This window comes from Pelodiscus sinensis, chromosome 7 (assembly GCF_049634645.1).
Source record: "Pelodiscus sinensis isolate JC-2024 chromosome 7, ASM4963464v1, whole genome shotgun sequence".
Taxonomy (NCBI): domain Eukaryota; kingdom Metazoa; phylum Chordata; order Testudines; family Trionychidae; genus Pelodiscus; species Pelodiscus sinensis.
This window is the reverse complement of record NC_134717.1, coordinates 61634046-62209281: the sequence shown is the minus strand read 5'-3', so window position 1 is coordinate 62209281 and position 575236 is coordinate 61634046. Positions and strand designations below refer to the sequence as shown.

The 575236-nt window shown below is 46.1% G+C and overlaps 7 protein-coding genes and 2 long non-coding RNA genes across 71 annotated transcripts; 6 read left to right on the top strand and 3 right to left on the bottom strand.

Moving 5' to 3' along the window:
- Nucleotides 1–9572: 9572 nt before the first annotated feature.
- On the bottom strand, nt 9573–115649 carry COL6A3 (collagen type VI alpha 3 chain). Of its 2 annotated transcripts, XM_075934041.1 has the most exons (46): nt 115058–115635; nt 96395–96520; nt 94064–94681; nt 88320–88922; nt 78983–79582; nt 75349–75945; nt 73584–74150; nt 67794–68426; nt 66506–67102; nt 65051–65653; nt 61781–62380; nt 58190–58536; nt 57058–57136; nt 55994–56139; nt 54291–54383; nt 53519–53572; nt 52757–52828; nt 50725–50751; nt 50563–50607; nt 50416–50469; nt 50052–50114; nt 48612–48677; nt 47944–47997; nt 46878–46913; nt 45686–45748; nt 45237–45299; nt 44517–44579; nt 43977–44039; nt 42854–42904; nt 42311–42346; nt 42141–42203; nt 40919–40981; nt 39263–39295; nt 39132–39168; nt 38582–38593; nt 37891–38384; nt 36690–36789; nt 34878–35582; nt 32950–33052; nt 30539–30915; nt 27403–27666; nt 25418–25501; nt 21913–22092; nt 21743–21793; nt 11644–11814; nt 9573–10401 (listed from the first exon to the last, which is right to left on the bottom strand). In XM_075934041.1, the coding sequence occupies exons 2-46, from the start codon at nt 96477–96479 to the stop codon at nt 10361–10363; spliced, it is 9756 nt and encodes a 3251-aa protein (XP_075790156.1). In that variant the 5' UTR covers nt 96480–96520; nt 115058–115635; the 3' UTR covers nt 9573–10360. The 2 variants fall into 2 exon arrangements, with proteins under 2 accessions (XP_075790156.1, XP_075790155.1); XM_075934040.1 differs by lacking the exons at nt 9573–10401; nt 11644–11814; nt 21743–21793; ... (7 more) ...; nt 37891–38384; nt 94064–94681 and having other exon boundaries at nt 38514–38593; nt 115058–115649.
- A 5751-nt stretch (nt 115650–121400) lies between these two features.
- On the bottom strand, nt 121401–139990 carry LOC102444145 (uncharacterized). 2 transcript variants are annotated; one of them, XR_012905323.1, is made up of 3 exons: nt 139119–139990; nt 124491–128457; nt 121401–124003 (listed from the first exon to the last, which is right to left on the bottom strand). It is a non-coding gene; the product is annotated as an uncharacterized LOC102444145 (long non-coding RNA). The 2 variants fall into 2 exon arrangements; XR_012905322.1 differs by lacking the exon at nt 121401–124003 and having other exon boundaries at nt 124040–124749; nt 128311–128457.
- A 20912-nt stretch (nt 139991–160902) lies between these two features.
- On the top strand, nt 160903–221967 carry MLPH (melanophilin). 8 transcript variants are annotated; one of them, XM_075934031.1, is made up of 18 exons: nt 160905–161264; nt 174183–174318; nt 183075–183296; nt 184904–185040; nt 188622–188660; nt 191442–191536; nt 192911–193039; nt 194007–194208; nt 195126–195289; nt 202439–202522; nt 204114–204302; nt 211481–211636; nt 212477–212569; nt 213844–213936; nt 215254–215311; nt 216409–216552; nt 218596–218693; nt 219230–221967. In XM_075934031.1, the coding sequence occupies exons 2-18, from the start codon at nt 174209–174211 to the stop codon at nt 219254–219256; spliced, it is 2040 nt and encodes a 679-aa protein (XP_075790146.1). In that variant the 5' UTR covers nt 160905–161264; nt 174183–174208; the 3' UTR covers nt 219257–221967. The 8 variants fall into 8 exon arrangements, with proteins under 8 accessions (XP_075790149.1, XP_075790148.1, XP_075790146.1 ...); XM_075934032.1 differs by lacking the exon at nt 160905–161264 and adding an exon at nt 161287–161439; XM_075934034.1 differs by lacking the exon at nt 192911–193039 and having other exon boundaries at nt 160903–161264.
- Nucleotides 221968–223758: 1791 nt separating this feature from the next.
- On the top strand, nt 223759–233407 carry PRLH (prolactin releasing hormone). Its single transcript, XM_025186879.2, has 3 exons — nt 223759–223937; nt 230504–230662; nt 232904–233407. The coding sequence occupies exons 2-3, from the start codon at nt 230563–230565 to the stop codon at nt 233065–233067; spliced, it is 264 nt and encodes an 87-aa protein (XP_025042664.1). The 5' UTR covers nt 223759–223937; nt 230504–230562; the 3' UTR covers nt 233068–233407.
- Nucleotides 233408–233433: 26 nt separating this feature from the next.
- On the bottom strand, nt 233434–250390 carry RAB17 (RAB17, member RAS oncogene family). Of its 3 annotated transcripts, XM_075934028.1 has the most exons (7): nt 250249–250390; nt 249495–249621; nt 245232–245394; nt 242274–242425; nt 241072–241197; nt 238815–238908; nt 233434–236728 (listed from the first exon to the last, which is right to left on the bottom strand). In XM_075934028.1, exons 2-7 carry the CDS (start codon nt 249549–249551, stop codon nt 236607–236609), a joined length of 714 nt encoding a protein of 237 aa, XP_075790143.1. In that variant the 5' UTR covers nt 249552–249621; nt 250249–250390; the 3' UTR covers nt 233434–236606. The 3 variants fall into 3 exon arrangements, with proteins under 3 accessions (XP_075790143.1, XP_025042641.1, XP_075790144.1); XM_025186856.2 differs by lacking the exon at nt 250249–250390 and having other exon boundaries at nt 249495–249909; XM_075934029.1 differs by lacking the exons at nt 241072–241197; nt 250249–250390 and having other exon boundaries at nt 249495–250223.
- A 162-nt stretch (nt 250391–250552) lies between these two features.
- Nucleotides 250553–263823, top strand: LOC142830235 (uncharacterized). The gene is made up of 2 exons (XR_012905321.1): nt 250553–250688; nt 260414–263823. It is a non-coding gene; the product is annotated as an uncharacterized LOC142830235 (long non-coding RNA).
- Nucleotides 263824–268818: 4995 nt separating this feature from the next.
- LRRFIP1 (LRR binding FLII interacting protein 1) lies at nt 268819–432861 on the top strand. 50 transcript variants are annotated; one of them, XM_075934015.1, is made up of 25 exons: nt 268820–269027; nt 347478–347564; nt 359787–359804; nt 364142–364189; nt 366572–366616; nt 367126–367176; nt 371646–371678; nt 373407–373451; nt 377593–377649; nt 384054–384134; nt 386452–386517; nt 392487–392564; nt 403406–403438; nt 404254–404379; nt 406173–406244; nt 410072–410242; nt 413128–413220; nt 413783–413875; nt 414902–414994; nt 415416–415557; nt 426097–426143; nt 427288–427405; nt 428599–428678; nt 431061–431165; nt 431953–432861. In XM_075934015.1, exons 1-25 carry the CDS (start codon nt 268938–268940, stop codon nt 432061–432063), a joined length of 1983 nt encoding a protein of 660 aa, XP_075790130.1. In that variant the 5' UTR covers nt 268820–268937; the 3' UTR covers nt 432064–432861. The 50 variants fall into 50 exon arrangements, with proteins under 50 accessions (XP_075790136.1, XP_075790131.1, XP_075790086.1 ...); XM_075934024.1 differs by lacking the exon at nt 406173–406244 and having other exon boundaries at nt 268823–269027; XM_075934021.1 differs by lacking the exons at nt 359787–359804; nt 364142–364189 and having other exon boundaries at nt 268819–269027.
- A 1673-nt stretch (nt 432862–434534) lies between these two features.
- RBM44 (RNA binding motif protein 44) lies at nt 434535–470797 on the top strand. 3 transcript variants are annotated; one of them, XM_075934027.1, is made up of 14 exons: nt 434535–437698; nt 439041–439099; nt 441019–441195; nt 443118–443304; nt 443394–443419; nt 446622–446709; nt 447076–447178; nt 448752–448898; nt 451426–451508; nt 451600–451673; nt 452064–452460; nt 453326–453471; nt 453962–454106; nt 470664–470797. In XM_075934027.1, the coding sequence occupies exons 1-13, from the start codon at nt 436820–436822 to the stop codon at nt 454095–454097; spliced, it is 2502 nt and encodes an 833-aa protein (XP_075790142.1). In that variant the 5' UTR covers nt 434535–436819; the 3' UTR covers nt 454098–454106; nt 470664–470797. The 3 variants fall into 3 exon arrangements, with proteins under 3 accessions (XP_075790142.1, XP_075790140.1, XP_075790141.1); XM_075934025.1 differs by lacking the exon at nt 470664–470797 and adding an exon at nt 455012–455719; XM_075934026.1 differs by lacking the exon at nt 470664–470797 and adding an exon at nt 454997–455719.
- A 1288-nt stretch (nt 470798–472085) lies between these two features.
- On the top strand, nt 472086–549335 carry RAMP1 (receptor activity modifying protein 1). Its single transcript, XM_006127409.4, has 3 exons — nt 472086–472220; nt 508212–508350; nt 548572–549335. Exons 1-3 carry the CDS (start codon nt 472169–472171, stop codon nt 548825–548827), a joined length of 447 nt encoding a protein of 148 aa, XP_006127471.1. The 5' UTR covers nt 472086–472168; the 3' UTR covers nt 548828–549335.
- Nucleotides 549336–575236: the final 25901 nt, after the last annotated feature.

Here is a 575236-nt window from a genome sequence, read left to right as displayed (position 1 = left end):
AAATGACACAAAACTGACGTGTCTTCTGAAATTAAAATAGCTTCTTTCTAGATTTTCTGATTGCAAAATTCTGGATAAGTTCATCGAAGCTGACTTGACGAAGCACGTCCGCTTCCATACACAATAGGGAAAGAGAATCAAGTCTGTCCTGACACATTGTTGTTCTCTGAGGGTTTTATATTCTTTTCAGCTGAGAAAAAGAGTTCTGACTTTTCCCACGAGGACAACTTCGATGCTTTTTTTGAAATATCAATTTTTTTCAAAAAAAATCTTTTTTTTTGATGCCCCTGCTTTGCTGATGCCCTAGGCACATGCTTAGTCTGCTTATTGGATAATCCAGCCCTCCCAGACAGACAGTTCTCTGTCTCTTGCCAGTGCTTTCTTGCCTGTACCCCAGCGAGAGCAGCTCTGTACACAGAGCAATACAATCGAAGGGAAAGTCCATATTGAACATGCACCCCAGACTGCAAGAGCGGGTGATGGTCTGTTCTTTGGGTGGGGGAGCTGTCTGGGAAGAACACGTGGGGATCTAGTGTTGGAATCGTCGCACCTGGAATACGGAGCATGTCTGATTGGAGAGGCAGGAATACATTGTGAATCACATGGAAAATGAGTCTCGTTGGGTGTCCTGAATTTAAGAAACACAGTCGGCTGGAAATCACTCCTTATTTAACAGCTTAGTCGAATTCAGTAGAGACTTGATAAGGACAACTTCCACGCTAAGTAGGGTAACAAAAATGTCGGAGATAGAAAGTCTTTTTTTATAAGCCAAACGCGCACTGTTTGGGACGGAGAAATGTCCCCTTGCTCCTTCCTCTGCATCATCACCAAAAATTCTGAAATTAGCATAAAAATCATGGGTTTTTTTTTTACATAAGAACAGCCATAGGTCAGACCAAAGGTCAATCTAGGGTGTGTCTAGACTACAGGGTTTTGTCAACAAAAGTTGGCTTTTGTCAACAAAACTATACCGGCGTCTACACTACCGCTGCGTTCTGTTGATGGTAAGTTGACAGAACACAGCAGTTTTGTCGACAGCAGTAAGCCTCATTTTACGAGGAATAATGACTTTTTCGAAAGTACTCTCTTGAAAAAAGGTGCTATTGCATGCAAACTGTGCTTTTTCGAAAGAGAACGTCTAGATTCACTTTCAAAAAAGCGGCTTGCTTTGTCGACAATACTGATCATAGTCTAGATGATCTTTTTCAACAGAGGCTTTGTGGACAGTATCTGTCGACAAAGCCTCTCGGTCAAAAAAGGCATGCAGTCTAGACATAGCCCCAGAGTCCTGCCTTCCTACAGTAGCCCAGGCCAGGTGCCCCAGACGGAATGAGCAGAAAAGAGAATAATCAAGCAATCCCGCCCCTGTTGCCCATTCCCAGCTTCTAACAAGCAGAAGCTAGGAACACCACCCCTGCTCCTCTTGGCTAATAGCGATTGATGGAGCTGTCCTCCCTGAGTTTATCTAGCTCTTTTTGAACCCTTTTAAAAGCCTGGTCTTCACAACATCCTCTGGCAAGGAGTTCCACAGGTTGACTGTGTGCTTCATGAAGAATTATAATCATGGAGCTTTTATTTATTTATTTATTTATTTATTTCCTGGTTTTTGAGTCTTTAGAGAACACTCAAGTAACCTTTCCAAGCTTTACTCTGCATCCAGGAGTGCGAGAATTTTGCAATGCTAATGCAAGCTAATGACATTTTCCCAGGCCTTTCACTTGCCTCCAGGAGCTGGGACTTGAAGGAAGCTATCAAAATATTTCAAAACTTGTGATAAACTGATGAGTGTTCAGCACTAGAGTTTGCTTCTTCTTTGTATACCAGAGTCTCTGCACTTGCCGTATTTTTTTCAAATTTTCCTATTTTTGTAAGGATGGGCTAAAACCTCTCGAAATCCAAACTGTTGACATCAGTTTGAAATTCTAATTTGAAAAAAGCAGAGGAAATGTTGACTCATGGTTCGTGAAATATCCCCTGCTGTTTTTCAGCCTCCCATCAGACTTCCTGATTGTAATAGTGCCTTCTGGCCTTAGGGTCTATAGATCTATGAACCAAGAGAAAACACCTTTTTGCTTGTGCAGTGAGCTGGGAAGAAAATGTCTTTCCCATCCCAGAAGTTCTGAGTGATTGAAAAATGTTCTCATCCCAAATCAGGAGGAAAAGTCAAAAATTTGACAATTTTTTTAAACCAGAAATCCGTAGCAAAAATCAAGAAAGAAAGAAAGAAAGAAAGAAAGAGATCTTAGCGATCAATTGAAGCATTTTCTCTTGATTATTTCAAAATATTTCATTCAAATTACCCCCTTTTTACATTTTAACTAAAAATTATGTTAAACTAAACAAAAAAACCCTTTTCATTCCAAAAATGTCAGCATGTTTGAACAATTACAAGACTTTTATTTCAAAACCTATCCTGTGAAAATGTTCGGTTAGCTCTCAAGGCAGGACCTGTTTCTTACCATGTGCTTCCCTAGTAGGTAGCAGAATGGAAACACGTTTTACTCTGTAGATATTCTATCACCCTCCACTTTTAATGTGAAATGGAACTGGGACATTATCATTCAAGAGATGGATAATAAAACAGTATTTGTTGTATCGTAGGCAAACATCTATGGCTTCTCGTAGGCTGTATCTACACTACAAAACTATTTCAAAATTAGTAAATTCGACTTAACTCCTGATTTAACAAAACTGAACTAGCATGTCCACACTACGGGGGAGTCTCAAAATTAGTCCAAGACAGTCTTCATGAATGTGGATGCGCTTCCTCAGACTTACAGCCCCAGAAAGCACTGGGGAGTAATTAGTTCAAATTACTCTGGGGAGTAGTTATTTTGAAATAGCGGCATTGGCGCATCCACACTACCACTATTTCGAAATAACTATTTCAGAATTAGCATTACAGCTGATGAAAAGCAGGAGTACAGATTTTTAATTCCGTGGCCTGTTATTTCAAAATAACAGGCATAGTCGTGTGGATGTTCCGCTTATAAATTCTATCTTGGAGGAGTTATTTTGAAATAAAGTCCTAGTGTAGACCAGGGCTTGCATGGCTATTTTTATACGGTTCATTGTCTAAGGACTTCTTCAATTCATTTTTTTTCTTGTTATGGTACTGCTTTGACTATCAAATCATGCCAAGTCACACACTAATCTCTGCTTTTGGTCAGATTGCAATGTTGCCTCTTGCTTTCTGTCTTCTGGTGAGATGTTATGGGTACGTCTACACTGCAACACTATTTCGAAATAACTAGCGCTATTCTGAAATAACTTAGTCCGTGTCTAAATAGCAGACAGTTATTTTGAAATAGTATCAACATACTGTTAAGATGGAGGATTTCTTACTCCAACTCCTGTAACCCTCATCGTACGAGGAATAAGGTAAGTTGGAGGAAGAGCGCTCTATTTCGATATAAATGCTGTGTAGATGCTCCCTATTTCGAAATAAGACACGCAATTGATGTAGCTCAATTTGTGTAGCTTATTTCGAGTTAAGCCCTGCAGTGTAGACACACCCATACTGTGCTAGGAACCATACCTTAAACTACCCTAGACGTAACTCTCTATACATTTGGTTGGTGGTCTGTTGGAAGGATAATGAAAACTTCTTCTGCCTGGACTGTCTAAAGTTAAGGAGTGTCCCATGAAGCCCATGTTTGATTTCAGACCCAAAACATGAATCTACTGAAAACTGATGGGACAAACAACTTGGTCTTCCGTGGACAATGCAAAATGTTTGAATGGAAAATAATGTGATTCTTCCAGTTAATTCATCACTTTTTTACAGTGCTTAAAAGAATGATGATGCCATGGAGGGTAAATTTAAATGCTGGAAAAGTTGTGTCAAAGCAATATAGACTGCCAACTGGATCACTTGGATGGTCTATCTAGGCCAGGATCCTGTCTCTGACAACGACCGGTAGCAACTGCTTGTGAAAATGGTGCAAGAAATCCAGCAGTAGGCAGTTTTTGGATAACTTGCCTCCTAGAGGTCTCTCCCTAATTTCTACAAGTTAGTAGCTGCCATGCGCCCTGATGTTTATAAAGTAAACTATTCAACGCTCTTCTTGCAAGGCATATAAATGTCCAATCCTCGCTGAAGTTTGCTAAGATATTGGCAATTAGTTTTATGTACCCAAGGCAGCATCCAGAAATATATGGTACCATATTCCAAATTTTTCTCTTCTATGGCGCTCCATCATTGGTCAAATTGAAGGGAAAGCTTAACATTGCCCCACACAAACTCTTGATTCAGTTTTGAGGTATTTTTTTTTAATTCCAATAAAATTGAGGTTGAAATCCAGAATGCAATGTCTTTCCAAAGCAAAAAGTCAAAACGTTTCATTTGGGAAATGCCAAAACAAAGCATTTCACCATTCTGAAATAGACTTTTTTTTTCTTTTTGGCCAAAACAACTTGCCGCAATCAAGCGGAATTTGTGGATTGTTCTGGGTGACCACTTTCTGCACTGTAAGAAAACTTTCACTCAGCTCTGCTGAGACTTAGTCCCACAGCTGATGCACAAGCTTCAAAACATTTTACTTTGCTCACGTGAAGGCGGTGCTATTTGTAACACACTGCCCAGAAAACCATTTGCATTACTGAACCTCACTGCCGGTTATCGTTCCATTCCTGGTAGCTCATCTGCTCTTTCTCCCCCTTTCCCGCCCCCCGCCCCTATCTGTCGCAACTTGTGTGAATTCTTTGGCATAGGTTTTTATTTGGTGCAGGCCCTGCTTCTCCAGCCTCATTTCCTTTTATCTGAGCATTCTGAGATTTATTTTAAAACCAGAAGTCAATTGCACCAGTTTGTATTACATGATTCCCCACATGGCACCCCTGCTCCACCATAAAGTCTCTGATATGTCTGAATGTGATAGACTGGGGGCATGTCTACACTAGGAAATTATATCAAAATAACTACCGTAATTTAGTGAATATAACCCACGGGTTATATTCATTTTGACAAACACCACCCCGCGGGGTATATTCAGGTGCGGGTTATATTTGGGTGCGGGGTATATTTGCTAAATTACGGCAAATTGGAAATAATAACTCCCAAAATAACTATTTTGAAATAAGCTCATTCCCCGAGGAAAGCAGAATACAGATTTTGAAATAACCAGCCCATTATTTTGAAATAACAGGCTTAGTAGTGTGGACGCTCTGCTTATTATTTTGAAATAAGGGGGGGTTATTTTGAAGTAACTCCCTAAGGGTATGTCTACACTACCTTGCTAGTTGGCTCCTGCTTTAGCCCTGGTCTACATTAGGGTATGTCTACACTACCCTGCTAGTTCGAACTAGCGGGGGTAATGTAGTCATCCGCAGTTGCAAATGAAGCCCGGGATTTGAATTTCCACAAGGCGTACAGCTAGTTCGGATTAGAAGCCTAATCCGAACTAGCTAGTCCGTGCCGCGTGTAGCCGCGCGGCACGGAGTCCAAACTAGCCGGCATTTAAAAATGGCGCCGGCCGGCTTCATGCAAATGAAGCCCGGGAAATTCAAATCCCGGGCTTCATTTGCAACTGCGGATGACTACATTACCCCCGCTAGTTCGAACTAGCGGGGTAGTGTAGACATACCCTAATGTAGACCAGGGCTAAAGCAGGAGCCAATAAATGCAATACAAACTACAGAACGTTAGGGGGAGTTGAGGGAAAGACCAGTCAGGTCTTATGAGAGAGAAAATAAGAACGTATGAATGGCCAGACTGGGTCAGACCAAAGATCCATCTAGCCCAGTGTCCTGTCTGCCAACAGTGGCCAATGCCAGGTGCCCCAGAGAGAATGAACAGAACAGGGAATCATTATATGATCCCTCCCCTGATGCCCATTCCCAGCCTCTGACCAACAGAGGCTAGAGACATCATCCGTGCCCATCCTGTTTCATAAGATTTGATGGACTTATCCTCCATGTATTCATCTAGTTCTTTTTTGAACCCTGTTAAAACCCTGGTGTTCAGAACATCCTCTGGCAAAGAGTTCCACAGGTTGACCATGCACTGTGTGAAGAAAAACTTCCTTTGGTTTGTTTTAAACCTGCTGCCTGTTAATTTCATTTGATGACCTCTAATTCTTATGTTATGGGAACAGGTAAATAACTTTTCCTTATTCACTCTCTCACAACAGTCATGATTTTATAGACCTCTATCATGCCCCCTCCCCCTTAGCCCTGGTCTACACTAGGGAGTTATTTTGAAATAATAAGCGGAGCATCCACACTACCAACCCCATTATTTCCAAATAAGGGGCTGGTTATTTCGAAATATGTACTCATGCTTTTCTTGGGGAATAAGCTCATTTCAAAATAGTTATGCAGGAATTATTATTTTGAATTTAGTTATTTTTAAATAATTTTCTAATGTAGACATGCCCTTCGTCTCCTCTTTTCCAAGCTGAAAAGTCCCAGTCTTTTTCATCTTTCTTAATATGGCACCCACTCCAAACCCCTCATCTTTTTTGTTGCCCATATCTGAACTTTTTCCAATGCTAAGATACCTTTTTTGAGATGAGGCAATCACATGTGCGCAGTATTCAAGATGTGGGTGTACCATGGATTTATATAGAGGAAATAAGATATTCTCTGTCTTACTCTCTATCCCTTTTTTAATGATCCCTAACATTCTCTTTGCTTTTTGGACTGCCGCTGCACACTGGCTGTTTTCAGAGAACTGTCCACAATGACTCCAAGATCTCTGCTTTGAGTGGAAATAGCTAATTTAGTGCCCATCATTTTGCATGTATAATTGGGATTATGTTTTCCAATACACAGGACTTTACATTGATCCACGTTAAAATTCATTTGCCATTTTGTTGCCCTGCCACCTACGTTGGTGAGATCTTTTTGAAGCGCTTCACAGCCTCCTTGGTCTTAACTATCTTGAGCCGTTTTAGTTTCATCTGCAAATTTTGCCACCTCATTGTTTATGCCTTTCTCCAGATCATTTATCAGTATGTTGAATAGGATTGGTCCCCATACGGACGCCTGCAGGACACCATTAGTTACCTCTCTCCATTCTGGATACTGAAAGATGGAAAGAAAAGACACTTCCTTTAAGTGCATTTACTTCAATATAGAAGACAGGTTTATCCTACTGCCTGCTTGGCTTATGCCACTCAAAAGGCTGGCAGCATGCCTCGGGCACAGATTAGACTGAGCCGTGATACACATAGAATCTCTTCCTAGCTCTGCTGCCTGACTTGAGCAAATGCCACCCCGTTTTCCCTTCAAACCTGTGTCTATCTTGTCTATTTCCTGTGTAAGGTCTCCAGAGCAGGGACTGGCTGTGTTCGTGGACAATGCCTAGCAGAGTGGAGCTGTTTTCAGCTGGCTGCCCCAGGTGCTAACCTAAGGCTCTAATACAACACAATGCTTTGCTGACACTGCCATGTTAATCATGGACCATTCCCTTTCCCAAAGGTGCTTTTCAAAAATCCCCCATAAAAGATGTTTACTGATTACTGTCTGCGTTCTGTATTGGACTGATTCACACCAATGACTTGCTTCCAGGTTGAAAAGCTAGCTCTGTTCTTTCTTTCTATTAAGGCTCAACACACAGCAGTGTTCTTTTCTCTAATCCCAGCTGATCCAGGGATTTCACTTGGCCTCTCCGATGATTTAGCCTGCTCTGAAGGAACTTTTTTCTACTTTTTTTGCGCCTAAGCCATTCTTTTTCTAACCCGTTTTTTCCAGTATATAAAATATTTTGTATCCAATGGAAAATATAATCCAGCTGCTCTTCTCCAAGACCTCTCTCAAAAACCAGATACTGGATCCTAAACAGATATTAAATCTTCTTGCAGCCCACAGATAAAATGTGAGTATGAGCCTTTCTGCACATTCCAGGAAAATACACAAAGGGACCAAGATTAGCTCCCCATGTAGGCCAGGTCTACACTAAAGGGGAAAGTCGATTTATGATATGCAACTCCAGCTACGTCAATTACTGGAGTCAACAGATCTTAAATCACCTTTTGGCACTGTCCACACAGCGGAAGGGCCCGTCAACTTCCCTTACCCCTCATAAGGAGCAGGACTGCCGACGCGCACACCCCCTCAAATTGGCGGGTCTTCTAGTGATGACCCGCTAGTTTGAACCCCAGAAGAACAACTGCGGCAGTGTTGATTTTCTCCATAGTCCAGACAAGCCCTTAGAGTCCAAGGTCAGATTCTACTGCCATTGACTAGGCAAACTGGAACAGGCCTGCACCTTGAGTCTGGAAGGTTTGCTAAGGGACTGGAGATGGAAGCAGCACAGCTGAGCCAGGAGCCTGACTGGGGATGTGCTGGTGCTGCCCACCTGACTTGCATTTGCATTTCCCAGGGCTCCTGGTAGAACTTAAAGCCCTTGGCTTCTGACAGAGCCTGTAGCCAAAACCACACCTGGGTACTCTTCGTCGGCACAGGGAGATCCAACAGGTAATTCTTTGTGCTGCTGGAGTGAATGTGGCGCTTTGGCATCACAGGTGTAGAGCTAACAGCTCTTAGGGGTATCAACAGCAGCTGTGTAGATCCAATGTAGCCTGGTCATAATTTGAGCCTCATTTTTTCACTCTGTTTAGTGCTGTGAATACACACTGGCTTTTTTCCCCATGGAAACAAATGCTGGTTCTCATTCTAGAGAGATTTGCTGGCTCCCTTTTCCTGGATTAACCCAGGAGGCTTTTGGGCTCCTTTCAAAGACAATGGATGTCCTCTGAGTATGACTCAAGATAATGCTACTCGTTGGCCTAATATGACTTCCTGATGGGACCATCGCTCATCTGCCTGCTGCTCTGCATCGGGATTCTTTGATCAAGCATGTGAAGGTTGCGGAGTTGACTTTCACAGCATTCGTTTTCTAGGGCTCTCTGGACCAAATCTGGGAACAACAGCTGCTAAAATATTACCATTGCCACGGGCAGCCCCCAAGAAACATCCAAAACGTCTTGGCAGCCCTTTTCCAGATTGGGGGAGGAGGAAAACCCCAAAGTACTGACTGATTCCCATGGCTGTGACCAAATTCTCCTACTAGAGAGAGTCATCGCTTCACGGAAGGCCCATCATGAGCTTCTAGTTCAACTCCTTGGATTACAGAAGGATCAAGATCCATCTTCTGGGGTGCAGATCCAAGAAGTCAGTGTGTTATGCTCTTTTACAAGGCAGCATGGTCCAATAGTCATGCCATCAGACAGGTCAGCCGAGCTGGGTTCTAATCCCAGCATCTACTAGATGAACTTGGGCAAGTCACTTGCTCCTCGTTCCTCAGTGTTCCCCGTCTGTAAAATGGGGACAATGACACTGACTCTTTGTCAGGTGCTTTGGGATGAGAATTGCTACCCAAGAGCTAAGTATTTTTAATGTTTGGGCTCTAAAATCCACTTGAAATTGCTCGTTTCTTTATTTCGGTCACTACTTGGGGCTCTGATCCTGCAAAGACCTATGTGTGTGCTGTACAAGAGGTCAGACTGGATAATTTGGTGGTCCCAAATAGTCGCTAGCTCTGACTTGGTGTGCTAGTGTTGCTCACACAAGTAGTTCCACTGACATTAAAGACCACCTAGGATTGTAAAAGACAGCACAAAATCATGAGACTTTCAAAACCTCCAGTAGACTTTATTTAAAAGTTCTTTTGTATAGATTTCCTAAAAACAAAAAACCACAATACAAACAAAACCCCCAGCCCTGCAGACAAACAAAAAAAGATAAACACACAACGTTAGAGGAATGCCAAAAACATTCTACACCATGATTTAAAAATTCTTTGACTGAGTCGTTGGTCCCAACAGTGCATCTGTATTCAGAAATCTTGCTTTTTTTCTTTACTGGTTTGATTGATCACATATGCCACAAACACATAAAAGAGAATCAGTTTGAAGTCGAATCCAGCAAGAGAAAAAAACAGAATGAAAAACTGAACTGCCTGTTTGTCAGAATTAACTACTCCTTTACACGTAGGCTTTCCATCTAAAGTTATGCTCAGTTAGGAAAATGATACAAGCAAGTACATAACAGTTGCAGTGAAATTATTTTGTCTCTTATTGTCTAGATTTTACATTGCCTTAACCAGGCAGAATGCCAGAATCGGAAGGAAACGGTAGTTTGCAGACATGTTCAAACAAAGTAATCTGTAGTGGATAACTATGACATAATGTGGAAGGTATATACTATAACCCGGACACATGGAGTACTCAGTCCACAAACAGTTTAGCACCATATTGATAGGTCATGCAGCAAAACGCTCTCTTCAAGGTTTGCTTGGAATTGAAAGCATGAAATAGAACAGTGCAAGGTAGTGTACCCTTAGCTTCTAAAGGGGTAGGTTGGCAATGGCTGATTCCCGGTTCTCTTAGAGGTATGTGTTGATCTTTTGCTGTCTTTAGGTTCCTATTGTCGTGACAACCCCAGGATTAATGTCAGCTGAAATGTGAGAAGAAACACAGTGTTACCGGCATATACAGCACCAAAGGCAACAATTCAGCACCGAATTAAGTCTGTTCAAGCTGGGCAGACGTTCCCCATTGAGGCAGGTGGTTGGGGGGGAGTTGGCAGCTTGTGGAGCCTGAACTCTGCCCTCCAGGCATTGGCCAGTGCAGCAGGCTGGCCGTGCCTGGGCCAGCATGCTGCGCCGTGCAGCGTTATTTTGCAGCCCCACGGAGAGCAGCCTGGAAAATTACTCCTGAAGCACAAAGCCTCGTGTGCAAATCCCGAGTCAGGGTGTAGACGTGCTGCCCTTGATGAGGGGCACGTGCAAGGAGCACTGCACAGCTCTCAAGGTCATGGCCCACGGGGCCACTGGCACAAGGGTCGGCTGATTACTATACCCGGGCTGTGTTCTGGTGTCTCCAGCCGGGCCCCAAAGAAGCGCATGTGGCAGTGTGGAACACATCCAGGGCCAGCTGATTGATGCCACTTGTGTGGACTTACATGGCCTAAATTAAAGAGCTATGCTACCGCACGGAATGGCGGCGGGGTTGTCCTGGGCCCATCGACTTCTTGTATAGGCTGAACCTCTCTAGTCCAGAACTCTCTGGTCTGGAAACATTCATGGTCCAGAATGATTTTAATTAGCCAGGTGTCCACTTGGGGCGTGGCTGAGTTTCCCGTCATCCCATAAAGTTTTACGGCCACCAGTCCTGGCTCTCAGGGTTCTGTGCTGCTATTTAGCTCGAATTTACCCCTCAATATCTTCTCAGAGCCCAGTGAGCAGTGGAAGTGTTGGCGATATTGACCTCCCGTGGTTTGGCAAATTCTCTGGTTCAGAACCAGGTGCCGGACTAAAGAGGTCCAGCCTGTACACATTAGTTTGTAGGAAGGCAGGTGATCTCAGCACGATCCCAATTGGCTGCTTGCTAATATACTGGTCTCTAGTGCCCTCCTCACTTAGAACAAGTACTTCCACCGGGCTAGACTTGAAGTCTGGGCCTAGAGCAACCGATGGGCCCTTCTGGGCAGAGGGATAAGTGAGCGTACCCCTGCCCTAATCCACAGCATGCTGGAGATAATGAAAAGCCTCCCTTTGACTTGACTGGAAGAAAGGGTTGTGGGCACTATTAGAATTGGCATTTTTAGCCCAGCTCCTTTGCAGTCAATACAGGGACTGCGTCTCTCCAGATTCTGTACCCGACTGGGAGGCATAGAGGAGGAAGGGACTCGACTTACCAGGAATGCAAACATTTTCACATTCTTTCTGTGTGCTAAATCTGTTTTCATTTCCACCGCAGCCACCATACCAGAATCTGGCACAGCTCTTGGTACTTGGGTCGTAGTACCAGTTGAGCACGAAATCCCTGCAGGTTCCTCCCTCCTTCTGCAACCTACAGATATCGGTGACTACAAATAAATAGAGAGAGACTTAGCAACTGACAAATGCACACACACCACCCCTGTGTTTGCCTGCACATCCATGGATTCACAGATGCAACTGGACAGCAAGTCAGACATGTCCTTCCGGACGGTGCATGCTTAGGAGACCGGGACAGATGGATCACGGGGTATATAGTGGCATGCAGGGTTAAAAAAGGGAATCTGCATGTTACAACCTAGAAATGACCAGTTGGTCCATCATTCCAAAGTCCTTGCTGCTCCAGATAAAGGCAGAACCACCCTGGGGGGCATCTAGCCAGCTATGTAATTCTTCCCTGGAAGGACAAAATTCCCTCGGGCCCCTGCAAATGATGCCTTGAAACTCCGAAGCACAAGATCTAGGCCAGATTCTGGCCAGTACCTGTAGAGGAACCCTTCCCTTTCCCCCATGCTGCACTGCTATGGGGCCGGCCAGAAACTTGAGGGGAGCATAATCTCTGTGTCACGGGGCTTACTCACCACCCTGTTGCCTCCAGGCAGACGTCCTCGCCTGCCTCTCTGGGTGCCTCCCTCTAGGTGGTGCCTCCCCATGTTCCTCTCATCTTCTTCCAGACTTGGCCGTCGGGCAGTGCCCACACCAGTGTCTGAGCCCCTCTCCGGGGTTGTTGTTTACTACGTGGGCCATGCTTCAGGCCCTACAGCCTGGGAGCTGCTTGGCCAGAGCTTCTCCAGCCCTTCTCTAACTCCAGGAAGCCTCCTACTTCCCTGGAAGTCTGGTCCCTACTGCTCTCTGTCCGGAGCAGCAGGAGCTGCTCGGGCGGGGAGGGAAGCCGTCCCATTTCTCAGTCTGCTAGTGGGAAAAAACAGGGGTCCGGCACGGAGGGGCAGCCCAGCGACGGACGGGGCTGGAGCATCGCCAAGGGCTGAAAGCAAACAGCCCACAGGGCCTCTGCACACTGATCTCCCCGAGGACGGCATTTTCTCTCCTACTGACAAGTTTACATTTGCATGTTTCCCTCGAGATTTCCTGGCACCAGGCATGGGGCCTCACGGGGAATGTCGCACATGAGCCCGCCAGCTGGGGACGGTGTGAGGGGGGGTCCGATTGAAAGGCGTTCGTTGGCATTAGCTATGTCTGCATTTGGCATGGGCGTGATGTGCCGCATGGTAAATTTCAGAGTTAGGTGACTCTTTTTGTTGCTGATTTCGTCCTACTAGCTCTACGATCTATGTATAGATGGAAACAGATCTGAAAAGAGGCTCCCTTAAATATCACCCCGAGCTACGGCCCTTCCTCACAATAACAAGGGCAAACGCAGGAGCGGCCCTAGATGAGCTGCTGGCAACTGGCGCCCTAGGTGAAACACACGATCGGCACCCCGCCTCCAAAGCCCTCAACGGCCGTTTATCTTGGTGCCCTAGGGAGGTCGCCTGTATTGACGGGCCGCCACTGGGCAAACGTAGTAAAACATTGGAGACTGGAGTCAGCACGATGCAGAACTCCACTGTGCATTTTCCACCATGCCTGCTTCCCAATGTCAGGTGATGCTGCGATTATAGATGACACCTCCTACTTAGCGCCAGCCCCGTCCCTCATCGTGTGCCGTGTCAGTCTGCGGTGGCTGGCTGCTGGATTCACTTTCCCGGACAGACGTGGGGACACCCTTTGGTGCAAATTGCTTATAGCGGCCGGTGGAACTCACCAGCTGCGTTACCCATTTCTGCCCTAACATTCCCTATTCGTCTCACAGGTACAAAATCTGTGACGGCCATGTACACCATGGGAACCAAGGTCATTGGGGACACTCCACCAGCTCTCTTGGGGGACGCTGTTCTTCCACACTGTTGGCTGAATAGAATCCACTGGTTTTATGAACTGAACGTGCCCAATGGGCAGCCCAGTTCCCTGAAAGCAGTTCGACCTATGGAGCTGCACATGGTGTGTCAGGCTCCAGCTGTCTTCCCTCATGGAGCCACGTCCTGAGATGTGCAATCCGCCTGCACACATGCGTCTCTGGATTGTGTTACTGACAGGATGGCACGCCATGCGGGCCGCAGTTGGAGCCCATAATGTCCAGCTGGCGGTAAGAGTTGCAGTGAGTGTAAATAAGCCTCCTGATTTACCTCCGCAAAGGGGGCTGCTACCCACAGCAAAACAAACAAATGTTGGGCAAACAACCCTTTTCAACCCGTCCTGGGTTCCTGTGCCAAGCACAGATCAGCAGGACCTGAGCATCTTCCTCAGTGTTTCCAGTTGCTTGTTTTGTTTCATACTGACATTTTCCCAAACTGTCGTGTGATGAAAAATCACAAAGAGCACACACACAAAAGACACCACATAAAACCAATTAGTTGGGGAGGAGGGGGCTAATGATCTTCAAATTGTGGCAATTTCCTTCCCCCCCCCCCCCCCAAACCTTGGGAACAACCTTCTTTGGTAATGATTCCTCGTGTGTTTATAGAATTCATAAATAGCTGCGGGGGGTGGAGGGGGAGGGGGAATGCTAAAACTAATGGAGGCCTTTCAGGGCTGACAATATTTGCATTCAGTTTTGCAAGGCATTAGCAGAATGTGACAATGAAAATTAGTGCTTTTTAATTGCTTAAGTTTGCATTGGAGCAAGAGTACTTTCTTTTTTTAATTTAACCCCCTTTGCCTTCCTTTCCAGTGTGAAATTTTGCCTAGGCTTCCAGTCAACGTAGAAACAGCATTTTCAAAAGTAGCTCGCAATCTGAGGTTACTCAGAACTTGGGGTCCCACAGCATAAGATCCCTTCAAAATCAGGCCCTCTGGGAAATTTTGCAAGTTGGGCATTAAAAATTTGAGCTATTCAACTGACTAGTCACTTTCAGACATCTCCGCCTCCGTGCATTACAGCGACAAGGTTTTCGGCAGTCCCCACCCTGATTATAAATGTTAGTTGATGCTAACAAAGTAGCGAAGGCCTAAATGTCCCATTGAACCTAACAGGACTGCCTGCCCGAGTACGGAAAATTGCAGGAATAAGACCCCAGTGTCTTGCAAAGCAATTTGACATCAACATTGAGGATAAAAACACTTTTTTCTTACTTTCTCTTCCAGTTATTTTTAAATGATAGCAGAGGAGACTGCCTGCCTAATATTTTTGTTTTGTATTTGTTGCTTTTGTGGATTAGGGTTTTAATGCTGCCCAGGCCACATTCTAACACACAGGAGGAATGAAAATACATTTGCAAGTAGGAGTCTTAAGCTGAGACAGATCCTAAAGAACAAGGTTTAATACTCACCAAGTTCTGTTTTGGGGAATAACCTGGAACTATGTTCCTGAAACTCTGATTAGAAAACCTGTCAGGAAAAGAGCTCCAGAAAGGAAAGGATTTGGTGATCTAGCTAAGTAGTAAATCCTGGAAGCTACTCAGGGGTTTGGAGTATTAGACTAAAACCCAGGAGGTAGATTAATGACTTGCAGATGCAGTCATAGGTGTGTTGATAACTGTATCTTTATCACATCCCCATGCACTGTATCGCATTGTCATTACAAACACACACACAGCCATGCACTCCCCCATGCACAGGTGTCTGCCTCACACAATCATTCTTCTGACTCAGAATCTGACATCGATACAATCAGAGCTGCTCTTCATTGGATCTGGGGGTGGAGGGTTCTCACTGTGATGCTGTAAACTAGATGAAGAATCACTCTGTGTTATGATCATACATATCTAAGTAGATCTGTGCTACCCAAAATTCCAATGGCTTGATCAGTTTGACCTCACACTGTCCATCTTCTCTATGTCAATCGGGTTGGAAATATGTTGGCTGCTCTATTTAACGGTGCTATAGGGTTAGCAGTTAACTGTGGTGTCTAATCCATAGACAGAAGGAACATGTTCTAGCCCTTGCCAGGACTTCCCTGTTCTCCCATTTCAAAGACAGTATTTTTACAGAAGGAAAACTGTCTAGCTGGAGTCCCAGGAATCTACAATCAACACCGCTCTTTCAATTCAGCTTTGCGGGTGGATTCCTGCAGCCAAAAGCTTTTCCAGGCCTTTGGGAGAAGGTGTTGTCTTAAACAAGACTCCAACTCCTTGCTTTTTGCATTCTGATTGGCCAAGGTTAAATATAAAAGCCAGCACTTACAAATACCAATCTACTCCAAGTTCTGGGGCTCCGGTGTGGAATACAGCTGGTAAGCAAAGCTGCCTGACCATGGTATGGATTGGCAGTCGTTAGTCCTTGGCAGCAGAGATTCGACCTAGCTTGCGCCCTTTCCTCCTTTGGGGCATTTTTAGAGTTAATGAGTAGTCTGGATCAGCCAATGAACAGAAAAAGTCAACTACTGTTTAACTTTGCATGCATCAGGTTTCAAATTCAACTTCAGGATTGTTTCTGTTGGACCGTGGCTGAAGGCGTAAGAAGCTCTGTGTGTGTTGATAATGTGGAATAACAACAGGTTGCAGTTACCACATGAACCAAAAAATACAGGAGAATATTACCAGTATTGGAAAGAAGGAAGAGCCTAATTGTCAAAGGAACTCAGCACCTCCCATTGAGAACAATGGTTTCAATCAGATGCAATGTGGCCACACGTTAGCCTGGAAGATCAGAATTGTCATGGGCACATGCCGTAGAGATGAATCCTTCTGTATCTTATTAGTGGGACACACTTGTGCTTTTTGTTGCTGCACTTTGTACACAGACACAGACTTGCCTCTTCAGCCTCACGTTTGATGAAGAGGTTTCTTTTCCTAGCACCTATTGTTCAAACTCTCCAGAGCTCCCTGCGTTTTGAAAGCATGATGTAGGGGATGTGTTCGTGGTCACCTGCTTGCCTCACCTCTGATTACGTGCTGCAGAGCCTTATTCGCGAGCACAGACGCAAAGCAACCATCCCTTGTGCTTCTAACGTTAATCTCTGCTCGTTACATTAGTTCTTCACCAGTCTGACTCTCTCCTTTGTTTCTGCCTTTATAGTGAGTGAGTTTTCATTTCCGTTTCAGTAGGAGGGCTAGACTGTGGGTTAGTCTTCTTAGCCTAACCTCTCTCTTTGCATCTTGGGTAGCTGATGATTCTTCACAACAGAGTTGACAACCTCCATGGGCCTCTGAGCAAAGTGGGGGGGCTGGCTCTGGGCTGCTGGAAGGGGCGGGGCTGAGAGTGGAAGGGGCAGCCTACTCATAGCTATCCCAGGAGCATAAAAAGTTCAAAATCATTGTCAATCTTGTTCACCATGAATGCTTCACGTTACTCTATGCTTTAATTCTGACTCTGAATAATATTCTTGAAGATCTGGCTCTAAGCAGAAAGCAAAACAGCATCTCTTCAGTTTTCTTATTAGGCTAAATTGACTTTCACAGTTACACAATGGTACCTCTGATTAGAGTGATAGTTTCTTACCAGTCCAGCCCTTTTCATATACCTCTGGGAGTGTTTCTAACCATCCTTCTCTGATTAGTTTTAGCATATGAATTTCAGCACTAATCATGCCAGTGCTTAGCTATGTTTCCTCTTATTTTCTTTGACAGTTAGCTTCAGTTCGTTCTCCTTGACTGGTCCAATTTCCATAATACACAGCAGTTTTGTTTCTAATACGTGTTATCATCTGGGCACGTCTCAGGTTCTGGCTTGGGCAGTAATTTGCAGAGGTGTTGACTCTGTCTTCTGTATGCTCCTGTTTTTCAATATCAGCGAAATCTTTTAATTTCTGTCATGTGTTGTCATGGCCTCACCTCCAGCCAATGGATTACAGTCTGTGGATCTCGGGAGACTCTAACTCAGGCTAAACTCCATGAGTCTTAGGGAAACACTGGAGATAACCCTACTACTTTGGGCCTTGATTCAGTAAAGCTTCCCTCTTCAGGAAAGCACTTAAGCCCATGACTGAAGTTAAAGTCTTGGTGCTTAAGCAGAGGGCGTGGAGCACTTGGTTCTGTGCTGTTATTCCGGGCATCATCTATCTTGCTTGCGCAATTCATTTTCTTCCCCCATTTCAGCTTGTGCCCATTGAGGAATAGTTATGTGGCTAATTAGCTTCTTATTTACATCAGTCTTCATGTGCCTCCTACGATATATTAACCTTTGCTTCCTTTTGTCCATTTCTTAGCTGCTTTCAATGTTCAGTCTGCACTGCTTCCCAATTTTCCTACCCAATTGGTAATTTGTGGGTATTTTGAAATCAGTTATTTTACAAGGAGACTGTGCTGACTAGTTGTTAGTCTAGGGGACTGAGAACCCCGAGACTTTAGTTTAACCTGAGTTGATGTAATTAGGGGCAAGTAATTTATCCCCTTTCTAAAATAGGGCCAATACTTTAGCAAAGTGCATTGATATGCCTGGTTTAAAAAGGGTTCTATTACACAGCTCTATTCAGAACCTTCTTCGCATGTTTCCATCCACCAGTCACACACCAGGCTGCCTTCAGGGTCTTCTGGCTCTCTAGCTGGGCTGTGAGTTTGCTTACTTCCGTGTGACTAAGGGCTCCATTGTTTGGTATGCTGGTGCGGTCAGCTGGAGTTCTGCTTGGACAAGAATAACATCTTTGCACTCACTGTAACATCTCACGTGGCCGCCGTGAGAATTGCAAGTGTGCAAAACCGGTGCTGGATTCCTTAGTATCAGGACCTGGGTATCAGGACCCACGTAAGTTTCAGCGGATCTAACTGGCATGTAGAAGGGGATGGGCCAGCTGAGGGAGGTTGCACACATGTTAAGAGGAAGATTTGATTCCAGATCTTGCAGGAGGCAAAAACCAACCCAGACAAGCTGGGTCTAATCAGAGTGCTGTGTTCCAAACGGTGTTCCGAACTCCGAAGTACCGGAAAGGTGCTTTAAGCCAGGGAGCAGTGTTCTGATCTGCACTGCTTCCCGTAGCTCCCATTGGCTGGGAATGGCAATCCACAGCGAACAGGAACTGTGATTGGCCATACCTAAGGAGGTGCAGGTAAACAAAGCCTCTCGCAGCCAGCTAGCCGCTTGCCCTTACAAGCTGCGACCCAGAGATTGAAATCCCTGCTTTGAACGGTGCCCATGTATCATATAAGGGAAAGAGAGGTGGCGGCCACTGAGTCATAGTTTGATCAATCCCTCCCCCACACAAATATAGGACCGGAATGCTAGGCTTGCCTGGTTAATTATGTTTATTCCACAGTAAACTTAAAGATTGTCTCGCACTGAAAACACACTGAGATGATCTTGAAGCAGAACTCTGTGCCCCAAGAATCCTAAAGTAGGGCTGGGTTTGGAATCCCAACATCTACCCCAATTTTGCAGCTGTTCTTCCTCTTTTCACGTTAAACGCCCTGATCCAAACCAACGAAATATCCGTGCCTAAAATCTGCTTCTGAATTTTGTGGACTCCTCGCTTTCTTTCAATCAAAGACTCAGGCTGACGTTTGCAGAAGAAAGTCCAACTAAAACTAGCAAACAGAAGAAATCTTCTGCATAAGCCATGGATCTAAATGTCTGCCAGCCAGAAAGAGGGCCTCTTCAATGCTTTTCTTGCTAATCTGCTTCAGACTGTCTGCAGCGTAACAGTGCCAAGTTTCAGACTTGTAGGACTGGAAGGGACTTTGAAAGGTCCAGTCCCCGGCACTCAGGGCAGTACTAAATACTATCTCGACTATCTCTGACAGGTGTTTTTCTAGCTTGTTCTTAAATCTCTCAAGTGATGGAGATTCTACAACCTCCCTGGGCAATTTATTCCAGTGTTTCATCACCCTGCCAGTTAGGAAGTTTTTCCTAACGTCCAACCTAAACCTCCCTTGCTGCAATTTACACCCATTGTTTCTTCTCCAATCCTCAGAAGTCAAGGAGAATAATTCTTCTCCCTCCTTCTTGTAACAACCTTTTATGTCCTTAAAATACCACTTTAGCCTAAGCAACAAAATTCACTGGAAACATCCCCAATCAATGCATCACCAATATAGCATAGAAATAGATCACACATTTGGCAAATCTGTTCACTTAGGCCATGATTCGGCAAGGCCTCTATTCAGCTGAGCTCTTACGCACATACTTCACTTTAAGTCAATGGGATGTCAGGCCTTATTAAAGTTAAGAATGAGTTTAAGTGCTGTGCTGAACGGGAATGGACTTGAGGATGTGCCGATGTGCCAAGCGGAATCCAAGTTAGAAAAGGTTTCCATGCTAGTAATATGGCTTCCTTTGGCTGTTCTATGGCTTCCATGGTGTTCATTGTTGCTCTCCAGAGTTTACTGGTGGTGGGACACCTCCTGTTTCTAATTTTTCTGTACTCTCATTCTGCACAACAAACTGTGGCTCTAAGGCTATGTCTACATTGGCAAGATTTTGTGCAAAAGCGCCTGTTTTTGCACAAAATCTTTCCACCTGTCTACACTGGCCGCAAGTACTTGCACAAGATCACTGATATTCTAATGTATAAAATCAGTGCTTCTTGTGCAAGTACTCTGACGCTCCCGCTCAGGGATAAGCCCTCTTGCGCAAGAGGCCAGTGTAGACAGGCAACGTTAATTTCTTGTGCAAGAAAGCCCGATGGCTAAAATGGCCATTGGAGCTTTCTTGCACAAGAGAGCATCTACACTGGCACGGATGCTTTTGCACAAAAGCACATGCCAGTGTAGACGCTCTCTTGCGCAAATACTTTAACGCAAAAACTCTTGTATTAAAGTATTTGCGCAAAATCATGACAGTGTAGAGACAGCCTAAATGTTTCTGTGCCATGTTCCTCTGGTGTATTTCCACTGGGAAACCCACAAGGAATTAACGTCCTTTGATGCTAAGGTTGGAAGGGGCCAGCGTGATCATCAGGTTTGGCGTGGCCTGAATTAACTCCGGTTTGAGCTAGAGCAGATCTTTCAGAAAAACAGCCAGTCTTGCTTTTAAAATTGGGACTGATGCAGTATCCGCCACAGCCCGTTATTCGTTATTCCAACAGCTAATGACTCTCACTCTGACACACGTGCCCCTTATTTCCAATCTCAGTTTGCCTAGCTCCACCTTCCTGCCCTTGCATCGTCAGACCTTGGTCTGTTGGTCTGAAGAGCCGTTATCAACTTTTTGCTCCCCATTTAGAGCCAATGAGAGGGGAGAGGTTGCGTTGGGGGGGGGGTGGCAGTGTGCAAAGCCCCCCCACCCCCGCCAGCATGCAGTGCAGAGAGCCACATTGAGCAGTCAGCCACTTGGAGTGGCTTGGGGCTGCTGGCTGGCAGGCACCTGCCTAAGGGTTCTGCTGGGCTGCTGGCTGGGAGTCACCCTGCACCAAACTCCTACACCCCTCCCCAGGCCAGAATCCTCTCCTGCACCCCTACCCCCTCCTGGACCCTGCACCGCAATTCCCTACCCTTCCTTCACCCAATCTCCATCTCAGACCCTGTACCTCCTACATAGAAAAGCGCAGCCCTTGACCACTTACCCAAATCTTGGAGTGGTCCATCATCAAAAATTATTGCCCACTCCTGCCTTCAGGAAAACACTGCAGTTTTCTAGTATGTGTCCCTTCCCTATTCCCTGCACTTGCTTGGGAACAACAGGGAATATTATTCAATTAAGGATATCCGTGAAAGCAAGGTGCTTAGAGCAGCATTACTTGCATAGACGCGAACGCATACAACAGCATGACGAGGTTAGTTAGGGACACAGTTACCGGGAGCAACACAACAGTGTTAACAGGAGTTTCTTTGCGATTGCAATCCTCTCCGATGTGGTGCCCAGATGCTTGTCGTGAAACAAATTGCCCAGGTTTGCTGTAGCGAGAGCTTGCAGTGAACTCATGGCCAGCACTGTGATTCCGGATGCAACGTGAGGCATGCTGAGAGTGCGTCCATGCAAAGCCGAGGGCGGGACTTTCTCAGCAGCTCGCATGCATGAGTGAAAAACAAAACGCTTTCTGGTTGCATTTGCCTTAGTCCAACCATGGCAAAGTCTGCCACACAAGTGCCCAGAGCAGTGACCGAACAGTGAGATTAAATGCATGATCCGCTGCATTTGTCCTTTTACCTGCCAATACTCTTTTCTCAAGGGTCATTTGCTGCATGACTCTCTCAGCTGCTGTAGGGGGAAAAAGTGTGGGCAAGAGGTTGTTTTTAAACCAAAATGCCTTGCCAATCTCAAAATGCATTTGACAATATTATAAAAGTGCAAAATGGTTAACCCCGCGCAGTACTTACCTGGCTTCCCGCATCTGCTTATGCACTCAGCTTCTGTCTCAAATCTATTGGCGTTACCGCCACACCCACCATACCAAATCTGGGTGCAGATCTTGTTTTTGTAGTCAAAGAACCACATAACCTGATACTCCTTGCACTGGGTGCCCATGTCAAAATCCAGCAAGCAAGGGTCTGTCAAATCTGCATTGCAAAATGCGCAAATGTTAAATGACTCTGAAAGGGTTAAAAGCTGAAAAGGCAAAGAGAGCAAAAAGGGAAAAAAATTAAGCATTTAAAAAAGTACCCTGGCCTGACCGTGCCGTGGGCCAGTCTCTAGTCACTAACCCCCACCCTGTCCCGGAGCAAACATGCTAAGCAGCTGGTCCATGCGCCTTAGATGTTTTGCCAACAGGTTTGCAGGGAATGGGCTGTGCTTGTACTGGCCTCTACCGCGTCTCAGACGTAAGGGCTAAATCAATGCACTGGAGAGGCAGAGGCCAAACAGAGCATGGCAAATGTGCCAGAACAGTGTATGCAGGGGCGGCTCGAGGTAGGCTGCCGGCATCTGGTGCCCCAGGTGGAATGCGCGATTGGCGCCCCCACCTCCACAGCCCTCAATGGTGTGACGTCATCATTGGGCGCCCCATTTAACATGGCGACCTAGGTGACGGCCAAGTCCGCCTATACACACGGGCCACCCCTGAGTGTATGACTTTTCCCAGCCTACGTCAAATTGTTTGCTGGGGTTTCATGAAAAAAAAACAATCCGAAGAAATTTTGGTCTTGGAGCGGGACGTCTGCGATGGATTTTACCTGGAGCAGCCTTGGGTTCTAGAGCGTATCGAGCTCTGAAGTGTGTTTTCAAATGCCTAGTTGCCTTGGCGTGGCGTCTGGGGCTAAAGTACATTTTTTTAAAACACTCCCTGCCGTGAAGACTAGAGTAGTTACTCAGATCCCGGAAGTGATATTTTGGGGCCAAATCCTGCAGTTCTTGCTCAAGCAAAAATCCCCGGCCCTTCAAGGGGGGGTTTTGACTATTTCAGGATGGCAGGGTTGGCCCTTGTGTCGTAACGTGTTAGCACCTTAGAGCACATGCCTCCGTTTCCTGTCAAAGAGCTGACACACAAGCTAGCAGGCGGGTTCAGTATTTCCAATCCGCTCTTCCGTGTCATGTCCTAGGCACCTGGATGGCATGCAGATAAGCCAAGCCCCTTTGTGAATTCCTGAACTCTTTCTCACATGGCAGGTTTCCTCCCGGCCCTTAGGTCCTGGGGTCATGGGGTCTTCTGGCCCCATGACGCTCCCAGCACCTAGCAATTCCCCAAACACACGTGCCCAATTTGCTGTTGCCCTGTGTATTATTTGTGTGGGTTGATGCCGTTTTGGTCCAGACATCAGCCTTTTGGCATTCCCGTGTTACACTGTTTGGAGTCACACAGAAACCATGTATAGCGCGTCATACGTTTTGCGGCACTGATTCGGAAGGCAGATGAACAAAGGGTTAAACATGGAGACAAAGGCTAGTGCTCTGGCTAGCTGTGCCATCCATCCCAGCTATTCCAGGTAAAAGACAACGGAGACGGGGAAAGGAAATGCCAATGAGCCCCCTCTCCTCCCCCGAGAGTGGAAATGGTGGAAAATAGCACAGGGACAGAGACGTGGACTTTGACGGAACCGCTTATTGTATTGCGGCCAATCGCAACGATGACATGTCCACACAGAGCAATGAAATGTTTCTAAGCTGGAGCCAGCCAACACAAAGGGCTGCAGCTGAGCCGTGCTGTTTAAAAGCAATGACAGCGAGACATACTGCATGCCATGCCAGTGTTAACGGTAGGAAAGCAAGCAGAGACTTTTCAGACGTTCCTAGCGATCCTAGTCCTTCGCAGCAGGGGGAGATAAGATTTACTCTGTCTGGGTGGAAAGGGGTACACACATAAAATCACGTATCAGAGGGGTAGCCGTGTTAGTCTGAATCTGCAAAAGCGACGAGGAGTCCTGTGGCACCTCCTGTGACATGCATCTGACGAAGTGGGTCTTTGCCCACGAAAGCTTATGCTCCTACACTTCAGTTAGTCTATAAGGTGCCACAGGACTCCTCGTCGCTTTTACATAAAATCACGTGAATAAACTCAATCTGATTTAAAAAACAGGGGATGTTGCACCCCCATGGACATCCAGGGAAAGCACATTGACCTCTGCAGGGATGTGGGGGCTGGCCTAAACTTCCTCATTCCCATTAGAAATGAATATGGATCTGGTGCCCACATCCCCTAGCCGGCTCTGAAACTCTCACCCTCCTGGTCTACATTTATAGCTCACGCCCACAGCGTCTCTTTTCAAAGAAAGCCACATGAAGGTAGCAAGGGGGTCTCAACACAACAAAAGTTACAGCCTTTGGGGGACAGTTCGGGCCGGGAGCCAGCTATTCAGCCGCTGGAAAACAGCACATCTCCAGGGAACTGCAACGGAACCAGGCTGCTTTCCATCTGGAGCTCCCTCATTTAACATACTTTTTACTTTGGGGGGGAGGGGAGCGAGAGCGAGGGGTGGTAATATCCATATAGTCAGTTCAAACAAAGTGGAGGAGCCATGAGAGGAGTTAATCAATACAACGGGGACACGTTAATAACAAATGATAACAATCAACGCCCAGTTAACCACTGCACAGAATCTGGTCACTTGATCATCAATGGGGTATCTCACTAGCCCATTGATGCCAGAGTGGAAGAAAGGAAGAGGAGGGAGGGCAGGTGATAGGACTTACAATGTGAGGGAAGCCGACTAAATCAACTCAGCAGGTCACATGACCATTCTTCGTTGGATCCCTGGAAAATCGTTCACTTTTGTGCTCCTTCCCGCCACCCCCCAGTAGGCCACAGACTCTTGGGTAGAGCTCAGCATTACACCCCAGGGCTGCATACACCACACATCTCCCGGGTCTCATCTCAGCCTCTGCGGGACAGAACATTCCCTCCCCAGTCCCACACGGCACCATGCACCATGTACACCTTCCCGGCAGGGAGGCAGGTTGGCGGGAGAACAGTACAGCACAGCTATGGGATGTGGCCTGGTGCCAACCCGCCAGCCAAATTTGGCCAGCCTTACTTACATGCAGACTCATCCGAAGGCCACTGAAATGGATGGAAAAAGTCCTGTTGCCTGAAATGAGTTTTGGGCCGGGTCCAGGGAGTTGGACCTGGCTCCCTGAGCAGTCGCACTGAGATCAGTGAAACTTCCTGCAGAGAGTCAGGCCTGCAGAATCCTGAAGAGAACTTCCCCGGCTCTTTGCACCGTCTGAGGGAATCACTTCATTGGGAACTGAAATGGAGGGGCCGATGCGCCGCTGGTGCAAATTGCCACAACATCACTCGTTTCCATGCAAGTACACAAGGGTCTGATCCAAACCCACTCATGTCGTCAGAATGATTAGATCAGACCCACCCTGCGGAGGGCCTAGTAGAGTCACAAGACAGGTGATTACGGAACCTGCCACTCAGGTACTGCTGCGTGCATTGCTACTCACCCATCTCTGGCTGTTCCAACGGCTCGGTATTCACCATCAGGTTGGCAGTGGCTACTGCGGGTGCCTTGGGTGCTGGCACACTTTCTGCAAGAGCAACAGCAAATGGAATGATCCAAGGGGGAACAAAACCCTACAGCAACACATGGAAACTCAACCCCACTTCCCTGAGTAACTTGTCCAGCCCCCCGTCTTACATTTCTTGCCTACTAGAAATCGACAGTCTGGACCAGGACAAATGCTTGGCAGTGGGAAGCAGACTGGATCGTTTTGAATATGGACAGATAGAAGAAAGGTTGGTAAACAAAATCTGCAGCCCGATTTTGTGGGCTAGTGTGGGGAGTTGGGTTTGGGTACATAAATACAACACTGCTGGAAATGGGTCTTGGGTTGCAGCTGAGACACTGAGTAATTCATGTGAGAGTAACCTCCTCGGAAGGTTCATGGGGCCTGCTCTCAAATTCCCGGGTCCCCTGGACTCTGCAAGGGGCCCGGATTCCACAGTGGCCGGTAGCATCCCCCCCCGTAAGCGCGCTACCATGAACTCTCTCCTGGACTCGGCTGCTCCCAGGGCTTTTGGCGTGAAGGGCAGAGCACTCTCCGCAGGGCATCCCTGCTCCTCCTCCCTACCCATCTTGTTCCCTCGCCCCAGTGCAGAGCCCCAAATCCCTTGCAGCAGGTGGGGAGGAAGGAAGGGGATGGGGCCGAAAGGTAGCTGCCGGTGATTGGTTCTGCGCAGGACGGGGTGATCCTCAAGTGGGTTTGGCTTGGTGAATACTCAGCCAAACACTTGGCTGGGGTCAATTAGTGCCAGCTCCTGCCTCTCAATGGATGCAGAGGGACGCAGCCTTCTCCATACATCTTGCAGCAGGGCTTCTGTGAGGAGGGCTGCTCTCCAAAGTAGGGGTGTTTGCAGGCACTGGCGATAGGGGGAATCCTCCCAGTAGGCAACCCAGCTTCTCAATCGCTTCCCGCAAGTGCCTCTTCCTCGGCCTGACGTCTTTTCTGAGCGTTCTGGCGGGGGAATCGTTGCTTGCAAAGGGGAGCAACGAGGATGGGCGAGAGCACAAAGCCCCCAGAATCAATGGGAAACCTCCTGCTGACTCCAACAGATGGTGGGAGAGGTTCTACCAGCACTAGCAGGAGCCGGTGAGCCCCAGGCAATCTTCCTAGCTGGGCCTGGCCTGGTTATTTGCGGTGCCTAGTTCGAATGAGGCGTTGCGGCCTAGGCCAAGGGCGGCTGCACACTGGGCCTGCAGCTCCGGCTCTGCCCGTGCGGGGCTGTGGCGGCTGGTCCGTCAATGGCCTCCTCCTCTTCTCCCGAGCGCCCCTCTGGGTGGGGGGTGGCACCGCCACCGTGCACAGCCCGCAGCCTCGTCATGTGCCTAGGTAGGAGACGTGCCGCCCAGGAAGGCAGGGCCGTGTGCGGGGGGACCGACTGCACATGCCTCACGCCAGCCCTGTTCCCCACCCCCTCTGCGCTTATCCTGAGGAGCCACCACTGACGGGGCCGATGTGCTGGGAGGTTGTCCTGAGGGACCGCCATGTGGATTTGAACAGGGGTCTGTGGCGGACTAGCGTGCGGTTTATTCCCCTCAGCCTAGGCCCAAATGATACCGTATACTAGGACAATGGGGAAGCTGAGCTAGCTGGATACTGAAGACCCGATTCAAAGACCAAGGCCCCGTTGTGCTGTACACACAGTAAGGAAGGGCATTTGGGGGAAGGGGCGAATTCCATTGAAATGTTCCTCACTTTAACTGAGTTGAAACGACAACTTGTGGCGGCTGTTGCAAACCGTTTATAGTTGCGCTACTGCTGAGAGGTGGAGTGTGAGACATGCTGAGCATTAGCAAGATACGAATCATCGTAATCATCCCCAATTTACTCCTTCGTGTGTATGTTGTTTATCCATTTCAAGTTTCCAGCATCTTCCCTGTGGGAGGAAAAAAGTTGGTTTCATCCCCCGCACCCAGAAATACACTTACTTGTGCTGAATGTTCCCGTGAAGGTTGCTTTGGCTTGGGATTTGTGGTACCCCGTAATTGTGACGTGATATTTCTGCCCACTTCTGAGGCCGCCAATGACCCGTTCAGTGCTGGTTAAGTTTAGCTTCAGGACTAGAGAGTGGTCGTGTGCTGAGGTGAGGGTGATGTCAAAGAAGTCGAGGGGCAGGGGCCCTGGGCTCACCCAGCGTAGTTTAGCGCTGTTCTCGGTGATGTCGGTGATCTGGATTTCACTCTCCGCTTTAACTGCAGTACAACACAAAACCAAATCAGAGGCTGCCAAGAGAAAAGCTGTAGGGAGGGGTTTGGCGCATCAGGAATTCTAGTCCAATTAGCTGTTGCTGAGGAGAAAGAGAGGGAGGTTAATCAAGATGTACCAAACAGATTATTGAATACTGAGCTACAGTCATGGAGGATGATTGTCCTATGACCTGGCCCACTGCTAGGGTTAGTCTGCATTTAAAATACCACAGCAGCATAGCTGCCCCACTGCAGTGCTTTGGGGTAGACTATACCTATGCCAAGGGCAGAGTTTTCCGGTCAGCACAGACAATCCATCTCCCTGAAAGGTGGTAGCTAGGTCAATAGAAGAATTTCATCAACCTAGTGCAGAGGGATGTAGATCAACCTACAGAGGGATGTAGGTCAACTTGACTATGCTGCTCAAAGAGGTACATTTTTCACACCCATGGGTCATGTAATTATACCAGCCTAGTTTTCTAGTGTAGACTAGACCTTAGTCTGCTATCTCCAGTTTATCACTCCAGGGTGGGAACTTAATAAAAGAATGCCCATAATGGCGTGTTACGTCAGCTCCTCAAAATAAGCAACACGGTTCTAAATGATGCATTTCCTCAGTACTTTTCATTCACATACACGTCAGGGTCTTTCTAGAGACTAAGCTAGAGATGGGTGGAGCTGCAAAAATGTAGTCATGAACGTTTCTTTGAATAAAGGATGTAAGTTGGCTTTCCCACACTTATAGGCACCACCGTTGGTTTTGTTCAAAAGAAAATTGACAAAGTCAAGTCTTCGGGGTGGCGGGGAATCTAGGATCATGTGAAGGCCTGTGACAGAAGTATTCGCATGGTGAACACCGAAACATTTCTGCTTTCCTTCTTCCTCTTTCGAAAAGTCGGAATGCCCATTTATCTGATGTGACAGGTCACCAAATCTTACTCCATGGATAAAACCAGTGACTAGGCAAAGATCTACTCAAAGCAAACATCTCAGAAGCAAACTGGAGTATGTTTGTCTGATATTCCTACCAAGTTGAAAGTGCAAGCCAATCTGCAACCATCAGCGGGCCACAGCTGATAGAAACTGGCATAGCTCCACTGACTTCTGAGTTACACCAGCTAACCCAACGTCCACCCAAGGGTAATTTATGCCCAGAGAGTAGGTCTGACTGACTCAAATTATTTACAGTGAGGAGTTTGCCTAGCTCTGGACAAAGCCATGCTAGAATGTGGGGTAAATCCACTAGAACTGCTGACTGAAAACTCCAGTGACTCACCAGACGGCTGCTCCCCTTCAGAAGAAGTTGACCCCTAGTAAAAGTGTAACACATATTTACATGGAAACATGTGTTTCCCTACAAACATTCAGCATGCATCTGCCATATGTTCTTTGTTCCTTGTTTCACTGAAAAGCAAAGGCTTGTGCAACCCCCTGACACAAGCATATGGCTTAGCTCTTTTAAATGACCATTGCTCATGGAAGAGGCTTGATTTTCTCATGTACGGGGCCAGCATCGAGTCTGTCTGCACAAACTGGGACGTTTCCATTTAGCTGACTGAGATGTCAAAGGATCTTGTACAGCAGCTGTGTTCTTAACCACCGTGGGCCAGATTCAGCCTAGATGCAATGCCATTAAAGACCCTGAAGCTCAAGCCAATGGCATTACGCCTAGGACTCAACAGCACTGAGTTGCTCTGGGTATAGTTTGTTAACTGTATTTATTCTATCTAAACCACTGGGACTCATCAGTGCATTTGAATGAAAGAAGATCTTTACTTATAGCTAGGTTTAGTATACAGGTTGAACCTCTCTAGTCCGGTCCTCTTGGGCCAGGCAACATCCGTCATCCAGCAGGATGTTAGTTAGCTGGACATCCACTTATCATGGGCATGGCCAAGTTTTCTGCAATTCCATAAAGTTTGTTTACATCTACCAGTTCTGGCGCTCAGTGTTCAGTGCTGTTGTTCTGCTCAAATTTACCCTGAATGTCTTCTAAGAGCCCAGTAAGCAGTGAAAGTGTTGATAATGTTGCTAGACAATATTGATATCCCTCTGGGGTCAATCAGCAAAGCTCCATTGAAGTCAATAGATTTATTCCCCTCTAAACCCGTAGAGAATCTCACCCGGTAGACCCTTCAATGAATACAGCCCTTCCTGAGGGTATGTCTAGACTACATGGCTCCATCGACAGACCCATGTAAATTAGTGTACTTGAAAAAGGGAAATGAAGCAGAGATTTAAATAATTGCCGCTTCATTTACATCAAAATGGCTGCTGTGCTGTGCCGATCAGCTGTTTGGCGGCACAGCGTGGTAGTCTGGACGCTCCACGGTCGACAAGGGAAGCCACAAGGCATAACGGGGCGGTCAACAAGGGCTTCCCTTGTCGACCACGGAGCATCCAGACTACTGCGCTGTGCCGCCAAACAGCTGATCGGTACAGCATAGCAGCCATTTTTATGTAAATGAAGCAGCAATTATTTAAATCACTGCTTCATTTCCCAATGTCTAGAAACCTAATCTACATGGCTCCATCGACGGAACAATGTAATCTAGACATACCCTAAGAGAGAAAGCATTGACTTTATTTCACTGTATTTTAAAAAGTGAGCACTGAATTTTCTTGCTCATACCCTAGACCAGTGGTTCTCAACGTGGGCCATATGGCTCCCCAGGGGGCCACACCTTACTTCTAGGGGACCATGTGGAAAAACCCAGAACATTAGGGGGGCACAGTAAGTTTCTGAGTGGGCCACCCAAACTTAACTGCCAGGCATATGATGAATGAGGCTCAGAAGGGGGCCATGAGCAAAAAAAGGTTGAGAAACACTGCCCTAGACCACAGAGTATTGTCTAAAAATGGGAAGAACTATACATACCGGCTGGTTTTTCTTTAGCAGCTGTACTTGCACTGGTCATTGTGCTTGCAGTTGTAGTTGTGCGGGCACTGGTCGTTGTGTTTGCAGCTGCAGTTGCATGGACCTTTGTAGTGGTGCTCGCAGCTGCAGTTGCACGGGCCTTTGTAGTTGTGTTTGCAGCTGCAGTTGCACGGGCCTTTGTAGTGGTGCTCGCAGCTGCAGTTGCATGGGCCTTTGTAGTTGTGCTTGCAGTTGTAGTTGTGCGGGCACTGGTCATTGTGGTCGTAGTTCTGCGGGCACTGGTGGTTGTGCTTGCGGTCGTAGTTCTGCGGGCACTGGTGGTTGTGCTTGCGGTTGTAGTTGTGCGGGCACTTGTAGTCACATTATTTGCAACATATCTGTTTCAACAAAACCAGTTGTTACTGCTAGGTATATTTTTCTATTTACCAAGCTAGACGTACAAGGCACTGCCATCTTTATTAGTGTTCTGCTAGAATTCTGGAGGTAGAAGGGTTCAGAAAAGTCCGCTGGAGTCAATGGGAATCTCTCCATTGGCTTCCCGGTGCTGGAGATTGAGCCCAAAGAGGAACAAAAAGCTGGTGGCTTTCGGGCAAACAGCTGAGCACTGCACCGAAGTACAATCTTGGCAGGCACGTACCAAGTTGGGTGGGTAAATAGGCAGTGAATCAGTTAACCCTGTAAGTATCCTACATCATAAGCTTGTAAAAAGAAATTCATTTTTCTCATTTTCACACGTACCCGTCCTGGTTTTTATAGCATGCCTATCCCTCCACAAGCTGAATCACCTTGACACACATGGTGTGTCTCGTAGCCACGTAGAACCGGAAAGAAACTCAAGCAATCATCTGCTCCCGCATGGTGAAGCAGAACCAAATACATCTAGACTGTGCATTATAGCACGACTGTGATATGAGGGAACAACCCATGCCAGACATGACATCCCATGACAGCACCATCGTTTGGTGATTTACAATGATGCGGGTGAAGTAAAAGAAAGCTGCATAACTAATTAACATGATACACTGGGCTCTGTCGTCTTTGCTCTGTGCCTGGAAGTCTCATTGACCTTGCTGGGATTTTGATGACGAAAGAACCTGGCAGAATGAGTCCATTGACATGCCTTGTAAATCTATTATATATGAGAGAGTCTGTCTGAGAACTCCTCCTAAATGGTATCAGCTAGGACAACCATGTTCGGTAGACAGCTTTCTCTTATCATAACTCAGAGTTTGGTTGTGCCGGGACAACGTGACAAGCCTGGAATAGGATTGCTCCTCATAAAACCATACAGAAAAGAGACAATCACCAGGCAGGTGAAAAGGGCAGCTGGGTTCCTCTCCCCTCAACCAATCCAGAACTGCCCCTGTCCCAAGAGCCCACCTCTCCTAGGCACCCTTTAGAGAGGGCAGGGGGACGGAAGCTCCTCCCCCCTCAATTCATACATGGACATTGCTGGCTGTTCTCCTTTGTCAGGGAGCGAGGGGAAAGTGCTCAGTTTGCTGCATTCCTCACTCTGGCTGGGGAGCTCAGAGGGCAGATGAACCTAGACCTGCTCCAGACAGGGAGCATGCACCCCTCCCCTGGCTGTGCCCACTGGAGTTGCAGTGGTCATGGAGAGATGCTTCTCACCTGGCCCCAAGCTGCAATGGTGACAGAGGGCTGGGGTAATTCTCTTTCCCTGGGGCAGCCTGCTACTGAACACCTCAGCCCCACCCAGAACAACAATTTAAGTGAGGCAAAACAACAATTATTTGAGTTAAAAACCTGAGCAACGCCGGGTCAATCTTCTAGTGTAGCACAAAAAAAATTTGGGACCAAAAACATGGGACCAAGATCTTCAAAGGGGGCTAATCATAGTGGGTGGCCTACTTTTGGGGTGGTTAGCCTCAGGCCCTCGAAAGCAGCATTTTCCAAAGTAGCACGTCCCCTGAGGAAGGGCAAAGGACTAGCTGGAGCAGGAGGTGCATAAATTGATACAGGTCAGCGTCTAACGCCATACGGCCGGGTTGGACAGGAGTGTGACCAGTTCCATTTTCCTAAAGCAGGGGCTCAGTTTTCAGACGTTTGGGCACCGATCCCTAAATAGGACTTAGTTTTTCGACCATGTCGAGTGTCTGTAAATGAGGTCCTTTTACAGAAGTTCAGGCTATGCACCCAAACCCACCGATCACTTTTGAAAATCTTGGTCCAAATGAGGGAAAGAGTTTTATCCTCCACAGAGTATGTCTGTAGATCTAAATTACCTAAAGAAAAAGACACACTGAAGACAACAAAGTCCATGAACAGTTAAATGACATATGGAAAGGTCCAGAAGTCAGCTGAATTCTGGATTAAAAAGGAATACAAAGACAGTACTTGTCAGTCAAGAATTTTGCTCCCAAAGCCCAATCTGCTGCAGAAAAACTACTTACAATGTGTTTTGGCCAAATGCAGAAGAACTCTTTGCTGCCTGATCTCTATGGAACCAATCGCATTGTTTCCTTATGTCCGGAGACAGGTAAAAAGTGTTTTCACCTAGACACAGACACAGCTCAGTGAATATGTTTTTAAAAAAAATTATTTCATATTAATTAAAACCACATTGATCTCACTTTGGCCAAAAGATAGTGCTCTAGGTTGTAATCGTGCATTAACAACGATCTGATAATAGTGCTGCTGCCAGCTCTTTCTGATCACTACAAAAAACGAAGCGGTTGCTTAAAATGGCGTGTTTATTATTTCAAGACATCAGCATTTCCCATGGCGATCGTAAGCTTTAGATTCCTTTCGGGACTAATCCCAAGAATACATTAGCCGACCGTATCAGTTAATGCCTAAACTGCTGCCTTTCAACACAACCCATGTTGTTCCCACCATCTAGGCTCAGCTGAACATGTCCTGCTTTTTGGACCGTTGAAAGGATCCAGGCTTCCTTCTGGCGGTAGAGGGGGAAATCAAACCGTGGCGTTCTAAACATCCGTTTTATTCCCAGGGGCCAAACCTGCTGATGTTGGATGTCGCTGGGGAGTCTGCAGGGGAAAATGCCAACAGCGAGGCTTTGTTAGCCCCGTGGGTGGCTTTTGGGATGGCCGCAGGTGGATTGTAGGGGAGGCAGGGTTGCTGAAGGATGCCCCTGCCAGCAGAAATCCCAGCCTCACACCCAGCCTCTCCACAGAACTCTGTCTGTACAGGGCTGGGGGAGTGGGGCTAGCAGGCCCCCTCCCAGCAGGGAAAGGAGAAGCACTCCCCACCCCCACCTTGTGCCGTACACAGACGCGGCAGGGCCGGGGGGTTCTGCTCCTTTCCCCTCCATCTGCCATATGTCTCCCCCCCCCCAGGTTGTGCAGGATGGGGAGGGGCAGAGTGTGGGGGTTCCAGGACGGGGGAGGGTAGGAATCACTCGGGGAGGTCACGTAGCCCTACCCCTCCCATAATGGCAAAAAGCTTTTTGTTTCCTTTCCCCTCTGGCTAACGTCCCAAGAAGAGCTCATGGCCCCGGCACGACACTCGGTTCTCCTCTTAGTTGGCCGGATTCTCAGCTGAAGTCACTGGAGAGTCATGACCATTTGTCCACCCGAGGATCTGCCCCGGGAACTTTCTACTTGCTGACGGGCATTTCTAGGGCGAGGGGGGCTTGGTTTTCGAGGCACCACTTAAAGGAGCCATCCACAGCCAGTCCCCTGGACCTCCGTTTACTGCCTCTCACTGCCAAAGGGCTGAGAAAACTGTTGGGATCTGAATGTGAGGCTGGCGTTAAGCTCCAAGAACTAGAATCCCTCATGTGACCTGTTCAACTATCCCGGGGGGGGGGGGGGGGGGGGGGCGCTGGGATAAAGCGGGAATCATGTTCCGTTGTCAACCTGCTCCAAGACAGGATGAAACAAACTAGCCCAGGATACGTCCCTGAGTATCTAGGAAATCTCTGTGGTTCTCTGAGCCACCAAAGACTTTGTAGCGCTCCAGATTTCACACTGCCAAAGGCAGCCAGCACAAAACTCCCCTTCCTTTGAACCAATCTGCATCTACACGATAAAAGGATTTTTAAAGGGCCATCATTAGGGTTGACTCTAAGCTGCAAAATTCAGATCCAGAGCCAAAGGTCCCCAACACTCTGGGCTGCCTAAATCCAGAGTTTAGGTATGGACCTGGGATTGATTCCGGGTCCAACTTTCCTAACAGCCTCAGGAAAGTGTAGGCTGTCGGCCCGTCTCTAGTTAAAAGCAGATAAAATAAAAGAGCCAGGCCAACAGCTGCTAGTTTGCTGTACTTTCATGCCGCCCCCATCTCCAGGCTGCACTGCAATAGTAACATTTTTTATTCTTCCACTTGCCCGAGGGCTGTGCGGGGGTGTTATACTCACTGCTGATAAAGGATGGTAACAGTTTCCCAAAGCGCAGCAAGACCTCCTCATGCAGCTCCGAGGGCTTCTCGACCAATTTGAAGAACACGTCGTTGGGCTCGCTAGCCAAGGTGTAGATATGCTTGACGTTCACTTTCTTGCCGATGCCGAGCACAACAAAGAAGTACCCTTTACACTTGGCACTGATGATAACTCTTTGAAGGTGCTCCAGTTCCTGTGTGCTCACTTCTCCGGTCATCATCAAAATGAGGACTTTCAGATCCCGTGGGTTGGGCACGCTTTCAAACACATGCGCTGCCGTGTATTCAATTGCACTTCCCAGAGCCCTTGTGCCGTACAGCTGGGTCATGTGGTTCTGAAGGAAGTCCATCATCTTCTCCTTGGACCCGTACTCTGTTAGGGAGAACTCTACTTTTACTGGCAAGGCGCTTGACTTGCTTTTGTGTTCGTACGGAGCGTGTTGGAGAACAGCAACTCTGGCGTGGTGCTGGGAAGACGTTGGATGGGAGCTGATCTCCAGCTGATTCACTATGTAGGAAATGTATTTCTTCATCTCGTTGAACTGCAGCGGAGTGGTGCTCTCAGAGCTGTCCAGGAGGAAAGCCATGTCAATGTCTACGTCTGTGGGGACTGCCCGCCTGTCCCTGGTGAACGACCTTTGGGGGATACCAATAGCGCCGCAGGTTTCATCGGGATCGCATACGTCTAGAAAAGAAACACACCCCGTTTCATTTTTGCACCCTGAAAGGGAGGGCTCCTCGACATACTTATAACCTATTTTCTGCTAAGCTCACACACCACAGACATGGTCTCCCATAAAATACTTGGGTGTGTAATATCCTTGGTGAATTAATTTGGGTTGGCTATTAAAGCAAATCCACACGGTTGGCATAAAATTAAGCCTTGATTTCAATAGGTGCACTAAATCAATTACAGTATTGCTTAGTCACATCATGTACCTTATGTAGTAATAGGCTCACATTCTATTTAGTTGGATCTACTGAATATAGCCTCTCATAATATAAAATACCACCAAGGTTTGAGCAGAAATGAGTGTAGGCTATATGATACCAATTCAGAGAGGACTTCATCCCAATGCATCTTCAGTTAATTGAACATGCATCCACTACATCAATGAACTTCACACTGTGTAGTCCATCAAGTCCTTTCTAACCGGCTGGAGACAGCAGTACAGGCAGAACCTCTCTAGTCCAGCACCTGCAGGACCCGACCGGTTCTGAACCAGAGAATTTGCCAGCCCACAGGCGGTCCATATTGCCTTGCAGCATCACCAATACTTCCACTGTTTGCTCTTAGAAGACATCGAGGGGTAAATTCAAGTTAAATAACAGCTCAGAACACTGAGAGCCAGGACTGGTGGCTGTAAGCAAACTTTATGGGACAGCGGGAAACTTGGCCACACCCCTGGTAGACATCAGCTAACTGACATCATGCCGGACCACAGATGTTTCTGGACTAGAGAGGTTCAACTGTATTTTGAGCACTAACAAGTATGGAATTTAGCCACTGAGACAGGAAACGGCCCATGAAAGGAATTTAAATGGTTGTCATGATCTGCAGACTGCAACCTCGGGAGAATCTCTATAGCAGTCCCAATGTGTGATCCAGGCCCTTTCTGATGAACGTTTGTTCTCTCACCCAGCAATTCCGCAAGCCATATCAATGTGGATGCTTCCCACCTTTAGACTGCATAAAGGCTGACTCCGGACTGTGCTTCCCTTGGCTGCCATGGGGCTACTCCCCGAAGTCAGACAAGGCCCTGACTGAACAGAAGTGAAATCAGTGCCTTACCCAGACAAATGTGACATGTCAGGAGTCTCTTGATGGTTTGATTAATCTGAGCTGCAGCGGCCGGCAGGACAATAGCATGTCCCACTGCAGTGTTGTTCATCTGGGGTAGACAAAAGCACAGGGTTCATAATGATATAGTCAGATATTTTTAACAAATACGCTTCTTACTGTAAGGGTAGTCTTGAGTTCAGGCATTGGCTTGGGGCTTAGAGAGTTGGATTCAGTTCTCTGACCTGCAGACATGCCCTGTGTGATCTTGGGCAAGTTATTTAATCTCTCCATGCCTCAGTTTCCCTTCAATGGGTGCAATAATGTGGCACTTCCATTCTCCTCTCCCTCTCTCTACCTTAGTATTATCTGTTTACATTGTTAGGTGATGGGGGCTTTTGGGTGCTGCTGGGGTACTAATAAGTCATAACACGTGCTCTGGCGCATACTCAGATTTTAAGTGCACAGAGTTTGTCCCTTTGTGTTTCAACTAAGAGGATGAGGATTTCTTGCTCTCTGTGGATGTGAGACCTCTCACCTGATTTGTTCACAAAAGGCCACTCAGGACCAGAAGGGGGGGGTGTATTCGTGTGCATATTTTACCGACACAGTAAGGCTACGTCTAGACTGGCATGATTTTCCACAAATGCTTTTAACGGAAAAGTTTTCCGTTAAAAGCATTTGCGGAAAAGCGTCCATGCCAATCTAGACGCACTTTTCCGCAAAAAAGCCCCGATCGCCATTTTCGCGATCGGGGCTTTTTTGCGCAAAACAAATCTGAGCTGTCTACACTCACCCTTTTGCATAAAAGCTTTGTGCAAAAGGACTTTTGCCCGAACGGGAGCAGCATAGTATTTCCGCAAGAAGCACTGATTTCAGATAGTAGGAAGTCAGCGTTCTTGCAGAAATTCAAGTGGCCAGTCTAGACACAGCCTAAGCATCTTTTTTTATTCTGGGCTTGGAGAGCACCTTGCACGATGGTCCATGAGTAGAGCTTCTAAGAGCGACCCCAACGCAAATAATAGACACGGTCGTCCCGCAGCGCCTTGGGGGAGCATGCACAAAGTCCGTTCTTGGCCCTGAGAATGTGGCTCAGAACAGGACATTCGATTCGCTGCTGATAGAAGCCAACAGAAGGGTGCCCGTTGACTTCCCCGGGAGCTGACCGGGGCCCACCGAGTGGAAGGAAAGAGCAGGAAGGAGGGACCCACACCTGCAGTGCGTTTATGAGAGTTCGGTCCTCTCGGTTAGTCAGGAACACCGGCGTGACTCCAGCATCGTACAGCTTCAGCACGGCCTCGTTCAGCTGGGAGGAGGCCCTCGTCGGTCCGTTGCTGAAGAACACGGCCACCTTCCTCATCAGGAAGCCGCTGCGTGCCCGCTTGAAGGTATTCCTGGCGACGAAGGACATGGCCGTCTCCAGGCTGCGCTGCTTGGTGGTCTGAGGGATTTGGAGGTTCTGGAGCCGCTCCAGGAGGTTGGATTTCTTCCTGGATTCCGCGAAACGGAACTCCGTGGTGATGTCGCTGTTGTAGGTCACAACGGCCACCCGGGCCCCCCGCGGGCAGTTGCTCTCAGCGATGGTGAGATTGTTCACCACTCTCAGCACTGTCTGCTTCATGCGGTTGAAAATGTCATTAGTGACACCGGAGGAGGTGTCTATGGCAAACACCAGCTCCGTTGGGAACACCGGGCACTCCTTGGGACCTACCGAAAAGGTGGGTTTCAAGCTGTGAATGTTTGATAACATTATTATTACATAGCCAGGGCTAAAACCTCAGCTGGCATGAAGCAACTGGCCTCTATCGAAATCAATGGAGAGTGTTTGATGGGTTGAGGTTTTGGCTCTGACTAAAGACGTTTAAAAGTTCCTCCCGGAAATGAAACAATTGAAAGTGACTTACCATAGCAGCAAGCTGTGAATAAATAAAAGAGAGTGATTTAGTGGGAGCCAGGTTGTATAACACCATGAGCACACACGGGCTACGTCTAGACTGGCATGATTTTCCGGAAATGCTTTTAACGGAAAAGTTTTCCGTTAAAAGCATTTTCAGAACAGAGCGTCTAGATTCTCATGGACGCTTTTCCGCAAAAGCACTTTTTGCGGAAAAGTGTCCATGCCACTCTAGATGCGCTTTTTCCGCCAAAAAGCCCCGATCGCCATTTTCGCGATCGGGGCTTTTTTTGCGGAAAACAAATCTGGGCTATCTACACTGGCCCTTTTGCGCAAAAGTTTTGCGCAAAAGAACTTTTGCCCGAATGGGAGCAGCATAGTATTTCCACAAGAACACTGACAATCTTACATGAGATCGTCAGTGCTTTTGTGGAAATTCAAGCAGCCAGTGTAGACAGCTGGCAAGTTTTTCCGAAAAAGCAGCTGATTTTCTGGAAAAACTGGCCAGTCTAGACACAGCCAAGGTGAGCGTGCAAGAAAGAGAGCACGGCGGTACTTACGGCATTTATCTTTGATGCTCCGGACAAGGGCACATTGCTTTAAAAAGGAGGAAAAGAGGAAGATGAACGCACCATCAAACAAAAGATGTTTCAGAACAAGATGGAAGCAGAGAGCTCAATATTCAACTTACATCTCTGGATTCTCCTCTGTCGCCCTTAAGCCCCTGTTAGGGTTTAGAAAAAGATGGCATTACAATCCATAGTGAGAGGCTGGTGTGCCAAAGTCAGCCCAGGAGCACGCAGAAGAAAGAGGAAAACTCTTCCCTTTTCATTTTCATCTCCAGGAAGTTCACCGTCCTCAGCAGTGTTATACGGAGCCATCCCTAGTTTACAAACTACTTGGCGCTCGAGGAGCTCATGAAATCAAGGCTTGGTGGCGTTACCGTCCCGCAGGGCTCTTATTGCTCATTCGTCCCCGTGCAGAAGGTCACCGTGCCCTCAGATCTCCACCTACAGCTTATGTGGGAATGACGAACTGCACAGACCTTCTGCGGGCCCTGGGCATGGGGGTTTCACCCACGTGAGTGTCAGGGCTACGTTGGGCCTTGCTCTGGAGGAGTGCATAGACTGAGGCAGGGCAGACAGAAGTGTTCTCCCACGCTCCCATCCCCCGAATTTGCCTCTTTGGGCCCCCAGCAGAAAACTGATTCAGGGCAACGCACTTCAACAACCAGAAAACAATGACTAGCAGGCACGCCCAGCAGTTTCCTTGGCATGTAATTAATTCAATGTGTAATTAATTAAGCAGAACCGCTTATCTCCCTCTGTCCTTGGCTTAGGCTGTTGTTGTAGGGCCCACTCCTGTGCCATGGCATTAGGCCACTCCACAGGCATGTCCAGGATTAAGCAACTCGTGCACCACTTTTGGTGAGTGTGTGGGCTACGCAGGGGAGCAGCTGCTACCCCACAGGCTGCAGGACTCGCTCAGTCACAGGCTAGCTGCACTGAAATAAAAAATGGCACATGGGTAAGGAAAGGGGATGCAACTCCAACCCCGCAGATTTAGCAGATTGGTGACCTCCTGCCACTTGGAAAACAGGCAGCTCCCCAACCTCTACCACCCGTCAGTCCCAACCTCTCCCTGCCCTGCAGGAGAGATTCCTGGATACTTATGATACTGTTGCAGGGTGCGGAGGGGGGGAGGGGGGGGGTAGGAGCAGATTTAGCTGGTTTCCATTTGAATGCTGGTTTCCATTTTTAATGCTTCCCATATGGAACAATTAAAGGCCAGATTTCAAAGAAATGCACTTTGAAACTTCTCAGCATAAGAACGGCCAGACTGGGTCAGACCAAAGGCCCATCCAGCCCAGTATCCTGTCTGCCAGCAATGGCCAATGCCAGGTGCCCCAGAGGGAGTGAACTGAACAGGGAATCATCAAGTGATCCCTCTCCTGTCATCCATTCCCAGCCTCTAACAGGCTAGCTACACCATTCCTGCCCATCCTGGCTAACAGCCATCGATGGACCTAACTTCCAGGAATTTATCTAGCTTTTTCTTGAACTCTGTTAAAGTCCTGATCTTCACAACATCCTACCGCAAGGAGTTCCACAGGTTGACAGTGCGTTGAATGGAGAAGTACTTCCTTTTGTTTGTTTTAAACCTGCACTTATTAATTTCATTTGGCAACCCCTAGTTCTTATGTAATGGGTACAAGTAAATTACTTATGCACTTTCTCTACACCAGTCATGAATTTATAGTCCTCTATCACATTCCCCCCTTAGTCTCCTCTTTTCTGTCTCAGCCCTTTACTACCAGCCCCCAGATGTGAATACAATAAACACTTACAGGTGATCCTGGGTAGCCAAGCTCTCCTATCTGACCGGGTGTCCCAGGTGCTCCTGAATTCCCCTAGGAGACAAGAGAGCAGAGATAATCAATTCACATTTGATACAGACAAGGAGAATTTCCCAAATGCTCTTCCAGGCAGAGTCATAAGAACATCAGAACGGCCAAACTGGGTCAAACCAAAGGTCCATCTAGCCCAGTATCCTGTCTGCTGACAGTAGCCAATACCAGGTGCCCCTGAGGGAGTGAACAGAACAGGGAATCATCAAGTGATCCCTCCCCTGTTGCCCATTCCCAGCCTCTGAGAAATACAGTCTAGGGACACCATTCTTAACAATCCTGGCTAATAAGTATTGATGGACCTAACCTCCATGAATTTATCTAGGTTTTTTTTTTAACTCTGTTAAAGTCCTGGTCTTCACAACTTCCTCTGGCGAGGAGTTCCATAGGTTGACTGTGCACTGCATGAAGAAAAACTTCCCTTTGTTTGTTTTAAACTTGCTGCCTATTCACTTCATCGGGTGTCTCCTAGTTCTTATGTCATGGGAACAAGTCAATAACTTTTCCTTATTCACTTTCTCCACATCAGCCATGATTTTATAGATCTCACTGGAAGAACATAGGTAGTAACAAGTTATGAGCTTTGTACTGTACGGTCCTGTTAAGGAATAGGTGTCTGAAACAAAATGGGTGTAACCTCCCATAGTGGATTGTTTTTCAGAATAAAGGAACTGGGTACCAAAAACTGCCTTCCAGAAGAATAATTTTGTCCGGCTGGCTACAAGTGCTATCTCCAGCATAACTGATGTACTCTCATTGTAAATCCAGACATGAGCAGCCAGCCGGAAAGCTTCATCCATGCTCAGGAGGAGAGGAATCCTCCTTCCTCACCCATGGAGCAATGGTTTCTTCCAACTAATGGCTGGATTAGTCTCTCTGCAGTAGGTCAGGTCCCGCCCCTTGGGCAGAATGGACCTGTCTGAGCAAAGCATGTTCCAGCATCAGGCAGAGCAAAATCGGGCCCAACAGGTCACTCTCCCAACGCTGGAGCCCAGCAGTCCCTGCCACTGGCAGCCGGAGAACCCCCGGAGAGTGGAAAGGATCTGTCAATAGCTGAGGAAAACCCATTGTGCCAAACTCCCAAAGCTGGGAGGCTGAGCCAATTTCTCTCCTTTCTTGCACAAAAGGCAGCATGAGAAATGGCGTCATGGTAAAAACTTACCCTGCGGCCTCTGTTTCCTTTAGGGCCAGCACCTCCAGGGCCACCTCGAACTCCAGCTGTACCCTGTTCAGAAAAGAGCACAAACGGTAGTTGTAGCTGCAGGCCAGCTTAAAGCAGAAATGTGCAATGCTCGCGGCACAGGAAGGGAAGTTACACAAGCTCAACAGTACCTTTGGCCCTGGGTATCCTGGGAAGCCTGTTTCGCCCTGTAATAACAGAGAAGTTTATTTTAATTTAAGGGCTAAACAAATCAATCTTGCTTCTGGAGATGGGTCCAAAGCCAGTTCAAGAAGAAAAAGAAGCCGTGGAGGACGCGAATGAAACTGCTGGCTCATATCATCGGTCCGATCAAGAGAGAAGAAAGGGCAGTGATGTGAAAAATCGGATAGTTGTATTATTAAGCACAGACAAGACTAATATGACAGCCTATGGTGTTAATCCTCAAGCATCTGTAGGCAGGGGCAAGCACAAAGACACACGGCACACATCAAGGAGGAAGGCTTTGGCCATCGTCTTGTGACTCATCAGTCAGATGCACTAGATCAAATCCTCGTTCCTACATGAAGCTCCATTGCTTTCAGTTCCATATCCCATGGCTGCATGTGTATGGATATAACGTAGGATGGAGGATACAATGTAGGATGGAGGTGGTTGTTACCTCCGGGGATTGGCTTGGTTTTTAAGGTCCTTGTTAGCCATGTCATCGAACTTACTCTTTTGCCTTTAGCTCCTGGCCTGCCAACTCCATCTCGCCCATCTTCTCCCTAAAATTGGCAGACATGAGAGCCGTAAGTATCACATGTGCTAGGAGTGTTGGTGCAATATAAAAGTCACAGAAACCCATTCGCTCCAGCGCCAAAGCCCATAGGAAGCAATAGAAAGAAGCTTTTGAATCAGGCCCTTTTAGAATTAGCTACCTAGAAGTAAAACCTAAGACGTTACAGGAAAAACACAGTGTGGGTGAAACCTGGCCTCATTGAGGTCAAAGAGACTTTAGCTATTGACCTCAGTGGCACCAGGTTTTAACATTGCTCAGAGGAAACTGAAGTCTCTGAACCATATGTGGGATAGCTATTCTATTCCTAGAGGAACTCAGAGAACCAATCCAGCACCCACTGAGGCCAATGGAAATTTTGTCACTGTCTTCAGTGAGAAGAGAATTGGACAGGACTATTTAGATCTCATCGATACTTAGGCACGTGCTGAACTTTACATCCGTGGATTAGTGTTTTTAGGATTAGCACTTGCATGTGTTCCTCCTTTAGATGATCAACCCTTTATCCCTCCCACGGCCCCATCCTACATGGTGTAAGGAGCATCAGATCCTATGAGAAGTCTCTTACAGTTGACTTTCAGGCCTGTGGTATGTTTTGTGTTGTGGATCATGGGGATTAAGCTGACTCCTAACTAGGATATCCCTCTAGGCCCTGTGCAATGGACTGGAAAGAAACAACCGTATCACATAAGGGCAACAGGGTGAATTTTACCCGTAGCAATGATGATGTTTCCTGCACTGTTCTATACTCTTGTTCTTGTTCGTTGTGAAGAATTCTTAGGTGTTAAGAAACAGATAGTAAGAGGCAAAGCCAAATCACCTAATAATAACCCTACCGGCTAATTAAAGTCTCCTCCTAAGGATGATTTCCATTTTAAAGAAACATTTGCCCAAGAGTAAAGCTATGGTGTATGTTTCTTCTTTACTTGTCACCATATAAGATACAAGGACCATGCACATGCCAGAAAGACTCTATTTTCTACCTGGATGGAATTTTCCGCATTTATACCAGAAGAGGGGCTAGCCCAGCATCCTTTCAATGTGCACAGGGCAATGCTTACCGTCTCGCCTCGTGGCCCTGGCAACCCGGGCTGGCCTTTCGTTCCGAAATCACCGGGTTCCCCCTGCAAAAAGGGAGCATTCGTTTCAGCCTGCATTGCTCCTCTTGCGCATTGGCTCCTTTGCACCAATCCAGCTGGGACCACCCCTTACGGGCAGTAAGGCCTGGCCATGTCTATTGCTGAGGAGGGCAGCACAGTGAGAAGGATGATGAAAAGAGGGGCTGGATCATTTTCTGATGCAAGCCAGCAAAGTCAGCCAGTGGCGCTACCCTGCTTTATAGCAACTGTAGATTTGGCCCAGGATGTTCTGACTCTGAAGGCTGTTTCTATTGTACTCAATGTGCCATCTCGTTTGATGAAGTAGGATTCCAGTGAAGCAGCCAGAGGCTTGACCTGCTTTGCTCCACTCTCTCTCTAATAAATCACAATTTGTCTTGAACACGTTGCCTGCCAGAATGCTTTAGAAAACGATTAACCTCGTATTCAGCAGCTTCCCAGTATTAGGCTGGACATTGGGGCGCAGTATTTTTCAGGACATACCTTTCGTCCCAAGGGACCGATCCTTCCCCGATCGCCGGGTGGTCCGGCAGCACCACCACCTCCCTACAGCAAAAAGAAAAGAGCCGAAATTGTGCAACGTGTCAATAAAGCTCAATGAATCGAAACTAGATATTTATTAATAACATGTGTGTGTGTGTGTGTGTGTCAACCCCCACAAACAAGGCTGAGATTTTGCCGGACAGTGAAGAGCGCCTATTAGCTATTAAAATGGAGATCCATCAAAGCCCACTTCCTACTGATTTAATGGGAATTGAGTGGGCGACATTATTAATCTCAATGGTCTGTAGACTAAATACATTTTAATTCCTGAGTAACCCTTCCTTGCCTGCCCTCACTGCCGTTATTTGTAGACACCTTGACCATAGAAGCGGAGGCTGGAAGTCAAGTACTCCAACCACTAGGCTGCCTGGCCTGCCAAGCCCCCCTGTTTCAGGGAGTTTGTCTGAGAAAAGATCTGAAACCTGCTCAGGATTTGATGGGATGAATTTAAAATTGATGTTCATGTTTAACCCAGGAGTTTGGGAACTCTTCTCCTGAGCCGCAAGTACAATTCTTTTGAACAGGCACCCGGCACAGGGAGGAGAGGCACAGAATGGGTGTCTTGTAAAGTCCCACTGCAGAGTCTCATGGACTGGGTTTAAATCAGGTCCTGTACGCTACTCGGGGTCCCTCTGAAGGAGAAGAACAAGAAAGATTTACCCTTGGGCCAGGAATGCCTTGCTCTCCTCTCAGGCCTGGAGGGCCAATCTGGCCAGGAGGACCCTGCGTGCAGAAAAGATAAATATGGTAAATTGTTTGCAAGAGTCAAGGGACTGAGAGGACACTGTTAAAAAGAGATGGGGGGGTACCGAAGAGACAACTTTAAACCCTGCGACCAGTTCTTCTGGTTCGCGATGTGGCCCCCCCTCCACCGGGAGTTTAATGAGTCTCTGGCCCTGGGCACTTGGGCCCGGCCAGCCACAATCCGCAGACGATCACACAGAGCCCCCTGGCTGCGCTATCCGCCCATGGTGACCGGCAAGGCCTCCGAGACGTTCACACAGCACAGGGCAAGGTGAGGCATACGGCACTAGCGAGGGAACGGCGGCGGCATAGCGAGGAAACACCACAGGGAGGCTTCTCACGGGTGGCCTGTGGGACGTACTCACCTGTGGCCCTCGTGTACCCTGCTCTCCCACGATTCCTTGCTGACCCGGAGCCGCTTTGGTACCCTGAAAAGACAGCACAGTGCGGATTAGAACAGGCTGGAGATTTGTGGTGTCTTCCGGCCACCCTGCCTGCTATGCTGTTTGCATCCTCTTGTAACCTGAGCTCACCCCACAGAAATGGCTGAGAGTCTCCCGTGTGGAGTCCTTTCAGCTCCTCTTAGCCTGTCTCCTGCTTTAGCAAAACCAGTGGCTCTAATTGCTGTGCGTGCGAAGGGCCCTCTGCGCCGGTCTGACAAAGCGGAGTGGGCTCCGTCGCAGCGAGACTCAGGCACAATGAGCATGAACCCCGCCAGGCTAGCAACGCACGTGTGCGAAGGGGCTCGTTTCTCCTACCGACCCACTTACGTCCCATTCATGGCCTGACGTAGAGCTCGGGGTCCCTCGGGGAAGCCGTGCCGCGAAAGCACTGGAGTAAGACCTGCCGGGTTTACGCAGCAGAAAACGACTGATTCATGGACCTCAGCACAGAGGGGACCCTTGGCTCATCTGGTCCGATCTCCCGTCCAACACAAGCCAGAGAGTTTCACCCTGTCATGATGCACCACTGGCGGGTTATGGTTTAAAGACCCGGCCTGCCAGGTGCCCAGCACCCATTCACTTCAATGGGAGTTAAGGGCACTCACTGCTTCTCAGGGGAGACTCTGCATGTCCTAGGAGAGAGGACACAAGCGGGACCACAAGTGGCAGCGGAGCCTCCAGGGCTGGTGGCCTAGTCCCTGGGTACGGCGGGCTGCAGAGCCCACAGGAACAGCAAGTAGAAGGATTTGGAGGGGTGGCTAAGCTGGCGGGCCCCTGAAGGGGCCACCCGGAGGCCAGGACCTGGTATGGTGCAACCAGTGGGTGCGAAACTTAGGGGTGCTGCAGCACCCGATACACCCCTACTTCCCGTGCTGGTGACTGGACGGAAAGGGAGAGCAGAGTGGTGGGAGGAGGATGGGAAGCGGAGCAGCTTGCGGAAGGAGGTACGTTTGGAGGAAGAAAACCGAAACAAAATCCGAATCTGCTTCTGTCACTGGGCAAGTCACTTTCAGCTCGGTCTGAAGCACCTCAACTCGGTACCGCTCGCGCAGTCCACTATGCAAAGCTGCGTTGCCCGGTTTTATCGCTCCCACTCACCACACTGGACACTTACTTTGGGTCCTGGGGGCCCTCTTCTGCCGAGACTACCCTGTCAATCAATAACACAACACAGCATGTCATGCGAAGCAAGGGAATTGTATTCACACAGCTCGTGCGCTGCTGATTCCTTTCAGCACTCGCGTATGCAAACTGTCAGGAAGCAACATCCCAGTGCAGCAGAGAACGGTGTCTCCAAAGAAAACTGGAACTGGCCTCTGCAGTGAGAGCCGTGTGACATATTCTGTGCTGGATACCCACACAGCAGTGCCATCACGATCTAACCTTCGTGCTGTAGCTCTAACATTCCCAACCTCACCCTGGGGGAGGTGGAACCTGTGACCTTGTCCTCCCCAGGCGGGCACCCTAGCCCCTAGGCCACATGGGAACCAGCCCCACCACTGTACCGCGGGGAGTCCCTTTATCCCTCCTGCCCTAGGGCCGCGCCACCCGTCCCGACCAGACCCGACCCGACCCTGGGGGAGGCGGGACTCGAACAAAGTTGACTTTGTTTCAACATTAAATAATGCCTTTTGGTTCTGATAGGTAAAATGTTCCTTTGTCTGCGTGTTGACTATCAAAGCCAGAGACAGATCTAACCTGCAACATTATCATCTGACTTTTCCACAGTTTGGGATGTTCAGATGGGTGGCTTGGGATTGGGCCCATGTCTAATGAACGCATGAGCCTAAGTCTGTGAAAGAACTGCACTGTTTAAATAGCATGTCTAAGTGCCATCTAAACAAATGAAAAACAAATGCAACACATCTGTTTAAATCCTGAAATCCCTACTCAGCCACAACTCCCACTGAGTTGGCAGCTTGAGAGTTTTGATTCAATAAGGACAGAAAAGACAGCCGGGAGTGGCCAGTCCTGATTAAGTGACAGACCAATGTCTTTTTCATGTCTGTTCCATTAAGTGTACTTTTGCGTCCTTTTTACTCTTTTACTTTTTTAATTGACCCTTCAAGATCCTTTTCAAGGCACCAGACATGTCCTTGGGGGGCGGCGGCGGGGGGGGGGGGGGGCGGGGAGGGAGGAAGAATTGGTATCTACAATACCAGGATAACTAAGGTACTTACAGGTTTTCCAACTGCACCAGGGGAACCCGCTGCCCCATCTGATCCTGGTTCTCCCTATGGTAAATGAAAGATTGAGATGGGATACCTGAGGTTAACTAGCAAGCAGGACACAGTTTAGCTCCCAAAAGTTTTATACCGTCTATATTAGGGGCTGGTCCAAAGCCCACTGAAGTTGATGGAAAATCTTTCTATTGACTTTAGCAGGATTTCGATCAGCACCTTGATACACATCTTAGAATCAGTCGAAACTCAGAAACTCCGCTCTATAGAAAATTCCTGTATTTCTCATTCTTTTTTAATCTCTTGCTCAACACAATTTTTGGAGGGGGGGGGGAATCTTTGAATCATTCCATTTGGGTAAAATCCAACTGTTTCGTTCCAATCTTCGCATTTAAAAAATGAATATTATAAATTACAATGTAAATTATATTGCAATTCATCTTGTTGATGTATATTCCAATGGCTAATAATAAGGTTTCATTTCAAATGTTTTTAAATCAAATTTTGCTAAAAGTGACATGATACCACAGAAAGATCCAATTTCAACAAAATGCCATTTTTCATGGTAAATACAGGCCCTTCTGACCAGCTCTTCTACATCTAATTATTGTTTGCAATATCCTCTTTTCTCGTTTCTATCATGCTTTAAAAAAAACTCAATACTTTACCATTGGTCCAATTTCACCCTTTGGACCCCTGGGTCCTCGTTGTGTGTTATCGATGCCTGTCTCACCCTGAAAGCAGCAGAAGCAATGAAAAAGACTGGTGTAAGTGAAGCACCAAGGCAGCCGTCATGTGTTGTAAAACAGTCCATCAAACTTCAACATCCATGTTTCCTTTTTTAACACACATGGTACGAAATATAGCACAACAGTCGCATGGCACAGGAGTCGTGGTGCAGGAGTGGAATGGGAGTATAAGGAAACAATGTTTTCAATTAGTAAATAATTGGCCTGTTAACATAAATTAGTATCGGGATGCAGGTGCTTGCTTCATGTTGCTCCTGCCCTGGCATGACTCCAGAGGGGCTCTCTTGTGCCCGTCCAGTAATCGAAATAGTAGGTATGGTGCAGTATAATTGTGCCTTTCATAGTGTCTGGGAGCTGGGAAGCTTATGCCAGTCTGTTTAGATGACTCTTCTCATCAGACATGTAATATAGCCTGGCTCTTGCGTAGAGCCCTGCAAATCTGCAGATACCCACTTTGTCGCTGCAGGTATCTGTCTCCACGGCTAGAGATGCGGATATCCGCCGTTCTTTTTGCAGACACAGATGCGGATACAAATTTTGCATCTAGAACCCTGCACATCTATGGATACCCACTTTATATCCAGGTGTATTCATATCCATGAATGGGGATGCAGATATCCACGGATCATTTTTGCAGATATGGATGTGTGCAGTGTTCCCTGTATGCTGAGTATTTGGGTGGCCACCCAGTACAGATGCCAGTGCTGCCCATCTGAGCAGCAGAGCGCCTGCAGCCTCCCACAGCCGGCAGTATGTATTTCTATTAGTGGTGCACATTGTTAGATGCTTTGGTGCACATAACAAAATTTATTCCACACACGAATGGAAAAATTTGATGCAAATATGGATATAAATTTTATATCAACACAGGGCTCTACTCATGTGTTTCTTATGTGGCTCTGATTTGCTTCATGTGTCTCAGCCTCACATTTTGACTGCACCTTTGGGTGTCAAAATAGGACTGTCTCCTATTTACTAATGAGGCCACCTGTCCCGCTTATTTGTACATCTTATTGGGGCAGCCCCATGCTGGCAGACACCTGAAAACAGGCATGTGACTGACATGTATATGGTGACAGTATTTTAACATGTGGCTGTAATCTGGAAGGGGAGGTAGCTGCCGAGACAGCGTGTGTCCAATTGGTTCCCACCAAGGGCCTCGTTGTACATCCCTAACACAGCCAGGACCGGATCTGCAAGTGGTGACTTCACTGGAGCTACAAGAGACGGAGGGTCTAGCTTCCGTTCTGCTGGAGCTCTGGGTGCACCAGGAACGCAGAGCCGGCCTTGTGGCTAAGCCAAGGCAGAGCAGGGAGAGCTAGCAGGTGTAACTCCTGACAAAGACCAAGGGATAGTTACCGGATCGCCTCGCAGTCCTCGGTCACCTCGTTCGCCTTCGGCTCCTTTAACGCCTTTGTTGCCCTTTCAGGAGACAGGGAGAGAATTAGAAACACTGCCCAGAGGGCTCGCACGCCGGCCGGGATGGGGGAGTGTGGCAGGAGAAAGGAGGCATGGCTGTGGCTTCCCTCTGCCCCAGCAGTCCTAGGCCTGGTCCCTCTGCCCCTTGAGAATACAGGGAGCTGGTGTAGTTTAGAGTAGCCCTCAAGTTGCCCTCCCGCCGTGGGACCAGACACAAGATGAGGGGAGACGTAAGCCCTCCCTTTCCCAAGTTGTGTGGCGCGTCCCTCAACCCGGCTGGATCCACCAATGCAATGCAACATACCCGTCTGCCAGCACTTCCTCGCTCCCCGGAAGAGCCTGGGAGGCCTCTGTCCCCCTGCCAGAGAAAATGGCGTTAGCAGAATTTCTGCCGCGTTTGAGAACTGGACCCCGGCGGGTCCTCCCGGGGGAGCGTGTTAAAATGACTTACTTCTTCTCCATCTATGCCGTCCAGGCCCGATTCTCCCTTCTCGCCCTACGAGACAAAAGCAGCACGGTGCAAAGGATCAACCAAACACACAGGTGAGGGGGAACCTAGGGCACCCTCCCCTGCCGCCAGCCATCGGCACAGGTCTGTAAAGCCTCCACCTACCTTTTCTCCTGAGATTCCACGGAAGCCCTGAAGAGAAGAGAAAGCAGAGGGTTACTCTCCCCCAGAGACTTCCCTTGCAGCTATGGAGGGATAGGGCTGTCGAGCCAGGGTTGCAAACCTCCCCCAGTCAAAGTGGAGAGGGGAGGCAGCCAAGGAGGCAGCAACCTTATAGGCTTTCAGCTGGCACCAGTAGGAGCTGGACAGTGCTTAATTTGTGCCAGCACCACTGGGCCTGGCACTTCAGAACCCGGCACCTCTGGGCCCGGCACTTTTGACCCGACACTTCAGAACCCGGCACCTCTGGGCCTGGCACTTCTGACCTGACACTTCAGAACCCGGCACTTCAGAACCCGGCACCCCTGTGCCCGGCAGTCCAGAAACCGGCACCTTTGGGCCCCACAGTCCAGAACCCGGCACCTCTGACCTGACACTTCAGAACCCGGCACCTCTGACCCCGGCACTTCAGAACCCAACACTTCAGGACCCGGCACCTCTGGGCCCGGCAGCTCGGAGCCAATTATGAAAATAAACAAACCGCTTGAGCCCTGACACCTCTTTCCTTCCCAGATAAGCCTGGAGAGTTTGGATCAATCTACTTGGGGAGCCAGCAGCCCTATTTATTCAGACAGCTGTTCGCTAAGGAGCTCTGCCAAGTGCAAGGAGCGCTCGAGCTGCTCCTGAAGGACAGGATGGCCTCAAAGTCGCTGCAAAGCCTGGGAAGGAATCCTCACGGCCTTTGACAGAGTGAGCCCTTCCACGGAGTAGCTGGCCAGAGCCGCAAGTGGTTATCGTGGTGGGGTCGGCCAACGTTCCCCCCACTCTCCAGTCCTCCTCACCCCACTCGGAGAGTATCGGGGAAGAGGGAACCCAAGATTTAGGGGATCTTAGGCCAGGTCTACACTAGCCCTGGAAGGTCGGGTTAAGATACGCAACTCGACGTAAAAGTCGTAGCTGGAGTCAGCTTATATTAAGCTGAACTTGGCGCCATCTTCACAGAGGGAGGCCGATGGGAGCAAATGCTCCGGTCAGCTTCCCTTTCTCCTCATGACTGCCAGGAGTACCGGCCTCAGCCAGAGGTGCCCTCGGTGGTTGATTTACGGGTCTTAACTAGACCCGCTAAATTGAATGCCAGAAGAGCGATCCCCGGCATGGCGAGTGAAGATGTGCCCTGAGTCCAGCGGGGACTTCGGAGTGCAGCTTGTACGGTCTCGCTTGCCTTAGCGAGACCCAGGCACAAATTTGCTTTCAGAGATTGGCAGCTCCCCCCATTCTCATGGTGCATCACAAAGCAATGTCTATTTTAGCCAGTGGCCTTAATAAACACTTTACTCCTTAAGCAAACCCCCTTCTCCTCACCCTAAGGACCTCATGCCTGAACCCGTTTCTTCCCTACAATAAATCTAGATCTTGAGGCCGTTCCAGACTGGATCTCTTTCTGAGAGAGATGTTCTAGCCCAGCCACAAGATGTGGGTTTGGTACGAAATCCCTGGGAGAAAGTCTCTGGTATGCAGCAGAAGGTCCCTTCCTGCCGCAGAATCTATGAATCTGTGACTATTTATCATAAAACCTGCAAATCTCCCCAAGTTCTGGCTGGTTTGGGTCCCCTTTTGAGAGCCACTGTTGAATACGTCCATTGAAAACAACAGCCGTCTTCTCACTTTGCTCCCAGTTGCAGGTTCCCTTCCACACAGAGTCCCTCTCCTGAGCCAAGATTCATATATGATGATGGTGTCAAGACCGTCTATCTCCACGCTTCTCTCCCGGCTATGGGCCAGCTGCAAAGGCTCCCAACGGTAACGTTATTTGGTCGGCAGACTGCGTCTGTGCCGTTGGATTGATGCACGTGGCATCCTATTGTTCCTTCACATTACAAAGCACTTAAATCCTGAGGCCAGGACAGATGTAGAAGGCATCATCTTTCTGCCAGGTTTCCTACTTTTGCTTAAGATCCCTAGGAGGGGGAAAGAGCTGCACTGCTTGACACCCACGTGGGATCCGGCTGTCTTGTCTAGAGGTTTGTTAAAGACATACCTTGACTCCTCGCTGACCAGGACACCCTTGGAATCCTTGAGTCCCGTTGACACCAGGAGGACCTCGTTCGCCCTATTGCAGGAAAGGAGCAATTAGTCATTGTCTATAACACACCCAACGATGCGCCCTAACTTAGTGTCATTACACAGTCGACTGGTTGGACTGTACCAGACCCTGGCAATGCGCAGCAGGGCTGGGCATGTTTACATGATAAAGTGTAAAAGTACTTCCCAGAGGTCAGCATTTGACAGGGGCCGGCGGCTACACGACACGGGGGGAGGGAGGAGGGCAATCCCTGTCGTGGGAAGCAACGGAACGAGAGGAAATGCTTGCTCAATCGTCTCTAGCCTCTGAAACACAGTCTGGTTTCAGGAGGTCCTCCGGAAAGCAAACACTCTCTGGATGGATCCATAACGTAATCCTCCCCTTAACTATTCAGACCCAGCTCCCCAGGCGCACAGTAGCTGAGAGGAGAATTTGGCGTCTTTCCATCATGTTGCTGGATGGATGAGTAAAACCAGCCACTTGGCCTCCATCTCACCACCTGGCACCATGCACCACGGAGCATTTATTCCTACTCGGGCCACCAGCTCCCTAGAACCAAGGGTTCCTCCCTCTTCCTGCCCCACCCAGCCAGCTTATGCCCCACATCCTCTCCTGCAAACAAGTCCTAGCTCCCCTCCCCCAACACAGCCAGAAACAAGCTGAAGTCAAGCACCTCTTCCTTCCCCTAAGACAATACAGCTCTAGGCAGTTACTTACAGGTCCACCTTCATCGCCTGGATAGCCTCGGTAGCCGTTCTCACCTGGGACGCCCTGAAAAGCAACGCAAAGCAGTTATTTTTCACGTAATATCGCAAGTTTCCTTTCTACAATCTGTGCTCCCCCTTTAAGCCCCCGCTCGCAATATCCCTGGATTTAATACACCTCAGTCGTTTGTGTCGTATAATCCATTGACAAACTTGTTACATCACACAAGCCATCTGTCTGTGACCTCCACAGACCCTCTAGCTGTGCAGATTGCTAGTCTAGGCAACCACATTTTTTCTATCCCTGTGATTCTTCATTTTCCCAACGCTGCCCCATCCGATGGCTGTGCCGGCTTGCTGCGTCTTGTCCCGAATCCGATTGTAACTCTTTGGGGCGGGTTCTGCCTCCTACTGGTTGTGTGCTGCACCTGGCACAGTCAGACTCTAACCTACTAGGAGACACTAGAAGGACTGGAAGAAGAAGAAATTCTGAATGAAGACCCTTGCGATGTGACACGGAGCCCTCCAACTTCATTAGGATCACCTCTAAAATTCGATCCTCCTCCGCAGTCGTGATTTTAAAACAAGCACCTCTAACACCACCACCACGAGTGGCATTTTACAACTCAGAAACTTTCTGTTTTTTCCTGAAAAGCCCTTTTAACAGAATAACCCGGGGGGGCTCATTCCGTGCTGCTGCGTCTATGTTTCTTTATTAAGGAAGAGATCTGAAAGCTGGAGAGGAAACATGAATCTAAGCTTGGAAACGTGATGCCGCAATGTACCTTTGGTCCAATGGTCCCAGGCGCTCCTCTATCTCCTCGTTGTCCAGAACACTTGCACGCCACTTGGCAACAGGCTTTCTCCGCGACGCCGTCCTGTAATGAAAGAAAGCTGTTAGAAACTCAGGCAGGAGATGAACTCCCTAAGCATCCTTCACTCTCCAGCACTGCCTGATGTATCCATATGCAGGACGTGCACTTTTGTAGATTAAGAGGCCAAAGTATATCCCCCCCCTCTCGTACTGCAGCGAATGCTTGCAGAAGTTCAGGGTAAGGTTTCATTGCAAGGTAATGACCTGGATTTTAGTGCCTCAAAGCCAGATATGGATGGAGAAAAATATTCCCAAGGATTTTAGCTGCTTTTAGAAGGAATTTTACCTCCCCTCTAATTGGCAAGCACTTCAATTTGCTTTTCCCAGATCTCCACGCAAGCAACGGTGTGTTTGTACGAATGCCCACATCAGAGTCAAGCAAACTCCTTTTCCGGCAGAAATGGAAGTCATTCGGACAGATTAGATCCCATAAGCAAGGGAAAGAGGAGATAAATACTCCCCAGGCAGAGCGCCAAGGCAAGAACTCAAGTGAGAGTGAAGTGGTGTGCAGGCTCTAGTGTGCCTCAGTTTCCCCCAGAAGCAAAACCGTACCATGTAGGTGACCAATCCCAGAGCTGAAATGTTTGAATCCTGCTCATGACCCTCCCGAAGCAACCTGCAGGCATTCCATAGGCTGCAAGTTATTCGCGCAAAAGTTCATAGAGCAAGTGAATTAATGAAAAGTGTAGTTCTGAATAGCCAGTTAGCAGGGAACCAATAATTAAATTCACCCAGTAACCTGTTTCACATAGTGGTCTTACCTATTTCTACTTGGCATTTTACTAGGAAAATTCATTCCAGTTGCACAGAGGTAGACTGCAAACTAGCTTGAAGACCACAAGCCTAAGGGGTGATGACCGTGGAGGTATCTCAAAGATCAGTGTGAAATCTGGTCTTATTCAGCGTTTTAATGAATGATATGGAAGAGGAAGTGGATACTAAACAGGGAGCAGCCACGAATGCCAATGAAGATGGAAAACTATTGCAAAGAGCTATAGAGGGATTACATACATGGATAAATAATACAATTGCAAGCTAGTTCATTAGCAGTAATATTACTGAAAGCCAGCAATCCATGGAGAGGAAAAATCCTAGCAAGCAGCATGGCTGAAAAGATTTAACAGTGCAGGAATGAGAGCAAGGTAGCCAAGAGTTTGAAGTGCGATGAGGCAGCAAGACCAATTCAAGTGGCATATACGAAGGCCTAAGTTCTTGGTTATTTCTCTAGGCAGGTGGGGAAGCACTAGGGAGGGGGTGAAATCTCCATCCCTAGAGGTTTTTAAGTCCTGGCTTCAGAAAGCCCTGGCTGGGTTGATTTAGTTGGGATTGGTCCTGCTTTGGGCAAGGGGTTAGGACTTGAAGTCTCCTGAGGTCTCTTCCAGCTCTAGGACTCTATGAACAGGGAACTAATAATCCCATTCTAGGGCATCACATCTGGAATACATTGGCATTGCTCCTCTGAAATTTGCACGCGGAAGTCAGGATATAATTTTATCCGCAGCTTGTGCAAATCAGCCGAGCTCCGTGGAGGGAGGCTTTTCACTTGCCAGAGATCCATCCAGAGGGTATGTAAACTTTCTGCTCTATACAAGCCGCCAGCTCAAAGCTACTCACAAGTTGTTCTGCCAGTTCGAAATCTAAATCCTGCAGATTGACTCCGAGAGGCCTGTTGTATGTGAACCCGCGGCCAAACTCTAACTGCATCAGCTCCTCAAATTTTGGTGTTCTCTCCAGCGCCACAAACATGAGAGCCTTCACACCTGGGGGTTGGAACAGAATGCATTTCTTGGGAAAGCGCCAGCAATGTTTGGAAGCATCCACATTGTAAAACCTGTTCCTGTTTGTTCAACTGGAAATCTAAAGAAAATGTTGGCACATGATCATGAACGTGAATGATTTTAGGGGTCTGGCTAAAGCAAAGGGATTGATGAATAATCCATTTGCCCCTCTCGGGATTTGAAAGTCATCATCAGATTTAGGTGCCAATGGGTAGTGGATGGGCTGTACACACACCTAGGCCATTAGCCTGAATCCAGTGTCCTTCATTTAATGGCCCACACATGGCAGCTGTGCATTTGTCTTTATCAAGGTTCCTACTGCTCTCAGCTCATTGGAAGCAGATGGTAGGATGACCAACATTGTCCTCCTGGGGCTAGATTCAAGCTAGCCCATACCTGGGCAGCACAGTCAGGAAGGAGCAGAGGACTGCACCACTCTTGTGTGGGCTGCAGAATATTGGGTCAGATTTCCGCTCCTTCTACCCAGGCTCCACCCCCATAGGAGCCAAGCTCCCCTCCCCTCACCTGGTGCATGGCCTGAGCCTCCCTAGCCCCTGAGCATGAGGAGGCCAGATGCTTGGGGGCAGCAAGACCTCGCCCCCAGTATGCCTACAGTAGGGGGTTTGCGGGTGGGGTCTGGGCAGGGTCAGGCTGGTGTTTTGGGAAGGCCGTGCCTTCCCCGCCTACTATACCTGCCACCCCTGTTGTCAGGGGGACACCTCCAGAGCATTATTCTAAGGGGGAGAGGATTAAAACCAGCACGTGGGTGTGGAAGTCAATTGAATACCAACCTCACCATTCACGGGGCCATCAAAAACCTGGGCCCAGCGCACCTATTAGAAACCCCGGGCCAAATGAAGCAAAATGCAACGTGTACATGGTGGCAGGCTACTAGAATACCTTGTTTTCGCAGTGCGTCCGATTCATCCTCCAGCTGAGCCATCCTACCGTCGGCACCATCGGTTAAGTGAATTACCACCTAGGGAGGAAACACATTCAAGTCAGGTCCCCCTTGTGAAACTCAGCCACGTAGAGCAATGCCAGATTCTCCACTAGTTTCCCTTGATTTATTTCCATGGTCCTCAGTGAGGGACAGAGATTTAGCCTGTGATATTCAGAGCCAATGGTGCAGTACCAGCCTTTCCTCAGGCACACCTTTCTCCTAAGCTCAGATAGGCTCATCCCACTAGTCCCTCCTGCCCTTCAAGGGGATGGATTTTTGGCTTTACATGCCCACTCATGGATCTCAGATGTTTATTTTCCAGTTGGCTAGAGCTCAGTAAAAAAGCTCAAAATGGTATTCGCACACATTCACTGGCATCTCAGTGGGGTAGCCGTATTACTCTGTAAGATTAAAAACTACTCGCAGGCCTGTGGCACTTTAAAGACTAACAAATATATTAGATCGTGAGCAAAACCCACTTCATCAGATGAGTTGGAATGGAAATAACAGAGTCTAGGGTATATATAACAACAAAGCAGTTACCTATCAGTTTTAGGACCAGAGTTAATGGAGCTAATTAAGTCAGACTGGATGTGTCCCATCCATTGTATCTGATGTGGAAATGTGAATATCAAAGGTGGGAGAAATTGGCTTTGTAGCGTGTTAACCAGTTAATATCTATCTCCAATCCCAAGCTAATAGCATCAGACTTGTGATGCTCAAAATTGTTGTATCCATACAATACATTTTAAAATGCCAATAAAGTGCCACAAGACAATAGTGTTAAGATGATCTAACAAGGATGATTTGTTTATTCATTTGTCTGCAGCAATTAAACTAAACTCTATACAGCAGTATTCCAAGTGAAGAAATAATTGGGGGAAATCTGACATCTAGGGATCTTTGGTTTTCCGTATCAGGAAATCTTTCACACACTCGATATTTCAGTGGGGCAATTTTCCACTTGGTGTAAACTGGCAGAGCTAAATTCACTTCTGTGGAGGTGTGCTTGTTTAAACCTTGCCCAAGGTGTTTCTGTTTCGAAGCCCACAGAGGAACCTCTGCAATGAAAGGAGAACCCAGACTTACTTTCACGCTGTCCGTAGGAGCTGTTTTGAATTTGTTCTGGTAAGATCTCAGTGTCTCTGGTGTGAGAACATATGGGCCTCGGTTGCTCATGCCTTGGAATTTCTCAAACAATTCGGACTGGTACTCAGAAAAGTCAAATGCTTCAATGACCCCAGTTGGCGTCTGCGCCATGACAGCCACTCGCACCGTTGGCTGCTGGGTGCCAGTACAGCTGATCCTTTGCATCTGGGAAATTCTGTTCAGAATGCTCTTTACCTTGGACTCCAAGGCTTTCTGAGAATTAAATATATTTTGCCCAGATACAACATCCGAGACGTCAAACCCAAGGATCACATCCACGTTGCATTCTGGAGAGGAAAAATATGTAGACTCATCAGACACAGAATAAGGCGGGGGGGGGGGGGGGAGGACGGGAGGGGAGCAAGGAAGTAATGATGACTTCAGAACAGGCACAGAAGTCAAGTTGTTTTTTTAAATTGAGTAGCCTCATATCTGTCTGACGAATCCTCGATTGTGAGATCTTTGGGCCAGCAACTCTCTTTGTACAACAGCTGCTCCAGATTTTGGGGCCCCAGCTGCTCCAGGTTGAACCTCTCTAATCCGGCACTGTCTGCTCCAACAACCTCTGTGGTCCGGCACGATTTTAATTAGCCAGATGTCCACTTCTCATGTGTGTGGCCAAGTTTCCCACAGTTCCATAAAGTGTCTTATGCTGCTATCTATTTATCACCAGCCCTCTGAGCTGCACAGAACATAATGCACAGGGCTCCAGTGGTGATTTCAAGAGCTTGAGGCTTGTTCCCGCCTTGCTCCCCACCACCGACAAGCCTGCCTACCTTTCTGCATCCCCTTTCCGTTCATGGCATGAGCCTGCGGCGTTGCCAATTGTTTATGTTCAACTACGCTGGCTCACCCTTCTTGCTAGCTGCTTCGGCACACACCTGGGCATGTCTGCAGGCTGGAAGGCCACTGGAAATGAGAAGCAGCCAGCATCATAGGACCTGGCAGCTCCCTGCAGACCACCAGCTTGGGCTTAGGGGAACACCCGTGGCCTGTGGTTTTAGGGTATTTGTATCACAGGGTCAATTTCTTTTTTTGTATCCATTTATTTGCCAACTTCGGTGCCTATTTGCCAGGAGTCCCAGTTAAAACCAACTGCTGCAGAAGCTAAGAGCAGTGGACTAAATAAATTGCAAGGTGAAAGCCTTCCTCTGGAAAGACATGTCCTCTAGCCCTCAGCCCGCAAGTGGGGGGAAGGGAGAGCCCATCAGCTGATCTAGACTCCCGCCATGGTTTGCGGAGAACTGGTTTTCCTATGAACTCCCTCCCACTCTCAAGAGCTTTCTAGACCGGTGTCCATACTCAGCCACGCCCACAAGCTAACGGGGAGCGAAGGCAGTCTTTTCAGTGCTGGCTTCACATGCGCCTGGTTGCTGATACAGCCAAACAAGTCTGTGCCGGCTGTTCTCCAAGGGCGTTTGAGTGCAAAGGGCATTAGAGCAGAGCTAGTCTAGCCACCTTCTTCACATTAGGCCCTGAGCATCTCAGTCCAATCAGAGGGTTGCAAAGACCAGGGCAACCATGGCACGGTCCATCCTAGAGAGTGAATCTCTCAACAATATGGGTGACAAAAGGCTGGCAAGGCCACCAAGGCCAGCAGGGACAATAGGCACAGCAATGGGTCCCAGAGCGCCACTTTCCTGAGCATCTCGCTGAAAGCGGGACCAACGAACAGAGGCCACCCCCGTCATGCAGTCGGGCCTCCCCACTCCTGTCCATGCATCTCTGGAGCATGCAGGGTGCATGGGCGACAGTGAACCCCCCACGTTACATGGATTCAGGCACGTTCTCACCACAGGCCCCTATCTCAGCCAGGGGGCTGGACCCATTAACTCACTAACGCTATCTAGGCTCCCGTTGCCTCCCCTAGCACCCTGGGGAAGGGTAGGACCTGCTGGAAGGAGCTTTCCCCAAGGCTCCCCTAGGGTTTGGAATGACTCAGATACAGCAACTCACCAGGACCCTCCCCTCCTGTTAACGAAACCTTCTGCTCAAGTAGAGCAGAGGACGGACAAAACAGACCCCTACCCTCCGTCCCACGCTAGCAACCACCAAGCCAGATAGGGCCCTTACTATACATAGGCTGCAACAGTGACCGACAAGAGCCTAGAAAATCTGGAGACATGACCCCAGAGTTACCTTCCACTTCCCCTAACGGGGAGCCCTGATGAGGAAGTGGACCACGGCTAAGAGCTGTTTCCTTGGGCGAAGATTAAATGGAGAGAAGACAGCAGGCACCACCAGCAATGGGCTCGTCACCTCCCCGCTCCGTGTTCCCAGCCTTGAAAAGTTCCTTCCCAGACAGCAGGGCCTGGACTTCCCTCAGGACCTCCCGGAAACCCACAGACCACAGCGGCCACAGCTCAGCGGCTGCACAGTGTGCGATGGTGATGGGCTGTCTGGCCAGTGACTGGCTGGATACTGATCTGTCACCCCGCCAGTCCCGCCTCGACATGACCGATCTGGTCCACCAGAGAAACAGAGAATTCTGGGAAATGAGTCTCTCCCAGCCTGCAATCAACACTTGTGCAACATCCATGCTTCCCAAGAGTTCGCTCCTAGCCAGGGAAGAAGAAACCCTTCCACATCGGCCAAAACAGAGGGCTCCAAACTGCTTCTGCAGCACCAAACTGGCTGAAAGTACGGATGCCTGTGGGTGCGCTAGATGGGCTCCTGTGTGTTACGTCAGTCTTGGGCCGCCTATATCCAAGGTCCTGTCAGTATGATGGACAGGCAGAAGGTGTATAGCTAACAATGAATCACTGGTGGCAGAGAGGCAATGGCCGAACGTCCCACTGGGCTTTCTACAGCATGAGTCACTAGTCACAGGGTATTTTCTTTTGTGGGTGCCTAGAGCCAGACTTAGTCCACCGCTCTGTGAGGACGGGCCAAAGAAAGAGACCAGGACAATGTGCCTGGAGCGTGAAGGGCCAGCCTCGACAAGGGGGCAAAGTCCATCACTCCTCTCCCTACACCCCTTAGCCCTTTGCTACACATAGTTTCACCCAGTTCTGATCTAAAGGCAAAATCTACCATGAGGCCGCCTGTCCAGGTTGAATTCACTGGCCTAATGTGCATACTGATTCTGGGCACTTAGTTTGTAGTTTACCACGGAGGAAGCCTTAGGCCATGAAAACGAATTAAGTCCACACAAAGGGGCCAGTCCGATCAGATAAATCCATAGGGCAGCATTGGATTATTTAGCAACTCATTTGTCTGGGGTGGAGCTACTCTCGTTGTCCACACATGCTCCATCAACCCTGAGGGCAGGGGACTGGACTCAATGATCTCTCGAGGTCCCTTCTAGCCCTAGGACTCTATGCTAGCTCTTGTCACCTTAGAATGCCTATTGGGATTGGACATATATTGCAGTAACATCCCACAAGTTCTCATTGCTCCACAAATGCCCATGAAGGCCTGGGCCTAGTGCCAGAGGGGAAGAGTTTGCAATCTAGAGCCAAGACCTTCCATGACTGTGCCCACTCATTAGAATTTGGAAGACGGAGGCTTAAGAAGGCTCGGAGTACGTACCTCTTGTGTCAACTACTCCCGGACATAGCTGCTCTTCCATAACAGCGTCGAGAGTGATCAACACTTGCTCATTCAGTTCTGACAGTTCCGGGGCCGTGGCCACTCGGAAAGCCGTGGCACTGTCGGAGGACAGCTTGCTCAAATCGTCCAGATCGACGTTTTTCACCCCCACGGCAAACACCTTGACACCTGAGCCTGTCAGGGCCAACGCTGCCGCCTTTCCTTCCTCCGAAGGCCGGCCCCCCGTCACGATAAAAGCGATCTGAGGGACTTTCTCCTCCACCCTGCTGCCAGCCTCTTTCACAAAGTGCCTTGTCTGGATGTGCTTGAGGCCTTCGTCTGTGTTAGCCACCCTGCCTCCTTTATAAGCCACTCTGTTGATAGCATTTAAGATCTGGTCTTTGGTGGTATAGTCCTTGAGGAAAAATTCATCCGTCACATCAGAGTTGTACTGGGCCAATCCTACCTGAATGGATTTCTCCTCTGAGTAGAGCGCGTCGATTATGGAATACACAAACTGGATAACCTGTTGGAAGTTCTCTCTCCCTAAATTGATGGAACTGTCCAGCAAAAACACGATGTCGGCTTCCCTTTTACCAGCTGAAAGCATAACAAAGAGGGTGGGTATTAAAACTTTTGTAACGCCTGGAATATCGTCTCAAACAACAGAGGAAAACAGACCATTTTTAAATTGTAGGCACACTATGCGTGCAGACACAGTTCTGCTCTCCATTTGGAAAAATGTCTACCTTTGGGAAATAAGATGAGCAGTAAACAAATGACTGATTCAGGATGAGTGAATGAGTCCAGATAGCCCAAGCTACTCAAAAGGGAGTGGATGCCTCCTTTTTTGGGTGTCCCATCTTAAAGGAATCTAACTTTCAGTGAGCTCAGGGCCACTGAATTTTCTGAATGGCAGGCCCCCAAAATGCCAGCATCCAAATTCACGAGTCCCTTGTAAAATCTTGACCAGAATATTCAACCAGACACAAACCCCAACTCTCACACAGCTCACCCTTTGTGGGGGCTTCTTAGAACCAAACAGGAAGGCTACATCTACACTGCCATGATCTCGCGCAAAAACTCTTTAGCGCAAGAGTTCTTGCGTTAAAGTAGTTGTGCAAGAGAGTGTCTACACTGGCATGTGCTTTTGCACAAGTGATGTGCTTTTGCACAAGAGCATCCTTGCCAGTGTAGACGCTCTCTTGCGCAAGAAAGCTCCGATGGCCATTTTAACCATCTTGCGCAAGAAATTCATGTTGCCTGTCTACACTGGCCTCTTGCTCAAGAACAGTTGCACAAAAGGGCTTATTCCTGAGCAGGAGCACCAGAGTTCTGGAGCAAGAAGCCCCGATTTCATACATTAGAACATCAGTTTACTTGCGCAAGAACACGTGACCAGTGTAGACAGGCAGCAAGTTTTTGCACAAGATCGCGCCAGTGTAGACGCAGCCTAAAAGGTCTGTCCATCAAGGTTCCAGATTAAGGTACCATTTGGTGTCATTCTCCTTGCTGCTCAGCATCTTTGCAGCTAGCCTTATAAATGCATAGCAGCATCCTTCAGTCTGTGCCGGGGAAAGGGTCTGAAGGACCAAAGAACTAGGAAAGCTCTCGGAAACATGACATTTGAAGAAAGCAGCCAGCAAAGCAGGCTCTGCACAATCTATTGAGACCACAATTTTGGATCTGGCAAATATCAATCAGAGATGACCTCTTGGGAGAAGAGAGACCCTAGCCACAGGAAGGAGAAGAGAATCCATGTGCTCTGGTCTGAGACAACTATTTAGAGTGACAGATTATAGGCTGAGAATAGAAAAGCACAAGGTAGGGTCACTTGAAAGAGACCCTTGATGGTTAGGTGGAAAAAAGGAGTGACTGTATTTTAAAAGGGTTGGAGGAGCATCCAAAGAGTATGGGCTTGGAACCAAACATTAAGAGGTCGGTCCAGATTAGGGTACCGTTGGGTGCAATTTGTTACTGGGGGCCAGTGAAAAAAATCCAAGAAGGAAAATGCAGACCGAGCAAACGCTACAATGATTCGCACACAACATGCAAGCACCGCAGGGTGAAGCCAGAGCAGGGAACAGGGCTAGACTGGAGGTGGGGGAAGGCAGGGAAACAGAATCCCAAAGGCCAAGTCTAAGTGCCAAACATCCATTATTTTAGCAAAATGCCTGCTTCTGTTTTAAGGCTAGGAGAGCTCCTAGACACTGTTCTGATCCAATAGTCTTGGAAGTCTATGGAACAGGCCCTAGCTGGCGTAATGTCATCCTTCACTCTCGCGTCCATATCCCCTTTATGTTTCTTCAGCAACACCAGCAGTTTAGATACCCCGAGAAGCCGGGGGCTGAAAAACATAGCATGTATGATAGACCCATGGAGACTGAGACCAGAGGCACCACCCCGTCATTTAGTCTAGTGTGACCTCCTGCGTAGCGCAGGCCAACAACAACACCCGTACGCGAAACTCAAAAAATAAGAGGAAGGTGAAAGTCCCCCCAGGTCACTGCCAATCTGACTTGGGGCAAAATGCCTTCACAGCCCCCGCCTGGCATTCGGTTAGACCCTGAACGAGAGCCATCCAGCCAGGCCCCATCTCAGCACACGAGCCCACCCCACCGAAAAGCTCTGCCCTGTTACATGTTGTTCGTTTGAATGGGCACGTCTAAACTACATGTCTCTTTCGAAAGAGGAATGCAAATGAAGCACATCGAAAGTGCAAACGAAGCACGGATTTGAATTTCCTACGCTTCATTTGCATATTTGCATCCAAACGCTTTTTCGAAAGTGAAAGCACAGTCTAGATAGGCTTCTTTCGGGGGGGGGGGGAAACCCATACTCCTGAAAAAATGGGGAGTATGGGTTCTTTCGAAAAAGGAGTTTTTTTCAAAAGAAGCTTGTCTAGATTGCACTTTCACTTTCAAAAAGCCTTTTTTCGAAACAGTGCTCAGAGGCGAATATGCAAACAAAGCGCAGGAAATTCAAATCTGCACTTCATTTGCACTTTCAATGTGCTTCATTTACATTCCTCTTTTGAAAGAGGAATGTACTCTAGACATAGCCTACGGGAAACATTTCCACCTTGGTCACCATCTTCCAAGTTCTGGTAGGCCTTTTTGGTGAGTCTTCGGTAGTGCCATGCAAGCAAAGGAATAAGGACTAAACTGCATTCATTCTAAATGACTTTACGAAGGATGAGAATTTTATCCCAGGCTCTATTCTGAAAGTCTTCCCTCCCCCAGTGTCTGCCAACATGAATAAAAGACTGACTAGGAACTGGGACCGGAGGAGGTGGAGATGTAGGCTCTTCAGAATCTACAAGGGACCCGAAAACCTTCTTTTCAATGGTTGGGAGTGCCGTAAAGTCTCTGATGATGTATGTGACTGTAGGATCTTTGGTAATGATCTGCATCTGTGTTCTATCTGCATTCTTTGCTCCTACGCCTGTGGTTTTAACCCCAGTAGATTCAATCAAGGCAGAAGATCTCGTCACATCGTCCTGGGACCTCCCTCCAAGGAGGAGGACTAAATGCTGGGGGACCTTTTCTTCTATCCTGCTTCCAGCAGACTTAATAAAGTAATTCTTGACAACATAGTCCAGCGCTTTCCCCACATTCAGCGGGGTCCCTCCTTTGAGCCGCAGGCGGCGTACAGCTTGCACCACTGCCTCTTTGGTCTTGTACGTTTTTAGAAAGAAATCCGGGAACACGTTGTTGCTGAACTGGGCCACGCCGACTCTGGCTTTGTTGGGCCTCACGTCCAGCTGCTGAACGAGTCTGATGATGAAATCCCGGATGTGAGCCAGGCCGTCGGTCCTCACGCTGTCAGAGCTGTCGATGAGGAAGACGATGTCCAGCTCGTCGCCCTCCAACTCTGCAGGACAACACAAGCATCCGGGGAGAGGAAAGTGACTGACATGAAAAACCTTCCTGGGCGGGGCAAATGGGCTCTGTGGTCAAGTGAAAACCCAGCTGGCAGGCATCCGATTTGGACCTGGTTTCTTTTGGAGGGTGGTGCTTTGTGCCGCTTGGTTACATCCAAACTGATACGCACATACCACCCCAAATCCTAACCTCCTGCACTCTGAAGTTTTATTTTTAGGCATTTACTTTCTTAAAGGCGCCTAACCTCCCTTGGCCCCAGGTTTATGTTAATTTCAACTATAGAAGTCTCCAAAGAGCTTCCTGCAGCTTTTGCCCAGAAAGTCTGAGCCCTCAATAACTCCTTAAAATCTCAGCTGACTCTCCATTCTCCTGACCATGCAAATGAGTCGTCTTTGTTTTTAAGAGGGGAAATCATTTGCTGGCAGGGAAGGAGTGAAAAGATATTGCATGTTTAGCAATATCTACAGTACCAGCAATACAGAGGCACTAGGCCAAAGGCTAGGGAACTTTGTTTGGGTCGGGGGTCGCTGACCCCCCAGAAAAATCAGTCAGGGGGGCTGCACAATGTGAGACGCCCCTGACTGAGAAGGAGAACGACACTCCCCAAATTCCCCTCGCACACCAGAGCATAAGGGGACCCAGTCAAATAGGTTTTGTTCACTCCAGCCCGTGCGGGTGGATGGCGGGGCGGTAGGGGCTGTAGCACCAGCGCAGGCTTCTCAATGCTGAGCTTTGGGGGCTGGATTCAGGCAAGCTGGGCAGCTTCATCCGGGCCCCAGGCTTGAGGTCCCCCCCCCCCCCCCCCCCCCACACACACACACACTGCACTAGGCAATCTTACCTGGAGTGACTACGTCTCCCAGGAGCCTTTGTATCTGTTCTGAAGTCAGCGTTCTAATAGGCGTCAGCAGCTTTGTGTCGAGGCCAGGCAGTTCCTGGAAGGTTCTCACTTGAAACAGGTACTCAGGACTCAGAGAAATCTTTCCCAGCTCCGCAGGATCCACATTCTTTGCGATAGTCAGAGGTGCTATCCCAGCTTTTTTAATTTGGAGGGCAGGGTCATCTATGTCATCTGCAGACTGGCGGGAATAGAGCAGTATTAAAAACTGAGGGACCCCTTCCTCTATGCGGCTGCCAGAGGGTCGCGTGAAGATGTTCTTCGACACAAACTCCAGGGCGGCGCCGACGTTAACCCGCGAGCCAAATTTGGGCCGTAACTTCCTCACGGCGCTCAGCACTTCTTCTTTGCTGGAGTGAGTGTTGAGGAGAAACTCAGTCTTGACATCGTCGCTGAACTGGATCACAGCAACCCGGGTGGCATCGATACCCACGTCCAGGGAGTTCACTAGCCGCTCGATCATACTGCGGATGGAACTGAACTCTGCGGTAGCGTACTGGGAGCCATCAATGAGAAACACAACGTCCTTCTTTTCTTTCTCTGTCAAAAGAGAGAGAGTTCAGATGACACGGATAGGCCCAAGACTTAAATTACTAAATGATCTAAAGTGCAAAAGGTTTAACCTCTCCCCCTCCCTCCACCATGTGCAATGATCCTTTTGGGGCCCATCACCAAGCAGCACAGAGCTAAAGCAGCTGGCCATTGGGACCCATGTGTGAGATTAGTGTGGAAATCTATGCGGCCATCCTCATACACGACCATGTGTGGATCTATAATGGTTGCTCTCCTAAGAATGAGTCCTCTCTCTGAAGGCCAGGAGGGGGACGAGAAGGCAGGGAGTAGGAGAAACCCTAAATCCCTATTCTCTGTTGCACAGGGCAGATTGCAAAGTGACCATCTAGACACCGAGAAAGGGGGTTATTTATTGTAGGATGATGGTCCAGATCCTGCTCTGACTTCATGGACTATGGAGATGTGGCAGTCTGCCTGCATGGACCACGTGGTAGGACTGATGCAGGTAGACGTATTTGAATGACTGACTGTAATTACAGACCCTTGCAAGCCCAGTGACAACTGGGCAAATAGAGGCTACACTGGCAGGAAGAGGAGGTTGGTTTTGGAGCCTTCATTGTGAATGCCTTGTTTTGCTGTCTCTGCCTCGGTTTAGGTCTCTAACTTGCTCCTACGAACATTGCTTTGGGGAGATGCCCGCCAAAAACCATCCTCTCACCTGGTCTGAGTGTAGGCGGCTCCACGTACGGGGGCTGCCTATCGATTTCTTCCCGGGTGAGCCGAATGATTCGATCTGAGATGCTCTGCTGTACGGTGTCCAGTTGATTGAAGTCAGGGATGGCAACAACAAACTCTGGTGTGAAAGAGATGGTCTGCAGCTCCGTGACGTCGGCATTTCCAACTCCGATGCCGAAGGGCACCATGCCACCCGTCTTCAGGGCTGTCGCGGGCCTCCGCACGTCGTCCCTTGATTTGCCAGTTGTCAACAGAATCAACAGCTGAGGGACATCTTCAGCTATCCTGCTGCCGAAGGAGCCAACAAACACATTGTTTGTGACATAGTCCAGGGCCGTGCCCATATTTAGTGGAGACCCTCCCATAATGGTCAGGTCCTGGATAGCTCTGATCACATCTGCTTTGTCAGAGTAGGTGTTAAGAAGGAACGCTGGTTGTACGACGCTGCTGAATTGTAACACGGCAACACGGACCCTGTCGGGGCTGACATCCAGGCTCTCCACCACGCTTTGCACAAAGGCCTTCAGTGCAGGGAAACCACTTCTGGCACCATCTGAGCCATCAATCAGAAACACCACGTCCTTCTTCTCACCTTCATCAGCTGTTGTGGGAGGCACTGAGGGGAAGGGAAGATAAGTCAGATTCTCTGTGTAAAATAGACATCCTCTGTATAAAACAATTCTCAGCAAGATGAAAGGCTTGGGGTCTTAGGTTTCACACATGCTTATCCAGTTTCTTTATATTGTTGTTTACCTTGAGCCAAGCAATCAAATGCTCTTGACTAATGGAAAGATGGATGGAAATCCAATAAAAGCCACAAGACCTCATGTGCTAGGTGATGCCTACCTAGCTGGGAGGGGCTCTATACTCTTTACTGGAAGCATCAGCCTTTAGCAAAGGGAAACAAATGGAATACGTAATCAGGGACCATTTTCTTCCAAAGCGATCAAGGTTTCTAGGGACTGGAACACATTGGCACTAGATGTCTACTCCACTTAGCCCTGGTCTACACTGGTGTGGAAGGTTGACTTCAGATTCGCAACCCTGGCTATATTAATTATGTCCATGCAGTGGGAGGTCGATGTGATTAAACACTCCCAGCGGCTTCCCTTACTCCTCACAAGAAGTAGGAGAATTGGCAGCAATGGAGAAGCCCTCCCTGAGGAATGTTCCAATCTAAAAATAAGTAATGCTGTGTGGGCGCTGGATCAAGTTACAAAGGATGAATACACACAAATCGGGGGCCAAAAGTACATGGGGGCAAAATTAAGCCCAGGCATGAAACAAGTTCAAATTATCTTGCGACATGAGGGATACCAAAAAAAATCTACAAATACATTAGAAGGAAGAGGAAGACCAAAGATAGGGTAGGACCATTACCCAATGAAGAGGGGGAAATAATAACAGAAAATGTGGACATGGCAGAAGCACTTAATGACTTTTTTGTGTCGGGTGGTGGGAATTGAATGCTGGTGAAAATTGGATAAGTTCAGAAGTTACATAGGAAAAGAACACGTTAAAGATTACTTAGCCAAGTTAGATGTCTTCAGCTCCCCATGCATCCTAGAATTCTCAAGGGGCCGATTGAGGAAATATCTGAACCATTAGCAATTATCTTTGAAAAGTCATGGGAGACAGGAGAGACTTCAGAAGACTGCAAAAGGACAAACATAGTGCCCATCTATAAAGAGGGAAAGAAAAGCAATCTAGGGAATGACAGACCAGTCAGCTTAACTTCTACATCAGGAAAGATAATGGAGCAAAAAATGAAGGAATCCAGTTGCAAATATCTAGAAGATAATAAGGTGACAGGTAACAGTCAAGATGGATTTCTAAAGAACAAGGCTTGTCGAACCAAGCCGATAGCTTTCTTTGATAGACTAATAAGCCTTATGGATAAGGGAAAAGCAGTGATTGTGATATACTTAGACATTAGTAAAGCATCTGATACAGACTTGCATGACCTCCTCATTAATAAACTAGGGCAATGCAACTTAGATGGGGCAATTATAAGGTGGGCACATAACTGGTTGGATGACTGTTCCCAGAGAGTAGCTGTCAATGGTTCACAGTCATGCTGGAAGGGCATAACAAGTAGGATTCTCCAGGGATCAGTTCTGGGACCAGTTCTGTTCAATATCTTCCTCAACAATTTAGAATATGGCATAGAGAGTACGATTATTAAGTTTGCAGACGATACCAAGCTGGGAAGGGTTGAACGTGCTTTGGAGGATAGGGACAAAATTCAAAATGATCTGGACAAACTAGAGAAATGATCGGAGGTAAATAGGAAGAAGTTCAATAAGTAAGGATGAATGTAAAGTATTCCACTTAGGGCGAAACAATCGATTTCAAGCACACAAAAGTGAGGAGGGCTTTAAACTAGGTTCGACGGGGGCAGATGACCAAAGCCCACAGGTAAGTGAAAAACATTGAGACGTAGGAGATGGGTCAGAAATGGGAGGGAGCATGGGCTATAATAGCAGAGAGAAAGGAGGGAGAAGGCAAAACTAGGGTGTCAAAATCAAATCAGTATCTTAGGTGCCTACATATAAATGCAAGGAGTATGGGGAATAAGAAGGAAGAATCTGAAGTGCTAGTAAATAAACACAACTATGACACCATTGGTATCACAGAGACTTGGTGGGATAACAGACACGATTGGAATATTCGTATAGAAGGATACAGTTTGCTCCGGAAGGACAGGCAAGGAGAAAAGCGAGGAGGTGTTGCCGTATATATTAAAAATGTGTACAGTTGGACTGAGGGGGAGATGGACATATAATATAGACTTATTGAGAGTCTCTAGGTTAGGTTAAAGGAGATTAACAAATAAGGGTGGTGTCATGCTAAGGATTTAGTATAGACCACCTAACCCAGGCAGAAGAGCTGGATGAAGCTTTTTTTTTTTTTTAAACAACTAACAAAATCATCCCAAGCGCAGGATTTGGTGGTGACGGGGGAATTCATCTATCCAGACCTATGTTGGGAAACTAACACAGAGGGCACAGATTATCCAACAAGTTCTTGGACTGCATTGGAAACAATTTTTTATTTCAGAAGAGTAATAGAAATGTAGCCGTGTTAGTCTGGTGTAGCTGAAGCAAAATGCAGGACTATGTAGCACTTTAAAGACTAACAAGATGGTTTATTAGATGATGAGCTTTCGTGGGCCAGACCCACTTCCTCAGATCAAATAGTGGAAGAAAATAGTCACAATCATATATACCAAAGGATACAATTAAAAAAAATGAACGCACATAAAAAGGACAAATCACATTACAGAACAGAAGGGGGATGCGGGGGGAGGGGGGGCGGGAGGAAGGAAAGTAAGTGTCTGTGAGTTAATGATATTAGAGGTGGGGAGAGTTAGATGTCTGTGAGCTAATGGTATTAGAGGTGATAATTGGGGAAGCTTATTTCAGAAGGTTGAGGAAGCTACTGGGGGAAACTGTTCTTGATTTGATTGTAACAAATAGGGAGGAACTGGTTGAGAATTTGAAAGTAGAAGGCAGCTTGGGAGAAAGTGACCATGAAATCATAGAGTTCATGATTCTGAGGAATGATAGAAGGGAAACCAACAAAATAGAGACAATGGATTTCAGGCAGGCAGATTTTATTAACTTCAGAGAGCTGGTAGGTAAGGTCCCATGGGACACAAGACTAGGAAGGAAAAACAACTGAAGAGAGTTGGCAGTTTTTTAAAGGGACATTATTAAGGGCCCAAAAGCAAACTATTCCACTGCTTAGGACAGATTAAAAAAAAGTCTGGCAGGAGACCACCTTGGATCAAGCAGGAGATCTTACATGACCTACAAATCATAAAGGAGTTGTATAAAAAGTGGAAACTAGGTCAAATTACAAAGGATGGATATAAGCAAACAACACAGATATACAGGGGCAAGATTAGAAAGGCAAAGGCACAAAAAGAGCTAAATCTAGCTAGAGCAGCGGTTCCCAACCTTTTCCAGATGGGGACCCATTTTGACAATTCAGGAAGACTTGGTGACCCAAGTCAATTCAAAAACAGGGTGGGTGGGAGGAGGCAGAGCCACCTGGGGAGACACTTGGCGACCCTTCTGAAATGTAATGGCGACCCATATTTGGGTCCTGACCCATAGGTTGGGAAACCCTGAGCTACAGGCATAAAGGGTAACAAGAAGATGTTCTACAAGTATATTGGGATCAAGAGAAAGACCAAGGATAGAATAGGTTCATTGATCAGTGAGGAGGGAGAAACAATAACAGGAAACTTAGATATAGTAGAGGTGCTTAATGACTACTTTGTTTGGTTTTCATCAAGCTGGGTGATGATGGGATGCCTGACATAGTGAATGCTAGTGGAAATGGGGTAGGTTTAGAAGTTAAAATAAAAAAAGAACAAGTTAAAAATTACTTAGAAAAGTTGGATGTCTGCAAGTCACCAGGGCCTGATGAAATGCACCCTAGAATTCTCAAGGAGCTGATAGAGGAAGTATCTCATCCTGTAGCTATCATCTTTGAAAAAATCATGGAAGAGAGATTCCAGAAGACTGGAAAAGGGCAAATCTAGTGCTCTTCTACAAAAGGGGAAATAAGAACAACCCAGGAAACTACAGACCAGTCAGTTTGGGGGGAGGGATAGCTCAGTGGTTTGAGCATTGGCCTGCTAAACCTGGGGTTGTGAGTTCACTCCTTGTGGAGGACATTAAGGAATTTGGGGCAAAAATTCATCAGGGGTGGTACTTGGTCCTGCTGTGTAGGCAGGGGATTGGGCTCAATGACATTCAAGGTCCCTTCCAGTTCTAGGAGATAGGCAATCTCCTTTAATTTAATTTTAAAAGATATCAGCATACAGAGTATGCTTTTTAAATTTGCCGATGATACAAAGCTGGGAGGGGTTGCAACTGCTTTACGGGATAGGGTCAAAATTCAAAATGATCTGGACAAACTGGAGAAATAGTCTGAGGTAAGCAGGATGAAGTTTAATAAGGACAAAAGCAAAGTGCTCCACTTAGGAAGGAACAATCAGTTTCACACATACAGAATGGGAAGTGATTGTCTAGGAAGGAGAACTACTGAAGGGGATTTGGGGGGTCATAGTGGACAACAAGTTAAACATGACTCAACAGTGTGACACTGTTGCAGAAAAAGCAAACATGATCCTGGGCTGCATTAACAGGGATGTTATGAATCAGACACGAGAAGTCAGTCTTCCACTCAACTCTGCGCTGATTAGGCCTCAATTGGAATATTGTGTCCAGTTCTGGGTTCCACATTTCAAGAAAGATGTGGAGAAATTGGAAAAAATCCAGAAAGAGCAACAAAAATGATTAAAGGTCTTGAAAACATGACCTATGAGAGAAGATAAAAAAAATTGGGGGTTTCTTTAGTCTGGAAAAGAGAAGACTGAGAGGGGACATAACAGCAGCTTTCAGCTTCCAGGTACCTAAGTACAGGGAGGACAAAGAAAATTATTCTCCTTGGCCTCTGATGATAGAACAAGAAGTAATGGATTTAAATTGCAGCAAGGGAGGTTTAGGTTGGACATTAGGAAAAAAATTCCTACCTGTCAGGTTGGTTAAACACAGAAATAAATTGACTAGGGACGTTGTGGAATCTCCATTGTTGGAGATATTTAAGAACAAGTTAGGTAAATATCTGTTGGGGATGATCTAGATGGTGTTTGATCCTGCCATGAGGGCAGGGGACTGGACTCGATGACCTCTCGAGGTCCCTTCCAGTTCTAGTGTTCTGTGATTATACAAACAAAAGGAATAGTGGCTTTCCATACCTACTGTCTGAATTTCTATGGTTGTCAATAGGTTCACTAGGTTTGGTTCTAAGTCTCCGATTTTAGGAATGGACTCGACATTTAGAATAAACTGTGGACCATAAACAATAGTTTCGAGTTCTCTGGGATCAGCAGTCTTGGCTGTAATAATGAAAGTGACAACTCCAAGTCTTTTAAGGGCTTCTGCTGCTTGCTCCACATCATCAGAAGATCTCCCAGCAGAAAACAGAATTAAGAACTGAGGAACGCCTTCTTCAATCCTACTTCCAGCTCCCGGCACAAACAGATTCCTCAGGGCATAATCCAGTGCAGCACCAATATTCAGTTGTTTCCCAGTTTTTAACTTCATTCGTTTCACTTTCTGCAGCATTTCCTGCTTGGATGGGAATTCATTAAAGGTGAATTCCACTTGCACATTGTCACTGTACTGAGCCACAGAGACTCGGACGGTATCCAGCTTCACGTTGAGAGTAGCAATGACTTTGTGCACGAAGTCCCGGACAAGAGGGAACTGCCCCAATAGGTTGGCTGAGCCATCAATCATGAATAAAACATCTTGCTTGCGCTCTAGAATAAACAGAGAAAAAGAAAACGAGACGTTAAAAATCTTTTTCTTTTTCGGGTTCACCGTGGAAACTTTTATTTTAAAGAGCTGGAGTATGATATTTAAAACAATTGAATGATTTTCATTAATGAAAAGTATCTAAATAAAAAGGGACAGAACCTATTTCACTTTGCCGACCTTTTAATTTCATTGACTTCCCGAAACAAAGTGGAACTCCAGTTATCTATTTGTCCAATTTTCCTTAATTTTCTCCTTTCCAAACTCAATCATCTTAATTTTTAATAGCTCCTTCTGTATGGAGCCACAATAAAAGAAAATTCTGTGGGAAAATATGTATCTATTTCAGATTAACTTTAAACCTGACACACGGTTTTTGGAAGAGAATGTTGGAGACTTTCATTAACTTTGAACTATCAAGAATAAATTCTGCCCTCCTTCACATCCGTACTAGCCCACTGATTTCAGGGGGGTTCCCTGGGAAGACTGGATCTACCCTTTATGTTTGGGCTTTTCTTTTGCTTTGGTTGATCTATGCTGCTCTGCACAATATTAATCTCTCCATTTCATATTTTTGCGGAGAGCAGTAACCACTCCCTGCATGTGAGCAGGTCCGTGCAAACATCTGTCACAGTCATTAATGTATCCCAAGTAATCAGGATGGGGAGAGATAGGCAGGATATTTGGTCTGGTGGTTGGAGACCCATTCTGATCTCTATTTCAGTGCTGATTCCGCAAGACACTTAAACAGTTGCAGAACTATAAGGCTATGTCTATACTGCAACGCTATTTTGGAATACTACAGTATCCCGAAATAGCTATCCCACACCTTCACAGCAAGCCCGTTATTTTGGGCTCGCTATACAGGGCTGACATCTCTGTAAACCTCATTCTATGAGGATTTCAATTTTAATTTGAAATTTGGTGCTGTGTAGACACTGCCAAATGACAAAATACGCTATTTCGAAATAAGATACACAATTTGCATAGCTCAAATTGCATCTCTTATTTCGAGTTACGGTGCAGTGTAGACGCACCCCAAGAGTGTTACTGCTCATGTCAACGAGTAAAATTAAGCTCAAGCGTAATGCTTTGCTCAGTCTGGGCCTTGCAGAAGTACAACACTGTGCAACGTTTAAAGGAAACCATCAAAAGAAACAAGACCAACTTAATACAGTCAACATGAAGAAAGGTAGATATTACCTGAAGGGGGAATTGGAACTTCCTCCACACCTCCACTAGAATATGTTGTTAAAGGCTTAATTAACTCCTGTGGTAAAGCTGTCAGGGAACTGAAATCATCCACAAAATAAACCATTGCTGGACTAAATGCCATCTGCTGAAGTTCTGCCTTATCAGCATTCCTAACGCCAACACAAAACGTCAGCACTCCGGCCCGAGCTAATTCATTGGACGCCTGTGTGAATGCATCAGCAGATGGTCCTGCTAGAAGCAGGACCAAGATCTGTGGAACTTGTTCATCTATTCTGCTCCCACCAGTTTCAACGAAGTGATTCGTAAGGACAAAGTTTAGTGCAGCGCCCGTATTCAGAACAGACCCCCCTCTAAGGAACAGCTGCCTCAAGCGAGCAATGATCTCAGCCTTGCTTGGGAAGGAATTCAAAGAGAATTCAGTTGTAGGAGTGTCACTAAACTGCACTAGGCCAACGCGTACATTGTCATATCCAACATCAAGGCCGTTAACTAGGTTCATAACAAAGTCCCGCACAATTGGGAAGTTGGTATTTCCAACGTTGAGTGATCCATCCAAAAGAAAGATGATATCCCTTTTGCCTTGCACTGCAGTGGAGCACAGAAAATAACGTGAGACATCATAGAAAACACACCAGTATTTGTCATGTGTGCATACAGTATGCACCGCACACACATGTATACCTTGTTAGAGACAAGAGGGAAGAGGAGGAGAGAGAAAAAGAAATGAAAAGAGAGTTTCCAAGAGAGTAACAGCAAGAGCATTGAGTGAACCTATGGGCTGTTTTGGCTTGGACTGCAGAGAATATTTGAATGGCTAATATTTAGAAATTTAGAGCCCAGTCAAAAATATACAAGAAAATGCATATGATGACTAATGTCAACCAAAATGGTTGCCTACTCTGTAGTTACTCTGGGTCACTACCTCAGTTGGTGTAAACCGATTTAATTGGCTTCAACAGCAAAACACTCATTTCCACCAGCTAAGAATCTGGCTCCCTGCAGTTAGCCTCCATTTACACCTTGCTGGGAGTGAGAGAGTATTTCATTAAAACTTTGAGCCTTCTATAAAACCTGACAGAAAATGTTAGCTCGGTGGCAGGTAAAATGTGCTGTGATCCGAATCGGGGCCAAATACAATGAAACCAGCACCAGAGACAGTCCTTACTGGACACACTCCCCATCCAAGTGACTGCCCCGGAGCTGGATCCTGCCCTCCTTGCTTAGGTCTTGCTTTCTGGCCCCTCGTATTGATGTTGTGCAGCACCTGGCCTAGCCATGGTCCCCTTCGTCACAGCGGAAGGTGGCTTCAGAGCCACAAAGCCAGCTGAGTCCCACTAGATGATTCTCCCTACACCAGAATTGGGGCCTTTTGGGTCTGGAGGTGAGCAGTGACGCACAGGATCTGGGCCAAATTGTCCCAGCTTCAAAGGCCTAGAAGACACGGCTAAGTCTCACTGGCAAGCTTAGGGTAAAATAGTAAAATACTGGTCCTATTGAAGTCAATAGCAAAGCTCCCATAGACTTCCCTAGGACTGGATTTCACCCTTGGAATCTCCCTTTTCCAGTTCCCACGTCTACTCCTTAAAGATTGTGTGTTATCGGACCTGAAAATCCGAACGTTCCTGTGTGCTGAAAAGCTGCTCTTGCTTTCACACTGAATCTGGGCTTCTAGCTGGGATCAGTTCAGGGGGTTTCCACTGTCAGGGAGTCAACTTTTCTCTTCTGGGTTGATTTTAACTAATCGGTCTGGTGTTTGAAGCTGCTGCCGGGTTTGAAATGTTAGGAGAAGTCTCTGGAAGATGGATTAGATGGGCTGGAGCCATGGGCCTATGTCTGAAATATGGCTGGAGCCAGGTCCTATGTCGGCATAGGTACGTAACACATGTATCGCTTGCCTATACAATGTATGGCGTGCCTCTCCACTTGATCATATGGACACCAACGCCACATACATATGTAGGCACATATTTATGTACGCTACTCTAGTCTGAAGGTCCCTTAGTCAAGGGTGATGTTTCACATCTTTAAACTTGAACATTGGAGAGATCTATCCATTATCTCTATCTGTCCATTTCTCTATAGGGCCCTAGTAATGGGGAATTAAAAATCAAATGAGGAAAATTGGTCCCTTTGGAATGAAATGATATCTGCCAAACCATCTATATTGAGTTGCTCTTTTCTGTTCTAATCTGTAGTCGCCCTTTTAAGGCCTCTATGTGAGCAAACGTCCTTAGATAATCTATTGGAGTGTCATTTACAGCAATAATATCTGTAATGGGTTGTGAGAAGGGAACATTTACTTGCCTACAAAATTTCTTTATGGCTGTGGGTATGATAGAGTCAGAGTGACCAAGATAGAAGCGACATTTAGAAGTTGTAAAGAACAAAAAGTTTAAGGACATTTTTACTCAGTATTCAGAAATAAAAATGTCAGGTTTGACATGTAGCCATGCGAAACCGTATTAGCAGGAAACACATTTTGTAAAAGCTTGTTAAATGATAGATTCTTTTCCCGTGATATTCATCTTAATTAAGGACCAATGCAAACAAATTGGATTTTTAAAATTTCATCTCTCCGTGTGGAGCAGTCATTGTGTTTTAAACGGATTCCTAAAACCATACAATTTCTCTGAACTCTTGCATTATCATCTTAGTATCTCTGAGAAACTAGATAGCGCAACAGTCCTGATCCAATGCCACATAAGTCAATGGAAATCTCTCTAGTGACTTTCATGGGAACTGCAGGAGGTCTTACTTGTCAAATGTTTTCATGACATGGGACTGAAATGTGGGTTTAGAACATGGCCCTTTGCATTTTATTACAAGAATCAAACCTCAAACTTCTCCACTGGCAAAAAATCCTGAGGAGAACTGTAATACAAAATCTTTAGGCAGATAAACCATATGTTGAAATACATGGGAATTGGTTCAGATGACATTTCTCAGGTTACTGGACAAGAGTCTAATTCAAAGCCTACAGATGTCAGTGGAAAGAAACAACTGATTTCAATTGACTTTGGATCACACTCTAAATGGACACAATCAATTCTATACTAGCTTTTTGCTCTGCTTAGATTCAGAGATGGGTGAATAATGAGATTATTTTCTGCAAATTTGAATTTCAAATGTGACTTTGAAAGTGAATTAGAAGCCAGCAATGTTCTCCTGAGCTTTTTCAAGTTCACTTTCTCTGAACGTATACACGGTCAAGCTTTATTATCACCTATTGGCTGCAAATTTCAAATTGTATATTTGATTGTGTGATTCAAAATTTGCTTTGTGGTGGTTAGTTACACAAATCATCTAATCAGAGATCAGAAACAATATTGTGTGACTTCAGTGACTAACACAAATAGCACACATTTTGAAGTTTAGACTCTACATCAACAAATACAGCGAGGGGGGGTGGGCCGGGTTTACAAAGACATTCATGAAAAAAACCAAGTAGCGAAATGCATTAAAGAACTGAACAATCAGTTCATGAACATTTTGCAAATGGAAAAGAGGCAAAATTTAACTGACCTAAATAACCATTATGGACGATTCACTCATCTCTACTGGGTACACAATAAGAACTGCGAACTATTTCAGTGCATCTCCTTAGATAAACATGAATGGTTACCTGATGGTATTTCTTGAATAACTACTCCAGAGAATGTTTTGATAGGAGTCAGCACTTCAGGGAGAATGCCTTGCAGAAGCGGGGCTCGGAATTCAGTTGTAGTGAAAGCGAAGTTTGGTTCATGGGCAATGGCTTGTAGTTCCCCCTGATCGGCATTCCTGGCCCCGACGGTGAGAGCCACAATACCATTCCTTTTCATCTCTGATGCTACCTGGGTAACATCATCTGTGGACCTACCACCAGTAATGAGCACCAGCATGGGCAGAACGCCTTCATCGCTCCTGTACCCAGCAGAACTGGTGAAGAAGTTTCTCCTAACAAAGTCCAACGCCGAGCCAGTATTGAGGGCCGTACCCCCCATTAACTTCATCTTCCTCACAGCAGCGATGATATCTTTTTTATTTTGACTGGCACGGAAATTGAACTCTGACTTTACCGTATCTGCATATTGTGCCACAGCTATTTGGATAAGATCTGGTCCAATTTCCAGCCTTTGGATGATTTTGGCAATGAAATCACGGATCTGATTAAACTGGGTAGATCCCAGTGCAGTTGTACCATCTACCAGGAAGACTACGTCCTTCTTGTTCACATCAACAACTGCAAGTAACAATATAAACAGATATTGTCAGTGGAAGTGCTCAATCATCCATGCTTATCAATGCAACATCAACAGCTGAATAGGACGTCTAGCTTGTTTTACTGTTGTTTCTCATGCCTCTTATGGGTACTTTGGTTTTATGTCCTGACCTTCACTTCCTTCCTTTTGAAAGTGCTTTCTTTTGGAACATTTTCTCAGGTGGGGTTGCATTGAATTCTGCTAGTGTATGATTTATTATGGCAATGTCTCTTTCTAAATCGTGGAAAAATTTAGAAAATGTCAAAGGCTGATCATAGTAAAATTAAAAAATCCATAGGGTATTCTAGCAGAGGACACAAATGAAACATCTTCATATTTTTCAATAGGATACAACACCAGTTGACATTAGCTTAAGTGAAAACATGCTAATTGACATCATGTGGAGCTCTACTCCCATGGGTCTCAAAATAGTTATGCTAAGAAAAGTTATTAAGTAAAGAAGAGTTCCTACTTATTCCACCTACCTGTGTGTATCTTCGTGTCCTATCTGATCCTTAGCTAAGAAAGGCAAATTATTACTGTTCTTCACTCAACACAACGAGTGTGGAAGCGTGAGCGGGAGTTTATTCTGGCTTACACACAGCATCAACAACATCAGTGACTAAACTTTAATTGCCAAATCTTTCTAGGTGTGTTGATGTAAGAAGTAGAATGAACACACCTGGATTTTCAAATCCCTATTTGAGTCTGAAGGTTTGGTGATTAGGAAAAAAAAAGTCAGTTGTGCTTTATTGGAATCAAAATGCCATTATATTCAACACAGAAAATGTAGGCACTGTGATAAGTAAATATGGACATGGTTAACAGGCATAATGATAAAATATGATGGTATGTAGACACTATCAGAAATAAGTATTAAATGCATCTTTTGTGCATGTTAATCTTGTACGACCTTCATTTAACTTTCGACCACATTACCCTAGAAGCTGTAATAAGAGAAACAACACATTTCTTTATTTCCCACATTCAGAATTAACTGACACTTCTTTTTACAAATGCTTGACTTCTCTGGATGACCGTGGAAAGCAATTACACAGGGACACTGGGGAAAGGGGATTTTTTCCCGGGTTTATTTGTTTGTTTTTTAATCACAGTGGCCAAGATACTCACAAGTGACTAGTGAGTTTGTGGGCCTGAATTTCAGGTGCCCAACTTCAGCTGCCTTTGGAGAGCTGGATTTTCCCCCCCAAAAAGGGCTGGAAGCCAGACCCTGCTACAGGAACTCAAGCTGAGCCCCCAAAAACAGGTCTTCAAAATCACAAGTCACTTTTGAACATTTTTCCCAGCTTGTCTTGTATATTTTAAGCTAACTTATGAAGAAGGGCATAGAAAAGAACACTATAAAAATGCTATCTGTGAGGCGCCTGGCTGGTGAAAAGCAGCGTGCGACCGCAAAATATTCTTAAGAGTCTGATGTTTGACTGGAGCAAAATCCTTAATCAGGGCCATTGCTGTGGTGAGACTCCATGCCAGAGCAGGCAGCCTAGAAAGCAGCGGAGTTGAGGCATTGGCGGGCAGGCTGTGAAAAGGCTGTTGCTGGGATTCCGTACTCCATGTGTACAATACAGCAAAAGTTGCAGGGGATCTGAATGTGGTAGCATGAACCAGTGGTTTCAGACTATGTTGTACTTGTAGTCCAAGGCTAAATGGTGGGAAAACAGACATAATAGCTTCTACTAGAATTCATGGGCAGTAGTAGCAACTCCTCAATGCCATTAGTGTATGGGAGGAAGTAGCAACCCTATAGCCCACCAGTGATCTCTTGCCTGTCTATCCTGGCTTGGAATAAAAGACTAGGCTACATCTACACTGGCAGCTTCTCGCGTAAGAACAGCTGTTCTTGTGCAAAAACTTGCCGGGTGTCTACACTGCACACGTGTTCTTGCGCAAGTAAATTTACAGTACAGCGTCAGAAAATAGGGCTTCTTCCGGAAGAGTTATTCCTCTCCCCACGAGGAATAAGCCCTCTTGCGCAATGCCGTTACACCTATTACTTTTCAGGCAGAACGGCATTGCGCAAGAGAGTTTTTCTTGCACAAGAAGGAGCAGTGCAGACGCTCCTTCTTGCGCAAGAGCCTCTTCTGAAAAAAATGGTGGCTCATTAGGTATGCAAATGAGGCTCAGTGATAGTCCACGCTTAGCCTCATTTGCATATTACTTGCTCAAGAAGCCGCTAGTGTAGACATAGCGCATGACTCCCACTATGATAAAGGTTAAAGCCGAAGTTCTGCCTGGAAACCTCCCACCGATTCCCGGATGGAAGCAAGCAGGCGAATAGCTTTGGGTACGTCTACACTACAACGTTAATTCGAACTAACTTAGTTCGAATTAGTTAATTCGAACTAAGCTAATTCGAACTAATGGATCCACACTAAAAAACTAGTTCGAATTAGCAAAACGCTAATTCGAACTAGCATGTCCACATTAAGTGGACCCTGAACCGGGGTTAAGGATGGCCGGAAGCAGTGCCGGCAGGGCATCAGAGGAGGACTTAGAGCGTGGAGCTGCTGTCTCAGGCTAGCCCAGGGCTGTGCTTAAAGGGACCCGACCCCCACCCCGGACAGACAGTTCTCAGGGGTGCCCCGCTTGCAAAGCAGTCCTGGCTTGGAGTGCCTGGACTACCCACACAGAGCACATCACAGCACTCAGCCATCAGCCCGGCTGCACTTGCCGCAGGCTGCCATCTGGGGAGAGGGGGCAATTGGGGGGCTGCAGGAGAGCTTCCACCCCCAGAAGCCCGCAGAGCCAGCCCAGTCCTCCCCATCGGGGGCTTGTGCCCCATTCCTCCCTTACCTCCTTCCATTTACCCTTCCCTAGCCACTCTTCTTGATGTACAAAATAAAGATAATGTGTGGTCAAAACTAGAAACTCTCTTTATTTAACAAAACTTGGGGAAACTGGGAAAAGGAGGTGGGAGAGGGGAAGAGAGAGGGTGCGAGAGGGGAGGGAGAAAACTTGGAGGAGGGAGCTGAAAGGGGGAAGCAAGGGAAAGGAGGGGGTGGGGAAACTCAAGGATCAGGGGTTGGGGTCTCGCCGGGCCAACCGCCTCCCAGCACGGCGAGGGAGGGGGCCTCGGCGTCCCCGGGGGGATGGGGTGGAGGGTGCGGAGGTTGAGGTGGGGGGTGTGGACATTGAGGAAGAGGTTGTGGGGGTTGAGGAGGAAGAAGTGGGAGGGGGCAGGAGTGGGAGGAGGGACAGCAGTTGGGGGGGCAGCAGGCGCAGGACCAGCACGGGGCACCATGCTCTGCAGCAGGAGCCGCAGGTTTGTGCTCAGCCCTCGGAGCTCAGCCAGCAGCTCGTGGCGGAACTGCAGGTCTTCCCGCATCCAGGCCTGCAGTGTGCAGTGCACGGCTCGCAGGACTCCCAGGTGCTGGTCCCGGTACTCCTGCTCCATGCTGGCAGTCCGGAGCAGGCCGCGGGTACAGAAGCATGTCCCGGGCGGGGTGGTGCGCCCTGCACGAGCAGCTGGTGCAGCTGTAGAGAAAGAAGAGAAGTGGTCAGTTCTCCCTGGGGACGCAGAAGATGATGCCCAGCCCCCTCCCCCACCCCGCAACATGAGGGTGACCATGTCCTGCACCGTCAGAGCCGCTGTGCTTGTACAGAGGCCATGGTCAGGATGTCTGGCTCTCCCCGGGACTGGGAGCTGCCCCAAGACCGCACCCATGTCCCTGTGCCATGTATAGTGTGGCCGGGGCAGTGGGGGGGAGGGGGAAAAGTCCTCTGCTTCCATGTAGAGGGGACATGTGAAGGGAAAGCATCCTGCTGGGTCCTGCCCCGGGGTCGGGAGCATGTCACGTCTCTTCGCACAAGCATGTGCCTATTGGGCAATGGCCCCTGGGTGTCACACAGCTGGAGCCACCTGCCCAAGGGTGGCATGGCATGTGCTCGCACGTGCACAGGTGTCTGCATGATCCGTGGAAGGCATGGCCCACGCGCGTGGTCTCTGGTCTCCCTCCCACCTCCCCCCCCCGAACTACTTAATTCAAACTACTTACCCGGTACGGTCTCCCTGGACGACCCTGCTGGAACAGCTGGCGGTGGCCCCTCCGGTGCGCCCAGGTCAGGGACCTCCGGTCCCGGCTCGCTGTCCCCCGGGCTGGCACGGACCGCCCCTCCCCCCAAGAGTTGGTGGAGGGCAGCGAAGTAGGGGCAGGTGTCATCCCCTGCAGCGGCACTGCCCCTGGTGGCCCTAGCGTACCCCTGCCGCAGCTGCTTCAATTTAATTCGCACCTGCTCTTGGGTGCACCTGTGTCCCTTGCAGGCCATGGCAGTCGCTATGCGGCCGTAGATGGCCGCGTTCCTCCTCCTAGTGCAGAGATCTTGGAGATTGGGGGCCTGCCCCCAAATCTCAATGAGGTCCATGACCTCTGCACTAGTCCAGGGGGCCGCGCGCCGTCTACGGCCCCTGGCTGGCCCCTGGGTGCTCGGGGACTGGGCAGGGGACAGCTCGCTGCCACTGGCTGCCTGGATCATGGTGGGGCCACTCGGTCAGGGGTAGACACTGCTGGCAGGGCTGTCTGTCTCCAGTGCCGTCTGGCCAGAGTCTACCCCTTTAAGAGCCCGGGGCTGAGAGAGAGGAGAAGAGTTTTCCTGGTTGTGCCCAGAGAGGCCACCAGGGGGAACGTGGGAAGGGCTAGCCTCCCACTAGTTCGAATTAAGGGTCTACACAGCCCTTAATTCGAACTAGTAAGTTCGAACTAGGCTTAATCCTCGTGGAATGAGGATTACCTAGTTCGAACTAAGCGCTCCGTTAGTTCGAATTAAATTCGAACTAACGGAGCACTAGTGTAGCGCCTATGAAAGTTAGTTCGAACTAACTTTGTAGTGTAGACATACCCTTTATTCCTATGGCCCTGGCTCCAAAGTCGAAGTAGCTTTTTTAGGGGGATGCAGGAGTTCTTATTCCATCCATGCTGGGGCATAATCCACATCATAATCTAGTTCTACCTGCCTGAGCTGCCCAGAGGAAAAGGGTTGTTACTAGGGTGGGCTGCCAGAGTCAGGCTAGTCACACACTGTTCACGAGAGGTTGAACTTCACCCCTTTCCAGAACCTGCAATCGTTTTCAAACGCTTCCAATATTTGTGCCCCCAGCAGCGGGGCTTGCACCTCATCACTTACAGAAAGTGGTGGCAGGCCCAGAGCCAGGCATGTTGGAAGGATGCCAGCTTAATAATAAGACTCATTTAAACACTGGTCTGTCCCCTCCACAAAGAGGCCAAACAGCACCCTCTGGGCTTGTGAGCAGCTAGATACCCAAACACGGAGGCCCTAGGGCTTTTTTAACTTTCTATAGAAAGTAGTGTGAATCATCCAAAGGGTGTGGCAGGCACCACAAAAGTGACCAATAAGGCCTATGTCGTTGCTAATAAATATGATAGCCACGGTCAAGTTATAAGCTACATTCTCTCATAAAACAGGAACTGCAACCAAGTGCTCGCCCACCCACCCACTTCACCACGGTGCCCGTTGCTGTGGACAAATTGAGATACACCCATTTCTTAATGTGGGGGCTTACTCTGATCCAGAGCCAACTGGGAAACACTCCTCCTCAGCAGTGCCCACACCAACAACACCTACACAAGGAGTGGGGGATGGGGCAGCTCTGCTACCCAGAAGGGGTGGGGCCTCAGTTGGAAGGGGCAGGGTCTCAAATGGAAGGGCGGGGCTTCCGTTGGAAGGGGCGGGGCTCCGGGCAGTGAGCCCTTAGTGACATGCCATAGCAGCAGTGGTGGCCAGGAATTCTGGGGCCCTATGAATCTCCAGGCCCTGGAGCAATTGCCCCCTTTCCCTTCCCACCTCCATCAGTGAGCCTGCTCCCCTTGATTTCAATGGGTTTTGCATCTGGCCACTCGCACCTGACTCAGAAAAATGCTGAGCACTCCGCAAAGGGAGCTCCCTCAATGAGCATTAATTTCATTGGGAGTTAGGGGCCTAACTACCTGTGAGAGTCTGGGGTTCAGGGTTTCATGGGGGTGCTTGGCACCTTGCACAAATGAGTTCTTACAGCTTGTGCTGATCTGTATAATATACAATCAGTATATTGGGGGAAAACTTCACATGCACAAATGGGAATTAGGCACCCAACACCTATTGAACATTGGTGCCTGAATGCCATAGGCACATTTGACAGTTCTAGGCCTTCTCTTTCTCCAAAAAGATATAAACCCACACATATATTGTGATACCTTCTTCAGACGAGATGTGCTGTAAATAGAAAATATACAAGTAGCAATGGAACAAACTCCAACTCTCGTGACACTGTGAGAAGTGACATGTGCAATCTTAGCTGTCTTTGAGGAGAAAGTTTTAACAAAATCTTTCCAATATAAATATCAAGGAACTGGAAAAAAAGTTTTAAACTTTGATCCCATAGCTGCAAGCAGTCCTTGCACTGATCAGCTGTTAACTGGATCCTTGAGGCCTCACATTAATGGGATTTAGGGTGGATATTTTTACTGAACAAGAACAAACTGACCCAATTAAATTTGGAAAACAGGCCAGATGGTTAGATACACAACTACCATCATAGAGAATTGCATGCATGCATCAACCGACAAACATGTAGTATGATAATGTACTGAGCCAGATTCTGCTCTGGGTTGAACTCTGGCAATTGAGTGGAATACTAGATTTCAGAATGTGTAGAGGACGGAAATCTTGTGGGCTGAAGTTTACATATGCCTACGCAGTGGGTGAACCAGACAAAACATCCCATAATCCATACTGGTCTTTGGAATCAGAAAGGATTGCTCATGTATACCACTAAGGGCACATCTACACAGCAGGGCTGAAGTTGGAATAAGCTACACAACTTCAGCCACGTCAATTGCGTAGCTTAAGTTGAAATAGCTTATTTCTGCTTTTGGCACTGTCTCCACAGCAGGAAGTCCGAGAGAAAGCACTCTTCCTCCAACTTCCCTTACTCCTCATAAAATAAGGGTTATGGGAGTCAGATTAAGAAGTCCTCCAGCTCAACATTATGTTGACAGTATGTCGAAGTAACAGCTTGTAGTGTAGACGCAGACTTTGTTATTTCGGAATAACATCGGCTTTTCCGAAATAACACTGCTGTGTAGACCTGCCCAAAGGTAATGACATGTGCAAATGGATATTTTAATGTACCTAAGGATAAGTGTTGACTGAATAGATGCATGGGCATTTTGGAAGGCTCACTCATTACAGAAGCCTTTGAAAATATGGCAGCTCATGTCTTTTATGGAAATCATTAATTACTTGAATTTATCTTAAGTAAAGCAATTATGAAATGACAGTGCCTAAGGATCCTAATTGTCTGCATGTTCCGTACAATTCATGTGTTAAACATTAACTCCAGCACAGGTATTTAATTTCAGGGACATGTTACCAGATATGTTCATGCATTAGGTTGCAATAACCCAGTTAATGCTGGCGAACAATAAAGAGCTTTACATCTTCATTGCCATTAAACTGAGAAGTGACACTTCAGTGTTTTGTTTTCACTGCCTCCGTGTAAAGCTGAAACCGACTCAGCGACAGCATTTAAGGATAAATTATGATAATAGGATAGGGATTTCTTCTAAATATAACTGAGGGCTGCTTTAAAAATATAAGGTCAATGTAATGGTACCATCTAATCTAGCTTTATCTAGGAAGGTTGAATCTCCAATCCTAGAGGTTTTTAAGTCATGGTTTGACAAAGCCTTGGCTGGGTTGATGTAGGTGGGGTTGGTCCTGCTTTGGGCAGAGGGTTGACTCGATGACCTCCTGAGGTCTCTTCCAGCCCTGGGATTCTATCATTCTATGAGCCTTCTTCCTCATCCCTGTACAGATGGTCTGTACCACGTCTGTGTGCCACTTAACTCCTCAAAATAAAGGACTTAAGTAACACCTCAGCCTTGGACTAGCCCTTTACATAGGAATGAATTTCACTGTCAATGCAGAATTCTGATATACTAGGGCAAGTTGACATTTTCCATCAAAACGTTTTGCATTGGAAAATTACGCCTACGACTAAATGAAAGTGATTGCAGATCATTTCTGCTTCCCCTTAACATTATTCAGTTTCTTGCCAGAAAATCAAAACACTTGGGGAAAAAAAACACAAGAGAAGAAAGGAAAAACTCAAGTCTCTGCTCAATTGTCAATTGCTGAAAAAGAAACAAAGTAGGGGGAGGGGCAATTTTCTTTGGTTCTGATGAAAAATCGACGTTTTCCAGAAGGGGAAAAAAATTCTTTCCTCGTAGAAACAGTACAAAGCCTAGAGCAGGATAGGAAATCTGTCCACTGGGGACACCCCTGCTAGTTACTTTTTAGCTAATGACTAAGAAGCATCAAATTCTCTGCAGTCATATCATTGTCTATTTCCCCATCTGAATTTTACATCTGTTAGCTTCCCTGACCAAAGGTCCCACTTAAGCCTTGTCTTGAAACTTTACAGCAACATATGATATCAGTTTGTCTGACACACGCATTCTTCAGAGCCTGACACATTATTTGTCTTCAGAGGAGTTCACATCTGGTTTTTTTATACCCTGCTGACTTAGTTTAAAACTCCTCTTGTGGGAGTACCAGGTCAAATTGTTGCCTGCTGGGGTAATGCATTTCCTCCAATTAGCCCCATGTCTTCTCCACTCTAGACCATCCCAGAGAGAAGTTTTCAGCATGCAAGAGGCCATTCATTCAATGAAATAGAACATTCTCTAAATGCATACATACCTTCTGTTACAAGGGTTGGGGGATTTAACAAAATGAGTCTTTGGGCCACTCCAACAATGTTTGGCAGTAAGAGTTCTTGAAGATCAGCAAGGTTACGGATATCCAGGGCAGAAAAGGCGAAGCTTCCGTCAGTAGCAATTTGCTGAAGTTCTGCATTGTCAGCCTTCAGGACCCCAATGCTAAATGAAAATATACTAGCTTGCTTCACCGCTAACACCGCCTCTCTGATATCATCACTAGACTCTCCACCACTTATCAGCACTAAGACCTGAGGCACACCTTCCTCTACTCTGCTTCCTCCTGCCCGGGTGAAGTGGTTCTCCAGCACAGATTCGAGTGCTGCACCAATGTTAGCTTCCTCGCCACCCAGGAACCTAAGTGCCTTCACGGCATTCAACACATCAGCTTTGGTGGAGTAGCGGTTCAAAGAGAACTCAGTTCTGGGTTGATCGCTATATTGCACCACCCCAATGCGTATCTGCTGAGTTCCAACAGAGAGTCTCTCAATGAAATTTACAAGGAAATCGCGTATGGCTGGGAAATGGACACTTCCGATGTTGTTTGATCCGTCAATAAGGAAAATAAGGTCAGCAGATTCTTGCGCTTTAAAAAAAGAAATGCAAAAGGTGAAAGCATTAAAACAAGTGATCACATGCAGTTGTACAGTGTTCAGACATGTTTCTTTGGAAACCAGTAAGAAACACGAAAATGGGCAAACAAAACAAGACGTTTATTGAGGACAGTGAAATTTGCCTCTTCGTTCTGCATTCTGATTGAATATGAGTTAACAGACCAAGTATCTGTTTCATGAGACAATACAGTATTTTGAAAGGATCTAAATTCATTTTTACAGTTAATTACCAGGACAATATGGGGGAGGGGGATCTCTAGAATGGAGAATTTTGTGAAATCTAGATAATTTCCATGGAAGCGATTTGTCTAAATATTTATAGAAGTTAAGAGACCCAAAAAAACTAAACAGATTTATGCATAAACACGCATTTGCACAGTCAGTGGAAATAATTTGTAATCACAGTTAACTTCAGGGTAGGTTATCTCATTCCATTTTTTTCCAAACCTATTGGCAATAGGACTTTCAATAGAAAATGTAACTGCTATGCTGTACAAATATATTCCCAGCTGGTATACTTTTTTATATAAAAATGTTTCAGCCTCTCTTTGGAATAGTCCTGTTTTGTATGTTTAAAATGTTGGCTGAATACATTGGTTGGTTGTTTTTTCACACTGAGTGGCTGTTATCTACATGTGTTTGTAGTAACACAATCAAACAATCTGTTTGGTTCAGTTTAGAATTTTATTCTCAGTTGTTCAATCCATGCACAATATTAGTGGGACATGTTTATCACGACAAGGGCAATAACTAGGTAGATGAAGACCACAAATGAAGGTGCTTGTATCTGTGCTTCTGTGCAAACACAGAACCTGCACTGATGACCATGGTTAAGTAGCTGGTTTTGTCTTTTTGCATGACCACCGGATATTCAATCAAATAATGCAGAATCATGTTAAAACAGGCGGATGAAACTAGTCATGACATAATTATCCAACCACACTTGTAAACACACCTGGATGACCACAAACACCTAAGGTGTACGTTATGTTGGATAGAATTACCAATTCAAAAAAGAGGTAAGACCTCTTTCTGGGCAGGGCTTACCATAAAAGACTAAGAATTTCCTAACCAGTCTGTTCCTCTTCCTTATGCTCATTGATTAAACGAATCAAGGGCAGAATATAACCTCAATGTGATGTACAATTCAGCAATCTTGAAGTCATTAATAAATAACCGGCAAATCGATATTGGAAATCTTCTCTGACTCTTAGCTTTAAAACACCTATGGGGAAATCTTGGTCCTACTGAAGTCAGTGGCAAAACTCCCATTTGCTTAGATGGGGGGCAGCATTCCACCATTGGTATTTGCCAGGAACCACTTTTATCATGAGGCAGATATGTGATTAATTTGGTACAGTAGAAGACTCCAGTCCGGTAAATAGCCTATGAGATAGTTGAGTCCCCACAAATAATGCCATTTAAAGAACTGTGGTTAACATCTACTCAGGGGCTCAGAGCTTTAGTTAAAATATATGAAAGTCCTTCACTTTTAACTGAATGGATCATTTCAGACTGCGCGGTACTCAGCCCATATAACAATGAAAAAAGCAGAGGAAACGTCTTGAACAACACAGGGCTTTGTTAGTATCTGTTTCATGTGTCAAAGCTCTCTTTTTAATAGTAACATTTAATTTATTGACTGTAATTTTGATTGTGATCACCACCATAGTATGGGTAGGCCCCGTACAGGAGGAAACAGGAATAAAATGTAAGCAAATGTTGGATAATTTGTCATCACTGCAAAAACCTTGTACTTCCGTACACGCTGATGGAACAAGCCAGTGATGGAGGATAAATGAAAGCATGCTTGTTACATACACTATTAAGCAAAGAGCGTCAGATTAGATAGACAGCTAAGATTTAATGTAGGCATCAGGGCAAATTCAAGGCTCTTTCCTATTTACGCAAGTCAGCTCTGTGATGGTGGAAGTTTGATAGCTTTGTGTGCTACCTGGTTTCCCAAAGATAAAATGAATGAAAGTCAATTATGAATGAATGGCGCCTTAAAGTCATCTCTGATGCTCAGCTTGGACTATGTCTAAAAGAGCTCACAATATCATACAGCACTGATGATCAGCTGCACTATTATTTTTATTTTAATGTATATGTCGGTTGTGTCAATCAGAAAGGGACAAATGCAGTTCAAGTACTAATATAACATTTGATTTTATTGATAGAAAAATAAGCCTTGCCCAAAATTATTCTTGAAGGGTGGTAACCTTAGCAATACTCCTTCACAGAAATAAACCTGGATTTTGGGCTTAAAAATATTTTCTTCTTTAAAAATATCTGAGAGCCAAGAGGGAATTCTATACATTAGTCTAGTTACCTGTCAAGGTATTTCATATATGGGCCCAATCTTCCACACATTAAGGCAATGGTAAAATGCAAATTGGTTTTGATAGGAAATGGATCAGAGCCCTTAGTGGCAAAAATACTGGGCTCTCCATGGAGTGAAATTAGAGCATCTGGTACCACAATTAGTTTATATATCGGGGGGGGAAATCCATTCTTAAATCAGAGAAATCTCATGTCACTGGTGGATAAAAGGTTTGATTTCCTCCTGGGTTGCAAATGACCTGTCTGTTTGCCCCATCAGGTACTTAGCAAAACAATAGACTGTGCTCACGCATTTTTATGCAAAGTATCATGCAATGATGGATGGCAACTGGTGGGATTGAAATGAGAGGTTAATTAGACAAGACAAAATGAGAGGATTAATGTTATATCTTGTATCCCGCTGTTGTCTCACATTATTCCCCAAATGCTGCTGAGGTTTGGATGGAGTCTCCGGAATAAAAACAAAGGTTTGATCCCTCGGCCTTTAGTATGTGGAATCTACAATCCTTTTCCAACTTGGTAATTGCATAAAGGGGCAAAATTGTCTTATTCATGGGGCCTGGTTCTGCCCTCGCTTGCATCCAGGGCAGCACCGTGGAAGTCAGGGGGGGTCCAAGGTGACACTTCCTTCTTTTTACAAGAAGTCCTACTGCTCTAGTGTCTACAGCAGCATGGCAAACTTTCTTTCATTGGACAGAACAGAGATGAAAAGCCGCCACTAATCTAGAGAGGGGATAGGAAGTGGACATATCTGGAGCTACAGCTATTACCAACCTGGGAGCCAACGGGGGAAGGAGCCTTTCTTGCTGCATCTGCTCCCAGCGAGGAGCAAGAAGAACAGCCAGAGTTTTTTGAAGCTGTATCATCCTGAAGGCTTGGTTTCACCTACCCCAAGATCGACGCTCTAGAGAGTGATCTCCCAGAGTTTGATTTAGCAGGTCTAGTAAGGGCCAGCTAAATTGACCACTGATGACACCCCCATCCACCTCAGTACTCCACCAGGTTGTGAGGAGTGAGAGAAGTTGACAGGAAAGTTTCTCCCATCAATCTCCCACAGTGGGGATGCTGCCAAAATTTGACAAGAGGTAAATTGACTCCTGCTATGCTTGCCTCGTAGCTGGAGTTACATATCTTAGATCTTAGGGTATATCTACACTTGCAGCCTATTTCGGAATAGGGCTGCAAACGTATGCATTTGGAATTGCAAATCAAGCCCGGGATTTAAATATCCTGTGCTTGATTTGCATCTCCTGGCTGGTCGCCATTTTTGAAATTTACAATGCCGAAGTAACTGCCCTCGTCTACACAGGGCAGGGCCACAGGGGTTCGAAATAAAGCCCAATTCTGAAATACCTGTTAAACTTCATTGCAGGAGGAATAACAGGTATTTCGGAATAGGGCTTTATTTCCAACCCCCGTTGCCCTGCCATGTGTAGACGCAGGCAGTTACTTTGGGCTTGTAAATTTCAAAAATGGCGACCGGTCGGGAAGATGCAAATCAAGCGCGGGATATTTAAATCCCGGGCTTGATTTGCAATTCCGAATGCATACATTTGCAGCCCTATTCTGAAATAGGTTGCAAGTGTAGCTATACCCTTATAGACTAACAGATGTATCTGACAAAGTGGGTCTTTGCCCACAAAAGCTTATGCTCCAATACATCTGTTAGTCTATAAGGTGCTATAGGACTCCTTGTCGCTTTTGCAGATCCAGACTAACACGGCTACCCCTCTGATAGATATCTTAGGTCGACTTTCTCCCCTTCTTGGAGCTCCTTCTAGTGATCAGTGCCTCCTAGAAGCACCAGGGGGTTATAGAACCCAGCACATCTTCCCTGGTGGGCAAGGTGGTCATCTGCCAAATTGCTCCCCACTTCCTATAGTGAGATTTGGCTTACTCCAAAGTCTGTTGAATGCCACCCATTGGCTCCAATGGGCCTTGAACCAGACAAGTGTGATCCTCACTGCATTTCACAAACCCAGTTATCTAGCTGTGCACGGGACTAGTTCACAGCCCCACTGAGGTCAGTGACGGTCTCCCACTGACTTCAATGAGTTTTGAATCGGGCTCTTATGGGGCAACATTTCTACGGCTGCCGAAATTCTTTATTTCGCATTACCCTGTGACTCAATGGCAGCTCGAGAGCTGATCACCTAGGATGGATAACCTGGCCACTGACGGGGTGAGTGCCTCCGTCAGCATGTGAATATACACAGCTATCAAGTGGTGCGTATTGGGGGATATACATAGAGATCCTTATGTCAAGTTGCTACTCACTTGTCTCATGTTTCTTACCAAACTCCCTGCAACTGTGTTCTGTGAATGAACGTGCCAAAACCGACTCACGGTGGGATTTTGGCAGCCAATTGCATTATTAACCCCATCCAGGGGGAATGAAATTTCCCTACGGAAGAGCCCTGAATTTCTTGATCAGATCAGAGAGTGGCCCAAGCACTGGCCATAGGAGAAGGCTGCCAGAGATCTGCAGTCAGCTCCATGACTAATGTGGATTGGATTCTAGGATCAGGGTCTTCAATAGGAAGCATGGTGCCTTTTTCATTTGACTGACAGCCTAGGTGATGCTTGATGTCGTGATCTGGTAGGGAGGTGAGAGTATTTTTGCTTTACTGTACGATTTGCTAAGAAACCTTTGTTTTTAAACCTTTGAACGTCCATCTCCACCTTCCCCTACAATGGCTTTAAACAGCCCTTGCCATACTTAGCTCAAGGATCAGTATGGCAATGTCTCCGCACTCCAGTCTGCCATTACCTGTGACGTCTTTAATCACTTCTTTTGCTCCAGGCATTTCTGGAGTCATAGACGTACGAACACTTGCCACTAAGTCTCCTACTATGGCGCGGAGAGCAGTAAAATTCGCTATGTTGAAAAGGTGCGTATCGGAGGGTTCACTCGCTACTTCCTTTAACTCCCCTTCCTCTGCATCCTGCACTCCAATTGCAAACAAGTTTACATCTGCAGACTTATGGACAGATGATGGCAGAGCGATATCATGCTGGGTTTGTCCGTCCGTTAACACTATAATAATCTGAGGGATGCCATCGGCCGCTCTGCTTCCAGCAGCTTTAGTGAGATGGTTCTGAATTAGGTAGTCTATTCCTTTTCCAGTCTTGGGGCCTCCCCCCAGATAAGACATGTTCGAAATATGGGACAGGATATCGTGGGCAGAGTGATACGTATTTAACTGGAATTCTGTGTGTGGGTTTCCGCTGAACTGGACCAGGGCAAAACGAAAATCGTTTCCTCCCACAGCTAAAGATTTTACAACATCAAACAGAAACTCTCGAACAAGTTGGAAATGTTCCTTTCCAATGCTCCAAGAGGAATCCACTAGAAATATTATATCGGCAGCGGCAACGATTTTGTCATCTTCAAAAAAACAGATGGGTTTAGGATTTTCCACCGGTCAGCTGAAAAAGTCCATGATGCCCAAACCCTCTCTCAGACATGGCCTATTTTGCATTATCAAATGAAGCCCACGGTCCCCTTATAACCTGGGGCAAGACAAAAGGATCATTTGGAGACAGACTGTGAATAGCCCTGTGCAGGGGCACCTGGAGGGGAAAAGATACTAAAAGCCAACCTTCCCCTCCCCCTGCACAAGAGCTAGTCCCAGACCTTGCATTCCCAAAGCACAAGGGTGAGAAATGATGACATTTTACATGGGAAAGAGCATGCATTGTCCCCTTCCATAGGGGATAATTCTCCTATTTACTCTCAGGCCAGATCTACACTAAAGAGGAAGCTTAAATCAGGATACTTTGACATACCTTGATTTGAATTTCCCCGCCATCCCCACAGCAGGAGGTAGGAGCAGGAGTACAGGCCACTTACAGAGGCAGCCTCTGAGTTCGATTTAGCAGGTCTTAACTAGACTAGCTAAATCAAACTCCGGATGATCAATCATGGCAGCGTCAATCTTCCACTTAGTGAAGATGTGGCCTCACTGGAGTGGCATGATCCGATCCCTCCCCTCCCCTCTCTGTGGGTTGTGGCCCCAGGCCTTGATCCACTGATGCAAAAGAATGTCACTAGTGTCCTTGGCCCAGATCTTCCACGTCATTTAGGTGCCTAACTCCTATTGGGAGATAAGCACCTAACTACCTTGATGGTCTGGGCCATTTTGGTCAACAGAATTACTCATGGGCTTCAAATCACACACGCATTTCAGGGCTTTGCTGGATCCGGGCCTGTTGCCACCTTTTCACCCTTAATGTTATTAAAGGATCAAAGTTCCACTAGCTATTTCTTGGAGCAATGGGAAATCTTCTCTGATAGTTGAAATGCAGGATTGGTCACTGAGTAATGTTAATATACATGAGTACTGCTCACAAGCAGTTTATGCTATATGACTCTAACCCTGTCTCTTTGCTCGCTGGCTTGGAGAAGGAGTCCTCTTGACTTCCCACGGACTGCTAGTGTCAATAAGAGTTATGGTGCAGGGTTGGGCTCTGCTTACTGCTGTTTCAGGGTTTCCTACTCCCAGTGAACACCTAATATATTAATTGCAATCCAAAAGATACTATTAGTAGGGCCCTGCAAATCCGCAGCTATCTGCTTTCTATCCGCGGGTATCCACATCCGTGGCTATGGATGTGGATATCCACGGTTTGGTTTTGTGGATACCGATTTTGTATCTGTGCAGGGGAGCTAGCTGTTAGATCTTTCTGCGTGGTAACGCAGACAGCGCTCATCCATGACAACAGCTGTAAGCCGGCATGCTTTTCATTGCAACATTCCGTTTTTTCCCCAGGCTTTTGATCACATAAAGGATGTGAACTCCTTCTGCCAAGAAGCATAGACAATACATAAGGCGGGGGCCCAGGGGACACAAATGCTCTACTTGCAACAACTCATCTCACACCGACACCATTTGCTCTTTACGTGTTTAGGAAAATGCCAGACTGACTTGTGAGGAATTGATCAGCATCTGCTAGGCTCAGACTCACTCTCAGGCAAAACCAGGGGCAGGTCACACAATCTCTGATCCACATGCACATTTGAAAACAGTCCACAAACACAAGAGGAAATAGCATCACGCTTTTGCACATCACAAACCCTGTGAGGATGCCTGGACCTTACCTTCCTGCTGCTGAGCATCAACCATACAGCCTGAGAGCACGAGGCAAAAGATTGCCGCGAGGGGCAAATGTCGATGTTTCCTCATCGTTTTGTTCGTTTTGTTTTTCAAAGCACCCAACGTGTGCCCTAAACAGGAACAGAGAGATCATCAATGGGAACCGCTTTCTTAGATCTGTGCTTCTCCTCCCCCCCGCAGCCATGATAAGCCCCCACCATGATGTGAACGGAACTTTCTACAGAGTAAAGATTTTATCCACACACACGTGTTTGGAACTCCCACAAACCCCTATCCTGCTACTAAAGTTTTACTTAGAACTCAGGCTGACTCCTGCTCCAGGCTTGGGAGTGAAAAGACACCCTTAGCCTTAGCAGCTCCAAGAGATTCCTGCTCTTTCAAAGGAAGTCAGCAGAGGCAGAAAGCATCCACATCAAACCTGTCAGCTATAGCCACAGCCAGACCCTCATGGACCACTGATGCCAATGGGGCTACCCCATACAAGGAGGTTTTAAGGTCCTTTTGGCAATTCAGTGATTTTGGCATGAGCCAGGATCTAAGCCACATGAGTTTATATGGACAGACCTCGGTCAAGGACTTGGATGATTCACTCTTTACCTGTGCCGCACTTCGTTAACTCTGGTTTCCCCCTTAAAAATACAATTTAGGGTTACAGCCAGCCATTGGAGGCTGTCAAGTCAGGAGCATTGCGCACCGATGGATATTTCTTTCAGTCGCTATTTCCTTTCTTTATAGTAGCCACCCCCAGAATGACAGCATTTCTCCTCCCTTCACCCTTTCCAGGACACCAAAGGCAGGAGTAGAAACTTCACTCCAAGTTCAAGTCCGTTAATTCTTCTTACCAGCAGAATCACTACAGGAATCCTGCAAATTTCCAGTCCCCGCGGTGGAATAACCCATGCAGAAGGGATCCCATAGTACGAACATGGAAGGCTCCCAAGAATAACTTTATGTGCTACAGTGATGATAATATTTTACCTGTGGTTTCTTTTTATCTGACATCCACATGGCAAATCTGCTGAAAGAATATATCCTTCAGTATGGCAGCAGATTTGCTGCCTTACGGGTGGATATTTATGATTTAAGATTTGCTTCCTATCTTAAATAGCACAGCACAGTAATACTGCTTAACTGATAAAGTATAAAATGCAGTGATTTAATATTTCTCTTTCCCCAAGAGGACATGAGGGTTTCAAATGAGCCAGAAAAGTTGACTCTTAAACCAAGTCAGCTTTAAAAATTACCTTCCCTGTTTGCTGCTGTTCTTGCCAGCTCAATTAACTCAGTGACTCTAAGGGAATCCGAGACCATTAATGAAAAGAATAACAAGGTTTTGTAACAAAACCTTGGAAGTCAGACAGCTGAGCAAAAAAAACCAGCTGGAAATAACCCCAGTGCACTCTCAATCATCAGGAACGTACAAATAAAGCAGCACCTGAGAGGTTAATCGCCCACCATGGGCCAATTTCACATGTGCTACGGGTTTCAAATGAAACTTGCCAAGGGGTGGTGAGCCACATTCTGAAATGCGGTAAAGCTGTGTCACTCCATTGACTTCCATGTAGCAAAACTGAGAAGTTGGCCTAGTGGGTATGTCTAGACTACATGGCTGTGTCTACATTGACACCCTTTTCCGGAAAAGGGATGCTAATGAGACAAGTCGGAATTGCAAATGCCGCGGGGGATTTAAATATCCCCCGCGGCATTTGCATGAACATGGCTGCTGCTTTTTTCCGTCTCGGGGATTTGCTGGAGAAAAGCGCCAGTCTAGATGGGATCTTTCGGAAAATAAAGCCTTTTCCGGAAGATCCCTTATTCCTGATTTTAAGAGGAATAAGGGATCTTCCGGAAAAGGCTTTATTTTCTGAAAGATCCCGTCTAGACTGGCGCTTTTGTCCGGCAAAGCCCCGAGCCGGAAAAAAGCGGCAGCCATGTTCATGCAAATGCCAGGGGGGATATTTAAATCCCCCGCGGCATTTGCAATTCTGACTTGTCTCATTAGCATCCCTTTTCCGGAAAAGGGTGCCAATGTAGACACAGCCCATGCCTCTGCCGACAGAGGCATGTAGATTAGGCTATCCGACATAGTCAACAAAGTGGGGATTTAAATAATCCCCGCTTCATTAAAATGAACATGGCCGCCGTGCTGTGCCGATGATCAGCTGATCCGGCACAGCGTAGCAGTCTAGATGCGGATCTGTCAGCTGGGGACCTGTGAAACGAGGTTTACAGGATCGGTCGTCAAAGGCTTCCCCAGCCAACAAATCTGCATCTAGACTGCTGCGCTGTGCCAGATCAGCTGATCGTTGGCACAGCGCGGCGGCCATGTTTATTTTAATGAAGCAGGGATTATTTAAATCCCCGCTTCATTGATTATGTCGGGTAGGCTAATCTACATGCCTCTGTTGACAGAGGCATGTAGTTTAGACACACCCTGTGGCTACGTCTACACTGGCCCCAAATTCCGGAAAAGGGATGCAAAGCAGGTAAGTCAGAATAGGGAAATTCCTACTTTCAGGTAGCAATAAGAGATCCTCCGGAAAAGGGCTTTATTCTGGAGGATCGCGCCAGTCTAGACGCTTTTTTCTGGCTTTTCCCCAAGCCGGAAAAAAAGCAGCGGACATGTTTATTTAAATCCGCGGGGGATATTTAAATCCCCCACGGATTTCCCTATTCTGACTTACCTGCTTTGCATCCCTTTTCTGGAATTTGGGGCCAGTGTAGACATAGCCTGTGTGTTTGAAGGAGAGGCCAGACAGACAGGAAACATACACATGTGCTTTGTGATGAATTACTGAAAGCATACCAGGCCAACAATTTCCTTCCTGTTCAGGAGAAAGGTTTCATCGTGTTTCCTCTCCCAGATGCTATGAATGGCTGGGCCACTCTACCTAGCTCTGCTTCTTTGCTTCCCCGCGTTAAAAAAAACTCAAAGGCAGCACCTTGTTTCCTTGTTAGTGAACAATCATTACAGCCAGTGCTGGCTGTTAAAAAGTCAAGGCACGCCAACACTTAACCAGTCATCTCCCAATCCATTTGTAAGACCTCGTGGTGTCTTAGGGGCAACCACCAGAACTGCGTGCTTTATTGATGTTCTTAATTGACAAGCAACGCTTCCACTGGAGGTCCGGTCAAAGCAAGGGCTCTCTCCAGGCAGAGCCTTCCCCAAGCTGTGAGTAAGGGAAGGCCGAGCAGCCTTGAGAAATCCCTTCCCTCTGAAATGTGGTGGAAGGCGCACAGGAGGGGATGGAGCACAGGGGCGGCCATTTTCCAGGTTTTCCATTTCCAGACTGCTGCTCTCCTGAGGGAAGTTAGCGGTGGTTGCAGCTGTAATGCTGAAGGCGTTGCTCTGTCAACGCTTCTCAGCAGCCCCCACTCAGGGGCGCCAGTCTTATGCCCCCGGTGTTGCGCTGGCTTGAAGCTGAAGAAGCCCTGTGGCAAATCAAGGCCACGGTTCCAGAGCTCCGACAAAGCGTTGCCCGGGCAACGGAGCATGGCCCCTTCTGAGGCCTGCTTTCGCAGGAAAGGGTGCTCCCACTAAGCCACCTGCCTCTGTGGGAAAAGCCTTTCCCCACTGATCCAAGGGGCTGCGGAGCCTTGTGGCCTGGCTTCTCTGGGTCTGCCCCCCAAATTGCTCCCCTCACAGAGAGGATGGGCTGGAAACGCCAGGGGATACCTGCCAACTCTGGCCCCTCCTGCACGTTCTTCCAAGGAGGGAGCCCAGATCTGTTTCTAGTACCGGCGAACGGTAATTACACACAGGGACGAAAGGAGCGATAATGTTTTAAAAGGAAGCATGGTGCCGGGGTGCCTCGGAGCAATAAATCATGATCATTGTACGCCCTCCACAAAGTGAGAGAACTCTTGGGAATTCCCGTGGGAGTTAGATGCTTAAATAGATTGGAGGATCGGGGCCCAGATCTTTAACTGGAATCAAATTAACACTGCATCCTTCTCTTTCCTGGAACTACGCTGATTTACCCCAGCTAAGGATCTGGCCCGACGTATTTTGCATTCAACCAGTCTGTCAGCTATAAGGCAGCAGCTCATGCTGGAAGATCATGCGACCCTTGGAGAACACAAGGCTGATTCACTCAAAGCTGTTATCTATTTGAATATCTAGTCAAGGAGCCAACTAAACGCCTCCTTTCTCTGGAGGGTCATGCCACAGATATGTGCTCTGATTCATCTCCCTTACAAACCAGACAGCATAATCCTTTCCAAACTACAGAAAGGGGTTCTGCCCCGCTGAAATAACTGGCAAACTGACCTCGCAGAATTTATACAAGTGAAAAGTCTCGTCCGTTAAATTCAATGGATTTACTCACCTGTGTAAAGTGACACAAATACATTAAAAAATATTTGTAGGACCTAGATTTTGCAAAAATAAATGAGAGGAGCTATTAACACTGATCTCCCATTAAATCTTACTAGAAAAACTAACCCTTGTGGGGAAAAACGGGATTCTAGAAATACTGAACAACTGGGTGTTTCATGCTGCGATTTATTAACATCAGCAATTTGGATTGAAATGAAGTCTGTCATTAATCAAATATCTGAAATAAAATGCACAAAATGCACAATCCAAAAAGTGGCGTCAGAATTTTGCAGTCCTTGTTTACTCAAATATGCAATTAACATCTCAGGTGCTGCTTTATTTGTGCATCTTTTATTTGATAAGAATATTAATATTTATCTGAATGGTATAACATTATATTAGTCTCGCAGATACTCTGTACTGATAACCTGCACTTCATCTTTTCAAAGACAGCACAGTCTATTACAGCTGGTCTGTAGGGAGATGGGAAAGAATATACACAAAGCGAAGCAACCTTTTTCCAGCTAATAGGAAAAGACCCATCCAAACCATTTTGGTTTTCTCTTTTAATATTAAACAGTTGTAAGTCATTTTCCTAAATTGCTTACAGGTTCTGAAATGTAGCATACCAGAAAAACAAATATTTGTAAGACATCCTTTGATAGGAAGGAAACACTTTTTAGCATGTTTAGGTTGCATATTCTAGACCCAGGCTAGAAAGGAAAAAAATATTGTATCGTGTTACAAGATCTAAAAGAATCTCCAACACCAGTACATTCCATGTGCAGTTAAGACCAAATAATTAACTATCAATGATGCTTTACTACAATGTGACTTTCTCCTGCCCGGACATTAGTGAAAATAACAAAGTAAAGGCAGCTGTAACTTATCATTAGCACTGACATGTTGTATTCATAGAGCACTGCCGTTACTCCTAGAAACTCCAACCATACATTATTCTACACTGTTCACTGTTCATATACACAGAGCCAGTGCCTGTTCCAAAGTGTGCGCAGTCCAAATAGACAAGACAATAGATGGGAGAAAATAAAGCGTCAGACTGTCTATCTAATATATATCAGAGACAACAAAATATAAATTATAAAGCCCTTATTTACCATAGCCTCAGAGTGCCTCACACGCTTTAATGTACATAACTTCACAGTAGGTAGGGTTGAGCGTCAGCATTGTAAAACAGATAGAGCGTTGAGCTGATACGCAACAAACTGGGTTCTCGCCCCAACTCTGTCATGGCACTGCTCCCTGCCTCAGTTTCCCCATCTTTAAAATGGGGGTTAATAGTGCTGATTACCTTTGTAAGTGCAACGAGTTCTACTGATGAAATGGTCCGTATCAGAGCAAGAGGTGATTATTATGCAGGCGGGGAATCGCAGCACAAAGAAACTGAAGTTGGGATTTGCAAAACTGCCTCAGCAATTTGAGGCCCTTCGTCCCGGTCATTTTCATCCAAATCTCCAGGTGGCCTTGAAAATCTCAACCTAGCAACTTAGAATACGAGGAGTAACGGTAGTTCGAATTAGGATCTTTAATTTGAACTACCTAGTCTGTGCCGCGTGTAGCCGCGGGCACAGAGTTCGGACTAAGGGGGATTTAAAAATGCAACTGAAGCCAAGGATACGTAAATCCTGGGCTTCATTTGCATCTCCGCTTGCCCTCATTACCCTACCTAGCTCGAATTAACGAGCTAGTGTAGCCGTACCTAAAGAGCTTTCAAAAACCTTCATTTCCCTTAAAAAACAATGAGTTGTCCTGTAGCACCTTTATATATATATATATATATATAGTATCAAGAGCTTTCGTGGGTAAAACCCACTTCCTCAGATGTATGGAGAAAAAAGGAGGAACCTCTACATTTATAACAGAAAAACAAGGGAGCAGGGAGAACAAAATACCTGTCAGTTGCAATGCCAGTGCTAATAAGGCTAATTGAGGGAGCTGCAAGTGTCCCAGTCTTAGCTTTTGATGTCATTTGGGTGTTGAATATAACGGCCCATCCAGTTCATGTCTTTGTTCAGGCCATGAGAGAGTGTCAAATTTGCATCTCAGAACTGGCCTTCTCAAGCTTTTCTCTGTGGCCAGCAGGGCTAGAAACTTAGTGAAATGGCCACCGAGAACCTCACGTAATAACATGACTCCAAGAGCCGGGACAGTAAGTAAAACACCGTCCTGCACAAGAAAAGCTGGCATGGCGATCACAAGAGAGAGTCACCACCATGGTGGTGGTCAAGGTGAAGCAGCTGCATGGATTAGGCAGGAAGTTGGCGAAGCTCAGAGAAGGCAGCTTCCTGCCAACTTACAATCCCTCCTGGGAGGAAAGCAAAGGCTGCTGCAAAGGTAATACATGAAGCTCTGTGGGACCTGATGCAGGCCTGATATTTAAAATGAAGGGCAGAGACTTTACAGATTTGCGCTCCTGGAACTGGGAACCAAAGGCCCAGACCTTCAAAGGCAGTTCGATGCCTAACTCCCAGCGGGATGTAGGCTCCTTGAGGGTCTGGCTCCGTATCTAGGGGTCTAGCTTTAAGAGGGCTGATTTTGCATGGGGATCACACTGTTCCGGGGTGGTGTACAAGTAAAAGTATCCTTTCGCCCCAGGCTTGTTGTGGTACTTGGCTCGGTTGTTGAAATGGCTGTGCTCCCGAGAGACATCAAAGTATGTTTTGGTGTAGGCAGCACCTCCTAGTTTGAGGGACACCTACGAAGCTAATTTATAATGAGGATTGATTTCTCGAATGTGATGATTGATTTCTCCAGCTGTTGCCCAAGGGCCTGGTTCACCACTGTGTTACTCCAGTTAATGATTCATTAGGGCTAACACTGTACTAACACTGACTCGGTCAACAAAACCTGCCCCAAAGAGCTTTTCACCGACAACCCCTCCCAGAGCCGCTGGTGCAAGAAGTAGATTGCCACGCCCCCACAGAGCTGTACGGTAATTAATAGGACAGCCCAGACATGCAGGTTCCTTGGTGCAGAGCTACCAGCAGGCTGTGGGGCTAAGTTTAGACAAGGCAGGCAAGGAAAAGGAATTAACAGGAGCTGCCATGTAAGGAGGGATGGGTGGAGGAAGGCCATAAGACTTAGCAAATGGGGTCAAACAGACATGTCAGAAGCTATGCTCATGGGCACTATATATATCCCCAGCACATGAGGAGACAAGTGCAAAATGAAACTGTCCTACCAGTAAGAGAAGGGGCAGAGTTAAGGGCATTGGAAACCTTCACTCTGCCCTTTGAAAGGGCCTGTACTGCCTCAGGAGCAGGGTAGGAACCAAACAAAGACCAACTGCTCTTCCCTAGCTGCACAGCGAAAGTAAGCTGCACTCATTCCCCACCCCCTTCTAGCCCACTTCCAGCCCAGCTGCACAGGAAGAGAAGGGGCAGAAACTCCCTAGTGTCTATTCTCTGCATTATGTTGTAACTTGTGATGATGCATGTAGCCAGTGCAGGGAAATCCTTTACTGCCCTGTGTGGTCATGTAGCTCCACTTGGGATTAAACCCTACCAGAAATCATAGACTCCTAGACCACTAGAACTGGAAGGGACCTCGAGAGGTCATCGAGTCCAGTCCCCTGCCCTCACAGCAGGATCAAGCACCATCTAGACCATCTCTGACAGGTGTCTGTCTAACCTGCTCTTAAATATCTCCAGTCTCCCTAGGCAATTTATTCCAGTGTTTAACCACCCAGACAGAGAGTTTTTCCTAATGTCCAACCTAAACCTCCCTTGCTGTAATTTAAGCCCATTGCTTCTTGTCCTTTCCTCAGAAGCCAAGGAGAACAATTTTTCTCCCTCCTCCTTATGACACCCTTTTAGATACCTGAGAACTACTATCATGACCCCTTTTAGTCTTCTTTCCAAACTAAATAAGCCCAATTCTTTCAGTCTTCCTTCACAGCTCATAGTGATAGAAATGTAGCCGTGTTAGTCTGGGGTAGTTGAAGCAAAATGCAGGACAATGTAGCACTTTAAAGACTAACAAGATGGTTTATTAGATGATGAGCTTTCGTGGGCCAGACCCACTTCCTCAGATCTGAGGAAGTGGGTCTGGCCCACGAAAGCTCATCATCTAATAAACCATCTTGTTAGTCTTTAAAGTGCTACATTGTCCTGCATTTTGCTTCACAGCTCATGTTCTCTAGACCTTTCATCATTCTTGTTGCTCTTCTCTGGACCTTCTTCAATTTTTCCACCTCTTTCTTGAAATGTGGTGTCCAGAACTGAACACAATACTCCAATTGCGGCCTAATCAGCACAGACTAGAGCAGAAGAATGACTTCTCGTGTCTTGCTCACAACACTCCTGTTAATGCAGCCCAGAATCATGTTTGCCTTTTTTGCAACACTGATGACTCATATTTAACTTGTAGTCCCCTAGATCCCTTTCTGCAGGATTCCTTCCTAGACAGTCACTTCCCGTTCTGTATGTTCCTTCCTAAGTGGAGTACTTTGCATTTGTCCTTATTAAACTTCATCCTGACATCATTACAAATGAGTTTCTTGTATTACAACCTTTAAATTCCTGACTTTTACACAACCACACTTCTAAATGTCTTTCCTTCCCAGTGCTTTGTGTTATTATATTGTAACTACTCATTGAAGCTATTTAGTCCAACACCCTCAGGACCTGATTGGTGTCAGACCAGAGAATTTGCCAGACCAAGGGAGGTCAATATTATCTAGCAGCATTACCAGCACTTCCACTGCTTACTGGGCTGTTAGAAGACATGGAGGGGTAAATTAGAGCTAAATAACAGCACAGAACAATGAGAGCCAGGACTGGCGGCTGTAAACAAACTTTATGGGACTGTGGGAAATGGCCACACCCATGATAAGTGGACATCCAACTAACTAAAGTCATGCCGGACCACAGATGTTGCCAGTCCAGAAAGTGCTGGACTAGAGAGGTGCAACCTGTACAGCATTCTATAAATACTGTTTGAAAGGGGGTAGATATTTATTTACAGACTTACTACCATCTTAACAATGTTTTTTTTTTTTCGCTGGGAATTTCCTTAGAATTTCCTTAGATACTGCAGGAACATTTGCCTGTGCTGATTAAAATGAATACAAAAAGGACAATTTTACTAATAGAATATGTGGGGGAAAAATCAGCCACATAGTATTTGGAAATGTCAAGTTCTATGTCTGACTACGATGTATGTACATAGTATGTACTGACCCTGTGCTCTATTGCATCAAAATATATCCATCTGCTAGTAATAACTCTTTCAAAAGGCAATCATTTTTACCACTAACGTAGTAAAGTGATTTCCTTAAATATTTTCCCCGTGGCTATTTTCTGCCTAGTGCCTATCCTTCTGTCCATAAAGTTTGACACTCTGCATAATTTTGTACTTCTCCTGGATATTTAAAATTGACTTTCTAAAATCGTTCTTTATTTTTTCACGTGGGTGTAGCTTTCAAAAGAAGTGCAACACACATGATAAGATCTAAAAGATCGGAACATGAAAGGCAGGAAAAAATTACTATAGCTGTTTCGTATCACTCTGATTCATTGCACATGTCTCGTGGCTGGACTGATTTTTGAGGGGTAGGGTCTGTATGGCTCTGACTCCAGCATGTTTGTGTGCAAGGGGAATAATAACAAAGTTGCGTCAATATTCCTGCAAAATTCAAATATCCAGCTAGACAGCCTTTTAGGAATTAGCAATAGAACGTGCCAGCCATAGCAGGCAGCTGAAAGACTTATCTATTCTATTTGCTCCTCCATGCGGTATTTAATTAATTAATTGTTAACTGCCTAGTGGGTTTTAGAAGGATAACACTGAAGAGGGGAGTTTGCCAGCCAGAGAGCCTCTGGTTAGTGATTTACTGGGGAAATCTGGAGACCAAGGAGACCCAAGCGGCACTGAAGATGCAGAGGGAGGGGAATCGAATAATAAAGGTGGAGAATCATGACGGGTCCAAAGTAAACAGGACAGGAGAGGTGTCTGGCTGGTGAGTCTTGCCCACATGCTCAGGGTTTAGCTGATCGCCATATTTGGGGTCAGGAAGGAATTTTCCTCCAGGGTAGATTGGCAGAGGCCCTGGAGGTTTTTCGCCTTCCTCTGTAGCATTGGGCACAGATCACAGCTGAAGGACTCTCTGCATGTTGGGGCCTTCAAAGTATTTGAAGGCTTCAATATCTGAGACATAGGTGAGAGGATTATTCTAAGAGGGGTGGGCGAGATTCTGTGGCCTGCACTGTGCAGGGGGTCAGACTAGATGATCATAATGGTCCCTTCTGACCTTAAAGTCTATGAGTCTATGAGTCTATGAGGTGGCAATGGACGTGCAGAGCCGGCAAGCGGAAATACAACAACCAGGCGGACTGCGCCCAGTCTGCTGCCAGAGAGCTACAGGCAGGGGGCTCCTTCTAGGGGCCGAGATGGCATGAAGAACGGGAAACAGTGCAGGCTGTAGCTCGCGAAGGCAACATACGGACCAGTGCGAAGGCCCCGTTGCGTGGCGCTAAAGGGGCAATTCACAATTCTCCCACCGCAGGGGAACTTTCACTTGATGCAGACCCATTGTAGCCAGTTCTATGCCAGTCCTCCCATGGCAGGGGGACCAATAGGGAGTGGAACTGCTTGCTGGGAAAGAAGACACCGCCTCAGAGCTGCTGGCTAGCCGAATGCAAAACCTACTGAGCTACAATTGTACAAGTGAGGGAACGAAGCTGCTCCTCCCTTGAGGGCCTTTTTGTGCTCACCAGGCATATGCCGTTAGCCATCCACGTGCCACATTGCCTCAGAAGAACACAGACCGAGGGGTACAACCATCCTGTTGAGATGCCAGACTATATCTGAAGGGTATATTAAGCAAACCCGCGCGTTGCTCTTGTGCCAATAATCTGTAAGACCTGTTTCATTTCATGGGCAGAAGGGGTAGATTTAGGAAGTCCATGTGACATTCCCCATAGTGCAAAGGGCTACAGAGGATAGGAGCCACACCTGCGGTTAGAATCCTAGAACACTAGAATGGGAAGGGATCTTGAGAGGTCATCAAATCCAGTCCCCTGCCCTCATGGCAGGACCAAGCACCGTCTAGATCATCCCTGACAGGTGTCTGTCCAACCTGCTCTTAAATATCTCCATTGATGGAGATTCCACAACTTCACTAGGCAATTTATTCCAGCCTTTAACCATCTTACATGCAGGAAATTTTTCCTAATGTCCAACCTAAACCTCCCTTGCTGCAATTTAAGCCCATTGCTTCTTGCCCCATCCTCAGAGGCCAAGGAGAACAATTTTTCTCCCTCCTCCTTGTAACACCTTAGAGGTACTTCGAAGCTGCTCTCATGTCCCCTCTGGGCAGAGCAACTCAGTAATGCCCCTAACTCAAGGTTTGTTGCAGAGCTATGACGGAAGCGCACACACAACAAAAATCCACTTTCTAGACTTGCCAGATAGACTCGAAAAGGGGTGCTTCTTTGAAACACCAGGCTATTTCCTCTCTCCTTAGCTATTCTAACTTACCAATGGGGAAGCGAGAATAAACCTGGATGCTACTGAACCACTTTGAAAGAAATACTTTTATAATCCATAGTTTGTCCAGTCGTCCCATGGGCACCTACTTAAAAGGACGACCATAGAGAAGATATACAGACTTATCTCTTCAGCTCTCAGTTTTTGGCTGCACTTCATGGGATTCTTTCAGGTGTTGGTTGCCAAGAGACAGGTTTTATGATCTCAGTTTTGCTGCCATCTGCTGGAGTCCTGGATCTGAAATTCTTCAGCGGATACAGTAGAATTTACAGCATTCTTTCCCGTATGGGGGAAAGTCAACATGAGTTTCAGACTCAAGGTATTTATTTCTGATATAGCAGTTGTCACAGTAAAAGCAATTTACAAGCATTAATGAATCCTCACAATACCCTGTGCATTCAGTAAACTCAATTAGCTCCAGATTGAAGATGGGGAAACAGGTTGGGGAAACTGAGGCACAGCATAAAGAAGTGTCCAAGGTCGAAGAGCAAGCTGGCAGCTGAACTGGGATTAAAATTCACCTTTTCCTCTGACTGCAGCTGTTTTGAAAGGTGAGGTTAAATGCTCTGTTCTGGGTTAATGCTTCTTGGCTCTTCTGACGTGAAAATTCACCAGCCCATCTACAGCAAATCCCAGCATGGATGGATTTTGCCTGCACCTCATCATGGCTATTTTTTTCTTCTGCAGATGGTTTGCAGCAGCACCAAGGAATGCAATTGCATTGCTGAGTCAGGGTACCTCACTGACCAATCATTTTTTCCCACACAACCCCCACCTAAAATCAATCCTGTCAGATCAAAGGGACTACTCACTGGAGGCGAGGGAACTGAATTTGGCCCATTCTTTCAAGCGGTAAAATTGGCTGCTATGAACTTTGGGACTAAGCAATCTGAACAGTGTAAGGGAGCAAAAAAAAAAAAAAAAACTCTTTGTAGTCTCAGAATATTTTCTTCTTTTTCGTAGCATGTCCAGGGAGGAAAGCCTTATCACAACATTAAAGAAAGGCTTGGCATTGTCAGACTGTTACGGAATCTCGAGACTGCAGCCCGTTATTTATGATTCTTAGGACAGAAAAGGGCTCCAAGGAACTATGATGCAGTGGAAGCAAAGCTGTGAAGTCCCCCAGCACGAAATACGTCAATGTCACACCTCCAAGCCAGAGTATGAGCCTGTTGAAGGAGGCCAACAGGGAATTCTAAGTTGCTACTCTCCAATTTGCTGCTGATGGGGATGCAGCCACTCTATCTGAAAAAGCCATCAGCAGTCCGTAACCTTGTGTGTCTACTAGCATCCGCCTAGGGCAATCACGCCTTTACAAATCTAAGCTTGGGAATTTCAAGAGTCTGATTTAGGTGCTCAGTTCCCGTTGATATTTAGCTGACTGGAAGGCTGGCTTATTGGTCTGGCCACTGGCCAGGGACTTGAGTGTGTCTACACTATTGGATAAGATCAAATTAAGATATGCAACGTCACCAATGTTAATTGCGTCGCTGAAGTCAAAGTACCTTAACTCAACTTTTGGCGCTGTCTACACTGCAGGAAATCAGAGGGGGAACACTCTCCCTTCGACTTCACTTGCTCTTTGTGGAAGCAGAACTGCCGGCATTGACCGGAGCACCCGTCTCAGTTCAAATTAGCTGTCTTAGCTAGACTCACTAATTCGAACCCTGGAAGATCAACAACAGCAGCTTCTATTTTCTCCGTAGTGTAGATGTACCGACACTGACTGCCTACATAAATCTGGGCAAGTCACTTACTGCTGGACTATATGTGGGGTAATACTCACTATTGGGATGTGATTTCTAAATCACACTAAGGTGTTGGCATTCACTGGTCCATGTAGACTCAGCTGGTACACACCTAGAGTTCCCTAGTTCATTTTAAGGTAGCACTGTTTCAAACAGGGCTAAATTAAAGCTCAGTAGGGAAATTTGCGTTCCCCACCAGCAGCGTCATCAATGATCAATTAATGTGCAATATGTCAGTGTGCTTTAGAAAATGCTGCTAGTACCAAAGACAGAATTTCCATATGCCCCCTTAAAAATCTGATCCGAAGTCACTGAAAAGAACAAATCTCCCCCCCCTCCCCCAAATTTCTCACCATTTTAAACCAGAGGGAGCGACTCTTGCATTTACACTACCCACCATCCCTGCTCTCCGAATGCCGTTACTGGGACAGCTGAATACAACGCATCTATAGGCCAGGGCAAAGTCGCTATCACAAAGCCAGAGAACCACACCCCCAGTGACCAGATTGCTTGTTTTCTCTGTATCTAAGTTAGATGACTCTTAGGTGCTCCATCCCTCTTTGGCCAGCTAATTCCTTACCTCAGAAGTCTCCTAGTCAATTACTGATTTCCTGGAACTTTGTCCTGGGAGCCCTGAGTCATCTACAGCTGCTGGTCAATACATTCCAGTTCTGAAATTATTTGGAAGACAGCAGGGGACCATACCCCAGAGTCAAAATCATGGCTCCTTGCGTTAATGTTCAGCATTAGCAAGAGGGCGAGGCAGCTCTGCAGAAAGCTGTTTGTTCTACTAGTCTCCCTAACCCAATATTTAGCCTGACATACCTGAGAGGCTCATCTGTTTCTTGTTATAGTGCATGTACCCTCAAATCAAATGCTGAGGGTATTTGCCACACTGAAAGCTGCCAGATACCTGAAAACCTAAACCAATGATACAGAATAACCATGTGCTAATAAGCGATTTTTGCTGAAAAAATTTCTGTGTTTGTGCCTTTCTCCTTCATCTGTTCTCTTCATATCATGGAGGGTAATTTTTTTTTCAAAAATTCCTAACAGATTTAGAAGATAAAATCTAATGTTCAAGAGTGACACAAACACTAGTCAGTTAGGAGACCTAGATTTGCCTGAGTCCCATTGATTTTCAGTGAGATTTAGGCTTGTGAAACCCAGGCTTCAAAGGTATTCAGGTGCCTAATTTCTTGGGAGTCAGGGTCCTGAACCCCTTTGAAAGCCTTTCCCTTGAAACCTAATTTTTCTGTGCGCTCTTATTTTGCTGAAGGCTGGGTTTCGCCTTTCGGGATGTGTTCTTCTCGCATTGTACCTGGGGAACTCCTTCCTGTTCTAGTTTTACTGGCAGTGGTACATGTGCATTTTGAAAGAAGAAGAACGCCCTTTGGCGCCAAATCCACTGCAGATGTGCGGGAGAAATGAAGGGCTAGCCGCTAACTAAAGTCAGTAGCTATCTGTGGTGGGAAGTGCAGCAGCCGGAGCTAAGTGCTCTGTGAACCCCACTTAGTACATTTCCCCAGCCTTATTGTGCAATCCAGCAGCTGTTTCATGCATCCCTAGAGGGAGAGGGAATGAACGCATAAGTTAGGAACCCCCACTCCAGTGGCTCATCTATTTATGTCACGTTATATGTTGATTTATTTCATTCCTTAACTTGGCCTGTTCTCCTTATGCCCAGTCTGCCCCCTGCTGGTGCAAATGTGAGTTTTTTTCCAGTGGAGTCTGGTCCCGAAGGCACAAGGCTTAAGGGCCCACAGGAAAGTTCTTGGAGAATCTCGATTCAACAGTGCAAACTTACAGCATCTCTCCCGCTTCTCCTAATGGAAGAGCCCCCCCCCCCCCCCCATACACCACACCCTTCTTCTGTCTCAAAGACGGCTCCTCTGGGGCAGATTTCTCATCCCTCTTGTGCCTACACCCGAGAAAACGCAGGGGGAAGCAAGGAGAGACAAGGGTTCATGGTTCATTCATCCTGATATGAGAGAGGATTTCTCTTTAAAATCCTCTCTCTGCCTTAACATTTGCTTCTTTTCTGCTGCTTGCATCTGGGACTGAAATAGAGCAGTTCGCCAGAGGAAAAAGAGTATTTGCTGAAGAGATGAGGAAACTCCCTCAGGAATCAATGACTCTTTATATATTTAGTAACCTACGCTACCAGGTCTCCTCCACCCATGCTACCCGGCTTCTTAATATAGAACTCAGATGTTGAAATGTGGAAAAACGGATGGGCGTGTGGGACACCAAGGCTTGAAGAGAATTCAGATTCACAAGAGAAAACTGGCACAGACGCCGCCAGGGAGGCAAACTGCGCAGCACGCTTAACTGAGAGGCAGAGGGAAGGATTGTAAGCCAGGTGTATAGTTCAAACTGCATATGACCGGGAAAATTTCACAGAATGAAATCCCTGTCTGACAAGCAAGAGGAAAATGGTAAATTTATGCAACTATTTGGGGCTTCCATTAAGGGAATCACACAGGTCACAACCAAAAACCTGAATTTTAAGAGCAAAATCCCTAGGGCTAAGTAAGAGGTACGTTACTGGTGTTTTTCATAAACAACAAGCAGTCCTGTAGCACCTCAGAGACTAACAAAAATGTATAAATAGTATCATGCGCTTTCGTGGGCAAAACCCACTTCCTCAGATGAGAGTGGAGAGAGAAAAGGGGGAACCGCCCAATTTATAACCAAAAAAAGAAGGTTTTTAATGTGTCAGGTGGGAATATGTATCTAAAGGACCAATTCGGATTACCCTGAATGAAGCCAGTGAAAGAATCGGTCGCGGGATCAGAGCCCTCGTTTTCAGCCTTAAAATTCTCATCCCTCCAAAGCCATGGATCCACAGGGCAGAACCAGGGGGAGAACATGATGTGAGGGTCGGTCTGGTTCATGAATGCAGGGAGTCACCCAGCTGTGCTCCTTATGGGGCACTTTGCCGGTATTTCCATTGGATTGTGAAGAAACAGTGGGAAAGAAGGGGGAAAGTCTGTGTTTGCCAGGCTGCCTTGCCCCCAGGGATGGGTGGCAGTACCATCTCAGCAGGAGCTGGCCAAGAAGGCAGGATCAAAACTGTTAGTGGGCTTGACTGGTACCTAGAAGGCCCAGAGTCAATTCCCTGCTCTGCTCCTGGCTTCCTGGCCGACCTTGGGAAAGTCATTTACCCTCTCTGTGCCTTGGTTCCCTGCCCATAAAACGGAGACCACTGCACAGCCCTACATCATAAGCATGTTGGAAGGTGCTGTGAGGAGCGCGGGGAGGGGAGGGGCTAGCTGAAATGCCTGCTCCAAGGCAGAAGCAAATAATGGAATTAAACTAGCAAATTGGGGGGGTGGGTGGTAAAGACGTGGGATTAAACCCAGCCCCGGAGATCCTGCACTAAGCAGCCCAGGGAGCCACAAATGAGCAGTGAGCGCTTCCTGTCCCAGCTGCGTCCCCCTGGAGCGAAGCTGCCTTTAGCCAGCCAGGCTGGGCCAGGAGTTGTGTTGGCCCAGAAGGATGGTCAGGAAGCAGTTGGGGCCAGGAACATTTTTCTCACCAAAGGCTCTGGTCAGGAGGGATGTGCTTCTGCAGCCAACGTGCAGGGAATTAGTCGGAGCCGAAATCCCACCCGAGAAGACCCCCAGCTACGTTTTCGGTGGCCCCAGGTGGCAATAAAATTGGTGGAGTTCCCTGGTGGGGACAAGTCTGCCTCTCCCTTTGGCAAGGGTGCATACAAAGCTGTTCCCCCCCACACACACCCCGAATAAAGCCATCGTCTTCTGCCTCCTCTCCTTTGTGAGCATTCCCAGAGATGCCACTCACCCGAGGGGCAGAATCAGCCTTGTTGGGCCACTGGGTCCCCCTCCCACCCCCCTTGTGCTGAGTGAGGGGCAGTGGGGGGGTACAGACGCCTGTGAGCAGACGGGGCAGACCAGGGAGTGGCGGGGGTGGGGCAGATGGGGGAGGGGCTGTGGCCCCACCAGCGCCCACTGTGCGGCGAGCAGAGCTCCGCGCTCCTTTCCTTTCCCTTCTGGGGGGGTGAAAGTGATGTGGAAGGAAAGGAGTTGGGGCTATGTCCTCTGCAGCCCCAGTGTGCCCGGCCGTGGGGGCTGCGTACAGGCAGCCGCAGTAAAACGCCCAGGCAAAAGCACTCCCGCTTCAGCGGTACCGGCCCTGCCCCGCCCTTCCTTCCCCCCCATCTTCCCTCCCCCCCAGGTACTGGCCCTTCCCCCTCACATCCCCTTTCCCATCCCCTTCCCCTCAGGTACCAGCCCTGCCCCACCCTCCCCCTCCCCCTCAGGTACTGCCCCTGCCCTTGCCCCTACCCCTTAGATACCAGCCCTGCCCCGCCCCACCCCACCCTTCCCCTCTCCCTCTCAGGTACTGCCCCCACCCCCTCTCCTTTGGGTACCAGCCCTGTCTCTGCCCCCACCCCCACCCTTCCCCTCAAGTACCAGCCATGCCCCCTCCCCCTTCTCCTTCTCTTTCCCCTCATATACCGGTCCTGCCCCCACCCTTCCCCATCTCAAGGCTCCCCTTTAGGCACTGGCCCTGTCATCGCCCTTGCCCCTCCCTGAGGCTCCCCCTTGGATGCTGGGCCTGCGAGTGCCCCTTCCATGAGTCCCCTGCTGCCCTTCTCTTGCTGCTCTTGCTTCCCTCGGACATTTGTAACCGTGCGGACAGCACAGCCAGGCCCCAGTGGTCAGCAGTGTCCATAAAGCGCTGCTAATTGCCTTGGACCAATATCAGTTCCCCTCTCCCGCCACAAAGTTGCTCCGGCTCGGCTCCTCACGCCCTCTGAGCTGCCGGCTTGCCCAAGTCACCGCTCTAGCTGCGGGCACGGCCTTTCACGTGGAAAGCACGGGACCCCATTCAGGCTGGACGTTACCCTGCCAAAAGGGGGAGAAGGGATGGGGAGCTAATAGGCGCCTAGACAAGGAAAAGCCCAGAAAAATCAGGATTGCTCCTATCAGTTCAGCACATCTGGTCGCTCTGCCTCCAACTACCTCAGATCTGCAAAAAGTCCGTCCCTGCAAGACAGCACAGGAGAGAATCTCTCAGCTCAGCTGCGCGAGAGAAGCACTTACCCCAGAGAGATGTGAAGAATTATTTAGTCCCAGACCTTTTTACACCAAATTATTTGCAGATTGGACTCATCTCTTCTCCTGGCTGTTCTCTCTCCCCTTCTTGGCGTGTGCTTATTCTCCACAGCGAGCGTGGGGCTGCGAATGGTAAATATCCCCTGGCAGGGTTTTTTTCCAGCGAGGAGCCTCCGAAAACGCTGCCTTTGGTGGAGGATGTGGCGCCCGACTGGATCATCTCGAAGTGACCCAAACTGTAAATGAAAAGCAGACTTGCATGACGTCGGCCCTTCGGATGTCAGAGAGCCAGGATTCCCTCCCTCTCACAGGCTCCGGCTGCAAAATAAAGCTGGTCTCCTCTCTAATCACCTTTCTGAGTCACTGTGCGTGGGGAATGGGATCTCTGTTTCATACACTCTTTCCCTGCAGTACAGGGGGGGTCTGTTTTCGCTGTTACCAGCAAGAAGAAAACAGGAAATACAGGCTGGTTTGGCAAAGTTTACAAGTAAAACTCTGCTGCTTTGGCTACTGTAATAAGTCCTCCTTATGTGGGGAAGGGGCTTTTCTTTTTACCAGCAGGGAAAATTGTCCCTGCGGGTTAGACAGAACCATAAGCAGGGAGCAAGCCTGTGCTCTGCACTGAATCGCTGCTTCTTAGTGGCAAGAGGCAGCTCGGGGTGGCATGTTCCAATCTGCGTCTATATTGCAGCTTTGCATCAGCAGGGGTTTTCGTACGCTTTGCTGGACTTTTCTTCTGCAAAATCTGTCCCCAAGGGATGTGTGAGTCTTGCCTACAGTCCTCTCCATGTGCTGGAACAACTAGCTGAACAGAGTTAAGGATTGTGATTAGAGAAATGAGGGTATGTCTACACTACAGCATTATTTTGAAATATCTTATTTCGAAATAGTTATTTCAAAATAGCTTATTTCGAAATAATGCGTCTACACACACAACGCATTTCGAAATAGTGTTTTGCTATTTCGAAATAGCACGTCCACACTGATAGGATGCTGAATCGCATTTAAGGCTGGCCGGAACCGGTTCTGGCAGGGCATCAGGTCAGGAGTTACCTGGTGTGGCTGCTGCCTGAGGCTATCTAAGACCTGTGCTTAAAGAACCCCCCCCCCCTCCCGGACAGCCGGTTCTAAGGTTTCCCTGCTTGCTTGCCTATCTCGCTGAGGGACAGCAAAGCATTTTTAATCTGTGTGCTCCGGTTGCCCTCACTCAGGACACCACAGCACTCGGCAACATGGAGCCGGAGCCGCCCCTGGGCACTGTGGTGCTTCTCCTGGACGTGTTGCTGCGAGCCTGGCAGCACATTCTGCAGGCAGTAACAGTCTCCCTGGTGTGCCCCACTGGGGGCTTGTGCCTCATTCCTCCCTCACGTCCTTCCACTTACCCTCCCTAACCCCCCTTCCTGCTGTACAATACACGTGTGCATTACAACAAAGCCTCTTTATTGAACAAAACTGGAGTGGGGGGAATGAAACTGAGGTGAGACTGGGGAAAGAGGGTGGAAGAGGGAAGGGGAAAACCTGGGAGGAGGGAGCTGGCAGGGGGAGGAGAAGCTCAGGGCTCAGTGTTGGGGGTCTCGCCGGCCCAACTGTCTCCTAGCACTGTGGGTGCGGGGGTCTTGGCATTTCTGGGGGCGTGGGGAGGGTGGGGAGAAAGAAGCAGGAGGGGGAGAAGGAGGACCAGAAACAGGGGCTGAAGCAGCAGGAGGAAGCAAGCTCTGCCCCAGGGTCGATGACCACCTGGGGGGCACGGACCGTCCTGCCCCCCAGGATGTGGTCCACAGCATCAAAATAGGGGCAGAGGTCTTCCCCTGGTTGGGAGCTGCCCCCTGTGGCCCTGGCATACACCTGCCACAGCTCCTTGATTTTCACGCGAACCTGCTCCTGGGTTCGCATGTGGCCTTTGGTGGCCAGGCCGGCAGCCATCTGCCTGCAGATGGTTTCATTCCTCCTTTTAGTGCGGAGATCATGGGTGTTGGAAGCATCCCCCCAGACCTGAATTAGGTCCCTGATCTCCGCAGTGGACCAGGCAGGCGCCCACCTTTTCCAGCCTCTGGCAGGCTCCTGGGAGCTGGCACACTGGTCCTGGGGAGCATTGGAGAGCTGGCTGGCTCTGGCTGCCTGGCTCATGCAGGGGCCACTGGGTCAGGGGCAGCAACTGCTGGCTCTGGGCTGGCAGGCTTGGAGCTGGCACAGGCACAGGTACTGTGGCCAGAGTCTACCCCTTTAAGGGCTCTGGGGAGGGAGGGAGGGAGAGGAGTTTTCTTGGTTGTGCCCAGAGTGGCCACCAGGGCACCCTGGGAAGGGCTGGAGGCCCCCTATTTCGAAATAAGTGTCTACACAGCGCTGATTTCGAAATAGCAATTTTGAAATTGGCGCTATTCCTCGTGAAATGAGGTTTACCAATTTCGAAATAAGCCCTCGCTGTTTTGATTTAATTTCGAAATAGCGGTTTGGCTGTGTAGATGCTGCTAAAGTTATTTCGAAGTAACTTTGCTGTGTAGATGTACCCTAAGGGAGTTGGGACAGTTTCTGCTGGTGGAAAAAGTCCAGCTCTTCAGACTTAAGGAAGAGCTCTGTGTAAACGGGAAAGCTTTCTCTCCGTCGCTCACAAAAGTTGGTCAATAAAAGATATTCCCTCACCCACCTGGTCTATCTGATATCCTGGGGCCAATGCCGTTATCACAGTGCTGCAAACAAGATATATATTGATATTTAAGACCGTGGTTTTGAGTCACATTTTCACTCAGACCCATTTTCAAAAATGATTTGGGGCCCAATTTCTACACTGAAGATGTTCAAATGTGCCCAAGTTTTTGCCAGTAGAGATTTCAAGCAAAGGGAGGCATCTAAACTGGGTAGAATCCCATTAGATGCTTTCTGCATCTTTAGGTGCCTAATCAACTTTAAGCATTTGGCTTTAGAAACAGCAACATACATTCCTAAATGGTTCAGCTAATGTTAAAAATGTAACCTGCTACTTCAAACCGACAAGAAATGTCAGACCAATATTTAAAGTTACCTTCTACCTCCAGAATGCTAGGAATCATTAATTGAAATTAGAATCGCTTGGTTTTGATTTTTCTTAAAAAGAGGATAAGAAAACATCTTTTTTCTTTCCTCACCTTTGGTAATTCAGCCCTTGCAGAGGCAGGATTCAAGCTAGCAGAAAAAAGTTTCTCAAAGTACTTAATTCCTTTTTATAGGAGGATTTACTGTGTTTGTTCTTGATTTTTCTGGTATTTCACATATCAGCCACATAGAAACTTGCTGGAGTGCTCGACTGAAAGAACACCCCGGAGCATTCAGACTGAGGGAACAGCCCAGTTTTTGAAGGAGGGCTTGGTTTGGTAGTCAAATACAGAAAGCCTGACCTGAGAGGAAACTAATTTCTGAGCAGAAATGTGACCCGTCTAGGAAAGCACCCTAAAATATAAGGAGCTAGTAGAAACTTTGGAGCTCTGTTGATTGGCACCATCTGAGGATCGGTTCCCAATTCTCAAGCATGCCATCTAAAAGGGGATTCTCCGGCTTTTTTCTACTGTGTCCACACCTTGATACATTAGCCCCTGTCCCCTTCCCCCTTCCTTCTGTGATCTCTAGAGATGCCTCTCACTGCTTTCATGATCTGTTTGAACCCGCGCTTCCTTTCTTGTTCCCGAGCTGCCCGCAATCATTCCTTCCATGGAAAAGCACTATCAGAAGTGCAGAGAATGTATTTTTAGCGGCACTTTTAAGGCCATTTGGCAGCTGGAAATGAGAAGAGCCAGCACCTTTGAGGAGCCCTGAATGTGGGAGTCTGTTCCCAGCCCTGCCACTGATTTTCTGTGTTGCCTTGGGCAAGTCACTCAGTCTTTATTTTAAAAAATCTGCATTCAACTATTCATGCATCTGTGACAATGTTATGTACAATGGTGGAAACCAGCAGGGCTGAGAGGCACCGTGGGCCTGGGGGCAAGGTGTGAGGGGGGCTGGCTCCACACCCCCAGAAAGGGCGGGGCCGGAGTAGTTAGCCCTCAGAGCAGGAGCCTACAAAAACAATGAAGAGTTCCTGTGACACCTTAAAGACAAACAGATTTTATACCCACAGAAGCTTATGAAATAAATTTGCTTGTCTTTAAGGAACCACAGGACTCCTCATTGTTTTACTTCTCTGCGTCTTAGCATACACATATACAATGGAGATACTAACACTTACTTTTAAGGGTGCCATGAAGCTTAGCTGGCCAAGCAGGCTACTCTAAAAAGCCCATGATAGCCACCTTTTCATTATCTTCCTCCTCTGAAATATTAGGGGGAAAAAAACAACAAATCTGCAAGGCCATGATAGGTGATGTGGAAATTGTGTTGAAGTTTTTGTCGGTCAGTTTTGCGGATGAGATGTTGCACTGTGGGTCGATAAAATTCCATTTGGAGGCAATTAAGATAAAACAGACCATCCAAAAGTACCACATCACTGCGCTGAACAGGCACGCTTGGGAAAGAGCCCAAAGAATCTAGCAGGACAGCTAGCTGGAATAAGGGTTTTCTGCAGATGGACAACTGTGATCGGTTGCGATAAGGCAGCTGGAGTAATAGCAGCTAGACAATCACATCTGCACAACCAGTACAAAGTTCAAGTAATTTATTGACAAAAATGTTCCGTCATTTTCTCCAAACCACAGGTTTTTCTTCTCCAGATTTGATGATTCAGTATTAGATCCTCATCTTTCAGAAATCTGCAGCGCTCCACTGAAGTGAATATCCTGGGAGCAAGAATACACCTTCATAACTAGTCGTGAGAGAGGTATTCATTACAAATTTCGACCACCACTATAATGTCACATAAGCCTTCTGACAGCCATTCTAGACTACTGCTTTTGTGAAAGACTCGGCTTACAACTGTCCACTTGAGACAGAAATGCATTCTTCAGTTCGGATGAGCTGGAGCGGAAGTGGTTTTAATCTAGGAAAGTTCGTGATCTAATATATTTATTAGTCACTAAGGTGTAAAGAGTGGACTACCTTAGGGTATGTCTACACTACAATGTTAGTTCGAACTAACGGACGTTAGTTCGAACTAACATTCACAGCCGCTACACTAGCGCTCCGCTAGTTAGAATTTGAATCGAACTAGCAGAGCGCTTAGTTCGAACTAGGAAAACCTCATTTTACGAGGATTAAGCCTAGTTCGAATTAAGGGGTGTGTAGCCCCTTAATTCGAACTAGTGGGAGGCTAGTCCTCCCCAGGTTTCCCTGGTGGCCACTCTGGCCAACACCAGGGAAACTCTATGCCTCCCTCCCGGCCCCGGACCCCTTAAAGGGGCACGGCCTGGCTACGGTGCCCGTGCCAGGTGCAAGCCTGCCAGCACCCAGCCAGCAGACCCTGCACCTGGCACGGCACAGAGCCACCCACCCGATGTCCCCCAGCCCACCCCCTCTTCCCGGGACCAGGCTGGCGGCTCCCGGGAGCTTGCCCTGGACCGCAAGAGGCGGGCACCTTCCTGGGCTAGTGCGGACATCGTGGACCTCGTCCACGATCTCTGCACTAGGCACAGGAAAGTGGCCGTCTAGGGCAGGAGAGCTGCCAGCCTAGCCACCCAGGAGCAGGTGTGCATGAAAATCAAGGGGGTCCACTGAGACCCCCGACCCTGAGCCCTGAGCTTACAATGGCCGTACTGGGTCAGACCAAAGGTCCATCTAGCCCAGTAGCCTGTCTGCCGACAGCGGCCAACCCTAGGGACCCTGGAGGGGATGGACCGAAGACAGTGACCAAGCCATTTGTCTCGTGCCATCCCTCTCCAGCCTTCCACAAACTTTGGGCAGGGACACCACTCCTACCCCCTGGCTAAGACTACTCCATGGACCCAACCTCCATGACTTGATCTCACTTCCCTTTAAACTCTGTTCTAGTTGTAGCCTTCACAGCCTCCTGCAGCAAGGAGTTCCACAGGTTAACTCTTTGCTTTGGGAAGAAGAACAACTTTCTCTTACTAGTTTCAAGCCTGCTACCCATTCCTTTCCTTTGGTGTCCTCTAGTCCTTCTTTATGGGAACTCAGGAAGAACTTTTATGAATGCACCCTCTCCACCCAACCCCTGCTTTTAGAGACCTCTATCCTGTCCCCCCTCCATCTCCTCTTTTCTAAACTGAACAGTCCCAGTCTCTGTAGCCTCTCTTCATCTGGGACCTGTTCCCAACCCCTGATCATGTTAGTTGCCCTCCCCTCTCCCAGCCTTTCTCTTCCCCTCTCCCACCTCCTTTTCCCAGTCTCCCCCAGTTTTGTTCAATAAAGACAGAGTCAATGTTGGAAGAAACGTTATCTTTATTTTGTGCATCAATAAGAAGGAGGGCTAGGGAAGGGTAAGTGGAAGGAGGTGAGGGAGGAATGGGGTACGAGCCCCCGATGGGGAGGACTGGGCTGGCTCTGCAGGCTTCTGGGGGTGGAAGCTCTCCTGCAGCCCCCCGATTACCCCCTCTCCCCAGATGGCAGCCTGCGGCAAGTGCAGCCGGGCTGATGGCCGAATGGTGTGATGTGCCCAGTGTGGGTACTCCAGGCAATCCAAGCCAGGACTGCTTTGCAAGCAGGGCACCCCTTAGAACTGTCTGTCCGGTTGCTTAGTTTGGATTAGTTGATTAGTTAGGCTGCTTAGTTTGGGGCTCGGCCTTGCCCCATTTCAAGCTACTGTGAGTGTTTCCATTTACTGGAGCAGTATCATGTTCTTGCCTTGCAGTCAACGGAGTCACTCCAGTGTTGTACCTCTGTAAATGAGAGCCGCGTTTGGCTCCCTTGCTGGAAAGCAAGATCCTCCAGTCAGACACACGGTGCCTAGAAGGAGCAGGTTTTAGCCCCTCACCCAAATGGCCAACATTCTGCTGTCTGAGTGTGGCACCAGTTTCTGGCGTGTCATTGACGCCGTACGCTTACCAGCTTGCGTCGTCGGCTGAGTCTCCCTCGGTTCGTAGCCGGCAGGAAGCCATCTGGCCCCCGGGCACGGCTCTCTGTGGGGGAGAGGCAGTTGCTCTGGGATGGGAGGTGAATTTGCAGAATACCCTGAAGGGGATGGGCCGTGTGCCTGACTGAATGCGCTGTGCACACCTGGACCTGTCGCCGGCGGAGGCGGGACCCTCGTCGGCGTGGCAGGCGGGTGCTCTCCCAGAAACCCAGAGTGGCAGGAAGGGGTGGCCTGATGCTCCCTCAGAGATGGGTAGAGGCGACGCCATGGGCTGAGGAGCAAGGCAGAGGAGTGCCGTGGTGCGGAGGCAGACGGCCACCCTAGAAGATGGTCCCGTGGCAGGGGCAGGTTGGGGAGGCTGAGGACTTCCACCTCGGACCCGTGGTTGGACTGGAAGGCCCCTCACCACACTGTGGTCAGCCAGGGTAGTGTCTACGGGGTGGGAGTGGGGGGAAGATGGCGTCTCCTCCCGCCAGGGCACTGCACTGAGAACCACTTGCAACGCCAAGCAGGAGTGAGACCTCCAAAAAGCCAGGAGACCAGTGGCAGCTGTCGCCAGCTACCCCAGCAACGGGCAGCGTGTGGACGGCGCGCTGAAATGTCCGGCAGAGGGCACTGCCACGCGGGAACCACCCTCCTCTGCACAACCTCAACCAGGGCTTGGCCACTGTAAAAGAAAGTGCAAACGTCAGCCATGCCTGGAGGGGAGCCGCTGCCCTGGCCTACTTCTACCGTTGCCAGGGCCGGCCTTACCATGAGGTGAACTGAGGAGGCCGCCTCAGGTGCCAGACTGTGGGGGGTTGCCACTAGGACCCAGAGTGCAGAAAATTGTGTCTGCTGCTGTTAGTTCTCCTTTATTGGGGTAGGTAGCAGAGGAGTAGAACAGGAAGGAGGCAGAATTGAGACCTTTCGAAGTTTTGGCCCAAGCGAGGGGACATGGGGGCGTCTTTTGAGCTCCCCACCCCAGGTGCCAAAATGTTCTGGGCCGGCCCTGACCGTTGGCCACCCCCTTGCTACCAAGTTTTGCGCCGCTCCCTTCAGGCTTAATTTGGGGGGTGGGCGGGGAGAGGACAAACTATGTAACGAGTTAACGGACTTAGCTACAAGTAATTCGCATTCGCCGTAACTTCAGATCAGGGTCCATCCATCCCAGATGGATTGACTCCGATCCTGAGTCTGGTTTCCTACTGCAGCGGTGTGTCGGGGAGTTTGGGCAGAGAGCCCATTTCTCTGTCTCCCTCCCTTGTCAAAATCTCTCTGTTAGCATGCTGGCGTTTCAGAGGGCAGAGAAACGAGCAAGAAGCCAGCTCGGGACCACACAGCCCACACGGGACCCAGAGCAACGGCTCAAGAAGAAATATAGGCTATAGTTACAGGCAAACCACAGACCGTGATTGTCGGAAGGTGAGCCAACTACCCTTTGGAAATGCTGCCCGCAGCCCCCAGTCGGGCGAGGTTGGGCCAAAACTCACCACTCGCTTCTAGGCAACTCGCGGAACAATTTTGGGTGCCAAGCCTTTGCCCCATCCAGCTGGGGTATGGCTACATAGTCAACGCATCCCTGGCACTACTCGCAGGGGGTCCCATTCTGAAGAATTCTTCGGTCACTGTGATGCTATCTACCCTGGAGCGGAGGTGGCTTATATATATTGCTCAGAGGTGTGGATTTTTCACACCCTTGAGAGACATACCTGAGTCACTCTAACATTGTAGTGTAGAGCACGCCTAAGTAAGGACTTCAGGATTTGCCTGTGCATAGAATATAATTAACAGCTAATTAGGTATAGTCCAGTGGGCAGGATATTTGCCTAGGACTCAAGAGCCTTGACGTTTATTACTGGCTCGGTCACTATCCTGCCCTGTGATCTTGGGCCAACAGCTTGTTTTCTTGCCCACACCTTGTCTATTTAGACGTTATATTCGTTAGGAGAAGGGCTTCTTCTTACCTGTTTCTACGGTGGCTGCCACAACAGGTGTCTACTCTCAATTGCTCTTTCTTGGAGCTATTGTAATACAAACAATAATTGATCATAAAAAATTAGTTTAAATTAATAACGAACAGCAATAACAGCTTAGTTCTGAGTTCCATCCAGCCTCCTACATGTATATAATAGGCATTGTCATCTGTAAAAATTATGCACAGATGACACAGTAGGATTTATTGTATTCAAAATTATGCCTTACTGATCTTTTGGGTTTTTTCTGGCCATATTGTAAGGAAATCAGAGGGACTCTCAGTTTACAAAAACCCCAGCGGTCTAGTGAAAAAAAAGCTAAGATACAGCCTCGCAGATAAATAATGACATTGATGAAACGCATATGGTCTGAATTATATTTCTACAGCAATTCAATTTAAAACATATTTGACTGGTAACTTAATATTTCATATTTTTATGACACCAATTTTCCCTGAATATGGTTTTAATATTAAATCTATCTAGCCTAGTGCTCTGATCATTAAAGTAGAGTAATGAGGATTTAAAAGCTTACATGTGATTGGCTTTATTGACGCTAAAAAAACTAGTTAAAGGTTTTTTCTTTCCAATCGAAGGGGTGAACGTTTCATGGCAAGGGTGTCATGGCTGATCCAGCAGTGTGCATGGAGGATTGTTTAATTCATACTGTTTTTTCAGTTATTTCTGTTAGTGGTTTCATAACCGCCTCAGCCACCAATGCCAGCAGCTCCCTCTCCTTCTGCAGAGGCACTTTGAGCCTCCGCGGCAGCATCAGGAAATAGTCCATCTGCCAGCTGGAAAATATCAAAGAGAGACATTCCAGAGAGAAACGGTCAATTCAAAGCAAAGACAAATCCCAGCCATAGTTAATCCTTGTCATTGGGGTTTATCTAGAGCTGACGGGGTATAAACATAGCGCAGAAAATGGGAGAGGGCTTTTGAGACTCAAACTTGTTTCCCTCTTCAACCTCGAGCTTTGATCGTTACTAAAACACAGCATCTTGAAGGTCTGCAGCCAGCAGCTGAGCAGAATGGCTAATGCTAGTGAAATTTCCTCTCTGCAGTATTGTTAACTGGACATGATTTAATGGTCATGAGTCAGGAGTAGGTTTTGCAAAGATTCCTGTCCCATCTAGCAATCACAAGGCAATACAAAAAATCCAGTGATTTATTTTATGATTCCTAATTCAAAGTGCTGAATTATGTGTTGGACAACACAGGGGAGCAAGTTATACAGACTCCTAGAAATGTCAGAATGGGGTGGATCTCAAGCGGTCACTTAGACCTAGCTAGCTCATACACAGCCTTATGCAGGTTGCCTTGGGTTCGTGTGTCTGCCTAGCTTAGGTACTTTGTCCGCTGTTATAACAGTGTCCAAGCAGCTCTCATACCTTAGCATATTTATCCTCAACTCCCTCAGCAGCTAGGAAAGACCCAACTAGAGTGCCTCCTTGCAGCAAAGTGCACATGCCTGCCTCAGTTTCCCTTCTTCAAGCTCCCCGGATGTACTCCAAAGTATCTTCCTGTGTATAAGCATAGCCCTTCTTACAAGAATTCCCTGCACATCCAACAGAACAAGAGTCCCACACAGACATTCCAGATTTCCCCAAGTATAATCCAAACAGTACATGCCACACACAGCCCCGGCAGGGCAGTGTTCCAGCTGGAGTGCTACCCTGCTCTCCCCGGCGGTAACCCCGAAGCCTCTGTACTGGAAGCACCCTTTCCAGGCAAGTCTCTCTCAACTCTGGCCCTTCTGGTGGTTCCTCTGGGTCTAGCCCTGGAGGTGTCAGTAGGTCAGCTCATCCATTGCTCCCCTGCCTTCAGGCTACTCCTTGTCTTCAACCGTCCCTCAGGAATCACCAGCTTCCTTCCAGCACATTCCATGGTCCCCTGCTGTTCCCCACAAGACCAGTCTGCTGTGGCCTACTGGTCAGTAGTGCTGCTTGTGGGGTAAAGGCTCTCAGCCAAAGAACCAGCATCTCTCTTGGTCTACATATTTTTCCTGCCTTCCGCTGCAAACACATCAAATGAAGGACACCAAATGATGTTAATGGGTAGCAGGCTTAAAACTAATAAAAGAAAGTTCTTCTTCACACAGCGTGTAGTCAACCTGTGGAACTCCTTGCCAGAGGAGGCTGTGAAGGCTAGGACTATAACAGAGTTTAAAGAGAAGCTAGATAATTTCATGGAGGTTAGGTCCATAAAAGGCTATTAGCCAGGGGATAGAAATGGTGTCCTTGGCCTCTGTTTGGCAGAGGCTGGAGAGGGATGGCAGGAGACAAATTGCTTGATCATTGTCTTCGGTCCACCCTCTCTGGGGCACCTGGAGCTGGCCACTGTCGGCAGACAGGCTACTGGGCTAGATGGACATTTGGTCTGACCCAGTACGGCCGTTCTTATGTTCTTATGTTCACATCAGCTATTTCTGTGTCAGGAATCCCCGAAAGAACGTGGCTGGTTGAACCCAGCGACTTGTTTACGAACCCAGGTTTCCAACAAGTCATCTCAGTATCAGCTGGTCCTGTCCTTGGAGAAGAAAAATCCCTTCTTGGAGAAGAGAAACCCGTAAGTCATGACCAAGCAGAAGGTTGGGAAGCATGCCCTTTTTCAAGCCCACAACTTGTTCTCAAGGCTCACGTTTCCAAGGATACTTCACCATCTATCTTAAACCTTAACTTTCCACGAAATCCGAAAAACAAAGTGGGTGAGGTAATATCTGGTCCAACTTCTGTTGGGGAGAGAGACAAGCTTTACCCATCTTGTCTCTCTAATACCCTGGGCCCAACAACTATACAGCAGGAAACAATGACATTTGAAGGCATTGCACCTATAGGACTTTTCTTCTTTCTGGAGTAAGGACTCCAGCATTGGGCCCTTTAAAAAAACCCATCCATGTGGTAGAGCTAGGCCAAGCCTTTTGCAAATCCCACCCATTTAGGATTTAGCGGTGACATTTGCATGTGTGATTGCAAAGCGATGCTTCGTGCCTTATTTCAGCTTAATTCAACGCAGCGGGGGTCAGATTCTTCCCTCCCATGCCGGCACAGAAGCCGTTGGGCATCGTGCGTGTGTCGGGCAGGAGGGATTCATCCTTGTGAGTTTAGCAGGGGTTCTGTGCCAAAAGGAAGGAATGTTACTTGTTATTCCTTAGCGACGGTAAATTGAGTTTCCATACAATCACGACATTGTTTGTAAAGAACGGATGTTTATTCTTTTTTTTGTTTTGTTTTTGTATGAAAAGTTGTAATTGCAGCTGAGGGGCCTCTGTGGCAACCCACGCAAATGAAGCTCCACCGTGTAATGTACCCCCTAAGATGGCCGCCCTGATGGGGCGCCATCGCCCTGGAGAGGGTAGGATGCTTCCAGAAAGCCCCACTTTGGGATCCCCTCACCCACATGGCAATGCCACCTCCACCAATGGGTGAGAGAGGCCCCTACGCTTTTCTCCTTATGGAGGCACTGTCCCAAGAGTCATCTGTAAAGGGGTATACAGGCTGACAGGAGGCCCTGTTTCCACGGCTACCCTCAGTCATCGACTGACACCTTTCCTATAACCATTTCCATAGAGACACTGTGACGGGGCTGCCCAGCCCCGCACTGAACCTGGGGGCGGAGAGCCCGCCTATTGGGTAGAAAACGCCCCTCCCCCGCAGCCCTGCTGGGCATGCTCACAGTGCAGCCCAGGTATAAAAAGCTGCCGGGCTGCTCAGTTGGAGCTGGCCACGGGAGGGGAAGGAGCGCCTCTCCAGACACCGGAGCCACAGCCATTGCAGCTGGAACCAGAGGCCAGACCGCAACGCCGGCTGCGCGGTGCAGCCCCCCAAGAAGCCGTCGCTGCCCCAGCCATTGAGGACTCCCAAGCCATGCCTGCCAAGGTTGTTGCTGTCGCTGTATCCGCATCCACAGGTGGGACCACACTGGCGGACCGGGCGAGGGGATAGGAAGCAACCCAGGGCAGGGGCCAGGAAAGGACCCAGCGGGCTCAGCGAGTTTCGGGGAGAACTCCCTGCTGAGCCAGCGGTGGGAGCCACCCGCCACTGATAGGGCCCTGGGTTGAGGCCCGGTGGAGAGGGAGGGCCCGGGTTCCCCACCCCTTCCTCCCAGATCCCAGACGATGAGGGGATCCCAGAAAGGACTAGGCCGCTGGGCCTGCATGGAAGGGACCCGACTTTGGTGTTAAAGGGGACGGGGCTGGTGACTCCGCTACAGACACACAGAAAGCGCTCCCATACCTGTCACGGAACGGGGAGACTCCGGAGACCCTTCCTACAGCTTGGGTCACTCGGAGTATGAAATCCACCACTGAGGACTTTGCTTATTAAGTCCCAGCTGCCTTCCAGCCCATCACCTACCTACGCAACTCGTCCCTAGTAGGTGGAGCTGAACATACTCAGAACACATCTGAGGGGTACTCAGAACCATCTCTCTCCTCCTCCACAAAGATTGTGCATCCTGCTGGATCTGTGGCTTTCCTCTCAAAGCGGACAGGGCTTGGATTTCTGGAAGACAAGATGGATGCTGGCAGTGAGGTCAGCCAGTGACAAATCACTGAAATTAGAGGCAGGAAAGACTGTTCTTCTTGTCCGTCTGTCTGTCAACAAGAGGACAACATCTAACCTGGATTCTGCATGGTGGACGGAACTAGAAAAGTCGGATTTTCTCTGTGTTTTGCCCTGTCACCTCAAGAAAACTGTTCTTTTTTTATTATTTACTTCCCCTAATACAAAGGGTTTACACTCTAGAGCAGGATTGCAGGCTGCATTATAATTTTGCTTGAAATATATGTTTTTCATTAGCTCCCAAGGATTTGCCATCGCTTTCTTCTCAAGTATTTTTGTTTCTCCCAGTTAGGAAATGATCTGGAAAATATTTTCGAAAGCCTCTCTTGGTTCCGTCTCTCTCCAAGTTGTGTGTGTCGCCCCGCATGCAAATACTTCACTGACATTTCCGCCCACTATTCGGGACTGTACTTGGGCTTAAAACAATAGGGGCACGGTGCAGGGGAAAGGCTGAAGCATGTGGCAGGGGAAGGACATGTAGACAAGAAAAGAGCAAATATTGCATGTGAATATGGTAGGAGAAGGCACACCCTGTTCTGTCTTTCCCATCCCATCTTCCTTGAAATGTGGGGCCCAGAACTGGACACAATACTCCAGCTGAGGCCTAATCAGCACAGAGTAGAACAGAAAAATTTTCATGTCTTGCTCACAACACTCCTTGTTAATGCATCCCAGAATCTCCATCACTGGAGATACTTAAGAACAGGTTAGATAGGCATCTATCAGGGATGATCAGTGTTTCTAAAACTGTGTTTATGAGGTGTGCCATGGAGAAAAACAGAGTTCAAAATGGCCACCCTTAAAGGGACAGGCAAACTTTTTTTTTTTTTTTTTTGCTCAACCAAAAATCCGTGATGTTCCTCATAAAAAAAATTATTGTTTGGTGTTCCTCAGTCTTAAAAAGTTTAAGAGACACAAATCTAGATGGTGGTTGGTCTTGCTGCGAGGGCAGGGGACTGGACTTGATGGCTCTCAAAGACCCTTCCAGTTCTAAGGTTCTATGATTCTATGATTACATGGTGCAAAAAATACGACTGCAACCAGGGGCGTGATTCAAAATACTGTCTGCCTCCCAAATATGATTCCCTCCTTTGTCCTGCTCCTCTTCACATCCCCTGCTCTCCTCAACCGACAAACATTTCCTGCAAAATAAAAAATGGGGAGCTAGGGAACATCATTTGGGGGTTGATCTTTACATTTGCGTTACATTTTTAAAAACATTTGCAATACAAAATCCATGTCAGAATAAACAGTCCTTTCAAAATGAAAACTCACAATGGCCACTCGGAAAATGCCGACGCAGAACAGGCAGGCATTCTGGGAAGCGCTTTGTGTCACTTTTTAAAAATAAAAAAAAACCCATCTCAATCCACCTGCTCCTGCAAAACATTTTGCATTCAACAAATTGGGGGAAAACATTCTGTCAGAAAATTCCCAGCCAGCTTTAGCACCTAAGATAAACCGAGGGATAACCTCAGATGAGTAAGTAAAAAAATAAGGCGGTAATGATGCTAAGCAGAGTGATTTTATGCATAGCAAATCGTGTGCTTAATCTAGTGATGGGCAGCGAGGCTGGCAAGTGGGCCGCAGGAGTGGCCTCCTTCATCATGGTCTCTAGCAAGTTAGAGAAATGGTCAGAGGTAAACAGGATGAGGTTTAATAAAGAGAAATGCAAAGTGCTCCACTTAGGAAGGAACAATCAGTTCCATACATACAAGATGGGAAGCGACTGTCTAGGAAGGAGCATGGCGGAAAGGGATCTAGGGGTCATAGTGGACCACAAGTTGAATATGAGTCAACAGTGTGATGCTGTTGCAAATATGATTCTAGGTTGTATCAACAGGTGTGTTGTAAGCAAAACTCGTGAAGTCATTCTGCCGCTCTATTCTGCACTAGTTAGGCCTCAGCTGGAGTACTGTGTCCAGTTCTGGGCGCCACATTTCAAGAAAGATGTGGAGAAATTGGAAAGGGTACAGAGAAGAGCGACAAGAATGATTAAAGGTTTAGAGAACATGACCTATGAAGCCAGGCTTCATGAACTGGGCTTGTTTAGTTTGGAAAAAAGAAGATTAAGGGGGGACATGATAGCGGTTTTCAAATATCTAAAAGGGTGTCACAAGGAGGAAGGCGAAAATTTGTTCCTCTTGGTTTCTGAGGACAGGACAAGGAGTAATGGGCTTAAAGTGCAGCAGGGGAAGTTTAGATTGGACATTAGGAAAAAATTCCTAACTGTCAGGGTGGTCAAATATTGGAATAAATTGCCAAGGGAGGTGGTGGAATCTCCCTGTCTGGAGATATTTAAGAACAGGTTAGATAGACATCTGTCAGGGATGGTGTAGACGGAGCTTGATCCTGCCTTGAGGGCGGGGGGCTGGACTCGATGACCTCTCGAGGTCCCTTCCAGTCCTATTATTCTATGATTCTATGATCTTCAGGGGTCTCAAAACTGTTGTAACCAAGATGGCTCCCGAAATAGGGAACTGTTGCTAACTGTATTTGCATATCTAACATTTGCAGGGCGTGCCGATTGATCCATAGCAGCACTTTGATTGGCTGCAGTACTAATAGGGAAAAAACTACGAGAATGGAAACCAGCAGAATGTGGTACCCGGGCATGGAGGCAACTGTAATCCGTACCTGTGGCCTTCTTTGGCCAGCAGTAACAGGACACTGGAGTTTATGCAAGTAACAAAATCAAGTGGAAAGACTCCTGTTGTACATCTTTGTTAGTGTTCCAGTCAGCTCGAATCACACGGAACAAACGCCTCTTGCCTAGGTCAATAATGTTTAATCCTGTTTCCCGTTTCCCTGCTTTGGGGTGTGTGTACAGCAGATTTCATTGGAAAGTAAATACACTGTTTATAACAGGAATCAGAACATTCCCACTAACCGTTCAACGCTTTCTCCCATTAAAAGCCCCAGCATAGGAGATATCTGTGGAAGATGTGTATGCCAAAGTTTTCAAAAATGGCTGTGGACTTCGTCTGTATCTGTCCGGTGGGAGGTCGAAGTAGTTCAAGGTGGCATCTGAAGTTGAGTATCCAAAAATCTCTGGCCAACTTCCTAAATTCTGGCCATAATCTTTGATGGCAAATTCAAAGAATTTGTTATAATTCTGGGCCTAGCCACGAATGATCATATGCATGAAAACCCTAAGCCAAATCCATCCGAGTCAATGACAGACTCCCTTTGACACCTGTGACCTCTGAATCAGGACCCAAACCAGTGTGTTGCTGAGTGGTCTGGCGTAAGCTCTGCAGATAACACAAAAAACACCTAGCCTCTACAATAATTATTTACCACACTGGTTAGGATCACCAACCGTTCTTGTTGGCAGATCTCTATACATTTATCACCTTTCAGTGTAGCCTTTAATCCGTAAAAAACCACCAGTGTGGACGTTTTCGTTTTGCGCAAAACCCCCTTTTTCTGCAAGATCCTTATGCCCACAAAAAGGAGGTTCACCGAACTTGCGGAAAAAAGAGGGTTTTGTGCAAAAAGAAAACATCCACCCTGCTTGTGTTTGGGATAAAAACCCCAGTGCAAAAACGGATCAGCAGCAAATATGCAAATGAGATTGTGACTCATACAAATGAGTCCCTCGTTTGCATATTCTTTGGTGGAGAAAACTCGCAGTGTAGACGTAGCCTGAGGACCCGCTAAAGAGAGTGCCCGACTGTCGAGCTTGCCTTTAGCAAGATAGGAAGTCTAGTTGAGCAGACAAAGGCACTGGGGTTGGAGTCCCAGTTCACCCATCCATTGCTTGCACCACCAGGTGTCTGTACCCCATTTATACTATGACCATGCTCTCCTAGCTCAGAGACGGAGTGTGAAAATGAAATCCACTAACTAAAGGGTGGTAGTGTGGCTTGAAGTATACACCACTGAACTCAGAATAGGTGGGTCCCCTTCCCAGCTCTACAGGTGAATACCCATACCGTTGTGCCTCTCTGTGCCTCAGTTTCCCCATCTGTAAAATTTGGGGGAAAGTGCTTTGAGATCATCTAATGAAGGGGCAGGGAACTTTTTTGGGGGTCAGGGGCCACTGACCCACAGAAAAATCAGTTGAAGGCCGCACACCAAAAACTGACGTGGCCCCCAACTGAGAAGGAGAAACACACTTTCCTCTCCTTCCCCTTGCACACCAAAGCCTAGGGGGACCCAGCCTCATAGATTTTGTGTGCTCCAACACCATGGTGGGTTAGTGGAGGGGGGATGGAATGCCATCACAGGTTCCCCATGAAAGGGGGGGAGCCCTGAACCTCAGGGGCCCGATCGAGGCAAGCCAGGGACTGCATCTGAAGTTCCCCATCCCTGCGGTAATGGAATGTGCTAGGCATTATTAAATATTATTATCGTCATTATTATTATTGTATTAATGACTATACTTTTTCAGCTATTCTGGTTATGAGGGGTCAGATCAAGGTCTTTGCACAGACAGCTGCTACTGTGTCAAATATCTATGACTCACATGGAAAAAAGACAACAAAGGAGGTGGCAAAATTTGCCGAGGGCTCAAAATGACTGAGGCTCATCAAATCTAGAAAAGAGTCTGCGTCACTCTGGAATGACCTCGCAGAGCACAAGGTCTGGGCGGCATGACGGCAACTTAAAAATCAGCCTGAGAGGCGATATTGTGAATTTCTGATACACATTAATGCGTTCTGAAATCATCTGTATGCACTCAGGAAGAAATAAAAGCTCTACGCATCGCTCCGTCCTGCTCATTGGAACCATCTGCTTGTTGTGTGGTAGTAAATAAACAACAGGAAGGCATATCAGGAAAGAGAGCAAGGCTGAAAAGATTATAAAGTCGTTATAAAAATGTAGGGTACACCCTGACCTCAAAGGCAGTGTTCCCTTCCGGTCACCCCCGCCCAAGCAAGGGTGAAGAGAACATGGCATGAATTGAAATATTGGTCCTGTTTTGTTCCAGGCAATTCTTGAGATGTAGGCCCTGCCACTGTCTGGATTTCTTGACTTGATTTTGCATCATTATTTGACTGACTATTGTTTTTTAATCAAATGGCCCAGAGATAGGGACAGGTCGGAGTGGATTTTTAGGTATGTACTCCAACAACCACCACCAAGTAGATGGTCCCTTCAGGAAGCGTACCAATTGGTGTACCTTAGAGCAGCCCCCATGTTGCTCCCTTCTGTGACTGGAAAGTTCCATAACCTATGACCAGCCCGGCTGCTTCCCCAGAGCAAGATGGATGAAGAGGAGGATGTGCCCCAATAGACATAGAAGAAATGAACCTGCTCCAAAGCCCATTGAAGTAAATGGGCGCCACTCTGAATGGATTTGGGAGTAGGCCGTAAATCTGTATTTTCACACACAGCTCCTCAAAATGTCATCCCTTTTTTAATCCAACTGAGCAAATAAAAAATGGCCCTGGGAGAATTCACCATTCACAGAGCTCTGGACCATCAATCTATACATCTTCAGAGGCTTGCGTCGACAGTATGTGGCTTTATTATAACAGCTGCTGCTAGGCGTTGTGTGGAGATCTTTGTGCCACTGGAGTCTGTGCGCCAGACTCGGTACAATGGAGCTGGGGTCTGCGTGTGGGAGGCATAGCTTGTCCTTGGGGAACCTACGGTTTGCTTATTTCAAGAGAAACAGACGTGAGCCTGCCAAACATCTGCAGTCGTTTTCACTTGGAAACCCGGACTACCATACCGAACTAGAGTCAGAAACGCCCCTGGTGGCTCTCTGTGCACCAAGACTATGTTCCAGGGACCTTGTGTTGGTCCCAAGACCAAGGGTCATTAATTAGGCTCTTCGCTGCCCGACACATTCAAATCAGAGACACTTGAGGGGTTTTTGGTAACTCTTTGAGGCAAATACAAGGATTGAATGGTAAGAAGTATGGAAGAGTCTGGCCTAATAATTTGTCCGTGATAAGTACATTGCCACAGTCAGTAATAAGCTCTTCCTCTCCTCTATCTCACACACCTAGTGAATGGAGTGTTCCCAGCTGGTTTCCTTTTCTGTGTAATTCCTTCTCACGTCTAACACTGCACCTCACCATCCCGGTACATACTCTCAGAACTCGACTATGCTTTTTTTACTTCCTTCTGCGGGGTTAAATGGCTGCACCCCAGGAAGCTGGAGGAATTCCTACAGGAAAGTCTTGTATCTCAATCCAGAACAAACAACGGCTGTAGTGCAGACTTCAGAACGCCCGGTGTATGCCCGTATCGTCTTCTGCCTGACCCTTAACCTAGCCCTTCCTCTAAACCCAGACATTAATCATAGAACCATCAAGTCACAGAGCCAGAAGAGACCTCAGGAGTAGTCCAACCCCCTACTCAAAGCAGGACCAATGCCAACTCAATCCAGTTAAATACAAAAGAAGCTATTCTTCATGGACAGAGGGGAACTAAGCCTTCCTCAAGGAGCAGTAAGAGGGCTGGAGGAGCAGGGGGTGAATCTGGAGAAAGGTGTGAGGGGCTCAGACCCTGAGGGGTTGCATCGGTTCCCACTGACATCAGTGCGGAGGAGACTAGTAAGCGCTTGTTGATGAGATGATGGAGGTTAAATCAATGACAACTGTAAACTGGGATAATAAACGCCGAGGCCCAAGATATTGCCTCAGAAGCAGGGGGCAGCCAGCCTATTCTGTTCTAGAAAGGGTCTTATACCACCCTTATCCCCACCATAGCTATGGCCCAAATCTTCCATACGGTATGTCTACACTAGCCCCCTAGTTCGATCTAGTGAGGCTAATGAAGGCGACCAAAATTGCAAATGAAGCGTGGGATTTAAATATCCCGCACTCCATTAGCATGGTCCCGGACGGTCACCATTTTAGAAATTGACTAGCCCAAAGTAACTGCCCACGTCTACTCACGGCAGTGAAACAGGATTCCGAATTAAAGCCCTAAATCGAATTAGCTGTTATTCCTCCTGCAATGAGGTTTACCAGCTAATTCGAGTTAGGGCTTTAATTCAGAATCCTGTTTCACTGCCGCGAGAAGACGTGGGCAGTTACTGCGGGCTAGTCAGCTTCTAAAATGGCGACCGGCCAGGAACATGCTAATGAAGCGCGGGATCTCAATGGCATGAGATTGCGCCCCTTAGCTTTCTCTCTCCCACTCCTCCTCCTTCGGAGAGTCCACGTGGAGAGGAGGGGCAGAGGCCAATCTAGACGTTTTGTAAAGAAGAGCTGCAGGACTTTCCTGCTCTTCCCTCTGTCTCTGGCTCCAGGCCCCTCAGATCTTCTTATCTTCACACGTCCTTGGGCTGACAACATCACAACACTTCAGTGATTTCACTAGGAACGTTTTCTGGGGAGTCTAGTGACTGGAAAAATCTACTGTTGCCTGCCTGCTTAGGGCTTCTTCTTTTCTTTTCTAAGGCTGGAGAGCAGACTCGATCTTCTCTCCGTTAGTGGTCTAAGTGCCATTCCATCAGACTATGAACCACCCCCTGTAGGTGTGGGGTTACACATGCACCAGGAGAAAATCAAAGAGCTTGCAATCTACCAGGTGAAATGAATTGTTTTCATGCATTGATTAGCACTTCTGGTGAAAATGTTAACCAAGGATTGATAGACACCTCAGGGCAAAACTCCCTAAGTGGGAGGTTTTTTTTATCATCATCCCTGTGTTTTGCAGAGGGGTCCTCATTGTTTCTGGATGCAATCTGAAAAGTCTTAGTTCTGGAGTAACACTTTCAAAAGTGACATAAGCACTTAAATCCCAGATTTGTCAAAATATTGAAGAATTTCTGTGTTCCAGCATTATCATGCCTGATTAATGCTCCTAAGCCTTATTTCCAAAAGAGAGTAAGGCACCTAGAAATGAAAGTCCCATTGTCAATTGATGGTTAAACTTATGGCTAAAATTTTCAGCAGAAATGCTAAGGAATTCATGACCAGCCTACATGGTAAAATGCTTGTGACTGTGCACACAATGAAAGTCAGATCATTACAGTGAAACCAAAGATTGTTTGGTGTGTTAATATCACTGACATGCTTGATAATGTGCAAGGACCAGGCTGCTTTGCGATGACAAAGCAACGTTCAGAGGAAGAGATAATAAAAACACTAAAAGCAATTAATTTTGCATGGTAGATTTCAAGCTCTCTTATTTTCTCCACATGCATTCTCAACCCCTTGACACTGGCTACATTTGCACATAGCTATGGGGAGAGAAGAGCTGTTACAAGGCAAACAGCAATAGACTTTCCAATATCTGGATCCAACGCAAAACATTTTTATTATTCCCTAACTATTTCAGTGGGAGTTAGATGCTTAAATACCTCTACAAATCTGACCTGTAAGAGCTTAAGTTTTATTGTAAGTCACTAGGACTTAGAAACCTAAGTTAATGTTAAAAAACAGGTCTTCCTTTCCTAAGGCGACGCCTACACTACAGAGCCTGTGCCGACATACCTGTACCAATATGGCCCTCTAATGTAGAGACAGTGTATGCCAACGGAAGGGGTTTTTCTGCTAAGGCAGGAACACCATCTCCCTGAATGACTTTAACTGAGCTAACAGGTGTACTTTTCCGTCACTATGGTGGTATGGCCACCAAATAGCTATGCTGGTTTTTTTCACACCCCTGACTGGCATAGCTGTGCTGGCGTAAGTTTTAAGTGTAGACCAAGCCTAAGACCAGGTCTACACTGCCCCCAGCAGGTCGGCTTAAGGTACGCAACTCCAGCTATGTAAATAACATAGCTAGAGTCGACATACCTTAAACCGATCTTGGTGCTGTCCCCACAGTGGGAGGTCAACAGGAGAAATGCTCCCATCGACTTCCCTTACTCTGCAACAGCGAGGAGTACCAGTGCCAACCAGAGCCTCCCTCAGCATTTGATTTAGCAGGTCTTTACTAGACTTGCTAAATTGAACCCCAGAAGATCGATCACCAGAGTGTCGATCCTCCACTACATGGAGACGTGACCTAAGTGACTTCAGCCCAAAGCCACAAAGGTATTTAGGTACCTAACCCCCATTGAAATCAATGGGAATTAGGTGCCTAAATGCCTTTGCGAGTTCAAGGCACTGTTCAAAACTTTACTCCTATTTTGTAAAGTTTGTTATGGTTCAGGACCTCGGACCTTTTCAGCACCACCTGTCTAGCAAAGCAGCAGGGCAATGAATGAGATCTAAAGGTACTCAGTAGGGTGAGGGTGTCAGAGTCTTCCTTTCAGAGTGAGGCATTTTAAACGGGAAGGAGAAGCATTTCAAATGCGGCCCTCACTCCTTCTGCCGCTGCTTTATTTAAAACAGCACACGTGTATTTAAAGGGCCCAGTTCGTGGCGATCGCGTTCATTACTTTTTAATTACTTCTGGTGGGACTGGGCACTGTTGCTGGGTGTTTCTGTTCAGATGTCTGGCACAAAGAGGGGAGAAGGCGGCTATGTGTCTCATGGGCTATAGGATGCATTGAGTTGCTGAAACTGGACCTTTTAATAGGTGAATAGCCTCCCTGGGGCGTAACTAGGCTCTCCCGACCCATATGGTGTGTGTGGAGTTGACTGAGCTTGTTAAGTATTTTCTATGAAGGGGGTCTGTTGTCTGAGTTGTTTTTTACATGCAAGGCCGACGTGTTCTCTGAGAGGAAGAGGTGGGGAAGGCGTACATAGTTACAGTTTCTGTTTACCAGCCTTGCCAGCAGCTTATGGCAGAAATCAGTGGAAAAAGGGCTTCAACATTCCCTATGGCTCAGGTGAAGATGCCAGCCTTGCTAATGCATTCTCGGTGAAACAATTCGTTCCTTCTGCATGTGAGAGCCCTGTCCCCTGCCGACGTCATAACACGGCTCTGTTGTCCCTTTCTGTTGGGGAAAGAAAAGGCTGTCTAGCAACACGTTGATTGTATCTGAAGCGATGGCCTCAAAATGGCTTCGTACATGAGCCCCTATCACGGCTAAAATTAGGACAAACCAATCTAGACAGCCACAGCAAAGCCCTAGGCACTGAAGTGTGGTTCCCAATAAAGCACAAATAATTGGGCTGTGCCCCTGCTGGGTGGTTTTTCTCTTCTCTACTCTACAAGGTTTTTGCGCAAAAGCCAGCGGAGCGTCCACACCTCAAGCGTGGTTTTGTGCAAAAAAAAATACAGTAAATGGACAGGACAGAGGGCTTTTGCCGGTAGAGTTATTCCTCTCCTCTCGAGGAATAGCTCCTTTTTGCGCTACAGCTCTGGTGCAAAAAGACAGGTGTGGGCGCTCCGCAGGGGTTTCTTGCGCAAAAAGAGCCTATCAGAAAAAGGACAGGTGCTCTGATGGCCATTCACTCTCACTCTCTTGCGCAAAAGCACACGGTGTTGGCGATGCGCTTTTGAGATGTGAACGCGCTCTTGCACAAGAAGTTTTTGCGGAAGATCTTTTCTGCAAAAAGCGTCTTGTGCAAAACCCCTGCAGTGTAGACACAGCCGAAATTCCAGTGCAGTAGGGTCTCACTGGTGTACAGGAGTAACCACTCCCAAAGCACAACACAGGGAAGATGCATTTGGAGTGCAGGCTGGTAGGCCTCCCAGAGAGGTTCCTCCGCCTCCGGATCAGTGGGCGGCCGCAACGTGCTGGCCTATCAGCCCGTGCTACCCCCTGGGCCACTTCCCGTCTCCCCCTCCGCGGGTACCTGTGTCTCCAGCCGGTCAGTGAGGGAGTCGAGGGCGGTGTCATCCCAGCAGGCTCGAGGCGGCCCAATCCAGTCCTTGGCAGGTCGGAGCTCTGCAGTGTCCAGCTGGTTCTCAAGGTCTCAGGGTTCAGGAAGACATTGGGGTTCAAGCCGGCCCTCCGGCTCCGGCAAGTCCTCAGGGTCCCTGGGTGCCAGCAGGCAGCGGGCCCGGGCAGGACCTCCAGCTTCAGTGGGTCCTCCAGCTCCGGCAGGTCCTCAGGGTTCCTAGGGGTCAGTAGGCACCGGGGCTCAAGCCAAACCTCCAGCTCCGGCAAGTCCTTGGGATCCCCAGGCACCAGCAGGGCCTCTGGTCCCTCTGGGTCAGAGGGTAGCTCTGCTGGCTGGCCTGGCCAGGCCTCGGCGGCCCAGGCAAGGAGATCTTCGCCGGCCTTACGGAAGGTGGCTGTGGGAGGCCCAGACCAGGTCTCAGCCTCGTCAGCCAGGAGCTCTGGGCAGGCATCTGTCTCCCTCAGAGACTGGGCCCTGACTGAGCTCCCTGGCAGAGTTCTTATAGTCCTAGCCATGCCCCTTAGCTTCCTGTCAGGTGAGTGGGCGGGGCTAGGCTGTGCCCAAAATGGTTCCCGAAGGGGTTCCTCTGCCTCCAGCTCAGTGGGCGGCCAGTCCACCCCACTGCATGGAGTAAATGTCACTTTTGCTGAGATGCAGATTGCAGGACGCACTCTTTTCCCCCTATGGAAATAAGCCACGCTAAAGACAAAGGAAATGACTTGGATACTTCAGCAGCGGGAGAGTTTATCTTAGAAGACACAATCTTAAACAGTCAGGTCATGTGGTGTGCTGAACGGCCTAGCAGATGACTTGTGAAAGATAACAGCCGCTCTCCACTTCAGCGAAATGAATAAACATCTGGAGGGGAAGCGAGGCTATTGAGCAAAAAACCAAGTATGTGATTTGAATGTGGTCGGGAAAAGCATGTCATCCCTGTCTCAATTAGTAGAGGTTAATATTCCCAGCATGGCCTGTGTCTAAATAGTAACCAAGGAGGTAGAAATCCACTTAGCAAATCATATGGCATCACTCTTTGTGATAAAGTTATTAAGCCCCAAAACTTGCACTAGCAGGTGAGTTAACTAATTGCTGGTTATTTGTTCTCTTTAAAATGGCTTAGCCTTCCAATCAAGAAGCAGAGATGATACCGTGTGACTCAAGTGACCCACTCAGCATTGTGTATGTAGAATAGCTAAAATGAGCAATGAACATGAGGTAGGCAGGAGATGCCTTTCCTGTCCCAAAAACTGAGATTGCAAATAAATTGCTGTTCCACCACCAGATGAAACCAAAAACCATTTTTTTTTCTTTTTGCAAGGGAGGTTAGAATAGCCTAGTGGAGAGGGCTCTCTCCTGGGATGTAGGAAAACCAGCATCCCACAGATCAGGAACTCGGGGGTCCTAGCTGGATCTCTGAACATGTATTGTCACACGGGATTCAATCACTGGGGGCACGTCTACACCAGGAAACTCTTTTGAAATAACTAACATTGATTTAATAACTCCTGAAACACCAAAATCAAACTAGCGTGTCCTCACTATGAGGAAGCCTCGAAATGAGTCCGAGGCAGTCTCCGTCAACATGAATGTGCTACCTCGACTTAGAGCCCCAAGAAGCACTGGGGAATAATTAGTTCGAATTCCTCTGGGGAGTCGTTATTTCAAAATAGCGACAGCGTCGTGTCCACACTAGCACTATTTCGAAATAACTATTTTGACCTTCGCGTTATTCCTCGAGGAAAGCAAGAGTACCGATTACGAAATCTACGGCACGTTATTTCGAAGTAATGGACTTGATCGTGTGGGCGCTTCGCTTACTAATTCGACCTAAAGGGGGTTATTTCAAAATAAAGACCTAGGGTAGACCAGGTCTTCGAGAAGCACACCTTCTGGCTGAAGTGTTCAAAATGCTGCAAAGTGACTTAGGAGCCTATTTTGAAAAGTAGCTTAGGTTTCTAAGTCACTTGGGCGTTTTTGAAAACTTCCGGGCAAGGAAAACAATAAAGGAAAATGTCGTTATTTAAGGCTATATTTTGTATGGCTCCAAGGCGGCAAAGCAAACTTCCTACCCCTTGTATGTTGAGGTCTCCGGACCGTGGGTCCCGAGGGGAAAACACGGGGGGATGAAGAGTCACTGGGCGAGGGCAAAGCTTGACTGTGCTCTCACAGCGGGGAGGGAAGCGTGTTACACCCTGTTAAAGGGTGCAGCAAATGACACCCCTTCTGCCCAAGAGGTAGCAGTTCTGAGTCGGTTCCTCCCTGTGCACCGTGTCACATTCAGAGTCCAGAACAAGGGCTTATTCTAACTCTTAGCTAAGCAGAGTACCAACCGCTCCTCCGTAAACCATGCCAAGTTTGGATGCACTGAAGTCAACAGGAGTCCCTGCCCTGATTTCAAACGAGTGTTGCGTAATGTTGCGGTCTCCTTATTGGCAGACTGGCACAAACGGGCAGAGCCCTGTGACGAATGGGGCTGGCGTGAGCTCAGTAAACGGAACGTGTGTTTATTTCTGAGATGCACACAGCGCACAGAGGCTGCGGGTGCTGCTGGGTGTGTGAAAAATATTTTCTTCTCCTTCCAAGCAGGAAGCATGACCCCGCCCTGAGCATGTTCCGAGTCGCTACCCGAGTTAGGCATCTTTCCCACCGCGGAAGAACTGCACCTGTTGGAACTTTCTGTAGCTAGGCAATTCGCAGCTCTCACCAGCTCGCTCCCTCGTGGACTTTGGGTCAGTACTGGAACTGGTCAGATGATGGACTGCGAATAACGTACACCGCGAATTGAACCCTTTTCTCTCATTTTAGTTCTGAGATCATTTGCAGATCCAGATTGCTGCCGGTGTGTTCTTTCAGCAGAATTGATCGCCGATAGATTTTAAGTGCAAATCACATACATGCCTGTCTAACTTGCCTCGGAATAATTGACATGATCAGTCTATTTGTGAACTGCTCACCTTCATTATCCACTGTGTATATGGTATGCAACCATTCATTCCTGCTCCATGTTTGTTTGACTGGAAGCTCTAGAAACAAAATCTGACTGAGTTCTGGCCAGAATTGTCACACGATTGTAACTTGGAACCGATTCGGAAATTCTTTCCTCGACATTTCAACAGACACACCTTTCTTTTCTGTCCCTTTTTCATCACACATCTTTCAGGTTCAGGGAAAACTGAAAACACCAAACTTTTTTGGCAATGAAAAATGTTGGTTCTGAGGCATGATTCAAATCAGGAATTATGGGGTTTTTTATAAACAGGCATTTTCCATCAAAAATTCAATTCAGTTAAAAAAAATTGTTTTCCTCAGACAATCTGCTGACAAACTTTTTACCAGCTTTAAGTAACTCAGCTTACTACATATTTGCGATGGTATCCCGCTTGCAGACTGCCTAGAAATGTAACGTTGAGGGAGAGGTCAGAAGACCACCTACAAAGTCTTGCTGTAGACAAGTGGTTCTCAGACTTACCTGATCATGCCCCCTTCTCTGTGACTGTCGTCATATATGCCTTCCCCCCGAAAAAGTACATACACTGCCACGCAGCTCTGATGGCAGCATGCCCCCAGCAGCAGCAGAAAAGGAAGGGTAACATGGTATGGTATTGTCACTGTTACTTCCGCACTGCTGCTGGTGCTGTCTTCAGAGCCGGGCGTCTGGCCAGCAGCTGCCTCTCCCATAAAGCTCCTAGCGCCCCCTCAGAATGGGGAGTGCACCCCCTAGTTGGACAACCTCATGTATATAACCAGATCATTCATGCCTTTCTATCTGTTCTGACTGGCTTTCAAACGTTAAATGAGGAGCTAAGCCCAGGTGGTCAATAACCTTCGCTTAGCAGCACATTCAGCTTGTATGTGTTGTGTCCGGTAAATACCGTAACCTCGCTCTACGTCAGCTCAGAATCTAACTTCGTTAATTGAAAGCAAATGGCCCTGAAGGCACACAGCACTTTACACTTAAATGTGAACGGGTGGAAGCATGAAAAAAAAAATCTTTTGTGGATGCAGATTGAAATAGCTGCGCATTTTTAACTCCTTTGTCTTGGAAGACATCCGCTCTTTTTTTTCCTCTTTTTTAAATCTGCCCACACCTTCAGCTGCACTGGGTTCTAATAAGCGGGTATATAAACAGTGTGCTTGAATAGATCATGGGACTAGCATGGTTTTCTCCTGACACATGCACGGTTCTAGTGCCAGAGCCTGCGTCTGAGGAAATACCAGCTGTTAATACCCTGAGGTGAAATCAGGAAATAACAGACATTGTGCTTGGGTTGTGAGCAGAGTTTGAATTTGGCTCGCTCTGTGATTAAAACGATGCGCTTCCACCAACTGAACCAAACAAGTTATGGGCTGCAATAGCTGCCTCTTCTGTAGACCCCAGGGGAACACAAATGCACACAGGTAGCCAAAAATGGCGAGGAGAACAGCATTCCCTGTACACTGGGAGCTTGTGCAGCCACTCAGGAGAGCGTCAAATGCTGCCCAGCTGATTAGCAGAGCACCCATAGGTAGGTTTTTGTTTCTAGGGGTGGTGCACATGGACATGCCTCGGTGCACATAAATAAATTTATTCCACACATGGATGGGAAATATTAGAGGAAACACCGCTGGGGAAGAGGAACTGAATGGTCAGGGAGAGAAGAGGATTTGTAGCCTTTTTAAAGCTTGTTGGTGGGTTGCTGCTTGGTGGTAGATCAGCTTGAATTGCTGTTAAATCATGCATTGCTAAAATGTGATACATGTTTGCTTATTAACTCGTTTTTTCTGCGGGGCGGGAAGGTAAGGACAAGGAAATAAATAGGGAAAAGAGATGGAAAGAGTATCCACATGGAGACGGGGGGGAAGTAGATGGGAGAGCCATTTGACGACAAAGCGAGTAAGTACAGGTTGGACCTTTCTAGTCCGGCACCCTTGAAAAGTGACCAGCTCCGAATGAGAGAATATTCCAGACCACGGGAGGCCAATGTTGTCTAGCAGCCTTACCAACACTTCCACTGCTTTCTGGGCTGTGAGAGGCCATTTAGGGGTAAATCAGAGCTGAATACCGAGAGCTGTAAACACACTTCATGGGAGCGCAGGAACCTTGGCCACACCCATGAAACGTGGATGTCCGGCTCACTCAACTCATTCCGAACGACGGTTGTTTCCAGACGAGCGAGTTCTGGATTAGAGCGGTGCAACCTTCAACAGTAGCCCTCAGCAATATCGGTGAACTGCACGCGGGGGAGGCCGGTGCCCGGGGGGGCGGGGCTAATCTAGAGAAATACATGCTGTGATGTCAGCAGCCCGTCAGCTGTGAACGTGCTGCCTGCTCTCCCCCCGCCTTCTCCCAAAGGAGCCGGGACTTCAAAGCTGCGCCCACAGATGCCTGTGCTGTCACCATGCAGCCGTGGTGTCTCCAAGGAGGGCGAGGCCGGGCGGCCACGGGCCACGCTCTCTCCTGGCCACAGCATTGCTCTGAGGTGCTGCTTCTAGTAATGCCATTTGCTGCAGTCAAGAGGGGCTCTAACAGTGAAGGAAGGCGATGGGTGATATGCCCCTGCCCCGACCTACAAGCTCTCTTGCCCCAGCTCCCGCCACCTGCCTGCTCCCCCGATACTTTCCTGGCACTCTGGGGTAACTGTTTCCCCAGCCGTGGATGCTCCTCCATTTGTAGCAGCCGCTTTTCTCTCCTCTCCCGCCATGAGTCATGCTGGCCTGTGCGTGTGTTCCGGTCATGCTCCCAGGGACCCACATGCACCCTGGACCTGCCAGACTGAGCCGCTCCTCTCAGTCTCCCCCTCGGGCACCAGATGGCCAGAGCAAAGTTCCAACACGTTAACGCCGACTGCCCCCCGGTGAGCTACCACTCTCCAGATGGCCTCCATCTGCTTGTTTTCTAGCTGAACTTCAAGCCTCGCTCTGAGGCCAGTGAAGTGGCATGCCGGGGCCCCTCTGCAGGGCCTTAGCAGCTGCGTGCCCCTCCTACGACAGGGCTGGGGGGCTATTTTGGGCCGGGGGCCACTGACCCACAGAAAAATCAGTCCGGAGCTGCACACAAATGGGAAGCAAAAAAAAAACCCAACCCTTCACTGACGTAGCCCCTGACTGAGAAGGAGAAAGACCCTCCCCACATCCCCCTCACACACCAGAGCCCGGGGGGGCAGGCTAGGAGATTTTTCTCGGGGGGGGCAGCAGGGGGACTGGAGCTCCTCAGTCCTGAGCTCTGCTTTGGGCTCTGATGAGAGACAATCGATGCACCATTCTTGACTGGCTTTCCTGAAGTTGGGGGTTACTGTGGGCCGAGATCTTTGAAACAAGGGATTGCCCCCGTGTGGTCTGACTTAGTGACACTTAGACTATAGCCAGACGCCATGTCTCCTCCTCTGGAGAGCCAACCTGCCTGGCACCAGAGATCTGCTATTGCTTGGCAGAGAGACGATGGGGGCGTCACAATGGCATCAAAAGAGCCAACAATCTCTCTTCATTTTTAAAATCAAGCCCAAACCTCATCCTCCCAAACCTCTTGTAGTCCTGGTACAAGGTAAATGCTCTTCCAGGAGCAGAGTTCCTGCAATCTGTTTCACGCTCGCTCTGGGGTGGCTGGGGCAGCACTAACTCCACCCAGGACTGATGTTGGATGGAAGGTTCAAGCCATGAGCAGCACCTTCCGTCATGGTGACGTAGGCATTTCTCAAGCTGACTGGTCAGGGTGTGAACTGAACGAGTTGCATCTGTAAGGCTGCTAACCCTGTCAAACATGTCCCTTCAAGGCCCTCTTGTCTCATCTCCCACCCACTCCTTTCTCCAGCACACTTAATATTAGAGGGGGAGGGGGTATCTGATTTTTTGTTTTGGTGGCAATTTTGAACAATCAAAGTATTCGGAGTGGGTTGAACTGAATCTGAAAAATGTCCAAACTTCTGGGGAATCAGAAATCGGGGGGGGGGGGGGGGGGGTTCTGTTGCAGAGGATGGGATGTGAGCCTGGGTTTCCCCCATCTCAGGTGTGAGCTGTAATAGCTGGGTAAAAAGGCACAGAGGCAAAATGGGAAGTGGTAGCAACTCCACCAGCACCACTTCCTTGCAAATGGCCAAAATGACCAGGGTCAAATGCACCAAGAGTTTCGTGTTACCCAACTCTGCATTTTGGGCAGGCTGAAAAATGGTGCCTTACTCTACTTAATAGTAAGCAAAACACAAGAACTGTAGCTAACGTATCTCAGAGAGGTAGCCGTGTGAGTCTGTATCTGCAACAACAACAACAAAACGAGGAGTCCCTCTGGCACCTTAGAGACTAAGAGATGTATTAGGGCATAAGCTTTCATGGGTAAAACCCACTTCGTCTCACCAACATGACATTAATAATTATCGCTCTGCTCATATCTCGTACCTCTTACTTAAGAACATAAGAATGGCCAGACTGAGTCAGACCAAAGGTCCATCCAGCCCAGTATCCTTCTAACAGTAGCCAATGCCAGGAATTCCAGAGGGAGTAAGCAGAACAGGTAATCTTCACGTGATCCCTCCCCTGTCACCCATTTCCAGCTTCTGACAGAGGTTAGGGACACCATTCCTACCCCTCCTGTCTCATAAGTATTGATGGACCTCTCCTCCATGAATCTATCTAGCTGTTTTCTGAACCCTGTTAAAATCCTGGTCTTCACAACATCCTCCCACAAGGAGTTCCACAGGTTGACAGTGCACTGAGTGAAGAAAAACTTCCTTTGGTTTGTTTTAAACCTGCTACCTGTTCATTTCATTTGGTGACCCCCTTCTTATGTTATGGGAACAAGTCAATAAGTTTTCCTTATTCACTTTCTCCACACTAGCCATGATTTGATAGACCTCTATCCTATCCTCCCTTAATCTCTTCTTTTCTAAGATGAAAAGTCCCAGTCTTTTTAATCTTCCTTCATTAGGCACCTGTTCCAAACCCTTAATCAGTTTTGTTGCCCTTTTCTGAGCCTTTTCCAATGACAAGATATCTGTACGAAGTATTCAAGATGTGGGCGTACCATGTGTAACTCTTCTGCCAGGTAGTGCCAGCAGCAGCCAGGGCTGGGTTCAATATCTAGGGGTCTCTTTTCATCCATCTCACACAGAACCGGCTCGAGCCCCCACCCAGTAGCCTGGGAAATTCACACACCCTGGGCACCTCTGGGAGGCAACGCTTTCCCCCTTGCAAGCACAGAGTCTGGGAGTAGGAAAGAAACTTGTAATGAAAGAGGAATAGAGGTCACACGGTATTAGCTCGGGAAAATACCAGGAACAGAGTTCATAATCCCCCACGAATAACCGTCCCACCTCAGATGGATTGAGCAATGTCCTTTGCCCCTCAGGCTCACTGGTCCAACAATGTCAGAATCCCATTCACTTACCCAAACTTTCTCCGTACCCCACTTCAAACGCCTCACTTACAGCTCCGTCGTCAGTGCGGACCCCGACGCACCACCTTGCTGACTCCACTCATTGGGCCTGCTTGCTCCTCCAGCTGCCCCACCTGCTGTGCTCTCACCAGCTGCTGCTCCTACTGGCTGCCCACCAGTCGCAATGGGTCTGGCTCCAGGCCAAACCAGTGATTTCAGCTCTTAGCAATTTCAACTCTTAGCCATCACCTAGGCTGGCCAAAAGATTCCAGCTTCCACTGGAATAACAAAGGGTCTGTCTACACTTGCACCCTCTTTCAAAATAGGGATGCAAATTAAGACATTCGAAATTGCAAATGAAGCCGGGATTTAAATATCCCGTGCTTCATTTGCATATTCACGTTATGGCGTTATTTCGAAATAATAGACACTGTTAAGATGCGGTTATTTGTAGAGAAAACCCTTCTCTCGAAATAACTGGCAAACTTCATTGCATGAGGAATAAGAGTTATTTCAAGAGAAGGGTCTTAACAGCATCTGTTATTTCGAAATAGCGCCATAAGGTGCGTATGCAAATGAAGCACAGGATATTTAAAACCCGGCTTCATTTGCAATTTTGAATGTCTTCATTTGCATCCCTATTTCAAAATGGGGTGCAAGTGTAGACACACCCAAATAGACTCCTGATGGAGTCTGCTTTAGGTTTATGCTTAGGATGGGTGGGGGTGGGGATAAAGAGGGGGGTTGAACCAGTCTTACAGCTCACACCTGGCGGGCACGAAGCAGGCTGGCTCAAGCCCTTTCCCCCGCCCCCACTCAGTTGACTCAGCACTGGAAGGGGAAGGCTTGTTTATCTGAGCCCCCTTACCATGATGGTGTCTCTCCTGCAAGCACTGCTGTCATCATTTACAGTTCCCACATTTAGGGGGAGTATGATTTGTGCCCCCTCACCAGCCAAATTAGTTACAATTCTCCACATTCCATTCCAGCCACCCCCCATCCTACAGCCCTGGCTGAATTGGATTTACATAGCCACGCCCCGGCTTCCTTCCCCATCCGGGCATGAGCTGTGTTTACATATCAACAGTTAATTATCTTGTAGGGCTAAACAATTTGAGTGAGCATTCCCACCCCAGGGCTGTGTTCTCCTTACAGCTGGCTGAGCGCAAGCCCCTGCCTGCATGGTTTTATACAGCGGCTATAAGATGTTCTCTGTCGTATTCTCCGTCCCTTTCTTAATGATTCCTCACACTCTGCTTTTTTGACTGCGGCTGCCCAGGAGTGCCTGTTTTCAGAGAGCTCTCCACAAGGACTCATTTTCTGCTACCAATTGTCTGTCTTAACTATTTGTAAGGTCTCCGGAGCAAGGACCATCTTATCCTATTTGTATAGTCCCTAGCATGACAGGTAATCTTAGTGCTACAGCAACCCAAGTAAACCGGAAATGCTTTGGCATGGCCGCCTGGGACCTTACGCGCGCTCAGGTCTGAGGGATACTGTAACATGAGCTCACCTGACAGGAAGTGCTCCTAGCTCTCCCCCCCCCCCTTCACACTGAGTTCAGAGTGTCACCATTTATTATAAAATGGTCGTGCCAATTTTCTTCCACTATTTGATCTGAGGAAGTGGGTCTGGCCCACGGAAGCTCATCACCTAGTAAACCATCTTGTTAGTCTTTAAAGTGCTGCATAGTCCTGTCTTTTGTTTCAGCTACACCAGACTAACACGGCTGCATCTCTATCACCATTTATTAGGTGGATATAAGGGAGCGTGCACCTCACCCACCCACCGCACTCTGATTCACACAGTCCAAAAGCAACCTGTCTTTTGAGGAAGTTAAATGATCTCCAAGGCGCGGAGGCATCTGACTGAACAGCAATAATATAGCTGCGTCGGTAACGTGAGCTCCTCTTAACTCCAGAAGAGAAACAACTGGCCGTATCCGTTCCTGTCAGCCAGCGGGGACGTGCAATAATGTACAAAGTACAGCGTGTACCCAGCTCTCAGCAGCGTGTTCCCTCCACCCGTCCCCTTCATGTTTCAATTGCTCTGTCTCCTCTAGGAACATGCCACTAATGTCCTCCTTGCCGCTCTGCAGAAACACAAATCTCTGCAGAGAACATCTGCTCACACAGCTTAGCCATGCATCCTGATCCAGCCAGGAAAAGAGGACGTGACGGAAGCACAGATGGATTCAGTCTCCCCCGAGTGGGGTCACCGCTGAGGCTTGTAACACACCACGGTCTCTTCGAACAGCCTGAAGGCTGCTCCACCTTGTGCGGAGGCACGAGCCCGACTACCCGCTCCCAGCCCCCAGGGAGCTATTTTCCTGCACCCGTCTCCTGCTTTGGTGTTTCTCACACACGTTGGTTTCAAGGGGCACCGAGCTGCAGGAGAAATGTCGCATCCGATCTGTCTCGCCTGCCCCTGCCGCACCTCTGCAGACGGAGCCCAGATTTAGGGGGAATCTCTGGGAATCCACAGCTTTATTTGGGTACTTTGAACAGATTTTAAAAGGCACCCTTGTTTTCACGGAATGTGTCTTTGCAACCCCGGGATGCCCTGAGCACGAAATGAATCTCCTTGATGCTTAAGAAACAAACCAAAAAAGAAAGGCCAGGAAACTTCACCCTGGGAGAAACACGCCGACTTGCCTTCGCTAACCTCGCTTGCAAACAGCTTCTATTTTTCTTCTTTAGCAGCAGAGGCGCCGGGGAGGGGGAAGGCACACTGCAATGGCTCCCAAGGGAGCGGGCGCACCTTCCAAAAGGTGCATTTAGACAAGGAATCTTGCAAAGTTCTGTTTGTTGCTTTCCCATGTTTTGACTTGCCGGCCGAGAACATGACCCATGGCCAGTCGCTGGCAAGAGCGTGGCCTGGAACGGCTTTGTGGACGAGCAGCACAACGTGTAACCCAAAAAAGGTCCAGTATTTTTGTTTTAACCAACCCACCCCCATTAAAGTGACAGTCTTGCTTCGGTAGGGCTGGAAAGTCCCACCACCTCACCTTTTGTCCTGCTTGAGGAGTAATTGCTGCTCTGAGGAAGCTCAAATCTAGCCAGTAGCCTTTTTTTCCCCCGCTATCACCACTCCAAAAGATACCTCCCATTGCAAGTTCATTACACTGAGATCTCTTAAGAACAAGATAAGAACGGCCGTACTGGGTCAGACCAAAGGTCCATACAGCCCAGTGTCCTGTCTGCCCACAGTGGCCAGTGCCAGGTGCCTCAGAGAGAATGAACAGATTCATCAAGTGATCCCTCCCCCTGTCATCCATTCCCAGCCTCTGATAAACAGAGGCTAGGGACACAATTCCTACCCATCCTGGCTCATAGCCATTGATGGACTCATCCTTTATGAATTTACCTAGCTCTTTTTTGAACCCTGTTAAAGTCCTAATCTTCACAACATCCTCCTGCAAGGAGTTCCACAAGTTGACTATGCATTGAATGAAGAAGTACTTCCTTTTGTTTGTTTTAAACCTGCTACCTATTCATTTAATTTGGTGACCCCCTAGTTCTTATGTTATGGGAACAAGTAAATAACTTTTCTTTATTCACTTTCTCTACCCCATCATGATTTTACAGACCTCTATCATATTGCCCCTTAGTCTCCTCTTTTCGAAGCAGAAAAGTCTCAGTCTTTTTAATCTCTCTTCATATGGAGCTGTTCCAACCCCCTAATCATTTTTGTTGCCCTTTTCTGAACTTTTTCCAGTGCTAAGAGATCTTTTTTGAGGTGAAACTTCATTCAGCAAAGCCCCAATCCTGCAGCTCACTTAAGTACATGTCTAATTTTGGCTTCAATGAGACTACTCATGTGCTTTAAGTTAAGCATGTGCTTAAATACTTTGCTGGACTGTTGCTTAAACCCAGTGTGCTAATGCAAGGGTGTGCTACTCCACTTCCTACGTCCCTCTAGACTTTGGCACGGTTTGGGGAGGAAAGGAGCAGTACTTTATCACGAATTCTAATATGTGCCACATGCTACTTCCTGTATTGATTGACATTGTGTGATGCATCTAAGCTCAGCATTTGGAAGGTTTTGTTTTCAAACTACAATACAACTCATAAGAACATAAGAACATAAAAATGGCCATACCGGGTCAGACCAAAGGTCCATCTAGCCCAGTAGCCTGTCTGCCGACAGTGGCCAGCACCAAGCGCCCCGGAGGGGGTGGACTGAAGACAATGATCAAGCAATTTGTCTCCTGCCATCCCTCTCCAGCCTCTGACAAACAGAGGCCAGGGACACCATTTCTATCCCTTGGCTAATAGCCTTTTATGGACCTAACCTGCATGAATTTATCTAGCTTCTCTTTAAACTCTGTTATAGTCCTAGCCTTCACAGCCTCCTCTGGCAAGGAGTTCCACAGGTTGACTATGCACTGCGTGAAGAAGAACTTTTGCTTATTAGTTTTAAACCCGCTACCCATTAATTTCATTTGATGTCCTCTAGTCCTTATATTATGGGAACTAATGAATCACTTTTCTTTATTCACCCTCTCCACACCACTTATGATTTTATAGACCTCTATCATATCCCTCCCCCTCAGTCTCCTCTTTTCCAAACTGAAAAGTCCCAGTTGCTTTAGCCTCTCTTTATATGGGACTTGTTCCAAACCCCTAATCATTTTAGATGCCCTTAACTCACACTGGAGTGTGTTCATATTTCCAATGACTGGGTGTGACTTGCCATATACCTGGCTAGCTCAGCTAATTCGGAGCATCCTCATATGTCTAAACACAGGTGTGTAGTTCAGTATATCGGATGCAAGCCCCATACACGAGACATGCGACACTGGTTTCATTTGAGATGTTTCAACTCTGTATATGGACAGGATTCTTAATTAAGCAAACTAACGAGAACATTTTTAACAGCTCGCTGATTTTCCCAGTGTGGACAAAAAAAATAATATGTTATTGAACACAATTTAGCACCTTGTTCCGGCTGGATTTCATCCTTTTAACAACATGTTTTACTGGGCATGGTAAGACATGACTTTTTCTTATTGCTGACAGTCCAGGCTGTGTTTAGCTGGGCTCTGTTCAGTCTTCCTCTGCCTATGTTCCCTGTTGCAACATGGAAGGCACAAGTCCAAAGAGAGTTGGTCTACCCATGGAGCTTTTTAATAAATGAGCATTGCCGTTTAGTTAACCCACTGGTTAAAGCTATGTCCAAATGAGTCAGTTGCTTTAAAAAAAAACCACACCATTTTGGGTCAAAGTATTTTGGATTTTAACTTTATTTTCTAGATTTTTCTGTAACTCTTCAGATAACAAAAGTAATTTTGGAAACAGTTCAAAAGCTCCATTGTGACCAGGTCAGAGCAAAGTGGGGGTGCAGGGCGTGAGCAAAAGGGGACCGCAGGGCTGGAGCACCAGTTCCCCAGTGCTGGGGGTGAGAGAATTCCTGAGTTGCAGGGGCCGGATAAATTCAATTATTTTGCATAGCTGTAATGCCCATGTTAACAACATGTATGCAGAGTTATTTGGAGGATTTCTTTAATGAGCAGTGAAATCAAAAAGTGATTTCATTAGCCTTGTCCTTGAAATGTGTACAGTCAACCTGTGGAACTCCTTGCCAGAGGATGTGGAAAGGGCTAGAACTTTAACAGGGTTCAAAAAAGAGCTAGATAGATCCATGGAGGTTAGGTCCATCAATGGCTATTAGCCAGGATGGGTAGGGATGGTGCACCTAGCCTCTCTTTCTCGGAAAGTGGGGACAGGGGCGGGATCACGTGAGGATTACCTGTTGTGTTCCCTCCCTCTGGGGCATCTGGCATTGGCCACTTTCGGCAGAGGGGACACTTGGCTGGATGGACCTTTGGTCTGACCCAGTGTGGCTTTGCTTATGTTCTTATGTAAATGCAGGAAAACCTACGTTCTCCCTTTCTTAACTGAGATCTCATGCTTCGAAACATTCGCCTGACTGGAGCTGGGCAAATAACTGGCTTACTTTTTGTTGGTTTGCTAGCAATTAAAAAAAAACCCATTGTGTTGGATCGAAACACTCATTTCGTTGGGCCCAGCACAAAGTGTTACCTTTCAACGTCCACATTTTTTCATGTTTCCACTTCTTAACGCAGCTGAAGGAAATTTCCAGGCGAAGTCACTTCGGATTGAAACATGGACACTTTTTTGGGGAGGGGAGTGTTAACAGTTTAGCAAACACTGCTATGCCTTTGCACCGTTTGTAGTGCTGCAGCTGAAGATGGTTGGTGTGTGTGTGTGTGTGTGTGTGTGTGTGTGTGTGTGTGTGTCCCAAGAAGAGGGGGGGTTTGGCCGCAATATGTCATGCAGCTGAGCAGTTCTGTGGGAGGGCTGCTTGCCAGAAGTCAGGAGAATACAAATGATGAGCACGACTGTATAAAATACACTTAGGAATTAGCACGGAGAGGGTTAACTTTTTCTCCCTGAGGAGCAAAAAGTTCACAGCTGCATGCTGTCAGCGTAGGGCTTGTGAGGATCTAGCCGTAAGGGAAGTGAGCTGTAGCGATTTATGTCTTTCCAAGACACCACCGGATGACCCAACAACTCCCACGGACTCCGCTGGGGTTTGGATCAGGCACTGGAGAAGGCCAAGTTCCAGAGACTGCATCAGGGCCCTCAGTGGGAGCTGGGGTGTACAGCAATAGGAGCTGTCTGGTTCTATTGAGCAACTTTACCCCTTCGTCAGGTGGGGGGGGAGGGACTTTTTTCTCTGCCTGCTTGGATGGGGGCCTAGAAACACAGCAACGCTGAGCTCTGCTCTCTGCCTCCGGTACCCTCCGCTGCAAATTGGTGAAAACATCCTTGGTTGTATTGTGTAACAGCTGCTGCGCTGAGGGGAGGGAGCAGGGGGGTCTTTTCAGTTTATCTCAGACTTGCATGAGTCCACCGACCAAGATAAGCTGGGAGAGACAATATTTTTATTGGACCAAATTCTGTTGGCAGGGCTGCCCCTGGGGTGGGGAGCACAGGGCCCGGGGCTGTGCCTTAGGCTGCTCCCCTGCCCCACCTCTTCCTGCCCCTGCTCTGCTCCTTCCTGCCCCCCTTCCTCAAAACCTCCTCCTCTGAGAGACAGGACCTGGGGGATTACTAGTGTCCTGGTGAGGGGTGGCAGCAGGGTTCGGGCCCTCCCCCCCACACACTCATGTAAGTCAGGGAAAGCGGAGTGTCCCGAACCCGGCCCGCTCCCCAAGCCACGGTGAGGGTGGGGGAGCCCAACCCCTGCTGCCCTGCACTAAGTAATCCCCCAGGCTGCTCTGGGGCCTGCAGCTAACATGGGGAACCGTCCCGTCCATAGGACGGTTGAGGGGGCCGTCGCCAGGCCTCCCAAAGCATGGGGCTTGGAGCGGTCCCCCTGAACCATCCTACAGGCTGTGTCTGTTGGTGCGAGAAACCAGCTTTCTAGCTCCACTGGGCTGGGACACTGCAACTTGCTCATTCGACTTGCTCATTCGACTGTGTTGAGTTGCTGGGCGGCTCTAGCCCTGCAGTGCAGGCGAACGTCCACCAGGTGGCACATGACAACCAGTCATAGCCAAAACAAAAGGCAAAACTATGTAGCACATTAAAGACTAACAAGATGGTTTATTAGGTGATGAGCTTTCGTGGGCCAGACCCACTTCCTCAGATCAAATTCTGGATGAGCATTGGCACGACCATATATACCAAAGGGATATAATGAAAAAAGTGAACATACTATTAAACTGACAAATCAGATTTAGTACAGAAGGTGTGGAGGGGGTCTGCGGGGGAATAGCTATTTGAGTCAATGAATGGCTAATCCGGGGTGATAAGTGGGAAGCTATCTTTGTAATGGGTAAGGTAATTAGCATCTTTGTTAAGGCCCATTTGTAAAGTGTCAAATTTAAGCATGAAAGAAAGTTCGGCAGTTTCCCTCTGTAATCTGGCATTAAAGTCTCTTTGAAGTAAGATGCATGTAGTAATGTCGTTAAGATTATGTCCAGGTAGGCTGAAATGAAAAGCAACTGGTTTTTCCTTGTGTAGATGTCTGATGTCGGATTTGTGGGCGTTAATTCTTTGGCGAAGTGTCTGAGAAGTCTGTCCAATATACATAGCAGATCGTCACTGTTGGCACATGATGGCATAAATTATATTTCTGGATGAATAGTCATAGCCGAGCTCCTCAGCCATCCTACCAGCAGGAAGCCGCTGGGAATTTGGGGCGCTGCAAGAAACCCGATGAGAAAGGGTTCCCCGGCCGTGTTTACCACTCACGTTTACATGTGCCCACCAAGTGACTGCAGACGGGTGGCGCTGCAGCTTGCCATCAGCAATGAAAGAACGACGATAGAGGGACCTCCCTCTTTTGAGCATGTTGCAGGGGGACCTGGCTAGACCCTTGGCACATGGCCCTTGGCAGACGGGAAACGCCACTTTCCCCTAATGAATCAAGGCACCACTTTAAAAACAGGTCTGCCCGTGGCACGCTTCCCCACAACCATTTCTCTTTCTGCCCTCCCCCCCTTATCTCTGGCACATTTATCATCCTAGCGAATCTCCTGCTCATATTTTGAGTCACGCATGTTGAAGGCTGCGGCTTTATTTCCTGTGCATCCCTAGAAGAGCCCTCCCCCTCCTTCCCTTCGGGTCCAGCCAGCCTGCAACTTGGATATAAATCTTTAGTATTTGGCACTTGCTGGGTGGCATTTTTCAAGTGCCACTTCCAGCCAGTGAGAGTCAAAGGCCTATGTCCCTACTGCCCCTTTGCATCCCAGCCTACCTCTTCAGAGCCCCCTCCAAATGTATGAATCAATGCTTGTAACATGCCGGCGAGCCAGTGTGCGCCCCATTCTATAGCTAAGAGGCAGACACAGACAGGCCAAAGAGAGACGGAGCAGAGCAAGGGCAGAGCATGGAAAATGCCCAGCTCCCAGGCTGGCCTCCAGCCACAGCTCACGAAGTAGCTAGCCTGGCACATGACATGAGCAGATTGATAAGCAGGCGGCTTCTCAGACCCTTTATGCTACTGGAACAAGGTGTAAATGCTTCCTGGCTCTCGCATGCCACCGACGGGCTTCCTGGCACCGCAGCGAGCGTGAAATTGACTTTCCTCGGCTCATTCTACTGACGTGGGTGTAGGAGAGAAGGTTGCTCCAGCTGCGTTAAGCAAGACGCGATTTGAATCGGGAGAGAGAGGACATCCCCCCTGGCTGTTTCCTTTCCTTTCCCCACATGCTGTGCCACACTTCCTCACTGTGCAGGGGGGTGAAACACTGGAATAAGTTCCTAGGGGGGTTGTGGAATCTCCATCACTGGAGAGATCTAAGAGCAGGTTGGACAGACACCTGTCAGGGATGATCTAGGTTAGATATTCATTTTTCCTACTATCCAACCTAGACCTCCCCCACTCTGTCACTAGGAGGGGGTGAAGCACTGGGCTGGGTTCCCTAGGGAGGGGGTGGAATCTCCATCCCTAGAGGTTTTTAAGTCTTAGCTTGACAAAGCCTTGGCTGGGATGATGGAGTTGGGGTTGGTCCTGCCTTGGGCAGGGAGCTGGACTCGATGCCGTCCTGAGGTCTCTTCCAGCCCTGGGATCCTATGATTTAGATGGTGCTGGGTCCTGCCACGAGGGCAGGGGACTGGACTTGCTCCCTCAAGGTCCCTTCTGGGTCCAGTGTGCTGTGATTCTGCACTGCGTATGCCAGTTTCCCCCTTCGTCTGTGCTCCGGACACGCGCTGCCTTCGCCAATCCAGTAGGTCGGGGGAAAGCTGCTCCTGCTGGTAACCCCCCAAGGAAAACATGCCCCTTGTTTGGTGCCCTTTCAAAGTGCAGCCAGCCGAATGGAAAGTCATGAGTGACCAGATCAATCAGCCACGGCCCGCACGTGTCGGGACACCAGTTAGTCTCTCCTCCCATGCCCTTGCCGGGAGCGGTTTGGGCTGGCTCATGCGATGGGCTCCCTATGTGGGTGAGCTGCACATTTTGTTCCTCTGTGATGGCGAATGCTCTGCGTGCAGGAAACCCACCTCCCCGAAAGGCAGAAGTTAGGTTGAAGGAAGAATTCTACCCCCCGGGGTGAGATTGGCATAGCTGTGTCTCTCTCCCAGGGGTGGGATTCGTGGGGGGTAGCTATGCCAATGTAAGTTCCCTATGTAAACCAGCCCTAAGATTTGTCTACATTCAACAGAAGATCACTACTGCCGAGATTGATCTTCCGGAGTTTGATTTAGCAGGTCTAGTTAAGACTTGCTAAATCAAAGTCAGAGGGTGCCTCCACCATCGTCCAGTACTTCTGCGTCTGCAAGGAGGAAGGGAAGCTGACAGGAACGTTTGCTCCCACTGGCCTCCCGTCGTGGGGATGCCGCTAAACTCGGCTTAAAGTAAGCCGACTCCAGGTATGCGTTCTACAGAGGTGGAGTTGCATTCCTTAAGCTGAGCTGCCGGGTCCAGTGTAGACCTGGCCTAAGAGCCCTAATTCAGGGAGCTGTTGGGAACAGGCTGCCTGTGCATAAACTCTGGCACCTCTGCGTGGTACTGCTGGGGCCACACAGCATGCTTAATGAAGATCTCGTTACTACAACACTCCCTGCCCCCCTCCTTCCTGTTCATTCCCTTTCAGGTAAAATTACAACCATTTTCACCATCTGCCAGCTTGAATTATACCCACTGCAGACAGAAAACGACCCTAAAAGGGCAGCATTGGGCTTGCAAGCAGTCAGGGGTCCCTGCCCACGTAGTTTTACACCCACAGTCCCGCTCCTCCGGCGTAACAGGGGCGGCAGGGCCAAAGGTGGGGGTGGGGCTTTGCGACTCAGGGCATGGGGGTCACAGCGAGGGGCAGGTTTGGCCCTTAGGCCGTGAATGCCCAGCACGTCTCCCTCTACGGGGCTGGCTTCTGCGCCTCCAACCAACCCCGCTTCGTGGGCCAGAGGCTGCAGAGCCACTCCGAGCTCTGTGTCCCAGCCTGCGTCTCTGAAAGTCACCCCCGTTTGTCCCACCAGTTTCAGTGGGAACAGGAGCTGGCCCTAGACTCCAGTTACATAACAGGGCACTGCTCTGTCTCTGTTGATTACATCCTTTGTTCCTTCATGCAGCTTCGTTTTTCTCTCTAATTGTGCTAGAGGGCGGGGGGCAGGGGCATTGCTGTGGAAGCCACAACCCAGATTTTCCACGGGGTACATCTGGCTGTGGCGTAGCGAACATCGCTCAGCGTTCGAACCAGCAGGGAGCGTTCGCAGGCGTCTGGCTGTAACACTCCGGATCCCAGTTCCCCTGCCTACGCCTCTTCGAGCACCACTTTTCCGACTGTAGCGGGCACTGTTTCTAACTGCAAAATCATGGCAGGAAAACCATGTCAGATGATGTGTCTCAGCTTGGTAATGAATAGGCCTGGGGCTCTTTTCCGATTTGAGCAGAACGGCTGACACTGTTTCTGCTTACGTAACACTCTAGAACCAAAGGGAATGTGATCAGAGGAGGCATGATTTGAATCATGCCTGTGAAACAAACAAGGTGCCGAGAAGGCAATGAAAACTTGCTCTAAATCAACAGAACAAATGTGACCTCCTATAACCACTTTCATAGAGGTTAATTAGCCACTTTGGTCTGTTTCAGCAGAAACAACCAGGAGTCTGGTGGCACCTTAAAGAGAAACCTATTTTTTAGGGCAAACGCTTTCACGGGCTAGAACCCACTTCATCAGAGGCATGAAGCGAAAGAATCAGATGGCAGGAGTATATACAGAACGACAGAAATTGGATGGGTTACATCAGTGCTAATGAGGCTAATTCAATCAGGGCGATAAGAGGGTGGGAATAGCTAAAGGGAAAATTTACATATTGTAATGAGTGAGCTATTCCCAGTCCCTATTCAGACGCATTCTGACGGTGTCAATTTTGCATACGAATTCTAGCTCGGTGGTTTCACGCTGCAGGTTTTGTTTGGTTGGTTTGGGTTTGGAAGTGTTTTTGCTCAACTATGGCAACTTGCAAGTCTGTTTCTATGTCTGTTTGTGCAAGAACTCCTCCGAAATGGTAGGACCACCAAATTCGGCAGGCAGATCCCTCTTGTCATGACTTAAAGCAAGGCCAGTGTTGGGCTGTGCCAGGACAAGGGGTGTTTTTGTTGCCCTTTTTGGAACCTTTTCCGATGCCAAGATATCTTTTTTGAGATGAGGCAGCCACATTTGTACAGTATTCAAGATGTGGGTGTTCCAGGGATTTATACAGAGGCAATAAAATATTTTCTTTTTTATTCTCTATCTCTTTTTTAATGATTCCTAAAATCATTTGATGGCTTCTCATCAAACCAGGCAAGTTAAAAGGGCTATTTGGGAGCGTGCCTCCCCCCCACCCCCATCTGGGACTGCCACAGCCCCGACCTTTCAACCCCCTCCTCTCCCACCCTTCAGGATGCACGGGGGACTGAAGCTCCCCCCAGATTCATACGGGGACATTGCTGGCTGGTCCCTTTCCTCACCATCAGGGAACAGAAGGAATCATAGAATCATAGAATACTAGGACTGGAAGGGACCTCCAGAGGTCATCGAGTCCAGTCCCCTGCCCTCGTGGCAGGACCAAATACCGTCTAGACCATCCCTGGTAGACATTTATCTAACCCACTCTTAAATATCTCCACAGATGGGGACTCCACAACCTCCCTTGGCAATTTATTCCAGTGTTTAACTACCCTGACAGTTAGGTACTTTTTCCTAATGTCCAACCTAAACCTCCCTTGCTGCAGTTTAAGCCCATTGCTTCTTGTTCTATCCTCAGAGGCCAAGATGAACAAGTTTTCTCCCTCCTCCTTATGACACCCTTTTAGAAACCAGAAAACTGCTATCATGTCCCCCTCAATCTTCTCTTTTCTAAACTAAACAAACAACTTGTTTGGCCCCTGCCCAAAGCCCCCACGGGATGCACTGGCTTCCACTTGACCTTTTGTTTATGTTTTTATTTTTATTTTTTCTCTCAAAGCCTTAATCAACGCTCATAGACTCATCGACTTTAAGGTCAGAAGGGACCATTATGATCATCTAGTCCAGTGTTTCCCAATTTTATTTGGCCACAGAACCTTTTTAAACTCAAAAGAATTTTGTGGAACCCCTAATAGCAGTCTTATATATGGAGCTGAAAAAGTCGATCACAAATAAATAAGGATAATAAACAACAAATGCTAAGCAAGGTCATGAGATCAACACCAATGAAAACTAGTTTCAATAAAATTCTTAATATTTATTATTATTTTAATAACAACATGTTATTGTAATGGAACTTTCTCACGGAACCCCAGGGTTCCCCGGAAAACCATTTGGGAAACACTGATCTAGTCTGACCCCCTGCACAGTGCTGATTTGCTGGAGATGACCAGGGGGATGTGGTTGGGGGGTTGGATTTTTTTCATAGTTTTTTTTTTTTATTTTTGTTATTTCTCTGGTACACGATCACCTGCTTCCAGGCCCCAGGGCTGAAATCCCGGCTCTCTTCCGTGCTCACGAAACCTTGCCGCCTTGCTTGGAGTTTGCTGCGCCTTTCCAAGTGTGCCGAGACCACCTCGTCCTCCCCCGGCCTGGCCCCAGCGTTGCATTGGGTCCCCTGGTGCCTGCCTCTTGCCCCCCGCCGCCGCCGCCCAGGGTCCCCCCGCCGCCGGACCGAAACTGACCAGGGGCCGGACTCCGCGGCAGCTGCTGCGTGGCTAATCGGCAGCATGTGACAAACCCTATTTTACTCCTCCCCCTAGGACCGGCTCGCCGGCCAGCCAGACGAGATCCGAGCAACAGCAGCGGTGGCGGCAGCCTGCACACGGTAACGTGCCGGGTCGGATCTGGGGCGAGTTGGGGGGCAGGAAAGGGACTGGGGGTGCTTACTACTCATGGAGCTTGCCCCTGTCTTCAGCTGAGCCCCGGCTAGTGCCCCAGCCCTGCCCTGCTGCAATCCCCAGCCCGGGTCTGCAAAGGGCAGGGTGCTGCCAGCAGCAAAGGTAAGAAAGGTGGAGGGAGAGAAACCCCAGTTGGATGATGGGGGAGGGGAGTCTTCAAAGCAAAGTCTGGATTCACCTGTAAAACAGGAGCCCAGAGCGTCTAAACAGTGCGACAGGACAGCCCCATGCTAGTCCATGGGCAGGCAAGACCCCTGGGAACCCTTCCAGCCGGCCTCAGGAGGGGTGTCGCTCGGATATTATAGCGGATACCCGCTGGGGGCTGCAAAAGGCCAGTTGAAATCATGATAGAAATGGAGCCATGTTAGTCTGGTGTAGCTGAAACAAAACCCAGGACTATGTAGCACTTTAAAGACTAACAAGCAAGACCTGGATGGAGCCTTTTCTTTAGCTCAGCTTTCCAAAGAGTGCGCCATGGGGGGGAGCGGTTTCCTCTGAATGCCCTTGCTGCCATGGGGTTCAGACACAGCCTCGCTTAGCCATACATGGGGGAATTACCCCCTTCCTGGGTTGCCACTCCATTTCTATGTAGGTACATTGCACGCCACCCTTGAAAATGTAAGGGTCGTTCCTGATGAGTGTGGTAATTCCATTAGTAATGTGCTTCTGTGGGTTAACGAGCCTGGTCAAGATATACTCCTGCCTGCTTTTGCCTCCAAACTCCTGTTGGCTTTATTGGAGCCATAAGGGGTACATGAGGTATGGGATTATGCTCCAAAGAGGTTCATTTTCAGCTTCCGAATAAGCAGAATAAATGGGCAACTCCCTAGATTGTTATGCCTATCTAATCTGCCCTGTGTAGGGCTGACGCCTATAACACCATTGGGTACTGGGATGTTACTTCTCTTTAAGACTTTCAAGAGCTCAGGTTGTAGCGTTTGAAATGAAAACGCCTCCCGGCCCTTGTCTACAGGGGAGGTTAGTTTCATTTTTTGGAGCACAAAAATGCACAGGCCCGCTGGACGCAGGATGCCACTTAGTCTGCGCAATTCAGTTCTAATCCTGAAAGGTGCGAGGGACCCTCAAATGCTGCTGTTTTCAGTGGAAATTGAAGGCACCTTGCACCATGCCAAGCTGGGCCCTTCCTACACCCTTCTATCTGACTCTTGTTATTGAGTCTAAATGGAGAACCACTCCTCACCTTCCAGCAAGGGGCAACAATGATTTTGCTTCCAAGGACTGATATTTAGGTTGATCCTGTGGCTCTGAAATACAGCATACTGCAGCGTGCTAATACTCTGCAAATTTAACGCATTCCGGAAGGGTAGGGCGTGGACACGGGGAGGGGGAGTGAGAGAGAGCAGATATTATTAAAATAGTTCTGACTTGTATTGTTGAAGTCTACTTGGCACCTGTACAATATCCTGTGATTTCCGGAGAACAATTCTTCTACCTCAAAAGTCTTTAAGAATAAATGTCTGAAGCCCCTTAGCCTACGCCATGCCTTCCTCCTTCATTTCCTCTCACCCCTTTATAATTTATATAAATACGAATAAGGATAAGAACTATTACCTAAAAATGATATGCCATGAGCCTTGTTGATGATACAGTTTTAAAAACAACCCTTTTTACTTTTCTCCCAGCATTATAAAAGCTCCCTCCTCCCTCCTCAGCAGCTCTAGAGAAACCAAAATAATTGTGGGGTTTTCAGGCCTTCCTATTTTAAAGTTGTGCCGAGCCAAAAAAAAAAAAAAAAAGTAAAATTACTGCAAAGATTTCAGAACATCAGATTCTGGAATACCATGTCCAAATATAAATCTATTTCAAATTAGCTGTTTCATTTTATATTTATATCCCTGCCTTATTCTGGAATAAATTTCTCGAATGAACAAGCTATGTGTTTAAGTTTTAAACCCAATATAGCTGATTTTTATAATGGAAATGCAAACAGACATCACCATATGCTAAAATACCATAGGTTTGTTGATTCAAAACACTACAGTTTTACAGGACATAAGAATGGCCATACTGGGTCAGACCAAAGGTCCATCCATCCCAGCAACCTGTCTGCTGACACTGGCCAATGCCAGGTGCCCCAGAGGAAGTAAACACAACAGGTAATCATGTGATCCCTCTCCTGTCATCCATTTCCAGACAAACAGAGGCTAGGGACACCATTCCTAACCATCCTGGCTAATAACCATTAATGGACCAAGCCTCCATGAATTTATCCAGCTCTTTTTTGAACCCTGTTAAAGTCCTAATCTTCACAACATCCTCTGGCAAGGAGTTCCACAGGTTTACTGTGTGCTGCATGCAGAAAAACAGTAATGCTGCTTATGTTTTTTTATCTTCATCATTTGGTCCGATAAACATTAGTTTTTTCTCTTAGTGGAAGACAGCTTGGAAAAGATGCCATTTCACTTAATCTCCCACCCCTTTAAGTAAATGTTATTGGTCATTTCTTGCTTGCACCCGCTTCTTTTGAAAGCGGTGGGGCAGTCACCCAAGGGGTTACATTTCCAGAATTGCTGACCAAACACATTAAATTTAATGGGCATTCAGCACTTCTGAGAATCGGGCACCTATTATCTTATCATCGTGCGAGTCTAATCTTAATGCACGTGGTCATTCCAGAAGACTCGAGTGCATAATTGATTTAGTGTCTGTACTGTAGATCAAAGACCAGCATGCTAGTGACATATGGACAGCTGATGAACTGAAGTATTTATTTTATCGCCTGTGTATCAATTTGCTTAACATAATCAGTGGTTAGAAACTAACCATTACATTGCCACCTCTTCCAAAACCCAGATGTAGGCTGTGTAATGTGTGTTAAAAACAAAAATGAAGGATATAAAAAAATGGTCATATGGGATGCTGTACAAGTCTGGGGAATTCCTTCCATTAGTGTAGACAACTCTTTCTGAAGGCTCAGTCTCAGAGATCTTTATTTCTCATGTGAATAATTTTCTGTACTATAAGCAAGAGGACACCAGAATTGTGGTCAGCCAGAAGTAAATTGGGAACAAACAAGGAAATGCATTAGAATTTCTGTCATGTGTCTAAGATCCAGTGCTCATTTTTTAACAGGGACGTTGTCGGGTTTAAAAAAAAATTAAAAATTGCCTCTGTGCTGCTCATTCTATAGGATACAACTTCAGGATAGAATTTAAGCACATGCTTAACTTTAAGCACATGCTTATGTTCTGTCCAGAATAGAGATGCTTTCTTGAACCTCAATTATTTAAAGGTGGTGGGGAGGGGACAGGGGTCAATCAAATTCACTGTCCACTATTTTAAAATATTAAGAGTTTACTTGTTTCATTTCTCTCAACTTAGCTGGCTACTTTCACACATCCCAGTTCTGGTGATCAGTTTGCTAGTCGTTTTCCTTTTAGTGTGGGCTTGCATTCTCAGCGCTTCAGGGAACCGATTGAGTGCAAACACAAACCATTTTCACTGAAATGGTTTAAAAACTGATGCATTAAGAATCAGTGTGAATGGGGGAAGAAAATGTTAAGAAGAAACTTAATTCATTCGTACCATCTGATCAGGGCTGTGGTTTTCTACAGCTGAAGATCTTTTTCTCTACCTATAAATAGCTGTTTAATAATTACAGTAACTATTAGGGATGTGAGTGGTTAACTGGAAGGCTGAAGTAGTACTCCACCTGCTATGGGCATTTATTATTAGAAGTCAGACCCATCTCTGACTTCTGTGACTCAAGGAAATGCTTTTACTTTGCAACCCATACAATAGCATTGCATGCCTACACTGTTAAACTAAATTCACCCCGGGTGTAACCACTGTCATTAAAATCAGCGAGAAAAATGTCTGTTGATTTTTCAGCTGTGGCTCCTGGAATGTGGTTGCCATTCATGCATTGTTCCCACCGGTCAATTTCACCCAAATCCATTCAATACTTTATGTTCTTATCCATTTCTCTTCAGTTGTAATAGGGATATGGAAGTCATTATACACCTGTGCATGCTGTAGGCTTGAACGCATGTCAGGAAAGGAATAAATGTGCGTTTGTTCTGTTACTGTTTACATTGTCAGTTTCCATTAATTTTAATTGATTTACAGTGCGGCTGGCTTTGCCATGTGTTAACATCTGCTCAGAGGCAGGTACATTCGCATGTTGTTTCTGTAAGAATGGAGGCGTTCAATTTAACACACTCCAACAGTACCAAAAAATAAAAGCAAGAGTAGCTCTTTACTAATAAAAATATAGCGTTATCATGAGCTTTAAGGGTAAAACTCATTTCATCAGATTCCCACGAAAGCTCGTGATACTCTATCTATCTATATAAAAAAATCTGTTAGTCTCTAAGGTGCTACGGGGCTATTCGTTGTTTATAAAGTTACAGACTAACAGGGCTACTAGTGAGACTCTTCACTAATGTAATTCCCAAGACAGTAGACCAGATTTACACTGCTTATAGCAGCGATCAGAATTTAACTCCCTGTAGGCATGGTCAAACATGGTTTCTCAAGGAGGAAGTCCTACCTTCTTGACATAGGACCTGATTATATGGTCCTTTCTCACACCAAGTCGTACTTTCCTCCAGCCTTGCACGGAACTGCTGCCTCCGGAGTAAACTACTACTCAATGTGAGGAAAGGGATGAGAATCTGCCCCTGGATTCTCAAACTCACAGACATTTTTTTAAGTGTATTTCTCAGGGTCAGATTGTTCTCCCGTTGGCTGGCATCTGACTCCTGTTGAAGGCAGTGTGAATAGTATCTGGTCCTTGTTAAGGACCGATCAAAAGTAGAAGAAGAACATCTGAACCATGCTCATAATAATTGAAACGATGGCATGTGAATACTAAATACACATTATTTATTAGCAGCGGCGCTCCTTTGATTTAGCATGATTGTCATGAGAGTATTACTAACACTGCTGGCTTGCATTTTGCATCAATCATTTGCTTTGACGTCAAGCAGACTGGAAAATCACTTGGGGCAAGCCTGAGAACACCCCCACAGGAATACGGGGCTGTAAGCTGGTTCTCCCCTCATCACATGTCGTAGTGCGGGAGGGAGACAGCAGCCAGGCCAAGCCTTGAATCTATGCCCCTCATTCCCAATGCGCTAGCCAGCATAGCCAGGCCTACACGCAGAGGGAAGGAAGCTGCACCAGGGATAGGCAATAGGTAGCAGGTTTGAAACAAACAAAGGAAAGTTTTTCTTCATGCAGCGCACAGTCAACCTGTGGAACTCCTTGCCAGAGGATGTTGTGAAGACCAGGACTTTCACTGGATTAGAAAAAAAACTAGATAAATTCATAGGTCTGTCAATACTTATTAGCCAGGATGGGTAGGGATGGTGTCCCTAGCCTCTGTTTGTCTGGAAATGGGTGACAGGAGAGGGTCACGTGAGGTTTACCTGTTTTGTTCACTTCTTCTGGAACACCTGGCATTGGCCACTGTGGGAAGGATACTGGGCTAGATGGAGCTTTGGTCTGACCCAGTCTGGCCATTCTTATGTTCTTATGTAGAGCTATTGCATATGATTTAGTTCTCCCATGAAGCAAGAGAGAATCGTGACTAGCCACAGTTTGGGCTCTGGTTCATGCCCAGTACGGTGCAACCATGCACAACCTTTCCTTCAAAGCAAGCGGTAAAGCCACCATGTAGCCCCTTACAGCAAGGGTCAAGATTTTATAAAGGTTGGATCTAAAGGAGGAGAATATAAAGGTTGGATCTAAAGGAGGAGAATAATAATTAGAATGATCTAATATACCCTTCTCCATCCCGTACATGGGATCCTTCGGTGGGAGTTTTGCTTGCCTTCTTTCAACTCGGAGAAGGGCCGGAGCTGCAAAATGCAGACCTCAGTTTCAGCACATCCAGGACCTCTTGCTCCTGCGCATGGGAGGGATTTGCCACCGTTCCGAGAGTGTGGCCATTAGGGAGTTTGGAGCACTGAAGGCCTGGTGAAGAAACCCAGATTTGCAGCACCGGGATCGAAGCTGGTATAAATCAGCATTGCTCCATCTAAATCCAGGGAATTGCTCTGGTTGACACCAGCAGACAATCTGGCCAATAATATCTAAGGGTATGTCTACACTACCCCGCTAGTTCGAACTAGCGGGGTAATGTAGGCATACTGCACTTGGAAATGAAGCCCGGGATTTGAATTTCCCGGGCTTCATTTGCATAAGCGGGGAGCAGCCATTTTTAAATCCCCGCTGGTTCGAACCCCGTGCAGCGCAGCTACACGGAGCTCGAACTAGGTAGTTCAGACTAGGCTTCCTATTCCAAACTACCGGTACACCTCGTTCCACGAATAGGAAGCCTAGTCCGAACTACCTAGTTCGAGCCCCGTGTAGCCGCGCTGCACGGGGTTTGAACCAGCGGGGATTTAAAAATGGCGGCTCCCCGCTTATGCAAATGAAGCCCGGGAAATTCAAATCCCGGGCTTCATTTGCAAGTGCGGTATGCCTACATTACCCTCCTAGTTCGAACTAGGAGGGTAGTGTAGACATACCCAAAAAGTTTAACTCTGCTGTACATGGACAGGCGCAGCAGTTTTGAAATAACATTGATTGCCCTGATTTCAGGAAGTCTAGTGCATGGCAGAGCTGAGCAAAAAAGGGTTTTTTTTATTTTTTTTTTGCAGTTCAGGGACCAAACCAAAACATCTTTAAAAATATATATATATATTGTCCAGTTTGAACCAAATGTGAATTATTTTGTTTTTCTTACTAGACAGGAAAAGCTGCGGAGGGGGATGGTTTATGATTGAATATAATATTTTGACAGGGCGTAGCAGGGCCTTTCAGGCCCTCTGCTAGAGGCCTTGCGGTCCCATCACACCCTGCTCCAGAAAAGGAGTAGTGAAGGTGCATCCTCCAAGTCTGCCTAGAAAGGCTAGAAGGAAGCAGCCAATCAGAGCCCAGCAGGCTCAGTTAAAAGATGCCCTGCAGGGGCTGGGAAGGTCAGTTGCTGGCTGGGACGAGAAGCGGGAGGAGGACTGGAAGGAACTGGACAGGTAAATAGGACCAGGGACCAGATAATACTGAGGTGCGGGAGAAGAGCAAGGGGTCCCATGGGGACTGGCCCTGGAAATAGCAGCAGCAAGTGGCTGCTATTTCCAGGGTCCCTGGGGAGGGATCTGGTGCATCCATTGGCAGGGCGACCCAAGCCCTGAGAAGGGGACACGCTTGATTCGGAAGCCCAAGCAGAGGGCTGGAATTTAAAGGCCAAATGTTTCCATGGAGACAGCCCGGGGGACACTGCTCTGTACCAACACAGGGCCAGATCATACGCCAGCCCAGCGAGGACTGAGCCCTGAGCCCGGAGACATGGCTGCAGACGTTACCAAGGGCCCAGGGACAGGCCCTGTTGGACCTCCTATCCTGGGAGGGCTTTTTTAAGTTCATGTGCATCGACCGTGTGTGGCTTGGCCAGAGTAGGGAGCCACTGAAAACACATCTGACAGGGGTCCCGTGACGACAGAGCACATGCCCCTCGTGAGCGCCCCCTGCTGGGTGGGTGCAAACCAGCAAGTAGCACCCAAAGCTAATTCCCCCCCCCCCCCCCCCGATTGTTTGCTTTGGGTTATTTTTCAGTATTTATCACCCCTTTTTTTTAGTTCTAAATTCACGGCTTCGAAATGAAAAGGTGAAACTTTCCATCTGGAACCAGCCAAAGCAAGCCGTGGCAACTTCTGGCTTTTTTTTCCCACGTATTATTGTTTTAATCTAAATTGTTCATCGACGTTGACCTGAATTTGCACCTCTTTTGTGTCCTGAACACCACCCAGCAGAACGCATGCCCCTTCTTCCTGAGCGGGGGTTCGGGAGAGGCCGTGGGTGGGGGAGTACTGTTCCTCCTTTCGTGCTAAGAGCAGAGAGAGTCTCCTCCTTTTTCTGCCTGGCTTAGCACCTCATCCTTCAGCACCTCTCCCTCCTGTTGAACACGCTCTGAGGCAGCTTCCGAGAGACCCTTTGCTGATGCCCCCGACATGGAAAACTGAAATCTCCATGACAGTGCATTGGCTTGGCTGGAAGGACTGAGGCAAGGGCAACTCCATTTAAACAACCTTAGTGGTACATGCTGGTTTTTCCATTTGCAAGTCCTTGCCAGTCCGATAAATTTAGGGGTGCCAACTTTCCTGGCTGGGCAGACCCAACACCATTGCCATGAATGGCGTCCAGTTGGGATATCTGGCCAAGCTATACTCCAGCCAGAGATGGCCTGACTTGTACGTACCGGTATCTGATTTCTACGCACCTCTTGGGGAACCTTGTGTGCAAACAGGCATGCAGTTGCACACTTCATTTTGCGTGCCGCCCTGGGCTCCTCTTCTGAAAATCAGGTTGAGTTTGAGAAGCCTGTTGGTTCTTAGGCTTGGTCTACAGGGAGACGTAGACCACCGTACCTGTGTCTGTCAGTCAGGGGCCTGGATTTTTCCCCACCTGACAGAGCTATTAGCCGAAGTGGCAAAAAACCAAAAAGGCCTTATTCCAGTGGTGCTGGCATTGTGACACCTTTGGGGCAGACCCTCCACTGGTGTAGCCGGCTTCTCTTTACATGGCTTTACATCGTTTTATATAGGGGAGGTGACAAGCCATATTGGGTCCCTGGGCAAGAGGGGGGTGGGGCTTTGGGCAGAAGGGGCAGGGCCAGGGCAGCCAGCCCTCAATGCTATCTCCCCCCCCCCCCCCCCCAGCCCTTAGAGCTACCTGGATCGCGCCACATGGGCTCCAGTGGCGATTTAAAGAGCCAGGGATGCCGGTTGCCATGGCATCCAGGAGCCCTGGGCCCTTTAGAATCACCAGGCCCCGGACAGTTGTCCCTTTCCCTTCCCCGCCCCCCCATCAGCGGGTCTGAACTTCCATGAGGTGGAGCTCGATTCCCTCGGACTCATCCGTGGTGACCAGCAGTGAACTGCGTAAAACATCTCCTGACTCACGTTCATAAGCTGTGGGTGTTTTATTCATCCATTCGTAAGGGGAGGAAATTGAGGGGGAAATCAGCTGATGGTCACGTTGGTGTCTCCTTCTTAAAATAGGAGGGCTTGTGTGTGGCTTTTGTGTTGGGGAAAGCTCTTGTGTAACGCTGCACAATTCCATGAATGGATGTTTTAAAAAAACGAGCTTCCGTCAGTATGTGCCGTTCACCAGCAGGGGATGGCTTTCCCATTGGAAACGAGGTCCGAGAGAGGTTAATATTTAAATGCTGCTCATTTGCTCGAACTACATCAAGGGAGACCTTATTTTATTGCGTGGCTGTTGAATTCTAGTGAAATGTCACTTTCATGTGCTGCTGCTGAGTCTGACCGCCGTGTGGGTCTATTGCTGACCAAGATAACTTTGCTGATGAAAACCACAATATTGAAGGCCTGCTACTAGGAGCTGTAAAACCAACGGGTAGCTCTTAGACCAACTCTGCTGCTGTTCCATTTCTTCAACCCGCCTGAGTATGTGGGTTGTTCCATTGATGAGCTATCAAAATCGATTCCAGCAAGTCTACTCCACTTCTTACAGTTAAGCATTGTGCTTACACTCGTGGCAGGACCTGGGTCCCTTTGACGTTGGTGAGCGTTTGGGTGATTTCAGTGATATGAGACTCAAGAAAATGAGCTGAAGCTTCGTGTTCAGTTCTTGGGCTTCGTGGTGCCTTCCTTCAAAAGCTATTCCATTGATTTCCTGGGTGTGAGGCACCACTCGGTAGATAGGGGGGCAGAATCTGGCCCTATAACATTTTCAGACTAGGCTTCACATTGTAAAATAAGGAGCGATCCTCTTTCTGCTGAAGATTGTGGGAAGCATTACCATTTACTCTAATAGCAGTGAGAGTAAAACAAGGTCTATATTAGACCCGGAAGGTCGGCTTAAGATACAACCGCCAGCTACATAAATAATGTAGCTAGACTCAACATACCTTAAGCTAAGCTTGGCACTGTCTTCGCAGTGGGACATCAACAGGCGTAAACACTCCCGTCAGCTTCCCTTACTACTTCCCACTGCAAGGAGTACCAGTGCCAACATGGGGTGCACTTGACCTGCTAAATCAAACACCAGAAGATTGATCTCCGGTACATAAGTAGAGATATGGCCTAAGACCAGGCTGTCAAACTTGTCATCATTGTACAAGCAGTTGGTTGTGTGTGCCAATTTTATTCTAATTGGAGTAAGTTTCTATATAGTGAGATATGACACTAATCACTTGATCTGTTGCCTGGTGGGACCAAAAGCGTGTGACTGTCTTGTCAACAAGATATTTCCTTCCTTGTCTGGGCACCATATGTGGTGTTGTGTTTGTGAAGGGACTGGAAACTGCAAACAGGCGCATACATACTCAGTACAAGTATGAATAGGCTTGAATTTGGAACAGAAGCAAATCCATGCCCAAGAGGTCCTGGGATAATTGCAACAAAAAAGCCCTTGGACATCTATTGACCTGCTGTTTGGATTCACTGATGCAAAGCCACTCTCAAATTAGTTTATGTAATTTGCTGATAAACTCATTGATTACTTCTGCCAGTTAATGAATTGGGCCCCCAAATCCTCTAGGACTACATCTACACCGCAATGCTATTTCAGGATACCGGAGTATCCCAAAATAGCTATCCAGCGTCTTCACAGCAAGGCCATTATTTCAAAATATAACAGGCTTGCTATTCTAACATGCCTGTAAACCTCATTCCACAAGGATTAAGGGACATTTTGGAATAGTAGGTTATTGCCAAATTTGGAAATAAGCTACGCAGTTTGCATAGCTGAAATAGCATAGCTTATTTCAAGCTACAGGCGCAGTGTAGACGCATCATAGGTGAGCTAGCAATAGATTCCTGGCTTCAAAGGAAAAGCATTGGCTTACCGTGCGTACTGGCTTCTCCTGAGAACTCCGTGTCTACACCAAATTCATTTGAATTTGGATTCAGCTCTCCTGAAGTCCTTTTCGGGCCCAAGCCCAGCTGATGTTACTCTACCAGATGCCCCAAGTGAATCACCCAGCTCAATGACTCTCTCTCGGGCCTGACAGAGGAAATAAAGCAGCTAACAAGCTGCGATGAGGCTTTGTTAGAACTTCTCAGGCAGAATTTTGTACCTCCTTAGTATGTCTTCCACATGGCTTCAGTGCCCAGAGAGGGGAGGAGCATGTACAGTAACGTTTGCTCCTACAAATGTAGAAAACAGTGTCCTTTGGCTACCCAGAGTATTTTGTCTTGAGCGGCAGAGAAATGTTTTAGTGAGTGAATGACAAGGAAAGGAGATAATTAGGCCTGTTGTGGCAACCAGAAGAACTTAGGTGTCATCCTGCGGCTTGTGCTGCATGTTAGGGCTCTTGTGAATAACCAGAGGTGAAAGTAAGCGAGGCTAGGCTGATACGCTGTACCCACAAGCTGTTTATAGCCGCCACGGCCTATTGGAAAACCTCCTTTCCCCTGACCTTGTGCGCTGCTGCCCCGCCCAATGGGGAAAGGAGCAGAACCCCAGCCCCGCCCCCAACCCAGCTGCCATGTGCGGAGAGGCAGCTCCGTGGAAGCGTAAGGGGCGGGGGGCTGGGAGTTCTGCTCTTTTTTCCCCGTTGGGAGGGGGCAGCTCCTCACGCTGCTGTACCACCCCCAGTGCCCCTTTCCCCAGGTAATGTGGGATGGAGAGCGGAGGCAAAGGACAAGCTGGGGGGGGTGGAGTCACGTGGAGGGTCACATGGGAGACTGTTAGCTAGTGTGGCCCCCCATTCTGGAAAGAAATTAAATATACTTTCACACTGTTAACAGCTACCAGAGTTTTAAACCTCCTGCGCTCCATAATTGTGCACGTGCAACAAAACCAGACTTGCCATTGTGGTTGTGACGGTGACACTAGTGAATTCTGGGTGCAAAAATTAATGGTATCGTGGCACGGCTACATAAGTTGCAACCAAACTAGGCATGGGACAAAGCTGGGGCCACATCAGACAAGCAAGAAATGGGCCAACGATGCGGAAGAAGCAGGGGAATGATGTTCTGAGACTGTTGGGTGGAGCAGGTACCTCAAGAGTGTTTTCAGCAGGCCAAAGGCGGTGGCGCATCGCTGAGGGACAGCAACACCCTTGTCCATGGATGCTCAGGCCAGGCTAACGATCAAGGAGCTGTAGCTGATATCAGTTGGGGAGGAGCCAGCAAGGGGGAGTCAGCAGGCAGGGACCACAGCCAGCACAACTAGAATTTGCTCTCAAAATCCAAGAGGCCATAAGGCCTGAGGACCGGTTGGTTTGAACCCCGTTAGCCCTGCAGCCTAGCATAGCAAATAAGGCAAGGGAGAGCCCACATGTTGACAAAAGCCAGCCTTGGCGCCCACGGGGATTACATTTCTCCTCCTATAGCGGCCATGGCATGCAGAGAAGGTTCTAGAAGCCCTGTCACGCAGTCCCTCAGACATCAGGCCGGGAGTTGTTTGGTGTAATTCAGGCGCGTGGGCCGTTTACAAAGCGCTACCTAATAACGAGCGTTTTCCTCTCCAAATCAAGGGCTCAGGTGCATCAGGCTCTCTCAGTACGACTGGGTGAGGGAAGAGAGCCTTCCCCGAATTCCAGGGAGACTGTCTGTAGACCTCACACTGCCACAAGGTCTCTCTCTGAAGGCAGGCTATGTCAGCAAGTGATTGGCATTGTCCCTACTGGCCCCCCATTATACACCACATCAGCTCACGCACCAAGCCATTGAAATGAAATCCCATCCCTCTGTCAATATGAAACGCCTCCCCGGAGATGCATGGGCGTGCACTTTTCCTGGCAAAGAACGTGCCAATAAACGCACATCTCGGCTAGCTCTTAGGTGACCTTCCTGGAGTATTTTTTATTGCTCTCATTGGATTTTGTTTGTTTGTTTGTTTTGTTTTAGCTCCCCTGACACAACTTCGTGCTAGGATGGGAAGGAAACTGGATCTTTCCAAGCTAACAGATGAAGAGGCCAAGCACGTTTGGGATGTGGTTCAACGGGACTTTGATCTGCGGAAGAAAGAGGAAGAAAGATTGGAGTGAGTACATTCTTTACAGGCACTTTAGGGCTCTGGTGACTCACAGAAGGAAATAGCGTTGCTCGGATCTCGTATTTCTCTTTCCACGTGAGACTAGACCAAGTGAACAGTTTGTGGAAAAAAATAGTTAGGCCTTGACCCCGCTGCCAGCAAAGCCAATAGGAGAAAGGAGCAGCCCATTGTGATAACCTCGTCCATTGCGTTTGGCTATTGCCTCAAGAGGGAGTTTGAGATACTCATCGGCTGTGTCTACACTGGCACCCTTTTCCGGAAAAGGGATGCTAATGAGACACTTCAGAGTTGCAAATGCCGCGGGGGATTTAAATATTCCCCGCGGCATTTGCATGAACATAGCTGCCGCTTTTTTCCGGCTCGGGGTTTTGCCGGAGAAAAGCGCCAGTCTAGACGGGATCTTGCGGAAAATAAGCCCTTTTCCGGAAGATCCCTTATTCCTACTTTCAAGATCTTCCGGAAAAGTACTTATTTTCCACAAGATCCCGTCCAGACTGGCGCTTTTCTCCGGCAAAACCCCGAGCCGGAAAAAAGCGGCAGCCATGTTCATGCAAATGCCGCGGGGGCTATTTAAATCCCCCGCGGCATTTGCAATTCCGAAGTGTCTCATTAGCATCCCTTTTCCAGAAAGGGGTGCCAATGTAGCCTTCTGGTTCAAATCAGTGAAGCTCCATCAGAATTAATTACTGATTTTTTTTTTTTTTTTTTTTTTAACATCAGTGGACATACACCAGTTTTAGCCAGCTAAATCCCGCACTCAAAATGTAGCACCCTCACCCAGGGAATGTCCCAGGCCAAAATCTGGTTTCAAAGATGCATGTGCATCTGCCGCCACTTTCAGTGTCTGGAATGTTGTAGCTCCTTTGCTGGTATTTTTATTGGCTGGTTTTTAAAAACTAACAAGGTCGTAGATTCAAATACCTACATGGTTCTCCTGAGTGGGCAGCTTAAGAAAGAGCAGGTCACCATTTATAACTAATCGATTAGTCAATAAGTGGGGGAAACTGTGAAGGTGCTGGCCCCAGGAGCTAATCCCACTGCAACTCTGCCTGTTAAATGTATTAAGAGCCAGCAGGCTCTTAATACATTTAAAAATCAGAAGTGCAGCAGAGGGAGACGCGGCGTGCACCAGGACAGCTGATTCCCGGCTTGCACCAGATCCCTGCTGTCCCTCTGCCTCCCCTGCGCCCCCCGGAGACAGTGCTGGGGGGAACTGGCTTTTAAGCCACCCCCCCCAACACTGGCCCCTTGCCCCTCCCCACCTTGCTGCCTCTTTGGGGAGGGGATCAAGTAGCTGAGGGACTACTCAACTATCCAATACGCTTATACTTATCAGATAGTTGACTAGTTCTTACATCCCTACCCTCTACAGCATGTATTATCCATGTCAACACTGATACTATATGGAGGGAATGTTAACTATATTTTCTCCAACTAGCAGAAATGTCCAGCTTCCGTTTGAACTGGGGGTTGACTAAAGACTTGGGTTTTATGCAAACGAATTAATTCATCCTCTGCGCAATGCTGAACTTCTGCTGACCTGGTGGGCTCTGAATTGGGGAGCGACTGGAGGAGATTGAAATTGGCAAATCACTGTTTTCCGATGTGCTCCGGGGGTAGGAAACCCATTGATTTCTGTCCTGTGGCTCAAAAGAACGGAAGGAGTGACTGTCTCATGCCTACGTGCACTCTGCATGCATGAGCCACCCTGGTCTGTGTGCGGGGCGTGGCTCCAGCGCACAACCTGGGGCCAGAGTCAGTCTTTGCATAGCTAGATACAATGGTGATGGCTTTAAAATGACATTGCATGCACTTACACCAGGGCTAAATTTGCTCTTTTGCGGCAGCCTCGGATTGGTTGTTTCTCTTTGACAAAGGGGACAGTTTACAACAGAACATAACAATCACACGAAGAATAACGGGAGTCTTCAGAACCCACATCGGAGCGCCTTACCCATGGCCACCAAAGGGCCCTCACTCGTATCAGCCTTCTCTGGACAGTGTGTGGAAAAAGGGGCACCGAAGAATTTCTCGGAATAGACTTCGGAGCAAATTTCAGATCAGGAGTAAAGTCCAGTGTTTAAGGCACTCGCTAGAACTTGGGAGACCTGAGTTGGGTTCCCTGCTCTGGCACCAAGTTCTTGTGTGACCATGGGCAAGTCTCTTCATCTTTACGTGCCTATCTTTCCCGCCTGTACAATGTCCTGCCTCTCAGGACTAATGTGAGGGTAACTCATTAGAGAGCAAAACAACAAATGGTCTGGTAGCACTTTATAGACTAACAAAACATGTTGATGGGATCATGAGCTTTCATGGGCACAGCCCACTTCTTCAGATGACTGGAGTTAAAGAGCGTGATGCACCAAGAGCAGACTACCCTTGCATCCAATTGACCGGACCAATGCACTCCCACACCCACTGGAATGAGCTCAGCAGCGCAACACACATTGGCTACGTCTAGACTGGAATGATTTTCCGCAAATGCTTTTAACGGAAAAGTTTTCTGTTAAAAGCATTTGCGGAAAAGCGCGTCTAGATTGGCACAGACGCTTTTCCGCAAAAAAGCCCCGATCGCCATTTTCGCAATCAGGGCTTTATTGCGCAAAACAAATCTGAGCTGTCTACACTGGCCCTTTTGCGCAAAAGCTTTATGCAAAAGGACTTTTGCCCGAACAGGAGCAGCATAGTATTTCCGCAAGAAGCACTGATTTCAGACAGTAGGAGTCGGTGTTCTTGCGGAAATTCAAGCAGCCAGTGTAGACAGCTGGCAAGTTTTTCTGCAAAAGCAGCTGCTTTTGTGGAAAAACTTGCCAGTCTAGACACAGCCACCGAGTCTGAAGGGGGAGGCTACACTTCTTATTCCGAGTGAATGATCATCTCTGTCGTTCTAAGAGCTGTGCCCTGTGACTCCTGCAGGGTGTTAAGGTAACATCGTTACCCGGAAAGAGACAGGAAAGACTACTCCTGTTCTGGGGAGAGAATTGTTTACACTGCACGCTGAGGTAAGCGGTGGAAAGCAAAGCTGCTCCACCTTGAATCATCAGTTTGGGTGGCTTCCCGGAGAGGCCAATTGCATTGACTCCTGTATGGCGTCTATACCCATAAAACGTGTTCCCGTGTCCATGCTGAGCTGACTTCCTGGCAGTTCAGGAGGGAGTGCATTTCTAGTGTCCATGGCAACCAGAAACAACTAATGCCTGCAAGATGCCATCATGTGTTCAAGTTTCCCCGCAGCTTTGCCAAGGAGTTTCCTTCCTGACCAACAGCCTTCCCGCATGCCTCTCGGGAGCAGAAATTCCCAACGACGCAGTCCGACAAACTTTATCCTCTCTGCCCGGCCCTCTCCATCGTTCTCCACATGCTGTCAAATGTGTGATTCAGAGGAGGGCACAAGAGAGCTCGGAGACTCCCCAGGAGACTGTCTCCGGAGAGCTGCAGTTGAGCGCAGGGCAGTCTGAAGGGTTCGCCTGGGGTCGGGAGGGAGAGGAGTTTTACAGCCAGTGAGTTTGATTCGGTGTGACAGGAAGCCGTGCTTTCTTTTTTCTTTCTGGTCACTGGTCCTGAATGCATTTGTGCACCAGTGCACCAGCGGCACAAAAGCCTCTGCCATGTGATTCAAAAGAAGCAGCCTAGCCAAATGCTCGGGCTAGAAAAGAGCGGGATTAGATCATTTGATGGCTGGGAGCACACGTGCGCCGGGCCTAGAAACTGGCTGATTTCTCTCTCCAATCCGCTTTTATCAATTCCTCCGTTTTTACCCGGTTCCTCAACGTGCAACATACAAAGGGTCGGTCAATGCGAGGAACTCGTCACACTGCCTGGCCAACCGGGGAATGAAAACAGGAGGTTGCGTGTGTTTTGATGGCTTGGAAGCAAGGACAAGCCCCCTGCGAGGGCTACAAATGAATGCCTTGTCCTCGAGCACACTGCTTATTTCTGGCTCTGGTTTACGGTGAGGACTTAAAACGAAGTTCTTGCCAGACCATCTTGCTTTCTTTCACGCTTGCCCCATCGTGGACTTGAGAGAAAGGCTCACACTAGCCAGCTGATTTCTCCTCCGGAATCCGCACTGAGCCTGCAGACCAGAGAGCAGGAGGCAGGCTTGCCAGGTGTCCAGTATTGAACTAGACAGTTTGGTATTTTTGCCTCCTGTCTGGTTAAAAAAAAAAAAAAAAAAAATTCAGAAAATACCAGACACCTAAAATGTCTGGTACTTTCTGATTTTTTTTTTTTTTTCCGGCCAGGAGGCAAAAATCCTGGGTGCTTACCGGGTTCCGCAGGGGAGATGTCTGGCCCGGCACAGGGAGGCAAGATGGCAGGCAGCTGTTGACAGCCTGTTAGGGCCAAAAAGCCTCAACAGCATTTCTTAAAGGGGCCACACTGTCTTTTTTTTTATTTTATTTTATTTTGTTTCACTTAACAACTCTCAGGACCCTTTTTTATTTGTTAGGTATTTTTTTCAGAAACCATCTGGCAACCCTGCCAGGAGGGGGGGGCAAATACAAAGGAGTCAGAAGCAGCCGGGACCCCGGGGGGCAAAGTTCTGCAGGGAGTGGCTCTGCAAAAGCAGCTGGAGGCCCCTGGAGGCAGGAGGTGGCCCAGGGAAGCAGCAGTGAGGCTGAGGGTGCAGATTTTAGCTGCTCTGTGCAAGGTCCCAGGACTGGCATCAGAGCAGAGGGCGGATCTGGGATCCCCTTCCTGCCACCAGCAGAAGGGTAGGGAATGCCCTGCGGACGCAAGGGGGTAAGGACTGCCGAGCTGAACTCTTCCACTCCCAAAGAGGTGGGGAGCTGAGCGGACGGCTGAGTGGCGAGAAGGGGCAAATCACTGCAGCCTTGGAGGACCTGTCAGTGACGGGGAGGGGACCAGAATCACCTTGCTGCCCCTTGCCTGATCATGAGGGGCTGTACCAGCCACTGAGTGACCCTTCCCCGGGGAGAAATCCCTCCAGATCTGCTGGCCTTGACACCTGGCTGCAGTGGGGCTGAACTGTGGGGCTCACTGGGGCAAGATTGTGCCTTGCGGGGAGTGTATAGGATGCAGCATCGTAGGTCTAGGTCCGCAAGGCCCTGCTCCTCAAAGACACCCCTCTGAGGCACTATTCTTGCTCCTGCCCCCCTGGTGGGGCCACAGGGGTGTAATGTGCGGATGGCCTAAACCAGCTGTGCTGTGTTTCTAGAGTGACCCCCCCCCCCTCCCGCCCCAGGCTTTGTCCATACTCAGTCTCTGCCTGTCCCCCTCCTTCGGGGGATCTGCCAGCCAGAGCACGGGATGACCCCACCAATGCTTAGGTGGGTAAGGTAGGGTTGCCAGATGGTTTAACAAAAAATACCGACACCCCCTCCCCCCCAAAAAAAAACACCAGGAAAAAATTCTGTTGCAGGAAAAAAAAGTGGGGGGGAGACCAAAGTTGTTGAGCAAAAAAAAACCAGAGCGGCCTCTTTAAGAAATGTTTTCCTTTTCAGGCTTTTTGGCCCTAACACACTGCCGGCGGCCATCCACCATCTTTCCTCCCTGCGCCAGGCCGGACAGCTCCCCTGCAAAACCCGCCAAGCACCCGGGAAAAAATCAGAAAGTACAGGACATTTTAGGTGTCTGCTATTTTCTGAATTTTATTACCATACAGGAGGCAAAAATACCGAACTGTCTGGTTCAGAACCAGACACCTGGCAGCCCTATAAGTGAGCCAGAGTTCAGGGGCCCACTTTCCCTCCTTGTGCCCAGACCCACACGCCACACACCCCCTCCTGGGGTCCCGCCGGTGTTCTCGTTCCTCAGTGCAGACAGGTGACAGTCTGGCCCTGGCCTCCTAGGGTGTGTGGAGCAGGCCTCGGATTGCAGCCGGTGGTGTGTGCTGCCCAGCAAATCACCCTCGGCAACAGGCATTCTGCATTCGGCATAGCCGGCTGTTTCCCAAAATGCTGCTGAGCCTCCATCTGTAAGAGACTTTTCCCCGGTAACTCCATAGCTGCCCCTGCCAGCCACACCTTCGCTTCCTCGTTCTGCAGGGAGCTGAGTAACAAAACTGGCCTTGAAAAGAGTAAACAAAGGCCCCGTGGTTCCTCTGGGTTTACCTGAGAGCTCTTATCTCCTTGGCAGGGCTAGGAAAGGGCTGTGAAAACAGGACAAACTGGTCGAGCGAACATTTCAGGTCTCCCTGAGCCTGGCGTACACACCGGGAAAGTTCTTTGGCCACCGCACGGAGCAAATGTGGGAATTTAACGTTTCCACTGTGGTGGCCCCCGAAGGCCACCCCCAGACCGGGCCCCTGGGGCTGTACAGACATGGAAAATGACTGTCCCAGCTCCAAAGAGCAATTCTCAGAGGTGTCCAGGGCTACGTAGATATATCCAATGGGCTGCCCGACACACCTAGTCCCCTTAGCCTGAGGCGTTCTTCCGTTCCATCCCCCAAGCAGCCGACTGGAGCACATACCTACCCGCTGCTCTTCAGCTAGGATTAAAAATTAGGGTCTGTCTTGGGCACCATCCTCCCTGCCAGAAAGCCACCTTTGGAAAGGGCTAAAAACCAGCCCTCTTCCCGAAAGCAGCTTTTAAAAAGTTGTTTGTAACTCCGGAACAGCACTGGCCCTGACAGTTCACCCCCCACAATGCATTGCTGCAGCTAACTATCGGGAGAACAGCTTATGTGCTGAGGTTTCTAGTCCCCGTGGAACACCAGCGTTAACGACATTCGGGAAAGGGCAGCTTTCCGGCCCTGCCTAGATGGAAAACAAGCCTTCACGGACCCTTCCTACAAATCAAACATCATGCGTCTTCATCTGAACCCAAAAGGCAAATAAGCTCTGGTGTGATATGTACCAGCTCCTGCGCTGCTCTGAGAACAAATAGAAACCCTTCAGGTAATGCGGCAGAGCCTCCGTCAGGACCCTGCTCTGGTTCAGCAGATTGGAATGTGCGTCTTAGCCTTGGCACTTCCTGCATTGAGGATTGCCGGCTGCCTCGACCGGCTGGCCTATCCTAAAAGCAGATGAAATATTTGCCTCACAATGGGCTCTTTCTGCAAGGGGAGTCCCAGCCAAGTTTGCTTTCAAAGCGCACCCTGTCTCAGATAACCCTTCATGGGATAGTCATGAACATCTCACATGCTCGCTTTGTTCGTAACTGACAGGCTGTTCTGAGACCTTCCTACCTTCATTCAACTGTGGCTGTGTCACGGATTTTCAGTGCTGCAGTCCCATGGATTGGCTCCAAAACTGAGAGAACAGATTGTGAAATCTTTGTTCCCCGACTGTAACTACAGCCCTTTGCGGTGAAGACACAGGTCTTCCCACGGTTCCTCTTCTTCTAGAAAACAGGTCGACAGGGACAGCGTCCGAAACCCCAATTCACAGCCAAACTCCGATGAAAATAACCTGGTTCCTGAAGGCCCTACAGGGAAGGGGAGAGAATTTAAAAGCAGAAATAAATGATTGTTGTTATAGTGATGTTGTGTATGTTTAAGTTTTATTATTATTATTTATATAATCTTAGTGCCTAATTACCGTAGTTGTGGACTCTTTTATGCTTGGTGCTGTACAAAGAATGAACAAAAAGACAGGTCCCATGTGCTCACAACCGAAGACAGGAGACCACAGATGATACAGTGGGATCGGGATGTACAAGTAAACAGTGAAACACCAGTGATCAGGGTAGTTAGGGTGTGGACTAGAGTTACCGAGTCTGATCCTCAGCTCGTGTAAACCATTGTAGCTTCAGTGAAGCCCTAAGTGTCCAGGCCTAAGGCTTTTAGCACACCATGGAACCGAAGCCCCAACGGGCCTCTCTTGTAGTTTTAGATTCTGCCGAAATCTTGCAAGAAAAGCTGGCATATGGGGGTTTTGACTGTTTGCAAACAAAACCTTCCAGAGTTGCCTTGATGAATTTCCGCAAACCTTATAGCCAATTTGGCCTTGAATTTAGGATCCAGATTAGGGATGTAAAAACCCATTAAAATAGCTAACTGGTTAAACGATTTAAATTATATGTTAACCGCTGTGGACGCGGTCAGGCTGGCGGCGGCAAGGGACTTGTCCACCGTAGCTGTGGACGGGAATAGGGAACCGCTCCAGCCAGGCCAGGTAACTGGTTAACCTCTTATACCCCCAAATCCAGATCCAAACACTGTTTCTTGGGCTCAGCCCTGCTACTTTCTAATACTTGTCTCATTAGTAATAAGAGTTTGCCTAGAGCAGTTTCAACAAGCCACGGGGCATGGGAGACACTAGTCTTCCACATAACAAGCTCCATGACATTTATAGGAGGCAGAGTTAAATGAAATTATATTTGGCCAAAGTCACACAGGGTAAACAAATCCACACGTGGGCCACGTTCCATACTCAGGTACGCTGATATAAATCCAGAATAGCGCCATTGCTTTCAGGGGTACTCAGCAGAAAGGCAGTATGGCCTAGTGGATAGAACACTATGCTAGGATTCCAGGGACCTGGGTTCTTTCTGCTGCTCGCTCTGCCACTAGGGGACTAGAGGTAAGTCACCCCATGCCTCAGTTTTCCCATCTGTATAATGGGGATAACAATTCTGACCTCCTTTGTAAAACGCCTTCAGTGCTGCGGATGAAGTGCTGTGTGATTACACAGCTGTACAGCAGTGTAACTCTGACCAGATCTGGGGCTGAGGTGTTTAATGGTTCCTGGTGTGTTGGCCAGTCCACAAGCTGCCTCCTGGCTCAGTCCACGCAGCGTAGCCGAGTCTGGCCCTGATGTCTGTGTCTGGCTTTTCCAGGGACCTGAAATGCAAGATTGAAAAGGAGAGCACCAAACGGGAGCTCCTGTCTGATCAGTCCCACCTCAACGAGACCCACTGCGTCCACTGCCTGCAGCCCTTCAAGTTTCTGGTGAACAGCAAGCGCCAGTGCTTGGACTGCCACTTCTACACCTGCAAGAACTGCAGCCGCTACCACAAAAAGGAGCAAGCCTGGATCTGTGACCCCTGCCGCTTAGCCAGGTAGGAGGGCCAGGCTCAGCAGACCTGCGGCGGAAGGGGGTTTTGCAGTGGACTGGTGCTGGAGATGAGTGGCAGTGCGGCCTAGTGGGCGGAGCCCAAGACTGACACCTGGGAGACCTAACTTGCCGCTAGCCCATTGCCTGGCTGGGGCAAGTTGCTTTGTGGCTCCGTGCCTCGGTTTCCCCATCTGTGCAATGGGGATAACAACACTAACCTCCTTTGTGGAGTGTTTTGAACTCTACATGTGAATGCCACTCCATAGAACAAGGTCGGGGGAGGCAAGATACGGCCTGCAGGCCAGATCCAGCTCACCAAGCCTTTGGATCTGGCCCGGAGTCCGTATCCTCTCCTGCATCCCAAACTCCCTTCTGCACCCAGCCTCCATCCCTGACCCTGCACCTCCTCCATAGAAAAGTGCAGCCCTTTACCACTTACCAAAATCTTGGAGTGGGCCCCCAGCAAAAATGATAGCCCACCCCTGTGCTAGGCACTACTATTCTGAGTAACCCCAATGGTTAGGCCAAGCCAGGGTCAAGGATCCCAAAGGAACTCACATGCCAGTTCCCTCTCCAAAGAACTGTGATTGTTGTAGTTGGGGGGGCAGTTCCTGTTCTTTTTGGGTCACTTTCTCAGACTTCCCTGGGGCCCCTCTGCTAGAGCTAGAGCAATTCATGGAGGTTAGGTCCATCATTGGCTATTAGCCAGGCTGGGCAGGAATGGTGTCCCTAGCCTCTGTTTGTCAGGGTCCGGGAATGGGTAACAGGAGAGGGATCACATGTTTTAATCTGGCCCTCCAGCTCCAGGGTCTGGGGCTTGCCCTGCGTGCCATGGAAGCAGCAGCATGTCCCCCCTCCCCCCCCCACTGCTCCAACTCCTAGGCCTAGAGGTAGCCATAGGGTTCCATGTGCTGCCTCTGCCCCAAGCACCGCCCCCACAGCTCCTATTGGCTGGGAATCGCAGCCAATGGGAGCTGCAAGGAGGGCAGAGCCTAGAGACACCCAGAAGGGGAACATGCTGCTGTCTCTTGAGGAGCTTCGTGCAGCCTGGAACCTGCACCCCTGAGCCCCCCCCTCCCCACAACACCTGTCCCAGTCCAGGGCCCCCTCCCATCCTCCAAACCCCTCAGTCCCGGCCCAGAGCCCCCTCTAGCACCCCAAGCCTCTTATCCCCGCCCCACCCTAGAGCTCGCACTCCCAGCTACAGCCTCATCCCCTCTCACATCCAACCCCCAGCCTGCAGCTCCTTCCAGCACCCTGAGCTCCTCGTTTCGGGCCTCACCCCAGAATCCTTGCCCCCTCCCACACCCCAGCCCCAATTTCATGGGCATTCATGGCCCTCATACAATCTCCATAGTCTTATGTGGCCCTCTCCCCCCCCGCACCCTGCTCCAAGGGGAAAGGAGGATTCGTATGTGTGTGCCGGGAAATAAACCCGACATCTTGGCTTTCTCTGTGTCTTCCACTGGGGCCCGATCCAGCACCTTCTAAGCTTAAGTCGGCAAGCGCCCTGCTGTGGGTTGGATGGATCCGCTAAGCCACTGGCCAATGGAAGTGCAAGCACCCTGGCTCGGTGCGTAAGTTACCGTCTCTCTCTCTCTCTCTGGGCAGGGTTGTGAAGATTGGTTCCCTGGAGTGGTATTATGAGCACGTGCGATCCCGTTTCAAGCGGTTTGGAAGCGCGAAAGTGATGCGGTCGCTCTACGGCAGGCTGCAGCACGGGCAGAACATGAATCCAGCATTGCTAGGTAGGGTGACAGGCTGTGCTCCTTTTCCTCTGCCTCGCAGGCTTGTTTCACGAATGGCTGTGCGGCCCCCTGTCGATATCCAACATCCCTACGTAAGCGCCTAAGAACGGCCATGGGCCATCAGGCCAAGTGTCCTGTCTTCCAGCCCTGTCCAGAGCCAGATGCTTCCGAGGCAAGATTGAGAACAAGACAATTATTCAGCATCAACTACAGGTTGAACCTCTCTAGTCCGGCTCCCTCAGGATCTGACCGGTGCCAAACCAGAGAATTTGCCAGATCATGGGAGGTCAATATTGTCTAGCAGCATCACCAACACTTCCACTGCTTACTGGGCGGTTGGAGGATATTTAGGAGGTAAATTAGAGATAAATAACAGCACCGGACACTGAGAACCAGGACAGGTGGCTGTAAACAAACTTTATGGGACCGCGGGAAAGTTGGCCATGAAAAGTGGACATCTGGCTCACTAAAATCATGCCAGACCATGGATATTTTGGGACCAGAGCATTCTGGACTAGAAAGGTTCAACCTGTAGTTCCAGCATCTGGCAATCAAAGGTTTACATGCTACTGTTAGTAAATGAACCAAAATTCAATTAATTTGGAGTCATTTAGTTTCTCTGCCACTGACTTTCCTCCATAACCTCTGGCAACTCTTTTAATCATTCTTTGCATCAGTTCCCCAGCTATAACATTTGGATTGTCTCAAGCAGGGACTGAAACTAGGTAAAATGTATCCCGGGCGCAACTTTATTGATTCCAGGGGAGAATGTGGATGTGTGTGGGTATGTATATACACATGTATGTGGTGCAAATATACAAATATACAGATATGGTGCTTTTCAACCAATATTTGCACTGTTGTTTAAAATATCGCTAAGCCTGTAAGGAGGAGTTAGTCCTAGACTAACATTCATGCTTCCTGGTGCAAAGAAACCCAGAGCGTGGCTGCTTTTAAATAATCGACTTGAGTGGAGTGAGGGCAGTTTGCACACATTGAGATGCTAGGCCTGCAGTAAAAGGCCTTTCTCATCTGCTCCTGTTTTCCGCACGCTGATAAACGTTTGCATACTGACTTGCCAGCAGGTGGCAGTGTTAGACAGCATAGCGATTCCCCAGGGGTCACCGATGCCTGGTACAAGATTAACAAGCACATCTGCTGAAGTTGCTGTCAGAATTAAACTCTGGGGATCGGATCGCACAGGAACCAAAGGGCAGTGTGTGGGGGATGCGAATGAGAGGGAGTGTCCCTAGCGCCTGGCAGGTATCAAAGAGACCTGCAGTAAGTACAAAATGGGGGAGGGAGAGCGAATTCAGGGCACATTAGCATTTAGAACATCCCAGCTCTTCTAGACGGAGCATAAGGAGTTACCGACTCTCGTAATTTTATCCTAAGTCTTGCCTTATTTGGTGCTTTGCTTTCAAGCCCTAACTCCTGGAACCTTGTAAGAATCTCTGCTTCCCTTTTTTAAAAAAAATAACCCCTCCATTTCCAGCCTTTCTGGTTGCAGAGCAAAGCTTGATGAACTAACCGAAGCATAAACCCTAGGCTTAAAAAACACAAGGCAAATTAAAAAAAAAAAAAATCCCAACGTTTTTATTTTATTTTTTTTAATCTCATGAATTTGAAGCCAATTGCATGATTTTTCAGGCACAGCTCGTTGGGGTTGCATTGAGGTTGGCGATCTTGGATCAACCGAGATCCATGAAACTGATCCTACCATTGCTAAGGCCTTTGGACCAGGTCTTTGTTATTTTCGAGAGGCCTGAGAGTATTTAAATATGCGTTTGCAATGTGGCAGGCCAGGACTGGATTTATCAACCAAGCTACCATCGGTATGGTACAGCCACCTCTCTAAGGGTATGTCTACACTAGGCCCCTAGTTCGAGGCTAATGTAGGCATTACCCTAGGGAGGCTAATGTAGGCATTCGAAGTTGCAAATGAAGCCCGGGATTTAAATATCCCAGGCTTTATTTGAATGTTCCCGTCCGGTCGCCATTTTGAAATTCCACTAGTCCGAAGTAACTGACCGCAGCTACACGCGGCAGTGAAACAGTTATTCGAACTCAGTCCTTAGTTCGAATGAACTGTTACTCCTCCTGGAATGAGGCGTAACAGTTAATTTGAACTAAGGACTAACTGTTACGCCTCATTCCAGGAGGAGTAACAGTTCATTCGAACTAAGGACTGAGTTTGAATTACCGTTTCACTGCCGCGTGTAGCCACGGGCAGTTACTTTGGACTAGTGGAATTTAAAAATGGCGACCGGACGGAAACATGGAAATAAAGCCCGGGATATTTAAATCACGGGCTTCATTTGCAACTTTGAATGCCTACATTAGCCTCCCTAGTTCAAACTAGGGGGCTAGTGTAGACATACCCTAACTCTGTAACAATGGCCTGCTGCCACTGTGACATAGTATTTCTGCTGTGTCCTTAATGCAAACGGGTCCGGTTGTGTATGATGATGTCAGGGTGGCGGAATTATTTTCCTGCCATGAGGAGCCAGATAATAGTGTGCAGTAGTGTGCCGTGGACATACGTTAATTAAACCTGCATGCCCTTGTTCATTTCCAGAGTCCACTCATTCCCAGAAATATAATTAGAAGCACATGGTGCAGTTATGTTAATTTCATACTGTTTTCTAGATCTGCAGAGCACTTAGCAATATACCCGAAAAGCATTTAAATGTATAGTTTAAAGCAGCACAAAGGGAATACTGAAATGAGGATGAAGAATTATGACTTGCTTCATCCTTTTTCATCCCAGAGGGGATGGTAACATTTCGTTTTCAATTGAAGACACAGGTAAATTGGCAGGCTTCTTTCTCTGGAGTTACTCATCTGATAATAACTAGGATTGACTATGGGCAGCGTGATAGAGGAGGACTAGGCCTTAGTGGCTTGTGTGGCATCTTTTCATCCAGCAGAGACACTGCCAAGTCCTACATGCTGCAGGGAATGGAACTGTAAGCGTGTGCGTTTCGTCCTATTGAAACTGACGGGACTGCTCGAATGCTCAACATGTAGCTTAATTACACAAGGGAGTCAGGGTCTTAAGTGGTTGATAATGTTGTCTGAAAAATGCCCAAGTATATCGGTCTGTCCTCCTTTCCTTCCCTGCCTGGCTTGAGACACACAGGGAAATGAATGAGTCTTGCAGCATGCCTTGCACTTCAGAAGTGTCTGCCCCACTGGGGAAGGGATCTGAACAGCGGAGGAGTGTTCCCGCCAAGATCGGCCCCTGCCAGGCAGCTGCGGATGGTTCGCGCTCATGCCCAGGCTCCTTGTGACCATCACTTGTCACACAGTCTGTCGTCAAGGCCTAAACCATTCAGAGCCTCTCTGGCGCCTGCAGCCTGCCAGTGTAATCCCAAGGCCCGGGAGTGACTTTACAAGCAAGCGGCCGCTTTCTGCCCCAGCTGCGGTTTCTCAGTGGCGGGAAGGCAGAGCCTCATGCAGGGGTAGCCAGCCGGCAGATTACCGAGTCTGCCTCCTGCTGAGCGTGGTTGGGCGGTTGCTTGGTGTAACACACCTGTAAAAAGTGTTTCTTTTCCCCCTCGGCTTTTCTTTGCCCTTAGGTGTCCACGACAGAGTTTACAGCTTGCCAGACATCAACCGTAAGTCAGCTTTTCAGTGCATCTAACAGGAAATGGTAGCGGGGCTGGCTCTCACTGTGGGCATCCCCAAATCTGCTTTCCTGGTTCTTTTGGCTCCCAGAAGCCCAGAACTGTTGTACACTTTGAACAGTAGATATTGGGGGGATAGGGGTTGGAAAATTGGAGCCTCCGTACGTTCAGTCTTTCACTCTAACCTGCAGTGGGGCAGCCGTGCTCCGAATCACGTGCTGAACTTTAATAATGTGAGTCGTCCTGTGTAAGACGGTGGGACTACACGTGTTTAAAGTTAGGCAGTGAGAATCACAATGGCTCCCATTCCTACGGACGGGTGTGTCATGGCTCCTTCCCCACTCTGGCATGATAAATGCAGAAGTGGGGGCCAGCAAGTGTTCCCCAAAGCCTTATCTACCAGGCTTTGGTATCAAACTCCCCCCAAAATCTTAAAAACCTAGATCTTGGGAATAAAACTTCCGCTGCCACCACCCAAATGTTGATAAAGAAACCAGGGGAAAGATCATTTGGGAAATCTTACCCCTAAAACAAAAATCAGGGCACACCATTAACCACTGCCAGGTTAATAAAAGAAAAGAAAGAACTTTTATTATTACAACAATATTCTGGCTGCAAGTACAGGGGGGACGGGGAGCAAAGCAGAGCAAAGCCACGGAGCCCGAGGGCAGCAGGATAGCCACAGCGCGTCTGGGCTGTCCCGCTGCCCCCGTGCTCCGCGGCTTTGCTCCGGACGCCTGTGGTACAGCAGCTGGGGCGCTGCCGGTTGGTCCCGTAGCGCCGCTCTGGGTGCCACTGGACCAACCCAGCAGCACCCCAGCTGCTCTGCCCCAGGTGTCCCCTAGTCAGCAGCTGCTGAAAATGACCAGTGGCTGACTACAGGAAGCCCCTGCCCCGGGCTTCCTGGAATCAGCCGCTGATCAGTTTCAGCAGCAGCTGACTTGGGGATGCCTGGGGTTCTTAAGTTGAATCTGTATGTAAGTCAGAACTGGTGTCCAGATTCAGCCACTGTTGAAACTGATCAGTTTCAGCAGCGGCTGAATCTGGACGCCAGTTCCGACTTACATACAGATTCAACTTAAGAACAAACCTACAGTCCCTATCTTGTACGTAACCCGGGGACTGCCTGTATAATGACTAGAGAGGAAGGTAACAAAATATACTCATGGAGAAACTCCATGGGCCTAGAACTTAGTTACAAAGAAAAGCCAAAACATCTTTTAAGCAGTGCCAGATCTCAGATCCCATACCCAATCCATAAAACAATAAAACCTAACGAAACTACCTAAACTTTACCCTACTTACAGAAAATGAAGAATGGTGTCTTGGAGAGAGAGAGAGACATGCTTGTCCCTCTCTTGTCTCTCAGAGAGTTCTCTGCAGCTACAAAGGAGAAAGGGAAAAAAAAAAACCAAATTCCTTTGTCCCAGTTTGAAAAGTCCCACCTACATTCTTATTGGTCTCTCCACCTGGCTAGGTGTAGTTAACCCCTTAATCCCCAGGCTGCTGGCTAACCCTCATAATCATGACAGGGTGTTTCGTCCCTCTCGGGGTTGGCCAACGAGCTCCCCAGGAATTTTGCTGTTTGGGGTTGTGCCTTTATCTCTGCTTTCCAAAGCAGTATGGAGTAGGGGTGTAAAATCCCATTTCAATGTAATGTTTAACTGGGTAATCGCTTACACCGGGGCTGCTCCAACCCCCACTCACCTGCCACAGCCAGATTAACACAGAGTGCTGAAGAGGTCTAGATTTTCTATTCATAGTCCCTGCCATACAGGGCCAGTGAGAATCAGGAGGAAAACTGTACTGGACCGGATTTAGAGGTGAAAATGAGCAAATCTACACTGGGGTAATGGATGCGTTAGTCAGTAGCTGAGACTCAGTGAGGTTCTCTGAGACTCACGCTAATCTCCTGTCCCATAATTTAACATGAATTTGGCCTAGTGAGTCCGTGGTGGGGCATTTCATACAGCAGAGAGCTGGCAGATGGGTCTGCAGCAGGAACAGCGGATAGTCAGAGAGTGTAAGATAATATAAGAGGACAAGGAACCCACGGCCACACACATCACTGTCACCAAGACACGTGTCTGGGCCCGTCGGTACCAGGAACGCTGGCCTCTATCTCAGCTAAAGGAGGCCTCCTTTTGTGGTACTGGGGTGATAGTGGGCAATCCGTGGACCAGCCGCTAGAGGGAGACATGCTCCCACGCTAAGGCAGGGTGTTGGAAAGCATGGGTGAAGGCAAGAGGCCAATAGGAGCAGGAGCTGGCTGGAAGAGGCGCTATGAGAGAAACACCAGTTAGGGCCGAAAGTCAGGGTGCCATCTCTGAGACCTATTGGCTTCCCCCTCTCCCATCATCAATAAAAAGGTCCTCGTGCCAGCCATTGCTAACTGTTAGGGAAATATGCGGAAAGTCATTGGACACCCCCCCCCCCATAACACAATAAGTGTATTTTACCATTGTGTACCCCCAAAGACCCTGACCCCATAACACAGCAAATGTATACTCACACACAGACCCACATCCCATAACATACACAATAAGTGTATTTTTATGTTTAATTGTTTAGCAAATTACATGTTTTCATCAGCAACCCCGGCAATAGGAGTCAGGCCAGGCGGGTTAAAAGCCAGCCAAGTAGCAACCCAAGAGCAGCCAAGAGAGCATGTCACTCTGGCCAGGGAATGGCTGGATTTCTTCCGCCAGCCGCTCGGCAATCCAGCCGCTGGGTGCCAAGCCCTTGATGCGCGTTTCCTTGTGCCCTCTCCAGGGGAGTGCCAGTGGCGCGCCGGCAGCGGGGTGGGCACGGAGAGCGAGGACGAAGACGCCCTCGTGGACGGCGCAGAAGCTGAGCACTACACGAGGGTGAGCGTTTACCGCGGGGGCCGGGCCCTGCCTCGTTCTGCAGCGTGGGCTGCGCTCTTCTCCACTCTGGGCTGTCCTGGCTGCGGGGAGCTGTCTTTGCCATGCTCGGCCTAGTGGGCACAGCTCTAGGCTGATCTGGGTTCTCGTCCTGGGTCTGCTGGGTAACCTGCACGTCCCCTCTGTGCCTCGGTCTCCTTCTCTGTACATTGGGGATAATAATCTTGACCTTCCTTTATACAGCACTCTCAAGATGAAAATGAGCTAGTTCTTGGTGAATAGATTCTACCCGTCGCATTTCATTGGGTGCCTTTTCATACCATGGGTCAGCCTCTTAGCGAACTTCAGTACCGCTCCCCTCCCACCCCCATTACATCATTGGCATTGTCTGGGGAGACAAGTGTTTGTTTCAGTTCCTTTTTCTAAGCTGTCCTTCCTCAGAACTGTGCGCGCACTACGGCCCTTACAGCGGCACAGCTGTCTCACGGCAGCAGCACTGCTGTAAGGTGTCCCGTGGAGCTGTCACACGCACGCACATGCGCTCAGAGCAGCAGTAGCTATCCCAGCGGGAGAGCCTCTCCCTCCAACATAGCGCCGCTCACCCCGGCGCTTCTGCTGGTGACACATCAGCCAGGGGTGTGATTTTTCCCACACCCCTGTCCAACAGAAGCTTTGCCGGTGCAGACACCGTCTCATTTTGGGGGAGGATCTCATAAAGGGGCGTGGGCCTCCGGCAATGAAGGGTAAAACTCTGCATGTGCCAGATAAATGGGATCTAACTGCAAAGCTGCAAGAGGTGTTTTAAGGCGCGGAGAGGGCCTGGCCTCCTGGCTATTCTGGACTGATGCCCAGGTGAAAAGGGGACATTTTTGGAGGATTCCCACAGCAGCTGTTGGAATTCTCTGTGGCATTGGAGCCAATCTCACTTCTCCATAACTCTTTAATCAGGGTCTCATCCACAGCCCAGCAACGTGTGGTCTTGAGCTAAAGATCGCTGAATTCAAGGGGAATCTTTCTGTTCACGTCCAAGTATGCGGGCATGGACCTTGCTCATCTGATCCATGGCACTATTGGCTGGCGTTCCCACCCTCATGTGCACACCTAGCCTTGAACCGGGAAGAAATGTGATCCCCCTTTCTGCCCTCAGCCACCCATAATGCTCCATGGATGTGTTAGCAGGGCGGCCTGGCAGAAAGCGAGCCACGTTCCCTCCCTAAATCCAATCCAGCAAACCTGCACCGTGAGCCACCAGGAGAGAGGAAAACACCCCCCCAGGAACATAGGCAGAGAGAGGGCGTACTGGGCAGAGTCCCCTTTTTAAGGCTGAGTTGTGTTTACCATGAATTATGCTTTCTTGCACTTTCTATGCTTTCTAAGATGCGCAAGACAAAGCGCCTGCTGTCTGTCCACCCCTTTGATTTTGAGTTGGACTCAGAATATTCTGCTCAATCACGTCGTCAGTCTATGCAGCTTTCGCAAACTCCGGTCAACCAGGATGGCTTCCAGGTACTTGGGCGGTGGTAAGGGATTGCTGTTCTCTCTTTCCTTGCTCCCTCCGGTTTCTTCTCTTCCGCGTGGAGTTTCCAGCGAGGTGATGCTGATTAGCTTCTGCCCTTGCTTTCTTTTCTGCCACATGGACCTTTCTTCCGAAGGCCGCTGAGGACTGGGGAGCTAGACGGCAGGAGATTCAGAAGAGCTTGTGGCTGCTGATCTCATTTTCTTCTGGGTTTTATCACTTTTTTTTGAACAGGCCCCTGCAGGTTAAGTCTATTTCTTGGTGCTCCCACAAGCACACGTGCTCAATTCATGCCTAGCCTCCACGGTAAGGGATGAAGTTGGCTTCTTGTGAGTCCAGCCAGCTTCTCTGGCTGGAGATGGAGAGCAAGGCAGGTTGGGAGTTGTAGTCCTTGTGCCCAGCCCTGCAGCACTGGTCCTGGCACAGCTTGTTGGGGAAAGGAGCAGGAAATGGAACAATAACATTTTGTTTTAAAAGTTAACCAAAGCTTGGCGATTTCAGACTCTGAAATGAGGTTGATGAAGATTTTGGGCCAAACCATTTAGGATGGTTCTAGCCTGTCCTCAGGACAGGCACTGTGACCGCAGCCTGTGAGGAAACCGTATCTTTAGAAAGCTTCCAAATAGAATCCGGATTTGGGGAGCCATGTTAGTGTTGAATCGGTAAACGGACTAGACACTTGAAAAGCATAGATGTGTGGGCAGAGATTGTCAAAGCTGCTTAGGGGATTGTGAGACCTAGTTCCAATTAGAACGGTGAGGTGTCTAAATCCCTTTAAGCAACTATTTCAGATGCCTCCTGTTTTTAGATGGTGGTTCAGGAATTGGAAGTAGAAAGTGGCTCCATTAATTTGCCGGTGCGGGGAGGGGGGAATAACCTGCAAATATTTTGCTCAGAAGTGGTTTGTGGGACCAGACAGCCCACTGTCTGGTCCTGACCAGTGTCCCCTTTCGTCAGCCGTTCCCAGATTTCCCAGATGCCGGGGAGGACCCCTCCCGGAAGGAGACGATGGTCGCAGAGGCAGACCTGGCTGCCGTGTTCCACCAGATCCTGCAGGAGCAGGGGCAACACGTCACCCCTCCAGAGCAGGAGTTTAGCACCGAGCTCCGGCTGACCGTGAACTCCCAAAGGAAGAGCATGGAAAGAAATCCCAAACTCGGTAGGCCACACTGACAAGGGTCCGTCTGTCCCAGCTGAGGAAGAGCAGCTGGCCTGCAGTCCTCTCGGAATGGAAACGTTAGGGGTTAAAAAATAACTCACCTATGACATCACAACACAAAACCCTAACCACGCATTTGATTGGCACGTGCAAATCCGCTTACACAGAGAGCTGGTCTTTTCTAGCAAGGGCTGTCACTTACCTATTCCCCAGCCTGACTCCCTCCCACTCTAGGTTGTGCTAGATCTCGCAGGCCTTCCTTACTTAGCAGGTCAGATGAAATAAAAGTGAACAGGAGTGTGGTAAGCAAGACACAAGGAGTCCTCCTTCTGCTCTACTTTGAGCTGATGAGGCCTCAGTTGGAGTATTGTGTCCAGTTCTGGGCACCCCATTTCAAGAAGGAGGTGGAGAAATTGGAGAAGGCCCAGAGAAGAGCAACAAAAATAATTCGAGGTCTAGAAAACATGAGCTATGAGGGAAGACTGAAAGAATCGGGATAGTTTAGTTTGGAAAGGAGAAGACTGAGAGGGGACATGATAGCGGTTTTCAGGTGTCTAAAAGGGCGTCACAAGGAGGCAGGGGAAAAATTGTTCTCCTTGGCCTCTGAAGACAGGACAAGAAACAATGGACTTAAACTGCAGCAAGGGTGGTTTAGGTTGGACAATAGTTGGACAGGGTGGTGAAACACTGGAATAAATTGCCCAGGGAGGTTGCGGAATCTCCATCACTGGGGATATTTAAGAGCAGGTTGGACAGACACTTGTCAGAGATGGTCTAGACGGTGCTTGGTCCTGCCACGAGGGCAGGGGACTAGACTCAATGACCTCTCGAGGTTCCTTCCAGTTCTAGTGGTCTATGATTCTATTCTATTCCCTGCCCTGAGCTTCCAGTGACTTGAACCCATTCTGCCCCCAAAGACAGCCCATGGAACGAGAGGCACCGACCCCAGTACTCAGCGGATATGGACACTTCCGATGACGACATCAAGGGAGCCCAGAAGTTCCCTGTCTACCAGACCCACCACGTGAAACGCAGGAACAGAGCCTCCTCCCAGGAGAATATAAACTACTCTGGAAACCAGGTAACCAAGGGATGGTAACCCATTCCCAGTGGCACGTGGGATTATCTCCGTGGCTGGGATGCCACAAGCTAAGTCACCCGTGAAGCGTAGCCCATGCAGGATTGTTCAGGCAGGTGGGGCTTTGCTGCAGTAAAACAATAACCTTCTCCAGATCATTATGGAGTGGGCAGCCGTGCTGGTGGACCATGGCAGGGCAGAGAGAGCACTCTCTGTGCAATCAAGAAAGCAGCTCCCACTGCCTGTACCACGGCAACCACTTCCACGCCTCACCCCACCACCCTGTTATGAAGGGCCAGGAATGCCGTGGCCAGGAGTCGAAGCACCAGACCCACAAGACCAGCGAGTCCCTGGTTATAGAGAGAATCCACATGCGGCTGGGTATGCTTGTTTTGCTGCCCCGCTGCATTGCCAGAGAGTCTAGGGCAGTGTTTCTTAAACTATGAGGCAGTCGGAGGTGTGCTGTGGAGAACAGAGTTCAAAATGGCTGCCCTTAAAGGGACAAGTGACTTTTTTTTCCTCAACAAAAAATCCTTGGTGTGCCACTTTTTTTTTTTTTTTTTTAAGATTGTTTGATGTTCCTCGGTCTTAAAAAGTTTAAGAAACACTGGTCATGGGCCTCTCTCAAGGTATTTTCCTGGTTCCATTTATTATGGCTGGCTCACAGGCACCTAGACAGTGCTGTCCCATGCCACAGCATGGCCCATGTTCTGCTCGTGGATCCAGAAGGACAGCGGGTTGATTCCCGTGAGAGTTGCACCAGCATAAACAGGGGTGGCTCTGGTGAGGCACCTTTAAAGCCCACTGATGCTGCCAAGTGATGTGCCTAGCCAGAGAAAGACCAGATCCATCCATCTCTCCCCCCACCTTTTCACACTGAACGGCTCTGCGCCTCTCATCCCCACTCCGTCCTCTTCACCGCCCTGCGTTTGCAGCTCAGCAAGAAGAGGAAATGGAGTTCTACCTCACGCTGCCTTTAGCTGCAGTAAGAAGGCCAGCCTGGTCCATTTATTCTATAAGCTGCCTGTCATTCCCTCTGCACCAGAGAAAGACTCTACTCACCTTTACTGAATGGGTCAGTGCATTAGGAGCAGCTAACGCCTTGGAACGGGATCACTGCTCCTTTCGTGATCCTCTTCTTCCTGAGTAGCGCCTGAAGTGTTCTAACTGCAGTCGGAAACGGGTGCTCTGCTCTGTCACTTACATGTGAGTGAGGCTCAGGGTGAAGCTGCAAATGGTGCTTATTCTCGGGTGGGGAGAAGGGAGTCTGGTTTTTCCCCCCCGGGGTTGAAGGCTTTAAACAGATTACAAAACCACAAGTTGAGTCAACCGACAGCCTTGCTCGTCTGCTGAATGAAAGCACACGCTGGTGTTTGGATAAACAGGTGTGAAGGTAACTCACAGGCTAATTTCCAATCTACATTTACAACAAGTGGAGCAGTCTAGGTTCTTTGCACATCCCAAACACCGGCTGCAATCAGTGGGCGTCTAGGTGGGGGAAACAAATATGCAATCTAACACCAAGAACATTAAATCTGAGGCTGACGTGCTGAATGCTAGTTTTAGTCAAGACTGCCTCAGTTTCTTCAATGCATACTGTAATTACTGCTGCCCACTGCTTCTGGAACAGCAATCTGAAGCCGTCAAGAGGTGGAGTGTCCACAGTTACCTTTGGGTCATTTGTGCCAATGGTTAATCACCCTGGCTGGTGTGTTTAAAAAAAAAAAATCAAACCCTTGTGCCTTAGTCTTAGTGTAATCATTATGGCACGAATATGACTTTAAAATCCTCCACATTCTGACTTTAAAATCACGGGATTCTCCATAAAAGTTGGGGTGGAGGGTTCCTACTGGACCTCTGGTGTCTGAGTCTTTAAGGGCAGGATCCACTTCTTCAGGCTTTTTCTGCATTCATGAGACCTGGAAACTGTCTTTGTAAGAAGCTTAAAATATAGATTCTCTCATAATCACTTGTCTCCAGGGATCTGTACGAAACAACGATATGAGAGCTGGCAACACTGGAATGATGTGTAAACACACAACTGGACCCCTGTTTAGGGCCCAGTCCTTCTCCCATGGAAGTTGGTGCTAACGCTTCCACTGGCTTTAAGAGAACAGAAACAAACCATTCGACGGGACAGTACTTCCATTGTCATTTGCTTTTTGAACAGAATGTTTTATCAACTCTCCTCAGTTTCCCTCCAAAAATCCCCCTAGTCATATGTGTCTCAATGGAGTTACATGCTCCTGGTTTTCTCTTCAGTGTTTTTCTTTATATTTTTCAATGTTGGCACAACTAAAGGCTGGTCCAAACCCCCAGGAAATCAGTGGGCATAGACTCAGGTCCAAAGTGAACAGACTATATAATGGATGAACTAGTTTTCTGGGATACTTGTATGTGGAATACCCCTGTTGCCTGTTTCCAGTTCAGGGTCGAGATGATCTCACATGCAAAAGCAAACAAACAAGCACCCAATTTCTGGAAGGTTCCAGATGTCTCCTGGAGCAGATGACTTACAAGGAGAGGCTGAGGGATTTGGGTTTGTTTGGTCTGCAGAAGAGAAGAGTGAGGGGGTATTTCAGAGCAGCCTTCCACTCTCTGAAGGGAGGTTCCAAAGAGGATGGAGAGAGGCTGTTCACAGTAGTGACGGATGGCAGAACAAGGAGCAATGGGCTCAAGTTGCAGTGAGGGGGGTCTAGGTTGGCTATGAAGAAAAACTATTTCCCTAGGAGGGTGGTGAAGCACTGGGACGGGTTCCCTAGGGAGGTGTTGAAATCTCCATCCTTAGAGGTTTCTAAGTCCTGGCTTGACAAAGCCCCGGCTGGGATGATGGAGTTGGGCTTGGTCCTGCTTTGAGCAGGGGGTTGGACTCGATGACTCCTGAGGACTCTTCCAGCCCCATGAGTCTATGAATCTTCATAGGGCAATTGAGGTTTTGGCTGCAGATCCTCAGCTGGTGTAAACTGTCCTTGCTCCACTGACATGACCAGGCAAGGAGCTGTCCTCTACTGTCTAGTTTATGTTTAAAAACAACTTTCAGGGCCGAGCACTTGTCTGCCAGCCCTCGTCGTGCAGCACGATTACAGCTCCTAATGGAGATCAATGGGGGACGCACCCGCTCGACTCTGACTGGTGCTACCTAGACAGGCTTTACCCAATTGATTGGAACCTTAAGGGCTAATCAGATTGTACCTTCAGCTGCATGACTGAGCTGTGGCAGTTTCACAGCACAGCTCTGTGTAACCGTATTACTGCTGAAATCGCTCAGCAGACCCCCGTCGTGCTCGAGGCTGAATCGTGCGCTCGGTTACACTCCTGTGACCTCCTGGACTTACGTGGGCCGGGGTGGTTGGAACAGAGGTACAATGCGGCCTTGGGAAGGTTTGGCTGTCAGGGACTCAGGGTGGACTTAGAGGCTAACCCAGTCTTAATTCCTGTTGTGGCTAGCTAAAACTTTCAGAGCTTGGAAGAACAGCCTCTGGTGTCCTCTAGGAGCCCTTTCAATGGCATTCTAGATTTCTAGGTGGGTTTTTTGTGATTGGACTTTCTAACCCCTTGGATTGTTAACACAAGGCCGTGCGTTGTCGCGCTTTCTTTCTAAGTCCTTCAAGCGGGTGGTCAAGTTGTTGCCTTCTCCAGAGTCCTGAGTTACTTTCATTATCCACCCCAAGGGGAGGGCTTATATCTGGGAGAATTCATCCCCTAGATCAACTGCAGTACAGAGGTTAGCTACAGAATGGGAACCCAGTGATGCGTAAGAGATCATTGGCCTTCTGTAAGATCTGCGATTCTTAACCAACCACACCCACCCTGCCGTCTGCTAACCGGGAGAGAGGACACTGCAGAACGTCCAGTGTTTGTGCAGCTCACGCCATCCTTCACGGCGAAAACGAGTGTTAGTCGTCACCCCCATCACCATCATCTTCATCACCAGTGGTCAGTCACCATCCGGGTAGCTCCCAAGGTGGGGGCGGCTCTTATAGCATGTTATGCCCATTGAAGTTTGGATGTATGAAGCCTTTTACCTCATTTTCTTATTTGAACTCCTACACCCCGGTATTTTGGGGGTGCTCCTCTCCCTGTGGGCCAGCGTGTTAATTCCCCTTTGTTACAACCATCATGGGCAGGTTACCGCATAGATTTTTTTTTTTTTCTGTTTCATCCCAGCTGCTACTCAGTCGTGTATTTTCTCAGACATTATCATCCAAACTCAGTGGTTATTTTCAAAATCTAAACAAAATCTAAACATATCACAAACATTGATACAAGCTTGGCAGGTTTACTGTTAACTTACTTATGTCAACCCTAACTTATCCGTATAATACAGCAGTCTTTATCTAAAGCCTAATTTGGCTCAGTTAAATATCTTAGCCTGTAGGTTTCCTGCATTTCAGCTTCTAGCCTTAAGGTATCTTCAGGTATTAGTCTCTCATATCCATCTCTTTTAATGGATTAATTTATTAGTGACACAGCTACAAGGCTCATCCTGTTTATTGCCCCTGATGCGATGTAAGCGCTGGTCACATCAAACTCAACAGTATTTACTGCGGCTTCACTTTAGAAGTTATTGGATTACCGCCTCTCTGAGGGTGTAGTGTTACTAAAGGTGCTTTTTACTAAGGATGATAATTACAGTCCTCTTTGCTCTCAAGTACCCATTTGTTACATTCATCTACTGAGCTTACTGTATTCTTTTAAGTGGCTGCAGGCACTCCAAGTTCTTGTAGGGATCTACTTAATCATCTATTAACAAATATAACAGTGACAGGCGAAGAAAAGAAGGAAGCGTTAAAAAAATGCACACATTTTTCTTTCTTGTTTCATGTGCTGGCCACTCATCTTTTAATGAGATATGGCTGATGAGAATGGGTTGTCACATGGAGAAGCATTTCCATTTACAACAGTTTTCATCATTTTTTTTTCTTACCTAAAAGAAAAAAAAGGCTTTTAGAAGGAAATATCATTATTTACCGAAAACACTGATTTCCTTTGAAATGTTCCAAATACTTTCTTATTACATGAAAATGTTTCATTTTGGCCTTTTGAAAATCAAAAAAGGATTTGTCTTCGGGTTTCAAGCTTTGAGTTTTCTACCCTACCTTGTCTTCATTGGCCAGACCAACCAAAACTACAGGCAGCCCTCACCATTCGCAGGGATATGTTTTTGAGCTCACCACAAATAGGGATATCAATAAACACAGGGTGGCGGGCAGTGTTCGCAACACAAAACAACCACATTTTCCTTATAAAATGTATAATGATGCAGTCAATTTAATATTTCCATGGGATAATGCAATAAATGCGTGTAGTAGCTAAAATTTCCCAGAGTGGAGTCGTTGCAGCTTCAATTCCCTTTTCACTTTCAGGCTCCGTTGCTAGAACTCACTGAAAAAGCGTCATCACCCTGGGTCGTGTGCTTGAGTCGGCTCACCGTGAAGATGCAAAACCGTGCTAGCGAGGGCTTCCCATACATAAAACGGAAAAACGTATTGGGTTTTGAAAAGCAAAAAGGAATGTTTTGGTTTTTAATAGGAAAAATCAGAAAATGTCAAAGGAGAGTCGTCTTTGGGTGGCTTTCCATTCAAAAAATGTCCCAGAGAACAGGTACCTTCTTTCAAACATTTCCGTTTCCACTGGTGTCTCAGGGTGTGTCTAGACTACCAGTTTTGTCGACAAAAGTGGACTTTTGGTGACAAAACTATACCTGCGTCTACACTACTGCTGAGTTCTGTTGACAGAACTCGGCAGTTTTGTGAACACCAGTAAACCTCATTCTACGAGGAATAACGCCTTTTGTCGACAGAGCTCTGTCGACAGAAGGCGTTATTACATCTGCACTGTCCTTTGCGTCTACACTCTCATGTCGACAAAGCAGCTTGCTTTGTCGACAGAACTGGATGTAGTCTAGACGCTCTTTGTCGACAGAAGTTTTGTCAACAATATCTGTCGACAAAGCCTCTGTCAACAAAAGCCTGTAGTCTAGACGTACCCTCAGAGAGGAGCCGCTGGGGTGCTAGCTGGCTGAACGGTTTATTGGTGGGAAGTGGAGCTTAAACTAGACTTGAATCTGATCCAGTGTCTTAATGAACATAAAATGATTTTCTTTCTGACGCTGTTCACCGGCCTAGGGATAGTAATAATGGTTTGATGCTGTTGATCAATGACAAACTGGCGTCCACACTGTCGAAACAGAGGGCCAGCTAAAAAAATGCACCATGCCTCAGGAAATATAGCTGGGCAACTTCTCTACTGGAGAATTTCCCTTGTATGCTGCTGGTCCTGACTGACAAATAGGCAAACTTTACACTAGGCAAGCAGCTCTCCTGCCCTACCTCTCTGTGATGTGTGCATGTCCGATCCAAGTTGGCCATGAAGATTCAGATGGAACAAGTTCAAGGTGCTTGAAAAGCCATCCTCTTTTCCCTGCCTCATTCTACAGCAAGCTCCTTGGCTTGTACTCTTGAGTAGAAAGATCTATGCAAATAACTGGGTTTTTTTTATTCACTGGCAATTTTCTGGAAATCCAGGGTTAGATAATGGTTTGCATCCAAAAACACGCTTTTTGAATTTTTTTGTCAAAATGAGAGGCTGAAAACAATTCACCTCAGGTCGAACAAAAATGTTAATTTCAACCCCAAATGAAAAGCTTGGGCTTGATTTCAGGTGTGGGGGGGGGAGAGATTGGGGGTCACTGTTGAAATCTTTTAAATAAAATGGACATTTGGGAATGAAAGTCATTTCATATTGAAAACATTGAACCCAGCGTGTCAAAACAAAACCTTTCCGGGGTTTTTTCCGATTATGGTTTTGACCAAAACAATATGACGGTGTTGATGTGGACTTGTGAAATGTTTCAGTCAACCAACATTTGCATTTCTCTTTCAAAAAAAAAAATTTTGGTGGGAAAATGTTGCTCAGCTCTACTTTTGATTCCCAGAGGCTCTTTTGAAAACCCTCATGGTCTTTCCAATGGTGACCTGTTCTCTATTTCATGCTTAGCCAGTGACACTGGTGACGGGCCCTGTCCTGCGCCATAGTCTCTGTTCTGTTGATTAGATCTGCCCTGTACTATATTCTCGGGCTGGTGATGGGACATGGTCTGTACTCTCTCTCTCTCTCTCTCTCTCTCTCTCTCTCTTTTCGCTGCCATAGATATTTGAGCTCAACAAGCGCATGTCTGCTATTGAACGCATGCTGAACCGTCTGGAGGAAAGAATCATGGTGCACTCAGAAGAGGTAACGGTGTCTGAGTTGGGGGCGTGGATTAGCTCCACTTTAATCCGTTCTCTGCGGGAACAAGGCTGTTTTATTTATATGCATCTGTTCCTGTAGGCGTGTAAACGCTTCCAGAATTGATGAGAATTCCAAGGTTACTCCACAGGAATCAATAGCAACATTTAAATGTACTAATCTGTGTGATGCGAGTAGCAGATTCTAATTGAGGAGGACATTTGTCTTTTCCATGTGATTGCCCCTGTCTGAATGGCCATCAGAATGCCCTCAAGGAAGAAGATCAATTTAATTTTAAATTCTCTTGTGACATTGAATCAGCTGGTGCATGGATAGGTCACTTAGTGCTGCTTTGAGTTTCCAGTTGCAGAATATGTACGCGCTTCGTTTCCTTCACATAGGATTGCAAAGTTAATTGATATAATAGTTGATCGCTCAGCAGAAGGGATAAAAACAATTATAAAGATTCACGCAGGTCTGGCTTGAATGGAGAGTAATTTCTCTCTGGTTAAAATTAAAGACGGGTTCAAGCTGAAATGAGTAGTGCTTGCTCCAGATCTAAACATCATCAAAATGTGAGGGTGTTTGGAGCCACGATTTAAATGTGGTACCTCTCTAGAGCAGAGAAAATTACTTACCATTTTCCAGCTAACTCTGCTGAACTGCCCTTTTAATTTCTGTTTCTTCTTTTTTCCTTGGTGGAAAACTTTGACCCTTTTTTTTTTTTTTTTTTTTTTCCCAGCACAAATTTGAATTCCAAAATATTTTGGTCATAAACTGAAATATTTTGATTTGGAAATGCTTCTAGAGTGCCTCTTGGGAGTTGTCGTTTGTGTTCCTCAGTTCTCATTGGTATGCCAGGCTGCCTGGCCAGACTGTATCTCCCATAATGCACTGTTCTCTTTCGTCTTGCAGAAGGGAAGCAGTGCATCATGGGAGCCTACAGTCATGCTGCATGTCCAAGTGACAGCACTGTATTTCAGCATTTGGATTTCAGACAAAATATTTCCAGTTTTTGACAAATCAAAATCTTTTGCAGAAAGTAGCAACTCAAATGTTGAATCAAAAATTCAATTTTCTGTCCAAAAAGAGTTTTGATGAGAAAATTTTCAACTGGCCCTATTTCTTCAGAGGTCAGTTCCTTAGGGCATGCTGCTCTCAGCTGCCAGGAATATACCTGTCCATCTCTGGATTGGATCGGTACTTTAGCCTGAGTTCTCAGTTGGAGCTGACGTATTGTGAGCTACAGTCTGCCTCTTGGGTGAGTGGTAGAAGCTAAGGGGTGATTATGTAACCCTCCTTCACATGGTGTGGCTCTCTCTCCCACTGTGGTAGGGTCCTGTAGCTATTTGTGTCGGCACTGCATCTCAGGGAGAAGGGTGACTATTTTAGATCCAGAGGTGCTGGGTTTGAATTCTGCTGCCAACAAAAGACCCAAGAGCATTGCATTACATTTGATCAGATAAATTGACTGAATAAACTCTCTCCTTTATCCTTTTGCTCACATAGAAATATCCCAGGAAGCCTAAACATACCCACACCATTCGGATCGCATGACCACCAACAGACTGAGCATTGCTTATTTTTCTCCTTCTAGTCTCCGGCCCCTGAGTCCCACACCGATCCCGATGTGGAAGAGGAGGAACTGAAGAGGAAGCTGGAAGAGTTAGCCAGCAACATCAGTGACAAAGAAGATTCTTCTGAGGAAGAGGAGGAAAGGGGGAAGGATGAACCACAACCGAAGATGAGTTCCTACAGCAGTGACCTGCCCAGTAATGCTCAGAAGGTAGCGTGTATCCTACCGTCTAAAATTCAGTTCCCGTTCTCACGTCAGTCTCCATATTTCCATTTCTGTTCCTACTCTTCCTTTCCTCTTAACATCCTATGATGGCACCATAGACAATACCGACTGGCTTTTCCTGTGCCCTGTCATGGACACCCAGTGTTAGCAGCTAAGATCTTTGCCTCTTCACCTTGCCTGGATGGCAAGAGCATGGGACAGAGCGTGAGAGAGGGGCAGACCAGTTGTCCTCAACCTTTACCATACTGGCACCTCTCCCATGCCCGGTTTCCATCTTCCACTTAGCAAGAAGGGAGCGTACGGTGGTGCCGGAAGCTTGTAGTTGAGACAAAATAGTGGGAAGTGGTGAAAAAATGGAAGGTTTGCTCAATGTTGAGTAGGTGTGCGTGGCAGGGAGCCCAGGTCATTGGAGGGCTCCCTAGGGATGTGAAAGGTGACCTGGTTAACCATGAGGGGCTGGAGCAGCTCAACGGCCGCCGCAGGCAGAGGGCAGTTTCCACCTGTGGGGCCTGCTGCAGACAGGGGCGCTCCAGCCCAACCAGAGCCGTCCCGTCCACAACAGGCCTGGGCACACCACAGGTGGTGGGCAGGTCGCTCCAGCCCAGCTGCAACGGGTGGGGGAACTGCCCCCGCCCACCCCCTTTAATCGGTTAGCCAATTAAAGGGGATTTTACATCCGAGGCCACAAGCTTCATTTTGATTTCTGCCGCGTGGCGGACGGTGGCTTAGGAGAGAGGCGCCCTTCTCCCGGCAGCAGCGAGGTCCCGGCATGAGATCATGCCAGCTCCGTACTGTCGGTGGGGCGGGGTGCCAGGCACAAAGAGAAACCAGCCTGCGCCCGTGAGTCTCTGCGTCCGGGTGGACTGAGGTGGGTCCACGCAGCGGGGTGGGGCAGAGCAGCGTTGGCTTTGGCTCTGAGAACTGGCCCACTCCAGCCTGAGCGGGAACGGGGGCAGTTCTGCGTCGCCCTGCGGCGCGAGCCCCACTCAGCTGCCCTGGGCTCGGAGACTCCCTGGGGCAGGGAGCGTTTCTGCAGTGCAGCCGTCCCACTTCCCCCATGCAGGCTGCAAATGGGGGCACCAGCGTGTTGTATCCACTGAAGGGACGGGGGCCCAGGCTGGTGCCATCCCAGCCGGGCACTCGGTGTTACTCAGGGCCACTCCAGGCTGCTCTGGGGATCAGGCTGGGTGTGGGGATCGGGTCTACCACAGCCCTGACCCTTGTCTGCTTCCTGAAGAGCAGGGGCAGGGCCTGAGGGGCTACCTCTGAGGAGATCCACTGCTCCTAGGGGGCCTAGATGGTTCTAATTATTAGCCCCCTAGGGAAGGACCCAGGGTCTAGCCTGCCCTGTGCTGGGCTGGCGCCTGTGTTGGCCCTGCCACGTACGTGCCCCTAGTCCTTTGCTGTGTGCTGCGCTGCCGGGGGCAGGGATCCCTTTTCCGCCCTCAGGCAGTAGCTGTTCTGTTCCGCATCGGCGCCCGGGCAGCGCAGAGAGGCTCACGGCCTTATTCCATCCGAGACTGAGGGCTCCAGGCATCCTCGGCCCGAGGAGACTCATTCCCTTGTGTGCTTGTTCAGCTGAAAAGCCCCAGCAGACAAAGGCCCTCTGGGCTGTCAATACACCAGCTCCTCCTCGGAGAGATGAGCTCCCAGGTCCGTATTGTCCCCTCAGTCGATGACTCAGTGTGGCTGTGCTGACAGCTCCCGAGGCCGGGAAGGGATTCAAATATTAATTAAAGGAAGAGCGAGCCACCCAGGCCCTCGCCCAGCCGCCCTTTCCCGGCGAGGCGTTGCATGAGAACAGAGCAGGGGGGCTGGCATCCCGCTGGGTTTTAATGGCTCCTTTGTCTGGCGCACTCAGCAGCTCCCGGGGTGCCCTCTGGCCCGGCTCCTTTTAACAAGCGGCGCCACTCGCCGAGGAGCGAGACTGGGCCCGGGAGCACGTCAATGCCTGTGCCACGCCGCTTTCATCTGCCTGAGCCCAGAGCTGCGTCTCTTCTCTACGCAGCCTTTTTACTTGTGTCCATCTGACGCTGGGAAGCAGCCCTGGGTGGTGGAGATGGAGGTGACTCCGAGCGGGCGAGCGGCGCCGGAGTGGGGCGCCGGGGTGGAGCAAGTGCGTGCGTTTTGGGAGATCTGTGTCCCAGCCCAGGGCTGTAATTACATTCTAGGGACAGCCGGAATGTCACAGGAGTACGGAAGGTGCAGGTTGGGGTACAGCTCGCTGGTCTCTTACCCACAATCCCCCGCCAACATGCTGTACCCTCGCTGAACAGCTCTATGCCCAAAAACTACTCAACAGAGTCCAGGTGGGGACGTGCTGCCCGAGTTCTCACAGTGCGTCTGCACTGACCCGTGTCTGTTCCCATAAATAAGAGCAGCTTCAGGTCTGCTCTGACTTTGGCAACTGGCTGCACGCTCATAAGAGCAGCCATCGGTTGTGAACAGGCAGACGCGGGTGCGTCCCAACCCCAACCCGCCCCCTGCACATGGGCAGCAGCAGTGGGCATTGAAGCTACCCAAGTGTTCGCCTTCGCCAAGGGGTTCTCCGGTGGCTAGGTCAGACCAGAGTCCAGTGACACAAAGTGGCCAACCAGAGGGAGTCTGGGCTATAGAGCAGAACTTGGCTCTGGGCTTAGAGTCAAGGTATCCCAGTTAGCTCTGCCTACCTCTTGGTCGCCAACCCGAACAGTAGCAGCTACAGTGTCTGCGGCTGTTATTCCCCGCTGCTTCGTTAAGGACATTTAGAAAATGCTTCTTGTTTAAAAAACTCCATGTCTTTCCAGAACCAACTTGATCTCTGGCTCCCGCCTTTGGATCTGGACTCAGAACACCCTAAAATCCAGATAGGTCCGAGTCCCGGTTTTGATTCAATCCATGTAACAGAGCGTGGGGCCCCTTTGCAAAATTTCTGATGCAGGTTTGCATTTCAAATGCCTCCAATGATGGGCTTAGGGGGGGAGGGTGTTTTTCTACTCCATATTAGCTTGGTGGGGGGGTATTCAACTTCACATTGACTCGAGGGGGGAGGGTGTTGTTCAACTCCACGTTGGCTCAGGAAGAGCCATATAAAAAGAAGGAACAGACATAGAAACAAACTCTTTTCTCCTATGACAAGCAGCATAGAAACGACGGATTTCTGTCTCCAAGCCCGGGTATTGACAGCCAGGATCGGGCCCACTGTAGCAAGAAGCCGTATGTTGCAATTAGGTGCTAAACGCTCTCCCTGTGCAGCATTCGAACTAGCCAGTTAGTGAGAGCCGTGCTTCCCTAGGATGCAGCCTGGGCCACGCAGGGAAAGAGGCTGAAAAAGGAACATAGTCAGGGCTGCCCACCGCGAGCAGCTGTGGCCTGATGAATCGGAGCTGAGTAGCATCAGGGACAGCTGCTGGGCTAGAGGGCTGGATGGGAGCGTTCCGCCCCGGGAACCCGTCCCGCAAAGAACAGCCACCCGCTTCCCCGGGCCGTCTGCTGAGAAGCAGCTGCCTCACGTGGAAAGCAGAGGCGAGATGAGCAAAGCGCCTGATGCAAGCGCCTGCTTCCCAGGGCAGCCGGGGCAGGGCCACAGCAGCGGGACACGTGCACCGGCGTCGTGGCTTACGGCAGGAGTGAACGCTGTTCGTCTGGGGCCACACAAAGCTTCGGGGCTGTGCGGTTGTATAACTGAGCTGAATGGTGATGGGTATTGCCAGCCGCAGTGGTGGGGAGATGACGGGGTAACTGTGAACTGCCACATGCAAACCAATAGCTCTACTACAGCTGGCTCCAGCCTTTTTAACCTCCCAGCACTCTGTTAATGTGAGATCGACCTCAAGCCCAAATCCCCTGGCCCCGCTTCCTTCCCGCCCCTTCTCTAAGGCCCTGCCCCTGCTCCACCCCTTCTCCGAGGCCTCACCCTGCTCGCGCCATCCCCCTTCCTCCCCCGCCTCACTCGCTTGCACCAGGCTGGGGTAGGGGGTTGGGGTGCAGGCTCTGGTCTTGGGCCAAGGGGTTTGGAGTGTGCGAGGGGCTCCAGGGTGGGGGATTGGGGTTCAAAGTGCAAGCTCTGGGAAGGTGTTGGGTGCCGGAGGAGGTTCAGGGCAGGGACGGGTTCAGGAAGCAGGCTCTGGCTGGGCACCGTTTGACTGAGACGGCTTCCGGGTGGTGGACAGGGGGGTTAAGGCGGCTTATTCCTGCCCTGGCCCTGCACCGACCCTGGAAGCAGCCGGCATGTGCCGCAACGGCTCCACAGGCTGCCCCTCATCTACAGGCGCTGACCCCACAGCTTCTACTGGCCACGGTTCCCCGTTACTGATCAGTGGGAGCTGCAGGCGGGTGTCTGCCGGCAAGGGCAGCATGTGGAGACCCCCGGCTCTGCCTCTCTCAGGGGCTGCAGGGACATGCCGGCCACATCCAGGAGCAGCAATGACCATTGGGATAATGACTCCAGCCACGACCGGTTCGGCATTTTAGAACGTGCCACGCAAAGAATCACATTGAGGTGTGAGAGAAATGAAAAGGATGAAATGCACAGACCAGTCAGAACCCAAAACTAACCCACGCTGCAAGCAGTGAAAGTAACAGCAACCCCCCACGTGTGTGTTGGGCAGGGAGAGGAGAGGGACAGTGTGTGGGTGGGTGGGTGGGTGAGTGAGAGAGAGAGAGAATGACACACACAGTGTGCAAGAGTGACAGAGATGAGCATTGCCACGCTCCCTCCATCCCCTTCTGTGTGGAGATGGGGTACAGGGATGGTAAGAGGGGGACACCCTGACATCAGCCCCCCCATTCCCTCCCATACCCTGCCTAGCAAGCAAGAGGCTCCTGGGGGGCAGTTCCAAGACAGAGGGCAGGAGCAGCAGGACAGTGGGTGGAGGGGCAACTGAAGGGCCAGTGTTCGATAGCTTCCCGGCCAACCCAGTCAGGATCCCCTGTCAGAGGCTCCAATATCTACTGGAAGATCCCGATCTACTGGTTGGTGACCCCTGCTCTAATACTTGTATCGTGCAGCGCCTGGGAACCCCCGCTCAGTTCAAAGTCCTGTGTGAGGTGCGGTACGCACAGCCTGCGAGGCCAAAAGCTGCCCCCTTGCAGCCTTCTCCTGCCAGCTAATGGGAGCTCGTTTGGAGACCGTTCCTTTGTCACAGCTGTCCTCCACCAAGCGCCTTCTGCCATCAAAGCACTAGCTCCCAGCCACTTCCGTCTCTGGCTGAGAGCCCTCGAGGGACAATGGGAGAGCTTTAATTACAGCTCCTCGCCTCTGCCCGGTTGGAGCTGTCGCCTGTAGGGGTGGGCATGCTAATGCAGCTGTTTTCTCCGGCTGTGCGCGGGCTGCAGCTCCGGTTGTGTGTGGCGGGCCACGGAAGGAGCCAGGTCCAGGTCCTGGAGTGGAGCGGGCCAGCAGGAGGAAGCCCTCCAGGCTGGGAGGTGGGAAGGAGGCGGGCGAAGCCGTCGAAAACTTGAAGGAACCATAAGGCTAAACCAAAGAGGTTCAACTAAGGGCCAGGGCCCCCCAGAAAATCAGGTGTCAGGGAATCACTCCCTCCCTCCGGCTGCCCATTGTCCGGTTAGATGGGCGTGAGAGAGGCAGAGGTTCACTGCTGTGGGCTGCTGGGAGATTTAACTGAGTTCAGTGTGATCAGCCTTCAGCTCTTAGTCGCTGCCAGACAAGGTGTTTGCGGTGGAGTCCAGCCAGCGCCCCTTCCCCGGACAGGTTCCGTCCCTCGCGGGTACAACTACATCTCTCTGGGACGTGCCCGGGGTACGAGCCAGACTAATGAGTAGCTGTGTCACCTGCCCTGGAACCTGGGGGGCTCTTGACACTGTTTTGCAGCTCCGGCGTCTCTCTGGACAGCTTACGAGCAGCCTCCCCTGCAGCCAGCCAGACACCTCGGCTCTCGGTTGTGGGACCCTGGCCCACTCCCAGGCCTAGATTTCCCCCAGAAATGTCTGTCCTGCCCTGCCCGATCCTGAACAATACAAATCCATCGCACTCCTGTTCTTGCTGTAACAGAAATAATATGCACATAACTTTCCCCGTCCCCTAAGGGAGTTTCCCAGACCCGTCAATTCAAGCACTGTGGGTTAAATAAAACAATAAAAGAAGTTTATGGACTGCAAAGAGAGAGATGTTAAGTGAGTGCAAGTCACGAGGTATAACAGTCAGAAGTGGTTACAAAAAAGCTAACTGTTAAATGCAACTGGTGCCTAACACAACGAACTATGTTAAATTCAAAGCAAGGTTTTCTCACCGCATGTGCTCAGCAGTCTGACTGCCCGAACTAACGAGGCAGGAGCAGTTTAGTGGCTGCTTCCTTTGGCCCTTCTCGTGCAGTGGATCGATGGACGAGAGAAAGGAGAGGGCACAGTGGGGGGTGTATCCCTCCTTTCTGTAGTGTCCGTTCCTCTTTTGGAAGACCCTCCCCGTGGAAATTCAGGAGTGAGAGTCTATAGGGAAGGATGTTTCCTGCCGCTTTTTCCTCACCTGTCGGAGCGTCTTTTGTTTCCCTTCCTCCGTGATGACATTGTGTACTGCTTCAGTGCGAATTAAGCAGAGCATGCATGGCTTGAATTGAGTCCGGCCTGTTTGCCAGCTGCAGTTTAGAACACGTGTCAGAAACAGTAGACAGGACAGTCTTACAGTCACACATGGAACGTAGTTGCACGTAGTTTATCAGGACAATATTAACCATCCAATACTGAGTTGACAAATGGTTCTCCTCACGGCACTGGTGCATTAATTGCACCTCCAGCTGCCGACGCAGCTAAGGAAGACAGGCCTTCACCGCCCGGCTGCGTTGTTCCTTCTCCTTGCAAGCACTTGTTTCTAATGCCAGCCTCCTGGTCTCAGTGCACGGTACGAAGATCCTTTTCCGGACGCTGACACCATGTGATGGGGTGCTGGCGTTTTGCCGTGGGGTTTCCCAATGAGCTTTGCCTCAGCAATTGTTGCTCTGGAAAAATAGCAAAGGGGAGGAAATGGCCAAATCCTTTAGAGGAAGACATCCCTGCCGGAGTGCAAAGGTACAGACAGTTCAGCAAAATGGTAGTTACACAGCTCGGCTCTTGCCAGAGTCCTGTCTCAGCCTGAGGACTGTCTAAGCGCACGGGGGGTTCGAGTGGGAAGACGGTGTAACAGGCGATGCCTGACTGTGAGGTGATCACACGCTGGCTTTTTTGGCCAGGTGTCGGTGACTGCGGGAGAGACCGGCGGGCCGGACAAGGCCCCGCGAGACGTGGAGGAACGTGCGCGGCACAGCGGGACCACTGACTCGGAGCTGTCGGAGCTGGAGGACAAAGTGGCCTCCACGGCCGTGCAGGTGCAGCAGGCCGAGAGCGAGGTAATAGCTCAGGCCGCCGCACAAAAGGTGCTGGCTTCACGAAACGGCTAGCGCAGCTCCCCGGGATGGAACACAGGGCCCTGGGACGTGATACGACCGGCTGATCCCACACGCCCCCGCTAGTTTCTGTGGTGGGGTTTATTTGTGTTACTGTCCCGCCGGGGGGCTGTCGTCAGAGGCCAGCTGCACACAGTGCTGTACAAACACACTGCTGGGCCAACTGCTGAATGCTTCATTTGCTCAGTAAGAAAACAAATGCTGAGCGAGCATTTCCTTTGCCCTGGCAGACAGTGTTTTGAGCGGAGTTCGCCGCCGTAGGCGCATTCTGCATGGTCAACAGTGTTCCACGCAGGGGAGATTCATTGGCTGTACAGCTGATTAGCAGAGCCCCCACAACCGACACCTTGTGTTTCTATGGGTGGTGCACTCTGCCCATGCTGCGGTGCACATAACAAAATTTATTCTGCAACGAGAAAAAATAGAGGGAACATTGGCGGTGTGTACCCTTGGCAGCGGGATAGCTGGAGGGAACTTGCCGAGGGCCCCAAAACTAATGGTGTTGCAGCCTGCCCGTGGGGAATACAGTGCCGTTCGGGTTTGGCCTGTCTGGATAGGCAGGCAAACCAAACCTGAACAGTATCACAGTGACTCCTGTGCTGTATGCCCCAGCACCAATCCAATCTGGCCCATCCATCCTCCTGTCTCCATTGATGGCGGGGCGGCGGGTCCGAACCTTACTGGCACTGCCTAGGATGAGCCCGGTCCCGGGGGAGGTGTACGTGCCGTGTGAACCCTTCCCGGGACACATCTGCGGGAAGCTGTGTGCTTTTTCTCTCGTAGGTGTCCGACATAGAGTCTCGGATCGCGGCGCTGACCGCTGCGGGGCTGACTGTGACCCCCGTGGAAAAGCCAAAGAAGAAATCCAGCACACAGGTGAGTGCGTCTGCATGCAGAGCACGTCCCCGGCAGGCAGGTGCGCACGTGGCACAGCGATGTGAGTCTGGTCTGGACGCCTCCCCCACCCGTTCCTGCCTCAGTGCTAAGTGACGGGCGGGCCTGCCGGTGATGCTGGGCACCTCTGATCTGGGGTGACCAATTCTCGTCGCTGATCCTTTGCCGTGACTCTAAGCCTGACACGTGAGTTGTCACAGGTGGAAATAAGGATACTTGCGGGGCAGGGGGCCTTTACATTGCACTATTGAGCTTCTCATCCCTAGCGCTCACAGTGCGTCCCAAATGTGGGTCCGTATCTTTACTCCCCGAAGGCCCAAGGCAAAAGCTTGGCTGATTTTAAAACGGTGGTAGGAAATTCTACATCCAGTCTAAACAAAGCAGCCGTATGATAAGTGTCCCTGGCTCTTTTACAGTGCTGGCCCTCGGCATATTCCAGAGCGCTTTGCGGAGGAGGGCAGTAGTGTTATCGCACCGTACATGTGGGGAAACTGAGGCACAGAGCGGGGATGTGACCTGCTCAAGGACGGCGACCGGGTTGGAAATAGAAGCCAGGTCTTCTGAGCCCCAGTCCCATGCTCCAGATACTGCACCTCTTACCTCATTCAGGGCTGCTGGCCCATTCCCTGGGCCCGTGCCCTGTGTTCACAAGGAACTCGTTTACTGCTCACTGTCTCCTCCTCCTTGCTAAGAAGGAAATCCCAACCACCCGTCACACAGAACCGTCAGGGTTTCGTGTTAGGTAGGAAATCCCCCTCTGCAGCAACCTCTGCCGTGTCCGCATACCACCCCTGCCAGCCTCGAGAACTTTCCCTCTGCCCAGCCTAAGGCAGCTGAGATCCATATTGTCAAAGGAGATTGGCTCTTCTGGCTGCTGCTGTTGGCATTGTGGTGGTGCTTAGAGGTCCCAGGACACTAGTGGTCTTGGCAATGTACACACGTACTGAGGCCTTGGCTCCACTTACTGGTTCTGGCAATCGATCTTCCGGGGTTTGATTTAGAGGGTCTGGTAAAGACCCACTAAATAGAATGCTGAGGGGGGTCCCCATCAACCACTGTATTCCTCACTGTTGTCTTCCTGCCAGTCCTTGAGCAGTCAGTTCGTGCCACCCGTAGGTCCCTCAGTGTCACCAGGGCAGATGGGTGAGCACGGTGCACCCTTGCTACGAACGTCCCAGCTGCTCTGGGCAGCCCTCTCGCTGCTCTCCTGGTGCTGGAAAAGTCCTAGAAACCTTTTTCCTTTCTTCTGCCCCCAGCTGTTCATGCTCCAGCCTCCCAGGACTGCTGGGAGCAGCCCGGGGGATCAAAGTACGGACTCTTCGGAGATGGCATTGCCCAGTGACTTCAGAGTGAGTCCTCGGGGGGTACCTTGCCGTCAGTAAGGGGATTCAGCCAAACCAGAAAAACCGGGACTGCTCTGCTCAGGGAGGGTGTGGAAAGCCCGTCTCCCCTAGCCCACTCGTTGAGTCTGGGGTGATTGTGGCCACCAGGGGGCGCCAACAGCCTCTGCAGGCCTTGGGCAAGGCGTAAGGGGCCGGCTCTGCACTCCTGGAAGGGGTGGGGCTTCAGGGAAGGGCGGGGCCATGGCACGCCCCTCCCCCCCACACACACACACATGCACACAACCCTTAGCGGCTCTCTGACAGGGATTTAAAGGGCCTGGGGCAGCAACCGGGGCAATTATCCTCTTCCCACCTCATCGGCAGGCCTGGTGGCCCCCACCCTTTGAGGAGACGTCCAGTAGCCTGTGTGAAAGGGGCTCGTGGGACTCGGCCGGCTCCTCACAGACGCGTTTCATCGCTGTCAATAATGGGCAGCTGCTGTTGGTGGCCTCGGCAGAAAGGCCATTAGGGGCCAAGGGAGCTGCCCTGTCCCCTCAGACAGAAAGGTCCCCGTAGCTGGTGGCTTGCCTGGGGCTGGCGAGCCGGGGCCAAGCCCGGGATGAGGGAATCGAGGAATTTCCTACAAAGAGCCCAGGGTGGCTGCCACGAGGGAGGGAGAGTCGTGAGCCCGCAGGCCCTGAGGCTGGGGGAACGGCTGCCACTCGGAAGGGCTGGGCATGGCTTGCCGAGGCGAGAAGGGCTCTGACCAGACCGGGGCATGCGGCCACCCGCCGAAGGGGGGGTTAGTTCTGAGCTTTGAGTTAATAAATCCGGCCCCAAGGAGGGCTGCTGGGGTTTGACGGTGAAAACCCGGCCTGGAGAGTGTTTGAGGGTCCGAGAAGGGAAAGCGGGGGAGGGATTGCCTGCGGGGCCGCTCTGAGGTAACCGCAAGAATCTCTCCTATCCGTTCGGAGCAAGCGGCTTTCTGCACGGCGCCCAGGTCCCTCGCCAGACGCCCCTCGTCTAACGACGTGCTTCTCACAGCTCCCCGGCACTAGACTTCGTTCCAGGGTCGCTGTCGGGCTTTCTCTTGTCACATGGAGTTTGGCCTTTAGGGACCATTAAACAATGGCCTGTGCTTGGTTTTTCCCCAGCTCGTAACACAGCGTTTCCACTCGCACACGCTCGGCTGGCCGGGCGGGCCGCGAAGGCGTGTTTGCGATTGGTGCCTTTCCTAAACACCGAAGGAGTCTGGCTTTGTGGCTATCCACTGGCTGCATCAGACAGCGCTTTGATAAAAGGGCACCGCCCAGAGACTGAACAGCCCTCTCCTTTCTCTTCTAGGTAATGTCTATGCCACAGGTGTTAAGGAGAAAATTCAACAGTTCTCTTCAAATGGCCGGTAAGACTCGTGCTCTCTGCTTGGCTCTGAGGAAATGTCGTAGTTTAGGAGCGGAGCCCTGCAAATCCGCTTCAGACCCGCGGGCATCCGCATGCGCGATGGCAGTGCGGAGAGTCGCGGCTCATTGTGGCAGATGTGGATACACATTTTGCATCAGAAACCCTGCATATTTGCAGCTCTCCGCTCTCGATCTGCCGGTGTCCGCATCCGGGGCTGGCGGCGTGGCTATCCGCAGATTGTTTGGGCAGCTGTAGATGTGGGTGCAGATTTTGTAGTGAGAATCGCTCTATACCCACGGGTGTCCGCGTCTGGCGGTGTGGCTATCCGTGGATCGTGTATGCAGCTGTGGCCGCAGATACAAAGTCTGTATCCATGCAGGGCTCTGCGGAGGAGGACTCGGTTGTGGGGGGCTGCAAATCACATCTGTCCAGCTTCTGGCCCTGCTTTTCAACCAGGGATCTGGCCAGACACGTGCAAGGAAAGGAGATTTTAGAAATAGGCCTGTGGACTGTGGGAAGGAAGTGGAGTCCAGTGGCCAGAGCGAGGCAAAAGGCTAAAAGCCATCCTGGCCCCTCCCAGCAGAAACGGGACGGAGTGCTCGCCGCCCCCCCGAAGGAAACCCACCGGCAGCCTTCGCCCCTGGCCTCGCATGCCTGGAGTTTGCCACTCCTCTTGTGGCTTTTTCCTGGGGGTCTTTCTGGTCCCCGGCCCCTCCCCAGTGTCTGGCCCACTCCTCAGCTGCTGGAGGGGTCTTACGGGAGACGGCTCCCTGCCGTCGAGGGAAGGTATGTGGCTACGTGACGGCACGGCCGCTGCCAGCAAGAGCCGCTGGGGAATGATTTTTCCCCTTCTCTCTTATCTTGGCTCCTCCAGCTCCGGGAGGGACTGAAGCGAGCGCCACGCGGCGTCCAGATAAGCGCTGGACGGGGGAGGAGCGGGGAGGAAAGGGACAGCCGCCACTGAGGGCCGAGAGCAGATTTAGCACCCCCCCCCCCGGCCTCCCCAGTTAAAAGTCAATTACAAGGCACGTTTCCTGAGCAGGGAGCGAGGCCCTTTCTCTTTGCTGGTAACAGAGTCATTTTCTCTTCCCCCGCAAGGGCAGCCAGATAACCCTGGCCCTGCGCCCTGGCCTGCTGATAGCGCCCCAGGGCACTCGGCTGACGTCAGGCAGGAGTCTAATCTCCCCCAGGCCCAGCAGAGCAGCGGAAAGACGCTGTATCTCCTTGCCCCTCTCCCCTCAGGTCAGTGGCGGGCCCGGGAAGGGTGCAGATAGGGGAAATTGGAACCAGACGCCAGCAAGCGGGGGATTATGGAGTGGGCCACAAAGCTGCCTCGTGAAGCCTGGTGTTACCGGGTCTGCAGGGCATTCAGAGAGGGACTTGCTTGGGCTGAGGAAGTCCCAGGCAGTCCTCTCCCGCAGGGCGGGGAGCTTGTGGGAGTTGACGGGGGGAGCCATAGGCCAGGCTGGGCCTCGCTGCAGATAGGACCCCTGGAGCTGGCTTGCAGAGGCAGCCGCGCAGCATCAGAATGGGCCCAGCCTCAGAGGGCCCAGTTCTCTGGGCGTTCCTGGCGCGGGAGCTGATGCTGCCTTGCAGGACCTGCCAAGAGCAGAGCCACGCAAGAAGCAGAGAGCCACCCCCAGCAGGAAGGGGGACTTGCTGGTGACACATCCCCCCTTCCCCGGGATGTGTGATCCTTTCCGCGTAGGAGCTGAGCCCGTGTTTCAGCTGTGCTGTGTTTGCACGCGCCATGTTCCTTCTCTTCCGCGGTCGCAGAGCCCCTCTGGCAGTGAGATCACATGCACTGCAGCGCCTGGGTCAGAACAGCGCTTCCTGAACAGCGGCTCCCTTTTGAACCCTGTCTTAGTTTGATAGAAACGAGGCTGTGTCCCATGTTCCCTGGGAGCTGGCACTTGGAGGACCGCCCAGGAGAGAGTCAAGTGCCGCCCCACTGGTGAGCAGAGCACACTCAGCCGGCAGCCTGTGTGTCTACTGGTGGTGCACATATACACATGCCTTGGTGCATGTAACAAAATGTATTCTGCACATGCGTGGAAAAAAAATAGAGGGACCATTGGCTGTCTCCCTGCCCCACTGCAGCACTCAACTAGCTGCTTCCACTCTTGTGTTAACCAGGGGACCAGCTACTTTCTAACTCCAGCATCATTCTCCTGGGTGAGGCAGAGGGGACGTGGTGTGAGGTTACAATGCACACCTTGCCCTGGCGCGGTGAAGGGGGTAGCTGGCTGTGGGATTGTGGCGGGGGAGTGCCCGCAGCCCTGCTTTCGGTGCGCAGCCGTTTCTCTGACCAGCTGCGTTGATTGCCGGGCTCTGCCGTAAGCTGCGGCAGCCTCCCAAGAGCTGCTGCTGAGCCCCGAATCGCGAGAGCAGCTAATGTACTCCCCTTCCGGCCCAGGCCTGAGGGAGGGGCACTGGAGAGCCACTTACTGTGCTGCCCCTCTGCCAGGGCATCGCACCCTGGCTGGGGTGCTGTTATGGCCGGTAGCCGCACCTCACCGGGGGAGAACCGCTCCCACAGCCCTGCTCCAGCACCACCCCGCACGCCAACGCAGCCATGCCCAAGAACCTCGCCGCGGCCCCGGATGGTTCTACCGCGCGCTCTGGTGTCTCTTCGGAGCGGCAGCTTTGACGGGGACGGGGCTAATTGCAGCACAGGCCCAGAGCGGCTGCTATTTCTCTGGCAAGGCCGCTGTATTTCAAGGCTCCCATCCCTCCCCTGCATGCCCTGGGCTGTCTCTTGGCTATGCCGGCCACACTCCTGGGCCGAGACATTATCCAGCCTGGTCCCACCTAGCTGGGGACCCGGCTGTCATAGTCCCTGTGGTGCTGCATCTCAGCTAGCACAGAGTCGCCTCTTTTCCCGAGCAGGAAAGGGGCCCATCGATGTACGAGTCCCCTGCGACGAGCTGCCCCCTGAACAGCCAGGAGGCTAATGGCTGAGTCAGGGCACAGGCGAGAAACGTACTTGCTGAATTCTGACTGGCAATACCAGCTGCAGCTCCGGGAGGGGCCGGCACCTCTGACTGTGGCGCCCGCGCCAGCCCACACGCTCTTGGCCTGCCACATGCTGGCTCGGATTCTCTCCCGGTTTACACGCGTGTACATAGGGCGTGACTCGCCGATCCCACCCCCATATGGAACCGCAGGGAGCCCGAGGTGACTCGGGAAGGGAGCGATTTCAAAAGATGCATTTCCCAGGCACCCGCGTGTAGCCCTAGAGCCTGCCCCCCAGAGTAAACCGTTTTGCTTTTTCTTTCCATAAAGACGGCGATGAATCCTTTGACCGGAACTCCATGTACCGAGGCTCCCTGACGCAACGGAACCCCAACGGGAAGAACAGGAAAGCCGATCGCATCTTCGCGGTAACCTGCCGGCCTCTCGTGGGTTGCCCCGATACGAGTGGAGGGCTCCCCTTCTCTGCGCTGGGCAGAGGGCTGTGCGGAGGGGGCGTTCCTACCCTGCTCCTTAGTCCCAGGTGTCTCCCCCCCACACACACACATACACGGGGGGGGCTTGTAAAGAGGTGGGGGGGGGTCAATGTTCCTGTTGATTAGCCACATAGGGTCTGGGCATTGTGCTCCTCCACCCAGAAGTCAGAGCAGACTGTCACACCGAATAATTCACCCCACTAATGTCGCCCAAGGTGCGCTGGGCCTGCGCGGGAGGCCTGAGACATCAGTAGCACGACGCAAGGGGGCAGTTTAGTCTGGCAGGGGGAGCGCGCCGGTGGCTTCCTCTCCTGCTCTGGAAGGGGCCGCCAGGGTGGCCGTGGTGAGCGGAGACGGCAGGAGAGGCACGATGACGGGAAGCCGCCAGCGTGTGTCCCAGGGCCCAGGAGCTTTGTGGGTTGGACGCTGTAGCCCCGAGGTTTTCAGTTCTGTGTCTCGGTGCTTTGCAGAAGCCTGTGCTGACCCATCGACCCTGAAGACGACGGAGCCTCCCGACATTACACCCCCAACCTGGCCTCAGCTTAGAGCTTCGCCTTTATTTCCTTCAACGCCTTCTCATCCTACCAGTGCCAGGCAGAGCAGAGGAGGCAGGCCGGGGGGGCGCGTACGCAGCTGGGACGCCACCTTGCAACCGAGTGCAAGTCGGAACGAGCAACTCGCTGCCCGTTCCTGACAGGTGTCTGGCAAAGCAGCCCCGGCAGACACCCCGCGCCCCCACGTCTCTTCCGCGAGTCTCCGCTGCTGTGACACGAGGGCCCCTGTGTGCATCTGGCAGCAGCCCTGGCCTGGCCGGGTGCTCTGAGGGGTTGACTCACTGGTATAACTCAGAGTTTTCATGCTGACGTTTGCTATCCTCTTGCAGAGACTCCAGGGCAGGCCCATAAATATTAACGGGTTTCCAGGAGATTTAAGGTGACCACTCACCCGCTGCCTCGGAGGGGGCTCGTCTGGCTAATACCTGGCCCAGCGCTGTGCAAATGTATTGCAAAATCACTCCCCAGTGGTCCCAGCTCTGCCCATCACTCCTCCTGCCCCCCAATGGGCAGGAGCAACAGAAGGTCCCTAAAAACAGGAGGCCACCAGTGGCCAAACCATGGCCCTGCCCTCGCCCTCCTTCTGAGCCCTTGCCCTGGCATCGCCTCTTCCCCCAGGCTCCCCTTGCTCCTCTCCGCCCCCCTCCCTACATTCCTCGAACCAACACTCCTCTCCATGGGTCCAGAGGGAGCCATCGCACAGGGAGAGAAGCGACAGTGTATTTAAAGTGTCTCTGAGTGTAGCCACCTACTTCCGGTGCCTGGTATTCCAGGCCTGCGGGCCGTCAGACACAGAATGCAGGAAGGTTGGTCACTGCTAAATGCTTGCAAACCATCTGGACAAAGAAGGAGGTGATGGACACCCCAGTATTCAAGTCCTTCCAGCCAGGACCAAAATCTCCAACAGAACCCGGTTCCAAAAAATGTTGGGAGTAGGGGTGCCAGTCCAGTGGTTTTGTTTCAATAAAGCCAAACCATTTCGTTCCCATTACGACTTTCAAATGTTTTTAATACGCAGTTGTTCAAATGTTATTGGGGACTGAAAAAAATCGAAATGGGCTATTTTGACGTTATTAAAATCCTTCATGGAATGGGGAAATTTCATTACAATCGACATGTTTTGCAAATCATTTGGATTTGGTAACAAATGGGGGAGTGGCTTAAAAAAAAAACCCTTTTGATGAAAATGTTAAGCTCCACTCATGACTAAGTAGGAGTAGTTGTATCCTAAACCTAGTGTTTTATACTCTTGGGCATGTTTGCAGAAATGACCCAATGTGATTTCTCCACAGCTGTAGCATCTTTTTTAGTATAATTCATCTAGAAGTTACGTCAGGCGTGGTCTGAGGCGGGCTGCAGCAGCTGGCACTCCAGGCGGAATGCAAGAGCGGCGCCCCCGCCTGCACGGCCATCAATGGAGCGATGTCATCATCAGGCGCCCTGTGACATCATCACCGGGCACCCTGTTGAAGGCGGCTCCCTAGGCAATGGCCGAGTTGGCCTATAGTCACGGGCTGCCCGAGTTACGTGCCATCTCAAATTCCCTTCATGTCAAGTCACTTCCATTCTCACTAGCGTGAGATCTTGATAAACTTAAAAAAACAACCAGTGGTCTGGTAGCACTTTCTAGACTCACAAAACATGGAGATGGGATCATGAGCTTTTGTGAGCACAGCCCACTTCTTCAGATGACCCAATCTTCAGATTTTGAGTTCTCTCTAAGAGGGCATAGGCCTATGCCATTCCAAGAAATGGAGTCTAGTGAAAATAATTAGCCCTGTTTTAGGAACAACTTCCAGCCACAGACATGTCACCACAGCACCTTGCAAAAAAAATGAAATGACCGTTTGTGGATCTCTCACCGCAGAGCAGACATCAAGCATAACCCCGTGACTTAGATCCTCAGATGGCAAAAGGCAACTTGGGCTATGTCTAGACTGCAGGCTTCTTTCAGAAGAAGCTTTTCTGGAAGAGATCTTCTGAAAAAACTTCTTCCAAAAGAGAGCGTCTACAGTGCAAAAGCACATTGAAAACGCAATGTTTTCGAAAGGTAGCGTCCACACTGAATGGACGCTCTCTCGCATTTAAACTGTGATTGCTATGGATGGAGTGGCCACCTGTGCTTTCTCCTTTTTCCTCTTCTTCCGAAAGAACTCCCTCTTCCCCATCCACACACATGCCTTTTTCCAAAAGAGCTCTTTCAGAAAAGGCTTCTTCCTCGTAGAAAGAGGTTTACCAATGTCGGAAAAACCCTCTGCTCTTTCAATTTTTTTTCTCGAAAGAACGCGATTGCAATGTGGACATAAGTGAAGTTTTTTCGGAAACATGGCCATTTTCCCAAAAAAACGCTGCAGTGTGGACATACCCTCGATGGAATGAGGCAGATCTCTACCATCAGGAGTTGGCCCGGTGTTTTTTAAAGCCAAATACAGAACCGCCTTGCCTAGAAACACATCCTCTGCAATCCACAGTTCCACGTTTGGTTCCAGTCCCAGCTTCTCCGCATCTCATGACAACCCTCAATAATGTAAAATAAGGCAGTGTTCAGACTGTAGTATCCCGGGCCATTTTTACCTATCGGCTTTTATCCTCCTCTGTCTCTCTATTGCTGTACATATGTGATGTCATGCAATAAAGCTGAGATTGCGTGAGGAGCTCTGAGCGCCCCATTTCTGTGTCTGCCTTTCTCCCTCTGTGCTTGGCAGAATGGCCTGCCTCTCTGTTGACTTTCCTCACTTCACCGCTCCGTACAATGGCATCAGATTTGCAAAATGATGCAGTGGCTGAAGCAGAGGAGATGCGGGCGGCTGGGGCGACGGTGAGGTGAGAAATGCTTTCATTCACCTGGCATTGATCACAACGCTGCCTTTCCTGCACTCAGTCAGGAGCGACAGGATACTTGTCAGACAAAGACCAGGGTTGTACATTAGCTGGGCCCTGTGCCATTGTGTTTGAAGCACAAAGGAGTTACCCAAACATCCGCGGATCAACAAAGGGGATCGATGCATATAAGAAAATAGGAACAAGAGAATTCTATGTAGCAACCCCCTCCTGCCCCTCAAAAAAGGTTTTATTTATTGGCAGTTCTTTGCTTCTTTGAAAAGTCGCATCTCTGCAAAGACCAAACCAGTCCCATTCAGGTGCTGGGCTCTACCAGTGTTCCCTGTCAGCTGTGCACTTGGGCGGCCACTCAGGAAAGATCCAAATGCCCCAGCTGATTAGCAGAGCCATCACAGCGTCCTCAGCTGGCAGCATGTGTTTCTGCTGGTGGTGCCCATCCCCATATGCCTCGGTGCACATCAAATTTATTCTGCACCTGGATGGAAAAAATTAGAGGGAACATTGATTAGGGCTCACGTTGGTGAACAGTTCCAACCAGCCAGCTGTAAAGTTGAAGAAACATTAAAGGGTTCCTGGACACGAAAATCAGAAGGGCTGCGGTTTGTTTAATGACGGCTTCACAAACTGAGATGTAACGGTTGACTTGCGTAGCGTAACTCGGTGACTTCCAGGAAAAACATGCTTGCCTCTCCACACAACCGTGTGCTTTCAACTCTGGAATTGCTTCCATATTGTAACACTTCCTCTGCAGTATTCCTGTTGGCCGGAATACGCAGCCCACAATGCTAACTAGAGAACAACCGCCGTGGAGGGAGCCAGAGAGAGGATGCCTCCAAGTTGCAGTGGGGGATTCCGAGCCAAACACTTTGCAACTTTTTAGCTCTTACGCCTGGATGCTGGCCAGGGCCGTATTAACAGCAACCATGCTAGAGGATCCATGGCGGTTATGAAATAAAATTGGAAATTGACACCCTACCCAATGGAGCTTATGCACTTAATGCTGCTTTGCAAATAAGTGATTTTTTGTTGTTCACTGGAAGTTTTTTGGGAAAAAAATCAAAATCAAATGGGGATCCGGTGAGCAGCGGGGACACTAAGGCAGTTCTCCTCCTGTCCTGGCGCTGCATTCTGCACTGCACCCCAGAAGCTGCCAGCAGCTGGCTCGGCTCCCAGGTGATGCCATGGGACGTTGCAGCCATGCAACACCCTCTGAAGTACGCAGAGCGCTGCACAGCCGCGACCATCTGCCCAAGCATTGTAGCCAGCAGGATCGGGGCTTACGTTTGGGATGTCTGACGTTTGGGATGTTTGGCGGGTCGGTAAATTGACCCTGATACAAACGCCTACTATAGAGCACATGTACAAAGTAGGATTGCCACCGTTGTAGCTTAATTGACTTACCAGTGCACTCCTTCTGGAATGAGTCCACACAATATTCATTCACAGATGAGGGACATTAATGGCGCACGGGGGGGGAAGATTAGCATATTCTTCAGCTATCTGATTTGTCCAAATGAAGAACTTATTAGAACCCTGAGATAAAATAACCACCCTCGTGAGTCATGAAAATCCCTTCCTGGATTTGATAAAAATTAACATAATGGATTATGGGGGGGGGGGGAGCTGACGTTAAAACGCGCTGGCTTTGTCCAGGGCTGGATTTGTCTGTGACATCAGCACTTAGGCAAGGCATAAAACAAGCAAACAGGGGCTCTTTGGCTCAGAGTCCACTCATTGGAGGAAGAAAGCGGCATCACACTCTGGGAGTCCTGGTCGATACACAGTAAGTACTTTATCAGGTCCGTGTCCCATCCACGCACACACGGCTGAGGCAAAGACACCCTGTTGGAAGCAGAAGAAGAGCAAAATAAGCCAGAGGTAAACTGGAAGGGGTTTGAATTGTAGCTTTAGTGAATTCACTAGGGTGGGTTTTCTACCAAGTTTTTGTGTGATATGTTCTCTCGGGGATGCTGTTAAGTGTTTTCATGCCATGATCCTTGTGTGGTGTGGAAACCCGCTTGCTAGCATGTTTCAAGTTTTTAGTGTGCGTGTGTGTGTGTGTGTGTGTTTGTTTCTTCACATGAACTTTTGCAAACTATACATGTGTGTCAGCAGTGTTTTAAACTTCAGCAAAAAGTACTTTCCGCTCCAGCACACCTGATGAAGTGACTTTTACCCACGAAAGTGCGTGATACTATATATATTTTTGTTGGTCTCTAAGGTGCCACAGGACTCCTCGTTGTTTCCCAAAAGTGTGCAATGAAAGGCAAGCATCCCTCTGAAATCTGAGTGTTTGTGCTTAATTACAAATGGCTTCTAATTCGGTTTTCCCTTTACTGGGATATAGCTGCTACTACAAAGTTGCTTTCTGCAGCAAAAATGGGTATTTTATGCCAATTCAGGTTATAGCATTAAAAGTTTCCAAATTCCTGCAATGTCAAACTGGCTTTGTATGAATTTCCAGCCGAAGTTAGGGACTGCAGGAACAATACCTCTCAGCCCTTGTCGGTTTCATAGGTTTCAAAACTCCCCCCTCACTTGCGGAAGTATTGTTCTGGCCATGTTACAGACAGGAAAGGAAGGACTGCAGAGAGTAAGGGACTGACAAGGGTCACACACAGGCTCGGTGATCCAATAACAGAATCCACCCAGCTACGTGTTCTGCTTGCCTTCTCCATGCCAGTGGGTTCATTGGGCCAGACCTCGGATCTCCTACGTCTTTCTCTATATTTTTCCAAACATTGCTTCATTGCACGACAGCATGCTGTCCGTACGAACCTGACTCGCCTGCCTCCTTGACCTCAGCCTGAGTCTCCTTTCTATTAACACAGCTATGAAAAGGCTTCCAAAATGCCCTACCATGACGGGGAAAGAATTAATAAGGTATTAAGACTCTCCACTGAGAGGGTGGCTACAATGAACACTTAAACTCGCTTTGACTCCTCACACAGCCAGATTAGCGGGCCATTGATTGCCTGGGATGGAGACAAATGTCTATTTCTGAACCACTTCAGTGTTTTAAGGGGATCAGTAACTTAGACAGAAAGTACCAGGCAACAGAAGAAATAAACCAGGAAGTTTTTCAAAGCAATTCTTTTCTTCCAATGCCCTATTGGCAATCACCACGGACCCTACAAAAAGGAATAGCAAGCAGAGCCAGTGGAAAATGCTTTTTATACAGTGTTTTTCCTTAGAATAGGCTGATTTGTCAAAAACACTATTGTGCAAAAGGGTCAGTTTTGACTCATTTGATTTTTTTTGAACATTTTCAAAATGTTTCTTTTTGACATTTTTTTAAAAAATAAGTTCTGATTAATAACCAACTTTTCATTTCAAAATGTAAACTCGCTACAGTTTTAAAAAAATAAGAGTCAAAACTGAAACAAAATATTTGGATAGGATCAAAGTGAAGCAATTTGATGGTCAAAATTGAACCTTTCTGTATTGGTTTTTCTTCAATGTTTCAGTTCAGGAAAGGTTTGAACTTTTGACTTCTCATCCTGAGTCGGGATAGGAAATCTTTTTAAAATATTGAAATACTTTTATGGCACGTGGAAAACATTTGGTGCCCACTTCCAATAACCGTGGCCAGAAGGGCAAAAATTCACCCCCTGCTCCTAGAGAGGAAGGCAGAAAAATAAACAGAGGGGGTGAGATGGGGCATTTGCCCCACACTGGCCGTACCAGGGTTAGAACCAGTCTAGGGAGGCTGAGCGGGAAGCAGCAGATAATTAAAGGCCAGCTGGGTCTGTATCAATAAGGGCTCCTGCGAGGGAGGGAAGACACTCACCCTTGTTCCAGCTGAGGCAGATACAGCCCATTAGGGCCCAGCCGAGGGCTGTATCAATAAGGGCTCCTGAGAGCGGAAGACTCACTTGCTCTTGCTCCAGGTGTGGAGCAGGAGGGGCCTGGCTGCTAGGGAAGCCAAAGGCTTCCTGAGCTAGAGCAGGGCTGGCAAAAGGCAGGCAGGGCTGGGGAGCTCTGGGCTGACCTCATGTCTAGGCTGGAGGGCCTGAAGTAAGGCCTGAGGGTCCTAGAGCTGCAAGAAGGCAGCAGCCCCCGCCCCCCCCCCCCATGATCTGTGGCCATTTCAGATGGCAGTTGGCCCTGGGGCAGGGGCTAGATGACAACTGGCAGTAGGGTCACTGAGGCAAGGTGGGCATAGAGGATGGGGGTCCCCAGAGGGGGTGGAGGCCCTGCAGCAGGGCAGTACCCTGAGGGAAGGGTGCCACAGTCTGGGAGGGATGCGGGTCCTGGGTAAGGAGGCAGAACCATTAAATGCACAAACAGGTGAGACACCAGCCTGAAGGGGGCGCTCTGGCGCTGCATTGAGCTAATTCCCACGTGACCAGCAGGAGGCGCTGTGGTGATGAGCCACACCGTGGTACGGGGTGGAGGGGGGAGGAGTGCAGGAGTATTTTCTTAGTGGTTACTCCTTTTGATGCTGAGCTTTTAAAATGGCTGAGGAAAAAGAGTTAATGTTGTGGGAACGGTGCGTGGCACTCAATTGTTACATCTGTGCTGGCACTATTCCTTGGTAACGCCCCTTGTGTGTGCTTCGTGAGCGTCCCAGGAACGGGTGGGCGGGGTTCTGTGGCCTGCCACGTACAGGAGGTCCGACAAGACGATCACGCCGGTCCCGTCCGACCTTAAAACCTATGGCTACCTCTACGTTGTGCTCTCTTGTGCAAGCACATATGCAAATGGGGCGCAGTGATGAATAGCGCTGTGCCTCATTTGCATACTTAATGAGATGCCATTTTGTGCAAAAAGGAGCAGTCTTCCCCGCTCCTTCTTGCAGAAAAACCCCTCTTGTGCAAGAGCTGGTCTGCTGCTTATTTTCAGGCAGAACGGCGATGAATATCGCCGCGCCTCCTTTGCACGTGTTCTTGCACAAGAGAGTGCACTGTAGATGTAGCCTATGAGTTTCAGGGAACACACTGGGAACTGGCACCTTGGCAGAAGGCCCACACAGAACACGGAAGGGACGTGTGCCCAACTCCTTCCAAAAAGCACGACTTGCTGGTTAACAAAGGCTTCGTGGCTAATTCAGGGCACTGAATTGTGCTTTGGGAATGCAAAGACGTAAGCGGAATACAGGGCCTCGAAACAATGACGAATTCTGAGGCAAAACAGAGGTCGGTTTTGCAAGCTTGGCAGATTCTTTAGACCCCTGAGCACCTTCCCTCGCTATTCCCCATACTAAGTGTGGGGCAGCTTGAATGTAATGACGAAGTGATGTCCTCCAAGCCAGGCCTGGAAAGTAGGTCACCACTGTATCCTGCTGTCTCTGACGTCAGCCTTGTCCTGGCATTGCAAGAGGAGGAGATGGGGGGTGGGGGGAGGGAAGACGGGATCCGTGGTGCTGCGTGCCAGTAGGGGCAAGAGGGGGAGCATGGGAGAAGTGGGCAAACAGGCCGACAAGGCAGAGTACACGGTGATCCTAGCCATTGGCCGGGAGGGGGATGGGCTGGCTGTCAGGGAGGCCAGAAAAGGAGGCGGCAGGATCAAGGCCGGAGATGACGAGGGCTCGGAAGAGAGTTTTGGAGCCTTCACCATATGCAGCTTTCGGTGCAGGGCGTAGGCGTTGCCGTCCTTAGCTGCCCCACAGCATTGGCGCGGCTCAAGCGCCCCCTACTGGCCAGGGGCGCCTCTGTCCTGCCTTGCCTCTAGCGGTCTCCTCCTTATGGGCCTCTTACACATGCCAGGGAGTCTTGGTCATGGCTTACAGCTCCCCCGGCTGGAGCTGGTTTACAGCTAAAGGCAGTCCGAGTCCTTCATCACAAAGGGAAGCCAATACAAAGTCCGAGCCCATAAGCTGTACCTGAAGCTGCCAGTTCTTAGCCCTCCAGCTCCCTGGCTTGCCCTTCCTCCCTCTCAGCCAGCCCCACACCAGCCATGTCTGGCGGCTGCTTCTATTAAAACACCTGCATCCACCCAGGTGAGGTGCCTCTCCTCTTCAGAGCTGGCTAGAACCTCGGCAAGCCAGCCTGTTACATGCCACAACAGAGGCACTTGCGTCTGCACCTGTGCGTTCACCCGGATACAGTCAGGTGTTGTGTGTAGTTACAGCTCCAAAAGCCAACTGCTCCCTGCCACTGTTGCCAACTCAAGATTTTTTTTTTATCATGGGTCTTGTAGTATTTCATTTTTTTCTCTTTAAGCCCCAGTTTGCACGACAGTGCTTGGCTTTCCTCAAAAATAGATTTTTTTCCCCCTACTGGCTGAGTAGAAAAGCTTGAGAATGGCACCCCAGGACACGGAAACAGCTCAGATACCAGCCAGCAAATGAAAAGAAATCTCTTCAAATTGCATGATTTTCAGGGGCCCTGACGCATGACTTTTGAATGACTATGGTGTGGTTGGCAACTCCGATCCTGCAGCCATCCCTGCTAGCTCTGGTTCAAACACTTTCAAGGGAAATGTTTTTCCATTGGAAAATGCAGTTTTGTCAAAGTCTGGCTGTTTTGCAGGAATGTGTTGATTCTGACTATTTTGACGTGGAAAAAGCCGAGTGGCTAAACATCGAATTTTTTTAAATAAAAACATCTGATTTTTTTTTTAATTTAAATTGGATGTTTTAATTTGATTTTAAAAATCATCGATAAAATACTAAATTTCTCATTTAAAAATAACAGTTACAATTACATCTCATCACAAACATGCTACATATACACTCACAATCTGATAGGCTGGGCAGACTAGAGCCATTAATTCCTTTCTAGCTACTGACCTTTTCTTCTTGACAGTTCTTGCCACAGAAAAACTGTCCTGGCTTCTAGGCATACGAGAGACCCTCTCTGAGAATATTTTGAAGAAATTCGTTCCCTGAGTGAAAATGTGTCGCTAGGTAGATATGGCTGAGTGGATGAATGGTCAGTAACTTAAATCATTCACTTTGCAGTGCATCGTTCTGCAAGACTGTGCCTTTGAGTATGAGGGTGAGTTGGTAAATTCCCAAGCTGTTTGCCGTGTTGGATGTTGTTAGAACAACACACACACACACACACACACAAAAACGTAGCTAATCCTTATGGCTTGTTTAATTAGTTAACTAGGTTTAGAATCTAGCACCCAAGTACACCGCACAGAAAGCTGCAGTAAGAGAAATCTAGAGTTGCCTGTTGTCACTGGGTGTCATTTTCTTATTTTATATTACCTAGCAAATCTTTCCTATTTTGGAACATCGTGGCCACAGACCCTAATGGTGATGCCATCAGTCTGGTCTTTGGTTTACTTCAGCATGAGTCAGCTTTCCAAAGGGCGCCCCATTCTATATTGGTTTTCACGCAAAACAGAAGTGCCAGTGAATTCAATGGGGCTTACTCCAAAATTAAGTGCCCACTTAATTGTGTGTGTGTGTGTGTGTGTGTGTGTGTGTGTGTGTGTGTGTGTGTGATTTGAATCATGATTTCATAGAATCATAGAATACTAGGACTGGAAGAGACCTCGAGAGGTCATCGAGTCCAGTCCCCTGCCCTCGTGGCAGGACCAAATACTGTCTAGACGATCCCCCATAGACATTTATCTAACCTACTCTTCAATATCTCCAGAGATGGGGATTCCACAACCTCCCTGGGCAATTTATTCCAGTGTTTGACCACCCTCACAGTTAGGAACTTTTTCCTAATGCCCAACCTACACCTCCCTTGCTGCAGCTTAAGCCCATTGCTTCTTGTTCTATCCTCAGAGGCCAAGATGAACAAGTTTTCTCCCTCTTCCTTATAATACCCTTTTAGATACCAGAAAACTGCTCTCATATCCCCCTCAATCTTCTTTTTTCTAAACTAAACAAACCCAATTCTTTCAGCCTTCCTTCATAGGTCATGTTCTCTAGAACATAGGTCATGTTCTGATTTAAGTCACCTTCATTTAAATCCAATCCACCCTGAATGAATTATTTGGACTTTCTTGTTTCTCTTTGATACTGTTGAAGTGCTTCATTTCGAGAGAGTCAAAACAACAGGTTTTTATCTCAGTTTGATTCTTGTAGTTTTGACGTGCAATATTACCCCATTCGTGTTAATATATTGGTATTTAATATCGGTGGTTTATGAGTGTATATTACAACGTTTGGACGTGATTGAAACGAAGCTTTTTGATAGCTCCAATTTTGTAAAATGCAGACATTTTATGTTGCAGGAGGTTTCAACATGTCAGCTTTTCGGTCCAACATGGGACAAAAAGCCAGTTTCCGAACGTTGGCATTTCCCATGCCAACCACCACCACCCTCTCCCCCATTTCTCAGGAGTAGCTGTCATTCCCATTGCTCAGTGGGATTCACTCACACCAGCCCCCCCGCTCCCCAGATGACCGTCTGATTGACTCTCCGGGTCTCTTTTCTGCAGGCTGCGTCGCCCTGTGCTAAATTCCGGCATCGGCCACAGCCCTGGGAGAGCCGAAGGGAATGAAACTGCTGGCTGCCTGCTTGGTGTCCCTGCTGCTCGTCTGTCTGGCCCTGCCCGGAGCCGAAGGCCGAATCCACGAGCGATCCATGGAAATCAGGAGTAAGCTGTTGTCGCTACAGCAGCCAGGCCAGGTCCTCGCTGGGGCTGCCTGGCACCCCCGCAAAAGGCTGCACAGTCCCTCCCTCTGTTATCACAACCTTCCCCCTGCTAATGGGACGCAGGTCCGTGATGGATAGTATCCAGGGCTGGCGTGGCAGTAGCAGTATTGAACACAGAACCTCCCCTCTTCCTCTCCCTTGGTAGCCAGGGCCATGGGGCGGGGAGCTGGCTGCTGTGATACCAGTCTCCAAAGCATCCACGCCATAGAAGGAGCCAGGCCTTCACCAGCCCGGCTGCTGCGAGGTCCAGGAGCAGGGCTGGGTGCCCATACTCAAGCCACGTTGGCCATGCCAGACATGGCTCTGCCGCCGCCTCCCCGGACCTCCCATGCAGCTGGTAGCCGGGCCTGGCCCTGGCACAAAGCAGCAGGCCCTTGGTGCCCACACTCAAGGCGCATGAAAGGGCTCGGCCCCGCCCGGCCCCAAACGCCTGGAGCGGTTCAAATGCAGCAAAGTGTAAGAAAAGGACTTTGGTTTGCAGCTCTAAGTGCCAGGCACTTTGCACTCAGTTCTGGGTCCTCGCGCCCTCTGCCTGTCCGCCTGCAAAATTACAGGCAGCTCCGCTTCCTGGCTTCCCAGGTCCCACCAGAATCCTCCTCTCCCGCCCCACGGCCTCCCCCTCCTGCCACCCTGCACTTTCCAGTCTCATCTTCTGCAAGCCAATCCACCCCAGTCCCTCCCCCTCTGGCTCAGCCCAGCAGCCGGACTCCAAAATGGTCCATTTCTGTTCATTAGCCGTGGGCCTCAGCCCCCCAAAGGTCCTTTGCTCCTTTTAACTGCCTCCTCCTGCCCCCCCCCCCAAGGCCAGCGGCGTGCTTGTGTGCGGGGGGCAGCCGGCTGTCTTGGGCGCCCCACGCGCTCGGCGTCATAGCAGCACCAAAGCCACGTTCCAGCTGCGGCCAGGGCACACAGGTCCCACGGCGAGGGAGTCCCTGCGGACTGGGAGCCAGAGAAGCCCCAGGGGCGTCATGGGTCCTTCGCCGGGTTCCCCCCGCAGCAGGTGAGACCCTGGCGTCCCAGCGTGGCCTGTCCAGGGGCTGCTGTCGGTTTCCAACCGTGGCCGTGGGAAGGGCAGCTGTCCCCAGCTGCACATAGTGCTGGCCCCCCGCAAGGAGGAGCTGGCACGTTGGGGGTGTAGCCCCCGGGGGAACCGACATTGCCAGGTGCCACTGGGCGCTGGCGACCTCAGGAGCAGGCCTAAGCCACCAACCCCGCTTCCTAATGACCGCCGGACGACGTCAGGTTCCCCACGATGGCGCCAGGCCCAAGCCGGAGGCGGCCAGAAGCGCCATGTCCCCCAAACCCCCACAGCGCAGCGTAGGCACGGGAAGTAGGGGCTGGGGGGCCTGCTGCACCCCTCAGCTTTGCACCCAGCGTGCCCCCTCGCCAGGGTCCCAGCCCACACCCCGGAGCCCGCTGTTACCCAACATCTGGGGGCCAGCCCCTCACCCAGGGTCCCAAACACCGGCCCTCGGGTCCTGGAGGCCTGCCCCCCTGCCATCACCTCAGTCCTGGCTGTTGTGACCCAGCCTGGGGTGGTGAGGGGCACAGCTCAGCACCCCCATCCTAAAACTTGTTCCGGCGAAACTGTTCCTTGCGAGAGAGCCGAGCTCGGGGGAGGGCGGCTGCCCACGGCCAAGCAGGCGAGCTGCTGGGGCCACGCCGGCGCTGGGCTCACGCATGGGGGGCACCCAGTCCGGGGGGGCATCACCCCGACTTCCTAGCCCTGCACCGAGCTATGGAATTGTGGGGTGACTCTTCCGGGCCCCCAGGACTCCAGGGGCACCATGTCTATACTGCACCGGGGTGGGTTGGAACTGCAGACCTCCGACTGAAAGGCTGAATGATTTCCCACGCCCGGTGCCCTGAGTCCCCCGGTCCCTCCCCTGCAAGCCCGGCCCCTTCCCTCCTTCATTGCTCTTGTGCAAAAGCCACTGTCGTTGTCAAACAAGCCATGGCCACACCAAGGCAGGAGCAGGCTACTGGGGAGTGTCTCAGGGCCAGAGCCATGGAGGAGAGGAGCCACCGTAGCCCCTGGCGATGGAGCTAGAATAAGACCAGCTCGTGCTTTCAGCTCCGGCTGTCCCCGGTGCCCAGGCCCGAGACACATGGCTGGGACACCTGCCAGGCGCATTAGCCCTCAGCCCCACGTTCTAAACGCTGCATGGCCTTTGCCTTGTAGACCCTGATATCGACCCTTCCTGGTACACGGGGCGTGGGATCAGACCCGTGGGCCGGTTCGGCCGGAGGAGGGCGGTCGTGGAAGGCTCCCGGAAGGCGGGCTATGGACACCGGCAAACGTGCGTGCCGCTGGAAGAGAGCAGCGAGTCCGTTCAAGATGAATGAAACCGCTAAGGGCCACAATGAATGTGAGCAATGACAATAAAAGACCCTTCGCCTCCCTGCCCTTCAGCCTCTTCCCAGCACGTGAAAATGTTTGGTCTGTTCTCCATGTATCTTTGTGGCTATAAATGATAGGAACCAAAGAGCAGTTAGTAACACCCACATTTTTGCAGACATTTCCCCTCTTCCCCCCCCCACCCCTCTTGTTCCCCATTTGTCCCCCATTTCTGGCTTTTGCTCTCAGTCGAAGGTGGTTCGCACTGGGGGAGGGGGAGAAGAAATACAAATTCCCATGGTAATCGTCTGACAACGTGGGCTCTTTTATACAGATCAGAATAATAAAACCATGGAAAACCCTCGCTCTGCAGGTGTCTGCCGTGCTGTTCAAGGACTCCAACGTGTCTTCCTGCTGGGGCGTAGGATCCTTGGAGCGTTTCTTTCCCCGGAGGTTGCGTCGCGTTTCCTGCACCATTTCTCCTCCGCACAAGGAAGTGTTTTGAGCGGCTCCCCAGACTAAGTAGCCATCTTTTCACTCTGGGATCCGGACGCCCTCTGAAAACAGGGGGGCCATGACCGGCCCTACTCCCGACACCCGTGTCATGCCAACAGGAGTAACACACTAGCCAAGACGACCTCTGCCGCAGGCCCCACGCCTCCGGCTGGCAGACATCTTGCCACGGTGTCAGGGGAGCCGACAGCCTGGCCGGGCCTCTGGGTAAAGTAGGAGGGGCCCAACACCACTATTCCAGAAGGGGCGGGGCCACAGCAGCCCTCAGCGCTGCTGGAATCGCAGCATGCCCCTCCCACCTCAGCACTGCATGGAGTGCCCCCTGCCACGCCCCCGCCTCCCCAGGCAGCCCTAGGAGCCGCCTGGAGCGCCCCGCACGGCACTCCAGCGGCGCTTTAAAGGGCCTGGGGCTACCACAGCAGCCGGGATCCCCAGGCCCTTTTGGAACACCAGTCCCCGCTTTGTCCTCCCGCCCTGCCTGGTGCCTCCGTGCAGCGCCAGCCACATCCCAGGGCAGCAAATACCTACACAGGTGTGTCTGCATAAGGAGGAGGCAGGCTCCGAGTCCCACGGCGCATCAGGCAGTGGGGACATAAGCAGCCGCCAGCCCAGAATCAGGCATGGAGGGCTGCGAGAGCCCCCCGCCGAGAGCGCACACCCTGCGGGCTCGCACGAGTGTCATACAGAATCCAGCTGCTCCCTGCGCTGGGAGATCTAGGGGGGTGAAGGGAGCAACGTCGGTGCTGCTGGCTGTCCTTCCGGCCTCTGCGTCGAATGGCCTTGGAGAGCCCCAGCTGCAGGGCGCGGCCGCTCTGAGGAGAAAGCGCCACCCCACGGTCCTGCAGCGTCAGCCGCCGTCGCTGGGCCGGGCAGCCGCCACTGAGCCGGGCAGCCGCTGTTGCCTAGGGAAGAGCGTAAAGCCAGGGGAAGGCCAGGCCAGGACGCAGGGCCTAGCACAGCCCCTGTGCACCCCAAGCAATTGCTTGGCTCCTTAGGGTTACATGGGATGTGAGGGTAGGTTAGGGGCTGGCTTCTCCTTTCTCGCCCGGGGGAAACTCAGGGGTCACGCCACCTCGTCTCCAGACGTGAGGCTGTCAGGCCGGAAGCCAATGGGGAGGCAGCACGGGCTCTGAGGCGGCTGATGGGGCGTCCGTGGAGGGCGACTCTGCCCCGCACTCGGGCGGGAGTGGGGCTCGTTTTCTGCCAAGGGAGCCAGGCCCCAGAGAGCCCGTTCAGCCAGTTCGAGGCAGCCAGCTCCCACCTGGGTGGAGCAGGGCCCGTATTTAAGCAGGCAGAGGCAGGAGGGCAGGAGTGGCTGACTCAAAAGCCTCTTCTCGGAGTGTCCTGGAGTCCAGCCTGCTAGCGGCCGGCCGGTCCCCTGAGGGGCCTTTATGTCCCCTCTGCTCCTGAGCCGCCTGGGAGGCTTGTGAGCTTGTGACAGCACTGTGCTGGAGAGGGCTGCTCCCCTTCCCCGAGCCAGGCACAGACACCTAGGCCCAGGGTTCAGCTCCTGGGCTCCCACTTCTGACCCGCTCGGCTCCAGAAAACGGTTAATCTGGGGTCACACTGTGGGTGGCCGTGGTGGGTCCAGCCTGCCCTTGGATGCCCATGTGGATTCGTCCAGCTTCTCCCCCACATGCACATACCCCCGCAGGGAAACAAGCTGTCCCAGTGAACATCCAGGTCTGTGCCTGGGCACAGCGCTACGCCAGGGGCTAAGGCCATAGTGTGGGCCGGGCCTGAGCCAGCAGATGGCCAGAAACAAGGCCCCTGAGTGGTGTGAACTGCCCGGTAAATGTGCCTTCACCACAACACCCGCTGTAGGGGGAGGGGGCGAAGAGGTCAGCCAAGCATATAGGGACGAGAGCAGCCTGCCCAGCCCCAGAACCGATGCACTCGGGCTCCTGCGGGGAAATACCACCCCTGGAGCTGGGAGCGCCTGACATCTTTGGCTGTGCTGTTCAAATGAAGTGACCAAGGACACAAGCCTGCCCAGAGCGAGTGGTTGCCCTGGCCCCAATACAGGGGACACCGGAGAGTCTCCTTCCTCCACGTGGTGCTAAGAGCACTTGGCTTCAGCTCTTTTCAGTGCTAATGGCCAGGCGGCCCCCGCAGCAGCATCTCGGCGCATGGGGGACTGTGCATGCCAGTGGCGGGCTCTGAATTTGTACATCTTGGTGCAGGGACGTGAGCGGGACAGGTTTCCCGACTATCTGGCTAGAAGAGACACGCGCATGCCGCTGACACCTTTGCAATGTCAAGATACTTAGACACCAGCCGCAAGATGCAGCCGCGCAGTGGAAGAGCGCTGCCTTATGTCAGTGGATAACCACAGTCCCCCTCCTGCCCAGCGAGCTGAGTTACTAGGCTCGGCCCCGGCGACCGTCGGCCATTAAACGCTGTCCCAAATTCATGAGACGTTAAATAACACGTAGGGTCTCCTCCTGTGCGACCTGGGCCTTCGGGGGGTGCTTGCTTCGCGTTCTCCATCTTCTCCACTGCCACAGCGGCCAGCGAGTGTTAGTTTCTGTTTTGTTTTAAAGGTTCTTAAGCGATCACTTGATTCCATCAGCGGGGGCGTTAAGAAAGGCCCCCAAAGTCACGAGACTTGTGACAAAATCTTGAGGGCCTACCACACGCGTCGCATATTCGGGACACATCTTGTGTGACGCGACTGGGGGACTGTAGCTTTACGAGCCTCTACGGGGTTTTTAATGGAATTTGCAAGGTGGGATGGAGGGCCGAGAGATGACGCCTGTTTGCTGGTTTCATTCGTGAAGACATGTAACAACACATTCTTTCCTAGTGATACTGAGCAAACACAGGACAGAGGAGACTTGCTTTTCCGGTCCCTGGCACTCAGCAATCTCTCCTCTCATACAGCTCTTCAATCGAGCACTGACTATTTTTAAAAAAGCAATACTCACAGTTCAACACTCAAGCTGCTCGGCTCAGCGCATAGGCCCACCTTTCTGTCCCTCCCCCAAAATAAAAACCCACTGAACAGCAAACGTAGGTCCGGCTGCCACTTCTCTTAGCTCCTGCAGCACCTCTTGGCTGGATTGCTTGGCTCTTGCAGATCCACACATGACTTCTTCCAGGGCTGAGGCTGATGTGTTGGTTCCTTCTGTCGTTCCCGTTTCAATAACTCGCAAGCTGCACAGAAACTCAGAATAAGACCTTCTCCGCTCAGCCATTGTATCGCTTTGTACTACGTCCTCACCCCCCACTCTGACTTTCTTCGGGCAACTTTCCAGCTGCTATTGGGGCAGCTAGGGGTTCCCCAGCTGTGTGTCCCCTCCCATCCGCAGTGGGCTCGGGGAGGGGCGCAGGGCACAGCAATCTGCAACTAGCAGAACGATCCCTAGATTACCGTTGCTGTTGGGGAAACTTAGAGCAGCCTCAGAGCTGTTTTAATTCCTGCCAAGGATGGACCTGCAACAGCGACAGGTAAAGAAGAACAACCTTCTCCGTCCCTCATGCGCTATTTGGCTGGGCCTGGGGAACTCTTCCTTTTCTATGTATTATCATTTAAAATATCTAAACATAAGCAACAGGGGAGGGATCATTTCATCGCTTGTTCTGTTCACTCCCTCTGAAGCACCTGGCATTGGCCACGGTTGGCCAACTGGGCTGAATGGACCGTTGGGCTGCCCCAGTCTGGCCGTCTGCATGTTCTTATTCAGAAATGTTGAGGGATTTAAGTTTACACTTTAACTTTTTTAACTTCATATTTTTTCACTTCGAGACCCCTATGCCTAGACTCCGGCACTTACTAGTCAACAAATTCCCATTCACAATTTCTCCTTCATTCTTTCTGGAAAATGGTCCCTCCCTCAGGACTCTGCCATACACCTACCTCTTCATTCCCTGCCCTACAACATCTACTGATTCCACTGTACCTCTGTCATGTAAACGTAACAGTGAGGCCAGGTCTACACTACAGGGGACGGCTGAATCAAGGTATGCAACTCCAGTTATGTTAATTATGTAGCTGGAGTCCATGTACCTTGATTCAAGTTTCTCTGCCGACCCCTACAGCAGGAAGCTCCCATTGGTTTCCTTTATTCCTCGCAGAAGCAGGCACCCTCTGAGTTCAATTTAGCAGGTCTTTACTAGACCCGCTAAATCAAGCTCCGGAAGATCGATCACAGCAGCATCGATATTCCCCACAGTGAAGACATGGCCTTACTGAGGTGAAACATAGGGGCATGCAAGACAGATCAGTCTCCTGAAAGGGATACAGTAGTTTGGGAAGGTTGAAAGCCACTGTTCTGGCCAGTTTGAAGGCTTTATTCCCACTGTTAGTCCAGACTCAGCTGTGCTATAGTTTGCTTGTCTCAGAGGTTGGGAGGTGCTGGCTTGTCTGTTTGAAATGGAGAAACAGCAGTTATGGGTCTGTGACGGGGCGCCGGGCTCCTGCACAGAGAAGCGCATGGCACCTTGCATTCTCCGGCCAGCCAAGGACGAGGAAGGCTCTGGCGAGGAGGACACAACTCCAGCCGTGTACCGGGGCAGCCGGGGCAGCCGGGAGCTGGGACATCTTCCCCACGGCTGACGTCATTACCCCATGCCCCAGGGAGGGGGCGGGACCAGGAGAAGCGGGCCTTTGAAAAGATGCCCGGAACAGGAAAGGAGGAGAGAGGTGATCCCCGGGGAGAACCCCGGAAGGACCAGGGCGAGGCGGCTTGAGAGCCGGAACCGGCACGTAGGACCAGGAGGAAGTGACCCAGGACAGGGAACAAAAACCCCCGAGGGTTGGAGAGTTTCAGGGAACAACCCACCAACCGGGCGGCACTAGGGTGCCGCTGCCTTTAAGGGTCCTGTGTCAGGACCCGGAGTGGGGGTAGGCCCGAGTCCCCCTCCCACCTCACAGCAAGAGGCACCTCATCAACGAGGTTAAGACTCAGTGCGCTACCCGTGGAGCCACAAACTTAGCCATAAAGCGGGACTGGGGCACGGGGAACACGAGTGAGGGAAAAGTACACGGGTGGCTAACCCCGATGACGAATAGGTTGTAAGCCTGAGGGGTAGCCCGACTCGTGACAGGGTCCCTCTTCAGATCATCTATCTCCTAGCACCTATGGGCCTCCTCAAGTCAAGTATCTCACCCCTAACTGCCCTGGAGCATCAGGGAGGAGGCAAGAGGTGAAGCGCTATGGCTCGGAAGGCAAAAAGCCAGCACAGACCTCGGCATCTTCAGCGCTGCTCACGGTACAGCAGCTTTTCCTGTAGAACTTACCTACAGCCATAAAGACCTCGGTCACGCGGTGGTTGGATTTCGCTGACGTCTCCATGAAAATTAAGCTTTTGCTCTTTGCAAATTCCTCAGCCTCCTAGTTGGGAGGGGGGGGTACAAAAGGCAGGGTTACTTCAAAGGAGACTTGGGGTGTTACAAGGAAGAGGGAGAAAAATTGTTCTCGACCGCTGAGGATAAGGCAAGAAGCAATGGGCTTAAACTGCAGCAAGGGAGGTTTAGGTTGGACATTAGGAAAAACTTCCTGGCTACGTCTAGACTGGCATGATTTTCTGGAAATGCTTTTAACGGAAAAGTTTTCCATTAAAAGCATTTTCAGAAAAGTGAGTCTAGATTGGCAGGGCACTTTTCCGCAAAAGCAGTTTTTGCAGAAAAGCGTCCGTGGCCAATCTAGACGCGCTTTTCCGCAAAAAAGCCCCGATCGCCATTTTCGCGATCAGGGCTTTTTTGTGGAAAACAAATCTGAGCTGTCTACATTGGCCGTTTTGCACAAAAAGACTTTTGCCCAAATGGGAGCAGCATAGTATTTCCGCAAGAAGCACTGATTTCTTACATGAGATAGTCAGTGCTTTTGCAGAAATTCAAGCGGCCAGTGTAGACAGCTGGCAAGTTTTTCCGGAAAAGTGGCTGATTTTCCGGAAAAACTGGCCAGTCTAGACGCAGCCCTTGCCTGTCAGGAGGGTTAAACACTGGAATAAATTTCCCAGGGAGGTTGTGGAATCTCCATCACTGGAGATATTTAAGAGCAGGTTGGACAGACACCTGTCAGGGATGAGCTAGACGGTGCTTGGTCCTGCCGTGAGGGCAGGGGACTGGACTCGATGACCTCTCGAGGTCCCTTCCAGTTCTAGTGTGCTAGGATTCTATGTTCTGCACCGTCGTCACATCTGACTTGGTCAACCTCCCTCTGTAACCCTCTGGCAAGGGGATGGGAATAAGGGCTCCATGTTCCAGGCTCCCAATCTTGTCCCACAAGGTAGACACAGCTCCTGCCTTCATGATTAGCCACCGCAGGCACGGCCAACGTGGAGAGGGCCGTGCCGTGCCCACCTGGAGAAGAGATGAGTGAGCTGGGAGCAGACACACACTCTAGTGTAGCCGGGGTATCCCCACTTGCCCTGTCCAGCTGGTGGCGGAGAAGTGGGAAGCGGAGACTCCAGAAATCCCCAGCGATTTACAAAGGCAGCGCTGGGACAAATCTCTCAGCTGGATGCTGCCCACCGGCTTAGAGCCTGGTTACCCCCCTTGTTAGCTCCACCACTTGCACTGTCCACCTAATCACGCACGAGGCGCGGGACGCATCGGTGTGGGGCACTTGTCTGCACCGCAGGGGGTACATTCCAGAGAGCTGCGCTCCAACAGGCCAGTGCGAGGCACCCTAGGGACGTGGCCGTGCATTCCACGGAGCCCTTCCGGGTCGGTGAGTGCACCACGCACAGGTGCACACTAGAACCTGCGCCCGGCTTGTGCTTTTCGTGTACACGGACGTTAGTTCCACCGTTGCACTCCAATGGCTGGGGGGGAAAGGAAGCACCTTCTCTTCCACTGGGCGGTCTCAGCACAAACGGTTTAGGCCACGCTTGTTTTCCGTATTGCGCCACTGCCAGCCCCACGCCAGCTCTCTGACTGGAAGCCCACGGGAACCCCCCGTGGATACAAGGTTAAAACACACTGGCTCATGGAGGGTTGAGGCAGAATTCTGGCAGACCATTTGGTTTGTACCCGACCTATTCAGAGCGAGATCTTGTCCAAAGTTGGGGGCGAGGAGAAGGGTTAACTCATTAAAACTGCAGAATCAAGGCAGGTGCATAACTGTATCATACACCACACAGTGGTCCCCAACCTTTTGGGGCTGCCGGATGTCCAGGGGGCGGAGCCACTCATGCGCTGCATGTCCGGGGGCGGGGCTGCTCATGCGCCGTGTGTCTGGGGGCGAGGCCACGTATGTGCGAGGCACCCGGGGCCTAGGGCGCAAGAATGGCCCCTGATCACTCAGCAGGCACACATAAATGCCCCGGCGGGCGCCATAGCACCCACGGGCACCGCGTTGGGGACCACAGCTACAGTATACAGATTAGCAGGGCGCCCACAGCTGGCAGCCTGTGTTTCTCTTGGTGGTGCGCATCCACACATGCCTTGGTGCACATAACATTTATTCTGCACGCGGATGGAGAAAAAGATAGAGGGAACATTAATCTGCAGCCAGCGTAAAGTCTCAGCATTTGGCATTGATGCCGCTTACCTCCAAAGGCACTTCCCGCTGAGCAGCAAGGTCCGTCTTATTGCCGACTAAAACGATCACAATCTCGTCGTGAAGAAATTCCCTCTCCAATTCCCTCAGCCAAAGCTTTGCTCTTGCGAAAGTTGCCTGGAAAGGTGAGAGTCAGACAGACAATAAACCCACAGCTGCCTGGCCCAAAGGTGCTTGCCAACGCTGGGCTAACCGTGGTAGAGACCGATGGGTGACGGTAGGGGGGCTACTCAACAGCTCTGAAGGTCCTTCCTTCCCCACAGCCGTGAAGGAGGAGAACTGCTCCTCCAATAGCCACTGCTCCCAAGTGGGTCACAGAACCAGTGCACAGATGATGGGCTGAGGTGATTTGGTTCTTTTCACGACAGGCCAGGGCTTCTTAAAAACTTGGTTCACCTTGTCCATGAAGTTCTGTTCCTGTGAGACTCTACAGCAGCCTCAGGTCTCCTCGCTGGGTAACTACCATGACTGGAGGTCAGGGAGTGAAGCCAGAGGGACAAATAGCACTTAGGGATGTTTCTCTGTCACTGGCTTGGTGGTTGGGGTGGGATGGGAGTTGAGGCTAGATAGAGAGATCTTGGGGCAGGGAGAGAGGCAGCCATTCAGACTGGGGCATGTTCTTCACGGCCAGCGTTACTCAGCGTGCCACCCCACACTGCACTGTATGGAGAGGTAAGTGTAGGACTCTCGGATTCCCTCCGTCTCCTCGCTGGGTGATGGCAGGTGCTCTTTTTGTCCGCTGTCGGTGAAATGTCTGCGCCAGCCCCTGGTGTGTCTTCAAGCGACAGACGAAGGGTGAGTCTGCCTGTACATACACACCTGGCACGTGTGCAGGACAAAATCGTCCTGGCCAAAACATTCGGCCATGCTCTGGGAAGCTGCCCTGCACCAGAACTTCTGCAGCATCTTTGCAACAAGAGTCAGTCCACATATTTTCATAGAACATTAGAATTGGAAGGGACCTTGAGAGGTCATCGAGTCCAGTCCCCTGCCCTCATGGCAGGACCAAGTACCATCCCTGACAGATTTGCCCCAGATCTCTAAACAGCCTCCTCAAGGGCTGAACTCACACCCCTGGGTTTAGTAGATCAATGCGCAAACCACTGAGCTATCTGGCTCCTCCCATGTTTTAGAAAGTTACAGGTGAACGCTTCAGCAGGAGAGGTGGCAGCGCATGCTCCGGTGTGTCTTACCTTTTGGGTAATGTCGTATACGAGAAGGGCAGCATTCGCCCCCCTGTAATAAAGATGGCAAACGCTCTGGTACTTCTCCTGGCCAGCAGTGTCCCAAATCTCGAGCTTCATTGTGGTGGTCTCTAAGCAGACCAGCTGGGTGAAGAAAGAACCTGAAAGCAACCGAGAGGGGCAGCTCATTGAGAAGGCTGGTGCATGCTCGGTTATTAGATGTTAACCTTTATCTAGGGCACAGGTCTGCATCCTATGGTACTCGAGCCGAATATGGCTCAGTATGGAACCAAATCTGGCTCTTTCGTCATTCCCAAAATACACACCATTTTTAAATTAAAATGAAAAGTTGTATCAAAATTTAAAAAACATGTAATGACTCACGTAGCTTGAACGTGCACATGCACCTGAATTTGTCCAGTTATGATGTAAACATCAAAGAAATGTGCAAAAAGATGCATCAGCAGACGTCCCATGAAACAACGTCTGTGAGTACAACAGTTTGTTGATGCTATTGTTAATCATCATGTCAATTATCCATAATATTAAGTTGTATGTTTTCAGTCATGCAAATGGGCGTTCTTATACGGGCTGTTTGTCGACCACTTGTTCTGAATTGTGATGTAGTCTGGCTCTTTGGTTTGAAAAGGTTGCTGACCCTGATCGAAAATAACTTGTGTGGACGACGGCTGTCCAAATTCATTTGGAAAGGGTTTATTGGACTCTTAAAGAATACGTTAAAACCAAAAACCAATGAAATCGTAATAATTTTTCAGAAGCTGCTGTTTGTTTTTTAAAAACAACTAATGTGGGTTCAGGGTGGTTTCACTAGAGCAAGTGAGGTAATATCTTAGGGTGAAACTAAACTGCAGGGTTTGTTTGAAAAACAGCTGTTTTTCCGAAAAAAAACCCTCCACTGATGTCCACACTGCTATTGTGTTCTTTCGAAAGAAAATCGAAAGAACAGAGGGGTTTTTCCAACATTGGTAAACCTCATTCTACGAGGAAGAACTCCTTTTCCGAATGCGCTCTTTCGGAGAAAGGCGTGTGTGGATGCGGAAGAGGGAGTTTTTTCAAAAGAAGAGGAAAAAGCACAGGTGCCCTGGTGACCACTCCATGCATAGTAATCCCAGCTTGCCTGCGAGATAGTGTTCATTCAGTGTGGATGCTATCCTTTTAAAAAGCAGATCGCTTTTTCGATGCGCTTTGGCAGTGCGAACGCTCTCTTTCGGAAGAAGTTTTTGGGGACGATCTCTTCTGGAAAAGCTTCTTCCAAAAGAAACCTGCAATCTAGACGTGCTTAGAGTCCAGTCTGAATGGGGTTAGGCCAATACGACACACACTTTAGCAGGGCTGTTAAAATGCGTTTTAACTGACTAAATGTGTAACTGCTAAAAATTTTACAGAAAGGGTGGGAGGCCGGCAGCTCGCTGGGAGCCAGTGAATGCTAGGCCCCTGCACTTGCTAGCTCCTGCCTGCCCTCTTCCCCCCAACCACCATGATGCTGCTTCTGATTCAGAGGCAGCAGCTCAGGAGGGCAGGCAGCTCACAGGAGCCAGTGCATGCAGGCAGCCTGCGTACAGGGGCAGCCCGTGGATGCAGGCAACCTCGGCAGTTGCCTAGGGTGCCGCGTCCACCGGGACACCCAATGATGACATCATACCATTGAGGGCTATGGAGGTAGGAGCACCAATTGTGCATTCCGCCTGGGGCGCCAGCTGCCGGCAGCTCTCCTCAAGCCACTCCTGCCTGTGTATAACCATGAAGGTTAACCAGTGAGTCCAGGCTCATTGGCTAACCGTGTACACGGTTACACTTTCACATCCCTACTTCTTAAGATGCAAGGGTGCACGTGTGCCACCATTCTGCAGTGAGAGTAAGAATTTGGTAGCATTTCTGCAGTGAGTGCTATGAATGGTACTGGCATGAATCCATGGATAATGCTGTGCAGTGGTACAGGCGGAGCCTCTCTGCTCCGGGACTTGCTGGTCTGCAGGACCGCAGCACCCCGTCGGCTGGGAGTCTGGCAAGGAGCCGGCAGCAGAGTCCAGCCAGCTCCAGGGTTGGAGCACAGCCAGGCCAGCCCTGCAGCCCCTGCACAGCCAAGCTGGCTGCCACTGGGGACCAGGAGCAGGGTGACAGCCAGGAGGGGAACCAGATGGGAGGCCAGCATTCCTGGGAGAGCCCTCACCTCCCCAGTCCAGCAAACTCCCTTGTCCGGGATCCATCAGCTCCCGAGGGTGCCGGACCAGGGAGGTCCAACCTGTTGTGTTTCTGTGGGAGCAGGGGGGAAAGCATGAGAAAGAGGGGAGAGGCTGCAAAGGGAAAAGTCTCTAGAACTGGTAAATGCTCTCTTGGGCTAGTCAGAAGTGCAGATTCTGGTCAAATGCCACCCAAGCCCCATGCTTTGTAATAACAAGATCCTTGCAGAGCCCTCTTTAAATGTGGCAAGACTTGAAATAAGCCACTAGATGTCGCTCTAACACCGCAGCAGATACAGCTGTGCAGCAGTTCCTGTTTCTCTCCCTGCCAGTGAACTCAAAGAGCTCTTTACCACAATGAAGAGGTAGATGCTCTGGTTTAACTTCTTCAGAAGTGTTTCTGAGGTGCCTAAAGATCCAGCTAGAAAGAGCAGCAACAGGAAAGGCCCAGCTTTTAAAACAGGCACATTAGCTGCACCGCTGGCCCAGACTCTTGCTTATTTCACAGCGAGCCATCCGGAGACAGGAACCAAACCAACCAGTCACTGGTGGCAGCGGTGGGGTTCTGTTCCCTCACATTCCACTAGGGGGCCACATCTAACCCAGAGCTGCCAGGACTGAGTTCTGAATGCAGCCCCAAAGCCAACCTGCCATGTTTCTGCTAGGCATGGTGGCTTAAACAGAGCCAGACTTTACACGGACATAGCTCCACTGAAGAGAGATACCGGCCCGGCCCTTTATGTCTTTACTGCTGCTACTCACTCACATCCCACCGTGGGCATGGATTCCCGGAAATCATTTTTCACATAGCGGAAGGCGAGGCTTGACTTTCCCACAGCTGTGGTCCCCAGCAGAACCACCTTGTAGACGTAGGTCTGCTCTGTGGAAGACCCTGCCTCCTGCTGTGGCGTTCTTCTCGAGGCCATATTCTGCCAGGGGAAAAAAAAACCCTATTCAGAAAGCAGTGAGCTCTAGGGCGCTCAGTTGATTCTCTGGGTACACGAGGCCCCGTGCCTTGATTTCCCACACAGTGTAGTGGGAGGCATGGCTCCAGTTTAATTCTTCTCCAACCCTGTCCCACTCAATAAGCTGGATCAAGCTCAATGTGCTTAAAAGAACCATACTGGGAGTCTAACTCTAAGGCTATTGCTACAGTACGGGGGCAGTACTGGGCTGGTAGAGAGGAGGACTGTAGCAGGTACATTCGGGAAAACTTCCTAACTGTCAGGGTGGGTAAGCACTGGAATAAATTGCCCAGGGAGGTTGTGGAATCTCCATCCCTGGAGATATTTAAGAGGAGGCTGGACAGACACCTGTCAGGGATGGTCTAGATGGTGCTTGGTCCTGCCATGAGGGCAGGGGACAGGACTCGATGACCTCTCGAGGTCCCTTCCAGTTGTAATGTTCTGTGATTCTAAAGATTTATCTACATGGAGCAATAATGCAAGCTCGGGGGTGGGGGAGGGGTGATTTCTAAAGTGTGCATTAATTGCTCTGGGTAGACCCTGCTAGTGCACTTCAAGGTAATGCTGTTTCCAACAGGACTTCAGTAAAGCACGCTGGGGAAGGAATGCACCAAATGCTAAACTAGGATTTTCAATAACAAGGCTCCAAAGGCTAACCTAGCATGCAAGTCCTCTTTTATACGCATAAAAATTGAAGTTCAGTAGTAAATCTTAGGAATAGAGGTTGGCTGTAACTCTGAACAAAACGTTACGGTTGGCCTTTCTAAAGTTTACAATTGAATATCGACTTCATGCAGTTTTGAAACTGAACCATGCAGCAGAAAAATGCTGCCTTATTTTTTTTTATAGTGGTTTATGTTCAACACAGTGCTGTACTGTGTTTGGGGTGTTTCTGATTTGGCTTGGTTTTTTGTCTCTGCCGCTTCCTGACTGCGTACTTCCGGTTTCAAATGAGGTATGTGGTTGATAGGCCAATTCGTAACTCTGGTGTTTGCAACTCTGAGAGACTACTGTAGATCCTGTTTAGATAAGAATTTGGGGAAGTATCCCTTCCCCCTCACCCGCTGCAAAAAAAAAAAAATCTTCCTGTGACAATAGCAAGGAGCTCTTATAAACTCCTGCTTTGAGGCCATGTACATAGACCTCAAATTTCAAAAAACAGGCCCTGAAAATCAGACAGCTTAAAGATAAATAAACCAAATGCAGGTACTGGGGAAGTAAAGCAGCCAGCCATGCTTGATTATATAGTTGATGACATGAACATTTAATTAGTGGGTTGTGTCTCACAAAACCAGGTCTGTGTGGCTGTATCTACATTGGCATGATTTTACGCAAAAGAGGACACTTTTACGCAAAAACATGCTGCCTATCTACACTGGCGGAGAGTTCTTGCGCAAGAACACTGACATTCTAATGTGTGAAATCAGTGCTTCTTGCGCAAGAACTATGATGCTCCCGCTCAAGAAAAAGCCCTCTTGTGCAACTGTTCTTGTGCAAGAGGCCAGTGTAGCCAGGTAACATGAATTTATTGCGCAATAAAGCCCGATGGCTAAAATGGCCATCGGAGCTTTCTTGCGCAAGAGAGCGTCTACACTGGCGTGGATGCTTTTGCGCAAAAGCACATCTCTTGCGCAAAAGCACATGCCAGTGTAGACACTCTCTTGCGCAAATACTTTTAGCGTAAAAACTCTTGCGTTAAAAGTATTTGCGCAAAATCTTGCCAGCGTAGACATAGCCTAAGTGTTTGCAGGATCAGGGCCCGTAAGTATAACTGCAGTGGCAGGTGTGTTATACTTGCATCAACACCTGGGCTTTTTGTCTAAATCAACCCCCTTTCTCCCAGCCTACTGGATTAAGAACAGCAGGGTTAGATCCTCAACTGGTGTAAACTGGTGTAGCCTTAGCGGCCTTAGTACAGCTACATTTATTTTTGGCAGTGGGGGATCCTGCCCCCAATATGTGTAACTGAAATCAAAACCACATCCTGCTAAAGCTGATACAATTTCTCTCCCTCACTCTCACAAACTCTCAAGCAGCAATACATCTGGCAGCATAGATGGTTTAACTATGCAGTAATGTGCCTTGTCTAACTCACATGCAACACACTGTCAACCTGTGGAACTCATTGCCCTAGGACACTGTGACGGCCAAAGAGCATAACTAGTGTATGAATGAGATGAGTTCATGGAGGCTGGGCCCAACTATGACTGTCCTCCAAGATAGTCAGGGTTGCAACCCCATGCTCTAGGGCTGCGTCTAGACTGGCATGAAAGTTTTTCCGTTAAAAGTATTTGCGCAAGAGAGCGTCTATACTGGCATGTGCCTTTGCGCAAAAGCATCCGTGCCACTGTAGATGCTCTCTTGCGCAAGAAAGCTCCCATGGCCATTTTAGCCATCGGGCTTTCTTGTGCAAGAAATTAACATTGCTGTCTACACTGGCCCTCTTGCGCAAGAATACTTGCGCAAGAGGGCTTGTCCCTAAGCGAGAGCATCAGAGTATTTGCGCAAGAACCACGGATTTTGTACATTACAAAGTCAGTGTTCTATTGCAAATACTCGTGGGTGCTTTTGCGCAAAATCATGCCAGTCTAGACGCAGCCTAGGTGTTCCTAAACCTCTGGCTGTGACACTGGATGACAGGGGCAGATCATCCAAAATTGCCCTGGTCTGTTCATTCACTTTGATGCTTCTGACATTGGCCACTGTCAGAGGCAGGACAGTGATCTAGAAGGACCCTGTATGGCCATTCTTACGTTCTGCCAGAATATGCAAATAAGTTAAACGAAATGGGTCACTGCAGCTAAATACACCAGTAAAAATGGGTTTCTGTTAAGATGCCATTTCCTTTCAACACCCATTTGACCGAGACTTCAAAAATAGGAGCCTAAAGTTAAACTCCGAAAATCCATCTTTTAGGCACCTGCCTGGTTTTTGAAAGTACCCAGCTGCTTCCACAGTTGCTCTGCAGGGTAAGTATCCTGGCCTCTAGATTTAGATGTCTCAGTGCAGGCCTAGGAGACTAATTTTAGGTACCTATTTTTAAACACTTTAGTTGGGATGGCTTAGGACATCTGTAGGGTTGCGCCTGAGTTTCAAATGAACCGATGGCAGACAAGTGCCCCACTCTCATTGACTTTCAAAAACCAGGCAAGAATCCACCACAGGGATCCACCAGAGATAAGACCCAGTCCTCAGGAGTCCCAAAATAATTCTGCAGTCAAGTCACTCATTTGGGTTCAAGATTTTTTTTTCCAGAATAAGGGCCCCGTCCTGCTCTCAACGCCTGTGTAAATCTTCCTCAAGCACCAGGACAGACGTCTTACAGGAAGAGCTGGCAGCTGAGTGCACACAAATGGTCATTGCTAAGGCTTACTTTGAACTGCAGATCAGCCTGGGTTTGGAGGGTGGACACGGGCCGGGGGCATTTCAAGGCCTAAAGACGTTCTTGGACTGTACCATTGTAGGGCCTGATCCATTCTCCCCCAAGCCACGGGGAGTAGGACTGGGCCCTTGTTCTTGAAAGAAAAATCTCGAACACAAATGAGTCCTAGAAATACTCTCGTTGGACTGCAAGATTCTCTTGGGACTCTCGATGGCTGAGTCTTATCTGTGGCGGATCCCTGCGTTCTGATAAAACCTTCCCCGTCCTTCTCTCAAGCCCTGCTGTACCAGGCAAGCCCCACTGATCCCCCTCGCTGTGGTAAACCCAGCTCCTGGTCAAGCAGCGCTTTGGGGTGCAACGGTGTTCTTGCCTCTCTTTCAACCCAAAGGGTCTTTGAGGCTGGGGCTGGCTCTCCTCGGTGCACTCAATTCACGACAGGCAATACATAATCCTAAAGAAGTTTCCCCTGAAACGAAAGAAAGATGCACTGTCGTCTGTCCGACGCAGTGGTGGCTGGTTACACGCAAACCTTGGACTACAGCGTCCATGTTGCTAACGTACCCAAAGGTGCTTTGAAATGGCTTTGAACATTACCGGTGTGCCAGCCTTCTCATGTTCTCAGCCTTAGTTTCCCCAGGCTGCACCCCCAGCCTCTTCTCTAACCGATAGAGGAAGAGCTCACCTTTTTCAACATCGCTTTTCTTCTAGGCGGGGGCAGGGAAGAGAGGCTTCGGTCCATTGAAAGTCTGAAACAATGCTAGCTGGGAAGCAGCGGGGTTGTCCAGGTATTCACGTGAAATCCAGGCAAACTAGAAAGTAAAAAGGGCACTTCTTGAAACACCCCACGGCAGGCCAGGTACTTTCACCAGCGTATTAGCTGCTCCCAAAGATCAGCACACAGATACAACAGTGATTGGTAAAGTTTAAGGTCCACTGCTCCCCCAGCGAGTTGATTTGCCCTTAAGAACGCAGAGCCATAAAACCTGTAATCAAGGTGAGTTATGGGTCGTGTGGAGCCGGCCTCTCTTCGCTCGGGCGGGGCCGTGCATGCTCCAGTGAAATGCTGAGCAGAGCTCTTCTGTACGTCCCTCTCCTTTCTACAGGTTCCTTGTCTTCCCTGTTTGCTACGTCTGGTAAACTTTGCGCCCGCCCCTGCATTCCTTGTTTCCACTGTGTTCTGCCAGCTCAGTGCTTGGAGAATGGGGTGTGTTGTGCTGCAGACACTGCATAGACACACTCGTGGAGGGTAGCAGGCCTGGGAATTAATATTCAGGGCGTTAATATTCCTAATAATCTCAGGGCCTGAGCGTTGGACCAACTGAGCTGTACTCAGTGCAAGGTGGAGGAGGGGGAAGGGCCTTACATTCTCAGCTCCAGAAATGCTGGAACAGGCCCCCTTGGTCCACTCCCCGACTGGAGATCACCGGTATTCTTACCACCTGTGGATGGGCCAGGAACGGGTGAAATGAGGTGTCCGTTCTCAGCTGTGCATTGACGCTCTGTTTTGTGGCTTTGTGCCAGGACGGGAGCTCAGACGACTTTGGTGTGGCTGACGTCCAGAGCCATTCCGATTTGTCGGGGTGCGTTTTCTGCTTGCAATGTGGCTGCGAGTAGCAAATCTGTTCTCCTTGCAACAAGACAGAGCGGGTGGCAAGGGAGGTGGAAGCAGGCTCTGAAACTTGGCTTTTCTTGCTTCCTTTTTAATTAAAGGAAGGAATAGTTTCCAGGCAACTGGAGCCTGCTTGTTCCTAGAGAAAGGCGGCTCTTGTCTCTCTCGGGAACCCCATCTAGCAATTGTGAGGGAACCACTGCACATTAATGTAATGGCATATCCTGCCTCGAGAATGAGAAGAGACAGCAAGGGACTGCAGCTGAGGTAAGCCAGCCGCTGTCAGTGTGGACAACTCTTGTAATTTTAGCATGAGTCTCTTGATATTTGGTGTCTTTGCCTTCAAGCCCCATCTGTGGGAATCATGTAATAACAGGATCATCTGATTTCATTTGTAAATACATTTCTAGTTCTTGCAGCCACGGAGAAAACTTTGAAACCCCTGAGCCCTAAAAGCTGGAGAAAAATAAATTAAAATCTCAATCTTTAAGAAACAATTTTGGGATTTTGGGAGGCCTGATTCTCTGGATCTCTGTTTTAGCCAAAGAAATGCAGAGTAATAATGCCAGTGTGGGTGCTGAGAAATCACACCAATGTCAGTCAGAGATCAAATGATCCATCAGCTTGTACCAATAGAACAAAACCTATTTTCTAGAAGTCAGTTGGGTTATTTTGGCTCAAATCATTGTGTGACCACTCTTCTTTCTGAATAAAAGTGACGGATGGCAAAACTTTGACCAACTTAGCTAACGAAATTAGCTCCTTTTTGTTGTTTCCTCCCCTGAAACGAGTACATCTACACACGGTTTGGTAGCGACACAATTACGGTTTTGGCGCGAGGGGCCGTGAGAGTTGATTTTTGACCCCTCCTGTGTAGAAAAGGCATCACTCTTGTTTTGTGGCTTGAGGTAGCAAAGGCACAACTCCTTCAAGTGGAACCGGGAGCCCGAATGGGGGGTGCCACTGTGGCACTTCCACAGCGCTCATCAGTTTCCGGACTTAAAGATGCCACATACCCACGTCAACAGGAACTTGATGGGGCCAGCAGCGACAGGGAGAGAAGTCCTTTAGCAGAGAGTGGCAGAGAGCCTGGAGCTCTCCGGCCTAGTGCAGGACCTGAAGCCTGCCCCACAGGCTGTGAACCAAAGTCAAGCCAGGCACTAGGGCAGAGGCCTACACGTTCACGGTCTGGTACGTGAACTTGGCAAAGCTGCTGCTAGTGTTGCTAAAACACAGGCACTCCTAAGAAATACTAAGCACTAGATATTTACATCAATATATTCCAGGAGGCTAGTACAGATACACCCCAATCTAGGATAAGGTGATTTGAGTTGAGAGAACAATGAAAGGAAGTTTGTTTTGTTTTTTTCTGAGGGAAAGATGCTCGGGAACTAAAAGCTTGATTCTGAGGAGGGTAAACTGAGGCAAGACTGTATAACCCATAATGTGGGGCAGGAAGGCCCCCTGTAATCCTGGCTCTAGTTATGGGTTATATGGTAGGAGCACTGGAATCCCCAAACTGCCCTATTATTTTCCAGGTTAGTGTTGTCTAGTGATAGGCCTGAACCAAACAATGGTGGAGTTTTGTATTTGAATTTCACAGCTGGTTTTTATCTCCGGTATGGGCTGATCCAAATCTGACAGCTCTATTACTACAGTGGCAGGAGGATCTGAAATCCAGATTTGGATCCAAAACTAAATGTTGAGTATGATGATATAGGAACATACTGCTTTCTGAAACTGGGCCTGATGTAGCACCATAAAATATGGATGCTTGCCCAGCATTTGTACAAGAAATCTTGCAAGAATGAATGAATGCACTCATTGCCACATGATGTGACTGAGGTTTAGAATTTAGATTCACAGAGGAACAGAATATAACAAGAATCTCCAGTGTTATAACAGTTAATGCAAACACAGCTTTGGATGAGACCCTTCAGGTTTTAAACCATTCCGTATGCCATAAAATAACACCTTGGTGGGACCAGTTTATAACACAGCTGCCTATTTTGGGGTTCTTGCACATCCTCTGAGATGTCTAATAGAGGCTAGTTCCAGACAAAATTGGATTGGATGATTCAGTCTGGCAATTTCTATGTTCCTGGTGCTTCCTGATTCTGAAGGAGCCAGATATTTTTACACAACTTCTCTTTGTAGTACATTGGCATTTTTTTTTCTTGTCTCATCTGAAACCCAAAAAGCAGATAGGGGAAGGACTTTCAAACATTAAAGAAAGACTCAGAAAAACTGAAATATCCATACAGTGTAAATAGGAATCCAAGCTGATGAAGGTGTGGAGTCTTCATTATGTGCAGCAATTTGGCATGTTTCAGAGCAGGGGCTTGAAAGTCTCAGATGATAATAAGAATCATCCTTGGAGAGGAATTTCCAGCTGTGTTTGTTTTCGTTTTTTTAAACCCACTGTGTAGAATGCTATTAAATTTTACTGAAATAGATATGAAATGCATCTCAACAGGCCAGGTAGCCTAAAAGGCACATTGTCAGTTCATTGGAAAGAAATCCTGGGGGATTTCTTAATCCCCTTAATTATTAAATTAAATTCATTAAATATCTCCTTAATGTAAAAGATAGGACAGAGGGGGCATTTGTTTTAAAATCAGATACAAAACATGTATTTTTTCCTTCCGGTCCATGGGAATCCAAACTGCCCGAAAGGAAGGTAGTGCCACTAGAGAGCACTAGTTAGCAAGGATTTCAGACCACAGAAAGTCCTACTTGAATTGGCAACAGCCAAATGTAACAGAAGAGGCACCGCACAGACACAAACTACCTGCAGATTTTATAAGAAAAGCTGCTTAACTTTCATATGCTTGGCTTCAAAATAGCAGGGAACAGTTAGCGTTTCAGTCCCACCTAACACCCACCTGTGCTTGAAGGACTTTATATCTACTCCTGAACAAATTAGATCTCAGACTTAATTCTTAATTCTTGTCGCTTTTTCCAGCACAGGATCTCAAAGCGCTCTGCAGAGTGTTCTGATTAGCAATGATGCCTGAATTTTCTCATTGTGTTATTCAACAGCATTGCAATGTTCAGATGAAACTGTTTTACATGGGATTTGGGGCCCAGTTCTGTATTTCTTGAGTATCCAAATCCCTCTTTAACTTAAAAAGGCATTTTGGGTGCGCACATGCAGAATCAAACCCTCTACAGGCCAGGTGTGCACTAGGAATGCTTTGCCACTACCAGTAAAGCCGTCCTAGTGTCGTAGCTATGCCAGCAAAACTGTGCTTTAACCCGATGCAACTTCTCTTGAGGGGGCTGAAATAAACTGTTGATGGAAGTGCAATAAGTCCTACTGGAAAGAGTGGTGAGTTTTGCTGGTGTAACAGAACCTACACTAGAGCTGTGTCTAGATTGTACCCCTTTTCCGTAAAAGGGATGCAAATTAGACACAGCGCAAGTGCAAATGAAGCGGGGATTTAAATCTTCCCCGCTTCATTTGCATAAACATGGCTGCCGCTTTTTTCTGGCTCGGGGCTTTGCCGGCAAAAAGCGCCAGTCTAGACGGGGATCTTTCGGAAAATAAAGCCTTTTCCGAAAGATCCCTTATTCCTGATTTTACGGAAAAGGGGTGCAATCTAGACACAGCCTAGGGTTTTTTTGCTGGCACAGCTATGTTGTCTGGGCTCATGTCTTCATGTCCCTGACTGATATAGCTATGTAGCTATGCTGGCAAAAACTTGTCTGGTGAAGCTGGCCATTAAGAGAGTTTAGAGGCAGGGTTGCTGATGGGCCCGGGGTGTGTGTGTGGGGGGAGGAGCGGAGGGTAAAAGGGACGGTTATCCTGGGTGTTTAGGGCTGGCTGGGGAAGGTTAGCCCCAGCCCTGCTCCTTCCAGAAGTTCCACAGCCAGCTCCCCTTGGGGCCTGGCGAAATCTCCCTGATTAGAGGAAAGATTCTCTGTTGTGGAAGTTTGAGCTGTATGCTTAGAATCCATCTCTAGTCCTTCAGTCTGGTTTATGTTTCTCTTTACCTTCTTTTAAATTCTTCCTCCATCATCCGATGGCAATTGGATGGGGAAAAAAATATTTATTTCTAATGTCTTTGGGCATCTGGAAATGTATTTGGAAGGTCAAACTAAATGACTAGATTACAAACGTCTTTCTCTGACCGCCGGAATCTATTCCCAATAATCTCAGAGTATCCTTGGTTCTGCTGCTGGTTAGCTGGGTGATCTCGGGCAAGTCATTTTGCGGCCTGTGCCTCAGTTTCCCCAACCCTGAAATAATGTCAATGATACTGACCTTGCTTTAAAATCTATCAGTGAAAAAGTGCTAGGTATTTATTGCTCTGGTGTTTGGCCTATTTAGTGATAGGGAACTGGCCTGGGATTTTGGCGACTCAGATTTCATCCTTTGTGCTGCCCCAACTTGTGTGAATTTTTGAGACTCGCTTCACCAGCTTGAATCTCTATTTCCCCTCCCTCCCTTTGTCTATCTGCACCATAAGCTCTTGGGGGAAGAGCAGCCTCTTCCTATGTATTTGTACAGCACCTGGCCCAGTAAGGCCTCTACTGTTACATTAATTAATATATAATAACGAGAATGGTCAGAACTCGTAGCTGTTTGTTGCCAGACTTTCTAATATTTACACTTGTGAAAGAGTGACATTGTTTTCAGAGTGGTGTTTGGATTTCATGGAAACACCCCGTCAGCCAGAGCCTCTCTTAACTAGCTTTTTGTTTGCCAACAAGAATTTAGCGTCAATAACCACCCCCCATTGAGCACGGTTTGTGCTGCCTCCGTGGCCAAAGGGGAGCTTCCGTATTCAGGCACAAACACATTGTACTTGTTCAAACAGGAACAGGTTATGCTGACCATACAGCTGGGTTTGGGCTCAGAACAACACCCGATTAGCTGTCCAGATTCACACTGGGGCTCTTTCGCACGGTGGTCTCTCACTCTGGAGGTGTCCGTGGGCTGGAGAGAAAGAGCGCTCTCCTCAGACAACCCAAATGCCATCAGGGAGCAATCTTGCTCCTGCTGTTGGTGCGGTGAGGTAGGGGTGGACTGAGCCAGCTTTCCAGAGTCTTTGCAGGTAGTAGCTGTAAATTCGGCCACCAAGAAAGCAGGAGTTTCTGAAGCAGGGACCCCTTAGGCTCACCAAGCAAGAGCAATAAGTTGCTGCCAAGGCAAGGCTGCGCTTCCCCTGCCAATCCCCAATCCTTGTCCGCTTTACCCGCCATTGGCCTGCCCTGGCCGGGAAATCCAGGTAGCCGCAGCTCAGCACCCTATCTTGTGCCCCCAAAAGCCATCATACCACACCAAGGGATGTATCCCACAGTTCGAAAGCCGATGCGCTACAGTGTCCATACAGGCTGCTATCCCGCGTAGAATACCAGAGCCGGCAGATCACTGCTCTGATTAAATATGGCGATTCCTATGCTCCTGCAGCAGTATCCTCAAACCAAGGCTTCAAAAAAACCCATGAATTCAGCCCTCCCTGCCTTCAAATCATGAGCCTGGCTTTAAAGAAGCCCAGCAGGATTTAAAACAGAAATAAAGCTTGGACCCTCTCTTCTCATTGGGCTCATGAAGGGAGAGACAGGAACCGTGTGGGTTTTGGTTTCCCTGCTAAACCACACTCAGGTCACTTGTAGCGCAACGTATCATCATAAAGTAATTTAGTGCGCATGTCACTGCCAGCCTAACGGCAGTGCCCTGTACAGAGGTTTATGTCAGCCACTTGTGAGGAGCTCAGGGACAGCAGCTAATTTACATACAATTGCCCCAGACTGTAGCCACTTCCATATTCCAGCATGCACTGCTCCATCCTCACCAGGCTCTTGCTTGGAAGGAGAGGCAACTTTGCATGTCGCGACCGTCGTGCACCATGCACATCTCCATTGCTTAGGAAGCAGGGGAGGCTGAGGCTCTGTTGTGGGCAATGTTCCCACGCATTTTTTCCCGTCCATGCGTGGAACGAATTTTGTGCTGTGCACCAATGTGGAGGTGGGGCCAAAGGGTTTGGAGTGCGGGAGGAAGCTCAGGCCTGGGGCAGAGGGTTGGGGTGCAGATTGGCCGTGGGCTCGGAGGTAGGGCTTGGGATGAGAGGTTTGCCCCAGGGCTGTGATGGGGAGAGGTCTCCCCCCAGTTTCCCTTTTTCCTCTGCAGCCCGGGGTTGGGGGAAAGCATCTCTTCCAGCTGCAGGGCTGGGCCAGAGGGTAGCCCCCCCTGGCTGGAACCTACGTGGCCCTTGATAGCCTGCTATGCAGCCACTTAGCTTGTGATCTACATTTGACCCAACGGCTACTTCAAAGGGAGAAAGTTGGCTCCATGGCAGAACTTGGAAACAAAGAAATCACTGGCCTTCTCTGCTGTGGATCATACCCAGGCTCTATTTCCAGCTGAATGTGTCAAGGATTTAGAAGCAAGCGTCTCCAGAAATGTTGTCAATGCCCCTCAAAACATGCAAACCAATACAGTGCGCAAACAGATTTGCCTTTCTTTAATCCTAGACCACTAGAACTGGAAGGGACCTCGAGAGGTCATCGAGTCCAGTCCCCTGCCCTCACGGCAGGACCAAATACTATCTAGATCATCCCTGACAGGTGTCTGTCCAACCTGCTCTGAAATATCTCCACAGATGGGGATTCCACAACCTCCCTCGGCAATTTATTCCACTTTTAACCACCACGACAGTAAGTTTTTCCTAATGTCCAACCTAAACTTCCCTTACTGCAATTTAAGCCCATTGCTTCTTGTCCTGTCTGCCTGAGGTCAAGGAGAACTATTTTTCTTCCTCCTCCTTGTAACACCCTTTTAGGGACTTGAAAACTGCTATCATGTTCCCTCTTAGGGTGTGTCTAGACTACATGCCTCCTTCGACGGAGGCATGTAGATTAGCCAGATCGGAAGAGGGAAATGAAGCCGCGATTAAAATAATCGCGGCTTCATTTAAATTTAAATGGCTGCCCCGATCTGCCGATCAGCTGTTTGTCGGCAGATCGGGGGAGTCTGGACGCGATGCCCCGACAAAGAAGCCTTTCTTCATCGACACAGGTAAGCCTGGTTTCACGAGGCTTACCTGTGTCGATGAAGAAAGGCTTCTTTGTCGGGGCATCGCGTCCAGACTCCCCCGATCTGCCGACAAACAGCTGATCGGCAGATCGGGGCAGCCATTTAAATTTAAATGAAGCCGCGATTATTTTAATCGCGGCTTCATTTCCCTCTTCCGATCTGGCTAATCTACATGCCTCCGTCGAAGGAGGCATGTAGTCTAGACACACCCTAAGTCTTGTCTTTTCTAAACTAAACAAGCCCAATTCATTCAGTCTTCCTTCATAGCTCATGTTCTCTAGACCTTTAATCATTCTTGTTGCTCTTCTCTGGATCTTCTCCAATTTCTCCACATCTTTCTTGAAATGGGGTGCCCACAACTGGACACAATACTCCAATTGAGGACTCATCAGCGCAGAGTAGAGCGGAAGAATGACTTCTCGTGTCTTGCTCACAGCACTCCTGTTAATGCAGCCCAGCATCATGTTTGGGTTTTTTTGCAACAGCATCACACTGGTGACTCATATTTAGCTTGTGGTCCACTATGACCCCTAGATCCATTTCTGCAGTCTCCTTCCTAGAGAGTCACTTCCTATTCTGTGTGTGAAACTGATTGTTCCTTCCTAAGTGGAGCACTTTGCATGTGTCCTTATTAAACTTCATCTTATTGACCTCAGACCGTTTCTCCAGTTTGTCCAGATCATTTTGAATTATGACCCTATCCTCCAAAGCAGTCGCAACCCCTCCCAGCTTGGTATCATCTGCAAACTTAATAAGCGTACTCTATAAAAATGTCTAAATCGTTGAAGATATTGAACAGAACCAGTCCCAAAACAGACCCCTGCGGAACCCCACTTGTTATGCCTTTCCAGCAAGATTGTGGACCGTTAATAACTACTCTCTGAGTACGGTTATCCAGCCAGTTATGCACTCACCTTAGAGTAACCCCATTTAAGTTGTATTTGCCTAGTTTATTGAAGCCTTACCAAAGTCTGAAATGACGGTCAAGTAGCTAACAGGGCCTAGTGTGCTAGAGCAGATTTTCAGAAGTCCTGCTAGCAGGGAGGCATGGTGGCTTGCAAAGGGTAGCAATGAGAATGCTTTGTGTTGGATCCTGTACATCTCCGTCCTGCTTTTCACCTTCCTCACATGCTACTTCCAGGCGGCCATGGCCACGGGAAGACTCCTTTGTGTGAGCCAGAACTCCGCATCCCTCGAGACAGCATGTGTTAGAAGCACTCTGCAAGCGACCGTAAGCATAGCAGCCGTCCCGTTAGCTGCAGGGGTTGGAGTAATCTTGTTTGCCCCAAGGCTATAGGAATGATGCACTAGTCATTTCATAACACAGTGGTGGAATGAGTCATCGAGTTCCAACAAAGTAGGTAGGAATGAAGATACCTCTGGGAGAAGCCATCGACTGCTCTATTTATTACCCACGGCAATGTTATAATTGAAAACATTATTAAAAAGTATTTTGGGGGGGGTTTAATTAGTTGCAATCAGCCATTAATGTGTCTCGTCCTCTGGGGTGACTCAGCATTGGTGCCAGTGGCTGCAAAAAAGGAGGACATTGTGGATAAAGCTGTCCTTCCATCCCCTCCATTTGCTCTTATTCTCTGCCGCCCTTCCTGATCTATATAAAAGCTGCCACCACAATGAATCTGGGCAGTGCGATGAATGGGCTGGCGGCTGTTGGATTCCCACTGCATTTGCAGTAGAAGGGAATATAAGAACGGCCACACTGGGTCAGACCAAAGGTCCACCCAGCCCAGTATCCTGTCTGCTGACAGTGGCCAATGCCAGGTGCCCCAGAGGAAGTAAATACAACAGGTAATCCTCACATGATCCCTCCCTGTCATCTATTTTCAGACAGCAGCTAGGGGCACCATTCCCTGACACCCATTGATGGACCTAACCTTCGTGAAATTATCAAGCTCTTTTTTGAATCCTGTTAAAGTCCTGGTCTTCACAACATCCTATGGCAAGGAGTTCCACAGGTTGACTGTGCACTGCATGAAAAACAAAGCAACTGGCACCTTAGATTGGACCAATGATCCATCTAGTCCAGCATCCTGAAGCCAGCAGTAGCTAGTGCCACCTTCTGCTTTAGCGAAAAGTGTAAGAAATCATGCAGTAAGCAGCAAGGGTGGAACCAGCCCCCCTAGGAAAAGCTTCCTCACAACTCTGAGGAAGAGTGAATGAGATGACCAGACTACAGGAAGAGAAAGGATGGGCTTGTGCATACAAGTTCTGCCTCTTGTATCTGCCACGGGTTCCTTGTGTGATGCAGAGTGAGTCACTTAAGTAAAAATATTCACAGGTGGCCACTCTGTTGTGTTCCTCATTTTCTGCCTAATTTGAGATGTCTACGACCCAGGTCTGAGGAGTGCTTAGTACTCACAGTGCAACTGAAAACAATGGGAGCTGGGTCTGTGTTGAAAAGCCAACCTGGATGTGTCTGGATAGCTAAGTACTGGAATAAATTGCCTACGGAGGTTGTGGAATCTCCATCATGGGAATTTTTTAAGAACAAGTCAGGCAAACACCTATTGGGGAGATTCTAGATGGTGGGTGGTCCTGCCAGGTGTGCAGGAGACTTGATGGCTTCCCGTTTTAAGATTCCACGATCTGTAAAGTGCCGATAGAACTTCCCTGCATGGATGAATGGAAGATAAATTCACTGATGCAGGAGGAGCACAGATACTGAAGTGGTTAGCACCACAGAAAAGGCCAAGAGAAAATAAAAGGGGTTGTATTCAATGTATGGTTTGCCTGAGTGGAATAAATAAGGCATGTACTTCCCTGAGCACTGTGTATGGTGTTCATGGAACAAAGTGGGAATTCTGTGAATAAAAAGGTGATTGGATATCTAAAAATGGTATTAATGTTAATTGTTAGTGTTTCTAAACTTCCAAGAGCTTAACTTTGCAATTGTTATGTTTTTAACATTTTTCTTTATGTAACTTTCTAGTTCAAGAAGAAAACTGACAACCCCAAATGCTATCCCATGCAATTATACTCAACTGCCTCTCCAGTCATCAATATTATTTGAACTCTGAAGCTTTAGCATGGCCCTCTAACACTTTGAGCGTAAGGGGCAACTCCATCAGCTAACAAAAGCAGAAGATTGTTTTCCGCTGTGGACCTGACCAGATGGTAGAGAAATGAGGGAGGACGTGCTGTGAACTGAGAAGAAAGGGGTAGCCCAATTTACAGATGTCATAAGAAAATAAGAACATAAGAACGACCATACCACATCAGACCAAAGGTCCATCTAGCCTAGTATCCTGTCCTCTGCCAGTGGCCCCAGAGGGAGTGAACAGAACAGAGAAGCATCAAGTGATCCCTCTTCTGTCCCCCCATTCCCAGCCCCTGACAAAGAGAGGCTAGGGACACCATCCCTGGCCATCCTGGCTAGTAGCCATTGATGGACCTAACCTCTATGAATCCATCTAGCTCTTTTTTGAATCCTGTTACAGTCCTTGTCTTCAGAGCCAAGGACGGGAGACTAGTAGATTCTTTCTGAGAGGTAGTATGGCTGAAACTGGAGACCTCTCCATTAGAGACAGGGCTTCTCTTCCCCCAGGGGATGTTGCGAATCTTCTCATGAGTTGCTGTAAAACTAGGGAAGTGGATACGTGTTTCCCACACAAAGATAGCAGCATGAAAAGATGCACTGTAAGCAGGGACTTATTAAAACGACAAAGTGAAACTTCCCCTCTTGAAATCCAGTTTATTTGCAGGGGGAGAAGAAGGGGACATGGGGAGAGAGCCAGGTTTTGGCAGCTGCCAGCGTTGCAGTGAGGAGCTAGAAAGAACAACGGGGCAGGAAAACACATTACAAACAGCGGTGCATTGTAGAACACTCTGCAGTCAAGGGCTTGCTGGCTGCTTTTGCTGTTGTTTTGGGGCTGGCTGAATGTTGCCTCTTCCCAGAACTCTGGGCTTTCGAGGGACTGCCAGTGGTTAGATGAGGGCCAGAGAGAGGCTGTGTTGTTAAATCAGTGGAACATCAATCCCTGCGTCACGCTGTGGCCAAGAGCCGAGTGACAATTAACAAAGAGCAGGTAGGGGGACAGACCCAGGGCAGTGCACCTGCTGCTCCCTCTGCAGGCTGGCTGGGCCTGGGCAGGAACCTCTGTATGTTGCTAGCTGTGCACTCCAGAGCCACAGGGACGGCGCTCATCACACCCTCCCGACAGCTGCCACAAGCCGAGCCCAACAGACAAGACAGCCAGTTGCTCGGCTCAGGACTGGCAGTCTCTCCGCTGCTTGGGAGCCCAGACCTGGTTTGGCTCCTGGCTCCACCAAGCCTTTGGGTGCGGAGCAGCCCTAAGAGGAACCCTGGGGATTCCAGAGGCAGGAGCTGTCAAGCTGGTTTTATGCAACGTGCGGCCCCCTGGGGCCTGAGATGCCTGCAGAAGAGGACGGCTGCAGAGCCAGAGGGCTAAAAGACCTAATGCTTACAGAAAAAGGTCTTCGCCTGGTCTCAATAGTAGCATTGAAAGGAAACTTTCCCTTTCAGAAATTAGGGACGGACAATTTCCAGTTCCCTAGAATTTATACTCTGCTCTCCTGCTTTTTACCGTCCATAACGGCGAGGAGGGTGGAGACCTGGTGGCACAGAGTAGGAATGTGGCAGGAGGAGCCACGGTTCAGATGCCAGTGCTACCCCTTCCCCCCCCCCAACCATTCTTATAGCCCCTCCTTTGCCCTGTACAAAGGGAGAGAAGCTAGGATTGTTATTCCCTTGCTCACTGCAGGCTTGGCCAATTACAGCCAGAGGGGAATAGCCACTGGTATAGCGGCAAAGCACTAGCGCAGACAAGCAAAGCTCCCCTTTTACTCAGTAGAGCTTCCCCAAGCTTGCACAAGGAGCAGGCGGCACTGTTGAAAATGGCAGCTTTTGGCTTTGCCCGGCTCCATGAGGGTTTGGCACGAGTGCAGCTGCAGCCAGGGGTGGTCCTAGACTAGCTGCCAGCAACTGGCGCCCTAGGCGAACCATGCAATCGGCGCCCCCACCTCCAAACCCCTCAATGATATTGCGCCACCATTTGGTGCCCCATTTAACCTGGCATCCTAGCCGACCACCTAATTCACCTATATGGACAGGCCGCCCCTGGCTACAGCCAGGCCTAGGTGCCGATGGCTGTTAACCTGGAAAAATCCCCAAGGTTTTAGCCCCTCCCTAAGCCCATTGTGACATTTTTGCCCCAAACACAGGCGGAGCATCTGAAGGGATTCCCACCCCGTCCATCCCCAAGCAGCATGAACTGCTGAAGAGGCTATCTTGGCCTTAGGAGGAGATGAACTTTTGCCCTGACCGGGAAAAATCAGGCTTCCCGACCACCAGTAGTGAAAAGGGAACAGACCCCAAATATCCATGGTCCTTATGAGACCCCCTTTACTATTACAGCTGAGTGTCTTATAGTCCATACTAGATCTAACCACACAACACCCACCAGAGGCAAAGATCTACTATTATGTGAGGTGGGGGAGCTATGGGTGTGTCTATGCTACAAATAACAGTGTAATTGTAGCATGGGCGTGCCTGCTCCCGCTGGGTGAGAGTAGTGAAGACATAGTGGCACAGCCCCAGGTGCAGGCTCTTTAGAGACCCAGGGTGATCTCCATGCTACTCGCCTGCACTGAAGTCCACGCTACCACATCTTCACTACCACGCCCACCCATGATACAGTGGCACCTTAATTTGCACTGCAGGGAAACCCCGAGCGATTTGCACAGGCTCACACAGGAAGTGTCTGGGAGAGCAGCAACTTCACTGTCCCAAACCAGCCTCCCGCTCTGCCTCGTGAGCTGAAAACGGAAAAAAACGTTACCAAGTAGGTGCTCTGCAGTGGACATGGAGACAGACATCCGCTTTATTATGCAAAGTGGAGCTGAGCTGCAGCAATTTAAACTTGTTCTGATTAAGCCGGAGTGAGATTTTACAAGATATGCTTTCAGAGTAGCACCACGGAAACATTGTGTTGTTACTGAGGTGTGACAGGCGACTTGCTCGGAGGATATTGAAGAGAGAGCTGAAAACTGCTCATTTTGCTCTTAAATATGTCCTTTGAGACTGGCATGGGGCACTTCGTCTTGGCTGAGCATCATTGTTCACACTCATGACTATTATAATACCACAGTTCTATTTTGCTTATTTTATAAAAGCATCAAGTATCATAAAAATGCAGATATTTCTGTATTTAATTGTCATTTAGGGTATAGTCTATTTTATAAGGAAGCCAAAACTGCGTAATGTACATCTGACTCATTATTTGATATTAACTCGTACAAGTTCGGGATGACAGTGGCTTTAAGAAGATGGTTCACATTTGAGTCAGCACCTTGCTTTTGAAATAAAATGGCTTTACCAGGGTGGCGTGCAAGTGAAACAGGGCTTATTAAATGCAGGGTTGCTTTGTACCTAAGAAGCACAAAACACAGGGACATCCAGGGTCCCTGTGCCCATAAAACAGGCCAACTGGCCACGTGTCCAAAGCACCCTCACTGATTTCCAAAAAGGGACAATCCTGGGGAAACCGAGATAGATGACAATGCCAGTTTGTTTACGTTGCTAGGCACAGACAGGGACTTACTTGAATTCTGGCTGCATTCACTGAATGCCTGCTACTGCAAAGGTGCTTTTAAAAAGAAGCACTTTTCAATTCTGCTCCCAACAACAGCTCTTCTGGAACATATCTATGACTACCTCTAGTCTGAAAGTGGCCTTAAATCCTTATCTAGGGATATCGGCCACTGGAGCAAACTGCACCAATGCGAATTACTCTGCCCATGTAAATTGTGTCTAGTCCAATGATGCCACTATGGCTGTGTAGCTGCAGGCACTGACTTTTGTTTTTCTTGGTGGGTGCTTCTCTCCACTCCCACCCCATGTGAGGATCAGTTAGGGCCTCAGGTGGGGGAAGAGGTGGAACAGGTGCGGGGCCTTGGGGTCAAGTGTGGACAAGGCCTCCATGGAAGAGGCGGAGCAGGAGCAAGGTCCCCAGGCCGAGCATGGGTAGCGTTAAAGGCAGTGCCACAGTCCAGGGTCTGGGGCTCACAAAGGATTAATCTAGTCCTGTGGGTGCTGCGCACCCCTTTTTTCTCCAGTGGGTGCCTGAGCCCCAGAGTCAGACACACTGGTAGTTGAAATCCCTGTGTAAATAAGGCCAAAATTCCTCAGCGGATCAGTGCTGACTGGATAAATATACGTGGGCCATCGTGGCATTAACAAAGACTTTAGGAAGGTGAGTTTGAGAGCTTGCATGGCAGCTGAAGCAAGTGAGAGCCAGTGGGGGAGCCGATGTCCAATAGCTGGAGATGCAGAATAGCTAATGGAGGTTGCAGATCCATTACCAAGAAATTGGACCAAAATAACACCTCTTCTTTCTCTTCACACACCCTTAGGCCAGGTCTACACTAGACCTGAAAGGTCAGGTTAAAGTATGCAACCCCAGCTAATACGTAGCTGGAGTTGGATTACCTTAAGCCGAATTTGGCGCCATCTTCACAGATGAAGGCCGACTGCCAGGAGTCCCAGCGCTGACCAGAGCCGCCCTCAGCATTCGATTTAGTGGGTCTTAACTAGACCCACTAAATCGAACACCAGAAGATTGATCTCCATCATGGCAAGTGGAGATGTGGCCTAAGTTTGTTCCATGTCCCAAAAGTCTGTTTTTTCTGGGTTTTCTAGGGCGTCACAGTCGAATTTACCCGAAGTGCCAATGTCAGAATGTAGCATGCTTATTTCCATGTGCAATCATGTCAATGAAAGAAGGCATACGGGCATATCAAGGCTGCCTGCACTTCAGTCTCCCCTAACAAAATGATCAATTCGGTGTCTTTTAAAAACAAGCATATGCAAAATTTAAATAAGAAACAATTTTGATCCAAGGCTATGGTTGAGGCTCAGACAGAAATGGAAAACTTAAGGTCCCCACAGCAACTATAATTCAATCACATGACATACAAACAGAAGTGTCTGTCAGCAGCTCAGGGGAGACATTCGACGCTAAGCAGAATTCGGTAATAAATTATTAGCTTTAATGTTTATAATGTATTATTATTTAGCAATGAGGGGCTTTATTTTGGATAATGCAACCAAATACTAAAATGGAATCTCTGTCCAGACAATAGAGATAGACAGGCACAAACTAAAAATAACCACCTTGATTTCATGTATATAAAAAGAAACAAAATAAGATGACGGAGTTTCTGAAGAAGGATAACTGCTTGAAATGTTCAGAAATCTCTCCTCCTCCTCCTCTTCCCATAACAGTAAGTTCTATTAGCCAGCTCTTTTTCAGTGAATAGAAATCATTGTGCCCTTTCCATACATAGGAGACTGCCTTTTGGGAGGTAATGAAATATTGAACAGTTTGGCATATCTGTGGACAGCAGAGGCGTGCACAAATGATCCAGATTCCCAAATCATTGTACATTCAAAGCTCTCAGATCAGCCTCTGGAAGTTATACGTGTGAATGGAATGCAGGGTCTGGCTCCATGCAGACAATCTGAATAACCCAGTGGGTAGTGCATCGTGGCATTTTCTGAATTTAGCACATGGCTGAGCTATAATTTTCAATGTCCATGTGTTTTAGACATTCTGCTTCCCCTTTCTTAGGGCGGTATTTGTCTCTATGAAAGGTTTAGACCTTGAGAAACAAAAATATCTTTGTTCACAAATAAAATCTTTGTTTCAGATTTGTAAAAACACAATGTTTGCATCAGAAAGCCGCTAAATAATTTGGTCCAATGGGTAATCCCTACTCAGGGGAGGTTTACAGGATTGGCATACTAGAGTCATAGCAGCTGATGACTGAAGCGAATTGATATAGCTGTGTATGAAAAGTATTTGTTTGTCAGAGGGAGTGAAGTCAGAGAGTAATGCTAGCCTTGTACCTCTGGAAAATGAGATTCAACGTACAGCATAAAGTAGGCTATAAAAGAAATTAAAGTTGCCACTTTTATCTCACTCCTTAGGGGATATATGTACACATTATTAAATGGTTGCACGGTTTAACACATTTGTGGTCTGGGCTCAGGAGAGGCTCAGAACTCAAAGAGAACACAAGACTTAAAGGAATACTAGTAGAGCTGTATTGAGGATTGTAGATTATCCTCCTAGTCAATGCTAATTAATCCTTCACCTTTATGAGATAACTGGCACGTATGTTAAAAATAATAATTTTGTCTACAGACTTTACTAGAGTCGATAATGAGTGGTTTCACTGAAGCCTTGTCTACATTTACCAGGAGACAGCACTGTGGGGATCGATCTCCCAGGGGTTGATTTAGTTGGTCTACTAAAGACTTACTAAATCAACCACTGATCACATTCTTGTTGACTTTGGCACTCCACCAGAGTGAGAAGAGTAAGGGGGGGAGGTCAATGGAAGGCTGTGCCTTGAAAACCAACTGAATATTTATCTAGTATGGCAGCACCTGATTCCAGGAGGGATGGAGGGGCAGGGGGTCCCTTTCCCCATGGATCTCATGGGGGTGGGAGACTTTTCCAACCCCTTTTTCTTTGAGATTACTTCCAGGAATCTTCATGAGACTAAACCCTTGTTATTTTGTACGTCTCTCTAGTCACTCCTCTGTGTTTTTTGAACAGGAAGGGGTGATCTGACTCAGAGAGGGAATGAGCCCCTGTCACTTCCTCCGAATCAATACGTGTTTCAGACAGAGTGTGTCCTGTAGAATGGGGCCTGGCAATATTAACATTCTTTCTGGTTTATTCAACCCAACATTTATTTCGTCTGTATTTTATCCTAATAGAAGATCCTAATACTGTAGATGGAACACTGGTAGATTAGCAACAACAAGAATATTTACTGCCAGGTGGTTATTACAGCTGACATTTCAAAGCAGGGTATGTTCTTGAATTTCATGCTGCCCCAGCTCAGAACTCTGTCCTGCACTCCAAGCCCCTCGGCCCCAGCCCGGACACCCCTCCTGCAACTCAAATCCTTAATCCCCAGCCCCAACACAGAGCCTGCATCCCCTCCCACATAACCTCCTACCTCTGCCTGGAGACAATACTACACTCCTGGCCCCCTCTCCTAGCCTGGAGCTGCCTCCTGCATCCCAAACCCCTCAGCCACTGCCCTGTCCCAGAGCCCCCAAACCTCAGTCAAAGCCCTCACCTGCTCTTGCATCCCAACCCCCTGTCCCAGTCCTAGGAAAGTGAGGGTGGGGAAAAGCGAGTGACAGAGGGAAGGGGGGGATGGAATAAGCAGGGGATAGGGCCTTGGAGAAGGGATGAGGCAGGGCAAATGAGTCTGGTTTTGTGCAATTGGAAAGTTATAACCCTAATTTGTCCCTCTTGCCTTATGATACAGTCTTTAATTATGTGATAGGGTATGTCTACACTACCCCCCTAGTTCGAACTAGGGGGGGGTAATGTAGTCATACAGAGTTGCAAATGAAGCCCGGGATTTGAATTTCCCGGGCTTCATTTGCATAAAGCCGGCCGGCGCCATTTTTAAATGCCGGCTAGTTCGGACCCCGTGCTGCGCGGCTACACGCGGCACGGACTAGCTAGTTTGGATTAGGCTTCCTAATCCGAACTAGCTGTACGCCTCGTGGAACGCCTCGTGGAAGCCTAATCCGAACTAGCTAGTCCGTGCCGCGTGTAGCCGCGCAGCACGGGGTCCGAACTAGCCGGCATTTAAAAATGGCGCCGGCCGGCTTTATGCAAATGAAGCCCGGGAAATTCAAATCCCGGGCTTCATTTGCAACTCCGTATGACTACATTACCCCCCCAGTTCGAACTAGGGGGGTAGTGTAGACATACCCATAGCTATTTTTCCTACAAGACCCCTCATTGAAGGACTAGTAAGAGCCTTCCCCAAAACCTCTCCCCTTCTCATTGCTCCTCCCTACCCATTTCCACACAGAACCTCTCCACCCATTTCCCCATAGCTCTGCCCCAAAGCCTCTCTCTACTCCATCTTATGCACCCCTCACCCATCTTCCCACAACTCCTCTGCACCTCCTTCCCTTGCCCCACTCATCGCCTCATCTCTCTCTACCCCACCCCACACACCCCTCACCCATCTCCCCACAACTCCTCTGCACCCCACCCATCTCCCCCAAGCACCTCTTTCCCTCCCCCAACCCATCTCCCTATCTCTGTCTACCCCACCCCACCGGCCACCCCCCACCAGCAACCGACTCTGTCAATCTCCTCACAGCCCCTCCCCGCCAGCCATCTCTCCCTCGCCCCTCCCCTCCCCTCCCCGCCCTACAGCCCCTCCCCGCCCAGCCATCTCTCCCTCGCCCCGCCCCTCCCTTCTGCGCCCGTCCCTCGCCGCAAAGCCCCGCCCCCGGCGCCTGTGTCCCCGCCCCCGGCCGTGCTCGCGCCGGGCCGTTGAGCCCGCCCCTGTGACGCGCTGTGCGCAGCGGCCGGTGGGCGCGGAGGGGGGGGCAGCGGCGGCGCCTCACGCCGGAGCCGAGCGGAGCGGGCAGCGGGGAGCGGGCGGCGATGGGGACGCAGGGCAGCGGGCGGAAGCGGCTCCCCAACCGGGAGCGGCTGACGGCGGAGGACGATGCGCTCAACCAGATCGCCCGCGAGGTGAGGGCGGGCTCGGGCTGCGGACCAGCCCTGGGGGCAGGCGGGGCTGGGCAGTAGGCACGGGGTGGGGCAGGGACAGTTGCTGGGGGTGGGGGGCAGGCTGGGGGGGCTGGGCAGTAGGCACGGGGTGGGGCAGGGACAGTTGCTGGGGCTGGGGGGCAGGCTGGGGGGGCTGGGCACTAGACACGGGGTGGGGAGGGACAGTTGCTGGGGCTGGGGGCAGGCTGGGGGGGCTGGGCAGTAGACACGGGGTGGGGCAGGGACAGTTGCTGGGGCTGGGGGGCAGGCTGGGGGGGCTGGGCAGTAGGCACGGGGTGGGGCAGGGACAGTTGCTGGGGCTGGGGGGCAGGCTGGGGGGGCTGGGCAGTAGGCACGGGGTGGGGCAGGGACAGTTGCTGGGGCTGGGGGGCAGGCTGGGGGGGCTGGGCAGTAGGCACGGGGTGGGGCAGGGACAGTTGCTGGGGCTGGGGGGCAGGCTGGGGGGGCTGGGCACTAGACACGGGGTGGGGAGGGACAGTTGCTGGGGCTGGGGGCAGGCTGGGGGGGCTGGGCAGTAGACACGGGGTGGGGCAGGGACAGTTGCTGGGGCTGGGGGGCAGGCTGGGGGGGCTGGGCAGTAGGCACGGGGTGGGGCAGGGACAGTTGCTGGGGCTGGGGGGCAGGCTGGGGGGGCTGGGCAGTAGGCACGGGGTGGGGCAGGGACAGTTGCTGGGGCTGGGGGGCAGGCTGGGGGGGCTGGGCAGTAGGCACGGGGTGGGGCAGGGACAGTTGCTGGGGCTGGGGGGCAAGCTGGGGGGGCTGGGCACTAGACACGGGGTGGGGAGGGACAGTTGCTGGGGCTGGGGGCAGGCTGGGGGGGCTGGGCAGTAGACACGGGGTGGGGCAGGGACAGTTGCTGGGGCTGGGGGGCAGGCTGGGGGGGCTGGGCAGTAGGCACGGGGTGGGGCAGGGACAGTTGCTGGGGCTGGGGGGCAGGCTGGGGGGGCTGGGCAGTAGGCACGGGGTGGGGCAGGGACAGTTGCTGGGGCTGGGGGGCAGGCTGGGGGGGCTGGGCAGTAGGCACGGGGTGGGGCAGGGACAGTTGCTGGGGCTGGGGGGCAGGCTGGGGGGGCTGGGCAGTAGACACGGGGTGGGGCAGGGACAGTTGCTGGGGCTGGGGGGCAGGCTGGGGGGGCTGGGCAGTAGACACGGGGTGGGGCAGGGACAGTTGCTGGGGCTGGGGGCGGGCTGGGCACTAGGCACGGGGTGGGGGCAGGGACAGTTGCTTGGGATGGGGCGTGGGTTGGAGACTAGGGCTGAGGCTGCGGGAGAGAGGGCGCACGGGGCCGGGGTGATGGGGACTCGGCCTGGGGGAGGCAGGGGGCCCCGGGAGCCTGGGCGCTGGCGGTGAGCTGCAGGCAGGGCGAGGGGGAAGCTGAGTGTTGCTTTGGGCGTTCCAGGGCGCTGAGGGGGCCCGGGGAGGAGCTGGGGCGTGATAACTAGCCATCCTTCAAGGCAGGGGATGTGGCTCCGCTGGAAAAGCCGCTGTTTGTCGCTCACTGCTGCTTCACAGGCTTTACTGAACGTGGCAGTAGTGCCCAGTTGTCAGAACAGTCTGCTCTCAGGTCCCTTGGCCTTTCCTCCCCAGCTATGTGCTGCCTCTGCAAATGCTGGGCAAAGCTGGTACCTCTACATACTGCCCGCTGTGAACATGGTCACTAGGAGAGGGTAGAGAGTCTGTCATTTCCTCTTCCCCAAATAGTAAAATCCTGCTTTCAGTAGCACACTATTTCCAAACTTTGGTTAATTTGCTGCTTACTGTGAATTATTTTATCCTGTAATATGAGGAGAAATGTTACAATACGAAGGAACACATGTTGTTGGCTTTTCATTCACACTGTGCTGCTTTACTGGGGAGGGGGGGATCTGTCACCCTTAGGCCTATGCTTTCGCTGCCCTCCTGTCATTTCTGTTGAGTGGAATGCTATGCTTATATTTTGTTTGTATTGTGAAAATTACAGGTTTAAAGGCATAAAGGAAATGCTTTGGCAATATGAGTTAGACTTTAGAGGAAAGTGGATGAAACTTTCCAATTATTGTGGATTTTGAAATGAGCGATGAAGTTTGGTAATATACATGTCTAGGTTTTGCAAGCAATAGGTCCTGACTATCTGTGATACTCAAACATAATTCTTAATTCTTTTTATCACGTGAATTTTGTTATGATTTAGAGGACACATTTGTTAGAGTGTATTTGAATTGACCCGGTTTAGTCAGACTTTGTGAATTATCCCTTCCCTTTTGAAAGTTTAAAGTAGAATGAAATGCTGGGCATTTCTGTGTAGTTTTTCATTTTTTCAGTTACTTTAACTGTTGTTTCAGCAATTAAGATCTTGTTCCCCATAGGCAACATTTTAAAACTCACTATATTGAAGTGTACATAAAACTAGGTTTAGTAGTAGTTTAAATCTCAGGACATGTTCTCTGCCCTGTTACACTCTATTTTGTGCGTTACAGAGGATCTGAATTGAGAGCATTTATCTGGTTTAATGAAGTTGGGAACCAAATAGAGTGGCCTCTTATCAGTTAGTGATATAAGAGGGAACTTTATAATGAAAGTGCAGTACAGCCTGTATGCTAAAATCCTGCTGCCCTATGTCATCTCATTTGTTTTCAAAGCTTATATGAACTTGTGGTTATTTCTTTTTTCTCAGCTAGGACACATCCACATGTAATTGCCAGGGCTTCAGATAAAAAGCAAAGAATGTGCCAGAAATTCTATGGTAAAGAATAACAAACATTATTTAGCTTTTTTTTTTTTTTTTTTTTTAATATCTCTTGATGATATGTTGTGTACATAACTAAACATTTTTAGGGCAGTCTTTGTTATAGGCACTCACCCAACTGCAGCAGAGGGCAAAATTTGATTAAAAATATAGATGTTCTGAGTGAAAACAGCAAACAGGAATTCTATTTTGGAGGGCCACAGGCACCCCAATCATATACATTATGTATTTTGCTCACACCAGTTACTTATTTCTATTGGCCAGATATATCCTGACTTTTGGAACCCGAATTTCTTTTCTAAATATAGTGCATTCCATTGGTGGCTTTTTGATAGCATTCCAAGGTATACATTAAGTGCACTTCATAGAACAACATAGTAATATTTTATGCATGTACAGTTGTTAGATATTAATTCCCTAACTTTGCAAGATTGTGTCCTGAGAGATTAGAGGCATAATAATTTTAACAAAGTTGTCTGCTTTAGGAAGAGACCTGATATCACAGACCAAATTTATAAAATGAAAACCAGAAAAGTTGCATTAACATCAAGGGTGTTGATCCATTTATGGTTTTGGGGCCGAACTTAAGCCAACAGTATCTAAAAGTGTTTATATATAGGAGAAACATTACTTGTGTCCAGGGCCGGCTCGAGTCATTCCTGTGCCTCGGGCAGCAGGCGCTTGATGCATCACTGGCCCCGTCCCCGGGCGCACGGCGCGTGCACAGCCCCGCCCTCTGGTGCACGGCTTCCCATAGAGCTGCCATCTGGCACTGCGTGGCTCCCAGGCGCACGGAGCCTGATGGCAGCTCTAAGGGGCGCCACGCAGCCGGGCGAGTGGCGCCCCTTACAGCTGCCATCAGGCGCCCCCCGTAGGTTGGCGCCCCGGGCAGCTGCCCGGCTAGCCCCCCCCCCCTTAATCCGGCCTTGTTTGTGTCAACCAGTACTGAAGTCTTTCTCTACTCAGGACCAGTAAAACTACTGGAATGCCTACTAATTGTGAGATCAGCATTAATGTCTGAACAAAAAAATGTGTGTCCTTTCTCTTTATTGAAATACATAAAAATGTCAGAACATAGGCAAGATTTAGAGAGTAAAATTAAGCTAATTTTCAGTTTACTGAAAACTTATTCTGCACCAGTGTATTGATAACAGTGGTTTTACTTGTGTGAACATTTAACGATTTTCATGGATTCTAACATATAAAATAGATACTTAAATAACTTCTGTGCACGTATTTGTGTCAACAAGCATCTAAACAAATATTGTCAACTGTCAAAGCAGCGTAAACAACTTAAAGTGCAAATCAATATTATAAGCCCTTTGGCGAAAAAGAAAAGGGTAATAAAGACCTTGATGTGATGCTTACTGAAGCTGATGGCAAAAGCTCAGATTGGCTGTAATGATTCAGGGTCATAGGCCCTGGTTCTGCATGATATTAAGCATGTGTTTGTCTTGAAGTCTTTGAGTAGTCTCATTAAGTTTAATCACAAATAATCCCACAGAATTCAAAGGCATGTTTAAGGAATTTGCTAAATTGGTTTCCTGCATGTAAAAATGTCATTTAAAAAAAGTTGACACTTATTCCCAGTTGTATGTGACTTATCCTATATACTATTGTAGTGCATAGACTTCATTTATAATTTGACAGTCTTTCATGTCTCTGCTTTCTATTACATGTTCCTATCCCAGTTTTAGCTTTGCCCACAAAGTTGTATACTGCTTCCCTATCTCAAAGGCAAACCGTATGGTTCCGGTGTTATCTGGAATTTAGCTGGATAAAGGACATACCCCTTCAAATGAAACTCTGTAATCATGCTTATCTCCCAACTTTCCCCCTGGGCCATAGGATTGAGATGTGGAAAGTTGAGTTTTTTCATATTATTTTTAACTGCCTGTACTATTTGGTTTCAGTCTTGTGAGTTGGATAGTTTAACTGTCATAATTCTTTATTTTTATTGCCTTGTCCTCCACTCGGGTAGAGTAAATACATTTGTTATGCTGTATTTGGGTTTTTATAGTGTTCTGTTTCTATGCTATAGAGCAGTGGTCTCCGTCCTCTTTAACCACTAGATCACAAGGGCAGCATGTAGAGATCTCCTGCTCTGCCTTTCTCAGGGGCTGCAGGAACATGCCAGCCACGTCCAGGAGCAGCAATGACGATTGGGATAATTATTTCAGCCACAACTGGTTTGGCATTATAGAACTCACTATGCAAAGAATTACATTTAAGCGTAAGAGAGAAATGAAAATGATGAAATGCACAGACCAGTCAAAACCCAAAACTAACCCACTTTGCAAGCAGTAAAAGTAACAACAACCCCCCACGAATGTGTTGGGTGGGTCAGGAGAGGAGAGTTAAGGACAGTGTGTGTTTGTGAGAATGACAGACACACATACAGTGTATGAGAGTGACAGATTTGCATTGCCATGCTCCCTCCATCCCTTTCTCTCTCTGTCGAGATAGGGTACAGAAGTGGGGGGAGGGACACCCTGGCATCAGCACCCCCTCTTTACTCTCTCCCATGCCCTGCACAGCAAGCAGGAGGCAAACGGGGAATCTCCAATGCAGAGGGCAGGAGCAGCATGACACTGGGTTGAGGGGCAACTGAAGTGCCAGCGCTTGATAGCTTCCTGGCCAAACTAGTCAAGATCACCTGCCAGAGGCTCCAGGATCTACTGGTAGATCTCAATCTACTGGTTGGTGACCACTGCTATAGAGGTTTTTAACATGTTTGTCACATTAATATCGTACATGCATTCTGGAAGTGACTAACATCTATCTATAACTTGTGGGATTAATTTGTCTAAACATTTTATAGCATCCATTCATTCTTTTCTGTAATAACAAGGATAGCTAGAAAGCTGGTGTTAAGATGGGCGATAGTGTTCATGACAGCTGCTCCAGCCTCTCTTCAGTCACTCTCTGGTGTTTTGACAGAGTTCTGAGACATTTATGGTTTCTGATCTTTTTTTTTCCTCATTGTGCGTAACAGAGTCTACAAGCTTTTTTACTTCCTTTCAACCATCATCCCTCTCTGTTGTTACCTTGTGGCCAAAGGAGATGGTAAATTATTCTGTAGAGTCTGTTGTTTTGTCATCTTCAGATTGTGTATAAGGAATCTAGTCTTAGGTCATTGTGTATAAGGAATTCCAGTCTTTGGTCATTCCTGTGCTGCTGAGGCTCTGAGAGTCAAACTCAGAATTCATGCATTTTGTTCTTTGAATTTTCTACTTTCTTTCCAATATGAAGTTCTGCCTACTTTGAATCTTCTCAGGTACTGTCTCAAGACTGCAGCTGTAACACTTTGAAAATCAACAGTGCTGTCTTTTCCCCCCCAAATATGATGCTTTTGCAGAAATTATCTGACTCTGCAGTTAGATACACTTTGAGAATCAGGAGGTATAAGCTTCCAAAATGGGAAATGTTGTCCTGTTTTTGGTGCGTTTGTAGACTATAACTCCTTTTCCTAGTGAAATATATGCAGTAGAAAACTCAGAGCAGTTTGTGAACAAGGGAAGCTGAAGAGTGGCGTTTCTCACCTCCAGTCTACAGGATATGAGAGAGCAATTTTAGGAGGAAGCAACTATGAACCAATGAAAGGAAATTGTGTAAGTGAAAGAAATTGTAATGACAGGTTTGTATGTACTCAATATTGACATTTTGTTCTCTGGAGCAGTCTCCATACTGGGGATTTTTAGCTGTTTTCTCAGCATAGAAGCACTAGCATAGACCAGCTGCAGACATTTTGACCACCAGGGTTATTTGTGGTGGTTGGAATGTTTGCAGACTGTCTACCGTAATACTTCCAACAGTGTGAAAAAAGTTTAGCCTTATCAGCTTGGACAGATACAATGCATGAGAGAATGGGAGGGAATAATAAAATGTCACTAATCTGATGTAATTTTTTCTACCAATTTAATCAATTTATGAATTAAATTAATTGTAAACTTGTATATTCGCAAAAACTTTCCAGGTTAAAAAAAATCATATGCTACCCTGAATTTTAATAAACAGAAAGATGTCCTCCACTGAGGATTTTGTTGTGTTTGTACTTATCTCTCCATCATCAAAACTATTTCTCTTTGATTGAATCAGTGCTTAAGGATGAGTGGAAAGCTGATCAATGACAGGCTTCTCTTTCAAATTCTGTCATAGACCAGTGATGACGCTAGAAATAATTCTGTGTTTAGGTCAGTGGAGACTGTTAGATTATGATTCCCCTTTAGGAATACATTCCAGCAGTGTTTAGTAAAATCTGTCTGTTCAGAAATCCATGAGTACTCTGCCAATCTGGCCAGAAATGTGAGGGCTTGCACAATGGAATCCTGTGTCCAGAGCTTTAAGATTAATACGGTCACTTATGACATTTTTGTGGGACCTGGTTGTATATTTCCCTGTGCAGTGCAGATGAGACTGACAGTTTGGTGAACTGCACTTGAACGCACTCTTCAGGTATACTTTTCTCTTGGTCGCTTCCCCTCTGCTGTTTTTATTAGCCATTAATGACATTAAATGGATATAGAGGAGTCTACGGGTTGCACCTCTGTAAACCAGAACTCCCTGGTCTGGCAACATCTGGACTACGGATGTCCCAGGAGCAGAGTGTCCCGGCTTGCTGTTGGGGGGAGGGGAGAGATAGAAGCTTGGCGCTGTGTGTGCGCGTGTGTGTGTGGGGGGGTAATGTCTGGCTCAGCTGGGTTGCAGGGGGGTGTGGAGAAGCTGGCAAGGGGCTCAGTTGGGCTGCAGGGTCTGGGAGCCGGCAGTCAGCTCAGTTGGTCTGTGGGGGAGTTAGGAAGCCTGGGAGGGACAGGGTAGGGTAGGGCTAGCAGTAGAAATGACCTCCCCTGATCCAGAAAAATCCCTCATCTGGGACCAGTCAGGCCCTGAGTGTTCTGGACCAGGGAGGTCCAACCTATTGTAAATGTAGCAAGGAATTCATGTCAGATGACTAAATGAAGTAGTTCTGCTACAGGACTATATATTAATCTTGTGTATTTGCTTAACTTGGATACACAAACAAGACCATAACTTGCTATTTTTAAGTTCTCTAGAAAAGTCCATCACACTTTTTGAATGCCAGCTAGGGGTATTAGCGATCGGGTAATAGAGTAATCGACTAACCACATGAATTTTTAGCGGTCAGTCGACTATTCTATAGTTTGAGTGCAGAGCCAGCAGCCAGTGCAGTCTGGCCTCACTCGTGGAGAGCCCCCTGCCACCCTGCTCTGAGATGCCAGGCAGGAGCCAGTCAGTGAGGGGAGCCAGATTAAAAACCAGCTCCCCGTGTAGACTGGTTGCTTGCTGCCTCACACTGCTGCCTCTGATATAAAGGCAGCAGCGTGTGGTGACAGCAGCCCCTGTCTGCAGGGAGTCCCGAGCTCTCTGTGGACAGAGGCTGTGATAGAGGCACCAGCATGAAGAAGGTGGTGGGGAACCGGCTTTTAAGCTGGCTCCTCCCAGCACTGGTGCCTGCTTGATATAGAGGCAACGGGTAGTCGACTGTTAAGCCGAGACTTATCAGTTAGTCTAGTGGTTCCCAACCACTGGTCTGCAGACCAGTGTTGGCCTGCGAACTCCTGGCTGCTGGGCTGGGTCGGCTGCCAGAGCTGAATCTGGCTGTTCACGGCAGCTCAGCTCGGGCAGCCATGGTGGCTGATTTTGCCCGCCGGCAGCCCTGAGGCTGAGGCATCGGCAGGAAGCAGCAGAGCAGGAAACGCTTTCCTCCCTTCCACCCAGGTAAGATGGCGGCCTGTCTGAGCTCTGTGCTTCCCCATCTACCTTTACCCTTGATTAGTTGATAAGGCGAGCACACTATCCCACTGCTCCTCTCTCTTTGAAGTGCACAAGAGCTGCCCCTGGCTCGTGTATCTTTGAAAGGGAGAGAGGCAGCAGGGAGCAAAGCAGTCCCTGCTGGCACTGGTTCCTGACTGTGCCTCTTCCTTTGAAATGTACAAGAGCTGCCTGTGGCTCTTGTACATTCCAAAGGGAGAGGAGCAGCAGTAGGGCTGGCGCGAGTGGGACTGTTCCAATCTCCGCTCATGCTGTTTCCCTGCCACGCCTTGTCCCCTGGCAAGATGGTATTGGGGGTGGGGGGGAATTGGCTTTTATGCTCCCCACAGCACTGGCTTGTGCTCCCGCCCCTTGCTGCCTCTCTCACCACTCCATGTACAGCAGTGGCTCCATGTCCTGCCCCTCATCTACAGGCACTAACTCCACAGCTTCTACTGGCCACTGTTCTCCATTACTAATGAATGGGAGCTGCAGGAGTGCTGTCTGCAGGCAAGGGCAGCATGTGGAGACCCCCGCTCTGACTTTCTGCAGGGGCATGCAGGCCACTCTCAGGAGCACAATTACCACAGGGATAATTACTCTAGACATTACTCTGGTAGAGGCAGTAAAGGGGGGAAGCAACTAGTTGAGTTCCTACTCTACCACCCGATAAGCAAATAGTTGCTTACATCCCTAGGAGGGAGCGTGCATGCATGCTGCCAATGGTCGCTCCTCCGTCCGTGTGGCAGTAACAGCCTTGCTCCCTAGAGGGGGCAGCCTTGCTCTGGGGAGTATGTGTGTAGGGTCAAAGGGCAAAAGTGTTTTGGGTGAGTGTGTGGTGGGGTCATGGGGCAAAAGGCTGTTGGCATGGGCTGTAGGAGTCAAAGGGCATAGAGGTGGGGGGTCAAAGCGTGTTAGGTTCTGGAGAGAAAGGGACTGGGTTAGGGCTAGGTAGATTATGCAAATAAAATATTGCCTTTCATTATATGTATAATGAATATGAAAATATGCAAATAAAATGTTGCCAGTCCATAGAAAGTTTGTGAAGGGGTTTGCCAGTCCACGGTATAAAAAAGCTTGGAACCACTGGGAAATAAATGATTCCCTGTAAAATTATTACACAAAAATTTGGATGACCTGCAAATGCTAATTGGACATCAATAAATGGTATTTATTCCTAAGACTGAGCACATCCAGTCAATAGTTTGTAACCTGCATACTTACCTATGGTGTGCTTCATTGCAAGATTCTGATTAGTCAGCTTGCTTTTTTTTCAAAACCAGTCTCTTTAATGAGGTAGAGTGGTTTTATGGTGGAACTGAGAGCTAAGATTCAAGGGTTGTGTTCTTGGACCAGTCACTTAACCTCTCTGACACTGATCCAGTTGCAAAATGTACACTGTAATGCTTCTTGCAAGGTGGTTGAAACTTCATTAGAGTGGATAAAGTGCTTTGAACTCATGTGTTCAGATAATTTTCTTTAGGTATGAACTATTGTATATAATTCACAACATTCAGTGTGTTTGGAGGAAGCCAACTCTTTATTCATACATATAAAAATATAAGTGATTTGAGTGACAGAAATGGGGCAAACCAGACAGTTCTCTATAATGACATTGGCTCCAAAGGAGGAGTTGTGTGCCTTGTTAGCTGTCCAGGAAATCTTTTTGATTAAAATCTGGCATGAGCCTTGTGGAAACCTGAAATTCTGTTGAGCACTATATAAATATTTTATCCACTCCATCTGTCAGCCAGAGCCATCATAGAATCAGTTGTTTGTTTTTGTATTAATATTTGCAATCGGCTTACACTACACCTAGCAAAACTATATTGACTTTTTATCACATTGCCCACCCGCTTTCTGGCAATTTTAGCATAACCTGTATGTAGAGCGCATTTTGTGCATCATAGCGCAACATTTATCAGAGGGAAAGCAGGTCTAGAGTAAAGGAGAACATTATGGAAGCTATATTTGTAGCCCATGTTGGCTTGATCCTAAACTAATTCAACCCAGTTGGCAGTGACTTTGGTGCAAGGACTAGGCCCACAAAGAGGAATCTGTAGTTGCCATAGCATAGTGAGAAGTGTTCCTGTTGTTAAAAGGTTAATAGTTCATGGAGTAAAGGTGAACTCCCTATCTCTTCTAACGTATTGTATCTATATAGCCAATGAGAAGCACTGATTTTTGTGGACACTCCCCATCTTCTTTCTGAGGAAATACTCAAAGCATTCTGAAGTTTTAGAATCGAGGCAAAACCCTAAAATCCAAAGAATCAGAATTAAATAGATGGTCTTCTAAACTATAATCCACCTCACATGCATATTGCGTTTTCGAATAACCTGTTTTGTGTACACTTCTGGCCTGAATCCTGCTCAGCTGTTCTATGACTGGCAGAGGAAACAGCTGTTTTGGAACCCTGGATCCTATTTCAGTCCAGCAAGAGACTTGTGTAAGAATTGAAAGCACACAGAAAGGCATGCTTGAACCTTTGCAAGCCCAGGTGGTATTTAACTGTAGGACTCAATGCTTACTCCGCAACTTTTGTCTGTCCTACTCTAGAGAAATAATGTTCTCAATTGGTTGTTTGATAAAATTGGGAATCAGAAGAGTGCTTTCAAGTGCTACTGGGATGATCTAACCACTGAAATAAAGATCAGATACCTTTTGCAGTAGGCCTGCAACAAGAGAAACATTTGTCCTTAATGGGGTACAGTCAGGTCACCATGCCCAGCAGCAAGCTGCCAGGCACACAATACGTCAGTCGGATGAACACAGACATTCAGTAACCAAAGCTTAAAATAGCTGCTGTGAAATACCAGCTGTTCCCTCATTTCTACACTTAGACCACCTTTGTGGGGAAGATGAACCTTATTCCTCACCTTGGATAGAAGAGAGAAAATATTATCTTCAACTGTCATGAGGTAACTTTAATGCTCTTAGCACTTGCATTTGCATGTCTAGCTTAGGAGGGGAAATAATTGGATAGTTGCACTGGCATTCCAGCTTGGAGAGCTACATATTTCTGACTTCATCTGATGCATTTAATATCTGACTCAAGTCCATAGGCATGAATGGCTCATTTTAGTCTTGACAGACACAGAAAAAATGATGTCTAAGGTTGGATGTCAGTCATGTTGTCATAGTGATAAGGGAAGTGTGCTTTATAAAAGTAATTCACAAGTTTTTTCTCACAAGAGGTTGGTTTGTGTTTGCTATTTTATTTAAAATGTAGGATAAGAGATGTATGATTCTTCTGACTAAAGGTGAAAAATAATAGGTATGTATTCTAGAATGTAAGTACTAAACCAGGAGAAATGGAACACTTCTTGAAAATAATTGTAAGAGGAGTTTTGCAAGACGGAAGCCTGAGCAATATCACCCACTTCCTTGGTGCATTATTATAATCCATACTTATTGAAATGTGTGGGAATAGGGAACATCAGTGCTAATATAATGGCCAATATTGATTGCAGGGAATTCAAAGAAAGCACTAAATGGTGCAGGACCTTCAGAAAACTTAAAACATATTTTGCATGGTAAAATGAAATTAACTATGGGCATTTGAAAGATGAAAATTTCTAGGAGTAGATGAATTAGTGACCCAGAGAGCGCTAGGAGTGAATAGATGAAATTACGCAGAGGAAAGCATGAGATATCAGGAAAAAACATTTGTCAGGCTGTCTTCCAAATACGTTGTGAACGTTTTGTTAATCAAAACTAAAATGGTCAAAGAGTGGAAATACATAGTATAGAAAACAACGCTGCATTGGCAGGAGAATGGACTAGATGACCTAACCACTTAGATTGTCTGACATCATTGTCAGCCTTTCAGAGAACTTGGTTTCCAGAGTTCAGTTCCAGAGCCATTTCACAAATGTGATTGGATGCATTTTAAAATTGTAATAACTGTTTTAGAAGACATACTCAACACTAGCAGCTTATTGGAAATGCAAATGAGTGACATACAGATGATCGGAAATTAGGCACAACTTGGAGAATCCTACTACTTGTCTTGATGGAACAAATGGTGAGTAGGAATTGGTGCACAAGACAGTTTGATCTCAGTGGTCTCAGAGGGGTAGCCTTATTAGTTTGTAACTTTAAAAACAAAGAATAGTCCAGTGCCACCTTAGACTAACACATGATATGATATGATAATTATACTATAAATATATTTTGTTAGTCTCTGTGCCACAGGACTACTCATCGCTTTTGACCTCAAAAGTTAGTTGTTTGTTTTCCTTTCTCTTATGTGCAGCAGGATGATTACCCATTATAGAGGAAAGGAACATCTAGTATGTTGTTTCCAAACTTGTCTGCAAAACCACTTAGAGAAACCTGTTAACTGTCTGCTCCAGTTTGTTTATTTACCAGTGCCACGGCCATGGAGCCTTGCAGCTCCTTTTGGTTCTGTTTCACCATTTGCAGCGAAGGGGAGCTGCAGTGGGTTGCTGCTTCCCGTGGCTCCCCCTGGCTGCAAACTGCAAAACGGAGTCAATAGGAGCCACAACGCCAGTAAATAAACAAACTGTCGCAGCCTGTTAACCGGTATCTCAACGTGGTTTCATGGACCACGTTGAGAAACACTGATCTAGAATGATGGTTACTAACATTGCTGGGAATATCTAGACTTGAATGTCTTGGAAAGTGATAGCTCTTCAACAACCAGTACTCGCTTGCTTGTTGTCAGTGTTTTATCTCTTTGATTAAATGGTGTTCTCAGAGATAAATGTTTAGCCACAGCACATTTGACCAACGGCAAACATTTGGACTAGGGATGTAATAGTGTAGTCAATTAACTGATTAACCAATAAGCAAAAGCTTATAGTTTAATGGTATAGACTACAGGAATTCTTCCCCCCCCCCCCCCCCCCCCGGCACCAGTAAATTTTTTAGGAGGCTGGTCAGCAGCCCGGCTCAGTCCTGGCTTCCAATGGGTCCAGAACCTACCCCTGCTGCAGCTCTGCATTTAAAGTGTATTAGGCGGCTTGTGCCAGGTCCGAGAGCTCAGACTTCCCCTGGACAGGGGCTGCTGCCACCCTGCACTGCTGCCTCTGTATCAGAGGCAGCAGCACAGGGCAAAAGGCAGTTAGTCTGCAAAGGAAGCTAGTTTTTAAATTGGCTCCCCTTGTGGATCAGCTCCCGCCTGGCAACCCATGTTGCAGGGAGCTTCTCGGGAGTGGGGCCGGAGTGCACTGGCTACTGACCCCACCCCCGGGCACTATAGAATAGTCAAGTAACCAATAAGAATTCATGAGATTAATCGACTATTCAATTAACCGATATTTAACATCCGTAATTTGGACTGTCACTCATCTTTGCATTACTACTTTCAACCCAAAATTGTCAATGCAATGATGCTGTATTGTTATATTAGGCATTCTACATCAGACTCTCCCAGTTAGGATTATGATGGAACTCTGTTTTCAGATCCTCATAACTTTTAATTTGTTCTTAACCCAGTATTGTCATGGAAAACTTGAGCAGGATTGGAAGTTTTATTTCTTTGTTATGGAAAGATAAAAACTACTTTGTTTTAAAGACAAAGTTTGTTTACAACTCAGTGACTGAGTTTTATTGTCAGAAATGTTTAGAATGGCTAGTCTGTTGGCTTTTTATCACCAAAAATCACCTCTAAAATTCTGATATTAGTATAGGTAAGTAACTAGTTCTAATTTTGAGAGTTAATGATGCTATTTAGTATTCGAGCTAATTGCTGCACAAAAGGTTCTTGCAATAGAACTTAAAGCTATTTCTCCACACAGTGCACAGTCAGCGTGTGGGACTTGTTGCTATGGGTTGTTGTGAAGACTAAAAGTGTAATTGGGTTGAAAACAAGTTGTGTAAGTCCACGGAGTATAGATACATCAGTGGCTATTAGCCATATGGTCAAGGATGTGACCCATGCTCTGGGTTTCTGGCTCTGACAGAAGCTAGGACAGGATACTGGGATAAATGGATCATTGATCTGAACTCTTGATATTGACATGTACTCTCCCATCATGTTCTTTAAGTGCGGCCTGAGAGAGGATTGTCCCATTTCATCATTTTAGCTTATTGGTGCTATGCATGTGAAGGGAGTCACCACTTCATGCTCTATGGTGAGCTCCAATAAAATAAAGGATTTCCTGCTGTCTGTGGCCAACAGAAGGTCATCCAGAATCTGTGCCCATATTGCTCACTTGTATCTTCTTGAGCCCTTCCTCTGTTGCCGGTCTCTTGTTCCTTCTGTGCAAACCACTGTGGGCTCGTCTACACTGGCCCCTTTTCCCGAAGGGGCATGTTAATTTCACCTATCGTAGTAGGGAAATCCGCGGGGGATTTAAATATCCCCCGCGGCATTTAAATAAAAATGTCTGCCGCTTTTTTCCAGCTTTTAAAAAAGCCGGAAAAGAGCGTCTACACTGGCCCCGATCCTCCGGAAAAAGCGCCCTTTTCCGGAGGCTCTTATTCCTACTTTGAATAAGAGCCTCCGGAAAAGGGTGCTTTTTCCGGAGGATCGGGGCCAGTGTAGACGCTCTTTTCCAGCTTTTTTAAAAGCTGGAAAAAAGCGGCGGACATTTTTATTTAAATGCCGCGGGGGATATTTAAATCCCCCGCGGATTTCCCTACTACGATAGGTGAAATTAACATGCCCCTTCCGGAAAAGGGGCCAGTGTAGACGTAGCCTGTATGTCTAGAATGGAGACCTACATTTTCTCTAGTATTGCAGTTTTTGTTAACATTCTCCCTAAGCTCTAAGGTGCTTTCCTGGTCGCTGAGCAGCTTCTCTGAGCATTTTATTTTTGTATTGTACATTTCTGTACAAGTAATCAGAGCCTCTTGGTTAACCAAAATTACCAAGTGCATTTCCACTTGTATGTTTCTATTCCTTGCTTACTTAGCAATTAGGTAGGGCAGTGCTCATTGTCACTGGAAATGTGAAAATGATGGTTATGTTAGAACCAATAATTATGTTTCTTTTGAGCTGTCCTAACGTTTGCATTGCATGTTAATTGGAGTAAATTACCTTGCCTATATGGATATACACACAAATGACTTTTGGTTTCCTCAAACTCTGTTCTCATTATAATCAAAATACAGGACTATGTAGCACTTTAAAGACTAACAAGATGGTTTATTAGATGATGAGCTTTCGTGGGCCAGACCCATTTCCTCAGATCAAATAGTGGAAGAAAATAGTCACAACCATATATACCAAAGGATACAATTTAAAAAAATGAACACACATGAAAAGGATAAATCATATTTCAGAACAGAAGGGGGATGTGGGGGGGGGGAGGAAGGTAAATGTCTGTGAGTTAATGATATTAGAGGTGGGGAAAGGGAGATGTCTGTGAGCTAATGGTATTAGAGGTGATAATTGGGGAAGCTATCTTTGTAATGGGTAAGGTAGTTGGGGTCTTTGTTCAGCCCCCCACGGAGAGTGTCGAATTTGAGCATGAATGACAGTTCAGAGGATTCCCTTTCAAGTGCAGAGTTGAAAATCTTCTGGCGTAGGATGCATGTAATTAGGTCGTTGAGACAGTGTCCTTTCTGGTTGAAATGGCAAGAAACTGTTTTTTCTTTGTGATCCTGTCTAATATCTGTTTTGTGGGCATTGATCCTTTGGCGAAGTATCTGAGACGTTTGTCTAATGTACATAGCAGACGGACGCTTCATATCATTTACTCCTTTAAAATAATGTATTGAAAACAAACACACCTTAAGTACACTGCAAATACTCTTAAGCCTTCAGCAGTACACTTGAAATCCTTCACATTTGTCTTTAGTCACTGTTACTTTGAGGTTTCAGATCTTTTGTGTTTGGTTTACAAATGCGTCAGAGAAAAAGTTGATTCAAATTGTTTTGGTTAAGAATAACTGAATTCTTTCTTTTGATCTTTGGTTTCATATATGCTTTCATAAAATTTTAAGTTTTGGTCCAAATGTGCATGGTCTCTTTAAGTGTACCATGCTGTATAATTTTGTGTCTCTCTTAAGCTATTTTCAATAGAATATAGGTTCTCTTGTATAAAACATGACGTAAGCATAAGCAGGCCTTGGTTTCTTTGTTTTGTTGAGTGCATTTTTCAGCACCGAAGAGGTTAAATACTGCAAAATATGCTGAATCAGAGTCTGTTGAAAATTGACATGGGCTTTTGGGACACTTTGACACCCAGAGGTCACGCTAGCCTGTTGTTCATTAAATATGAAATTAATTCCCTTGTGAAGTAGAATGAGTACATTGATTCAGTGAAATGACCTAACCTTAATGAGAACTGCAAAGGAATCCTAGGATTCTAGGAAATACCATGGTAATGTATGGATGCTAATGGGTAAGCTTGGTTTCTGTAGGAAACAGCAATATTGTAACTGGTCTCGTGGTTTTTGTAGTAATATTTGTTTTGGCATGTTCATAAATAATTCTACTAAAATACCAGTCAGTATGTCAGAGCCAAAAAAAAAAAGTGTTTTGCTTGTTGGGGGCACATCTATATGTTGCTTTCAGAACAAATGGACTACAGTTGTAAATAAGTTTGTCCTCAGGAGGAGGATAGCTGGGTTCAAGAGCCTCTTATTGTCTACCAATTTAGCATATAAAAGATCAAGTGGGATAAAACTGAAGTACAGCTTCTCTTTTAAATAATTTGAGGGGATGCTGAATGCTGTTAAACTGTCTTCTGTCTTGCCCATGTGTACTTCAGTCTTCAGATGGTCCTGGCAAATGGCAAAAGCTACTGAGAATGGACACAGACACCTGAAAATTCAGCCATGTGTCTACAACTATTAATTCTGTTTGAGACCATTTCTGGCAATAATGGAAAAGTAGGAATGCAATAGCCTCCCCATACTTACTCTTCCCCCTTCTTCATGGTCAATTGTGGAGCGTCACTTTCCTGGGACTCAAAACTGGTTGTTTAAAACCCAGGCCTGATGCCCTTACTTACAGTACATTCTGTCCAAAATTCTGTGAAACAAATATAAAACTGTGCCAATTCAGCAAACAAAGAGGCTGTCAATTTGTGTAGTACAAAGTCCTCGAAGTACCTTGCACCAGCTGACCTATAAATCTTTCCAGTATCCATGCCAACGAACTGCAAAGTCCCAAGGAGCCTTTGTAAATTAATTTCACTATTCTATAAAGTCCACAAGAGCTTGTGCAGTGGATTTGAGCCTGATGAAAGTCACACTTTTGTCAAAGTTCTCACATCACCTACTACACTGACCCATGATTGCTTCAGTCCAGATGATTCGGACCATAGGACTTATCTGCATACATGTTTTGTGAAACCCAAAACATAATTTCAGGCCACAGATAACTAACCTGTGCCAGTAACCACAGAGACGGGTTAGAAGAAGAGAGTGGGATTTTGTAGTAAAAGGTGAAAGAGAGGGGGCCTTTTCTGCCTTGCCTGGTTCTTTTATTAACTACACAGTGCCTCAGGCTCCTGCGTTAGCAGCCTGTTTCAGGCACCTGGATTACCTAGTGATAGCTCCTATCATAACAGACCTGGTCCATTGGCTGACAGGGCAGCCCAAAAGGTATGGCCTGTTTGTTAGGCCCCTCTCTGCAAAAGACCATGCTATTCAAGAAGGCTGTTGTGCCTAAAGATGTTTTCCCCAGACAAATCTTTATGTAAAAACAGCGGTTGTACACCTATCCCATTGTACTTTAAGTCTACAGGAGTTATAAACTTCGGAACATTTTAGAACACTTCACATATACTTCAAAAGAATGCAACCAACCTGAAATATTCATGGTGGGACTTTCAAAGATGCTCAGGAAGCCTTACCATTTGATTCATTGGGAACAGAATGAGAATCTCTATCTACAGTAAAACTCCAATTGTCTGGCATCCAGTGGTCCGGCATTCCTGATAGTCTGGCACCAACTGGAACCCGGAAGTGCTCCGGCCAGCCAGACAATTGGAGCTGCTCTGTCCTTGGCTTCCCCAAGTCAGCAGCTGGTCAGCCGGGGCAGAGCAGCTGGGGTGCTGCCGGGTTTGTCCCGCAGTGCCGCCCTCTCCCACACTGCGCAGCTTCCCGCTGACCCCCCGCACCTCAGACCCCTCATACCTCCCCTTCTGGTACTCTGGCATGTCTGGGTCCTAAAGGTGCCGGATTATTGGAAGTTTACTGTATATATGTGAACGTTTACCGAAATACCTCTCAATGGGAAAAACTTGTATAAATCTGTTAAGTAGAACATTTGTAAGATGTTTGGGGGAAGAAGATACATTAGGAATGCTAGCACGAAACAATGGCAGCAGTCAAGATTTTCTAATTCAGCATATTTTTGGGATATGTAGTGCTTATTTCTAGATTGGTAATCCAGATCAATCCTTTTTAGCCTTGACAAGGGCATGAGACTGAAATTTACTCAAGGAATACCCCAATAATCTTCTAATGCCCATAACTAAAATGAAGGTTCAGCTCTTATTTATAAATCAGCTGCTCCTCATATCAGATTTCACTATTGCCAAATCTGAGTGATCAGCCTCACAATCAGGGCGGATGCAGTTGTGACATAACAAACCATGGACTGTAGGATCAGTAGATGCACTGAGGAAGAGGCCAATTAGAAAAAGGCTCTTTTCTAGGTGTTTGGAGTGTAATATAATTTTATTAACTGGAAGAATATGGCAAAGGTCCTGGATACACAACTGCAATTTATTATAAATGGAAATTGCCATTTTCCCCCACGAATGAAAATAGTTTTAGTTTTTTGTATATCTGAGGCACAATAGATTTTTTTTTTTTTTTTATAAACTGAGCTCATTTCTCAGCTAGGGTTAAAACTTAAGGAACTCTTTTGAAAGAAGATAGATCAGTTAATCCATTGAAGCTCAGTCCCAATTTGGATACAGTAATCCTATCCCACCCCCACACAAAAGCTGTCCAATCATTTCTTAAGCAATTCTGGGGGTTGGCTTAACAGTCTGGGTTATTCATTGTTCTTTGAGTCACTACAAGATGCCGTCTTTGCATAGACTATGATTAGAAGTCTGTATCTTTTGGATGTCTTGCCTTGCAATGAATAAACCTCTACAATGTTAAGAAAATGTCAGCGTATGAATGGGCTGTGGAGCAGCACTCATCAGTTATAGTTCTCATCTGTTAACCAGGTAGGTGTCTACCTTGCAGGTAAGAAGCTAATGATGAATGGAATTAGTGTGACAAAAATACCAATGAACTTATTTTCATTTTGATTTTTTTAATCAAAAAAAGATTTCAGAGATGTATTTAAGGTGCTTAAATATTTTAAGTTGAGTTTGTGCTAAATGCCATTGAACTTAATTTAATATATAGTGTAATACAGGTCTGTAAATATTAGATATTCAACATGCTGTGTTTGTAGAGCTGTATCCATTTCCTGTCATAGTTATACTAAAATCAGAGCTCAGTTTTGCCAATATTTCCTTGAACTGCCAGTTTACCTCTGAATAGTGACACCTTTCCAGTCTCAGTTGTGCCATCAACAGGATGGGTTTTTAGGTATTTTTAATAATCTTTAGGAAAGATAATTTTAGAACACGTTTCAGTATATAATTCAGATATTGTGGAGTTTTTTGTAAATAGTTGTTGGAAAGGTGTAGAACATTTCTATAAGAGTTCAGATTTTATGCAACAGGTTCAACTCCATTGGGAATACTGGAAGTTCTTCATGGCGAATAAAAAGGCAGCTTTGCCCATTCATAGGGAAACTTGTATAGTTCAAAGCATCTGCAAAATGTTGACAGTAACCTTTTCAAAATATGTTTAGGTGCTGATTTACACTTAATGGCACCCTTGCCCATTAGAAGTGTAAAAGTGGGAGGAGGGGATGAAAAAACAGTATGTGGAATAATTTCCTTTTGTATACTGTACAGGTTGAATCTCTCTAGTTTGGGGGGGGGGCATGCAAAAGGGCCTCCGTGGGCCAAATTTGGCCCGCCTGGCACGTTGATCCGGCCTGTGGAGGCCCTGCCGCTTCCCCACTCGCAGGTTAATTAGGGCCTGGGGGTGGGGTGAAGTGCTTGAAGTTTCCTCCGCTCTGCCAGAAGCGTGTGGCTCCTGGCAGGGCGGGAGGAGACTTTGTGTGCTCCCCTGTCCCCAAGCACTGTGCAAAGTCTCCTCCCACCACCAGGCACACGGATGCCTAGGGGAACCTCGGGGGGAGGATGGGGAGAGACAAAGGCAATCTTCCACCCCTAGACCAATCACGATCTTTGAGTGGGCAAGCAGGGAAATATCCCAGCCCCGCCCCTTTCACTTGAGGCCCCGCCCCTTCCAGTGCAGCCTGGGGCCACTTCAAAAAGTTATGAAATTTTTGAAGTGGTCCCCGGCAAATAATTATTGCTCACCCCTGCTCTAGTCCATGTCTCTCGGGACCTGACTGGTGCTGAAGCATGAAATTTGTTGAACTACAGGAGGACAATATTGTCTAGCAGCATTCCCAGCACTTCCACTGCTTACTGGGCTCTTAAAAGACATTTAGGGGTAAATTAGGGCTAACTAACAACACAACACTGAAACCTAGGACTGATGGCTCTGAAGCTTGGTCATACCCATCATAAATGGACATCCAACTAGCTAAAATCATGCTGGACCGCATATGTTGCCAGACCAGAGTATGCTGAACTAGAGAGGTTCAACCTGTACACGTTTTTTCCAGAATACTTTTGTTCTAAATACCTTTTAATTTAGGCACTGCATGTCTAAATTCCATAATGGAAGTAATGATCAGTATGCCTAAAACTTCACTATCTTCTGCTTTTTTCTATTTGGTGTTTTACAATGATAAATAGCTTAACATATGTTATGAATTCAGCAAAGTCAACAGTCCAGTATGCAAATGCTTTCAAAAATCATACCTCAGTCTAAAAATCAGCCAACTGGTACTCTACTCAATGATGCATGTTTAGAAAAATATCTGTGTCCATTGTACTTGTGTAAGGATATTTAATGTAGCATCTATAATTTTGACTAATCATAATTACTAAACCTGGAAACCTATTGTTTCTGTTTACACCTGCACTAAGCTCAGGAAGGCATTTATTTTCAGTTTTGTCCTTTTTTGTTTTGAAAAGATAAGTCTTCCAAGTCTTGTTGTTGGAATGGTGTAGAACTTTTCTGAGACAGAATGAAGCTGTTCTGGATGTATAATGCCAGAAATGCTTTCAGCCATCCATATAAATTGTAAGCATCATGTAAACAAGTATTTAAAGACATCTTGACAGAATCTTCTATCAAATGTGATATGTAAACATTTGTATTTCATTTATATTTTCCTAATAGCTATGTGGAGGATGTTCTTGTAGTGCTAAAATCTTACTGCCACTTTCTATTTAATATTAAGGAATCCAAAGTTGAGATAATTTTGTGTGTGTAGGCAAAAAATTCCTTCAATGCAGAATTATTACCAATAGGTCATAAGCTACAGTAGATGTACACATTTAAGTCTGCAGTGTAATGTAATGGATGTCCTGTCTCTGCTAGTCCTTGATTTCGCTGTCTTTTATTGTTATTTAAGCAATTAAATAGCTCAGTTGACTTTTGAGATTTTTAATTTTTGTCAAATGATGCTTTTCTTTATTTTGCTTTTAATTTATATTCTGCTTTATGTGGATGGAAATTAAAATGCTCTAATTGCATTTTAATTTTATCACTAGAACTGCCTTAAATATCCTGGAAATATCAGAAAAAATTATCAAATTTTGCATTTTAAACTGGTTTATTAAACAAAGGAAGCACATGTGTTTTATTAGCAAATAGAACTGATTGTGGTCATTAGGTCTTTCAAGATTTTTAGACTAGATCCCATCCTCTGAGAGAGTGTTTTTGTTAATAGATGAGAGGAGGAAAAGAAACTTCCCTGCTTTGCCATCACCTTGTGGGCTGAGATGGTGTCCCTTACTCATTCCCAGCTTTTGACAGAGTTAACAAGGAACTGTTCACTTGCCTGTTCTGATCCTTCCTCCTGGGGCACCTGGCATTGGTTACTGTTGGAAGACAGGATACTGGGCTAGATAGATCTTTGATATGACCTAGTATGGCCCTCCTTATGTACCTAAAAGTGAGATAGAAATAGCACTGACCATTAATCAGTCGTAGTTTGATCAAGTTTTGTGCAAGTTTCTCTGCCATCTAGCCCCTGCATCCAGCTCTTCCCCTTAAATTGTGTTTTGGTATTAAAATTCACTTTTGCTATAATATGGTAAATTTGTGGGGGAGACTAATAGATTCTTGGAGGAGATCACCAAAGTGTATTTTAATTCCCCCCCCCCCAATTTGGATGCTTCTCTTCATAAGTGATAGGATAGTGCACTGATCCACCTTATTTCTCTGTGGTCTTCATTCCCTCACCTTCATCTGCAAGACAATTTGTTGTTTTTTTCCCTAAGTTGGCTACAAAATAAATGACCAACCATTCATGTTAGTAAAAGGTCACAGTGGTAAAAGTTTATTGCTGTTATCCTTCATATAACACACTCTTAAATGAATCTGAAATCTCTTTCTAATTATTATAAATGAGTATGGAAATGATACTAGTAACTTCTTAAGGGCAGAATCAGAAATAAAATATTTTACCCACCGATAGATGTAAACCCCCCTTCCCAACCAAACGGTCGATTCCCCTCCCATGTTAGATTACATTGTATTCATTCTTGGATGTTTTAGAAACTTGATTGCTCCTCACTCCCCTTTTGGACTTGCTGTTGCTCACATTGTCAGAGAAGGAGAATTATGCTTTTATCAAAACTACAGTTTCTAACAGCCGAAGAAAAAAATCCCAAATGAGGTTCAAATGTGTACGAAAATAAAGGGGATTTAAATCAAAGATTTAGAAGTAGGAGTGGAAAGTCTCAAACTGTGTAAAAATTACCAAGCTTTGTTTTGTTGCATTGACTTCTGGAAAAGTAAGATTTGGTCATGGTTTAGCTTGGTTTGGGAATCCTTTACATTTAATGAGCAATAAGACTCTGCCTGTGGTGCTACTTTTACACACTTCACAGCAGGAGGGATCATACAGCTGACAGTTGCATCCTTTTTCAAGAACTTCTAGTGATCCACATGTTGAATGGCTTTTTCTAAAACCAACCTTCCATTTAATCTTTTTTCTCCCTCTGCATATGTACAGCCTTCTTTAGCCAGACTCTAAATCACATGGACAAACAGAAAATCTTCCCCTTTCTGAAAAGATACTATCACAGAAGGACTGGCTAATTTGAATATGCTCCCCAAATGAAATTTGGGTTTTTGACATAGTCATAACAGAATTAGACAGAAATCTTGCATATTCTGTGAAGCAGGGGTGGGCCAGATCCGGTCCGCCCTGGTTGGCCCCCACATCACCATATTTACCTGTGCCTCCACAAGTATTGGAGGATCGCAGCTCCTGTTGGCAGTGGATCACCGTTCCTGGCCAGTGGGAGCTGCGATTTACCTGCACCTCCACAGGTACAGGCAATATAACAACAGCAGTTTGCTGGGGTTAACCGTGGTGAACTGTCACACTCTTATTTAGGGTTGCCAGATGGTTTCAACAAAAATACCGGACATGCTTGACATTACATCACAATCTACATTACATGTTTTTTAGAAAATACCAGACATCTATATTTTCTAAATTTGTTTTCCGAACAGAAAGCTCAAATACTGGACTGTCCGATTCAAAACCAGACACCTGGCAACCCTAATTTTATTTGAAACCCTTCCTGCTTTCAACCTAATGTTTTCTACTGTATTCCACATATGCAAGAAGTCATGGAGGATATTTCCCAGTACTCATTCTGTGAACGTGAGATGGACAAATAAGGAAGGCTTCCATTACATGCTGTATCTATGAGCAGAGATGGCTGAGCTGTTCAACAGCTGCAGGCCTCTGCTATCCTGAGAAATGTTTGTGTTTTGGCCTGTAATAATTTTAATGAACACTTAATTTGCACAATGTGGTGCAGTACACAACAGAAGGCAGGCCTGTGTTCCAAAAGCATCTGCAACATAGTTCAGACTTCACATGCTATATGACCAGATAAAAGTCTGGTATCAAAATGATGCAGATTTCTATCTTGATATTATCTTTGGAAAACTGTTATGAACTGTTTGTAGAGAGAGGATTTGAATAAAAAAGGTGGGGTATTAGTCTCCCTTTTATGCACCAGTCTCTTGCAAAGGGATTGACACTTGTATCAATATTTTGCAGTCTGTGAAATTTTGTTGTTGTTGTTCAGCCTGTCAGATGTTGGGCTTTTCCTTCTCACAGGCAGGTAGGATCATAACTATTCAACATGCAGAATTTCTCGTCAGTCTAGAGTTTGCTCTTCTAAGTCTCCAGTTTCAGTTTTTTCCTCATTCAAGTATACTAGTGGGTGACCTCCAAGGCTGGTTCTTGCTACTTTTGTGTGTCCACCAGAGAAGGCTAAATTGAAAAAGGATCAAAATGTTCAGGAAGGGAACACTAATTGAACTAATTCCAGTAGCAGTTTGCAGGAGTCCTCATCTTCCTTCCACCCCCGCTTTCATTAGCCTTGGCTCGACTTGAAGATCATATTTAGACTAGACTTACCTACGTCATGTTAGCTAAGCCAAATCTAAACTTGATTGGTTCCCTAATGCAGGTGCAGTGTTAATTTTCATTCAATTTTAGCTGATCATGTTGGAGTCTACTCAAGAACAGGGTTTGACACACAACACCGTGCTGTGTGGAGTGGCTTGCTTGCCCGCTTATTCCTGTGTTTAGATGAGAATATATCCAGAAACATAACACTGTACCAAAAATAACTTATAAATATCACAGCAAATGGAAAATACCTTCTTTCTTTCTACCAAATTAGATTAAAACAAACATTTGTTCAAGCTTAGACACTGAGTCAGGACCTCTTAAATAGTAACTATTCTGTGTATCCAAAATATCAGAATTTTAGATAAAGCTAAAAAAGATGGAAGCATATCCAATATGTGTTTACTTTTATCAGCTATAGTTAATGCAGCAAAACTGCTGAAGAAATATTTCTTCAGAAACCCTATTCAGTAAGAAGGTGCATGCAAAGTGGATATTTTAGATGGATTTTTTTGTATTCTTCTCACCCCTTCTGAGACTGCAACTTTGACATCTGCTGTTTTGAAACAGAGGATGCTTAGATAATATAAACCTAAATGTGTAGATTATAGTTACCTGAATGGTTTTAATAACTTACAATGGTATAGTGGACGAGACTAGCTCAGGGACTGGTAATGCAATATGCAGGCTTTCACCTCTACTTCACTAGTATGATTCAAGTCTGGTTAGTAGTTACTTAGTCATCACCATGTGGTTATTCCATGTCCTATGTGGAATGAATTGGTTGCTTGTCTACATTAGGAATGAAATGCCGTTACAATTGGCACCCGTTGATAGTTGCAGGGAGTTCAAGAACTTCATAGATAGGGAGATTGAACTAAACTTTTAAACTTGGGGATGGTCTCTCTTGGTACCTTCATGTTACAATTGTTTACTTGCAGAGGAGAGGATAGATCTTGCACTTCCACTGTCCATGCTGTGTGTTCGATGGGTGTCAGTGGCTGTCTACAAAAATCCCATGGCATCAAGTTCAGAGCCTGGGTCAGTGGACTCAGTCTTGCAGAGCCTGGGCCGTTTGGGATGGAGCTTAGGCGCTGAGATTCACTCCCTTTACAAAGCCTTGGAACTGGGCTCCAGGATGAGCCCAGACATCTACAAAGCAAGAAAAAAAAATCTACAAAGCGGTTTTATTGCCGTGCAAGCCTGAGTTAGCCCATCTGGGCCTTCAGTGGTCATGCTGTAGGTCTCTTACACACATCAGTGATTTTTGGGCACTACAACCAGGTTGGGCCTTAACATTTTGGGCAGATCTGAGAACCAGTTTTTTTCCCATGGCTCCTACCCACAAGTCACATTTGTCTGCCATCCAGCACAGAGCTGATCCTAGAAATAGGTCCAGTTTTAAATGTATTATTTTTTAAATTACTAAAGCAAGTTAAATTTCAATTATTGATGGTAGAGCAAAAAGCACAGGTATGTATATGTATGTGTGCTTTGGTCAAGTATTTCTTCGTTCTTTGTACATTAAAATAATTCCAGTTCTACCCAGGTGAGGCTCTATGAAAACTCCAGGTAGCATTTGTTTCTCAGATGACTTTACCCAGGTATGCTGCTGCTCCCTTGGGCCCAATAGGCAGTTCTTGAATCAGTAAAATTATTTCATTTGCGGGAAGGGTGATTGTTTACCAAAATAGTTATACCAGATCAACTCATCATATGAACACAATTATATGGGAATTTTTATCCAGGGATCAAGTATCTTAATATTGGTGTACCTGTACCTACAATGTGGGCAGGGCATGTAGAACTTTATAACAGTATAGATAGGCTATGTGTAGACTACATTCCTCTTTCGAAAGAGGAATGTAAATGAGGCAAATCAAAAGTGCAAATGAAGCACAGATTTAAATATCCCATACTTCATTTGCATATTTGTGTCCGAACGCTTTTTCAAAAAAGGGTTTTTCAAAAGTGAAAGCGCAGTCTAGACAGGGTTCTTTAGGGGAAAAAACCCTTTTTTGAAAGAACCCTTACTCCTAATTTTTTCAGTCACCTGTATAGACTAACTCGGCTACCCTCTGAACCTTATACTTCCTTATGGGAAGTTTTGTTAAAACATGTTCCCTAGCTCTGCAGCTTGGAATGGAAGCTGTGGGACTTGATTTTCAAATGAAATCAAGTATGCATGAAGGGTTAAGCCTTCATGGATTATGCTGTGCAACACTGAGCTTTTTCTACTGCCCCATACAAGTTACTGATTTTTATCTGGTCCTTAAGTAGGTGCTGCTGATTCCCTTCATTTAGGACACAAGTTTTGATAAAACATGTGAGCCAGTTTTCCCCTAACAATAAGAAGCAGTAATTTTGAAATGCTAAAATGTGGGAAGGGGCTGCTAAGGTTGGGTCAAGCAGTGTTGTTGTCTGTGGAGGTCAGACTGAAAAAAAGGTTGTGAAATTGACTATTCTATGTGCCAGCGTTTTTGACCTGGGGATCATCAAAGGTGGTTAGTCTTTAGACTGTCAGTTCTTTAACATTATTAAGTATAAAAAGGGTCACACGCACACCTTCAATCAATTAAAAACAAAGTATGTGAATGAGAGAACATTAGTGGAGTTTTGGAAACCGTATTTCTCATGAAGAAATGGATAAAGATTTTCTCCCATGCTTTAAAAAACTCCTTGATAACCTATAAATCATAGAAACAAGAAGTATTGCATTTCATATATAGTAGAAACAAGACTCTGAAATTCACATTTTGCTGGTATGTATTTAAAACAAGAATGTGGAGGAAACCTGTGCATCTGCATTAGCCGAGTTTTTTTTTCTTTAAATGTATGAACATGACCAACATTGTGGCCTTAGTTTAATGCTAGTACTTCATCTGTTTTGGAATAGGACACACAAGCATAACAAACTTTCTTGGTCAGTTCCAGCATAACAGGCCAGAGTGGTGTCTGTTCTAGAGGAAAATCTCAAGCATTCTATGGAAACATTTGCAAAGTGATTACTTAGTTGTCCATCAAAATCAGTTATATCCAGAGCCTGCCCAAGCTACGGGATGACCGGGTTACCGCCTGGAGCGGCCCATTCTAGGGGGCGCCGCCGCGTGGGGCTGCCAGACCGGGCGGGGATGGGGCTGCACATGTGCTGGGCGCCCACGGGCACTGTCTGCCTGGGAGCGGGGTCGCGCATGCGCCGCCCTCCTGGGGACGGCGCCATGCTCCTGGAGCCCGGGGGGCATGAATGGCTCGGGACGGCTCTGGTTATATCTAAGCAATGTTATAGCCAACTTGGTCTCAGAGTATTAGAGACAGGATGAGTGAGGTAATATCTTCTATTGGATCAACTTCTGCTGGCGAGAAAGACAGGCTTTCAAGGTTCCATGGAGCTCTTCTTCAGGTTTGAGAATCTTAGTGTCACAGGTAAATACATAGTTCAGCGTAATGTTAATGTTCTTCTGGCTTAGTCTGATGCCACTTAGAAATGGCGGATCCTGGTCTGTGTGGAGCTTGCTTCAGATGAGGAGCTTGGAGTGGTTGGGGAGGATTGTATGAAGGCCAGAAGAGGATCTATGTATGGCTTATTACAACAATCTATACCTTCCTAATACCCCTTGCACTCACTTCCTTCTGGCCCCTCGTTTCTTTCCCCTGTGACTGGAGGGATGTTAATGGACCACTTCACCGTGAATAGTCCCTTGAAGTATGTAACTACTTATGCTAAACAGTTTGTTCCACCTTGTGTTTAGTTGTAACACTGAGGATACTTCCCAGACCTGAAGAAAAGCGCTGTGTAAGCAGGAAAGCATGTTCACTAGCAGAAGTTGGTTCAGTAACATTTATTGCCTAACCCATGTTGGTTTTGTATTACATTTACACTTGTAGGTGCTCTAAATAGGATGGATTTGGCAATCTTTAGCAGTTGCTTTACAGGTAATGGGCCAATGTAGTTTGGGTGTATTTTCTTCTTTTGTCTAGCCCTGTATAATAAATAGATTCAATGGAGCAGGTGTTGTGAGGTATTGGTTATTTCAAGCTAGAAGTATTTCTGTGCATGTTTTGCAGTGAATAATCACTTTCACTTCTATGAGACAGTGAAACTTTAATATTAAACTTGCATGGTGTAGAAAAGATGTGGGTGCTTGTTGTTGTAGGTTAGCACTGAGCTTAAAATGCACCCTGTTTTCTTCTATCAATATTGCCACTAATTCTTACTTTACTCATCTGTTTAGTATAAGTCAATTGCTAGTACTCAAATTTTCCCTTACCTCACAGCTGCCTCACCCTTATGTTATGGTGGTACTGTTGAACATGACCCAGATTGTCACAAAAAGGCAAGGCAAATTTAGTCTCCCCCCCCCCCCCCCCCGTCAACCTTTGCTCTCTTTATGAATAATGGAGCCAGGCCATGTAAGGGACAAGGAAAAAAAGACAGGCAATTTTATCTCTAGTGGGGAATAAGTTAAGTAACTTTAGCTGAGAACCACACATTCTAGTCTCCTATCATATGGTCTATAACATGGAGACAGTAGGCAGTCCAGCTCGCATCTCTTTAATGCGAAAGACTTTTCCACTAATTCTGAATCTCTTGGGGAAAGAGATGCACTTTGTAAGCATGTCCTTGCCATCTGTTACCTGTCACTCATATCGACTCATCTTGTTAAGAATGGAACTGCTCATTATTCCCTAGAGGGCTAGAAGGAGCAAATGGCAGTGTGCTTTCCAACAGTTTACATTAATATGTCTTAAGAATGCAACCTGTGATCAGGTAAGAGCTGAACTAGGCTAGGGCACAGCATGTATGGTGTAGTTTGCACAGCTGTAGTAGAAGGGAGATGGCAGAATGTTTGCAAAATGCACTCCTCCTGCACTTGAAAAACTTAAGCCTCTGTTGTGCGACTGGATCTCTACATACTGATCTGTCTCTCCATCTGAAGCCGCATTAATCCCTTGCATAGATTCAGCTGCAAAATTAAGGCCATGGCTTATTTCTTTTTTTTTTTTTTTTTTTTTTTTTTTGAGCTCTCCTTTTTCAATGAAAATTTTAGGACATGGTAGGCTCACTCTTGACAAAATTAAAGGAAAGGAAAATCTGTTGCTGGCTATCTGCTAATAGTGAAGGATGATAATTTGGAGTTGATGCATTTATTTTAGGAGACTGTGAAAGGTAGGTAAGCATATGATTTTTTTTTTTATGTGGAATATGATACAATATTGTGGCACAAATGAACTATATTTCTGAATGCTGGGATTTTTCTACAGTGTATTCACAAAGATTGCTGTACTAGCAATAGCTGCACAGTGGGGTATTAGGTGGTTTATTTCCATTTTCATTGCTTTGTGCTGAAGTAACAACTCTCAGCTTTTTGATACCTCAGGATTAATATGCTACAGAGGGGTTAGTGTTGTATTAGAGCAGGTAGCTGATTTCAGCATCAGAAGCAATGTAGCCAGTACATTGGCATAGCATTTTGGCAAATTTAGTTTAGTTTAATCAAAACAATGATGGTATGGTGTCACTTGCGTCAAAATCTACAACTGAAATACTCAGTTTCAAAGTTAAATTACACAAACTTTGTATGTAACGAGCAAAAGATAAGGCAGAAATAGAGAATGCAGTCCTTTAGATAAACATCCTATAACTTAATTTCTTTGAAATGTCACAGTTTTAGGCACTTTCACAGCTAAAGTATTAAAGTTTATATTTTTCAAACAAGAACTTTCATACTTTCTTTCAGAAAGCCTTGTAACCTTGGGATGTGCTCCCTGTAAATGTTCACAGAAATGAACTAATTCTCCAGTGTTGCAAATAGGGATGTAAAAAGAGTAACAGTGTAACTGATCAAAAATCTATTGGGAATGGTTCTGGAAGGGTTCCAGCTGCTAGCCCGAAGGGGGCTCTGCACTCCCCAGTAGAGTTTAACCGTTAAGCTGGTGTTTGTTGGATTCTGTTAACGGTTAATCAATTAAACTCTTATGTCTCTAGTTGCAAAGCCAACAAAAAGCTTGACCATGGTTAGGCTGCTGATGTGCTTACATCACAACTGATCATGCTGACTAGTATTCCTTGGACTCCCTGCCAGTCTGCCTGTGTCTATCTGTTGCAACATGTCTTGTTCTTAGACAGAATTCTCTTTGGGAAAGGGACTCTTTTTGTTTTGATTGTACAGCATCCACCACAGTGGGGTCTTGATCTATGTTGCTTGTAAATGGGACAATACTACAAATTAATTGTCTAAAATAATTATTCAGAACTAGGGCAACATATAAGAGCCCTGCACTTTAGACAGCATACCTATTGAAGGTAGGTTAGATTGCTTTGAAGTTAACTAACACAGGATGCTGGATTTGTTACATTATTTCTAATGGAAATAATGTCTCTTATTATTGAGGCAATTTTAACAAGGAATCTGCTAAACACCACACCCTAGCTCTTTTTGTGTGTCTACAAACAAGTGCATTTGTTTTTACATCAGACACATTTCTGTGATCCATTTGTCCCTATCTTTAAATCATTCACCACAACCAAGCATGAGATAATTTAATCTGTTCATCCCAATAACACTTTCAGGTCATTCTTGTCATGGACAGATGTCTCATAGTTGAGAAGTAATTTGCACTGTAAAGGAGGACAAATTGTTGTTTGTTTCCCAGTGAGGACCTGCAGGCCTAGAGAAAAACAAAAATGACTGTTAATTCAAACAGTGTAATTCAAATTAAAAACATTTCACATGCTAATTCAGTACATTTCCTCTCTGTAAAAAATATTGAACGGGAATATCCAGTTCTGTGTAACACTCTGTAGTTATCTGGCTTTTCCATAAATTATGTATTGTTTGTATTACAGTGTCATCCAGAGACCAGCTGAGATCTGGACTCCTTGTTTAAGGCATTGTATATACCCGTAGCAAGTGTGTCTCTGATCTGAAGACTTTAAGATCTAAACAGACAAGATAAACAAAGGGAAGGAGGAGAAACAGAAACACAGAACTAAAAAGCCTTGCCTACCATTGTAGCAGGTCAGAGGTAGAGCTGAGAATAAGACCTATGTCTTTTGACTCCCAGTCCATTGCCTTATCAGTGAGATCACTATGCCTTTACAGTGTCAGATGCATTTCCATAAAGACTCTTGTGAGAGTACAGTATACAGTGCCCACCTAACATTAGGAATTTTATCCTTGAATCACAGAGGTCTAGGAGGTATCTGTCTCTCATTCTACAGCAGCTTTGGAATCATACCTGGACTTGGCTGAAGCCAGTTTCCCTCTTGCAGTCCCTTTTGCTGAGCACAGGGTAAGAGGTTTTGGAAAATGTTCCTGTTGAGCTTTGACGCAATAGAACAAGAGCTCAAATGTGTCATGAGAGAAAGTAAACAATATTTGTAAATTGTATATGGTTATGTGCGTGTACAAAACTAAAACATTAACCCACAATTTGATGAGCAGAATTAGATCTTTCTGAATCCCAGTGACTTTCAGTCACAGCCTAATTCTCCATTTTCCAAGAAACCTAAATTAGCAGCAGTGGCAAATAAATGCAAAGAGAACTGGTGAAAGATTTGCTGAATTTTTTGCTAATTATTTCTTAATTCAGTGTCCTGTTTCTTTGCACTATTGATGAAGTGGGTTTTACCATGAAAGCTTATGTCCTAGTAAATTTGTTAGTCTGTAAGGTGCCACAGGACTCCTTTTTGTTTTTGCAGATGCAGACTAACATGGCGATCCCTCTCTTAACTTTGTTCTTGCTACATGCAATGCAGTAGCACGTCAGAGTTACGGGCACCTCGGGAATGGAGGTTTGCCACTCTGAACAGTGTCTTCCCATCCTAGTTGTAAGTAGCTGCTCCATGGGGCGGGGGGTGGGGGAGAGGGTAGGGAAGGGAGCAGGCAGCGTGAGGCACCCTGAACATTGTGGCATCAGTGAGTCCAGGGTGCAGGATGTGTCCCTTTAACATTGAGCCCTGGCTCTAACCGCTCACATTCCAGGCTAGGCTCTAGCCTTAAGAGCAGCAGCTCCTGCCCAGCACCTGCATCTTCCTTGCATCATCAGCAGCTCAGGCTGCAGCACCTTTTTCCATGGCTTGGACTGAGCTTGGAAGCTTGTCACCCTCCTGTCCACAAAGACGGTAAGGTAGAGGAGTGGGTGGAAACAGTGTCCTTGACTTATGGGAAAATGGCAAAGACCCCAGCCCTGCTCCTGCTTTGCCTGCTTGGGCTGACAGTGGGGGCTCACAGCTATGCCAGTGAACTTTAGTGTCTTCACCTCTTATCTGTAAGTGGCTGCCCTGCCTGGTACGGTGGTGGTGGGGACAGGCAGCCCAGATGTGTCTACCTTTAAAATTCAATACGAGCATTGTACAGTATTTGCTTTTTTTGTCTCCACTGTTGCCTGATAACTTCCGATTCCATGTGGTGTCCGGTTGAGTGGTCAGTCCATAATTCTGATGTTCATATCTTTGAGGTTCTCCTGTATTTTGTTTGGGGTTTTTTACACTCTACCATGAGCTGTATTAGGAACCACAAAGGGTTTATTATTAATGCATTCCTTACATTTACAGCCGAAGTAATAAAGTGGAAATGTCCTGGAAGATACAGACTTTGATTCATTAATTATTATGTGCGAGTGTTACTTTACCTGGCATATTTCTGTGTGTGTGTATGGTTTTAAACTATGAATGGATGGTAGGACACTACAATGTTTTTTTGCTAGGCTGGCTGCCATATGCTCTGTTGGAAAGAAGTTGGTGTATCGTGACTGGAAAGTAGTGGAGGCTGAAGTCGATTTCTCAGACACCAATGTGTTGTGAACACACTATTGAAAACAGCAAGTATTCTCAGCTGTTTTGGTGCTCTTGAGGTTTTCAAGTAACATCCTGAAAAATTCAGAGCTTTCAGAGTTAGTGAGAGGACAGTTAAGGGTGAGGCTTACTGGTCAACCATTCACATCCCTAATACTGACCTCCTTTATGAAGTACTTTGAGATCTGTATCCTAAAATTTCTTTCCATCTATGAAAAAAAGTGCTATAAACTAGGAATTCTTATTATCTTGTATGCAGTGGCAGTGCTTTTTAAATAAAGCATATTCTGTTGAAGCATAGGTTGAAAATAGAGATTGGGCTCTCGCCCTAGTTTTTATGTAAATATAACTTCACTTAGAAAATTGGGCCATCTGTTATACACTGGGAAAATCTTCTTGGGGTTGCTCAGAGAAACTGAGGCCAGCATTCCCTTAATATTGGATCATGTGCTTGTCAGTGTACATATGATTGTCACATCAGATTGTCACTGAAATGTGTATGCCAAATATACAGTCAGCATAACGCACTGGCTGTGTCTACACTGGCATGAATTTCCGGAAATGCTTAAAACGGAATACTATTCCGTTTTCAGTTTTTCCGGAAAAGGAGCGTCTACATTGGCAGGCTGCTTTTCCGGAAAAGCCCCTTTTCCGGAAAAGCATCTGTGGCCAATGTAGACGTGCTTTTCCGGAAAAGAGCCCCGATCGCCATTTTCGCGATCGGGGCTTTTTTCCAGAAAAGACTACTGGGCTGTCTACACTGGCCCTTTTCCGGAACAGTGTTCCGGAATAAGGACTTATGCCCGAGTGGGAGCAGAATAGTTTTTCCGGAATAGCGGCTGATTTTGTACAGTAGAGCATCGTTGCTATTCCGGAAATTCAAGGGTCAGTGTAGACAGCTCGCAGCTTATTCCGGAAAAGCGGCTGATTTTCCGGAATAAGTGGCCCAGTGTAGACACAGCCATTAGGCTTTGGGGGGTTTAATGCTAACTGACTTAATATATGGAGATCTACCATCTCATAGAACTGGAAGGGACCTTGAGAGGTCATTGAGTCCAGTCCTCTGTCCTCACAGCAGGATCAAGTACTGTCCCTGACAGATTTTCTCCAGATCTCTAAATGGCCCCGTCAAGATTGAACTCTCAACCCTGGGTTTAGCAGGCCAATGCTCAAATCACTGAGCTGTCTCCCCCCGCCCTCCCCCGGAAAAGGGGATCGTTTTCTCTGACAACTAAATAGGTTCTTGACAGTCATTGAAATATTTTTCTTGTTTCCATGAGGGTACTATTGCAAATGACCTATTATTATTGTAGATGCCAGCAGACTATCTGACAAGTATCATACTGAAGAAAACATTTTTCCTCTCCTTTTTAGGTTTGTGTTCTTGTTCACTGTACGTCATCTGTATAGTTCAGAAATGGCTGGCTACCCTTCACAGTGATTATTGTTATACCAGTATGTTCAAGTAAGGTTTGTGAATAGATAGACTTGCTTGTTGGTCACTTACGTATAGAAAAGATAACTTCATTGGTGTAGATATTTGCATAATATTTCCCTGGAATGTGACTTTTTTAAAAAATTAACTCGTTAAAGTTTTTTTTCCTGTGAACTTCATAGAGCAAAGGTAATAAGACAGGAATAGTGTCCGTTTTAGAAACATTGTATGTTTGTCATTTATATTGAAATGGTAATTATAGCTATACAAACTGTGGCTTCTTGGGATAAATCTAATGGCAATAACATACAATTCATGTCTTGACCTGAGATTCTAATGCACTGCCTCTTTGAGCATGCTTAGTGTGTATGGGGAAATTGATGGAGTAATATTTTTGCCGGCTTAAACTGTTCATCACAAATTGTATTAGTGTTTCTGGAAACTATCTGGGGCTTGGTTTGTGATTTGTTCTTTTTAAAGAGGAAAAATTAGCACTGTCCTCTACAGACCTACAGCTGTGATTAAACAGTGACTTTTCTAAAATTGAATTATTCTCATTAGCGATCTAGTTTTCAGTCAACATAAGTTTCTAATGCAAGTGACCTTGTATTTCTTTTTTTCTTTCTGATTATTGTAGAATGATTAAAATTAACTAGGAAAATTCTGTTGTTGTTCCTTGATGTGTGTATTTAACTTGGACAAGACAACAGGTTCTTTTTTGCAGTCTACCTGGAGACTTCAGAGTTGACTATTAGGGATGTTAGATATCGTGTAACTGCATGAATCTTAGCAGTTACATGACTATTCGATAGTCCCTGAGGGCGGGGCTGGCTGCTAGAGTGCGCCAGCCCCACTCTGGGGAGCCCCTTCCAACCCTGTGCTGCTGCCTCTGAGTCAAAGGCAGCAGCTCAGGGTGGCAGGTAGGAGCTGGCTTGCAAGGGGAGTTTAAAACCCAACTCCACGCGCAGACCAGCTGCCTGCCACCCTGCACTGCTGCCTCTTATACGGGAGGGGGAATGCGGGTAGTCAACAAGATTAGTCAATAAGCCCAAGTTTATTGGTTAATCATGTAGTCATCTACAGAGTGACATCCCTATTGACTATAGGTTATGCTCTTAAGCTGGGTTTCCAAAAGACCAGTTAGCATCAGTGACAATGCATTTATGACTATATTTATGCAGATTTATTTTGAGCTATTGTAAAACTAATAGTGAGGTTTAAACAGTTTATTTGCAATATCTCCACATACCTCAGTGAAGAAGTGATATGTTCATCATGTCTTTCATTAGCACCTATTTTTGCTGCAGTAGTGTAAAATCTGACATGGATCTGCATTTGGCTTTTGCTTTAAAACCAATATAAATAACTCTGTTAAAACTTTTTTTTTTAGGTTAAACCCTAGCATCCACTATAATGCGACATAGAGCATATACCAAGCTGAATGCATTTAATATAGTAACCAAACATTCAGTGCTACTTTAGTTTTTCTCTGTATCTATGTGACTTAAATACTGTAAATAAATTCTTCACAGCATCACGGTCCTAACTTGTTTTGCTTTTTTGTTAAACCTGATTTATCTTCTGCCTGGTCCTGTCCAGCAACTGTGTTGCTGAGCTTGATGCTTAAGGGGAAAGCATTAGTTTATTGCCATGCAGGACACTATTTCCTGGATATAAGTTTGAGACTTGGAAACCAAAGGTTTGTCTTACCTTTTGGAAACATTTTCATTGCGCGTGCGTGTGTGTGTGTGTGTAATGACACAGATTTTCATATCTGCTTTTAAAAATCTTACTCACATCTGCTCTTTTGTCATAAGTAAATGTGTATTTTGGTAGTATTAAAGGGTAGAAGAGTGCTATTTCTTCTGTGAATGCAGTGCCATAATGGGATGAGTAGGCTTATTATTCATACACTATAGATTCATTTTATTTTGGAATCAAATTTGAGATTGTTTTGGAAAATGTAGGTTTTATCAGAATTTTGTCCTGTCCTGTGGTGTAATAAGCTGCCAGAACACAGCAACAGTTCAAAACAGGATACCCTAATGAAACTCTAGGCAGTGGTTCCCAAACTTTTCGGCATCACGCCCCCTTTTGATTTTTGAAAAACCCTCACGCCCCTTTCCTAGCAAAACTTGTTGAGCAGAAGAAAAAAAAGAACTGACCAGAGCAGCAAAACTTGATTGTGGGGTGGGCCTGGGATGCCTCCTGCCCCTCCTGGAATTTTGGCATGTCCCCCCAGTTTGGCATGTCCCCCCCATGCTCTAGAGGAAGATTAGGCAGGATGTAATTATCTGATCTGGAGTTTGGTGAAGATACAGGAACTAGCACACTCACAGAAAGTATGTGGAAATCTTCAGTGACCTCAAACAAACGAAATATTTTTCTCATCTGAGACACCGCACCTTGTTAGCATAATATAACAATCAAATTGCATGCTAGCTCACTGGTTCTTTTTCTTTAGTAGAGGGAAGAATGCCATCTATAACATCATTGCTTCTGACAACACATAATATCCTGTGAGTGTTTCACTGAAATTCTCAATCAACTCAACCTTTCTTAATTTGAGTTCTAACTGCAGAAGGTGATTTGGCTATAAGCATAATTAGAGCTTTAAGAAGTGATCTTGAAATATTTTATGATCTTTAGGGGAGATTAGTAATAAACTTACACTAATTTATTATTTTACATTTAACAGCTATCTCCTGGATCACTTTACTCTAGAAGCCCTGTTCTGGGTTCAGCCATAGTTTTCCTTGTAACTTTGGTAACTATTGGTGTGAGGAGAAAGTATAATTTAATTTTTTCTTTTTAGAAGGTGGAGTAATGGAAGGCTAATAGAAAAATGTTGCCTCAAACTATTTACCTTCTAAAAAGCTGTTCTTTTTTACTAGCTTGGCTTCCAGTAGTACTTCATCAATAGCAAAACTACTTTAAAAAATTTAGTTTGAAGCATGGAGTTTTATTGTTGGCTAATACATATGTTAAGATCATTTAGTGTGTGTATGTGGGGAAGGGATATTGTTATTGGGGGAACTGGTAGAAATACACTCAAAGCAAGTATTACTGCATGCAAAATGCATTTCTGCATCAGTTTCTGTGGCTTTCAGGAAATCAGAAATAGAGGTTAGAGATATCTGAATGTTAAAAATCTGACTAGTTGAATGGAATCCGCTTGGATGAACCAAATGCATTAGTTGCTTGGTGATTTTTAAACTTTTGTGCCTACAAAGAAGGAAAGTTTAAACTCAAAGTTAGAAAGCTAGGATATTTACATGAAGAAGTTCTAGGAAGTGAGGGAAATAGAAGTGGTGGTGGGGAAGTCCAGATGTTTGTTAAAAAAAAGAACTTCTAAGAAATTAATGATCAGGTGGTCTACTCTGAGGGCTTAGACACAGACTTACATCTTCTACACTCTCACTTGTCTGGGTGCAGTGCACATCTGCTGGCTGGATGCCACAGTAAAGCTCCTATGTTTCTTTGAGCTGCATCTGAAGCACATACATCAGTGGAGTTCATGGTATTATCCAGCAGGGGGTATGGTTGTACCTGCATCTACTGTCTCCAAGACCCAGTAATGTGAAGCCTTCTCCTGTGTATACTGTAGTTTCCTGCCACTTTTTCTCTTTTCTTAGTTAAAAATGGTAAACCACCTTTCCTGTCCCATAGAACCACCTTTGACGGACCTTAGAAATTATAAAGAAAATGTCTACATTGTAGAGAGAGAAAATAAATTTTGGGAGCTTGTTAGCTTATTGAATCTCACCTTGACAAGATCTGGGAGAATGTACTGTCCTTTATTCAGTTCCACGAGGGAAGGAACCTTGTTTGCAATTGCAGTTGCCCAGCAGTGTACTTCATTGTACTCAATGCAGGAACCAATGACGTGAATAAGCGGCATCAGGCGTTTGCTAGAAGGTTTTATAATGAATTATTAAACCAGCTGCCACTTGTAGTGGTCGATTACTCATATTGCTAACAGGTAGGGGTGTGTATGTGGTTGGAAACCTGCCTTTTTACCTATGCACTAAAATATGAGGCTTTTATTATGCTCTACTTCCTTGCTGATGCTGAAGTCACTGTAATCACTGATGTACCACTTAAAAATCCAAGTGACCTACATTTCTTTCTTTTTTATCTCTTTTTTTTAACAGGTCTGGCATCAGCTATGTATCCCTGAAACTCCCACATACTTCAGCATAGCATGATTTTCAATAAAAATTTAGCAGGTGTAAACAGTCTTTGTATTGCTGCTGACATCAGCATTTTTCTCTGCTTTTGATAGCACCATGCCTTTTTTGCCGCTTTTAAGGTTATGTGCTGTAATTCATTTCTTCAGAGAGGTTTTCTAAAAACTACATCCATATACTATGGTTCATCTTCAGTAAGGATGTTTACAGCCTTTCAGCTAAGCATTTGTCCCTCTTAAATCCCATTCAAAGCACATATTTTATTGTGCTTAGCCTTTGCATCTGCCATCGCCCCACTTTCTGATCCATTAGAATCTCTGCAAACCAGTATATAAACTCCAGCTGTTGCACAGTTCACAGTAGTAAAATCAATATTTGTTTCTATTGCTTTTACCTCCTGACACAACATATTATGTACATTCTTGGCGTAGCACTTGATGTGATGTCCAACATTGTATGTGTGAGCGTGTTTTGAATCCGTGAACCTACTAAACTTGTATGGGAAGTAACGTTTTTGGTAAAAGTGTCTGCTTCCATTTCTCATCTCTCTCATGTTGAAATTGGGCTTAATGGAGGCGTTCAGGTTTCTAGCTTACCACAAAAAAGAAATGTTCTTCTTGAAACGCATGTCATGCAAGTATAAGGGAAGTCTTGCCCACTGCTGGCACTTGAGTTGGCATCTTCAACTCTTTCCTGAAGCTTGATGTACTCCCTCTCCACCTTGCCAAATTCAGTTTCAGTGAACTCCTTATAGTGTTGTTTTAATGAGATGGTCTGCAGTGATATTTTCCAAAGATTCAGCTACTATTCCATACCCTTTGTCTTCCCATTGAAGTTTAAAAATGACCAAGGCCAAAGTAAATACAACGATTTTATAATAAATTACTTTGGGGTTGTTATTAATTGTTGTATGACATGTTATGTAATTGTGTCTACTGGATTTCAATAACATCCTGCTGGGAACTGCCATCTTCATTAGTGCCTCATGACAACTCCCTTGGCAAAATAAACAATCAGTATCACTGAACTTTTTTTTTTTTTACTGATAGTAGATCAACTTGAAGCACTTCTGTTATTTAAAGTAATCTAACATTTAGATTTAGTTGAGGGCTACAGCGTAACTTTGTGAGGGCTACATGTTTGGCATGCCTGTGTTGAAAGATAATTACAAAATGTTTAAACATTTTCTAGAATATATAGCTACATAATTGTTCTAGGTTTGTCATGTTTAGTACCATCGTGTTTGTGGGAGAAAGGACTTTTGAACGATACCCAAACTGACCCATTTCCGATGATAGTGTATTAAAATTTTCACCAACCAAAGGAGCTGGCCACCAGGCAGTGGAGGTGAGGCGTGAGCTCCCCCTTCATACTGCGGAGGGTTCATACCATTGAAATTGATTCTCCTTAAATTCGTAAAAATCTACAGATCTTACCTTTCTATCACTGACTTGCCCATGGAATTATGCAAGCTCCTAGACTGTAAAGTCTTCCAGTTAAAGGGAAGATCATAGTATGCTTCTGGGAGCCAGCATGTAAACCACCTGCAGGGATAAATATACACCTTGTCAGGTTCCTGTTTCAGCTCTAATTTGTGGTGTCTGTGCCGAAATTGATTCTCTTGAATGATCAAACACACAAGAATAGAGTGGCTGTAATTGTTGTCAGTTCAACTTTTCAAGAGTATTTTGGACAACAGAATACAGACTAGAAATCATCTGTGAAGAACTGTTACAAAGAATGTGTCCTCTTGAAGTTCCTTGATTAAAATTATAATTATCTGAATCCTCTTCTTTTTCTCAGATTTATCTTCTATTTTTGTGTATGTTTTCTCACATAAAATTGTGATACAGGACTGTCTTTCTAGCATCCGTGGTATGCCTAGTGAGTTTTGGATGTCCTTGTGGTCTTTCAAGAGATGCATTCAGTGTCTGAGTGATCATAAGCACATTTGGGATATCCAAAGGAAGACCTTTCTAGATACTACAATCCTTGGAAGTAACGGGAGACTGCTCTATTACTTCAGGAGCAGTAAAGCTATAATAGCATAGGTATCTTCCTGCTTTCTCCTTCAAATTCCTGATGTTTCAGTACAAATGGGAAGTAAGAAAATCAGTCCTTTGAAGGGATGTTGCTTCATTTCTGTCTTGGCCAAAAATAAAAACAAAGGTCTGATTTATGTATGTCACTGTGTTCCTTTTACATGTGGCATGTACATCTTCTGCTGACTTGGTTAAACTAGTTCTCGTGTATCTTCCCAATCTTTAGTCTGCAGGTTTCCAAACTGTGGTCCATGTACCATGGTGGTCTATAAAGAACTCACTGGTAGTCTCCAGAGCTTGCCTGTCAGTGCTGTTAATTTTTACTTCCGGAAACTAAAAATCTCATAACAGCTAAAAATGATTGCTTTCCTAATGTCACTGTTGCATGCAAGCAATTCCTATAGTTTCTGCAGTGTGATTGAGGCTGGTACAATGTCTCTATTGTAATCTAAGCTGTGACTTCAGCTCAGGTAGGAATGTCTTTGCTTGCTTTAATCTAGCAGTCATGGCCAAAAATAGCAGTATAGACACAGTGACACATTCTTCAGTGCAAGTTATACAACTCTGCCTGGGGACACAGGATACATAGAATCATAGAAGATTAGGATTATAAGAGACCTCAGGAGGTCATCTAGACCAACCACCTGCTCAAAGCAGGACCAACCGCAACTAAATCATCTCAGCCTGGGCTTTATCAAGGCTGGCCTTAAAAACCTCTAAGGATGAAGATTGCATCATCTTCCTAGATAACCTATTCCAATGCTTCACCACCCTTCTAGATCCAACATAGGTCTTCCCAAGTTCAATTTGAGACTTTTGCTCCTTGTTCTGTCCTTACCCACCACTCTGAATAGTTTAGTTCCATCCTCTTTGGAACCTCTCTTCAGGTTGTTGAAGGCTGCTATCAACTCCCTCCTCACTCTTCTGCAGACTAAGCCTAGTTCCCTCAGTCTCTCCTCATAAATCATGTGCCCCAGACCCTTAATAATTTTTGTTGCCCTTCAGAGACTCCAATTTGTCCACCTCCTTTCTGTAGTGGAAGGCCCCAAACTTGATGCAATTCTCCAGATGTGTTCTCATCGGTACCTGTCTGTTGGCAGTGCTCCTACTAACGCAGCAAGGTCACACTGTTGACTATTCAGCTTCTCAGCCATTGTAATCCCCAAGTCCTTTTCTGCAGACCTGCTGCTTAGCCATTCAGTCCCCAGCACAGAGCAGTGCATGGAATTCTTCCTTCCTAGTTGCAGGATTCTGCACTTGTTCTTGTTGAACCTCATCAAATTTCTTTTGGCCTAATCCTCCAATTTGTCTGGGTCCTTCCGGATCCTATCCCTATCCTCCAGGGTATCTACCTGTCATCTGTCATTCCTTCGTAGTGTCATCTGTGAACTTGATGAGGATTCTATCCGTCCCATCATTCAGTTAATTAATGAAGATGTTGAATAAAACTGGCCCCAGGACTGACCCCTCGGGCATGCTGCTTAATACCGGCTGCCAAATAAACATCAAGCTGTTGGTCACTACCCATTGAGATCAATGATTCAGCCAGCTTAGAACCAGTCTATGCTTTAACTTGCTGTCAGAGACCATATCAAAAGCTGTGCTAAAATAAAGGTTTATCATATCCAGTACTCTTCTTCCTAAACTGTGAACTGAAGTTCAGAGACAAATTAAGCTCTGACTTATTACAAAATTTCAAGTGGTCACGTCACCATGACTTGCAGATAACTGGTATGTGTGGTGAAATGTCACTTTCATTACATTATGTTGAAATAATGGCACAATTTAGTTTCTTATAACTTGTCTCAGCTTAAGCTGCCTCTTAACTGTGCCAACACTGTGCCAGTTATGCTAGTTAGAGTGTTTTTATAGGCGTGTATATCTCCAAATGAAATCTAACCTTTTTTACCTTTTGGTCTGAATGTTGAATACAACATTCTGGCTGTGCCTGAAGGCAGTTCCTAGGTGGGAAAAGAGATCTCATGATGCTCTTTCCAATTGACTGAAACAGCATCAAAGGTCACTCTGAGTATTGTCCTTGCAGAAGAATAAATCTGTTCTCACTTCAGGCTGCATGAGTCATAGTACTTGGCATAAAATATTCTCTGGTACTTTTCTCTTCACGTCTACTCTGAAATATGCCAATTCCCTACCCCAAACAGTTGGGGTATGTTGGTGGGCTGCATATTCTCCTTGTTCATGTTGATCATCTGCTTCCGTCAGTTACTAGAAAATATAATGAATTTTACCAATAGATGCTTTCATATCTCAGTGCCTAGTGGGAAAAAGGAATGGAGACACGTATCAAAAAGCGAGGATTTGAAGTGGGAAGTTTGGGGGCAAACCCATCAGAAGCAATAAGCGTAACAGAATCAAAAGAGATGCTCTCTGCACTCCCTTGCTACTTTGTTTTCAGTTTATAGAGATGCAGCCATGTTAGTCTGATGTAGCTGAAACAAAAGACAGGACTAACAAGATGGTTTATTAGGTGATGAGCTTTCGTGGGCCAGACCCACTGCCGTGTGTGTGTGTGTGTGTGTGTGTGTGTGTGTGTGTGTGTGTGTGTGTGTGTGTGTGTGTGTGTGTGTGTGTGTGTGTGAAGTTTGCACCAAAATCTTCATCTCTTGGCTCCATATTTCAAGGCATGCTGTGAGACTGGATGGCCAGGCACTGTAAGGCTGGCCACTGTGCTTACTGTGCATGGATTGTGAGCAACTCTTAAAATGGTGACTTTCCTTACTAATTACAGTACCAGAAATAAAGTGTATTGCTGATACATAAAGACTCTTCACTATTTGCTATTCTCAAATGAGTCTCTACAAATATCTTATGATATTCAGGAACTTTTTGAATAACCGACAGTGGAAGGAAAGACTTCCAAGGCTAAACATTCCCATCTTTCTTCTGCTACCTCTTTTTCAGCTCTCTCTTCTTGGATAAAGATGGCAGCTTTCCTCTGGACGATGCTGAAGCTTGTGAAAATGTTGTTTTAGTTTTTGTTTGTTTTTGTTGTTTTTGGTCAGATGTTAACAATCAAAGAAAAAAATTGTTCATCCACTTGGTGTCAGATCAAACCATTCAAATATAATACAACCTATTGAATTCCACAAGGGAATAGGAGTTTCCTCCTTATCTTTCACTGGGTATTCAGCATGAATAAGTTGTCTGTTCAGTGTCCTCATGAGGTAGACAGCAGGCTTTGATTGCAAGATGAGTAAGTACTATAGTCATTCTGTGAGAGACTCCCTCCCATTTCTGCCCAGTGACTGGTTCTTTTTTTTTTTTAATGGCAGGGAACCTGCTTTGACTGTAGGCAAATCAGGAAGAGAAGCTGCTGGTTATCTGACACAGAGCGGGTTCTCTTATATTTATAGCCTGGGACTAGATGCCTGAACCAAATCGCTAAATCAATCTTGTTGAAACAATAAGTTTGTTTGGAGCTGGTTTCATTTTTTTTCTTTCTAGAAGGGACATAATTGTTTAAAGTTAGTTTTCCTCCTGCTTCTCCTTAGAATTTAGAGATTATACTGATCATCTCAAAATCATCATGTCAGAATTCATTTAGATGAGATATATAATAGCATAGTTAAAAGCTGAGTAAAATTCCTAAAGTTTGTGTACACAGGCCACCTAATATCAATTAATGAAGTGTACAGGATTTCTTGAATAGTCCAGATGATGATAGTGTTTTGTATAAAGTGTGAAACTGAATGGAATTGATTTATAACAATTTACTGATTTCAGGCTGTTAGTAACTGAAAAGTATAGTTGGGAGGTGATTATTTAGAGGCATGTAACCTCTGTTGGGATTGCACAACTCAGTTTATGTCCAGATATAAATATAAATGCCACATACCTTTCATTGTGTGGCTATCCAAAAACCTGCATTTTTTTCATTTGGATTTCTAATTAAATTGTTTCATTTCTGTAACCACTTACTTCAGTCTTGATGTACTTGGTTATATTGGATAGCTGCAACACTGAACAGCCATCACATAATTAGGTTTCTTCTCTTCAGAAGTACTTTATATGCAGAATTATCAGCTGTTGAGAAATTTACGTAACACTTAATAAATGGGCTATAGCTTAAGGGAAATGTGCTACCACAGCTTCACTTTCTGCCGTTTTAAAGAACTAACCAGTTGTGTACTGTAAGTATAAGGTGCCAGTCAATATTTGTATTAAATGAAGGTGTTTTTTTTAAAAGTAATTCTTCCATGTTTTTATTAAGCCTTCTTCCTCTTTTTGGCATGGCTTCCTGTTTCCTTCCCTTTCTGACCTATAACTTCATTCTGTGACGTCAGTATCTTACTTCTCCACTCATACCCTGCTCCTTGACTCCTAATCATTTTTATTTTTGCCTACAGCATGTTTTGTGTTCTCTCCTATGTTTTTGTTTTTATTCCCACTTTCCAAACCCTTTATACACTGTATTGTTTTGATAAATTATTTATCTAATAGAAAATATGTAAGGAAATGGGAGAATACTTGTGTATATTCTGTGTCAGAGTCCTGATTCGGAGCTTCAAATACACAAACACTTTTTATACCGTGACGCCTTTAAAAATGCAGTTAATAAATGTTTCAATACAGTGCTATCCTGTAATTGTAAAGAAAAAGGCTAGAGAAGGGAGTGCGTTTGGAAGTCAGCAGTTTTTATTTGGCAGCTTCTGAGTCATTTTAAGTATTCTGTGGTGGTCATTAATCTTTTTAGACTATACATTACAATGCATTCTATAGGTGTTTGGATTTTTGTCCATTTTCAAAAAGTTAACAGGGATTAACTGCACAATAACAGCTGCTAAAGCAGTGATGGGCAGCCATCAATAGTGAGTGGGTCTCATGAGTGGCCTTCCTTCATCTCAGTTGGCCGCAGCAGCCCGATCTGCTGACCCCTGGTTGGCCCTCCTACTCCACGCGGCTCTTGTGCACTGGGGCACTAGATCCCTGAATTTCCTACTGCTCCCCCTCCCTCCCAGTGCTTTTGGAGCACCTCAGATCTGCCGATTTGTACTTCATCCCCGCTCCTCCTCCTCCCTCCCAGAGATTGAACAGCCAGGAACGGTTGATTAGCAGCATTCAGGCTCTGGGAGGGAGGAAGAAAAGATGGGATGGAGCACAAATCAGGTGATTTGTAGTGCTCCAAAAGTGTTGAGGAATAGGAAGTGCAGAGCTCCAGTGCTCCAGTATGCGAGAGGCACATGGGACAGGGAAGCACACCGGGGGATCCCGGGCTGCAGGTGGAGCCCCATTGGGCCACTTGTGATCTGTGTGCCACAAGCTGCCCACCACTTTTCTAAAGGAAAAGAAAGCAGTGTTGGACTAAGGTTATGATACTCAGTGAGTACGTAACCACAAAATATTTTGGTTCCTATTCTTGACTGCTTATTCCTCCCTGCATCAACTTTTGGTCTGTGTTGTAGACTGGACAAAAACAATTACTGATACTACATTTTTAACCATAGGAAGGGGACAGTATCAAGGTTAGTTAACACTTGCCTTTGTTTCCTGTCCAAAGTTATTGTATTAGGTGTTTGAGATCATATTGGAGACATCCTAAAGAGTGCTGAGCTTCCCATTGCTCCTGTAAATATTCTAGAAAGAGAAGATAAACGTTACATTGTAATTTATAAGACTGGCTTGAGTTGAGGTAAACATGGACTGTGCAGAGTTCAGATTTTTAAAGCATCTGTCCTTCTCTACACAGGAGAGGAAAAAGGCAGATTTTTTTTCAGACACTCAAAGCCATTAAATCAGAAAGGAGGAAAGGGAGTTTTCTTAATTGGTAGTTCATAAAAAGAAAATATATAAATGTGGCTTGGTATTTGATCAGAAATGAATGATGTGCAAAATTTAGGTGAAGTTGTATTCAAAAGGATAAGCTGACTTTTATCACTAGTTCTGATAAAAGCTATGCTTAAAAAAGACAAACAGTAAAAAAAGAATTAATCTGCAGTGGTTTCCATAGGATACATCCAAGTGCCTACAGCACTCTCCAGAACCAGTATTTCTGGTGCACCAGGTTGCATTCTCTCATGTTCTCATTGTGATGTCATCAGGAATGCATAGCTTCATAGATAGAAAAGTGATTGTTTAGACTGTATTGACACATTTGCATCCTTTATGGAAAATGTTGAAAATATGCCTGTGTTCTTACAAGAATTGGGAAGAAGTTTTTTGTCTGCATATTATTGTGTATCTTCCTTTTTCCTCTGTCCAGATTAGCCTAGAATGCTCTGGCATGGGAAACACATTCCTATTCTGCAATATAATATAGCTGTTGCTGACTGCTGACACCTTTCTGAGACTTCAATACCATTCATGATAGAAGCTATAGAACATTATGTATAAGTAGTGCCAAATGGGTTTTAAAAAGGTTTGTTTTGTAATCCCTACCTTTCTCTAACTTTGGTCCTGGCATTTTTTCCCTTGTGGATATGACTGTATGGCCATGTGTTGCACATGCATTTGACTTTATTTCTAAAGAATAAAATCAGGGGTTGCCAAATCAGGAACTAAGCTGATTCAATGGCTTTGTAGTGTTACAGTTCATCAGGACGTTTTCCCCACTAGGAGTTATTTACAAGTAGGAGCCGCCTCAGAGTTGTCCTCTTTCTTTCCTCTGTGTCTCTGTTCTCTAACTGCAGGTATTATTGGTACCTGGAAGTCCTTAATATCAGTAATCTTACACTTTGGCATAGTACCTGTTTTCGCCCCGTCAAACTTACATTTGTTGGTATGCACTTCTAGAGTATGGTTTGTAGACCATCAATGATTGCCCACTTGCAGAATTAAATACTTGGAGAACCAAGCAGTTGGAGGTTGCTGGGCAGGGGGTGGTTATTCAGAAAAGATTTTCTTCCTATTCAGTAGAAATAGAGTGGAACTTTTCTAATCATGTTAAGTGTTGACACCAGCTGTAATCTTTGAAAAGGTAATGCAGATTCAATATTTTTTGTGTACTTGTGGCATCGTCATCAATGAAAATATAATAGAGCTAGTGTGCATAGGAGTGTTACGAGTACGATTTCTATCAACAATAAGCAATAAGCCAAAACATGAAGTGCTACAGACAATGTTCTCTCTAGTCTTTTCCATCTACGTGTGGATTTTTTTCCATCCAGGCGTGGAATACATTTTTCCATGTGCATCCAGACATGTATAATTGTGCACCATCTGTAGAAACAAAGCCTAGTTTTGGGCACTCTGCTAATTGACTGGCATTTCAATCTCTCCTGAGGTGCTGCACAAGTGTACTGATTATGTCTCTGCAAGGCTAATAGATCATACCTCTATCCATGAGGATCTCCTAAGCATTGATATAGTTCTTAGTTTTTATGCATTTCTGCAACTATGGGTTTGTGAAACTGATTTTTGCGATGTCCGCACTACAATATGATGATTGTACATTGTTCAGATCCCACAAGCTATTGTCTTAAGAGAAAAACTCTTAAGGTTGGAGTATTAAAAAATTGAATTGTTTTTCTAAATATTACTTAATTTAGAAAATTGAGGATATGAACACTGAACAACTAGATTTTAAAATTGAATTGAATGGTAAGTGCAAAGAGATTGAGTGGGTATGCTTTTATAGGCTCTGCTCAGAGCAATTGTATGTTCATGATGCCCTGTTTCACAGCTTCTATTCTTACAGAAGTTTGAGATGGTCACATACTTATAGGAAGCTTATCAGAAATTATTCCTAAAGTATGTTAAATTAATCCTTTTATTCCTGAGATCTGGTGGTTGACATAGCAGACATTGGGGAGCAACTGGTGTAAAAATATTGGGGAGAAAAAGTGCTATGGGAAGATTCCCAAATACCCCCTTTGACCATCTTATATTTAGTTTGTAAATATATCCTGATTTCTCTTGACATTATGATTAGCATGACCAATTTGACTTTTTTAAGAGATGGTACTCAATATTTACTATAAAGAAATTGCCTAGTGGTATTTTAATGGGTATTTAATACTTTATAAGGTTTGCTTGAATCATGAGATGGAAGGAAGCTTCTCAGGGAGAAAATAGTAGTAGCCATTTTGTAAAGAATAAAAACTACTTGCTTTCAGTACAGACCCAGATACCCCTCATGAGTGTTAAACCATAGCCAGAGGGATTTATTTTTAAAAGATTGCTTCTCCTAGAAGGGTGGTCTACTGTTCAATTCCTTCGTAACACACATTTAGACCCCCTCTGTTTCTGGACTATATTGGTAAATGGTCTTGTAGTATTCTGAGTGAAGGGCCAATCTCTTTACATTGTAATGTTCTTCTGAAAATGTTTAATATGTTTATGCGAGTCAGGAAAGGGGAGACCGAATTATTTGTCCTTGTAGAGAGATGCTTCTGTTAGCCCAGTTCTGAAATACACACACGTCTGTCCCAACCTGTAATTATATTGTACAGAGGACAGATGAGTTACCACTTTTATAATAAGTGTCAAGTTTCGTCATTGTAATTTGTTGACTGTGCTCTGGGTGAAGTAAATTGTCTTTGGTGTCTAGTAATATGTACTAATAACTGGCTTTATTTTTGATAGATGCTGATGCTTGTGCTGTATAAGTTGCATACCTGTGGGTGAATGTGTAATAGGAAATAACTAGCTAGTTTGTATCTTAGCAACAGTTATAGCAACATCTGGGTTAAGAGGAAGCCAATAACATTTCTCCTCTTAAAGTTTTTGTTGCAAATCTTGGTTCAAGCTGTTTAAGAGTAAATTGATAAGAACTCAGGCAATAGAGCCATTAGCACAACTAAATTCACACCTAAATAGCTGGACATTACACAAGAAGAGGGCAACAGAAATACAGTCCAGATTTTTCTTTGCTCAGTGAGATTTAATGAGGTGCTAACAAGTTAATGTGTTTACTTACATTATTTATTGTATATTATCCTAATATTTCTATTGAAGCAAATATTGAACTTAGTGTAGGTCCTATATATTAACTATTGATTATACTAATCCCTGTCCTTGATCTTGAGTCCTGATCAGGTCTCTCCACTTAGTCCTCACTCTCTGTCCTCCCCAAAGTCTCCAAAATTCTTCATTTTTTCATCACGGTCACCATGTTTTCAGCTAAGTAGGACAGAACTAGCTGTAATTATTTCTGGAATTCAGCAGCACTGGCTGTTTATCAGCTAGAAAGTTGTCTGTTGAACAGTGCAGAGTTTGGGGCAAATTCCATATGATATTGTATGAACATTGTCATGGAATACAAATGCAGTAGTTAAAGCTCTAATTTAAAAAACACACACACACACACACACACACACACACACACACACACACACACACACACACACACACACACACACACACACACACACCCCCCCCCCCACAATATGCATCTTCTCTTTTGTTGGGTACTTTAGAAATATTTTTAGTTTCCTTTGTTTCTAAAGAGATGTTTAAAAGTTCAGGTTAACTTATTTACATTTTGCATCTGGTATACAAATATAGTCTTTGTGATGTGTATGAAGAACAGTTTCTCAAAACATTTTATAAAGAATGTATATGTATCTTTGTAAAAAGTGAAAAATTGATAGAAAAGAGAATGCTATCTAGGAAACCATTATGTGTACAGTCTACTACAAACCAGTATGCTAACTCTGCTGCCTATTATATACAAAGCAACGTTAAGGTAGGTTAAGGTTGCCCAGTAATATCTATTAAAGGAAGATGATGTTAATTACTTACAACTTTAACTGTTTGAGAAGAAATTTTTCATCCTGGGCGTTTGCCTAATCCTGAATTTTCTAACTAAAATGATTAATCTGTTGCCAAGGTCAAGGTTTGGGGGAAAGATACGTGTATTTATTAATTTAATATTTGTATTATTGATCATGCTTTGAAAGAGGAAGAATTTGAGATTTCCTTTATAAAAACTGAAAGAGGTACACTGGATTTCTTTGGTCCTCTAACATCCATAGGGTTATGTTCTTCTCTAGTGGGAGTAGCATGTTACTGATCTGGAGCTATTTTGAGAAAAAGTCATTTGAAGAAGTGACCTAAATGTGGTTAGTTGATATAGCATTGGCACTCTGCCAGATGGATTGCGGACAGGATTTAAAGCTGAAGTCTTTTTCTGCATTGCTGCTTGCAAATTCCCTACCCTGTAATTGTGCAGCACTTACTGTGGAGAAAAGACCTACTCCAAAGTGTAAGCCCTGAATGATAGATTTAGATATAAGTATCAGTCGTATGAAGATGAGGGGAAAACTCGCTGGGCATGGCTTTCCTGTAACTTGTTTGACTGAGTGGAGGCAATACCAACAATTCGATGTCCTTGCAGTTGGAGGCAGACAGTCTGACTCCACATATATTTGTGACTCCGTGGTTTAGTGCCTGTGGGATTTGGTCTTTTCCCATGATTTTGCTTCACTGGGTGCTTTGACATTTTTTCTCCTTGAGCTGCTGGACCCTACTTCTCTTGCCCTCCTGCGTCCTCCAAACATATAGTTATTGTATTCCATTGCAAACTCCCGGTACTGGTCCATGGACCCATGGTAGTAGGGGAGTCAGAGGTCAGAGCTGAAGTCCAGCTTATGGCTAGGATGTAGGGTATGCATAAACTGGCCATCTGGGCTGCCTGGAGAACAACAGAGCAGTGGAGGTCCAGGAAGCCCTGATGGTAGGTTACAGACTCCTCACTTCTCTGACATCCAAAGGAGGCAAGGAGCTCTGAGCCAGGTCACCTGAACTACATTGTGACTTCTGGGGCCCATACAGTTGGGACATTTGGAGAGAATAGCAGGCAGGGATGGCAGAATTGTTAAAAATTGATCAAAAATAATTGTTGATCAGTTTACATCAATAGCTATTGTCCTCTATGGTTAATTGACTCGCAAAGGCTGAGAGCGTCTGTCAGAATCAGGAGTTTCTGGCTTGTGGTCCTGTGCTTAAATTATCTTTTTCTTAGAGGATTTCTTGGCAATAGCCTAGGCAATTTTTTCTTTGAAGCAAGCAATTTTCAGGTGATTCTGTATCATTGATGTTTCCTCATCTCTTCCCCCCCCCCCCCATCTCTGACCTTGGATATTCAAAATATTGGGCTGTAAGACCAAAAACAGTCAAACTTTAAACCCCGATGACTTAAAACTGCTCCATAGACATTCCAGAACAGCTAGTTCCGTACCCTTGACTGCCAAGGTTTTAAAAAAAAATAAACTTTTGGCATTTTAAGAGTTTTTTTTTTTTAAAAGCAAGGGAGGGTGATGCATTTCTGAACTTTCATGAAGGGAATATGAGGATAGTTTTCAAGTACAAAGAAGTGCACAATCCGGGCCCTTACCACACTTTCATGCTGTGTGGTTGTGTAATAATAAGGAAATGCCTCTTTGCTTGAGACATACATTCATCTTAACTTCTATTCATCTCAGTACCTATTCTGGAGATTTGTGACGTGAGTGCCTTGATTTTAAAGTTTCCCAAATCTGGTGAAAATCAAACAGCTTTTCTTGAATTCAATTTCCAGAACATTGTCAAAGATTAAAGAGTTGTTCCTGTTTGCAAATGAGCTTTCTGGAAAGTCTTTTTTTTTTTAAATCAATTTCTTAATTGAAGTCACAAAATGATTGTGTGAGGAACAAAAAGGACAGATTTATTTGTGTTGAAACTATCATTATATATGGAAATAAGACAAGATAGTGAGCTATTCAAAACCCCACCAAAGACATGCATGAATGAAGTGGCCTTTATTGTTCTTGGTGCTTTGGATTAGCCTTGTGTTTTAATAAACACTAGAAGTTTTACCCAACATTGTTTGGATCCTTAACTCAGTTTTTTGGTTTTTGGAAAATAAAATAAAATGTATACTGTATGCTTCATTTAAATCATTGCTCTGGGATGGGGCTGGAGATGAGGAGATCGATATTCAGGCTGTCTTGGGGAGAGAGGACTAGTCTGTGTGAATTCGGGGGGGGAGGGGAGCTGCACCCCCTTGCTCTCCCTAAAGGGTACCTGGGGGATGGGAGGTTCAGGCTAGGGTTACCCCTTTCACCTGCTGTGTGATTATCTTTCCTATATGGTTTTGTGTTTCCATAGGTGGGGGGGAGGCGGGGAAGCTTCAGCTCTCCTTCCCCCTCACCCAGCACAACCAAACCCTTACCTTGCTTCAAGTTATAAGAGAAAGCTGCATACCAAATTCGATAAGCCTGTTTCTTACTGTTTAGGAGTTCTTAAACGGACAGACAAATGCGCTCACACACATATTCTCTCATATGTAATCAGATGAGAATCAGCGAAGTGCTTATGAAAGTAAAGTACTGGTAGAACTTTCTGAAGCCAGGTGTATTCCTAGTGGACTTTTGTCATGCTTTCCCACATAACTTTGCAAATACAGGTAAACTCCGATGGTCTGGCATCTGACGGTCTGGCACTCCTGATGGTCTGGCACTATCAGGAACCCAGAAGTGCTCCGGGCAGCCGGACCATTGGAGCTGCTCTGCCCCCAGCTTCCCCTATTCAGCCGCTGCTAAAACTGACCAGCAGCTGAATCCGGGAAGCAGGAGGCAGAGCAGCTGGGGTGCTGCCAGGTAGGTCCCCTAGCGCTGCCCCTCGGGGCTGCGGGACCAACCGGGCAGCACCCCAGCTGTCCCCGATTCAGCCGCTGCTGAAACTGACCAGCGGCTGACTACAGGAAGCCCAAGGCAGAGCTGCTCTGCTCTGGACTTCCTGGAATCAGCCGCTGATCAGTTTCAGCAGCAGCTGACTTGGGGACACCTAGGGTAGAGCAGCTGGGGTGCTGCCAGGTTGGTCCCCGCAGCACCGAGGTGCGGCGCTGCGGGGACCAACCCGTCCGTGCCCCTGCTGCTCTATCCCAGGCGTCCAGATTCAGCCGCTGTTGACACTGACCAGCAATGGCTGAATCGGAGGCGCCTGGGGTAGAGCAGCTGGGGTGCTGCCGGGTTGGTCCAGTAGCGCCGAGGAGCGGCGCTGCAGGACTAAACCAGCAGCACCCCAGCTGCTCTGCCCCAGGCGTCCCCAAGAGCAGCTGGGGTGCTGCCGGGTTGGGGTTGGTCCCGCCGTGCCAAGGGTCGGCGCTACCGGACCAACCTGGCAGCACTCCAGCTGCTCTGCCCCTGATAGCCTTCCCTTCCGATAGTCCGTCATATTTGATAATCCAGCACCCCCTGGGTCCCAAAGGTGCCAGATTATCGGAAGTTTACTGTACTTGTTAGGATTGAGGTGAGCATTTCTGCTGTTCCACTTATGGGCCTCTTCTGAGCAGATAGTCTCCTATAGTCTAATTTTCAAACTGCCATTGGGAAAGTTATCAATAGTATTAGTAGTGCAAAACAAGTGGAGTTTGAAGTAAGGCCAGAGAGTACTCAAATCCTGAACTGGGTTGTCCAGCAAAGAGGAGCAATCCAATGCAAGCAAAGGTAGCTTCCATCTTTTTGTTTGAGTTGGAATCACACTTCTATTTAAACTTTGATTCTTATGTAGTTTGATCATTTGTGGGACGACATCTCATGGTGAATAATGCATATTAATGAGGACCATCTTAGTTGAAGCCTGTATGAAAACGAGGTGGTTTTCATTTGTTTTCAAAAGATTTTACGTTTAGCAGATGGTCTATTTTTATCAAGCGAAGGAGCCAAGAACTGTAGGAATGAGTACATCGTCATTTGGCTAGACAAGCCCTTCTTTAAGCTATTGCTTCTTTTTTAACATTAAAAAAGCATAACTTTCCATAGATACATGTTAAAATTCTAAAACCCAACCCAACCCATGCCAGCAAGTCTGAGTCCAGGTCAATTGACTTGGGCTCGTGGGGCTCACTCTGTGGCTAAGAATAGCTGTGTTCCTGCTTACGTCCTGAGACCCACCCCTCCAGCAGGTTTCAGAGCCCAAGCTCCAGCAAGCAGGAATGCCTGTCTGGCTATTTTTAGCCCTGCAGCGTGAGCCTGAGTCAGTTGACCCAGACTTTGAGACTTGTTGCTATGGGTTGGTTTGGGGTTTTTTTTATGTTTTGTTTTTCACAGTGTAAGTATGTCCTTACATTTCCCCAGTTGGCATGATGTCATCCAGTGTGATTTCAGTGCAATTGAGAGGTACTTAATGCCTTTCAGTTGTTTCCTTCCTCTTTCTTGCCGTGTCTCATGTTAGCCTTCAGAGAAAATAATCTGATACTGGTGGTACATTTTGGTGATGAAAATTGGACATTGTTTTCCAAAGAAGCATTTAGCTGTACATACTTGAGTTCATTTCCTAGGTTACTGTTCACAAGGAGCTGTTGTAATCCTTGCCAGCTAAACTGTAAGGATGCCAGGTTGTGCCCATTTCAGAGAGTAATGATGAAGTGGGGTCATGGCATTGAAAAAAATAACTTTCTGTGTAACTGTGCCTTAAAGGGAGCTTTGAGAAATACTAATCCAGATTTTTTTAAATGCAATGAGAACAAGATAAAAAATGTTAAAGGCACTGTTTGATCCACAGATGGAATTGTTTCAGTTAAACTCTGTGCAAGCATCTTCTATCCATTTTGTCTGTCAGAAAATGATGTATATTTTAAATAACATCAGAACTACAAATCACGATTCTCCTTTGGAACTGCGGTAGAAGTGTAACATCGTACTGGAATTTTACTGAAGTTATGAGAACTTGTATTACTCCTTAAATAATGAAATTAGAATTTCACCTCTGTAGATGTTCTGTACAAATTTCACAGGTAAATGAAGCAGGGAAATCTGTGCAAATAAATAAATCATTGATTTGGCCCCGTATTAAAAAGAAATCTTTTATTGATATGAAAAGGGCTAATACAAAAAAGCTAAGTTTTTGATTAGATGTCTTTTTCTTAGACTTTGAAAATAAGTCGGTTTGTGCCTTCTAAAATAACTTACTTTGAAGTAACTTCATTGTTTAAAGTTCACAAAGTGATTTATCTTTCTGAGGAGTTACACTATGACTAGAGTATAACAAGTTTCTCTTAGGGGATTTTTTTTTTTTTGTATAGCTCTAATAGATAATTGATGGGGTATCCTTGTCTCCAAACAGTATGCTTTGTCCAAGGAATTGATTGAAAACATTTTCATCCAGAATAAGTTGTACTGAACGGAAATGAAATGCTGCAAGGTGTTCTGTCGTGGTGTTACTTCACTGATTACTACAGCAGAGAAGTTTTAAATCGTATCATTTTGGCAGGGCGTGCAGAGTTTGTTGCATAATAGAGGCCCCCAAATTTTTTATTGTGCTCAGTTTTTTTTAAAATGCTTTTTATCTACTCCTACTTGAAGCCCAACTTTCAGCTGAAGAAATAAAAAAACACCTTACTCCCTACTCTGGTGAGACACAACACACCAGGGAGACAAAAATGCCTGAGTGTGTCCTAACCTAGAGGCCAAACTTTGTTGGCATTTGTTTGTTAGCAATGATTCCGACATTCTTTATAGCATACTTTATGGGCCTTCTACCATACTCCCCTGGTTTCTAGTTTACACAGGAGTTTTCAAGTTTATTGCTTGGGTATTTGAAATCCTTTCTGATTTCAATCCCATGGAGTTAGGGGTTAAGGTCCATATCTCATGTGCACGTATTAAGTATGCTTCTGTGTAATTCAAATCATATGCATATACATGTATTCCACAGGGGAATTGATTTCTTCAGTATCCATTGGTAGTTTACTGATCCTTTAACTTTACTGCTTTTTTTCTAGTTAATTAGTAGTAATGATTCTGCTCTTGTAAGCTTATGAAGAAAAGCGACAGCTCTCTTATTGTTTCTGCTTTTTGTTAGGCTACAAATATAGATTCATTTGTACTGTAGAGTCTGCACTGTTAGCTTTTTCATTGAGCTACATTGGATTGGCATTGTAGGCAAGCACATGCCTGTGAGCATTAGGATTTTTCCATAACTGTCATCTTATACTTAATACATTTAACTCATTTATTTAATTTGTCCTTTTGCAAGCTGGGATCTTACAGATTTAGCAAACTAATGTATTGAATAATCGGACCCTGACTAGCCCGTTAAAGATTTCCTGAAGAAATTCCACAGCATCTTTCTGAAGCAGTAGAGATAGTGGAGCTGTGTCCAGAACCTAGAAGACCACACTGCACGAGTTATTTTAGATGGCCATCTTTGCAATCATAAGAGCCACAAACATTTTTAAAACAAATATGGTTTCTATAAAAATGGATAGGGTAGCCAACCCCCACTTTCCACTGGATGTAACCGAGCTGTTGTTCAGTGGGTATTTTCCATCTCTCCAGCAAACAGTTCCTCTCCGGTTTGCTAGCACAACAAGCAGCGCCACTAACCTGAGGCAATAAGTTTGACTCTCACCCAAGAAATATGAACCTGCTTGGAATTTGCAAACCCTGGGGACAGGCCACCTAAGCTTTCCAAGTTATGCTTTAAGCTTGTTTGCTTGCAGAATCTTACAAGCCATTTCTTTCTCTTCTCTCTTAATTTTTTCATTTGGTTGAGAGACAGGGATCAGTCTTTCATAGTCATAGGTTTAAAAAGCTCTGGGGAGTGAAGGTTCCTTTATATTTGTAGCATGTAATAATTACTATATCTATATCTAGTATTAGTATATCTAGTATTGCTATATCCAGTACTGCCTCTCGCCTTTGTATTTTATTACTTTCACAGACTTGGAGATGCAATATCTTTGTCACTATCTTAGTGCTTCACATTTTAAATTGTACAATCAACATAGGATGGACAAATCCAATATGTTATGACCAGGGATCCCTCTAAGATTTCCTGTCCATGAGCGGAGTAGGTTTTGTCTTGTGCGCCACAATGAGGCCATGTGTGCTTGTTTGGATGTGTGCCACTGTGGCACCCACCCACAGGAGAATTCTATTACCAAAGGAGCAGCTCTGTGCTTCCGCTTGCTTGCAGTTCTAGCAAGGAAGTGAGTGTGTGAAGCTGAGGGCGGGGGCGGTGTGGATATAAATTTGGTGCTTTGGCGATGGGGAGGAACCCCTTAGCTTGACCTATTACAGTGAAATTTGGCACTCAGTGTAGCAGATAACTGTTTCTCTTTTGTGCTGGCAGTGTTATGCTACTTTGCCCACATTTAAATGAACAAGGTATCCCAAACCTTCTGTGATGCTTTTGAGGCACTGGGTCCTTATGTTAGACAGGGAAACTGAGGCAAGGAGTAGTCAATAAGTTGCCTGAAGTCACATAGGAAGTCCTCAGCAGAGCTGGGAACAGATAAAAGCAAACTGCAAGAGGTCCTACTGTCTCTCCTTCAGCTCACTATACATAATACTGCCTATGCTTCAAGGCTGCCATAAAAGACACAGTACAGCTCTTAGCTCCACAATTGCTTATAGTGTGGATTCTTGGGCAGTGATCCATTCATCCAGGTGTACAGTAAGTGGGCTTACCATCCAGGATCTGTTCAACTCTGAGCATTTCATTTTTTGGTACCTTTCCCTTCTTTGTTTTAATAATAGGAATGAAGAATCCCTTCCACCCCAACCCCTGGCAGCAGCAAACGTCCCATCCGTAGCCACTCGCCCGCCATGTGGTTCCTCTGGTTCTGGCCGGCCAGAGCAGTCGCCTGCCTCCTGCCATGCAACTGTGTGGCTCTGCTTAGGAGGTGGGCGGGGTAGAAATTTCCTCTGCACGTGAGTTAGTGTGCAACTTAGAGGGAACTATGGTTATGACCTGTTTACATCTTTAAACAGGATGGGACTGGGCAACCTGTATAAAATCTCAATCAAAACCTGTCCAAAGTTCTGTCTCTTGAAAGCTGTCAGCTCTGCTAAAATTTTAAGTACAGGCAGTCCCAGAGTTACGTGGATCCGACTTATGTCGGATCCGCAGTTACGAATGGGGCCCGTTACGAATGGGGCGGCGCTACTGGACCAACCCGGGAGCACCCCAGCTGCTCTGCCCCAGGCGTCCCCAAGTCAGCCGCTGCTGAAACTGACCAGTGGCTGACTACAGGAAGCCCCTGCCCCGGGCTTCCTGGAATCAGCCTCTGATCAGTTTCAGCAGCAGCTGACTTGGGGATACCTGGGGTTCTTAAGTTGAATCTGTATGTAAGTCAGAACTGGCGTCCAGATTCAGCTGCTGTTGAAACTGATCAGTTTCAGCAGCGGCTGAATCTGGACGCCAGTTCCGACTTGCATACAGATTTAACTTAAGAACAAACCTACAGTCCTTATTTTGTACGTAACCCGGGGACTGCCTGTACCATTAGGAATTGGTCTCTGCTGAAAACGCACTGCTGCTGATCCTTGACTTAGATCCCAGGATCCACAGCAGGCTTTAACATTGATGACTGATCCTAGGGAAAGAAGGACTTTCTGAGGTAACAAGATATTACAATAATTTGCAAACCTATCCAGTGTGGAATCTTAGGAAAACATACTGCATACAACACGGCTACATTTCTATCACTATTATACTGCATTCAGACAGCTGCCCACCACAGCTGGATTGCAGACTGGAATGTTTCTGCAGGTAACGGTCTTTGGTGAGCTCCCAAAGCAATGTGTGTCTATATATTTTAGAGGTTGTGCGTTTGTCTGTCTGCAAGTCTGTTTCTTCAAAAACTGCTAAGACCACCAGATTTGGGATGTAGCTTCCTCTTATCCTAACTTAAAGCAAGATCAAGGTTTGGTTGTCAGGAAAACTAAATGTATGTCCAAAAGAGGACTTGAATAGGGGAAAAAGTGTACTAACTTTTTGAGCTACCTTGCACCTGAAATTTGTTTCTTTACCCCTGTTGAGGACGATGCCTGTTGAAGAGAAAGTTGTTGCTAGTAACAGCATTCTCATTGGCAGAGTTAAACAAAGTTTTAATATTTAAAGATATAAATTGGGCCCTCCCAAATTAGTGATCAATTTCAGCCATAGGATTTTAATGATTTTCAGTTATTTTGAATCTGGAACTCTTTGATGTTAAAGCCCTTTGTGGGGGAGGTGTTGAAATACTACTACCCTTGTGCACTGCTGCCCTCAGAGCTGAGCAACTGGAGAACACCAGCTCTAACGGCAGAGCTGCCACCAGCAGCAGCAGCGCGGAAATGAGGATGGCATGGTATAGTATTCTGTGCTTCTGCTAGCAGAGTGCTGGCCATCAGCTTCTGCTCTCCCCACTGCCCAGCTCTGAAGTCAGTGCAAAAGTAAGGATAGTAGTACTATAACACTTCCCTTATAATGGGCTTTTAACACCAAGACATTTCAGATTCTAATAGATGAAATCATTAAATGGCAATGTGGCCTCCTCCCCAAATAGCCCTCTGAATCCCTTGCAACTCTTCTTTGGGACAGAACTCCCAATTTGAGATCTGTTGGCCTCCCTTCCCAATGAAATCTGTATAGTATGGAGAAGAGCACACACAACACTAGATCTCAAGATCTCAAGATCTAGTCAAGGGTGGAGACTAGATTTCAGTCAGTGACCTTTTTTTCATGGCTGTGAATTTTGGTAGGGCCCTAGCTATAAGAGCAACTTGAATAGATTTCCAAAAATTCTCTGCTTTGAAGGGTGGATTTCAGAAGTTTCTTTTTTTGCAAATTTTAATAGAATATTCTTGCATTCCATGAAAAATATGCAGGAATTATGTTAAACTGAAAGAAACATTGGGAATACAAACAGCATTGGTTGCTCATCATATGTGGTTATTTTGGTCTCCAGTCTGTCCTAATGTCATCTTTGTTTGCTTTTCCCTTGGAATTTGACATCAAATTGTTACTTTGCAGATTCTTTGATTTATACATTGTTGTTTGTTCCCCATTCTATAAGTTGCCAGTTAATAGCTGAAGAAACTTGCCAGTTAATAGAAAGTGAAAGGAAGAGGCAGCAGATCTACTGATACAGCTGTCACAGGGTTTGAGCAGTCTGGTAGACCAAAGGGAGCAGAAGCACAGTACTCTAAACTCTAGTGTTTATACTACTACCATGTCTACGCTCGCGGTTTCACAGGCTGAAGTAAGTGGTGGGAATTTCCCCACAAGGCAGTGCAGGCCTATTATGAAAAAAGAAAGTTATTGTTTTTCTTAAATAAGATGTCTTCTCAAATGACAGTTTTGAAGAACATCTTGTAAATTATGCACCCGTGGAACATTTCTGCAGAGGAAGCCTCGTAGAATATGCTTGGCCTTGCTGGAACAATGGGACATGGCTGGTGTTCAGGAACTCACTGAATAAAATCACTGTGAAATACTAGCCTCTGAATATAAAATTATTTCATGTACTTAAAAATGAATTAAGAAAAGTATCTGGCTGTTATGTGTATGATATTATGGGAACAGCATGCTCTGCCAAAATGAAATACTGAGTACCTCGGCTGCGATTAGCAGTAGGTTGGGAATTTATGGAAAAATTGAATTTGGTTGTTAGGTGGAGTCTCCACAGGCTTCTCCAGCTTTGCTAGCTGACCAGGAAGGAACATTATGGCGTGGTTTCTGGGTAACAGCCTATTTTGCTTGTCCATGTAATGTAAGGAATGGTGCCAAGAAGAAAGGATTCAACACCACCACAAAATGTCTGTTTCCTGCCTGTGGTTTTCATAGGGGGCATACGTTTGAAATACGGGCCAGTGTTCCTGCTAATCTTTTCCATCTATGTGCGGATTTTTTCTTTCAATGTGCAGAATAAATTTTTATGTGCACCGAGCCGTGTGTGACTGTGCATCACCAATAGAAACACAAAACCTAGCTTGGGCACTCTGCTTATCAGGTAGGCAGCAATTGAATGTCACCTGACTGGCTGCGCAAGTGCACAGCATACAGGAAACACTGATTCTGACCCTATTAAAATTAATGGGAGTTATGCTGTTGACATGAACCTGGCCAGGATTTTGCATAATGTGCATATATCTGTCCTATTGGACATATCTATAATCATGCAGTACAGGCAGTCCCCGAGTTACGCGGATCCGACTTATGTTACGAACGGGGCCCGTCTCCCTGGTCTCCAGCAGACCAGGGAGAGGAAGCAAAGCGGCGGAGCACGCAGGCAGCGGACAGCCCAGATACGTCTGGGCTGCCCGCGTGCTCCTTGGCTTTGCTCTGCTTTGCTCCCCGTCTCCCTGGTCTGCAGACCAGGGCGACGGGGAGCAAAGCAGAGCAAAGCCGCGGAGCCCGAGGGCAGCAGGACAGCCACAGCGCGTCTGGGCTGTCCCGCTGCCCTCGTGCTCCGCGGCTTTGCTCCGGACCCCTGTGGTACAGCAGCTGGGGCGCTGCCGGTTGGTCCCGTAGCGCCGCTCCTGGGCGCTACTGGACCAACCCGGCAGCACCCCAGCTGCTCTGCCCCAGGCGTCCTGATTCAGCCACTGCTGGTCAGTTTCAGCAGCGGCTGAATCAGGACGCCTGGGGCAGAGCAGCTTGGGTGCTGCTGGGTTGGTCCAGTAGCGCCCAGGAGCGGTGGTGCTACTGGACCAACCCAGCAGCACCCCAGCTGCTCTGCCCCAGACATCCCCAAGTCAGCCGCTGCTGAAACTGACCAGTGGCTGACTACAGGAAGCCCCTGCCCCGGGCTTCCTGGAATCAGCCGCTGATCAGTTTCAGCAGCAGCTGACTTGGGGATGCCTGGGGTTCTTAAGTTGAATCTGTATGTAAGTCAGAACTGGCGTCCAGATTCAGCCGCTGTTGAAACTGATCAGTTTCAGCAGCGGCTGAATCTGGATGCCAGTTCCGACTTACATACAGATTCAACTTAAGAACAAACCTACAGTCCCTATTTTGTACGTAACCCGGGGACTGCCTGTATTGTACTAAAGGTAAAATCTGGTGGGGATTGTGACCATAAATCCTCATAAATAAAGCCAGCATACTGATGTGATTGTGCTAGAGTGGCTGACTCTTTGCAGCTGGATTTTTCAAGATATGAATATCAGTCACATATGAGAAGCCATACAAGTATTATTGAATGCGGTGCACCCAAAGTAGCATCTTGGGTTATGTCCGTGTCCTACATGGCTCACATGTAACCACAGGACTCTATTTTAGTGTAGCTATGGCTAATGATGGGGTTTTTGCTTCACATTATGAAAAGCTGGGTAAGAGGCAAAAGGGAATAGTTTACAAGTGGCTTTCAAAATTCTCTGATTTTAAAAATAAGTTTATGTACTTGATTAAACTTATTCTAGTAGCCCAGCAGGTTTCATAAAGTCTCAAACTGTTTGTATTTGAAATAGTAACAGTCTGTTAAGTGATGGCTGTAGAAAACATTATGGCAATAAGCACATCCTGTTCTTGATGTTTTAGTGCAGTTGTGGAAAGATTAGTTGAAACACTGAATGATTTTGCAGCACACTTTCTGATGACAGTTGCTTAGTCAAAGGTCCTATACTTAGTTGAGAGGAAAAGTCAGCTTGTCTGCTTTCCTGCACCTTTGAGCCAGCTGCTTACTTGCTGACTCGAGATCTGTAGTTACTGACAGGCATGGAGCTGTAAGTTATTACCGTCCTGCCATTCCCAGTGCACGTCCTGTGATGAGTCTTGAAGTAGGGTGGGGAGAGTAGGTGGAAACTTAAGTAGTAATCTAAACTTCAAGAACTGAAAGTTTTGTCAGAGGAAGTCTGTGCTTGTGCTCATTTTCTGAGTCAGTGAAGGAAGTATTCTTGTATTAAGAACGTTGACTTGTTGTGTGCTCCGTAGAGCACCTATTTGACTCGCCCTGTGTCTTGACCACTCCCCTAGGAGGACTTGTCAGCAGAGCAGGGTTTGCACTCCACTGATGTCAGAAACCCGAGGATTTTTGAGAGGTGGACAGAATCATCTTGTTTGGATAAACACTTGACCAGCTGGATCAGAAATTACTTTCCTGGGATGTTAAGTAAATAAAGCAGAAGCCTAGCAAGCAATAGTGTGGATATTTTGTCTTTTTGTGTTTGAACTTCAAAAACTCTGGAAGTTGAATAACCAACTTTACAGCCATGCAAACGGAAGCAGACTGCTTCAGTCCAGAAGCTCAAAAACTGGTAAGGAAGTACGGGCGGGGGGGAATAAATAATCTGCTACTGCAAATCTCCTCTCCTTTGTGCTGTTTTTAAAAGTTCAAAATGAGGCACTAGTTAATGGGTGTAACTGTTGAAAGATACACTGCCTGGTTTCTGATTACATTTAAGAAGCTTAGTTTACTATCCTCTACATAGGAAGTGACTGTGCATGAGATGATATTTTCTATGCACGAGAATACACATTCTACAAGTCTGAAGCTATACTTACACCAAGAACAACTCAGTTTAAATGCTTGTGTTCATATTTCTATTAACTGTTTAAATGTTCTTGAATATTACTCCTTATTACTGTTTAAACAGCAAATAAGCTTTTTAGTTTCTATTCTGTGTACAATATATAAGTTAATTACAACAGTGTGTGAAAAGTTTGATCACATACACTGTACATTATCATAAGATAAAATATCTTGCCCATGATCTATGGGAATTCAAATTCTTTTCCACAGGCTCTGCAAAGTGCCAGTATAATATTACCCTGGAAACCGCAACAAAAAACTCCGTACAGATCAAATGCATTTCAGCTAATAGAACTGTGGGTATAATAGAAAGAAAGGATGGTGTGTTTTCTCAGATTTCCAGCCTCAAAGGAATGCAAAGTGGGGATAAGAGTTAGTTAATGTTCATTGTTGTTTTCCTTTGACCTTTTTTCTTGATTTTATTTTTTTCATTTGCACTTAAATCTTCTGAACCATTGGTGCTATTGATCTACTCCATAAGATTTTTTTTGTCACTGTAGTTGGTGTCAGTCTCCTCCTACCTGTTAAGTTTTCTGTGTATAAATGAAAACATTGGCAGAACAATGACACACTCTGAATGTGAAGTGCGTCATTTGGGAGAGCTCTTTCAATGAGATGGATGAGGAATGTGTTCAGGTTGCTCGTTTAGAGGGAATAAATAGAGATTCTCTTTGTATACAGAAACATTTGGCATGTATTGAGCTTGTGCCAGCAGGATTGCAGTCAGTCTTGCAGAGAGCAGATCATTCGCTGCAGCTTTAATGGGATAGTGGTTAGGGGATTAAGAGGTAAACATTCTACACTTAGTTTACTGCTTCAAAAGTTAATGTCTCTGTGCAAAGTAAAACCCTTCATTTGTCTGCTACCTTTGTTCCCCACTCTGCGGGCTCCTTGCCCTATGGTGACACAAGTAGCAGCTTTCCTGTGGGGAGGGGGTGAATGATACCAAATGTATGTCTCTACTGCAGTTAGACACCCTAGGCTAGTCCAGGCCAGCGATGCACGTTTACAGGGTTCAGACTAAAGAACTGTTCAATTGCTTGGACTTCAGCCCAGGCTCTGGGACCCTTCCACTTTGCAGGGTCCTAGAGCCAGTTGCCAGCCTGAGTCCAAATGTCTAGCCCCAAGTTGGCTTCTATTGCTAATACACGAAGGTGGGCTCCTCCTTTGCTGAACCAGCTACACGAGCTGGCCCTGTTGGATTTTTCAGAGGGGGAAAAAAAAAATTACAACAGATGGGGACTGAACTCCCACCTACTTAAACTTTAGGTTAGTTGCTAATTTGCAGCCTCAGACAGGCTAAATGCTTTTATACTGGGCATCATTCAATATAAAATAAAGAAGTGTGAGGGACCCTAGGGTTATCTGACAATGCTTATTGTTACTTTTAAATATTACCTTTAAAAGACTGCAACTCACCAAATGCAATTATTAAATATCATATCAACACATCAGCTATTAGATATTTTAATGAGGCATTTTTCTCAGGAATAGTTTTTAAAAAGTTGAAAGTACCCAGAACAAGTTAATATCTATTCCTTTTTTGGCCTATTGGGGAAAAAAAGAGGGAAAAAATGTAAAACATGTATAGCTCAATTCAGCATGAGAGCAGACATGCCATCAGAGTTTTAGCTAATGTTGAAGTTCCAAAGAGTTCCTTGTATGCACATGCAGTGCTCAAAAGATTTATGATGGAAACAGGCTTTCACGGGCTTATAACTAAGGTGTGGTTAAGTGAGTGTTATCTGTGCATTTTACTTTAGTAGGTCGATGAAGAAGAAACTTGGTTTAATTTTTCTCCTCTTACAGTGGTACAGTGCGTATAGATGAAAGGTGAAAGAGTTAAACAGGTTCTGCCATGGGCCACTGTTTGGATAGTGTGAATAAGGTACGCCAAAACATCAGAGTCCTGTGGCACCTTAGAGACTAACAGATATATTGGGGCACATGCTTTTGTGGGTAAAACCCACTTCACAAACGCGTATGCCCTAATAAATCTTAGTCTCTAAGGAGCCATAGGACTTGTTGTTTTTGCAGATACAGACTAACACTGCTGTCCCGCTGAAACTATGCCAAGTACCTTGAAGCTCATTCCTGAGCAATGTGGCTGATGTTTGAAGCATAATGAACTGAGCTAAACATTTACTGAGGAATTGGTGGGAGGAGGAAGGGAGGTTTTTTTCCTGGATGTTGTTTAAAGTAAAGAATTAAGAAGTATTTCACAAATCAAACTGTTCTTGTGGGTGAATAATTGCAGTATTTCTAAAAAATCACACTCACCCTCTGTAATATTTGGCAGTATAAATAAATAGTGGGACAGCTTCAATTAGATTTTATTTTTATTGGAAAAAGGTAAAACTTTGCCCTAAATACGCGAACCGTCTTTTGTTTTTATTTTTTAAATGCAACTTTTGTGCTTGGATCTGCTGGTTTTCTTCCTGAGTTGTCTGGTCTCATCCAGTTTGTTCATTCAGTGACACTCAGCTGTAAGACAACACTGTCTGGTGCTAGCTGGAGGTTGGTTCTGTCTCTTCAATTTAGGCCATGATTGTTTCACTGCTGAAAAGGGAGGAGTGATAACTGAATTTCGGTATCTGAGTAACTTATTCATTAAATCTGCATCTTATTAAACAAAGATGAAAGGAAATAAATGTACAACAATATCTGGTGTTGTTGCTAGTAATTGTGGGTAAAGATAGCAGTATTTAGACAAAGATGTAATCACAAACAATGTTCTACTTGGCTAGAGAAATGTTAAACTGCTAATCCACAGCAGAAGTTGGTTACATTTTTTCCCCCAGTCTGCTGATTAAATGTACATTATAGACAAGTGGAATGAAATCCAGTATAAAGTGTGGTGAATAAGCCTTTACCTGTGAAGTGGTGGAGCAGAGCCAATCATTTCTGTTCATCAGGAAAAAATGTTCAAAAGTAAACTGTACAATGCATTTTTAGCATAATAGTAATAACTTAAAAGCAGAAAGTGAGACTACATTCGATTCCTAAAATGGGAAAAAAGTTGTGGCTGTTGCATACAGATTGCCACTTTGGTAAGCTACTGAACTTTCAGTGAGTGTTTGTTTTAATTAGTGCTTTAATAATGTGATTTGCATAAGAATGAACTCCTACAAGGGATTTGTTCTGCTCACAAGCTGTTCTTTAACCTTCCCGTTCACAAAAAGCACATGCTGTTGGCTATGAATATTAGACCCTTGGTAAAATAAAATCTCTTTGAATAATTTTGTTCTGCTTTAATGATTTATTAGAAGAGATGTTTGAAGATTTCTGCACTTGGACTCATACCTGGAGATTACAAAGGTCACTGTGGCTGGGTTTCTTGCTATTCACAGTTTCCCTGTCTGTTGGCTGTTTAAAAGCTTCAAGGGGTGAGTTCGTCTGCACAGGATAAACTTAAAAAACAACAAATAGTCTGGTAGCACTTTAAAGACTAACAAAACATGTAGATGGTATCATGAGCTTTCATGGGCACAGCCCACTTCTTCAGATGACCGGCATGTTGGCAGTTTGTCAGGAAGGAGTTCCAATTCAATAGTGAAGTCCACGTGTTTGAGAGGTTTTTTTATGCATGCACACCTTCAGGGTATGCGTCATACAAACCTGTTCATAATCAAGTCCATCAATTTTATCTTGATGTAAATACATTTATGGATATTACTTCCCTGTGCTTGGAGGGGACAATGTGCCCTTGAGGCAGTAAGTGAGAACTTCCGTTGTCATTGTTCTGTTATATACTGACAATACTGGGGCACTGTTAGAAATGGGTGTAAATATGATATTGTAGGTGATTGTTCAATCTGGACTTGTGTTTTAAGTTGGTTTTGATATTTAGAAGATGACACACCTGTAATTTTAGCTAACTGACCCTAACTTCAAATTCTTGGCATTGTTGACTGGAATAGCGAGCGGTGACCTTTGTCTGCTAGTGAAATCAAAATTGGCATGTTCAAATGCTGTATTAGTTCTTGAGAAACTGACTGTTTACAGGCTGCAGTGAGATGCTGGGGAGGCTGAACACAATAGGCAGGATAAATATCACCTGCTATTAAACAGGATTTATTTCCATTAAAATATAGGGTGCTTCATCTTTGTATTGAGTAGTGAAACCCAAGAGCGTTAGAGTATAAGACAGAGCTAGTCATATAAATAAAGAACATCACATTTTTCCATTGTAGCTGTATTTTCTGCAGTACTGGCTTCTATGCCCTCCTTGCCCCAGTAATTGTCTCCCGATTCTTCTTCTTAACCATGGTGCTCTTTGTAACTCTTCTGTATTCCTTTGCCTATCAGACAAGCACATACTACATTAAAGGAGCGTGCAAAAGCCTTTTAAAGTGTAACTGGACTTGAGATTTTATTTCATGTTCTTCTGTTTTCTCCAGTAATTACTTTTGTATGAATGCTTGTATATTTTGGATAAAGTTCTTACAATAGAGGCCTTCATTCTCCCCACGTTGATGACAGTGTTTGAAGGATGGAGTAATCTACAAAACAGCTGACTCTCTTGGGGTAAATAGTTACTTTTAATCTTGAATTACATGAGAAGTTCTTCCCATCAAAAATTAATGTACTAACTTTGAGATTCTCGTGTTAATCTTTACTCATATTTTTTACTGTAACATTATATAGATTTTTAAAATTTATTTTTAAAGTCATACTCAGTATTGCCAAGTCCAAATATTTAAAATTCATGAGTCAGGCTCACCAAAAATCATGAGGTTGGCATTCAGATTCAGATTATATAAAAATAATATATGTGATATTCTTTTTATTTGTCCTCTGCTTACATTTTGTTTAAGAATGAAGTCTGAAATAATCACTCTTCCACTTGACTCCAGGAGCTGGGGTTTTATGGAAAACAATAATTATGAGACTCATGACACAATCATGAGGACTGGCAACACTGTATTAAATTTAATTAATGTGAAATTCAGCAGCCTCCTCACACTAGGGAGTCTTTCTCCTGTCATCACCCCCTCAAGTTAGACCCAAGTTAGTCTTTGACATACATATATGCTTGCACTAGAGGATGGCCAAATTCATCTAGGCAAAGCCTGTTCTGATTTAGTTAGGAAACAGCAGGAAAGAAATATGCAATTAAAATTGGTACTTGCATGGTGCACTGGAAATCAGGATATTTATAGCAGAAAACTGAACATGAGCAAGCCAAGCCAGACACTTCCCGACAAACATCTGGCTCATCTTGAATGCAAAAAACACCCCTTTTTGGAAAGGAAGAGTTCAGCTTTTATGAGTTTTCACACTTCAGCATCCTGCTCTACTTCTGTTACACTGAACCTTTCATGGTGATCTGGTTTTTAATGTTTCTGTAAAGTTGACATTAACAGACCTTAAGTGCTTTCTGTGGTATAAATAATTGTGCACAGAGGTTCTCATTTGTCAGAACTTCAGCAGCTTGATTAAAATTTTTAGCTTTAAAATGAGTCTTACAGGTTAACAACATAAACTTTTCCTGCAGAGTTCAGTGGATGTTTGAACCATCTCTAGACTTTTAATGCTGAGATTTTCATGACATTTCATTGTGTGAAAAATTTCTATTGTAGATTAATCATCTGACATTTAGGAATAACTTTTTCAGTACACTGCACAGGAATCCCTGCGCACAACACTGGAAACCTTACCTCTTGGTTGGAAAACCTGACTTGTGAGTGGCTTTGGACAAGTAGAGACTGGAGAGTATCATGATTAGCCTCTCTGAAAGGGTGTGGTTTGTAATTGCTGATACTTTCCCAGGTAGCTGCTTTCCTGAACACACTGAGTTTTCTCCCACCTGAAACTTGGACAGGGCTTTTGAAACTGAATGCATACATAATCTCTCTGAGATTTTTTTACATACATAAGTGTACTTGCTGCATGAGGAAGGGTGCTTCAATGACAGAACAAATAAGCAGTCAGAGCAACAGGGTGTGTGATAAAGGACTACTAGATGAGCTTTTCCATTTACAAAACAGTCTACTCTAATAAAACTAAAAGTCATTTTTGAAGTGTTTTATTGCAGCTTAAGCAAGTTGGCAACTATCTCAACAATGTTGAGTTAATGATTGCTGCTTATGCTGACCAGTATCATCTTGTTGTCATTAGCTCCTAATGCATTTGTTTTCACCTGTTGTCTTTCATCTTACACTTAGATTCAGTTTTTATGAGTAGGATCCACTTATTTGCATGATTGTAAAGTGTCTAGCACAATAGGGTATGGGCCCCTATGTGTTACCACAATAAAAACAGTCTAATAAAATGCTAGAGTGGGGCAGCTTATAAGTACCCAGAGAATGTGTGGTGAGCACTTAATTAAAAATGTAATGGTGAAACAGTTCTACATGCAAAAACAAATTGCTTGTAACACACATTGATCTAATTAAAGTGGATTGTTTTAAAGTAAATACTAGTGCCTTGTTTGGAATTATGCTGTATTGATTTTTCCAGTAATGATGCTTGCAACTTTACAACATGAGAAGTTGTAGTTTGCAGTTCTTCTTCTTCTTTTTTTTTTAAATAATATGCAACAATCATTCAGAAGGATCCAGAACATAAGGGTTTTTTGGGGTACTAAGAATTGGTTGTGTTAACTATTTAAAATTATATATTTGTTATGTGGTCATGAACAAGAATACACTTTAAATTTAAATATGCTTGTCTTGGGAAATAGTCATTAGTTAACTGAAGTTCTCAAATGAAAATCTGTTTGACTTAATTACCTGCATCCTACTCCAGAAGCCTTTCAAATCTGCACTTGAAAGGAAATCCTCTGAACTGTTATTCATGCTAAGATTCGACACTCTAGGTGTTGGGCTCAACAAAGACACCAACTACCTTACCCATTACAAAGATAGCTTTTCCAATTAACACCTCTAATACCATTAGCTCACAGACACTTACCTTCCTCCCCCCCCCCCCCCCCCCCCCCCCGCATCCCCCTTCTGTTCTGAAATGTGATTTGTCCTTTTCATATGTGTTCACTTTTTTAAAATTTTATCCTTTGGGTATATATGGTTGTGACTATTTTCTTCCACTATTTGGTCTGAGGAAGTGGGTCTGTCCCATCAAAGCTCATCATCTAATAAACCATCTTGTTAGTCTTTAAAGTGCTACATAGTCCTGTATTTTGTTCTTTTCCACCTAATTCTGTGTATAATTTAATTTCACATGTATTAGATGGAGTGAAAATGTATTCACTTTTCTGCCCCTGAGTATGCTGACAATATATTGATTTAAGCAGAATAAATGAGTATTAGCCCTAGGGATTGTGTTCCTCTCTAAATATTTGTCATTTGAACGGAAAGTAAACTGCTAGTCAAAGGTAAAATGTAATACACTATTAAACTAAAATTGTTCTTCATGGAAAGTAATGCAGTGGATAGTTGACTCTGAAAGACCTACAGTGGGGACATACATCTATGTGACATGTAAACTTTAGTTTGGCCCTTCTTTCAAAGTGAAGGGTGGAGGAAGGGGAACAACTACATGCATGGCAGAACCTGAATTTACAAGAATATCAACATTTTAAATATTCTCTGGCATGAGATCAACTAAAGAATGACAAATTTACAAAAACACATGTATCTTAATCAAAACAAATACAATGACAGTTCATTTTTCTTTAATTCAGTTTATTTGTTGCTTATTTTTTTAATCTTTAAGTACATACAGTTGAAAAGCATATATCCAAATAGAATGTTCATTTAATGTCAAATTAGAATTTCATACTATTCACATCTTCTGTTTCTACAACCCCACTGCATACAACCCAGGTTAATACCCAAATATTTTAGAACCGGTCTACACTTAAAACACTGCAGCTGCAGTGCTTCAGGGATAATATAACTAGCCAATGGGAGAGTTTCTTCTGTCTGCAGCGGTGGAACAGCTACACTGAAGAGGCAGTAGCTGTGTTGATGTGTTGCCTTTCTGTCATGATAGTGCTGTCTACAGCAGAGGTTGTCAGTATAACTGTATGGTTCTGGGGTGTGGACTTTTGACACCTCTGAGTGCCATAGTTATATCAATGTACGGTTATACAGTTGAACCTCTATTCCAGAGTCCCTGATCTGGGAACATTTGTGGCTTGAACCTGGGAAGGAGGAAGTGGCTCTTGCATGTTGCTGCTTGCACCCTCCCTCACCGACCTCATATGTATTGCTGTCTGTTGCATTCAGAATTAAAATTCAGTACGTTGCAAAAATGTTTTTATTTTCACCTTCAAAACAGAAAGTATACATGAACACCCTGTGGTCCAGAAAATTCCATAATCCGGCATACCCCATTTCCCATGCTTGCTGCTTTAAAGAGATTCAAGTGTAGTATAGACCTGGCAGAGAGACACAGAGTGGTTGAGAGAATCTTTTTTTGCACCAAATTCACTTGGTGAGAGAACCAAGAAGGTTGTGCAATGAAAAAGATTACCGAGCTCGTAGTGTCTAATAATCTTTAAAATTGATTGAAGCCAATTATTTCTGAGAGATTTTTAAAATATTTTTTGATTACTTGACATTTTAGCATATGGATTTGGCAGCCAGATTTATCCCAATGGCTGAGGGGGTAGGAAAGGCATTCTCTTTAAAGAAATTCGCCTAACTAGACATGCTGAGTGATTCAGGTTGTGATCAGATCTCCTGGACAACTGAGTTTTCTATCTCCTCTGTTTGTTGTTCTAATCAATTTAGCCAATATATTTTAATGCGTATTGGGTAGAGCAAAAGCACCAGTAGTTACAATATAATATTGTAATTTAACAAATTGCATTGATATTAATCAGACATGCACTAAAAGGGACTGACTGGCAACTACAAAAAGTTAGGAATTTAAAACTGCTTTTTTCCCCTGTGCTTTGCAGTTTGCATCTGAGGCTCTGTCTGTACTAGAGTTTTAGCGACACAGCTGTGTCACTAAATGTAAGCAAAAAACTTCCATCCCTCACTAACAATGTTAGCTTTGTTGGCAGGAATGCTCTTGTTTACAAAGCATTGTTTACACCAGTGCCTTGTCTACACCATCCAGTTTTGGGGACAAAACTTGTGTTGATACCCAAAAGTTGACAAAACAAAAATTGCAAAAGGGTGTTCACACTTGCTCCCTCTGTCAATAGATCACATCTCCATCAATGACCGTGTGAGCAATTCACTGTGGGTATGTATCCCACAGTGCAGTGTTGTGGGAAGGTGTAGCTGATTACATCTTGGGATTCCCTCAGAGTTCTCCCACAGCCAGTCCTCAGCTGCTAGGAGCAGCACCATGAGTAGCTCTGTGAGCTCTCCATGCTGAGCAAAGTTGCAACAGCACAGTGATGGTCTCACCCCCCCCCCCCCCCCCAAAAAAAAAGTCTGCCTTTCGCTATGTTCTTAGTACAGGGCAGAAAAGGAGCAATTCAGTGATCTGCTCTTCGTTCTCCGTTTGTCAAAGTGCTTCATACCCATAAGTCATTTCACAGTCACCAAGCCTGAATATTGCTGAATGGTCTCATTTTCTAAATTTAACTTTGCATTACAGTCTCTACCTGTTTGGGACATAAAATAACTGTCCTGCAACACCTCTTAGCATTTAAACACTTATAATTGTATAGTTGGTGAAATAAAAATATTACTAATGTTGGGGCTAACGTAGTATTTCTTGTGATCAAAAATATTTTAATGCTACTTCAAGGACTGAAGGGTGCCAAAGGCATCTCCAAAGAACATATGGATTATGCATATTACCTGTTCTAAAATATCTACATGCTTGAAATGTATAAAGTGGGTATCTCGGAGACCTATGCTCAACCACTGCAGTTAATAGATCTAAACTCACCAGAGCAGGGAATATGACTCGTGTTTGAACAGTACCAGGTCCATGTTGTTAGACTGCAAGTTCTATGGGCATGCCTATTATGTATGTCCAGTCCTGAGTACACTTAATGCACCATACATAACCTTAACTTTCTGGGACTGCAAAGGTCTGAGATGCTTTTATTTAGAGGCAGCTTAAGTGACTTATTGTACCTACAGTGTTTCAACAGGTACATCTACACTTCATTCTTCTATGGCAAACCTAGTGATTATCTTAGAATTTATCCTAAGCATTTGCCATGAAAGAAATCTCTAGCTTGTCTTTTCTGCTATTGGTGGTGGTGATGGTAAGGAGTTGGGAGAGCAGAGAGGAGAAGGGATTGTATTAACTTTTCTAAAGAGCAGTAGTAGTTCCTCTTTACAGTATTGATGTGAAGTTTAAGGAGGCTGTGTCGTGATAAAATAACGATACTAACTATTCAGGTAAATGAACCGAATTCAAGTTTCAATTCCCACTATGTGGGTGCTCAGGGAAGTAATGTTGTGGAACTGAGATGATTTACATCCTAAAAAATGGAGGAAAGGATTTTGCTAATAACACATAAGTCCTTATGCTTGATTGAACTTTTTTCAGTGTATTTCTGTGAAGTCTATGCCAGTGGTGGGACATGGAACCCATCTATGTTTTATGTGTTGCCCATAAGACATTTTGTTTACTGTTGCCCATGCGCAGGCCTGCCAGATTCTGCTGGTTTCTGAGCAGTTTTTTTCTAATGGTAGTACTAAAGTGAGCTGCACATAAAGGGCACATGAAGTGAGGGGCATGCTGATTGCGCACAACATTGACTGAGAGAGCCGTGTGCTTCCTTTGCATCCAATCAAAGTGCTGCTCCGAGTTCAGTCGGTATACCCAGCAAATTCTAGGTATGCAAGCACAGTTAGCATAACTACCCTCCATCTTGGTTACACAGGAACATAAGAATGGCTATACTGGGTCAGACCAAAGGTCCATTTAGCCCAGTATCCTGTCTGCTGACAGTGACTAGTGCCAGATGCCCCAAAGGGGGTGGACCGAAGACAATGATCAAGCAGTTTGTCTCCTGCTATCCTTCTCCAGCCTTTGACAAACAGAGGCCGGGGCACCATTCCTTACCCCCTAGCTAATAGCCTTTTATGGACCTAACCCTCCATGAATTCATCTAGCTCTTTTTTTAAACTCTGTTATAGTCCTAACATTCACAGCCTCCTCTGGCAAGGAGTTCCACAGGTTGCCTGTATGCTTTGTGAAAAAGAACGACCGTTTTGTGGCTCACTGAGATATAGAGCCACTCACATGGCCCATTCACTAGACTAGGCTGCCCGGCACGGGTCTGTGTAGTCTATTCTAGATATTACTAACTGCTATAAACAATTGCTTGAACTCATTAGCTGGCATGGAACCGTTTAATCACTATCCTTGCCAAAAATAATTTGTTGGAAGTAAAGTTTGTTTAATTATCAGGTAATACCTTAATGTTAGGCAAACCTTTCTTCTTCTTGTCTTGTTTGGGACCTCTTTCTCCTAAAGAGGATTGATGCCTCTCTCTAGTACTATATAGTTGGTATGGTGAAAGCTGGAGTTCTGACTATAAGTGCACTTTACCTGTCCTCACAGCATCTAACTGGAGATGTCTGGTGTAAAAAGTTGAGGGCAGTTGTGCATAAATGTGTAGTGATCATGATTTAGAGCTTCAGAGTGGTAGCCGAGTGTTAGTCTGTAACTGCAAAAGTGACAAGGAGTCCTGTGGCACCTTATAGACTAACAGGTGTATTGGAGCATAAGCTTTCGTGGGCAAAGACTCACTTTGTAAGATGCATGCTGAAAGCTTATGCTCCAATACATCTGTTAGTCTATAAGGTGCCACAGGACTCCTTGTCGCTTTTGCGATCTAGACTAACATGGCTACCCCTCTGATAGTCTAAATTGGTTTTCTAAATTTTTCCAGTTATAGACTAACAAAACAAATAGATGGTACCATGAGCTTTCATGGGCATAACCCACTTCTTAAGATGACTGGAGTGTTAAAAGTCCAGATCCAAGAATAAATAAAAGAAGGGGCGAGGGAAGGAGGAAAAAAGACAGTGAATTACAAGAGGCTGATGATAACAAATAGCACCTTCATTGGTTGGTTGGTTGTCATTAGAATGTAGAAGGTAGTGTGTGAGCCAGCTGATACCTCTGTTCATACCATTCTGATAAGAATTAAACTTGTAAATGAAGTTAAGTTCCATCTCTTCCCTGTGTATTTGGCTTGTGGAATTGGCCTTAAACAACATGGTGAGTTGGAGATTGAGTGCCCGGGCACGTTAAAGTGTTCTCCAACAAGTTTCTGTGTGTTGCCTTTTTGGATATCTGACTTGTGTCCATTAATTCTTTTCTGTAGAAACTGCCCAATTTGGCCAATATACATTGCAGTGGGGCATTGCTGGCATTTGATGGCATAGATCACATTAGTGGATGTGCAGTTAAATGAGCCGCTGATGTGGTTAGGTCCAGTGATGAAATCACTTGTGTAGATGTGTGGACAGAGTTGGCACCCGGGCTGATTGCAGAGGTGGGCTCCTGGATGATTATTATGGAGGTGTGTTGCATGGTTACTGGAAAGAATTTGTTTGAGGTTAGGAGGTTGTCTGTAGGCAAGGATTGGTCTTTCCCCCAAGGCCTGTGAGAGTGAAGGGTCATTTTCCAGGATAGGTTGTAGATTGTGGATAATGCATTGGAGGGGTTTAAGTTGTGGGCTGTAGGTAATGACAGGTAGAATTCTGTTTTCTCTTTTTGGCCTGTCTTGAAGTAGTTCATATGTGGGTACTCTTTTGGCTCTGTCGATCTGTTTTTTCGCTTCTCCGGGTGGGTATTCAGTTTTAAGAATGCTCTGTATAGATCCTGTAGGTGTTTGTGTCTGTGGGATTAAAGCAAATCCGGTTGTATGTTAGGGCGTGGGCTGTATACAATAAAGTGAGAAATGTGTCTGGGATGGAAGCTAGAGTCTACTCTAGAGTGTTCTACTCTGGGACAGATTCTTGTTAAGGCTGGATGAAACTCTCAAATCTTCACGGAAAATTGAATGGAGTTTGCCCCTTCTGAAGCTTGAAAAGTTGAGCTAATTGTAGACTTTTTTTCACTCAGCTTTCTTCTTCCATCTTTGGTCTAGGATTATAAGAAGAATAACAAATGCCACTGTAGAGGGTATTTTTCTTTTCCAAATCTGCTGACATGCTAGAAAGCTCACAAGGCCTATTTTTGATAGATTTCCAGAGGTTTTGGTTATAAAGCAGAACATTTGGGTATTTTGATCTAAGCTGGAGTGGATTTTCTTAGGTTCACCAATGCCCTTCAATAATTTTAGTCTCCCTTGATTGTGCTTAATTAATAGCTGTACTCATATTGCATGTGCAATATCAAGATTAGGAGAAAGCAGATGTATGATTCTTTTTGACAATGACCATGTTATCTAATTATTTGGATAAACATAAGTATAACCTGCATTTAAAGAGTGAGTATATGTTATTATGCCCCTCTTCCTTCAGATCCTCTTTTTTACTGAAGTATTTAAAAATAAATGTACACGTTTTGATAGAACACAGTTGCCACCTTTGGTTAATATAAATGTTTCCTCTCTATATATCCATACAAATATGATAGTCTTTTCTTAAAATGACAGCACAGAAAAACTTTGAAATGTAAGTGATAATTGCATGGTAGATGCCTGCATGAAGATGGTATCTACTTATGAAGCATAGCAAGTTGTTATGGAAAATAGGGCCATTACATATATCTGTAAGAAATCACTTGCTACTACATGTAAAGTCTTACTGAGTCTAGTCTCCTTGATTTCATGTGCTAATTAACAAAGGTGCTTCAAGTTAATTTGTCCAGCATCTATTACATTGTGATTCTTCTCTTTTCAGGCTGAAGCAAGGCTTGCAGCGAAGCGAGCAGCACGAGCGGAGGCGCGGGAGATCCGAATGAAAGAACTTGAGAGGCAGCAGAAGGAGGTATGTTTAAAGTTTTCAATGGGTATTTGATCTTCTCTGCCTACCTCAGACTAGGCTCCAGGGTCCTGGAATTACTAGTTACTCTTCTGTTATGCTGAAATACTAATAGCCCTAATTGGGACTCTGATGAACAAATGGTACTGGTACTAAGATTGTGAATAAAAATGGTCTGAAAATACAGGGACTCTGCAGCAGCAATGTATCGAGCCAGTGTCATTCTAACCCGAGTGCACATGATTGATTTGTAGCTAGCCTTGGATATTTTTGTTGATAATAATTAACTCTGTTGCTTTCTCTAGCGATTGTTTAGGAAAACAATCTTGTAAGTATAAAGGAGACTCCTTTCTCTGGCATTTAGCTTTTGTGTAATTAGTATTCAGGGGCATTTGTTAATCATCCTTTTAATGAAGTAAACCAAGCTGTATGACTCTGGCATTGACCTTGTGTGGATTACACCTGTCTTTTTAAGAATGACTGTAATCTCAGAAGGTCACCATTGGCACAACTACTCACTGGAAAACTGAGCTCCTGAAAGTGTCCCTCACCTCCCATGATAAATTGTACCTCTTAACTACCAGCCAAGTCTTGCTAACACCTTAAAAGGGTTTTTCTCTGCTGCCAACCAAATAAAATTGTGCTTTAAGGATACGTTTAAAATAAGATCTGTAGTCTCAAATATGTTAACAGGTTTGCAGCACTACAGAGGCTTGTTCTATTCCTTTTGAATTTAATGAGCCAAGAGTTGTACTAAATATCAGCCTCCTCCCTCCCCCACTGAGTAACTGAGATCAATATGTGCATCTAGGGGGAATAAAAGATAGAGGACTGACATTAGGCCACTAATTCTAGAACAAACATCTGGATCAGTCATTAGAATTGGCAAGATAGTGCTGTCCAGAAAAGCATATGCACCTGGCATTTGCAGTAGATATACATGTCTAATGAAGCAGGCAAATGGTACTGTTGTAAGAATTGACTCATCTATCAAATACAAGAAGATGGGGGATGTTAGAGGTAAAACAAAGGAAGAATGGGAGACAACTGCTAGAGAGAGGTTATTAGCTGGTCGGTTGTTGCTTTTACTATTAGGCTGTGTCTACACTGGGCCACTTATTCCGGAAAATCAGCCGCTTTTCCGGAATAAGCTGCGTGCTGTCTACACTGGCCCTTGAATTTCCGGAAAAGCAACGACGCTCTACTGTACAAAATCAGCCGCTATTCCGGAAAAACTATTCTGCTCCCGCTCGGGCATAAGTCCTTATTCCGGAACACTGTTCCAGAAAAGGGCCAGTGTAGACGGCCCAGTAGTCTTTTCCGGAAAAAGCCCTGATCGCGAAAATGGCGATCGGGCTCTTTTCCAGAAAAGTTCGTCTACATTGGCCACAGACGCTTTTCTGGAAAAAGGGCTTTTCCGGAAAAGCAGCCTGCCAATGTAAACGCTCCTTTTCCGGAAAAACTGAAAACGGAATAGTATTCCGTTTTAAGCAGTTCCGGAGATTCATGCCAGTGTAGACACAGCCATCCAGTTGCTTCTTATGATTGAATGGAACTTGATTTTGCAGCGTCAGCCAAAGCCAAAAGGTTTGTGTGGCTGGCAGCGTATTTATATTGTCGAGCCCCCTGCAGTGCCTAAGTCATAAGTAATAGGATTTCCTAAAGAGCATTAAAGGATCCATGGTAAACACATATTTGCTATCTGACCAGAGAGTGTCATGCACATAGACTTTAAAGCAGCTGTTAATTATATTACTTTCTAATTTCATGGTAATTACAAGGCAGTTGATTACCTCTTCTCTGAGGGACTGAAAACTGATACTATCAAGTGCAAACTGGTTAATTGCAACTTAGACTTCAAATAGCTAAAAAAATACAGGTTCAAACATCTATCAGTCAAAAGCCATTTCCTTGTAGCTAATACAATTAAACGCAAACCTACTGAAATGAAACTTTTTGGAAAACTTTGTATTGCATATGAAGCCTCTAAAAGTCTTAAATCAAAATTTCTACAAGCTTAACTAAGCATCCACCTATGAGACACTTCGGAATTCTCAGTGGAATATAATGCATAACGCAGTGTGTATGTTTTATATATGTGTATTAAATTTTATTTCCCCAGTATTCAGCAAAACCTTTCAGCTATCGAATTCCCAGCCTCCATGAAGGAGCAGAACTGCACAGAGTTGCTACAGATGCAATTTTTCATTAACAAGCGTGTCTTACAGACATTAGAAGGTCATAAGGCATTGATATAGCATATATTAAGAAACCACCAGCCAGGTGATTTCTTGGCATTTAAACCTACTTTGGATAAGAACGATTAAGGGAAAGAAAAAAAAATTGATCTGTTTTCTGAGCTACGTGCCATAAAGAAAACAGTACAATTCGCACCAACTAAGAGTCAAAGCACTCATTTACATTAAAAGGTTTTGATGGAAGCATGTATAACATTTAAGAAGCAATAAGTGATTGTCTGTCCATTTTCTCGTGTTTAAAGTAGTGCGTCTGCTTCGAGAGATCTGCTTATGTAGCATAAATCAGCTGCAAAAGTATGTACAGTTTGAACCTCTGGTTCAGGACTCTGTAGTAGGCTGTTGCTGTACTAGAGCCCCATTGGCGGAGGTTGCCAGCAGCTTGGAGCTGGCTGGCGGGTCCAGTGGAGCAGGAGGGCCGCTGAAGCTCACTGAGCTAAAAGGATTGTGAGGGCCACTAGAGCTCATGGGGTGGCCCTGGAAGCTCTGGCATGGCTGGCGCAGCTGGTGGCACCCGGAGCTTGGGCAGGGCTGGGAGAGGAGCCTAGGTGTTTGGGAAGTAGGAATTTTGCATGTACAGTAAATGACTAACAGTTTAACTGATAAGCTAAGCTTTATACTGCAGAGCCTGCAATGTAATCGCTGAGATCTTTTAAGCTAGCTCCCAGGGAGCTGCCTCTGCCCCTTCACCCTCTTACTGCTGCCTCTGATATGGACTTGTGGGTGGGGGTGGGAGCCAGTACGTGTGGGGAGCCAGCTCCCAGGAAACTGCCTCCCCTCTCCTCTATGTAAACGTGTAACTGCTGAAATGCTTAATGATTATATGTTTTCCTAAATAATGTATTTTAACATGCTTAGTGTAGACCCAGTCTCAGACTTTTCTTGCACTGTGTTGGCATCATTCATACAAACTCTGCCCCTGGTTCTAGCATTACTGTCAGTCTACCTTCAGAGCATTGTACGCTTATGTTCCTTACTGGGAGAAATGGCTGAATCAATTCAGGCTCCTGTTTTTAATGAGTACAACAAAAATTTCTGTAACACACAAGGAATTCCTGAATTGCCTAAATTCCTAATGGGCCAGGCAAAATACCACTGCATGCTGCTCTGAAAACCAGCTGTAGCGCCCTGTTTGTCTGAACAGCTGTGAACTGGAGGTTAGCGGGGAAAGGCTTTGCATGCCACCTCCACCCCTAGCACAATCCTGCAGTTCCCATTGGCTGATTTTTGGCTAATGGGAGCTGCCTGTTTGAAGAACAGAGAGCAGGCTAAATGCCCCTCTTCCCTCGGGCTCACAGTTGTTCAGATAAACATGGCCCTGCAGCTGACTGCTTTGGGAAGGCAGACAACCTACTGGGCTGCTAGCCAGGAGTCACCTCAGGTAAGCGTTTTCCAGCTAGAGCCTACCTTTGGCACCACAGCCCTTTCCCCTCTCCCCTACCCCACGTAAGCCAAACCCTTTGCTCCCCCTTCTGCACCCCTGACTCCTCCCAGACCTTGCACCTCAATATCCTGGCCAAGGTCACAACCCAAACTCCTGCACCCAGACCCTTGCCCCAGGTTCCAACCCCCTTGCCCCAGGTTCCAACCCCCTCCTTCACCCAAACTCCCTCCTAGATCTCTCTCACTCCTGCACCCCAAACCCTTCCCCTAAGCTCTCTTTTGCACCAAAACTCCATGCCTAAACCCACTCTTCCTTTGTTAATATGGAAGAGTTTGGCCCTTGACCATTTACCAAATTCTTGGAGAGGCTCCCCATAAAAAATATTGCCTACCCCAGCCTTTAATCATAAAGATTATCAGGATGTATTTGAGAGAATATTTTTCTAAAGGTTTTTAATTAAGTTCTTATCTCTTATTTAAGAAATACAGTATTCTTCAGCAGTGATGTAAGATGTTACATTATTTCAAACAGCAATTTTGTGAATAATTGCTGCAGAATGATCAGATACGTTTTATGTAGTGGCACATTCTGGTTTCTCTGCTGACAAGACTTTAAATATGTTAAATACGTTTTGCTTTTTTCCAAAGTATACAATTAGATACTTCTGTTTAATTTGATTATACCGTCTGAAGTGAAAAGAAAATAGTAATCTAATCCCCCCACCCTCTCATATAAAATCTCTACATGTTGTGGGACACAGCGGACAGCTTTACATTTCAATAATTCACTTGCTTTTGACTCTCTATTGCCATTACGGTTAGAATGTAGTGTAACAGAAAATACCTTCATTGCTATTATTCTGTGGCTACAGGGCTGACTTTTCTCACTTTCACATACAAAGCCAAAGGAGGAGGAAAATGCATTTACAGGCTTTGGGGAAATATCGATATCAACTCTTTTTATAGTGTCTTTTCCTAGCTGTTCCTTCAAGATTTATTTTTGTAAATAAACTAAGCTAAGGAAGGTGACAGACTTGTGATTGTGATTAATTTCCTTTAATCTCCTGTTGAGTAAGAATTAGGACACTTTCTTCCCTTGCTTGGATTTAATGTCTGCAGGCCATGTGACCTGCTGACCCACATCTGACACTGGGGAACTAGGTTTCCGCGTGATAGCCATCTAAGGCTGGGAAGGTGATAAGCAGTGAGAGACCTACAAGGAAATGAACTCTTCTCTGCTTGGACTGGAGGGCAGGGAATTTTTAGCTGGAATTTGTTTTCCACTTATCTGTGGAAGAGAAACTGCTGTTCCTGTATGAATAGTGGCCTGTATCCAGTTTTGAGACTGCACAGCAGCTAAAAAGAGGTACTGTGATTCACAGCAGGTTTGCAGCGGAAGATGTGAAGATTATATTGCATTAATACTGTATCACCATAGACTTTCCATCTTGATGATAGTGCTTACCTTTTTTTCTGCCCCAGGATTTAATTATTACTTGATCATTTTTGGGTAGTAGCAAATGTACTATATATGTTAAGAAGTAAACTTATTTTAGGTGTTTCAATAATGAGGCTATTATTAAGACTATGGGCATTAAGTAGATGTTCTTCTACATTGAAATATTGCCATTACTAAAGAGTCCTGACTACTTACAGATCTATTGACAGAAGGAAAAATATTTTAAAACTATATAACTGCAATAGGATATCCCTATTTGTTTAAACATAATGGGTGGTTATTGATTATATTAATTGCTGTGGCCAAAATTTATTACTTTTGTTTATTCTTTCCCTTGAAGTTATTTTCTTACTATAGAAAGTATTTGCTTGGGGTTGCTGTAAAGCACCTAGAAAGCTTTAGACTGTGATAAACCTACTTGCTATTTTAAGGCTAAATTGAATTAATCTTAATTTATAAAGCATTCTCTTTCCACTATTTCATTAGAGATTCAGGAGCAATTTTTGGAGGGCTTAGTACTTAATGTTGGTGTGTTGAAGTACAGCTTTCAACAGAAGACTTTATTCTACTCTATTTTTATTTGGGACCTAGTTATATAATGACTGTCCATGTTGTCAGTGTGGAGGAGTTCCCACTAATGTTGAGGCATGAGGACTGTTTAGGGTCCACCATGTTTTGTTAATTCCCGATTGTATGTTTTGAAGCTTGCAAAGATTGTGGCCTTTGTTCTCAGTTAGAAATTGCCTGTTAATAGGAGTGGTTTGGAGACTAAACCTTTTTCTGTCAGACTAAGATGTAACAACTCTAATGCATGCATTTTCACTTCAAAAGAGAACTACTGCAACTCCTGCTATTTAATGGTTAATGAAAAATCCCAGTTTTTATAAAATGTAGCAGCTCGCTTTTTGACCCAGACTAATTGTTGACAGCACATTACATCATTACCCTCTGCTCACCACTCTTACACTGTTCCAGCACCCTGGATCCAAATCAAGGTCATTGGCCTCATCATCAATGCCATTAATAAACTGGCACTTGACACACATTAAGGACACACACTTTCTATTCCATGTGTGAATATTTTAGGACCCAGAGGCAAAATGTTCTATGTTCTGTCTCCAGACTTGGAAGATCTGTTGGACCTCAGGATAGATCATTTGTGAATGGTGTCATAGCTCAGTGGCAAGCTTGCCTTTTTCTCAGCAGCCCACCCACAATAAAAAGTTCTGAAGAATGAAGATGATGCCCCGTACAAGAAAATGAGACTGGTAAAGCAGGGAGCACTCTACTACCACATCAGTGGTTATTCTGGACTAAGGGTGTTAATAAACCCTACAGACTCAATGATTATTGTCCTTCCATGATCTGAGTATTCTTATAAACATCAGGGAGCTACGTGTTATCCATCTAGCCTGCTTGACTGTCTGTGCACATATTCTTGGGAAAAAGCTGTTAGTGTTAACAGCCAATATAGCAAATTCTTTATGTAGACACACAGGAGCAGGCTTATTCCTCCCAATAGTGCCAGAAGGTGAGTCTGCTTTGGAACTCTGGATCTCCATCTCCAGTCACCTCACCACTAACTTCCTACAAAAGTAGGTCCTTCTCTCCCTCCTGCTGGAAGGGTATAACAAGTGGGGTTCTGCAGGGGTCAGTTTTTGGACTGGTTCTGTTCAATAGCTTCATCAGTGATTTGAATAATGGCATACAGAGTGTGCTTATAAAGTTTGCAGATGATACCAACCTGGGAGGGGTGGCAAGTGCTTCGGAGGACAGGGTCATAGTTCAAAATGATCTGGACAAACTGGAGAAATGGTCTGAGGTAAATAGGATTAAATTTAATAAGGACAAATGTAAAGTGCTCCACTTAGGAAGGAACAATTAGTTTCGCACATACAGAATGGGAAGGGACTGCCTAGGAAGGAGTCCTCCAGAAAGAGACCTGGGGGGCATAGTGGACCACAAGCTAAATATGAGTCAACAGTGTGATGCTGTTGCAAAAAAAGCAAACATGATTCTGAGATGCATTAACAGGAGTGCTGTGAGCAAGACAGGAGAAGTCACTCTTCTGCTCTGCTCTGCATTGCTTAGGCTTCAATTGGAGTATTGTGTCCAGTTCTGGGCACCCTATTTCAAGAAAGATGTGGAGAAGGTCCATAGAAGAGCAACAAGAATGATTAAAGGTCTAGAGAACATGACCTATGAAGGAAGACTGAAAGAATTAGGCTTGTTTAGTTTGAAAAGGAGAAGACAGAGGGGATATGATAGCAGTTTTCAGGTATCTAAAAGAGTGTCACAAAGAGGAGGGAGAAAAATTGTTCTCCTTGGCCTCTGCTGATAGGAACAGGAAGCAATGGGCTTAAACTACAGCAAGGGAGATTTAGGGTTAGACATTAGGAAATATGTCCTAACTGTCAGGCTGGTTAAACACTGGAATAAGTTGCCAAGAGAGACTGTGGAATCCCCATCTCTGGAGATATTTACGAGAAGGTTAGATAAACATCTGTCGGGGTGATCTAGATGGTGCTTGGTCCTGCTGTGGGGGCAAGGGACTGGATGGACTTGATGACCTCTTGGGGTTCCTTCCAGTTCTAGTATTCTATGATCCTATGAATGGTCACTACATCAAGACATGGGCCATCTTCCAGCTGTAGGAAATACTGAGCATGCCATCAGTTCTACTCCCACTGCTGGGTCTTTGGACACTTTTCTGCTATTGGGGATGAACTCCCTATGTTTGCCTTGGCTCTGATACTATTACTTCCTAGAGTCATATTCAGGGCCAAGCAAGAGCATACTTGCCTCATACCAACAACCCCAGTGTGGCCTCAGCAATGTTGGTTCTTGACCCTATTAGCATTTTTAGTTGGGCCTCTTCTACTACTCCATTGTATTCAGACATCATTTCTCAGGGCCATGACAGTCTGCTCCATGTTAAGCTGCAGGCCCTTCACTTGACAGCATGGATGCTTCATGGCTAACACTACTAGAAAAGACTTGCTTGAAAATGTTCAGGAGATGCTTCTGATCAGCAGAGAGCCTTAAACTAGGCAAAATTACCTGGCAAAATGGAAGCGCTCTCTTAATCTGGTTTCAGCAGAGATGTCTCCCTGCAGGACCAGCTTCCATTAACAGGATTTTGGCACTTCCAATAGCAATAGCTTGACAGTTCCATTAAAATATATTTGTGATTGTAGCATTCCATTCTGCAGTAAGTATTAATTTTTTTTTCCAACTCCATAACTGAGATTTCTAAAATGGTTGAACAGATTATTTCTTTCGGTACAAGAACCCCATGGGATCTCAAAATTAACAATGCCACCCTTTCAACTTCTTATGACTTGTTGCCTACTTTACTTCTCTCTGAAAGCAGCATTTCTGATGCAATAACCTCAGCAAAGAGTGGGTATATAGGGAACCTTGGTTTCACAACTTCCTTACGTGGCTTTTCTATAATGATAAACTTTATCTCTGCCCTCACAAAATTCTTAACAAAGGTCATTTTCTGTTTCTCCAGTAATCATGCAATTTATTTGCCAGTGTTTTTCCAGAAACCTCATGTGTATACAGATGAGCAGAAGCATCATTTAATGGATGTGAGAAGAGCATTGGCCTTTACTTGGACTGCTCCAGACCCTTTACACAGTTATTTTTTTGTGATTGTTGACAGCATAGAAAGCAAACGTATTTACATGTTGGATTGCCGTCTGGATTTTTGCTTGCATTTGTTTGTGCAGATAGCTAGCTAATGTCATGCTACCCTAAAGTATTCACTAAGTTGATCACAGCACAAGCGGCTTCAGCTTTCCTAGCACAAGTACCTATTCAAGACATTTGTAAAACAGAATTATGGTCACATGATTTTGCTGCCTATTTCCCATCAGTCCAAGAACAATGCTAGTTCTTTGAACATTCATTCAGACAGAGTGCAAACCTGCCTCAATGTTAACCTGCTTGTGTGTCACCTATGATGGAACAGACATATGAGGTCATGTGAAGAAAAAACATCGCCTAACTTTTTTATAACTGGCCTTGGAGATGTTACACATGTCCATTCCACAGCCTGCATTCCTTGCCTCCCTCTTGGAGTCTTTGTGGTAAGAAGAAACTGAAGAAGATTGAGGATGGGTCTGCCCTCCTAAACCTGCAGGCACTGCTGCACGGTGGCAGGCACTGGAGTCACTCTGATGGGTACCATTGAGGGGGAAAAAGTTCCCAACAGTGCACAAGGCGCATACTTGCCTACAATGGAATGGACATGGGTTTTGGAAAGTAGATAAAACTACTGTTTTCCACTTCTGTTAAACACTGACATTAATACTTAAAGTGCTTCCTCTTCACAGCTTACCTTTTCTGCCTAATTCATTCTGAAGTTCTAATGCTGACATAGGAATTACTTCCGGAGCAAATGACTGGCATTAATACAGTATCACAATGTCACACAAATATGCAAGTTGGCTGGTTATCTGTATGGGGAAGCTGGTTTTAGACCTAGGTCCTAATTATCCCCTCTGCATCTGTGTTCAGATTCATATTTCTGTGACATTTAACACAGGCTGCGTCTAGACTGGCATGATTTTGCACAAATACTTTTAACTGAAAAGTTTTTCCATTAAAAGTATTTGCGTAAGAGAGCGTCTATACTGGCATGTGCCTTTGCACAAAAGATTTGCTTTTGCGCAAAAGCATCAGTGCCAGTGTAGATGCTCCCTTGCGCAAGAAAGCTCTGATGGCCATTTTAGCCATCGGGCTTTCTTGCGCGAGAAATTAACTTGGCTGTATACACTGGCCCTCTTGCGCAAGAATACTTGCGCAAGAGGGCTTATCCCTGAGCAGGAGCGTCGGAGTATTTGCGCAAGAACCACTGATTTTGTACAGTAAAAAGTCAGTGTTCTTGCGCAAATACTCACGGCCAGTGTAGACAGGTGGCAAGATTTTGCACAAAAGCAGCCGCTTTTGTGCAAAATCTTGCCAGTCTAGATGCACCCAGAGTCTGCAACTATTCTTCACCATTATCCTAAGGTGAAACTTTGCACAAGGATGGCCTAAAGAATTGCTGAGGAGGTCATGGGTCTCTGAGTATCCCACAATTCACTGATTTGGGGGACTGAGTAGTTGTCCATTCCACAGATGAACCAGCATGCCCAGCTCTCCACTGAATGATGAAGAGGAAATTCAGAGTTGAATCTAATTTGTATTTTGTATTTTGGTTTCCTCCCCATACAAGAGCATGTGTCCCCTAATTTCAGAAATGATAGGAATTATTCAATATCAATTTTTTTTGGAGATTCACAGATATTAGGTAAACCATGGAGAATTGGAAGCTTCTATAGGTGACCAGCATTGTACATTCTCCTCCACATATAAAAGAGAATGCATACATTTTCCATTCCTCCATGGTTTAGTGTTTTTCCTACTGTGTTTGTTCAGTGCACAATTGCTTGTACTAATACCAATTTAAAAGGAAACCTGTTCCATTCTCTACACTTTTCTGTCTTTCAATACAAACACTAGCATTACTCTAAAAACTAAAGGACATTTCTTATAGTCAGTTAACTAATTGGAGAAGAGAGGCCTGTGTGGTGATTTTTTAATTTTTTTTTTAAATTATTGGTGTACTATTCAAACTAACAGATTTGTTAGTACAGGTTGAACCTCTCTGGTCCGGCAACATCCGTGGTCTGGCTGGACCAGTGAGCCCTGGAAGAGAGAGCCCCAGAAGACCAGCGGCAGGGAGTGGAGCCATGAGTCCAGCAGTTGAGGCTGCCCAGAGAGCAGGTAGCCTCGTGGCCTGGGGATAGGGGAGCTCTGTGGAGCTCTCCAAAGCCAGGGGTTAGCAGAGGCCAGCTGGCTACGGAGCCCTGGCACTGGCCACAAAGCTCTGGCGATCTGCTGTCAGACCCCAGGACAGCCGAGAGTCCATCAGCAGAGGGGCTGGAGTTGACCTCCCCATGTCCATCAAACTCACTCCTTCAGGACCAGTCAGGTGTCAAACCAGGGAGGTCCAACCTGTAGTAGCAGCTCTTGCAGTCATTACTGGCTGCAGATGTGCACTTTCAGTCTGGTCATTGGAGCTCTATTAACAATTATAGTTAAAAGCTGGACAGAGGAACACATTTGGAAGCATGTGGGTATACGACAGACTTGTGAGCAGTAACATTAGTCCTGGCCAACAGTTGACACATTTTCAGTGGAGTGGATAACATTGAAATTATACTTGATAATGCAATTCTATTAGCTATCAAAATGTTATTGCTGCTCCTTAACTTAGCACAACCCAGAAACAAAGTGGAGTCTTACTAAAGGATGGCAGATTAATCTGTAGCTAATGCTATTAAACTCACTTCATTTTGTTAGAATAGAATAGAGGCATAATTGTCCTCCGGGATAGATATTTGGGAGGGAGAGTGGAAGAGAGAATCACTGCAAAGCCAATTAGAGGTTGAACCTCTCTAGTCCAGCACATTCTGATCTGGCAACATCCGTGGTGCAGCATGATTTAATTAGCTGGACGTCCACTTATCATGGGTGTGACCAAGTTTCCCACAATCCCATAAAGTTTGTTTACAGCCACCAGTCCTGGCTCTGTGTTCTGTGCTGTTATTTAGCTCTAACTTACCCCTAAATATCTTCTAAGAGCCCAGTAAGCAGTGGAAGTGCTGGTCATGCTGCTAAACAATATTGACATGGTCTGGCAAATTCTTTAGTTCAGAACCAGTCAGGGCCTCTCGTGCTATGCTAGAGAGGTTCAACCTGTATCATCATCCCATCTTTGAATTAAAAGAATATTGCCACAGACTCAGTGTAAAGCTTAAGAAATGTTTTTTCAAGTTAGGGTGCAACTATATCTGTTTCTGTATTATAGCATCAAATGGGTCTAAAATCAGGAAATGTATAATTTATATAAGCTCAATATGAAGGAGGCTGGAGCGTGAAAGCAGGGAAGTTTTTAATTTTACAAAGAGTTCCTGGATTATGGCTTATTTCTGTACACACACTTTGCTGTATATACTACATAAACAACTTTTTCCCTTTACAATAGGTCCTAAAATCGTATTGTGATTTATTAATTTATTCATACAGGTGTTTTTTTCTTTCCCAATTTCTTTCCTCTTCCCCTTTTTCCTGTAGATCTATCAGGTCCAAAAGGTAGGGTTTGTCTGATCTCATGAATTATGGTTTGCATGCATTTCTTTTTCACATCAGGGGCCTTTATACCATTTCAGAAATAAAACCCTCATGAATGCATGATACGCAGCAGGATTTTTCTGTGTGTAACTATCCCTAATTATTGTGTGTCTTCGTACCCTAACTGTCCTCCTTTCCCTGCAGCTCTGAGAATTCTGCTGGTAGTTAAGAACATAATGTGCAGAGTCAAAACAATTCAAAACAACCTCTTTTCCCTGTCAAATGCTCTCTTTTTTAGCTTTCAGTATCTCTAGCTCACATCTGATGATTACAAGTTATTCACTCCCATTGATTTTCATGTAAACTATCCATGCAGTCAGTGAAAGATTAATTTGGCAAATCAGGCATAATAGGAAACTGTTTGGTGGCTTTTTTGTGTCATAAACTGTATAGTAGTTTGTGGAATTAATGCAAAATTAATATTTTAATATGCTTATAATGGTAGTTATTGATGATCAGCAAGTCTTCGTGTTATGTCAAAATCTCAAGATGTACAGCACTTGAACTACATGAACCATATAATACCTAAACAGAAATATTTAAAAAAACTTACTTACCATGGTGTCTTGGGGAAAGAAGGAAGCCCAAGATTATATAAACCTACAGCCATGCAGCTTCTTTAATAAATGGTCCGAGACTGTTACCTTTGAACCATAATTGGCTTCTGAAAATCAAACGCTAGTTTGCTTTGATCTATCGCTCCAGTATCCTTTGTTGCATGTTTCACTGGCTGACTACATTGTGTAGAGATTTGAAGGTGCTGTTATATTTTGAAAAATGAATATGTAAAATCACTTTCTTATTGAAATAAGCTGCTATCCATTCAGAGCAATAGCTTTATTACTTCTGTAACAAAAAAATAAATTTGAATTTTGTTATCTTTGGTGAACCAACTCTTTTGGAATAGCAAGTTGAATTCCGTTTCTGCCAGCATGTCAACAAATTCATTAACTAAGTCCCAGTTACAGGATCAGATTTAACCCTTAGTTACAGTATATATGTAATCCCTATTAGAAGCATTCTGATTGTTCAAACAGACCAAGCTAAAATTTGGCCCTAAAAATAATTACTATATAACCAGGAAGTACCTAGATTAACTTTCAGATCCCATCTTTATACTGTTTGAAAAGCTGCCAATTAGTATTCAATCTGATAGCTTCAAGTGGGAAGGAAAGTCTCAAAGGAGAACTGCAAAATTTTGAGAAATATTGAAATATTTTATGGATGTCCTTTGTCCTTCTTCACAAGACTGAATTCAGAAGCCTGACAGATTTGCCCCAAATCCCTAAATGGCCTCCTCAGGAATTAAATTCACAACCCTGGATTTATTACATTTTTAGTTCAGTACTAATGATGAGATGGATAAAGCTTGTAACTGTGGTAGGGATGTAAGTGATTAGTTAACTATCCAATAAGCAAATAGTCAACTAGTTACTCAACTAGTGCCCCCCCCCCCAGCTGCCTCTATTAGAAAGTCGGTTTCCCCCAGCACTGTCTCCGTGGGGAGAAGGGGGAGGGGCACAGCAGAGAACTAGTGGTGCTTCCCCTTTTGAAATGTAGCAAAAGCAGGGCTCTTGTACATTTCAAAAGCAGGGTGCGCGGGGCCAAAAGGGGGCTGCTTGAGTCTCCTGCTGGCCATGTTCTCCACGGCGCTTCTGCCTTTGACATGTAGCAAGATCCGGCAGGATAGTCAATGCAAATTACATCAACTTTTTGATTAGTTGGTCTAAATTTAACATCCTTAAACTGTGGTCAATTGCTGATGAAACAATAGAAATGAAGTAAAGCCAACCTTAAAGTACAGGCAGTCCCCGACTTACGTCGGATCCGCACTTACGAACGGGGCTTTCTTGCCCCGGAACTCACAGGCAGCGGTCAGCCACCTCGAACTCCGGGGTGAGAAAAGCTGCTCCCGGTGCCCCTGGTCTGCTGGGGTCCGTCTCCAGCAGACCAGGGGCATCGGGAGCAAAGCCGCAGCCCCGGTGGGTTTGTTCGCGGTGCCCCTGGTCTGCTGGAGACGGTCCCCAGCAGACCAGGGGCACCGCGAGCAAAGCCGCAGCAGCGGCGGGTTCCCCCGCTTCTGAGGCTTTGCCAGAGCATTTTTTGCCAGAGCAAAGCCTCAGAAGCGCGGGACCCCGCCACGGCTGCGGGTTTGCTCGCGGTGCCCCTGGTCTGCTGGGGACTGTCTCCAGCAGACCAGGGGCACCGGGAGCAAAGCGGGTCCCGTGCCAGAGCAAAGCCTCAGAGGCGAGGCACCCCGCTGCTGCGGCTTTGCTCCCCGTGTCCCTGGTCTGCTGGGGGGGGGGGCGCAGCTAGTGTGCCCCCCCCCAGCAGACCAGGCTTTTGTTGTGGACCCTGGGGCAGAGCAGCTAGGGCGCTGCCGGTTGGTCCCGCAGCGCCGCTCTGGGCACTACTGGACCAACCCGGCAGCACCCCAGCTGCTCTGCCCCAGGCGTCCTGATTCAGCCGCTGCTGGTCAGTTTCAGCAGCGGCTGAATCAGGACGCCTGGGGCAGAGCAGCTGGGGTGCTGCTGGGTTGGTCCAGTAGTGCCGAGGAGCGGCGCTACTGGAGCAACCCAGCAGCACCCCAGCTGCTCTGCCCCAGGCGTCCCCAAGTCAGCCGTTGCTGAAACTGACCAGCGCTGACTGCAGGAAGCCCGAGGCACAGTTGCTCTGCCCCGGGCTTCCTGGAATCAGCGGCTGATCAGTTTCAGCAGCAGCTGACTTGGGGTTCTTAAGTTGAATCTGTATGTAAGTCAGAACTGTCAGTCAGTTTCAGCAGCGGCTGAATCTGGACGCCAGTTCCGACTTACATACAGATTCAACTTAAGAACAAACCTACAGTCCCTATCTTGTACGTAACCCGGGGACTGCCTGTACACTTTGGACTTTTACTGCTTTCTGGTTAAGCAATTTATGAGCATAGCAAGATGTTTCTGTGTTCTAGAAGCATGGCTACATAGTGCTTTAAACATATAAAGCGCTAAGTAAATACTCATATTTTTAATTATTGTTAATCTTTTATTTAAATGTCAGGGACAGCTTTTGGAAGCTAGTATTCTAATATTTTATATACTTGCGTAAGACAGAAGTAAGCATCCATCCACCCATTCTCATTTGTTTTTACAAGTCAATGATATCTATCAAGTTAATCATTCATTCAGTTTTGCATGCAGTAATATTTTACATTGTGTCATAACTGTCATAAAGTTTAATTTGTACTATTTTGGGTTAAACAGACTTTCATACATATCCAAAATGGAGTTTTTAAAATAGTGTATATATAGAAAAAAACCTGAAATGGTTAGTTTTCTGAACTCTAAAGCGCTTGTCTGATCTAGTCTCAAAATCAGTAAGGGTACTCCAAAATCGTTATTCAAAGAAAATATGAACCAAGAAATCGAAGACTTTCTTCTAGCAATGCATATGTGATGTTTGGTACTGAATAGGGGTGTTTTTTCCACACCTTGCCCTTCACTTTTTGTAGTATTACACACCCTAAATTGTACTTGGTATAGGCCTTGATGGTAGACTATAGAGTTCAGTAAACTAACCATTTCAGTTTTGTCTTCCCATATATGCATGGTTTTAAAAAGTCCATTTTCGGTGTTTATGAAAGTCTCCTTAACCCAAAATAGTATGACTTAAACTTTTTGAAAGTTATGATAAAATTTAAAAAAATTACTGCAATGTGTAACCTCTTACCATTCATGATATAGTACCACTTTCATGATGATGGAAGTCTTGGAAAAGGTATTCACAATTTTGAAAAGGACCTTTTAAGAATAGTTAATTTTGATAAGAGTGTATGGAGATTAACTCTATTTTAATCAATTTGTCCTCCTTCCAAGTGTATAAATTCGTGGTTTAATGGAATGTTTCATCCTGAAAGTGTTATGTTCAGATCCTTTATAACAGGTCTTGACTAAACCGTGTCAGGAACCTAAGGCTCATTGCACCCTGTCTTCTTTTCCCAGTTTTGTTTGCATTTCTGAAAACATACAGGCCTTAAATACCTTAGCTTATGATTGTAAGATTTAAAAACAAACCACAACAAACACTTTTCTTCTTTATAAGGAGGCTTGTTTCAGGCATGCGCTGCTTTTCACATTAGCACCAAGGAGTGTCACACTCTCTAGTTTCCAGCTTTGCACTGGCATGTTTGTCTAATCCTTGAACGTGTGTGTTTCAGTGTGAGAGATGGACTTTGCAGCTAAGCAGAAAAATGGCAATGCATGTCTCAAAGTTCACTGCTTATCGTTCTCATCTAAATTCTCTTTTCCCTTTTCTGTCTATAGAAATATTATGGTCTGGATACAAAGTGGGGTGACATCGAGCAGTGGATGGTAGGCCTTGACCAACAAAGCTAAAAATAATTTTAACATTGAAATTTTGTACAGCTTACAATTTAAGATTCCGTGGGACAGTTATATAGCTATATTTGAAGACTTAGTTTCAGTCTTCTGAAGACTGTTTTGAATTCTGTATCCGAAGTATTGCTTACACTTGTGTTTGTTTTTAGTGAGTTTTAATGGTCTGATATATAGGATGTGATTACAGAAACCATCCTGCTTTACAAAGTTCTAATCCCAAAACAGGTTGGAATTAAAACACTATTTGCTGGCATTAGCATTAGGATGTACCTTGGTCTGAATTTTATGACAGTTTGAGTTCTCTCAATGTCTGTTGTTTGAATACATTCTTAAACTGTAGATGGTTGGTATCCAGAGACTTCCAGGCATGTTTGCATTGACCCTGTAATCCTACTCAACAGTACCTTTATACCATATAGTTAAAAGGGCAAACACCAGCATGTGCCTCCTTATGTTACTCTATTGATGTTTCCGCTCCTATCAGTCCTGAAATCTAATTTTCTAGCTTTTGCAATGGAGTGAGCCATCAAACTTAGATTAGCCTCTGAAGAATATCCAATTGTCCAGAGGTCAAATCATAAAGATTGAAAATGTTGTTAAAAATGGGCTTCCTGAGTTAAAGCCACACTAAAAAACTTCCTAAAGACCTGGAAAACTGTTATTGTTTTTTCTTCTAAATAACTAAAACAGTTTCTAAAACAGACCAGATTTGGTTTGATGTATTTTTCAGTTTCTTAAAAGAAATTCTTTGATTCTTAGTTTGACATCGTTTATATTTTAGGGACTGGAGGCAGGGCTGGTCTTTTTGGGTACCACTGACCTCATAACATGAGTTAATTTGGAATTTGTTGGCTTACTTCTTGACATAGTGATCCCTTTCCCTGTCCCCCCAGCCCCCCCCCCCCCCCACATGCTTTCTTGGCTTATACTCCTGCCATTTTCAAGGTGATTTACCACCTAGACAGGGTGAACTGCCTCATTGAGTTTAAGACCAGAAGGGACCACCAGGTCTGATTGCCTGTGCATCACAGGCCACTAAATTCTTCCCAGCTACCCATGTATTGAGTCTAATGACCTAGATTTGACTATAGTATTGTGTGTGACAGGCAGAGGATAGAAGGGTCTAAGGTGCAGCAGTGCCCAAGGCTTTGGCAAATGTGGGGAATTGATTTAATGTAGTTATAGCCAGAGGATCTTAACAGGTAACCACTACCCTTTGCTACAGTGATGCCATGGTTTCTGCCTGTCTGACCCGGTGAAAACTATTTAATCACACTGAAAACGGTGATCAGTATGAGCATGTGAGCAAGATCCACCTGCCAAAACTGATCACATTCCCTTGATAACTCACAAGTCAGCCTCTGTAACTTCAAACCGTGCATGCTCTCTGCAGAGAGTATGAGCTCGCCGTCTCTAATGCTTCCCAAAACCAGAGCTAACCACGCAATATTTAAGCTTGCTTGAAACCCAGTGTATTTAAACAACTCCCCTCTGGAAAATATAGTTGTACAACACATTTATTTGGAATTCCACTTTGTAGCCATTGCTAAATAGTGTTAAAACAATTTTGTTGAAACTTAGTGCATCCTACTACATTGTTCAGTGTTCCCACACAAGGCAATGTATAATATTGTACAGTGATTAGAAGCAGGATATAGATTTGTTTAGCTTGTCAGCAAAGGCCAGGTGTTTCAGTGAAACTCACCTTAAAAGGTGGGTTGCCTTCTCATTTTTTACAGGGTAGAGAATGCTAGAGAAATTGAATAAGACTGTTTGTGAGGCGGAAATAGACTAGGAAAGCTTTCATTTAAAAAGGACTGTAGCTACAGGCTCTCAGGCCCACTAGAGTAGTAAATTCAAGGGTCTTAAATCAATGTGTTTGCACTGTAAATATCTAGATAATCATGAGGCAGAAGCTTCTGATGGTGAAAGCCACACTTTTGAGTGCTTCTGAGTGCTCTGTGTGAACTTGTCTTTCACCAACAGAAATTGGTCCAACTAAAAGATACTACCTCACCTACCTTGTCACTCTCCTATCCTGGGATCAGTATTGCTACAGCTATACTAGGTACAAATAAAGAAAACAATGCATTTAATTTGCCATTGTATTTTAGAAATGGGCAGTCATGAAGAATGGGCTGGGATGAAGGAAAGAGGCAGGTGAAGAGAAATAGCAGGTTGTGATTTTTTCCCCCTCAGTTGCCATTGTGCATCATCTGTCATCAGAGTAAGCCTTGCTAAATCCAGCTTCCTTCTCAACACTGCTGAGGTTTCATATTTTTCGTACTAAAGGCTTTGTTTTATTATTCCTGTCCTTTCAACATTTCACTCTTCCTTTCTCTGCTGCTTCGGTAGGAAGACAGTGAGCGTTATTCTCGTAGATCCAGAAGAAATGCCTCGGTTAGTATTTTCGTTATTCTTTACACACTTTTACATAAGTAACTTCCAGCATTCTGTGCATTGGCAGTGTCTCTTTCTCAAAACAAATGTAACTTACTGTTCATTTGGTGCAACACCTCACGCATCTCTGCAAAGACTTCTGGGGGAGTTTTTGCAAGTTGTCAGCATAAAGAAAATTCAACTTTTGCATAAGTGAACAGTGACCTTTTTTGTTTTACATGAGCCAGACTTGGCACAAAGAGGAGTTGTGCAAGCTCCTAACCTGTTCAGCCTGTAGTGGAATGTGTTAAGTTTCTCTGGACTGTTTGCATGCAATACAATATTTGAGATGGCTCTGTTATATTTACTCTTGTGTATGTCATCTAACACAAATGAAACATATGTAATGGGCAAGTAAAGCTTCTTCTCCCTCTGGTTTCTGTCTCATTGATTCTCTCTCTGCTTGTTTCATTGCTTATTAACTATATTCTTTTAATTGTTTCTTGTCTCCTACACTTTCTCTTCAATAGGCTTCAGATGAAGATGAGCGCATGTCAGTGGGGAGCCGTGGAAGCCTGAGGGTTAGTAACTTGTACAATTAAGTGTATGAATGCATTGATGTTGCTGTTCTCCCACATCTTCCAAAAAGTTGCTCTGCCTCCTTTCCAGAGAGAGCTCTGATAATTGCTGTCTTCCAAATCTCCCAGTTTTCTACAGCGTAGCCTTATTCTGAAGGCCTACGTTGAAGCCAACAGTTCCTTCATCCAAATAGAACTGTAGAGCGGTGTCAGTCTTAGTCATTAAATTGTAAATATTAATATAAATAAAGCATACAATTTTGTGAATATATTTTTTTCTGATATACTCTAGTAATTATCGGGGAAGGTATTTACTGAAGATGATGTTGTACAGAATTTCCTCTTAAATGGTTTCAGCATTAGTGAGCATATGGCGCAATCTGAGAAATGAAGCAGCATTCACTTGGTTGGTGTTTGGGACTTGAGGGGTCAAAATTTAGAAAACACATCCAGTTTAGTATTACTGTGAACCAGTGTTAATACTGTTTTTAGCTGATCTTTCTAAATAGCCTGGAGATCCAGGTGACTTTTTTTTTCTCCCAAAGCTGCCATTATTAAGATGTTTGGAGTCTGTCTCCTCCCCAAAATGAGGCTGGGCACTAAGGAAGGATCACATATGCATGTGTATTGAGCACAGGGGCTCATAATCACTTAGGCCTAATCTAGAAGAGGTAAATTTACCATCTTCCTAGTACAGCTGAAAAACGCTTGCGTACAAAAGAGCTCCAACCAGTGTACCTATAGGCACACTGAACTGCTTCCTTCTGTACCATTACACTGTTTTAATTCCTCCGTGGACCAAATTTATCTCATAAATAGTGCACGTGGTTGAGACCATCCTGCTACTGTCCTGCAGTGCGCTTGTTGTCTTTTGAAAACTCTTAAAATTCTACAAGGAGTCCGGTGGCACTTTGAAGACTAACAAAGTTATTAAGACATTAGGACATAAACATTCGTGAGAGAAAACTCACTTCCTCGGATGCATGAAAAGAAAAGAAAGGGATGCAGAGATGGGAGTGTGACAGTGCTAATTAAATCAGAGTGGATGTGTTTGATCTAACAGTGATGAGAGAGTGAGAATACCTGAAAGAGAAATTACCTATTATTCTGGAGCCTAGGAGAGAGGTGCTCAGAGGGTAATGAAATTGAGATGGTCTAGAAGAGTTTGGAACATGAATTAGCATGGCCACAGTGGGCACATAGAATTGTTTGTGTATGAACATTTCTGTTTGTCTGATTCCATTAACAGTAATTGTTTTCTGATCCAGACCGTTTTAATGCAAAAGCTTCAGGGGATAGCCGAGTTAGTCTGTAACAGGAAAAACGTAAACAACAAACAGTCTAGTAGCACCTTAAACACTAACAAAACATATAGATGGTATCATGAGCTTTTGTGGGCACGATCCACTTCTTCAGATGACCGGAGTGTTGGAAGTCTAGATCCAAGAATAAATAAGGGGAGAAGGTTGGGGGCGGGGGGGAAGGGGCTATGGAGGGGAAGAAGAAAAGAGACAGAGTGAGCTCAGTTTTAATAGTTATAAATAGCATGAGTTTCTCTTTAAGACTGAGATTATTCAATCCAGATTAAAATTATATATTTTAAAATATGGTCCATGTGCCTAGTCCTAGCTTTTACCATTTACCATTTGCAGGGAGGTCTCATGCAGCTCTCAGAAGATGTTATAATTAACTAGCCAGCTAAGGCCATGTCTACATTGTGAAGTTATTTTGAAATAACTCCCCTTATTTTGAAATAACAAGGCCAGTGTCCACGCTACCAAGCCTGTTTCAAAATAATGGGCTTGTTGGTTCTAAATAACAATTCCTGCTTGTGAAGAGGAACAGGCTTATTTCAAAATACAGGCAGTCCCCGGGTTACGTACAAGATAGGGACTGTAGGTTTGTTCTTAAGTTGAATTTGTATGCAAGTCGGAACTGGTACATATTGTAGGGGAAACTCTAGCCAAACATTTCTCCAGAGCTCAGTTTTATTCTCCCACACCTCCCTTCCCTCAGTCCTTTATTCTCAAGCTGAGGTGTCTGCTGAGAAAAGCCGCTCTACGTCTCCCTGGTCTGCTGGGCGGGGGCGCTAGCTTCGTGTCTCCCTGGTCTGCTGGGGGGAAGCAGCTAGTGCGGGGTTGCCTCACCCCGTTTGTAAGTAGGGATCCGATGTAAGTCGGATCCATGTAACCCGGGGACTGCCTGTACTTATTTCAGGAGTAATTTAGAAATAACTTATTTTGAAATAACCTGGTAGTGTAGACATATACCATGAGTTCCCCCCCCCTCCCCCCCTAGAGGAATATCTCCAGAGGAACTGTTGAATAGAATGGTCTTATCTTCCCCTAAATAGTTTATATATAAATAGGGAAACAAATGAAAGAGTGATTGCTAATTTTTAATTTCTACTTTCTGGTGGACATACAGTACATCTTGTACTATGAATAGCTCATTTCTTTTTTGTGGCATCTATATACTACTAATGGTATGACAATGGTTTTACTGTAACATACCCGCCTCCTGGAATTTGGGATTCATTTAATTTACCCAAATAGTATAATTAGAATGTATTCGATACCTTTATGATCTTGCATTCTTAATTTCACTAGCAAGAAAGCAATAATTGTTTGGGCTTTATCAATGATGAGGAAAAGGTTAAGAAAAATAAACATTAAAATGGATTTAAGATTTTAGTTGAATTAAATTTCAATAGCATTGTGCCTGGAACTGACTTAAGAAAAAAAAATGCTTTAGTTCCTAGAGCACTTAAGTTTACAGTTTAGTTTGTTCTGGGCAATTTTCAATTAAAATGCTTATTCAGCCCTGACTGTAAGTGTATTTTCTTGACCTGCAAGGACATTGACTGAAATATCATTTCCAAATAGAGTTGCCAGTTTTGGTTGGATGTGTTCCTGGAGATTTCATCACATAATCTTTAATTAAAGATTAAGTTTTAGTTCCTGGAGACTTTGGCCAATCCTGCAGTGTTGTCAACCTGTCTCTCAAATCCAGATGAATAAGACTCCCTATTAGACCTTGGTATAATGTGCATCTCATAAAACAGGCTGCATTTTCTCACCCCAAAGAACATCTGATTTCTAATCTCTCCAGTGTAAAGAAGCATCCCTCATATCCAAAAGTATTCCCATGCTATTAACTATATGGTCTTTCAGTTTTGAGCCAGATCTTTATTTGATGCAAACTGGTGTTGTTCCACTGAAGTCAGTGATGAACACCAGCTGAAGATCCAGCTTATAATATTTATTCATTAAGTTTGTGAGCAATGCCCTTGTCTACTGGAGTCTTGTAGAAGAAACTTTATGCCGTAATATTGCTAATGTTATGGCACTTAATTTCCTGTATTACTGTTGAGAGGCCACCCTCAATGAATGCTCATAAATCCAAAGATCTGAGTTGTGCACCCACAAAGAGGGAGATCTAACCCCTAAATTTTAAGACTTGAAGAATGAGAGCACCTTGCGATTTCCTGCCTTGTTCCAGAGGCAATGGTTTAGGCCAGGGAAAGCAGGAGGTATATATATTAGGTCATTCATTTGAACTGAAGTCTGTCCCTTAATAGCTTTGCTTTAATGCACGTGGTTTTAACCACGCTGAAACTAAATACAACTAGTTATATTCTTAGTATAGATGCACGCTTCACATAATTCACAATTGCTTGACAAGAGAGAATTGTGAATGTTTTAAGTGGTTTATGTAGACATTTAATTATGCATCTGTTGATTTCTTTCAAGGATATTTGGCTTGGCTTTTTATATATAAATAAATGTATGGAACGCCGCATGATGTGTAGAATTTACAATTTTTCTCTCTTGAAGGGTTGGTTCTTTCTCTTTTTGGACAGAAAGTTTCCAAATAGTAGATCAGTTCTAGAAGAATTCTTGCCATGTGACACCTCCCAGAACTCTCAAATCATCAACTTTTTTCCCCTCAGTTTCACCAGCATCTACTCTCTAAGAATGTTTTAGGATGGTTTGTTCTGAGACAGATGAAAACTGCCTCCTAGTTTTATTATTCTGGAAGCCGCCATAAGCTTACTTTACCCTTAAGTGATTTTTGTTGCAGAGGAACTTAGAATATCATCTAGGAATTATTTTTTTTTAAGAATATGATCCTGGTTTCAGTTTTCTTCCACTGCCAGTTCTCTTCAGTTTTCCTTTAATAATTTCACAGTGAGACAAATCCCACATCCCAAGATCCCACAAGATGAAATATTGTTGAGTTATTCCCCAATAGTGATGCAATGTATAAAGTACTTTTCTCTATTTCTCTTGTTACTCTGAGTGATGGCTGCTGATATTACTGACTTGTGAATCTCTGCTAGCATTTGTGCTGTCATTGCTCAAAAACAAAGAATTTTAATTTTTACACTCTGGGCCTATGACTTCCTGATTGCTATCTTTTGGGTTCGTTTGTATTCTGATAGTTGTTGTTTCCTCTCATGCTCTTCACAGTCTGACTTGGAGTATGCCAGCGCTTATCCAGTGGTGAGAATGGTCTGACGTTGTAATGTGTGATAAACTAAAATATATATAAAAATACTAACACCTATTGCTATATCTGGTTGGTAGTAGAAAAGGTTGACCCAAATACCTGACTGCAAGGAATGAGAGACATCCCACTGCTTCATTTAGTACTGTGACATTTGTCACACTGATCAAGGAAAATGACTGAATAAAGTACAGGCAGTCCCCGGGTTACGTACAAGATAGGGACTGTAGGTTTGTTCTTAAGTTGAATTTGTATGTAAGTCGGAACTGGTACATATTGTAGGGGAAAAACTAGCCAAACATTTCTCCAGAGCTCAGTTTTATTCTCCCACACCTCACTTCCCACAGTCCTTTATTCTCAAGCTGAGGTGTTTGCTGAGAAAAGCCACTCCGCGTCTCCCTGGTCTGCTGGGCGGGGGCGCTAGCTTCGCGTCTCCCTGGTCTGCTGGGGGGAAGCAGCTAGTGCGGGGTTGCCTCACCCCGTTTGTAAGTAGGGATCCGATGTAAGTCGGATCCATGTAACCCGGGGACTGCCTGTAATGGAGAATGAACTAACTCCCACCTAAAGATACTGTCCCTTCAGGGCCACATGGAGAACTACTTATTTTGTACCTGCTTGGAGAAGGGATTGTTTCATTTTCCAGTGCTCTGTGTGCTAACCTTCACAAATAAAAACCTCATTATTCACAAAATGTGTGTTTGAGACATGAACAGTGAAAGTTTTTTCCTCTGGGACATTTGTAAATAGAGCTGTCCTGAAAATATCTAAAACCTAGGTAGAAAAGTGATTACCTACTAGAGAATTGGGTGTTATGTACAACTTTAGTTTCTCATATATTTCAAGCCCCTTTTTATTTTACATCATTCATTTCAAGTAGATTTGTTCTGGGAAACAGAAGATGAATAAATCTTCAGTACTGTAGATACCGTGTTTGAATAGCCTTCTCTTTGCTTGTGAAGATAAAATCAATATTTGTAGTTAGTGTGTGCATATATATACTTCTTGGGAAAAATTTAAAAATAGGGACCTTAAGATTGGGATCCTTACATCTGGGTTTAACTTACATGGCAACATTAACATTGCTCCCATGTGAGTCGACAGAGCACAGGGTCATGCTGTGCCTCCACAAAAGGCAAAGTACAAGAAATTATTTGTAAAAAGCTTGCTAAATAAAGAACAGTTTCACTTTATTTGAACTGAGCATCATTGCTGCCTCCCTCTAGCTGGTTGTTGTAAGTCAAAACTAGCAGCCGATTTCATTGGAAGCTCTGATTTTTTTTCTTTTGCTGCATCCCTATTCCTGTTTCAAATTATGATTTTTTTCACCCAATATTTTCAGTTTCCCTGGTCAGTGGCCTACATAATAGATATGGTTCTAACGCTTGTTATGTGAGTTTTTGCATGGATATATTGCTGAAGTACAGTATGTATATATGGCAGATGGTATGGTTCTATTAATTGATTTAACCTAGAAGGCATGAATAAATTTAACTGCAGCTATTAATTTGAACTGAATTGTTATAATTTTATATTATTTTAAATAAACTATCAAGTTGAATCTGGTATGATTGTTTTCTATCCTCCTTGAGTGTGTACACTAACTCATGAACTGTAGATTTGTAGGAATTCAGGACTTGGTTTTTGCATGTAGATCAGCATGTAGGACATGGGGAAAGACACGAATTCATTAATCTTTTTACTGGATTCTCTTACTTTCACTGCAGGCTGGATTAGAGAATGAGAGGACCAAAAAGAAGAACTCCAAAGTAGTATGTATTCAGAGATTGTTTTCTTCTGAGAGGGTTATGATGGGCTGGAGAGAAGTGCAAAAAATGTTGGCCATAGAGTTATGGCCAGATTGGGCCAAACAGGTTTTTATACTGAGGAATTGGCTCAATGCCAGGATTGTTTTGTAGCTCTTCGGACTTGTGGGTGCCAAAAAGGCACTAAGTTGTCTTTATAGGAGTACAGCCTAAATGATTATATAGGTTGAACCTCTGTGGTCCAGGACTCTCTTGTTGTGGGACTAGAGAGCCCCCAGTGGCTGGAAGCAGAGCGTGCTGGCTGGGGCACCAGAGCCTGAAGCTGGGGGGGAGGGACGGAGCTCCCACAGCCAGCTTGGCTTCTGGCATGGTGGGCTGACAGAGCTGCCGTATGGCTGGAGCAGTGGCAGGGTTGCTGCAAGGACAGGGGGCACCAGGCGCTCCAGTAGGACTGCCACACGGTTGGTGGGGCCGGGAGGCTAGGGAGCGGAGGCTTGGGAGAGGGCCCAACAGGGAGGCTGGTGCCCCTCGCCCCTCCCGGCTTCCCCTGTCCGGGACCAAAGTAGTATGTACTCCATATTGATTTCTTTCAACATACTCTATCATCATGTGCTACTTTAGTTAGTGGAAAGAGATAGGCAAAAGATGGTAGTGGCTAGTGTGATGGTGTGTGTACCTGGTAACTAAGGTTGTATTTCCCATGGGCTGAGGAGAAAGTGGCGGGGGGTGGGAGAGAGGTAAGTAATTTTCACATAGTAAAACAGTAAATGTAACGTATCAACATTCAATATAACAAGCTCATGTAAGTGACTAATAACTGGCCACTACTTTAAGGTCTAGGAGTGCTTCAGTAAATAAGACAATTTTTACAGACCATTTTTAACGCAGGACTTTTTACTGGAAAAATGTCAAGACTCAAAAGGGTAGTCTGTTTTTGAAAACTATTTTCCCATCTCCTTCAAACATCCACAGAACGGACTTCTGAAACCTGTACTTTGGAAAATAGTGTAAGAGTGCTTCCAGAAAGGAATAAAGAGTTTATCCAGAACTGAGTGGCAGCTTATCGGATATAAATGCTTCCACCAAACTAGAGGCTACTTTTCTTGTTGCATTGATTTCATGCCAAAGAAATTTCAATCACCTGTTTTTTCTAGACAGGGTTATTGCAGAATCAGCTTTTATGTAACTCCCTTAGGGTGCACACATGTAGGTTTTCTTTTATCTCTAATAGGAGTATTGCATTTAGTACAAAATATATTGCCAGATAATATAGGAAGTACCCGAAAGGTGGAAATGTGACAAATGATTACTCATTTTGTCTGTCTGCCACAACTTTGTTCACAGTAACTCGCATGATGAATGTGACTGTTCAGGGCAACTGTCCCTGGATTTCCCCTCCGTGGCTTAGCAAGAACACCAGCTCTCATGTTTCAACTCCTCAGCTGTTGCCTTTCTTGGTGGAGAGATAGGTGTCTCTCCTTTCTGATCAGGGTATTCACAGGCTGCTCAGTTCCCGACCTTAACTATGTATTTGCAGAGAAGATACTCTACCTAAACCAGTGGTTCTCAAACCTTTGCACTGGTGACCCCTGTCACTTAGCAAGCTCCAGAGTATGTCCCCTCCCCTTATAAATTAAAAACTTTTTAATATTTGACACTATTATAAATGCTGTAGGCGTAGCAGAGGATAGGGGTGGAGGCTGATAGCTCACAGCCCGTTACATCATAACCTCAACATGACCCCTCCTCCCCAATTTGAGAACTCATGGCTTAAACCAAGGGTGGGCAATAATTTTTGACTGGGGGCCACTTCAGAAATTTTTGAAGTGGCCCAGGCTGCTCAGGTGGAAGGGGTGGGGCCAGGACACTTCTGTGCTTCCCCACCCACGGACTCTGGTGTGGGGGTGGGGGAGTGCATGAAATCTTTGTTCCTGCCCACCCCTCTCCCAGAAAAAAAAACTACCAGCTGCTCTAAACAGCTGGTGGTTTCCTCTAGGTGGCCATGTCCCTGACAATGGGAAGAGACTTTGCATGCTTCCCTCCACCCGTCCCCCAAGCCAATCAGGGCTTGGGGGAGGGGCACACGAAGTCTCCTCCCACCCTTCTCCCGTCCTGCAAGAGCATGTGGCTCTTAGAAGCACTGTGCCCCTTGCAGGGAGGGAGGAGATTTCTCATGCTCCCCTGCCCCCAGGCCAATCAGAGCCCAGAGGCACGGGAAGCACACAAAGTCTTCTCCCACCCTGCCCTGTTTCTGCAAGAAGTGCACGGCACAGGGTGGGAGCAGACTTTGTGCACTCTTCCCCCCTGCAAGCTCTCTTGCTCCCTGTCCTCGGGTGCGCAGGCCTTAGAGTCAACCACCAGGGTTGATTCTAAGTGCTGCACGCACCCCAGTCTCTAAGCCCTGATTGGACTGGGGGGCGAGGGAGTAGCCGGGCTTCCGCAAGCCAGATCAATCTGCTTAGTGGGCCAAATTCGGCCTGTGGAGGCCCTTTTTCACACCCCTAGTTTAAACAGATCTGTTTGCTTTCTCTTCAAAGACATGGAAGAGTGTCTGCTACAGATGTAAAGAATTTCTTTCTAAACAAACCTACTTTATTAAGATAAAAATATTAGAGAAAATATTTCAAAAACAAAAGCACCTACTTGGATGTTTATAAGTTCATCAGTGTCCCAACACTAACTAGGGGTGTAACCATTTAACTGGTAAGCACCACCCTTATCGGGTGATGCTTACTGGTAACTGGTTAGCCGGTGGCCTGGCCAGCCCCTTCCCCCCCCCCACCACGAATGGGTGGGATCCTGGTTAAGTGGTTAATTGGGTAAACATAATGGTTAAGCAGTTAATTGGCTATATCCTAACCCTAACATAGATAATGATACGAACAGCCTACTCTACTCTACTCTACTCTACTCTACTCTACTCTACTCTACTCTACTCTACTCTACTCTAGAGGAATCTTTATGGTTACCACTTCATTATGGTTTCAGATGAAAACAGGCATAGTCTTTTGAGGTCTTAGTAGGCCAATTTCTTCCACTCCTTCCCTGAGGAACATGACTTTTTTGCTGCATCAGGTAGAAGGTTTTGGATCACTTTACAACCTGGCTATATAGCCAACTTCTGGTAGTGGAAGGTAGAAGCTTTTTGCGTTACAGGGAGCTTCTCTTCAGACTTAGGCCTCTGTGTAGAGCAAAAGCAACCTTCAGCCATCAGAAGTTGGTCCGATAAAAAATATTACTTCACCATCCTTGCCTTCCCTATATCTTGTGACCAACCCAGTTACAGAAACCATGTGAACAAATTTAGGGATTGTTTAGTTTTCTGTCTATTATAAGTCTCATAATGTTTTGCAAGTAGTAGAACTATCAGCGAGACTGCCATTTTAATGGCCATTAGTATGGGTGCTCTTGACTCGCAGGTGATGGTACACGTTCCATGGTGTTTGCAAATTAAAAACAGGACTAGCACTACGTTCTGGTCATAGTGGATTTGAGTTTGGGTCCTAAAGAGAACCATATTCATGCCAGAGGTAAGATTACTGAGAAGTGTGGTCTTTGAGAGTACCGAGAGGTAAATCCAGGACGTTTGGAGCAGATTCTGATCTTCAGTCTCTGAAGGGCTGTGTAGAATTCTGGGATACAGCAGGTGGGCATGTCTGGATTCAAGCATGATGGAAATAAAAATGAGGAGAGCCAAATGCAAGTGATGTTGTGCAGTATAGTTTGTTTAATTACAATAACGTAGCTTTTCTAATCTTAAATACAAATATGGAATGTAGAGCTTAGGTAAATAGGGGAAATATTTTCCCTTTCCCTTCCCTAAACTCTAAAGTCTAATTTCAGTTCCCAGAATCTGAAAAGATTGAGGCTTGAAATACATTTTGTTGCTGTACTGTTTTTACATAAGTATGAGGTGAGAACAGGGATGTCTTTGCCCGGGATACAGGTATTGCTCACAGACAAAACTGTCAAGTGTTCTATGAGCTGCCTGAAGTTAACGATCCCTGGGGAACTACAGTGACTGTCCCCGGTGTATTTGTGGAAAAAATGCCATCTCTGTCTTTGCTCTGCAAAATAAATGATGACTTTCTCTGAGACCTCTTTTGGTTTCATTTAAGTTTTTTCTCTCATTTTTCTCTCATGACAGACCAATGGTTATGATGAAGACATGTATGGATCGTCTCAGAGTAGAAAATCTAGCAGGGTTAGTAGAGATTTTTTTTAATTGGTTGCTTAAATTCATGGAATTAATAGAAAGCTTTTCAAGAAATTAAGTCTCCTTTACTGAGTGCTTTTCCTACAGTAAAATAGCAGATTCTCTTTTTTGTTTTTGTTTGTTTTTTGGTCCCTGCTTTAGAAGGCATTTTGCCCTGACTTCCTTATTACAAGTCATGCAATTCACTTGGCATCTACCATGCTGTAGAGGCACAACCAAGTCCATAAAAAACAAAACAAAGTAAACTAAGTAGCAAGGAATAAGACTGGGACTGAGAAAATTCAAGTAGGATTTAGGGGCCAGAATATAGTTCTGTGCAAGTGGGTAAAAAAACCATCAAATTATCAAGAAAAATATTTTGACAATGAAATCTAGCTTGGTTTGGAGGCTCTGGAGCTCTTTCATGCATCCTTTGAAGAGATTTGATTGCCATTAGAATATGAGCCTGACATAGCTAATTGATTCTGCACAACCAATTCATTTTGATACGTTTCCCCAATATAAACATTTTTAAACCCTCAAAGAATTTATTTTATTGATCTCTGAACACAGTGTGTTATAAAGACAATAGTTCTGTGCACAAGCAAAAAAAGTCCCAACTTTCCTTTGGGTAGTAAACTACATATCAAACAGTATTACTAAAGTATTCCTCTGTATTAAATGTTGTCTCACATAGTACACCAGCTAAGATATGAGGGTTCAATATAATGATGGTGACAACCCTGTTAGATGGAACACAGTAATAAAAAACAGCTGAGGAGAGAACTCTTCACTTTCAACCGTTACAACATATGCTTTAATATGTCTTTGTTTTATTCCCTCACAAATGAGGGTATACTTAGATGATCCCAGCAAGCTGCAGTCTTGTACCAGCTGAAAACAAGATGACTGCAGTGAGGGGGGGGTTATCACAGCCAATGTGCAGAAGGTGCACTTCTGTAGCAGATGTAAAGAGCTGAGGTCAAAGGAAGCAGAGCATGAAGTCAGACACCAAAAAGGTTGGAAGATTCTTAAATTTCCTGGAATTTAAGAAGCCTAACCTCCTGTGCTGATTCTTTGGGAAGGAAGAAGTCTTGCGATGGACCAGTTGTATTGGGAATCCCTTCTGTGCAACATCATAGCTGTGTTACAGTCATGTGAATGTTTTACTGCTTAGTAAAAGTAGAAAAACCACGTTAAACAGTATGGTTCCACAATTAAGTCAGAATCATAGAATCCTAGGGCTAGAAGAGACCTTAGAAGGTCATCGAGTCCAGCCCCCTGCCCAAGCAGAACCAATCCCAACTAAACCATCCCAGCCAGGAATTTGTCAAGCCAAGACTTGAAAACCTCTGGGGAGGGAGATTCCACCACCTCCCTAGGGAACCCATTCAGTGCTTCACTACCCTCCTGGTGAAATAGTTTTTCTTAATATCCAACTTAGACCTCCCCTACTGTAACTTGAGACCATTGCTCCTTGTTCTGCCATCTGCCGCCATTGAGAACAGCCTCTTTCCATCTGCTTTAGAACCTTCCTTCAGGAAGGTGAAGGCTGCTATCAAATCCCCCCCTCACTCTTCTGCTGACTAAAGAAGCCCAAATCCCTCCGTCTCTCCTCATTGGTCATGTGCTCCAGCCCCCTCATCATTTCGGTTGCCCTCCGCTAGACCCTCTCCAATTCATCCACATACTTTCTGTAGTGGGGGGCCAAGATCTGGACACAATATTCCAGATGTGGCCTCACCAATGCTGAATAAAGGGGAATAATCACTTATGTAGATCTGCTGGAAATGCTCCTCCTAATGCATCCCAATATGCCATTAGCCTTCTTGGCTACAAGGGCACACTGTTGATTCATATCTAACTTCTCATCCACTGTAATCCCCAGGTCCTTTTCTGCTGAACAGCTACTTAGCCAGTCGGTCCCCAGCTTATAACAATGCTTGGGATTCTTCCATCGCAAGCGCAGGACTCTCATCATTAGCTTTTAAGGAAGCTGAATACCAAATCTGGTTGTCCTAGCTTTTACCATTTAGGAGGAGTTCTTGAAAAAACAGACTCACAGACGGATGCACAGATACACAAATCTCTAAACTATATAGATAGACAGTTATAGATAATACACTCTACATCCAACATTACTGCATGTCTGTCTTACTAGCATTTAGCTTGCAGCAGCATAATTATACGGGAGAGATGCGGATGCAGGTTGCAAATAGGACAGCAGTCAGGCAGAAATTATTTGCTTATTAATGTAATAAGTCCACCAATATTACATTTCTGAAATCCCATTTTTAACTGCAATATGTAATATGTGGTATACACTTCTTATTTTTAACTTCAGACCTTGAGATCACATAAACATATCACAAAACAGTGAACCATTAAAACATGAACCATAGCTCTTGTGCTATTACTCATCGTGCTGATTTTGAAATCTCAAGAGGTACAAAAGTAATTTGTTTCCCAGCTATAACTCTTAAGCTCAGCTGAGAATTCTCAAACCCTGTCTAATGAAAATCTTTTTAGCTATTGAATGAAAAGATTTGCAGTTAAATTGGGAAGTGATGGATTTAAGCTTTTTCTATTAGAGATTTAACCAATGATATAAATATCACCACATCTAGTGATTTATCCATTGAGCTGTCTATATTCTCCAATGTCAGGGGTATAAACATTATTGAGAACCAAAGCATATGTCCTCTTCATGTCACACTTCCTCTGACATTGAATGAATCACTTAACTTTAGCTTCCTCTTTTGTAAAATGGGGGTAATAATTCTATGATAGTCACTGTGAGGATTAGTAGTTGTTTGTGAGGAAGCTTTAAAGAAGGGCATCATAGAAAAGTGATTATTACTGAGAATAGAGCATCAAGGATCTTGACTGAAGTATTTATGAAGAGGAAGGCGGTTGTAACGCAGGGCCTGTGGGGTGAGGAAAAGAAGAAAAAGTACTAGTTTTCTAGGAATAAACATCCTCTTTTTCACTCAGACCTGTGTCTTGTTTTGAGATGTGCATTGCAGAAAGGCTTTGAAGGGGTCACTATAAATTAGGGACGTAATAGGCTAACCATTTAAATGGTTAAACAATAAGCCTGATATGGAGGGATAACTTGGGGTAGCAGCTTGGTGTGCGCCAGAAGCCAGCTTAAAAGCCAGCTTCCGATGGGCATCAGGTCCCAGGGAGTGGGCTCCTGTGCTGTTGGTGCATGTAACTGCTAAGATTTTTGCTTACCCAGTCACCCGTTTAACAACCCTACTATAAATTCCCTCTCTACTGTGGGACAAGTTACAGCAGGGTTGCCAGATGGTTGAACCAAAAATACTGAACCCACTCCCCACCCAAAAAAAAAAACACCAGGGAAAAGATTCTGTTGAAGAAAAAAAGGGGGGGGGGGGAAGAGACCAAAGTTGTTGGGCAGGGGAGCGGTTGAGCACTAAGACCCAGGGGAGGCATTGCTTCCTCTTGGTCTTTTTGCCGGCAGCCATTTTATGTTCTTAGAACTTAGCTTCCCTGCGGAACCAGGTAAGCATGGGATCGGGGGGAGGGAGGTATTGGGGGTGGGGTACGTTGGGGGCGAGGGGGATCTGGAGGGGAGGTGCTGAATGTTTGTAGGGTTGCCAGGTGTCCTGTATTTTCGCCTCCTGTCTGGGGAAAAAAATCAGAAAATACCGGACATTTCAGGTGTCCGGTATTTTCTGATTTTTTTTACCGGACAGGAGGCGAAAATACCACGCCGTCCGGATCAATACTGGACACCTGGCAACCCTAAGTTGCAGTGGTTTTGTATGTCACCTTAAGTAAACAGCTGATTGGGTAAGCAACTGTACTGTCATCCTAGTTTGTGAGTTCCTTCTGTTGAATTATGGAGGTTGCTTCCATTGCTCTGTGCAAGATTTTTACATCTTTCTCCTAGCTGTAACTCCACACAGTGTCAGTCATATAGTGTGGAAACAAGAATAAAGGTCTACAAGGTGTCTTCATAGTAACTGCACTTGCTAGGATCCATTAGCGTCTTCATAAGATGAACGTGTATCCCCCTTAGAACTATACAGACATACGTTATACCTGCATGTTTAAAACATGGAACAGGTTTTAATTTGATTGTGCATGCGAAGCACCAAGCCATTTAATTCATAATGTGACTTAATCATTTTGTTGATCAGTTTGTATGTTGTTATATATGACGCTACAGGTATGAAATACATTAGCTCATTTTTTCCTAAAGTTTTTGGGAAACTAATAGTCCTGTTAAGTGTTGTAAAGTGCCTTTCCATTACTTGAGGGCTTGGAACTGGCATGTGTTGTTTGCCTGCCCAATATGAGAACCCACAAACCGCTGCAGGTAATCTCTTGTGCTCTGCCAGAGGGTTGCTCCACCCCAGAAGTTTCCTAAAAAGTTTAATCCAAAATTGAGTGTTTGGAATGAGTTTCAGTTCATCTTTTCCTACAGCTTCCTCTGGAACATGAAGATCCTTCCTGCACAACCTACTTTAAAGATGGCTGCTATTATATTTCCCTGTGTCTGCCTAGAAATTAAATTAAAATCCCCCCATCTATACTAGTTGGGCCAGATGCAAAACTTCAGTAATTCAAGCTAATTACTGGAATGCCACTGCTGTTGGAATGACACTGGGTTTCAAATGAGATTTCATTTGAGTGGCCCAGTGGTGCACTTTTTTGGTCCTTCATATGGTCATGGCTTATCTGACAGTGGATTGTTCCCTGCTTCTGTTACCTGTACCATATCAGGAAAAGGGTTTGGTTCTACGCACACTAGATGCTCTCTAAACCATTCACGTGGTCTTTTGACACCCTATATTTCTGTTCTATCTGGTAGAGCACCACAGCTTCCCAATAACTTGTTGGTGCTAGGGTTGAACAGGTTTCTGCTTCCTAGTTTTACTCGATTTCTTGTTTATCTGAATGGGAGTTGGCCTTTTATTAAACCTCTGCACCTGGCAGGGTCTCTCCTGTTCCTTGGGGAAGGGTAGAAGTGCTGATAATGAGCCTAAATCCGGAAAAAGTAATTAATGTAAGTCTTCTAAGAATTCACTTTCATCTTAAGAATTCCAAGTTCAAGACCTGTAATTCCTTCTCTTATCTCTCCTTTATCTTCCCCATTCCACTCTGCTGACTCCCAAGTCTGAAGCAATGGAAAAATTCAAGGAGAAGCTGTTGCTGGCAGGTTTTGATCAGTGAGGCACGAAATAGTGCAGCTTGTTTGTTACTGAGATTTGCTCTAACAATTTGATACATGATCTGTTTATAGTAGCTGGATGAGAGTTGCCTCTGCTGTTTTGCATACGTTGGAAGAGCCTCTGAACAAGGACAAGACAACATGATAAATGGAATTAATTTGGGTTGCCAACTGTCTAATGCCACAAACCCCCTTGACCTGCCCCTTCAGCCCCTGCTCGCTGCAGCTCCTCTCCCTCTGTCACTCGCTCTCCCCGACCTGCATTCATGGGTTGGGGCAGCAGGTTGTGGAGTGAGAGCGGGGTACGGGCCCTGAGCAGGGCGTGGGGCTGAGGAGTTCAGAATGTGGGAGCCAGTGGAAGTGTGTGGAGACCACCTCCCCCAGCCCTTTTCTCTAGGACCTCAGAGATGTGCCATGGAGTGAGGGTGGGCAGGCAGGCTGGCTGCCTGAGCACCACTGTGCTTGCAAGACTGCAGCCCAAACCACCTTGTTGGGTTGCAGTACTCAGCAAAATAGGGCCTGCTTCCCTGAGGCTTCTGGTGAAACGGGGGTGGTTGGCAACCCTAGAACTCAGAGGTTTTTTGCTAGGCTTCAGAGTTTTTAAGTGTTAACCTAGAGGATATATTATAGTGGATAAGAGGACTTTGGGGTTTTTTTTCTTGAGATGTCAGGTTTTCAAGCATCTAAATAGGTGCTTATGTGCCCAAGGGCTTGTCTTTACTTGAAATGCCACAATGGCACAGCTATGCCACTGTACTGGCAGAAGTGTAGATGCTGCCTGTGCCAATGGGAGATGGTTGCCTCATGGTGGAGGTACTCTGCATCCCTGAGGGGTGGTAAGTAAGCCAATTGGAGAATTTTTCTGTTGACCTAGTGTGGTCTACTCCAGATGTCAGGTCAGCTTAACTCCCAGGGCCAAAGACTGAGCCCACTGGGTATGAAGCTGAAGACAGGGCTTCAGTCCTAGGTGGCACAGCTCGTGTTACAGTCCTCTCCCCCCCCCCCCCGACCCAAACTGAAATCCTTGGGCTTTAGCCCCCCTCCAGGGGCAGCAGGGCTTATACAGGCTCAGGGTTCGTTCCCCTTTCCTGGGGTCATGGTGCAGTGAAGTTCTGAGAACTGCTATCCTAATTTAAAGGAATTGATACAGAATTTGACAATTCCGTCACAATAAAGCAGAATTTTCAGGTTTTTCTTCCTGTTGCTACAGGGATCCTATTATTCTGACCTTGGTCTTCACAACAGTGGCTTCACTTCCAAATCCCAACCATCTTCCCAAAATGGAAATCGGGTCTGTCTATTTCCCTCTAGCCTGGACTTTGTTTTGAGTTCACCTGGACAATACAACCTCCTTTAGTCACAGAAATAACTGTTGGACCATGGCGCAAAGCAATGACTCTCTTGTTTGTCTGGTTGCCAGGAGTGTCTAGTTCTTGATTTATCAATTTTCTTTGTACATTTTTCCATTTGTGTCTGGACTGGGAAACAGAAAGCTATTTAAGACAGGCCATGATGTTAATCTGTTCCTCTCCTTTTCCTGCAATTGTTTTGTTTTGCTTTTGACAGTCGTCATAAATTTTTCTTGGAAAATACTGCAAAATCCTTCTTAAATATTAGTAGTTTATCATAGCTGAAACCACTCTGTGCCTTGCTAGTCTGTTTCTGGTTCGCACAGGTGAGATGAAAGTTGCACCCTGTTGTTTCCCACCTTATGTAATTTACAAGGCAAATGATTCCTGTATTAGTACAAGAAAATCCTTACCCATAAAGCCTTAAAATCCTCTTGGAGGTTGAATTGTCCTCTTTGCATGCAAACAAAGTACAGTGCACCTGGCTAGGTCAGGGTGCTGTTACTGTATATATAGCATGGTACTGTGCCTTTTGTAGTTTTCCTGTATGTGCATTCTGAACGTAACTTTCACCTTGTGGGTCTTTATATTACTAACAGTCTTGTCTTCTGTAAATGCACCTCACTGTTTTATTTTATGCTATCCTGCAGAGTAATTTCATTTTTCCCTTTTGTTCAATAGTAAAATAGGTCCCACATGGTTCAAAACCTCAGCTCGGGCGGCGGGGTTTCCCTGCAGCTTCCATATACCTGCAGGCTGAAGTCATGGAGGTCTTTGGAAGTCACAAGTATTGTGACTTCTGCAAACTTCATCACACAATCTTAGCCTTACATATATGTCTTTCTTTGAGACAGAGATGCTTAGTGACAAAAATAAGTTGTTCTGTTTTGCTTCTGCACCTTCCATGATATCCTCTCTTTCTGTAGGAAACATGCATATGTCTACTTTATACTTAGTCTTTGGACTTGAACTTTCAGATATTTAAGCACAGATGGTTAATAGTTTTTGTAATACAGTGTGCAATATCTGTACACTGAGCTTCCCTGCATTCTAACATAAGAATTTTAATAGCATGAATATGACCAAAATAAACTCAAATGAACACTTTTTCTGTTATCCATTTTATATAAAAAAAGTTTTGTGCTTGTCTCCCCCAGCCCTCCTTGCTGTACAGTGATGTTCTGCCTGCCAGAAGTTACAGGGTTTGTTGCTTTGTTGTTTTAACCACAAATGCGGAAACAGTGCACTCCCCCATGCACATGTCTTTTGCCTTTGCAGTTTGTCAAGACTATCTTGTTGGTCGAGTTTATTTATATTGTCATTTTAGTATGTGATCTCTTTGGATGGAATGCACATATGCTCACGGTGCATCTGTCAACTGTTCCGCTGGTCCTACATTTTACTCCCATTGGAATTCTGCAACAGTTGCTTATAGATCTGTAACACTGCTACAGACTTCTAATTGGAGTAAGACATTTCTGTCTTTGCTTTAGTATATGAACTAGAAATATGTAATATTGACTAGAAAGAGGCAACATCAATCCTGACTGGATCTATAAAAAGTGGCAAACTGCCTTGTATAAAACCAAAATGTAGAGTGTAACATTGCTTGCAGAGTACAATCCCATTGTTCTCCTCGGTTAAACTGAGTTTGCAACTAACTTTATTCTCAGGTCTGTACAATGGTGATAGGAAACCCAGCCCTGCAATTTCTGAGCTACATAACTAAGCCAGACATGGGTGTTCTAGATTGGAACCAGATGGTAGTGGTTTAGAACATGCTTCCCCACCAACAGCTTCCTGTTAATTCAATAACTAATATATCTCTTTCAATCAGCTTTACCAGGAATTTATCTTTCTTCCTGCTATGTCCCAATCCAGAAATATTTAGCATTGCTAAAGTTATAAGAATTGGTGTTGTCACTTTTTAGCTGGTAATTTTAAGTGTTAAAGTTGGTAGATTGAAAAAAACTGAAGAATGCATGAATGTGTGAAATTTCAGATGACTTTTTGATCTTTCATTTTAATTCTGCGCGTGTTCTGTAATGTTTCACAGCTCACTGGCGCTGAGAATTGGTGGGTTCATTCTTCACTTGCATGCCATTCATGGGGCTTACAGGAAATGCCCCTCTTTCTGCACCTTTGTTCATTCTCCTCTCCTCCCCCTTGTTTGTGCTGCACCTTGCTACCTTGTGATAGCAAATAGAAACAAAAGCAAAGTCTACCAGTTTTTGTTCTGACTCTGTTTTTTAATTGTAGGCATCTCTGTATGATGAGAGCATTTACAGTGGGAATCGTCGATATAGTGCCTCTAGTTCTCGTGCTGTAAGACGTTTTCTGCATTTTTCTGCTGGGCCTGTCTTCAGTGTATTTGTCCCATGATAATCTGTTTCACTAGTGCATGGTTTTGTCTGTATCAGTGGGCAGTATAGGATTACTGGCCGGATAGCTGATGATGGAGAATTATGTAAACAACATTGGGAGCGTCATCACCTCTACAGAGTTATCTCTGTGTAGCTTCACTGGAGTCAAATACTAATGTTCTTTCTTCAATTGCTATGTTGCACTTTCTGCAGGCATTGTCCCTAATCGTGTCCGAAAGACACAGTAGAAAGGGTTCCTCCTTCTGGTGAAAGAAATCTTAGCTGTGCCTTTTAATTTATTTACTGTTAAGTCAAAACACCAGCTGAAAAGTCACATTTAAGTAATACCCCACTTCTTCCCTGAAGCTCCATTTCACTTTTAAATAAACTACCTTCAGATCTTTTAAAAATTCAGTACCCCATGCTACCACGTTTTCACTTAGGGTAACTGATGTTATTCCAAAATCACATAGTGCGTGTCTACATTACAAGCCTTTATTTCAAAATAATGTCGAGCTGGAGGACTTGTTACTCCAGCTCATGGTAACCCTCATTTCACAAGGAGTAAGGGAAGGTGAAGGAAGTGTGTTCTTCGACTTCCTGTCATGTGGACAGCACCAAAAGCTGAATTAAGCTATTTCAACTTCAGCTGTGCAGTTGACGTAGCTGAAGTTGTATGGCTTATTCTGACTTTAGCCCTCCTGTGTAGATGTACCCTCTGTGTGTGCAGACTTGTGACTTAGTCATGATTTGGGGTTCATTCTCTTGTTATGTGAGACCAGGAGATTTAGGAGGAGGATTGTCTGTAATGGTTGTTAAGCCAAAACTGGAGAGCTCAAGGAATCATTTATGGGAGACATTTCCACTCATTTACATCTGACTAGAAATTAAAATTTCTAGTTGTTTATTGGCTTCTTTAAATGAGCTTGGGGGTGGATAGGGCTTAGTCCACTAACTAGTGGACCGGTTACAGAAATCAGCATTACTGTTAATGCTTTCAATGACAATTACAAAACATAGACTAGAGAGTGAGTAACTAGACATAAAGACATTCCTTGCTCCTCTGAGGCACTCTCACCATGGCAGATTTGGAGCCATTTTGGTGGGGCAGTGTAAAAAAAAAAAGCTGCCATTGTACCTGCTCTTAAAATGTAAATTGATGCCTTCATTGTTCAGTGCTTCCATTGTGGAAGTCTTATATTTTTTGCATTGTTTTCCACCAATAATTAATGAAAATAGATATTCTAATGCTCACTTATGCATTACAAGTGTTGTACTGTCTTAACTTAGAAAAATACATTGCAGTTGTCTTTAATGCTAATTCATCTGATAGTCTCACTTTATCCTCTATCAGTACTTGACATTCTATTGCCATCAAAATATGACTTGCTAATAGAACTGTAAATTGTATCAATATTTGTCCTGTCCTTTGAATTAATTTGCTTCCCCTCTTCTCTTGTTTTCATTTAACTATGTTGCAACATCCATTGATAACTGTCAGTTTGGGTTGCACTGTCAACCTGTAATCCAATGGATTTGCTATCTGGACAGCACACTCACTTTTGGGTGGAAGTGTCATTGAGACAAATACCTTAAAGAACAGGATCCTAATTTGGGCAGAACATTCCTGTAGTGCAGGTTCTGAACCTAAGAGCTATTTCTCCATCTTGTTGAGACATGGAGCACAGTGTTTTAATGCAAAATGTTTATGATTAGATTATCAGTAAATATCAGAAAATTCAGTTACTCAGAAAACACACATACACAGACGCAAAAATATTTCCATTGATTGAAATTTACAGCTAGACAACCCAAGAAAGATCCTGCTTGAGAAATTAGATCATTTTGTATATTTTGACTTTGATGTTGTCAATTTGTGTTAATGATTATAAAGCTCTAATTGGCCCCATAATTTTTCTCAACTGTGAAAATTTAAATAGGTAAAAAGGCTGAAAAATAAACACATTATCCATGGAAATTTAAAACAAAAAAAGAATTCTGCCAAGCTTAAGGATGTTGTACAAAGACTCTAATGCCCATAATAGCATTCTCTTCTGCTATCTGCTGTGCTCCAGATTTTGCAGGCTGGTGAATTTTGCAGTCTCTCCAGGTCTAAAATAGCACAATACTTTGTAATTACAGGAGTTGAAATATGAGGCCTTTACTTCCTGAGGAATATCTTGATTACAGCTCTGGATTGACACGCTTATGCTTGTGGTGATGATGTTTATAGCATTATTCACATCTGGAAGGCACATTTGGGCAATTGTTGCCAAAAAGAATTTTCGGAAGGATGCTGTAGTTGTCTTCCTTACTAGTCAAAGATCCTGAGAGATTGTGTAGGACAAAGTGGTACACAGTTCTTATTTCCTTGCTCATCCCCAAATTACTGACCAGAGAGCAGTTAACTCAGCACTTTTTCTTTTGCTACTGACATTTTATAAATTGCTTCCCTGCAAGCTATTGATGATCTCTACATTTAAAGAGCAGCTGTATTCCTGTTTGTAAATGGTAAAGCCAGAAGAGGAACAAATGGAAACAAGGTAGTTGCGAAAGAAAGACAGTTCACTATTAAACTGGTTTGAGCAGTTGCATTTTCCCTAAAATGTGTTTCAAGAATAGTTTCTTACCTTTTTGTGATACTTAGTGTAAAATGTTAAGAGTAGTGATGGATGTCTCTAACCTGTTTCATAAAGGAATAGATTCCTTAAGTATTTGCTCTAACTTTTCTGAAACAAAATTCAATAGTCAACACACACGAGGCTTATCACTTTCTGCGGTATATCAAGAAAAGCATGGTCTGAGTCCTCCTGTGTTCATTTCCCATAGCTTTATGGCTGTTATTCAGGGCCAGTGTAGTGTCTTGAAGATACAATCATTAAACTTATGGCTCTATTGTGGAAAGGACCATTTCTGTCCCAATCTTAAAAGGTTTTTTTCCTACATAAGCTTCAATTTTTATCTTGTTTTTAAAAAAGCAAAAAATAACCCCCCCCCCACACACACACAACCTCTCCCACACCACCTCCCTGCAAAAAAATCCCCCTTTTCCAGAAACAACCCACTAGAAATTGCATTGTGACCCACCAGTAAAACACAGAAGGCAAGCTTCCACTGGCCTGTTGACCTTGAGAATACTGTCTTGTCAGTTATCTCAGTAGTTGAGGAGTTGAGAATTACTTCTGTAATGACCCAACTGTGTTATGGAAATCAGCATATTTTAGTGTTGCCTGCCTTCAGAAATTCTTATAAAGAAAAGCAACTACATTTATCATCCAGGCCATTCCTCTCCAGATTCCAGTTGTTGTTAAGAAGGTCAAATTTAAAGCTAAATTAACAGTACTTTATTCCAATAAATGCACCAGTATAATTACTTTCTCAAAAATCCAAAATCAGGATTTGTAAGTTTCCATTACTATTCGATACCAGCTAATAACTGGGGCACCAATAGACACAATACAGACAAATACCCATGAGACAAGTTTGACACTAATACTATTCAGAAATCTGCATCTCCAATAGCATCTTTGATTATAGGAATTTATTGACAAGGCAGTCAAAAGTCATCATCATGTCTCCAAAATCATTTGCAATGCAATGAGTTAGAAGGGTTTTTGAAGGATACTATAAACAGGACGTGCTCTGTGTGTTTCCGTGCCTGCTTTTTTAACAATCAAAGTGTATTTTGGAAAAATTACATTCACTGTTGTCTTTGAGGCAGTAGTAATAGATACAATGGCACAAGAAAAAAGCATAAAGAATACAGTAATTCCTTATTTTACACTATAGATATGTTTCAGAAAATGATCGTGTTAAGTGAAAACGTGTTATGCGGGGTCAATTTTCCCATTGAAAACAATGGAAACGGTGGGGGTTGCGTTTCAAGCAGTGGTGTCCGTTGGGACCGGGACGTAAGGTTGGGGGAGAAAGGGAACTGGGTTACAGCAGGGAAGGGGAGGTGTTTGGCTCTGGGGAAGGGAGGAGAAGGGGAGGAGAGGAGAGGGGAGGGAGATTGGGTTGGGAGTATGCCCCTGTGACGGGTCTGCCGGGACCCGCACTGCGTCCAGCGAGGGGGGTCACCGGGGAGCGGCACGGCGAGCGGCGAACCCTCCGCCACTTTGCAAGGAGGCAGGGGAAGCCCCACGCAGCCGCCTGCGATGGGCCGTCTGGGGAAACCCAGCCTCCGGCCTGCAATCGGGGGCGGAGGAGAGGGGGCAAGGCATCCGGTGAGAGGGAGTCAGCGGGGAACGGCGCGGCAAGCGGCGAACCCTCCGCTGCTTTGCAAGGAGGCGGGGGAAGCCCCACACAGCTGCCAGCAATGGGCCGGCTGGGGAAATCATGTTATTCTGGGGACGGTCGTATAATTAAAAAAACATTCCCTAAAAAAAAAAGTGCTATTGCGAAAATGTGTTAAGCGGGCATGTGTTAAATGAGGAATTACTGTACTTGCTTTTTTACTAAAGCGTGTTAAGAATATATTGGAATTTTCTTTACACGCATCTGCTAATTCATGAATGGAAAAATACTGCAATGCAGTAGGGGGTCTGATTGCTGCTATGGAAATGTCATGTGGGAGAAAATAATTGGGAAATTCCAAATCCAAAAGATTTCAATTCTACTTAATAGGTAAAATGCTTCCTTAATTTATACTGTTGCATTCTCCTCTGTCACCAGATTCCAGCCTGTCAGTGTGGTGAACAGCATAACAAAGACTCAGATTATTTTGGTTTATACTTGCCAGCCACAAGTCAACGCTGTCACTTAATATATTGCTCCGGGGAAGTCTGCCCCTAGGAAAACAGAATGCCTGGGTCAGCTGGAGATGGTGGTGGAAGGGGTGATGCTCTGTCTCTGTGGGAGGGTTCAGTTCTTCTCATCGTGTATGCATCCAGTCAAGGACACTTATCAGTCACTGAGGTTTCTTGGTTTGGGCTGTAGAGCGTGTGTTCATTTTGCATCTCCACAGTATTGCATAAGAAGGCGAGGAACCTGTGGCATTCTGGGGGTTCACCTGGGACAAGGTTAAGTTCTGTTGCTGCATGCCCTATAACCTGGGTACCTTTTAGACTCAGCAGCTATGGCTGAAAGCCCTGTGCCCAGCAGTGTATTCACAGGACAGTGCTCTCACCCTAAGCTTCCACCAGCCAGTTACTCCTTTCAGGGTGAATCCAAAAACCATTCTGGAACCACGGCACTCCAGAACATTCTCACATGCAGCATCCAGGCCCCTTCCTAGACCGTCGCAGAGGTAATGCTATTTCAGTGTCTCCAAGGAGCCAGTATAAACAGCTCGTTAGCTGTCTGTAAATGAGCAGTAGAAGGGACTGGACACATCAGGGGAGGTGGTTTGGGGGAGAATCATATCTGGAAAGTTATTGGGTCATTTTGCAAAGAGTAGGGCTACTCAGTGTTCAGGGTGAGACCATTGTGCTGTGGGCGTGTGGCTGGTGTCAAAACTTCTCAGCCAAAGCAGCACAGTCTGAAGGCATCCAAGGTGACTGGCCAGAGCTGACCGAACCTCCTACAGTTCTGGGTGAACCCCCAAAGCATCACAGTGCTGAAAAGAGTTAGGAGGTCAGAGAGCCTAATGAAGTGACAAAATGGGATCAGTCCGCACAATCAGAAATTGAAGGAATACTTAATTGTGTCATACTTGAAGTTTGAAAAAATAAGATGTCGAACATCTCTGCTGCACATAAATCAAACCCTTTTTCCTTGGTCCATTTGCTGTACCAATTGCATACTCTGATTTTTGTCTAATGTAGGTGTCTGTTCTTCAGCTTCAACTTTTTTTTTCTTTCACAGCTGCCATATATCCCTTTTTACCTAACCTGCAATGGTAATGTTCTGACTCTTCTATTGTTCTGATTGCTCCTATGCTAATCCTGTTCTTCTCTCTGCTTAATATGTGCTTGGGGTATATGCGGGCAGCCTTCGGAGTACAGCTGCTACCTCGGCTCCGGATCTCGGGCATCTTCTAGAGCCAGCTCTGCTCGAGCCAGTCCAGTGGTGAGCACATAACTTCTCTCTTTTCTCTTCCTCCTTTTCAAGTGCTTCGTTCCTCTGCTTCCCAATGTTTCTTTATACCTGTGCAGAAAGTGTGGTGCACCAATGCAAGGGGTCAGAGAACTAGTCAGTTGCAAGTTTAATAAGAACTATAATTCAATATTGATCATAACTAAGAATCACTGAGCAGGATCAGAAAATACAAGGAAACAGTGTGGACCTTAGCTAAAGCCTCCAATCAGATGCATATTGAATTTTGGAGAAGCTTCCCCAGACACAGCCATGCTCAATCTAAAGTGTGCTTGTCCATCAGTTAGCCATCGCTTCCCCAATACCTCAGTCTGGGCTGAGCAGGTTCTACCTTCGCATCTTGCAGTTTCAAGGTTTTCTTCAGGATCAGAGGTGCACAATACGCTCTGACAAGGCCTCTGAGCAGCTGAGGCTCCATCTAGCAGTGAACTCAAAACTGCATTCGCTGAGCTTAGCAGACGAGCGTGTCACCAAAGGGTAATAAAGGCGGGACCTCCCTGGTCTGGCATCCTTGGGACTGAGAGGTCCCACACCAGAGTTTACTGGACCAGGGGAGGTCAAGGTTCCCCTCCCTGCTGTTGGCCTTGTTTCTGGGTGCCAACCCCAGCCACTGTACTCTGCTCCCAGCTCCAGCCAAGGCTTCAATCTCTGCTGCCAGCCCAACTGCTTCCATCCCTGCCACGGCTGCACTCCTTCTCGGGGCTAGGGTTGCACTCCCTGCTGTGTCGGCCCCTTTGCCTCTAGTCTGGCCAGGGCTACGCTCCCCTTCACGCTGATCCTGGCCAGGCAGGGCTTTCCGGACCATGGATGTCGCAAGACCAGAGTCCTGGATGTTAGTGGTTCAACCTGTACTTGTGGGTTACCAAAGATTTGGGACTGGCTCAAAATTTACTCTGCCTCCACTAGCAGGTTCAAAAGCTTCAGAGGGGTTTCTGAGTTAGTTTGTAACAGGAGAAACTTAACAAATAGACTAGTAGCACCTACATGTTTTATTGGTCTTTAAGGTACTACTAGTCTATTTGTTTTTTATTAGCAGGGTAATTAAGAGCTGGTGGTTGCCACTGCCCTGCAGTTTAAAAGAGTAAATACATAGTGTAATAATTTTGCAATTTAAATGTCTTTCAGTCTAACTTCCTGAAATTTCATTGCCTTCCCTTACCTGCAACTTTTAGACTTTTGGACCTGCTTATGGTGCATGCACTTTTTCCTGAGGGTGGCTTCTTTTCTCTTCCTTCCTTTTCTTGCCTTTTTCCTTGTACATTTTTCTCTGTGTTTTTCTGTATCTCGTTTGAAATATTTGGTTCTTGCTTCTCCTAACATCTTTTAATAGCCTTTTTTAAACTTTTCAGTCTGTCTTCCACCTCTCTTCTGCCCATTTAATCCTTAATGAAGATTAACTCCATTAGCAATATTTGCTATTAAAGATCAGGGAGGGAATGTGTTGTACAATAGCATTTCAGACAATTTGTATAACAGGAAAAAAAAATTCTCTTAGCAAAATAACCATGCCATAAATCCCTGTGTATTAAAGATAGTATAAAACGTTGTGGGTGTTAAGGATGTTAGAGTGGTTGTTTGGCTAATTGCATAGTCAATACAATTTGTCTTGGCTACACAATTAGTCGATAAGGGGAGCTGCTCTGCAGAGCCGCAGCGGGAGTAGTTCCTGGAGCTGGCATCAGCCAGGACTGAGTAGTCCCGGTTTACGCTGGCTCCAGACCGCTGTGGCTCAGCATTTTCAATTCAATAAGAGCTGCCGGGCTCTTACTACATTTAAAATGCAGAGCTGCGCAGCATGGGGAGCCAGCGCAAGTCCTGGCTAGCACTGGCTCCGTGGGCCAGCATGTGCTGGGACTATTCGGTCCCAGCTCGTGCCGAGTCCAGCAGCCCCAGTTCACGGCAGCCCAGGCTGGCTAGAGGGCAGGGACTGTGCCAGCAGCAGCCCTTCTCCATGGCCAGGCCCTCTGGTCGAGGCGGGAGGGGGAGGAGGTCACAGGTGGTACTGCGGAGAGGATGCTGGGTGGGACTGGCTTTTAAGCCGGCTGCCCCCAGCACCAGTTTCTTTCCCCCCCCCTTCCCTCCTTGCTGCCTCTCATACAGAGGCACTGGGGAGCAGGGGGAAATGAGTAGTTGAGTATTCCACTCAACTACCCAGTAGCCTAGCCTTATCAGGTAGTCAAGTACTCAACTGCTCACTTACATCCCTAATGGGGGTCTCTGTATAGTTAATTGTTTTCAGTCTATAGTATTAATGTTAAATATGCATAAACCTATGGAAACCAAGTAAGGCATAAATTATGAGTATGTAGCCTTTTTTAGGGTAAGGCCATAGCTTAGTAAATCATCCCTTGCACTGTTAGATAAAATGCAAATCTAAATTTTTAGAAATCCTTTTTTAACATGATAAACCATATACGGTCGGGGCACTTGGCTCATGCAATGGACAATGAGAGAACACTTTTGATCTCATAGGTATAATTTTTGGTGTAACCCATGTTAAAGTGATCAGAGTTAACATCTGATAGCTGCGTTGTAGTTTAAATGAGCGAAGTTGATAATTTGACTCTAAGTCCTGCTTAACAGCTGACTAAGTTGCAAAAGCTGTTGCTACAGTTGGCACTTAGTGGCTGTGGTGTCAGCAGACAGGCTAGGCATGGAACACCATAGCATTCCTAGAAATGCCTCCACTGGGTTAGGCTTGAAGTGTGTTGGCTGAGCATTTTGCACAAGCTTGTATTGTTAGTGCTGTGTCCTTTGTGTGCAAAGTTAAGGACTTCAGTTTCAGAGACAGCAATCTAGCACTCTCAGCAACTTAAAACTAACCTAGCCAAAAAACCACTCAGAGGCAGAGAATGCAAGGGACTGCCCTACGCCAGTGCTGGAGGCCCCTGCAATGGCAGAGAGATGCGTGAGATGTCTCGGATAATCCTGACAAGTGACCCACACCCACATGCTGCATAGTGAACTAAATTATAGCAAAATTCAGTTTATAGTGGAATAAGTCTTGAATTTTTCCAGTGAATCTCAATGGACTGAGTCTGTTTAGTGAAGCATCTCTTCACTTTCAGTAAAGTTTAATATCAGTGTAATGATGCTAATCCCCATAGAATCAATCGTTATCTGCTAGATGCATACTGAAGTATTTCCCCTCAGGGAGTTGAATATGCATGCTTTTAGGAATAGGAGGATAACGTGAGTGAACACTCACTTTTAATAGGCATCTACAGTCGTCATAAACTCCGTGAGTTTATGCATAGCTTAGCTGAGGAGCTGAAATCTGAACATTGTTTTAGGCCTTCCTTTGAGGGATAATTGTAGAAAATACTTGCACCTCTTGTTTCCTTTAGCAAAATATCCAGATAACAGGATACATTTTTGGGCTTGCTATCTTTGATTATTCTTTTTGAAAATAAAAAATTAACGGGTACCAGTTTTTTACTCTAAAGGTCACCAGTGAATGTAGTCCCTGGTTTGAAAGCTTGTGTATTGATGGGTGTGGGTGTGTACATAACTAGCTGTTCTTAAATATGCAATCTCTAAGGCTATTTCAAAGTGAGCTGGAGTTTGGAAAACAGTCCATACTGCCTTTAACATGGCTTTCTGATACCCTGCATGCAGCGTAGATTAAGATAGGCAACTGTCTCCCCAAAACATAGTTTGCAGCAGCTTGACTTCAGGGACGTTGTTCATTCTTATTCCTTATACATAATGACTTTTTCAGAAGGAAGCCAAAGCAACTTAGAAACGACAGTAAACATAGAACACTATTGAAAAACATTATAGGTGCCTAGCACGTGACACCACAGCGTTTGGAAAGTAGTCTTCTTATGGACATGTACCCCACTTTATTTTACACAGGGGTTCAGTGAAGCTTAATATCAGCACAGGATTTGGGTGTTTAAGGTCCCATTCTTAAGAATTTTTATTCAGTAAAGCCCATAGAATTCAGTTGATTTAACTGTTGTTTTTCTGTAAATGTGCTCTGTTTTTAGCTTGCCACAGGGGTTAATTATTCACCTGTATACCTGGCTTTTAAAGAATGTCATTAAGTAGTGTTGTTCTTGGGAGTTTGCTTTTTGGTTCTTATGTCTGGTTTAAACTGGAGTAGAGCTGTCCTGGTATGAAGTGGGATGACATTGTACATACACGTTCTTTGTACAAAACTCTTGTCCAGAAATTTTTCCAACAACTCTGTATTTGATGCAGGCGAGGGTTTAAGATTTTCTGATATATATATCAGCAGGAAATACTGAGGACTAAATCTAGGTTTGTATGATCTCAGCCCCATAGCAATTTTTAAATAGTACTGTTAAAAATAAAATATTTTAAATTTGAAAATGTATTACTGAAAGATTCAGGTTTTTTTCAGGTCTTTTTAATCTTGAAGAGTAACTGAGAAATGGATCTCTGTTTTGAAAATAGATCATTGGAGGTAATTTCCTAATGCTTTAAAAACAAAACCTTGCATCATAAAGGTCAGGGTATTTCTGATTTTTAAATGATATTTTGAGGATTTTAGCACAGAGCTAACATGCCCCCACCATTAACTTGTGAATAAATAGGTATTTTTAAACAAGTAGTTAATGGCATAATAGTATGTAATAATACTGAAGGAACTATGGAGCTTTTACAATGTGTAAAATATTTAATAACATTAAGTGCCAGTAACAGCTAGATTCAACCCTCCAGGTAAAAAAAACAAACAAACAAAAAAACAACAGGGAAAATGGGATGTAATAGGGACACTAAGTTTCTTAAATTCTTAAGGAGAAGTGCAGATTAGGGGTGTAATAGTATAGCCAATTAACCGATAAGCAAAAGCTTATTGATTAATGCTATAGACTACACACGGGTCTGGGGCTTACCCTTGGTGTGGCTCTGCATTTCAAGTGTATTAGGAGCCGAGCAGGCAGGCAGCCCAGCTCAGTCCTGGCTTACACTGGGTCCGGGACCTACCCCCGTTTCAGCTCTGCATTTCAACTGTATTAAGAGCCTGGAGGGCAGGCAGCCTGGCTCAGTTATGGCTTGGTCCAGGTCCAGGAGCTCAGACTCTCTGCTCCTCTTCTCCTCCCCCTTCCCCCCCCGGCGACAGGAACTGCTGTCATCCCGTGCTGCTGCCTCTTTCTCAGAAGCAGCAGCACAAGGTGACAGGCAGCCGGTCCGTGAGGGGAGCTGATTTTTAAATTGGCTTCCCTCGCGGACTAGCTCCCTCCTGGCACCCCGCGCTGATGCCTCTGATACAGTGGTTACTGGTCCTGCCCCCAGGTACTTATAGAATAGTCGACTAACTGATAAAATTTCATGAGGTTACTTGACATTCAATTAACCGATATTTAACATCCCTAATGCAGGTACTGAGAAAAATAACAACAGTTATGTCAGCTAGCAGCATTGAAATACTGATTTCTCAGATGAAAGACTGGAAAATGTCCCTCAAAAACCTATAACCTTTTCTCCATTTCTCTGCACAACACTGACTTCTGCTCATTTTTGCAAGAAACTACAGTAGCTGCATCTGCAAGCAATTTTGCAGGGCTAAATCTGCATTTTCAAGTCTTCGTGCTGTGAAGCTGTAAAATGTATGCTTGTTTTGGGAGTATACTCGGTAATATATTAAAATGATATATATAAAATCATAATTCATTTACATGTATAGTTAAATTAAAGTGGTAAGATTATGGTCCTTCAGGTTTGCTTGATTACAAGTTATGTTGCTCTGTTAACCTCTTCTGTCATGTGACTGTTTCTTAATTGCCCATTCCACATGTCTGTGTATGAACAATTAACTACATGCTAATATAGCAGTAAACTGCATTGTTTTCTGTAAAAATACAGCTCTTCAGGGTAATGGTGACAAATTTCACTTTCTATAAATCTTTAGCAATTGAGGTAAATCCTGGGTCATGTAGATTAACCTTTCAAATGCTGAGATTTTGGAACAGAGGAAAGTGTGTGCTATTAAATCTTGAAATTTGTAAATGTCCAGATTTTTTAATGACTAAGAAGAGCTAATCATGTGAAAGAAAGGTCTTAGAAACCAAATCCATTATTCTCTAGGGATATGTCTACACAGCGGTGTTATTTCAGAATAACTGACATTATTCCGAAATAACATAGTCCGCATCTATGCTACAAGCAGTTATTTCAACATAATGTCAAGCTGGAGGACTTGTTACTCTGATTCCTGTAACCCTCATTTCATGAGTAGTAAGGAAAGTCGGAGGAAGAGTGCTCTACCTCAAACTTCTTGCTGTGTAGACAACGCCAAAAACCGAAATAAGCTATTTCAACTTAGGCTATGCAATTGATGTAGCTGAAGTTGAGTTGCTTATTTCAGATTTAGCACTCCATGGTTTTAGACATGCCCTAAATCTGTGTTAAAAGGTCTCTCAAACAGAGCTGAAAAAAGGACATGCTTGAAATTCAAAGGCATATTTTGCTAGCCAGACACAACAGGTAACTTGTGCTATGTTGTTTTCCCCATTTCTTGGGAGAAGGTGGAGGTCAATGGCCAGGTTTTTTTGTAGCCTGTGAGGGGCTGTGATAGATGATTGGCATCAGAATATTTTAATTGTAAGATGTATCTTTGAGAATGCAAATGTGGTTAGGAGAATGTGCAGGCTTAGTTGTAACAAACCAGTAGAACAGTTCTTTGGTAGAGCGTCAACTAATGTCTTACATTGTAGGATGATATAGCTTTAATGAGGAATAGAATACAAGTGATAACAAAAGTAGATTTAATTTTAAGCAAAATTGGTGTTGCGTTGCCCTTAAGTTTTGCAGCTTTCATCCAATCCTGTCTTCCCATTCCATCTGAAAATGTTGGCATACCAAAGCTGACAGCTCTAGCCAGTGCAGATCTATTGGTGCTTCAGCTTGTCTGGAGTGGAGGTCTGCTGCAGTGCTGACTTGCATTCCGTACATTCCTCATAGCTTTAAGTAAGAAATATTGATCGAACAGTCATTCCTCATCTTGGGGAGTTGCAAAGAACCTCAGAGGGACACCTAATCCTGACCTGGCAAAGTTCAGAGGTTATTTCACTAGTAACCTCTAAAAGGTGCTGAATTCGACAGCAAGGCAGATTTTGAAATGCACTGCCTTAAGAGGCTCTGTGTGCCCATAGAATGTACCTCTTTTAGACTGCACTCCTAACGAGTAGAGTGTTTTTACGTTACTTAGACTTTCCCAATGAGGCAGGAGGGAAACTACATTCTGGCTATTGAAATTAGTAAAATTTCTTTCCCTTGTGTTAAGGTAGGTTTATAATTCCTTGTATCTAATCACTGGCCAGCTCTCATTCAGTACTAGCTGGTGTCTCCTGTTCATCTCGGAGGTAACACTGCTTCATAGTTTCTTGATTCTGAGTTTGAGACTGCCCTCTGGTGCTGGATTTATAGAGCAGAGAAGAAAGTAAGCAGTGCTCTGAAGTTGTTCCAGCGGTGAGCTCACTCATCTGAGAACCTAAAAGATCTTGAAATACTTCACATTTTCTATTCTAAAACAAGTAATTTCAGATTTCATTCATGTCACAACAAATAGAAAATAAGACCTTGCGTTTTATGGGGCAAATGATTTAATCACGTCCCTGAAACAGAGCTGAGGAGCAATTTAGCAATGTATTCACACGCTGCTACTGCACAGGCTTTTTCGTACGTGATGTCGTACAGTTAAGGTCCCCTAGCAGCTGCTTTTGTCAAAATGTATAAACGTAGGTGATCTATTTTAAGAGGCTGGTATCTGGGAGCTCTGGATGAAAGGCCGATCTGCCACTGATTTAGTGTGACCTTGAAGTCATTTAACTAGGTTCTTCTTTACATGTCACAGACTGGGGAAAATATGAACCAGCTTCACAGGAGTATTGAGGTCTATTTAATAAATGTTTGTAAAAGATTTTTAAGAATTTCAGATGAAATTGGTGCACAATGGAGTTGATGGTGTTCGGTATGTATTAGAGGCAAGGTATTTAAAGGTTAATATCAAATATTTGCAAGTTAAGTGGAAATGAGTTTCAAATGTATTAACTGCAGTAGTTCATTATTGTTTATGAAAAATAGGCAATGCTTCCATTTATGGACTTGTAGAGTTATTTTGCTTCTACTTGGCTTCCAGCTTCATTCGTCCTGCTGAGTGTTGACACTTGTAACATGGCTTTGGTTTTATTCTGAAACATAGCCTTCAAAAGAGATTGTAAAATAAGCACATCATAAAGAGTAGAATTCAAAGTACAGCTAAAGCGGCGAGGAGTCCTGTGGCACTTTATAGACTGACTGAAGTGTAGGAGCATAAGCTTTCGTGGGCAAAGACCCACTTCATCTGACGAAGTGGGTCTTTGACCACGAAAGCTTATGCTCCTACACTTCAGTTAGTCTATAAGGTGCCACAGGACTCCTCGCCGCTTTTGCAGATTCAGACTAACACGGCTACCCTTCTGATAAAGGACAGCTAGTACCCCTTGCCAAATTACAGGGCTGCACATAGGAATTTTTCTGAAAACTACTCTACATACACCTTCCTTTTTATCTTGCATAATGCCCTCACCACCCATGAAATGGTAGCCATTTAGGTGATGGCTGTTAGTAGAGAATGGGTATTTTATGCTATTAATAGATATAGATTTTGATTTATTTCAGTAGAGTCCTACAATAAAAAAGCTTTTACATTTTTATGAGATGTTTTCCTAGTTGTATTAGCAGATTCTTTCTTTTTTTTCTGTAGAATGTAAAATGTGTGGTGAGCAATTCGGAAGCAGTTTGGTTGTTCTCCATCTGCGTGTGTGGTTGCATGATAGTTTGGAAGTTCAGCATTGTTTGGCAAATAACTTTGTGTAACTGCAAAGAAAAACAAAACAAACTTTCCTTCGTGTACTTTCACTGTTTACAGAATCCACTTGGTTCAAATGTTAAGGGTCTTCTACCAGGCTAATGTCAGTTCTTAATTAACTGAGGATACAAAGAGTCCCCTATTCTGGATGCCTGAAGCTAAAGACATGTCTGCAAACTTTTGCCAATGCAGATGACATCAGTGTAAAAGCTGCTGGAGTTAGTGTGTCGCTCGAATGCATGCATTCTTGTCTCCTTGGGTGGGTGCTGTGAGCTCTCTCCAGGAGCGTGGCACACCATGAGTAGGAATCCAGGTACACAACTTGCCACCATTTTGGGAAGCTTTGGGAATGCATGGCGAGGAAGAAACAATTCATGCAGGAGTGACTGGGACTATGGGCTCAAGTTTCCATCATGACACTGTTTTCCACAGGCGATGATTTCAGCTGACATCTCCCTCCTGAGGATAACTAGGGATGTTAAAAATAGTGCAATAGGGGAACCGTATAACCGCTGACAATCTTACCCACACTGTGGGCTCTGCAGTATAATGCTCAGCTAAACGTTACACTGCAAAGCCCGCAGCAAAGTTTGCTGGGAAGCGGGGCTGCCAGGCGCTGCTGGCAGCGTAGCCTCCTCCCGGGATCAGAGTGGGCAGCTCTTGGCCACCCGGTTCCCAGGAAGGCAGCTTTGCTGAGGGTAACAGACACTGTTAACTGATGAGCATCTTCTTATCAGTTAAACAGGTAGTCACGTACACTCCCCCATCCCAAGGATGGCACAGCCTAGAGAGAATACATGCTACTGGAGTCCCAAAGAGACCCAGGCCTGGATGCTGCTGTGCCTGCTGACATTATTGCTCCCTGGCAGTAGGAGGATTTTCTACTGCAGAGGAAGAAATAAGGCCTTTGGGAGAGGATTGCAGTGCACCTTCATAGATGATTCAAACATCCTCCTGAGTACGTAAACTGCTCCACATGCCCCCCATACCGAAGACTACAGGGGAGTGAACACCAGATAGCAACTCCTGTCCTCAAGGGACTTCCTTAAATTACCTTGTAAAACGCACCTAGAGAGCCATTCAGTCTTGGCTTTTTACCCCGTTTTCATAGTTGGTGTTGCCTCTAAGGGTATGTCTACGCTAATGCAGTAGACATACCCTTAGAGACAAGGTTGTGTCAAGACAGCCCTGACTCTAAAAGTCATGTGTGAATGCTGTACTTCCTTCTGACCCTGATACTTGCTGCCCAGCTCTTACCCCCAATCCCTGTCCTCCCCCGAACTTTTGGACGGCTTCTCTTTGCAATCCAAGAGAGGTGCATTTTCTGCCAGTGGAACCTCAATTTTGCCCTTAAGGAGAGATTACCATCTAATGATTTGCACTACATTAGCAGGGTCCCTCCTCAGGCCCCTTTGTGGGACCCCATCCTTTGTTTTCTATTTTTAATATACAGAACACCGCTACAATAAAGATGCTACATCCCCAGGCTACATTCTGGTTAATCGCATTCATTTTTCATCTTTTCTTATCCTATGCCTTTTTTCAGCAATTTATTATAGCTTTAGTTTCTAATCTGGGGTGTCTGAGATTTGGATTTCTATACCAACTGATCTATAGGTGGCCTCTACAGCTAATTTCTGAATTATTTGAAATATGGCTTTCTTGACTAAGGTAAAGAATATTTATGTAACACGTGAGCAGTCCAAACAGAAAAAGTCACAAGCTTCACTATATCAGTGAGAAGAATGCCCTTCTTCAAATGTACTGTACCAGGAAGACTCGAAGTATGCTCCAGACTGCTGTCTCCCTCAAATGCTGTTGCAGTGCTATGTATTGGGGTTGGTCTTTGAGCGGAATATCTTGCCAATGAACCTCCTTCCTTAGAGCCCTGAGAGAGAGAGGTTTAAAAGCAAACAGCTTGATGTATTTTATTGTCTTCCCTTTGTATAGTATTATCCAATTATGGCTTCTAAATAATCTCATTTGTTTGCAGGTTGAAGAACGGCCAGAAAAAGACTTTGAGAAGGTAAGGAAGTTTATATCAATGATATTAATCATAACACATCTTACCACTTTTCAACATGTTAAACATGCATTGAATTGACACACATTGTAAATAAAATTCATGACGGGAGAGGTCAGACTTTTTGGGAGCACAATTTTTTAGCCAGAAAGTATAAACCATCAGTATAAACTACCAATGGAAGCGATGTCTTCAAATCACAACTGAGCACCTTGGAAAAAATGAATATTACGGAATAAATTCAGTGAGCTTCCTACCTAGCCTCACTGTAATGAAATAAAACTCATCTCTGAGGAGCATATCTCAGGATTGAAGGGGAAGTTCAGACTCCATAGTCAAACACGCATGCTAGGATTGCCATCTGAGCGGCTATTATGTCATTTTGGACACCTATCTACTGTGAATAGGACTGAATTAAGAGCACAGACTTGCTTCTCATAGCTCACCAAGTAGCTATGTGATGGTAACGTCTGTGAGATCATTTCTATCATGTACCAAATATGAACTGATGACCCAAAGATGAAGGCTTCTCTCTCTACTAATAGCCATACTCTCTTTTAAAAATGTCAGGACATAAAATTTGTTCAACAGCAGTTTTTTTTTTTTGTGCCCCACTAATTCACACTGTGTCTACAGATGATCCATTTGTTACACAGTAAAACAACATTCTTTGCTCCAAAGAGATCCTTGTGGTCATTCTGATTGGTATGCACATAAAGACGCATTTTGCATTCTTAAAACATTAACATGCATTCATTTGTATGTTTTATAAAAGATCATTTCATAACCCATCTTATTTTAACTGTGTGGGGTTCTAGGGAGCTCGTACTGTGTCAAGCTTATCAGCAGCTACGCTAGCCTCTCTAGGTGGAACTTCTTCCCGGAGAGGCAGTGGGGACACCTCCATCTCCTTTGATACTGAGGCATCCATTAGAGAAATTAAGGTAAGAAATCTTTATTTAGTAACATGTATGAGTAGGAACTGTCTCTTGCTAGAGGCTTGTTGCAATGAGAAAGTATTTCCATTAAGTTTGACATAGTAAGCAGTGGAATTATTTGAAAGCATAGCTTTAATTTCTCCATCAGTAAACATGAGGAATTGCACATGCAAATCCGTATTGTCAGGAGCTACCAAAACTACCCTTTTCATTTAAAGACTTACCCCTCTCGAAGTCTAAATGTGGGTGGTAGCTGTGGTCTGTTTTATGCACAGCTGAGTAGTCGTTTTGGTCCTGGGATGTTAGAGAGACAAGGGGGGTGAGAATATTTATTGGACCAACTTCAGTTGGTGGGACAGACAGGCTTTCCTGCTTACACAGAGTACCCACCATCTCATCCACCTCGTGGCCTGCTTGGTCTGCTCATTTTATTGGTGTAGAAAAATGGTTCATTGCTGTTCTAAAGGGAGTACAGCTGAAAGTTGTGGGCTTGGTGCAGGAATTGTTGGGTGAAACACTATGGCCTGTGTTATGCAGAAGATCTGACTAGATGATTGCAAGAGTTCACATGGTATTAAAACCTATGGAAGTGGTAAACAAACCCAGCTTTTGCAGGTCATCAAGAAGTGACCTAGAGCAAGAAATTGTGTATAGCTTTAACAGAGCTTATACATAAAATTAATTTCTTTATTCCATTTTCTGGTGATATTTCTCAGACTTCCTAGGGTGTCCTATAAGTGCTTTCTTTTCTCAGACTCCTAGAGTGATGTAGCTATGAGCCCCTCACATTAACAAATGTATCTTCACAACACCACTGTTGTGCGCTAGTAGAGAAACATGATTCCCATTTTATAGCTGGGGAATGGAGGCAAAACAAGGGAGAGAGAGAGAGAGAGAGAGAGAGAGAGAGAGAGACTTGCCCGATATCATGCAGCGTGTGGCAGAGCTGAAAACAGAACTCAGATCTCTCGAGTCTCAACCTAGCTCCTTAATCACAAGACCATCCTTATTGTTCTAAAGCAGGAGTGGGCAAACTTTTTGTCCTGTGGGCCATATCTTTGTATGGAAATTGTAGGGCAAGCCATGAATGCTCACAAAATAAGGGTTGGGATGTGGAAGGGAGTACAGGCTCCAGTTGGGGATGTGTGGGGCCAAAGGTGAGTGGTTTTGGACGCAGGAGGGTACTCTGGGCTGGGGCCGAGGTCAGTGGAGCTTGGGGTGCAGGCTCCAGGTGGCACTTACCTTAAGCGGCTCACAGAAGCAGTGGTATGACTCCCATATCTCCTTCCTCAGTGAAGGCGCAGCCAGGTGGCTCCATGTAATGCCCCGTCTCCAGGCACTGTCCCACAGATGATACCGCTGGTCAAGGTTCCCAGCCAAAGGGAGCTGCAGAGCTGGTGCGTGGGGCAGGAACGGTATCTGGAGCTACTGGCTTCCTCTGCTTCCAGGAGCTTTGTGGAGCCCTGGCACGTATGGAGTGGGACAAGCCCCCATCCTTGCTTCCTGGAATGTGCTTGATGGCCATAGTAAAAGATCTGACAGGCCGGACGCAAGCCATAATTTGCCCACCCCTATTCCAGAAACATCTCAGAAATGTCCCATTTTCCTAATCAGAATTATTAGGATAGGAATAGATATCCAGTCAAGAAAGTTGATTGGCTGAAAAACCAGTAAATCATTTTATAATGAAGTTCAGAAAACTCAAGCTAGAGTACAATCATGGACATTTTGAAACTGGCTTCTCGCTATTGCTCATTAGTTTTTGTGACATCATTCACCTTTCTTGCCATTTCCCTCAGGATATCAATGAGTTAAAGGACCAGATTCAGGATGTAGAAGGCAAATACATGCAGGGATTGAAAGAAATGAAGGTACCCATTTATTGCAGAGCAAACGTGTGATATTAACATGGTCTAAACTTTTAGAGAAGTACAGTGAGAGAGAGAACTAGAATTTAATCTGCATGCTTTTATGCTGAGGGGGTGAATTAACTAAAAGCATTTCATCAGTGAGGAAATCACAGTTCCCATTCTGATGACCAGTAATCATTTATTGGGATAGTTCTTGGTAATTGGCACATGTAAATATTGTATTAACCTCTATAGAAAAGGTCATTAATAAGAACTCTTAATACTGCATGTCTTATATTTTGGTTTAAAAGCTTCAGAGGGGTAGCCAAACTAGTCTGTAACTGGAAAAACTTAAAAAGCAATGAATAGTCTGGCAGCACCTTAAAGACTAACAAAACATGTAGATGGCATCATGAGCTTTCATGGGTACAACCCATCTGAAGAAGTGGATTGTACCCATGAAAGCTCATGATGCCATCTACATGTTTTGTTAGTCTTTAAGGTGCTGCCAGACTATTCATTGTTTATATTACGGTGTTTGGAGTGTGTATTTAGTTCTCTATCAAAAATTGGATTATAAAGATTAGGGATGGTTAGCTAACCATTTAACCGATAAGCCAGTTCTTATGGGTATAGATTAAACTCAAACTCATCTTGCTCCCAGGCAGCTAGCTACACTGCAGCAGGGCAGCAAAGCTACCTCCCTGGGAGCTGGGCAGGAAAGAGCTGCCGGCTCCACTCCCAGCGAGGTGGCGTCAGTGCCCAGTAAAACAATTGGTAAGTTATGCATGCCTGCAGGAGAGGCACTCCTACCTCATGCTATAGTAACAACCCGGATAAACCCCTCCATATCCACGGTGTGGATATGTTACAGCAGCTGCAGGGAAGGGATGTCTAAAAAGTCCATTAATTCACAAAAGGATGTTGGTGGAGCAGCTAAATAAATGTACAGTAAACTTCCGATAGTCTGGCACCTTTAGGACCCAGGGGGTGCCGGATTATCAGATTTGCCAGACTATCGGAAGGGGGGGCTATGAGGGGCCTGGGTTGGGGAGGATGCCGCCCCAGACCCCTCATAGCCCCCCACTTCCGATAGTCCGGCTCTGCCTCAGGCGTCCCTGATTCAGCCGCTGCTGGTCAGTTTCAGCAGTGGCTGAATCGGGGACGCCTGCAGCAGAGCAGCTGGAGTGCTGCCGAGTTGGTCCAGTAGCACCGACCCTTGGCGCGGCAAGACCAACCCGGCAGCACCCCAGCTGCTCTTGGGCACGCCTGGGGCAGAGCAGCTGGGGTGCTGCCGGGTTGGTCCCACAGCGCTGCCACTCGGCGCTACTGGACCAACCTGGCAGCACCCGAGCTGCTCTGCCCCAGGTGTCCACAAGTCAGCCGCTGGTCAGTTTCGGCAGCGGCTGAATTAGGACACCTGGGGCAGAGCAGTTGGGGGGGCTGCCGGGTTGGTCCAGTAGCGCTGCTTCTCAGCATTGCGAGACCAACCCGGCAGCACCCCAGCTGCTCTACCCTGGGTGTCCCCAAGTCAGCCGCTGCTGAAACTGATCAGGGGCTGATTCCAGGAAGCCTGGGGAAGAGCAGCTCTGCCTTGGGCTTCCTGGAGTCAGCCACTGGTCAGTTTCAGCAGCGGCTGAATCGGGGACATCTGGGGCGCTGCCAGGTTGGGTCCCGCAGCCCCGAGGGGCAGCGCTATGGGACCAACCAGGCAGCGCCCCAGCTGCTCTGCTCTAGGCATCCCCGATTCAGCCGCTGGTCAGTTTTTAGCAGCGGCTGAATTGGGGAACCTGGGGGCAGAGCAGCTCCAATGGTCCGGCTGCCCCGAGCACTTCCGGGTTCCTGATGGTGCCGGACCATCAGGAGTGCCGGACCATCAGATGCCGGACCACTGGAGTTTTACTGTATCTGTTTGACACTTTACACTAGGTATTCAGCTGCACTGGCTCACATTTTGAAAACAGAAGGCATGTAAAGATGAGGGTACTGAGGAGTTGGCATACTAGATGATGTACATATTAGCATAATTGTTAATTAAAAATTTAAAACTTTCTCACATATTTCTTCCTCATCTGTTCAGTAGTACAAGATGTTCAGTAACTGGAATCTTGGCTGACCTGCACATGGAAAAAGCTGTTGGTACTTTTTGCATTTTTTTAGACATATGAAGCCTAAAGTTTTTTCTCTTCTAGATCACAAAATATATAGTAAATTGTGCAAAAAAGTCGGCCTTACTCTTTGGATTTGTAGCATTTTTATCCCTAATCATATTTCAGGTCTGCTTGTGTCTTCAAAGACCCAACAACTTCAGTTTTGCTTAGTCAACTCTGACCTTGCTTTGGGTGAGGAATGTATACTTAATTAAAATTAATTTCCAGCTATAGCAGCTTTTTCCAGAATTTGCCAAGAAACTGGAACATTTTAACCAAATTCTTCCCTTCACAGAATAAAAGTATTAAATAGTGAATAGATTGAAAATTTCCTCTGATTTACTCTAGTTCTTTAGTGGTTTTATTCTTCATATTCAGATTTGGAATTATTAAATGACAAGTAGATAGTCCAGGGTTGAGAGAGAATTTTATACTAATAAAATGTGACATGTTCTGCTGTGATTCTGCATTTACCCTTAACATTGTGTGCTTTCGTGCCAACTAATTTGAAAGGTTTAATTAATTATATAGCTAGTTTGATTTGTCATTGCTCTTTCAGCACTTGTTTTTTACAGCACACCTGCAATGTACCAGTATTTCATGGGAGACAAGTTGTTGTACCTTTACAATGTCAGATTACCTTATTCTTTAGTAGTATTCCAAAATTTGAAACATGTGTATTGTCATATTTCCCCATAATGTTTATGAATCTACCAGAAGTGGATATTATAAATATCCAGAATTTTATTGTGAACATTCACTTAATGCTAGCAATTGGCGAATTGTTGTCCTTGCTTTAAATTAAGACCTCTAGGTTGGCACCTCTTTTGTTTCTTGCCTGTGTACTTACAGTGCTTTGCTTTGAAAGTTGCTGTTAGGTTGACTGTATACTTGGACAGGTTGTAGACCTGAGATGTAACATGGAAAATTATGCCATTTTATCTTGCCCCATTTCACCTAGCGTTAGGAGTATCTGAACTGTCCTCATGCTCAGCATGAGTTAATAAATCTTAACTGTACAGGCAGTAGGAACTTGATCTTGCTAAAGCAAGTCAAGAACGGGCCTGTAATAAAATAAGGGGTACGCATGGAAAACATTATATTTGTTTCACTCATCATCTGAAGCAAAATTCTAGCCAAAAATGAAGTCGAAAGCGCTGGTGTCCCCTGAAAGCTGACATTGTATAGCTCTCTCTTAAGGGGGGGGGGGAAATCCTCCCTCCTCTCAAGCAACGTAGCTATGCTGATCTAACCCCCAAAGCAGACAGTGTGAGGTGAATGGAAGACTACTTCTGTTGACCTAGCTACTGCCTCTTGGAGAGGACGACTAACTGAAATGATGGGAGAACCCTTGCTGTTTCTGTAGTGAGCATCGAAGCTGAAGAGCTGCAGCTGTACGTCTGTAGCATTTACATGTGCACATAGCCAAAATGTAGTGTGTAGTACCTGCAAGATTTGATTAAACATACTATAGCACCCTAATTTAAAAAAGCAAAAGCACAGGTATTGCCACCTCTTCTCCCAGGTTTGAGGTGCAGGCCAGCAATATTACTTACACCACATGTTGAACAATTGATTCAGTGAGACTGCTTGCTGTCAGCAGTTACGCATGTACTTAGGTACTTTTTACTTTGCAAAATGTGGAAGAGCTTTCTTTGAAGTAGCCTCTCACTGCAGTTTCATATTTCTTGTCTTCAGGATTCCCTAGCAGAAGTTGAAGAGAAATATAAAAAGGCTATGGTGTCTAATGCTCAACTGGACAATGAGAAAACAAACTTCATGTACCAAGTAGATACCTTGAAGGATGTGTTGTTAGAGTTAGAAGAACAGCTGGCAGAATCCAGGAGGCAATATGAAGAGAAAAGCAAAGTAAGTGTGAACTCTTGTTGAGAAGCTAAAAGTGGTTTGAAAAGATAACTTCAGGGAAGAGGCAGTCTGATGGCTACTGTGGTACCTTAAAAAATGGGGAAAATCAAGTATATAGAAATCTGCCCTTTGAACAGTACTCATTAGCAACTTGGCTGCTTTTCTGCCTTCATTTGTAGGTATATGAATGTGAGATTTACATTTTATAAGTATTTAGAACATGGTGGGTTTTTTCATATGCAAGCTCATCAGTATGCCTTTATGTAATTCATCTGCATTTTGATTAAAGGAAATCCAAATAGCATTCCTGACTCTAGGAAATCTTATCCATAGCAACTTCAGAAGGCTTTCTGTTTTCTCTGGATGTAGAACAGTGATAGAAATGTAGCTGTGTTAGTCTGATGTAGCTGAAACAAAAAGCAGGACTATGTAGCACTTTAAAGAGGTGATGGTGGTTTATTAGGTGATGAGCTTTTGTGGGCCAGACCCACTTCCTCAGATCAAATAGTGAACCGTCCCCTTTTAACTCTTCTCTACTTATGCTACATTGATGACATCTTTATGATCTGGATGCATGGCCAAGAAACACTGGAGACATTCCACAGAGATTTTAACAACCTACACCCCACCATCAATCTCAGCCTGGACCATTCTACACGAGAGATCCATTTCCTGGACACCACAGTACAAATCAGCAATGGAAAATTAAACACCACTCTCTACAGAAAACCCACTGACTCATACAGTTACCTACATGCTTCCAGCTCCCATCCAGAACACACCATGCGATCCATCATCTATAGCCAAGCCCTTCGATACAACCGCATCTGCTCTAATCCCACTGACAGAGACCAGAAACTTCAGGATCTCTACCAAGCATTTATAAACCTCAACTACCCACCTGGAGAAATAAAAAAGCAAATTGAAAGAGCCAGACGAATACCCAGAAACCATCTACTTCAAGACAGACCCAAGAAAACCAACAATAGAACACCATTTGTCATCACCTACAACCCCCAACTTAAACCTGTCCAACACATTATCAATAAACCACAGCCTATACTGGAACAGGATACTAAACTCCGAGAGGCTCTGGGAGACAGACCCATAGTCTCCTATAGACAACCACCTAACCTCAAGATGATTCTTACCAACAACCACAGGACATACCACACTAACACCAACCCTGGTACCTTCCCTTGCAACAAACCCTGTTGCCAGCTTTGTCCACATATTCATTCTGCTGATACGATTATTGGACCTAATCAGGTGAGTCATAAAATCAAGAACACATATTCCTGCTCATCCAGAAATATAATTTATGCTATCATATGCCGAAAGTGTCCGTCTATGTACATTGGAGAAACGTCTCAGACACTTCGCCAAAGGATCGATGCCAACAAAACAGATATTAGACAGGATCACAAAGGAAAAAACAAGTTTCTTGCCATTTCAACCAGAAAGGACACTGTCTCAACGACTTGATTACCTGCATCCTGCTTCAAAGACCTTTTCAGACCACACTCGAAAGAGAATCCTCTGAACTGACATTCATGCTTAAATTTGACACTTTACGCCTAAGTTTAAACAAAGACATTAATTATCTTACACATTACAAAGGTAGCTTCCCCAATTATCACCTCTAATATCATTAGCTCACAGACATTTACCTCCCCCCCCCCCAACCCCCCTTCTGTTCTGAAATTTGATTTGTCCTTTTCTTATGTGTTCACTTTTTTAATTGTATCATTTGGTATATATGGTTGTGACAATTTTCTTCCACTATTTGATCTGAGGAAGTGGGTCTGGCCCATGAAAGCTCATCACCTAATAAACCATCTTGTTAGTCTTTAAAGTGCTACATAGTCCTGTTTTTTGTTTTCTCTGGGACACTGTTATTTTCAAAGCCTAATTCAAAAGGCTGTAGGAGAGCTGAATGAAAAGTACAGTAAACTTCCGATAATCCAGCACCTTTAGGACCCAGGGGGTGCCGGATTATCAGATATGCCAGAGTACTGGAAGGGGGGCTATGAGTGGTGGTGGTGGGGGTTGGCGGGGAACTGCGCAGCATGGGAGAGGGCAGCGCTGCGGGACCAACCCGGCAGCACCCTAGCTCCTCTGCCCCCGGCTTCCCCAAGTCAGCCGCTGCTGAAACTGACCAGCGGTGGATTTGGGGAAGACAGGGGCAGAGCAGCTGGGGTGCTGCAGGTTGGTCCTGTAGCACCACCCTCACCTGAGCGGTGCTGCAGGACCAACCCAGCAGCACTCTAGCTGCTCTGTCCCCGGCTTCCCCAAGTCAGCTGCTGGTTAGTTTCAGCAGCAGCAGACTTGGGGAAGCTGGGGGCAGAGCAGCACTTCCGGGTTCCAGTTGGTTCCGGACTATCAGGAGTGCCGGACCACTGGATGCCGGACAATTGGAGTTAAACAAATTAAGGCACCATTGGAGTTAAATATTGAAAATTTGATACGGTTGACTTGAATTATTGTCACCTCAGTGTGGTAATGGAATGAGCCTCATTGAATTACTGTGCTAGTTTGCAGGAAAGTTATTTCCTTATGGTTTATATGCTAACATCTCAGGAGCTAAATCTTTGACTCAAGGGCTGCGTCTAGACTAGCAACTTTTTCTGCAAAAGTGGTTGCTTTTGCAGAAAAACTTGCCAGTTGTCTACATTGGCCGCTTGAATTTGCGCAAGAGCACTGACGATCTAATGTAAGCATTTTGTTTGAAATAGCTTGATCCCATCCTCAGATTTCTTTTGTAAGAGACAAACAAGTTTAAAATTGAGAGAGTCATGCTGACCCCTGTATAAAGTACTTTGAGATCTGTGTATGAAAAGCTGTATGTATGTATTATTATTATGCACGACAAATCTTTCTTTCTTCAGGAATTTGAGCGGGAAAAGCATGCTCACAGCATATTGCAGTTTCAGTTCACAGAAATCAAGGAGACCCTGAAGCAGAGAGAAGAAATGCTCATAGTAAGTAATTTCTTCATTGTGTTTAGTGTGGTTGTTTGAGCCAGATGTTCCAAACTAACAGAATATAGAAGACTCAGAGAGGAGTGGGGAATCCTACTCCCTGCCTCAGATCTCTCACCCGAAGCAGCATGTAGGCTTAGTTTTAGTCACCCCCAAAATTGTTAGGGCTGATAAAAACAAAAATCTCAGACGTGCTGTTTGTAGTTGGTTTTGTATGTTATGCTCTCGGTCCCTCCTTGAAGAGAGGCTGGAAGGAAGGGAACACTGGTGTGAAACTCAAGTAAGGACTCAGAGCAAGATAATTTTAGTAGACAGATGTTTGTCAGGTGTGTGTTTGTCATACTATAGGTGAGAGGGTGGTTGTCCCTAGCAGGGCAGATCTCAGGAATTGAATTAATCTCTTTGAAGGAAAACAGTTGGATATGGGAGTGATGCAGATAGGTAGATTGCTGTACTTTTGTAACACCTGATTTCATTGTTCTTTGTATCTCTACAATCTAGAGTTTTTCGTCCGATTAACTCTTTACTGCTTTCTGTCTCCTTGTATGCTCCTGCTCCTCAGGAAATCCGGCAGCTGCAACAGAAACAGGAGAGCTATATCAGGGAAATTTCTGATCTTCAGGAGACGATAGAGTGGAAAGACAAAAAAATAGGGGTAGGATTTGCACACAGCTTCTGAAATGTGCTCAGTTTCAAACTGTGCTGCTTAGCAGATTCTGTACCTGCAGAACCTTATGAATCAAGTATTATCCTCTACAGTGTGACCCACAATCTGTCAAACTCTTTAAATTGATTTGTGGTTTTAACTTAAAAAATAAGACTCAAGAAAATTCTCCTCCTCTGACCAGGTTTGAAAATTCACTGGAAGTCACATACTATGGTGAAGTGCATGCGTATCCAGTACGGATATATAACTAGGAGAGGAGTGACTTTTAGTAAAATACTGGCTATTTGTGATACATGTCAATGCTGAACAGAATTGGTTTTCTGATTTATTACCTTTACCCTTTTAAACCATAACTGCACTATGGGAAAGGAGAAAGTGGGCCTGTTTTTATAGCTCACTGAATTCTTGGAATGAAAATCGTATTCTTGCCCACCACCACCAATGCAAAAGAAATGTTAGCACTCAGTGGCACTTCTGAAAATAAATGTGGTTTAGTCAGTGGTGGATGAGATGTGAAACCCCCTTTTTTTAGGTGGAGAAAAGAAATCTGGCAAGTCATTTGTCCATGTTGTCCAATGACATGGCAATTTGAAACCCACAATTTAAAATAATTTTGACACTTAGCTGTAGTGAAGCTCGCTCTCTCTCTCTCTCTCTCTCTCACACACACACTCACACACACACTCACACACACACTCACACACACACTCACACACACACTCACACACACACTCTCACACACACTCTCACACACACACACAGAGTGAAGGATTATTCTGAACTCCCCAAACTGAGTGCTTGCATTAAGCCATATATTGGCCGGATTTAAGTTTTTTTCTGAATTCATAAATTTAGCCTTTACTATTACTTTTCTTCTTTTCATGCATGTCCGTTCCATTAATTTCTGAATATCTGAAACCTGCTTATTTTTATTTCTAACTTACCTTATATAGTCTCTTCTCCTTTCTTCTTGTCTCCCTGCCCTCTGTCTGTTTGCTCTGTGAAAACACACAGGCGTTAGAGAGGCAGAAAGAGTTCTTTGATTCCATAAGGAGTGAGCGAGATGACCTCAGAGATGAGGTGGTTGTGCTGAAGGAACAACTGAAGGTATGCAGTAAGAACAGAAGAACTTCTTGTTGCTAAAGCAATTCAGTAATCTATTTGTTTCTCTTCTGGTGCACTGGATAGATAAGTTGTTTCCAGATAAACAGCACTGATAAGCCAGATGCACCTGTTGCTCTCATTCACTTCAAGAATTTGCTTTTCAGCATCCTCTTCTGGGATAATTGGCACACCTCTATAGTGAATAGAGATGAGGAGTTGTCCAAGGAACATTTAAAATATTGGGCAACAGAACTACTTTAAAAAGGTGATCAGATCTGTTTTGTTAGAATTTTGAACAAGGCGCATTCTTCTTGCTTTGGTTATGAAGCCAGCATTGCTCAAAATATAAAGGGCCAAGAACATTCAACCAATCATATTGTTTGTGTGAACATCAAACTTTAAAATATTCCTAACTTATCCACAGAAACACGGAATAATCCCAAACTTGGAGGTAGCCACCAATGGAGAGACTGTAGATGGTCTCGAGAATGAAGGCCATTCGGATTCTACCAAGATTACCCAAGGGGCGACTCAGCTCCTAAAGTCCACTGGGGATGGGACACTAGGTAAGTGCTCACATTCCACTAGAGCAGTGATCCTCAGACTGCAGCTTGTGAGCCGCAAGTGGCTCTCTGTCTCCTACGACTCTGCGCAGCATGTGATATTAAAACACTGCATGCTTTGACTGTGGTGTTCACCCATTCGGTTCTCAGCTTGCACTAAGTTATTACCTTATTTGCTATGAAAATGTTCAGATTTTTCCCTGTCATATTGTTTAAATATGAAAAGTACTATAGTAAATAAAACAATATGCATTTATGGTGGTTCTTTGGGTAGTGTTGATGGGTAATTTGGCTCCTGAACCACTTAGGTCTGAGTATCGCTGCACTAGACTTTTCCATTTCTCTAATCATCATTCATTCACTTTTTTTTGGCTTGGAGATTGCGCATTCATTATTTGAACAATTAACAGATCACACAACTTGTTGAATCACCTCCTATGCCTTTTCTTGCCTGCTGATTATAGTCGCTTCACTTCAAGCATATCATGACATTTTTCTGTGCCTGCAAAAGGAGATTTTATTGAATATTCCCTTTATTCTGCACCCTGAGAAAATAAATGGTCATGTCACAAATATAAATACAAGATGAGCAGCAGCTTATTTCACTTATTAAAACCTGAATTTAGGAATGTCCTCAACATTCCTACAGTTGCTTTGATTAATTCTCTGTGTTAGAAAAATAATCTAAGCGAGGCAACCAGAATAATAGCACTTGAGTTCATATATGTACATTTAATACACAAATTATGTAATTAATACATTTGAGAACTTGAATTTCTGCTGAACAATAGTTCAGTGTGCTGATGCAAGCCATTTTAACATAGTTCTAAATTCTTAACATCTAGTACTGTTAAGTATTTTATATTGCTAGAAATTGTATAACAATTATATGCTCAGCAGTCTGTCTAGGAAGTCTATATTACATATGTGTCCTTAGAGGAGGAGGAATCTGGTTGGTTGGCAAAGATTCTGATTAGTGCAATTATGCAGAATCTGAAGTAATTGAAGCTTTGCACTGTCATTATGCTCATGGAAGAGGGGAAAATACTGGATTTTTACTTCTAAATTGAAATACTAGCAAATCTCAATAGACAGCCAGTCATGTAACTAAAAGCAAGAAGCTTCTTCAGTTTTAGCTGTTGGCAGCTTTTTCTCATTCCATTGGTGAAAACAATTGGAAACAACAAAAACGGTATGAAAACATTGAGTTATAGCTAAAACTCTGGTCTGCTTTAAGCTATTCTGATTCTATGGAAACAGGTATGTTGTAGGAACAAAAGCTAATACCTGACTTTGAGTTCTGATTAGCATCTGCTTTTTTCTTCCAAAGTGCTGCAAATTAGAAGAAAAGTTGTATTGCTAAACAATATATGGGAAGAAATATTGTCTCTTTTGGATGGATGTAGTGGTTGGAAGAAGCTGAGCTTGAATCTTTTGGGTTGTGTGATATCCATGCATTCAAGCCATTGTCTGCCAATCAGATCCCATCTTCCATAAAACTCATTGTACATGCCAATTTTATAAAATAGTACCTGTTTTTTTAAGTCAATAGCTATAAAATACTGCTGAGTATTATGTAAGTTACTTGGTTGTAATGCCATCAAACACAACTTTGCAGTAATAATCCTGTATAGAGCAGTGCGAGAGTTAAAAATATGGTGAATATTAGTGCAGTTGTAAGCATCAAAATCTGAGTTTGTTTCATCACTATTAATAAACTGCACTGCTTGAAAAACATGTATCTCATTTATGGAAACTGTACATCACACTGCTTATAAAGACTTGATAGCAGAATCAAATACAATTCTTGCTTTTGGGAAAGCGGGGGTCACTGATCAGAGTATTTACTAATTCAATTGCTGCATTGCCTCACGTAATTGGCAAAAGCTGATCTTTTATTAACCGATTCTTCAATTCATTTTCTCTTTTGGGTTTTAAGTGGGGAGGTAAGTGTTACATGTTTAACAAAATTAAGTAGTCACCCCATGGTGTAGTCCCTTCAACTTTCTCAATGGTCTTTTAGGCAGAGCCAATGAAGTGGAGATGAAAGATGAGATTTTGGAGGATGTGGGGAACAGACAAAACTTGCAGAATACTGAGGAACACAAAGAGGAGTCTGAGGAGCGGGAAATTGTAAAGGAGTGTGCGGAGATAAAGACATTGCATGCTGATGAAAATACAGAGGCAGAGAAAACCATTGAAGACAATGCTGTTACGTCAACAGGGATGTTAAGTCGTGGACGTGAAGAACAAATGCAAAGCCATGCAGAACACGTTTCAGGAAATGTTTCTTCCACTGACAATAGTGATGTGATTCAGTTGAGAGAGGAAACAGACTTGGGAGGTGATAGCATAGAACCCCAACAGTCTGGTAGTAAGGAAGCTGAACATAGTAGTGATTTAAATCATTTGAATAATGAGGCTTGGGAAACAGGTACACTGCCAAGTCAGGGTATTGAGACTCCTCAGGGGAGGCCAATGGACTTAGACCCAGAGCATGAATCTGAAAGAGTTGCACAAGAGCAGGAAGTAAAACGGGAGGATTTTACAGTTTGCCAAAGAGAAGGCAAGAGTGAAATATTTCAGGAAGCTCTTGATCTTGTGGGTAGCAGCCATTCGTCCGCCTCTGATCAGTCAGGATCACCAGGAGGTGCAAGAGCAGGGGCTGGTGCTGAAGAGCCACATGTGGTGGCCCACCTTGAAAGTCTCCGTCAAGCAGAAGAAAGCATTGGAAACGAGGTTGGGAGTAGCTTGCAGAAACAGCTTGCTGGAGATGAAGGGTACATAGACACAGCAATTGGTAAAGTAGGGCATGGTAAAGTTGAGGGTGAGGCAGCTGAAAAAGAAAAGACGGGAAATACAGTTGAGAGTCTGGGAAGGAAAGAAGTGGATTCTTTGGGAGAGGAGGGAGAAGCAACAGGTGAAAGTGAGGTCACACCAGAAACAATTGTAAAAGAACAAAAACCAGATGAACTCCAAACCCTCTCCACTTTTTCAAGAGCAGCAGCAGAAGAAAACATGCAAGATGAGGCAGAGAACGAAAAGGATAGTGCTGCGAGGGGACAAACAAAAGACATAGGAAAGGTGGAAGAATTGACAGGCATATTGGATATACAGTCAGATTCTGAAACCGAAAGGGCAAAAGAGGAGGAATGTGTGGTATCCCTAGATGAATGTGCAGAGATAAAAGAAGGTGCACCACATCAGACAGAGCAGGACCAAGATGTCATGAAAGAAATTCCGTCCCCAAAAACTATTTTAGTTTCCAGTCCCAGTGACCATGAAATTGAGGAATCAAACACAGAAACGTACGACAGAAAGGAAAGGGAAAATGACTTGATGGAAGATGAGAGAACACAGGTAGAAATACAAACAATTAAATGCAGTGAAGAAATAAAGAATATTGCAATACAAGAAAAAGGTAAGACTGTAGAAAATGAAATGCAGACAGCAGTTGAACAAGAGGAAGATGAATCTAAACAGGAATTGACGCAGGATGCCAGAGTAATCCTTGAAGAAGTTGTTGATAAAGAGGTATCAGTGGAAAATAGTGAGAAGCTGGGTCTTCTAGACCAGCAAGATGATGCATGTGTTTCTGATGAGAGTTCACTGCAGACAGTCACAGAACTATCACAGCAACTTAGTGAATCTCTTGAAGGCAACATAAAAGCAATGGAAGTTCAAAATACTGGGTTAAATTATACATGTCAATTTAGTAGAGAACAGATGGGAAACGAGAATGAGGAAGGTGAAAATGAAAGACTAGAAGAGCAGAATGAACTTCAAGAAGATAAGACACAGGAAGTTGTCCCAGACGTTGAGAGCGAAGCTGATTGCCTCAAGACGCGGAAAGCCATGCTGGATGAGAAGCCTGATGAACAAGTGGAGGTGGCAGGTCCAGAGCAGGAAAGAGTGGAAGATAATGAAAAAATTAACATTGATGATGAATTAGGGCAGATATTAGAAACTCATGGAAAACATGATGCTGCAAGAGTTAATGCACAAACATTGGAGGAAGTTAGGGAAAAGAAAATGGTCACAGAAGAAGATGAAGAGGAGGAAACTTGCCAAAACAGAACACACAAAGTAGAGAATGAGAGCATGGTTACTGGAGGCAACCCTTGTGCCCAGCAGGAAGAAGAAAAGGAAGCTGAAGAAACTGGCCCTTTGCAAATTGATACATCTCAGTCTGCAGCTACAGAAAAAGCATGTGATCTGGTGGAGGATGAAATTGAAAAAGTGTTAGACAGTAATATGGAATATTCATCAGAACAGGAGGTAGGAAACTTAGGCCACACTGGGGATGAAAACAAAGAGGATGTGCAAGGTAATAGAAGAGGCAAGGGTAAATCTAAAGAAGATTGTATAATATCATAAGTTCAAAATCTAGGACCAAAATAAGTTACATGCACCATTATTCAATCAGGTTCCGTACAATAATGCACTTTGCACGATAATCAGACTTTAGAAATACTCTTTAAGTTTCTCTGTATGGAAGTCTCAGAATAGTGTCACTCTATATATGCGGTCATCCATCCAATTTCTTTACTGCTGTACATGTCCACCAGAGAGAAAACACGTAGATTTGTTTTTAATCTCTCAGGTTTCACATTTTAGTACCCAAAGAACACCAGCACAAATGTATTGTTCAGGTTCACAGTTAGTTACAATGCTTTTAAGGCAGGTATCTCCTATCGAGAGACCTTAAATATTGCTCTTATTTTCTAGACTTGTTTTAAGGAAATTAGATGTTTTGAATGTAATACCTACCTTACGTCTATGTTAGGTAAATCACCATTTCATGGTAATTATCATAAAGCAACTTTCAAGTATTACAGCACTGTCATATCCAAACTTGTTTATGAATATCTAAAGTTCAGGAACCAAGTATCACTGCTAAAATAAAAAATGCAATCCCACTTTCTGTATTATTTTCATAAGAACACATTCCAAGGCATAGTATATAAGAGATGCACACAAAATACCAAAATATTAGTTAGGTCACTGTGAATGTGCTTAGTCTGCACACTTTGAAAGGAAAGTATACAGTTTAAGAAAGTAAAACATAAATGCTTTGAGTTGTTAGTCATAAGGGTATACAAATTCACTTAATCTAGGAACTTTGCACCAGAATAAGCCTTCTTCTACATCATGTCTCACATGTGTTTTTTATTTTTTTAGAAATGTTTTGGTACACACACTAATGTGTGTGTGCAGATTTTCTGTCAAGTACATTTTATTGCAAAGTTAATAGTATAATAAAATATCTATTTTTCCTAGAGGAAAGTTTGTTAATATTGCATTTCCTTATTGTATTATCTTTTTTTCACAAAAATACGGTTCTGAAAGAATGTTTTCTTATCTCTTAATATATTTTTCCTTCCTCCCTGCCAGGATGAAGGCAATTTTGAATGTCTTAATCTCTTTGAATATCTTAATCAGATAATTGGTATTGCTCTTTGAGTCCTAGTGCCCATATAGCCATTCCTGCCTTGCGGAAGATACCTCTCAATAGCTTGTAATAGCCTGAGTAAAAACAATAGAGAGAGATGTCTTATTTGCAAGTTTTAAATATGTTTTGTAAAAGGAAACATTCTTTTAAAACTTGTTCTAAGCAATGAAAATCAAAAGGGAATGCAAACTCAAGGTTTTGGGTGGACTATAGCAAGATATTGCTTGTATTGCTGTTACAAGATTAGTAGTGTGCAAATAGATTGCATCTTGACTCTTTTCATATCAAAATGTAATGAGCTGTATATAATTGAAATAAACTTATTTTATACATTAAAATACCTGTCCAGAGCACTACTTGCAAACCTTCTTAAAATTCAATCTAAACTGATAAGAGTCTACAAGCTTATTTTGTAAAAAGGCATTGCACACTGGCCTTTCACCTGCTTTATGTATTATCATTCTTCCAAATGTCTAACTTCTTTCTTATTGACAGTTTTTCCTTCATGCTCATTTTAGGTAGTAAAATTAATGTGATGTCATTCTACTAAGAAACCTTGACCTCCACATCCAGGAACTTAAATGACATTGCATGAAACCGTAATTTTAAACCTATGGTGCCTTTTATATGTTTTCCTTTCTGACATTGATGGCAGCTTTGGTGCAATTTCTGTGCAATCCTTAAAGTGGAAGGCAATAAATGTTAATATTGAAATATAACCTGAAGATCTGCTCCTTCAAAGCTCCTTCTACTGTATAGCACATGTAACTAGTATGAAGATTTTTCCATTGCTTAAATCTCAAATGGAATATAAATATATGTGCTCAATAGACTTTCTCAATAATTAGAAAGTCATTTATAGTTGAATGTGTTAGAATGGCTAGCCCACAGAAGCACAGACGAACACTTGGTGTGTCTGGGGACACCTTGTTCATAAAGAGAAATGTAATTTAAATACTTCTGCTTTGATCGTGAGAAAATTAATACTTTGTTTTTCATTAATATTTCATTTACTCTGAAGCTTGTGCATATCTGTTACTTTTTAGAACATTAGTACAGCACCAGGGAAATAGATGCAATGATGACTCGTTTAGTAACTTGGTCATAGTGTTCTCTTCTGTTTTTCCAAACATGAGCGCTAGCTACTCTGGATATTTGCCATGATTTCAGAATCCAATGGACAGCTATCAACACAGCAAAGCTGCTACTGGTGAAGCTGCATCCATGACTGGCCACCAATTGCTGAAATCAGGGCAAATACCAGTGCAGAGAAGGCCTTTGAGTTCTTTGGTCATTTGTCAACCTGAATCTTCACACTTTAACTTGCATGTCTTGGGTTGTGTGCACTGCAGGAGTGTGGTTCCATGCAAGCAAATCTTCTTGAAAAGGACCACAGGTAATAGGGGAAAAATGGTTATTTGCCAGTCCTCCAGGTTTACACAGATGGCACACAGTGAAATGTGTGCTGTTATCTAGGAAACATGACTTCCTAGTCTGTGTCTATGTAATAATGCCAAAAGTCAGAAAGTGTGCAATGGACAATCAGGTTCTTTGGTATCCTACTTCCATAGCACAGTAACAGCTCCTGCTATAGTACAATTGCTTTTAGCAGCAAAGGTTCCCAGGTCAGGCACTTACGATGGCAGCCGTGTAATCTGATTTCTTAATTATAGTGGACTGAATCATCTTTCAGGGAACAAAAGCGCAAGTTCATGGTAAACTCATTGTCTCTCTAATGACATGCATGTTATGGCTGCAGTTTCTTTTGCAGAAGAGGCTATTAAGTGATCAGAACTAATCTTTTGGGCCCTCCAAAGCCATGGCCAATGGTTCCAGTTTATTTGGGTATCTAGCAATGGCAGGGCTATTCTCAGCTTTCCCTTCCTACCACATTCCTAATACTCTTCCTTCCAAAACTAGCCTTGAAAATCTCTCTGAAATTTGCCTAAAGATTCATGGTTTAATTGTAGTCTCCTCTCTTCCCCCCTCTTTGAACTGCCACAGCTGGGTCTTTTGGGTCCACGTGACCCATGGTTTGGGGATGATCCCAAACAGGGTGATCACATAGCAAGTTTCAAAGTCAAGACAGGAGTGGGGGATAACAGCCACCTGTATAACACAAAGCCCTGAATATGAGGACTGTCCCTATAAAATCTGGACATCTGGTCACTCTAGTCCCAAATCAGCGCTCAGGTCTGGGAGAGAGTACTACTTGTGCTGCTACCGATGGCACCAGGGTGCCTGCAAGTTTTCCCACTTGGCTTCTTGCAAATGACCAGTTGCACTACTGGGGAATCAGAGAGATTTCTAGCTGCAGCTAAGGTAGTTGAATAGCATGAGATGCAGCCTAGGTTTAATGTGAGATGGACAGCCAAAATCTCCTGTATCCATATCTTGTGCTTGTGCTTCCTGCACAGCCTTAGTCAAGTCACAAGCTGTCTGTTTAGTTTTCCCCATCATCAAAATGTGGACACCTACTTTACAGGGAGAAATATAGTATACTACATGTGTGTGTACACCATAGAAAGTATACTTACCACATGTAAAAGGCACTGTAGAATGGAGTTACAATCCTAGTGCCCCTCAGACACTTAGCTTATGTGCTTGTTAGAAAAAAGCAAAATAAAATACAGTGAGGTTTTCTTCAGAGTCCTCTTCTTTTGGGGGTCAGGGAGAGTGAAGAGGAGAGATCCTAGAAAGTAGAGTCTCTCACACACGTGCCAGCTTCACTCTGGCTGTGCCTAAAAGAATATTTCATTTGCCCTCCTCACACCTGCACAAGACTCGTAATGGGAATAGATAGGAGACCATCATGTTGTGGGGAGTGATGTGAGAACCTGCATTTTTGGGGGTGTTTGCAAAACAAAGGTCAGGTCTAAAAATGACTGACAAATAAATGTTTCCATTTAGGATACTGCTGATATATTTCAAACACAAAAGGCATGTTACCATACTGGAAATAATGTGGTAGTTACGTAATAATTATGTGTATATGTGTGCATGGTTAATTAAGCTTCCAGAATGAAATGGACCATTTTGGCAAGTTTACTTCAAAATGGGACATTCCGTCCTCTATTAAATTTCATTCTTAAGCAGTTTACTTGCTGGGTTTTCTTCTGATGTTTAGCAGCCAACCTTGGCTGCAGCCATGAAATACTTTACCTTGCTCTTCTGTTCGTTGGCTTTGTTTCCATTTGTTTCCTTTAAACAGGGTTTTCTGTTCTCCACCTCTCTGTGTTTTTCAGCTGCTCTACATGCACATGCTTTTCAAACAGTTATTTATTTTGCAGGATTTACCACGTCATGTGGTTTGTCATCCGTCCCTCCCTTCCTCTCCACTCCCACATTCAGTTTCATATCAAGAAAGTTGTTTTCCCCAGGAAAGTACACAATATGGTTTCACCTCAGTACCTGGCTGCCACAATGCATGATGACTTTGAAATTCCCTGTGTCCTGTCCATTTCTTGGGCAATTGAGTGCTGAATTCTTTCAGACAGTAGATGTGTAATGCTGCTGAACTGCCATGTTGTTTTATGATTTGTTGTCAGACAGCACAGAGAAAAAGATGCAGTTTTGTAATTTAGAATGACCTCTTTGTGATTATATGCATACCCCAGTGAAGAGTTACTATATTCTTCTGAGTTACCATTGTTGCAGATTTGCCAGATTTACAGGCTCCCATTTTAATTCATTTTTTCCCATTTTTCATACACTGATATCTGTGATGCCACCGTTATTTCCTGTGTGTGTCAACAAAGAAAAAGGATTACAATTTAGTGACCTATTGCATATAGAAGATCTAAAAAAAACCCCTATTGCCTTCATATTTAAAAAAATTCAAAACACTCAGTGTAGGTCTCTTACTGCAGATTATATCCTTAGAAATATATTCAGTGAAATCTACAGCTGATTTGTGAATTGTCAATTGCAAACTCAAAGAAATGCAAGAACTTTTTCGGAATGAACTTCACATGTTGGCAGTTTATTCAGTAGCCAGCTCCTGACGTGCTGAACTCAGGTGGAATTTGAGTGGTCAGCACCTATAGATTTGGCCCTGTGTAGATGACTGCCTAGCTGTAAGGAGTGCTGTGGTGGTGTAGGTGCATCAGTGCCAGGATACTAGAGATGCAAGTTGGGAGAGGCAATATATTTTATTGGACCAACTTCTGTCCACTCTGTATGTCCACCTCTAGGAAGGACCAACTAATAATATAAAAGAAAACTCTGGGAAATCTAGTGAACAAATTCAGCTGCTCAAAAGGAACAAAAATTGTCAATGTATTTTGTTCAGTATAAAGGTAAAATACACATGATGGGGCTGTAACTCCATAATTCATAAAATCACTTATTGCATAAAATATATGGCATCTCTTGAAATGTTTCCCTTGGCCTCAAAGGGAAGAGATGAGCGTAGTGTTTTGTTTACGCTCTTCAATTTTCTTTTCTCAAAATTACCTTTTCAATTCTGGCAAACCGGGTGCTCTCTTGTATTTGTATACTGATCCCTGGTCCTTCAAAATTCAGATCTAACACAACAAGTTGTCTAAGACAACACACTCCTATTTATATTCGACCTGAAGGACTAAAATAGAGACCTCCCTCCACTTTACCAGACTCTCTCTTTAACAAAAATCCAACATGCAAATGTTTTACTAAGGACAATGACAGAAAACGCTGTAGCCACGCTCCTTTGTTACAAAGTTTTTATTGATGTTTTAAAATGTTACCATGTGATTAGCAATGATTGCAGGTGTACTTAATGTCTTCCTAACGATATTAAATTTTAAAGATTTGTGTTACAGTTGTGTTTGACCCTAGAGTTTTTGCATGCTAACCTAAAATAGAAGATTAGCCTGTTTGCATGCCGTTGGGTGCTGCTACTGAAGTGACAAGCATGCTCAATGAGAATGACATAACTTCCCTTGGCTGAAACCCCTTCCCAGTCCTGTCTGTGACCTCATTTCCTGTGGTACGTGCATAACTACCTTCATCATTTGTTTCACTAACCCTTAATTCTGTCTTTGATTAAATACATGCCCTGAAAGATGCATCATAACTAAATCAGCACTGAGTTCTCTGTTCTCTTTCAGACAGACTGAAAAGACTCATTGATGAACGAGAATCCTTGCTAGAACAGGTAATTAAAATATTTCATTGTTGCTGGATGCCTGTTAATTTAACATGGTGAGGAGATTTAAGAGAACAAAATACTCCTATAGCATACACAGCACAGCAGCTGCTGCTGGAAATGCTGCTACTACTGCTTTCCTTCCTGTGGTCTGTGTTAAGATGTGATTGTATTCCATAGGAGCTGGGTTCCGCTTTGTACATTGGTGTGAAGATACATTTATGGGGAGGGATATGGAAACTTCATTAAAAATTTCATTGAGAGTTGAAAGGCGGATTATCCCCACTCCCCAGGAGAGCTAGTTGCATGTGTTACGGGGTTAACTGCACCTTTAAACCCTCCTGGTCTCTTCAAGGATGTTCCATTCATGCGTCTGGCATCTTTCTTGGGGTGGAATCATGCTTTTCTCCCTCTGACAAGGTCTTGCACTGCGGTCCCCAATGTTAGCCATGATTATTTCAAGAGGAAGTTCTGTTCTCTTGGGAAGCAATGATGGTGATAAACAGTGACCAGACAACCTTCAAGCAGAGTGTTTAGAACATAAGTCATTCTAGAGAAAACAGCCCTTTAAACAATAAACAGTCTGCATGCCAGCCTCTCTTTGCATAAAGCTTAATCTCTGAATGTCTCCTCAAACAGCTGCTGACAATCTTTTTTGTTTCACAGTGGACAGTTTAGGAGGAGAAATGCAATAGGGATACTGTAGCTGCGTAAATGATGCTGATACTATCCATCATAGAATTCCAAAATAGAGCATATGCGCACACCTTTAAAAACCGATTTGTTTCCTTGCAGATGATAAATCCTTAGGAATCTTTATTCTTCCAATCAATTATTCTCTTGAGACCTTTGGGGTTGTTAGGATTGTTCATGTGCATTAACTCACATTGTTAAAAAAAAAAAAAATCTGTCTTTAATTTACCTGTGACGTAGGAGCTGCATTACCAGTAACTGTCCCCCGTTATGTCGCTTACTCTTTCTACTCTGGAATCTACACCAAATAACAGCAAAGGAACAGCTTGGAGATTATTTTGTGACAATACATAATGTGGGACAGATGATTGAAGCATGAACATTCCTTCTGGCTACCTGAACTTTTGTGTGGGGGCTGTCTTTGTAAAGATACTGAAATTAATTATCTTGGGACTTTCAGATTAAAACTCTAAAAGGACAACTGGAAGAGAAGCCGAAGAATGGCAAGATGGAGAACATGCGGTCTGAAGATGAAGTTCTTGAGAATGGGACAGATATGCACATGATTGATCTCCAAAGTAAACTTAATTTTCCATTTTCAGACTAAGGATGTTAAGTATCAGCTAACTGACTAATCGAATAGGCGATGCATTTTTGCATTGATTATTTGATTAGTTGATGGGGCGCCTTGGCCTTTGAAGTGTAGCAACAGCCCTAGGGCTGTTGTTACACTTGGAAGGCGAAAGCTGACCCCCGGCTGTGTGTGGTGCATTGGGCTCCCCACAGCGCTTCAAAGTGGCAGCGATGCATGGAGTCTTGGGTCAGCTGGGGACTGATCCCAGGCTCCACATGGCGCTTTCACCTTTGGGTCAGCTGGGGAGTCTCCTTAGTTGGCCCCAGGCTGCACGCACGTTTCAAAGCGGCAGCGCCATGGGGAACCCGGGGTCTGGCTCCAGGCTTCAAGCGGCGCTGCTGTTTTGAAACTCTTCCTCTTCTCCCCCTTCCCCTTGCTGCGTCTATCTGATAAAGGCGGTGGTGGTGGGGGGGGGGGGGGGAGCAACTAGTTGACTATCCTGCGATCTATCCAATAAGCATTTGATTATCGGATAGTCGACTAGTCCTTCACATCCCTATTTCAGAGTAAACTGCTGTGGGCTGTATATGGCTAAAAACAGTGCAAATAGTGGTTCTTTGAGAGACATCCCTGGGGGTGCTTCACAGTAAGTGTGTCCCACTTTGCGGTGCTGGGATGCACCTATACCTACTGCGGAGCACCGCCAGGGACACTCATCTCGAAGAATGTCAGTTACAGCCAGGTGAGTAACCTCCTCTTTAAGACTCTTGAATTATGAGAGCCTGCAAGTGGGCTTTATGTACTGTTTCAATGTTCTCTTATTGTTACATTGATAGAATTTTCAGTGCAACAGGCAGTAAGATAAGATTGTACAGTAGTGCAGGATCAGGCTGTTTGTTTCCACTTTCAAGACTCTGCTGCACAGAAACCTCCATTGTGTTATCAAGTAGGGCTGGGCACAGGCTTCCTTCATACCATTAATTCTGTTGTCAAATGATGTGAATCACTCCCTGCTCACAGGCACTGGAATCTGTGTGCATATCAGCTGGGACATATAAGGGAACTTTACATAGTATTTCATGCCAGCCTCCTCTAATAACAATGCAATGTTGTAACATTCCAGCATTTTAGGTACTGGAGCCATGCCCCAGTTGTGCCTGTGTTTCTGATAAGATTTTTAACTTTTTTCTTTTTTAGGAGATGCCAACAGGCAGATCAGTGACCTCAAATTTAAACTTGCAAAGTCTGAACAAGAGATAACCGCTTTGGAGCAGAATGTAAGTTTGCACATGGAGAGACAGTGATCAGTTCAGAACTAAAATGTTCAAGTTGCATTGAAGTATACTCCTGGGGCAGTTCTGCACCCCCAAAAAATTTCTGCATGCAGTATTTTAAAATTCTACATGTCTGTGAAAAATAACACAATAGAGTCAAGCCAGTTTCAGGCATTTTGAAATAAATTACCAAAATACAATCTGTCAGCAAATATGTCTGTAATACAGGCAACAACAAAAGATTTCCCCCAGGATTGGAGCGGTAAAGAAATCCCTACAGTTCCTGGTTTTCTGTTATGCTTTTTATGGTGCCTCAGTCTGAGAGGGTCGCACATCTTGGGAGAAGACCCCGGCCCTTTGGTTTTAGTTTGTCATTTTTTTCCACCGTGCTCCAGTAAGATTACATATAGAGGTTCCCGAGTAGAAGATTCCACTGAGGAGAGTGGGAGGTAGAACTGGAGAGGGAGATGCTAGAAGTGTCTGTACTGGGATCGAGCATTTAAAGAGTGCTGGAGGGGTGCTGCGCAGGGTCTCCCAGCACAGACTTCCACACCTGCTCCCCACAAAACCCAGCCATGGGTGCCAGATATGCCCGCACCCCAGAGCCCGGGGATCCAGAGGAAGAAAACAGCATAATAGTGACTCATAGGCTTATATGTAATGTCCAGCACACCTCTCCTTCCTTCAGGGCATGCTGGGAACTGCAGCTATTGTGGACTCTCCAGCTCTCCTTTCCCTCCAGCTCTGTTTGCAAGGGGTCCAGCAGCCTTGTGTAGTGCAAACTCTGTGAGGAAAAAAATTAAGTTCTGCACAAATTCTGTTTTTCACAGTGGTGCAGAATCCTCCCAGGAGTAAAGGCAGTAAGCCTGCATAAAAGTTGGCTCTCCGTACATATCCACTCTCACCTGTCTCTCCCTGTATCAGAGGCAGCAGCATGGGGTGGCAGGTAGCTCTCAGGGAGCCAGTTTGTGGGGAGCCATCCTTTAAGCCAGCTCCCCAGGCATAACAGCTCCCACCTGCTGTCCTGCTCCCGGGGTTTTGGCTGCAGCCCTGGCGCTGCTGCCTCTGACACAGAATCAGCAGTGCACGGTGGCAGCCAGCTCCCCAGGAGAGGAGCAGGAGCAGAGCAGGAGCCTGCATATAACCATGAATGTTAATTGATAAGCCTGAGCTTATCAGTTAACTGTTTACACAGTTAAACATTCACATCCCTACTGGAAATACTGTTGTTTACATATAAAAAAATTTAAAGAATTATATGTAGAGTTCCAAACAACAATCAACTTCAAGGATCTGTATTAACACCATTTAAAAAAACAACAGTGGTTCCCAACCGGTGGTCTGCAGACGGTACTGTAGGGGGTCTGCAGAAAGTTTAAAATAGAAATTAAAATAAATGTATGGAGCCTCTCGCAGCCAGCATGTCTCTCAGTCCATGCTGCTTCCCGAGTGGGCTGAGACACACAGTTCGGGAATCAGTGCAGGCTGAGGGACATGCAGGATATATTGTTTGGGGTGGGGTCAGGAAAATGTTAATAGATTGAAAAGGGGTCTGTATGCTTAAAAAGGTCGGGAGCCACTGAGAATGCACTTGAGACTGTGGTTATATCAAGATGCCTGTAGTTCTTTACTGGCTGGAAGCAATTGTGGCGTGTATGAGTCATGGGTAATAGAGTTGCGTGTCACTGCTCATTATACCTTTTGTCCTGCATAAGTCAGTAATACAGTTGTTCTTCAGAGAGAAAAGACTGGTGCTATTTAGTCATCAGATCATAGAAATTTAGGGTAGGAGATGACCTCAGGAGGTCATGTAGTCCAAACCCCTGCTCAAAGCAGGACCAACCCCAACTAACTTATACCAGCCTCTAGTTGTAGAAAAGTTTGTCCTGTTTAACTTTCAGTGTAGGTAAGTTACATTTTTTAATACATTGAAACATTTCATGGACAACAGGGACAAACAACATGGACAAGCAACCTGTAGTTTCTAGTATCAGAGGGGTAGCCGTGTTAGTCTGAATCTGCAAAAGCGGCGAGGAGTCCTGTGGCACCTTATAGACTAACTGAAGTGTAGGAGCATAAGCTTTCGTGGGCAAAGACCCACTTCGTCTTGCATCAAACATGCATCTGACGAAGTGGGTCTTTGCCCATGAAAGCTTATGCTCCTACACTTCAGTTAGTCTATAAGGTGCCACAGGACTCCTCGCCGCTTCTGTAGTTTCTAGTAACTGACATTTCAGTGATATAGTTTTCTCAGAATATCCCCTTCATTCTAATAAGAACACAATGTAGACTCCCAACTTCAGTGTGTTTCCCAAATAAAAACAGGATTAGAAGTTATTTTACCTGTGCACAGTTCTTAATGGTATACTTGCTTTTTAACCTTAGGTAATACGGTTGGAGGGTCAAGTAGCTCGATATAAATGTGCTGCTGAAAATGCTGAAAAAATAGAAGATGAACTGAAAGCTGAGAAACGCAAACTCCAAAGAGAGGTAATGCATAAGTCAGACTTACAACATTATAGACAAGCAATTCAGATTCCATAGAGAGGAAGCAGGCATATCGCTGAAAGCTTTTATTACAATATTTGCCATTGTTCTTGGATTACTGACATGTAAATGGCTACTTTTGTATTGTTCCTGTTAGTCTTGTTGATAGATTTGGCTAGAACCTTAGCCCTCTTAGATCTGGTTAATGCAAACGCACCTACGACAATGAACAATAGCACACTTCCCCTTGAACTGATTACTGTAACTGACTCTCAGGAAACATCATCCTTAATTCAACATCTCTCTCTCTGGTTTGTCAGCCTTGGTACTATTGACTACAAACTGTAGCGCTCATGTCCCAGGGTCATTCCTCCAGTATAATTCTACTTCAATGGCAGTGTCATTTAGACATTTATGAGTGTCAAATCTGTATGCTCATTTGAGTCAGCAATCATAAAACTTGAATCATTTGTGTTTGTTCTGTAAAAACAGTTACAAGTTTTGCCATTCGTGTCTTTTATCTAACTTCATTATGAATCAGTTCTCAATTATAACTTCTGTTTTTGTACTTACACATTTTTTACTCTATTGGGATGTATAAATGAGAACTCAGTAGGACGTTTCCTTTTTTAACCACCATACCCATAATCAATAGTAAAGGACACAGAAGATAGGCCACCTAGGCAACTTTGACATGTCTTGATTGGTAAAACACCAAAGCAACAGTCTTTGGGGAAAGAAAACCATTTCAAAAGTTAATGATGGTTTTTCCTTTGCTTCTTCATTTCAGCTTCGCTCAGCATTGGATAAAACTGAAGAGCTTGAAGTGAGCAATGGCCATCTAGTGAAACGGCTGGAGAAGATGAAGGCCAATCGAAGTGCTTTACTGTCTCAGCAATAATATCCAGTTTTCACTGAAAACTACAGCTTGATGGAATGAGAACAACATTGGAGATGCTTGTCTTTTTGCTGTTTGGGATGCTTTCTCATCATGCCTTCTGAGAACAAAAAAAAAACCCAAACACATGAACTTATTTGCTATATGCCACCAAGTTGTGGTTTTCTCTACGCAGATTCAATCCTGCTGCACTATCTGTATAGGAGTAGCTGACCCAAATGGCTGTGCCTGTAGATGCCCTTCCACACTGTACTTTTGGTACATTTGCAATACCTGTATACTGTTTAACAAGCACATTGGGCATCGTGTTAGTTCTTCATCCTGAAAGGCACAGCAGCCGTTTTTGCCATTTAAAATGGTGTTAAAGGTGAAACTAGGACTTGAATTTTGTCTTGCTTGAATTTAGGGGTAAAAAAGCTGTAATTTTTGAACTTCACATGGCAGTATTTGCAATTTAGTGACTACAGTAGTATATTCATAGGCTGTTCATTAACAAAACACTGTGGAACCACAAGCCATTACAAAGCAAAACGCCTTGAGTGGAAACCATGGAAGATGATGGTCTTGGAAGCAAAAGTGACCTTAAATGACTTTGCCAATAAAATGAAGGTGTTTGGAAGGTTTTTTGCACCAGTTCAATCATAAGACTATTTGATTTCAGGGTGAATAGGCAATAGCTTCACTGAATTACAGCTTTTCATGTGTATTATTTAATCCCTATATTTGGAGTTGAAGTAAACTACTTCTTTTAAAGTATGTAAAGTTGCATAAATAAACCAGAGTAAGGCCATGTTTTAAAAAGGGTGGATTGCACTTATGTAATTTCATTTAAATTGTCAAAGCAAATGTCATTGGTTTCAACAAATGTGTGAAGGGTTCTTCTGTATCAGAAATTGCCTATCAGTACTTGAACGGTTAGGAATCTACATTTCTACAGAAGATCTACCAGTCTAATCATTAAGTAGCTGAGAAGTAAAGGAGCAATTTACTTTAGAGTACATTACTACATATACTTCTTTTTCTACAAGAAGATTGCAATTGCAAAACTGTTCCTTGGGTCTTTTAAAAAACAATTTTCCACTTTCTCTTCAAAAAAGAATACATAACCAATTGAAATGTCCTAGGTAGGTTACAGTCTAGTGACTCACAACTAGCATTACAGCTCCACTTCATTAGAAAAGATTGTGTAGACTTAAAGCAGAACAGTAGTTATCTAAGAAATAAAGCCCAGCAATTTGTTCTCCACCCAGACAAAAATTTTAAATACATAAGGAACTATTGTTATCTAAATCACCCATACACTTTGTTCCAGGTATAAGATTAGGTGTCTTTACAACAACTAATTTTCCATTAATGTGACCATTCTAGACTCCCTTCACTTCTGTTGCCTGCCCACCCACTGAGCCAAATTCAGGGTCAAGAGGCCAAATTTCTCCTAAACCTCAGCTTTGGATTTTTGGTCCACACGCTACTGTTGCTTTTCTGGTCCACTGCAGAACTATTGTGATCTCTACGGCTCATTACCTCAATAAGAGAGACATATTAATTGAATGTTCCTTCTCTAGCCAGGGAAACACACTCTTCATTCCACCAGAATGAATATATGCATCCATTGTGGAATGAGTAGATCAGTGTTTTTGAAGAGGGAGTTAAGATGAGGTTTCTATGTGTCTAGAGAAATCATAGAAATAATGTAGGGCTGCAATGGCTCATGAGGCCTTCTGAGGTAGGGATTTAAAATCCTGGTTAAACTTTACGTTAATCTAATGTTTAATCAGTTAACTGACTAAGCAGGATCCCAGCACTGGGACTGGGAGCTTTCCAGCTCAAGGAGCCCCCCCAGTTTGTGGGGCACCCCCACAGGCCATGGGCTGCTCATGGGCACTGATTAACTAGTACCCATTACTTGTTCACATCCCTAATCTGCAGGGTTATATATAGACCATAATTTTTTGCCCTTGTCAATCAGATACAGAGCTTTAAATAGAATCTCCATTTCCAACTGTGCTTTTATGACCAGAGTCTTCAGATGCTGAGCCAGATTTGCTGAATACCACAATCTAGATGTAGAAGCCAGACTTGAAACTTTGTGACTTTTTTATAATTTCTGGTGCACAGAACCTCTAGTAACTACAAAATACATTGAAGCTTTTATAAAACCATACTATAGTATTTTATTAACAGGTTAAGTTGTGTGATTGTCATTTGGCATTTCTTCTTGTGGTCGTGGTAAAATAATGTCTTGTCTCAAATATCAGGAGAAAAATTGGTAACAAATGTTGGGCTAAAAAATTAAAACTAATACTTGCATTGATCAGGAACTGCTGTGATGTGGCTCTTCCTACACTTAAAAGCAGAAGCGCAGTGTCTGGGACTGAGAGCGAGCTGGGACAGCTTATTCCTGGCTGTCACCTGGTCCCCCACTACGTGTCTGCCTCCTCTGCCACCCTCCAAACACATCCCCTGCAGAGATGGTGCTGGAGAAGAACTGGTTCCCCTAGCACCAGTTTCTGCTCCCCACCTCTTGCTGCCTCTAATAGAGTGGGGAGGAAAGAAACTGGTCGAGTAGTCACTCGACTGCCTGATAAGCATATGGGATAGTCGACTATTCGGCTGGCCATTTACATCCCTAGTTGTAGCACATTATTTTTTTTCCCCCGATGCACACTAACAGGTCTTTAAATGATGGTAACAATATTGGTTTCAGTTGCAGAGAAGCCAGTGCATCTGCTTGGAAGTTTAAGGGAATGTCTACACAGCAGCTGGAAGTAAACCTCTTAACCCAGATAGACATACCTACTGGAATTAGTGGGCTAAAAATAGCAGTATAAATATGTGGCTTTGGCAGTAGCTCAGGCTCTTCCACCCACCTGAATTTCTCTGTCTGAGCTTGGGTGGTAGGCCTGACATTTTATCAGAAGAGCCACAGCCACACTTACTTTTAGCATGCTAGCTCCAACTGAGCTACTGTGAATCTGCCTGCCTGCCTATATTGGCAGATGTATTCCCAGCTGTGGTTTAGATAGCATCCCAAAGTAGTAGGCTGGGCTGTATGTGGCAGCTCATTACAGAATCACAATCAATATTCCAATAATTGTATTTAAATTTTGTCATTTGATTTATTTTGAAATGTTTAATTTGATGGTATTAAAAAAGCCATGGCAGTATTAACCTAATTGTTTTTTTAATCAGTGGTTCTGTTAAGAAAAACAAGCTCATGGAGACCTGAACTGGACTCGAGATTCATATGCAGAAATCAATATTATTTATTTAGGTATTTTTATGGTAGTGTTCTATCCTGACAAATGTCAATGTCTATATTGGAAAGTTTAGGCTTTCTAAATGACACTGTTGGCAAAAGGTATTTTACCTTTAACCAGGTATAATAATTACAATAGCATGAATCTGAGGGATAGTAGTGTTAGTATGGAGCTGCAAAAACAATGAGGCCTTGGTCCCTTAGGACTAATACATAAGCTTTTGTGGGTAAAACCCATTTCATCAGATGAATTCAATTTAAATGAAAATGTATAATAAAGCATTTCTATCTCAATGTAAATATAAAAACATCTAACTTTCCTACAGACTACTGCAGTGAGAACTGAGGCTTGAATTTTGAACAGGGTTCAAACTTGCTATAAATTGGTTTGGTGCAAAGGTCCAGTCCTTTATAAGAGGCTGGCTCAGTGCCGTACAACGAGGCACAGTTACAATCTTGAGCTTGGGAAATACCTAGAACTACAAGAGCATCGGTTCTGTGGGCTGAATCCTGTTGGTCGTGTCCCCAATAGATTCACTTCCTCCATGCCCCATGGAAGCCACTAACTTCTCATCCAAAAGGATCCTAGGAGGTAACTTATTTACCAAAGTCTGATCAGCTTGGTATTGAATCCCATGTGGCCATATAAGTACCTGCCTTTTCCTATGCAGGAGTGTTTTAAAACTCTACAACCAATGCAGGGCTTGCCCCCGGTCCTCACTGGGGATCGCTCCCTCCATCTCACCCAGCTACTGGGACCGACCCCCTGTTGCCCCAGCCTGGTGCTTGTCCCTGGGGCTCCACTGCTATTGGAAACGCACGTGCCCGGGCCCAGAGCCCTGGGAAGAGCCGGGCCACGTGGGGCATAATTTGCACAGAGGGAATCTTGGGGAGGGTGGATCACGTGCCGCTCGGCAGCCCTCGCGCGCGCAGGCGCAACGCTTCCTCCTCGCCTGCAGCCCGGCGCGTGCTGGGAGCGGCCGCTCGCTCGGCGCCCCGCTCTTCCCGCCGCTTTGCAGGACTGACCAATCAGGAGGCAGAGCCTGCCGGCCAATGAGGGGGGCGGAAGGGCGAGCCGGCTGCTGGAGCAGCACGAGGTGACCCGGTCTCTCGCGCCGGCCAACGGCCCCTGCTTCCCGCCCAACCGCCGCTGGTTCCCCGCGCGCGGCCCCTCTGCCCCGGGGCCGTCGCTTTGCTCACCCCGAGCCGGCCGCCTCACGCGGGGGCTGCGCTGCCGAGAGCGAGCGGGTCCCCGCGACCCTGCCCTGCCTCGGCACACGCGCCCCCGGCTGGCGGCGGGGAAAGAGCGGCCGGGCCAGCGCCCCTGGTGTTCGCCGTGCGAGCGCCTCGCCGCTCCGAGCCGGTGGTGCCAAGTGCGCGGCGAAGCCCTCGGAGCCCGTTGAGCGACGGCTCGTCCCCCTCCCGCTGCGGGGCGGCCGGTGAGCGGTATCAAGCGGCTACGCCAGGCTCCTCCAGCCCGGCTCCGGACCCGTCTCGCGGATGGATTTCCAAAGCCTGGCGTGTGGAAATCGCGGGGAGGAGCAGGCGGATGAGACCTGTCCGAGTGCTGGTGACAGCCCCTTGGGGAGCGATAGCGGCGTGAACGCGGACAGGGCTGATCGCAAACCGCTCCCCACCAGCCGTGCAGAGCAGCGACAAAAGAGAGAGCCTGCGTCTTTCTATAGTGTCGCACCGCCCTCGCCCCTGGCTCCACAAAAAGGCTTTAAAACGGGAGACGGTCACAGCACTAACAGCGTGTCGCGCACGCCTGGAAGTCCTTGTGTCTTGCCTTGGGAAAGATCTTTTGCAACAGTCGCGCAGTTTTCCGAAAAAAATGTAGATGATTCAAGTTCCCGTAGTTGTGAAGAATCGTATTTGTCTGCATTGGATTCAGACGGTCATGATACTGTTGAAACAACAACAGATTTTTCTTATGCGCTCACCGGAGTTCCAGTGAAAGATAATTATTTGCCTTGTGTGGACGTTATAGATAAGTATGCTGGGGATAGTACTGGATACCAAGTAGATTTTCCTAACTCAGAAAGCAAGTCTCTCTCTTGCTTGAATAATGGTATGAGTCATTATAAAGTTACAGTTAACCAGACTGTTGATGTGAGTTCTGATTTTAGGGCTTGTTTCACTACAAGCAGAGCTACTAGTGCTAATGCATCAGTGGTATCTAAAGCAAACAACACAGTGTTAACAATGTTGAACCACACCAGGTCTGAAGAGTGGCAAAAGGAGACTCGTAGAAATATTGCCTGCAATACAGATTTGTCATGTGTAGGTGGCAATATGGAACAGATTGCCTCATGGCTTGCTGAGACATGGGAAAATTGTATCTACAGTGAAACTACTGAATGGAACTCACAAATTAAGGTAATTTTGAGCTCATTACGCAGTTCAAAATAAACTCAGGGCATGTCTATACTGCACACAGAACTTGAAATAAGCTACGCGATTTGAGCTAGTTTATTTCAAGTTAATTTCGAAATAGCTTATTTCAAAATTTGGCACTGTCTACACAGCACTTATTTTGAAATACATCACTATTCTGAAATAGACTCATAGACTTTAAGGTCAGAAGGGACCATTATGATCATCTAGTCTGACCCCCTGCACAGTGCAGGCCACAAAATCTCACCCACCCCTCTTAGAATAATCCTCTCACCTATATCTCAGATATTGAAGCCTTCAAATACTTTGAAGACCCCAAGATGCAGAGAATCCTCCAGCTGTGATCTGTACCCCATGCTACAGAGGAAGGCGAAAAACCTCCAGGGCCTCTGCCAATCTATCCTGGAGGAAAATTCCTTCCCGGTCCCAAATATGGTGATCAGCTAAACCCTGAGCATGTGGGCAAGACTCACCAGCCAGACACCCAGAAAGTTCTCTAGTAACTCCTATCATCCCTCCATTGACCTATTTCCCACTGATAATGAATGGTCAATTAGCTACCAAGATCATGTTATCTCATCAAACCATCCCCTTCATAAACCCATCTAGTTTAATCTTGAAACCAGATAGATCTTTTGCCCCCACTACTTCCCTTGGAAGGCCGTTCCAGAACCTCACTCCTCTAATGGTTAGAAACCTTCATCTAATCTCAAGTCTAAACTTCCTACTAGCCAGCTTATATCCATTTGTTCTTGTGTCCACATTGGTATTAAACTTCAATAATTCCTCTCCCTCCCTGGTATTTATCCCTCTAATATATTTAAAAAGTGCAATCATGTCCCCCCTCAGCCTTCTTTTGGTTAAAGTAAACAAGCCAAGCTCCTTGAGTCTCCTTTCATAAGACAGGTTTTCCATTCCTCGGATCATCCTAGTGGCCCTTCTTTGTACCTGTTCCAGTTTTAATTCATCCTTCTTATACATGGGAGACCAGAAGTGCACACCGTATTCCAAATGGGGTCTCACCAATGCCTTGTATAATGGCACTAACACCTCCTTATCCCTACTGGAAATACCTCACTTAATACATCCCAAGATCGTGGAATGAGGTTTACAGGGACATCGGAATAGCAAGCCTGTTATATTTTGAAATAACTGACGTGCTCAAAAAAACGTGGAATAGCTATTTCGGAATACCTCCGGGATACTGCAGTGTAGACATAACCTCAGTTTATATAATAATTATAAAAATAATTATATTTGTAACTCTTTTGATGTCAGTAAATGCAATGCATAATTATTTTCTTTTAAACAATTGTTTTTCTAGGACCCTTTGGAGTTGGAAAATAAGTTAAGTATCAGAGACTTAAGAGAAAATCCTGACAGGTATGTTGCAAATTATATTTATGGATACTCAGTGATAAATACAGAATTTACTTAATAGTTTTGAGGTTTTATCTCAGATTTAGCAAATTAAGAATGCAAGGAAAATACTTATTAGGGATTGCACAGAAGATTAACAGAGTCACTGAGAGTCATTTCATTTTTATGAAATGCACTTTATCCAGAAAGATGACTAGAGTGCTATTGCCATTTCCTCTCCTCAGTTTGAGATTAATATAATGTGAAAGTCACCATGCCTGTTACTGCAGAGTACTGTTTTTCCTTTTTTGGCTAGTAGAGAATAGGAACTGATTTTAAGTTTCAGGTTTTCCTCCTAAAATGTAGTTAGAAAAATCTGCTAAAAGTTGTACAACTGTCAAGATGTGCCCCAGAAATTAAGATTCATTTTAGTCTGTTTCAGCAAAAAGAAGAAGTTCTGTGGTACCTTAAAGACTAAAGAATTTACTTGGGCATAAGCTCTCATGGGCTGAAACACTTTGTCAGATGCATGAAATGGAAACTTGAGTTTGGCAAGAACAGTACTAATAAGATACTATTGTTATGGCATATTAGGGTGCATTCAGAGGAGCATTTCCAGCAGATCTAGAGAAGTTGTTATTCCTCTTTATTTGGCCCTGGTGAGGCTACATCTGGAGTATTGCATCCAGTTCTGGGCCCCCCACTATAGAAAGGATGTGGATGCATTGGAGAGGGTCCAGTAAAGGGCAACCAAAATGATTAGGGAGATGGCATACGTGACCCTATGAGGAGAGATGGAGGGATTTAGGCTTGTTTGGTCTGCAGAAGAGAAGAGTGTGAGGGGGGATTTGATAGCAGCCTTCAATTTCCTGAAGGGAGGTTCCAAAGAGGAAAGAGAGAGGCTGTTCTCAGTAGTGACAGATGGCAGAATAAGAAGCAATGGTCTCGAGTTACGGTGGGGGAGGTCTCGGTTGGATATTAGGAAAAACTATTTCACTAGGAGGGTGGTGAAGCACTGGAATGGATTACCTACGGAGGTGGTGGAGTCTCCATCCCTAGAGGTTTTTAAGTCCCAGCTTGACAAAGCCCTGGCTGGGGCGATTTAGTTGGGCTTGGTCCTGCTTTGGGCAGGGGGCTGGACTCGATGCCCTCCTGAGGTCTCTGCCAGCCCTAGGATTCTATCATTCTATGATTCTAAGGTGAATTCAGTCAGGGCAGATGTGGCCCATTCCTAACAGTTGATGAGAAATTGTCTACACCAAAGGAGGGAAAATTACTTTTTGTAGTGAGCTAACTCCCAGTTTCTATTCAGACCCAGTCTGATAGTGTTAAATTTGCATATGAATTTCAGCTTTGCAGTTTCACGCTAAAGTTTGTCTTCGAAGTTTTTTTGCTGCAGTATGGCAACATTCAACTCTGTTACTGAGTGTCCAGGGAGATGGAAGTGCTCTCCTACTGGTTTTTGAATGTTATTGGTCTTGATGTCTGATGCGTGTCCATTTATTCTTTTGCAGAGACATGGTCCTGTTTGGCCAGTGTACATGGCAGAGGGGCATTGTTAGCACATGATGGAATATATCACATTAGTAGATGTGCAGCTGAATGAGCCCCTGGTGGTGCAGCTGATGTAGTTGGGTCCTGTGACACCTCATCAACTGTTGGGAAAGGGCCTGATTGAATTGGGAAAGGGCCTGATTGAATTGACCTCATTAGCATTTGTCCTCAGCATAATAGTATAACACACCAATCTTTGCATGTATGTATATATACTTGCCAAACAGTGGTTTCCACTTCTTGCATCTGATGAAGTGGTTCCAGCTCATGGAAACTTATGCCCAAATAAATGTGTTAGTTTTAATTTAAGGTGCCACAGGACTCCTAATTTTTACATAAATTAAGAAATATTTTCTCACTTAATTCAATAATATATTTTCCTTTTAAAGGTTGCTGCATCTTTGCAAAGAAACTGAGAAGAATTATTCATTAAACTGTTGTAGGATGATTCAGCAGAGAGCTATAAAAGCAGAATTGCAGCTTCTAAGAATTCACTATTGGATGTGTCATCAGCACTGCTGGAAGGTTTACAGACTTGTTATGGACGAAAGAGAATGTTTTAAAAGGCATGAATTAATTTTATTTCTCTTGAATAAAAGAGATATGTGATATTTTTCAATAGTATGTAATTTAAGAAATCCAACTGGTTGTAAAACTAAATATAGCAGCAGCAAATGCTTTCCTAAAATTCATTTGAGTGTCAACCAAATGCATGGTAGTTATTTGATAATATCCTGTGAAATTAACGTATTCCAAATCTGATTAATATTAGTTATTGCTATGAAAAATGCAGTATGCATTCTTCTACATATGCATTTGTTTGAACTTCCTTCCTTCTAGTTAACCAGAAGTTTTGACTTATCGACATCCCCAATCCCCCAACATGATGGATAACAAAGCTTTTATTGTCTTTTGTGTTCTGTTTATGTACTAGGAGGGCATTAGTTGCTGAATAGGACTGTTTTATTATAGGTAGAGCAGATAGTGATGCATTTAGTAGAGATTACCTGACTCTTTCCGTTAGTAGATCCGGTTTTTAGTTGCTTAGCACTTTGTCATACTTCAACCATTGAGCCTGAAATTTTCCATATCTAGCTCTGTGTATGTGTGTGCTTTGAAAATTTCAGCTAAATCAGCTCACTTGTGCCAAGTATTGGAACTTAGAATAGGAAAATAGTCTTTTGTGCTTTCATTGTACCAGTGTTGGTGCCCAGAGAGCACAGAAGTAGGAAGCAACCTGATTCAAATGCCTGAGGGTGAGGGCCAACGTAGGAAAAGAGAGGCACAGGGAAATAGAAGCCAAGTGAGATAGAGAAAGGAGCTAGAAGAATGCATAGGAGCATGCTCGTACTGAGCAGAGGTGGGAGAAGAGAAGATACACGGGACCCACGGTAAGGAGCCTGGGAGTGGTTTGATGAGAAGTAAGAGGGGTAGACAGGCTGTGACAGAGACAAGAGAGTTTATTACCACTAAATTACACTTCCTCTTCAGAACTTGGAACTGGACCCATGATTCAATTCCAGGGAATTAAAGACCAGTCGGTTTAACTTCTGTATCAGGAAAGATAATAGAGCAAATAAATAAGGAATCAGTTTGCAAACATCTAGAAGGTAATAAGGTGATAAATAACAGCAAAAAAAATCATGTCAAACCAACCTGATAGCTTTCTGTGATAGGATAACAAGCCTTGTGGGTAGGAGGGAAGTGATACATGTAAGGAAATATAACCTCAATGGAGCTACTATAAAGTGGGTGCATAACTCGGATAACCTTTCAGAGAATAGTTATCAGTGTAATCATGCGTCACAATATATATGACCCTGCTAACGCGACTCGACTGCCCCTCAGCTCCTTCTTATCACCAGTGAGAGCTGTTGGAACTGTGGCTCTTTTGTATTGCAAGCACCACGAATCTCTAGTAGGGATGTAAAAAATATACAAAAATAACTGTGTAACAGATCAGAATTCTGTTGGTTACACAGTTAAACGTTTTACCCTGGGAATGTAGGGGCAGAGGGGTAAGAGTGCAGGGGTAAGTCCTTGGACCCTGTGCTGCAGTCTCTGCTGCCAGCGAGGTCCTAGCTGTCAGCCCCTGACTATTTAATGAAAAGATAAAATTACAAATAAGAAACACATTGCCCTACTGTATTTTAAATGTATTTTAATTAAGACTTTTAAATAATACAGATAAGCATTGTTTCAAAGAGCCAAGTGAAGAACTCCAGTAATACTTTGATGCAAGAATCTATATAGAAAAAAAAAATCCTGAAATAATTCCCCAAAGAAAACTGCATTAGAGATCACAGAAGACCAAGGTGGTCTAAGCTAATGTTTATCAGAAAGAATAGATTTATTGGCATATGGTGAGGAAGGTGCTGGGACATTAAAAATCTTGAGGCACCATAAAATATTTTTTATCCTTATAGAAGCAATAATGTAACAGGAATGTCCTACTATGTATTTTAAGTGTTCTTTTATATGTTTTCAGGAATTTTGAAAGTGACCTTGCCAAGACTGAACTAGATTCATCTCTGTTGTCTGTTTTTGATGATCTGAAGGCTAGGTATGAGAGCATGAGAGAAAAGTTAGTAATGGGGATGCCATTGGATACACTGCCTCCATTATCAGTAGAATCAAAATTGCTCTCAATCTTTTCTTCTTATGTTCCTTCAAAGGTAAAGTAGACTTTTTTTATTGTTGTTACTTTTTTACTTTAAATATAAACATTTTATTGAAAAAATAATGGAAATCTTTTTCTTGACAGTTAATGAAAGAGGACTTTCTTTATAAGTAAGTAATTACAATTTTTGTTTATATATTCAGATTAAGATAGAGGTCAGAAGTCAGAGCAAAATAAATTGTGTAAAAGTGTGTGTGTTTGTGTGTGTTAGAACTTCACTCGTTATTTCAGCTCTGTTTAGCTGAAAAAGTAGGTTGGCACTTTGGGCAGTGTGATCTTATGTTTAGAGTGAGGTTTTACTCTGCAAAGTTATTGTATATAAGTGGTATTGTAGAGTTCTATATTTGTATCTCCATGATCTTCGCTTCAGATTTTCTAAGTTTGCAAATAAGTATATTTCTTAGCACTCGTTATTCAGTTTCCATCTGGGTTGTTCAGGCTGTATTATTTCTGGGGGCATATTTCCATCAGTAATCTTCTTCTTTTATTGATTGCTTATGTCTATTCAGCTTAAGTGCGTGTGCTCGCCACAAGCATTTGTACCAGAAGATTTTTCCCATATCACTATCTGTAGGGGAGTGCTTCTGGCACCCACTGGAGTGGCGTGTGCAGTAAAACTGCGATGGTCCGGCATCTGATGGTCCGGCACCATCAGGAACCCAGAAGTGCTCTGGACAGCCGGACCATTGGAGCTGCTCTGCCCCCAGCTTCCTGGATTCAGCCGCTGCTAGAACTGACCAGCGGCTGAATTGGAGAAGCCGGGGGCAGAGCAGCTGGAGTGCTGCCAGGTAGGTCCCATAGCGCTGCCCCTTGGGGCTGCCGGACCCAACCCGGCAGCACCTCATCTGTCCCCGATTCAGCCGCTGCTGAAACTGACCAGCGGCTGACTCCAGGAAGCCCAAGGCAGAGCTGCTCTGCCCCGGCTTCCTGGAATCAGCCCCTGATCAGTTTCAGCAGCAGCTGACTTGGGTACACCTGGGACAGAGCAGCTGGAGTGCTGCCGGATTGGTCTCGCAATGCCGAGGAGCGGCGCTACTGGACCAACCTGGCAGCCCCCCAGCTGCTCTGCTCCAGGCGTCCCCAAGAGCAGCTGGGGTGCTGCCGAGTTGGTCTTGCTGCACCAAGGGGCGGCACTACCGGACCAACCGGGCAGCAATCCAGCTGCTCTGCTGCAGGTGTCCCCGATTCAGCTGCTGCTGAAACTGACCAGTAGCGGTTGAATCAGGGACGCCTGGGGCAGAGCCGAACTATCAGAAGGGGGGGGCTATGAGGGGTCTGGAGTGGCATTCCCCCCATCCCACCCCACCCCAGACCCCTCATAGCCCCCCCTTCTGATAGTCCGGCATATCTGATAATCTGGCACCCCCTGGGTCCTCAAGGTGCCGGATTATCGGAAGTTTACTGTACATGCCATTGTATACGGAGTATTGCTGGTTACCCCCACCCTCAATTCCTTCTTGCTGCCAGTGATGGTGCTGGAAGTGTGCTGCTTCAGCTAGTATTGTTTCTTTTTGTTCGTTCGAACTCTTTCTTCAAGTTCTTTGTTGTTTTTGGTTTGTTTCCCTCTAGTTCTGGTTACATCTGGGATAATTAGTGTGTTGTTAGATCTTGAATGGACTTTGCCTTGGGACAGGGCATTCCGCAGTCCTGAAGTCCTCTGATCGCTGCAAGAAGTCTGTTTCCATTAGCTATCCGCATAATAGTTGTTTATGGTGCTTTGGTGAAGGTCACTTTAGTGATAAGAGCAGAATTTTCAAATCCTTCAAACTTTGAAGGAAGGAGGTGCAGGAGATTTCTTTAAAAACGCTCCTTATGGAGTGTGCCCTCACCCTGATGCCGGAGCAGCACTCCAATTTGACACTGAGCACTGTGACTTCAGTGTACAACCCCCTGCCAGTACTATCTGCAAGCCAGCACCAGTCCCACCATCCAAAAAACCAAGGAAGATGGGGAGAGGAAAGTCTCTAGTTTCCTGCAAGGGAAAGGACAAATCTGGGGGAGACCTTGACCCTACCTTGGGCATCTCTTCACCCCCCCCCCCAATCAGGTTCTCAGGCCCCTGCTCATACTGAGCAGTGTAGCCCAGCTTTCTCCTTGCTGGTTATCCCAGAAAGCAGTGGACGCCTTCCTTAAGATCCCTCTCATCAACAAGGTTCTGGTAAAGATCAAATGAAATGAGGCCCAGGTTATCATGGTTGAACCAGGGTAGCTGTGCAGTCATTTGTTCAACATACTGTTGAGCCTGGCAGCAGTCCTCCCCAACCTGTGGCCCCTTTTGGACTGGCCAGACCTACTGTGTCAAGGACATTGCCATTTCTTGCAACCAACTTCTCATCTCTTCATCTGCCCATATGGGTGTTGCATGGCTGACCCCTCAAGAAAGGACCTGTTTGGAGGGGGTCCAGCAGATACTCTTTGGGGTCAAAAACCCTCAACCAGACAAATCTACCTGGAAAAATGACAAGATTTTCCCGCTGGGCAGCCGAATGGGGCATTTCCCCTTTGCATTCTTCACTTACGGCAATTTTTGGATTACCTGCTTCACCTGAAGAACCAAGGACTATTGCACTCTGATTTCTATCAGTGTGCATTTGGCAGCTATTTGTGACTTCCATCTGCTGGTCTATATTTTCTTATGTTATGATGGCCACGTTCTTGAAAGGCCTTGAGAGATATTTTCCATGTTAAAAATCTTAATCACATTAAATATAGTCAAAGTAAATATCTTGCAGTATATTCTTAAAATGAGAAATATAACTGTAGAAATAAAGAACTCAAAAATTGCTGCTTACATAAAAATGTATACAAAACAGTGTAAAATAGATAGTGATTTTATTAATAAAAGTAGGTAAGACAGGCAGTATTATGGTAGATGACTAAAAAGTCCTCTAAAATGTTTTGTAGAATTGATATTTTTCTTTTAGTATGTAGCACATTACCAAATAATTGATTTTAACGACTAACTGATTTTTCTAAAAATTTTAATTAAATTAAATTAAATGGTAAAATATTCCTAGCATGGGGCAAGCTACATTTTTGCTTTTTTTATTAATTTCTAGTATGTTTATAAAACCTTTACATGTATAATTATTCTTTCTTTATAAACTCTGTATTCAAATATTAAACTTTAGTATCTTTCACACCGGATGTGTTGATGTTTATGTATTTTTTTTAGTACATTGAAGAAAGGAAAAAAATTGTAGTTTAGAGATTAAACAAACTTATTTCCATTTTGAAAATTACAGTGGATATCAGGAAACTCTGTTAGAATTTATTAGAATTTTCAACATAATGTTGCATCTTATTTTCTAGTTCTGTTTCTGAGGCAGAAAAGTCAGGATTAGAAAAGTCCCAACAAGAAAGTGAAATTTCCTCCAACCTGGAAAGAACACCACTTCCAGTGAGTTACCTGAACACTTGTTTTGGAACCTGCTTATAAGCTACTATTAAAGAAAATGTAGATATATTTTAAAGTAGTATATACAAATATAATTTTGATCTTTACACCCATCCAAGAACTGATATTTCTTTGTATATATCTCAGTGCTAGTAAAAGAGTGCAGTGCAACTGGTACTACTAAGGGATCATAACACTTTTGAAATGCAAAACATTATTGAGATCTTGAGCAAAGATTATTGAGCAAATTTTTTTCCATAGCTGATTAATACATCTGTAGTGTTAGACTTAGAAAAATGTTATATTATACATTTAAAAAAAAAAAAAGTATTGTTACTCAGCAAATAACTGATGGGAGCCTGTTTATAGGTTACTCCTGAAATGATGTGTTTAACTGGCAACAGGCAGAGTAAACATGATCCTTCCAACAAGAACCTTGAAATAAAACATGAAGATCCAGATATAGAAAGTGGTAAGTTAGATTTATCTAATTCTAGATTTGACAATAAAGTTCAGTAAGAGCAGTATAATGTATTTATTACTTGTGTTGTGAATTTGCTAAAAACCCAAACATCTGATTAAAATATCCACACTGATACTCTACAGCTCTTTCCTTAAGGGGCCATTTAATGTTAAATCAGCTACACGCTGCAGTCTGTCAGTTTGGGTAATGTAACTAAGAAATAGAAACATGCGCAAGCATTATTTTCTATGTAATTGCAAACGTCTCAGACGCTTCGCCAAAGAATCAATGCCCACAAAACAGATATTAGACAGGATCACAAAGAAAAAACAGTTTCTTACCATGTCAACCAGAAAGGACATTGTCTCAACGACTTGATTACCTGCATCCTGCTTCAAAGACCTTTTCAGACCACACTTGAAAGAGAATCCTCTGAACTGACATTCATGCTTACATTCGACACTTTACGCCTAAGTTTAAACAAAGACATTAATTATCTTACCCTTTACAAAGATAGCTTCCCCAATTATCATCTCTAATATCATTAGCTCACAGACATTTACCTTCGCCTCCCCCCCCATCCTCCTCCTGTTCTGAAATTTGATTTGTCCTTTTCATATGTGTTCATTTTTTTTTAATTGTATCATTTGGTATATATGGTTGTGACAATTTTCTTCCACTATTTGATCTGAGGAAGTGGTTCTGGCCCACGAAAGCTCATCACCTAATAAACCATCTTGTTAGTCTTTAAAGTGCTACATAGTCCTGTTTTTTGTTTCAGCTACACCAGACTAACACGGCTATATTTCTGTCTCTTTTTTTGGTGTGCCATGTTGATACACAGAATGGTGCAGCAATGGCAGAATTATGATGTGTGCAGAATCAAGCTTCAGTGAATCAGTACAAGTGTGATTAACAATTTATTTTTAAAATCCTTTAAAATGATTATTATGAATCACCATTGGTTCATTTATACAAATAAATAATGATGATTCCTATATATGTGTATGTGGGCATACCTTTTTCATTCACTACCATCCAGTCTTAACAACACATTGGTTTTTGCCAACTCATGTCAGTCAGAGGTAGGCGAGCTGAGAATAGATTTTGATTGATGTAGCTCTCTCAGAATCCTGTTCACCATCTCTGTTCAAAGCCAGATTTATGGTCAGTGGCTCTTCTCTGCTGAAAACCATTTTCTTTTTACAATGCTGTAAATTGTAAGTGATAACTACTTTATACTCCGTTTTACAGAAGTCTGAAGTCTGTATTGTGTACCGGTACAAAATCTAACAAACAATATTTTAATACCTTTCTATTTTGAAAAAGGAACTATGTGCATGTTATGCAAAAGTTATTCCTATCTTACCGATGAAACTGAGACAGAAAGGTAAAATCACTTGCCCGAGGACATGAGAGTCACTGGCATTGTCAGGATTAGTGCTCAAGGCATCCTAATTCCAGCTTTGTGCTCATTTCTACAGGCAGCTCTGCCTTATAAATATAATAGTTGATGTATATATCCTTCCAAAATTTTTGGAATTTTTAGTACATGAAACTGTTTGCTTTAACTGTCTTGCAGACTGCAGTAAAAATCAAGATATAAATGAAGACTGGTTTGAAGACTGGTTTGATGCTAAAGAAAACTTTACTGAAAAATCAGCCATTGTAACACTTCAGGGGAGTGAAAAGGAACAAGAAAATCTAGAAAAAGTCGTCAGTACGACAGGTGAGTTGACTACTCAGGTTTAGGTAAGAATAGCATTGATGTTGCTTTATTGACCATTGCTTCTCTGAAAGATTCGCTGGGTTTTCAAGTGCTACTTTTTCATATTCTTTTGGTACTCATCTCTTTCCTTTCTTGCAGTGAGTTTTCTATACAGAATGTAAACATTTTCCTTCTAGCTATTGTGTAAAATTTACCACTCTGGGCAACACTTTCAAAACAATATTTATTTGTCATCTAACACAGAGCTGGAAATATTCCTCTCTAATTTTTTTCTAATATTGACGCCTCCAGAGAGATTTAGAACAGAATCACACATTTGAGATTGTGCCTTTACATGAGGGCATGGTTGAAACTACTCTAAGTGTAGTAAAAGGATAAACCTTTAGAGTTCCATAAGAGGAGAGAAGGCATGTTACACTCATACACTGACTTCCTATCTTCCTGCAGCATGCATGACTCTCCCTGCCCTAGGCTGTGCCCCCACTCTACTTCTTCCCCCTCTGCCATAGGCCCTGCCTCCTCCACCCCGTCCTTCAAGCCTCCATCCAGCATCTTCTTGCACTGTGGGGAATGGGGGGGGGGGGAGAGAGAGAGAGCATGGTTCTCAGTGGCTGTTAGCTTTTTTTTCCACGGGTGCTCCAGTTCTGGAGCATCCAGAGAGTCAGCAACTATGGTTATACCCTTCATGCAATGGAATTTTGATACTACTTAGTGTTCCAACTAGTACATTGCTGATTGCAGTCAGTGAAGAGCTCCCCATAGTCATGGCAACCAACTATCTTGCTCCATAGCTGCATAGCATTGCCTTTTCCATGACTTTATTCTTACAGGAAATATTGTTTAATAGCATTTCAAGCCTATTTGATTCTTAGTATATGTTTCACAGCTCAGCTTGATGTCTCTGCGTCACTACCACATACATCAGTGGATTTTCTGCTCCTGAGTCATTTCACTCTGTGTGCCAGAAGTGGTTTGCAGAGGGTAATCTAGTGGACTGTACCCTGTTAGGTAAAATCAACAATAATCTCTGGGTTCCTGAAACTATAGTAGCTATAGGAGGAAAGCATCAACTTGCTCCTATTCCTTCTAGCTGCTGACACCTTTCCCCTTCTTGCCCTTCACCCTCATACCTACCTACATGGGGCTTTGCTCCAGGGTGGAGCAGTCAGTACTTCAAGAGGCTTTGAGGCTGACCTCACAGTCCCTTGATGTGGCACTGACCAGAATATGAGTGTTGTACAGGTGAATGCCGGGAACATGGAAGGAATGTCCTTCCCCATTCTACCATAGAGCACCAGTCTCTCTCACAGCTACCATTCAGCAGCAACAGCTACCTGACATCCCCAAAACTCCCATCAGCAGCATAAGCATCTCACCCCATTAATGACAGCAGCTCCAGGTACCCATTTTTTAAATCCCATTTTTTAGGGTTCTCAAAAAACTCCAAACCCTAAAAGTGTTCTGTGGTCCAGTCTTATGGAGGTTCAGTGGGCTGCAGAATATTGTGACTTGCAGAATGATTTTTGGCCACTTTGTATTTTGCAGTCCAAAAAAGATTGAGACACTCTAATTTAACAGAAAAGGACTTAAAGCCACATTTTGACACCATTGGACTATCTAGCTATGCTTTATGTATAGTAGCTGAAGCACATCAATGTTTTGAAGCCCTTATTTGCATTCTTGGGCAGTGTTTGACACAAGTACCTCCTTTAGAAAGCTGTCAGAGTGCTAAGATTTTCTTGAGGGGTTAGATGATGACCAGTTTGTGATTAGGTGTGACTAGTTTTGAGTCCTGGAAAAGAACTTATTGGTTAGAATTAAGGAAATTACTTAGACATATACAATTTTAAATTAAAACCTGTGCACTGTCTTTAGAATCCATTTGCCAGATTTTGTAGAAGCACATCAAAGAATGCTCCTGGTCTTTTTGTTTCCCATTACAAAATGTCAAATATATAGTTTTCAATGTAGTATTTTAAGGCAACACTTTGAAAACAAATGTAGTTTCGGCCTTTTCCTATTGTATCATAAATAGGCCCTACCAAATTCAAAACCATGAAAAACATGGCAAGGACTATGAAATCTGATCTCTTGCTGTGAAATATGAGCTTTTGCTTGCTTTTATGCTATACTATATAGATTTCACTGGGGAGGCAATACCATCCAGGCCATCCTTACTTATGCACTGCAACTGGCTGCCGCTCTGCTTTCAGAGCTGAGCTTCTAGCTTGCTGCCATTACTCTCCAGTTGCCCAGCTCCTCACAATTAGCACCATGAAATTTCAGATTTAAATAGCTGAAATCATCAAATGTGCTTTAAAAAAAAATCCTATTCTCTTGAACTTGACCAAAATGGACCAAGAATTTGGTAGGAGTCTAATCATGAAACGCATTTTTTCCATTCAATCCCTTTGCTATTGTTAGAGATACTGTTTACCCTTCATATATTTTTGTTTTTCACCATTAATTTATTGTAGATTGAATAAGGACTAGCGCATTGATATTTTTTATATTTCTATACTACCAGAAATAAAGATGAAGAGTTCAAAAAGTGAGCCAAACAAGCATTATTTTATTCATGTTGGTGGCTTAAGTCCTGCAGTGTCAGAGGTAAAATATCCTTTCTTTAAATAATATCTTGTTTATCTAGTAAATTACTTTCATGTTGTATTTTACATCCTAACTATGCTATCTGTTGTAGGCTGATTTAAGGTCTCATTTCCAGAAGTATCAAGTTTCGGAGGTTTCGATATGTGAGTTTTCTAGTAACTACAGGTACAGTCATATTAATGTACATTTTATTTTTATTACAGTTGTTACTGACAAAGTAAGTGGCACTTGGGAAAGTATTTTTTCTTTGTAAATTTAATGTCAGTGGAATTTTAATAAAATCAATACATATTATACAAGTTATGTCTTAGATGTAAACTGGCAATGTCTGAGTTCCAAAAACAGTTGACATGTTGCTGGAAATTACCAATTATAAAATGTTGTCCTTGCTGGATTAAAGTACCGTAGTTTAGTTAAAAGCTGTACCTAATATGTTGTTGCACCATAATCAAAAGCATTTGTAATTAATGGATTATGTATCGTCCACATATGGAAGCTGGTACATTGTATAATAAAGTTTTTTTCTTAGTTCTTGCACATATTTTTAAATTTTAGATATGCATCTCTGAGTTTAAAGAATGCTAGCAAAGCAAAATTGGCAGTGGAAGAAATGAATGGAAAAGAAATCAAAGGAAAAGCAATAAATGTTCATCTTGTAAAAACTTCAGGAGTAAATATAGTTCCAGCTTCTCAAAAGATTTCCAGACCACTTCACTGTGAAAATCAAGCCACTGATAATTTTGAAAAAAATATTCAAGCCAGAACTACCTGTTCTGCCTCCGACTCTTTGAAAGTGCCTTCTACCACCTCAGCCTGTTTGAAAACACTTGCTCCTCCCTCAGCTTCTTCAACAGTGTTTGCCCCTACTCTGGCATCTTCAAAAACGCTCAGTTCTGATTTAAAGCCACCTAGACATCAATTAGAGCACTTCTTATTTTCAATAGATCAACAGGTAAATTATTACTTCTGTGACAGATTATGATGAATTTTAAAAATTTAAGTTAATTCTTTCTTTGTACTTAGTATATTTTGCAGCAGTGTTGCCTTGTGAAAAGTGCTCAAAAATTAGTGTTTGTGGTATATTGTGAAAGGGACATATCTCTCCATCTTCTCCTGCCTAATGTTGATATCGCCACCTTTATTTCTTTATTGACATTAATTCATCAAATAACAATATCTTTACATTTCATCTCTGGAATGACTATGATTTTATTTTGGTTTTTCTTTTAGATTTAAAAGTTTTCACTTTGAATAAGTTTGTATAAATGTAATGGATTATGATTTATTAAAACACAAGAAACATTTGTGTTTGGCAGAGGACCACGTGGAAAAAGTTGTTTAAATTGTATCCTAAATTATATGATGAATTCATTTTCAGATTTTCTTTGTCCACTGACTTTATTCAGTCTCAACATTGTGATTATTTAAACAAATCCTCTGAAAACTCATTCTATTTTGATTTAATATAAAAATGACTGTTCCTAGAGCAATCTAGATTTTGCTTAATTTAACATGGTTACACATGGAAAAAACATAAACATGGTAATTTAAAAAAAAGAATATTTTAAAGAGATGGTGTAAACAATTTTTTGTGTCATGCCTACTCTTTCTATAAATATTTCTGACATACATTAGTTAGTTGCATTGTAACATGATTAGTTTTGATCCTGGTATATTACTATTAAACTAAATCTGTAATTGCTTCAATAGTTTGAAAAATGGTACATAACAGAAGCAATAATTTTTTGCCAATTAGGATAAGCAATCCATACAGTACTTAACACAATCCATGTTCACTTGTTTTAATATGCATCTAGAGTATCAGAGAGAATCCTCTGCGCGTAAAACCTGTTCAGTTCTCTCCTAATCCATCTGCTACCTTTATACCGCCTAACACTTTGAACTTGAGCAGCTTTACCAAATTGATGAAGAAACTAAAAGAACTACATCCCAAGGCTAGTAGGTAAGAACATTTGTTTTTTCTCCTCTGATTTAAGAATCCAGTATTCAGAATAGTCAAATGAAATGATAAACGTGGAATCTGTGAAAACCAGAGTTGTTGACTCAAGTCCCACGACTTGGACTCGAGTCCGACTTAAGCTTCCTAGGTGACTCGACTTGAGACTCGACTCGGGTTCATTGTTTGTGACTTGAGACTCGATTTGAGACTTGCTAATTTTGTTAAATCGACTTGGTGAAAAAATTGTCAGACAATGCCGCTATTGATGGCTTGTACAAAAGTGACTTTGCATTTTTTAAATTAAGACTTGAGACTCGACTTGGGACTTGACTCAAAAGTCACTTTAGGGACTCGAGACTCAACTTGAGACTTGAACTGTAGTGACTTGAGACTCAACTTGGACTTGACAATGACAACTTGAAGACAACACTGGTGAAAACACGTGTATATAACTTCACTTGGTTAAAGACTTATTTCTATCTTACATGTTTAGCGACAACATTGTGGATGCGTTAGTGGAAGTCAGAACAAATAATAAAGGATTCCTAAGTGGCTTGTCTATTAAGACTATTGTGGAAAAGGCTTCCTTTGTTTTGGAGAAATCTGCGTCTAAATGTGAGAAAAAGTAGCATAAATAGGTGAGTATTCAAGTGCAGAAAGTAAAACACTTTGAACTAGAAAATAAATTGTGTGGCTGTATAACTTAGCTATATGTATAGCATAGTAAATAACTCTGTGCTTAGCATACCACATGTGAACTTCATTGCCAGTGGATAGTGCACTGAAAAAGTTGATGCTGACAAGTTTTAACTTCATTTGAATAGTTGTGTGATGATCACTTATATTTTTAATGTCTACTAAGTTATACTGCTAGCTCTATCACGTTGTTTCAGAATTTCTGCTGATTTCACAACAGAAAAGTTAACTCTCCATTAACACTACTATGTATGGATGGTGCTGCAGTTATAAATTTTTCTAGACAAAAGTGACATCTAATGGCTTATTGTTGTAATAAAAATCCATAGGAACAGGGAACTGAAGTTAAAAACTCCTCCTTAGTAAGTAGGCACTTCAGTCTCCAGAGCCTTTCACTTCAAACAGATGGTAGAATCATTAAAAAACAAAAACAAGATTCCTCCTGTAAAAGCTTGTAAAAACAAGCTTTGTGTGATTGGCCATCTAGAGGGGTTTTCCCAGGGCAGCCACCTTGGCATGGACCAGAAAAACAAGCTTTAAGTGATTGGCCGGCTAGAGGGGTTTTCCCAGTGTAGCCACATCTGTTTGATAGGATTTTTGGAGAGGAGTAATGGAATGATTCTTTTTACAGTAAAGGACTGGAAAGAACTCATTAGATGTTTGGCTGGTTGAATTCCTTTTGAAATGGTTACTTTAAAGCTCCTAGGATTGTATTTACTGTGTAGCTAAGGTGCCTAGAACCTTGGACAGGTATCTTCATTACTTTAAAACTAAATAAAATTAAATATTATAAATGTGCTAATGGTTCTACAGAATTTCTAATACCTAACAGTTATTTTTTTCACAGCATTGCAGCTACGGACACAGAAAAGACCAAGAGAACCAGTATGGAAAAATGCTTGATTTTTAAATAATTTTTAGTTTTGTTTATAAAACATTTGTAATATTTGAAAGTCCTGAATTGTGTTGTGCTCACATGGATAAGCATTCTCAAAATAATATTTTATGAACTTTCAGTTGTAATGTTTTTGTTCCACTTGTGGAAAAAGTAGTCTCAGTAATCTGTGGCAAGTTTTTGACTTTCGTTGCCAGGGAGCTGGATAAAATGAAAATAGCATTTTGCCACTGAGGCTCTGGAGCAACCAGGTTATTAGGTTTTTCCCCTGAGAACTAACACGTGTGTAAAAATTGTAATCTTATTAGAGCATATTAATGAGAAAAAAGTTAAAATTAAGTTTAAGAAGAGTTTGCTCTTGTTATAGTGTGTTTATAGATATTCCAGTATGTGCTTCTAAGCTTCCTGTGGATGAACATCCATTGAGAAAGTACCTATTAAGTATCGTAGTCAGTCCTGGAAGGTGATGTAATATCTAACAGTTTTTTTCAGAATATTATGTGTAACTCTGCAGTGTGAAACAAATATTATGTTGCAGGTCTTCCATACAGCAAGTTACCTGTGTTTGTTTTGCAGAAGAGCATGATACAAACATCAGTTGTAGATTTTGATTTCACAAACTCATATTTAGACTTCTAAAAATAAATGTTTGTAAATGTTGCATATGGTCCTTACTACTTATAACCTCAAAACTATTTTAAAATTTTCAAAGATGTCACTGGGGGTTTTGTATACTGCCAACATGTAGCACAGTATAAATGTGCTAGGGCAATTCCTAGTTTTTGAAGTGATTCATAAAGAATGGGAAAGTTAATTATAAAGCTGTTGAAACTCAGAATTTTCACTTCAAGGGAAATGTCAACATTTTAGAATTCTCCACAAAACAGACTTTCCAATAATTTCTGTTTCAATATTGTGACATTTACTTCAAATTTTATTGTCTGTGTATTTTCATTTATATATCTTTATATTATTTCATAATATGTCAGAAATATTAGTACATGGCATTTTTCCACAAAGTATGACTAAAAGTTTCTCACCAGCTCTACTTCATTATTTAAATTATGACAGGCGACCATCTGTAAAAATAAATAAATAATTAGATAAACTTAGATCTTACTTCTACAACGTACTTCAGCACATGCTGAACTTTAAGCATGTGACTAGTCCCAGAGTTAGGCACATGCTTGGCAATCTTTCTGCATTGGAAGCTGGGAAAAGAGGGGTTTGGCCAGGAGGTTGAGTAGTTGAACTGTTTGGCTCCTGTTGAGGAGTTGTTAGGAGGCTGAGCACACAGGCTTTCTGCCTAACCATACCTGTAGGAGTATTGGGAGAAGGCTGAAGACTCAGGTCTGTCTGTCAGCAGGGCAGGAAGTGAAACTGACAAGGTCATTAGACCAGTGGGAAAACTTAAAATGTCCAGTTTATTTCTACTGAAACATTTTTTGTTGTTGTAACTCTTCAGAGGCAAAATTTTTGCTTTTGACATTTTGAATTTTTTTCAAAAACAACATTTTTTCACAGGAAGGTATTTCCATTTTCTGCCCAGCTTCGTATGAAGTGCTATGGAGAGTCACAAAAGATGCTTTAGCAGAGGACAAAAATGAATTCAGTGAAGCTTTAGAGATGTTTAAATGAACTGAAAGTTTGTCAGAATGCTTGCAGTTCCCATTTCAAAAAAGATTAAATTATAAAATAACCAAAGACAAATGAATATTCAAATCATGTTAGAAGGTCTACATTTATTTTTTACAACTTACTTGTTTACTGATAGTGTCCAAAAGTGGACAAAAGAATATTAGCAGAATGGTTTCAATAGAACTGGGGTAATGTGTTCTCAGTGTGTGTGAACTGGAACTGTATGTGTACAAAGCCCAAATATGTAAATACAGGTTTCCAGAATCCAAGATTGTAAATGTTCTAATTCCTCTACCTTTCTATGTTAGGTTCCCTCCAATATGAGTGTTTTCTCGTTTTTGTTTTGTTTTTTGGTGTTTTAATTGATTAACAAAAACAAACAATTCTCACTCCTGGAATGTTGCACTCCCATCAATTTACTTAAGGGTCTGAATAGCAATAACAAAATCTCCCTCATATGGTCTAAAATTGTGTGTCTTAGGCACTTTACTGACTTAAACAGGTAAAAATATAAATACACCCCATTGGTAAGAGTGCCCAGAGTTCTGCTTACTCCACAGCGACAGAAGAAAGATGGAATTCATGCTTGAAGTGTGCACTTCAGAGCAAGCTTCCTTTCCAAGTTTTACTTTGGGGTTTAATATGTAAAAAATAAAATTAGTATTTTTCCTGTTAACCCTTGAATAATTCTTGCTCATGGGTTTTCTCATCCTCAGTACTGAGTGCCTTTGTCACAAAGGAATGGAACTCTGTTTACACTCAACCATGGTCAGTAGTGAACAAAAGTTTACACACTTTGGCCATGTGTAACAAGGCTATCTTACTTCATTTCCAAGGGTATGTCTAGACTACTCCTCTCTGTTGACAGAGAGATGTAGATTAGGCATGTCGCAATTGCTGATGAAGTGGGGATTTAAATATCCTGCACTTCATTAGCATAAACATGGCCACCGCTTTTTTTTCAAAACTGAGCTTTTTTTGAAAAAAACAGCAGTCTAGACGCAGATCTGTCGAAAAATAAAGCCTTTTTCGAAAGATCCTGTAAACCACTTTTTGGGAGATAAGGGATCTTTCAAAAAAGGCTTTATTTTTCAACAGATCTGCGTCTAGACTGCCGTTTTTTAATGAAAAAGCTCAGTTTTGAAAAAAGCGACAGCCATGTTTATGCTAATGAAGTGTGGGATATTTAAATCCCCGCTTCATTAGCAATTTCGATGTGCCTAATCTACATCTATCGACAGAGAGGAGTAGTCTAGGCACACCCCAAGTATCCACATCCATAAGCTGCTCTCCATGGCTTTCTATTATGGCTAATGATTACAAATGCTGGAAATAGAACTACAATATTTTCTTACCCATGGATATGGTCCCATCAGGTCTTGGATGAGGCACATTGCTTGTACAGTGTGGACAAGTTTGTTGAGTGTGCTCTGTCAATTTCTGTTACTGCTGAGTGTTGTCCATCTGGTATATTTTACCAACATTCTGTTCACACCAAAACTAAATACTGATAATTCACTGGCCTCTTTAAATTCAAGTGCAATTTTGAAAACCACTTGATGGGTGAATTTTGAAAAAAAATTCCTGCAACCTTGTTTAATTCAAATTTTCAAAAATATTGATTTTATTCTTGAATACTGTGTAATAACCACAATTTTTCACAAATATAGCCATGTAAAGATACAAGTACCAATCCTTGTTTTCTTTCAGTATTTCAGTTACAAGATGGTAATCACTTTATTTTGCATCTGATCACTACACTGTAGATCTGGGGGTCTCCCAATATTTGGAAACTTTACTCTTTGCTTGTCATCAGGAGCTTGTGCCAGCTCCCACTGAAGTCAATGGCAAAATTTCCATTGGTTTCAGTGAACCTTTATTTTTTTTTTTTTTACCAAAACTGCCTATTTTGGTTTTTTAAAATTATCTTTTTAATGATGAATTGCTGATTGTCATTTAAGAGTTTTCTAAATAGAGGCTTTTCTATAGCTCAAGGTAAAATTATTGTACTTGCACCTGTTGCAACTTCGTGAATTTCTATGGGACTGTATATGGTTTTGGTGGATAATTTGATCCATAGAAAATATATGGACTTCAGCAAGATGCAAAATAATGTCACGATCATGTTTTCATCTCTCCCAAAGAAAACAATTCTTCATATTATTTGTGTAGGTAGTTTTTATACTCAAGTACTTACATGGTCCTCAGAAAATCTCACCGTTTCTAATATATTTATCATCACTCACAAGGAGGGGAAATACTGTTTATCTGTATTTTACAGATGGAGGAACTAAGGCAGAAAAAGACTAAGCAGTTTGACTGAGTCCATACAGAAGATATGTGGCAGTGTAGGTGCTGAACTCTGGTCTCCTTGGCTAATAAGCTAATTTCTGTCTATGTACTATATATACATACCGCTTAAATGATCCATTTATTACTTCACTGCAGTTTTGTTCTTCTCCAGCAGTTGGCTCAAGTGTTCCATAATTGATATTCTAACTAACATAAGTAAAATGACATATTTCAGTGAAAGGATTTTCTTAATATTGGAATTTTATTTCTGTTTAGGTATCACTAAAGCACCTACTATTTGTGACTCTTCAGTGCCCCTTAGATTTAAGCATGGAAATAGCTACTTAAGCACCTACCGCTTTAGTATATTGGATGTTTAATAAGTTGCCAATGTTATGTTAAAAAAAAAAAATCTACTCCAGGTTCTTTCCTGAAAATGAAAAGTCCATAGTGTGGCTCAAGTTTACATTCATATCTTAGTATTGAACATTCAGAAACCAGAGCAAATTACATTTTAATTAATAAAAGAAATCTGTTTATCAGAGCTGACAGATTTCCCTGTAAATTAGCTCTGCAGGTTGTATTAAGTTCTCCTTGTTTTGCAAATGACATAAAGTAATGATAGACCACTCTTGGGGTCTGAACTGTATGATAATTAGAATTACGAATTGCTGGTGTATAACTTAGAACATTGGATTCCACTTGACTGTTTTGTAAAAATGTTAGAACTATACTCCATTTATGGTGTAGTTCACACAAGAGGGATGCAGATTTGATAAAAGCTGTGCTTGTTACCTTTTTACTCTAGAAAATAACAGTGGTGTTTTGCCATTCTCAATTCAGATAGACCACTCACTTCCTATTTAAATCCTATTTAACTCTGAGGAGTTGAAAGTGTATCTCCAGTAGCTGGTATTGAGGTGTTTTATTTGTAACAGCTAATATTTCAAATTCAAGCCCGAATCTGAAATTCAGGTCTCAAAGCTATTGTTTCCTGTTCACACTATTAATGGATATTCTGCAGGCAAATCCTGCCTTCTATTACACCATTGACTTTAAAGAAGTGGGCTGTGCCCACGAAAGCTCATGATACCATCGCCATGTTTTGTTAGTCTTTAAAGTGCTACCAGACTATTTGTTGGTTTTTAAGTGTATCCTGTACTGACTTAACTCAGCTACCCTCTGAAGCTTATTGTTCCAGTGAGGGCGGGATTTGATCCTGTAATTGGATTTTAATAGATAATTATGGGATATAAATCCAAATTTATGTAGCTGGGTTGAATCTGCAATGCTAATAGAAGTAAAAATGCATGGTTAAAAACTAAAAACAGGTATAAATAAGGCATACAGGATATGTTGGATGTGTGCCATTTTAGCACTATCCCTTCTCAGGTTAGAGCTACACCTAAAGTCAATAGGATAGGGTTAACTTGAGACACTTGAAGATATACTGAACTTAATATTAACTCCCGCACCAATGAGATTTTTGCATACCTTTAAATATGCCTTTTAATTACTAGCGAGCCATCTGTGGTTTGAGCTGTCTTAGCTCACTAGGACTATGTCTACACTGCACTCTAAACTCAAAATAAGATACAGGCAGTCCCCGGGTTACGTACAAGATAGGGACTGTAGGTTTGTTCTTAAGTTGAATCTGTATGTAAGTCGGAACTGGCGTCAGCTGCTGCTGAAACTAATCAGTTTCAACCGCGGCTGAATCTGGATGCCAGTTCTGACTTACATACAGATTCAACTTAAGAAACCCAGGCGTCCCCAAGTCAGCTGCTGCTGAAACTGATCAGCGGCTGATTCCTGGAAGCTTCCCAGGCTTCCTGGAATCAGCCGCTGATCAGTTTCAGCAGCAGCTGATTTGGGGACGCCTGGGGCAGAGCAGCTGGGGTGCTGCTGGGTTGTTCCAGTAGCGCGGCTCCTCGGCGCTACTGAAGCAACCCAGCAGCACCCCAGCTGCTCTGCCCCAGGCGTCCTGATTCAGCCGCTGCCGAAACTGACCAGCAGCGGCTGAATCAGGACGCCTTGGGCAGAGCAGCTGGGGTGCTGCTGGGTTGGTCCGGAGCGGCGCTGCGGGACCAACCCGGCAGCCCCCAGCTGCTCTACCCCAGGGGTAAGCAAGAAAAGCCTGGTCTGCTGGAGGGGGGGGGCACTAGCTGTACACCCCCCCCAGCATATCAGGGAGACGGGGGTGGCGGGACGCCCAAGTCCTCCACGGCTTTGCTCCGTCTCCCTGGTCTGCTGACCTGGGAGACGCGGAGCAAAGCCGCAGAGCACGCGGGCAGTGGGACAGTCCAGGCGCGCCGCGGCTGTCCCACTGCTGGCGTGCTCCGAGGCTTTGCTCCCCATCTCCCTGGTCTGCTGGTCAGACCAGGGAGACGGGGAGCAAAGCCTTGGAGCACGCCCGCTGCGGGTGTGCTCCAAGGCTTTGCTCCCCGTCTCCCTGTGACCTGCCGCCCGTGAGCTCCGGGGCGAGAAAACCCCGTTCGTAAGTGCGGATCCGACATAAGTCGGATCCGCGTAAGTCGGGGACTGACTGTACACAATTTGCACTACACAAATTGTGTACTTATTTCGAGTTTAGTTCAAAATAGACTACAGGCAGTCCCTGACTTACAAATGGGTTACGTTCTGAACGCCTGGTCGTAACTCGATTTGGTCATAAGTCGGAAATACCCTTAAACATGCTGCCTGTGCTGTTTGAAAAACTTGGCGTGCATGGTTCTCAACTCTAAAATATTATAATAGGGTTAATGGGAGGTTGGTCGTAACTACGGATGGTCATAAGTCGGTGTGTTCGTAAGTCGGGAGGTAGATATTTCGGGATATCTCTGGCATCCTGAAATAACTTTGATGTGTAGACATATCCTAGTAGTCTGCCACTAAACACCTAATTCTTAAAAACTATTTCCAGATAAGGATGGGCTTCAATGTAATATGCAAACGAAGCCACTTAACTTTGAAGGAGGTAATAGATGAATAAATTGTAACATCTTTTTTAGCCCGTTATCCTAAAAGGTCACCAACTACAATAAGTTAAGATTTATGTATAATCAGATGTAATATTTTGGAAATAGGTCTCCTCACCCATTCAATATTTAGGACACATTTTAGTACTGAAGAAGTAATGTACCAGTCATATCTAAAGACTTATGGAAATGCAGGTGGCCTAATGAAAGGATAAAGGGTAATCAGCCTTTTTATCTTCATGAGTGAAGCTTGCCTGCCTTAGCATTTCCCCTGGCCAGCAATACTGTTTTTCTTATTTCCTCCATTCTTTTTTGGAATGTCTATACTTAACGGCTGTCTTCCTTCAGCGTAAGGCAGGAGGTCCACACAGATTCTACATATTTTAATAAGATTTAAAGTTGTGTATTGATTTATGTTTAAATCCATGTTTTGGTATGTATTTATAGTTTGTATTTATAATACTATTTACACATTTCTGTAAACTAAAATGATCTGAACATGATACTGAGTCAGCCATTAGTATATTGTGTTGGAGTATACTGCCTGCCTCTTGAGATGCTTTGGTGGGCCATATAGGTTGGGCACCCCAGCCTTGGGATGATGAAGCAGTTCTGTCTTGAGAGAGCACTTTGGCTTGTAATGGGGTATATATAGATAGGCCTGTATCCTTTCCAGGTGTGTGTCTGACCCAAAGCCTATTGCAGTCAATCTAAAGAGTCTCTTGACTTCAATTGAATTATACTCTCCTTCCCCCAAGTTCAATAAGAGAGTCCCAACAGTTGGTGGTGGTAATTCCCTATGAAGTGGAGCACTAATGAGATTGAGAAGTCTGAAAAATGAGACCACTGAAAGGTTGTGTTGTATGACCTTATTTACTGGTGCAGAGTTAGTATGTTTCTTAATATGACAACAGATGGCAGCAGAGCAAAGGATTTTGCTGGCCAAATAAATTAGAGATCTTTCCAAGCATCTAACTTTTTCATAATTGAGTGAAACTATGAATATGCTAGTGTTGTGGGTGAGGGGGAAATCTCGCTCCCCTGGGGTACAGAGCCCCCAGAAGGGTTCGAGGCCGGAGGTCAAATCAGTGAGGCAGGAAAGAAACTTAGAAGAGAAAACTTTATGATGCATGCATGCAGGCTGTCACTTCCAAGAGTGAAGCAGCAGCCCTGACAGACAGATTCAGGTATCCTTTATACAGAATGCTTAGACAGCTCAGTTGTGGATTGTTCTTCTTTAACATATCAAAGTCTCAGCAGAAGTACTTTGAGACTTCTGTTCACCCCAGGAGTGCTAGAAGTAAGTTTTTACAGTACACAAAGCCACATGAGAACTTGAGTGGAGGAGTCTACAAGGCAAACTGTGACAAAGATAAGGGTTTACATGACAAATTGTGACAGACTAGGAGTATCCATGAATTTGAGATAGTCATTTGTAAGGGTCTTTGATTAGAGCTAATTTGATTCTCTCTGTTACAGGAAGAGAGGCCTGGAAAACTTTTTAACCCTTACAGCAGTTTTCTTTAGAGAGTTTTGATTTTTGCACAGTCCCCCCTTTAGACACAATTGGAGTTATTGGATTTTCCCCACAATTCCCCCCTTTAATACTCCTATTGGAGTATTACTCAAAGTTATTCTAGACATTCTTAGGTATTTTTCTTTTGCTGGGATGAATTCTTATCTTAGAGGGAGGTTTTCTTTATCAGTTGGGTAAATGATCCACTGCCCATTCACCCCCAGATCTTTACCAGTGCCAATATTGCTTTTAAAACATAAGGGAAACATAAGGGAAGCATTCCCTGATGGATGTAATGCTTGAGTAAGGGGAATCTCTGAGGCAATCAGATTTTTATGCCAAATCTGCCTGTTCCCCCCCATGACTATGTACTTCTGGCACAGTGTTATCATTCTGGGCATCTACCCACTCCCGCTCTCCTGTAGAGTACTGACTACCAGTAGATCTGAATTTTAGGGGTCTGGTCCACAGGGAGGCAGGAGTTGGGATAAACTGTAATGGTAAAAGGCCTTCAGAGCCTTCTATAAGCTGTTCACATATCCAACAGTCACTTGTATCACTTGTATTGGTGAGGGACACAACCTTTTGCAGGGCTTCCCAATAAGGGTGGGGAAAGTTATATACTAAGGCTATTCTGACTACTAAAAGAAGGAAAACAATCCCCATCTTATTATAGTATCTTAAGTCTCTAAAGTAGAAAGGATATTAATAATATAGTAATTAGCTAGCAACTAGCAAAGCAGTCTCTTTAACTAAGCTTAATCAGTTAGTATTGTTTGGCTTGCCTCTGCAGGCACTCTTCGAGATTTCGTAGTCTCTTAGTTCACTCAGTACTGGAATGGATTCCCTTTGTGAGAGCTACAGGGCGCCAGGCTCACCTGTAGGTCTTTGCTGGTACAGTCCTACCTCTCAGGTTGTACCTCGAAGCTCCTGGTGGAGGCCGGTTTGGTAACAGTCTGGTTTGAGAGTTTGCCGCCTCGGTCCGCTGAACCTCGTCCTCAGGTGATTCCTCCGGGGAGGGGTCCTGGGTGACGGGGTCAATCAGCTCTGTGGGATCTGCAGTTCGGCGTACATGACTTGCGTGGATCCACGAGGGGCCCTCCTTCACCTTTACTGCTGTGTGGGTGATGAGCAGCAATTGGAACGGTCCTTTCCACCGGGCTGTCAGGGAATTCTTTCTGCGATGTTCCTTCACGAACACGTAGTCGCCTGGTTGGATGTTGTGGCACGGCACATCAGTAGGTGCTGGGAGGGCTTCCTTTACCTGCAGGTGCAAGCTCTCCTAACTGCATTTTATGTCTAGGTTTCTTCTTTCTGTGTGGCTGCTAGCCTGTGGGCCTCCTGCAACATTAAACTGCTTACAAATCACACATGAATTAGATATTCTTGAGAGCTTCTAGGTGCACGCCTGGGGCGTACCCTTGTTTTGGGATTTGTGAGGCCACCCCCCTTTTGCTCATGTGTGTCATTTGATGAGACACCTGAGCAAGCTGCCGTGTGAGAGATTTTTGGGGCGACTGGGCAGCCATCAGGTGCACCCATTATCCCAGCTGGGGATAAGGAGCAGCCTGCTTTCTCCCAAAGGTTTCTCTCTTCAGGTTGAGCAGCTTGCTGTAGTTCTATCAGGTCCTGCAAAGAAACAGGGAGGGAAAGAGAGACCAGAATCTGAAAGGGAGCCAGAGGTCCATGTGCTGCTGCACGTCTGGCCGCTGCATCAGCATTCCCATTACCCAGAGAAACAGGATCAGTGGCACCTGTGTGGGCCGGGCAATGGGTAATAGAGAGGGATGTGGGTAGCTGAATAGCATCAAGGAGTTGGGAGATAAGGGGACCATGAGAGATAGCAGAGCCAGAAGGGGTAAGGAAACCTCGTTTCCAAATTTGTCCTGTGGCATGACAGACAGAGAAAGCATACTTTGAATCAGTATAAATGGCAGCAGACTGTCCGGACGCTAAAAGGCAAGCACGAATTAAAGCGATGAGCTCAGCAGCCTGAGCTGATTTTGGTTCCTGGAAGAGACAAGGCCTCTAAAACATTATTATCTGAGACCACTGCATATCCAGCCTTTAGTTTACCAACTGCATTTCTTTTACATGAGCTATCAGTATACAATACAAGAACTGCATTTTCCAGCAGTTGAGCAGACAAATCTTGGGGAGGCTTTACACAGTGCTCAAGCAATTCTTCACAGTTATGGGTATGTGCTTTACCATTAGAGGGTAAAGGAGAAAAAGTAGCTGGGTTAAGTACATTACATCTTTGAATTACCACATTTGGGGAAGAGAGGATAACATTCTCATACAGGGTTTGTCTCTGAACAGATAGGTGCTGGGTGCGGTATCACTGTAAGAGAGCAGAGACAGCATGAGGGACCTGTAAGATAATGCTGTGGCCTAATGTGACAGGTTGGGCCTTTTTAAAGTAATTCAGCAGCAGCTGCAACTGCCCTCAGACAAAGTGGGAACCCACGGGCTACTGAGTCCAGTGTTGCAGAAAAATAAGCTACTGGACGAGGTGTGGGCCCAAGGAGCTGACAGAGAACTCCAGCTGCAATTCCATCCTGTTTATGACAAAACAGAGTAAAAGGCTTGCTATATTTAGGTAAGCCCACTGTGCAGAAGAGTTTTAAGGGAAAGGAAAGCAGATTCACATTCTGGGGACCAGGTCACTGGGTCAGGAGCTAAGATTAAGAGTAGAATAGTAAGGGGCCTGGTGAGTCCAGAAAAGTTAGGAATCCATTGTCTGCAATATCCTGCAGTACCCAGAAATTTGTATACCTGACTTTGGTGAAAGGGTGAGGAATGAAAAAAACTTGAGATTCGTTCAGGTGTTAACTGGCGGCCATCTCCTAAAAGTAAATGTTCCAAGTACTGAACTCTTTGTTTTACAAATTGCAATTTGGCTTTGGAAGCCTTGTGACCCTTATTAGCAAGACACTTTAACACATAGGAGGTATCAGTTTTACATCTTTCCTCAGTTTCACTAGCAATTAACACATCATCAACATACTGAACTGCAGGGAAGAGAGAGAGAGTTAAGGTCAGCTTTTTAAAAACTGAGAAAACAGAGTAGGGCTTTTACAATAACTTTACAAAAACATGTCCAGGTTAATTGATGACCCTGAAAGGAAAAGGCAAAGAGAAATTGGGAATTCTTATGCACTGGAATAGAAAAATAGGCAGAACATTAATCTATTACAGAAAACCAGGTTAGGTACTACTGGAAATCTAGGGATTACAAACTTATTAATGACTCTTAGGTCTTCTACAAATCTATAGATTTGCTTTTTCACAGGTAGTATAGGTGTATTACATGGTGAAGTTGTATAAACAAGTATCCCTTGTTTAAGGAGGGAGAGATTACAGGCTTAATGCCCTCTTGTGCCTCCCTATCCAATAGATACAGGGCTACCCTTGGGAAAGGCTTGTTGTGTCTGTATGTTATTTGCACTGGTGTTGCAGAGGCTAGCAACCCCACTTCATTCACATGGGCTGCCCACAATGTCTCTGGGACATCTGAGAGGTCCAGGAGGGGTGTATGTCCTGAGGTCTCATCAGATTCCTCTGAGAGTAGTAATGCCATCAAATTTGGAGCCTGATAGGGGGAAAGGTCAACAAGTATCCCTTCCTCTCTACAGAGAAGGTTTGCACCCAATTTACACAACAAGTCACGTCCCATAAGGTTTACAGGAGAACAGGGAGATAACAGGAAAGAATGTTCAGCTGACAAGGGTCCAAAGCGGGGTGGGGGTGCAGATGGCACATCTGGGGAATCAAGCTGTTTCTTTAGAGTAGCCAATTCTTGCTGCAGCTTTTCAATAGAATCTTTTTTGCTAGCCATAGTGCTCTGATTATTTTTTTTTTTTTTACTGCCACATCCTCCCAGAGGCACCAATATTCCATCTGGTTAGGATGTTTTTCCTCGAGGAAAACTCTAAGATAAGCAAGCTTTTGTAAGTCAAAGTTCTAATTGTCATGTATTCTGGGAATTCCCCTGAGTATAGCCATTCCAAATGCTCAATAATTCCTTAAGTCTCCTTAGTTTCAAACCTGCAGGCAATACCTAGCTGACTGATCATCTGAGACAAGGGAGTCCCAGGCTGTGAGAAACCTTTCCCCTCAGTAGGAGACAGACTTGAGGGAGCAATCTTATCCATGTTAGCACTGTCTTGTCCAAGGACAGCGCAGGAGCCCAACAGTACTACCCTCCCCAAGGATAGCACAAGCGTCCAGCAACACTACCCTCTCCAAGGATAGTGTGGGAGTCCACACAAACTGTCAGCTTCACTCACACTCCTTATGTGCCGGGGGAAACCGCCCTTGCTTTCAGCAGCTGTGCAGTGACACTGACAGCACTGGTGCGGCTGCGGTCCCACTCCGGACTTCACTCACTCAAAACCATGTGCTTGGACTCGCCACCAATCAGTCAGCAACAACAACAACAACAACAAAATCCAACCCCTATTTGGCTATACCCAGTGTTTTCGTTTTAAATTTCCCTCAAGCCTCTTAACAAAAAATTTTAAGTAAAAGATGACTCTTACCGCCAGCCGGTCCAGCTGGTGACGAGAACAGGGAGGCGGACTGGGGGATTTTAAATGGATCCCTTACCCTCCAGATGCGCGCTGTAGTCCGTTCCCATTCCCCGTCATCAGCCTTTCCAACTGGAGTTCCAAGCCATCCCACTTCTGACACCAAATTGAGGGGGAAATCTCGCTCCCCTGGGGTACAGAGCCCCCAGAAGGGTTCGAGGCCGGAGGTCAAATCAGTGAGGCAGGAAAGAAACTTAGAAGAGAAAACTTTATGATGCATGCATGCAGGCTGTCACTTCCAAGAGTGAAGCAGCAGCCCTGACAGACAGATTCAGGTATCCTTTATACAGAATGCTTAGACAGCTCAGTTGTGGATTGTTCTTCTTTAACATATCAAAGTCTCAGCAGAAGTACTTTGAGACTTCTGTTCACCCCAGGAGTGCTAGAAGTAAGTTTTTACAGTACACAAAGCCACATGAGAACTTGAGTGGAGGAGTCTACAAGGCAAACTGTGACAAAGATAAGGGTTTACATGACAAATTGTGACAGACTAGGAGTATCCATGAATTTGAGATAGTCATTTGTAAGGGTCTTTGATTAGAGCTAATTTGATTCTCTCTGTTACAGGAAGAGAGGCCTGGAAAACTTTTTAACCCTTACAGCAGTTTTCTTTAGAGAGTTTTGATTTTTGCACAGTCCCCCCTTTAGACACAATTGGAGTTATTGGATTTTCCCCACAATTGTGGGCATATATTCAGTGTCACGAAAATCTTCTGAAGTAAAGTTAGCTGGGATAAGAGGGAAGGTCCTTTCATGACTCAGTAACTGGTTAAAAGATAAGGAAACAATGGATAGGAATAAGTGGTCAGTTTTCAGCCTGGAGGTAGGTAAATGGTGTACCCTGGAGGTCTGGACCAATGCTCTTCAATGATCTGGAAAAAAAAAGTATAAATGGGTGTCAAAATTTGCAGATGATACAAAATTACTCAAGACAGTTGAGTCCAAAACAAACTCTGAAGAGTTCCGAAGAGATCTCACAAAATGGAAGATGAAATTCCATGCTGATAAGTGCAAAGAAAATGCACACTGGAAAACAATCTCAACTATACATATGAAATGATGAGATCTAAATTTAGCTGTTACCATTCAAGAAAAATGTTGGAATCATTGTGGGGAGTTCTCTGCAAATATATGCTCAATATGCATCAACAGTCAAAGCAAAATGTTAGGAATTTTAAGAAAGGTAGAGGCAAGGCAAGAACTATGTTGCATCTATATAAATTCATGGTAAACTCACATTTTGAATACTGCATACAGATCTGGTTGACCATTCTTAAAAAAGAGATATTGGAAAAGGTTCAAAAAAAGCAACAAGTGACATTAATGGGGTTTTAAGCAAACGAAAGGAAGTATTCCTGTAATTCCCAGACAACCTCTGAAAGTCTTTGCTAGAGATGATGTAAAAGCTAAGTCTCCAATAGAGGTTTTTTAAAGAGCTATATAAATTAGTAGAGAATAGGTTCATCATTGGCTGTTAGGAGGGGCAGGAATGGTGTCCCTAATCTCTCTTGCTAGAAGCTGGGAATGGGTGACAGGTTATAGATCTGCTCTGTTAGTTGCTTCTGGCCACTGGTAGAAGACAAAGATGATGGGTTAGACCAGTGGTCCCCAACCTTTTTAAGCATGAAATCACTTTTTGAATTTAAGTGCAATCTAGGATCTACCTTGAGCCTAAACATGCTTGCTCTGTCCCTTCTCCAAGGGCCCACCCCTGTTCACTTCACCCTCCCTCCCTCATCCTTGCTCACTTTTATCAGGCTGGGGCCAGAGGTTTGGTGTGCAGGAGGGATTCAGGACTGGGCCCGGGCTTTGGAATGTGGGCTGGTCACCACTTACCACAGGTGGCTTCTGGGTGGTGGTGCAGGGGGCTAAGGCAGGTTCACCCCTACCTTGGCCCTGCACCTCTCCCGAAAGCAGCCAGCAAACTCTCTGCTCTGTGGAGATGGGGTACAAGGTGGAGGGAGGGGCACTCTGACCTCAGCACCCCCCCCTTTCCTCTTCTTCCTGTGCCCTGTACAGCAAGCTGGAGGCTTTCAGGGGTGAGGGGCACCTCCAAAGTAGAGGGCAGAAGCAACACGGCAGAACTGAGAGGGGCAGATTAAGTGCCAGCACTTGATAGGCTCCCAGCCAAACCATCAGGATCACCTGTCAAACGTCCCAAAATCTACCAGTAGATCCTGCTCTCCGGGTTGGTGACCACTAGGTTAGACAGACCTTTGGTCCTACCACAATGTTCTAATGCCACCTACCCTCAAGAACAGCCCCAGTTTTCAGTTGATGCCAGAGTAGACACTTTTCAGTTGAATCAAGGGAGTGTAATGTATGAATATAATTTAGTGGCACTGTTTTACCCATCCTTTTTGTTTAAAAATTTACCACAGAGGCTCTTTCTTAAGCAAATTAATGTTAAAAGTATAATTGTGAATGTTATGATAGTGGAGGAAGCCAATGCACTGATCAGCAATTAGCAGCTGGGGGAGCATTACATTTTTGTGATGTTTAAAATAGATTTTTCACAAAAAGGGAAAGGACAAAAGGGTAAATGACTTACAGCATGTACCTGATCCTAAATGCCACATGCTTCGCAGGGTCTGGAAGAGAACTTGGCAGTCTTTCAACTTGAAGCTGCAGGACCATACCGTCCCATATTGACACCCCATGTTACGGCAGCCTCTTTTAGGAAAATGCAAAGGGTATGTAATTCTTAATTGTTTATGGGCATGATTTAGCCATCAGACTGTATGTGGGACTCTGAGTTGGAGGTCTCAGTACCACTTTGAAGCCTCATGGCATCCTCTGGTCCAATGATTTTAGGAATCAGATTTCAGTTGCAGTGGTCAAATCCTGATAAACTAGTTACTTGCATGTGCCATAACTCTCATCCTGTCTTAAAATCGTAGCGATGGTGTGGGATGTATACTTAGGGTCGGCCTATAACATTTTGTCACCTGAGGTGGGGAGCTCAAATGATCCCCTCCTATCCCCTCACTTAGGCTAAAACTTTGAAAGATCTCAATTCTGCCTTCTTCCTGTTCTACTCTAGAGCAGAGAGAATACATATGCACCAGCAGCAGACAATTTTCTACACTCTGGGTACAAGTGGTATGCTTCCCCCCTCTCCCCCCCTCCGGTAGCTGAGGTGGCCTCCTCCGTTTGCCTTAGGGTAAGGCCAACTTTGAGTATACTAGATACAAAACCTGAAAGGAGCTTTGGCTTTTGCCGTTAAAGCTAAGGTGCTGGCAATGATGATCATGAAAGACCTGGGCTTGGTGTCTGTTTAGAAACCCGGAAATGCCTCACGTGGAGAAGCTGTAAAGCTAAAGAGAAGCTGTAAAGCTGCAACTCCCCCCGGCCTGTCCCCTAGGCGCAGTTGCACTATCCCTTCCTAAGAAGGCTGGCTACCTTGTCAATTGCATCACCCCGGGAGGCCTGTACAAGCAGGATCACATCCCCCCGTTTTACAAAGAGCCAGTGTGCTAAATACCCCTCAAGGGCAGCCAGCGCCCCGGCTTGGCTAGGTTTTCCTTACCCATGGCGTTCTTGTGCCTAGCTCGCCCCATACCGGTCTCCTTTTCCCGGCCGAGCCCCAAGCTCTACGCCTGCCCTCAGCGCGCCTGGGCCGGGGCTGCGGATTTCACGCCTGGTTTGTAAATCGCTGGCGCAGTTGACAGCGTCTGTCAGGCTATTTATAAAACCTCAGGTTGTTCTAAACTTAGATCCGCCCCTTGGTATTAGCACAGAGCGAGCGCTTCCCCGCGCTCTCCTCGGCTCCGTGCCCGCCGCCGCTCTGCGGTGCGCCCTCGCCGCGGGGCGACCGTGTCCAGCTGCCCGCGCACCCTCCCCACCCATCCCAAACCGGAGCTGGGCCACGTGTCTCCCCGCCGCTCCGGGCGCCGCGGCTTGTCCATTGGCCGCGTGTTCCCCGGGGCCAAGCCACTTCCACGTCCCCCTGGGCTGCTGTGCCCTTTCGTTACTCTGCGGGGCAGGCTCGGCGCTGGCTGCGTGCACCCCGACCCGGCGCAGCCGCCCGCCCGATGGTGCGGTCACGGATTCCCTGGCTCAGGAGAAACTGATCCGAAGTGCGAGTCGAACCATGGCTCTGGGGAGGACTCTCATCCCGAGGCGTTTCCTCTGGTGTGTCCTAGGTAAGCGTGAGCCTGTGCGCGCTGTGTCGGAAGGAGCGGGCATTGAGCGGACGCGGCTCGGTAGCGCCCCGAGAGCGAATCTCTCGGGAATCGGATCCGTTCAAGCAGGAACCGCGCGAACTAATTCGTGGGATGGGCAGAATTTGCACTGCCTTTGCTTGGGCACGTCTGTGGCGGCTCTCCGTTCCTCGGAACTTGGGGCGAGATTCATGAACAACTTCGGGGCTTTGGCAGCCCCGTTCGCTGCAGGTTGCTGAAACCAGGTTGCTTGGCAGGATTTTTGATCCTCTGCTGACTTTCCTATGGCGCTGTTATCTCGCCGGACCTCTGTGTTAATCCGTTTAATCGCTGGACTGAGCAAGCAGCGGAACTAGTTAAACAGGCTTGCCCAAGGCTTAACTCTTTTGCGGTTCTCTCCTCGGTTTGGGTGATGAGGTTGTACGGGGTGCAGCTGTTACCAGTTACTCAACATGTTACTGCTGTTCCCAGCGGTACTCTGTCATAACTGCGAAGTAGAGCCTAATGGACACATCGACTCGTGTGGTCCCCAAAGTATAACTATGTAGAATAGGTAATTGCAAATGTTATGCTTTAACTGCTGATGGGATAACATTCGGGGGGGGGGGGGGAGCGACTGAAGTAATCTGCTTCTCTGTTCACTAAATGAAGTCCTCTCTTTAGATTGTCCTATCATTTCTATCCGTAGGAAGGAATCATGGCATTGAAACATTGAAACCTCTCACCGCAGGACAATCCCTTTCTTCGCACATGCAATGTAAAAATACTGTAGCGGACTCACTGAAAGCTCTGCAGTTCAGCACGCTTTGGGGATTTTTGTATGCACGGGCTGAAAGAATTTTTCTTTTGTCCTAAACCTAAGCACTGACATTGGGTACCATTCTCCTTTTACATTCTTCATTGGAACATCACTAAGTGGCAGTCATCTACTCTTAACTGCAGTTTGACCTAAGTGCAAAAATAGGCTGTATTTTGAAAGAATATAAGGAATGAGGGTATCTATTTAAATAGAGGGAAAATTAGAAAATCATTCTAAAATAACATGGAATTGAAATGAAATATTTACTTCCGTGGCTCCCAACAAATCAGCCGGTAATGCCACCCAGATCAGTCTGTTTTGGATGTAATTTTCTGCTTGAAGGAAGGTCTGCTTTCTAAAGCAGGCTATGCTTACAGTTCTTTCCATTTAAAAAAATTTCTCAAATATTTATAAATGGATTTTTCAACAGTTGTCTCTATTTCTGACACACATGCAGTTAAAGGGCCCAACTGGAATGACCTATTTTGAGACTTGTTTATATCACTGAGACTGGGATTGTATAGTATATAGTCTATTTTCAATCTGTCTCTTTAAAATTAGTTAGGCAATTTTTTCTGTTTCTTGCTTAATTGTTTTCATGTGGCATCATGTATTTCTCCAGGTGAAACCGATAGAAACTTGTCTATTGTTTTGCCAGAAGTTCCTGAAAGTCTGTTGCAAAAAGCTTTGAAAAGTAATCTATCTTGGAATGCTTTATAATAATGATTATATTTATTTTAGATTACTTACCTATTAAAAGGAGAGCCATATTAGAATATGTGTGATATTGACTTGAAATACAAAACCTTAAGGATTATATGAGGAAATGGAAATGTTTTTCCTATCTTCAATTCTTCCTTGTTGTTTTCCTTCTCAGAACCCTAGTAAATAATGTATTGAGCTGTCTAATCTGTACAACGTAATTAACTATTTACCACTTTTTAGCTTGTGACTGTTCACAGAGAAATAGAAGACAGTACAAGTTAGTCAAAACTCATTCTCCATGTTTAGTTTTAGAGATCCCTTCATTGTACATGACTAAATTGTTCTATTCAGCAACTATGGTATAAACAATACGCAGTGAACACTAAGATTACTGCCCATACATAGGCATTCTCGTTTACCCAGGACAGTTGTTCTGAAGTTTTATTTTAAACTGGAAATCTGCATGCCAGTTCTTATCAAAGCTGATGTTAAGAAAATTGTCGATAATTTTCGAAATTGTTAGCTGCAGCTTTGTTTTATGTTTTAGAAACTCTTAAATTGACTATTATGACAAGATGCTAAACCAATATGAATCAGTCAAATCAGTGACAATTCTACCTGTATGTTGGGCTTACCCATCCAAAGTGCAGAGCCTCCAAAATGCTAATTAACTTCTCTTCATCTCAAAGATTTAGACCTGTGCATGTCATTTATTTTTCTAGAGTTAGCATTGCCCTTTGATAAAATCATCCTGGCCATGTAGTCACCAGTCTGGACAACCAATTGAAATAAACCTCAAGTCCACTATGTAAAATCTGCCTATTTTGAAGCTGCTGTTTATTGTACAGTAATAATTTAAGTTCCCAGATATTCTCTTTTTCTTATGCTCATGGAGCAAATATATTGAAATCCTTTTTTGCACATATTTATATGATATTAATCTCTGCTCTATGAAATGGAGGGTATGGTAGTGTACTGCAATTTAAGCATCACTTCTGAAATACCTAACCTATAATGTGACACAGCTGGATGGATTGTTAGCTGTGGGGATTGAACCTGGGACCTTTGGCTCCAAAACCAAATGAGCCCCTACTGCTTGAACTGAAAGGATTAGTTCTATTAGCTGAAAATCAGAGGCTGACTTGTAAAACCATGTGATCCAGAAACTAAGAATGAGTCTAGACAACACTGTAAACTCAAAATAGGATATGCAATTTGGGCTATGCAAATTCATATCTTATTTTGAAATTTGGCACATCTACACAGCACCAAATTTCAAAATAAAGCACTATTTCGAGCTATCCCTTATTCCTCATTCAACAAGGTTTACTGGGATGATGAAATAACACAACCGTTATTTCGAAAAATATTTCCAAGTAACGGGTGGCTTCTGTAGGTGTGGGATAGCCATTTCGCAATACCTCTGATATCCTGAAATAGCTTTTCAGTGTAGACGTACCCTAAAGGACAGAGGGTGATACTGAATGTGGGTTGTACATTGCCCTGAGAAGGGAAGCTGTCCCAGCTGTGTAATATTAGGTTATGTACAGCACCACTGGTTCAAACACTAGCAGGATCAACTCAGTCCTTCTTTCCATGCCATGTATATTTGAGTGCAACACAGCTGATTGCTCCAGTGTCTTTCAGATGTGAGGCCTTACAAAAGAGTAGTGACAAGAGCATGGACTCTCTAAAAATAATCACATTCTCACTCAACAGATCTGATACCTGTTTGTGCCCTGAGGCAATTGTTTATGGTAGCGATAAATATAGGCTTTTATTATTATTCCTGCAGAAATAGCATAGCTAGGAGAAAGTGAACTGTATTCTCTCTGGACAGTGTACCATTATCAGTAATAAAAGTTATGTATGCCAATTCTTCCTACAGTTACACCTGCACAACTCCATGTAAGCATTTATGGGGCTGCACAAATGTAACAGGGCTAAACGTTGACCTGGAGAATCTGTATTGCTGCTGCTGATGGATGAGCCAGAAATAATTCAAGTTGACTCAAATCCCATGTTGAGGTTGCAGGGCTGGCAGGGGGAAAATTTTTTTTTTACTTGTAAAATGAGCAAATGTGCTTTGCGAATCATTGAGACACAGTAATATGACTCCCTTCTGGTGCTATTTCTACAAAGTCGCTTTTAAGTAGCTGAATCAAAAACCAGGACTATGAAGCACTTTAAAGACTAACAAGATAGTTTATTAGATGATGAGCTTTCGTGGGCCAGACCCACTTCCTCAGATCAAATAGTGGAAGAAAATAGTCACAATCATATATACCGGGAAACTGCACTTTAAAAAACAGGATCTTCCCTATTTTGCATTGATCCTAAAAAGGCAGGGTTTTAATTTTGTGTTTCACTAACAAACATTTTGTTTGTTTGTATTAATGGCCAAAATTTCTTCTCTCCCTCACTATTGTACTCAGTACCAGCTGGCTGCTACATTCCAGTAGTACTACTTACCTGGGCTAGCCACTTGCTTCAGAGGTTTTAAAGTGAAGTGTTGTGTACACACATATTCCTCTCACATATTTATACTTGATTGTATAAAGGTTTTATTGGCTCATGTTTTGGGTGGCCGCATTACTCACAAATAAGTTATGCAGAGCATGCCAAACATATGCATGTTACCAAAGCACACCATCATTATTCTACAAAAACAGATTAGAAACCTTTTAAATGTGACCTAAAATGGCTCATCAGAACACACAATTATCGTGCCTTTTGAAGTCCATTTATCTCTGGATCTTCTATGGGCAGAATCAAGTTCTATGTGTACCACTAAGAGTTAGGAATCTAGCCCTTCATACAACTTTCATTTCTAGAAATTCAGGGTGTTGGAATATTTAAATTTAACTTTTTACTAAATCCTCAGACCAGTATAATGTGGGGAGGAGAAGAAATGTTACATCTGAGGAAAACATTTGTGTAGCAGGTTAACTTAAAAAAACAATAGACAGTTGCTTAACGCTGCTCCATTAGGTGGAATTTTAGACAGGCCTGATAGAGAAAGATTAGTGAACAGAACACAGTTGAAATGGTTCAAGGTATGTGCTAAATGCAGTTTGTTACAGAGGGCAATGAAAAACAGTACTTCTATTTTACACACTCTCTCTCTCCTCTCTGATGAGTGTATTCCCTGTGTTTTCTATAACTTTTTCCAATTGTCAATTAATAGAATCTAAAGCCAGAAGGGATCATCATGATCATAGCCTGACCTCTTGCAAAACCCAGCCATAGAACCTCAACCAGTAATTTCTCCATGGAGATAACATCTGTTTTAAGCAATAGCATATCTAGAGATCTGGTCTTGAGTTAAAGGCATAAAGTGATGGAGAATCCACCAAATCTCCCAGGAAGCTGACCCACTGGTTAATTACTTCTAATTAACATTGTGTGGTCTTGTTTCTTACAGGCTTCCTACAGATGAAATGAAAAAACAAAAATCATGCATCTAATGAAGTGGGTTCCAGCCCATGAAGCTTATGCCCAAATAAATTGGTTCATCTTTAAGGTGTCACAGTACTCCTTGTTGTTTTTGCTGAAACAGACTAATGCAGCTACCCCACTGAAAAATAAAATTGATTCAGTTGTTAAAAATAAAAACATCTCTGGAATGTTACTGTTCCAGGTTGCAATTATTAGCTACTGGTTCAGTATAGTTAAATGAAGTATTGCTTGCATTTGATTGCAACCTGATGGGTGGTAACCTGCTTAACATCCACTAGCAGGAATCTACTGGGCTTTGAGCAATTTAATGACATCAATTAACTAACTCTACAATGTTGTTGAACTAAATATCCATTAAATACTGAGCTGTTAATATCTTCTGTGTAAATCTCTCTCCTGAAGATTGCAGATGACTAAAATATAAATCCCATGACCCGGAATGAAATTAGAAGCCTTGCAAATGACCATTAAGAATGGAACTGATTCTTTTTAGACTTGGAGCTGGAATAAAATCAATTACAGTTTTTGTAATCGCAGATTTGAGAAGATTTTGGAATTTTGAAACTTCAGATTTTGATTTATTAAACTGCAGCCCCTTTTTTATCATAGCAACTCTGTGTAGATCTGAACTGCGTCTTAGGATATTTTGTATTTAAATGGAAATGGTCTATAATCATTTGTAACAGATAAATAGTCTTAACAGAGCTGGCTAGGAAATGATTTTTTTCCCTGCTAAATTTTTTTGACAAAATTGAAAAAATGTTTGGAGGTTTCATTAAAAAAAAAAGCTGAAAACTTAATCTTAATTTTTTTTGCTTTGACATTTTTATTTTTGAAACTAAAAACCTGGTTTTTATTAACATGGAATTTTTTGGCAAAATGTGCTTTTGTTAAATAGCTTTTTTCTGGGGAAGAGGGATGAAAGACTTTCTTAACAGCTCTAAAAGAGACACGGTATTCTGGTAGACTAATAGCAATGACTATATTTCATGGATAGTGATTAAACTGTTTATTCTGCTAATGCTTTATGGGGTATTTGAGCAGCTTTACATCTGAATAGAATGCAGAAAGCTTATTACTCTCTGATTACCAGTGAAATTTTCTAGTGATATTTGTGAAAATTAATTCTGATATTTGACCAGCCCTTGGTTCAGTGTAGTCTTTTTGTATGTTTGCTAATTTATCAGACCACTAAATGCATATTTTCACCCAAAGTTCTCTACATATTAGGGAATATTTCACATGTTTAAAACATTGTTTCCTAATGTTCGTATATAAAAACCACTATGTTGCCTATCTTTACACAGTTGTGCTTCCATATATTTATGTATCATAACATTTGTTTGTGATACATTTTGTAAAACTAATCTAGTTTTGAAAACTAAGTCGACATCTGTCAGTTCTGCACTTCAATGACTAGCATTAGTCATTCTAGATTTTTGGCATCATATTTTTTGTTTACATTTTAAAAACAACTCTATAGCAAGAATTTAGCGCTGGCAAAAGATGTCAGAGTCAATGTGATAGAAAGTCTTCCCTCTGTCTGTAAAACAGAAGTATCCTGTTCTGCACAGATTCCCTGTAGGTGTGAAATGACAATTGTATAAATTCAAGCCTTGGCTTTCTTCTGCCAACTGTAAGGATTGCTACCAAAATGCGGACATGAGGAAGCAGATTGAGATAGTTTCATATAGAGCAACAAATCACAAATAGATGGTGGTGATGTCAGGCCTGATTTGTTCTAGTAGTTGATGAAGTAATGGAGTTAAACTTTTGCCAATCTCTCAAAGTGCATAAAACCTAGTACAAATTTAAGAATCACTTTTTTTCCAGTAGAGTAATTAAAAAAAAGTCAATAAAAACCCAAACAAACCTCTGCTATGTATTAAGGAGACCACAATCCTAATATTGATTTTTTTTTATGCCAAATTTCCCCTCCTTCTCTTTTCCGTTCTGCAATATATTTATATTTGTTTTTCACTCTGACTTGTTTCTGATTAATTTTATACCCATTTTTGTCTACTCCATTTCTTCCCACAGTCTGGGAACCTAGTAACAGCCAAGTCAAACTTTCAAACCTCTAATGTTCAAGTGGGTTCAATACCGGTTTGCCCATCATTTGTTCTCTACCCTGTGTCATCAGTCCTTTGGGCCCTCAAGTTTTGTTGCTGTTGTATCAAATTCAGAGCAAGTATAATTTTTGTTCTCTACCTAAGATACTTAGATGGCCTCATTACTTCAGTATCTGAGCACGTCACAATCTTTAATGTATTTATCCTCAGAACACTCCAGTATAGTGGGGAAATAATGTTATCCCTGGTATATAAATGGGAAACTGAGGCACAGACTAAGATTTGTCCCTGGTCACACAAGAAGCGTGTGATGGAGCAGGAAATTGAACCCAGTTCCTCCACCCTTACCGTTGGACCATCCTTCCCCTTTTTGCAGCTTACAGTCTGTCTACATAGCAGGGCTTAACTCGAAATAAGCTACGCAAATTGAGCTACATCAATTGCGTGGCATATTTCGAAATTGGGAGTGTGTACACAGCACTTATTTTGAAATAGAGCACTCTTCCTCTGACTTCCCTTACTCCTCGTACAATGAGGGTTACAGTAATCGGAGTAAGAAGTTCTCTAGCTTGACAACATTTTTACATTATTTCGAAATAATCCTAGTTAAAACCATATGAAAAAGAACAACCACATAATGACCTGTCCTCTGAACAAAGATGAATCCGAATACTGCAATGTGCTGGGTGGCCTTACCTCTGTCCCCATCAACTTTTATATGCGTTTTAATGAGGATTGAGAGCAATCGGTACCTAATAGGATCAGCTCCACCATTTGGAAGACTCAGGCAGGAACCTGTACAGTTATAAATTGGTTTGGGATGTTCAGCAGTCAGGTTGCTGGGATGAGTTCATATAACAAAATGGTCTGGCTGAATGCTTCAATCTCTTTGGCTGAAAATGGTCCTGCGAAACCAATCAGTTATTACCCAAGAAAAACATACCAAGACCCGAGAATTGAGAAACAACAAAGATTCAGTTCTTGAAAAGGGCAATTAATAATATTTTATCACTCCATTATTTGGCATTCACTGTATCCTTTTTACTAAACACAGTGATGCTGAAAACCACCATTGAAGAATTCATCCAGTATGTTGGGGAAGTGGAGCTTGCTGCAGCTTTATTTGATATATTCTTCGATACTATTTGTGAATTAGTTGCCATTATTTAGTATTTAAGTTTCAGTAGCTGTGGATTATCAACTATTCACAACCTACTATATTTGTCTTGCATTTTGGATCCTTCAGCTATTTATGAGTGTTTCAGATTACCTTATTTTTGATATGGAGGCCTAAAGATGCCAAGGACCTGTGTTTTCCAGCCTGCTACTTTGAAGCTAATACATTTGAAAATCATATAGCTGAATAAAGGGAATAGATCTGGCAAGAGGCCCTGTTAAATGAAGCTATTTTACACAATCACATCTTTATTACATAGAAAAAACAATTAAATAGCTAAATCCATCCAGGAATAACTGGATTTTTTTCTAGCTTGGGGTATAACAACAACAACAATAATATTCAAATATCCATTTGGTTTCAATTTCAAAATACATTGGCTCCTGTAAAGGAACATGCAAATTATATATCAAGCTAATGTAGACAGTCCTAAAGGAATTTATATCAATTTAGTTACAGCTAGAATTGCATTAATTCTCCTCTCCAGAGATTCTTGAATTTGAGTTAGCCTGCAGCCAGAGGCAGATTAAAATGGGAAGGTTTTATTGGCTGTACAGATGGATGGATAGTCAAAAAAATTGTGTAAATTGACTTAAATTAGTAAAGGAATTCACTCATGCTTGTGCTCCGTATTTTTGTTCATTGTCAGCAAAATATTCAAATGTTTCAGTTTTGCTGGCGATCACATTCATGGAAAGCAAATTTCAAAGTTGTATACATAAGTGTTTATGGTAAATAAAACAAATGATCACTAACTATTTATGTGGGAGAGGGCTTGTGTACTTCTCTGAGAACCAGAAATAATGCTGCGTATTTATTTGGTTAGTTGTAACTGAACAATATAACTAAGGTTTTGAATGTGAATAATCAAGAGTTAAAAAAAAATTGAGAACACGTGTCCAATGCACTAGAATAAAAAACATACAGATGAGAAAATTTTGATTGATCTTCTCTCCTATAGCCTGTAGGATAACTTAGCTGAAACATTTATTGTTGAGTTCTAATTGGCAATATAAAACTCACCAGCTGCTAGCCAGATCCAACACTGTAGTGTAGCTGGTTAAATTTTCCCCTCTAGCGAAAGACTCTCATAACTGGTTCAATACCAAACATACTTTATGTATAGCAGTAAAAAAATAGTCAAAGGAAGGGAAGAATAGCAGTCTCCTGTGGGCTGTGAAAACTCACTGTATTATCACATACAAGAGGAATGACCTTTATCAGAACAAATCTTCCACAGTAAATTGACCTGATCTAGCTTCATAAGTATCAGAGACCATGCCCCAGACATCTCAGAAATGAGTTTTTAAGTAAACAGAAGTGAGAGCCGTGTCTTCCTTAGAAATAGCACAGTGACTCAAAGCTGAGATGGCCAAGGCACTCAGGCCTCATCTTGAGAAGAAGTCTATCATAGAATCCTAGAACACTAGAACTGGAAGGGACCTCGAGATATTATCGAGTCCTGTCCCCTGCCCTCACAGCAGGACCCAGTACCATCTAGATCATCCCTGACAGGTATCTGTCCAACCTGCTCTTAAATATCTCCAGTGATGGCGATTCCACAACCTCCCTAGGCAACTTATTCCAGTGTTTAACCCCCCGACAGGCAGGAAGTTTTTCCTAATGTCCAACCTAACCCTCCCTTGCTGCAGTTTAAGCCCATTAATGTGACACTCCCAAATTCTGAAGTCACTCTTTTCACCGACCGAGTCTCACCAATATCTAAATCACACTCTAACGGGTGATACATCTGATAGTCTGCCCGTGGGAAAGTCTTCCTCTTTCTCCCTTTTTTCCATGGAGGTTAGGAGAGAATGAAATGCACAAGACCTGGCCTGGACTATGGCTGAGCAACTGTAGAGCTTATGGATTTATATTGTAAACCCTTTGCAACAGGAACTGTGGGTCTGTGTAGTGCCTACGCCTCCTAGGCCCGATGGTAATACAAATAATAATTAATAACGGGGAATGGAAGTGTTGGGCTGTCAGTATGTCTCCAGGTAAGACCCCTTTTCTCATACATCATCTGCATAGGAGAGACTGGTATTAAAAGTGGTAAGCTTTTTGGGGCAGAGACTGACTTCATTAGTATTTGTATAGCACCTACCCCTTGAGCTGAAAAGTATTTTTCTATCAAAATGATTATTCCAACAGAAAATGTAGTTTTTGCAAAATTTTCTGGATTTTTTTATGTTTCCAAACAGAAAATCAAAATGAAATAGTTTTTGGATTGTTGAACTGAGTGAGAGATTTTGTTTTGAGTAAGCTTTATATTCATTTATTTTTACTTAGGGGGAAGCCTCCTGGGAGTTGTAGTTAAGGTGCTTTATACTTCCATTGTCAATTATAGGGCAGGCTACTTGGAAGGACTGGTGGGCTCTGGTGTTCCCACTGTATTCATTTTAACCTGCTGAAGAGCAAGTTTAATCGACGGGATGGTCCCAGCAGCTGCGAGAGAGTTCTGTGTATTAGGGCTTTCCCCGATGCTAGCAGGGGTGCAGCTAAACTGATGGGTAGCACCGTGCAGAGACTGATTTGAAAATTCACCTCTGGCAGGCAGGCAGAATTGAGTGTGAAACTTCTTATATTTTGAGGCTTTATTTGCAAACTGGAAACTTAGTCCATGTTTTCTGAAGCGTCACAAACCTTTCAAGGCTATTGGGGTTAGAGATGTAAACTAGTAACTGGTTAACTGGTAAGCATCACTTTTATCGGGTGATGAATACTGGTAACTATTTAACTGGTGCCCAGCCCGGCCAGAGCAGCCCCGCCCCTTCCCCTCCCCCCCCCCCCAACCTCCCGTCTGTGCTTGGCATAGCAGGCTGGTTAACCAGTTAAATATATAGTTTAATCTGTTAACATTTTCAAACAGGATTTGACATCCCTAATTTGAGTATGGTTATGAGCTTGTATAGCTGGGTCTAGAAACCAAGCAGTGCTTGCAGTGTGCATGTTTCTGAATTGAAACCAGCACAAACTCATCAGTTTTAAAAGAATTCCCTTTGTGCTGGGTTTGTCTGAATCGATTCTGTTCTGTATAGGTTCTTATATCACACTTTCCATTGTAGTATCCGTGTTGTCCATTAGTGCATTAAGCAACACAGCTAACGTGTTGCTTGTTTGGTCTCTCATCTTCTGCTCTGGGAGAGAAATGTGCAATGGAGTGTCTTGTTTTGGGAGTGTTTTTATTATATTGTTGCTGTGTATTTGTGTTAGAGAAGGCAGGGCCAAAGAACTGTGCATTGCACTTGGAACAGAAGAAGGTGCTGAGGTTCATGGTGGTCTTTTAATTCCTGAAACCTGCCCCTAAATTCTGTCTCCTGCACAGAGGAGTGTTGCCCCTAATGCAGAGAGTTCCACTGAGCGAAAGGTGTGAAGTTGTAGACCTCAGTCTACATGGTTAAGGGTGTAAAGCCAGGCAATTTCCTGGGGAGGGAAAGATTTCCAGAAGTCCTCACTGATGCAGAGTTCCATTATCTTGGAAGACAACTTGGCTTTAGATGAGCTGGCTGGCACCTCTGAGGCCACTAGCTGCAATTTCTTTTGCCCATGATGAATTTCCATGGGATCTTTCAGCAGCGCCAAAGGGGCAGCACTCCACTAATGTTGAGTTCCTCTAGTATTGTCCTGTTGTACTGATTTTTTTTCCCCCTAGCTGGAGTGGCAATGCCAAAACCAGAAGACCCTTGGAGGAAGAGAAACCCAACCTTTCATTGATATCGTTTTAGAAATGGCCTTTCTTCCTGGCCCATTCCACAAGATTTCAGTTGCTGATGTTCTCAGTCTTGTTGCCTTCAGTTCTGTATTTAGTGTTTGTTTCCCATCACACACTGCAAGTAAGAAATGTCCAGCCTCTCAGACGGCCACAAAATGAAGTGGCTGCTTCCATAGCTGGGAGAGAGGTCCGAGTTCATCCACGGGAAGGTCTCACGGGCATCTTGGATTTACAGGCTTCTTTTTCCAGTTGCAATTAGATGAGGGATCTAATTAATGGCTATCTTTATGGATGGAACAAGTGAAGGAGGTATGCACGACCTGCTTCTTTCCTGGGGCCAGAAAAATGTAAATCCTGTCTTTATAAATCAGAATTCTTTGGCAAGATGCAATGTTTTAAATTCTCTCTGAGTTTAGCTCCATGCCATAAAAACATTGATGTGTTTATTAATAGCATCTGGTTGACTTTGTGGAGTTGATAAGGGTAAATATTGGAACAAGAACAATATTCCAGGAAATGTGTTCATTCTGTTCACTAATGAAATCATCACAATTAGCCACATGTATGAACAGCATCAGTGCCTCTTGTGCACACGATTCTAACACAATTCTCTGGGGCTGGATTTCTTGAACTCTGGATTTAGTAATGTGCTGCCAGTATTTTACTGAGGGGCTCCCACTAAATTGTTTCTCCTTTCCCTGAGTTAGAAGCTCTGTTGCCAGTGTGTTTTGTGAGCTGACACAAAAGAACGGGGCATTCGGGGGAATCTAGTTTAAACAAAAAACTGGAGGCAGCTCCAGCCGGCAAACAAATGTATCTTAAGTGCTCTTTGAGGGGAATGTTTATCCTTTGCTCCTGAAAAATAGATGGAGGCTATTAGTAGTGTAACAGAGCATGCAACTTGTGGACTAGGGAAGGGGGCCGGGAAGAAGGGCTGCAGGTTTTGTAGGATGGTCTGGCCTTGTGAACATTTCCAGGAAGAGTTTGCTGTTTGGTGCAGTTGGAGCCATTCCCGAGGCAAAATATTTGCTCTTCAAAAGTATTTATATGAGCTGCAGGCTGAGGGGTATTCTCCTGAGGTGGGTTGGAGGGGAATTGATACCATTGTTTTTTCAGTGTGGTAGACACCTTTTAAGAAGGATCTCCAGTTAGACCCTTCCAGTTCATCACTGCTCCATGTATTCTGGTTGCTTTTTCCTTAACATCACTGCTTCAGACTCCTTGGGACAGTTTTCTAAAAACTCAGCTCCTCCTAAGGTACATTGGGTGCTGAATTCTTTTGAAATCCTGTGGGTGCTGAATGCTTGGCAGTCTAGCTCTTGGTGGTCTCTCGGGTGTTTGCAAATCTGCCCCTTAGACATCCCTCCCAATCTGCATGTCTGCTTATCATGTACTTACTGTGACTTGCATTCTACGCCTGATTCGGTTTGGGTTTTCATCCACTAGTTACCCATACACTGAGTCTCAGCATACCAGTACTCCATCCCTGGTGGAATCTATGGCTTATACCCATATTTTTCCTTCTGATTGGAAAAAAAAGCTCAAATCCTTGTTTTCCAAGTTATCTGAGCTGCTCTTCCTTGTGCGTTGTGTGTTTCCTGCAAGGTAGTGGTGCTTATGAGGAGTGTGACATTTATAATGTCAAGAAATTAACTACAGGTGGGCCTGAATGGCCAAGTTTAAATCCTGAACTGCCCCACATATACCTTCCCAATAGTACCGGGGTGTTCAGCACACTAGCCACATGCAGCTATTCGGCTGTTTGAGTGTGGCTAGTTGGCTGGAACATTTTCAGAATAATGTGTCTAGTTTGCTATAGCTTCAGAACTGGCTGGACTATGTTCAGCCTGCTGCAGAGATGGGATATGGACCAGTGCTCTAATGGGAGGCAGTGTGGCCTAGCAGCTAGGTCACAAGTCTGAGAGTCAGGAGACTTGGGTTCTGTGCTGGCTCCTGTGACTGATGTGTGTGCTGCTAGGTAAATCACCCTGCCTATCTGGGCTTCAGTTTCCCTATGTGTAAAAGAGAGAAAATTGCATGTGTCTGCCTCTGACGTGCCATGGACTTGCAGATGAAAAGCACCATAGCGCTGCCTCTTATTAGTCTACATTGTATTAGTGGGGGCAAGGGGCAGGGAAGCAGTTCTGGTTTAAGCCCTCTCTAAAATAACTAAGTACTGGCCACGGTCAGCTCTGTGAAGCGTGATTTGCAGCTCCGACTCCCCTAGCCCAGTGCCCCAACGGCAGCTCCCTAGTGGCTCCCCTCCAGCCCAAGGGCTGTGGAGAAGCACAGTGCAGGTGTGGTTTTGTCCAGCCCCAAGGAAATTAAACCTGCCCGGTTGTCTGAACAGCTGTGAGAAGACCCTGGGCCAAGCTTCCCCAGCACTGAACAATGTTGTCAACTCTACAACACGGTGGGGCGGGGGTATCTGGAGCTGAGGGCCCGCTCCCGCTGTTCTGGGCGTCTGTTTCTCTGCTCAATGCGATGAGGTGATCAGCCCTAGGGCTAGGCAGAAGCCCTAACCAAATGGGCGTGTTGCTCTAGGGGGCAGCTTTGTAGGCATACCCACAGGCTTGCTGATGGAGTCGTACCCGAAAGCAATCCGGAGCAGTCACCACCAGGCTTCCAGATACTAGCGTGGTTTGTCCTTCCCACCCTTCCTGCCCCGTTTACTGCTTCTGTGGCCTAGTGCTCTGCTGGGTGGAGAGCTAAGCTCGTCTCTTACAATGTGTATTAATTAGCCAGTGCTTTGAAAATACTTTACTAGTGCTCAGCATTAGTGCAATATATTATTTATTAGCTCCAGTAATATTTGATTGGCCAGAGTGGTGGAATACACAGGGCCGCTCCGAGTGCTTAGAGGGCTGTGGGCGTGTTTATTCCTTCTCCCTTCATTAAATAATAATACTCCATAGCTCTGCTACTGACGGAAAGCATAGTCTGTCTCAAAGCGCTTAACAACGGAGGGCAGTGTTCCTATCCTCATGGCACAGAGGAGGAAACTGAGGCACAGGGAGGTGAGGTGACTTGCCCACCTGTGACAGAGCCAGGAGTGGAACACACATAACATAATAGAACAGGTCAACTGAAGCGAACGTTGTCCCAGGGTGACTGTGTCCTGCCTGCACCTTAATGGCTTAGCCTGGTAAAAGCCTGAGCTTTGCATTTAGCAGCAGCCGAGCCTTATCCCCAGGCACTGCTCCCCTGCTGGGATGGGAAGGGCTGCAGGGCTGCGGTCTGATTTGTCGTTATTGAATGTTCAAGTGGTCGCTGTCCACTTATAACACATGCAGGGTGATTTTTCAAGTGGTGTGTGTTTGTTTTGTGTTTCTACCGTAATGCCGGCAGCTCTTTGTGGTAGGCCCTGTGTGAACCCAGAATGAGAAACTGTCCCTGCCCCCAAAGAGCTTATAGGAGAAGAGACAGCGAAAGAGATGGGAGGAGGGTAGGACGAGGAAACGACGAGACAGCATCCAAATAGACAAGTCAGTCACAGGGTGGGGAGGAGCAGAACATACCACTAACCAATGGGAAGGCAGCAAAAGGCACTTTCGGCCCCCAGTTTATTTTGGGTGAGTGGGACGTCCCTGCACAGTTCTGTGTCTTTAAGGGTAGAGGGATCCCCCTCCACACCAGTGAAGCAGTCCCTGTTGTGCTGCTCCTGATCCTATCATCCGGAGTAACACCTCCACCGACTAAACCAGAACCCGATTAGAGGAACGTAAAACCCTGCTCTCTTTGCTTTGCTCACCTAGTATGGGGGCTCTCAACCTTTCCCAACTGCTGTACCCCTTTGGGAAGTTTTATTTTGTCTCAGGTACCCCCAGCTTTCCTCTAACTTAGAAAATACTTGCTTACTAAATCAGACCTAAAAAGTATCACAGCATTACTGAAAAATCACTGACTTTCTCATTTTTACCATTTAATTATAAATCCATTGGAATATACATATTACATATACATTTCAGTGTAGTGCAGGGGTGGGCAGTAATTTTTGATGGGGCCACCCCAAGATTTTGGCAAGTGGTCAAGAGAGAGTATGGGGTCTGAGATGGAGGTTGGGTGCAGAAGAGAGCTTGGGGGAGGAAACAGGGGTGCAGGAGAGGGTGTGGAGTCTGAGGGCGTGGGGTTTGGGTGAAGGAGGGGTCTCAAAGAACAACAGTTATCAAGGTGAGTAACTGGTTTTTGTCAGAACATATGCTGCATATTTTTCATCACCATCTACTGGCCCCTTTTTTGTTAACAAGCCATTATAAAAAATATCTTTTATAGTATCCCTGTAGCACAGGGAACCACCCAGGCGAACCAAAAGTGAAGCCTTGGCTTCCTTTGCTTTTTAGTCTCCACAGGGCGAAGGAAGAAAGATACACGTTGATAGGAAAATGTCATTGCAAAACCATAACATTGGGTAGGTGAGCCAAGGGCAAGTAGCGTACCCAGAACTGTCCTGATTTTGGAACTGATTGGATGCCTGATCGATCTAATGATGATTGAACTAAATGGAAGCGCTCCCATTGACTTCAAAGGGCCTATATAAAGCCCCATAGACCTCTTCACTCCATGTGGAGAGCTCCTTTATCAAGTTCTCTCCTCCCACCAAATTTATTAATCACATGGGATGGATTCAAAACAATCCGTGTGTTCTACCGAGATCTAATATGAAACCTTTCCGAGCTGTGTCTAGGGTTTGGGGGGGTAGGAGGGAGGAGGGGGGATGAAAGCAACTTAGAAGTCATCTGTTATGAGTTGGACAATAGTGGGAATTGAAATGCTCTCTTTCTACGTAGTCTTCAAAAGATAAACATTGAGAGAATTTAAATAATCTGTTTTGAAAATTTTTCTTTTAATGTTTCCTGGAGCCTCTTTTCTTCTCTCTCTCTGCATTCCCTGTTTGTCCCCTCTGGCCAGGGCTGGTGAAATGTTTTTAAAATGAGATGCTAATACAACCTTTAAAAATGACCTCGGCAATTCTTCCCAGAGGATTTTTGCTGTTAGAGAAGCTATCAAGGCTGAACTATTCCCTTCTACTGTAATACCAGGGTTCTCTTTGCTTACAGCATGTTCCAAATGTATCTGCCCTGAAATTCCCAGAATCCCAATTGGTAGAGCTTGTCTGGTGTTTTTTTGAGACAAAATCTTTTTTATTTTTTGGTTAGAAAATGCTGATTGGCTGAACCCAAGGACTTTAATGGAAAATGGCTTTGCTTGTCAGGGAGTCGAGATCCAGGATGGAATTTCTGGTCAAAAGAAGAGCAAGCATGACACCCGAGAATAGCCAAAAGCCTGTTGGTTAGGGCATTCAGCTGGGATGTAGGAGAAACGTTCAGGTCTCTCTGCCCTGAATCAGCTGTTCTTTGGGAACAAGATGCTTTGTCTCTCCATGAATGATCAGAATTTCACTCCACTGCGCAACAAAAACAAATATTGAAACCTCAGTGGTTTGTCATGGAACATAATTCTTGTTTTCTGGCCAGTTGGTCCTATCCTGGAACTATGGATAAGGAAAAATTGGGGAGCTGGAGATGCATGGAAAAGGTGGGACGGCAGCATTAATGATCCTTCTGTCCAAGTATGTCAAAGCACATAAGGTAATTCTCCCACCACCTCTGAGTTCTAGAGCATCTTGCTCATACGTGGATGTGGTCTTGTCAGGAGCCAGTGATTGTTCATGTTCACATTGATTCCATCTGTTAACGTTACATACTGAATGGAGTTGGTGCATTACACAGCTGGCTCAGGACCTTGGCTTAGTGTTATCTAAAATATCCACCTGTGAGGAAGGATGGGGTGGGGTGGGGAAGCGTCTGTGCTCCCAGAGGTGACCTGTTCTCCACAGCATCTGCCTCTCTTGTCCTCTCTTAATTGGGGTATCGGATGCAGCTCACTCAGCGAAGGGCATTTTGATCCCTCAGATCCTCATGGTAGGCAGGGGAGCCAACCGCCACACCCGGCCCCTGGGTGAGCAGCAGCAGCTGGGTGCCCCAGCCCCTTTTGTCTTGCCAAGCCTGGGGCAGTTGCCCCTTTTGTCCCTCCCCCCATTGGCTAATGGTTGAACTTCCATGGCTCGAAGCGTTCAGCACAGAAAGGGCCCTACCCTTGAGCTATTGCTTCGATGGAAGGAAGAACGAGCAGTACAGACACGTAGTGCTGTCTTCCTCATCTGAGGGTATGTCTGCACCACAAAGTTTGAGTGACAACATTCACGTTAACGCACATGCAAAAAATCACCGGTGGGTGTTCCCACTCGCTCCCTCCGTCAGCAGGTCATGTCTACATTAAGGGCATCATCGACAGTGTGAGCAACGTGGTATGTATCCCACGGTGCAGGGTTGTGGGAAGGTGGAGCTGATCGCATCTTGGGATTCCCGTGAGTTCTCCCACAGCCTCCTCTTCTGCCCGGAGCAGCAGCCTGAGTTGCTCCGGGAGCTCTCCGCTGAGCAATGTCACAGGAGCACAGCAGCCTGTTCCTGCAGCAGCAGTCTGCCTGCCCTGTGCTCTTGGAGCAGGAGCGCTCCAATGATTTGTTCCCCAAAGGGAGCAGCTCACTCCGCTGTCAGATCCTTTGAAAGGGGAGGGGCGCATGCCTGCAGGGCCGCAGTGATCAAAATATCGAGCAACACCAGCAGAGCAGGCATTGTGGTCTATTGGCAGAGGCCAGTGCTGCTGACAAAACAAGCAGAGTCTGCACCGGCTCTTTGTGGACAATGCAGGGAGGGGAAAAGACAAAAGTCTTTCCTGGGATGGAAGTTTTTTGACGCCGACCTGGGAGTTTTTCCTTATAAAAGTTGCATTGCAGTGTGTACGCCAGCGATGGGTGACCTAGGCTGGGGAGGGAGCCACATGAGTGGCCCCCTTCTCTGTGAGCCGCAAGATTGTTGTAACTAAGACGGTCTCCCAGGATAGGGGAGTGTAGCTAACTGTGTCCCTAGAATTTGTAGAGTGTGTCCATTGGAACCGTGGCAGCCCTGTGACCAGATGCAGAGGGAGCACGTGGTTCTTACAGTCAATGTTTGCCATCAGCATGTACCTCACCGCACATGCCCTGGCTTTATGTGCGTGTCACTTCAGTAATACCAGTAGGAAAAAACGACACAGATAGAAACCAGCAGAACCTGGCAACCCTGTGCGTGGGCAACGGTGAACAAAGTGTCTCACAGGCCACTCACAGAACCCTGATGGATCGCGGGTGGCCCACCATTCTTGCTCTCGCTGTTCTGTCACCAAGCGGCAGTTTTGGGCAATAAAACGTGGTCGTCTAGACAAAGACGACTAAATGCACAAATGTGTAGACTGTGCAGGGTTTGTCTCCTGCCTCTCTCACAAGTGCTGAACCCTGTAGCCAAACATAAGAGAGCCAGTTTTTGGTAGGGACCAAATCCAGCTCACCTAACTCAAGTGAGTAATCTCATCAGCTTCTCCTGTGTCTCCTGCAGCATTCGATGTTTATTCAGCATCAGTGCAGTGTAACAGCAGTTACCGTTGTAACAATATGGCTTCTCTGTAGCCATGTTAGAAGGCCTGTGCTAGGCCTGAACCAAAGCCGCCTTCTGCAGCCAGATTGAAGAGTAGCAGCCATTACTGTAAGGCCTAGAGTCACATACTCACAGTTCCACCTAAATTGTATTACAAAGTGTCACCCCAGGTTGTGAGGAGGGGACCTTGCCCTGATAGCTCCCCCACTGTCACCAGATAAAGAAACAGATCTCAAGACGAGTAAAGAAATTTGTGCGTAACACCGTTCTGTCTGGCAAGAAACTGCTCATCAATAGAGGATGTTGTGGAATCCTTGTCCTATGAGCATTGTCACTACACTTGCCTATTGTTTGACTGTGTGATCTCTTTCTGGTTTGTAACTGTTTCTGTCTGCTGTATAATTAATTTTGCTAGGTGTAAATCAATTAAGGTGGTGGAGTATGATTGGTTAGGTAATTTTGTTATGATTGGTTAGTAAAATTATACTAAAATAATTTGTTAAAGTCTAGCTAAGCAAGACTCAGGTTTCATTATATAAACGGGTTCAAGGAGAAGAAGATCATCAGGAGTAACAGAAGGAAGAAAAGGCTGGAAGTGGACCAGGAGGAGGGGGAAGACCTGGAAAGAAGAACTCATCTCTGAGACACAGCCTAAGACCAGAGAGACTGATATTGCCTGGCCAACAGGGGAAGTCTGCCTGCCTTTATCAGGATTGGTGAGCATGACACTGTGCGCTTAGCATGTGCATTCTGCTTGTTTGGGAATTGTCAATAAATAGAGGATAAGGACATTACTGTGTGAGGCTCTTTCAAGTGGCTAAAGATCCCGTCAACCTGTGGGTTGTTACACCATGAGCCCTAGGAATTGGGGAAGGGTGGGTGTGTAAATTCACAGGGTTGCACCTTGAGCCCTAGGAACTGGGTAAAGGTGTGTGTCCCTACAGTGTGGAAGGGATAATGAATTTTGTGTGGGTAACACCGTGGAACTGTGTTTTGCAACACGCTGTGGTTTGGCTCTGTTATTTCAGGAGCAGAGCGGCCTGCCCGGTGTCTGTTTGTGTGGAGTAATTGTCTGCATGCACCATAGCGAAGTCCCTGGGTTTTCAGCAATAGCGACAGTTCGCCTCTCCGAGAGGTTTTCACCGGAGTACCCAGGTGGGAGCAATGGTGAAACAGCAAAGCCCTCTCGGTCCATGATGAAAGCATGGCCATATGTGCCCAGTCTTGTTCACTATCAACTGTTTCATGTGCCACATGTCAGGCAGTAACATGAAAGGACTCTCTGGGGACCGCAGAGCGTGCTTTAAAAGAACAGTTTCCAGATGTTGCAATAGCAGCTGGCATTCCAGGCTGCAGCCACAGACTCCACAGGGCTGGCTGGGGGTCCCAGGCTCCTGGTCCCTATCGTGTAGCTGCCCCGGACCCTCAGGGCTGGCTGGACTGGGCAACAGCCCCAGACACCAGATCTTGCAGGGCTGACACGTAGGAATGCTGGAGCCTTTTGCACACAGCTATGCCGCAGTGGCGTGCTAACTGGGCTGCAGGCTGAAAGTCACCAGCCTAGTGGAAAGGGGAGGTATGGCTCACCCCAGCCCCTGTGATCCGTCTAGTGCCGATGGTGGCACCAATACTGCCCCCCTTCTTTACAGAGCGTAAGGACCAAGACTGCCCGCTGTGCTTGCAATGTAGGGTAGAGAGCTTTTGCCCCCTCTCCCAGCCTTGTACCGATCTGATTTAATGAACGGTTTCAACAGCCCATCCTCCGGGAACAGCAGTTAGCAGTATCGCTGCATGCTACAAGGCTGGGCAGTGAAAAGGAGCCAGATCTGGCCTTTCATGACTTGCTGTCTGCTGATCAGTGGGAAGTTTGGAAATTATCTGCTTCCTTTGCAGCATGTCCCCTATCTCAAGTCAGAGGGAGCGGTATCTCTCAGGAGATGGTCTGTGAAGGAGAAACCAGCTTTCCACCTCCATAAGCTTCCTGTAACAATGACCTCTGCTCTCATGGTTGGTTCCTGGAGCCCAGGTTTCTGACTGGAGGCCCTGCTGGAAGAGATGACTTGCTCTCCGAGAGCAAAGGAGTGCTTAATGGAGCAATGTTACAGCTCTTTAGTGCGCATGCACAATTCTGTGTGTGTGTGTGTGTGTGTGTGTGTGTGTGTCTGTCTCTCTCTCTCTCTCTCTCTCTCTCTCTCTACCAAGTGCGTGTGGGACGGGTGCAGTGTGGAACAAAAGACCCTGTTTCTGAAAGACATTTCAGGAGTGTCAAGTGAGTCCTCCCAGCAAAATGCTCTGCAGTGTATGAGACAACCAGCAACCCCTTTGGCATGTGAAAGTTTAATTTAAACACCTCGACTTGGAAATGAAAATCTCGCCCTCCTCCCCTGTCCCAAAATGGAGGAGTTGGTACAAGGTATCTGGTCTAGAGAGAGACGTCCTTCATCTCCGTTGTGGGTCTTTGGGATCCGCCCCTCCTCCCATCACCAGCTTGTCTCCTAGGTCGTCCATCCGTGAACTCCTTGGAGAGCCAGGACACATTGCTCTTAATCTGGAGGGTCCCCGCTGACTGATCTGCGGCATTTCTTATCTGCCCAGGACTTGAGCTGTCTGTCTGTGCAGCATTCACAGCCCCTAGAGGACAAGACCTTGGGTTTGGTGGTATTTAGACGGCGATAGCCAGCTATTTATCTCAGCCATGACAAGGCTGTGTGTGTGTGTTAATCTGTATGTTTAAAACAAGGGATCTAATCCACCAGGCTCCAGAATCTACATGATCTGTGAACTCATAGACTTTAAGGTCAGAAGGGATCATTATGATCATCTAGTCTGACCCCCTGTGCGATGCAGGCCACAGAATCTCACCCACACACTCCTGAAGTGACGAGGTTAGGAAGAAACGATGTTATTCCATAGTGACCATTACAGGGATTTTTGCACCATCTGATATGGATGCCTCTGTGGTACTGGTCTGATCTGGTGCGGCAGATGCTGTGACCAAATAAGCAGGACTCTGGGCTGGCAGCACAGACCACTGGTCTGAAGGTAGCATTTGTCGTGGAGGCTGGCCTCTTGGGGACGAGAGGTTTCATCATTACTGATCGAAAGCCAATCTCTCAGTTGTGTGTTTTCTCCCAGCAGGCCCCAGGGTGGTTCAGGATAAGGATACTAGAGCGCTGGGTATATTGGACAGGACGGTTGCTTGCACTGATTATGTTCAAGCTGCCTAGCACGCATCTTCCTGCCTTTTCCTAATTGAAATGAGGGAGTGCCCATATCCCCTTTGGCTTCCTTATGTAAAATCCCCAAACCTTTCCGCATCTCATTTGCTACCTTCATGATTCATACCTCAACCCCTCACTGTGCCGAGGTTTTCGGAGGACCCCTCAGGAATTAGCCGCTGTGAAATGGTGGGTCTAATTAATTAAAAGGCATTTTTATGCCTTAACATGCAGTTAAGACCAGACTGGAGAGGGAAGTAAAACATGGCAGCATTCACTAGTCCTGCTCCCCTCCCAATCGCAGAACCCTGCAGCAGTTTTTTCAGAGGGGAATGCTGTTAGCTGTGTGACTGTTGTTTTGTTGGGGGTTTGGTTTGGCTTGTTTTAAAGCCAGAAAGGATATTTGGGGTAACAAAGCAAACAAAAATGGCTTCTTTTAGACAGTGCAGTTTCTTTTTCTAACCAAATCACCTGGACCTTTGAGTCTGCATGGGGGATTGATTCCGCTGGATTTCGGCCTGTGTGTGATGCTGCATCTGGTTCTGACTTTGAGAGTCAAGTACAGGCATCTGCAGAAAGGAATGTGTCGCCTAGAGGGAGGTGTTTTATTTATGGCTCTTGCTGCGTCCCAAGGTCATTCGAGGACCTTCTTAAATCAAAACAGCAAGGTCCTGTTTTAAGACATACAAGGCTGATCTTCAGCTACTTTATCTTCACACTGAGTCAGAATCACAGAAAGGAACTAGCTAACCTCCCAATTCTGCAATCTGATCTCCACATGCAGAGCCCCATAGACGTCAACCGGCTCCAGGTGGGTGCAGGATTGGGGCCTGAATCCAGGGTGTGTGTGGAAGCTTGCTATGAATTGGGGGGGAAGGGGAGGCGGAGGGGCAGCAAGGGCATCTGAGATTTAGCTGAGTTCGTCCTGTTTTTGAGCAGGGGACTGGACTTGATGACCTGAGGTCTCTTCTAACCCTAATCTATGATTCTGTGGTTTGTGGGGAGGGGACAGCAGCCAGCTCCAGGCAGGGAAGTGATGCTGGCACCTCCTCCCTGCTCCCCGGCCTCATCCTGGGTGCCACAGCAGCTGCACCAGCCCCTCTGCATCCTGCCTTCATCTTTGCACGTCTACCTGGGGGCAGAGCCCTGGGGGTATTTCTATGGGGGAGGTGCTATCCCCCACTACTCCCTGGTTCTGCTGCCCCGGCTGAAACTCCTCTGAGAGCCTGTTGTAAAGCTTGAGGTGGATCCTTTTGAGGAGATACCTTCTTCAGTCGCCACAAGTTCTGGTTATCCCGAAGGGTTGGGGCTGGGGTTGGAATTAGCCCTCACCTGAGAATCCCTCTTACACTCGTAGGCTTTAAGGCCACAAAGGACCTTCGTAATCATCTAGTCTGATCTCCTGCACCTTGCAGGCCACAGATCATCACCCACCCACTTGTAATAGACCCCTCACCTCTGGCTGAGGGGCACTAGAATCTTGACTGAAAGCCTTCCAGTTGCAGAGAATCCGCCATTTACTCTAGTTTAAACCAGCAGGTGACCTGTACCCCTCTACCCCCAGGATCTCTGCTTCTCTGCCTAGGATGAAAAGTCATTCAGAGCCCCCCCCATCTAGTGTCCCATCACTGGCTGTTGGAAATATTTAAGACTGCCTTCCGTGGCATATGGCCTATCCTTGATCCGTCTTAGCAGACCGTCCCCTCGATAAACGTATCAAGTTCAGTCTTCATACAAGTTTGGCTTTTGGCTCGCATTACTCATTCAACATTGGGCATTGACTTAAATATCTCCTCTCTTTCCCTGCTGAAAAGTCTCCAAGAGGTCGCCATGTGAGTCTGTGTCTGCAAAAGCAACAAGGAGTCCTGTGGCACCTTAGACTAACAGGTTTTTAGGGCATAAACTTTCACCTCCTCATTGACTTTCCCTGGTGTTTATTTCTCAGATGTATTTATAAGCAGCAGTCGTATTTCTCCTCATCTTTCATGATAAGTAATTTTGAGTTGGGAAATAAACTTTCTGGTTTCAAATATGTCAGAACAGAATATTTGTGACCATTTTGAAACTTTTCCTCCAAAACGGAGTCTGAAATTTATCAAAACCAGCCCTGTTTTGTGATTAGCTTTAGTTTAAAAAATCAGCATTTTTTCAGCAAAAAAAAGTTTGTCAGAAAATTTCCAGTCAGCTCTAACTATTAGACATTGATATCACTTGGATCCAGACTTTGAGCTGTATTTGTTAATTTTGGACTGAACATTATTATAGCATCGGTTTGGGAAGCCTTTTGCCATTGATGTCAAAGAACAGGCCCTAGTTCACAGGGTTTTGTTTCCATTCCCTGACTGGATGACTTATAACAGACTCACGCTTCCAGTGGAAATACTCAGGTTATAAATTCAGAGCTTGCTTTGTCTAAATGTTTTCTAATTTTCCTTTAAAATGCGCTATTTCTATGCACATTCCTACCTATTCACTAGTATAACCACAGAAAGCAAAGCAGACTCAACACATTCATTACAAATTGGCAGGGGCGGTGGGTATCATAGACAGGGGAAGGCACAGCCTTCCCAAACCACCAGCCTGGCCCCGCCCATTCTCCGCCCCCCTGTAGGCGTATTGGGGGTGGAGTGTTGCTGCCCCCGAGCTCCCGCCCTCACCAAACTCCTGGCTGGGGAAACTGTGGCCGTGCACCTTCCCCCCCCATGACAAAAACTAATTTTCCTCTTGTGTTATTAACACCTTCTCAATCACTTCCTGCATCTGATGAAGTGCATTCCAGCCCATGAAAGCTTCTGCCCAAATAATTCTGTTAGTCTTTAAGGTGCTACAGGACTCCTCGTTGTTATGGCTACCCCTCTGAGACTTCTCTAAGGACCTGTGACCCTCTGCCCTAAAAGGATACGTCTACACTAGCTCGTTAGTTCGAGCTAGCTAGGGTAATGAGGGCAAGCAGAGTTGCGTTACGAGGAATAACGATAGTTTGAATTAGGATCTTTAATTCGAACTACCTACTCCGTGCCGCGTGTAGCCACAGGCACAGAGTTCGGACTAAGGGGGATTTTAAAATGGCAGCGCCCGGGAACATGCAAATGAAGCCTGGGATATTTAAACAAGCTAGTGTAGACGTATCCAAACGCATTAACAGCAGAGGTGGCATTTATTTTTCCAAATTATTATAATGGATTGGTGCCAAGGCAGGCTTCTCACGGGTATGTGTGCGACTTGCTTGCCCCCTCCTTGTAATCATCGATACTCTAACCCGTTAGTATGTTCTATATAAGTACATCAGTCAAGGCAGCCTGACATGACAGGAAAGCCTTGCCACGCAATAGAGCACCCATGATCAGTTTCATGTGCTTCAGGTCAGGGAAGCAGATTGGTGGACACCTTCCGCCGGGCTTAAGCCAAAGCCGTGCAGCTTGAATCTTGCTTTGGTTCCCAGCCCTGCAGTGAGGAGCTGCCAAAAGACTCCCCCAACCACTTCCCCTTTGCTTGTCACACATCTTGTGCCAACCACGGGGCACCCTGCCGGCAAAGCTGCTCCTATAGGCCTCAGCACAGCAACGCACCTAGACACAGCCTTCCCTCACGCACCTGCCTAGGCATGGTGCTGAAAAGGGTCCGTGAAGCAGCACCTGGCTGGAAAGTTACCCTTTGCTCCTGAGCACTGTGCAGTGAAGGGCAGGGTTCGACTGGTATAACTTGAAAAGGGGGCTGGAGATACATTTCATGTAAACGTTTTACAATCAAGACTGGATGTCTTGCCAAAAATCAGGCTCCTGCTCACCCAGAGGCTGTATGGGCTGGAGAGAGGAGTCTCTCTGTGAAGTTTTACAGACCATGTTAGGCAGGAGTTCAGGCAAGGTGACTAACAGGTCCTTCTGGCTTTCAGATCCAAGAACAACACTCTCAATAATTCTGAGCTTGGTTCAATCCTCATTTGGTTTGGCTTTCCTTGAGAAATGCCTACTGCTTCCCACAATTCCTTGGGTTTTCTCCTCCTCCTCATTCACCCCCACCACCTGTAGGAATCAGTTGTGAAATAGGATAAAAGCACTGTAAGAGCAACGTCTGAGATGAAATAAAGAGAGAGATGCAGAACTTTCCTCAGCAGTTGGGGATGAATTGTATAGAATCTGGAGGTCTGAAGTATGAGGCCCAATCTACTTGGAAAGATTCCCATTGACTTCAAAGGAGACTGGATCAGGTTAGTAGGGGACAAAGGAAGCTTAGAATTGTGTGCTCTGGTTTTGTATTGTTTAGTGCAACAGAACTCTGATTCTTCAGCCCACTCAGATCTCTCTGGGATTACAGCGGGGTCTCATTCTTGGCCCAGAGGCATGGTCCCAGCTGGAGCGATTGCGTAATCCAGCCTGGGACTCCCAGCAGGCCAGGAGGGGGCCAGTCTATTACTGCCCCACTCCCCAGGCCTGTCCCTTCCCACCATAACCTTGCCCTCTCCTTCCCAGAGTTTGGGGGGCCAGTAATCTACAGGCCATCCCCACCCGCCCACTGGGAGTACAGGACCAGATTGTGTATCCGCCTCCCCCCAGCCAGGACTAGCCCCCAGGCCAGGAGTTTAAAACCCCTGGATTAGAGAAACAGGAAAATATTTAATGGACAACTCCATTCATAGCGGATCTGTGATGTGACAAAAATTCAGCCCCAGCTTAATCTTCAACCCGATCAAAACTACCTGTGTTTCCTGGGCTGCTAGGATAGTTGTAATATGGTATATTTTTTACAACGGGAATAAGTAGCTGTTCCAACATAACTAATATTCTTTATAGCAAGACCTACTGTACCAATGGTTACATGACCACTATTGATTTGCAGAATGCTTATAATTAAGATTTGGTTGCAAGTGTCCACTGCCTTTTGGGTTCATGTTTGAGTATGCATCTGAAATTGCATTTTGCTTTGTTTGGGGTTGAAACCACGAGAAACTAGTGTACCTAACTGAAGCAATAAATCTCCGCCTCCCTCTGAGGGAAAGAAGAGGGCACTTTGCCTAAATCTATCCCTACGTTCAGAAACCATGGGAAACTTTTGGCTGACTCTGCAACACTTTTAGGTTTTGTAACAAAATGAAAAGCCGGGTGAGTTTCTCTTGCTCTTGGATTTAGTTATAGAATCTTCATCGAGCTCAACCCAGCTGGCAGACAAGTTTCAGAGGACAAATAAGTCCACTCTGCAAAGCTGTAAATATTCTAATTTGGGCAGGGCATCCCCTCTCTGCTGAAAAGAATCAGCCTCTGAAGGCTTTAAGGAACTATCCTGGTAAGACCAGGTCTACACTATGGGAGAAAGTCGACCTAATCTACACAACTCCAATGACATGAATAGCATAGCTGGAGTAAATGTACCTTAATTTGAGTTATTGTGCTGTCCCCATTGTGGGGGGTTAATGGGAAAAACTCTCCCATTGACTCCCCTTATTCTTCGGGACCCCATGGCGTACCAAAGTCAACAGGAGTGCAATCAGTAGTTGATTTATGGGTCTTTACTAGACTCGCTAAATCAACCCCTACGAGATCGATCCCTACAGCACTGATCCCCCAGTAAGTGGAGACACGGCCTTAATGAGGTCCGTAACCTGACTATATTGAGCCTGATCCATGTTGAGGTACATGGACTTCCTGTAAAAAGTTTCTAGTGCTGGCTCTTTTCCTTGAGAAGCTATGTTCGCTCTGGCTCCAGCCTAGTCCCTTGCTTAAGCATGCCTGTTTCCTTCAAAATTGGCAGGAGGTGTCACTGGAAGTTTGGGCTGCCAAAACTGAGAGATATGTGGCTTCTTTGTTGTTTCCAGGGTCTGAGCATAAACCAGGGTTCTTAAGAAATGGGCATGTCTGTAACAAGCAGATTATAAATATTTATAAACACGGTGGTTTTGTAAGTGCCTGGTGCTTGTGTTGCGTGCTAATCTGCAGAAGCAGTAAGACAAGTTCATCTTCAAAATAATCATTATATTTACTAATAAGTGAATCAGTATGTTATGGTTACAAAAACAAGCTCTGGTAATAAGCATGTGGGATGTAGCAATCGTTGAGAAACACAGTGTAGCTGCAGCTACAGTCCAAGCCTTGGCAGAGGGGATGGTCTAGCGTAGCCCATATTCTAAAGACAATACAGGCAGTCCCCGGGTTACGTACAAGATAGGGACTGTAGGTTTGTTCTTAAGTTGAATTTGTATGTAAGTCAGAACTGGTACATATTGTAGGGGAAACTCTAGCCAAACATTTCTCCAGAGCTCAGTTTTATTCTCCCACGCCTCACTTCCCTCAGTCCTTTATTCTCAAGCTGAGGTGTCTGCTGAGAAAAGCTGCTCCGCGTCTCCCTGGTCTGCTGGGGGGGGGGGGGGGGGGCGCTAGCTTCGCGTCTCCCTGGTCTGCTGGGGGGAAAGCAGCTAGTGCGGGGTTGCCTCACCCCGTTTGTAAGTAGGGATCCGATGTAAGTCGGATCCATGTAACCCGGGGACTGCCTGTATAACAAAATCTGCTAATCTGGTCAATGTATCAGTGATCCGGAGATGCAGAGCCCTGCCTGTGAGCAAAGTTATAACTAGTCAGATGCTTGAGAATGACCAAAAACAAAAAACAAAAAAACCCTCCTGCCTTACAAAAGTGCAGCATTGTTTCTTCTACTTCCTACAGCTGTATTCTTTGCACTGTGGATTGGTTTGCTTGTAATTTATATTACAACATTGTTAGCTAAAAACATGGGCTCTCTTCCCTGTTGAATACAATAGGTATGTTCCTATAGACACCTGCGTACAACATGCAGGTGTTCCCTTCTGATTTGGTGTTTCTGGCCCTCTCCTTCACCACTCCGCTGCTTGCTGACTTTTCCTCCTCCTTTTTTTTCTTAAATTTATATAATTCTTCCTTTCTCTACCTTTTCCTCAACACTCAGCTGCTTTAGGGCCCAAACACTGGGGAATAAAACCAGATGGCCACTGCTATCTGTCTGCAGTAATCCATGCAAATCCATCATGTAATATTTGGCTGTCCCTAATGATTTGTCTGTCTGTTCTGGGGCAGTTTACTCTCCTCTCTGGCTTTTACTGTGACAGACATTTATTATTTTCTTTGGTTACTGCAGATCTCTTTCCTTTGGCCTCATGGTCTGTGTTTAGTTTGATTTTTCTTCCTGAATGTCTTGCATGTCACTCACTTGTATTTTGGCTTCTTTGCATTTTCTCCTTCAGTTTTTTTGCTTGTCTCACTATTTTTTTCAATCTTCTTGTTCTGCTTCTCTTTTCATAGTGCTGTGCTCTGCTTTCCTTTGTCTCATTACTTTTCTTCTCCTCTTGTTTCTTTTTTCCTTCTCTTCTTTTCTATCCTTGCCTGGAGTTGTGTTTGTGCATTTTTTGTTTTTCTTCTTATGGCTGCACTGGAAATGCTGTAGAGATCTAGTGTAAGATTCGGAGTTAACAACAGTGATGCTGCCTTTTTTGACGGAAAAGCCAAATCCGTGTTTGCCACCCTACTTGTGTTTAGCAGACCTTGTTGTTGGCAGGCAGAGTTGGAATGGAGACGCTTTACAAATTTCTATGGTAAGATGATTTCATACTGAGGCTGTCGCCTTCAGTGTTGCACTTAGTAAGAATATTATTGTTGGTGAAACAGAACAAAAAGTTGTTGAATGCTTCCAGCCTAGCAGCACTGTGAAGGGCTGTCCTGTTTGCCAGCCCCAGGGGCTGTTGTGATTTAAAAATGGATTGTTCTCCGACAGCAGCTGGAGTGACCACGGAGCAGTGCAGTGCCTGGCCTGGTGGAGCTATTGGAGTTGGTGTACAGCTCCGGCCCCATCACACCTCATGGACACATGCAGTTCCAAACTGTGACAGAACGATATTCCGCGCAGCCACCCTGAAAATGGCTTTCACGTCCCACGATGCGCCTCTCCCCCTTCAGGCTGAGGAATGGAGATCTCAGCAGAAGACATTATATTTAATAAACTAAATCAGCCCTCGGGGATGCCCCTTTGAGTTGCTGCCAGAGCTGCTGGGGTTCATCAAAAGCACATGCATTCCCCATCAAGTGCTGAAGAATTGGACTTCAACATTTCGTTGCTAGGACAACAGTCTCCCCTTCAGCTTAAGCCTTTGCTGAAGTTGTTTCTAAAACTGCACCTACTTAAGAACATGGTCCAGATCTTTTGAATAATATACAAAATATTGGGTCTTGTTACTGATCTTCATAAACAAAGCCCTTGGTTGCTAGAGACTCAGGTGTGTTGCTGTTGGGTTGCTGGTCTGTGCTGAGTTATTGTAATGTTGAGTTTCAGGTGGTCTGTGCTCATTTGTCCTGGAAATAAATTGTGTATAGGAGGATATGGTCAGGGCTGATAGTGGCAAACTTTTGCCCTCAGTTAGAGGATGTGACGTGGAAGTGATTCGCTTGATCCACACAGACTGTAAGTCATGATTCACAGCATGTCATTCACTCGGCTGTTCACAACCGGGTGCAAATGTGGCTACTTGCTGTCACGTAGGCCGGGTCCGGAGTGTGGCACCATACCATGTCCAACTCAGCCTCTTATCATGTGCTGACTAACAAAGGATGGTCTGTTTTGGAAGCCAGAGCAAGATCTCTTTGGCTTCTACTACAAACCATGAATCTGGTGTCTCCACCCAAATATGGACCAACGTTTACCCGCTATAAATGTCATGGACAAGCATTTAAGGAGCCGTGCTTTATGTTATGTCAGAGTGAGGAATAGAACTCCCTTCTGCGTGCTCTTCTGGAGCCAAACAGCTTGGAGGGTTTCAATAAGATGAGACAAACCGGTGTGAATTATTCCAGCCGCTGCTGCTGCTGCTGCTACAACATAGGCAGGATAAAAATGTCCAGGGCTTTCAATCCTCATGTGTCAGTCGTAAATTCATCCCCGGATAAGCTCAGGAAGCAACATAACTACTGGGCTATATGATTGCACTATTGGATGCTTCGTGGGGGATATTTATACCTTTCTTTGAATAGCCCAGTGCTAGAAAAAGACTTTTGGACTAGATAGAATTTACCAGTCTCTTTCTGTGTCAATGTTTATGTTCTTCCCATATGTCTTCCCAGGCCTTGGGAGCAGTTCCTATATCTAGGCTCCTGTGTGGGGAGCTCATGGCTGCCAAGCTTTTGTGTCAAGCTGGAAACAGTCATTTAACATACGATATAAGGGCAACCCTGTCCTCCAGATACCGTCTCCTACTCTGGAACTGGTATGTTGGAGAGGAGAGCCGGGTACAGTTCTTGTCAGAGCAGCGTCTTCTTTCTCACGAAGGGTCATTTCTGCAGGGGTCTGGTGTAGAAGGATGTTCCTGAGAACAGGGATGCTAATGACACTCCAGTTACATGGACAGAGCGGAGAGGAGGCTTCCTGACATATTCGTTGGCTGGCTTATGTCGGTGAGGGTGTCTCTACACAGCACAGTTATTTCAGAATAACTTTCCTGGTGTCTACACAGCCAAACCGAAATCGAAATAGCGGAGCGCTTATTTTGAATTTGGTAAACCTAATTCCATGAGGAATAGTGCCAAATTCAAAATAGCTAAATCGAAATAGCGCTGTGTAGATGCTTATTTCGAAATAGGGGGCCTCCAGCCCTTCCCAGGGTGCCCTGGTGGCTACTCTGGGCACAACCAGGAAAACTCTTCGGTTTCCGCCCCCAGCCCCAGAGCCCTTAAAGGGGTAGACTCTGGCCACAGTGCCTGTGCCAGCTGCAAGCCTGCCAGCCCAGAGCCAGCAGTCCGTGCACCTGGCCCAGCATGAGCCAGAAACCCAGTGGCACCCAGCCCTTCACCGGTCCCCAGGAGCAGGCTGGCAGCTCCCAGGAGCCTGCCAGGGGCCACAAAAGGCGGGCACCTTCCTGGTCTAGTGTGGAGATCGTGGACCTCATTGAGGTTTGGGGGGAGGCCTCCAATGTCCACAATCTCCACACTAAACACAGGAATGCGGCTGACTGCAGGCTGATGGCTGACAGCCTGGCCATCAAAGGCCACGCACGCACCCAGGAGCAGGTGCGCATGAAAATAAAAGAGCTGCAGCAGGCCCATGCCAGGGCCTCTGGGGGCAGCCCCCAACCAGGGGCTGACCCATATCCCTACCCCTATTACGATGCCCTGGACTGCATCCTGGGGGGTCAGACGGTCCGTGCCCCCCAGGTGGTCATCGACCCTGGGGCACAGGGTCCTGCCCATGACACCCAGGAGGAGGAGGATGGCCAGGAGCCGCAGGAGCCTGGAGGGAGTGTGCCCTGCACCCAGGACCCCTGAGCCATCCCAGCAAGCCTGTCGCCAGTGTCATCCGAGGCTGGGGAGGCATCGACATGTGAGTGCCATCACTGTCCCCTTATGCGGGGGGAGGGGGACCAGGGACCATGCCTGTGGGTCTTGCTGACCACGGAGCACTCAGAAACCTGTGCATATGCCGTGCCACCCTGGGCCCTGGCCTGTTACCCACATGCGTGTATGTATGAAGGCACATGACATGCACCTGACCCCAGGGAGGGACACTGCACCATGCCCTCCCTCCACAAGCCCCCTCTACACAGAGGCAGGGCACATCTCCCCTTTCCCCCAACACCCACATTATATACAGCACAGGGGCCAGCTCACACTCTGGGGATAGCAGGACATGATGGTGCGGAGACCTGCTGTCCTTGCCTTGCAGAGGGGGGCTGGGCTTCACTCACTGTGTCCCCAGGGAGAACTGACCACTTCTCGTGTTTCTCCACAGCCGCAGCAGCTGCGAGTGCAGGGTGCACCACCCTGCCCAGGGCACCCTCCTGCACCCGGGCCCTCAGCAGGCTGACCTGGAACCAGGAGGAGTATCAGTGGTAGCACCTGGAGCTCCTGCGAAGGCAGGTCTTCTGCCAGGAGCACTGGGTGCAGGAGACCTGCAGCTGCGGCGGGAGAGCTTGCAGGAGCTGCTTGACCAGGGTGTGTCATCTGCGACCACCTGCAGACCCTGGTGCAGAGATTGCTGCCGCTCCAGCCCCTGTGGCCGCCCCAGCTTTCTCTCCTCCTCCCACTCCTGCTCCCTCTCCTGCTTCTTCCTCCCCCGCTTCCCACCCGCTCCACCCTCCATACCTGCTCCGTGCCCCGGGATGCCGAGGCCTCTGCACCCGCAGTGCTGGGAGACAGGTGGACCAGCAAGACCCCCAATCCTGAGCTTATCCTTCCCTTCTTCCCCTTGCCTCCCCCTTCCAGCTCCCTCCTCCCAGGTTTACCCCTCCCCTCTCCCGCCCTCATTCCCCCTTACCCCAGTTATGGTCAATAAAGAGAGTTTGTTTTTGGCAACACATGTGTTTTTACTGTACATCAGGAAGGGGGTTAGGGAGGGGGAAGTGAAAGGACGTGAGGGTGGACTAAGGCATAAGGCCCCAGTGGGGCACGCCAGGGAGACTTCACTCCTCTGGGTGGAAGCTCTACCGCAGGGCCTCCAGGATACGGACAGCTCCCCCGATGGGCCCTCCTGGCTGGCAGCTGTGCGGGGCTATGCATAGAAGCCAGCCAAGTGGTCAGCCTCTGCCATCCAGGCTGACAGGAAAGCCTCCCCCTTCCTCTCGCACAAATTATGCAGCACACAACATACTGCCACCACGTGTGGAATATTCCACTCGGAGAGGTCCAGGTGGGTGAGGAGGCATTTAAATCAGGCCTTCAACCAGCCAAATGCCCCCTCCTCCATGATGCGGGCCCTTCCGAGCTTGGCATTAAAGGCCTGTCGGGAGGGGTTGAGGTGTCCCGTGTAGGGCTTCATGAGCCAAGGTTGTAGTGGGTAGGCTGCATCCCCCACCAGGCACACAGGCACGTCCACATCCCCAATCCTGATGTGGCAGTCGGGGAAGAAGGTCCCAGTGTGCAGCCCGGTTGTGTGCTTTGCTGGACCGACCCACGTTAATGTCCATTAACTGGCCCTGGTGGTCAGACACAGCCTGCAGAATGACCAAAAAGTATCCCTTCCGGTTTATGTTCAGGGCGGCCTGGTGTTCCAGGGCACGGATGGGGATGTGCGTCCCATCGATTGCCCCCCCCCCCCGCAATTGGGGAAGCCCAGGGCGCCAAACTCCTTGATCACCGCGTCCAAATCAGTGAGGCAGATGACTCTGTCGACCAGCTCTCTATTGATGGCCTTGACCACCTGCAGAAGGACGCACAAAACCACCGAAAGTCACTCGGATGCCAGGGTGGCTGAGAGTGCTCCTTCCCCGCCACTGCCCCATGCCCCCACTCCCAGAAGCAACCCCCCTGCAATCCTGGCCAATGTGGGCAGTCCATAGTGTGGCTAGGACAGACCAAACCCTCCCGGGGAGGGGACTTTCACCATCTCCCCCCCCCCTTTCCCTAGGGCAGCCCGTACCCTCCTTGCACCCCACCCCTCCTGGCACAGTGGTTGGAGACTGCCATACCTGCATGAGCACTGCTCCGACGGTGGATCTCCCCATGCCGAACTGGTTCACCATGGATCGGTAGCTATCCAGAGTGGAGAGCTTCCAGAGGGCGATGGCCACACACTTGTGAAGGGGGAAGGCGGGCCTCGTGCGTGTCCCGTTGCCGCAGAGCAGGGGCGAGCCACTCGCAGAGCTCGAGGAAGGTGTCTTTCTTCATCCTGTAGTTCTGGGTTCATTGTTGGTCTCCCCAGCGCTCCAGGACGATATGGTCCCACCAGTCGCTGCTGGTGTCAAGACGCCAGATGCAGCGGGGCACGCTGGCATCCGGGCAGTGCTGCTGCCAGGCAGTCTCCAGAAATTGCAGCCAGGCTCGCAGCAACGTGTCCAAAATGAGCACCAGAGTGCCCGGGGCAGCTCTGGCTCCATGGTACCGAGTGCTGTGGTGTCCCGAGTCAGGGCAACCACAGCAGACAGAGAGAAAAATGCTTTGCTGTCCCTCAGTGAAGTAGGCAGGCAAGCAGGGAAAGCTGAGAACCGGCTGTCCAGGGGGGTCCCTTTAAGTACAAGCCTCACAAAGCAACTACTGACCTGATGCTCTGCTGGAACCGGTTTCAGCTGTCTTTAAATGTGATTAGCGTCCAATCATTGTGGACAAGCTATTTCAAAATAGCAAAACGCTATTTCAAAATGCATTTTGTGTGTAGACGCGTTATTTCAAAATAAGATATTTCGAAATAACGCTGTAGTGTAGACATACCCTAAGTTATAATTGCTATTGGTAGAAGAGTGAAAGGAGCCATGAGGCAAACTGTGAGGAAGTGAGGATTCACCCAGACTTACTGCTACGCAGGCGGCGGTTTATACTCCAGAGAAGGGAGAAAAGGCCAGATCCTCAAAATAGGGATGTTACATTTAGTTTAATCAACTAATTGATGGAATTTCCTTGTTCATGTTCTCTCTTCCAGCCCATCACTTTATCGTGGTCACTGCGTGCCATGAAGCAGACTATGGCCAGCTGATGGAGGATTACTGCCTAAGCCAGTTTAAATTTGAGATGGAGGTGATAGGGCAGAAGCTGTGGTGTGACTGGGACGAGACAGCAGAGTAAGTGCCTTGTTGCTCTTCTTTCCCGCCCTGTCCAATCTCACAAAGCAGGGTGTCCTGGGCCAGTGAAAGTTACCCACGGGGTCTTGTTTTCAAGCTGTCTCTCTTAGGGTTAGCACTCTCCTGCCTGAACACCACATGCCCAAGGGGAAACGGGTCACACCTTTGCCCAGTCACCAGTGCAGTGTTTATCAGCTGCACGAAGGAAGATCACATGGTGATTACCATGTACCTTTGACCCAATTGATGTAGCATAATAGTACTACGCATTGTTGTTCAGAACGTTGCTTCTGAAGAAGAGACAGCAGTGTGCTGTATTATACAACAAACTGTATTACACTGCTTTACAACTGCTGTCAGTTTCCAGAAACTCACTTCAATGCATTACAAATTTTGTAGCTTATTTTCCCATCACTGCTGAAGAGAAATGTCTTGCATACTTTTCTGAATCTATTTCTGTTCTTTCTCAGCTGCCTATCACTTCCATAAGTAAGTGTATCAACAATTCTGTCTGTTTCTCTCTTGCCTTTCTGCCAGTAGGAAATAGCCCTGAAGATGTTGATTTATTTTAAAATAGAACGAAATGGATTGTATCTGGAGTGTGTTTGAGCTATTCCTAACAGGCATGTCTAAAAGCCTGAGTTTGTTTTATCAGGAAATGGGAACATAAAAACAACCATGCTGAGTCAAACCAATGGTCCATCTACCCAGTATCCTGTCTTCTGACCATTGCCAATATCATGTGCTTCAGAGGGAATGAACAAAACAGGCAATTACTGATACATCCCCCGTCATCCACTCCAGACTTCTGGCAGTCAGAGGCTAGGACACCCAGAACATGGAGTTGCATCCCTGGCTATCTTGGCTAATAGCCATTGATGGACCTAACCGCCATGAACTTATCTAGTTTTTCTTGAACCCTGATATAGTCTTGGCCTTTACAGCATCTCCTGCCAGCAAGTTCCAAATGGGACTGGGTGTTGTGTGAAGAAATACTTACTTTTGTTTGTTTTAAACCTGCTGCGTGACAACTTAATTTGGTGACCCCTGGTCTTGTGTTATGAGAAGTAAATAACACTTGCTTATTTACTTTCTCCACACAGTCATGATTTGATAGACCTGTTATATACACCACGGCTACGTCTACACTGGCACCCTTTTCCAGAAATGCTTAAAATGGAACAGTTTTCCGTTATAAGTATTTCCGGAAAAAGCGCGTCTACATTGGCAGGATGCTTTTCCGGAAAAGCACTTTTCCCAGAAAAGCGTCTGTGGCCAATGTAGACGCGCTGTTCCGTAAAAAAGCCCCGATCATCATTTTTGCGATCGGGGCTTTTTTACAGAAAAGACTACTGTGCTGTCTACGCTGGCCCTTTTCCGGAACAGTTTTTCTGGAAAAGGACTTTTGCCCGAACGGGAGCAGCATAGTTTTTCCGGAAAAACATTAACAATTTTACAGTAGATTGTCATTGCTTTTCCAGAAAAGCAAGCGGCCAGTGTAGACAGCTGGCAAGTTATTCCAGAAAAGCGGCTGCTTTTCCGGAATAAGTGGCCCAGTATAGACACAGCCCACTAGTTTTGTCTCTTTCCAAAGCTGCAAAATCCCAGTCTTTTTAATCTCTCCTCAGATGGAAGCTGTTCCATACACGCAATCATTTTTCTTGCCCTTCTCTGTACCTTTTCCAACTCCAGTATATCTTTTTTGAGGTGGGGGGGACCACAGTTATATGTAATATTCAAGATGAGGGCACACCAGGGATTTATATAGTGGCATTATGGCATTTTCTGCCTTATTATATATCCTTTTCCTAGTGGTTCTTCGGATTGTATTAGCTTTTATTGACTGCTGCTGCACACAGAGTGAATGTTTGCAGAGAACTATCCATAATGACTCTAGACCTGTCTCTTGAGTGGTAACAGCTAATTTAGATTCTGTCATTTTGGGACTGGAATTATGAGATAGTTTTCTATCATGCATTGCTTTGCATGTACCAACATTGAATTCCATCTGCCCTGTCACTCAGTGTTTCTGAGAATTGTTTGTAACTCTTTGCAGTTTGCTTAGGACTTCTCTGCCTTGAGAAATTTTGTTTTGTCTGGGAATTTTGCCACTGGAGATGTTACCTTGTGTATCAAAGATGGACATACATTCATTGACCTTGAGATGGAAAAAGGAGACACATTTGTTGGAAGCCTTTGGGTAAGGATAAAAGGGGTGAAAACCCAGGGTGATGTCCCGGTAAGGGCTATTTCCTTGCTGTGCAGGAAGTAGCTATTACAGCTCCCGTTGACTGTGGGAGTCTCCCACTGAATCACTGGCAGTTGGAGACGGCCCACGACATCTGTTCACACCAGCAGAATACTTTGCTATCTTGGGAAATACAAACTCTTTTTTTTCCTTTTGAGGTATTAATATCAAGGAACAAGTCTGGCTTTTTTATGCCTAACTGGATGGTGTAGGATAGGTTTTTCTTTCCTTTCACTTGGAAATGTTTAAGACTCTGCATTGGAGGGAAAGCAGTATGTTCTCCCAAGCAGGCTCATCTGGTTAGACGAAGTACCATGTGACCTTCCGAATTTCACAGTGATGGGCATTCTGGCTTCTCAGGCATTTTCAGAGGACGCGGGTGGCGGGACCGCCCAGACGCACCACCCACGTTCTTCGCGGCGAGAAAAGCCACTCCGCGTCTCCCTGGTCTGCTGGGGAAGCTCCCCCAGCAGACCAGGGAGATGCGGAGCAAAGCTGCGGAGGACGCGGGTGGCGGGACCGCGGCGCGTCTCGGCGGTCCCGCCGCCCACGTCTCCCTGGTCTGCTGGGGGGGGGGGCGCAACAAGTGCGCCTCCCCCCCAGCAGACCAGGCTTTTCTCGCCGCGGAGGACACGGGCGGCAGGAAAAAGCCTGGTCTGCTGGAGGGGGGGCGCACTAGCTGCGCCCCCCCCCCCCCCCCGGCAGACCAGGGAGATGCGGAGCAGCTTTTCTCGCCGCGGAGGATGCGGGCGGCGGGACCGCTGCGGCACGTCTCGGCGGTCTGCTGGGGGGGGGGGCGCAGCTAGTGCGGGGTTCCCTCACCCCGTTCGTAAGTAGGGATCCGACATAAGTCGGATCCACGTAACCCGGGGACTGCCTGTACTCTGATTGGTGCAGCTGTCTTTCAATGAGGGCTGCCATTTTACTGATGAAACTAGGCATGAAGTCTAGTAGTTTCAGGCTGAGAATTTAACAACACAATTCTTGACAACAACTTGTGTCATTCATGTTCCATGTTTGGTGATGTTAAGCTCTTTCAGACCAGATCCGTAGAACTGGTGCTTTTTACTATTTGTTTTTCCAATGATGCATTTTTTTCTACTGATTCATGTTTCTTGATCATTAGAAGAAACAATTAAAGTATCTCATATATTACATTGCAGTTTTCTGCCAAGCCCTCTGTTTGTAATCAAAGTCAGTAATTCAAATCCAATTTATAAAATATTAGAAACAGAGATGCAGTCTGTTTCTCTCCTGGAACATCCTGCCATGTTGTTTGGATAATAATAAAATAAGTATCTTTAGTTTGGATTGAAATAAATCAACGAGAAGAGGAAGAACATTGAATCTGTAGAACACACTGTCCTGACTTCACAATAAATCACTGGAGATGTGCTTTGTTATATTTCTTTCCCTTTGTGATCAGTGAAATTCCAAAGTGCCTCAGTGTTGCAGACAAGGTGATTTTGGTAAAATATCCAAACACGAGCAAGTAGCAGCAGGGAACCTCGTTCCTAATACTTGCTTATACCCACGTTCAATCTTTAGTGGACGCATCTTCCACCTTTCTCCCCAACACCTTCACATGTAACTATATGGTGCTCTCATAGTACCACTTAAAATTTATGATTATTTATTATTGGTATTGCTGTGGTACCTGAGACCTTGTTGCATTAGGCATTTTGCAAATGACAGTACCTGCCTTGAAGCACTTGCTGTTTTAGACAGCAAGACAGACAAAGACTCTGATGTCTCAGAGGGGCAGCTTGTTAGTCTGCAACTTTAAAAACAATGATTAGTCCTGTGGTTCCTCAGAGACCCAAAAATATATTCATCAGATGAATTGTGGGCTTTACCCATGAAAGCTCATGGTACTGTATGCATTTTTGTGAATCTCTAAGGTGCCACAGGACCCCTCATTGTTTTTAAAGACTTGGAAGGGAAACCAGTGCCCAAAGAGATGAAGTAACTTGCCCAAGGTCACCCGGCAGGCTGTGGCAGAGCCAGGAACATAATCCTGGGTTTCTGAGTCCTTTACTAACAAGCACTGTCGGAACTGATCCACTAATTACCCACTAATTCATAGGATACCTCTGACATCTGGGAAGGTCCAGAGGCAAGAATAGCAACTGACTTGTGCTCCTCACACAAGGCTGAGGATTTTGTGCCCCACAGTTGTGAGGGGAGGCAGAACCACCCACCTCTGATATATTTGATGGAAAAAGCTGACCCAGAAAGGAAAATGGATTTTTCCCCGTATAACTTATGTCAGGATGTACCATTTCCAGGGCAGGGGTGTTCAGGATTGTCCTCCAAAGCCCACTGACTTCGGTAGTTGCAGCCTTGCTGGAGAAGATCTGCCTTATTAGCTCCCAGACGTACTGCGTTAAATACTCTGGCTCTAGTACTGTGAGCTTGGCATCTAGGTATTTCTTTTTCAATGCACTTTCCAGAGCTATTGCTTCCAGTCCTATGCCCATGCTAGCATGGCTTTTATTGATCTGTATTGACGCAGAGGGAGGGGAAAGAACATTTATAACCAATGACTGTTCTGGAGAAAACACAATTTTTCCCCAGTAAAGTTAATATAGGAAATCAGCAAGGAAAAATAGAACCCACCGTTAGCCCTTCTTTCCAACATTCATTTTCCCCTATTACAAGCACCTAACATCGTATTAATGTAGAGACTCTGGAGTATTTTTTTCAATAAAGCAAAGTGTAAAAATAAGATCTTACTATCCTCAATACAATAGAGCAGGTTGAAATACATGTCAATGCTATTTAAAAAAAGTATATTGTAAAAAACTTATTTTAAAAAAAAAGAATACCATTCCTCCCACCCTCAATATTGTAAACATTTTTACTTTCAAAAACAGCTTCAGTTTCTCCTCCCCTTTTTTACTCTCACTCTCCTTTTTTCATGACAAAATGGGAAAAGGGGTCATAAAAGCAGAGGGAATTAAAACAGTTTGGTTAAAAAATTCAAATCAGAAAATTTGAAAAAAGAAATTGTTTTGCAAAAACTATTATTGTATAAAAAGCCATTTTTCTTTTTTAATTTATGTAAGAAGTTTTAACAAGTTTACAAGTTCTTTCCATGTAAATATCAGAATTAAAACAATTTCATAACAGATAGCTTTTGTTTAAAGAGACATTACACAGATATATACTTACTGATTCTTTCTGTTTCACAGTGTTGTTACCATGTTTCAGTGTGAACATCATTACAATACCCATGTCAGTTGCAGTGATTGTAATGAATTGAGTGAAATCACTCTAAACACATATATAACTGACTAGGCATGTCTAGCAAATGTTAATATTAAAAAGATAGGTGTGCTTGTTTTGTTTTTTGCAGGTGAATGTACTTTGAATACTGGAAAAAAGGTAACCAAATATCAAAATATTTCTCTGTCCTCTGGCCACTTTGCTAGATGTGTAATTAGCATGTTAATTTTTCCAAAACCTCCCATATTTTTGAACCATTCTTCTGTGATAGGGCAGGGGTTTTTTTGTTCCAATAAGAGGCTACCAATAGCTAAGCAGCTCCTAGAACAGGAAAAATTAATTCTTCATTCCTTTTTGTGTGGCTTCTTTCCACTAGAAAGCTCCTGGAGGATTAATCAAAAAATCATTTGGCAATGAAAATCCTATAGTTTATTATATAAAGTTATGGATTGAACAAAGAACACTCTCTAATGACTGGACATGTTTATCAAATATACTTCAAAATTTCTTCTTTCACCAACATTTCTCCCACATTTCTTCCCATTCTTTCTGTCTATTTTTATATTTAACTTGAGTGGTCTGGGTACCCTCAAAACTGTATCTTAAAGAGATTGTCGTTTATTATGCTCTGTGCTGAGATTGCTGGTTCTCTTTTTCAGGATCAAACAAATTCCTCTGGGGTAATTTGTCTTTCTAGATAATTTCCCCAGTGTTGCATGAACACTTTCTTTGGCTAGAAAGCTGTCTGCAAAGATTGATTAGAAATTAGTTATTTTCATGTTTCCTAACTGACCAGATGCCATTGCGTCTATTATAATCGGCTTGAGAAACACAGTGCCTGACTTGAAAACAGAAATAGTTGGGGAGAATGGACCAGTTAAAGTTAGCTTTGATCTTTAAATGAGTTAGAAAAATGTCTTTATAGATAGCTGGCATGCTGTGTGGGAGAGCCATAGGATTGTGATTCAATCTTTGAAGCACTGGTTTGCAGTTTGGGTTAGGGGCTGGATCATTTGCAGTGCGTGTCAGTGGCAAGGGAAAAGACCTTTATTTAATCTCTAGTTCTATCTTAAACCCAGCCAGTAGCTTTTGATAAAGGACGTATGTAACTTTCCGGAGGGTGGGAGTTTTTATTAATCCACGGTAGCTTAACCATGTTCAGATTTTCACAGTTTTCTTCTTTACTAACTGCCCAATGTTTGGCTGCTCAGCACACTGCCAGTCCACTGCTGCTTACGAGGTGGCTGGCTTTACGGCACCATAGACTTTTTGAAGCAGCTAGTTTAAACTTGCTCAATGGACCTGTACAGCTAATCTGCTCTCACTCTTGGTATTTATAAAAGGCCATTTTTCATTTTTTAAAAGAGATTTAGAATACATTTTTCAAGCAGCTTTAACAACTTGCTCCCTTTTCTCTGACATCACAGCAGTGGTCTTTGCCCCCATAGCTACGTCATGGCGTGTACTCTGGGATTGCTCTCTGCACTTTTATCTTCCAGGTGGTTTCTACTAAGCGTGTTATCTCTGAGTCATTGGCAAATGTTGGGAACTTTCAGCATTTCATTTGATTGCATGAGCCCCTTTGTTCAGTATGAACCCAGAATTACCTGGTCGATTGGCAGTGCTCTTTAATTCCTAAGTAGGAGAGAATCCGTGCCTCCTTAGATGTACTTGGGAATGCTGAGGAAAAAGCTTAGCTATTGATCTGTACAAATTCCTGTGCAAGGAACTGATGCTGCCCGCTGGTACGCTGATTTTGAATGCTTGCCTTACTCAGTGTTTCTCAGGGTGTGTGTATATAGGGCATGGCAGTTAAGGTAAACTTCTTTTTTTTTTGCCACAGCCTGATTTAGGCCAGGTCAACACTAGAACCAGAAAATTGGCTTACGTTATGCAACTCCAGATACATAAATAATGTAGCTAGAGGAGACATGCTTTAAGCTGAGCTTGGTGCTGTCTTCACAGTGGGAGGTCTATGGGAACAAATGCTCCCGTCGACTTCTCTTACTCCTCATGAGTGCTAGGAGTACCAGCACCAACTGGGGGCACCCTCAGCATTCAATTTAGTGGGCCTTAACTAGACCTGATAAATCGAACACCAGAAGATTGATCTCCCATGCATAAGTATTGACTTGGCCTTCTCCATTTGCTTTGATGTTTGTTAAGGTGAGCATTAGGGAGGGAGCAGCAGAGAGAAGAGAGAGTTAATGTGCATTGTGAGACGAGGGTAAGGGGTGCTGGAATCCAGGGGATCAGTGGAGAAGAAAGGGAAGCAAAGAGTGAGTGGAGGGGAAGCCACATGGGAGGAGCACTGACCAGGCCAAGGAAAAGAGGGAAGGTTCCTGAAGAACAGTGTGGTAGCTGAGAGTCCCAGAGAAGGAATGGGGGCTGCTGGTACCGGCTAGAGGTGATTAAGACAGCGAGGGAAGCTGCACAGATTGCGTGGAGATGTCTTGGAAAATGTCCACACAAACCAGCCCAAGTCCATAGGGCACCTGTCAGGTTGGTTTATTGACTCAGACATCTGTCTGAGTGGATTTATTGGGGGAATGTGTCTGCTTTATCCTGGAGGCATTTGTTCAGAGTGCACTTTGGTCAGCATGTGGTGTATTTATTTAAATTTATTTTAAAATATGCACAGAGAATGTTTCAGCCTAGAAATAAATAAATAGAGCAGTCCTGGCATTTGCAAATCTATAGTTGATGGAGGCTTGTAATAGCAGCCAGAGGGTACCACTGAGAGTGTCAAATCTGGCTGAGCTCAAAAGAGATTGAATGTAAGTTTCTCTTCAATCTGTCAATTATATCTTCATTACCGGCTGCAGGAGCACCAAGAGGGGAGATTTGGCTGGTAACAGCCGCCTTCTGTTTCTCGCATGCCTCCCACTGGGCACGATCCCTGCTTATTTTACAAACACAGGAGCAGATTCTGCACAGGGAGAGAAAAGCTGTGGGGCAGGGGGACCTATCTCCATCTTCGAGAGCCCACATGGGGGGCAGAGAGGATCCTGGTGGGCTAGAATGGCAGGGCCACGAGCGAGTGTAGACACTAAAAGGGGGACAGAGAAGAACCATTGCCCCATCCAGAGGGTGGGTCAGGGCTGGCTCTGCCCCAGGGTCATGCCAGAAGAGTTTCCACACCTCGGTGTGGGCGGACACTTCCTGCCATGATGTCCTCTGCAGACAGGATGCCTCCAGCACTGCCAGTGGGGTGGTGCACCCTGCTCCCGTTGGTCAGGGAAGCCAACCCCTTCAGCTGAGATACAAGCACTGCACAGGCTTGCCGAAATGCAGTCACATCTAAGGTAAGCCATGGCTGCAGCCTCACGGGGCCCAGCGACTCGGCCCAGCAGTGTGAGTCAGGCAGACAGGTGCAGTTGAAGCAGGTGTGCGTTCCTAGACGTCAGTGCTGAATCCCCAGGAATGCAAGTGACGGCTCGGGGGAATTGCTCCTAGATGGCTTGCCGCTAGCTGTAGGCCTCTCTTATCTCCTGGGGAAGCTAGATATTCTGCAAGGAGCGCTCAGATCTAAATGCACAGCCTCTGTGCCCTTTATTGATAAGGCCCCTGATCAATAAGCAGCCAAAGGCAGCGAAGTGACAGCGTAAGGCAAAGTGCCTGTAGACTGCAAATGGACCGGTCCCTTGGCAGGTGGTTGTGTTCCCCACAGCTCCCATTTGCACGAAGGGAGAGCCCCGGACAAGCGCACAGGCCCTGGCAGGTCAGCCTGGAGCACAGCTCCTCACCCACGGCGCATGGGTGAAAGAAACCGCAGGCTTGGTCGTGGTGACACTCACTCAAACGCGCCTCCTCTCATGGCCGGGTCTGGCTCCTGGCTCTGCCATTTAGGTCAAGAGTTGCAAAGCCCCCTCTTCCCTCCACGCAGGTTTATTGTTCCCCTTCAACATTGTGCTCCAGCCCCTTTGACATCAGTGTGGGAGATCCGCGGCTGGCATCAGTCAGCGCAGGTCCACTGACATCAGTGCAGCACCACCAATTCTCTTTGGCTGAGGCTGGCCCAATGGGGCTAGTCATCTCTGTAAGTGCTTGCAGGATCTGCCTGTACTATCTTAGTGGTACTAAGGCTGGCATTGAATCCCATGTTTTCACTGGGAGGTCTTTGCATTAAGTAGGACTGGCATCTGGGGCCCCATGTATAGTCTAGCATTTGGAGAGAGGCATTTAAATTCATTCTCAGCTAGGCTGAGATCAGCTATACGGAGAGAAATGTCTGTCCAGAGCTTTCCTTCCTCCAGCCGTGGCTCTGAGTTGCAGAATTTCCTGTTTAAAATGCAAATTAAAATAGGAACATTTTGCCATTATTTCTGGGGCTGTCACTGTTTCTTGTGCTTTTGCTTTCAGGTCTGTGACTTCTTGTGTAGAGCGTTCAAGTATGAAATACCAGTTGGTTCAATTATTTGTCACCTGACTGAAAACAGCTGGCATGACATGATGGATAAATTGATTCAGTCTTTTCCATTAGAGGCTTTCGTTTTCAGTGGCAAGTCTTTGCATCTTCATTGGACCCCCCAGATCTGCCCTGATATTTGGATCCTAACGTTGCATTGTACGGCTTTGTGCACCATTCATTGTTCTTCTCTGGGCCACGTTTCTGTAGAGATACAGGAAGCTTTAGGGACTCCAATAGTGAACTGTAGTCTGTTCTATCGATAATTATTTGTCTTGTGCAGTAGCGTCTACCAGCCCCGTCTTGGACCAGGGCTCCATAGTGCTAGTGCTATACAAACACAGAACAATAAAGCAGTCCCTGGTCCAAACCGCTTACAATCCATGCGTATGATGGTGTTTTAAAAACCTGGCAAGTTAAATGAAGTCCTTTTTGGCAGAGAGAACCTTTGGGCTAATGGGGCTCCAATATTGCAGGCACTTGATGCAGTTTGCAGGAATGACACTGTCACCATCTGTGGAAGCTTCCCTCTCCCTTTTTTAAATGCACCAATTCCATAGGCTCTTGGGGTATTTATGTCTGGCACCTTCCCAGGTGTCAGCAACAGGGGGGAAGGAAGGGTCTCATGAGAAGCCAGTCTCTACTAAGCAAAAGTCATGTGCATTCAGAATGAGTAGTCTTGTACAGTGTGTGGGGGGGAACACTGTTCTTCAGGCCAACCAGCGAGTTTGCCCATAATCGGACAGCTCTGCTGAGTTTTCTTATCATGGCTATTCACTGAAGAGCCATGGTGCTGACAGTAATAGAGATGTAGCCGTGTTAGTCTGGTCTTGCTGAAACATAAAACAGGACTATGTAGCACTTTAAAGACTAACAAGATGGTTTATTAGGTGATGAGCTTTCGTGGGCCAGACCCACTTCCTCAGATGCTGACTGTGTTTTGCAGAGCCACAGTGGAAGCCTGTAAGCAAGGCAGTTGTGATGCACCATGCAAGCTATCAGGAGTGTGAGTTGCAATCAGTGTGCATGCCCCCACCCTGGGAGAACAGGGGAAGGTTTTGTTTTCATAATAAATCTCTTGTAGAAATCAGATTTGAATGTGGTCTCCGTGGAAAAGCACAAATGTTAGCAAATGGAAACACCATGCGGAGATCTCATTAATCTCTAGCCTTACTCTTGATTGGTACTCTTTTCTTATGCCTGTATATATATACCTGCCTCTGGAATTTCCACTACATGCATCTGATGAAGTGGGTCTTTGCCCATGAAAGCTTATGCTCCAATAAATCTGTTAGTCTATAAAATGCCACAGGACTCCTCGTCGCTTATGCGGAAGATCGACACTGCAATGGTCAGTCTTCCAAAGTTGGATTTAGTGGGTCTAGTAAAGACCCACTTAATCAAACTCAGAGGGTGTTTGCTCCTATTGACCTTCTGCTGTGGAGACTTGACGGAAACTCAAATTAAGGTACGTTGACTGCAGCTACATAATGAACATAGCTGGAGTTGCGTATCTTAATTCAAACTTCCCCTGTAGTGTAGCAGCCAAGCCCCAAAGGGACAGTGGTAAAACTCCCACTGATTTCAATGCAAGCAGCATTTGGTCAGTACGGAGAGCTTTGAAATTGCAATGCAGGACGCAAGAAAAAAATGTGCCACAGCAATTGTTGCAAGCCATGAAGAGAACCATAAAGATGACAAGTTACACCAGATTGACTGTGTTTTAAGTATCCTCTTCAAAATAGAATCACGATTGATTATGTTGCATGAAGATATTAATTCTACTGTTGCTAGCTATGTCACCTGCTCCTTGAATTGGAGACTGGGAGGAGAAGTTACCCACAATCTGAGCTGGGAACATTTTTTTTTCAGCCAATAGTAAATTTAGAGCACCATCCATTCACAAGTGTAGGTATAACTCCATGAGCAGCTCCAGCCAAAAATCCCCAAAACATCGGAATTGTTTCTGAGAAAGTCAGAATGGTTCATTTTGGCCATTTCAAAACTACCCATTTAGAAACTTTTAATTTCAAATTGGTATTTTAAATTACCAGCCTCCATGGACTTGAAAGATTAGGTAATTATAAAGGTAGAAAACCCCTGCAAATGAGACAAACAAGCAAAAATCATTATTTCAGGTCAAACAAAATGTTTCTTTCTTGCCAAAACAAAACAAACAAACAAACAAAAAACCCTAAAAAAAGTAAGTTTTGGTATGAACAGAACCTGTTTGATTGGAATATATTGATTTAGGCCCAGAACTGAAAAATAAATGATTATTCGTTGAGCTCTCCATGTGGGGCACAGAACTGCCACATTCACAGAAAGTGCGGCATGTCAAACACACCGCAACCGTCCCTGGGAAAAGAAAACGGCTAATTCTGTTGTGCTGTGCCATTGCTGCTTGGCTCTGTGGAGTCCTACAGGCTCATTATCAGCAGGACAATTCCCTTACGTTACACACACACTTACCGGAATAAATATGAATCCTCAGCGCTTGGGTTGTTCATAATGCAGTTACATTTTAAACAGATGTATCTGTAATTTCAAGACTACAGATGCGCATTTTTTATGTACTAAAGGCCTTTTGCAATTGTGGGTTTCTGTCTGTGTGTTTGTATGTAAAACACTTCAGTTAATTCAAAGCTACTGTTTCGTTATGCAGCTTGGTTTTCATGGTAATGTGACAGACGTTTGTCACAGGAACTCAGCTGTGGATGACTAATTATCCCAAATACCAGCATGACCATTTCTTTTCCATTTAGAAATTGATCAGTGTGGTGATTAATCAGGAAGGGTTAGCTGTGGTCTCTTCTCTAGGGGATTATTTTGAGAAGCCGAGCAGTTAGAATGGTACGGGGAGAATACATTGAAAAGAGGTACAATCTTTCACATTGCCCATGTTGTAGTGCTGTGGCGAACTGCCTTGTGTTCAGCAGCTCGCAGCCTGCTGCAGAGAAGAAGAGGTGAAGAACAGATTTGGTAATGAAGCCACAAGAATTTTAGATAAGCAAATGCAATCAATCAATGTGCAATTTGGCCACCACACCAGGATTAATCCCTTCGCTTCTCATGTGCCAGGCCTTTGAAGCTCAATGAGAATCTTTCCATTCACTGCAGTGGGTTTTGGATCAGACTCTTAGGGTCAAATTCACTTCTGATGTATACCCCCATACAACCCTTCTCTATAAGGGTATGTCTAGACTGCATCCATCTGACGGCAGAGGGATGCAAATTAGGCAGGTTGACATTGCAAATGGGAAGGGATTTAAATATCCCGTGCCTAATTTGCATAAAAATGGCCCTCGCATTTTGCCGACAGTACTTTGTTGGCAAAAAGCGGCAGTCTAGAGGGGGATCTGTCGAGAAAGAAAGCCTTTTTCGACAGATCCTGGAAACCTCCTTGCAGGAGGCATAAGGGATCTGTCAAAAAAGGCTTTCTTTCTCTACAGATCCCCCTCTAGACAGCCGCTTTTTGCAGACAAAGTGCTGAGTTAGCTCCCTTGTCCTTGTCTCTGAGGATCTAATATCTGGGTGATCCCCCAACACACAGCATATTATAGTGACAACCATGCCAGGCAACCTCCTAACTTCTCATGATACACGTTTAGACAGATCAGTGGCTTTCAGCAGATCATCCCCTTCAGGTGCTTGAATCTGGAGGTTCCATTTAAATAAAAAAGTTATTAGCTCTCTTGGTTGTGGAGAAAAGTTTGAAAGTGTGAAGTGAATGCACCTGAAAGGGCCAAAACCAGAAGACAAATAAAAAACCAAGGATCTGTCTTTGTCTGTCTATCTGCCTATCTTACGGGTATTTTGGCTCCTGTCTCTTGACATTCTGGAGCCTGATTCTTTGAGCAACTGGGTTCTTAAACGCTGATTGCAACTTGCAGATTGGTTATATGATTGCACAAGTAGTCAGGCATGCGTTGAAGTAGTAACTCACGCATGTAAACCCTTGATATGCATGTATCCATGGCACCGACATGCACAAGTTAGAGGTGCGGTGTTTCACTTTTGGGGGGAGCTGTGCAGATCCTAGAGGTCGTGACATTGGACTATCTCAGCAATAAACAGCTTTGGCAGTGGCAAGACTCTTGGAAAATGGTTTATTGCTTTGTCCACTCCTCTACCTCCAGAGTTATCCCTTAAATATGGAGCAGGAGGCTGGGACTGGATGCGTGGGAGTGTGTCTCATGACCAGCACGTGATGCCATTAACACACCCGTTCTGTGGACAGTCAGCTGTTTGGATACCTGTTATGGAAGGCTGGAATTTACAACACTTGTCCCGCCCCTCCCCCCAATCCACAGAGCTCTGCAAAGCAAAGACCCAGCTGGTTGAAATGATACTTGGTTAAGAGTTGTGCTGGGGTTTAAATTCAGGACTCGCAGATGTCGAGGATAAATGCTGGCATTCAAAAAGCATCAAGTCAGCACTGCACCCCCTTCCTTCTCTCACTTAGTCCATATCAGTCTTTTCTTGTGACGATTTAGTGTTTATTATTTGTTTTATTATCAGCTGCTGCTTGTATTTACTCTTCCTCCCCCGCCCACAAACACCTGGCTCTGGTCTTCAGAGATCAACAGAACCATTACTGCCTCATCCTTCCTTTGTCACAACAGGGACTTTTGCTCTGCAGCTGTTACCAGATCTTAACGGAACTTGGAAAATGAATGTGTGGGCTTCCTGTGTCTAGTGGTGCACGGGCTCCCTCCGGACAGGAAACTCGGGCGATGAGCTGCTTTGGAAAATGCAGGAGCTTGTACTTTAATACCCGTGATGAATATTGGCCTAGTGCAGTTCACAAGAGAAACACAAGGCATTGGTGTTTCAATAGCTGCCTAAGATTCTGAATCTGACTCCAAACTGCCAGCATCAAGCACTCAAAAACGGGGTCAACCCTCCCAACTCCAAATCATAACGACAGCTTCAAAACCAGGCTACGTTTACCACAATAAATGGGAGGTTCTTTGTATTGAGCCTATGAGGAGGCAGAAGGTGATCAGGTCACATTTTCAAGCTTTTCTCCACAAGCAGAAGGGAGAGAAACCTACAGTACTTCTTTAAAAAACACCTAATCACGACTCCAGGCTTTAAAAGAAACACCGACTATTGTGAGGCTTGCGATAAAGTCATGCTAGTTGGCAAAGTGGACGGCATACAATCGCGGATCGAGTTCTAGCCTGAGTTTAACGTTGAAATCAATGGCATTACTCTGGATTTGCAGAGGAGTAAATGGGAATTTGGCCCCTTATCCTTGGGGGAAAAAATGTTGCTTGTGTTACCAATAACAGTTTCCAGGACAAAACTGTACGGGATTTTAGAAAAGATTTTGCTGCTTGACAACTTCTTGCACTTTGCTTAGCTCAGCCCAGGGTGGATTCCATTTCCTGCACCAACAGATCCTGCTAACCCCCGTGCCAGAGAACGGCTTCGTGCAGGCCAGTGGGTCTAGTTCTGTGGAGCGGCTCAGCTCTGCAATGTTCCTTGGTGCTGAGCGTTTGCAGGCCAGGGGCCAGAGTTGGGCTTGCTTTCTGGCTCTGCACTGGCTCAACGCAGGAGTGCGCTGGGTTCCCAGCTCTGCTGCGGACTGTTGAAATCAACAGCAGCGGGTTTCCACAGTATCAGGTTATGTCAAATCGTGTTTAGAACTCCAGGCTGCGTTTTGGATTAGTTGCCCATGTCCCTTTTTAGGACCATACTGAAGAGTTCCATTGTAATCTCCAGAGAGTGAGGGAGCTGGGTCTAGTGTCTCCATGTTGGGCCCAGCCAAGTGTCTCTAGGAGCTGGGGCTCTAAGAAACACTCCTCAAATCAGAGGACTGGTGATAAAGTCATGAGAGTTGGCAACACTGCTAAACAGAGAGCTTCCACCACGGGTATGTGAATCCAGCATCTCTCACAGGCAACATGACCTGATCCAACAAAGCAAATGTTTGGCCCAATTGATTTCATTGGGTTTCTCTCTGAGTAATGTTTTGCCTTGCTGGTTCACAGCCTAAATTCATCCCCTGATTTTTAATATACAGACCAGGAAAGGAATCTGGGGAGGGAGCAGATGTCATCTAAAATAACACTTACGAAGCAGCTTTTAACGTCTGGCATATGAAGCGATGCACCGGACGTGTTCCGTGAACAGCCCACTTCCTTGCAACGTGACGCGGCCGTGTGGTGGTGATTGAACTGGAAGCCCCTTGCCTCAGCACTGGGGAGATTTCAGGTCCAATTTTAGAGGAGCTTGATGGTTGCCTCTAGAGTTTATTTTTCCTTTGCTTTTCTATCTCATTTCTGATCATACAGGCTTTGGCCTTCAGGGCGTGTGGTAAAAGCTGCTTTTCTATTCCAACATTTGAGTAACTGCCCCAGCTCAAAGGACATTCTTCATCTAGGCAAAAACGTTGGCTTGTTTCAGCTCCTTCAGCCCATCTGACTCAACGCATAAATCCCTGAAAGCAGCGATAGTCAAAGTATGCTTGAGTCAGTGGAGGCTGGTATTTCATAGACTCATAGGTTCCCAGGCCAGAAGCAACATCATGACCATCTAGTCTGATCTTCTGTATAACACAGGCCATAGTCAAAGGAGGTAGGGATTTAGGCACTCAGTCCCCATTGAACTTCAATGAGATTTTGGCACATAATTTGCTAAAATTCCTTTGGAAATCCTAATTGAAAATATTACATGGAGGCAGGGCCTATTCTTGCCTCCACTGAAATCAGTGGGAAAGCCCATGAATGTCCCACTGCTGCATCGACAGCCGCAGGAGAGGCGCCTTCGTCGCATCCCTGGAATGCACACAACCATAGGAATGGGGCCAGAGAAGGGAGGTGAAAAGTGTGATGGATTCTAATGGCTGGGACCGGTTGCAATGGGACTGTTCTCCCCTGAAAGGCTGTGACGTTAAGGTCTTCCTTTCTGCAGCTTTGAAAGAAATAACGGCATGCTTTGGCATTCCCGCTCCTAGGCAGTTCTAAGCAGCTTCAGTTTGGTGTGGCATCCGGTTGGAGGTCTGAGATACATCGATCCTTAGCACTTTTCATAGCGCCTCCTTACTCTGACTTTTCTGAACGTCCTTGAGCTGCAAAGCAGAGTGGCAGATGCTTGCAATGCAAGTGTTTTTCTCTCCAATACTTTACGGTCAGGAGAGAAATCCTTTGTGACAGGCCTTTTTTGGCTGTCCTATTTTACAAGCAGCACCAGGCAATCTACTTTAATTTCCAACCAGGGTTTTAGTGAGGAAACTTTTAATTAAAAGATGATTTTGAAATCACGCAAAAAGAATGACTTTACCACGAAATTCTGTTCTCAGCTTTGCTCTGCGGCGCCTGTTATTCACACCCCATGATGTGCTGTTAAAACGCCCACTGTCCATGTTACTTCCTGCTTCTGAGAAAGTGGAGCTCTCCTGACTGTGGACTCTCTAGATCGGGGTCTCCAACCTTTTTAAGCACGAGATCACTTTTTGATCTTAAGTGCAGTCCAAGATCTACCTCAAATATAAATACCCTGGCCCCGCCTCCTTCCCTCCCCTTCTCTGAGGCTCCGCCGCTGCTCACTCCATCCCCCTTCTCTTGCCCATCCTCACTCACTTGCACCAGGCTGGGGCAAAGGGTTGGGGTGCAGGCTCTGGTCTTGGGTTAAGGGATCTGGAGTGATGAAGGGCTTTGAGCTGAGCCTGGGACAGGCAGTTGGGATGTAGGAGGGGGTTCTAGGTGCAGGGCCTGGGACGGTGTTTGGATGCAGGGATGTTCAGGGCTGGGGCAGGGGCTTGGTGTGCACGAGGGGGTTCATGACTGCGGTAGGGTTTCGGGATGTGGGCTTCAATTGGGTCCTGTTTATCTCAAGTGGCTCCTGGGTGGGTGCGGTGGGGCTAAGGCAGGCTCATCCCTGCCCTGGCCCTGCACCACTCCCAATAGCAGCCAGCAAACTCCATTGCAAGTCCCTTTGTGCCCCCTGACTGGTTTGTGGAGAAAGGATACAGGGTGGGAGAGGGGGCTTCTTGACCTCTGCACCCTCCTCTCCCTCCCCTGCCCTGTTCAGGAAGCAGGAGGCTCCCCAGGAGGAGGGGCAGCTCCAAGGCAAAGCGCAGGAGGTGCACAGCAGTGGGGAGGGGCAGATGAAGTTCCAGCACTTGAGAGCCTCTTGGCCAAACCAGTCAGGATCCCCTGTCAGAGGCTCCAAGATCTACCAGGAGATCCCGATCGACTGGTTGGTGACCACTGCTCTAGATATTTCAGCATTGTCTCTCCAAGTTCTGGCTGGGGTGCAAACATGAATGGAAACATTTGACCAAACCTTTTATCCTCAGAAATGGTTTGGGCTTGGGTGAGATTTTGGGTTTGCATGAGGGTTCTGGACGCTTCTTCTTTTACCTCAGGGCGCTCTGTGAAACGGGCTTTGGTAGCTTTCACTGGAGCTCAGCCCATAGCGTGTCCTGCAATAGATCACTCTCAGGCCCCAGGGTTCAACACCTATGGTAAGACTGCCATGACTTCAGCCATACTTAGAGAGGTGCATGAATTCTCGGCCTCTGGGAGACATGAGGAAAGGATGTGGCCAGTGATGGGCAACCGAGATTACTGAGAGGGCCGCATGAGTGGCCCCCCTTCTCCGTGGGCCGCAAGATTGTCATAATCAAGCCAGTCTGCTGGGATAGGGCAGTGTTGCTCACTGCACTTGCCTGCCTAGAATTCGCGGGCTGTGCCGACGGTACCGTAGCAGTGCTGTGATTGGCTGCCAAGGGAGCGCCCGGCTCTTGCAGTCAGTGCTGTGTGCAATCAGCCCGTCCCTCCCTTCACGGGCCCTGGCTTTACATGCAAGTTGTGTTAGTAACGCTGGTAGCAAAAAGGTCACATGGCTAGAAACCAATGGAATCTGGCAACCCTGCGTGTGGGCAACAGTAAACAAAATACCTCATGGGCCATACACAGAACCCCAATGGGCTGCATGGGGCCTGTGGGCCGCAGGTTGCCTACCACTGAGGTGGACTGTACACCGGGCAGGAATTTCCTAGAACGCTGCTTGCTGTAGGCGCTGAGCTGCTGTGTTAGTGGGTGCTGGGTTTTGCCTTCTAGGTCCTGGTCTGCACTACAGAATTCTACTGTCTGGATGTGGCTGACAAGGCTAGGGTTGCCAGATGCTGGAAACAAAAATACCGAACCATCCCCCAATAATCTCACTTGATATTTTTTAATTTCTTCCACCATTTTTTTTTTCAAGCCAGAAGAGTCATTTTAGTATCTTTGTACTTCAAACAGCATCCAGGTGGTTGAGAGAGGTATGTGTTGTTGGATATTTATTGTAAGGTGCTCCTTGTTTTAGAGGTCAAAGCAAAGTACTTTCATTTGTACACCACAGCTCTACAATCTCCTTTTTTTCTTACTAAGCCAAAAAAATTGAAAATAAAAAAGCATTAAAACAGCAGGTCCCCTTTAAGAGTGAGTGCAGGGATAGGAACAGGGGAGCGGTTGAGCACTAAGACCCATTGCTTCACCTAGGTCTTTTGGCCGGCAGCCATTTTGTGCCGGCTGCCTTGGGGAACTAGGTAAGCATGAGGGCTGGGGCCGGGGGGGTTTGGGAGTGGGGGAGGCCGGGCGCTGAGTGTTTGTAGGGTTGCCAGGTGCCCAGCATTTTCGCCTCCTGGCCGGGGAAAAATTCAGAAAATAATGGACATCTCAGGTTTCCGGTATTCTCTGCATTTTTTTACTGGACAGGAGGCGAAAATACCAGACTGTCCGGGTGAATACTGGACACCTGGCAACCCTAATAGGCTCTTGCATTTTTGCCCTGGCACTCTGACCCTTCACTCCTCCGTGCTTAAAAGGCTCACTGCCACGTGTGCCTTGTTACACTAGCATTCCCAGCATTGCTTGCCATAGGGCCACCAGCCAGATCCCAGGTGCTGGGCCTGAAACTGGAAGCTAAACAGGCGAGATTTGCTGCACTTCTGTTTTGAGAAATAGTGTGGGGTGGGCTGAGGACTATGCTTAAAGTACCGTGTGGCTATTTAGCCACTGGGCAAAAGCTGCAGCTGTTCTTCCTTGTCAGGGTGGTAGTCATTTCCACTTGAATTGCAGCTAACCCTTCAGCCTGCACTGTGACTGTTCCTGGGACGTGGATCACTCCTTATGTGAAATGCCCATATAGCTTTCCCCACACTCTTGTCGCTCTTGGAACCTGCACCCCAACGCTCCCCTGTTGCTGTTAGGCACGTTCCCCCAAACTTCCAGTGTCACCAGCAGGATCGGATGGAAGTGAACAGAACACTCTCGTTCACAGCCCAACCAGCATAGTCCTCATAGTGTGAAATAGTGATCTATTTTTATCCTTGTCTCTCTGTATTAATAGAAGCTTCAGGGGGTAGCCTCGTTAGTCTGTACAGGATACACTTAAAAAACAACAAATAGTCTGGTAGCACTTTAAAGACTAACAAACCATGGAGATGGGATCGTGAGCTTTCGTGGGCAGAGATGACCAGAGTTCAAGAAGTGGTCTGTGCCCACGAAAGCTCATGGTATGGCAGCCCTTCAGGGCGGAAACCAAACTTTTCCAGGGGCCCACAGATCCCAAGTCTGCTCCCCGCTCTCAAGAGAAAGCAGGGACAGGGAGCTACTGGTAAGCACTTGTGCCGTGGGGGAGAGAATGAAAGGCGAGAGAGACTCAAAGAAGGAAACCTGCAAAAGGACAGTGTGTGCTAGTGGCTTTGTAGCCCAGAACTGGACAATTGGGCACAAACTGGGGTCATTTTCATTGCAGAAGAAATTGAACAGCTTCCCTCTCTTGATGGCTCCTGCACAGTCGGGGGCCTGAAGCGGTTGTTCCTGACGTAGTAATGCCCTGAGGGAGAGGATCAGGGGGATGTGCAGAGGGCTGCTGAAGGAGGGGCAGTCTGCCTGCGCAGTGCTGTGTGCGCTACAGCCTGTACCCTTTTATAGGAGGCAAGAACAGAATGACTCTTGGCAGCCCCCTTTGAAAATGTAACCTCAAATATCTTCCTTTCCTCCTATCCCAAGTGTGGAGCTACTCAACAGTGACCATGTAAAGTGTCACCAACTCACCAGCTCTGCTCCCAGCATGCATCACAGAGCACTCCTCGCTGGGCCGAAAATAAGTTTTTAAGGCACTTCACAGCTTTGGGGGAGGGAGTTGGGATCTGTTCCTCCTTGTGCATCAGCAGCAGATTTGTTTACTGAGCTCCAGTTACAGGGGGTCCAAGCAGGTGAAACTGACTAGAGGCAGAGGGGTTGCACAGATGTCATCCGTGCAGGATTTGGCCGGTGGAACCTGTCCCACTGATGGTGATACACAAGAAGGAAAGAACCCGGCTGGCGTTCAGATTCCAAGAGCACTTTTAGAGTGGGTAGTTGGCAGAAACGCGTTGCGGGCTGTGTACGCAATTGCTATGGAATCATGGGGAGAACATGAGAACACACAGTCCCGTTTTAGTCGTTTCAGAGTGAAGCTGCGCTCTAAGTCAGCCATCCCCATGAGACTCACCATTCTTCCCGGACAAGCCGCGCAAGGGGAGAAGATGGCCTGGGGAAATCTGTAACTTATGCTTATAAATAGCAACTCTGTGGAGCGAACTAGGAAGAGAAGGTTGTCAAGTGGCATTTCACTCCGAGTTAGTGCTGACTGAGAGAAGAAGAGACTCATATAAACCAGCCCTGTAAAATATATTCTTATGGATGTTGGGATGGTGAAAGCCCACAACTGTGTAATGTCTGACAATGGTGAGAAATAAGGTGTTGAGTCTAAGAGCAGTGCTCTCGTAGATCACATTCTGTAGCAGAGGCTTGTTTAACAACATCTGCTGCTTTGCATTTTGGCTCTCCAAGAAGGTCAGGGAACACATGACGAAACATGTTAGGTTGAGCCCAAATCTTCAGTGAAAGATTTGGGCTTAGCCTAACAGGGAAGATACAAAGGACGATGGGCCACTCTCAGACCTGTTTGAGTGGAAGCAAGAGCACAAAACTGACTTGAAGCTTTCACAAGAACCTGCCCAAGCACACAATGCTGTATGTGTTCCCCGGGCACCAGTGTGCTGTTTTCACATATGTGGGTCCTGCACAAAATGTTGTTTTGTCTTTGCTCCATCTCAGCTCCACAAGAGCAACAGCACCAGTTATGTATGAAGGTGTGCCTACGTAAGGCAGGGTTAGACACCACTTGGCTATGCCTTGAATCCAGGGCTTATCCCTTCGCAAACTCAGACTTGTGTAACTCGTTACTAGGGTTCACTGTGACAGTAGCCACTGGAATCAGGAGATGATGATGATGTCAGCCATGCAGTAGGGAGTATTAACCATTTGTAATCCTGACCAATGTCATGTGGGGCCAGGAATTCAAGATCAGTCCCTTACCAACACTCTTGTATGTTGCACCCTTCTGAGAACCATGATCCTATGTCCCCCAGACAAAGAGTTTGTTTTCATGTGGGAGAAGAAAGATTTTTTTCCAAGGGTCTTCCCTATCTCTCCCGAGCTCTGGAGATCCCTCTCGGTGTCCCATCATCTAATTCGCTTTCACTCAAGGGCCCGATTCATAACTGCCATCCTTCTATGACAAGGAGAACTAGCCGGGACTTCTCTCCAGGCTCATCAATGTAAGTCCTTAATTGGCACAGGGTCACTGAATGGGCTTCGAGTAGGGAAGCGATGGTTTATGCCAATGTGCTGTTTCTGCTGGAGAGAGACTACAAAAACCTGAGGAGATAGAAATAGAGATGGATTGGGAATTATAGTTAGGTTTATACGGCAACTTTAATCATTGGTCTGTGTGGTCCATGAGTCTTTCAAAGCCGATGCTGGAAAATACATTGTAATTCTGTAGGCATCACTTTTCCTTCTGACTCACAGGCTTAGTATGGTATTGGAGGTAATGAAATGTCTAGAAATCAGACAGTCTGCTTGTCAAAAGGCTTAATAGATAATGGATTTGTTTAGGCTATTTGTGCTTACACTTCTTCGCTTGACTTATTTATAGAACATTTATAGAAGCACATTTTTGCACCTCAGATATCCCAGAAGTTCTGGACACTTAATGCAGAATTTGTAAATACAGCAAAAAATACTTAAAGCTCCCATGACAAATCTCTCTCCCTGCCTTCAACAACCTTCCCAGCTGTCCAGGCATTAGTGCCTATTCTAGCTGCAATATTAACTCAGATTTAAAGCCTTCTGACAGTGTGCACACAATGAATATTATCTGAATAGGCGGGTTCAGTCACAGGGAGAACAAAAAACTCAGAAAAGAAAAGAGAGAATGAATATTGTGCTGTGGGTAAAAATAGAAATGTATTAAGCTTTGGCACTTCGTGAAGTCATGTGTCTGACTCTGTGCATGAGGTGAAAAAGATTAAGTTGCCTCTTATTAATATCTGAGATATCGTCCCTTGAAGTAGGACACTGATGAACAAGGGTGCTGGTAAAAACAAAGGGTCCATTTTAGGGCCTTGTGCCATAAACAGAATATTGAGTTCCTTCCTCCTGCCTGAAGTCCGCTAGTAAAATCTCCCATTGTTTATGAGTCACCAAGGTGCAGAGCTAGGGAGCAATGGCAGTCACTGAAGTATTAAGGTGGAAGTGATTGGATTGTGTAATCCAAGCAATCGAAAGACAAACAATGAGGCTCCGCAGACTTGACAGTTATTCCCGGAGACACTGGGGAGGAAGAAATAGGGACCCGTCTCATAACTCCATCGACATCCAATGGGCTGAGAGAGCCTTCTGGAAGGACAGAGTGGAACAGTAGGAGGGAATTTGCTGGAGACTGGTAGAACTCTCTCTCCCACACAGGGACAGCTGATGGTGTGGCTTAGTGGAATACAGCAGCACCTTCCCCCACGCTTTCTAGGCAAGGCTCAGAAACTGAAAACTCCAACGCGCTGGGGCCAGGATTAGGGAAGATTCCTGGGAATGGGTTTCAAGCCGAAGGAGATCTGGCAATTCCTTGTCAGTTTGGCCAGTCTGTCAGGAGACTCCAATTTCCAGCTTCTGTGTGGCTGCCTCTCAGTTATTTGCATGCAGGGTAGGTCTCTGTGCCCCACTGAGATGGCAGAGGAGACCTCTCCTGAGAGCTCCTGACAGCCTAGGTGCTGAAGGCTGAATTGTGCAATGCAGCTTGGTAGATACCACTAATGATGGGCTGCCGTAAGCAGGGAAAAGCGCAGGCCGCTGGTCTCCTGACTCCTGCAACTTCCGGAACTCAGATGGGAAAGCCAGCCCCTGCTCTTCCCCCTGTCCTCACAGTCCCTGGGAAAATATTAGCAGCCTCAGGCCTTGCTGGTTTAGGCTTAATCCGTCCTTGGTGGTAATGTTTATAAAGGCTCAGAGACATGAACACAGACTGGAGGCAGTATGGGTCTTTGACGTATGCAGCTCCACCGTGCAGGAGATGCTGTCACACAGGGCCATGCAGCGTCGCACTGCGGTAGGAAGCTGCGCTTTTGCTTTGCAGCACCCAAAGAGTGGCAATGCAAAGTAAGGGCTTGCTCAGGTCGCACTCGAGGTCCTCTCTTCTTCCAGCCGCTCCACATGCAGGGCTCAATTCGAACTCCTTCGGCGCAGAGAGACCGAGATTATTTTGCTCATAGGCTTCTAAGGGCTCTGTCTCAGGATGGAGTCACCCAGTGCCTAGCACACAAGGGGCCCGGGGCCTGCTTGAAGCTCATAGGCACCACTGTATCACAAATAGTAAATGCGCCCTGCGCAGCCCATCGCAAACGGAGGCCTTGACTCGGTCGCATGCACAATGGGCTAGACCCTGCTGTCATAATCGTCCCCAAAGAAGAGGTGGGACCAACGGTCGCATTTGTTACTGCATATCAGTGCACGTTGGAATCACAGTCGTCTCCCGCCCCCTTCCCCCCCCCCCCCCCCCCCGGCTCTCTCCTGGCCTGGGAAAGGAAGAAAGAGTTCACCCCTTTCCATCTTTGGCTACTCCCACAAGCCACAGGGGCACTGGCGCAATCTAAGCGGGGTCAAGCTGAGCCAAGCCTTGCCCGCCTCTCTGGTCTTGGTGGCAAACGGAATGAATTGCTGCCTTTTCTGACGGGCCCCCTTGGAGTTCTGTGGAGGAAGTTCTGACTCCGGGTCTGGGAGAAGTGGCTGCTGCCAGAGGGGACTGAGTGGGCACTTGGACATGTGCTGCCGAGTGAGGCAAGAAGTAGCATCTCTAGAGGAAAAGTGGAGCAGTTGCTCTCTGTCTAATGCCAAAAAGAAAGCAGAATTGGAACAAACCAGGAAATCTGGGAAATCCTATCTGCATCTGTCAATCACTCGACTGCCGCCTAACGGCGCATGGCCCAGCAGTAAAATTAGACATCTGTCTTCAAAATGAAGAGGGGGAGAGTGGAAGCTTTGCCGAGAACCTTCAGGCTAGCATGTGCTTGCAGTGTCTGACCAGGGGTTAACATCTCACCCGTATTTATGGGCGTGCTAAGTCAAGCTCTCACGTTAAAGGGTTTCCATAAGCAGCCAGTGATGCCTGCATTGGGCCCAGAGCTTCTGGTAGAGCCGCAACCCATTTAATGCAAAGGTTCTGAGCAGCGGAGCCGACAACCATGCTGGGCCCCTGGGTTAGGTAAGCGGGGGGGGTTCTGTGCTCCGGGAAGAAGCAGGATGAAGGGGGTGGAGCCAGAGCAGTGAGCAGGCCAAACTAGTCCCCCCTTTCCCAGCATGCAGCACTGCCCAGACCATGGTACACTACCCCTCCCCGGCCCTTACAGCCGCCAGGAGCATGCAGTAGCAGAGTTGGCAGCTGGGAGCCCCGGGCCCTTTTAGAATTGCCGAGCCCTGGGGAAAGTGCCCCCTTTGCTGCCCACCCCACCCTTTGGTAATCTGCTCCACTGGGTATTTTCTCTCTGACAGGGCAGTGTGAGCCAGCCCTAGGAACTGATTCACCTGGAATACGATCCGCGAGAGAACCAAAAAAGCGAGACACTTTCCTGTAACCCTTGCTGGTTGGCGGTGGAAACAGACCAGGGGTGTGCTGACATAGTAACGGTCTTCTCCTTTTGCTGAGAGAGGGAGCTAGTGTCGACGAAGCCGTTGTGCGCATGTTGCCCCACTTAGTCTGCATGGGTGTGCCATGGGTGCCTTTTGAGCATACCCGAGAGCTCACTGCAGTCACGACCAACAAGCTGTGTGCTCGTCTGCCTCTGGCACCAGCACAGCCAGAACTTTTCTTGTTGCCGATGGAACGAACGGAGCAGGAAGAGCACAAGTTGATCTTACTTGGCTACATCCCATGTTGAATCGCCTAGCGCTGGCTGTTGCACACAGGTCTCGGTTTGTCTTGCAAGGTTTGCAAATGTGACACAGAATTGACTGGTTGAGGATAAATATGAAAAACAGGATATCCCCTTTTCATTAAGAGCAGTGAACTTCTACTTGTAAATCAGGTTAAAACAGTGCCCTTGACTCCTTGGGAGGAATACTCATAATTTTCTGTATTAAGCCATAACTCCCAAGTCACGTCCCTTATCTGCTCTCAGTTTCCCCACCTGTAACATGGGGATAATAATCCTGGCCTTTCTATAATGTGTGGCAATCAGCTGGTGAATAATATAAGAGGCAGAGCTTGTTATATTGACATAATTCATATTGTACTGGACTTGCACCCAGAGGCCCCATTGTGCTAGCAGCCGTACGTGCACTGAAAAGACAGTAACTGCCCAAAAGAGCTGACAGCAGCACAATTGGCTACAACAGACTGTTTCTAGTAGTAGCAATGCCATGTCTATCGAGCGATGAGGTGGCCCCATAGAATATCCGCAAGTATTAGCTCACTGGGCCAAATCCTGCCTGCCTGATTCTGGCAATGCCTGTGTTGAAATCACTGTGCCAATCAGGGTAAAGTAGATGGGATTTAGTAACCAGCACCTGGGTTTTAGACCCGTAAAAAATGGCTTCATGTGTGTTTCATTGATTTCAGTGGGCCACGAAAGCTCATGATCCCATCTACGTGTTTCGTTAGTCTATAAAGTGCTACCAGACCATTGGTTGGTGGTTTTCGTAGTAAGAATGTTATGGTATAAATTCAATGAATTCTCACCTTCACTTAACTGCAGTGTAATCCATGCAGTTCTCAGGCTCTCTACAATGATCAGCTACGTGATGTGTGCAAACACTCGTTTTCTGAATTCAAAAGGACTGGGATTTAAAGTTTCCCATTCAGAGGACAATGGAATCTGCCTTCAGTAGCCATCCAAGAGAGCAGCAACGATTATTTGCTTCGTAGAAATGACTGATAACTGAAAACGAAAAAGTTTTACTAAAAATCTTGAAGCGACTGTAAAGAGTTTGCTTAAGCAATGCATTAAGCATGGGTGTTTAGTTTAGTTTAAGTGAGGGTTTCAGAGTGTATAATTTGATTTTAATTGAAGCCAGCTCTTATTGTTGTTGCTAGCTCTATCATCTAGCCTTTGTCTCATATCTTTAAATTCCAGTTAGACTTAAAGAGAACAAATTATTGGTTAATGTAAACCACAGAAGAATACTTTTTCTGAATGTGCCCCTCATTTTCTTAAGGGAAGAGTAAGGAGTGAATAGACACTGCATCAAACTCAGCAGGCAGTCTAAGGAAGTCTGTGGGGTGTAACTCATGTTGTGCACTCCCTCCTTGAACAATATTTAGCTGCTTAACTCTCAATAGTTAATCTGTGTAAGTTACAGCAATTTATGCCTGATCCTGGGCTCAGTAAAGACAGTGGCAAAACTCTGGACTGCAATGGAAAAAGGATATGCTAATGTGGCTCATCCCTGAATCTGACATGTTGTCTTTAAAATTGTTAGTTATTCAAATAATGGTCAAATTAAGACAGCCTTGTAGCCAGAGTATAATTAACATTTGGGTTATATAGTAACAGGATTTTTGCTTGTGTTGGAGATTTGCTTCAAGTTTAGAACCAACACTAGCTTATGCTGAACATACTTATCAGATACGTCTCCAAATGTACAATTCATTGAGATACAACAGTCGCCATTGAAACTTTCACAATTACGCCTTTGTAAATGGCATTCCTCTGTAGTGATTATAGGGAAAACTGCAGACACATTGTATTGCTTTCTAGGATCTTTGTATAGATACTAGTAGCAACCATTGTTTGTCTCCATAAGTGATTACTTAGGATGTAATTTTAGGGACATGCATTTGAAAATTAAGCTCTCCCTGTTAGGGCTCAAAAGGTTTGAACTGGTCCATTTTCAAGGTATCTTGTCTGAACCTCCTTGAGAAACAATTTGCTAAGGTAGTAAGAAGACTGTTGATCCACTTTGTGCATCTAATGTGCACTCTCTCCCACCACACTGAACCAGGAATGCCATAAATAGATTTAAATTTCACCTGTAACTTCCCTGAAATCAGTTTTTCCTTTTCTTTTTCCTTCCCTCATCGTACCCTGTTCTGCTCCGTTGATGGGATGTGGTTCAGATGGTTGGTCTTAGGTGCCCATCCATTCTTCCTGAGGGACCGATATCAACAATGAAGAGTAATCCTATTAAGAGATCTTGTTGGAGATAATTGTGGGATGGGGAAAAGGAAAACAGGGACAGAGTTGGGAGATTTAAGGTGTCACTACTGAGGTCTCTATTCTCCATCAAATTGGAATCTCAAGGAGAGCAGCTCTTGGGATAAGCCAAGATACAATCATTTCTTGTGTCTGTTAGTGCCGGCCAGTCCTGTTCTTTGATTGCCTATCATTATGTGCATATTAGACAGAGAGAATGGAGTCCTTTCTACCCTATTTCCAGTCGAGGGGGTCCCTAGCGGCACATGACAGACCAGATGCACTCATGCGAGAGCATTTTTTATTATGGGAATTATCACAGCACCTAGTAGGCCCTTGTCATGGCCCAGCTGCTGTACAAACATGGCACAGAGAAGAAGGATGGCTCTGCCCCAGGGATCCTAGCAGCATTCCTACTTGGTTTGGAACTTCCCCACAGCTGGTTGGTAGTCAGGGATTTGGAAGAGCCCATTACAGAGAGAAAGGCCAGAATGCAAACTTCAGGCCTAGATCAGAACAATTCCAAAGCTGAAGAAGGTTGGGATTTTGATTCAGACTTACTATCGCTGTCTGCTATAGATAGAGCACTTTGAAGGGGTTACTCATTTTTAACTTAACGAATCCAATCAAAGACTAGACACGGACTGTTTACTACTGCCTTTCTGCGTACTACTGCCTTTCTCCCTTAGGGTTGTAAAAATCTGGTCTACATTTCAAACATGCTTCACTTTCTTTGGTATGTGAGGGCTGACCTCTTTCATCCCCCCGAGGAAGTGGAAAGGAAGTCTTAGAAATCGCTTGTGGCCAACTTAGTGCATCTTCCTGGTGGATTTCCTGTATAAACAGCTTCATAGTTACGAGTTACCCTATTGCTTTTCACTGGGAACGGTGCGAGAGAGAGAGAGAGAGAGATCATCTAAGCTTGACACTGGCATTTCCCAGGCACCCAGAATGTGAAACATATTTTTTAAAAATCTGTCCAGGAAGAGCCCAGTGAGTGGAATGTCAGAAATGCTTTCAGAATTAGCTTTTTTCCCAAGCTGGAATAAAAAAGCCAGTGCCGAGAGGAAGAGTGGCATTCAAGGGATGGGAACTGTTCTTCCTGTGTCCATCTAAGGTGTTCATCTGGGAGAGCCCCATGTGAAATGTTCCATAGCGCAGGAAAGTTACATAATGTTTACAGCTTCCTAGTGAAGTCTACAACTTACCCAGCTGTCTTTGCATCCTGAGACTTGTAGCAAAATACCTTCCCACCAATGTACATCCAAACTCTGCTGCTGCTCAAGAGAGAGTGAGTGAGTGAGCACTAAATAAGCCTCTGGCCTGCAGCTGTGATTTCTAGCTATTTTATTATTTGTATGGGACTAACATAAAGAGGCCCCGGATGAGAGGCACTGTGTATGGATAAGTGGCTCAAGCCGTAGACTCTCCTGCTTTTAGCTCCAGTGTCAGCCAAAACAGAGGCCTATGCGCTGTCCCAAGTTGGAGCATGAAAAGCAAGGCTGGCGCCGGGGAGGTGAGGACAGAGATGGCGGTGGCTGCTGAAGGACCACGAGGACAGGAGTACTAACTAACCCATGTGCATGTGCACACTTATACACACGGTGACAAATAGACACATCCACTAATATCCCCTTAATATCACTCCACCCCGCAACTAAGGGCCTATTGTGTTCAAAAACCCCAATCCAAGGGGTAAACCAAAAGCGCCAGTAATATTTAGAAACTATTCCTACTACATGGAGAAACCTCCCCCAGAACTGTCACAGTTCTTGCTCCTCCTGCCTTAAAACATGCCCAGGAGTGTGATGCTTTCTGAAGTCGAGTAGTCTAATGAGCAGAGACATCTGGAGCACACCACTTCTCCTGGGGGGTCCTATGTTCTGGACTGGTGCCCGGCCTCCTTTGATGGCAAAGCTGGACATCAGAGAGACAAGGGTCCATCACACTGAGACTGTTGCCATCCTGGGTACAGGAAGTAGCTGACTGTGCTTGTGTCTAACATAGTTTGTTCTGCGTTTCTCCAGTCTACGCTCTTCTGTTAAATCTCTGGGCTCTCGTCGACTCTCGCTGAATGAAGCCCCAGGGCCACGATCAACAAGAAGGATCCATGTCTACTCTTTCAACTTGGATGCCGCACACCTCTTCGTGTCACAGGCGCAGCTTTATACACGGCTGACCTTGCTGAATGATTTATCCAAGTCTGCCTGGGGGGGTTAAGCGCCTTGCTCCCGAACAGCAGCTTCAGACACTGCTGTGCTGTAGGCAGTGAGTTCAAGGATTGCTTGGCTTCTTACTGCAAACTCATTGAGAGACTAATTGAGAGTGGAGTAAGTAACTGAAGACTGTGAAATCACACTAATTCCCGCGCCAGGGCGAGAAATGGCTCCCACTGAAGTATTCTGTACAAGCAGGTCTCTGAAAGCTTGTTGGCAGGGGAAGATGTTGCAGGGTATATGAGTGGGAGGCAGATTACGTCTGCTGTAAGAAATACATCTGCTCAGAAATAGTGTCAGGCCATAATGGGCCGGGTCTCCGTCTGACAAGTGTGAGGGTCCACTTCCTAAGATGGGCCGGCAGATATAACGCATGTCCTTGTGACCACGGTGCTCTATGGCGAGTGAGCTGGGGGTGCTTGTACAGCCATGCAGCCTTCTGAACGCCAGGCTTTGAAGGGCTCTCTCTATGCGATCCTGCTCTTGAAATCTGTGCTAACTGGGAAGAGATGGCCATGTCTGAGACGTCCCTTCATTAGCCTCGTGGTACCACTTCCAGGTCTCACCTTAGAATCTAACTGTCAAGTGCACCGGCAGGTAAAGGCGCATAGGGGGTGTGGGTGGGGGTTCACCCAGCTTTTTTAATTGAATTCCAAGCCCTTTAACCAGCCAGATCTGCAGCCACTAATCATACTGCTGTAACCTAGCAGAAATTGTGTATTGAAGGGGGTGGTGGTAAGTGTTGCAATGCTCTGAGAATCTGCAGCTGCTCCCATAAAGTCTCATACATAACATTCTGGAATGGGTGCAAGTTACACCTGAACTTAATGCTGCCAGGCATAAAAATTACAATTGAATCGCTGAATATCCCAGGCTTCCAACTGAGCTGCTGCCAGTCCTGCTGCCATATTAGATAAAGCTCTGACTCTTGCTGCAATCAATAATCTGTGTTGTGTTAAATGAGAGCAGAGAACTTCAGGGCAGCAGGGCTCTTGGGTCCTGTCCCTTACTCGGCAAGTGATTCGCATGTGATTTCTGAGTAAGTCACTGCAGCTTTCTGTGCCTTGTCCTACTCGTGCGATGCCTTATCGGAAAAGGCGGTGTTAAGAGAGTTAATAAATCCATGCCTCCAATCAGTGTTCAGATCCCTGCATTAAAAGTACTGTAGAAGTGCAATGAATAAATATTATCCCTCAACTCGGTTCTCTAAATCTACCTGCACATCGTCACGTATAATAATCAATGTGCCTATTAGTAACCATGAGCAGTGTTGAAATAGGAAAAGAGCCAACAAAACAGTGAAACAGGAAAACAGCCAAAAAATATTGTCCATAAATATTCATTCAGGTTCATTGATTTTCGTTAACCCTGTCTTTGCCCTTTCGTGGTCAATTTCTGCAAACATTTGGTCACTCCAGATATGGTAAGGGGGTCCCCAAAATAAAATTTTACAATTGAGTGCTCTACGGTTGAGCAAAAGCAAATTTTGAAATGTCTAGTTGATAATGGCATTTGCAGTCTATATATTTAGTAATAAATCCAATCCAAGTAGGGCTCAAAACCAATCAATGACAAAACTACAAGTGTATGGATTGCCGTTGCACACATCAAAACATTCACCATGGACAGAGCAGAATTCTTTGCAGGAGGAATTTGCAGATAATTGTGAATAATTAATTAGTTCAAGGATTCACAAATTGGAAAAGCAAAATCAGATGAATAATTCAGAAGGAATGTTCACTCAACTGATGCGTGGAGAACTACGAAGTCAGCAAGCTGTAATGTGCCTTTAAATAGTTCTAGCAAAGGGAATCTTTAAACGGCATACATTTTCTGTCCTTCACCAAAGTAATTAAAGGGTTATTGGATTCATCTCTTTTCCAGGGAAGCATTTTCCTTTGCTGATGCGGCCTTTTTAATGGCCATGTTAGCCATTAGTATCCCAGTGAGCAGGGGGGAATGATCACAGTTTCTCCAAAGCATTTCAGGCAGTAAAACAGGGCTGGTGGATTATTTTACAGGTTATAGTCATTTTACCAACTGCCTTCCTATCCATCCACCACCCCAAGCAATTAATACACACAATGAAAATAGGAAACAAGATGGGAGGGGATGGGCCTTTCAGGGGTAGTTTCCCAGGAGTGTGAGAGAGAATCAAAGGTGTTAGGCAGACTAATTGCATCAATACATCTGCCTGACAAGGTATTACGGTAAAGAGTATGTGATGACCCTTTAAAATTGCCAGTGGGAAATCTTTTACTTACTGCACCATAAAAACAGAAATCTGTGTCCCCGCAGCCTTGGCTCTGCAATCTAATTTGCTGAGTTGGACAAATGGATGGGCAAAACCATTCATCTCACAATGGAGGTGTGGCCCAGTTGATGCTCCTGGACTGTGCTCTGGATCCTGTTCCTGTTGAAGTCACTGGCAATATGACCATTGACTTTGGTGGACATTCATGTGTGAGTGCTCCTGTGGGGTTAACCCGGGGCAGAAAGAAAGGGAGGGCCAGTGCTGCCGGGATATCCAGGAAGACACCATGCTAGGCATGTTCACATTCCAGATCTCTTGCACAGGATGGAGGCAGGTAACGAAGAAGTGGCCAACCAGCTCCTTTCTGGGTTCGCTGTCTCAGACAGTTGCTATGTCTACCCTACAGAGTTTTTTCAGAAAAACAGCTGTTTTTCCGAAAAAACTCGTGGAGCGTCCACACCTCAAGCGCGTTTTTGCACAAAAAAATCGAAAGAACAGAGGGGTTTTTCCGGCATAGGTATTCCTCATTCTGCGACGAAGAGCACCTTTTAGTGAAAGAGCTCTTTCGCAAAAAGGAGTGTGTGGACAGGGAAGATGAGTTTTTTGTGAGGAAAGAGGAAAAAGCCGAGGTGCCCTGGTGACCATTCTGTGCATAGCAATCAGAGCTTACTTTCGAGAGAGCGTCCATGCTGTCTGGACTCTCTCTTTCACAAAAGCGCATCACTTTTTCGATGCGCTTTTGCAGTGTGGATGCACTCTTGTGCAAGAAGATTTTGCAGAAGATCTCTTTCGATACAAGCTTCTTGCACAAGAAGCCTGCAGTCTAGACGTAGCCTGAAAGACAACAGAGATGGATAAAAGGAGAATTTTTCTCCCTTGTGCTCATCCAACTTGCCAGGTTATAACATTTTAATGGCTTGATCCTGTTCCTATTGAAGTCGAAAGCTGACCTCACAATGACTTAAAATCAGTTAGCCTTTCTGAACCTTGAGTTTCTCACCTGTAAAACAGGGCTAATGCCATTTAACTGCTATAGCGAGGGGACGTGAGCCTTAAGTCAATATCTGTGAAATGAACCATAAAACCTTTCTCTTCCCAGCTCGGGTTTTGTTTTAGAAATGAATGGCTTGTCTGTGCTATTTCTCTTGCATGAACCAAGAACCCATAGGCTTCTGAAAAGAAATACAAAGAGAGTGAGACTGGATTGGTTGTGATAGGAAGTGAATATTTTTTAATCCCCACCTTAAATCCATGTACCTACTTAAATATTCAGTATCAGACGGCAACAAAAATGTCTTTCCTCTCTTCATTTTACTCTGCCCAGGAATCCCTCTCGTTCCAGACTGCACCTAATATTTCAGCTCTCTGGGGGTAAACTACACTGCACATTTATTTCGGAATAAACTATTCTGGAATAGTTATTGCAAAATATTTTATTTGGAAATAGCACGTCAACTCTGCAAGGAAACCTCAAAATGAGTCCGAGGCAGGCTTCCCTAATGTAGACGTGCTATCTCGAATTAGAGCCCCAGAAGGAATAACTTAGAATGGCCCTGGTGAGGGGCTATTTCAAAACAGCAGCAGCGGAGTGTCTACACACGGCTTATTTCGAAATAGCGATTTTGGAAGAGGCGTTATTCCTCGTAGAATGAGGTTTACAGAAGTCGGAATAAATCGTCGGTTATTTTGAAATTATTTTGAAATTATTTCAAAATAACGGAATTGCTGTGTAGATGCTCACGTAGTTATTTCGGAATAACTTTGCTGTGTAGACACACCCTGAGAAACCTCAGACAGACATCAGAGAACTATTTCCCAATCCTCTCTCCCTCTAAATGTGGAATTTCACCCTCAAAATGACACCTTTTCCAGAATGGGCCGTGTTCACTCCTGGACCGGTGTGAAGTCTGGTATCTTATGGCCCTGTCTGCAGACCTACAAGTGAGAGGGTTGGGATAGAGGGACTGGGGAGCTGAAAAGAGGGTACAAAGCTCTTGCTTCTAGCTCTTGAAGGCCCTGAGAGGCCCAGCTTTAAAGCTGTAATATTATCTACAGAGAAAGCTATATTAGGTAGTTGGAAGAGTATTTTAATTAATTTAATTATATTTTTCTCTCCCTCTGAGCCTGGTACAGCTGGAGACATAGAAAGTTAGGAAGCTTGGTCTAAAGGTGGAGGTAGACAAAAAATCATCCCAATCACTTCTTAATGAAGCAACCCTAAAATAGTATTTCTGTGCTATCTGCAGCCCGTGGCGTGGAATACATACATAAAAGTGTTAACGGTCTCATTTGAGAGATTCTACCCAGGCTTGCAAAAACTTCCATCACTGCACATGCACATGTGTGTTTCACAAGCTCTGTGTGCCTAGAGTGGTACTTTAAAAAGTGTTAATTGTCTTAAATAATGAACTAGATATGTGCAGTCAGTAAGCATAGAAAAGTGAAGTGCCGCACTGCAGAGCCTGAGCGAGCTGGACTTTGTTAAAATTGAGCAGGAGAGGGGTTTTGTTGGTGCCTGACTTACACTTTTGGCTGGCAGCACTGGCAAAACTATGCTTTTCTCCAACAACGCCTCATGGGGGCAAGCAATATTCCACTCTGAAATGCTTTAACTCTGTGAGAAAAGCCAGACGTTGAAGTGACGTCCCAAGGGTGTGGTTATTCCATAATGCTACGGCTGCAGCCCATTTTCCAAAATGTGTCTCCATAGCATTATAGAATGGCAGGGTATGGCTTTTGGAAATTGTGTCATGCTGTTACGGACGCTTCACTTGCTAGCCCTAAAGTTTGCATGTTCAAATCCAGCAATCCCTCCCAGACTCCTGTGTGCTCCCGGTTACTAAGAATGGCCACAAATGCCCATGGGAGTGCGTGGAACGACAGCCACCTTTCAGCACTTGGACTGCTTCAAAACGTTAAGACAATCAGTTTTTAAATCGGCAACGTACACTCTGCTGGGAAGGAAGCCCTGTCTCTCTGCCAGCGTTCATTGTGTTGCAAGAAGAATTAGCGCACAGCATGGCTCTTTTGCGGGAGAGCTTTCACTTGTGATGGTGCTTGGGAAATGTATGGCTGCTGCTTAAAAGGGCTTGAAACCAGTCACTGCTGCTGTCCTGCCAAAGACCAATTTGGAAAATTTTCTTTCTCCTGAACTGTCTATTGCTGCCAGGTTCTCAAACAGAAGAAAACTGGTCCACGAGCCTCCAAAGCCTCCATTCCGGAGGTGCCTGATGGAGGACTGGGATAGACAGGGTGGTTCTGAAAAGGCTTGCCAAAAGGAGTGTGTTTGCACTGATCAGTTGATCCCTAGATGGATGTGTCCAATTGCCCAACATTTTGGCCATTAAAGCACGTCCTATGAAATAGAAAGTACAATTGTACCGAGGGATGGAATTTCCATAATTTCACTGTAAATGATACCCTCTCCAACCCTGCAAGTACACACACCACTCCCCCTGCCTTCAGTGGCGGGTTGTAAGCACACTTGCAGTCAGAATTTGGGCACATGTCTGGAAAAATATACCGATGTTAGTCATGTCCTGTGGGAGTCTGGGATTTCACATTTGCAAACCTAATTCAGAGGCAATTCAAGTAGTTCATTGACTGTAACATACATGTGGTTGGAACACTTGCATGAAATGTTCACATAGAGCTAAGGCCTGAACACCCCTTCAGAAGTTTTTACTCCGTCCTGCTGCAGGCAAAGCTTCCATTGAGTCCAATGGGAATTCAGGTTAAGAAAGAACTTGTGAATTTAGCCTGGTAAGGTGCCCATTGGATTTCAACAGCGTGTGACTCAGACTCCCGGCCTAACTCTTAGACAAAATGTTGCTGATCATAGCTTGTTGATGTGGCTTCTTTTGTGAGCAATTTCAGTCGGACGAGTATGAAACTGACCAATGCCCGTCTACTTGCCTATTGCTTTCCACATATGAGCATTGGCCAAAGGTGGCACTAGATGCTTGTTGATTTCACTGCGGGTTGCAGGTGCTCGGTATGATGTAGGCCCTGGCATAAATGATGACAGTGGTTGGTTTTATTATACACACCTACTGTATGTGTCAGTATAGTTATGGCACACACCAGTGGGGGAGGGAGGATGAGCGTATGATCTGCCACATCCATAGGTGCTGGAACAGTTTTTATAGTGAGGATCCTCAAAGCCATTGAACCAAACTGTAAACCCTGTATATCATGGAAACCACTTCAAACCAGGGCTTTCTCCGTTAACGTCTGCATTTTAAGTTCTAATAGTACCCACGGACTGAGAGCTATCATTTGAATTCATACTTTTTCACTTGAATTCAATCTATGCACGCTTCGTAATCTTTACAAATTTCACTTAACCTCACAATAGTGTTGTTAGTGCAAAAATAAAATTTAAAAAAATTCAGAAGTGGGCAGCATGAGCAGAGCAAATCCAGCGTGAGAGTCCGGAAGAGCAGCAGTTTTTCACAGCCCTGTAAAAACGTACCCTGCCTCCCCTCAGAGTCCCCACGCTTGCAAAATGATGGTGCCGGCTTTGCCTCAGTAATTCACATGCCTATATCATTGTGTCTATACAGCACCCCTAACTACTCTGAGTGAGATCTGTTCAGCTACCAACCCACAAAGACTGCCTTGTGCTGGAGGAGAAGGCAGTTGCCCTGGCTATCTGCTAAGGTGTGGGAGAGGGAGAGCTACAGACCTTTGGCTAAGCTTTCCCTTGGCGGGCAAACAACCACTGGCACAGAGAAGGAAGGAAGGAATCAGGCTGAGTGGACAAGCTAAGGTGCAGAAGATAGCAGGAAAATTCCCATTTCCCGGAAGTTAAAAGGATGCTCAGAGATGTGTTGAGCGTACTGGCAAAGTGATGTGTTAAGAGGCCATTCAGTGTAGTAATCACAGGACCCTGTAAATAACTAATGACAGTGCTTGATTGATGAACGTGCCCATGTATAGAGACTCTTCCCCCCCCCCGCCCCCGGCGGCCTAGACAGGCAAATGCTCCCACAGATGTGTTCAGCTGCAGGATTTCTTTTAATGTGTGTGGGTAACTACACCAAAGCAGATACCTGGCACTTAGCCTTCAGGAATGGCAAACTAATGGAGTCTACATACAAAGAGACCCCAAATGATTTAACATGAGGGGGTAGGCGGAAGTCAAATCAGTCTGCGAGTTTCTAAGCAACCTCTGCATTTTTCACTTTGTGGAGGGTTTTTCCTCCCTCCCCCGCACCTCCAGCTTTTCTTCTTTTTTTTTTTTTTTTAACTGCCTCTTAGCTAGACTCAAAATATGTCATCTGTTAAGGACAAGGGCCAACAAAGGAAAGGAAGTGGTTTCCAAGCAACAGGAACTACACTACCGTTCTCCAAATTGATTGTAGCCCTCTGACTCAAACATCCGTTTATTCCTCCATTCTCCAGCATGGCAGTTCTCTGCATGTTCCCTCAGTGATCAGAGAACTGGACACCTACAGCGTAATTTTAGTGCAAAAGGCACATTGGTAATGATCTCATAGCAATAGGCACATGGAAATACAGTCTCTGAGGCCCACAGGCCTCCATGGTTTAAAGAACAGCACAGGAATGGGCGCACTATCACCGTTCCAGTCATGGCCTGACGGTGGGTGACTGGGATTTGACAACTCGGTGCTTTACTAGCAGTGCTGCAGTCAGAATGGACGTTGCTTCCAAATTTCAGATCCCCTCCAGCCTTGTGGTGTCCTGGAGGTGCCTTTTGGCAGACTGGGAGCTCCCACATTGCATGACGTTTGTTGGAAGTCTTGCCACCAAATACGACAATCTAAGGGATGGCACCAGAGCCAGTGCTGAACAGATCTCAGGAGGTCATGGGGTGAGGTGAAAATAATCTCTGGAAACCCAGTTTGAACCAATATGTGTGAGCCTCCCACACGGGTGGCGTCTCTCAATATATTTACAATAAGAGGCAGGTACCTTAATTACGCCCCCCTCTAGGTCCTGAAGGAGCTGTGGTAACTGGCCCTGTGGGCTAAACACAATCATGCGACTGCAATGTCTGTCATACACGGAACAGTGCATAGTGGGTGGAATTACAGTGAATGGTTTTAACCAAAATCTCTTCCCACACTTGCCCATCTGCTTGGAGGGGAAAAACCTGGCTGTGGAGGGCCTGCGTTCTTACTGTGCCATATCCCAGCCTACAGCTCAATTGCGCACTGTGTGCAGGGCTATTTCCTTTGCCTGCATTAGAGCATCCCCAGGGCTGCTGTTGTCCCTAAGGAGCCAACGTTACAGCCATAGATTTGGACATCTACTCTTTACACTGATATGCCACGACAGCACGGGCCTGGCGCAGGGCAGGGGTTCCCAAACGGAGGCACTATGATCTCTCGGGGTACGCCAGACATCGCTGGTGATACGCAGGAGAAGTTATGTAACGACGGGTTGTATTTGTTGCATTTTTATAACAGGATAGTTAGCCGGATCTTTACAGCTCTGTGGGAATTTGTTTTACAAAAGATGGAAGTTCATTTACTTCAAGATGGACCAGTGAGAAGACAGATAGCAGAGATGCTGACAGACAGAGCCCTCACTTCCACTCGCTGTACAATGTGAGGCCAGTTCAGAGAAATGGTAGCACAGATTACAATCAAATAAACTAGCTAGCCAGCCCCTGCATCCACACATCCACTCCCAAATCATATTATAAATGCTATAGAATTCCCAACCCAACAACCACGTAATGTGAAAGGAACAGCAGTTTTGCATTCGTTGGCTGGATCTCTTGTGAATGTGAGCTCCCAACACAAACAATTGTGATTTCAGGGGCTCATTAGCCAGCAATGTATCAAGGCTGGTGATTGCTGATGTTCTAATATATGCTGTATATGTACGGTGAAGGCATTTTGGTCACTGGGTTGGTGTTTTTCTCAGAGCTATGGATGTCCTGAAAGGGTGATGTTTGCTCATCTTTTTTCAGCACTCGTTTTGTTTTATTTTCCTCACACGTCCAGGCGCAAAGGCCCTTGGCATGTCTGTGGCGCAAGATAGCACAGTGACTAGCCCTTGCTGTTTTCTCCTGGGCACTATTGCTCAGTCAGGCATGAAACACCTGCAGGCTCATCACCTTGGGCTGTGGCAGCGCCCAGTCCCATAAGCTCGTCTGCCTCTAACCCTGGGCCGCTTACAGGCTTCTCAGACCAATCCTAGGGTCCTGCCCTCAGAGTCCACCAATAATGGCCAGAGTAACGAGCTGAGTGGCTCGGTTTTCACAGAGCTGGGGTTACTGGGCATGTCTGACGAGCAGGCCCGAGGTGGTTTTGCTCACGCTCTTTGGCAAACAAGAGCTCTGAACTCAGCTAGCTTTCTGACCGTTGCCTTCTTCTTTTCCAGTTACTATGACGAGCTCACCAATTGCACCCACCTGATAGCCAATAAACTCAATTGCTATTGGCCGAACCAGCTGGTGGATGAGTTCTTCATCGCCATTCACAAGCACTATTTCAAAAACTGCTCCCTCTTTGGGAGGTCTCTACGCGACCCGCCTTACAACATTCTCTACCCCTTCCTCGTGCTCCCTGTCCTCAGCACCCTGCTCATGACGGCGCTGGTGGTATGGCGCAGCAAGCGGAGCGAGGGCATCATATAAGCTTCCTAAATCCACAGAGACCTGCCTTCCCATGGATGGATCCTTCTGTCACATTCGGGGAGCCCTTGCAGAATCAGCAGCGCTTTGGAAGCCGCCAAACAAGATGGCGTCGGAAACATGGAGGAAGATGTGCACAGCTCTGACGTCTCACGCTGCCCTGAGCAGAGAGGTTGCTTCCTCTGTATACAGTTCCTCCGGGTAACCAGGCCCAGCTGGCATGCTTTGGACTAAAGTCGCTTTTCAGTAATTACTACCCTCTACAACTGCAGCACTTCTCGCAAACCAATTATGCGGTCATTCTAAAGTCATTTATGAGACAATTAATTGAAAAAATATAATATATGTCAAGATTAGCATTTATACACTTAGCCAGTAATCAGCCATGGGATGGATCAGTGAAGGACCCTTCTGTACACATAATCTAGTTATTATAATTTATTTCTTGCAACATTTTGGCTTGACTGCTTCTGACGTCTATCATTGTTCATTAAAGGAACCCTTTGCCAAACCGCTGTTGTCAGTTTTTGCTTGTAATGTCCTGAAATATTGTAGCACTGCCTAGTTACACAGAGGCCTGACTTTTTGTGGTCAAAGGAGATATTTGCCAGTTATTTCTCTCACAGTGCCCTAGAATCTTAGACCTGTAGAAAAGCAGATCTGTATGGGACTCTGAGAGGTCATCAAATCCAGTCCCCAGCACGGAGGCAGGGCGGAGTGAACCTAAATCAGGTGTAGGCAATAATTTTTGATGAGGGGGCTGCTCTAAGAATTTGGAAGTGGGCAAGGACTTACTCTTCCATGACATTAATGGAGGAAGTGCTGGGTCTGGGAAGGGGGTTGGGTGCAGAAAGGACCTTGCGGTAAGGGATTGGGTACAGGAGGGGGTGTGGGATCTGGGCAGGAGTTTGGGTGAAGGAGGCAGTTGTGACTTGGGACAGGAGGTTGGGGTGCAGGATCTGGGAGGAGGTGTGGGTACAAACATAGTAAGAGATGGCCCCTGCCCCGGAGCACCTACAATCTCAGGCCAGCGGTGGACCAGCATGAGGCAAAAGTGCTGCAGAGTGAGGGGAAATGGAAACATCCTTCCATTGGAAACTGAGGCACAGATAGATTTTTTTGAGAGACTTACTAAGGGAGTTTGGGGCAAAGCTAAGAACTGAATGCAGCCTGAAGTGCAGTGTGGGGCCATCACCCCAATCCCATTCTTCCTTCTTTGTGGACCCGTCAGGAGGAAAGGTGCCATACTCACATTAGCACGAATAATTTTCATCAAATTTGTTCCACTCTAGATACCTATTCATAAGAGTTCCGAGTGTCTCCAAGATTTCGGCAGACAGTGTTACAGACACACACACACTCTTGCTCTCCCTTCTGTCACAAGCACAAAGCTGCTGTCAGAGAAAGCATCGCATTGCATAGTCCCCTAACATCGTAAGCATCCAGCTTGGGTTGGACTGGGGGCAGGCACAGAGCAGTCCTGTTTTCCAATCACTTCTTCCGAGAGTGGTCGTGTACAAATATGCAGCTCCACTCCTGTACTAGCCCTCCATGGCTACGTCTACACCACAGCGTTAATTCCGAATCACTGCCCTTATTCCAAAACACCATAGCCCGCGTCAACACACAAGCCGTTATTTCAACTTAATGTCGAAATAATGTCGAGCTGAAGGACTTCTTACTCCGATTCCTGTAACCCTCATTTCACAAGGAGTAAGGGGAGTCGGAGGAAGAGTGCTCTTTCTCGGACTTCCTGCTGTGTGGACAGCGCCAGCGCCGAAGCTATTTCGACTTCAGCTACGCAATTGATGTAGCTCAAGTTGCGTCGCTTATTTCGGCTTTAGTCCTGCCATGTAAACGCGTCCCATGTGGCTGTTACAATGAGCTCTGTGTTTCCTTTAGGCCGCTAGCTTCCAGCCCTGTCCCTCACATTCCCTGCACTCGACACCTCTTCTCCCATGAAAACACTGTTTAGTTCCAGGCCTGCTCCCCTTGCAGGACAAGGGGTGTGTGGAGGGTGAGAGGAAGGGGGCACAGAGAGAAGTTGCTGATGGTTTTGTTCTTAGTAGAGTAAATCCCTTAGAGCAGGGTTGACAGCCGTTTGCCGGCTGATCGGCATTCTTCCATTGGTGCATTGCTCGACCGTACGAGATGCATGGAAGGTGCTCAGGAAGTGATACGCTACAAAGATAATGCAGTTTGAACACGTTTGTGCTCTTTTCATATTGCATGAGGCGTGCAGAATACTTTTTAAATCCTCATGCGCCAGATCTCCTCGTCCTTCGGTCCAGGCTCATGACCCCAGACCTGAGAATGGGAAATGTAGACTTTGTTCTGGACTAGAGAAGCATGACAGCGTTTACACGGGCTTTGCATCTTTTCCAGGATTCGGTTGTAAGGAATACGTGTGCTGCCAAAGAGGTGAGATGGGAGAGAAGTGCTGAGAAGCAGTTTTGTTGTTTAGCAGAGCCGGGGGGGGATTCATGAAGCAAAAACTTCCTTGGAAAAGGGAACTTTTCCACCCCAAGGAGCCTAGATTTGGATGAGAACAAACCCTGGTTGCATGGTGGGAGATGCAGGAATTTACACAGCCACTCACAGGGGCTCCCGGAGACAGCAGCACACACGGTTCTAACTCGGTGGTGTCCAACGCGCTAGCCACGTGTGGCTGTTTGGCCACTTGAGTGTAGCCAGTTCTCTGGAGATAGTGGCTATTGCTTCAGAATGGGCTGGACACCATGGTTCTAATGACACGATTCACGCCCAGTGCTGTGAAACATAAACATTGCCAACTACGGGCGCATAAAGTGACGTTCCTAGGCCCGGCTCCTGGTATATTAGTGCCTAACTCCCACTGAAATCCGTGCCTAACTCCCATTGTCACCTACCTTGGAGGTGGGCTGGTGACAGACTTCGCCAGGCCCTAGGCAGTGTAGGGTGCGGGGAAGCAGCTCGGGGCCTGCTGGTAGGGGTGGGGCCTCAGGCACTAGGGGTAAGCCTAGGGCAGCCAAACTTAGCGCTACCCGCACCGCACCACATGGGGCTCAGGCTGCTGCAGTGTCCTCTGAAATCACTGGACCCCGGCACCTGCCCCTCTGTCCCCCTCCTGCCCCCCTGGGGAGTGGCCCTGCCTCTGAGGAGCCAAGCTGTTAGCCGGCTTCTCAAAAGGGATGAGCACCAGCATTCAGCCCCACACGACAGGGCCTAAGCACCAGCGACCTCACTTGAGAGCGGGTCGTTGACTTGGGGGTGTGTAAAACCCAGCCTGGCAGTGACAGGGTTACAGGGAGCAGTGTGTGTGTGTGTGTGTGCGTGCGTGCTTGGCAGTTACAGGGTTACAGGGAGCAGTGTGTGTGTGTGTGTGTGTGTGTGTGCGCGCGCGTGCTTGGCAGTTACAGGGTTACAGGGAGCGCGTGCGTGCGCGCGCGTGTGTGTGTGTGCGCGGGTGCCTGGCAATGACAGGGTTACAGGGAGGGGTGTGTGTGTGTGTGTGTGTGTGTGTGTGTGTGTGTGTGTGTGCCTGGCAAGGACAGAGTTACAGGGAGCAGTGGGTGTGGGTGTGCCTGGCAGTGACAGGGTTACAGGGGTGTGTGTGTGTGTGTGTGTGTGTGCCTGGCAAGGACAGAGTTACAGGGAGCAGTGGGTGTGGGTGTGCCTGGCAGTGACAGGGTTACAGGGGTGTGTGTGTGTGTGTGTGTGTGTGTGGCAATGACAGAGTTACAGGGAGGGGTGTGGGTGTGTGTGTGTGTGTGTGTGTGTATGGCAATGACAGGGTTACAGGGAGGTGTGTGTGTGTGTGTGTGTGTGGCAATGACAGGGTTACAGGGAGGTGTGTGTGTATGGCAATGACAGGGTTACAGGGAGGTGTGTGTGTGTGTGTGTGTGTGGCAATGACAGGGTTACAGGGAGGTGTGTGTGTGTGGCAATGACAGAGTTATAGGGAGGTGTGTGTGTGTGTTTGTGTGGCAATGACAGGGTTACAGGGAGGTGTGTGTGTGTGTGTGTGGCAATGACAGTTACAGGGAGGTGTGTGCGTGTGTGTAATCAGCCCCTGCTGTGGCACCTGGGCTAGGACACAGGTAATTGCGGATTAGACCCAGCTGGGAGAAGCCAGTGGGTGGTGCCTGAGGAAGGCAGAGTGCAGCTCCAGGAGATATGGGGGGTGCTGGCCTTTGGCAGGGGAAGCCATGCCCTGGGATGGGGCCAACAGGAGGCCTGGGAGAATTCAAAGTGCAGGGCAGAAGCCCTGAGCGTGGAGCAGCCAGGCCTGTAGAGAGAGGCCGAGTTCTGGCCCAAACTGCGGAGGAGTCGGGCCTTGTTACCCCACGAGGGGCAGGAGCTGGCTGGAGGGCCACGGCGGTGCCCAGGCCACCGGAGGAGCGGCGTGAGGCAGAAGGCGGCTGTGCGGGCCTGGCCAGGAGACGGCCTCTGGGATGGTGAGTCTGACCTGTTTGGATGCCTGTGGTGTCTAAGCGCTCTTCAGAATTGTATTCCTGGCTCCTGAAATCCCAGGTCTAGGGGTGGCTGTGCGGGCGCAGCTGGGAGGGAAGCAGCCCTGCACACACAGGGACCTCCAGGTGTTTAGCAAGTGTAAGTGGGGGAATGGTCCCGCTATTGTGGGGAACTTTCCTGGCTTCTATACACCCCGGTGAAATGAACCAGCGAAAGGATCTGAGTCCCCGCTCCCACTTCCTTTACCCCACGGCTCCCTGATCCTGAGGGCTCCCCCTCCGCTCTCCTGAGTAGCAGAGCCCTTGAAACCCCAACAAGGCTGGGCCCAGGTTTCCTGGGGCTTAATTCCTGACCTTGTAGTCACTAGGGGCAGGAGTTAGGGTGTCCCCACTCCGAGGTGCTCTCTTTACACTGCAGGCCTTCTTAGCCCAGTGATCACTTCATAAGGTTCAAAGCAAATACAATTTATTAAACAACAACTGATTAAAGAGAAAAGAATAAGACAAAATGAGCATGGTTAAATGAGAACACACAGCCCTGCTCTGTAGCACAGGGACATAGAAACAGCAGTCTGCAGAGTGTAAGGACAGTCCACAGTCTCTTTCCTAGAGGCCCTGGATATGCTGCAGGGGGGGCTACAGGCTGGACACGCTAGCTCTGGTAGTGACCACACAGTCTCAAGCTCGAAGTGGCCAGACCCCTCTCCCAGTCCAGAGCCTTTCCCCACACTTTGCTGGTCCCAGGTGCTCACCACATCCAGCTGCAGGCTGTGCTGCTTGGCCAGTTCCAGCTCCTTGTGTTGCTTCTCTGTTCCTTTTGGCTCTCTGAGCACTGCCAGTCTGCTGCTCAACACAGGGCCTGCGCTCCTTGAGTTGTGTATGCCTGGCTCTGCTGCTGCAAAAACTGCCCCTCAGCACAGCTTGCTCCTCTTAGCAGTCTCTCAGCTCTCTGTTCCTTTGGCAGGACTTCTTCTGCACACAGCTTGCTCTGCTCTCTCAGCTCTCTCCTTGCTCAGAGAGACCCAGAACAATCCCTGCTCACAGGGAGGACGGGGCCTGGCCTCTCACTGGCCTGTCCAACCTGTCAATCAGGCTGAGCTGGAGTGTTGGCTGCTTTCCATCGTCTCTGGGGTCAGTCAGTCTCATGAACTCTTCCCCTTCAGATACTCCCACAGAGTTTTAGTAAGGGGTAACAGTCCCCTTACACAAGGCTCAGTGACTGACGGCCCTGTACATTCAAAGCTGTGTACAAAACCTCCTTTACCTGTGCTCTCTGGAGACACTGGGCAAGAATGGCTAGCCTGCCCTGCGGAGGAACCGGGTCAAATGCCTTTGAATGATGGCTTTGGCTGGGGAGGAGACGGGTGCTTCCCCCTGGGGCAATGAGCACAGACAAGTGCTGGGTAATAGCCCCTGGCCTCTCGCAGGGGGGTCCTCTGCACTGGAGAGTCCTGCACTTAAGTCTCTGCCATCTGCTTGCACAGTCCAAACATTCAAACTTTGCTGGGTCTTTCCTGCGTGGCCTAGCCCATGTGGGTTCCTTACTGGCTCCTGCAGGAGGGAGACTGAAATCCGGCCCCACGTCCATAGACTCCTGGTTCTACTAAGGCAAGCAGCGGATTGTAAATGTGAGTAACTTCTGATCGGCTTGAAGCATTAGCTCCTGAACTCTGCCTCGTGGGGAGGGGGGATCAGAAATCAGCTAGCGCTCGCTCGGCGCAGCTGGTTCATCCCGAGCCTTTTCTCAACACGCACACACCGCCTTGGGCGCTAGTCACCCGTGTGCCCGGTGCTTATGTTGGGAACATAATGGCATCCTAGGCCTGGGGGTGGCCTGCCACTCGGGGGAGCACCCCAGACCAGGGTTCCCACTTACCTGGCAAGCAGGGGTGCCCCACAATGCTTTGCCGCTGTTCCCAGCCTGGATTCCTCACTAACAGCGGAACAGCTCACAGGCCCCAGGGCGCTGACTTGTTTAGCTTTTGCTGAGTGTGTGTGTGTGGGGGGGGGGGTAGGGTTACCAGGTAGGCCCCCCCCCAAAAAACGGACACACTTGATCATGAGTAGGTGGGAGGGGGCTGGCAGGGGGAAGCTGGGAGGAAGGGGAGGCGGGAAGCAGAGCTGGGGGGCGGTGCAGGGGGGCTGGCCGGGGAAGATCAGGAGGGGAAGTGGGGGAGAACCGGCTGGCCATGAAGGGAGGGGGGTGAGCAAATCCGCTGGTGCACAGTGGAACTGACCCAGGCACTTGCAGATCCCGGTGCACTGCCTGACACACGAGCAAGGAGGAGGCTTCCCTTCCTCTTTACACTCAACCAGCTGAGGGCTCCCGGTGACAATCGCGGCCCCACCTCCCAGCTGGGACTCCCAGCCGCTCCCCCCGTCCACGCCAAGCTTCTGTCCGGTGCGCAGCCGGAAAAATCAGAAAATACCGGACATTGCACATTACACATTGCACATGTCCGGTATTGTCTGATTTTTTTTACTAGACAGAGCGTGCAAATACCAGACTGTCCAGTACAATACCGGACACCTGGCAACCCTGGGGGGTGGGTGGGTGGGTGTGTGTGTGTGTGTGTGTGTGAGAGAGAGGGGGTCTGCCAGTGGGGGGGGGCAGCTGTTTTCAGCATATTTGTACATTTCTTTCATACTGCAGCTATTGAATATGTCGCTCATTGGTTCCTAGTGAGTAGGGCAGCTTGGGGGGAGGAGGCAGAGAGGAGTGGGCAGGGGGGTGGCAGAAAGGAGCAGGTGCCGGTGTCTCCCCCACTTTTAGGGAGTTTCCAGTGCTCCCACCCAGCGCCCCCAAACGCAAGGCTCACATGCCCTCATGCCTGTGGCTTGGAGTGCTGAGCACTAGGGCTGTTAACTAACCCTCATCTGTGTGACCGCTGGAATTTACACATGGAGAGGGAGGACAGGTGGGAGCCGGTGCTCCCGGGGAGCTGGCTTAAAAGCCGGCTCCTGCCTGCCCTACTCCCTGTTGCCTCTGATAAGGAGGCAGCAGCACTGTGGTGGTGGGGAGGTGGCTGTGCAGGACCGATCCACGAGGGGAGCCAGCTTGAAAGCTACCTGCTGCGTGAACCGGCTCCCACCTGCCTCCCATCCCCTGTGCTACCGCCTCTGTGGGATGCAGCAAGGTGGGGGTGGGGGGACAGGTGGCTCCATGGAGCTGGCATGCAGAGAGCTGACTTAAAAGCCAGCTTCCCACGTGTACTGGCTCCCGCCTGCCCCCTTACCCCTCCCGCTGCTGCCTCTGTGAGAGGTGGAGGCAGGTGAATCCGTGGGAGCCGGCATGCATGCGGAGCCGGCTTAAAAGCCAGTTTCCCATGGGTACCAGCTCCCGTTTCCCCCACTTGCTGCCACTGACAGAGAGGCAGCGGGGGGAGGGGGGGGGAGGGATCATTTTTTGGTGGGTGTTTAAGCCCCAGAGCGCCCACAGAGTCGGTGTCTAAGTTCAGGTCACATCCTGAGTGTCTATAGCCACAGCCTTGGTCCTATCAACCGATACCGGCTGCTGGCTTCCGACAGCCTTGGTTACACCTCAGAGGTGTCCCCAGCACATGCCCAGTACCAGATCCCCCCCCCCCCAAAACATCTGTTCTGCATTCTCCTGGACAGTCCAGGCCTGTTGCCCCTCTAAGGGGGTCGGTGCAGAACGGTTGCTGCCCTTGGTGGAGTTACCCACACGGCACGAGACCGGATTAGCTTTGAGGAGAGAATTCCAAGTTTAGTTAACTACCAAGAGAGGGACTAAGGGAGTCCAGGTGTAAGACGTGAAAGACAGAGAGTGCCACAAGAAAGAGATTCCTTGAGCTAAACATAACCAAGGCGAAGCCCCTTCCCACGCTTCTAGTAATGTTGCTGACAAAACTCAAGCGTGGATCTGCTCCCAAATCCAACAGCTGTTACTTTTGTCATGAGAGGTGAAGCATTGGGGGGGGGGGGGGGGGGCACAACCCCCAAGTGACATGGGCCGGAGGAACAAGGGGCTGGCCAGCAGCCAGTGGGGAATCTAGTGGGGAGGCGGGTCTGGTGCCCACAGCAGGGGTCTCTCCCCCTGCTGCTGCTGCCAGGCGGGGGGGTGGGGAGAAGTGGAACAAGGCAGCCCCAGCTTGCTCTGCTCCTTCAGCCGAGTCGGCCGTGAGAGGGGCTGGGATGTCCATGACTCACTTTTGCGGATACGGACGTGGATACAGATAGAAATGTTGTATCCGCGCAGGGCTCTAGAAATAAGCCGTCTTCTGAGATCTACAGCCTCCAAACATGGTAACAGCTTAGGGATGTAATAGTGTAGTCGATTAACCGATCAGCAGTTAATACTATAGATGACACACGGCGCCCCCCCCACCCCCCGCGAGTACATTTTTTAGCAGGCTGGCCAGCAGCCTGGCTCGCACTAGGTCTGGGACCTACCCCCGCTGCAGCTCTGCATTTAAAGTGCATTAGGAGGCAGGCAGGCAGGCAGCCTGGCTCGGTTCCGACTTGTGCCAGGTCCGGGAGCTCAGACCCTCCACCCCGGACGGGCTGCCCCAAGGAGCAGCTGGTCCATGAGGGGACAGGCAGCTGGTCTGCGAGGGGAGCTGGTTTTTAAACCAGCTCCCCTTATGGACTTGCTCCTACTCAGCACCCTGTGGAGGGGCAGGGGGCTCCTCGGGAGTGGGGCTGGAGTGCACTGGCTGCTAGCCCCACCCCTGGGGCTATAGATCAGTTGGGAAAGCACTAAGAATTCATGAGGTTAATCGACTATTGAATTAACCGATATTGAACATCCCTAGTCCAGATGGGATAAACAAAGGAGAAGCTGTTTTTTTGGGTTCGTCGTTTTCCCAAACGCTCCGCGCAGTATTGTACTCCTGGCCAGAGACAAATCGCGTTCAGTTCACAGCCCCACCCCTGGAGATTGCAGCTGCTTGGCCCCTCCACTTTTCCATGTTGGCCCTGCTCTGCCTCCTCCCCAGGTCCCTTTTTCTACCCTACGACTGTGCAGATCGTCCCCCCACCCCATTCATATCTAGAGCACCTTCATAGGGAGGCTGTGCGTGGCGGAGGTGCCTGCCTCTCTGCTCCCTAAGACCAGGGCAGCTGGAGTTTGCATCCTGCCCTTGGGGTCTCGGTGCGTGCCCTCCCCTTGGGACTTTCCGGCGCCTCCCTGACCTGCTGTGTGTGGGAAATGGCTGCGTTCAATCCCAGGCTGCACGCCTCGGCGGGTGCAGGGCGTCGAACCGCCTGGCTGGGGACAGGGCCCTCGATCTCTTAACATCTCCCCCACCCCCCCCCCATGCCATCAGCTGGCTCCCTTCTTCACTCCTGAAGCTCTTGGCGCATCCTGGGGTGCGGCTGCCGGGGAAGCCCCTGAGAGCAGGAGCCTGTGGCTGGCTGAAGGGACTGGAGAGTAAGTCTCACCCGCTCAGCGCAATAGAGGGGCATGTCACCGGGCGGGGCTCACCGCTCAGGCGCCTCCTGCTGGTTGCTGCGGGGAACTGGTTCTCATTCAGAGCGGCCCCTTTGGGCGGTGGCTCGCCCCTCTGTGCTCCACACACCAGACCCGTGTCGCTTCCAGACCACGGTGTCCTCCCTCCGGCCGTGCCCACCACTGGGTTCCTCGCCCCCTTCCTGGGGCTAGCAACCGTCCTTCGTCTAGCGCCTGCCGCCATGGCCAGCTGCAGCCTCACCTCTAGGGGCCACAGCTCAGTGGTGGCTAGACACAGTGCAGGGGGGACCCAGGCCCCCCCACTACTCCGACATCTGCCTTGTCCTGCCTCCTCTGCTCCCCTTCACTGCCCCTTGTTCCCTGGGCCCCTCTGCACCCTCCTGGCCCTTGTCGCAAGGCCGCAGCCTGGCAGGGATCAGGCGGCAGCCTCCCTCTCCAGCCCCTCCCCAGCTCTGCTCTCCCAAAGGTGCTTCTCCAGGAGCCGGGTCCTGCACCTCCCTTGGCCACGGCCTAACTGTCTACTCTCTGCTGGGCAGCTCCTTATATACCAGGCTGCCTCAGCAATCCACCCTCTGGTTGGCTCTTTCAAAGACTCTCCCGATTGGCCAGGGCTCTGTGCAGGCTCCCTCCTGCCTGCTTTAACCCCTTCCCGGCCAGTGTGGGGCAGCTGCCCCACCACAGGGTCCAATTCCTTTTGAGCATGTGGCCTTTATTGGCCAAACCCCGTGCCAGTCGGTTCGAATTCGGTACTCGCCTTCTCCAGCCTGTAAGCTTCTCGGTTCCTACAAACCCGAGACTCAGCCCAGCTCTGATCCCCGGCCTGTAACCAAAAGGAGCCCCAAATGGCCTAATAATAGTCTTCCGGCTTTCCGCGCCGCTAACCCCACTCCGTTGGAACATGCCGCATTAGAGCTGCAGGCCCTTACAGATGCAATGGAACGGACAGATGAGAGGAACTTTGCCTCAAGCAAGAGCCCCGAAATCTCCTCTCCGTGGGTCCTGGGAGCCAAACGGAACTGACATCCCTTGTTCTGCCTTCCCCTGCTCCAGTTTCGAGACGTCGAAAATTGGGCCTTTCTAAGCGGCAATCCTGCTAAACTGAAACTGACAAGCTTTTGCACAAGCCCCCTCAGGAGACTTGACTTGAGTAAAATACAATTTTCTCTGCCTTTTCGAGCATCCTCTCCCCGCCTCCTCCCCCCCACCCTTTGGCTACACTGACTGGCACCAGGAAGCTAAGAACAAAGTTTCCCTGAGCTAGAGGTTAGGAATGCAGAGAGACAGCTGCAAATGAAGAGGGGAAGCAGTCTCTGAGGTGGAGTGAAAAAGGAGGGATTGGTTGAGTCGCTTTGCCTTTCCTAACCCTGGCTAGACTCCCTCCAGGTCCTGTCTTGGACTGATCTTTACTGGGCTCTTCGGAAATACGGATTTTTGGAGCCAAGCGTTGATGGAGGCAGCCCCCCACCTGAGGACCTGAGGCCGGGAGGTGAGTGCAGTCACTCACTCCTGGAAGGTGCTGGCCAAAAAGGATATTGCAAAGGACATTCTAGGACGGGGTGGGCAATCATTTTTCATGGGGGGGTCACTCCAAGATTTTGGCAAGGGCTCAAAGGCCGAGAGGGTTTGGGGTCTGGTATGGAGGTTGGGGTAGGAGACTGGGGTGCAGGAGGGGGTGTAGAGTCTGAGAGGGAGCGATCTAGGGCAGAGGGTTGGGGTGCAGAGTCCAGGCGGGGGTACAGATGCAGGAGAGGATTCTGGCCTGAGGGAGGGGCTCTAGGGGGGCTGGGAGGGAGTTGTGACCTGGGGGAAGCGGGTGCAGGGGGGTTGGGTGATGGCAGGGTCAGGGAGGGATGTGGGTGCAGGAGAGGATTCTGGCCTGGGGGAAGGGAGTTGTGATGTGGGGGGAAAAGGGTACAGAGAGTTCGGGTGAGGGCCTGGGGCAGGTAGTTGGAGGGAGAGGGTGGGGGTGCCAGAGGCAGGCTCTGACAGGGAGGTGCAGCTAGGCAGCTCCCAGCCAGCAGCCCTGCGGGAACCTGAAGGCTGCAGTCGCAAGTCGCTCCATATAGCTCTGCTGGTGAAGGAGTGTGGGGGGGAAGGGCTGGGAGGGAGGAGGCTCCATTGGCTGCCCCTGCTGCCAGCAAAATATCTCAGCTGCTATTGGTTGGAAATTGGCCAATGGGACTGAGTGATTTTGCTGAGGGGCGGGACAAAACAAAACCTCCCTCCCAGAATAGAGCAGCCACATTTAAAGCGGCCGTCGCTGCGCTGGGATTAAGGGTCCCAGCGAGGCAGCTGTGGGCCGGATCCGGTGGCTTGGTGGGCCACGTGCAGCCTGCTGGCAGCCTCCTGTCCACCCCGATCTAGTACAAGCGCGTCCTCTGTCAGTCTCCTCCATTCGCCCCTTCCCTCCTGCTGGCTTGATGGGCCAGGGTGGGCGGATGGCGCAGGGCTCTCGGGCGTGTGCAGCGATGTACCACAACACCCCAGGGTGGGATGGCAGCAGCAGGGATCGACCTTGGGACCTCCTGCGCTCCTAGCTATAGCTCCCACCCCCCGCTGGGCCCGTAGGAGTCTCTCAGAGGAGTGATGGGGGACAGAACACTTCCCCGCGTGTCGCACTGTGAAACCGCTACCTGCAGCTCGGGAGTGATGCTGGCTGGCGTTACCATAGCAACAGCGGGGTTAGAATTCATTGCCACCGACTTACGAAAAAGCAGGCGGACAGCCGGCAAGGCAGGTGAACCTCAGCGTTCAGTGAGACCTCCCTCTTCTTTCTCTGCAGGGAGCGTTTGACAGAAGCAGCCCCTTGCCAGGGCGCTCAGCGGAGTCTGGGGGCTGGCTGTGAGGATGAAGGAAGTGCCGCGGGGCTGGCGGATGTCCGTGACTTGTCAGTATCCCTCTGCCTCAGACAGAGTTGTCTCCTGTATTGATTGGTTAGGGTCGAGGGTAGGAATAACACCTAATTCTTTTACAGAGCTTATAGTCCAAGGATCTCAAAGAACTTTATAAAGGTGCCATTATGCCCACTTTATAGGGGGGGGAAACTGAGGCACATAGAGTGTTTAGTAGTCCCACGTCAAGACCTGGGACTAGAATCCAGGCATCTTCAAATCCAGGACATCCCCCACCCCCAGTATAACTGAGTAGTGGCCCCTAGAAGTGCTGCTGCGTATGCGTCTCACGTTGCTCGCTAGTCGATGCAGCAGTCGACTGGCTGGACTGATGGTCGCTATAGGAGTTTTGGTCTCTCCCTTCCCCCAGCATCTGATTGTGCACTCGCAGGAGACCAAAGTACTTCCTTAGGCACAGAGACAGAGAGGTCTCGCCTCAGCACCACATGTGGCCAGGCACAGGGGTGGGAAGGCTCGAACGTTCCTGCCTCCCAGCCACAATACAAACCTCCTGGGCTTTGTCTGATCCACTCCTCCCTCTTCTGAGAGTTTGCTAAAGGATTAGCCCCGCGGGCGGGGGCGGGCTCGTGCAAACAAGGAAATGCTGCGGACAAATGATGCCTTAAGAACGTTTGGTTTGCGCTGGCTGTGATGGTTGAAAATAACCCATGTGTGTGAGGCTGAGAGTGGTTCCAGCAGATGAGCAATGAGCATGCACACGTCTGCAAGATCTGCTGGCTGACACCTGCAGTGCTTGCTAAAGCCTCTATAGCGTACGGTACATGGAGAACATGTCGTCCAAGAACCCCTTAATGAACTGCATGTAAACTGTTCGGGGGGGGGGGGTGGAACGAAGGGTGTATGAGGGGGATGGGGGTCTGGGTGTGAAGTGGTGGGCCGCTTGCCTGATACTCCGCTCTCAGGACGCACCGCTCCCGGACATCTCCCCCCTGCTGCTCCCATGGGCTGCAAATCACGGCCAATAGGAGCGGTGAGGGGAAAGCCTCCAGACAGGCGCTTTGCTGCTGTTTCCCCAGCTGGAAGGGAGGAGTATGGCAATTCATAGAGCCCCTTCCTCCTCCTCCTCCTCCTGCCAGGCAGAGCCTGCAGACTGGTCAGGCCTGCAGCTTGCCTGGATCTGTCCTGCAAGGCTTAGGGCTCCATCCACCCCTGTAGTGGGCAGCTGGCCCTGGCACTCCCACCAGGTGGGGGTCTGAAGCCCAGCTGTTCCTGCGTCACAGACCCCCAGATTAGGCAGTCCATGTGAAAGATGCTGAACTGCCAACCCTGGAGAGTGGGCTACTGTGTATGTGCAGAACACGCACAAGGCAGAGAGAAACCATCTCCGCCTCCCTATGCTGCTTGCTCGGCCCAGCCCTGCGCTAGAGGGAGCTAATGTCAATTAGAGCCATCCAGAGACCCCCTAGGAACCCAACCTCTGGGTCCGACCACTGAACAGTCAGGGTCCTGGTGCCTGCCGGCGTGTGTTGCAGTGCAGCCTCCCGTCCCTCCGGAAGTAGACCAGGAATGAGTATTGTCGGCTGCCCCAGCGTGAAGTGCCTCGCCGCTCAGACATGACCATCACTTGACATTAAAAACATACGAACAGCCGTCCTGGGTCAGACCAAAGGTGGTCCTAGCCCAGTATCCTGTCTGCCGACAGTGGCCAGCACCAGGTGCCCCAGAGGGGGTGGACCAAAGACAATGATCAAGCGATTTGTCTCCTGCCATCCCTCTCCAGCCTCTGACAGACAGAGGCCAGGGACACCATTCCTACCCTCTGGCTAATAGCCTCTTATAGACCTAGCAGCCATGAATTTATCTAGCTTCTCTTTAGACTCTATTACAGTCCTAGCCTTCACAGCCTCCTCTGGCAAGGAGTTCCACAGGTTGACTACATGCTGTGTGAAGAAGAACTTTCGCTTATTAGTTTTAAACCTGCTACCCATTAGCTTCATTTGGTGCCCTATTGTCCTTCTATTATGGGAACTAATAAATAACTTTTCTTTATTCACCCTCTCCACACCATTCATGCTTTTATAGACCTCTATCATATCCCCCCTCAGTCTCCTCTTTTCCAAACTGAAAAGGCCCAGTCGCTTTAGCCTCTGTTCATATGGGACCCGTTCCAAACCCCTAATCATTTTAGTTGCCCCTTTCTGAACTCTTTCCAAGGCCAAAATATCTCTTTTGAGGTGAGCAGACTACATCTGTACTCAGTACTCAAGATGTGGGCGTACCATAGTTTTATACAGGGGCAGTAAGATATTCTGGGTCTTATTTTCTATCCCTTTCCTAATAATTCCTAGCATCCTATTTGCCTTTTTGACCACCGCTGCACATTGTATGGACGTTTTCAGACAACTGTCCACGATAACTCCAAGATCTCTTTCCTGATTTGTCATAGCCAAATTAGCCCCCATCATACTATGTGTAGCTGGGGTTATTTTTTCCAACGTGCATTACTTTACACTTCATGTTGTTCTCCAATCTTATTTGTTTTCTCCAGTGTCATGACCACATGGGTTTCCTGGTGCCAAATCCCCCCTTTTGGCAGTTCCCACATCCTGGGTGCCAGTGCTCTGGTTAAATCAGCAAGTCCTTTTCCCCAGAGCACAGATGTTTCGCTCCACTGTCTGCATCAACAGCTTTGCTCTGTTGGGGAGGGCACCACGGCCTGGAAGCTTGTCAGAGCCAGAAATAACTAGCGCAACGCAAGACACATTTGCCGACAGCCTGACAACACTGCAGGCTGTAAGTGTAGAATGGCCTTGTCAAAGGCAACTAGCTCTCGGCGCTAGAGCAGCTTGTAAATTAATTGTCACTGATCCAATCTGAATTCTTGGTCAAGGAATGAACCAGCTAGAGGTAGGTCACCACAAAGTCACTGGTGTGTGTTTGTCCTGTACACAACCGAGGAGGGACTTGGTCAAGCTAACGTTGGATGCCGTTCCCTTTCAGTGCTTCGTGTGTTGTTGTCTGAGGAGAAGTTTGGGCTAATGATGGAGATTTGTTTCTCAGTGAACTCAAATATGCGTCTTCCCAAATGCTCTTTATTTTCAACAAAAAATGAAGGGAGGACCTTGCGCTCACGGCACTGGATTGGCAGTTGGGTCTGGTGCCTGGCGTTGGCCCCAACTTCCTCTGTCACCTCAAGCAGGTCACTTCAGGCAAGATTTTTAAAGGAGCTGAAAGGTGCCTCATGGGATGTTTCGGAAGAGCTCTGAAAATCCGTCCAGTTCAGCGGTCCCCAGACTTTTTATGTCATACCCCACTTGCCCATAATGCAATCCGACTATGCCTTCCCCTGGGGGTCGGGCCTCCCAACAGTTGGGGCCAGCAAAGCTGGGGCTTTGGGTGTGTCAAGGCTCTGACATGTTGAGTGCAGAAGGTGGGGGCCCATAAGAAACCTTAAAAATGCCTTGCCTCTGTAGGCTTCTGCTTAAAAGCTCCCCAAGTCCACAGATTCCCTGGCCTTGGGAGGCAGCTGCCACCACCAAGTGAAACAACCCCCCCTTCACCCCATTTCTTCTTGAACCCAGGAAAAAAGCATCTGGAACCCAGAGGGGGACCCGCAAGCTCTTACCAGAAGAGAGCTTGAAAGAAAAAGAAAAGAGAAAACTACCTGCAATCTCTGATAGCTGCTCTCTTCGCCTTAGGCACACAGACACAGACCTCCTGTTACCTTCTTAAAAAAGGGGATTGTATTAACAAAACAAAAAGCTATACTTGATGGAGTATACTTGGTTGCTAGGTGTTATATAAAGCAACTGGGGGGAAAAAGAACAATTAAAAAACAGAGAAATTCCGTCCTTGGGATACAGCTTAAAGTACAGTGTGGATGTGGGTGTGGTGAGGGGAGGCACATGGACTTAGCACAGAGAAGTTTAATCAAAGAAAATAACCTGATTGCATCTGAATAGACATTTCCCTATCTACTCACGATCCGTGCTTCAAGGTCCATGCCCAGTGTTCTTTGCAGGCATGGTAGTTCTTCCTGGTTCAATTAATCTTGTTCCCCCACCTCCTGGCTTAAAACTCCCCCCCCCCCCCCCACACACAACCTGCAGGCAGGGATATCTTCTAATTCAAATCCCAACACTTTCTCCCATTGGCTCTCTCGGCTCCCTGCCAACACTTCCTCGTTACCTGAGTTTAACCCTTTAGACACCAAATGTCGGGATGTTTAGAAAAGGCCAGTGCTTCTCCTATCCATCACAGGGTCAGACCGGCGCTGGGTGGATGCTCTCTCCACACTGTGTGGGTGCTGGCTTGCGGCCCCATTGTGCCCTCCTTAGGGGGCACACCCACAGTTTGGAGCCATGCTCTAGTTGCCTCGCTACATCTTTAATCACCTAAATACAATTCAAAATCTGTCCCTTATTTCTTCTGCGCATCACTTCCCCGTCTGTAAGGTGCTGGGAGAAAAGAAGTGTTCTCCCACTGCGTGTCTTGGCTACTTTGAATGTAACCCCTTTGAGGCAGGGACAGTTGCTGTCAGCTGCTGTTTGTATAGTTCTGTATGAGCGTGAAATGAGGCTTCGCTGCCGTTCTCAAGGCAAGTTCCCCCCGAGCCATCTCCGCAGTGATAGCGTGACCCTCGCCCCTGCGAGGGCGACGTGGAAGAGACGCTCCTGATGTAAGGAAGCGTCTTTCGCTTGTGTAACCCTGGTGGCTCCTGCTCCTGGCACCCAGTGTCTTGCAAAGGTGGGGAAGTCACCACACTTTCCTTCTGAGGTAGTTCAGGCTGACTGAGCACTGGCAGACGAGCAGTGGTCCGGGCGCCTAGGAGAATGACACAGGCCAGCCACTTTTATGGTTCGTCTGTCTCAGGGGCCCGTCCCTTGAGGTGATTGCTGACGTGGCTTGTTTGATTTGGCTCTGAAGTACCTCGGTAGAGCTAGCATCCAAACAAGGACGTGCCAACGTCGGCGCCTCCTTCCTCTTGCTAAAGGCCAGGGCAAAGAACAGACCGTACCGGTTTTGCAACCGAGAGCCCTGGAACAGGCTGTGTGGTGACGGGTTTGGAGCCCAGGTTTACAGTGAGGATCCAACTGCTGTTTCCCGCATGTGCATGCGTGCCCCAGCACGCCGCGTTGGGGTCCAGGGCGTCTGCGGCAGGGGCAGCGGCAGGGTGGTGCTGTGCCTTGGGAGCCGTGCTCAGAAGGGAGGAAGTTTGTGCCGCTCTGTTCGGGAACGGGGGAGGCAGGGAAGTGGGGCTTTGCTGGGCCATGCCCCCGATCTGCCCTTTTCCCCTCCCACCCCCTGCTTCTGTCCTACGCACTGCCCCACGGACTGTGGGGTGGAGCCAGCTAGGGTGTGGACACCGCTGAGCCAGGATGTTTGTTTCCAGTGGGAGAACTGTTGCCCGTGAGGACTCACTGAGAGGGCTACGGGGATTGCTGTCTCTCCCAGGGCAGTCTGGGGGCACGGTGCTTAGTGAACCCTTGGGAGCCCCTGCACGTGTTCTGTTCGGTGCTGCCACAGGGAGCGGAGGGCAGGGCCGTCCACACCAGGCTGGATGAGCGTACGTGCTGCCGAGCAGCAAGGTGGGGTGTAGGGACGTTCTGGTGAACCCGGTTAAACGGTTAGCTGATCAGCGAAAGCGTATCGGTTAGTGCTGCCAACTACACGTATCTCATGCACAGCTGCAGCGGGAGTAGCTCCCGGGACCCAGCGCGAGCCAGGACTGAGTGCTTGCGGTGCTAACCCTTATTGAATCATGTAGTTGACTACACAATTAACCAATTGCGCTTCTTACCATCCCTAGTGGGGTGGGGGAAAACGCTGAGAAGGAGACTACTGGCTTTGCAGGCAGATTAGCCTTTTTCTTAAACCTTAGTGCCCCTTACAGAGTTCCTTGGGGCTGCGCAGATTTCATATTCCTCTTTCTGCATAACAACTGTGATTGAATCTGTGCTGCCGGGACAGCCCGAGCGATGTCTCTGTGCCAGTCACACTGAAAGCCCAGCTACCCGTGTGGGTGGTGTCATCTGGGGCTAGCTCTGGCTCACATGGCAAAATTCGGTCTCCAGACTGAGAGCTCCCAGCTGTAACATTCGGCAGGGCTCAAAAGAAGGATGAGCTCATAGTTCAAGTCCTGGGCTGGAACTCAGGAAGTCAGCTTGCCCCAGAGTTTATCATCTAAGAGGTTAATTTCCCCCGCAGTTGACCAAAAAACCGTGCATTTTCTTTCCAGTTTGAACTACACTGAAGCGTCAGGGTCTGGCTCTGATCAAAGAGCTCTCTAGTATTGGGTCTCCTCCTCGTTTAGGGGTTAAATAGACTCTTAATCGTCTCTTTGATAGGCTGAATAGTCTGTCGTCATAAAGTGCTCGTCATCTGCGGATGTGGGGTTGTGCCCACGAAAGCTCAGGCTACAATCTGTCTATTTGGGTTCATCTCTACGGTGCCACAGGTGCAATTTTTCAGAGTTACAGGCCACCCTTCTGGGACTTTACAGCATGAAGTGGGATACTTTTCCCCCACTGCAAACCAGTCTCGTAGCTCCTCTCCGAACCTGCTCCAGCTTTCAACCTCCTTAGTTGATACAGATACCAGAACCACATGTGGTGGTCCAGTAACAGTCTCCCCCATGCTGTATATAGAGGATCTGTCCTCCTGATAATTTCCCACCTCGCTGGCCTGCAAGCTTTATGAACAATGACTTCACATTGTCTGCAATAGCTGGTAATATCCATCTTGATACCTCTGTCTTGATTATAGGTTGGCTTTTACAGCATTTAACATGTGCCCTACTGCTTGGGTGTATGTTTCAGCTGTCTCTCTGACCACTTGTTTGTACCGCACCTTGCACTGCAGAGGCCTGATACCGAGTTGAGGTTTCTGTATACTCCTGGACTACAATTAATACAGCATTGTCTTGAGCAAGCTGGAGCGTGTTCCTCTATCCAAATGAGCGCCATGAACATAGGGAATTCTCATTAGTGCCTAACACACTGCACTAAAACTCTGGCCAGAAACTCCCTTTAATTGGCCACACAGAGACAAACCCAAATGACATTTAGAAACCTATCCCAGCAGCATTGCTGCTAATTAACGCAGAGCAGGGGTGAGCTGATGGCCTGTCTTCCTGTGTCGATTGTAGATGAGACTATAAATAGAACCAGAGCACTAACCCGACTGCGTACGGGAATCGGAAAAGTCTCTGGATGAGATTTCTGACCGGGTCTGTGTGTGAGAACCGAAGAATGAAACATAACAGAAGACGAGTAGCACAAACAACCCTGCTATGGCCAAGCTCAGGCTTCCTCCCTCTGAGGAGTCTTCGGGGGGGGGGGGGACGCAGAGGGGAAACAACACGGTGTTTGAACCCAGCGGGAGCGGGGCTACGTCGCACCTGTCTGAAGTGCGGGTGCTTGGTTTGTAGGTGCCTAAATCCCACTGCATTTCGACTGGACTGGGACAGAGGCACTGTGGGACTCCCAGCCTATAGGCCGATGCTGGAAAATCAAGTATCTCTCTGCAATCAGCCACCAGGCCAGCTGCACCCCTCTACTCCCTGGCTCCTCCTGGGCTGGGAGGTGCCAAACCGCGCCCCCCGTTGCACCGGAATACTGTTCAGGAGGACGGCCTGAGCCGGCAGTCGCCTGCCTGCCGCGGGAAGCACAACCCCGTCTCTCTGGGCACGTAGCCAGCGCCGCTGCGTTTGCTTGGCCCATCTGTGCAGGTTTACCCCGGCCCTGCTCGTGTGACTGAATCTCACCTGGCCAGTCCAGAGGCCTGAGGGGGCATCGTGGGCCGTGCGGCGGCTTCGGAGCTCCGCACAGCACCGTCCCCGGGACTGACTCTCTCTCCGGCGCGGGACGGCCTCAGCACAGGGCTAAACCCTTTGAATGGGGGCCAGCTAGCGGCCACATGACTGCCGGTGGGGGTGGGGTGGGCGCATACTCACTGCAGCATCCTCCACAGGGTTAGATCCACTTTCCCCTGCCAGCCTCCTTCCTCCCCTCCAGCCTGAAGGTTCCCAGCTATGCCTGGTCCTTGGCGGGAGTGGTGTGTCCAAGCTAGAGCCTCCCCCCAGGCTATACTGCACAGAAACCCCCAGGGCCCTCTTGTGTGTCCTGGTGCTGAAGGGAAGACCCCAGCCCCCGTCTGAAGAAATGTGCCTGGTGCTGAGTTGGGAAGCAGCCGTTTCTCCCTGCTGCTCCAAAGACGCTTCTGTTCCCCACTGGCAGCGGAGCCGGCAGGAGCCCATTACTCATGGACAGCAATAGCCTCTCCAGCAGCCTGCCTGGGTGACAAACGGCTCTTTCCCTGCCTGGCACAGCTGCCTGGGTTGGTCTCTTTCAGAAGGAAACTGCGGCTGCCTCTAGCTGCGGTGTTTTTCCCAGGACTCGGGTCCCCAGGCCAGCAGGACATGGATTCGCATACTAATGGGAGGGCCTGCTGGACACGGGCTCCTTGCAGCTTCTCCCTGATTGCCGCGAGGCAACGGTCCTCCCCTCTGCAGAGACGGATGCCTCCTCTTCCTGCGGACACTGCCTGCCTGGCAACCTTGGGGCGGTGTCTGCCTACAGCTGTGCGAGCATACAGCATCTGGGGCCAATGGGCCAGATCCTGGGCATAAACGGATACAGCTTCATTAAAGGGGAGCAAATCGACCCCCTCTGGAGACCTGGCCTGATGAACCAAGGGGTAAATCTTGTCTGCTTCGGGGTAAATCCAGAATAGCTCCATTGATTTCAACTGAGTTACCTTCTGAATTCACAGGGTATGGCAAAGAAGGGCTTCAAAAGCCATTCCTTCTGCGACTTTGCATACCCAGTACTCCAATATCCTTGCTGTGTAGCCATTTCCATTACATTCTGATTCAGTTATTGGCTCTCGTTCCTGGCAGATAGCGTTCTTTCCCTGGGAATTTGCCCTCCGAGGCAATGTCTGTCTTAGTTTTGTTTCCAGTCAACTCGGCTGGCTGAACTGTAGGACTTTCCTTGCTTGTGAACCCATGTCATGGCTTTAACGCTGTTTTGAATATACAGCTCAATTCACTTGCACCAGCAGGGCATAAAACACGAAGGGTTGTATTTTCACATACAGTTGTGAGCGTGTATTTACACAGATCAATTGAGAATACCAGTGCAGGGTGAAGGCCTTGTGTAGCAAGTGGGACAGAAATACTAGCTCGGGTATTTAGTGTATGTTTTATATGAATTATTTATGGCATACTTTTTAGAGAATAAAAAAAATCCTCCTAGCCCTCCATTTGTAATGCCTTAGTTCAGCCATGCAGCTCGGAGTGAGCCATTAAAAACCTTTACAAGACACCCAAAACGTTGCTTCAGCAACCACCTTTTAGCGCTTGGTGCGGTGCCTCCCACGATGAGATCTAGTTTGTAATACGGGCTCTGCATCACTGCAGTAATACCAATAACAGGCCACATTTCCCATCTGGTTCACCCACACACAAATCCGTCTCCTCCGGACATCTCCTCACATTTCAAACCTCTTCAGACTGCCTCCATTTTCTTAAAACCCACCTGCCCCAAACATTTCTTCCCTCTCCTGCAAAATGTTGACAGACTCTTGCCCAGGGGGCAGCCCTTCCGTGAGCAGGACTGGGGCAATCAAGTCCTCGGTAGAGAGAATTTTTCTGCAAACATCTCAGGATTTAAGAGTCCGATCTCTTGTGCCTTTTCAGAGCTGAGGGGGGCGCTGGGTTGTGCTGGGAATCCCCATTGGTTTGGAAGCAGAGGTGGTCGAGCAAAAGTTGGTTTATTTTTGGGGCGGAGGGGGTATTTGAAAATGTTCATTTTGCTGAAAATCAACAGGAGAATGTTTCATTGAGGGGTCAGGTGGGGAAAACTCACCTTTTAATCACTGGAAAAGGGGAAGAAAGTCTGAAAAGAATGTAGGGGACATCCCACCCCACCCCACTCCACCCACCATAAACACTTCGAAGTTTTCTAATGTGGTGCAGGGGAGGAGGGACTTCAAGCAAGGTGACTTAAATGTTTCCACAGAAGTGTGTGTTTTGGCTGATGAGCCAATTTTTCATCCCGATAGCACTTCGCCGGAGCCCTCGTGAGCAGCTGTGTCCGACGCGGCCCTGTAAAATTGCAGAGAGAGGAAGTTTGGCTTCATGAGGCAGGATGTCAGTCCCTAGCAGTGACCTGCTCTCTCCTGGCGGGAGGCGATTCCTCTCGGGAGCACTCGCTGTTTTCCGCAAGTCTCCTCAGCGGAATAGGATATTCTCCCCTCGTTCACAATAGGGCTGGGGCTGTGCGTTTCCTTGCACTAGTGTTTGGTGCAGCAGGGCTTAACGGTCCCACCAAACAGCGATGGCGTTTAGTGCATGTTTTTACACTAGGGTTTTACAATCAGCACGCGCTAGAAACGTCAGAGTCACAGCACAGCTGTTGAGATGTAGCAGCGCTTGCTCTAATGCAGCTGGAAACTCTTCGGGGACTGTTTTTATAGATATCTCTATGCCCCGGGCGCGTGGAGGTGTTTGCTCTAGAAAAGGAATTGGAACCCACTGTATGATTAGAAGGGTCTGTTTCTTCTGTGAGGTTGGGCAGCAATTTAAATGGGTTCCGTATTTTGTGAATACATTTGTGTGCAGTTAGTGACGCAGAAGTGAAGTATATTGTTCTCCAGGGATTAATACATTCTGTGGTATGAGCCAAATAAAAACTGGATCGAGCTTGCTATAAAAGATGTGCAGCACAACAAATACCCTCATTGAGGTAGTAAGATGAAACCATGCATAGCTCTCAAAGATGTTGTCCAACGAGGGGTTAAGCAGATGTAACACAATCATGATCTGTAAAAAACAGTAAAACACAATGGAAAACGACACGTTTTTAACGGTTTTCTGATCTCTTTGAAACTCCACGAGAGTTGCATGAAATGGGAGTAGATCAAAATTAGAGGTTCTACCGAAAACCGGTCTACAGCATTACTATCGTTCTAGCGGGTGCTATCGGCTGTAAAGGTCATTGGAACGAGGAAAATGCTCCTGTGCTGTCTCTTCCTTGGCTCTCGCTACCTCTCTGCAGCTACTGTAGCTCATTAAGGAAAACCGATAGTGAGTTGCAGTTGAGCTAAATTAGCTCTGTGCGGTATTAAATACTTCAATACCCGGTGCGAACCAGGCCTAGTAATGTCTTAGCTGGCGTGCGGCACACAGCTCCCCTCTCTCAGGTGTCCGTGATGGAAGTTTAACCATGTGTAGTGTGCTGTGACTTTTAACTCTCCCTCAAGTGTTAAGGGCCCTGATTCTGTGCATGTGACTGTAGTACAGGGGTGGGCAAGAGCCTCCACTCCTCTCCCATGTCTCCTCTGCCCCCCACGTGCCCTTATTTCCCTCTGGGTCCTCTGTCCCGACCCAATCCCCCAGCCCGCTGCCTGAGGGACCCTGCCCTCTCCCAGCTGGGGAAACGTTTGGTCTCCCAGCTCCTCGTGCATCCACTCCTGCGCTGGCCTCACTCTCCCACCGCCTTGCCTCCTGCTGCAGCTGAGCCTCCCCCTTGGAGTCCTGTGGCCCTGGCCACGCTGCACGGTTGCCTTCTGCCGCTCTTCACGGCCCGGGGGAGAGGGGTCACAAGTGCAAAAACGAATCCAGCTGCAACCCCCCTCAGTTGCTCATGATCCCCCTGGGGGTCGCGACCCACAGTTTTTGAGAAACGCTGATTTAAGGGGCTGGGCGGCTGTGTTGCCTGGCAGCCACTTGGCAGGCCAAGCCCTTTAAACAGAAGCCATTGAAAGGGCTTGCAGCTCTGCCCCACTAGCCTGTTGCCTGGGAGCTGCCTGGGAGGCGCGAGCCCTTTGAACTGCTTCTATTCAAAGGGCTTGTGCGTGCTGGGCGGCTGCCAGGTAACAGGTGAGCAACGGGGCCAGGAGCTGCCAGCCATGTTGTGTGAATTTTAAGCCTCCTCCCCAGACAACTCTGGGAGGAGACTCGCCCCCAGCACCCTCTCCTCTGCTCCAGGTCCCGTCCATTTCCCAGAAGTCAGGGGGGAGGGACCCCAGGCCAAACAAAGCTCTTGGCAGGGTAGTTCTCAGCTCCGCCCCTTCCGCCCAATGCCCCACCCCTTCTGGCTCAGCCCATGGCCTCTTCCAAAATTGTGAAATGCCCCCCCCCCCACTTCCAAAACTATTGCTCACCCCTGCTGTGGTAGATCCACAGATCCTATAGGCTGCTCCCATCCAGAGCCCCACTGACGTCGGTTCCAGCAAGGGTCTGTCTCCGTGGTATTTGGAGAACGATAGAAGTAGGACTCGTGGTACTCAGACAGGTTGGATTAACAAGCAGATCAGAAATGAAATCCATTTAATCCAACCTCATTTTCATCCTGTGGGTAGAACGTATTTAGTCGCAAGTCTGGCCAGTGGAATGTAATTGAACTGGGATCTTTCTGCTTCGTTACACCTGTGAAGTGATGATGGCTAGAAATTGTGTTTTTATTCCAGCACTTGTGAAAATTGATATATTGGCCACCCTAAAGCCCTCCAGTCATCCACAGAACTGGCACATTACCAGCAGCAGTAGGAAAAATGTCCCTACGTTGGCATGAGAACACAGGGCAAAAATTGTAGGTTCATTTGACATGGACAGTCTCCCCATTTTGGACATACCGGCTGCAACCATGGTCAGTAATGGTAACCAGCGTATCTACGCCATGGGGCTCATCTGAACACTTTTTGAAGAGCCGCATAAAATCTAGTTTCCCTGCTAAGGCCGGCTCTACACCAGACCCTGGAGAAAGAATACAGGCGCTGGCTAGAGCTGCCCTCAGCACTCGATTTACAGGTCTGTACTAGACCTGCTAAATCAAATACCAGAATGTCAATTTCCGGCACAGCAAATGAAGACGTGCCCCAAGTGTTAGTACATAATAATTGCTTATAGGAGATAAGCATTGCTTATAGTAGAATATCTAAATATCCCTTCATCCCACAAGAACAGAGCTCAGAAATTTCACTTTATTTGTCATTGGGAGAGACTTTTTTTTCTGATGACTTGCATTGTCAGCGGACGCTCCTCCAGCAATTTGTACTAGTGGTCCACTTCTAGGATAAAACCACTTTACAATAGTTGCATGACTGTACGCAAACGAGCAAGGAGAAAGCAGAGGGCACTGCCACTTGCTTTGTAATCAGAAACCTGAAAACATTGGGATTCTTTTAAAAGGAGGCATCTCTTTCACAGTATCCCACTGCTGTGTGAACCATCTTGTCTGGTACGCCTGCACACTCATTTGATAGAGCAACGAGTAGTCCTGTGTCACCTTAGAGACTAAAACATACTTGTCTAGCATAATGAGCTTTCGTGGGCAAAGCCTACTTCCTTGGATGAGATGATCCTGAGTGATTGATAGAGCGATTTGATTTGTCTTTACATGAGGTTTACCTATATTTTAATTATAACATTTTTAGATAAGCTACAGCATTGTGTCTGGCTCTTGGTTACTGCAGTTTTCTGCATGTGTAGCAACTAATTTCAGTAGAGATACACCAGTCTGAAAGTGGAGTCACACAGTTGTCCATTGAGATAGAAATGTAGCCGTGTTATTCTGGTGTAGCTGAAACAAAATACAGGACTATGTAGCACTTTAAAGACTAACAAGATGGTTTATTAGGTGATGAGCTTTCGTGGGCCAGACCCACTTCCTCA

What these genes read in the sequence shown, in the direction of transcription:
- RAMP1 (XM_006127409.4), top strand. Translation starts at nt 472,169, where the DNA reads ATGGCTCTGGGGAGGACTCTCATCCCGAGGCGTTTCCTCTGGTGTGTC. An exon ending in TTTCCTCTGGTGTGTCCTAG is followed by an intron (nt 472,221 to 508,211) that starts GTAAGCGTGAGC and finishes TCTCTCTTCCAG; the next exon opens with CCCATCACTTTATCGTGGTC. An exon ending in GACTGGGACGAGACAGCAGA is followed by an intron (nt 508,351 to 548,571) that starts GTAAGTGCCTTG and finishes CTTCTTTTCCAG; the next exon opens with TTACTATGACGAGCTCACCA.
- LRRFIP1 (XM_075933970.1), top strand. Translation starts at nt 268,938, where the DNA reads ATGGGGACGCAGGGCAGCGGGCGGAAGCGGCTCCCCAACCGGGAGCGG. An exon ending in GTGCCTCTAGTTCTCGTGCT is followed by an intron (nt 386,518 to 392,486) that starts GTAAGACGTTTT and finishes ATATGCGGGCAG; the next exon opens with CCTTCGGAGTACAGCTGCTA. An exon ending in AATATGAAGAGAAAAGCAAA is followed by an intron (nt 410,243 to 413,127) that starts GTAAGTGTGAAC and finishes TTCTTTCTTCAG; the next exon opens with GAATTTGAGCGGGAAAAGCA.
- PRLH (XM_025186879.2), top strand. Translation starts at nt 230,563, where the DNA reads ATGAAACTGCTGGCTGCCTGCTTGGTGTCCCTGCTGCTCGTCTGTCTG. An exon ending in GCGATCCATGGAAATCAGGA is followed by an intron (nt 230,663 to 232,903) that starts GTAAGCTGTTGT and finishes TTTGCCTTGTAG; the next exon opens with ACCCTGATATCGACCCTTCC.
- RAB17 (XM_075934028.1), bottom strand. Translation starts at nt 249,551, where the DNA reads ATGGACCGAAGCCTCTCTTCCCTGCCCCCGCCTAGAAGAAAAGCGATG. An exon ending in TATACGACATTACCCAAAAG is followed by an intron (nt 241,198 to 242,273) that starts GTAAGACACACC and finishes TCACCTTTCCAG; the next exon opens with GCAACTTTCGCAAGAGCAAA. An exon ending in AGCGGGAAGTGCCTTTGGAG is followed by an intron (nt 238,909 to 241,071) that starts GTAAGCGGCATC and finishes CCTCCCAACTAG; the next exon opens with GAGGCTGAGGAATTTGCAAA.
- MLPH (XM_075934031.1), top strand. Translation starts at nt 174,209, where the DNA reads ATGGGAAGGAAACTGGATCTTTCCAAGCTAACAGATGAAGAGGCCAAG. An exon ending in GACCCCTGCCGCTTAGCCAG is followed by an intron (nt 183,297 to 184,903) that starts GTAGGAGGGCCA and finishes CTCTCTGGGCAG; the next exon opens with GGTTGTGAAGATTGGTTCCC. An exon ending in CATGAATCCAGCATTGCTAG is followed by an intron (nt 185,041 to 188,621) that starts GTAGGGTGACAG and finishes CTTTGCCCTTAG; the next exon opens with GTGTCCACGACAGAGTTTAC.
- COL6A3 (XM_075934041.1), bottom strand. Translation starts at nt 96,479, where the DNA reads ATGAGGAAACATCGACATTTGCCCCTCGCGGCAATCTTTTGCCTCGTG. An exon ending in TGATGCTCAGCAGCAGGAAG is followed by an intron (nt 94,682 to 96,394) that starts GTAAGGTCCAGG and finishes GTTTTTTTGAAG; the next exon opens with ATGACAAAATCGTTGCCGCT. An exon ending in TGAAAATGTTTGCATTCCTG is followed by an intron (nt 10,402 to 11,643) that starts GTAAGTCGAGTC and finishes CTCACATTTCAG; the next exon opens with CTGACATTAATCCTGGGGTT.
- RBM44 (XM_075934027.1), top strand. Translation starts at nt 436,820, where the DNA reads ATGGATTTCCAAAGCCTGGCGTGTGGAAATCGCGGGGAGGAGCAGGCG. An exon ending in AATGGAACTCACAAATTAAG is followed by an intron (nt 437,699 to 439,040) that starts GTAATTTTGAGC and finishes TTGTTTTTCTAG; the next exon opens with GACCCTTTGGAGTTGGAAAA. An exon ending in AAAGAGGACTTTCTTTATAA is followed by an intron (nt 443,420 to 446,621) that starts GTAAGTAATTAC and finishes CTTATTTTCTAG; the next exon opens with TTCTGTTTCTGAGGCAGAAA.